General features: G+C 47.6%; 13 protein-coding genes and 4 pseudogenes across 43 annotated transcripts; 9 read left to right on the forward strand and 8 right to left on the reverse strand.

Annotated features, from left to right (window-relative positions):
- Positions 1-32,669: 32,669 nt before the first annotated feature.
- Positions 32,670-33,951, reverse strand: LOC123281327 (FUN14 domain-containing protein 1-like; annotated as a pseudogene).
- An 11,315-nt stretch (positions 33,952-45,266) lies between these two features.
- LOC123281331 (poly(A) polymerase alpha pseudogene) lies at positions 45,267-342,070 on the reverse strand (annotated as a pseudogene).
- On the forward strand, positions 92,921-110,070 carry LOC106847938 (cell adhesion molecule CEACAM1-like). 4 transcript variants are annotated; one of them, XR_011498578.1, is made up of 5 exons: positions 92,921-93,184; positions 94,062-94,421; positions 97,631-97,866; positions 104,562-104,719; positions 107,243-110,070. XR_011498578.1 is itself a non-coding variant. In XM_070499145.1 (5 exons), the coding sequence occupies exons 1-4, from the start codon at positions 93,121-93,123 to the stop codon at positions 104,699-104,701; spliced, it is 843 nt and encodes a 280-aa protein (XP_070355246.1). In that variant the 5' UTR covers positions 92,924-93,120; the 3' UTR covers positions 104,702-104,719; positions 107,243-110,000. The 4 variants fall into 4 exon arrangements, 3 of the variants coding, with proteins under 3 accessions (XP_070355247.1, XP_070355246.1, XP_014723006.2); XM_070499145.1 differs by having other exon boundaries at positions 92,924-93,184; positions 97,631-97,909; positions 107,243-110,000; XM_070499146.1 differs by having other exon boundaries at positions 92,922-93,184; positions 104,562-109,966.
- Positions 140,107-141,404, forward strand: LOC106847937 (FUN14 domain-containing protein 1-like; annotated as a pseudogene).
- LOC106847967 (poly(A) polymerase alpha pseudogene) lies at positions 159,407-160,254 on the reverse strand (annotated as a pseudogene).
- On the forward strand, positions 219,653-235,108 carry LOC106847969 (cell adhesion molecule CEACAM1-like). The gene is made up of 6 exons (XM_044760344.2): positions 219,653-219,919; positions 220,795-221,154; positions 224,355-224,633; positions 231,073-231,239; positions 232,681-232,712; positions 233,201-235,108. The coding sequence occupies exons 1-4, from the start codon at positions 219,856-219,858 to the stop codon at positions 231,219-231,221; spliced, it is 852 nt and encodes a 283-aa protein (XP_044616279.2). The 5' UTR covers positions 219,653-219,855; the 3' UTR covers positions 231,222-231,239; positions 232,681-232,712; positions 233,201-235,108.
- Positions 316,968-334,027, forward strand: LIPE (lipase E, hormone sensitive type). 6 transcript variants are annotated; one of them, XM_044760303.2, is made up of 10 exons: positions 316,968-317,215; positions 324,729-325,264; positions 327,742-327,832; positions 327,946-328,091; positions 328,301-328,486; positions 328,688-328,982; positions 329,812-330,039; positions 330,283-330,459; positions 332,573-332,994; positions 333,364-334,027. In XM_044760303.2, the coding sequence occupies exons 2-10, from the start codon at positions 324,749-324,751 to the stop codon at positions 333,586-333,588; spliced, it is 2,286 nt and encodes a 761-aa protein (XP_044616238.1). In that variant the 5' UTR covers positions 316,968-317,215; positions 324,729-324,748; the 3' UTR covers positions 333,589-334,027. The 6 variants fall into 6 exon arrangements, with proteins under 6 accessions (XP_044616238.1, XP_014723010.2, XP_014723012.2 ...); XM_014867524.3 differs by having other exon boundaries at positions 317,168-317,703; XM_014867526.3 differs by lacking the exon at positions 316,968-317,215 and adding an exon at positions 322,802-323,223.
- A 161-nt stretch (positions 342,071-342,231) lies between the features above and the next one.
- CNFN (cornifelin) lies at positions 342,232-344,551 on the forward strand. 6 transcript variants are annotated; one of them, XM_014867532.3, is made up of 5 exons: positions 342,239-342,358; positions 342,990-343,116; positions 343,563-343,673; positions 344,103-344,239; positions 344,335-344,551. In XM_014867532.3, the coding sequence occupies exons 2-5, from the start codon at positions 343,080-343,082 to the stop codon at positions 344,422-344,424; spliced, it is 375 nt and encodes a 124-aa protein (XP_014723018.1). In that variant the 5' UTR covers positions 342,239-342,358; positions 342,990-343,079; the 3' UTR covers positions 344,425-344,551. The 6 variants fall into 6 exon arrangements, with proteins under 6 accessions (XP_014723022.1, XP_014723018.1, XP_014723021.1 ...); XM_014867530.3 differs by having other exon boundaries at positions 342,302-342,392; XM_014867531.3 differs by having other exon boundaries at positions 342,310-342,358; positions 342,929-343,116.
- A 3,103-nt stretch (positions 344,552-347,654) lies between these two features.
- MEGF8 (multiple EGF like domains 8) lies at positions 347,655-387,866 on the reverse strand. 3 transcript variants are annotated; one of them, XM_044760292.2, is made up of 41 exons: positions 387,499-387,865; positions 382,091-382,254; positions 381,683-381,889; positions 380,662-380,842; positions 380,493-380,581; positions 379,463-379,878; positions 378,877-379,022; positions 378,629-378,751; positions 376,588-376,742; positions 376,162-376,281; positions 375,663-375,807; positions 375,422-375,585; positions 373,584-373,784; positions 373,001-373,201; positions 372,294-372,530; positions 371,287-371,405; positions 371,064-371,195; positions 370,854-370,967; positions 370,127-370,375; positions 369,431-369,630; positions 368,882-369,092; positions 368,529-368,778; positions 367,901-368,033; positions 365,831-366,078; positions 365,638-365,748; positions 365,358-365,476; positions 364,823-365,030; positions 364,095-364,275; positions 363,376-363,539; positions 362,452-362,596; positions 361,319-361,550; positions 359,986-360,109; positions 359,636-359,849; positions 359,300-359,514; positions 355,402-355,609; positions 355,071-355,230; positions 354,474-354,666; positions 353,812-353,982; positions 353,553-353,683; positions 352,917-353,049; positions 347,655-350,890 (listed from the first exon to the last, which is right to left on the reverse strand). In XM_044760292.2, exons 3-41 carry the CDS (start codon positions 381,887-381,889, stop codon positions 349,622-349,624), a joined length of 8,019 nt encoding a protein of 2,672 aa, XP_044616227.2. In that variant the 5' UTR covers positions 382,091-382,254; positions 387,499-387,865; the 3' UTR covers positions 347,655-349,621. The 3 variants fall into 3 exon arrangements, with proteins under 3 accessions (XP_044616227.2, XP_044616226.2, XP_044616230.2); XM_044760291.2 differs by having other exon boundaries at positions 386,974-387,865; XM_044760295.2 differs by lacking the exon at positions 352,917-353,049 and having other exon boundaries at positions 386,974-387,866.
- A 452-nt stretch (positions 387,867-388,318) lies between these two features.
- On the reverse strand, positions 388,319-397,261 carry TMEM145 (transmembrane protein 145). 4 transcript variants are annotated; one of them, XR_006520745.2, is made up of 16 exons: positions 397,051-397,259; positions 396,224-396,298; positions 396,030-396,107; positions 395,861-395,947; positions 395,665-395,766; positions 395,481-395,565; positions 395,297-395,368; positions 395,115-395,183; positions 394,414-394,494; positions 394,254-394,332; positions 394,020-394,113; positions 392,834-393,006; positions 391,858-391,978; positions 389,637-389,843; positions 388,769-389,147; positions 388,319-388,661 (listed from the first exon to the last, which is right to left on the reverse strand). XR_006520745.2 is itself a non-coding variant. In XM_044760334.2 (15 exons), the coding sequence occupies exons 1-15, from the start codon at positions 397,168-397,170 to the stop codon at positions 388,581-388,583; spliced, it is 1,524 nt and encodes a 507-aa protein (XP_044616269.1). In that variant the 5' UTR covers positions 397,171-397,260; the 3' UTR covers positions 388,319-388,580. The 4 variants fall into 4 exon arrangements, 3 of the variants coding, with proteins under 3 accessions (XP_044616269.1, XP_044616268.1, XP_044616267.1); XM_044760334.2 differs by lacking the exon at positions 388,769-389,147 and having other exon boundaries at positions 397,051-397,260; XM_044760333.2 differs by having other exon boundaries at positions 388,319-389,147.
- A 1,784-nt stretch (positions 397,262-399,045) lies between these two features.
- Positions 399,046-402,785, reverse strand: PRR19 (proline rich 19). 2 transcript variants are annotated; one of them, XM_014867579.3, is made up of 3 exons: positions 400,886-402,785; positions 399,680-400,286; positions 399,046-399,594 (listed from the first exon to the last, which is right to left on the reverse strand). In XM_014867579.3, exons 2-3 carry the CDS (start codon positions 400,278-400,280, stop codon positions 399,122-399,124), a joined length of 1,074 nt encoding a protein of 357 aa, XP_014723065.3. In that variant the 5' UTR covers positions 400,281-400,286; positions 400,886-402,785; the 3' UTR covers positions 399,046-399,121. The 2 variants fall into 2 exon arrangements, with proteins under 2 accessions (XP_014723065.3, XP_070355245.1); XM_070499144.1 differs by having other exon boundaries at positions 399,047-399,594; positions 399,680-402,785.
- A 140-nt stretch (positions 402,786-402,925) lies between these two features.
- Positions 402,926-405,786, forward strand: PAFAH1B3 (platelet activating factor acetylhydrolase 1b catalytic subunit 3). Of its 2 annotated transcripts, XM_014867544.3 has the most exons (6): positions 402,926-403,392; positions 403,506-403,599; positions 403,791-403,880; positions 404,566-404,682; positions 404,760-404,882; positions 405,464-405,786. In XM_014867544.3, exons 2-6 carry the CDS (start codon positions 403,522-403,524, stop codon positions 405,749-405,751), a joined length of 696 nt encoding a protein of 231 aa, XP_014723030.1. In that variant the 5' UTR covers positions 402,926-403,392; positions 403,506-403,521; the 3' UTR covers positions 405,752-405,786. The 2 variants fall into 2 exon arrangements, with proteins under 2 accessions (XP_014723030.1, XP_070355251.1); XM_070499150.1 differs by lacking the exon at positions 402,926-403,392 and having other exon boundaries at positions 403,399-403,599.
- Positions 405,787-406,695: 909 nt separating this feature from the next.
- On the reverse strand, positions 406,696-433,488 carry CIC (capicua transcriptional repressor). Of its 8 annotated transcripts, none has more exons than XM_014867538.3 (21): positions 433,347-433,488; positions 427,361-430,174; positions 415,634-415,783; positions 415,316-415,550; positions 415,106-415,235; positions 414,829-415,011; positions 414,582-414,747; positions 413,392-413,594; positions 413,070-413,295; positions 412,529-412,632; positions 411,042-412,275; positions 410,764-410,951; positions 410,275-410,396; positions 410,006-410,172; positions 409,610-409,900; positions 409,188-409,513; positions 408,682-408,935; positions 408,428-408,582; positions 408,218-408,349; positions 407,788-407,919; positions 406,696-407,692 (listed from the first exon to the last, which is right to left on the reverse strand). In XM_014867538.3, the coding sequence occupies exons 2-21, from the start codon at positions 430,161-430,163 to the stop codon at positions 407,325-407,327; spliced, it is 7,569 nt and encodes a 2,522-aa protein (XP_014723024.1). In that variant the 5' UTR covers positions 430,164-430,174; positions 433,347-433,488; the 3' UTR covers positions 406,696-407,324. The 8 variants fall into 8 exon arrangements, with proteins under 8 accessions (XP_014723024.1, XP_044616234.1, XP_070355199.1 ...); XM_044760299.2 differs by lacking the exon at positions 433,347-433,488 and adding an exon at positions 432,573-432,725 and having other exon boundaries at positions 413,392-413,567; XM_070499098.1 differs by lacking the exon at positions 433,347-433,488 and adding an exon at positions 432,573-432,725 and having other exon boundaries at positions 408,428-408,579; positions 409,188-409,510.
- An 8,811-nt stretch (positions 433,489-442,299) lies between these two features.
- ERF (ETS2 repressor factor) lies at positions 442,300-449,886 on the forward strand. The gene is made up of 4 exons (XM_044760335.2): positions 442,300-442,471; positions 446,869-447,103; positions 447,483-447,598; positions 447,709-449,886. Exons 1-4 carry the CDS (start codon positions 442,450-442,452, stop codon positions 449,001-449,003), a joined length of 1,668 nt encoding a protein of 555 aa, XP_044616270.1. The 5' UTR covers positions 442,300-442,449; the 3' UTR covers positions 449,004-449,886.
- A 3,979-nt stretch (positions 449,887-453,865) lies between these two features.
- Positions 453,866-463,667, forward strand: GSK3A (glycogen synthase kinase 3 alpha). Its single transcript, XM_014867548.3, has 11 exons — positions 453,866-454,303; positions 456,025-456,212; positions 457,588-457,671; positions 457,832-457,942; positions 459,579-459,709; positions 459,804-459,910; positions 460,832-460,929; positions 461,007-461,102; positions 461,524-461,710; positions 462,057-462,149; positions 462,989-463,667. Exons 1-11 carry the CDS (start codon positions 454,021-454,023, stop codon positions 463,060-463,062), a joined length of 1,452 nt encoding a protein of 483 aa, XP_014723034.2. The 5' UTR covers positions 453,866-454,020; the 3' UTR covers positions 463,063-463,667.
- A 149-nt stretch (positions 463,668-463,816) lies between these two features.
- Positions 463,817-470,774, reverse strand: ZNF526 (zinc finger protein 526). 4 transcript variants are annotated; one of them, XM_044760323.2, is made up of 3 exons: positions 470,666-470,774; positions 468,800-468,900; positions 463,817-468,709 (listed from the first exon to the last, which is right to left on the reverse strand). In XM_044760323.2, the coding sequence occupies exon 3, from the start codon at positions 468,690-468,692 to the stop codon at positions 466,686-466,688; it is 2,007 nt and encodes a 668-aa protein (XP_044616258.2). In that variant the 5' UTR covers positions 468,693-468,709; positions 468,800-468,900; positions 470,666-470,774; the 3' UTR covers positions 463,817-466,685. The 4 variants fall into 4 exon arrangements, with proteins under 4 accessions (XP_044616258.2, XP_014723033.3, XP_070355227.1 ...); XM_014867547.3 differs by having other exon boundaries at positions 470,653-470,765; XM_070499126.1 differs by having other exon boundaries at positions 470,698-470,739.
- Positions 470,775-472,358: 1,584 nt separating this feature from the next.
- Positions 472,359-490,778, forward strand: DEDD2 (death effector domain containing 2). Its single transcript, XM_014867556.3, has 5 exons — positions 472,359-472,530; positions 473,134-473,506; positions 474,980-475,102; positions 478,131-478,271; positions 486,750-490,778. The coding sequence occupies exons 2-5, from the start codon at positions 473,179-473,181 to the stop codon at positions 487,139-487,141; spliced, it is 984 nt and encodes a 327-aa protein (XP_014723042.1). The 5' UTR covers positions 472,359-472,530; positions 473,134-473,178; the 3' UTR covers positions 487,142-490,778.
- Positions 490,779-503,481: the final 12,703 nt, after the last annotated feature.

The following is a 503,481-nucleotide window of genomic DNA, read 5'->3' on the forward strand; positions in this document are numbered from 1 at the left end:
TCTGGGTGCCCTGACCAAATGGGTAAGACATCAGGAAACAAAAAGCCAGATTTCTCTGAAGCAGAGTCAGAAAAGTGATTCTTAAGCAACCGGCTCAACTGGGAGAGAGCCCCTCACTATGGCCACCCAGTTTCAGCTCCTGTGTTTTCCTTTTGGGACCTGTCAGGCAACTTTGGGATGGCAGGGACAAGACTTTTGCCAACAAGCTCAGTCCTACAGAGCTAGATTGGAAGAAGCCCTGACGCTGTGCAAACCCCCAGGTCGGCAGAAGGACCTGTGTCTCTCCTGCCTCACCCTGACCCGGGGCCACATCTTCCACATGCTCACATGGAAGTAGGCTTCTCAGCTCTGGTGGTAAAAGCTACTATTTACTCAGTGTCTACTGTATGCCAAGCACTATGTGCAGTGTTTTAAATGTTTATCTCAATAACTTCCTGTTAACATTCTGTTAACCTTGAAGGGGAAAAGAAGTCACAAAAGGGCATCATGAAGCCTTAGCAGAATGGGTTTTCAAGAGAGAGGTGGAGTCCCACAACAATTGACTTAGTGCCTCAGTATGGTGGAGGGGATACCATACGGCAGAAGGGATATGGTACAGTAGAAGGGATACCATATGGTAGAAGATACACCACACAGCAGAGGGGATACCATACGGCAGAAGTGATATTGTATGGCAGAGAGGATACTGTATGACAGGGACAATACGAGCTTATTATAGGGCCTTAGAAGAAGTTTGGCACCGTTGGTCTGACCATTTTTGAGCATCTTTGTCGCTGCCCCACCCTTAGCTACTGCCCAACCTCCTGGTCTGAACAGAGTGAAGTAACCGCAGTTCCCCAGAGACAATTCCACAAGGCCTCAAATTGCCCAGCTTTCTCACTGCTAATGTTCTTAAGATTAACTAACAAATCCTGTTTCCAGTCCCTCAAGGAAATACACTCAATCTCCATCTCTGGGAATGCTGGAGGGCATGCTCTCATAGCTTGAGAGGCCAAGAGATGAGCTGAGAGACCATCAGAGCTGCCATCCTCACCACACTATCTACCACAGCATTCCCTAAAGAGCCCAGTTTCCTACTTCCCACGGTCCCTGTGCTTGTGAGAAGGAGAGTCAGAAAGTGCAAGGGCTCCTCCATCAGCTGCTCCAGCATCTCACCTCACCTGTCTGGTTCTGAGTCCCAAAGGCTACTAGTGAGACAGAGTTGGGTACTGAGGTAAGTAGGCCCAGAAAACCTTGTCCAAGAAAAAAAACAGCTATTAGCTCCTGAGAATAGAGACTGAATTTCATTTATCTTTGAAAACTCAGCACCTGGCCCTTGGTAGGCAGGTGACAGTATCAGTGAAATTAAATTGTTTTAAACATCAGAATGCCTAAATATTGGAGAGAAACAAGCCACAAATTTGACCTCTTTCTGCTTGTCAACATGTCTCTAATCTCCCCAGAATAGGACAATATCTCCGCCACAGAAGCTCTCAAATCCTCTGGGTCCTACTCACAATTCCAAGGGTGGTGATGGCCAAACAATCAACAGCTAATTGCTGAGAACTGACCTCGGACTGTTCAGGAAGGTCTGATGTTTCATCCTCCCCTCACCACACCCTCACATATTACACACCCAAGAATAAAACAAGGTGAATTTCAGACCAGATTAAGGAAATTTCTAACATCTTTTAAATCAGTCCTCTGATAACAAAAGTTACTATCACATTGCACAAAAACAAAACATAAAGAGAGCAAATCCAGCCCCTGAATTACTTCCTGTCAGTATCAATTGTCATTGACTGCACACTCTGATCCACATGCACACACCCAGGCACAGGTAATACACTCATGCACATGCATAGCAACCACTCTAAACTCTTAAGTGGCAGCCACATACAAGACATTAGGACACCATATGGGTTCACATATCTCTTATGCCAGCCACCAGGCAATAATAAGAATATAACCACAACACACTCTTCACCATATATGAATGCTGGGAGCTACAGCATGCACATGTGTCTCTCTGTGCCCTGTGTGGTCTCTCAGGCTCTCTGGGGAAAGAGGAAAACATGAAGCAGAGACCCTGATGGCTATGAGAATTTTCTGCTGTTTGTTTCAGGGACCCACAGGCAGGAAACAACCAGGAAAGTTATCAAAAAATCATGGTCCACTCTGGAAACAAACTGTCATGCTCAAGGGTAGGTTGTGGAGGAGGTGAGAGAACAGGGAGGGAAGTCTGATCATAACAAAATATAAGTCTGTGTGATGGCAGGGAACCTACCAAGCAGGCCCTCCTTCCCCAGGGCCCAGGGGGACCCGGGCTCCAGAGACTCTCCTCATCACACCCACAGTGGGCATCTTCAGGCCACTGAAACACAGAGCTGTGCAAGATGAGGCACAAACACAACTCACAACTGATTCATTTTAGGGAGGGAAGGCACATGAGACCAAAATAAAAGCATTCAGGACTAAGTCCAAACTCCTCCTTCTTCCCTGCTACTAATCATACAATCAGAACTTGAGAGCAAGAAGGAACACACAAGATTATCTCACCCAAATCCAACAATTTTCAGATAAGAAAACTCAAGTGCCGAGTGAGTGAGTGACTTTCCCATGGTAATGAAGGAAACTGGTAGCTTAGCTGACACAGAACCAGCTCTCCTCACTCCCAGCCCAGGGCCCTCCCTGCACCTATGGATCTCCCCAAGGCCACAGTGTCTAAACAGCCCAAAAAGTGAACTGTGTAAAACTTGCCGTTGTCTTCACTCAAGGTAGAGAGTGTAAGTGGATCAGCCCTGCAAACTTGCTAGTGGATGACAGAAAGATTCACATTTCCTCCTGTTTATCGGCATCCCCTGGCTCCAAGCCCTTAGGAAGATTCACCCTCCATTTGTGAAAAGATGGGGACATGTGTAGACCACTGCTGTGGGTGACGGGATTTCCACTTCACATCCCAGACTGCAACTCCACTCTCCCCACCACTGCTCTCAGCATGAGGCAGCTAAATTTCATGGAAAGCTCCCCATCCACATGAGAGCCCAGCTGGGCCTGAGAGGAACCACAGGGCAACTGCTCCTCTCCCAGGGTGCGTTCCCCATTGAGCACCAAACCACACTGTGTTCCCTTGTTCTCCCCTGTCTCTGTCCCATGCAGGTGGTAAGACACCCAGGGCACAGGCGGAGAAGTGAAACCCACCCCTGTGAGAGAGTGGGTGGGGAGAGGGAATATAAGGGAGAGAAGCAAATGAAGGGGGAAAGGAAAATGTGAATAAAAGATACTATCTCAAATGCCCCCCCAGCATTAACATCAGCATGATTTCACCAATTCTCAGAATGGAATACACCCCTCCAATTGCCCAGATAAAGAAAGTAGCAATAGATTATATTGTCAACTTCATAGACGGACAAGACTCAAACTGCAAGTGACTGGAGAAGCCAAGATTCTGTTGCCTTCCAGAACCCAGACACCCAGCCCCAACTCAGTACTTCTCGAATATCGGAGTTTGAGAAATTCTGCTTTCAGTTGGTCCAAGGTGAGACTTATTGATCTCAATTTTTAGCAAACATCCCATAGAATTCTGATACAGATGGTCTGAGGACCACTCTATGAGAATTCCTACCATATCACTTTCCAACTGGACTGCTGAGAGGTTAAGAGCACCTGCTATGGAGTCCTCCAGGCAGCCTGGCTGCAAATTCTGGCTCTAACGCACTAGCTGCAAGGCCCTAGGTGAATGAATACACCTTAGCCCCCTCATCTGCAACCTAGGACTAATAAAAGCACCCACCACATGTGCTGCTGTGAGGACCAAATGAGAAAACATAGTTATTTAAAGTGTTTAGCACACTACCTGGCACGTAGTAAGCACACAGTATTTGTTGGCTATAACTTGGTCTGTTACTACACATTTAGTTGCACTAGTTGTCAGTTGTGTGATAAATAGTAAGCACACCATGCTGTTTGGCCATTATATTTTTATGATGCTATGTGTACATATAAAACTCATTACTCCCAAGAAATTGACAGGTCAAGTAACTTTTAAGCTACAGGGAGCCTTCCAAGGAGATTTTTAGACCTAGGATCCTAGCTATTAGCTTAATCCTTCTAAGTTACTTCTTCTTTGCCCTCCTAGTCTCACCCTTTCCCTTGGACATGGCGTTTTCAACAAAACTTTAAAGTTACATTGTGCTTTTATGTTTTACAATGAGTGTTAAAGTGTTTTATAAAATGTGTTTTGATGGCCTACTCTTCTCTTTTAATTTCTCCATAAGTCCTTCCTTCCCTTTAGGCAATTTATACGTGACCCCCAGGCTAAGAATATCTATCTCTGCCAAAACCCTGAAAAGTCAGTCTGATCAAGAGAGGCAAGGTTGAAGAAGAGTAGAATGCAGCCCTGTGGCTTGTGACAAGGACACCAGGCTGAGTGGTACCCCACAGGCTCAGACTCTGGGCTCACTCCTCTTCTCCATCTCAGCCTCCACCACTCACTCGCACCAGCCCAAGCCTTCTTCTAGAGCTTCTTCCCAATGCCCATACACTATTCCCACTTGGAGAGTCCACAGCCATCATATGTAAACATATCCCAAGCTGAGTTTAGCATCTCAGTCCCTAGCCAACCAATCTCTCATCCTTATCTCAGGGCTAATGACGTCTGATCCACCCGAAAACCCAAACTAAAGACAGCTCCAAATCATCTTCTAGCCTCCTCTTCACCACCCCCTCCTCTCTGGTCACTCACCAAGGCCTGCCAATTTTTCAAGTGGCTCTCCTGTCCCCTGTTCTCCATGCCTTCTGACCTCCCAGTTCAGATCTCAGACTCTCATGTGGACTCTCCACAGACACAGTTTTCCCAACAAATTAGCTTCCAGGGTGTGTGTCCCAAAACACAGATCTGACCAGGTCACTTCCCACTTAAAGCCTTGGGCAGATCCCCACTCATGAGAGTCCAGACTCCTGAGGCTGGTCATCAAGACTTTCCCAATTTGGCAAGACCACACCCCTCCTGCTACCAAAGAGGGCCCCAAAATAACACCAGGCCAAATATATCCACCTAATCTACTGTAGCCTAAATGCTCAACCAACTGGGTACGTGACACCTCGTAGTTGGTCCCCTCTTGTGAAGACATTAGTCAAATTTATTGTATGTGACGATGGATCCTTGGGCCCTGAAGGGATGATACAGATTTCCAATGAGGAAGAGGAAAGACAATGCATGGCTAAGGCATTCAAGCTAGGGCTTGAGTTCATCTATCAAAACTCCTCCTTGTGCAGCAGGCAAAGCTAAGGCCTAGAAAAATAAATCCACCTATTAAAGGTCAAAGCTTCGGCACCAGCACAAGGACCCAGGTGTCCTGGCCCACAATTCTGCTTCTTCTGCCAACAGGCCTAGAAGACTCTACCAAGCACAACTGTCTGAGATTCCCACAACCTTTCCCTTTCCCTGATCACAACTCAAGACCCCCTACCCCACCCACAAACCTGCAGATTCAAAGATTACCTGGAAGGAAAAAAAAACAGGAAAGCTCGAGCTTTGGCACAAGTTCAGGGTGAAAATCCTGGGGCCAAACACAAGGAACTTTGATGATAATAAAAAATAGGCCCATTGTCCTGGTGGGTAGAACCAAACCATATCAGGAGCAAGGAAACCAGCTTTGTGCCTAGAGATGAGGACTTGGTCCTAAAATCTCAGGATGGAGATGGGGAAAGGAGAAAGGAACACATACATTAAGAAATCGAGGCCATTATGACAGTTCCTACTCATCCCTCGTTATTGTGTTTTGTTGTTATTGGTTTTTTTTCTTCACATAGTGTTCTTCATGGCCTCTGAGTGCCCCAGGATCAAGGAGGACCAGAAAAAGTCCTGGCTCCCAAGAGGGTGTGGGAATCAAGATAAGATTTAGGTGACTCCATTATGAGGTGACTGGTAGAGAAAGGAGCCACTCTATCCTTCCCCTAGTTGCTCGTGAAAGAAAAAAGAAAAAACTCAGAGCTACACATCCATCCCTCAACAAAGGAAACAAACTCTCCTGCAAAATACAGGGGACTGATTTGGGCACTGGGGCCCTGTCCACCTCAGTGCTGCAAGAAACAAGAGGAGGGGAAAACCCTGAGCATTAAACAACAAATATTTCGTGACAAGTACATTCTCCTCAGCTACCAAGTCCAAAGCTACTTGATATATTTCTGAGTTGCCAGAATGTCTTGGTTCACCTCATAAAAAGTCTCTGACTATATTCCTTGACGCCCAGAGATTCATTCCTTTGGGTGTGATCCATTGAAGTGATGGATCATTTAGACTGAAGGACAAAGTCTCATGTTTACCCTCAGGAAGTAGTCCATTGTTATTCCTTTCCTACCCTTGCACAAGCTGTTCCACTACCTGTACCATCTTTCCTTCTCCTGCCCTTGCCCTTAGAAAATTTAAATTGTGTGCCCTCCTAGAGATCTCGAAGGGGCTCCTTTTGGGGCCCAGGGCAGCCACCTCAAAACATCCCACAGTGGCATGTTGATTATTTTGAATTAAAGTTACCTGTTTATATAAAAATTGGACCCTCCTCTCTCAGTTCCCCTTAAAGGCAGAAAATAAATCTCCCATGTGAAGGATGCTCCCCATGTTCCTGGAGATAAATATATCCTTCTTACGAGAACTAGCCAATTCAGGGCCAGGAAGCCTGTGTAAATAAATCCCATTGCTTTTGCTAATTTACTACCTCAAGCCACAAATCTGCTCAAATCCTCACTAATTATGTACCCTAAAACTGTTTCTTTTTCTTGTCAAATCTTCACAAATGTTTTGTGTCTTTATGTAAAAATATATATAAACCACCTACTTTGTTCACTCTGTGAGAATCATTTTTTCTATGATCTCCCACACAAGTGTATTAAATTGGTTTTTCTCCTGTTACTCTGGTCTTCTTTCAATTTTATTTTTAGTCCAAGCATAGGAACTCAAGACATGTAGAGGGGAGAATTTCCGTATCCCTGACAATTTTGGAGAGCCAGCCAGGAGAACCAACAGCTCAGAAACTGATTTTTCCCTGTCACTGTTGCATCTAAGAGATCCTAGGATGTGTGAAACAGAAGACTTCTTACCATGTCAGTCTCCCGGAACTCTGTTTCCAGAGTCTGATGGGTATGAAAGTGGTGAAAGTTTCTTTTTTTTTTTTTTTTTGTCTCTCTCTAAATTCAGATTAGCAGAAAATATTTGTGAAATTAGTTTCTTTGGGCCCAGTGACTCTGAGAAATTTGGGTGCATACTCTTGATTTTTGTTGAACTTTTCCTCCCAGAGAAGGTCATTGCTTTCCTTTGTCTTTGTTTTGTCATTTTTTATAAGGATGAAGAACCATAGGACAGGACAGCGGGTATAGGCCCTTTATAAGTCTCCTGTTCAAGTGAGTCTCACAGACTGTTGAGTTTTATGGTTCTCAGCAGACTGGCATCTATTTAGACAAACTTTGATGTGGGATCTCTAAGTAAAAACAGGATGCAATTTTTCTTTCCATCTTGTTCTATGTCCTGAGAGCTTGGCTGTGTGACCAGTGAAAATATTTTCTCATCAATCATGGTTTCCATCATCCAGAAGGTGCACTACTGGAGTGTACCTGGTGATCAGTCAAATAGACTGGAGTTCTGAGACATGACGTTACAAATAGCTTTTTCTTTGTTTGGCAGTGCCAGCTCTCAGGGCGGTTTGTCATAAGGGCTTCCAGTCCACAAGGGGCTTTTGTCATATTTATCTTCATTGTTAGTGTAGTAAAAGTCCCATTCTAGTAGTTTGTGCCTGGTGTCACAAACTAGTGAGTTTCTAACTGGAGGCATCCCACATTCCTGTGGGAGACTGGAGACATCATTTTCACTACAAAATCCTTATCACATTTGCAATGAAGGCTTTGCTTTCTTAGATTGTACTTAGGGAATAACCTTTCTGGATGTTGTGATCCTTTACACTCTTGTTTGAGGACAACTTGTGTCTTTGGTTAAGCCGTATGAAAACTTATTGGTGTCAGCCGCTACTAAGATCCTACTTGTCAATGGCCAGATGATGTATCCTTTACATTGGCTATACTAGAAAAATGTCAAAATCGGGACATTGAAATTACAATTGTCCTGCACTTAATTAAGAAAACCAGGAAAAATTTAAAAACCAATTACTCTGAAACTCTTAGGAAAAAATCTTGCAATTTTTTTCTCTTTGTGCTTTGAAATTGTCACTTTTACTGTGTTTTTGGAACATAAACCCCTCAGGATATAACAGCTGATAATTGCCTGAGACTGAGCGTGGCTAGCTCAGTTGTTAAAGCCTGAGGTTAAAGAAAAGAAAAAGAAAGAAAATTGGCCATTTTAAATGCAGACTGCAGGCCAGCCCTGGGGGCCTGATGGTTTAAATTCAGTGCACTTTACTTCAGCAGCCTGGGTTCCAGTCCTGGACGTGGGCCTACACCACTCATCTGTCAGTGGCCATGCTGTGGTGGTGGCCCACATAAAAAAAGAGGAAGATTGGCAGCAGATGTTACCTCAGGGTGAATCTTCCTCAGAAAAATTAATTAATTAATTAATTTAATTAAATACGAACTCTTAGAAAGGCTCTTTTCCCAAAAATCTCATTCCTTAAGATTACCTGTCTAGGGAAAATGTAAATCTTAAAAGGCTCTTCTCCACAAATTTAAACAAAAAAGCCTTTAAGCAGGTAATCTTAAATTGTTCCATCTGTTAGAGACACAATTATTTATAAACTAGTGATTTTTTTATTGTAATTGATTCATGGCTGAAGTTTAAAATAAAAGCTGTAAGACCTCTGTTTGTGTCTCTCTGTATATATTATAGATTTGGTATTTTTCTACCTCTGGGTGGTGTTATCAAAATTAAATCTAAAATAGTTCTATTTAACTGACTTAAAGTAAGCACTTGTTAAATTATTTCTAAATTTAATAGAAACTAACCCAAATGTTTCCCATGTTAGCATTATATAAAACAATCATTGGTAAATAAATGCTGTTTAACTTTGTTGGTTTCATTAAAATGGCATCAGTTCAGAGCTATCAGCATTGGATATAATGCAGACATGCAACTTTTATTCTACCTGGATTATTAGTCAAATATTGTTATGTTACCTCTGATACAAAACTAGTCAGCAAGAAAAAAACAACTTAAGATAATGGCTAATTCATGTCTCATGAAATATTTATGAATAATCTAAGCATGATTGTTAAGAACAAATCAATTATATAGATAACAAAATGTGAATGTTTTGGTGTAATAATTTTTTTATGGTATGTGTACTTAAAAATAGCTTCCTGAAATCTATTTGGTAACTTGAAACTTTATAGTTTTGCTAATTAAATTAGATGACGAGAAATTCATTCAGTATCCATATCATTTCCAGATAAGGTAAAATAGTAAAAAATTAATTGCTGAACATAGCTCTATGTACTTTTGGCTTCCTTTTACACAGGATTAAAAATATTTGGGTCTATCAGTAAACACGTCATGTGTCATGCTGAGAAATTTTAGATGAGACAGCACATGTTTCTAGAAATCATAAAATGCATTTATATAAGTCTGCCAATGCACAGAATCCTAATGTAAAAGACAGTTCACAATTTTTTACTTCTTATTTTTCATTAGAAATTAAGGTTTCTAAGGGTTAAGAATTCTAATTATTTTATGTAGTTAAAATTATTCAAAATAATAGGGGAAAGATCTCTGTATGTGAGGAAAATAAGATGTATGGTTTTTGGTAAGAAAAAGTAGGTGGCATGGAGATGCAATTTTGTTGAAAGAAAAAAGTAATTTTGTCACAAAATAAAGCTGGGTATTCCTGAATGAAAAAGAGAAAGAGGAACAAACTAAAATGGAAATAGAAAGCTATAGAAGGTTCATGGAAAAGGAAACTTTGGAAAGAGATTGGAATGAATGTAATTAAGTGAGTGAGTTTTAACATCAAAAATAAGAGACTATAAAATTAAAATTTGGTTTTCTCTCCATGTTAAAAAGATAAATTAACTAGAAAGTGAGGAAGAGACTGACGTTAGCATCATGGCAGAGTGAGTTGTTCCCTGTGTCTCTTCCCTCTAAGATACTACTAAACAGACATTCCTTAACCAACAGAGGATTCCCTACACAGCACAACAGCATGCCTGAGAGATCCACATCCTTATACATCTGAAGGTGGGTGGACTGGATCCCCAGGAAGCTGTGGAATTAGCTGAACAGATCCTTCTTCTTCCCTGTTAGCAGTGATCCAGGTCGTGGGTAATCACACAGTGGTGGGTGCGACTGTGTGGAGGCAGGGGCAGCCTAGCCTGTGTGTGAATGCTTTCAGGGTGGTAGCCTTGCCCTTGGGAGCTCCCACAATGCCATGGTGGCCCCACTTGTGGGCACACTCTGCAGCACATGGTGGCAGCTCAGCCCATGTGAATGAACCCCAGAACCAAGCACAGCAGCTCAGCCAAACCAGCCATGACTGCAGAGCTAGCCTGCACATGAAAGGCAGCACCCTGCCTACTGCAACACCTCAGTGAGTCCCTGCTGAATGCAGTGGTCCCACCTGCTCTAGAGTAACCCACTGCCAGAACACAGAGGTCAAGCATGTATACACATTTATGATCTGCTAAGCAGCTGCAGCCAGCCCATGAAGATGCAGAGAAGCCCTACCTAAGCAACTTCCAGTAGATGGGGTGGGATCAGAAAACACAGCTCCAGAGCCAGCTCGGATGGCCTTGTGGTGAAAGTTCAGCACACTCTGATTTGGCAGCATGGATTTGGTTCCCAGGTGAGGAACCACTCTACTCATGGGTCAGTAGCCACAGTGTTGCAGCAACTTACATAGAAGAACCAGGAGAACTTACAACCATACACAACTATGTACTGCGGCTTTGGGGTGGGGGGAGAAGAAAGGAGGAAGAAAAGAGGAAGAAGTTAGCTTAGGGTGAATATTCCCCAGCAAAAAATAATTAAAGAAATAAAGTAAACACAGCTCCTGCTCCCCCCATCAGCAGTGGCAGGTGAAATCTGCAACCTGATACTACTACAAATGTGCTGGCAAAGGATCAATTCCGCAAACACCTTGATGAACGACAGTAACATTTCAGAGCAGAAGGAAAATTACAATTCTCCAGAAACAAACCCTGAACTCACAGAAATTTACAGTCTGAATAGCAAATGATTCAAAATAGTTGTCATAAAGAAACTCAATGAGTTATAAGAAAACTCCAAAAGACAGTTCAATGATCTCAGGATTAAAATTAATGAGCAGAAGGAATAATTCACCAAAGAGATTGAAGCTGTAAAAATAAATGATACAGAAATTCTGGATATGAAGATCACAATCAATGAGGTGAAAAATAATCTAGAAACCATAAAAAATAGAGCTGACATTATGGAGGACAGAATTAGTGAATTAGAGGATGGAAATATAGAAATGCTTCAGGTAGAGGAGGAGAGAGAACTAAGATTTTTTTAAAAATAAAGAAATTCTTAGAGAAATACCCAATTCAATTAGGAAATGCAATAAAAGGATTATAGGTATTGCAGAGGGAGAAGAGAGGAAAACAGGAGCAGAGTACTTTTTAAAGAAATAATAACTGTGAACTTCCGAAATCTGGGGAAAGAGTTGGACTTAAGAGTACAGTAAGACAACAGAACTCCCAAATACATCAATACAAAAAGTCCTTCTCCAAGGCATATATTAAAACTGGCAAAAGTCAATGACAAATGAAAAATATTAAGGGAAGCAAGGCAGAATAAAATAACTACAAAAGAATCCCTTTCAGGCTTTCAGTGGATTTCTCCCAGAAACCTAACAGGCTAGGAAAGAAAAGAATGATATATTCAAAATACTGAAAGACAATAACTTTCAGTGAAGAATACTCTATCCAATGAAACTATCCTTCAGATACAATGGAGTAAAAAAGCTTTCCCAGATAAACAAAAGCTGAGGGAGTTCATCACCACTAGGCCTGCCTTACAAGAAGCATTGGAAGGAGCCCTCCCATCTGAAATGAAAAAGCAAAGGTTTACAAAACCTTGAGCAAAGAGATAAATAGGCAGATAAAATCAGAAAATTGCAGCTTTATATCAGAACAGGTTTGTAATCAATTATAACACAAAAGATAAAGAGAAGGAAAGCATCAAAAATAACTATAAACACTTCAATTTAGTCATAAACTCACAACACGGAAAAGAATAATTTGTGAAAACAATAACTCAGAAGGCAAGGACAGGGAAGGAAGCTCTTAGGCTAATGGAGATAAGAGGGAATCAGAAAATGGACTATCTCATCTATGAGATCCTTTATACAAACCTCATGGTAACTGCTAAAGAAAATATCAAAGCAGAGCCACAAATACTAAATAAACAAAAAACTGAGAAAATAATAACAGAAAACCACCAAACTGAAATGGTAGTCAGAAAAAAAGGGCAAATAATTACCAGAAATAAAGAACAACTGGAAAACAAGAGATAAAATGGCAATATTTAGCCCCCATACATCAATACGCACTCTAAATGTAAGTGGATAGAATTCTGCAATCAAAAGACACAGAGTGACTGGATGGATTAAAAAACAAGACCCAACAATATGTTGCCTCCAGGAAACACATCTCAGGTCTAAAGAGAAATTTAGGCTCAAAATGAAGGGATGGAAGATGACACTCCAGGCAAATGGCAAGCAAAATAAAGTAAGTGTTGCCATACTTATATGAGACAAAGCAGACTTTAAGATAAAAAAGATAACGAGAGACAAAGAAGGACAGTGTATAATGATAAAAGGGATATTCCACCAAGAGGATGTAATATGTAAATATATATGTACCTAAAAAAAAGAACACCAAAATACATAAAGGACTATGAACAGACCTAAAGGGAGAAACTGACAGCAACACAATGATAGTAGTAGACCTCAACACTTCAGTTACATCAATGGATAGATCATCCAGACAGAAAGTCAAAAGAAACAGTGGTCTTACTTGGAACACTAGACAAGATGGACCTAATAGTCATATATGGAACATTCTATCCAACATCAGCAGGATATACATTCTTCTGAAATGCACATGGAACATTCTCAAAGATCCACCATATGTTGGGAAACAAGGCAAGCTTTGATAAATTTAAGAAGATTGAAATCATATCAAGCATCTTTCCTGACCACAATGCTATGAAACTAGAAATCAATTACAAGAAAAAACTAGGAAAGCCACACATATGTCAAGACTAAACAACATGCTACCAAAAAACCATTGGATCAATGAAGCAATCACAAGAGAAATAAAAAATTACCTGGAAACAAATGAAAATGAAAACACAATCCCAAATCGTATGGAATGCAGAAAAAGCAGTACAAGAGGGCAATTTAGAGCAAAATTCAGGCCTACCTCAATAAAAAAGAAAAATCTCAAATAAGCAATCTAAAACAACACCTAATAGAACTAGGAAAACAAGAACAAAGGAAGCCCAAAGTCAGAAGAAGGAGGGAAACAATAAAAATTAGAGCAGAGATAAATGAAACAGAGACTAAAAAAAAGATAGAAAGCATCAGTGAAACTAACAGCTGTTTCTTTGAGAAGATAAAATTGACAAACCCTTTGCCAGACTCACTAAGAAAAAAAATGTAAGGAGGCTCAAATAAATAAAATTAGAAATGAACGAGGAGAAATTACAGCAGATACCACAGAAATACAAATGATTATAAGAGAATACTACGAAAAACTAAATGTCAACAAAAGGATAACCTAGAAGAAATATATAAATGGTGAGACCCATACAACCTCATAAAACTGAATCAAGAAAAAATATAGATGCTAAATAGACCAATCACAAGTAAAGAGATTGAAACAGTAACCAAAATCCTCTCAAAAGAAATGAAAGTCCAGGACCAGATGGCTTCTATGGAGAATTCTAGCAAACACTCAAAGGAGATTTAATACTTAGCTTTCTTAAACTATTCCAAAAACTTGAAGAGGATGGAACAATTTGTAACTCATTCTATGAGGTCAACATCACCCTGATACCAAAAATAGACAAGGACAACACAAAGAAGGAAAATTAAAGGCCAATATCTCTGAAGAACATAGATGCAAAAATCCTCAACAGAATGTTAGCAAATTGAATACAGCAATACAATAAACGATTGTACACTATGATAAAGTGGGATTTATGACAGGGATGCAGGTATGGTTCAATATCCACAAATCAATCAATGGGATATTCCACATTAACAAAGTGAGCAATAAAAACCACATGATCCTCTGAATAGACGTAGAGAAAGCATTTGACAACATCCAACATCCATTTGTGATAAAAACGCTCAATAAAATGGATATAGAAGGAAAGTACTTCAACATAACTAAGGCCATATAGGACAAATCCAGAGTGAGCATCATACTTAGTGAAAAACTGAAAACCATCACTCTGAGGACAGAAACAAGAAAGAGTTTCCACTATTTCCACTCCTATTCAACATTCTTCTAGAGATTTTGGCCAGACCAATTATACAGGAAAAAGAAATAAAATGCATCCAACCTGGAAATAAAGAAGAAAAACTCACACTGTTTGTGGACAACATGATTCTACATATGGAAAACCCTAAAGAATCCACCAGAAAAGCATTAGAAACAATCAACAACTACAGCAAAGTTGCAGTAAAGAAAATCAACTTAAAGAAATCAGTTGCATTTCTATATGCTACTAATGAAATAGCAGAAAGAGAACACAAGGATACAATCAGATTTACAATCACAACAAACAGAAGAAAATATCTAGGAATAAATTTAACCAGGTGGTGAAAGACCTGGACACTGAAAACTATGAAACATTATTCAAAGAAATCGAAGAAGACATAAAGAAATGGAAAGATATCCCATGCTCATGGATTAGGAGAATTAACATAGTTAAAATGTCCATCTTACCAAAAGCAATCTACAGATTCAATGCAATCCCAATCAGAATCACAATGATGGGACCAGCCTGGTGGTGCAGCAGTTAATGGCATACGTTCTGCTTCAGTGGCCTGGGGCTCACCAGTTAGAATCCCGGGTGCGGACATGGCACCGCTTGGCAAAATCCATGCTGTGGTAGGCGTCCCAGATACAAAGTAGAGGAAGACGGGCATGGATGTTAGCTCAGGGCCAGTCTTCCTCAGCAAAAAGAGGAGGATTGTCAGTAGCTAGCTCAGGGCTAATCTTCCTAAAAAAAAAAAAAAGAAAGAAAAAAGAAAAAATAATAATCATAAAGCCATTCTTCAAGGAAACAGAGCAAAGAATCCTAAAATTTATATGGAAGAACAGAGGACTACGAAAAGCCAAGCAAATGCTGAGGGAAAAAAAAAAACCTGGAGGCATCACAATTCCTGGCTTCAAAATATACTACAAAGCTATAGTAATCAAAACAGAATTGAAAGACCAGAAATAAAATGATACATCTATGGACAGCTAGTTTTCTACAAAGGAGCCAGGAACACACAATACAGAAAGCAGAGTCTCTTCAACAAATAGTGTTGGGAAAACAGGACAGACACAGGCAAAAGAATGAAAGTAGACCATTATCTTACATCAGACTAAAAAATTAGCTCAAAATGAATTAAGACTTGAAAGTAATATATGAAACCATAAAATACCTAGAAGAAAATATACACAGTACACTCTTTGACATAGGCCTTAGAAACATCTTTTCAGATACTATGTCTCCTCGGGAAAGGGAAACAAAAGAAAAAATAAACAAATGGCACTTCACTAGACTAAAGAGATTCTGCAAGGCAAAGGAAACCAGGAAGAAAGTGAAAAGACTACACACTAACTGGGATAAAAATCTTTGCAAATCATAGATCTGACAAGGAGTTAATCTCCAAAATATATAAAGAACACACACAGCCCAACAACCAAAATCAAACAACCTCATCAAACACTGAGCAGATGACACGAACAGACATTTTCCCAAAGAACATATACAGATGGCAAATAGAAACGTGAAAAGATGTTCAACATCACTAATAATCAGGGAAATGCAAATCAAACTACAATGAGAGATCACCTTACACCTGCCAGAATGGCTATAATTACCAAGATAAAAAATAACAAATGTTGGATAGGATGTGGGAAAAAGAGAACCCTCATACACTGCTAGTGGTAATGCAAACCAGTGCAGATACTATGGTAAAAAATACGGAGATTCTAAAAAAGTTTAAACTAGAAATATCATATGGTCCCGCTATCCCACTACTGGATATTTATCCAAAGAACTTGAAATCAACAATCCAGAGAGATTGATGCATCCCCTTTGTTCATTGCAGCACTATTCATAGTAGCCAAGAAGCCCATCAACTGATGAATGGATAGAGAAGATGTGGTATATATATACACAATGGAATACTACTCAGCCATATTCAAAGACAATGCCGTCCCATTCACAACATGGATGAACCCTTGAGGGTATTATGTTAATCAAAATAAGCCAGACAAAGACAAACACCACAACATTTCACTCAGATACTGAAGATGAACAAACACATGGACAAAGAGAACAGATTAGTGCTTACCAGAAAGGAAGGGGGTGTGGGGCACAAGGGGTAAAGTGGCACATGTGTATGATAACAGGTAAAAACTAGACTATTGGTGGTGAGCACGATGCAGTCTATACAGAAACTGATATATAATAATGAACACCTGAAATTATGCAGTGTTATAAACAGTATGACCTCGATAAAATAAATTTTAAATAAAGGAGAGAGTGTGGAAGAAAGCAAAAGAGAAATAAAACCTTACTTTCTGTGGGCATTAGCTAAAATTAAATCGTCATTATAAGAGTTTTAAAAATATGCTTTAACATCAATAGTGTTTTACGTAAAACTGAAAAAATTTTCTTTTCATCTTTTAAAAGAACAAAGTTTTCTTGGAATATTGGTCTGATTCTGTTAACAGATTATGAAAGGAAACCAAAGATTTTATGTTTTATCAAAATAATTTTCTGTGCTTTATTAGATCTTTGATTACTTAAGGAAACTGAATCTTCTCAATAGTAAGAGCTAAGTTTTGCTAACAGCTATGTAACCTTCTGCATTTGCCTTTAAAATCTTTTATCACCACTTTGGTTAAATGAATAACTAGGTATTGTTCCACGGTGTAACTACGTATTATTTCACAGTGACCTATGATCTTATTTGACCATTGTTTCAACCCCTTTTTATTTTTCTTTTTGTTTTATTGAGGTCATAATAGTTTAGAACATTGTAAAATTTCACTTGTACATTATTATTTGTTACTCACCATACATATGTGCCCTTATGACTCCCCAACCCCCTTCTGATCTGGTAACCACTAATCTCTGCTGTTTTTTTAAAATTTTTTATTGTGGTCTAAATAGTTTATAATATTGTGAAATTTACAATTTCATTACATTAATATTTGTCAAACACCATATAAATGTACGCCTGCATCCGTGTGCCCACCCTCCCCCTCTTCCCCCTGGTAACCACTAAATTGTTCTCTTTGTCCGTAAGTTTGTTTATCTTCCACATATGAGTGACAGCATGCAGTTTGTCTTTCTCTGTCTGACTTATTTCATTTAACATGATGTCCTCAAGGTCCACCCATGTGGTTGTGAATGGGACAATTACGTCTTTTTATGGCTGAGTAGTATTCCATTGTATAAATATACAACTTCTTCTTTACCTAATCATCAGTTGTTGGGCACTTGTGTTGCTTCCATGTTTTGGCTACTGTGACTAGTGCTTCAATGACCATAGGGGTGCATAAGTCTCTTTGTATTGTCGATTTCAAGTTCTTTGGATAAATACCCAGTAGTGGGATAGCTGGGTCACATGGTAATTCTATTTTTAATTTTTGAGAAGTCTACACACTGTTTTCCAGAGTGGCTGCACCAGTTTGCATTCCCACCAGCAGTGTATGAGGGTTCTCTTTTCTCAACATCCTCTCCAACATTTGCTATTTTTTGTCCTGGTGATTATAGCCATTCTAATGGGTGAAGGATGATATCTAAGTGTTGTTTTGATTTACATCTCCTTGATGATTAGTGATGTTGAGCATCTTTTCATGTACCTATTGGCCATCTGTATATCTTCTTTGGAAAAATGTCTGTTCATATCTTCTGCCTACTTTTTGATTGGGTTGTTTATTTGTTTGTAGTTCAGTTGTGTGAGCTCTTTATATATTACGGAGATTAACCTCTTATCAAATATGTGATTTGCATATATTTTCTCCCAGTTGGTGGGTTGTTTTGCATTTTCATGGTTTCCTTTGCTTTCCAGAAGTTCTTTAGTCTGGTGAAGTCCCACTTGTTTATTTTTTCTTTTGTTTTCCTTGTCTGAGTGGACATAATCTTTGTAAAGATCCTTTTAAGGCTGATGTCAAAGACTGTACTTCCTATATTTTCCTCCAGAACTTTTATAGTTTCAGGTCTTACCTTCAAGTCTTTGATCCATTTTGAGTCTATTTTTGTGTTTGGGGAAAGATAATGATCTACTTTCATTATTTTGCATGTGGCCGTCCAGTTTTCCCAGAACCATTTATCCATTGTATGTTCTTTGCTCCTTTGTCAAAGATTAGCTGTCCATAGATGTGTGGTTTCCTTTCTGGGATTTCAATTCTTATCTATTGATCTATTTGTCTGGTTTTGTGCTAGTACCATGCTGTTTTGATTACTATAGGGTTGTAGTATGTTTTGAACTCAGGGATTGTGATGCCTCCAGCTTTGTTCTTTTTTCTCAAGATTTCTTTGGCTATTTGGGGTCTTTTGTTGTTGCATATAAATTTGTGGTCTCTTTGTTCTATTTCTGTGAAGAATGTCATTGGGATTTTGATTGGGATTGCACTGAATCTATAGATTGCTCCTAGGTAGTATGAACATTTTAACTATGTTTATTCTTCTGACCCATGAACATGGAATATCTATCCATTTCTTCATGTCTTCTTCAGTTTGCTTCAATAATGTCTTATAGTTTTCAGTGTACAGGTCTTTCAACTCTTTGGTTAAGTTTATTCCTGGGTATTTTGTTCTCTTTGTTGTGATTGCAAATGGGATTGTATTCTTGATTTCTCTTTCTGCTGCTTTATTGTTAGTGTATAGGGATGCAACTGATTTTTTAAATTGATTTGTTACCCTGAAACTTTGCTGTAGTTTTTATTTGTAATAGTTTTCTGATGGATTCTTTAGGGTTTTCTATGTATAAAATCATATCATCTGCAAAGAGTGAGAGTTTCACTTCTTAAGTGCCTATTTTTGATTGCTTTATTTCTTTTTCCTGCCAAACTGCTCAGGCCAAAACCTCTAGTACCATGCTGAATAAGAGTAGTGAGAGAGGGCACTCTTGTCTTGTTCCTGTTCTCAGCGGGATGGCTTTCAGTTTTTCCCCATTGAGTATGATGCTGGTAGTGGGTTTGTCATATATGGTCTTTATTATGTTGAAGTATTTTCCTTCCATACCCATTTTATTGAGAGTTTTTATCATGAATGGACGTTGGATCTTGTCAAATGATTTCTCTGCTTCTATAGAAATGATTATGTGGGTTTCCTTCCTCCTTTTGTTAATATGGTGTGTCACGTTGACTGATTTGTAGATATTGAACCACCCCTGTGTCCCTGGTATGAATCCAACTTCATAATGGTGTATGAACTTTTTAATGTATTGCTATATTTGGTTTGCCAATATTTGGTTGAGGATTTTTGCATCTAGGTTCATTAGTGATATTGGCCTGTAATTTTCCTTCTTTGTGTTGTCCTTGTCTGTTTTTGGGATCAGGATGATTTTGGCCTTGTAGAATGTGTTAGGAATATTTCTTTCTCAAATTTTGATATAGTTTGAGAAGAATAGGTAATAAATTGTCTTTGAATGTTCGGTAGAATTCTCCCAAAAAGCCATCTGGTCCTGGACTTTTATTTGGGGGGAGGTTTTTGATTACTGTTTTGATCTCTTTACTTGTGATTGGTCTATTCAGATTCTCTGTTTCTTCTTGATTCAGTTTAGGGAGGTTTTAAGAGTCTAAGAATTTGTCTATTTCTTCTAGATTGTCCAGTTGGTTGGCATACAGCTTTTCATAGTATTACCTTATAATCTATTGTATTTCTGTGGTATCTGTTATAATTTCTCCTCTTTCATTTCTAATTTTATTTATATCATCCTTCTCTCTTTTTTTCTTAGTGAGTCTGGCTAAGGGTTTGTCAATTTTGTTTATCCTCTCAAAGAAACAGCTCCTTGCTTCATTGATCTTTTTTCAAGTCTTTTGTTTCAGTTTCATTTAATTCTCCTCTAATTTTCATTATTTCCCTCCTTCTGCTGAGTTTGGGCTTGGCTTGTTCTTCTTTTTCTAATTCTGTTAGGTGTAGTGTAAGATTGTTTATTTGAGCTGTTTCTTGTTTGTTAACGTGGGCCTGTACTGCTATGCATTTCCGTCTTAGGACCACTTTTGCTGCATCCCATAAGTGTTGGTATGGTGTGTTTTTGTTCTCCTTTTTCTCCAAATATTTTTTTATTTCTCCCTTTATTTCTTTAATGACCCATTGCTTGTTCAGTAGCATGATCTTTGGTCTCCACATTTTTGTTCCTTTTACAGCTTTTTTCTTGTAATTGATTTCTAGTTTCATGGCATTATGTTCAGAATAGATAGTAGATATGATTTCAATCTTCTTAAATTTTTTGATGTTTGAGTTGTTTCCCAATATATGGTCTATTCTTGAGAATGTTCCATGTGCACTTGAGAAGAACGTATATTCTGCTTTTTTGGGGTAGAGTGCTACATTTTATATATATATATATATTAGAGAAAGAGAGTGCTATATTATATATATAAATATATATATTATAGAGAGAGAGTACTATATTATATATATATAATATATAGGAATAAGGATAAGGAATATAGGAATAATAATAGGAAAAAGAAATAAAGGAATCAAAATAGGCACTTAAGAAGTGAAACTCTCACTCTTTGCAGATGATATGATTTTATACATTAACATCTGGTCTAGTTTTTCGTTTAAGTCCACTATCTCCTTGTTGACTTTTTGTCCAGATGTTCTATTCATTGATGTAAGTGGGGTGTTGATGTCCCCTATTATTACTGTGTTCTCATTGATATCTCCTTTCGGATTTCTTAATAGTTGCTTTATGTAATTTGGTGCTCCTGTGATCAGTGCATACACGTTTACAAGTGTTACACCTTCTTGGTGGAGAGCCTCTTTTATCATTATATACTGCCCCTCTATGTCTCTCTTTACCAGTTTTATCTTGAAGTATGCTTTGCCTTATATAAGTATGGCAACAGCTGCTTTCTTTTCTTTGCCATTAGTTTGGAGGATTATCTTCCATCCCTTGCCTCTGAGCCTATGTTTATCTCTAGGGTTGAGATGTCTTTCCTGGAGACAGCATATTGTTGGGTTCGGTTTTTAATACATCCAGTAACACTCTGTCTTTTGATTGGAGAATTCCATCCATTTACACTTACAGTGATTATTGATATATGAGGGCTTTAACACTGCCATTTTATCACTTTTTTCTGGTTTCTCTGTATTTTCCTTCTTTCTCATCCCATGTGTTTCTGACGTGTCACTTCCGTTTGGTGTTTCTCTATGATGTTTTTCTTGATTTTCTCTTTATTTCTCGTGTGAGTCTATGTTCTGATTTTTTGTTTAGTGGTTATCATAAAGTTTGTATAAAAGATCACGTAGATGAGATACTCCATTATCTCATGGTCTCTTATTTCCTTACTCTAAGCAGGTTACATCCCTTTCCTATTCCCCATCTAAGTTACTGTTGTCACAACTTATTACATTTTGTCTTGTCAGTTTGTGATCAAAGTGAAGTGATATAGTGTTTTCCATACTTTCCTTCCCTTTATCTTTACAATTATAATTGTTTATTAACCTGTTCTGATACAGAGCTGCAATTTTCTCATTTTGTCTTTTCTATTTATCTCCTTGCTTGATGTTTTGTTAACTCTTTCTTTTTCTTTTCAGGTACGAAGGCCTTCTTGATCATTCTTTGTGTGGGGACTCTTGTGGCAATGAACTCCCACAGCTTTTGCTTATCTGGGGAAATTTTTCTTTCTCCATCATATCTGAAGGATATTTTCGCAGCATGGAGCATTCTTGGCTGAAAGATTTTCTCTTTCAGAATTTGGAATATATCATTCCACTCTCCTAGCCTGTAAGTTTTCTGATGAAAAATCTGCTGAAAGCCTGATAGGGGTTCCATTGTAGGTTATTTTATTCTGCCTTGCTGCCCTTCATATTTTTTCTTAGTCATTGACTTTTGCCAGTTTCACTAATATATGCCCTGGAGAAGGTCTTTTTACATTGATTAAATTAGGAGTTCTATTAGCTTTGTACACATGTAAGTCCAGCTCCGTCCACATGTTTTGGAAGTTCTCAGCTATTATTTCTTTGAACACGCTCTCTGCTCCTATCCCCTCTCTTCTCCCTCTGTAATACCTATGGTCCTTATGTTGTGTTTCCTAATCAAGGTGGATATTCTAGGGAAATTTCTTCATTTCCATTTAGTCTTACTTCTCTCCCCTCCTCCCTCTGCAGCATTTCTATATTTCAGTCCTCTAAATTACTCATTATCTAGTCCATAATGTCAGCTCTATTTTTTAAGGACTCCAGATTTTCCTTTATGTCCAACATTCTGTTTTTCATCTCCAACATTTCTGACTGGTGTTTTTTATACTTTCAATCTCTTGTGAAGTATTCCCTCTGTTCATTAATTTTCTTCCTGAGATGATTAAACTGTCTTTCAGAGTTTTCTTGGAACTCATTTAGTTTACTTATGACAGCTATCTTGAATCCTCTTTCATTTAGATTGTAAATTTTTGTGACTTCAGGATTGATTTCTGGGTACTTGTCATGTTCCTTCTGGTCTTGAGTGTTAATATACCTCCTCATGCTAGTTGATGGGGTGGACTTTTGCTATCACATAGTGGTAGCATCTGGTGGCAGTTCCCACCTGCCAGCACTGCCAGGGGTAAGAGCTGTGTCTTCTGAGTCCTCTACCACCCATGGCAGATGTGTCCGTTCGTTGGAAGTTTTGCCAACAGGGCCTATGCGTGTTTGCCCAGTGCTGCTGCTTTACACATGTATGTGCAGGCATTCTGGCAGGGATCTCCTGTTCTGTCTTACTGGGTGAGCTGGTGCGCCTGCTGGGAGGTGGGTAGAGGTGCTTCCTATTGTGTGTGTAATCCCACACCCCTGCTCTGCACTAACTGTCTGTTGGCTTGGTCTGCTCAGCTTGGTGTGGAATATCCTGCAACTCCTTACCTGCCTTGGTGTGGAGCATTCCTATAGGCTGGGGGCAACTCAAAGAGTGCAAGCATTCCCATGGATGGCTGCCCTTTCCACCCTCTCCATTTAGTGTCCTGCAATCACTGCCAGTGAGATCCCATGCCCTATATCACTGCTGTTCAGAGAGTGAGAGGAAATCTCCCTACCACCTTCCACTGGCTCCCAGGTGTATCCAGCAACCCCACTTTAGACTTATGGCTTTGTGAATCTCTCAGATGTCTATTGGGTTGTGTGAATGTCCTCTGTGGGTTCATGAATGTCACTTTCATTGCAAGGGGAGAGACTGAGGGAAGAATAGACTCCTCACACATGAGGCTGATGTCACTCTTGGTCTAACCCTTTTGATATTTTTGACAGTCTTCCTAAAAGCAAATTCTAAATAAAATCTTTTAATCTCAACTAACTTTGATGTTTTTAGAGGACCCCTGGAACATTTCAAAGACTTTATTTTGTTTCCTTATAAAAAGAGAGATGTTAAACTAATTAGGATTATTTGATATGTTAAATTACATGGGAAGCTCTGTCAAATAAGAAGTAACATTAAGCCTTCCTTATGTTGTACCTGTATATGTTAGAAGAGTTCCACAAATAGTGTGAAATTTCTGAAAGTCTGACATGCCCTAGTATAAAATGTTGTCTATCATCAAAATTGAGGGCCACACTAAAAGGACTGAATCTGAGTGCAGGGAAATGCCCTAGCTGACTTTTATGAAAGGCAGCCACAACAGAATCTTTCAAGACTGTGGTACATGTGGTTGAAGTCTATTCTGCTTCTTAAAACAAGGATTCCTCATTGCCAGACTTTTCACCATCCTGATGACCTTGTAACATGGCAACAGTCTGCTCCTGAATCAGAGAAATTAAGACGAGTAAATGAAGGCTGTGAATTAAACAAAGAGTCAGAGCCATGGGAAACCCAAGACGACTGCTTAATTCTTCCTGGCTCCCAGGAAAACCTCATTTTTCGGTTTTTTTATACCTTCACTCAAAATAGGAAAAAGGATTTTCTCCCTAGAGGTCTCAGAACTTCACCCTCTGGCTTCTTTGAACACCTGCAGCTGGACTTCATTCAACTGCCTCTCAGTATGGGTTAATAATAATTTCCTGTTGTTGTATATATGTTTTCCAAATGGGTTAAAGCCTTTCCTTACCTCAAAGCTGATGCCTTCACAGTGACAAAGAAACTGTTAGAAAATATGTTTCCCAGCTAGGGTGTACCTCCCACAAACTCCAGTAGTCAAGGCACACACTTCACTGGGCAAATAATATAAGCCTTAACAAAAACCTTGCAAACTTCTGGGAATCATCACTGTACCTATCACCCTCAATCACCAGGCAAAGTCAAGAGACATAATGGAAAACTGGATTCAATGTTTCTTTGTCAATTGTCATTTTTAAGTTTTTTGTCATTTTCAGACAGTTGTTTTTACTCTACTTTTACAAATGCTTTCATCTTTAGATAGTCATGGAAAGTAATCTCATGCATTCTAAAATACAGGCTTCTGACAAACTTTCAGTTTATAAAACTGAACTGGGTAGGAAATTGCAAAACTCTAATGGAGAATCTGATGACCACATAAAACTGCTAAAAGAAGACTCAGCAAAAATCCTTTACACAGGACTGAGTGAAGAGATGAGAATGATTATAACTTTTACGACTTTATTATTTTTGCAATATTAGTGATTTTTAAATGCTTTATTTTCAGATTTAAGAAAACCTTTTTCTCTTTTTTCTTAAGCTAACTATGACTGATAGCAACTTGTTAAATTATACCTTTGTAAAAAAAATTTAAACATTTATCTTTTTCTTCCTACTTGATCCATCCAGAATTTGGAAACTCACAGTATTATTATTTTCATGGCAATATAGTTATTCTCATAAGTTCACTAAGAATCTGTCCTCCTTATAACAGGACACAATTGGAAACATTGGTTATTTTACCAAAGCTTTTAATATGATGTCATGTTTGAGAGAAACAGGCATTGAGTCAGATATGACCAGACAGCTTTTGAGAAAGAAAGATTGGACATTATGGAACAAAGCCACTTGGAAATGTTGGCTTGGTACCTTATTTACAGGGTTCCCAGCAACATTACTGGGTAAGTAATGAAGGTCACTTACTGGCAGGTGCCTGGAACCTTGAAATATTTGGGGGAACTCGAGAAGAGAAAAATTCACCCAAATCTGTAGGTATTACAGGCTTTGTCTGGCATCAAGAGGCTTTTGAAGTTCAATCTGGAATTCCTTATAAAAAATTCTAGCAAAGCAAGTTTAAAAGAGCCTATATGATCAATTGCTATTCTTCCTGTACTTATGTAAATGATCGGGCCTATTTATTGAAACTACACCTACTTTGCAAACCAATCAGTCTTAATTTGGCTATCTTTGGTAAGAATGAGGGTGATTTTAGAGAGAAAGACTATTTTTCAGTAAAAACCATAATACACATCTTTGGATATTAGATCCTAGTTCTGTCACTTGTCTTTGAGGTTTTTGTTTTCTACTTGTAAACTGGACTGGATCCTGAATTCTTCTAGTCTCATGAAGTATCTGACTACAAATATCCAAGCTAACATTTTCAATTTTTTCCCCACAAACTTTATTTGAAACCATTGAGAACTTAAACCACCCTTGTTCCTAAAGCCCTGCAAATGAAGCCAGACAACTTGATATAAACTTAAGAGAGATCACCACGATAGAATTCCCGTTGCTGTGTAAGTCACTCAAAAGGATACCTGAACACTTAATGACATCATCAGAGACATTTTAAGCTGCAAAAGATGCTTCCACACTGACATCTAGAAATCTTAACTGGCTGTCCCAGAACTCAGAAACTGGTTTATAATTTGCTCCAACCATTAACCTTGGTTTTCATCTTATTTCCATAGAAATACTTCTTATCAAATACCTGATTGCTTGCTTCCACAATATAGCCTAACTTTGGGCCCCACCTGAATCACCACCTTCTAAAATGAATTTAACCAAACTGATCTGTTATCAGGACTAAGAAATGTGTTCAATGATATGGAACAATCTACCACTCAGCTTCTGGCCCATGAAGCTTCTTTAAGTTTCAAAGGATTATGAAAATTTTTAAAGTTTCAAAGGCAGGACTGTGGGGGGTCAGAATTGGCCACACTACAACATGTCTCTTTGGCATGAGGATTATTTTGGGCTGGTTACTTTTAAAAGCTGCAGACATGGGAGAAGTCCTGAAAAGTAGTATTTGTCCTTTGTAAGAGATGTTTACATTTCTGAGGGAAATCTCCATCTGTAAAGGAATCTCACTCTCTGTACCAGGAAGAAGGGGGGATTACCATATCTCTAGAAACTCTTATCAATGCAGAAAGCAAGGACTTAAGTCTGCATAATAAGCTTACTCATCTTTACTGTGCTTTTCTGGTAATCTCCCATAACTTACTGCCCCCAGACCAAATATCCTCCTTTGTCTTTACCTGAAGATAGTATTTAAGGTAACAGCCTCCACCATTTTGATGAGTTGTACAGTTTCTTGGGTTTCTCCCATGTATACATGTTACAAAATTTTGTTTGATTTTCTCCTGTTATTCTGTCTCATGTGAATTTAATTCATAGCCCAGCCAGAAGGACACAGAGGCTAGAGGATTTGTCTTCTTCCCCTACACGCTCTTGTTCAGCCTCCTGAATTATTCTTCATTCTAAGACCCATTTCAGATCCTGTCTCTTCATTGAAGCCTTTTATGAATATTTTCTTAGAAGCAGTCATCTCTCAATTCTTTGATTTCTAATATGTAGGATGGTGTGGCATGAGAACATGAGCTTTAGATTCAGAAATATGTGAGTCTGGATCCTGGTTCCATCTTTTCCCAGTTCTTGGACAAGGGTCAAGTTAATTGACTTCCTGGAGTTTTGGTTTCTCGTTTGCAAAATAGGGATAGTAAACCCAATGTCAAAGAGTCATTGTGAGCATTAGGTGAGGTGCAAATAGCAAGGTTCCAAGCAGACTGTAAGTTCTATTCTCTTCTTGTGAGTAGTTCAGTGGTACTTAGAGGGATTGTTGGTGATGTGAAGGTTCTTGTTCAAATTTACTGCAGAGCCTTTAAAAGATATTTGTGTCTGGTCATCACTAAGATGACAGACACTCTCGAACTGAATTGAGTGCTTGGGGCTTTAAGGAATTCAACAGATCCCCCCAAAACCAACTCAGTAAATAAGTGACCTATGGATAGAGGAATGTAACCCAACAGAGGGAGAAGGAGGGACAGACTAATGCCTAAATGGAGAAAGCTGTGATGCCCCCCACATCCAACCCTTTGCTGTCAGACAGCATTGAGGAAGTGTGACTCATTAAACCGTGAGTCCTGCAGAGCAGCCCTTCACTAATCCATTCCCTGCGCAAATGATACATACACAGGTGAGTCAGGTCCCCTATAAGCTGAACACTTTACTCCCTTCTCTGCTCCCTCCACCCACAAAACTCAATGCTGGGTGATCTTGTTTGGGCCCAGGCCATTAATTGGTCTAAGAAGACAAGGCCAGGAAGGGGCAGGCTCAGAAAGAAGTAGGATACCAACAGGCATGGAAAGAGATAGGTGGGGCTGCCATTATTAAAAGGCCGAAAACTCTGGGTGTGCCTTGTGACTGTTTCTGCATTTGGAGTCTCCTCCCCTTTGTGACCATTGTAGGAACTCTCCTTCCTTAGTGTTACACTTTATTTAAATAGTTCACTCTTTTTATGGCTAGAGAATAGCTTTTCAAATAGCTGACAATTAAGTAAAAATGACTTTTCATGAGAACAAGGAACCTGAACTGTGTTTCTTCTCTAAAGAGATAGAAGTTCATAAAAGCAAGCTTTTATGGAGGGATGTGCAATTGTGAGTGGTGTCAGGGAACAGATGATACAGAACACCTTAATCTCAAGTTTGTGTGCCTGATGCACAGTAAGCCAAACACTGAGACATCAGTACTTGGAGATGGAGAAAGATTTATTTGAATTTCCTAAGACAAGAAGGCAGTTGCATGGGTTCTCTCAAATCTGATTTAACAAGAGAAGAAAGTAGGGGGTTTCATAAAGCTAAGGGGTTTGATATTGAGGAGTTTTGGAGAAAGAAAGGGGTAATCCATGTTTGTTTCACTCCCAATAAGCCCCTGGGCAATCTGACTTCTGGGCTACAAGGGCAGCTGGGGGCTTGTTATCTGTTGATCCTTGAAGGCATCCTCTTTCTTCTGTAAAACAAGCTCACCAATCCTTGAGACCCTTGAGTTACCCTTCAGGTTTGACAGGAAAATATAAAATTGACAAGATTAACTTCTTTTTATAACGAGGTCCAAGGGTAATCTTAGTGAATATTTACAGTAACCCTCAGGTATCCAGCTTCACAGTTGCCTAAGTGAAGGGCAAGATGGAAAACAAAATGCTGACTGTTTGGCAAGTTCTGAAAATGGAGGAAGCAAACATCATTCTGAAAGGCGATTTTATTCAAGAGACCTCAGAACTCTTAGGATGTCCTCTGCCCAGTTTAAATTATTAACATTTATTTAGGAAGGAGATGAGGCAAAATTATGGAGTTGTGCGATGTTGAGCAAATTACTTAACTTCTTTGTCAGTTTTTTTAATCCATAAAAATGGGGATGATATCATTTATGGGATTCTTTGGTGAAGACTGTAGCTACATGTACAGCCCCTAGGATACTGCCTGACACATCGTAAGTGCTGAGTAAGTGTGAGCGATTGTAAATCTGGGGCTAGGCAAAGGTGAGCCCTGGTCATCAGGGTGGTGAGGCATTTTCTAGGTAGTGGCCTGGCAGGCCAGCTGGAGATGAAAATGATAGGGGGAGGCTTAACTTCCAGGAATGGAAGGATTTGTAGCAGTAACTTATGAACAATATTCTGGAAAATGTCTTAATCCAAGGCAGAAATACTCAGAGGGTGTGTGGCTTCTGTCACAATTATTGTCCCTGGGGGTCTGGGAATGTGTTCTAGAGTTCAATGGTTTTGCTGAAGGCCAGGCCGAGAAACAGGCTTCAGGAAATGTCTTCCAAATAGCATTCATCTTGCTAATTCATCTTGTTAATAGGATTCCCTATTGTGGCCTGGGCATTACTTTTGTCTCTGTACTTTCTTTATTTGTAAGATGTAAAGAGAAAGGCTGAAGAAGGATGAACTAAGGAAATGAATGTATAAAATAAGAGGGCAGAATTGGAACTGGCTTGTCTAAGTTTTGAGGAAGTATATATAAGTTTTAAGTGAACATAAAAGGACTGTTTTTGAAAAGCAACAGACCTCTCCATGTAACTACAGTGTGCTGCCTTATGTGGATATCAGGCTCTGTCCCAAGAAGCACTGAAGCAGAATCACAGGAGATGTGTAGCATGGCCTTCTTTGCTAAATGGTTACACTGAGGTTAGACTAAGTCGCTAAAGAAAAAGTAGGTGAAGGAGAAAATGGGCAAGAGTGAGAGAAAATGGGATGACAGAAGGAAGAATTGAAAGAATGTTTACTGAGGGCTCATCACATACCAGGCACTGTGTCATACCATACGCATCTTTTTTTTTGAGGTGAGATTGCTTTATAGCATTATATAAATTTCAGGTGTACATCATCATATTTCAATTTCTGTGTGGATTACATCCTGTTCACCACCCAAAGACTAATTAACATCAATCACCATACACATGTGACTAATAACCCCTTTCACCCTCCTCTCTCTCCTATTCCCCACTGGTAACCACCAACCCAATCTCTATTTGTTTGTTTTTTGTGCTTATCTTCCATTTATGAATGAGATCATACAGTATTTGACCTTTTCCCTCTGACTTATTTTGCTGAGCATAATACCCTGAAGGTCCACCCATGTTGTTGCAAATGTAAAGATTTCATCTTTTTTTATGGATGGGTACTATTCCATTGTGTACATGTACCACATCTTCTTATCCATTCATTTCTTGATGGACACCCAAGTTGTTTCCATGTCTTGGCTAGTGTGAATAATGCCACAATGAACATGGGACGAACATATCTTTACGCACTTGTGTTTTCATGTTCTTTGGATAAATTACCCAGCAGTGAAATAGCTAGATTGTATGGTAGTTCTATTCTTAATTTTTTGAGGAATCTCCATATTGTTTTCCATAGTGGCTGCACCAGTTTGCACTCCCCTCAGGAGTGTATGACAGTGACCTTTTCTCCACATCCTTTCCAACACTTCTTATTTCTTGTCTTGTTAATTATAGCGATCTGATGGACATGAGGTGATATCTCATTGTATTTTTGATTTGCATTTCCCTAATAATTAGTGATGTTGAACATCTTTTCATGTGCCTGTTGACCATCTGTATATATTCTTGGGAAAAATGTCTCTTCAGATCTTTTGCCCATTTTTAAATATATTTCAGATGTTAACCACTTAACCGGTATGTTGTTAGCAAGTATCTTCTCCCAATTGTTTGTCTTTTTGTTTTGTTTATTATTTCCTTTGCTGTGAAGGTTTTTAGTTTAATGTAGTCCCATTTGTTTATTTTTCTGTTGTTTCCCTTGCCCAGTCAGACTTTGTACTTGAAACTGTGCTGCTAAGACTGCTGTAGAAGAGCAAACTGCCTATGTTTTCTTCTAGAAGTTTCATGGTTTCAGGTCTTACATTCAAATCTTTAACTGATTTTGAGTTAATATTTGTGTATGGTGTAAGACAACGGTCTATTTTCATTCTTTTGCATGTGGCTCGCCAGTTTTCCCAACACCGCTTATTGAAGAGACTTTCCTTTCTCTGTTGTATGTTCTCAGCCCCCTTGTCGAAAATTAGCTGTCCATATATGTGTGGGTTTATTTCTGGGCTCTAGAGTCTGTTCCATCAACTTGTGTGTCTGTTTTTGTGCCAGTATCATGGTGTTTTGATTAGAATATCTTTGTAGTGTATTTTGAACTCAGGGAGTACGATACTTCCTGCTTTGTTCTTTTTTATCAAGATTGCTTTGGCTATTTGGGGTCTTTTGTTGTTCCATCTAAATTTTACTATTCTTTGTTCTATTTCTGTGAAAAATGTCATTGGAACTATGGTAGGGATTGCATTGAACCTGTAGATTACTTTAGGAATTAAGGACATTTTAATTCTGTTAATTTTTCCAATCAAAGATCACGGAATATCTTTCCATTTCTTTCTGTCTTTTTCACTTTCTTTCAACAATGTTTTATAGTCTTTAGCGTACAGGTCTGTCACCTCTTTGGTTAAATTTATTCTTAGGTATTTTACTCTTTTTGCTGCAATTGTGTTCTGGGGGATTAATAAAATGGGACTGTATCTTAATTTGTCTTTCTGCTACTTCATTGTTAATGTATAGAAATGCAACAGATTTTTTCACTTTGATTTTGTATGCTGCAACTTTATCATATTCATTTACTATTTCTAAAACTTTTTTGGTGGATTCTTTAAGGTATTTTGTATATAAAATCGTGTTACCTGCAAATAGTGACAGTTTCACTTCTTCCTTTCTAATCTGGATCCCTTTTATTTCTTTTCCTTACTTGATTGCTCTGGCTAGGACTTCCAATACTACGTTAAATATGAGTGGTGATAGTGGTCATCCTTGTCTGGTTCCTGTTCTTAGAGGGATAGCTTTCAGTTTCTATCCATTGAGAATGATATTAGCTGTGGGTTTGCAATATATAACCTTTATTATGTTGAAGTACTTTCCTTCTATACGCATTTTATTCATAGTTTTTCTGTGGTTTCTTTCTGAGGAAGAGTCGCCCTGAGCTAACATCTGTTGCCAATCTTCCTCTTTTTTTTTTTTTTTTTTGCTTGAGGAAGATTAGCTGTGAGCTAACATCTGCGCCAATCTTCCTTTATTTTTTGTATGTGGGTCACTGACACATCATGGCTGACAAGTGGCGTAAGTCAGCACCCAGAATCTGAACCCATGAAACTGAGCCACTGAAGTGGGGTGCACCAAACTTAACTACTATGCCAAAGGGCTGGCTCCTATACAGAATTTTTATCATAAATAGATGCTTATCTTGTCAAATGCTTTCTCTGCATCTATTGAGATGATCACGTGATGTTTATCTTCCAATTTGTTAATGTGGCATACAATGTTGATTGATTTATGGATATTGAACCACCCCTGTATCCCTGGAATAAATCCCACTTGATCTTGGTGGATGATCTTTTTAATGTACTACTGTAGTCGATTTGCAAGTACTTTGTTGAGGATTTTTGCATTGATGTTCATCAGTGATATTGGTCTGTAATTTTCTTTTTTGGTATTAAGTCACTTTAATGTCTTTAGTAATTCTATTATTTCTAAATCCTTCCACAAAAGGGCATTATATTTCTTCAGTTTATTGCAAATTTATCTCTAAAAAAACTCAGCCCTAATGTTGAAGATATTTTACAAATTTTTAATTATTAGCACTTTACTATAAAGCACAATGAAGGACATTTTATTTAAATAAAACAAGGATAGTATTTCACTGGGTCACATATCCAAGAGATTTTTTTCCATATCAACATACAATGGTGATATTTAGGGGCAAATTTGTAAACAAACGAACATTTTTTAAAAACGGTGAAAGCCATGTTTTTCTCAGGAATACTATTGTGCACATATATGTTATTTTACAACAGATACTAGTTTTCCAAGCTTCAGACGGCAAAATGTTAAGGTGTAAGTTTGGAGTTGTTCAGCTAGTTATTTCTTGTTGTCTGGAGAATCTGGCAGGGTGTAATGAGACCACCTTGTCACCACCACTTCTCTTCTCACAGGAGACGCCACTGTGATGGAACATCCATATCCTTAAGATGTAAGTCCTAGCCAAAAGCCTCCCACAAATCCACTGGATATCACAATGTTTTGTTTAACAAATTCTGTTGCTTCTTCAATTATCTTGTTGAATTCTGGTGCTGCTTTATTTGCTCATTTCTTAAATGTCTTTTTGCTTTGTTTACATCTTTTTCACCTCTCTTCCAGTCGATCTGCACATAGCCACTGAGACTGGCAATCTGAATGAGAAGAAAGCCACCGTCTACTGCAGTTGCTGCAAGCTTTTCAACCTTCTGGAACAAAAACCCCACACACCAGTCAGTCACTCCACCCATAATAATCTGAGTGGCTACTGAGTATTTTTTCTACCATAGGTTTGGAATTATAGACAAACACTCGATTCCACCAATGGTGTCTTCTTGCCTACTCACTTAAGTCCAACATTTCAGAAGAGTCATCATCAGTTTCATGTTCTTCAGGGAGGAGGGCTTCCGGGTCGCCATGATACCACTGGCAGCCTGCTCTGAAGGTGATCCCTGCCTGCCCTCCTCCATCAAATCCTTTAAGAACTGCTCTCGTGTAATTTTCTTTTTTTGTGTTGTCATTGTCTCATTTTGGTATCAGGGTAACGTTGGCCTCATAGAATGAGTTAGGAAGCTTCCCCTCCACTTCACTTTTTTGGAAGATTTGGAGAAGGACAGGTATTAAATGTCCTTTGAATATTTCATAGAATTCACCAAGGAAACCATCTGGTCCCGGATTTCGATTTTTGGAGTTTTTTGCTTACTCTTTCAATCTTCTCATTGGTGATTGATCTATTAAAATTCTTTATTTCTTCTTGATCCAGTTTTGGAAGTTTGTATGATCTTAAGAATTTATCCATTTCTTCTAGATTATCCAATTTGTTGGCATATACCTTTTCATAGTATTCTAATTTGTTGTATTTCTGAGGTCTCCATTGTAATTTCTCCTCCTTCTGATTTTATTTATTTGACCCTTCTCTCCTTTTTCTTGGTGGGTCTAGCTAAAGCTTTGTCAATTTTGTTTATCTTCTCAAAGAACCAGCTGGTAGTTTCACTGATCCTTTCTATTGTTTTTTCAGTCTCTATTTCATTTATTCCTGCTCTGATTTTTATTATTTCCTTTCTTCTACTGATTTTGGGGTTTGTTTGCTATTCTTTTTCCAATTCTTTTCGGTGCATTGTTAGATTGTTATTTGAGATTTTTCTTGTCTGTTGAGGTACGCCTGTATTGCTATAAACTCACCTCTTAGAACCACTTTTGCTCTTTCTAAAACCTTGTGGCATGTCATATTTTCATTTTCATTTGTCTCCAGGTAGGTTTTTGTTTTTGTTTTTGTTTTTGTTTCTGCTTTATCTCGCCAAATCACCCTGGTACATAGTTGTATATCTTAGCTGCATGTCCTTCTAATTGTGCCATGTGGGACGCCACCTCAATGCGGCCTGATGAGTGGTGCCATGTCCACACCCAGGATCTGAACCAGCGAAACCCTGGGCCGCTGCAGTGGAGCATGTGAACTTAACCACTTGGCCACAGGGCTGGCCCCTCCAGGTAGGTTTTGATTTCTCCCTTGACTTTTTTTTTTTTTTTGAGGAAGATTAGCCCCAAGCTAACATCTGCCATCAATCCTCCTCTTTTTGCTGAAGAAGACTGGCCCTGAGATAACATCCGTGCCCATCTTCCTCTATTTTATATGTGGGATACCTACCACAGCATGGCTTGCCAAGCAGTGCCATGTCTGCACTTGGGATCCGAACCAGTGAACTCTAGTCTGCTGAAGTGGAATGTGTGCATTTAACCGCTGCACCATCAGGCTGGCCCCTGATTTCTTTTTTTGACCAAATTATTGTTCAGTGTCATTTTGTTTAATCTCCACATATGTCTGACTTTACCAATTGTATTCCTACAGTTCATTTCTAGTTTCATACCACTGTGATCTGAAAAAATGCTTGGTAGTATTTCATTCATTTTAAATTTATTGTGACTTATTTTGTGGCCTAATATGTGATCTATCCTGGAGAATGTTCCATGTACATTCAAAAGTAATGTGTATTCTGTGGTTTTTGGATGGAATGTTCTGTATATATCTACTAAGTCCATTTGGTCTAATGTGTCATTTAAGGCCCATGTTTCAATAGTGATCTTCTCTTTGGATAAGCTATCCAGTGATGAAAGTGGAGTGGTAAAGTCCCTTACAATTATTGTGTTACTATGTCTCTTTTTATGTCTGTTAATAATTGCTTTATATATTTAGGTGTTCCTATGTTGGGTGCAGAGATATTTACAAGTGTTATGTCCTCTTCTTGGATTATTTCCTTTAACAGTACGTAGTGCCTTTCTTTGTCCCTTGTTACAGTTTTTGTTTAAAAGTCTATTTTTTCTGATATACTTATTGGTACCCCAGCTTTCTTTTTCATTGTCATTTGCATGGAATATCTTTTTCCATTCTTTCACTTTCATTTTCTGAGTATCTTTAGATCTGAAGTGTTTCTCTTGTATGCAGCATATATATATATATGTTATATATATATATATATATGTATATATATATATGGGTCTTGTATTTTTACCCAATCAGCCATCCAATGTCTTTTGACTGAAGCATTTAGTTGATTAACATTTAAAGTAGCTATTGATAAGTATGTACTTATTGCCATTTTGTTACTTTTTTCTGGGTGTTTTAGTAATTCTCTGTTTCTTTCTTCTTCTCTTGTTCTCTTCCATTGTGGTTTAATGGCTTTCTTCAGTATTACATTTTGGTTCCTTTATGTTACTTTTTTCATTTATTTGTTATAGGTTTCTGGTGTGTGATTACCGTGAGGTCCATATTTAATAATGTACTTATATAGCTATGTATATTATGTTCATGGTCTCTTACATTTGACCTCTTGCTAAAAACTCTACTCTTTTACTTCCTTCCTTCCACATTTTATGTTTTTGATATCATTTGTAACCTCTTTTTTGTGCATGTGTATGCATTATCCTCTTATCATGGAAATAGATAATTTGAGTATTTTTGTCTTTTAACATTCATATTAGTTTCATAGGTTGTTGATCTAGTACTTTTACTGTATATTCACCTTCACCACTGATTTTATTGGTCTTTTTTTGATAATTTTCTTATTCCTATTTGTGGTCATCTCTTTTCCACTTAAATCCCTTTAGCACTTCTCATGTGGTGGTTTCTTCAGGAAAACTTCCTTTCATTTTTGCTTGTCTGGAAAACTCTTTATCTCTCCTTCCATTCTGAATGATAACCTTGCCAGGCAGAGTATTCTTGGCTGTAGGTGCTTTCCTTTCAGCACTTCAAATATATCAAGCCACTCTATTCTACCCTGTAACCTTTCTGCTGAGTAGTCTGGTGATAGCCTCCAGGGTTTCCTCTGTATGAGACTTGTTTTCTTTCTCTTCCAGCTTTTAGAATTCTCTCTTTCTCTTAATTTTTGACATTTTAATTATAATGTGTCTTTTTGTGGGCCCCTTAGCGTTACCCCTTTTAGGTGCTCTCTGTGCTTCCTGTACCTGGATGTCTGTTTCTTTCCTTAGGTTAAGGAAAGTTTTCAGCTATTATATCTTCAAATAGATTCTATGCCCCTTTGTCTTTCTAGTCTCCTTTTGGGACACCTATAATATGGATGTTAGTGTGCTTGATGTTGTCCCAGAGTTCCCTTAGACTGTTCTCATTGTTTTTAATTCTTTTTTCTTTTATCTGTTCAGCTTGATTTCCTCTGGTCTTTCATCCAGCTCAGTGATCTTTTCTTTTGTAACATCTACTCTGCTATTGATTCCCTCTACTGAATTTTTCACTTCCAGTGTTATAGTCTCCATTTCTGATTGGTTCTTTTTATATTTTCCAATTCTTTTTTGAAGTTCTCACTTAATTCTTCCATTCTTCTCCCAAGATCTGTGAGCATCCTTATAACTATTAGTTTGTACTCTTCATACGATTGTTTACCTCTGCTTTGTTTAGTGCTTTTTTTGAGGATTTGTCCTGTTCTCTTATTTGGAAAATATGTGTTTGTCTCTTCATTGTGCCTCTTACTCTTTGTTTATATTTATGCATTAGGTAGATCAGCTAAATCTCCTGATCTTGGAGAGGTGGGCTTATGTAAATGATGCTTTATGAGACCCAGTAGTGTGCTTCCCTCTTGTCAGCAGTTTTACATGTTCCAGGAGTGTCCCCTGTGTGGGCTATGTGTGTTCTTCTGTTGTGGCAGCATTTCACTTGCTTCAAGGGCACAAGGAGGTTAGGGTGTTCCCCTAGTTGGCTGGTTGTAATGCTTAGCTGTGTATAGATTCTATTGTCACTTCACTTTATCAGGCATGAGAAGTACCAGCACAATTAGCTGAAAGGAGTAATAGCACATTCTTGTTGCAGTTTCTATGTTAAGTGAGTAGGCCCTCAGTGTGGCTTGTTGCTAGGCTCAGGGGCTTATAATTTCTTTAGGCCTCTGGCCTGCAAGGCTGTTGTCCGTTCTCTCAGGATTGAAGCTGGATGGTGCTGGCCCCAGGCATGGAAGCACACAATCTTTTCAGGCATTAGAAAGTGGAAACACTCCTCTAGGTGGCTGTTTGAGAAGCACAGGTTTGCAGCTGGCAAGCCCCACCACCTGCAGGCCCACACAACCCATCAATACATTCCTTCCCTGTGTGCACTACCCAAGACAATGAAGCAGACCTACTTTCCCCACTGCAGAGGCCCCTCTCACTCCACCAATGCAGTCCTGCCCCTTGCACACTCACTGACCCTCACGTATGCCTGGCATGACATAGGCAGACCCTCTTTCCCTGCTGCCGACATCCCTCACACCCTGCGTATATGTGTTCACAAGTTGCCCAAGGGCTTGATATTGAGTTGAGCCAGTCCCTAGGGTGGTCTGGCTGTACTGGCTGAGCTTGATTAAATCAGCACTCTAGTCAGTGGGAGAGACCCCTGCACTAACAGGCCAGGGCAAGAACTCCAATGGCATCTTTCAGTGTCTGTGTTGGTTGCCTGCAGTGGATCAAAATAATGGCTGCTGCCAATGTCTCAGTTCCTGGAGAGGTGGTCCCAGCCTGGGGAGGTCTCACCTCTCACTGAGATGTGCCCAGAGCCTATCAAATGAGTCTCTTTTCACCAAAGGAATGTATACCTTTCTTTCTGGTGATTTTAGGTTGCTTTCCAAAATGGGTGAATTTGTGCATGGGTCCCGTAAGAGGCTTTTCTTTCTCTTATGTCCAATAGCCCTTCTGGGGCTGTGCCCCATTTTTTTAACAGCCAGCAAAGGCAGATATTATGACACTTGTCTTGGTTGTACTGAGTTCAAATGCTGCTCATTTTGGCACAGTTCTCCTGCTCAGATCTCTTGCTCCTGCAGGGAACACTTTGTGCCTTAAGATTGCTCTCAGTCATGAAATGCCATGGCTTGAATGTGGCTTTTTCCATTCCAGAAATGTAGTTCTGACTCTTTCACCTAATTAAGCACTATCCCTTGTTGTGGGGCTCTTTTTATCCAGTTTTCAGTTCTCTCTAAGGGGTAATGGTTCCAAGGATATTTTTAAATTTCTTGTGTCAATTGGAGGAGGTTAGTTCAGAGTCCTCCTATGCCACCATCTTCCCAGCCAGCCTCATTTCTTTTGTATCTTAACTTATGGTTTTGCTGTCATTTCCAAATGAATTTTCCATCATTTGATTGAGCAAAACTTCAAAGTTTCAAATTACTAAAGAGATTTTGGAAGTTATTAAATACATGACATAAAATATAATTATTGATGAAAGTTTAAACTATCTCATTTACATCTAAATCATTTGTTCCCAATAATTGTGTTTATATTACCCATGAAAACTTCATGAGATATTAGACAAAATTAGCTATAATTCTTTTTTTTTTTCCTGAGGAAGATTAGCCCTGAGCTAACTGTTGCCAATCCTCCTCTTTTTGCTGTGGAAGACTGGCTCTTCCTCTACTTTATATGTGGAACACACAATGTATGTTTGACAGGTCATAAGTCAGGCTTTTGGTTTAAGTTGAATCAGTTTTGAACCTGAATAGTTACCCCATATATATCAACATGTGAAAATCTCTTGTCACATATCATGTTAACTTGAATTACATGTAAGTGCTTACTTTAAGTCAATTAAATACAGCTCTTAATTTTGGTCATACCATCCGGAGATAAAATATCACACATATATAACACACATATATATACACATAACCACACAGGTAGACACAGACAAAGATGTTAAATTTTTGTTATGAATCAGGTTAAATACAAAACTCACTAGTTTATGAGAAACATTTGTATTTCAAAGAATGGCTCTCAGATCCTAGAAAAGATGGGAGCAGAAAATCTGCATCATAAAGGCACACAGAAAGTAGTCAAGTTTTCCTGAAGATGGAGTTTCTGGGGCATATTTGCCTTAACAAGCAACGAAGGTTGAGATGACAAAGGCCCCTAATGAAAGCAATGGGGACCCCTTGTGACAAACTCCTCTGAAAGCCGACACAGCCAGATAAAGAGAGTGTCCTGGAATCCCAGTCTACTCGATTGGCCACCAAGATGCATGTGGTACATGCATCCTCCAGATGGCACAGACCAAAAAGTTCACAAAGCCAAGTTCCAAAGACACAGAACAATACAAAAGAAAAGCCTCATCTGATGCACACTAACAGCTTTATCTAAGCATTTGTTCTCTCACACCAAGTTAATACCCAGGAGAGAGGAGCTGCAGGGTTGGGGATCGTGTGTGCTTTAGAGAGTAACTTGTCACTGCACTGACATTTTCTTGAAGTTGGTGTGGAGACCTGTGTCATTTGCCCCATTCTGTGACCAACATATTACTTGATGATGGAGACTTCTTGAGGTAGTGAGTGCCCCAGTGGCTCTTAACAGCTTGACCTGTGTCCACCAAATTTTCAGTCTTTTTGGCTTCCAAGATGCCCTTAGCAAGTTTTTACCTCAAGTGCTTATTCCCAAACAATAGGCTTATAGAGATGCACATGTCTTATGATGAATGACAAAAAAAGACAGAGACAAAGAAAAATACTATCTCTTGGAGGAAAACAATCTACAACCAATGAGTACTCAACCAAATTTCCTAGAGTCACTGAGTCTAAGAAGCTAGTTTCACTAATATTTTCTCCTGCTAATCTAAATTTAGAAAAACAAAAAAACTCACTACTCTTGCTTCCATTGGACAATGCAGGCAGACATCCAGGAGACTGATGTGGTAAGAACTTTTACCTCCTGCTGACTCTTGTCAGGGGTCCCAGATCTTTCAGCCACAGTAGTCCAGGAGCGTTCAAGGTCTAGCCAGTGAAGTTTTATCTCATCCAAGCTGACAACTGTAGGGGAGGAAGACAAATCCTCTACCCTCTCGGTCCTTCTGGCTGGGCTATGAATTAAATTGACATGAGACAAAATAACAGGAGAAAATCAAACAAACCTTTGTAACATGTACACACAGGAGAAACCCAAGAAACTGGGTAACTCGCCAAAATGGCGGAGGCTGTTCCCTTAACTACTATCTTCACCTAAAGACAAAGGAAGATGTGGGGGTGGGGGAAGTCAGTTACAGGAGATTACCAGAAAAGCACAGTAAACAAGAGTAAGGTTATTATGCAGATTTAAGTCCTTGCCTTCCACATTAAGAGTTTCTAGGGATAAGGACATCCCCCTTCTTCCTGGTACAGAGAGGGAGATATCTTTACAGGTGGAGATTTCCCTCAGAAATGTGAATAAATATCTCTTTCAAAGGGTAAGTTCTACTTTTCAGAGCTTTTCCCATGTCAGCAGTTCTTAAAAGTAACCAGTCCAAAATAATCCTCATGCCAAAGAGACACATTATGGGGTGGTCAATTCTGATTCCCCACAAGGGTAAGGGTATTATAGAGAGAAGGAAAATAATTAGAACAAACCCAGACATCAGAGAGTAAAATGCAGGTTCAGGACTTACTACATAGATGAAGGGAACTATTGGGGCCATGCTACAGGGTCTTGGAATGGCAGCCTAAGGAATTTGAACTTCATCCTGAAGATGACAGCAGTCACTGGAACACTCTAGGAAGGTCAGGAACAGGACAAAAGAGCATTTTCAGGAAGATTCCTCTAAGAGTATTAGGCAAGATCACTTAGGGAATTGGTTCTCAACTCTGGCAACTCATAAATTACCTGGGAACTTCTGTCTTTTCTTCTTTTAACTTTTCATTTTAACCTAATTTCAGACATTCAAAATGTTCCAAAAATACTCAAAGTCCCCCTATACCCTTCGCTCAACTTCCTCAAACATTAATGCTGTAGATAACCTCAGTATCATTATCAAAATCAATGAATTATCATTGATAGAATACAATGAACTAATCTACAGATCTTGTTCAAATTTCATTGACCTCCCCACTAATGTCCTTTGTCTAAACTAGGATCCAATCCAGGACTGGACAATACATTTAGCTGTTGTTTTCTCCTCAGTCTCTTTAATGAGGGCCAGTTCTTCAGAATTTATCTTCAGGATCTTAATATTTTTGAAGAATGATGGCCACTTTGTAGAATGACCCTCAGTTTGGGCTTATCTAACATTTCCTCATGATTAAACTTAGGTGATGCACTTTTGCAAGAATACCACAGAAGGGATGCTGTGCCTTCTCAGTCCATCATATCAGGCCAATGATATCGATATCGCTCCTTACTGATGATGTTAACTTTGAACACTTGGCTAAGGTTTATCCACTGTAAAATGACTATTTTATGTGGAAGCTTTTTTAAACTACCAATGCCTGGGCCATACCATACACCAATCCAATCAGACTCTCTGAGGATAAGGCACGGGCATTGGTAGGTTTTAAACATGCTGCTGGTGATTCTAACCAGCAACCAGGGTTGGAAATCACCAGCTTAGACAATGAAGATTAGAATCCTGGAAATCAGTAAGGAAGCCCGTCCTTGGGTGTCTCTTTTTAAAAGAACAGCCATTGGAGGCACAGATAAATATATGCGGACATTAGCATGGACCCATGGTAGGGGAAATGAAAGACAAAAAATCCCCTCATTGAGAAAGCGATAGGTGAGTAGACTGCTGTCCAATAAGAAGAAAAGGCAGGACTCTCAGTGAAGTGTCCAGTCCTCTTGGTCTAATTTCTCTCCAGACCTCAGAGAAACCTTTGCTGCAGCAAAAGCACACACCATGTAATTTTACTGTCATAAACATGACCTGAGCTACTAATTGCCACTGAGGGAGGGAATTATGGATCATGTGATATAAATATACCACCACACATGCAAACGGGAACACTTTCAGGGATGGGTGAATGTAAATTCACAGAATCTAGGTCAGAGGTACATGACCTCCCATAAACAACCTTACCCTCCTCACTTAGTCTTTTGACCTTAATCTCTTTTGATGTAAGAGAGTAAGGACCCTGTTGTAAATTTCATGAAATAACAAAGTGTACACATCTCCTGTCACCAGGTTGTTGAAGTAATGATACTGTGGTAGACTTCCTTAGTGTTATTATCTTGGAGTTTCCACAAAGAGATTTCATCAACCCCTCCCTTTGGAAGGGTTATCTGATAACACGCAAAGGGAAACACCACAGGAAGGACCCTGATAAGAACTAGCCCTGAGGTATTCACAAACTACTAGGATCTGGTGTGGCTGGTGCAGGAGGAACTGCCAGTCAATAAGTGACAAAAGAGAAGGCAGCTCAAATACAAAGGGTGTACTAATAAAGAATTCACTCAATTATCCCTCAATTATTACACAGTCAATTATCCCTCAAGACTCTCTATGGGGTCTCACTGAGAGGGATGGCACATAATTAAATGCTAACACATGGGTGAAATAATTTACAGACAGATGGGATCAACTGGGTCAGGAATGGCTGGGAAAGGTTTCAGGAAAGAGGCGGGATGCAGGTTAGGCTTTTAAATGGTTGAGTCCTAGGGAAACAGAGACAAGAATAAACACAAGCACAGGGAACCAGGTATCAGGCACCACTGTAGAAGCTAGCTTTCAAAGGGACTTCAGGAATGAGAGTGGGTTTGCATACGTTATTTTATTTATTCTCTCAACCACCATAAGGGTTATTTCAGAGGAGGATGCTGATCATTCAAAAGGTGAAGTAACTTGGCAAAGTCAGTGGTGGATCTGGGATTAGAAAGTAGTGATGTCTAATTCCAATATCCATGCCAATACCACTACCACTGAGAGAGGACTGATCACAGTATGTCTGGTAAGAGGAAGGGGCAGGGATGGCTACAGCAGAAAGACAGGGTTAAGACACAGGGAAGTTAGGTAGGCTTGCTAACGTGGGACCTTGTGTTGTACAGCCATGAAAATTAGACAGAGACATTTGAACTCGGTCTTGTGGTTACGGAAGAGCCACTGAAAGTTTTGAGTAAGGGAGTCACCAATGTGAAACCTTTGAGCAAAGACCAATGGGACGGGGGTGAAAATGGGAGTTCTGGGTTCCTAAGCTAAAGAGATGCCACTAACAACAGTAAAGAGAGGCACACAATATAGTGGAGCAAGAACTGCACTAAGAGTCAGAAGCTTGAGTTTAAATGTAAAAAGTTACACAATAAAGTCATGGCTACATCAGGCAACCCATATTCTCTCTCTGGACTTCAGTTTCTCCTCATCCATAAATTGGGTGAAGTGAGACAATCTCTAAATGATCTCCAAACTTTGCTACTCAAAGTGTGGCTCCACCAAACAGCAACAAAGCATTGTCCAAAAGCTTATGAGAAGTTCAGAATCTCAGGCCCCACCAGAAGAATCAAATCTGTATTTAAACAAGATCCTCAAGTGATCCAGAAGTGCATCAAATTTTGAGACACTTCTCCAAATTGTTCTGACTCACCTCAACTCTGTCACTTCACAGGAAAAAACAAAAAACAAAACAGAACGTTTTCTTATTAACTTCATCTGTGCTCTTTTCCTAATCCTAACCTCTCCTCTCAGACTTGCCCACATCCAGATAGAGGTCTTAGGAAGACCAGTGGGGCAGCACTGTCTCCTGTGGCCAAGATCAGTAAATGCACCTAATCTTAACACTCCCACTAGTAAAGGAGCAGGTGGATTGGCAGAGGAGGTGAAGTCCAAGCCACAGTTAGATAAGAGAATCAAAACCACCCACAATGACCGGAAGTAACTGTCAGATAGAGCTCAGCCTGCATCATAATGTCACATTTCAAAGGGCAGTTTTTATAATACCTAATAAAATGTGGTATTAGTGTGAAACCTGGGCTCCAAGCAAAGCTCTGCCCTTTGTTGACACACATAATACACAACCAACCTATAAATCAATCTTGGGGTGAGCTTATTATGAGTCAGAGTGAGGATTATAACCTGGGAAGGCCTTAGAAGGTGTTCCAGAGAAGCCTAGGTTTCAGTACAGTCTTACATCTTTTTAGAACAAAGAACATACATTAAACACACCCAGGTTATATTTCCATCAAAATTTCAAAGGGGCATTCAGTTGAAAATTAGCAGTTCAACATGACCCTGATGTCAGGAAAGGGACTAATCTGGATGTTACCAACAGGATGTAGGAGGTGAAGCATCCATTCTTATCTTAAGAGATTGCATTCTTTACTTTAACGGATAAGCAGATGTACAATGTATGTTTAATAGGGCATAAGTCAGTCTTTTTAGTTCAAGCTTAATCAGTTTTGAACTCGAATAGTTACCCATATACCTCAATATGTGAAAATCTCTTGTCATCTTGTAACTTTCAAAAAAACACTGTGACAGTTATTTTCAGACATCCAGCCCCTGCTGGAACTCTGCCAGCAAACTTACAATTTTCCAAGGAAACTAACTTTACTGTATCAGTTCTTTTTCCTCCTGAGCCAAAATGGGTCTGATGCATACTCATCAAGCCTAGCCCTACTCTGCATAGGCATTGAAATAAGTTTAATACCTTTTCACACAACAGACATTCAAACACCATGCATCCCTGCCATCTTCCCTCAGCCACTTCCCAAATTACATATTCTGAAGTCCCTGCACCCTCCTGTCACTTTCGGGTGGGCAAGCGAAGTGTGTCAACCACAAGGGAAACTCTGAATTCTAGGTGTGTTCTAACCAGAGCAGCAGAGCCACAGGACCACCTGCTTCTCCATCCTGCGCGCTACACCTATATGGAAGAAGCCAAAGACCATTCAGCTGATTTGAGGATACTGCTTTCCCTACTTGTGATGCTGCTCAGGCATCCTATACGTGTGTAGGTGTTTACTTTTCACTCAGTTTTATTTTCAGTGTCTACAATCAATTTTATTTTAACATAATCTAAACACGTACTATTTAGAAAATACCCAGAAAAATTTACATATGAGAGTTGATGTTATTGCATTTGGATACAGCTAGCAAGTTCTTGCTGCTAGCATAGCCCAGGAAACAACACTGAGGATATCTATTATATTGGAATAGATGTTGTGGCGTTTGGCCCACAGATTGATGGCTCTCAGAGTTAACCTGAAGTTGTCAATATTTGGTACTAAATGTAGAATTTCATCAGTTACCCTGCAATCATTAAGACTTCTTATGCATCTTATATCTAAATTTGTAAGCATACTGTCATCTCTTAAGTCCAAGTCTTCTGGAATAGTCTGCAGTGCTCATCTTTCAAACAAAATATCAAACTCTGTCCCATCAAAACACAGTTTGATAACTGGTACAAATGCCTCTCCAACAGCTCTTAAATCTTTTACTTCTTCTTGTAATTTCAATTTATCATAGAATGAAGTGAAAAGTCACTTCGATCAGCATGTCTGGGTGCAACACACAACGCATCAATATCAGCACCTTTTGTATGTACTCCTAATCTGTAACATCCAAACTTAAAATTTTTCCTCCAAACTTTTCAATTACAGATTGTGGAAGATTCTTGCTGTCACTGATTTCTCGTATCCACTCTTTAACCAGGTTATTTAATTTTCCCCAAATTAAAACCCTGTGCTGCACTTCCTCTTCCTCTTCAAAAACCCCAAAAGCCTTCAGAGTCTCAATGCGTTTCTGTGTAAGCAGGCAGTCAGTCTCCTTGGGGGCTGATAGAAGAGATAATGCCATAATGCCTCTGTGGCAGCTGCGTTTGTTGTGATCCCTGCATTGTAACTGGAAATGGCATCGTCTCCTGTGCCAGCACCACCCAATCACTTCCCCTACCCCGACTCCCCACTCCTGCAACCACCACCACTGCCACTCTGGGCATATCCACTGAGGTGGGAGGGAGGAACCTGCCTCAGCCCTGGGTCCAACCCCACTCCCACGGACAATTCTGCCACTTTAAACTCAGTTTTATTTTTTAAGAAATATTTAATAGAGCCTGCTATGTCCTGTGCACTGGAGAGACAAAGATGAATCAGACCTGGTCCCTGTACTCACTGAGCTCTAGGTTATGGGGGGAACCTGATTCAAAGCCACCACATTACAGTTCAGTGAGGAACACCTCGATAGAGGTAAACACAGACTTTTTGGCCCATCTCATCAATCCTACGAAAATCTTCCACTCTTAGTTTTCTGGGCTCAGTTTTTCTCATTTCAAGCTCAAAGTGAAAAACAAAAAAAAATGTAAATGTCCAGATGGTCCTTTTTACAGTCACGGTTGGATTGGATATGTCCTTCTGGCTAACCCAAGGTGTCAGAGGCTCCCATTTCATTTTGAATGTCCTCTCTCTCCTATTAGCACTCACCACATGTGCACATGCAGCAGCCAGGCAGCTGCACACTAACAGAAATTCCAGCAAGTCAGGAAACTTGACTTTTAGTCCTGTAGCTTTGAGGCCAAGTGACTGTGTGATGTTGAACAAACCATATAACTTCCTGCACTTTCATTTCCACTTCTGCAAAAGAAAGCATTTGGATTAGATCTCCATGGGTCTACATGTATAGTAAGAGCTCCTCAGAAGCAGCATCACCTCTTACTCCTCTCAGGAACCACCACCTGGCAAATACCAGGCACACCTTAGGTGCTCCAATGTTCACTGAATGCATGTATGAATAAATGACAATTATTAGAGCAACATTAACCATGGAATCGATCAACAAATATTTCTGAACGACTGCTAAGTATGCTGCAGAGTAGGGAAACCAAATAACTGTGGCGGAATAGTATTTTCTCCCCACTTCCCTCTTGCCTCATTCCCAGACGGGGGTCTTTGTAAGTCAGAGAGACTGAGCTGGCACAAATAATGTTCTGGAAGTGGGCTGTAAGTAATTGTCAATATTAACAAGAGAAAATTCTGTTTGTCTTGGGGTTGTTTCATATCAATGGACGTGAGGGAGCCAAAGACCCCTCTCGTGTTACACAGGACCCGCCACCCAAACCCAAGTCCATGGAGGGAAAATCAGATAGAGTGAACTGACAGGCAGCTGGGATGTGTGCAAAGTAGAGGAGTAAACAGACTTGGGGACCTGGAAATTAGCATTGATCAATACTATTAACTAACGTACAAATATTCAAATTTAGCTAATCATCACATTAATGTCCTTATTCTGGTCCAGAATCCAATCCAGGATCCTACACTGAATAAAGTTATCATGTTTCCTTGGTCTCCTCCAATCTAGGGTAGTTTCTCAGCCTTCTTGTCTTTCCTGACCTTGACATTTTTGAAGAGTGCTGGTCAGTTATTTTGTAGAATGTCCCTCGATTTGGTTTTGTCTGATGTTTCCTTGTGATTAAGTTCAGATTATGCATTTTTGGCAAAAATATCACAGAAGTGAGGAGTGCCTTCTAGGTGCATCCCATCAGAATGCCTATGATACTGATAACTCTCATTACTGATGTTAACTGAACACTTGGTTAAGTGCTGTCTGCCAGGTTTCTCTACTGGAAAGTTACTATTTTTCCCATTGTAATTAATAAGTATCTTGTGGAGAGATACTCTGAGACTATGCAAATATCCTGCTTCTTCTCATCATACTTTTGTCTATTAATTCTTATAGTCCATTGATGATTCTTGCCTACAACAAGTATTACCATGGTATTAGCCAAACAGTGATTTTCTATTACCATCATTCCTTCTACATTTCTTAGCTGGGATTCTACCCTAAGAAAGAGCTGCTCCTTCTCTCCAATTTATTTATTCAATTATTTATTTATATAAGTAAAGACTCATGAATATTTGTGGATTATAAGCCATTGCTATTATTATTTATTATTTTGTTCATATTGTCCCCAAATCGGCCATTTAGAGCTCCTTGAAGTTGGCTTCTGTGTCTTCTTCATATACCATTTGTTTAGCAGTTCCTGACTGACACCACAAGATGTTTCAGGCTCATCTTGTACAAATTTCCTGCCCCGGGCCTGCAATCAGCCATTCTCCAAGGAGCCCTGGTTCCTTTCATGGGAGAATGGGATTCACAAACCATGGCCAATGGTACTGCCCATTGCACTAGGTGCTATTGCTTCTAGGCGCTCCAGTAGATAGAGCTAGGAAACAGACATAAGCATACAAATGCTAATGTGCTATTATTAGCCCCATTTTACAAATTAGGTAAATGAGGCACAGAAAAGTTAAGCAACTTGTTCAAAATCACAAAGCTAATATGTGGTGGAACTGGGAAGTTAAAATTATGATTGACCTACCACAAGTCTTAACAAGTGGGAAGTTTTACACAAACGAGTCAGGAGAAAGCAACAAGCTTAACTTTTCAGCACAGATTCTCTCCTGGGAAAAAACTACAAGTCTAGAAAAATAACCACAATAACTATCATGTACTGAAAACCTACTTGGGCACTGAGCACTAGGCACCCACAGTAGCTCATTTATTCCTAACTCTTCAAGGTAGATACTATTGTCCTCATTTTACAAATCAAAGAACCAAAGACCAAAGAAGCTAAGTGATGTGTCCAAGACTACAGAGTTAAGTGACAGAACAAGCAGTTGAGCCCAAGTCTGTCTGGATATAAAGTCCATTCTTCTCCCACTGGATCAGTATTTTCCAAATTTGATTTTAGGTAGAACATAAATTAGCTTTTACTTTAATATTTATAGGTTTATTTGAATGCATGTTAGAAAAAAATCTAAGCATATATCAAACTCGTAACCTCACAGATAATATTGCATAGGATGAGGCTGTTTGATCAACTACATTTATTTAAAGAAAAATTATGAAATAAATAAAAGTAGAAGTGATAAAAGCTATAGCAAAAAATATAAAGGTCATCCAGACATGTATGAGGGTTGAGACATTAGCCTATAGTAACATGCGGCTTCATTGTCAGTGACACCATGAAATTAGAGTTATCAGAGCTGCAGAAAGAAAAACAGGCTAACAATCTTGGACCCAAGTTTTAGCTCCAGATTTGTCACCATTACCTTTGGGAACCTGGGCATTTCTTTCGCTCTCTCTGGACCTCAGTTTACCCATCTGAAAAAATAGAGATAGTGATTTAGTTAATTACTACAACTCTTTTAAAAGCAATTTGGTAATGATATCAAGAAACACAAAGTTGTTCTTAACTTTTGACCCACTAATTCCACTTTGGGAATCTTGCCCAAGACAATTAGTACAACATTTGGAAAACAGTTACAAGCACAAAGAAATTTATCAATATCCCAAAATAAAGCAATCTAAATATTCAGCAATGAGAGAATACTTAAGTAATGTGAAGCACATATACTTGTTGGGAGTGTTACACAGTCATTACAAATCTCTGCTATGAAGACAACAAAGGAACATGCTTGTAAAGTGAACAGAGGCCGGCCCGGTGGTGTAGTGGTTAAGTTTGTGCACTTTCCTTCAGCGACTGGGAGTTCGCCGGTTTGGATCCCAGGCACGGACCTACGCACTGCTTATCAAGCCATGCTGTGGCAGGCATCCCACATATAAAGTAGAGGAAGACAGGCACGGATGTTAGCTCAGGGCTAATCTTCCTCAAAAAAAAGTTTAAAAAAAAAAGGCCCAGCCTGGTAGTGCAGCAGTTAATTTCGCACATTCCACTTCATCAGCCTGGGGTTCCCCGTTTTGGATACTGGGTGCGGACCTACACACCACTTGTCAAGCCAAGCTGTGGCAGGCATCCTACATATAAAGCAGAGGAAGTTGGGCATGGATGTTAGCTCGGGGCCAGTCTTCCTCAGCAAAAAAGAGGAAGATTGGCGGCAGATGTTAGCTCAGGGTTAATCTTCCTCAAAATAAATAAATACATAGATAAAGTGAACAAAAAGAAATTTGCTCACATGCTGTGGTTATCACTATATACAGAAAATCAAATGCAGGAACATGCCAAAATACAAACAGATAGTAAGAGTAAAGACTCCTTCATTTGTACTTTCCAAATTTTCTCTAATATAATTATACTACATTTAGAATGAAAAAAACATCTCAAGGCAGAGATTCAACTAAATAATCTGCAAGATTGCTTCTGGCTCTAATATTCTATGGCTTTCCTCTGGAGCTAGGAGTAGAGGTCAGATGAGAGTAAACTATTAGAACAGTTGGGATGGCAGGGGCTACGGATGCCTGTTTACATTACTTTAAGAGCACATGAGGACACTTGGAAACCAATACTCAGAGAAATAAATGCTCTATATGTACGACAGAAAGGGCACGAGTCTGGGAAATAGGAGACCTGGATTGAACCAGACGATCTCTGAGGGTCCTCTCTAGACAACTTGTCCAAACTATATGTATAACTGTACAATAATAGAGTTCCACTTAAATACAATGAGCAACTATGTGATGGCTGGTAGTAAATATCAGAAACTATTAAACAGAGGAAGCCTCATCTGGGCCCAGTACTAACTAGCTCCAGCTCTCAAGTCTATAAACCATCATGTTTGATTGTCACAAAAATATTTCAGGTATCACAAAATGGGAATCAGATAGCACAGGTGATAAGACAGACTTGAATAGAGGACAAAAGAGGAATGGATTTGTTCCAGGGGAACAAAGCTAAATATCATCCTCTTATACTTGAACTGAGATTATGGATTCAAAGACAGCAAACTTGGAGCTCAGGTGAAGATTCTGACTGGTTTATCGGATAATCTGCTCCCTGCTCTCATTTCTTAAGTCATGAAGATTTTAAAGTGTGTGTGAGTAGGGAGTGGGAGGATGTAAGGTCTTGATTACCCCCACCTTTTGTCCTCTCTTCCATCCTAAAGCCATTCTGTCTCCACTTATCTCCAGCTAAGCTTTTCTCTAGGCCCAATTTAAGCTTCAATTATTTATCCATTTAAAATACTCCTCTCTTGAAGTACCCCAGATCCATAAGCAAAAAAGGGAAGAGAAATGGAACTGCAATGACCTGAGTAGGCCAAAGTTGGCAGACCATTTCTGTTGGCCCCGTCCCTTTCCAGTGCTGGCAAGTGAACTGTTTCCTTCTGACAGCGGTCACCAGAGGCCACAGCAGTCAAGGCCAGGCTTCTGGGAGCTGGTTCCAGGCAGGTGGTCAAGAATGTGAGTGCAAAGGTCAGTAACTCAGCATCAACTACAGCAATGCACCATTATGATCCCAACCCTCTCCTTTGAGTCCCTCTGAGACCAGGTCAGATGTTATCTGAGTTGACCTTAGCCATTCTCCTCTCCATCAGCCCACCACATGCAGCACCAATGCTTGCTTTCTTCCTGAGACTCAGGCAAGAGCTGTACTCCTCCAAGGTGAGGGAAGACCTGGCTGAATCTCTAGCTGCCCCCTCCCCGTGACCCTTTTCTCCAAGAACTCAGGGCTGCCATCCAAAAGCTTCCTGGATCTTATTCTCAACCTTATTTTACTCAGAGATAGGACTGAAATCAGAGAGGCAAAATGGCCTACCTGAGGTAAAGCAGAACCTACAAGGCAGACACCTAGGTCTTATCCCTTATTTTCTGGTCTCCCTAATGATATCCTGATGCCCCCTCTAAACCTGCCACCAAATTATTACCAATACAGCTCAGGCAAAACAACTCAGAAGAAGTCCTAGGGCTCATATAACTGGATACCTCTATTGCTCTGTGTTGACCCCTTTCCCCACCCCACTGCAGTAGGAAACAATAACTGAAAGGAAATGAAGATGGCAAGAGGAGCCCTGCCCTATTCCCTACTCTTGAACATATTAACCCTCCCATCTAAGTAATACTTCCCTTATTTTAGATTGGCTCCTGAGAGCCCCTAAAAGAAAACCCATGACAGTGCTTGGACTGCCACAGAAGTAGTGTCCCTGTGATCATTTCAAGGGCAATGTGAAGAAAACCAGTAAGTTTCAAAATAATGACCTTCCTTTAACCAGAGTCCCTCTGTGGAACGAACTAGGGATGAATCAGGGGTTGAGAAGAGACAAGAGAGGTGAAATGAAGACCAGGATAAGCACACATGTCAGCCCCTGAGACTCAGTGTCAACTTGTGGGGGAATAGGAAAAGGAGAAACAGCAGGATCAAAATCTCCTAATACAAGAAAGGATTCATCAAATGTTTACATTTTAGAACTGCATTGCTCATCAAAGTGGAGGGAGATGGGGCTGTTGGGGACCTGGTCATTGATCTCTGAAGATGATGCAGTGTCAGGGTCAAACAGAATTTGATTCCTCCTTAGGCTAGCAGTCTTTAAATGTCATATAAAAAATAAATTGTCGGGGCTGGCCCCGTGGCCGAGTGGTTAAGTTCGCGCGCTCTGCTGCAGGCGGCCCAGTGTTTCATCGGTTCGAATCCTGGGCGCGGACATGGCACTGCTCGTCAGACCACGCTGAGGCAGCGTCCCACATGCCACAACTAGAGGAACCCACAACGAAGAATACACAACTATGTACCGGGGGGCTTTGGGGAGAAAAAGGAAAAAATAAAGTCTTAAAAAAATAAATAAATAAAATAAAATAAATTGTCAAATATTAAAGTGATTGATATGATATTATCAAGAATGGAATAAATCAGGATCCTTATCACTGTTGATGGAAGTAAAATACAATTTGAAAGTACCTATCAAAAATTTAAATGCGTGTACCTTTTAACCCAGTCGTCTCACTTCAAGAAATCTCTGGCATAAAATACTAGCATGGATACTCACAGATATACCCACAAGAATATTAATCATAGTTGTTTTTGTATTGACAAATAAATGGAAATAAAAAATGTTCATTCACAGCTAATTGGGCATGATGCAGTTGTCAGAAACAATGAGGTAAATCATTACGTGTTGATCAGAAAGATATCCACAACATATTCAGTGAAAAAAAGATAGAAACCACTTCTTCACCGTCTTCACAAAAATAAATTTCAAGTGGATTAAAGATCTAAATTTTAAAGATAAATTTATAAGGGAATACAGGCGAATATATTCATGACTTTGGAGTATGAAAGGATTTCCTAAATAAGATACAAAATGTATAAGCCATAAAAGAAAAGGTTAATAAACCTGACTTCATTAAAATTAAGCAATTTTGGTCTTCAAAAGAACAAAGTGACAACCAGAAGTAGGAGATGATATCTGCAATATGTATAACTGACAAAGGATTAATATGGAGAATATAGAAAGAAAGATCAATGAAAGGAATGCAGGCAACACAACAGACAAATAAATGAAAGACCATGAACAGGCACTTCTGAGATAAGGAAATCCAAATAACTAACAAACATATGAAATGGCACTCAACTTTACTAGTAAGCAGGAAAATGTGAATTAAACCCAAACAGATATCACTACAGATCATCAGATTGGCAAAAATTTTAAAGTCTGACAATACCAAATGTTGACAAAGAGTAGGACAGGGAAACACTCATACCTGCTAACGGGAGTGTAAATTGGTAAATCACTTTCAAAAAGTGATCTACTAAAGTTTAAGCTTTGTGACCAAGCAATTCCACTCTCAGGTATATACTCAAAAGCAACACAGGCTTATATACACCAGGAGACATGTACGAAAATTTCATGCCAACATTGCTCATAACTACCACAAACTGAAAATGGACCAATGAATAAACGAATGGTGTTGTATTCAAATATTGTTTATCAGTGTGAATGAGCAAACACCTAACAATGTAAATGAATCTTACAAACATAACCTTGAGTAAAAAAAAAAAAAAAGAACAAGACATGAGAGAATAGGAAAGTTTGATTTCATATACATAAAGATCAAAAACAGGTAAAATTAAACTAAATTATTTAGGAATACATAAGTAGGTGGTAACACAATAAAGAGAAAGTAAATGCTTAGTATAAAAGTGAAGATTACCTCACTGTGAGGTAGGGAGGGAGGATAGTGATGAGAAAAGGAGGGAAGTTGTTGGCAATATTCTATTTCTAAGTCTGGGTAGTAGTTTTATGAGTATCTGCTTTACAACTATCTATCGAACTGCACGCATGAGTTTTCATGGACCTCTACAGATATGTAATATTTTGCAATAATAAAAGATTTGTTAAAGGTGCAGAGCAAAGCAATAAGTATAGTAGAATCTCATTTTTGTTTTTTAAAGTAAACTATTATGTTTACATACAAAATGCTATGGAGGAGTATGTAGCAGCAAACTATTAACAGTGGTTAGCTCTGGGGAATGGGGAGTGGAGGTTGAGGAGGGGAAATGTCCTTTTACTTCTTACTGGATATATTTTTTATTTTAATTTGTCCCACTGGACAAGTCTTATAATTTTAAAAGCTCCCACAAAAACTAAATTTTTAAAACGTTTTTAACATTAATTTCTAGTCTTTATTTTCACGCTAGGGCACCAAAGTCACCACAGAAAGCTAAACAAGCGCTCCAGAGCCTGCCAGCAATTTCTCAAATGATGTCTGCTAGCAAGCTTTGCTCTGTCTTTGTAGGAGCTCTGAGAGCCCACTCTCCCAATGAAACATTCTCAGTCAAGAGGCAGTGAGGGCACCGGGAGGGTGCTGGTTTCCCACCTCAAGCTCCCCCTCCATGTTTCCATGCCAGTGGTCTCAAAAAGCATTTTCCTCAAGATTATTGCTCCCTCTAGTGCCTTCTTCTCTCCTCAGTCTTTCCTGTACCCTCCTCTTAACCCATGCTTAAGCTTAATTATCTGACAGAAACCAGGAAATCTCATTTTCTAGCTGGTTCCAACTGACCTAAAATACAACCAGGCAAATAGCAAACAGAAGTCAATAAATATTTTCAAGTGAAAATACTCCAAATCATTTCTTTCAAATGGGGTCTGGCAACTCAAACTCAATCCAGATGATCCACTTTACCCTGTTCACTCCAAACACTCCCCAGATTCCACACACACTTCTCCCCACCACCACCCTCATTCTCCCTCCCTCTACAGCCCAACTATTTATTCTTTTACTCATTCAACAAACTTTTCGGGGGTAAGAGCTAGGTGGGCCAAAGAAAGCAGGTATAGCAATGAATCAGACATGGTGTTATTAAAGATTATATAGGTTTAAAAAGACAATAACTGGCACAGTTGCCTAGCATGTAGAATGCCTTTAGTGTTTACGACTGTCATTACCATCATCATCATCATCATCATCAACGGTCACTGTACTCTGTGAGTTTCCAATGTAGTACAGAAGACATATATGCAGAACCATAGTTCAAGTCTAGAGAGATGGTGTGGAAGATATCAAATGCCATTTAAAAAGGCTTCAAGCTGTAAAAATGGGACGATGTCATTTTTCTAACATGGGAGTAAAATGATCAAAGCAATAATATGAGGAAATTAAACTGTCAATCATTTGAAAGAATGAATAAAAGTGAAAAGATTATTACAACAGTATAGAGACTGCCTCCACCTAGGACCCTTTCTTCAACATCAGAATGAGAGAAAAAAAAGTGGAACACTGATCCAGAATCTGGCTTCTGTCATCCCAGATGAAACAGAGGACTAAATTGGGGTGCTTGCTCTAGGAGAAAGAACATTTGTGAGCGGTGAGTGGAGCAGGGCCCCATTTATGACATAAGAGAACAAGCTCCTCCCCTCTGGAAGGAGAGTGCTGGACACACAGCCTCCTCCTGTTCCTAATCCCTCCTCCCACAGCAGGAGGCAAAGAGCTGCATCACTTGGCACAGGAGTTGGGGCCAGCAGTGTTCAGCCGTCTTGCGAACTGTCTTAAAAAGGAAGATCAGGGATGTCAGGATGAAGGAGTGGAACCCAAAGGGAGGTGCCATCATGGGGAACCAATGAGGGATCTGTGACAAAGGAGGTGTGAGGGAGGAGGGGAAGAAGGATGAAGCCTGAGAGGTCAACATCTCCTGTGAAGGAAATAACAATAGTGGAGACAGGTTCTAAGGCAGTATCTAGGCCTAGCTTGGAACCTGAGCCACACTGGACACTAATCAGCCAACCAGAGACTGGGCCAGAAAAGGAATCCACAGTCTAGCCAGCATCAAAGACATGGTAGGGACCCAACACCCAACGGGAGCCTGCTTCACAGCAAAGACCCCTCACTCAGCAGGAGCCCCTTGATGAACATGAAGCTGAATCCCAGCAGGAGCCTAGAACCCAACAAAAATGTGCTTTACAGCAGGAATTTCTTGCCCCACAGGAGCCTGCACCACAGCAATCACCTCCCACGCAAAGGGCACCCTTCACTCAACTGGAAGCTGCCTCTTAGCAGAGACCTGAGCCAGGAATAGAATCTAGAAGTCAATAGGAACCAGAGTTGAGAGAGGGGTGTGTAGCCCAGCCAGGAGTTGGCCCAGGAGAGCCATCTGTAGGCCAGCAAGAAGCTGGATCAACACCTCCAGCCCAGCCTAGACCTGGACCCCAAAATGGACCACCTGCCCAGATTGAATCGATGTCCCAGGAGAGACCAAGACAGTCAGACCCTACAGCCTAGCAAACAGCTTCAGCCCAGGGAGCCAAATCCCAGCAGGGATCTTTGATGGAGTGGGGATTTCTATCAGAATTGCACCAACTATCTTCTCAGCGACCAACTTCAGAGTTCAAGACATGTTTTGAGTGGGTCACAGACCCAGGCTCAGAATCAGATTAGGGGTCTCTGTTAGGGACCAATTCACCATCCACGAGAGGTGGGACAGTGGCCCAGGGAATGACGCTGGCCTTCAAGGGGAAGCTTGGTTATGGAGTGATGTCAGGATATGGTGGGACATCAGCACACAGGAAGAACAGCCCCAGCCAGAATCACAAACACTCCCAGGACACATGTGAGTCTGAGCCTAGGGGACCAGGAGATTCCCAGGACAGTCATTCATTGAGGCAGGGGTACTAAGGACCACCAGTATGTCATTTATCCCTCCACAGTCCCGCCAGACCAAGAGCCCCAGTCCCAATGATGGATGAGGAAGCCGAGGCCTAGAGAAGAGAAGGCTGTGGCCGAGGCCCAGCAGGGAGGGAGCGGCCCAGCCGGGGTCCAAGCCAGGGTCCAACTTCTTCCCCTGCACCAGGCTTCCTCTCAGGGAGGATTTGGGGGAAATCACACAGAAGTGGGCAAAGGCTCTGGGCCGGGGTCCAGGAAACCAGGGAAGCTGCCCTCCTGCCAGTATCCACCCATCCGTCCCCAAACCACCCAGCACAGCCCTGTGCAGACACCGCCACAGGCACTGGCGACACAGGCTGACGCGGACCCTTACCCTCGGGGGTTCCGTCCTGACTTAGGATCCTGAGCTCCCAGGAAGACACCGCTCCCCGGCCAGGCTGCCCCCCAGGGGAGTCGCAGGCCAGCCAGGCCTCATGGCCTTGGGGCTGTTCTCAGGAAGGGAGCCTGCGAGAGGGGCTGTGGGGTCCGCCAAAGTCCGGGCAAGGTCGGGGCTGGATGGAGGGGGCAGCGGAGGGGGGGACGGGCCAGGACTCGGCGGCCGCCAGCTCTCCCTCCCCTCCTCCAAAGCGGGCAGGGGCCCGGCGGTGCAGGCTCAGCTCCTGCTCAGGCCCCGACCCTCCTTCCCTGGGCTCAGAAGCCCGCCACGCAGAAGGCAGGCGCGCAAGTTCCATCCGCGGACAGAGGGGTCCCTTGTTGAAGCGGCCTGAGGGCAAACAGGGCAGCCCAGTCGGGCGAGTCCGCAGGCCGCCATGCTGCTCTCGCGGAGGCCTGTCCTCCCGGAAGGGCTGCGTCTCCCAGGGCGGAGGAGAAGTCGGAACTGGAGTCCCTCAGGGCTGCTCGCCAGCTTTGGGGTGAGGGTCAGGAGGAAAAGAGAGGGTCCCAGTTCTGCTTTTTCCGGCGCTGACGAAGAAGAGCCGTTTCTCTGGGCCTCCAGAACACAGTCTCCAGGGACGCCCCCTCCACAGCGCCGCCACAGACCAGTCCACTTCCCCTCAGGCGCCCAAGACGCTCTTGACTATGTGCGCATGCGCGAGCCTCCCGCGCCTCCTCTGTTTCCCGCCTTTTTGCTGGCAGGAGCCCCTCCCTCTGCCACTGCTCCTCCCTGCAGGCCGCTGGTGGCCTGGGGCTAGTCCTCAGGCACTGAACTTTCTCCCTTCCATCCCTTCCATTCTAGCGGAGACCGAGAGAGCCGAGAAAAGAACTCTGAGAAAGAGCAATGGGAGAACTAGGAGACAAAGGGCGGGGAGAATGCCGAGCTTCCTCCTCCACTGGTTCCCAGGCAGAGAGCCAGGCCTCCAGTGATGGCGCCCCACCCCTCCCCCTTAGAATTGCCCCACATCTAGGCTTCCCTGCTGGGGTGACCCCCTCGAGACTCCCCACTAGTCTGCCTGAGGGATGCTTTTCGCCACCTCCAGGTCTGCATTTTTGTTGGTTTGGGGACTTTTAATGCGTGTAAGGGGTCAGGGCCAGGTCATAGGTCCAAGTTGTTGGAAGTGAGTCCCTGCAGTGGAGTGAGGCCCGGATTGCTCAGGGGGCGAGACCCAGAGAGGAGCGAGCCCAGGACTGGGTGGTTTGGGGGCCTGGCGGTGGAGCGTAGCAAGGATTAGCCCTCAGGGCGGGGCCTGGCGGCTGGAATTGGCCCTCATGCGAGGATTGCAAAGAGTTCACCGGAGCCCAGCAGGGAAATGGGGCCCACCTCAGCCGGGAGCAGGTAAGGAACTGAGGAACTCGGGCAGCCCCCTCCCCTAGATCCACCCCCAGACACCCTCCTGCCTCTCACTGCTCACACCGGTCCCACCTCCTGTCTGTCTAAGCACATCCGCTGTGTGGGATGAGGCCCAGGCAGGTGGCCCAGCCTCACCCGCCTCCTCCTCCCTCACCCCCAGGACAGGGAGGACCTCAGCAGCCTGGTGAAGTCCGAGAGTCCGCGGATCCTGGCGCTGTGTTCACGCCCCCAGCAGGTACCCCGCTCATGGTGCCTGGAGGTGCACATCCAAGGCGACGGCTTTGGGGCCCAGACCTCCAAATCCCACTAGCCCTACCTCAAGAGCTGGGCCCAGGAGCTAGGCACCCCTGTCCTCTCCATCGGCTTCTTCCCAGCCCCCGGGGCCCCCTTCCCCTGCACGCTGGAGGAGTGCTGCTCTGCCTACTGCTGGGCCTTCAAGCACTGCGCCCTCCTCCTAGGTGAGCCCTGACCCCTCACTGCCACCTATTCCCCCTTCCTACCCCAGCCTGCTTCAGCCTCCACCCCATACTGCAGGGGGAGTGAGCCATCTAGTTACTCAGGCCTCAGTCTCTCACCGCAGCCTCCCTTTACCCCTCCTATACCACCCAGCACTCTGCCACCTGTTTGCGCCCAGCACCCCACCTCTGAGACCCAGGGCTCCTGGCCCAGAGCTCTAGTTCCTCCCTGCCAGGCATGACCAGTGGTGAGGGAAATAAAACAATTGTTCTATTTATGATGTTAAATATGAGTTAGTTGACTAGAAAAATGCAAACTTAAAAAGTTGGCTTCAGAACAAACCGAGAGTCATAGAAATAAGTCAGCTGCTTCTCCTTTACAAACTGACTCATGTCCAGATGATACTTGAAGACTCTTTTTTTCATCATTTGTTGAAAAGCATGTCATTACACAAGCCAGTGTTGCCACCAGAAGCCTATACTAAATTGCGTCTGTCTGGAAGAACTTAACAAAGGTAGGTGCCCTGTATGTCTAATGTTTTAGAAATCTGAACCCAACCAGTTTTTCTGGTATGCTGATCACCAGAGAAAACTTACGATGTTCCTTAGGCCATAGCATCATTCCTGTCATTTTTTTTCCTTTATGTCAGCAGAGGACCTCCACAGTGAGGCTGAGGGGTTCCCTAGGATGTGGCTGGTCCCAGGGCTACATGGAGTATCAGCCATTGACTCCGTGAGTTGGAAGTGTGTGTGGTGGGAGTTGCATAGACACAGGCTTCCAAGAAACACCCTGTAGGTATTTCCCTTCTTTATATTACTTTTCCTGTTTGTGTGGGGAGAAGTAGTGTCTGAGAGAAGAAGGGAGGGTAAGTCTTTTGAGTAAAGGGCCGTTTGCTTCTGCCAGTACCCTGGTGATGGTGAGTTTTTATTTGGTTTTGTCTGTAAATATATTCAAGCTGCATGACGAAAAGAAACAAAAGGTACTCAGGACAAAATGTAGTTTGAAACCTTTTCATTCTACTTGGGCCAGTAAAGTTCAGACATGCAATTAATCACAATTTAACACAGAAAACAAGGGAGATGGGAGGATGCAACTGGTTAGTGATGCCCCCACCAGTGACTGTGACTTTTTAGCTATAAAGTGCAGGACAGTGCTGGGCAGCAGGGAAGCCAGGAAACAGCATGACAGGCTGCAGCCCAGTAAGGTACTGGTTGAGGTCACATTGTAACCAAAGTTCAGTCTCTGAACCTGATGCCAATCCAAATAACGAGAACAGTCTCGAGTGGAAAAGGAAAGTCTTTACTGTGCCAGGCAAAGGGAGCAAAGCAAGGGCTCATGCCTCAAAAATTACTAGCTCCCCATTAAGAAATGGGCAGGGATTTTTATTCGAAGTTTTGAGGAGTGGGGGGTGGTGCATGTAGCCTTGCTGGCTGACGTTTCCCCTCTAGCCTGCGTCTGGCCTTGAGAGGCTGCTTGTAGAGAGGGTGGGTATGGTGAGATAGGAAGATTGCAGGTGGGCATCCTTGGCTGTCTTGTCTTCCTGATGGATGGTAGATTCTGGCGTCCAGGAGCCAAGGAGTTGAGATCTGGGAAGCCTCAGCTTTCTGATGTGCTTGAGACAGCAATTTCCCTGGTAGACTTCAAGGAGGCCTTATTAGCTAAAACTTTAGTGTGCCCCCAACTCCAGGCCACCTGGGCTTTAACATTTTGTAACTCCTATTTGGTTGTAGAGCTCAAGAAGTCAAAGGATAAGGGAACAGATATTTATATATGAGTGTAGCTAGAGAAGCCTAAAAGGGGGAGGTGTGTTTTACTTTTAACCCCATATAGGCTGGGTTCAATGTATGAGAACCAATATCAGTGTTGGTGTTAAGAGCCTGTAACAAGATCTCAGGCCTGTGTCCTCTGTTCCCTGTCCTGTTGCCCACTCAAATTAATCCATGCCTTGTAAGTCTGAAGACCTCAAGGCCCAGGTCCACATTGTAAAAATCCTGTCACTCTGAATGGACTGTACCCAAGGCCCTGCACAGTCTCTACCCCAGGCTTCAGGCACACTGGCTACTCCCAGTTTTGAAGGGATGTGGGTGTGGCTGTGAGCAGGGAGGGTGGGTCTCCAGGTCCTTTCATTCCTTGGACTGGATCCTCATTTCCATTGATTTTGTTGTAAAGTTGCAAAGACTAAAAATCACCCAAGCATTTTCTCCAGGAAGACTCCCTTTGTTCTAGTTATTTATACAAGCCAGCCCTGCTAGGATCACGCGCAGTGCCCGTTCCAACAGCTTTTAGGACTAAGTCCTAACTTTAGTCCAAAACACAGGTGATCTGTCGATCCAGCTGCCCCAAACAGCAACAGAGTTTGTGATACTTGCTTATCTTAAGTCCCCAGTGTGGGAGAATGGAGAATAGTAACTTAACTATGATCCTTTTCTGCTATTTTTTGAGGGAGGTCCAGAGCCGCAGGTAATATTTTTAAATCCTAAGATTCCAGGTACTTCTACATAAGTGATGACATGATTGCTTGAGTATTTTGGTTTAGTTTTATACATTAGGATAAGGAGACTCAATTTGCAAATCTCCTAAAACCTACAATATGGCAACAATATGCCCTACTAGTGGAATCTCTCAAATTATACTATTTATGAAAATGTTTCTCACATTCTGTGTTCCTGAGAATTACCTGGGTTGCTTTTTGAGAATGGAGATTGCTGGATTACATGTTTCTATAGCCAAGGCTGAGAAAAACAGGGCTAGGGTGGGGATATGTTCTCCTTATAGTGGGAGGACCTGCAAGGTGCAGGCAAAGGGCATAGATGTGTCATTTTAACATTGGGAAGACAGGAAGATTAAGACGAGTGATCCAATCTATGACATGAACCCTCATTTATTAGATACAGGAGTCCTAACCATAATCCTTACATTTAAAATAAATATTTGTTAAATGACTCTCAAATTTCCTCACCTTGAGATTTCACATGTGTGCAGGAGCACATCACACACACACACACACACACACACACACACACCCCTCAGGTAACCTAGAGAACCATGGACTGCAGCAGGCAGGCATCAGGAGCAGAGCAAAGAGAGCAAATGGCTTTCATGATGTCCCTGAGACAGTCATCTCATGGACTGCTCTGAGGGCTGAGATGGGGCAGGGGACAAGGGCAGGTGCCTCTGAGGGGTGAGGGACCTGCTGGGAGGAGTGAGGGCACCAGAGTGCTGGGTACTGATGTCTCAAAAGACTCACTACTCCCAACAGAGAGCACCTCTCTGCAGCAGCTGTGCATACAGAGGGTCCCCGGGCCAGGCTGCCAGTGCCTTGTCCCCACCACCAGCCCTGCTCCAGGATGCGGAATAGGCGATCTGTGCCCCAAATGGGTGGGATTGAGGTTGACGGTGATATCAAGGGAAATCTATAATTCCAAACTTAAATGCCTGTCCTACAAAATAAGAAAAGACCCATGCATTCTCTATTAAGACCTCGGGGCACACACTGCCCACATCTAAATTAGCAGGAAGTTCAGTTATGTCCCGGGTTCTTCTCTGACAGGTCCACTTGCATATGAATAGAATGGCTCACATTTGTCCCTGCATCTCTCCTTTGTTCAGCTGCTGCCACCTCCTGGCAGATGATTGATGATCAGGATGATGGAGCTTGATAGCCTGCTCCCACAGCTGATCAGTCTTGGCCTCCAGACTGGTGGGAAAAGAGAGGCACTGACCATTCTGAAGACCTAGGGGTATTGGGAAGGTTGGGCACTCAGAGCTGCCCAAGTGTGACAGGGACAGAAAGTTGATGTAGGACTGGATCAGGGGACAGAACTGAGGGGCCTCAGCCTGAAGCACTGAACTGGGAAGTTCTTGAACCTTTGCAGGGGAAAGCCTAGAATCTCCAGAGGCAATGAGTCAGCTGCAGTAGCTCAGAGAGCTGGGCAGTCCTGTCTGGTCACCATCTACTTCTCCTCCCTCCAGGAGTAACATCGTCTTCTCACCTCTGCCTCCCCAAACTCACCTCTGGCCCTTCACTGTCCAACTCTACATGAAGGGACTCTGGAGTCCCTTTCCTGCATTGCAGGGAGGAAGAAAGGAGGCCTATTTCCCACAGACAGCCCAGCAATGGTTTCCTGAGAGTTGGGGTAAGGCAAGACCTCACACTCCCCACGTCCAGCGTCCTCATCTGGAGTTGATGGTCAAACCCAGGTACCAGCTGTTCCCTCAGGCCCTGAGAGAATCTGTGACACAGTGAATGACATCTCTCCTGATTCTTCCCAGTAGGAAAGCTCTTGAAATACCTGAGAGGACCCATTTCTTGCTGTGGAAGGCTCAGTCTGGAATATTCCACAGCAGCTCAGCCAAGGCCCATGTGCACAGATTCTAAGTGGCAGGGCCTTCAGGGCACAGGCTCACAGTCATTTCCCCTAGTGCCTGTGCCTGGACAGGGGCTGCTGGGCCCTGAGTGTCCAGCCTTCAGTGCCTATTATGCCTGGAACCATCCCTCTCCAAAATGACTGGCTCCTGGGGTTGGTTCCAGGTCATCAGTCCAGGCTGCTACATCCTCCAATGGGAGATTCCTCCCTGGGGTCCCTGATGTCTGTCCCAGGAGCTTCACCCAGAACAAATCTAAAGAGTGTTTGAGGGCTGGGGGTTGTGGCAGTAAGAACACTTGCATTGGTCTCAGGCGATGGAAAAGGTCCACAGAAGCTCTGGAGGAGCGGGAGTGCCGTCTAGTGGATGGTTCCTGCTGGAAGAAGAGCAAAAGGGGCCAGGAGAGGTGCGAGATTAGGGCTGATGTTGGACTAAGGGCACATTCAGGTTCAGAAGGAGGCATCTTTACGAGAGATTAATTTATGGATGACTGTAGCTCACCAGCTGGAAGAATGGTTTTTCAAAGAGTGTAACCTCAAGTCGGAATGACACCACTAGGTTATACTGCAAGATCAGATGAGGGAAATACTACATGATAACAAATCTACACGAAATGTCATTAGACAATCTCCTCTGATGTTCTTACCACCTTAAGAGGCAGCTTAGCAATGAATTGAAAGACACTCTATCATTGAGAAAATATATCCTATTAAGAAGAAAATTATATCATCAGATTTTCTCTTTATTTTCAGAATCACATACCTTGGCATCATTCCTCAAGTGTGAATCTACACACTAAAAATGGACTTTTTCAGCGACTGGCTAGTGTTGGGGTCTCACTCCCAGAAAATGTGGGCTGACAGTACCCCCCCGCCAACCTTGGGGCCCTCTCTGAAGCACAGGAGCCCTTGATGCTCCCTCATTAGGGAGAGGATGTTCTTTTTAGTGTCCTCACCATTCACTCATCCACTCTCACACTCTGGGCAGCATCCTTATCCATCTTGGATTTGATACTTAATTCACTGATCTCTATTTCTGTCCTTCATTCATCCCAACATTGTGACAGACCCAGGAGTGCCTTCGACTCCGTGATTTTTGAGGGAAAAGTTCTCAAAAACACTTGCTTACACCCACTTTGAACAGACCTCCACTTGAGTTCCATCATCATTACCCACAAGGATTTGGACACTGTTTTTTGGTTGTCAGATGCTTTCCGACTCTTAGAGGCACGCGTGACTCTCTGCACAGGGATGACCAGTAGAAACGGACAAAGAGAAATCACATTAGTGTTCACAGAAGATCTATAGGAACTCATGAAAGCTTAAAATCACAGGAGAGTCCACATAAAATCCACATTCCTGTGCTGAAACATGGATGCTAGTGACTTTCACCATTTCCTTAAGAACCAAAGTACAAAAAGTGATATTAACAATGAACTGAAGAATAAAATATGCATCACAGTTACTGATAAAACTAAAATAGTTGTTTTTCCTTAAAATAGCATCAAGTGCATTATGTTCATTTTCACAATGGTGTAATTGTGGCTTCAGGCTATCTACAATTTCGTGACCTGGTAGAATTGACTCCTCTTTTCCCTTAAAATCTCAAATACAAAACTAGAAGGTGGCCCCTGGGCCATCTCCCAGATCCCACCGCCTGCGATGAGCAGCAAGACAAGCCGAGCTGAAGCTCCCCTGGTCCTCAAGACAGCCGGGGCCCCCTGGGCTGTCCCTGCACCCTGATGTCTCCACATCCACAGAGCCCTGATGGGTGAGTGCAGGGCCAGCAACTGGAGAGTCTCCCGCTCTCTTTGTGGCCCCATTCCAACCATCACCACAACCCTGCACTCTTAGCCTCCAGCCATGTACACAGACATCCAAAAGTTCTCCTGGGCAGTATGGGTCAGGACACTGGGGAAGGGGGCTGAGAAGAAGTTACACCCACGATGAGTCTACCGCATATGGTTTCTCCTTCCTTGCTCATATTTGTGTGCACATCAGCTGGCCCCATTTTCTGTTTTGTTATCCCTACCTGTGTTTGCAAAGGGCAAGAAGCTGGGAGCTGTCCATGGTGTGAGGGCAGCCCAGCGCTCTCCTGGCTGGGCAGAGGCTTTTGCGAATCTCATTGCTTCCTTTTAATACTGTCCCTGAAACATTCTGCCACCACAACTCCACTTTCCTAGGAAATAGGGTTGGGAGTTGGGATGATTTAGGCATAATGTTTTACCTGTGTGTCTCAGGAAAGAACGGACCCAGAGTTTCAGGTGAATTTCCGCTAAGAAAAAATTCCCATTAGCAGAAAAAGAGTAAATGAAAGGAAGCGTCCTCGTTATTCACATTTTTTACAGGTGATCCCCTCAGTCACAGACCTGTTCAATTTCCCAGGAAGCCCTCTACTCCCTAAGGAGAAGGCAAAAAATCCTGGAAATAAACGTTAAAAATTTAGACGTTTTTCTCAGCTGGGGATGGCACTGCCCTCTACTCAGAGAGAATTTGGAAATGGGAGGGGCATGTTTTTGCTCTGTCAGTGCCTTGATAAGCCTTCCAGAACTAAGAGTGTGGGGGTGAGAGATAATAAATGTGATTAGAGGCTCAGGACTGTCCCACACAACCTGGGGTTTCCCACCCAAATGCCAATTGCGGCTCCTCAGAAGAAATGAATCAGTTGATTTCATTTTTCTTTATAGACCATATCCTCAACTGACATAGTATATATTTATTTATTGGTTGGTCTTCTGTCTCCACATCTTTTAGAAAATGAGGTCCATGAGAGAATCGACCTAGCTTTTTTTAAAGCTTTATATTCTGACCTATAATGAGGAAAATCCATGAGATTCATGTTTGAACAGTATTTAAACATGCTTTGGATGCAAAGAACAGAACATGCAAAGTGTCCAAAGGACCTCTTACTTGGTTTCTGATCTTCTCTATTATGATGCAAATATAGTTTTTATTTATTTAAATGGCATTTTGCCACATATAAGGCTTATCTCATTTTTTTTCATTAGTTATTATCTTCTTTGAGATTTATCCTTTAAAAATATTTGGGCCTATTTCAGTGGTTGTCAACTTTATTGTATTTTCCTCCCAGCGATATTGGGAAATATCTGAAGGTGTGCTTTTGTTGTCAAAAATTATGGGTGAACTATTGGTACCTACTGGATTGAGGCCAGGGATGTTGCTACAAATCCTGAACACACAGGACAATCCCCTACAACCAAGAATGATCTGGTCCAAAACACGCGTAGCTTCAAAGTTGAAAATCCTTCTACAGACAAACATCTTCCTGTATGAGTTTTAATAAGAAAGAATATGGCAATTTCCATGATAATAAAGCAGCTTCTTAATATTTTATATGAGAAAAAAACCATATATAGAAACTGGGCAAATGGGGTAGGCAGAGAAGGAAGCCTGCCTTCCTGGCAAGTCTGTTCCCTGGGGGAGAAGGCAGGAAGGAGTGGGTGGGTACAAGGGAGAGAATGGATTTGATAGGAAGAGTGTCTCTCCAGTGTGGAAAGCAGGATAGCTCATGTCCAAAGGGATCCTGTCTGGCCTCCTCCTGGGTCCCCACAGATGCCTTGGGCCTCCAGCTTCTTGGAAGAGAGGGGCCAGGAGCCCAATGATGACCACTACCTCCTTGATGGTTGAGCCAGACATCTGGGGCTGCTTGATTCACAGAAGTGGAATAAGCTGAGGCAATTGATGTCTGAATTGGGGTGGGAGGTCAGGGCCACAGGCTGCTTCTTGTGGGTCTGATGCCTTTGGGTTTGCCAAGATGGGGGCTGAGGTATTGAGAGGGGTGGGGAGGGTGGGGCTTGGAGGTGCTGTAACTGTGACTGGTCTGGAACAAGCGGCCCCCAATCTTCTGTTGGTGGAGCCCCAACATGGATTCAGTATCGGGGGACAAGGGTGTCTGCAGGAGGTACAGAGCAGGATGGTCAGGACTTGTGATCTCATCTTTTCGAACAAAATCCTTTGCTTGGTGGGCTCCACAGGAGAAGGACAGGGGGTGTAGAAACTTTGCAGCACCTGGTGGAGGTGGTCTTGGTGATCAGTGACCCGTGTCAGTGAAATGCAGAGTCCAGCAGGGTGAAAGCAGCTAGGATTTGAGTCTCAGGGGTGCCTGGAGGGCTCTGACTTTTTGGGGGGAACAGTAGTTGAGTGGCCTCAGAGGAAAATGGGCCCCACTGGTGGATTCTGTTGAAGACTGAGGTAAGGCCCCAAGCCCCAGAGTTGGAGTCCTCACCGAGCTGAGGATTTGGGCCCTAGGCTGGTGTTGTCCCTTGTCAATGCAAATAATCAATAATCAATCTATAGTTAAGAAAGATAAAGTGATATTTCTCTATGCCAAGTTCAGGACTAGCCCAGAAGTTCAATCTCCACCAGGGAAGAAAGCACTCCAGACAAGCATGGTTTATGGCATGGTTATGTAACATTTCAGAACAAAGAACATAGACCAAGCATGACAGGAATACAATTTTTTTCCCCAAAGTCACAAGATGTTTTGCTGCAGTTTAGCAGATAAACAGCAGGTCAACTTGACCTTGGTTCTCTGGGAAGAAAAGTTTATCTTCAAAGAATTATTGATATTGGCATCAGAAGAAGGGAGACAGTCATACCTATCTTTAAAGAGTGCATTCTTTACATTGAGAAAATGTTTGAAGCAGGTGTATAGTGCACGTTTGGTGGGCTATAAGTCAGGCTGCTCTGGGAAAAACAGGTTTTAGGCTGAGTCAGATTTAAACCAGAATGGCTTCCTCAAATACTTCAGCAGGTGAAACCTTATTATTATTACTTTCATCACCCTGCAGCAGGGAGTCAGCAGACAGGGATGGCTGGATATCTGGCTCTGTCTCAACCTCCCACACAGGAGTGAAGCCTTCTGTTCAGAGGTCCATCAGGGCACAAGGAAGTGATCACCCCATTTCTCATGTGGGGCTTAATCACAGATGGCCAGTGCCCTGGCTCCACCTCCTGCTCTCACTGCCAGGCTCTCCAAGAAGAGCAGTTCTTTGTCAGTCCTCAGTCTCCCTTTCTCATTGCCTGAAGCCTCAGTCCAGTCTCCCAGGTACTGGGGTCTAGGCTCTCCTCCCACAGTGAAGACCTTGAAGAACTCGGTACCTATGTGGGAATATGGAGGTGCCCCTGTGACCTCAGAAGAGCAATCTTGAGGTCCCTGGGCCTCACACTGCTCTCCAGTGCAGAGTAGACCAAACACTATGCCTCATGTAACTCTCCCAGAAACAGAGGGGAGGGCTGGGTATTGGAATCCTGGCCCCCTCCTGGGAAAGCGCCTCCAAGCCCAAGTGACTACCACCACGTTCAGGGACTGCTGGTCCCAGTCAGGTCGCATCTTGGCAGGTAGTCACAGGGTCTGGGGGGGGAACCGTGTTCACGGTGGGTGCGCTGAGCCCAGTGTGGGCTTGGTCGTGCACAGACAGCCGTCCTGGAGGAGCAGGTGCTGGGATGGGTGTCTGTGAGCAGGGATTTGGCTGTCAGAATCTCCCCAAGTTCAAATGTGGCTGGAGTGAGGCACACAGGGTTCTGGTATGTTTGGCATCGAAGCTGTAAGATGGTGCTCAAAACCTTCCAGGCCGGTGCCCCAAAGACATGTGACAAGGTGGTTGTCTTGAGCGGAGAGGCAGCACAGAGAGCAACCTCTGCTGAGAAGAAGGGAAGCTCAGGCCTCTCCTTGTCCACAGCCATTTTCAGGTGGTTGGATCTAGGAAAAGAGCCAGGAGCTGCCACTAGTCTTGTATTTCAGATTTAAAGGAAGAAAGGATGATACTTTCTGCCAGGCCATGAATTTATAGACAGCCAGCAACTTCAGGATGGTGGGGAACACATACTACTGAAAGGCATTCCTTTTCTACATGGTAAGAATGAGGATAAGGCGCTTGGTTGCCCTTTTAACAACAAAGAAACAACTTAGTTTTATCAGTAACTGTGCTGCATGTTTTATTCTTCTATTAATGTCACTTTTGTAGTTTACCTCTTAAGGAAATGGTGAAAGCAAACAGGATCCATGGTTTAGCACAGGAATGAGAATTTTATGTGGATTCTCATAGGGTTTTAAGCTTTCATGCATTCATATAGATCACCATCTCGTTGAACACTAATGCAATTTCTCTTGATCCATTTCTACTAGTCAAACCTGTAGAGAGAGAGTCACATTTTTCCTTTAGAGTTGGAAAGCATCTGACTACTAAAAAAAGTGTCCAAATCCTTCTGGGTAATGATGATGCCATTCAAGTGGAGGTGTATTCAAATTGGCTGAATGTAACTGTGTCTAAGAACCTTTTCCTCAAAATCTCAAGCAGAAGGGACCTCCTTGGCCTGTCACAATGCTGGGATGGATGAAGGACAGAAATATAGGTCAGTAATTTAAATATCAAAACTAAGAGTGGACAAAAGATTCTGCCAAGAGTGTGAGAGTGGATGGATGAACGGTGAGAACACTAAAAAATCCCCCTTCCCCTAATGAGGGAGCATCAAAGGCCCCTGTACTTCAGAGAGGGGCCCTGGGTTAGGGGGCAGCACGCTGTCAGCCCACAGGTGCTGGGAATGAGACCCTGATACTGGCCAGTCTCTGACAAAGTCCAATTTTGGGTGTAGATTTGCACTTAAGGAATTGCGCCAAGGTACATGATTCTGAAAACAAAGAGAAATTCCTATGATTTAATTTTCTTCTTAATAAGACATTTTCCTAATGATAGAAATGACATTGCATTCATTGCTAAGCTGACTCTTAAGACGATAAGAACATCAGAGTAGACTGTCTAACGACATTGCATTTAGATTTATCATGTATTTTTTTCATCTCAGCATCTATATTATTTCCCTCATCTGACTTTGCAGTATAACCTAGTGGTGTCATTCTGACTTGTGCTTACACCCTTTGAAAACCATAGTCTTCCAGCTGGTGAGTATAGGCAGCCATAAGCTAATCACACCTAAATATGTCTCCTTCTCAACCCGAATGGGCCCTTTGTCCAAAGTCAGCCCTAATCTCTGAGCTCTCCTGGATGCTTTTTGCTCCTCTTCCAGCAGGAACAATCCACTACAGGGCACTCATACTCCCCCTTGAGCTCTTGGGGACCTTTCCATCACCTGAGATCAGTGCAAATGTTCTTACTGCCACAACTCTCAGCCCTTAAATACTCTTTAGATTGCTCTGGGTGAAGCTCCTGGGACAGATATCAGGGACCCCAGGGAAGAACCTCCCATCAGAGGATGTGGCAGCATGTACTGGTGACCTGGAACCAACCTTAGGCACAAGTCATTGGGGAGAGGGATGGTTCCAGGCACAGTGGGCAGGGAAGGCTGGATGCTCAGGGTCCAAATGCCCCCACCCTATGTGTGGGCACTGGAGGAAATGACTGTGAGTCCATGGCCCTAAAGGATTGGATCATTCCTCTTAACTGTCCCTGCCCTCCCCATAGTAGAATTACACATCTACATCCTTTGTTTGTGCATCAGGGGTGTAAATAAACGCCCCTGGACTTCTGATTCCATCTGGCTCTGCCCCACTGGTCTGACGTCATTAGGGTCAGGGGAGAGGAGGGAATGAACCCTAGTCTGCCTGGACACTCTGGCTCAGGGAGGACACAGGGACATTACTGCTCCCTTCTCCTACTTGCAGATGGTCCAGCTCAGCCCCAGGGCCGTAAACATTGTAACTAGATACCCCTAAAGTAGACAGAATTTGGCCTTCTATCAGAGCACAAATCTTAAGTTGGATGAAATCTTGTTGGGGTACATAAGAGATGTGGGATGAGAGCAATTGCAAATTTAAGAGTGGGACATGGTTCAATTTTTGTATTATTCGTAAACACCTAAAAATGCTTGAGATTTATGAATGTAAACTACTTGGCACAAAGACTTTTCCTTCTACACTTCTTCCTTGTCCACCAGAGGGCAGCAGAGCTACGCTACTCCACAGCCTGGAGCCTCCCCATTGGGCTGCTGACCTCTCTTAGCATCACCCAAAGCCCCATAGGGTCTGACCCTCACCAGCATCATTCAGTCTACTGTTATCCTCACTCTTCAAGCTCCCCATGCTGGACTCTGTCAGTCTCTCCATCCAAGCAAGTATTTGCCCACCTGAAGGCTGGTCCCCCTGCAGACAGCTCCTCAATCCACACTGTCTGTCTTTCATGGGGTGAATGTCTATTCATGCTTCAGGTCTTAGCCAAAAATCCACTTTTTCAGGGGCGCTCTGGTGATCCCCAGACCACTTGAGACTTCATTACGTGCTTTCCCTTCACTGTCCTTCTCTTGATTTGAATTAACTCCTTAGTTCCATGATTTTCTCTGAGTGTCTGTCTCCCAGTCACAAGGCAAACTCTGTGTCCAGAGCCCCATGTGTGTCCTGTTCTCTGTGGACTTCCCAGGGCCCATACCAGGACCTGATGTGTCATGGATGCTCAGTAAATACTTATCAGATGGATGAGGGAAACCACACGATGGAAGCCTGTCACCCCTGTGTGACACCTCGGGGTTAGGGCATGTTATATGTAGACACAGGGGCCCTGGCATCAGCATGGGAGGAGGCCAGCAAGTGCCCACAGCTGTCTCAGGGATGGGCCTATACCCCTTGTAGATTCAGGAGGGAGGGCTTGGCCCTCCCAACAGTGAGAGGTCGGATCCTCATTCATTCCCGGAAAATCATACCCCCTCCCCATCTCTACCTTGTAGGTGACTACTCTCCAAGGAGGGCCTGGGATGAAAGCCTGTGTCCTTCCTCTTTTCACAGAGACCTCACCTGGCACAAAATCTGGATTCTTAACCCCAAGTGTACTTAGCACTAGGAGAGAATCAGAGGCAACACCACATCCTGATAGTCCTTGGTGTGTGGGGATAGTTGGCTATGGTCCCCTGAAGACATCTCACCAGCCCAAGGCATTCCAGTGAATGAGGGAAACTCCCATGCAGATGGGACAGGAGAACCAGGATCTGTGTTTGCTTCCATCCCAGAAGGGTTGAAGGTCCCAGGGGGCCCCCCTCAAGTAACAGAGGAACCTACAGGATCCTATGGCTGAGTCTCCAGATGGAGCAGCTCCAGCTCCTGGTCCCTGTGAGGAGGTCTAAAGCAGATCACAGACAGGAACACAGATGACTCGGATGCAACACCCCAGTGCTATGATGGGAGAAACACAGGCCATTCTGGGGACCAGCCTCACAGGCCTTGAGACTTCCCAGTGTGCCTTGGGACCTCAAGAGATCAATCATTGGGCGCTTTCTTTGATACCTCAGGGACAGTGAGCTCCTCCTGAGACAGCACATCCACCAAGCAGCACAGAACACTGGATCAGGAGTCCACTGGACAATGCCTGTCCTCCTCCTGAGCTCATCCTGAGCTGTCATGGAGCTGGGCAGCCTGGGGACTGACAGTGACAGGAACCTGGCTCAAGGGTCCCTCAGCCTGGAGATCAGAACTCACCTGTGTCCAGGGCTCAGAGCCAGCTCACACGCTCTGGAGCCTGGTCAGCATCCCTGGTGCAGCCCCTGACGTTGGCTGCAGGTCTCCTCATGCCCTCCAGGAGGCGACATTGGGACACGGACACACAAACACACGCGCGTGCGCGCGCACACACACACACACACACACAATTAGCTAGAAAATAACACAGGAACTGGCTTTGACTAAGGAGGTGGAAAAGGAGCCTGATTTCCATCCCTCTGTTAAACAGACCCCAGACCCTTCTGGGTCCTGCCTTCCTTCCTATACTTTCCCACTCACCCCCCCTAGGGGCCTCAGAGCACCCTCTTCTCTCAGGTGTCCCTATGCGCCTCCTACTCCCTGCCAGGCACAACCCATGGGGAAGGAAGGATGACCACAGGAAACCCATACAGGCAGAGGATAGAGGCCCCAGGACATTCAGGGAGCACATACACAGACTCTGAGTTACCACTCAGCCAACACATGGAGAGGGAAGGTCTCCATGAAACCTTCCCCCGAGGACCAGATAGCCCATAGCCACCGAACCTCCCACCACCATCATCCTCACACCCAGGAGACACAAGATCCCCTTCATACCCGAGACCAGCAGCTCCTCCTGAGACACCAGACATTCATCCACAGATGTTTTCAGCTTGTTCCAGGCACTGGGGGTAAAATAATATCATACAAGTATCTGCCTTGGCGAAGGTCACATTCTATGGGAGAAAGACAGACAAGCAAGGGATATAGAATGTGATGTCAGGGACTGACAAGTGTCAGGAAGGTAACAGAGCAGAGAAAGTTCAGAAAGTGAAGACAGAGGGTCTTTAGAGCAGGTGGTCAGGGAAGGCATCTCCCAAGGATGCTCCTGAGAGTGATCAGGCCGCTGAGGGCAATGAGGGAGTGAGCCGGGCAGATGCCTGGGGAAGAGTAATGGGAACAGAGGAAATAAGTTCACAGGGGCTGAAAAAATGGTGGTCATGCTGCTGACCTTGACCAGTGGGAGACACACACACACATACACACACACAGACTCCAAGTCTAAGAGATGAAGAGACCGCCTCAGGACCCTAGGCCTCATCTTTCCTTCCCAATACATAGGTCCAAATATTGATCTCTCTCTCTTCCCTCCTAGGCTCACTCTTAACCTTCTGGAACCCACGCACCACTGCCAACTCACTGTTGAATCAGTGGAGTTCAATACTGCCAAAGGGAAGGATGTTCTACTTCTTCACGGTCTGAGAGAGAATCTCATAGGTTATCACTTTTTAAAGAGGACAGAGTAGCGTCGAAACACCACATTTCATTATACATAATAGACACACAAGGAATTAGCCCAGAGCCTGTATACAGTGGTCAAGAGATAAGATACCCCAACGGATCCCTGCTGTTCCAGAAGTTCACCCAGAAGGATTACAGGTTACCACACCCTACAAGTTATAAAGAAGAATTTTCACAGTGAAGTAGGAACTGGACGGCTCCACGTATACAGTGAGTGATTTCTCTCTGACCTCTGGATTTGGGTGGGGTGTATTCTACCTCACACACACAGGACTGACAGGCCTGCACTGTGCCTACATCCCCCTCTGCATTATGTCACATGTGGTTGGAGCATTTGGTGCAGAAGACACACAGTGGAGACAATCATTTGTTTCCTGATGTGTTGGTGTCACACCCACTGGAGTATAAAGGAAAGACTTTGCCTTCTCACTCCCGACTCTACACCTGCAGCCAGCACATAGTGACGCTTGAGAAAGTCTGTGCTTTAACCCAGATGTAGAGCAAGTGGCCTTATGTTCTCTGAGCGCTCTGATCCTCATGCATTTGTCTTCAGATACACAAACCTGCCTTATTCTTTTAAGGACTTGGGTTGGCTGAGAGGTGAGAGATGACAACTCTGATTGAAGATGCCTGGGAGGAATCAAGGTACCACACAGGGCAATGTTCTCTGTTACCGGCAATGTGGAGTTACCCACACCTGTCATTACAAGCATGAGGTCCCTGTAGTGTTAATGTGTACCTGAGACTCAGACCACCACCTACACATGGTCAACCAACAGTCAGAACCTGCAAGTAATAGGTCATATGGCATTCTTATGTAAAATTTTCATAATCACCATACCATTTTCCACAGTAGCCTCACCATTTTACCTTCCCTCCAACAATGCACAAGGATTCCAATTTCTCCACATCATCTCTAGCGCCTGTTTTTCTGTTTTTTTGACAATGGTCATTCTAATAGATCTGAGTGGGCATCTCACTGTAGTGTTGATTTGAATGTCTATTCAAGTGCTTTGCCCATTTTTCAATCAGGTTATTTGGTTTTGTTGTTGTTGTTGAGTTTAAGAGTTCTTTATGTATTCTGGATATTAACACCTTATTGATAAATAATTTGCAAGTTATTCTCTCCCATTCCATAGGTCACCTTTAACTCTGTTGATTGTGTCTTTTGACGAACAGAAGTTTTTTATTTTAACAAAGTCCAATTTATCTATCTTTTTTTGCCTGTTTTTACTGTCATATTCAAGAAATTGCCAAATCCAATGTCATGAGGCATTCTCTCATCTTTACCTCTAAGAGTCTTATATGTTTACATCTTATTTTAGGATTTTATCCATTTTGAGTTAATTTTTGTATATGGTGTAAGGCAATGGTCCAACATCATTCTTCTGCATGTGGATATCCAGTTTTCCAACACCATTTGTTGAAAAGACTAACCTTTCTCCATTGAATGGTCTTGGCTCCCTGGTTGAAATCATCTGATCCTATAATTGGGGCTTTATTTCTGGATATCTGTTGTTCCATGATCTATGTCTGTCTTTATGCCAGTGCCACACTATTTTGATTCTTTAGCTCTGTGGTAAGTTTTAAAATTGGGAAGTGAGATTCTTCCAACTTTGTTCTTCTTCTTCTTCTTCTTTTGAGGAAGATTAGCCCTGAGCTAACATCTCTGCCAATCCTCCTCTTTTTGCTGAGGAATACTGGCCGTGAGCTAACATCCATGCCCATCTTCCTCTGCTTTATATGTGGGACGCCTACCACAGCATGGTTTGCCAAGCAGTGCCATGTCTGCACCCGGGATCCGAACTGGCGAACCCCAGGCCGCCCAAGCCGAACCTGTGCACTTAACTGCTGTGCCACCGGGCTGGCCCCTTGTTCTTCTTTTTAAAGATTGTTTTAATTATTCAGGGTGCCTTGAGATTTCATATGAATTATAAGTTGGAGTTTTCTATTTCTGCAAAACTGTCATTGGTATTTTGATAGGTATTGTATTAAATATGTAGAGAGTTTGGGGTATATTGGCATCTTAACAATATTAATCCTGCCCATCCATGAACATAGATGTTTTCCATTTATTCCTGTCTTCTTTAGTTTCTTTCATCATGTTTGGTAGTTTTCAGTGTACACATCTTTTATCCCCTTGGTTATTTTGTGCCTAAACATTTTATTCTTTTTCATGCTGTTGTACTTGGAATTGTATTCTTAAATTCTTTTTTGAATTGTTCATTGTTACTATATATAAATGTAATTGATTTTGAGTGTTGATTTTGTTTCCTGCAACTTTGCTGAATTTTTTTATTAGTTCTAACAATCTTTTTTATGGGGTAGGAATCTTCATGGTTTTCTACAAATAAGATTATGTCTTCTGCTAAAAGCTAAATTTTTTCTTCCTTTCCAATTTCGATGACTTTTATTTCTCCTTCTTGCCTACTTTTTCCAGCTAGGACTCCTGGGCTATGTTGAATAAAAGTGGTGAAAGCAGCATCCTTGTCTTCTTCATGATCCTAGAGAAAAGTTTTCAGTGTTCCCCTTGGAGTATTATGTTAGCTGTGGGCTTTTCATTTATGACTTCTGTCATACTGAGTAGTTTCCTTCTATTCCTAACAGTACCTGTCTTTTGTTAAAACCGTATCCACTTCTCTCTAGAGATTTCCTTCCCTGTGATATTCAATCCACAGACCAAGAAGTAAAAGTCCTCTTCAGAGTGAGAAACCCTTTAGATTAGAAGCTCTCCAGGTCCTAAAGTTGTGAAGACTGGGGGAGCGGGGGGCATCCTCATTCTCTAAGAAATTAGTTAACAAGAAGTAAATGCATTTCTACTATATAGAACCATCCCTTAGCCCCAGAGATGGACAGGGCTGGCAAACCTGCCTTCCCAAACATATACCGAAGTGTATATAAGCAATGTGGCCTGATCTTTTTTGAAGTCAAAGAAAGTTCTAGGGAAAAATCAATGAAAGTTCATGAAAGAAAAATTTCATCTGATGATGATTTTGTAGGACTTGTGGGATGAAAAGAGTTTCCTCGTACTGAAACTACAGAGATATCCAAGGAGACTGGTCAAGGGTCAACCTGGGATGATATGGGATTCAAAGGAAGAGGGGCAGCCAGCTCCTTACAGAACCTGAACAAAGGCACGCAACCTCCTGCTGAGGGTCGGGGTCATTTTCTGGGTCACATTTACAGAACATACTATGGCCCTGTGAGTGGCTGAGATCTCTGAGGAAGGAGGGGGGCCCACTCTGTCAGTCACCTCTTCTGTTTCTCCAGAGAGCCAGTGGCACAGCCCTCCATCCAAGCCAGCAACACCACAGTCACAGAGCACCATGGTCCTGAAATGCCTCACAAACAACACTGGGATCTCCATCCACTGGTTCTTCAATAACCAGAGTCCGCAGCTCACAGAGAGGATGGAGCTGTCCCAGGACAGCAGCACCCTCACCATACACCCTGTCAGGAGGAAAGTTGCTGGGGATTATCACTGTGAGGTCTCCAACCCGGTCAGTTCCAGTAAAAGTGACCCCAACAGGCTGACTGTTATATATGAGTGACCCTCTTCCCCTCCTACATGTTGTTAAAATTTAAGTAGAATTTTTTTCTTAGCTGTAGGTTGATGGTCATGATGTACTTTATTTACAGAGCTGTTGTGAATAGGCAATGGGAAAAGGTGAAATATTTGAGTCAATAAATGTTCAAAAATGTGAACTGACATTGTCATTATTGTTGGCTCAAGGTCACATTCCACTCCAAATCCCAGCTCTTGTTGCTCTCAGTTGCATCATCTTCACAGTGGAAGGATGGGTAGCAGTCATAGGATGAGGGGTGGGAGCACATGATAAGCTGTTAGGAACCACAGTCCTATTCCTCCTCCAGGGGTAGGTGTGGATGGTGCCTGGATTCTGATATGAACAATGGGAACAGACTGGAGGACACCTACGTGGATAACACAAAGATTGACCCAATGCAATCTGCCAGCATTGTCCTGGTCAGAGGTGGGATAAGTGTTTGGAGAACACAGGCCTCAAGCTGAGACACTGGGACAAGGCGCACCCGCTGAGTGAAGAGACAGTCTCCAGGGTGGTTCCATCCATATCTACAGACCCCACCCCACCTGAGCCCACCTGGGTGGCATCTCCCTGAAGGCAGCATGTGAATCAGGGACACGAGTTTTCTGTAGGGAGAGGGAACTCCTGGACTCAGACCCAGCAATAGAAGGGTACATGCAGGCCAAGATTTCTCTCCACATGAGGTTCCACCATCACCTCAGAAAGATGCACTCAAGCACATCTATTCATGGGGAACACAAGCCCAGGCTGAATCACGCTAGAGGTGAGCCCCAAAGCCCTGAGACATCCCTCACCCTCCAGGCCTACACCAGCCCCTGTAGGCATTGTCCTCTTCAGCCAGCAACTTCCCAACCTCCAGGATCCAAGGAATGGCCTGCATCCCTCTCAGGGTCATCCCTGTGTCCAGGAATGCCTGTGGTTCCACATAGCCCATCTCCATATCCCAGGCCCTCAGTGCAGGGTGGGTGATGCCCCACAGACTGGCTGAGGGGGCTCACTCAGAGAACAGGACTGAGGACCTGCAGGAGAGGAGTACCCAATGTTCCTATCCACGCAGGTGACTGGCGAGTGAGATGTAAATCTATACCTGAAAAATGCACCTTGTCAGACACTGGCCAATGTTAGGGTCTCAATCCCAGCACCTACTGGCTGACAGCACCCTGCCCTCAAAGCTGGGGATCCTCCCTGAAGCACAGGAGACTTTGATGGTCCCTCATTAGGGGAGGAGGGTCTTTCTATTGTCCTCACCATTCACCCATCCACCTCTCACACTCTGGACAGATTCTCCTGTCCGTCTTGGATTTGATACTTAAATTAGTGACCTTTATTTCTGTCTTTCATCCATAAAACATGAACGCTTAAAACGCTATCAGAGCCCACAAAAAATCCACATTCCTGTACTGAAACACAAATCCTGGTCAGCTTTCACCATTTCCTTAAGACATAAACCAAAAAAGTGACATTAATAATGAACTAGGAGGATAAAACAGGCATCACAATTACTGATAAAACTAAGTTATCTCTTTGTCCTTAAAAGAGCATTCCAGTGCATTATCGTTTTCACCATGTCAAAGAGAATGCCTTTCGGTCAGTATGTGTTCTCCACCATCCTGAAGCAGCTGCCTATCTACAATTTTCATGACCTGGTAGAAATTATCCTTTCTTCCTTTACATCTCAAATACAAGACTAGAGGCAGCTCCTGAACCCTCTCCCAGAACAACCACCTGTGACCAGCTATGGAGAGCAGAGGCCTGAGTGTCCCTGGTTCTCCAGACAGCAGAGGTTGCTCTTTGCACTGCCTCTGATCTCAAGACATCTGCTTTGTCGCATATCCATGGGGCACCGGCACAAGAGTCCCAAGCACCATCCTACAGTTGCAATGCCCAACGTCACCAGAATCCTTCATGCTTCACTCAGGCCACATCCGAACTTGGGAAGTTTCTGGAAGCTGAATCCCTGCTTACAGGCACCCACCCCACCACTCGCTCCTTCAGGGCCGCTGTCTGTGTACATCCAAATCCACAAGGTGCCCAGTGTACCCACTGTGACCATAGGTCCCTCCCAGAGCCGCGACCACTCACCAAGATGCCCTGGGACTGGGACCCGCAACTACCCCCATGTGCTGGTCATCTGGGTTTGGAGGCACATTACCAGGCAGAGACTCTGATTCAAACACCTAGCCCTCTTCTGGTCCAGAAGAGTTACCTGAGGCGTATGTGTTTGGTCTGCTGGGCACTGGAGAGCGGTGTGGGGCTCTGGGAACTCAAGATTGCTCTTCTGAGTACAGAGGGGCCCTTTTCTATTCCCACATAGGTACCCACCTCTTCAGTTCCTCCAACATCAAGGAGAGCCCAGACCCCAGTACTAGGGGTTTTGTGCTGAGGCCTCAGGCAATGAGAAAAGGAGACCAAGGTTTGACAAAGAACTGCTCTTTGAGAGCAGGAGACAGAACTAGGGAGAACTTAAGCACCAGAGGAGAAATAGGATGGTCCCTTCCTTGTGCCCAAATGAGAACTCTGAATAGAAGCCTCTACTTCCGTGTAGGATGAGACAGAGCCACATATCCAACAGTCTCAGTCTGCTGACCCCTGCTGTAGGGTCAGCACCAGCCCAGGATCCAAACTTTCAGCTGGGTGACGACTCCGACTCCAGGGCCTTGGGCCTTACCTCTGTCAGTAGCAGGGGCCACCAGTGGGGCCCATTTTCCACTGAAGACACCCACCTAATGGGTACCCCTCTAAGAGCGGGGGTCCTCCAGGTCCCTTTGGAGACTCAAGTCTCAACTGCTTTCACCCTGTTGGGCCCTGAATCTCACCAACATGGGTCACTGAACACCTCAGACCACTTCCACTAGTCCCACGGACAGGACTGCCAAACTTCCAGAACTCCTGTCCTTCTCCTGTGGAGCCCACCAAGCAAAGAATTTTGTTTGCATGCAAGATAAGATCCCAAGTCCTGACCATCATGCTCTGCACCTCCTGCAGATACACTGGTCCCCCCATATCTAATCCACATTGTGGCCTGACCAACAAAGGATTGGGGGCCCCTTATAGTCCCAGATGAGACACAGCTGCAGAACCTCCCAGCCCTGCCCTCTCCACCCCTCTCAATACTTCAGCCTCAATTTTTGCCAAACCCAAGGGCATCATACCCACAAGAAGTAGCCTGTGTCCCTGTCACCCCTACTCCAATTCAGACCTCAGTTGCCTCAGCCTCTTCCACTTCTATGATTCAAGCGCACCTATATTTCTGGCTCAGCCATCAAGTTGGTAGTGGTCACCCTGGGTCTTCTGGTCCCTCTCTTCCAAGATGCTGGAGGCCCAAGACCTCTGTGGGGACCCAGGAGGAGGCCAGGCATGATCCCTTTGGACATGAACTATCCTGTTTTCCACACTGGAGAGACATTGCTCCTATCAAAACCCTTGTCTCCCCCTGCCTACCCACTCATTTTGCCTTCTCCCCAGGAAGCAGACTTGCGAGGAAGGCAGGCCTGCTTCCCCACTTCCCTCATTTGCCCAGTTTGTAGATATGGATTTCTTCTCACATAAAATATTAAGAGGTTGCTTTATTACAATGGAGATTGCCATATTCTTTCTTGTTAAAACTTGCATAGAAAGATGTTTGTCTGCAGAAGGATTTTCAACTTTGGAACTATATACATTTTGGACCAGATCATTCTTGGTTGTAGGGAATTGCCCTGTGCATTGCAGAATTTTTAGCAACATCACTAGCCTCAATTCAGTTGGTAACAATGGTTCACTCATAAGTCCTGAATAACAAAAAAATATCTCCAGACATTGAAAAATATCTCTGGAGGGAAAACTCAATAAAGCTGAGAACCCCTGATCTGGGCTAAGTATTGTTTTAAAGCTTAAATCCAAAAGAAGATAATGATGAATGAAAAAAATGAGAGAAAGACCTAATAAATGGGCCAATGCTGTTTAAATAAACACAAATTTATATGTGGGGCATAATAGAAAAGATCAGAAACTAGGTAAGAGGTCCGTGGGACGCTTTGCTTGTTCTGTTCTTTGCATCCAAAGCCTCTTTAAACACTGTTGAAACATGAATGTCATGGGTTTCCCTAATTATAAGTCAGAATATAGAGCTGTAAAAAAAGCTAAGTCACATCTCTCATGGAGCTCACTTTCTAAAAGGTGTGGAGACAGAAAATCAACAAGTAAATAAATATATACTATGTCAGTTGAGGAAATGGGCTATAAGGAAAAATAGAATCAATTGATTCATTTACTTTGAGGAGCTGCAATTGGCATTTGGGTGGGAAATTCTGTGTTATGTGAGACAGTCTCAAGGCTCTAACCACATTTATTACCTCTCACCCCTACATTCTTAGTTCTAGAAGGTCTATCAAGTCACTGATAGAGTCAAAATACCCCTCAAACACACATACACACACAGACACATGCACACATTTCCAAATGCTCGCTGCGGGGTAGGAGGGTGGTCGGTAGGGTCTAACCCAGTGGAGAAAAGCGTCTCAATATTTATTACTTATTTCCAGGCTATTTTGTCTTCTCCTTAGGGAGTAGGTGGCTGAGCAGCGGCCTTCCAAGACAAAGTGAACATGTCTGTGACCCACAGGGAATCACCTGGAAAGGATGTGAATAAAGAGAACCCTTCACCTCATTTGCTTTTTTTATGTTCATGAGAATTTTCTCTTAGCAGAAATTCACCTGAAACTCCAGGTCTGTTGTTTCCTGGGGTACGCAGGGAAAATGTCTAAAATTATCCCAACTCCCACCCCTATTTCCTGAGCAAGACCAGTTGAGGTGGCGGAATGTGGTGGGCATGATATTAACAGGAAACAATGAAATCACAAGAGACTCTGCCCAGCCAGGAAGCACTGGGCTGTCTCACACCATGGACAGTTCCCAGCCTCTTTCCCTTTGCGAACACAGGTAGGGTCAGGAAAACAGAAAACGGGACCAGCTGATGTCCACACAAATATGAGCAAGGAAGGAGTAATCATAGTTTATGGACTGACCGTGGGTGTAACTTCTTCTCATGCCCTCACCCAGTGTCCTGAGCCCTCCTATCCTCTTCAACTCAGGCTCTGGCAAAAAGACACCCATAAAACCCATCAACTCTTCCAAAATGCCACCATCTGTTTCTTTTCGCCTTCCCCTGTGAGCTTCCTCTCATTTGTTCCTTGTCATCCCATTTCCACATACACTGCCCCTCATTACTCCTGGCCCATCAAGAACTGCTCCTGCCTCCCTGTGTCCCACAAAGTCCCTGCCTGGGATGCCCTCTCCCTTTTCTCCATGAACCTGCTTCTTCGCCTTTTTTACAGTCAACCTCATTGGTCATCTTGCCACAAAGTCATCCCAACCTCCACTGTGGGCACAGTGGGCCCCCTTTGAACTCCCTTCTCTGTCTCTCTCCCTTTGTGCTCTGACAACATGCTCAGGAACAGTTACATGTGTCCTATGGATCCCTGAGTTCCCACTGTGATTAGTTGTGGCTCTCAATGGCCCCATTGCTCCTACACAAGGACCAGAAACAGGTAAATGTGTGTGGCTCTCAATGGCCCCATTGCTCCTACACAAGGACCAGAAACAGGTAAATAGGTGTTCAGAGAATGAATAAGGGTAAGAAAGTGGATAACTGGGTGACACTTGCTTCTGCTCCCACATAATTAATATGAGAATGCTGTGAACGTGAAGAAATGGGCATTCACATACACTCCCAGTGGTGCATTGGTGCCAGTTTATACAAGGTAATGTGTAGCTTCCTCTCCTAAATTTGTCTCTTTCGAGATAAAATTCACATAAGCTGAAATTCACCATTTTAACCATTTTGAACTGTGAAGCCAGGGGGACGTGGCCCATTCAGTCCTACCAGAGTTCAACTGTGCTGGAGGATAGACCCAGGGTAGTGAGAGTCCTGCACGGACTGTCCCTGTGGGCAAGAGGTCAGAGTCCATCTCTGGCCAGGGGTCAGCGTGCACAGCACTAAGTGAGCACTGGTCAGATGCCTGGTCCCAAGTCTGACAGAGGGTAAACATCCCCTCGTGTCTACCAGAGGGTGATAGCAGGACATGCAAAGATGTCTGTCTCACTCAGAGCCACACACACCACATACCACACACCAGACACACACTCAGGAATTGTTAGACTCACTTCACCCACAAATGTCCTCAAGTACCTCAAGCACAGAGTCAAGGAGGAGAGTGACCACCATCCTTACACAAAATGATAGATATGCCTTTGCTAGAAAAATTATCCAGTCCCCAGGAGAAGTGACATCGTGTCGCAGTGTGCATCACCCAGGGAGAGCTGTGCTGAGAAGACATCGGTCCCATCTGATGGGGTAGATGTGAGTCTCCTATAAGTAGAAACACTGCCGAGTTCCTTCTCCCTGCTCCTTCCCCACACAAGGACCTGCCCAAGGAACCTCAGCACCTTTTTCCCTGCTGGAACCTCATGGGCATCATGACTGGGGTCTAGGCTGGGCTGACCCTCACATGAAATCCTTCAGTGTCTTCTGTTCCCAGAAACCTGTGGGGTATTGGGGCCCTTCTTCAGACCAACCTCCCCTCTGTCTCTCTCCTCCTCTGTTGAGGGGAGGTAGAGGGCCTCCTCTCATCAGCAAGTGAGTCTCCCTTCTCATCCTCATCTGTCATTTCCATTCCATGACACTCTCCTGCACTCATCTAAGAGGATAACTTTTCCGCAAGCCTTTGACCAAGGCAACCCCAGACACACAGCACTTCCCCCAACTCCATCCTGTGAGCCCAGGGAGCAGCTGGGAGTTAGGGCTCCAAGGACATCCACCTGCTTCATAGCCTACCTCCTTACACTGGGATCTTTTCCACTTAGGCCTGAGTTCCCTTCAAGTCCAAAGCCTCAGCACAAAGGACCTCACACTCCCTCCAAGGCATAGAACATTCCCAAGGAAACAGACACCCTGAGAGACAGGACTCTCCCGAATGACCAGAAGGCCATGGCCATGGGAAATTCCACACCTGGCTCACTACCCTCAGCCACTCTAGGAGCCTGGGCCTCTGTGTGGGATATTCTCTCCCTCCTCTGGGGTTGCACAGGCTGGGACACCCCAAGGACTTCTCAGAGAAAAATACCTCCAAGTCCTCCCCACTCAACTCAGCAAGCCACTACTAAGTTTTACATCTGTGTCTGTATAACCTGCCAGAACCATGAAGTCTCTGCATCAGAGAATACCATTTACTCAGAGATAGAGGAAAAGATACAAAGCTTAGGGAAACTGGAATTTCGGTGTGGATTTATCATTTAAGACTTGCCCATCTGCTCTGTGAAAGTCCAGAGGACACACTTTCACCACGACTGTGAGATACAAGTTTGTAAGGGAGCCCCTGTATCCTTGAGTGGCTCTGTGATGGCTCTTATCTGTAGGTCAGAAATTAGAATGGGAACTGCTGCCACTGAATTGGGAAACCTAAACACAATGCGGGTAACTGTATCCTGAGGTAGCAGGGCCAAGAAACGGCACTTAATCACCAAGGCAAGGTGGACCATGGTCACCATAATAGACAGCAGAGTCAAAGCAGCAATCAGAATAGTCTGACTCACAGAGACCAATGGCATTAGCTAATTGATCATGGTGTTCCTAGAAATAAAATGGATGGGAAAGCTACTAAATTCTTACCTGATTGTATAAGCAGAAAAATTCCAGGTCAAGTGAACAAAAGTCAAACTTGAGTCATAGAAACAGAGTGTTACAGCCCCTCAATCAATTCCCATACTTGAGCTAGTTTACAGATTCAGAACTCCTTGAATAAAGGGGAGGCCATACCTCCTTGATGAAGGATCCCACTATATTGCCAAAATGTATACCGTCAATCTTTCTGCCAGCCTTCCACAGAGAGACCTATGACCTATTACCAGGGTGATTGTGCATTGAGGAAAAGGAAATAATCAGACTTCTGTGGATTGCTGGACACAGGCTCAGAACTGACACTAATTGCAGGAGACCCAAAATGTCACCGTGGCCCACCAGTCAAAGCTGGGGCTTATTGGAGGTCAAGTGGTCAATGGAGTTTCAGCTCCGAGTCATCTCATGGTGGGCCCAGTGGGTCCCCAAACACAGCTTGTAGTTATATGCCAAGTTTTGGGATGTATACTTGGGATAGATATACTCAACAGCTGGCAGAATCCCCACATTGGTTCCCTGATCTGTGGAGTGGGGCTATTATGATGGGAAATATCAAGTGGAAGCCACTAGATCTGCCTCTACCCAGGAAAACAGTAAGCCAATAGCAATACCACATTCCTGGAGGGACTACAGAGATTAGTGCCTCCACTGAGAACTTGAGGGATGCAGAGGTGGTCATTCCCATCACATCTCCATTCACTCCTACTATTTGGCAGAAGACAGATGGATCTTAGAGAATGACAGTGCATTGTTATAAGCTTAACCAGGTGACAACTCCCCTTGCAGCTGCTGTACCAGACGTGGTTTCTTTGCTTGAGCAAATTAACACATCCCCTGGTACCTAGTATGCAGCTATTAATCTGGCAAATACATTTTTCTCCAATCTGTCAGTAAAGACCCACCAGAAGCAGCTTGCTTTCAGCTGGAAAGACCAGAATACACCTTCACCATCCTATCTCAGAGGTCAACCAACTCTCAGCCTGTGTCATAATTTAGTTCACAAAGATCTTGATAGCCTTTCCCTTCCACAAGATATCACACTGGTCCATTACACTGATGACATCATGCTGATTGGGCCCAGTGAGAAAGAAGTAGCAACTCTAGACTTATTGGTAAGATATTTGTATGTCAAAACATGGGTGAAAAAATTGACAAAAATTCAGGTGCATGCTACTTCAGTGAAATTTCTAGGAGTCCAGGTGTGAAGGGCATATCTCTTCTAAGGTGAAGAATAAATTGTTGCATCTGGTCTCTCCTTTGACCTACAAGAGACACAATGCCTAGTGGGCCTCTTTGGATTTTGAGGCAACATATTCCTTATTTGGGTGTGCTACTCTGGCCTATTGACCAAGTGACCCAAAAAGCTACTAGTTTTAAATGGTACCCAGGATAAGAGAAGGTACTGCAACAGGTCCAGGCTCTGTGAAAGCTGCTCTGCCATTTGGGTCATATAATCCAGCAGCTCTAATTGTGCTTCAGGTGTTGGTGGCAGATAGGGTTGGTGTTTGGAGACTTTGGCAGGCCCACGTAAGTGAATCACAGGGCAGGCCCTTAGGATTTTGGAACAAAGCCTTGCTATCCTCTGAGGATACCTGCTCTCCCTTTCAGAAACAGCCTTTGGCTTGGTACTGGAACTTAGTAGAGACTGAACACTTGACTGTGGGACACTCAGTTATGGTGCAACCTGAGCTGCATATTCATTGGGAAAAAGGAAATAATCAGACCTTTTGGGGCTTACTGGACACAGGCTCTGAACTGACACTAGTTCCAAAATGAACCAGGTGTTGTCTGACACATTAAGCCATAAAGCTGGGAGTGCACAGCAGTACTCCATCATCAAATGGAAGGGGTATATACATGATCCAGCCTGAGCAGGCTCTGAAGGTACAAGCAGGTTACATGAAGAAGTGACCCAAATGCCCATGGCCCCACTTCTGCTACACTGTCTTCTCTCTCCCAGTTCCCTACAGCCAGTTGATGGAAGAAAAGAAGACTCAGGCCTGGTTTACAGATGGTTCTGTGGGATACACAGGCATCATGTGAAAGTGGACAGCTGCAGCACTACAGTCCCACTAGGGGACTCCCCTGAAGGACAGCGATGAAGGGAAATTTTCTCAGTGGGCAGAACCTCAGGCAGTGCACCTGGGTGATTATTTTGCTAGGAAGGAAAAATGGCCAGATGCGTGATTATATGCCAATTCATGGGCTGTGGCCAGTGATTTGGCTGGATGCTCAGGGACTTGGAAAGAACTTGATTGGAAAACTGGTGACAAGAAGATCTGGGGAAGGAGTATGTGGACAAACAACTCAGAATGCTCATCATTCACCTCAGCAGGAGAGGATTTTAAAATTAAGTAGATGGGAGGAGCTGCTCAGTGGACACCAGTCAGCCTCTTTCCCCACTCACTCCTGTCATTGCCTGGTGGCTCATGAACAAAGTAGCCATGGTGGCAGGGATGGAGGTTATGCATGGGCTCAGCAACATGGACTTCCACTCACCCAGGATGACCTAGCTATGGCCAGCGCTGAGTGCCCAGTCTTCTAGGTCAGAGACCAACACTGGGCCCCTGATAAGGCATCATTCCCCTAGGGTGATCAGCCAGCTACCTGGTGCAGGCTGATTACATTGGACCAGTTCTGTATGGTAGAGGCAGCATTTTGTTCTTATTGGAATAGGCACTTACTCTGGACACAGATTTGCCTTCCCCATACACAATGCTTCTGCCAAAACTACCATTCATGAACTCACAGAATTCCTTGTACTCCATCATGGTATTCCACACAGCATTGCTTCTAATCAAGGGACTCTATTCATAGCAAATGAAATGTAGCAATACCACCATTCTCATGGAATCCACCAGTCTTACCATCCTGAAGTAGAGGGCTTGATAGAAAAGTGGAATGGCCTTTTGGAAACTCACTTACAGCACCAACTAGGTGGCAGTACTTTGCAGGGCTGCAGTAATGTACTCCAGTATATGCTCTGAGTCTGTGTCCAATATGTGTTGCTGTTTCTGCCATTCCCAGGATTCTTGGGTCCAGGAATCAAGGAGTAAAAATGGGAGTGACACCACTCTCTATACCTATACACTAAAAAAATTTCTGCTTCCCGTCTACATGATATTATGCTCTACTGACTTAGAGGTCTTAGTTCCAAAGAGAAGAATGCTTCCACCAGGAGACACAATAATGATTCCATTGACACTTCAAGATTCCTCACTCTCAAGCTACCCACAAAGTGCAGAACCTTGGAGAGCACCAATCTCAGCTTCTCCCTCCTTTCCTCACAGAGGCCAGGGGTCAGAACAAATGAGAGGCTAGTGAGGCCCAGAGAGTGTGAGGGAGCAGCAAGCACAGAAGCAGATGCCTGGAATGGGAGCCAGTGAGGCTACTGGCTGAGGCTGTCCACAGGGGCCCAGGGAGAAGGTGGTACAAGAAAGAAACCCCAGGAATGGAGAGAGATGAAGAGAAACAAACAGGCACCATGAGGGTCGAGCTTGGCTGCTGTGTGGGACTGTGTGTGTGAAGCCATCTCAGGACCAGGCCTTCTCCATTCACAGCTGATATTGACAGAGATTGCCAACAACAATCCTGGATCAATGTGGACTCAACAGTTAAGAGTTAAGCCACGGGCACAGGGCGCACATTAGGCACAGGTCCTAATAAACAGGAGAGGAAGCAGCTCCCATCTCACTTGACCCAGGGACACAGAGGGGTGTGTGGTGCTGTGTGTTCCCAGAATCAGAGTTCTTATTTGGGCACCAGGCCCTGGGAGTGAGAGGGGAAGCTGACTTGGCCATCCTTCCCTTTCAACTCCCCTGACACAGACCTTCCCCTCCTGACATGCCTGGTTCCCTGTTCCTCCTTCTCCCCATAGAACCAACAGCCAGTCCTCCAACCAAAACTATCACTCCACCAAGGGGCATGCATGGTGTAACTTATGGAGACAAACACAAACTGATACACATTCCTAGGAATCTGAGTTTGGTGACATGCACTGTAGGAAGAGGCAAGGCCAATGAACTTACAGCAACAGACTGGGACTCAACAGAAAGGGAATATGCTGGAGTATTAACATGACATGTGACCCATATAAAATGTCTATGGATTGATGTTGAATAAACACACAGAGCTGCATGGCAGGGGGCCTCTGGTTTCTACACGTCCCTCTTCATCCAGCAGAGGGAGGGAGAGCTACTCAGCAGCCTGAAGCTTCCCCAGGGGGCTGCTGATCACCTTCAGCATCACCCACAGCCCAGCAGGATCTGTCCCTCACCAGCCTCACTCAGTCCACCGTCCTCCTCACGCTCCAAGCTCCACACACTGGACTCTGTCAGCCCCTCCCTCCAGCCGGGCATCTGTCCTCCTAAAGGCTGGTCCCTCTGTAGGCAGCTCTTCTCTCCACACCCTTCATCCTTCATGGGTTGAACATCCACTCACACTTCAGATCTCAGCCAAAAGGTCACTTTCTCAGGGCTGCTCTCAGTCATCCCCAGACCACCTGAGACTCCATTACATGCTCTGGATGCACCAGACATTGTCCCTTTGCAGCTCTTCTCTCGATTACAATTAACTCCTTAATTCATGATTTTCTCTGAGTACCTCTCTCCCCATCACAAGGTAAACTCTGATCCCGGGACCCACAAGTGCCCTGTTCTGTGGAGTTCCCAGGGCCCAGACCAAGGCCTGACACATCACAGATGCTCAGAAAATACTCATTAAATAGATGAAGGAAACAACACAACAAAAACTTGCCATCCTAGTGTGACACCTCGGGGTCAGAGCACATTCTGTGTAGACACAGGCAGACAGGCATCAGCATGGGAGAAGAGCAGCAGGGCTGTCTCAAGGATGGGCCTTTCCCCTTGTAAAGTCAGAAGGACAGGGGCCTCCTAAAAGTGAGGAGTCAAATCCCTATTCACTTCCAGAAAATCACATCCCCTCCCCATCTCCACCTCGTGAGTGACTTCTCTCCCAGGAGAGCCTGAGTCAGTGGCCTGTGTGTTTCCTCTTCTCACAGGGACTTGACATGGAACAAACTCTGACTTCTCAATATCAGGTAGACTTACCACAAGGAGAGAAGGAAGCACCACCCGAATTTCAAAAGAATCAGGGGATGACTCCCCATCTCCAGAATCCCTAGTCTGTAGGGACACCTTGTTGTGGTCCCATGAAGGCATCTCACCAGCTCAAGGTAACCTGGGCAATGAGAGGAACTTCCCATCCAGAACAGAACAGGAGAACCAGGATCTGAATTTGCTTGCCTCACAGAGGGACGGAGGGTCCCCTGGGGTCCACCCTCCTCCTAACAGAGGACTCCACAGGATCCCCTGTCTGAGTCTCCAGGTGGAGCTGCTCCAGCTCCTGGGCGTTGTGGGGAGGCCCAGAGCAGATGACACACAGGGACACAGTTGACTAGATGCAACACCCCAGCGCTGTGATGGAAGAAACGGGACATTCTGGGGTCCAGCCTCCAGGCCAGTGTCCTCCTCCAAAAGCTTCAAGACACATCCCTCCAAGCCCACTCTTTAAATCTCAGGAACAGAGAGCTCATCCTGAGATAGTACATCCCCCGGGAAACAGTTCTTCTGACACTAGATCAGGAAACCTGTTGACCAAACCTGTCTTCTCCCTGGGCTTACCCTGCACTGAGATGGAGTCAGGCAGCCTTGGATCCCCAAAGCACAGGACCCAAACTTACCAGCCTTTCAGCCTACAGTCAGAGCCCACCTCTGTCCTAGGGCTCAGATCAGCTCACACCCTCTGGAGCCTGGTCAGCATCCCTGGAGCAGCCCATGACATTGGACACAGGTCTCCTTATGCCCTCCAGGGGGCGACCTTGGGACACAGAAACAACACACAGGAAATAAGCACATGAACATGGCTTGGGCTGAGGGAGCGGAGAAGGAGCCTGATTTCATCCCTCCCTTTAACAGACATTTCTGGGCCCCTCAGACATGTCTGCTCTGTCCGGCCCACTCCTACTAGGGTCCTCCGAGTACCCTGCCCTGTCAGGAGCCCCTGTGCAGGTCCCCACTCCCTGCCTGGCACCACCCATGGGGAAGGCAGGTAAGCACAGGAAAGTCCGCCAGGCAAAGGACAGAGGACCCCAGGATGGTCAGGGAGCACATGGACAGAATCTGAGCAACAGCTCAGCCAACAGACTTGGAGAGGGGGTAGTCTCCCTGAAGCCTTTCCCAAGGACCAAGGATCCCACAGTCACCTGATCTCCCACCACCACCACCCTCTCACCCGGGACATGCAGGAAACCTCCCCCTTCAGACTCGAGAATCGCAGCTCCTGAGACACCAGGTACTGGTTGTCTGTCCTGGAATCAGAGGCCAGGCTGGTGACACCAGAGATAGAGAGAACGTCCTCTCTGTCTCTGGTGTCACCTCACCAGTCATCACTCAGCTTGCCCCTTTCTCACCCCTAGTCATCTCCGTGACCATCCCGTTGGGAGTAAATCCAACCTTCCCAGAGCATCTGAGGACACTGGGAAGACCCTGGTGCCCAGTTCAGTTTCTCTGTCAAAAGAGATAATCCTGTGGGTTTGGAAACCTCTGGGTCTCTGTGGGGTGCTGACAGACACCAAATGCAGGGCACAGCAAGGCCAATGCTGGGGTCAGGCGGGTTGTTCTCTCAGGACACAGGGGTCCCCATCAGCCTTGCTATTGAAAGTGTGCTCCAAAAGCCAACGTGATCAGCATCACCTGAGAGCTTGTTAGACGCAGACTCTTGAATCCACCCCACACCTGCTGGGTCAGAATCTGCATTTTAACAGAATCTCCTGACTCTGAACAGGAGAATGGGAGAGACTGTCCCACCCCCACAAAATGGGGTCTCAGCCTTCCTGGGTAGCCACAAACCTGGGCAGCTGCTAAAGTAGCATTTCTTTTGTCACCTAGGCATTCACAGTCCTTACAAATTTCCACAGGTGATTCTGACACAGAGCAGGGGTGACATCCTTGCAACAAGAGTTCCTGATGTAGCCCAAGAACTCCTGCTCTGAAGGGCTAAGTCAAATGTGAGAGAAAGGGCTGCAGTGGAGACTGACTATGCACCCTGAGCCAGAGTTGTGGGACTGCCTATGACACCAATACCCAGGTTTGTGTTTGTCCAAACAAGGGTGTGTGTGTGTGTGTGTGTGCTTGTGTGTGTGTGAGTGCATATATGGGAGGAATCACAGCTAAAAGAAGGAGAGGCCTCCACAGTTCCCAGGAGACTAAAATGTAGAAGGAGGAGACTAGGGAGGCTGGAATGAAAGGAGGAGAGGGAGGGACCCAGGCAGAGACAACACCCCCAGTGCATATGACCCGCTAGGCACCCCTGCCCTTGGAGGAGGCTCAGCACAGAGGGAGGAACGACAGCAGAGCTGAAGCATCTGGACAGAAGTGTTTGTGAGAGTTTCTGGAGCCCAAGCTCTTCTCACAGAGGGAGGGACAGAGCAGGCAGCAGACACCATGGAGCACCCATCAGCCCCTGCCCACAGAGGGCACATCCCCCGGCAGGGGCTTCTGCTGGCAGGTAAGAGGGGATGATTCCCTGGTGTGGGTGGGAGGATGGGAGAACAAAGACTGGCTCGGGTCTCCTGGGGAGGACGAGGCTCTGAGAGGAGACAGAGGACATCTGTTTGGACCTGAGGGGAGAGAACATGGGAGCTGAGTAGGATGACTGGAGAGGGCTCAGCAACAGGAAAATCTTAGTGAACTGGAATCGGTGAGGGGCAGGAAAACCTCACTTGCTGTATTTTTTTCAAGTTACATTTTGAAAATAAGATAACTATATCAGAGTGACACTTCCTTAAAAAACATAACCAGGGGCACTAAACATTGTCTTCACTAATAAACCTCAGAAATTAACAAATGAACACCACAACACGGAGGGCCCTGGGAACACTCATTCATTCATCCACAGGTGTGTGCAGTCTGTTCCAGGCACTGGGGGAACAACAAGATCAGACAAGTCCCTGCCCTCAGGAACTCACATTCTGTGGGGATGAGGAGAGAGAAGCAAAGAGATCTAGAATGTTATGTCAGGGACTAACAAGTGTCACGCAGGGTACAGAGCAGGGAAAGGTCAGAAAGTGAAGACAGGGGGTCTTTCAGTAGGTGGTAGGGAAGGCATCTCCCAAGGATGCCCCTGAGAGTGAGCAGGGCACTGAGGGCAGGGAGGGAGGGATCTAGGCAGACACCTGGGGGAAGACTAATGGGAACAGAGGAAATAAGTTCAGAGGGGCTGAAGTAACGGTGGTGATGCTGGTGACCTTGACCAGTGGGAGACACAAACAGGCACACACTCCAAGTCTAAGAGGTGAAGAGACCTGCTCAAGACCCACGGACACATCTTTCCATCCCAATACATAGGTCCAAATATTAATTGATCTCTCTCTCTTCCCTCCCAGTCTCACTATTAACCTTCTGGAACCCACCCACCACTGCCCAACTCACTATTGAATCGGTGCCGACAGATGCTCTTGAAGGAACGGATGTTCTTCTACTTGTCCACAATCTGCCTGAGAATCTTTTAGGCTATGTCTGGCTGAAAGGGGAAGGAATAGATCCCGATCAACAAATTGTAATATATGTGATAGAAACACAAGAAAATACCCCATGGCTTCTATATAGTGGTCGAGAGACAACATACCACAATGGATCTCTGCTGTTCCAGAACGTCACCCGGAATGACACAGGATACTACACCCTACAAGCCATAGACCAAGATTTTAACAATGCAGTGGGAACTGTACAGCTCCGCGTATACCGTGAGTGATTCCTCTCTGACCTCTGGGTGTTGGGTGGGGTGAATTCTACTTCACATACACAGTATTGGCAGGCCTGGACTGTGCCTACATCCCCCTCTGCATTATATCTCATGTTGGGGTTTGAGCATTTAGTGCAGGATATACACAGTGGACATGAACCTCAAAAGATCAGAATACCCTTCCCAGAACCCAGCCCTTACAGAAATTCCCTGCAGAGAGAAGGACCAGTCTGATGGGAGTAACTTAGCAGAGGGAGATCAGTCTCAGTCCAGTCCCATGGGCTCCTCCCTGTGAACATGACCCTGAGTAAGACCCTGCACAGCTCAGTCTGGGCCTAGCCTGATGGGCCCCCTGGGATTCTCATAGACAACTCAGCCCTGTGAAGCCTCTGCTCAGAACACTGTCCCAGGGCTCCTGACTCCAGTGACCCCGGGGAGCCTGTGCCAGGGTTAGATTTTGGCCTCCTGGGAAGGGATGACTGGGAGCAATGATTTCCTGGCTGCCCAAGTCACAAGACTCCTGAGCTGGTCACCAGCCAGGGCTCCGCCCTAAGAGCCACATCTGGGCAGGGGCAGAGACTGATCCTTCACCTGAGACTCAGCATGGAAAATACAGATGGATAAGGTCCCGAGGCCATTAACCAACTTCCCTCGAGATATAGGGCCCTCTAGAAGATGGTCACCACCCCCAGGAAGGAAGAGAGGATCGAAGATGCTCCTGGCAGCTCCTCATCCACCACGGATCAAGCCCAAGGAGCTCTCTCTCTTGAATGCCATTTATTTGGGGAGTTCATACATACTAAACTTTAGGTCAGGTATTTGGGGATGTTTTAAGGTTAGTTCACAGACAACATGGTAATCCAGAGACCATTTACCTGATTTTATTCAGGGGAAATTGAAGCACAGCGAGATACAGTCATTGAATCAGGGTCACACAGACCATCAGAGTCACAGCAAGATCTTTGCACAGCCACAGCCTCGACCTCTCCACCACCCCAGGGGCCTTATTAGGCATCTATGGACCCTAAGATCAGCTGTTGGATCAGATCTTCTCTTCTTAGGGATCCACAGCTCAAGGTAGATTTTATGATCTGGAGAGTGACAGGAAATGGAGATTTAACCTGTTTTTACCCAAGGACTAAATTACCTGCATCAACAATCAAAATTGGTGCCAGGAATGTTCAGGCCTCCCCCTCAGGTGGCCAATCCAACCTCCCTGCACAGGACTTGAAATCCCATATTTGTTTCCTGATGTGTCGGTGTCCCTCCCACTGGAGCATAAAGGAAAGGACTTTGCTGTCTCACTCCCCACTCTACACCTGCAACCAACACAGGTCCCGACCACTTAATTGCTCTTTCATGAAGGAGGGAAGGAATGAATGGTCAAGGAATGAATGAATGATCCATTGTCTCTTCGTAAACTGGAATCTGGAAGCAGAATACTAGGAGGTTATGACCACACTTGTTCCCTGTCTCTCCAGGGGCTGAGATCCATGTTCCAACCCTCTGACCACCAGCCCCTAAGGCCACTCTGAGAGGAGAGTTACATGACTGTGGGACTTCTCAACCATGGTAGGGTTTTCAAGGCCGTTCTAGTCCTGCCCCTGGGGAAGCCGTGGGCTTCGGGTGCCTGGGGTCTTTGAAGGCACTTGTAACCCCCATTGCTCACAGCCTTAGACATTTCCGGCTCTCTCTCTGCTCCTTCCATGTCCCTCATCTTCCTCTCCCTTCATTCCAGCTGGGACTGCTCCTGCTCTGCACAACTTCCTGCACTCTTTAGTCCTCCCCAGATTCTCCCGCTAATACCTGTGGTCAGGCGCACCCTCTGAGGCAATAGTAAAGAACACAGAAATCAGTGGGAAGGCAGCCCCTTGAAGCTCCATCACGAGCCAACTCCTCAGATCACCAGGAGAACAAGTTTCCACTGAGCCCCCATGCAGGGCTCTTTCCTTCCATGATGTCAAGTGGAACACACCACATAACAGGGTCGTGTGACCCCTCAATCTACTCTTTACATGACTCAACCAGGGAGACAAAGGCAGAAGGACAGGTCTGCAGTTCCCAAAAACTCATAAGCTCATTTCACCCCTTTGACTCCTGACTCACATCCTCATCCTGGTAAGGATCCTGTTCCTCCAGTGGTTCCTGAGAGCTTCCCAAGGTGGGGCTGGCCAGACCCTGCGCCATGTGACTGGTTTACTCCCCATTTGACACACATAGGTCCTCATGATGACACCTTTACCATAGGGTGGGATGCTCTTAGACGGTGAGATCCACCAGCCACTGTCCTTTCACTTAGATGCTGCCCAATTTGGATGAATTTGATCATCATGTTTCCTGAGGTTGAAAGAAAGCCACATGCAAGCATTGGACCGTCTTCCCATTTTGCCTGACTGTCCATATAAATGGATGACGGGGACCTCTTTCCTAAATTTACTAACATAACACATATCATTTCAACTAATTTGCTAACATTCCTTGCTTTATATAACATTGACTTGTCAGACCTGCCCCCAATCAATTCTGTCCTCATAACAAGACTTGCCAGGCTCTCTCTATCCAGGGAGCCACTGATTGATTTCAAATCCACTTTAGCATCTTCCTTTGATCAAAATGTGATCCTGGTTGGACTCCAGAACTTGTTCTATGATCTTTAGTGCTCTCTAGAGATATTCCTCCAGAAATTGGTCTTAGGGGCCCTAATATTAATTTTCAATATAGAAACAGTTTTACTTCTAAGATTTCTGTCCCATAACTGCGTTTACAAGTGGTCTATGAGGGCTAGATTCCCCTCCACTCACTTTCTACCAGTCATATCTTCTGCATTTGAAAACATCCACTTGTATTTCAGGAAAGATCAACATGGTCCTCACTGCCCTCTGCTGTGGGAGAAAAGACTTTAAAGACCAAGGGCAGAGCAGATGGCTCTGCTGCCAAAGCCAGCCAGCTCCTGTCTGTCCCCATCATTCTTTTCTGGATCATTTCTAGTCTTAACTCTGCTCTACCCTTTATGGAGTCACTGTCTCACGCCAGTCACCATGGAACACCCAGGCAGGCCTGCCCTACTTCATGGCCCTGCAGCCTGAGCGCTGAGCTGACCTCCAGGTCGCAGGTTGGCTGAGAGGTGAGAGATGCCAACTCTGAATGAAGGAGGCTGTAGAGGAGTCAAAGGTGCCACACAGGGTAATATTCTCTCTGTTATCTGTGCAGCGGAGTTAACCAAACCCAACATCACATGCAACAACTCCAACCCCGTGGAGCACAAGGACCCTGTAGTGTTAACATGTGAACCTGAGACTCAGAACACCACTTACCTGTGGTCTATCAACAATCAGAGCCTCCTGGATAGCACCTGGCTGAAGCTGTCTCCAGACAACAGGACTCTCACTTTACTCCATGTCACAATAAATGACACAGGACCCTATGAGTGTGAAACCTGGAACCCAGTGAGTGCCTGTCGCAGTGACCCATTCTACCTCAATGTTCTCTGTGAGTAACTTCTGTCCCTTCCTGACCCAGGCTGTCTGCCCAAATCCACACTGCCAGAGGCCAAGCTACACCTGTCCCTCTCAGGTTCAAGTAAACAGACTCTCACCCCTGGATACCAAGCTGGCCATGTATGAGGCAAATCTGGGAATGCCCAACCTTGAGCCAAGACTAGGAAGGGTGGGAGAAACAGGTTAATGTCTCAGACTCAGGATGAGTGAACACAGAGGGGTTATGGTTGGGAGTTTTTAAAACAAGGTGGTGACCTGGCTCAGAAGGATACTGTGGCACTTGTTCAGACCAGGAGCTTGCCCTTCCCTCTGATTACATCACATGTGGCTTTATTCTCTTTGCTACAGATGGTCCAGATGCCCAGATCATTTTGCCCTCAGACTCTTATTACCATCCAGGGGTAAACCTCAGCCTCTCTTGCCATACACCTCTAACCTGCCCACACAGTATTCTTAGCTTATCAGTGAGAGGCTCCAGCAATCCACACAGGAGCTCTTTATCCCCAACATCACTGCGAATGACAGTGGATCCTATACCTGCCTTGCCCATAACTCTGTCACTAGTCTCAATAAGACCACAGTCAAGACTATTACAGTCTCTGTTAAGTGACTCCCTGGCCCATCAGCACCAGGCTCTGGGGTGGAATTCTGTCTGGTGTCCAGAAAAGAGCCCCCAGGAAGTTATTTCTCACCGTGTATCCATGGACACAAGCAAATCCCAAATCTCTCCCTGAACCCTCCCACTACATCTCTGCAGACCATTCTTTGCCATGCTCTGATTTCCCAGGGCAGATGTGTGTCTAGCCTGGAATGTGGGGAGAGGGTTCTCTCAGCCCCAGAAAGCCCCACATAGTGGAGGTGGCTTCACAGAGGGAGAAAACAAAGGCCCTCCTGCTCTTGGCTCGCCTTATGACTGGCTCTGCTCTGATGCCATCTGTGGTGGGACAGGGCCATGTAGAGGAGGTACATGGGGGGTCTCTCCCCAAACTGGCCAAATTGTGCCACCCATTGATACCAGATCCTTTCTCAGGCCAGGATGCAGACAAATGGGAAAAGAGAGAGCCTCAGTGAAGACTCCTCTGAGCTGTGTCCTCGCTCTGAGGTCAACAGCTGTATGACACTATATGACACCAACACTTACATATACCAAAGGAGAACAGTGAATGATGGTGCACACTTGGAAAAATAGGTTGGTTCTTCCATGAAGTCCCTTCATGGGATGGAAGGAGCAGAGCCAAAAAGTTTATAGTTTATACAGAGAGCTAAGAGTACCACCTTTTTGTTAAAACTGTGACCACTTCTTTCTAGAGATTTCCTTCTCTCTGATATTTAATCCACAGGCCAGGAACTAAAAGTTCTATTCAGGCAGTGAAATCCTTTAGAATGGAACTTCTCCAGGTCCTAAGGTCATGAGGACTGGCTGGGCCATGCTCCTTATCTAATAAATTATTTAACAAAAAAATGCCTTCACTTCTCTATTTAAAGTTACCATACTAAAGAGCAAGCCTGATCACTCATAAAGTCACAGAAATATCTAGCAAAGGGTCACAAAAAACCCAACAGGAGAAAAATTCCACCTGCTGATGAGGAGGCTGGATACGTGGGCTGAGAAGAGGTTCCTGGTGCTGATACTTTGGAGATGTCCACGGGAAACAAGCTAGGGTCATCCTGGGGTGATCTGGGGGTCAGAGAGGAGGGGCAGCCCTCTCCCATTGGGAGGGAGGATGCCAGGGATTACCAGTGTGAGGTGTCCAACTTGATCAGTTCCAGAAAAAGGAACATCCTCAGACAATGTGAAATGTAAGTGACCACTTGCCCCATCCTGCATCTTCCTGGGAAGATGACTCCACCAATGTTGTGTGAAATGGATAGAAGTCACAGGGGGCAGAATATCAATCAAGAGACCATTGCAGTAAACAAAACAGCAAAGTAGTTAAGAGCTCAGTCTCTGAATCAAATATACTAAGTTTCTTATCATGGGTCTGGCATGTACTGTGTGACATTTCACCTGATTCTTTTTTTTTCTGTTACCATTTTTTCATGGTAAAATATTTTGTGGTAAAATGTTCACATGATTTACCATTTTAACCATCTTTAAGTGTACAGCTCAGTGGCATTAAATACATTCATATTGTTGTGAATGTATAGCATTACCACTATCCATGTAGAAATTTTCCATCTTATTGTAGTAAAACTCTGTACCCTTTAAACAATAACTCCCCACTTCCCCACCCCAATTCCTAGCAACCATCATTCTACTTTCTGTCTCCATGAATTTGACTATTCTTGGTACTTTGTGTAAGTGGAATCATACAGTATTTGTCCTTTCACGTCTGGCTTATGTCACTTAATGTCGTCAATGTCTCATCCATGTTGTAGCATATATCAGAATTTTATTCCTTTTTAAGGCTGAAAAATATTCCCTTGCATGTACATGTCACATTTTGTTCATCATTCATCCATCTGTGAACTTCTGGTTTGTTTCCACCCTTTGGTTTTTGTCAATAATGCTGCTGTGTCCATGAGTGTACAAATATCTGTTCAAATCTCTACTTTCAATTCGTTTGTATATATACCAGAAGTGGAATTGCTGGATCACGTGGCAATTCTTTGTTCACTTTTTGGATGAACTGCCATACTATTTTCCACCCTGGCTATACCATATTGCATTCCCACTAGCAATGCAGAAGTTCCAATTTTTCCACATCCTTACCTACACTTGTTTTCTTTGGGGTTTTTTTAAATAATAGCCATCCTAATGCAGGTAAGGTGGAATCTCATTGTGGTTTTCATTTGCATTTTTCTAATGATAAGTGATATGGAGCCTCTTTTCATGCGCTTATTAGTCCTTTGTATACCTTCTTTGGAGAAATGTCTATTCAGTTCCTCTGCTCATTTTTAAACTGGGTTTTTTTTAGTTGTTTTGTTGAGTTGTAATAGTTTATTATATATTTCTCATATTATTTCCTTGTCGCATATATGGTTTGCAAATTATTTCTCCTATTCTGTAGGTTGTCTTTTCACTTTTTTGAAAATGTTATTTGCTGCACAAAAGTTTTTAATTTTGGTGAAGTCCAATTTATCTATTTTTTCTTTGTTGCCTGTGCTTTTAGTTTCTTATCCAAGAAACCATTGCCAAATCAAATGTCATGAAGGTTTCACTCTATGTTTGGTTCTAAGATTTTTATAGTTTTAGCTCTCACATTTAGGTCTTTGATCCATTGTGAGTTAATTTTTTGTATATGGTGTTAGATAAGAGTTCAACCTCATTCTTTTATATGGATATACAGTTTTCCCAATACCATTTGTTTTAAACACTGTCCTTTCCCCATTGAATGGTCTTCATACCCTTGTCAAAAATCATCTGACCATATTTGGAAGGATTTATTTCTAGGTTTTCTATTTCATCAGTCTATATGTCTGTCTTTATGCTAGTACCACACTGTTCTGATTTCTGTAGCTTTGCAGTAATTTCTGGAATCAGGAAGTGTGACTCATCCAACTTCTTTTTCCAGACTGTTTTGGCTATTCAGAGTCTTTTGAAATTCCACATGAATTTTAGGATGGCTTTTTCTATTTCTGCTAAAAAAAAAGTCATTGAGATTTTAATAGCAATTGCACTGAATGTCATCACTTTGGGTAGTAGTGTCATCTTAACAACATTAAATATTCCAGTCAACAAGCATGGAATGTGTTTCTATTTATTTTTGCCTTCTTTTACTGCTCTCAGCAGTGTTTTTGTAGTTTTTCAGTCTAAGTCTTTCACCTCCCTGGTTAATTTAATTCCTAATTGTTTATTCCTTTTGATGCTATTAGAAATAAAATTTTCTTAATTTCCATTTCAAATTGTTCATTGTTTGTGTATAGAAACACAACTGATTTTTACACATTGATTCAGTATCCTGCACTTTGCTGAGTTTCCTTATTAGCTCTAATAGTTTTTTGCGGGATCTTTAGGGTTTTCTATGTATCAGGTCATATAATCTGCAAACAGAGATAATTTTACTTCTCCTTTCCAATTTGGATGACTTTTATTTCTTTTTCTTGACTAATTTTTGGCTAGGACTTCCAATACTATTTTGAGTAGACGTGGCAAAAGCAGGCATTTGTGACTTGTTCCTGATCTTAGAGCAAAAACTGAAAATCTTTCACCATCGACTATGATGGTAGCTGTGGTTTTTAATACATGCCTTGTATTATGCTGACTTAGTTTCCTTCTATTCCTAGTTGGAGTGTTTTTATCACGAAAGAATGTTGAATTTTGTCAAATGCTTTTACTGATTCAATCTCCTTACTAACTATAAGTCTATTCATATTTTCTATTTCCTTATGAGTCTATCTTTGTAGGTTTTATGTTCCATAGAATTTGTCCATTTATCTAGGTTATCCAACTTGCTGGCATACAATTATTCATAGTACTCTTTAAATTCTTATTTTTCTGTAGAGTTGGTAATAATGTCTCCACTTTCATTCCTGATTTCAGTAATTTGAATCTTCTCTATTATTTTCTTAGTCAATCTGGTTATGGGTTTTTCAACCATTCATTTTTTGAAAAATCAACTTTTGGTTTTATTGATTTTCTCTATTGTTTTTCCATTCTCCATTTCATTTATGCTCCACTCTAACCTTTATTATTTCCTTCCTTCAGTAAGCTTTTGGATTAGTTTGTTCTTCTTTTCTAGTTCCTTAAGTTGTAAAGTTAGGTTGTTAATTTGAAATCTTTCTTATTTTTTAGTGTAAGCATTTAAAATTATAAATTTCTTGCACAAGAGTCTTAACTTCTCTGAGACTCAGCACTCAACTAAAAATTGCAATAAGAGTACAGTCAGCCCTCTATATCCGCAGTTCTGCATCCACACCTTCAACCAACTGAGGATGGAAAGGCCTACTATGGCTGCATCTACACTGAACGTGTGCAGACTTTTATTTCTTGTCATTATCCCCTAAACAATATGGTATAATAACTATTTACATAGCATTTACATTTTATGAGGTATTATAAATAATCTAGAGATGATTTAAAGTATACGGTTCATGTATGTAGGTTATATGCAAATACTATGTCATTTTATAAAAGGGATTTGAGCATCCACAGATTTTGGTATTCATGATGGGTGAGTGGAGGGTGGAGTCCTGGAATCAGTCCCCCATGGATACCGAGGGATGACTGTACTTGTTTCATGGTATTGTTTTAAAGATTTAATGTAATATTCAATTAAACTTTTAGCAAAATGCCACACAAGAGGAAATGTTCCCTAAGTGTTAGCTGCTATTATTACTACTATTATCATTAGCCTCTATGAAATCAGGAAGTCCTAGAGTCAAGGACTACCTGATTCTAGATCCACCTTTTGCTAGAAATATGACTTTCAGTAACTTTCTTCACCACTGTAACCCTGAGTTTTTTCATCTGTAAAGTGGAAATAATGTCTATATGACAGCTTCATTACATGAGTCAAATGAGATATACGTAAATTATATAGCATAGAGCTTGGCACAGTACCTCATAATAATTACTAACATAAGCATTAATCATCAGTCTTGAGTTGACCGGTGAGGGCAACAGAAATAAAAAGAAGAAACAGATGCAAAAGGAAATGTATCGGTGGTTACCAGGGAAAAGGGGGTGTGGGGGGAGGGCACAGAGGGGGAAGTGGTGTACCCACAACATGAGTAACAAAAATGTACAACTGAAATCTCACAAGGTTGTAATCTATCATAACATTAATAAAAAAAAAAAAAAGGAAATGTATATTGGGAGAGAAGAAAGGTATAAGACAAAAAATCACTGGGACATGGTTACTGACTGAATATAGGAGAGAAAAAAAAGGGAATTTAGTGCAAAGTTTCATGTCTGGTTTGTTAGTTTTCATCCCGAATCACAGCCAAGATGGCATGAGACATACAAGCTATTTATTGGGTAAAATGCCTGTGAAGAAGAATAGAGCAGGAGTGGGAAGAGCCCAGGAGATTCCTCAGACCACAATGCAGACCACAATGCATGATCTCTGTGAAGGAGAAAGAGAAGGAAGGAAGCTTTAGCTTGCAGTGCATCTCCAAGAGAGTGTCTACATGGCTGATGGGTAGTCCTTAAGCTAAAGTCACCCATCAGAGGAAAAATCATTTCTCACAAAATTGGGATTGCTTTCATATCACTGTTGGGAAACTGTGGGAAGCATAGTCTCTGTGTGGTGAATGGTGATGGTGAATGGAGGCGGTGAATTCAGAGTGCACTAGCCCAGGTCATCTGTCAGTTAAGTCCCCATCACAAGAGACCTGAGAGGCACATACTCATGACTGCCACACCTGGTACACAGAGAAAGATGCAACCATGAAAAGGTGGGAAGTTATAACATACAAAAAGAGCCATCAGCCTTTCTCACATTTCCAGAGCCTTCAAAAATATCTGAGTTCAGAAAGATCAGGATGGAAGTGAGGCAAGTCTGACCACCAACTTAGAAATACAGTGAAAGAAAAACTGCAAGGACATAGTCAGCTAATCACCTCAAAGCAACCGTCCCACAGAAGACTGATTCCTTGAAGGTACAAGTAGAGACTAATCCATTTTGAGAGTTGTTTCCCAGGGCACCCTCACTGTAAAAAATATCAGCTTCAGCCATTCTTCTCTTTTCTTTCCATGACAGATGACCAAACATCTGCTGGCCTCTCAGCTGGGGCTGTTGGCGGCATCGTGGTTGGAGTCTTGGCTGGGGTAGCTCTGATAGCAGCACTGGTGTACAGTCGGTGTAGCAGAAAGGCTGAAGAGTATGATGTCCATTGTTAGTGTTTCACTTTCTACAAGGTGAACTGCCATGTTTAGGAGAGGGAAGGAGACTTCAACTCTGTCTCTGGGCCTGCATCTCCTCCTCCCTCCTAAACTTCTGCCTCTCTGCACTAGTTCCTGCAGGTCTCTTCCTCCCTGGTCTTCATGCTTCCTCTACCCCACTGTCTGTTGGCCATGGTTATTCCTAACCCTATCTAGTTTAGAGGGGGCAGATCAAACTATGTTCCTCTGCCCCCAGTCAGGGAAACCAAGGTCCAAGAAGGAAAACAAATGGGGAAATGAAAGGAGGGGCAGGAGAAACGGAGTCATGTGCTCTCTCAACCATAGCAGCAGGATGGATGGATAAGACAGGAAGAGAACCTAAGAAAAAGCAGAAACAACCAAAGGCATCTTGGGCAATAAATGAAGTGAGAAAAAAACAGCATCTGCCTATGAAAGGGGAAATGTGTCAGGGTAGAAGTAGGTTAGAGGAAGCTGAAAGAATGGACTCAAATGTGCACATCCAGCAAACAGGAAAGGAGTAAACACCAGAAGGAATCAAGGGTAGACTGAGGAAGGAGGCCCTGAGGGGAAAGGCAGTAACTACCATGGTATAAATGAACACAAGGAATTATCTGCTGACAGTGTCCTTCCTCATTCAAGGAGTAAAGCCCCTATGCTCAGGAATAGCAGTCACAGTGTCTGATATTGATTTAGGGCAAGTGACCAGCACAATCTCACAGAGCACAAGCCCTCAGCCTCCAACCTCAGTAAGTAAAGCCACTCACCCAGTGACAGCTGGTGTGTTCTACCATGTGCCCTAAACTAGCAGGGAATCCTGGATCCCTACACCCCTCACTACCTTCTGAATTTTGAGGGGATCTTCACTTCACAACCTTAAGTTGGCATAGGTCCTCACACCCTTCCTAGCCACAAAAGATTCCCCTGAGACACAGCCCCAGCAGAGATGCTCACTCTGCCTAGGACAGGCAGGCCTAAGATGGACATGCTTCCAGGAGCCATTTCCTCTTCCTTCCTCCTTCTGCCTCCTGCCTCTTTCTGCCTAATGCCTCTTTGGATGCAGGCATTGTCCTTTGGTGAGACTTTCCCTGTCTTGGGGTGCTCTGGGTGCTGTGGCCCGCAATGTCCCTCCTTTCAACTAAAGCCTGTTGATGAAAAACACATCAAGGAAAAGATCAAGGCCTTGTGGCCTGGAAAAAAAATTCAGAAGTGCATTGAGGCCTCCTCTGGCTCTACTCCTCCCCCTCCTCTGGTATTAATGCCCTGGATCTATATCACACTCTCTGAGGGGAGCTAATTCCTTAAGTGATCATAGGCCACCTCCCCACTCCACTTTCCCACCACCTGCCACCTCCTTCAGGGAGAAATCACAACATCTTAGGAACACCATCATTCTAAGGCCATAAGCCAGCTTTGCATTTCCATGGGTTAGTAACTCTTCTTTTGCTTCCCCAGGTCAGGGCTACTCTGACAATTCTCCTAACAAGGTTAGCACAGCCAATTTCACTTCTGTGCAGTTTCTCATGGAAATATCTCTGTATAGAATGGGTTATTCTTGAAGACACCAATGTGAGACCAGGTTTGGGTCAAATTTCCTTAATGTAGCAGCAAACAAAGGAATGTTGGTAATGACTCCCATGAGTCTACCTCATTACACACACGTGGACTTTAGAATTATCCCCACCCTGTGTTTGAATCCTGGCTGAGACTCTTAGTAGCTCTGTGACCTTGGACAAGTAGTTTAACCTTTCTGATCCTTGGCTTTGTCATCTCAGAATGGGCATTGCTGCCTACTTCAAAGAGGAGGTGAAGGAATTCGATGACATACAAATGTACAGCACCCAGCACAGTGCCCAACACAAGGAAGGCCTCAGTCATTCTCCCTCCTCTATCTTCAGTCTGACTCTGTTCTTACTGTTGGAGGATAATTTCCATGCTAATGGATCTGATGTCTTAGTTCCTTTACCTTAATTTTACCAAATTTTTCTCATCTTTACTTTTCAATAATGTACACATACTAAAAAGTGCTTAAATCATAAGTATATTTTAACAATATATGAATTTTGACAAGTTGAACATACTCATGTAAGCAGCACCAAAATCAAGAAACAAAACATGTCATCCTCCCCCCAAAAATTCCTCCAATTACTTCCCTCCAAAGAGTAACCACTATCCTGCCTTCCAGTGCACTAGATTAGTTTTGCCTATGTTCCTACATAAATGAAAGACACAGCATATCCTTATATTTGTCCGCTTCTTTCATTTAAACTTGTTTTGTGAGATTCATCCATATTGTTGTATGTATGTGTAGTGTGTTCATTCTCATAGCTGTAATCATTGTATTCCATTGTATGAATACCATAATCTTTCCCTCCAATGATCATTCACAGGATGTTAGCAAGCAGAAATAGTGGGTGATAAAAGCCATCCCCTAGCTAAAAGTCTCAAAGTGGTGATAGCATGTGGTACTGAATCACGCTACACCAGATGAAGGCCTGACCTATGAGACTCATTTAATTGACCGCTGCTCATGCCTTTCAGATGGATGTAGTTGCATATTCTTCCCTGAAATTCAACTCCCAGGAATCAAAGAAACAAACTTCAGCCTCCCCATCCCCATTAGCCATAGAAACAGTTTATTCAGAAGTTAAACAGAAGTACTGCAACCTGCCCTGTTCGCTGCACTGCTGACTTACTCCAAGCTTCTCATCCCCATCACTGGAAGGATCCCTTTACCCTCAAGGAAAAGAAGACGAAGCCTCTTCCCTGCCTCAACTTCCAAATGAGTCACCTCCAGGCTGCCCAGTCACAGCCCCTCCCTTCAGTGACAATACATGAAAAGGTACAGCCAGGAGTCTGTAGGAAACCCAACCTTCCCAGTCTTTGAAATTTGGCACAGCAGACCTTGGGAAAGAGTTGCCAGAACCTTCCTCCCCTCCCCATCTCTGGACCTAGACTTGTTTTAAACCTGCCCATTCAGAGCACACTCACCTTCCCACCCCAGTCCTGTCTTATCCGAGTCTAACAATAATTTACCACAAACTTGAGAGATATGTCCTCATCCCCTGAAATGCATGTGCCTGAAAAGAACACAGAAAAATTAAAAGTAAAAGTGTCTCCTGTCTCTCCAAAGTCCAGGGTAAACTCACCAGACACAGGAAAGCAAATATATAACCAATTCCAAACTGGAAATTTTTACACTTTTGTCCACTGTCAGGGTTGTCTACACGTAGCACCAGGGCCTAAGTACCTTGCTGCTTAGCTGGAATACCACATAACCCTTTGGCAAGCCTGTCTTCACAAACCAAATAGAAGCAACTAGGAAAATTATTTGCCAAGATACATAGGCAAGTCTTAATGGAAAATGCAAAAAAAAAAAAAAATGCACACATGTTTTAATCACTTTATGGGCTTTATTCAAGCAAATGCCCCCAGAAGGAGGGGTTACAACTTTAGGGAGGAGTCAGCTGTTAACAGAGACAACCTGCTGGGAATTTGGGAAAGGAATCAGAGAGCTACCCTTCAGAGACTGTTAAATGACTGTTAAAGAATGCACAATTTGGGGTGGTGGGTTTTTCCCTTTTCTCTGAGACATTCTGCCATTTAATTTTTCTACTTGTTTATTTATGTGAGAAGGGTTATTTTCACTTAGCTTAGCTGTGTGAGCCAATCTGACTGCCTTAGAAGAAAGAAACCACCAAAACCCCTCAAGTCCCCTTGGCCAGGAGCTCCTCAAGGCTTTTATGTCAGGGGCTCCAAATAGCAAAGGAGCAGCCATTTTCTTCATTCATGGCTAGAAATGGCTCTAACTCAGTTTCCAGGCATCTCAGGCCAATCACCAGCCACCATTCTATCCCATGTATCTGGCTGTGCATGTTCTGTCTGTCTGTCCCACTCATTTTCTCAGGAAAACTTGGCCCCTGCTAAGGTACATTTGGTTCTTGAGAAGTGGGAGCACCTTCAAGGGAACACTATCACTCATGCCATTGGCATTGTTTACAACCTAGAAAGCTGGACTGGTGCTGATGGTCCTTAAGACACAGGGGAATATTATAACAGAGTCCTCGGCTTCTTGAAGAGCATCTGAAATTTGTGTTCCCTCATGGGATCTATGAGTCCCAATGTGTCTCAGGATAAAAGGAAGGGCAAGAGAAGGAGGGGCAAGTGCACTTCCCACCTAGCGTTCTACTACACAGATGGAACCTCTTTAGGGCTGTTGAGGGGAAGGTTTTATTTGATACTGATTACTTGATCTCATGCTGTGCCTAAGAGGCCCCCTCAAAGAGGGTTAGTTGGGAGTTCTCTGTACTCAGGTACCTCTTTGAGAGTTTTCTAACCCTGACACACACTGTATAGACTTCTCCTTATCCATGCTACTCTGTGTTATTTAATTTTGCTTACCTAAGGCCACTTTGGAATTATTTGTAAATGTGCTCTATATTTATAATAAAAATTATTTATCAGACATCAACATGCTGCCTCACAGTTGATACTGCTTTAGACAATGACTTCTTTATAGGCAGAAGCAAGAGAAACTGCTTGACTGGGCGTCAGAGTAACCCTATTTCTAAGTCTACAGATATTTGATCTAGTGATCAGAGAATTAGTTAAATTCATGTGCACACCTGCTAACAAAGTGAGTCTATCTAGAACCAACAGGCCACAGCTCCTAGAAGAAAATAGCTGTTTTCCTCCTAGAAAGAAGATGATTTCATGAGGAAGATTTCAACCAGCCTCTTTCTTAGGGACAAATAACCTTCCCACACAGGTGGCTCCAGTGAATCAAATGCAGCATTACAGCTTTCACACATGAGAGTCTCCACAGGTTCAGTCATACAAAAATCTTCTAGTACCTTCTACCGGTCTCCAGTTCCTTCAGAGGGTCCGATCTCTTCTGACATGAATAAACTTCATTTATTAATTGCACTAAGCCTTAACCTATTATCTCATTTCCTTTACTTCCAAGCATTGAAACATATGTGCTGTCTTTCCCCTTCCTCATCTCCTCATTTCTCCTGGGCCTCTGCTGGAGTGCCTCCAGAACCAAGACTGCTAGAAGCAGCATAAAATCAGTATCTATCTCTTGGTCAAATTCAAAGGTATTTTCACAGTCCTCACATTGTTCACTTTTACAAGATCTAAGACCACAGACAACTTTTTCCTTCTTGGATGCCCTCCTCCTCCCATCCACAGCTGATGCACCACACCCCCACACCAGATTTAGTTCTCAGACCCAGCTTGTCTCCCTCCATCACCCTCTTTCCACAGTTCAATGACCTCTCTGCAGCTGCCTTCTACATCTCTATCTTTAGCCTCTACTACTTCCCAGAACTCATGACACTCACATCAGAATACCTTCAGCCCTTGCTCTTTTGTTTCCCAGATTCAATGCATCATCAAAACACATTGATTCTTTTTCAAAATCTCTCACTTGTGTTCTTCTCTCCATTCCCATAAACCTTAATAACCCAGGCCTCAACAACCCTGCTGTGAGAAGTACAGCTTGACTTCTTGTCTCTGTCTCTCTACTGAAATCTTGCTTGCATACTGCTGCCTCATTACCTTCCTAAAAACTGGTTCACTCTCCTACTTAAGAATCTATAGTGGCCTAACCCGGCCAACCAGATAGGTTCAAATTTATTCCTCTTTACTAACATTTCTTACTTTCTTTACCACTACTCTCTAGTATAATTCCTCCATTCTAATTAGATTTCTCTCCTTACCCATCCCTGCCCCTCCACCTCATATATATATATAATTCTTAGTGCCAATGACATGCCTGAAAACAAACACCAAACAAGGCAATGTTCTTCCTGTTCTCTCACAGAGGAGTTACCCACACCAGTCACCACAAGCAACAACTCTGACCCTGGGGAGGACAAGGACCCTGTAGCATTAACATGTGAACCTGAGACACAAAACACAACCTACCTGTGACTTAGAATCTTTTCCTGGTGACCAGTTCCTGTGTTCATAAAATCCTGTTGAAGACCTGCTGTGCCTCAAGTCTCAGTGTTGGATTCCAAAAAAGATACAGAAATGAGAAAGGCAGGGTCAATATCCCAGGGAACATAAGGCCTAAGACAGGAGATGAGACATGAAAAATGATTACAATACAAAGATAGAAAGGGATAAATGCCACAAGAGAAATCCAATGGAAAATATGGCTACACATTAGAATGAGTGGGAAATTTTTATAAACAATTGATACTCAGGCCCCACCCACAGATCCTGATTTAATTGGTGTGGGGTAGAACTCAGGCAATGGCAATTTCTTAAGCTTCCCAGATACTTTTAACATGTAGCCGGAATGGAGAATCTCTGCTATAATAGGTGTAACTTGAGCCTAAAAGCAGTCATTTTTAGCTAGGAGTATGAATCAGAATTACCTAAAAAATCTTTTCAACATACATAATAAGCCTATAAACCATTCCTGAAGAAGCTGATACAGTAGATCTGGAGTGAGATATGGGCTTGTATATTTTGCAAAACTCCCACATAATTCTCACATATATTTTATGTTAGGAAACACTGACCTGAAACAGGTAAGACTGAAAAACTGGGGAGTTGGAGAACATTCTATGAGATGGGCATGAGAGGAATATTTATTCTGCAAGGCCCAGAGAAGTACTCAAAAAAAATTATTGGCAAATAGCTTAACTTTAAAATACCAAGTACTGTGAGGAAGGGAAACAACTGATATTCTTACATATTGCTGATGGAAATATAAAATGGCACAACCTCTCTGGAAAAGAGTTTGGCATTTTCATATAAAGTTAAATATACTTATACAGTGCAGCAATCCCACTCCTAGGAATTTGACCAAGAGAAATGAATACAGATATCCACACAAAGAGTAATATATGAATGTTTACAATAACATTATTCACAGTAGCCGAGAAGGGGAAACAACCCAAATATCACTTAACATGTGAATGGATAAACAGATTGTGGTATATCCATACAATGGAATACTAATTAGCAATAAAAAGGGCACAAACTTCTGCTAAAACAAGATAGATTAATCTCCAAAACACTACGCTGTGCAAAAGAAGTCAGACACAAAGGAGCACATATGATATGATGCCATTTAAATGAAGTTCAAGAATAGGCAATAGTAATTAACGGTGTTAGAACTCACCATAGGGGTGGACTTCACTACAAAGGTGCACAAGGGCACTTTTTGGGCTGATGGAAATGTTCTATATCTCAGTGCAGGTGGTGATTACATGTGCGGACACACTTGCCAAAACACAAATCATAAACTTAAGATCTGTATGCATTTCTATGTATTTAAATTTCATCTCTATTTGTAAAAATAAAATAAGCAAAAGAGCAGCTAGTTCAATCTATCAGGTACAAAATACTCATTTATTAGCTCAGAGGAAGAATATCTCAGGCACAAGCCCAGCCCAGTGGTACAAAGTCACGCAGATGGGCAGTGGCAGAGCTCCCGCACACTCTCTGGATGACTTACAAGAGGCCATGTTACCTGAGAGCACCTGTTCCAGAGCCAGACCACCTGCACTGGAGTTCCTGCTCCTGAATCCCCACTGTGACACGTCAGGCAAGCTATTTGTAATGTCTCTGGGCCTCAGATTCTTTACCTATAAAACACAGATTATAACAATATATGCATCATGGGCCATTGTCAGGAGTCAATGAGTTAATCCAGGTGTAAAACACCTAGAAGACAGTGGGTGAGCAATAAATGTTGGCTGTTAGAAGTGGCAGCAGTACCCCAGCCCACAATACCGCACATTTTGCAAATCTCATCTAATTCCTATTAGTCACTGAACTTGTCTTTGTCAGACTGCACACTTGTAAAGTAGGGACTGTGTCTTACTTATCTCTGTATCCCCAGAACCTAGCCTAAGGCCATTTCATAATAGGCACTGATCAGTCAACTCTTCTTTCAGGCAGCAGGGGAGAGACCGCCAGAAGCCTCTGTCTAACTCCCTCGTGATTCTCCTATGGATTATACCCTGAATTCCCACAATATTTTGGCTTCTGTTAGCTTCCTTCTTTGTTTCCACCTCCTCTCTCACTCTGCTCCAGGGATGTGCATTCACTAATGGTCATCTCTGGCCCCGTCCCTGGCAGGTGTTCCAGTGCCTCCATTCTCTCTCCCCCCACAGCTATATTATCTAAACAGCCTCAGCATCACTTATTCTGAGATTAACAAAGAGTAAACGGAGGCTGAATTTCTAGAACATTGGCCTCATACTTGTGAAAGTAGAATCCTCTGGAAAAGAGAAAAGCAGATAAGATGGTAGCCAGAACATAAAGCCGTCAAAAAAAGCTGCACTTTTGAGGAATCTTGTAGACATATTTGTATAATTAGCTAGCATCTCACTGGGGTTGTGAGGGGTTCAGAAACTGCTGGGGAGGAGACGGAGGCATGATGGACAGGGAGCCCAGCTTTTTTTTAATGAACAATTATAAAGCAAAACTTTATTGGACCAGCACCCAGGTCAAGAAACAGAACTCCACCCTAGAAGACCACTGAGGCTCCTCCCAACAGTGCTTCCTCCTTTTGGCCATCCTGACTTCTACAATGGTCATTTTCTTCAAGTTTTTTTTTTTTTTTAATTTTGATTCTTTTTTTATTGCAGTAACAATGGTTTATAACATTATATAAAGTTCAGGTTTACATCATTATATATTTCAATTTCTGCATAGATTACAACATGTTCACCACCCAAAGACTTCTACTTATATAGCAATCTATATTGAGATGATGCTCTCTTTAGTTTGACCTCTTCCTAAAAGCTCTACTCTTTTACTCTCCTCCTCCAACATTTTATGTTTTTGATATTATATTTAACTTCTTATTTTGTGTATGTATCCATTATCTTCTTATCATTGAAATAGGTAATTTTAGTACTTTTGTCTTTTGACCTTCATATTCTCTTCATAGGTGGTTGATCTGCTACCTTTACTGTATTTTTGCCTTTGCCAGTGATTTTATTGTCTTTTTTTTGGATAATTTCCTTGTTCCTATTTGTGGTCTTCTCTTGCCCACTTAAATAAGTCCCTTTATCATTTCTTGTAAAACTGGTTTCTTGATGATAAACTCTTTTAATTTTTGCTTGCCTGGGAAATTCTTTCTCTCTCCTTCCATTCTGAATGATAACCTCGTGGGGTAGAGAATTCTTGGCTGTAGGTTTTTTCCTTTTGGCACTTTAAATATATCATGCCACTCCCTTCTCCTTTAAGGTTTAGGCTGAGAAGTCAGGTGATAGGCTTATGGGACTTCCTTTCTATGTCACTTGTTGTCTTTCTCTTGTGGCGTTTAGGATTCTCCATCTTTAATTTTGGACATTTTAATTATAATGTGTTTTGGTGTGGGCCTCTTTGGGTGTATCTTGTTTGGTGATCTCTCTGTTTCCTGTACTTGGATGTTTGTTTCCTTCTTTAGGTTAGGAAAGTTTTTGGTATCATTTCTTCAAATAGATTCTCTGAATCATTCCTTTTGGTATTTTCCAATTTTTAGTTGACATTCTCACTGTGTTCATCCATTCTTCTCCAAAGATCACTGACTTATGACTTTTTTGCTTTAAATCCTTATGACTTTTTCCTTTAACTCTTTGTCAGATAGATTGTTTATTTCTGTTTCATTTAGTTATTTTTCTGGGGTTTTGTCCTGTTCCCTTGCTTGGAATGTATTCCTTTGCCTCCTCATTTTGCCTCTTTCTCTGTGCTTCTATCTATGTACTAGGTGGGTCAGCTATGTCTCCTGATCTTGGAAAAGTGGCCTTGTGTAGGAGACACTTTTTGAGGCTTCCTTCTCACCACCAGTTCCAAATGTTCCAGGAGTGACCCTTGTGTGGGGTACATGTGTCCTTCTGTTGTGGCAGTGTTGCTCTTGCTTCAGGGGCACAGGGAGTCTAGACTGTCCCTCTGAACAGCTGGTTGTAGTGCTCAGCTGCATGTGCATGCTATGGACACTTCAGTCAATTTGTTGGGTTTGGGGAGCACCAGCACAGTTGGCCTCAAGGTCTAATAGCACATTCCTCTTGCAGTTTTTCTGTTAAGTGAGTTGGCTCCCAGCATAGCTGGTTGCTCGGCTCTGGGGCTTACAATTCCTGTGGGCCTCTGGCCTGCAAGGCTGTTGTCAGCTGTCTCAGGATTACAGCTGAGTGGGGCTGGGCCGAGGCATGGGAGTACCCAATTATTTCCGGCTTTGGAAGGCAATGCCAATCCCTATATGGCTGTTTGTACAGCACAGGTCTTCAGAGCCCAGCTTTATGTTAATTTTTGCTTTACAAACTTCAGAGAATCTTTTTCTCCCTGCTACTAAACATCCTCATTTTCCCCCAGAGCAGAGAGTAAGAGAGGAAGAAAATATGAAGATCCAGAGCCTGAGAACTGAGAAGACGTAAGATCATAGACAGCTAGACTCTAACGATGAGGTAGGAGGGTCAGCTACACATCTCTCTTGAATCTCTTGAATCACAACTCTCTGTACAAAGTGCCCTGTGCCCTGAGCAGTGATATGGGGCTTAAACATAATCCTCATCTCCCCAAGAGTTGGAATTGTTGGTAGAACATTAACTAACTCCCCAGGAACAGAAGGAAATGGAGCCCTCTGAAGTATCTCGCCCTACCCATTTTCTCCAAGTTTCCTCTGAGAGGTGGACAGTTCAAGGCTATGTCCCCAACCCTAGCATTTGATGGCTCTTTCAAATAAAAAAATGTGGAGGAGGAGGTCACAAGGCAGAAGTGGCACACTGGAGAGAACACACTAAAAAGAGCAGCTTAAGCATGATTTGTTCAAAGTCAGTCATGTGGAGCATGTGGATCTCCCTTCACTGCTGGGCTCTCTATGACCACCAGTCTCATGCCATACTTGGAGCCCCATCTGAACCCAGAGCTTTTCTTGCTTGGGGCCTACAGCAAAAGAGAAAAGGGGAACTGGGAACTGGAAGACAAATAAATACAAGCAGATTGGCAGGCTCTCTGAAATATTTAGTGTGATTGTAACTGACAAATAAATGGCAAGCAATAGGATATATTGGAGTATATGAGGAAGCCATTTGGTGTAAACTTAATTCAGCCTGACTTTATTTTTCCAAAAGGGCCTGGCATGGCCATTGAGCACGCATTGTATATCTGCTTTAAGCATTTGCTGTGTCCCAAAGACAAGAGCAAACGGCCTTAAGATAAAGACGCAGTGTCCCCAGTATTGGCATTTCCTTAAGGATAAGCATCTCTCCCTAGGCTAGGAACTGATTGCTGTGCTCACCTGTGACCACCCAGGTTGAGACAACAGACCTGATATCCTGCTGTGTCCACTAAGACAATAGACCTACTACCTGCTGTGTCCATCAATTGCCATTATGACAGAGCAGTATCATGACTATTGTAAAAGGGACATTGAAGTCACATGTGAAACATGCTCTTTAAGTTTATATAAACCCTTTGTACACCTCCACTTCTTTGGTGACCTTCCTTCCTCAGAGAATGAAGGCCCTGGGCTATATGGTCCTCACATTTGGCTCAGAATACACTCGCCCAAATTTTCATTTACAGATCAGTTATGGATTATTTGTATCAACATTTCTTGGTATAGTCATGGCAGGATTTCAGATAAACCCACCGGAGACCACCTGTAATATACACCAAACCAGCATTCCAGTACCAATAGGGGCCCCTTGAGGTCCCCAGATAACTGTATTCTTCAGGTTGTGAGTTCTCCTGAAACCTGGACCTCCTTATTTTAATTTGATTGTCCACGAGTTTATATGAGCTGGTTAAGGTCTTAAGACAAGGTGTCTTAAGGGAGTACCAGTATATGCCCTAGGTAAGAGAAACCTAGGAGGAATTCCTAGGAAAGAGGAAGCTAGGGAGAATTCCTAGGCCAGAGGAGCCTAGAGGGAACTGTGGAGTGAATAGGGAAGGCTGACCTTTTTAATTAGTCTTTAAGTTGGAAAGAATTGTGTTTATCAAGTCTGAACAAACTGCTTGATAGAGAAATGAGAGGCTGAATGTGTTTACCTCCCAAGAAAAGGGACACTGCTCCTCCCAGCCCAAAAGGCATGCTCAGGTGACTAAGGACCTCAGTAGGAGTGGTGTAGGATAAAATGCCTCATGACATGTAGTTGTTCCATAGGGAACTCCACTCTCACTCACATTAATTAATTACAGCTCATCTAAGGAAGTGCAATGGGCTGATCACTCATGCTCTGAGCCCCCACAACAGTTTTAGACTACCAGAGGGAGAAACCAAGGCACATAAGAGCATGTTTATGGCCTTTCTCTAGGGAGTAATTCTCACAAGAAGAACATTTTCTGATCCATTACATTGTCCTTAGAAGTTGTTCAGATTTTATATCAAAACAAAATTAAAATAAAAGTGGGAAATCGAGCTTACAAAAAAGCCCAATCAGTTCCCAAATGGGCAGCCTCTCCTCAGAACTCTGGTTGGTGTCATGCTGTCAGTGCAATTGCTTATCAAAGGGGGATATTCCCAGTCCAGATTCCTAAGGCCAAAATAAAGAATGAAAGAGAAAAAAAAACTGGGAAAACAAATTTTTGCCACCATGGTCTGCTACAAGAACACCTTAACCCAGAAATCTAAGGAAAATCTTTGTTGTATCTGTCTGTTGTTTATGTGTGTGTCTATATGTATGTTAAAAATGTGTGGTATTTTACCTGTGGATGGTACAATTTCTAAAGAGCTCTATTCAATTGACTTAAAGTAAGAGCTTACAAAAAATTTTTTCAAGGCAACTAACCCAAATGTCTTTCAAGTTTACGTGATATAAAGTAACTTTTGGTAAGTGAAAGCTTGTTTAAGTTTATTGGTTTGATTAAAACAGGCATGTCCTCATAACTGTCAGAATTGCATATGATACAGACATGCAGCCTTTTTTCTAACTTTATTGGTCAAATAAGGTGACATTATCTCTTACAAAACTGGTTAACAAAAATAATATCTTAAAATGATGGCTAATTTTGTCTAATGTCTCATCAAGTCTTGTAAGCAATCTAAATGATTATTGGGAACAAGTAAACTAAGCAGATGTGAAAAAGATGGCTGTTGGGTGAACTTTTAACAATAATTATATATTATGTTGTAAGTACTTAAAATAGCTTCCAAAATCTGTTTGGTAACTTGAAAATTTGAAGTTTTTCTAGTTTAATTTAAACGATAAGGATTCATTAAATATCTAGATCATCTCTAAATAAGACAGAGTGTTGGACTTAATTACTAAATATAAGTTTATCTACTTTTGGTTTCTTATTACAGAAAAACTAAAAGTTGTTGAAGTGTATTATTAGACATATCTTGCTATTAAAATATTCTACTATAAATTGTTTCTAAAAATTATTAAAAGTATTTATAAATTTGCCAAGCCACGAAATACTAAAGAAAATTTATAATTGCTTACTTCTTAATTTTTACTAAAAATTAAGTTTTATAAAGATTAAAAATTCTAATATATGTAATTAAAGCTACTATAAATTAAGGGAAATATATTTGTATTCAGAGTAAGATGTAAGTTTTCAATAAAGAAGATATAAAGGCTGGAAATATTTTTGGTTTTTTGGTTAAGAAAGATAAATTTGTCCTAAAGTACTAGGAGGAAAAAAAAGAAAGGCATGGGACAAATTCTGAATGTCAGAGAAAATGACTGAACGTTGTTGGAAGTAACACCCTGAGGAGTTTATGCATGGTCAAGTTGGCTAAGATTAAAATAAATTTAATTCAATGAATAAGGTTTCATATAAAAAGTAAGCTGGTCCAAAAATTAGAATTTGGCTTTCTCTCCTAAAAGGATAATTTTCTTAAACTCTTAGTCTGTTCTTGATAAAGAGGTTATAAAAGGTTTTTCTTTTGAGTAAGTTTACCTAAAGGACAGAAGATCTGTGTTTTGTTAAGATAATTTCCTATGTTCAAAAGGACTAAGTTCTCTCTATTAAGGTTTTTGACTATTTCTTTTGTCACTTTGGTTAAATATTATGAAGCATTGTTTCAGCGACCCTTGTTTCACAATAATAAGATCAACAATCCCTTGATCTTGTTTAAATAAGTGTTTTAAAATCTTTTGATATTTTTGACAAGCTCTCCATAATTCATTTCCAAAATAAGGTCTTCATTTGACATTCCTTGAGAATTTTCAGAGGGCTCCTGGGACTTCTCAAAGAAATTTGTTCTCTCTTCCTGTGGAAGGGGAGATATTAATTAGGCTTGTTTGGTATGCTAAATTGCATGGGAAGCATCATCAAGTAAGTGATGACAAACCCTCTTAGGTTCTATTGCAAAGGTAAGTATTATTCACTATTTTAACCCTGCTACCTTGCTCCCAACATGACAAGAGGAGAAGACCATGACTGCATTCTATTATTTAATTGGTTTACAAATGGGTCTTACTTAATAAGCAAGGATGTTATCAAGCTGAATATGCTGTCCAGCCTCAAGAATGCCTGCTACTGTCTATTAACTCTGCTAACCCAGTAAAATATTTCCTTCTCTAAGCTCAGGAAATCGCTATGGAAGAAAAATATATACATATAAAGGGGGCAACAAAAGGGAAAAGCAATACTTCTAGAAAATTTCTCTCACAGTAGCTCATATACCCTATACTTGTTGTGCTATATGACCAAAGTATAACCTAGGGAAAATACTTCATGAGTCATAAGGCCACTTTCCCCTTCCTAAGGGACCCTTTGAGGTATGACAATTGGGCTTTGTCCAAATGTCACCATCTCAAGGACAAATATATCTTGTAATGATCTGTATGTTCTCACATTGTGTTGAGGCCTTTCCTTGCAGAAGAGCAATGCCTTTAGATAAATAATTATTGAAAAGGATAGTTCTTGTTTGAGGAATTCCTACCGAGTTACAGAGTGACCAGAGAACTCATTTCACCAGACAATTAGTTAAATATATTTGTAATATTTGGCCAGTAAGGCAGCATTTCTACTATGCTTACCATCCCCAATCCTCAGGATTTATGGAAAGAACTAACAGCACAACCAAAACTCAATTGGCAAGCTTTCAGAAGTATTTACTCTCTCATGGCCAAAAGCTCCTCTGCTAGTGCTCCTTAATCTTAGATCTACACCTTTTGGTAAACATTAGCTGTCTCCTTTTGCAACAATAGGACAGCCTATGCAATCAGACGAAGAAATATGTGAACCAACTTTGCATAAGGGATATATTACATTGTTGTCAGGGTCTTATTGAGATGCTTAAAAGAAACGAAAGACTGGGAGCTGATTCTTTCACAGAGAACTCCCAGACCTTAAGGATTCATGGACTATAACCTGGATAATTTATTTATCAGAAGAGACATCAAATAAAAGACTCTTTGAAGCCTGTTGGAAAGGACCACACCAGGATGAGAAGACAGCATCTATTGTAGACAGCTGTCCCAAGACTCCGGACGAGGCCTGTATTCCCAACCTTATATTCCCTCATTTAAACCTTTATGCTTAAACTGTATACCTATTTTATAATTGTTCCATTTAAGTTTCCAAAATACTATTGTACTTAAAGAAAGTGATTGGTTTAGAACAGACTAGTCTTGAAGGCCAGGCATTTATCAAGCGGCTCATAATGGAACTGAATGGTTATGTGGAACAAATGTTTGGCCTTGGCTACTGCCTGGATGGCTAAAATGCTGCACCCTGAATTTCCTTTAAAAGCAGGGAAGGATTCACACTAAGCTGACACCTGTTGCCAATCTTCCTCTCTTTAAGGCCAGATTGGATCATTCAGTGTTCCACTGATATGACCTCCTAGTGACTATATTTGTTCCTTCTTTGGGGATAAAAGATGTCATTATTATATATGAAAGCCCTGACTAAATTTACTCAAGAAGCCCTTAATGATAGTCAAGCAGGAATAGCCTTATTAAATACTGAAATGTCTTTAATGAAAAAGTCAGTCCTTCAAAATAGAATGGCTTTAGATATTTTAACTCCATCCCAAAGTAGCACATACACAATCACTCAAACTGAATGCTGTGCTTTTATACGTGATTAATCTTCCAGTGTGTCATCTCTGCTAAAGCACATGAAGAAACAGATGAATGCCTTAAGCGATCCTACACCCAGTCTTGATTAATTTGGTTGGCTCCCTTCTGGTATTGGTTCCCTTTTTCAACCTGGATTGCACTTCCTATTTCTATTACTTCTTGGAATTATTGTACTAGTTATAATATTCAAACTAACTTTTGTTTTCTTTACTCACTGTTGTAAGACGGGCATGCAAACTAGAGTAATGTTTTCCTGGTGACTCGAGATTGTAAATCAATCTTATAACCCTGGACAAATTTCCTTTTCTAATAAAGACTGCATAGTCTAAAACTGTCACCTGTTACCACATAGCTCAAGACAACAGATCTGCTACCCTGCTGTGTCCAACAAGACAGTAGATCTACTACTTGCTGTGTCCATCAATTGCTGTGCCAACAGAGCAGTCTCGTGACTATTGTAAAAGGAACATTGCAGTCACATGTGAAACATGCTCTTTGAGGGTATATAAACACTCTGTACACCCCACTTCTTTGGTGCCCTTCCTTCCTCAGGGAATGAAGGCCCTGGGCTATATGGTCCTCACATTTGGCTCAGAATGAACTCGCTCCGATTTTCATTTATAGATTGGTTATGGATTTTTGCATTGACATAATGAAGTAAAAATGGTCTTCTTATAGGGCTTAGCCTTGTTTTGAGAGCAATCCTTCATGGTAAGTGACCCAAATATTTTGAGTAATGACAGAAGTTTTGGAATAAATGTAGAGCCACCCAGGACAACTACTTTTTAGGTGCCCATATTTATCTGGATATGATATACTTTTTTTTTTTTAAAGATTGGCACCTGAGCTAACAACTGTTGCTAATCTTTTTTTTTTTTTCTGCTTTATCTTCCCAAACCCCCCGTACATAGTTGTATATCTTAGTTGCAGGTCCTTCTAGTTGTGGGATGTGGGACGCCACCTCAACGTGGCCTAACAAGCGGTGCCATGTCCGTGCCCAGGATCCGAACCCTGGGCTGCCGCAGCAGAGCACATGAACTTAACCACTAGGCCACGGAGCCAGCCCCTGGACATGATATACTTTTAAAAGGAATCCTATAACTCCCATGAGTGCAAGAGCAGTAAGGAAAGTCATTTGTATAATGGTAGGTGGTAAAGGGAACCCAGAGCTCCCCAATCTCCATAATAGGACTTTCTAAGAATCTACAACCTGTGGCCCAGAACTATTCTGAAGTTGTTTTAGTTCCTGTGATAAACATTTCTGAGAAGTAACTTACTTCCCATTCTGCTAACTTCTCCCATTTCTTACAGTTCCTCTCTTTCTCAGGCCTTAGATATGCCCAGTTACTCTTGTTGGGCTATAGATTTAAGAGGCTTCTGAGGGGAAATCAGTACCTAATCAACCTCTACAACATATTTCATGAAATATATTTCATGTCCCAAACAATGAATTTCAAGTTCATGAAACAGGCATCTAGCATCACCTACTATATATCATGCACTGTGGAAAGTCCTGGGAATACAAAAATGAGTAAAAATATGTTTCCTACCCTAAAAGAACCCACTGCCTACTTGGGAACAAAGACTCATCATAAGATGGAGAATCTCTTTGGAGACATCTTGAGAAGGCCATGCAAAAATATCTTCCAGGTCATTCTAACCTGGAAAGCAATTTTGCTTGGTTTGTGACCACAGGAAAAAGGGTACCCACCTTACTTTCACATCAGTGCTCAATGGCTGCTAGCACAAGCCACAGGAGGAGAGCTAACCAACAGTACCACCAACCTCCAAGTATCAGGCTTGTGTTAGGCTTGGGAGATACAAAGAGGAGTGAGATATCTAAGAAGCACTTCTTAAATGCCTCCTGTTCACCAGGTGCTATGGCAGGTACTAGAGACATAGTCAGTAAACAGGGAAATGAATATCCTATAAAAGAAGGAAGCAGCAATCACAGCTAACTCAATGTATCCTGTTCCTGGGGTTTTCTTCACTAAATTGCCCCAATTTAAGCTCATCTTCCCCCTACTCTTTGAAAGAATTTGTTCCGCACTCTGATACTTAGAGTGAGCTCCCTAAAACACAAATCTAATCACGTCAATGCCCTGCCTAAAATCTAGATGTCGCTCTCCATCACCTTGAGGATAAAGTCCAAACATCTTTACCCATCATGCCAGGCTCTTCATAATCTGTTCCCTGCTTATTTCTAACCCCCATCCCTCTGTACTGTCTGTTACAACATACTCAGATACTTGCAGTTTTCTGAATATAGGTAATCCCCCACATCACTGACTTTACATGTGTTATTGCCTCTGCCTGGAAGGCCCTTCCCTAAATTTTCTGTCCTCATTTAGAATTTAGCTCTTAAAAGGAAACTAAAAGAAAAGAAAAAAGCCTTCACTGACTAGTCTCAGTACTTCCACCCTCATCCCAGGATGAGTTAGGACACCCTCCTCTGTGCTCCTATAACACCCATCTGTCCGTCAATCACAACACTTGTTATCCTGTTCTGAATTGAGCTCCTTAAGGATAACTAAAACCCTTACTATGTATTCCCATTAGTATACCCAGTGCCTAATATAATGCTTAGTGTCTAGTAGGCATTCAGGAAACTAAATACTTATTAAGGGATGGATTAATGAATGAATGACAAATATCAAGCACTTAGCAGAATCCCTGTGTGGGACAACTCTTCAATTTAATAAATCTTTATTGAACATCTATAATGTAAATATTGTCTTGCAGATACTTTAAAAATCAGGGATGAAGATTCAGTTTCTATCCTTAAGTTGCTTTCAGAGGAGCATGAGAAATTAAATATGTACTCAGATAAAGAACAAGGCATAATGACAATACAATAGGTGCTATTAAAGTTATAAAAAGGGCTAGCGGACGGCCATGGCCATCACCACCTGCTCTGTAGACTTGCTCCTCCAACTACCCTAGTTATGCCAGCTAGGTTGGAACAAATCTTTTCCTCTTAGTTCAGGCAAGGCTGACTAATTTTCCAGTAGCAACTAACAATAAGAACAAGAAAAGAAAAAATACAAAGAATTTTTTAAAAAGACAAAAATTTTCAACCAAGGATAACTAAAACCTAACCAGAGAATCCTCAGTGGATGCCATGTGTCTAGGTCTGAACTTCCATGGAAAATGGATCTGGCTCCATAGACCCCTAACCAGCTCCCCAAGGGTCTGGCCTGACTTACATTTCACTCTCTTTCACTAAACCCTGGGCAACACTGCATGTAAGCAGATCCTGACCACTGGGAGAGGAGAGCCATTCTTTTTCTGTCGTCTAGACTCACCTCATGACCTTTAGTATGACCTGAGCACATCCAGCAGCCTCCAGAGAACACTCCAATTTTGAGACCATGGAATTTCTTCTCCTGCCTGAAACTCACCTTTTTTCTTTTATTTAAAAAACTCTATGGAAAATATATCTTAGCCTGATCTTTATCGAGGATGGTTCTATCCTTTAGGGTATTTTAATATTTTTCACAACGGGCAACATCTAGGCTAGGCTCCAATGGCAGGTTCCATCTTCTCAATGTCTTCCTCCTGTCCACCCTTGCCAAAAACAATAGAGAACAGGTTCTTTTCTGATTTCAAAACCCTTTACCCCAACTTATACAATGCCTATTGAAGTATAGATAATTCTAACAAGTTTTGGGAAAACAATTTGGCAGCATTTATCAAGACCCCAAGTAACTCATTTGAACAAATTATCTATTCATTTCAGAAATATAGCCCAGGAACTAATTAGAAATGCAATACAGATTTAACACAAGAAGATGTTTATCACAGCAAAATTTAAGAGGAAAAAATTGGAAATAACTCAGATGTCCAATATTAGGGAAATTATTAAGTAAGTTATGAATTATCCATTAACATAATATGAAATGTTCACTTTCTGGATGTTTGTTAAAATTTTAATAATATGAAAAAGTTCCTAACAAGCAAAAAATCAATGTACAAAGTTATTTATATAGTATGATCTCAATAAGTAGAAAAACAGGCCAAAAAAAGTATAAACAGAGGCCAGCCCTGTGACTTAGTAGGTAAGGTCACTGGGCTCTGCTTCAGCCTCCCGGGTTTGTTTCCCAGGTATGGACCTACACCACTCAACAACCATGCTGTGTCAGTGACCCACATACAAAATAGAAGAAGATTGGCACAGATGTTATCTCAGGGGGAATATTCCTCAAGCAAAAAAAGGAAGATTGGCAACAGATGTTAGCTCAGGGCAAATCTTCCTCAGCAAAAAGGAAAAAAAAAAAGTCTAAAAATATCTGTCTCCAGGTGGTGCAATTAGAAGAATCTTTTCTTACACTTTACAAAATTTCTGTAATAAATATTTACTGTTTCTACAATCAGAAAAAAAAACTTTTCTCAAATATATGTCCTCTGTGGACCTCAAATTAGTGGAGTACTTGATGTATATTAGGTACTTAATAAATATGTGTTGAATTAATTAATTAATAGAAGAAGTGAGCTCGTATTTGTTCCCTGAGGAACAAGAAGCAGAGAAAGTTAACTGCACTGAGAATAGGAAGGCCTAGATTTGAGAGACCCTGAAAAATTATTGCCTCTCTGCACCCATAAAATGGAGGGAACACCTGGTTAACCTCCCTCAGCAGATTCTGGTGAGAAGTAAATGAGAGAATGCCTGTGAAACTATTTTGTAAATTGGAAATATCTACACAACATCTAAAGACAGACAATAAGAAACTCCTGTTATTTTTGCGCTTCTCAATTTATTGCAGAACAGGAATGATATACACCTGAAGCCCACTGAATAATCACTCCTTTCCAGAAACAGCTGACCAATTTCCCCATTTCTCCAGGTTCCCCAAGACTAGGTGTCTCCTGAGAAGGCATCTTGCAGAATTCAAATTGTTATAGAGTTATAACATCAAAGTCCATAAAACATACTGTAAAGACCTTCCCTACCCACACCCAGAGTCTCTTACAAGAGGCAGTAAGAAGCTTCATGCCTGACATTGCCCTGGCTTCCTAAATACTCCCTCTGCCTCTAATTTCTCCTTTCCAACCAATTCTGCACTTTATCATTAAAAAAACATCTTCCTCTATCATAGAATCACAGACTCCTTAGCTAGAGAAACTCCTTGATAATCACATGGTCCAAACTCCTTACTTTAAAGATGAGGCATCTAAGACCCAGAGAGGTTAAAAGAATAAGTGACTGAATCAAGGTCATAATATGAATGTCATTTCCTTCCTCAAAAATCTTCAGATAAAGCCGAAAATCTTTAGCGTGGCATTCAAAGCCCTTCACAACAGTTCCCACCTACCTATTGAAACTCTTCTCCCTCTAGTCTCCTCCACAAACCATTGGTTCCAATTCAACTGGCTTCTTCTCCATCCCCTGAACTTAAGCTGCTTGGCCTCATCTCAGATGCTTTCCTGGAATGCCCCTCCACCTTCCTCTCCAACCTTTGCACACTCACAAGGTGCACCTGTTCAGGAAGGCTTCTCTGACCAGCTTAACCCATAGAACAGCTCTCCTACCTCTGAACTCCCAAAGCTCTCACTGTCCATTACACCTGCTGACCTGTTATAGAACATGTGGTCCTGATGCTGTGATCTGTATCTTTACCTGTCTTACTGCCTCTCCCCCAACCCAGACTATAACCTCCTTAAATATAAGGGATTGTATTTTCTATTTCTCCACATCCTCCGCTGCACCCACTCCCCATGAATGACATTTACTGAGCACCTACAACATATAAGTTGCCGTTCTAAGTGCCTTATGCATGTTATTTCACTTAATCCTCACAATTTTCTCACAGATGAGAAAACTGAGGCTCAGAGAAGCTGAATAAATGGCCAAGGCCACACAACTAAAAAGTGGCAGACCCATGATGGGACACCACGTCCATCAGCCTTCAAAAGCCTTAAGCCATAAGCCATGCTGCCTCTAGCCCAGCCAGAGCCTGGTAGCAGGCAGGTGTGCCAGGACTACTTACTGTGACTGAGCCATTCCCAGGGCCAGGTGGAGAGCCAAGGTACACATGACAGGGAAACAGAGCCAGCCTGATACTCTCTCCTCTGAAGCCCACATCTGGGTTTCCCTGGGTCCCCGCAGGGTCTCCTTAGCTTCTTGGCATTAACCCTTCACCCTGTGCCAATTTAGGCAGCAGCCCCACTCTGTTCCACAGGTAGCTTATCTGGGAACCCTGACCAAATGGGTAAGACGTCAGGAAATGAAAAGCCAGATTCCTCTGAAGCAAAGTCAAAAAAGTGATTCTTGAGCAACTAGCTCGCTGGGAGGGGGACCCTCCCTGTGGCCACCCAGTTTCAGCTCCTGTGTTTTCCTTTCCAGGCCTGTCAGGCAACTTTGGGATGGCAGGGACAAGACTATTGCCAACAAGCCCTGTCCTACAGAACTAGGTTGGAGGAAGCCCTGATGCTGTGCAAACCCCCAGGTCGGTATGAGGACCCGTGACTCTCTTGCCTTGTCGTGACCCAGGATACATCTTCCACATGCCCACATGGAAGCAGGCTTCTCAGCTCTCAGGGTAGCAACTAACATTTACTCAGTGCCTACTGTGTGCCAACCACTATAGCTGGTGCTTCAAATGCTATTCTCAATTAATTCCTGTTATCATCTGTGAACTAGTCTAGTGCAGTAGTTAAGGAAAAAGGCTTTGGGGTCAGAGTGTCCAAGTTCAGACTCCCAGCTCCCCCACCTACAAATTACATTACTTGGGCCTGCTAAATAACCTCTCTGTGCCTCAGTTTCGTCATCTGAAAAATGATAGCTACAGTAGTACTTAATTCCTAGAAATGTATGAAGATTGAATTAATAAATTAATTAAATTAATTAAAAGTGCTCAATACAAGTTTGCTATTATTACAACTATCATGTGGACATCATCTCCATTTTACAGATGTAGCAACTGAGTCTTAGAGAGCTTACATCACTTGCCAATGTCACACAATTAATAAAGGATGAAGCAAGGATTTAAATCCATGACTCTCTACCTGACTCCAAAGGCACATAGACATCTGAAACATCTCAGGGCTTGACGCCTCTCTTTGTCTCTCTTCTCTCTGTCTCTGTCTCTCTCTATCTCTGTTTTCTCTCTCACTAAATGGTACTTAGGGAGCAGCTGGGCTGGTAAAGAGCCACAATATGACCCACATTAGAATTAAGTTCACAGGGTCATCCTGGAGAATTAGAAATGTGCAGGGCCCAGAGCCAACCCTAAGAACATGGGGTCTGGGAAAATTTCCCTCCCCTTACCCCCTCACAAGTGACATCAGGCTAAAATGAATACCAAAGGCAGTATTGAAGGAGGAAAGAAGGCACAAAAGGGCATCAAGAAGCCTTAGCAGAATGGGTTTTCAACAGAGAGGTTGAGTCCCACCCCATTTGACTTAGTGGTGGAGGGGACATCATATGGCATAGGGGATGTGAGCCTTGGTATGGGAGCCTTAGAAAAAAAATTGGCACAAGTTGGTCTGAGCATTTTTGAGCATCTTTGTCTCTGCCCCACCCTTAGCTACTGCCCAACCTCCTGGTCTGAACAAAGTCAAGTCACAGCAGTTCCCCAGAGATAATTCCACAGGGCCTCAAATTGCCCTGCTCTCTCACTGCTCACATTGTTAAGAGTAGATAACAAACCCTGTTTCTGGTCCCTCAAGGAAATACACTCAATCTCCATCTCTGGGAGTGCTGCAGGGCATGCTCTTGTAGCTTGAGGAACTAAGAGATGAGCTGATGGGCCATCAGAGCAGCCATCCTCACCACACTACCTACCACAGCATTCCCTAGGGAGCCCAGGTTCCTACTTCCCATGGTCCCTGTGCTCCTGAAAACGAGAGTCATAAAGTGCAAGGGCTGGACCCCTGCCCCACTCTCCTCCATCAACCATTCCAGCATCTCACCTCACCCGTCTGGTTCTTAGAGTCCCATAGGCTACTAGTAATACAGAGATGGATGCTGAGTGAATTAGGCCCAAAAAGCCTTGTTCAAGAAAATACCAACAATTAGCTCCTGAGGATAGAGACTGAATTTCATATATCTTTGAAAATTCAGCAACTGGCACTTGGCAGGTAGGTGACAGTATCAGTGAAATTACATCATTTTTAAAGGTCAGAATTCCTAAATATTGGATAGAAACAAGCCACAAATTTGACCTATTTCCTGCTTGTCAATGTGTCTCTAATCTTCCCAGAACACGATGATACCTCTGCCACAGAAGCTCTCAAATCCTCTGGGCCCTACTCACAAATCCAAGGGTGGTGACAGCTAAACAATCAACACCTAATTTCTGAGAACTGACCTCAGACTGTTTAGGAAGATCTAGTGTTTCACCTTCATCTCCCCACAGCCTCACACATTACACATGCAAGAATAAAACAAGGTGAATTTCAGACCAGGTTAAGGAAATTTCTAACATATTTTTAATCATCCCCCCGATAACACAAGTTACCAGTACATTGCACAAAAGCAGAAACGTAAATAAAGCAAACCCAGCCCCTGAATTACTTCCTCTCAGCATCAACTGCCATTGACTAGACACTCTGAATCACATACACGTCCATAGTACCAAAAGCAATATACAGATTCAAGGCAATCCAAACCAGAATTCCAATGACATTCTTCACAGAAATAAAACAAAGAATCCTAAAATCTATATGGAAGAACAAAATATCCCGAATAGTCAAGGAAATGCTGAGAAAAAGGAACAAAGTTGGAGGTATCAAACTCCCTGACTTCAACATATACTACAAAGCTATAGTAATCAAAACAGCATGATACCCACACAAAAGCAGACACACAGCTCAATGGAACGGAATTGAAAGCCCAGAAACAAAATCACACATCTATGGACAGCTAATTTTTGACAAAGGAGCCAAGAACATACAATTCAGAAAGTGAAGTGTCTTCAATAAATGGTGTAGGGAAAACTGGACAGTCACCTGCAAAAGAATGAAAATAGACCATAATCTTACACCATACACAAAAATTAACTGAAAATGGATCAAAGACTTGAAAGTAAGACCTGAAGCTATAAAACTCCTAGAAAAAAATATAGGCAGTACACTCTTTAGCATCAGTATTAGAAACATCCTTTCGAATACCATGTCTACTCGGGCAAGGGAAACAAAGGAAAAAGTAAGTGTAACTTCATCAAACTAAAGAGCTTCTGCAAGGCAAAAGAAATAAGGAACAAAATGAAAAGACAACCCACTAATTGGGAGAAAATATTTGCAAATCATATATCCCAGAAGGGGTTAATCTCCAAAATATGTAAAGAACTCATACGACCCAACAACAAAACTCAAACAACCTGATCAATAAATGGGCAGAGAAGATGAACAGACATTTAACCAAAGAAGATATACAGATGGCCAATAGGCACATGAAAAGATGTTCATCATCACAAATCATCAGGGAAATGCAAATCAAAACTACAATGAGATATCATCTTACACCTGTCAGAATGGCTGTAATCACTAAGACAAAAAGCAATAAATGTTGCAGAGGATACGGAGAAAAGAAGCCCTATACACTGCTGGTGAGAATGAAAACTGGTGCAGGCACTATGGAAAACAGTATGGAGATTTATCAAAAAATTAAAACTACACATACTGTATGACCCAGCTATGCCACTACTGGGTATTTATCCAAAGAACTTGAAATCAACAATCCAGAGAAACTGATGCTTCTCTATGGTTATTACAGCACTATTCACAATACCCAAGAAGTTGAAGCAACACAAGTTCCCACTGATTGATGAATGGATAGAGAAGATGCGGGGTACATATATATAGTGGAATACTACTCAGCCATAATAAAAGACAAAATTGTCCCATTTGCAACACCATGGGTGGACCTTAGAGTATTATGTTAAGCGAAATAAGCCAGACAGGGAGAGACAAACAGTGTTAGATTTCACATAAGTTGAAGATGAACAAACACATGGATAAAGAGAAGAGATTAATGGTTACCAGAAGGGAAGAGGGTGGGAGAGCACAAGGGGTAAAGGGGCACATGTGTATGGTGACAGACAAAAACTAGACTATTGATGGTGAGCACGATGACATCTATACAGAAGCTGATATATAACATACACCTGAAATTTCACAATGTTATGAACATTATGACCTCAATAAAATAATTTTTAAATAAGAAAGAAAGGAAAAAATAAAAAGAGAAAATCTTACCCTGTGTGGTCAAGTTAGCTAAAATTAAATTGTTATTATAAGAGCTTTAAAAATAAGCTTTAACACCAATAGCATATGATGTAAAACTGAAACAATTTTTTTTTCATCTCTTAAAGGAACAAAGTTTACTTGGATTACTGGTCTGCTCCTGACACGAGATTAGAAATTGAAAGTAAATATATTATGTTTCATCAAAATAATTTTCTGTGCTTTAATAGATCTTTGATTATTTCAGAAAACTGAATCTTCTCAATAGTAAGAGCTAAGTTTTGCTAACAGCTATGTAACCTTCTGCATTTGCCTTTAAAATCTTTTATTATTACTTTGGTTAAATGGATAACTAAGTATTGTTTCACAGTGTGACTAAGTATTGTTTCACAGTGACCTATGATCTTATTTGGCCAGTGTTTCAAACCCTTTCGATATTTTTTATTGATGTCATAATACTGTATAACATTATGAAATTTCAATTTTACATTATTATTTGTTAGTCACCAAACATATATGCCCTTTTACCCCTTATGCCCACCTCCCAACCCCTTTCCACTCTGGTAACCACTAATCTGTGCTCTTTATTCGTGTATTTCTTTATCTTCTACATATGAATGAAATTTTATGATGTTGTGTTTCTCTATCTGGGTTCTTTCACTTAACAAAATACCCTCAAAGTCCATCCATGGTGTTGTGAATGGGACGATTTTGTCTATTTCTAGGGTCAAGTAGTATTCCACTGTGTATATATATATGCCACATCTTCTCTATCCATTCATCAGTCAATGGGCAGTTGGGTTGCTTCTACTTCTTGGCTATTATGAATAGTTGAATCTCATTTTTGTTGTATCTAAGGGGGGAAGACTGAGGGAAGAGCTCACTCCACCATGATGATGATGTCACTCTCGGTCTAACCCTTTTGATGTTTTTGAAAATCTTCCCCAAATCAATTCTAAATAAAGTCTTTTGAGCTCAACTAACTTTTAAACTTTTAGGGGAACCCTGGAAAATTTCAAAGGATTTATTCTGTTTCCTTATAAAAAGAGGGATGTTAAACTAATCAGGCTTCTTCGATATGTTAAATTACACGGGAAGGTCTGTCCAATAAGAAGTAACATTAAGCCTTCCTTATGTTGTATCTCTACATGTTAGAAGAGTTTCTGAAACAGTGTGAAATTCCTGGAAGTCTGATATGTCCTGGTATAAAATGTTGTCTATCATCAAAATTAAGGCTCACATTTAAAGGACTGAATCTGAATCTAGGGAAATTCCTTAGGTGACTTTCATGCAAAGGCAGCCACAACAGAATCTATAAAGACTGTGGCACATGTGGTTGAAGTCTATTCTGCTTCTGAAAAAAAATGACTCCTTCTTGCCAGGCTTTTCGCCATCCTGATGTTCTGGTATCATGGCAGCAGTCTGCTCCTGAATCAGAGAAATTAAGATGAGTAAACAAAGGCTGTAAATTAAACAAAGAGTCAGAGCTATGGGAAACCCAAGACGACTGCTTGATTCTTCCTGGCTCCCTGGAAAATCTCATTTTTTGGTTTTTCTGTTCCTTCACTCAAAATAGGAAAAACTATCTTTTCCCTAGAGACCTCAAAACTCCTCCCTCTGGGTTCTTTGAGCACCTGCAGTTGGATGTCATTCAACTGCCTCTTAGTATGGGTTAACAATATGTTATTGCTGTTGTATACGTTTTCCAGATGGGTTGAAGCCTTCCCTTCCCTTACTGCAAAGCTGATGCCCTCACAGTGAACAAGAAACTGTTAGAAAATATGTTTCCCACTTGGGGTGTACCTCCCACGTGCCCCAGTGTTCAAGGCACTTCACTGGGCAAATAATACAAGCCATAACAAAAACCTTGCAAACTTCTTGGAATTATCACAGTCCCTAACACCTTCAATCATCAGGAAAGGTCAAGAGAACTAGTAGAAAACTGGATTAAAGCAGAAAAAGAATTAATTACATGGGACTACATGAACTGATGGGAATGATTATTATTTTTATGATTTTTGTCTGAAATATTACTATTTTAATCTTTTATTTTTATAGATTTAAGGGTACTTTTTTTCTTTTCTCTGAAGCTATGACTTACATCAATTTGAAGAACCACATCTTTACAAGCAGAACCAAAACCGTTTTTCTCTCTACCTGATCCCTCAAGACTTCAGAAGCTCTCAGCGAGTATTCTTACTTTCATGACAAGATATTTACTTGCATACATTCAATAAGAAATGTTTCTATTGTAACAGAAAACATAGGTTATATGACCAAGGCTGTGACTAAAGTGTCAGGTTTGAGAGAGACATGCATAAACTCAGTTTGACCCAACAGCTTTAAGGAACCAAGGTTGACTTTATGAAGCCAACAAAGCCCCTGGGAAAAACAGCCTGGTATGTACTTACAGGGTTCCTGACAGCTTATCCAGGTGAGTAAAGAAGGTCACTTCCTGGCAGATTTCAGGAATCTCAAGCAGAGAGGAATTCACCCAAAACTAGAAGCCTTGGCTTCTTAATCTCAAGAGTCTTCTTAGCCTTTTTAGCTATTAAAAGTTCAATCTGGAGATGCCTCATGAAAAATTCCCACAACGAAAATTTAAGAACGCCTATATGATCAATTGCTATTCTTGCTGTACTTACGTAAATAACTAAACCAAGTTTACTGACAGTAGATTTATTTCACAAAGAAGTCTTAATTTGTCTATCTTTGGTAAAAAAAAAAATTAGAGTGATTTTAGAGAGGAAAACTATGGTTCAGTAGAAACTATTACCAACACTTGTGGATATTAGATTTCTGTGCTGTTAATTTTCATTGAAGTACTATCATTTACCTAAACACTGGACTGGGTCCTAAATTCTTCTAGTTTCCTCCAATATACAGGTACAACTCTCCAAACTAACATTTCCAACTTTTGTCTCACTTTTGACTTGGAATCATTGAGAACTAAAGTGGCCCTTTTCCCTGAAGCCCTACAAACTGAGGCTGAGAAACTTGATATAAACTTGCAAGATCACCACAGTAGCTCAAGTTTAGGCAACCTTAATACCTGTTGCTATGTAAGCTACTGAGAAAGTTTACTTGAAGACCTAATGACATCATCAGAGACATTTCAACCTGCAAAAGACGCTGCAGCCTTGACATCTAGAAATCTTCTTGACTGGCTGCCACAGAAACACAGAAACTGGTTTATAACTTTCTCCAACCATTAAACTTTATTTTTCTTTGTTTCCATAGAAATGCCTCTTATTAAGTATCTGATTTCTGGCTCCATAGACCTAACTTTGGGAACCCACCTGTTATGCTCACCTCCTGAAATGAGACAGAACTATTTAACTCAACTAAACTATTTTCAAGACTAAAAGATTATTTCAATGAAATAATGGGACAATCTACCAGCTCAAGTTTTAATACCTGAAACTTCCAGGGAACTTTCAGAGGAGGGACATTTGGGGGCCCAAAACTCTTTGGGGCAGGCTGCTGCAAAATATCCCACAATGACATGTTGATTGTTTTGATTTAAAGTTACTTAAGTTCTGTGTTTAACTTAAAGTCTTGACCCTCCTGAAATTTTATTCCCCCTGAAAGCAGGAAATAAATCCCCCACGTGAAAGGTACCCTCCTTATCATGACAGCTGGAGAATTCAGGGATGGGAAGCTTGTATAACCAAGAATTGTTACTTTTACTAATTTACTACCTCAAGCCTAAACTCTGAACAAATTCCTTAGTAATCACATACCCCAAGCCTAAGTTTCTTTGTCCTGTCAAATCCTCACAAATTTATTGTCTCTTTGTGTAAAAAGATATATAAACTACCTGATTCGCTCACTCTCTGGGCACCCTTTTTCAATGATCTGCTGGCGAATGTGTTAAGCTGATTTTTTTTCCTGTTAGTTTGATCTTGTTTCAGTTTTCTTACTAGTCCAGCCATGTCAACTCAAGATGGGTAGTGGGGGAATTTCACACTCCCAAACGCTCCCACAGGCAAATGAATGGTTCCCTCTCTGGGTTCCCACAGTACACTGAACATACCTCTATTTATAACATCAGGAAATTTCTATACGATATTTATTTTTTTCTATTTAAAAATTAAGACAAAGTATGAAAAAGAAAATAGCTATTACCCAAATTCCATCTTCCAGCCGTATTCTAAGCTTAATCAGTATTTAACATTTTGGCATATTTCTTCCAGTCTCTCTTTCTGGGTGGCAGACTTGTAACCTCCTGGAATGCAAGGACTACATACTTTTTTTCCAATTTTTACAGCTCTTGAGGTCAGATGCCCAATATGGGTCTCAATGGGCTAAAATCAAGGTGTCAGCAGGATAATATTCTTTCTGGAGGTCCAAAGGACAAATTGCTTCCTTAGTTGACTCAGATTCTAGAGGTAACTTGCATTATTTGTTTCACATCCTTCTTCCATCCTGAAAGCCAGTGAGGGCTGGCGGAGTCTTTCTTGTGCAGCATCATTCTGACCCTGACTCTCCTGCCTCCCTCTTTCACTTATAAGGACCCTTGTGACTATATTGGGGTCCCTGGATCATCTGAGATACTCGTACCATCTCACGATCCTCAACATCATCCCATCTGCAAAGTCCCTGTTACCATATCAAGTAACATTCACAGGTTCCACGGATCAGAATGTGGATGTTTTGGGGAGGCCATTATTCTGCCTGCCACAGGTACCTTTTCTAAACTTTACCCACAAAAAAATTTGCTTTGTTTTCCTTCTATTTCACTTTATTCTGATACAGAGGCAAGAGCACAAGCTCTGAGGGTAAGCACACTAGCTCTGTCATTTACAAGCTGGATGACCCTGGACCAGTCACTTCACCTCTTTTAGCCTCTTTTTTCTCATCTGTAACACAGGTGAACTCTTACTGCTTTAGCAAATGACAGTAAAAGAATAAGTTAAGATACATAAAGTATGAGGATTGCTGGGAAGATGGTGACATGGGAGGACTCTCAACTCCCATCCTCCCGTTGACACAACAAATTTACAACTATCCTTGGAACAATTACCTTGGATAGAGAATAGAAAAGTTGATAAAAAGAACCTCCACAAAAATGGACAATGCTGACTGAGGTGCAAGAGGCAGAAATAACATTCTGGAGAAGAAAAAGCCACATTCTAGCCAAGGCGCTTCACAGCCAGGAGCAATCTTAAGATACAAAGCATCCTTTGGAGGAGTGGAGGGTCTGAGCAGGAGGGCTTTGCCACAATAAGAGCTTTGAATTCAGCACAACTGAGAAGAGTGTCATAATATATGTCTTTGCTACCTATTAACAATAATGGGAAATACTCACAGAAAAGCTACTGGACATAAGGGAAAGAAAAGCTTGCTCTTAAAGGACCCATGCAGAAATTCACCCATTTCAGAAAGGAATGTAAAATCACCAGAAAGAAATGTTCACAGTCTTTTGATGAAAAGACACTCACTCAATAGGCTTTGGGCACATCTCAGTGAGAGGGGAGAACTCCCCAGGATGGGACCTCCTCCCCAGTGACTGAGACATTAGCAGCAGCCATTATTGTGACCTAGTACAGGCGTGCTGACACAGACACTGGTAGATCCCATTAGAGTTTTTCCCCTGGCCTGTTAGTACAGGGGTCTGTCCCACCCACTGCAGCAGTGATTTAATCTGGCTCATCCAGGCAGCAAGACAACCCTAGGGGCTGGCCCTACCCAATATCAAGCCCTTGGGTAACTTGTGGGCCCACACAGGTGGGGTGTGTGGGACCCCTGCAGCAGGGGTAGTGGGTTCACATCTGTGAGGCACAGTGTGCAAGATGGGCAGGGCCTGTGCAAGGGGTGGGCCTGCATTGGCAGAGTGTGTGGGGCTTCTGCACTGGGGTGAGTGGATCCACTTCAGTGGGTTGGGGAGTGCACATGGGGCAGGACCACATTGATGGGATGTGGGCCTACAACCTGGTGGTGAGGTTTTTCAGCTGTAGATCTGTGATTCACAAACAGCCACATACAGGATTTGTCCCACCTCCAACACTGGAAACAATTGTGTGCTGTCATGCCTGGGGCCCAGTTACACTCCTAAGAGAACTGACAACAGCCTTGGAGGCCTGAGGCCTGCAGCAATTATAAACCACTGAGCCTAGCCACCAGCCACACTGGGGGCCTACTCACTTAACAGAAAAACTACAGCAGGAATGTGCTATTAGACTTTGCATCCAACTGTGCTGGTGCTCCCCACACCTGATAAAGTGACTAAAGAGACTACACCAGCTGCACAAAGCTGAGCATTACAACCAGCCAGTCAGAGGAACAGCCTAGACTCCCTGGGAACCTGGAGCAAGAGCAACCCTGCCACAACAGAAAGACACATATAGCCCACACAGGGAACACTCCAGGAACATTTGGAACTGGTGATGAGAGAGAGGCACACTGCTGAGCCTCACATGGCATCCCTTACATGAGGCCACCTCTCACATGAGGCCACCTCTCTAAGATCGGGAGATATAGCTGACCTGCCTAATACATAGATATAAGCACAGAGAAAGAGGCAAAATGAGGAGACAAAGAAATATGTTCCAACCAAGAGAACCAGCCAAATCCTCAGAAAAAGTACTAAACAAAACAGAGATAAACAATCTGATTAAGAGTACAAACTAATAATAGTCATAAGGATGTTCACAGGTCTTGGGAGAGGAATGGATGAACTCAGTAAGAACATCAACAAAGAATTGGAAGACTTAAAAAAGAACCAATCAGAAATTAAGAATACAATACTGGAAATGAAAAATTCACTACAGAGACTCAATAGCAGAGTATATGATACAGAAGAATGGATCAGTGAGCTGGATGAAAGACTAGAGTAAATAATCCAAGCTGAGCAGACAAAAGAAAAAAGAGTTAAAAAGAATGACAACAGTGAAAGGGAACTCTGGGACAACATCAAGCACAGTAACACCCACATTATATGTGCACCAGAAGGAGAAGAGAGAGACAAAGTGGTGGAGAATCTATCTGAAGAAATAATAGCTGAAAACTTTCATAACCTAAGGAAGGAAACAGACATCCAGGTACAGGAAGCACAGAGAGCACCAAACAAGATAAATGCAAAGAGGGCCACATAAAGACATGTTATAATTAAAATGTCAACAATTGAAGATAAAGAGAGAATCCTAAAAGCTGCAAGAGAAAGACAACAAGTTACATACAAAGGAAATCCCATAAGGCTATCACCTGACTTCTCCGCAGAAACCTCACAGGGTAGAAAAGAGTGGCATGATATATTTAAAGCACTGAAAGGAAAAAACTTACAGTCAAGAATACTGAATCCAACAATGTTATCATTCAGAATAGAAGGTGAAATAAAGTGTTTTCCAGACAAGTAAAAACTAGTGGAGTTGATCACGAAGAAACCAGTCTCACAAGAAATGCTAAAGGGATTTATTTAAGTGGAAAAGAGACGACCACAAATAGGAATAAAAAAATTATTTAAAAGAAAACAAACAATAAAATCACTGGTAAAGGCAAATATACAGCAAAAGTATCAGATCAACCATCTATGAAGCTAATATGAAAGCCAAAAGAGAAAAATACTAAAATTATCTATTTCCACGAAAAGAGGGTAATGAATACACATGCTCAAAAAAGAGGTTACATATGATATCAAAAACATAAAATGTGGGAGGAGAGAATAAAAGAGTAGAGCTAGGGGCCAGCCTGGTGGCACAGCAGTTAACTTCACATTCACTGCTACAGTGGCCCAGGGTTCGCCAGTTCAGATCCCTGGTGTGGACCTACGCACTGCTTATCAAGCCATGCTTTGGCAGGCATCCCACATATAAAATAGAGGAAGATAGACACAAATATTACCTCAGGGCCAATCTTCCTCAGCAAAAAGGATTGGTATCAAATGTTAGCTCAGGGCTAGGGCTGGCCCCGTGGCCGAGTGGTTAAGTTCGCGCGCTGTGCTGCAGGCGGCCCAGTGTTTCATTGGTTCAAATCCTGGGCACGGACATGGCACTGCTCATCAAACCATGCTGAGGCAGTGTCCCACATGCCACAACTAGAAGGACCCACGACGAAGAATATACAACTATGTACCGGGAGGCTTTGGGGAGAAAAAGGGAAAAAAAAAATAAAATCTTTAAAAAAAAATGTTAGCTCAGGGCTAATCTTCCTCAAAAAAAAAAAAAGAGTAGAGGTTTTAGCAAGAGGTCAAACTTAAGAGGACATCAACTTAAAATAGATTGCTATATACATACGTTATTATATATGAACTTCATGGTAATCACAAAGCAGAAACCTATAATAAATACACAAAAATTAAGAGAAAGGAACCCAAACATAATACTAAAGAAAGCCATCAAGCCACAAGGGAAAACAACAAGGGAAGAAGAAAGGAACAGAGAAGAACTACTAAAATATCCAGGGAAAAAAATGTAATAAAATGGCTCAAAGTATCCACTAATCAATAGTTAATTTAAATGTCAATCAATTACATATATATATATACACATACATATATATATGATGCATACAAGAGACACACTTCAGACCTAAAGATACTCAGAAACCAAAAGTGAAGGAATTTAAAAAGATACTCCATGCAAATGGCAATGAAAAGAAAGCTGGGGTGTCAATAATTATATCAGAAAAAAAAACTTTTACAAAAACTGCAACAGGAGTCAAAGAAGGGCACTACATAATGATAAAGGGAACAATACAACAAGAAGATATAACACTTGTAAATATCTCTGCACCCAACATAGAAGCGCCTAAATATACAAAAAAACTATTAACAGACATAAAAAGAGAAACAGACAGTAAAACAATAATGGTAGTGGACTTTAACACTCCAATTACATCAATAGATAGATCATCCAAACAGAAGATCAATAAGGAAACATTGGCCTTAAACGACACATTACCAAATGGACTTAGTAGATACATACAGAACATTCCGTCCAAAAACCACAGAATACACATTCCTCTCCAATGCACATGGAACATTCTCCAGGATAGATCACATATTAGGCCACAAAACAAGTCACAATAAATTTAAAATGGTTTAAATACTACCAAGCAGTTTTTTTCTGACCACAACAGTATGAAACAAGGAATCAACTACAGGAAGAAAATTGGAAAAGCCAGAAATATGTGCAGATTAAACAAAATTCTACTGAACAACAATTGGGCCAACAAAGACATCAAGGGAGAAATCAAAAAATACGTGGAGACAAAGAAAAATGAAAATACAACATGCGAAAATTTATGGGAAACAGCAAAAGTGGTTCTAAGAGGTAAGGTTTTAGCATTACAGGCCTACCTCAACAAACAAGAAAAATCTCAAATAAACAATCGAACAGTGCACCTAAAAGAACTTGAAAAAGAACAAAGCCCAAAATCAATGGAAGGAAGGAAATAATAAAAATCAGGGCAGAAGTAAATGAAATAGAGATTAAAAAAATAATACAAAGGATCAATGAAACTAACAGCTGGTTCTTGGAGAAGATAAACAAAATTGACAAACCTTTAGCTAGACCCACCAAGAAAAAGGAGAGAAGACTCAAATAAAGTCAGAAATGAAAGAGGAGAAATTAGAATGGACACCTCAGAAATATAAAAGATTATGAGAATACTATGAAAAGCAATATGCCAACAAATTGGATAATCTAGAAGTAATGGATAAATTCTTAGAATCATACAACCTTCCAAAACTGAATCAAGAAGAAATAGAGAATTTGAATAGATCAATCACTGATAAGATCAAAAGAGCAATCAAAACCCTCCGAAAAAATAAAAGTCCAAGACCAGATGTCTTCCCTGGTGATTTTTTACCAAACATTCAAAGGAGACTTAATATCTATCATTCTTAACCTCTTCCAAAAAATTGAAGAGGAGGGGAAGCTTCCTAACTCATTCTACAAGGCCAACATTACCCTGATACCAAAACAAGACAAAGACAACACAAAAAAAGAAAATTACACTAGAGCCGTTCTTAAAGGAGTTGGGAGAGGAGGGCAGGTAGGTGTCACCTTCAGAGCAGGCTGCCAGTGGTATCATGGTGACCCAGAAGCCCCCTCCCCAAAAAACATGAAAGTGATGATGATTCTTATGAAGTGTTGGATTTAAATGGGCAGGCAAGAAGATGCCATTGGTAGAATCAAGTGCTTGGCCACAGTTCCAGACCTATTGTAGAAAAAATTCTCAGTAGCCACTCAAATTATAGTGGGTGGAGTGACAGGCTGGTGTGCGGGATTTTTGTTCCAGAAAGTTGGGAAACTTCCAGAAACTGAAGCAGGTGGCGGCTTTCTTCTCCTTCAGATTGCCAGTCTGGCTATGTGCAGAGCTACTGGAAGAGAGTTGAAAAAGAATTAAACAAAGCAAAAAGACAAACTGAGAAATCAGCAAATAAGGCAGCACCAGAAATCAACAATATAATTGAGGAAGTAGCAGAATTTGTCAAACATAACATTGTGATATCCAGTGGATTTGTGGGAGGGGAGGCCTTCCATCTTAAGAATATGAATGTTCTATCACAGTGGAGTCTCCTGTGAGAAGAGAAGTGGTGGCGACAAGGTGGTCTCTCAGCATTACATGCTGGCAGATTCTCCAGGCAATGAGAAATAACTAGCTGGACAGGACCAAGCTTACAACTTTGCATTTTGCCATCTGAACCTTGGCAAACTAATATCTACTGTAAAACAACCTATATGATATGCATACCATAGTATTCCTCAGCAAAACATGGCTTTCAGTATTTTTTTTAATTTTCATTTGTTTAGAACTTAGCCTATGAAATATCACCATTGGAGGTAGATATGGATAAAAAAAATCTGTTGGATATATGCTCCAATGAAATACTATCCTCGTTTTATTTAAATAAGATGTTCTTCGTTGTGCTGTATGGTATAGTGCCAATAATGAAAAACTAAAATTAAAAAATTAGAAATATTATAGCTTCAACTTTAGGGCTGACTCTGTTTTTAAAGCTGTTTGCAATATACAGAAGAACTGTAATGCCCCTTTTGTGGAAGGATTTAAAAATAATAGAATTATTAAAGATATTAAACAGATTTAATACCAAAAAAGAGAATTACAGATCAATATCACTGATGAACATCAATGCAAAAATCCTCAACAAAATACTAGCAAATCAAATACAACAATACATTAAAAACATCATTCACCATGATCAGGCAGGATTTATTACAGGGATGCAGGGATGGTTCCACATCCATAAGTCAATCAATGGATATACAATATTTTTAAAAAATGAAAAATCACATGATCATCTCAGTAGATGTAAAGAAAGCATTTGACAAGATACAGTATCTATTTATGATAAAAACCCTGAATAGGGGCCAGCCCCTGGAACAGTGGTAAGTTTGACACACTCTACTACAGCAGCTCAGGTTTGTGGGTTCAGATCCTGGGCACTGACCTACTCTACTCATCAGCCATGCTGTGGCAGCGACCCACATACAAAAAATAGAGGAAGATTGGCACAGATGATAGCTCAGAGCTAATCTTCCTCAAGCAAAAATAAGTGGAAGATTGGCAACAGATGCTAGTTCAGAGGGAATCTTCATCAGCAAAAACAAATAAAAATAACTGAATAAAATGGGTATAGAAGGAAAGCATTTCAACATAATAAAGGCCATATATGACAAACTCACAGCCAATAAGATACTCAAATGGAGAAAAACTTAGCAATCCCTCTAAGAACAGGAACCAGACATGGATGCCCACATTCATCACTCTTATCTAACATAATAATGGAAGTCCTAGCCAGAGCAATCAGTCAAGAAAAAGAAATAAAGGGATCAAAATTGGAAAGGAAGAAGTGAAACTGTCACTATTTGCAGATGATGTGATTTTATATACAGAAAATCCTGAAGAATCCACAAAAAAGTTTTGGAATAATAAATGAATATGATAAAGTTGCAGCATACAAAATCAACAGACTAAAATAAATTGCATTTTTATACACTAACAATGAAGTAGCAGAAATAGAAATTAAGAATATAATCCCCGGGGCTGGCCCCGTGGCCGAGTGGTTAAGTTCGCGCGCTGCGCTGCAGGCAGCCCAGTGTTTCGTCGGTTCGAATCCTGGGCGCGGACATGGCACTGCTCGTCAGACCACGCTGAGGCAGCGTCCCACATGCCACAACTAGAGGAACCCACAATGAAGAATACACAACTATGTACCGGGGGGCTTTTGGGAGAAAAAGGAAAAAAAAATAAAATCTTTAAAAAAAAAAAAGAATATAATCCCAATGTATTACTCCCCCAGAATACAACTACAACAAAAATAATAAAACAACTAGTAATAAATTTAACCAAAGAGGTGACAAACCTGTACATGGAAAACTAGAAAAAGTTGTAGAAAGAAACTGAAGAAGACACAAATAAATGGAAAGTTATTCTGTGCACTTGGATTGGGAGAATTAACGTAGTTAAAATGTCCATAATTCCTAAAGCAATCTACAGATTCAATGCAATCCCTACCAAAGTTCCAATGATGTTTTTCATAGAAATAGAGCAAAGAATCTTAAAATTTATATGGAACAACAAAAGACCCCAAATAGCCAAGCAATTCTGAGAAAAAGGACAAATCTGGAGGTATCACACTTCCTGATTTCAAAATATACTACAAAGCTATTTTAATCAAAACAGCATGGTACTGGCACCAAAACAGACACATAGATCAATGGAACAGAATCAAGAGCCCAGAAATAAACTCTCACATCTATGGACAGTTAATTTTCAACAAGGGAGCCAAGAACACAGAACAGAGAAAGGAAAGTCTCTTCAGTAAATGGTGTTGGGGAAAACTGGAAAACCACATGCAAAAGAATGAAAGTAGACAATTATCTTATACCATACACAAAAAATAACTCAAATTGGATTAAAGACCTGAACGTAAGGCCTGAAACCATAAAACTTCTAGAAGAAAATATAGGCAGTACACTCTTCGACATCGGTCTTACTAGCATAATTTCAAGTACCATGTCTGACCAGGCAAGGAAAACAACAGAAACATTAAACAAAAGGTACTACATCAAACTAAAACGTTCACAGCAAAGGAAACTATCAACAAAACAAAAAGACAACCAAGCAATTGGGAGAAGATATTGGCTAATCATATATCTGTTCAGGGGTTAACATCCAAAATATATAAAGAACTCATACATCTTAACAACCCAATTAACAAATGGGCAAAATATCTGAACAGAAATTTCTCCAAAGAAGATACGCAGATGCCCAACAGCCACATGAAAAGATGTTCAATGTGACTAATTATTAAGGAAATGCAAATCAAAACTAAAATGAGATATCACCTCACATCCATCAGAATGGCTATAATTAACAAGACAAGATACAAGTGTTGGAGATGTGGAGAAGGGATAACTTTCAAAAACTGCTGGTGGGAGTGCAAAATGGCACAACCACTATGGAAAATAGTATAGAGATTCCTCAAAAAATTAAGAATACAACTACCATCCAATCCAGCTATTCCACTGCTGGGTATTAATCCAAATAACATGAAAACACGAATGCATAAAATATGTACACCTCTGTGTTCATTGTGGCATTATTAACAATAGCCAAGACTTGAAAGCAACCTACATGCCCATCAAGAGATGAATGGATAAAGAAGATACAGTGCGTATACACACTGGAATACTACTCATCCATAAAAAAACATGAAATCTTTCCATTTGCAACAACATTGATGGACTTTGAGGGTATAATGCTAAGTGAAATAAGTCAGAGGGAGACTGTCAAATACCATATGATCTCACTCATAAGTAGAAGATAAAAAGAATGACAAATGCATAGGAACAGAGATTGGAGTGGTGTTTACCAGGAGGGAAGGGAGGACGGGGGAAGGTGAAAGAGGCAATTAAGTATATGTGTGTGGTGATGGATTGTAATTAGTCTTTGGGTGGTGAACAAGATGTAACGCACAGAGAAATTGAAATATAATGATGCACACCTGAAATTTATATAATGTTATAAACCAATGTTATCTCAATAAAAAATGATACATAAGTAATTATACACAGTGCCTGGTATGTGATGGGCCCTCAGTAAACATTCCTTCAATCCCTTCCCTTTGCCATCCTATTTTCTCTCACTTCTGCCAATTTTCTCCTTTATCTCCTTTCTCTTCAGTGACTTCGTCTGAACTCAGTCTAACCATTTAGCAAAGAAGGCCATGCTACCCATCTCTTGTGATTCTGCTTCAATGCTTCTTGGCACGGAGCCTGATAGTCTACTCAAGGCAGTAGACTATATTTATATGGAGAGCTCTGTTGTTTTGTTTAAAAGTCATTTTATGTTCACTTAAAACTTATATAGACTTTCTTGTAACTTAGACCTGCCATTTCCAGTTCTGCCCTGTTATTTTATACATTCATTTCCTTATTTCATCTTTCTTCAGTCTTTCTCTTTACATCTTATAAATAAAGACAGTACAGAGACAAAAGTAATGCCCAAGCCACAATAGGTAATTCCTTTACCCAGATGAATGCTATTTGCAAGACATCCCCTGAAGCCTGTTTCTAGGTTTGGCTTTCAGCAAATCTAACTCTAGAACACATTTCCAGATCCCCAGGGACAATAACTGTGCCAGAAGCCACACAATCTGTGAGTAATTCTGCCTTGGAGTAAGACATTTTCCAGGATATTGTTCATAAGTTACTGGTACCCAATCTTTCCACTCCTGGAATTTAAGCCTCCCCTGTCATTTTCATCTCCAGTTGGCCTGCCAGGACACTGCCTAGAAAATGCCTGACCCTAGATGACCAGGGTGCACCATTGCATAGTCCGAGAATTATAAGTGTTTGCACTTACTCAGCACTCACTACGTGCCAGGCACTATCTGAGAGGTTTTATATGTAGCTACAGTCTTCATTAAAAAATACCACAAGTGATGTCATTTCCATTTTTATGGATTAAAAAAACTGAGGCAGAGAAGTTAAGTAATTTACCCAACATCACACAACTCCATAATTTTACCTCATCTCCCACCGAATAAATGTTAATAATTTAAATGGGGCAGAGGACACCCTAAGATTTCTGAGGTCTCCTGAATAAAATATAACCCTCCAGAATGATGTTTGCCTGCTCCATTGTCAGCACTCGACAGTCAGCATTTTGTTATCCACCTAGCCCTTCACTTAGGCACCTGTGAAGCTGAGTACCTGAGGGTTACTGTAAATATTCGATAAGATTACCTTTCGACCTTGTTATGAAAAGAAATTAATCTTGTCAACTTGCTATTTTCCTGTTTAACCTGAGGGGTAACTCAAGCTTCACAAGGATTTAAGAGCTTGTTTTAAGAAGAGAATGCCTTCAAGGATCACCAGATAACAGCCCCTAGCTTCCCTTGAAGCCCAGAAGTCAGATTGACCAGGGGCTTAATGAGAGTGAAAGAAAAATGGATTACCCCTGACAAGATATTTTCACATATTGAGGTATATGTGGTAACTATCTAAGTTCAAAACTGATTTGGCTTGAACTAAAAAGCCTTATTTATGGCCTATCAAACATGCATTGTACATCTGCATAATCACTGAGGTAAATAATGCACTCTCTTAAAATAAGAATGCATACTTCCCCTCCTACACCGTATTGGTAATACCCTGTTGGTAATGCCCAGATTAGTCACTTTCCCTGCATCAGGGTCATGTTGACCTGCTAATTTGAAACTGAATAGCTCTTTGAAATTTTGATGGAAATGTATCCTGGGTGTGTTTAATGTATCTTCTTTGTTCTAAAAAGATATGACTGTACTAAAACGCATGCTTCTCTGGAAGGTCTTGTAAGGCCTTCCTGGGTTATAATCCTCACTCTGGCTCATAATAAACTCACCCCAATTTTGATTTATAGGTTGTTTATGGATTGTTTGCACTTACACTCCTTTGTTTCTCCAAAACTCCCCATGCCACACCCCTTAGGTTTATAAAACACCCTGATTTCTTCTAATGTTAAGGTGGATTTGAGAGAACCCAAGCTCCCACCTCTGTCTTGGGAAATTCAAATAAATTTTTCTCCATCTCCAAGCAATGATGTCTGTGTTTGGCTTGGTGTGCATCAGGCAGACATACTGGAGATTAAGGGGTTTAGTATCACCTGTTCACTGACACCACTCACAATTGCACATCCCTTCATAAAAGCTTGCTTTTATGAATCTCAATCTCCTTTAGGAAGAAACATGGTCAGGTTCCCGTGTCCATTAAAAGTCACTTTTACTGAATTGTCAGCTATTCACACAGCCATTCTCTAGCCATAAAAAGGGTGCCCTAGGGAAAGGAACTGTAATGTGAAGGAATCAAGGGAGGAGGGAGAGTTCCTACAATGGTCACAATCAGGAGGAGACACCAAATGCAGAAACAGTCATAAGGCAAACCCAGAATTTATGGCCTTTGAACAATGGCAGCCCCACCTATCTCTTTCCATGCCTGTTGGCATCTGACATCCTTCTCAGCCTGCCCCTCCTGGCCTTGTCTTCTTAGACCAACTAGAGGCCTGGGCCTGGGGCCAAAGGAAAGTACCCAGCACTGAGCTGTGTGGGTGGAGGGAGCAGAGAATAAAGTGTTCAGCTCATAGGGGACCTGACTCACCGATGTACATATCACTTGTGCAGGGAATGGATTAGTGAAGGGCTGCTCTGCAGGACTCATTGTTTAAGGAGTCACACTTTCACAATACCGTCTGACTAGGAATTAAGGGTTTGGGAGGCATCACAGGTTTCTCCCATTTGTACATCCATTTGTCACTCCCTCTCCCTCTGTTGGGTTACATTCCTCTCTCCATAGGTCATTTATTTACTGAGTTGCATATGGGAAGATCTGTTGAATTCCTTAAAGCACCCAGCATTTAACTCAGTTCAAGAGTGTCTGTCATCTTAGTGATGAGCAGACACAAATATCTTTTAAAGGCTCTGCAGGAAATCTGAACAAGAACCTTTGCACCACCCACAATCCCTCTGGGGTTTGTGCTAAACACAAGAAGTGGACAGAAATTACTGTGTGCTGGAGACCTTTATGTTTGCACCTCACTTAATGCTCACAGTGACCCTTTGACATCAGGACTATTATTCCTATATTGCAAATGAGAAGCCAAAATTCCAATAAGTCAATTAACTTGTCCCTTATCCAAGAACTGGGAAAAGATGGAACCAGGACTTGGACTCTCATATTTATGAATCTAAAGCTCATGTTCTCACTCCACACCATCCTAGCTACTAGAAATCAAAGAATGGAAAGACGACTGCTTCTACTAGAAATATTCATAAAAGGCCTAAATTAAGAGATAGGACCTAAAATGGGTCTTAGAATGAAGAACAATTCAGGAGGCTGAACAAGAGGGTGTAAGGGAGAAAGACAAATCCCCTAGCCTCTGGGTCCTTCTGGCTGGGCTATGAATTAAATTCACATGAGACAAAATAACAGGAGAAAATCAAACAAAGCTTTGTAACTTGTATACATGAGAGAAACTCAAGAAACTGTACAACTCAACAAAATGGTGGAAGCTGTTTCCTTAAATACTATCTTCAGCTAAAAACAAAGGAGGATATTGAGGATGGGGGCAGTCGGTTATGGGAGATTATCACAAAAGTACAGGAAACAAGAGTAAGGTTTTTATGCATATTTAAGTCTTTGCCTTCCCCACTGTAAAGTGTTTCTAGAGATAAGGTCATCCCCCCCTTCTTCCTGGTACAGAGAGGGAGATGTCTTTGTTGGAGATCCAGATGGATATTTCCCTTAGAAATGTGAATTCTACTTTTCAGGGCTTCTCCTATGTCTGCAGTTTTTAAGAGTAACCAGCCAAAAATAATCCTCATGCCAGGGGCTGGCCCCGTGGCTGAGTGGTTAAGTTCGCGCGCTCCGCTGCAGGCGGCCCAGTGTTTCGTTGGTTCGAATCCTGGGCGCGGACATGGCACTGCTCATCAGACCATGCTGAGGCGGCGTCCCACATGCCACAACTAGAAGGACCCACAACGAAGAATATACAACTATGTACCGGGGGGCTTTGGGGAGAAAAAGGAAAAAATAAAATCTTTAAAAAAAAATAATAATAATAATCCTCATGCCAAAGAGACACATTTTAGAGTGGCCAATTCTGATCCTCCACAGTCCCACCTTTGAAACTTTAAGAAGTTTCATAGTCCAGAAGCTGAGTGGCAGATTGTTACATTTCATTGAACACATTTCTTAGTCCTGATAATAGATCAGTCCAGTTAAATTCATTTTATTAGGTGGTGATGCAGGTGGGCTCAAATTTAGGCCTATATTGTGAAAGCAAGAAATCAGGTATTTAATAAGAAGTATTTCTACAGAAACAAAAGAAAAACAAGGTTAATCATTGGAGCAAATTATAAATCAGTTTCTGAGTTCAGTGGACAGCTAGTTAAGAAGATTTCTAGATGTCAGTGTCGAAGCATCTCTTCCAGCTTAAAATGTCTCTGATGATATCATCAAGTGTTCAGATGTCCTTTTGAGTTGTTTACACAGCAACAGGAATGCTATCATGGTGATCTCTCTTAAGTTTATATCAAGTTGTCCAGCTTCAGTTTGCAGAGCTTTAGGGATAAGGGTGATTTCAGTTCACAATGATTTCAAATAAAAATGATGGGGAAAAAAATTGAAACCATTAGTTTGGAGATTTTTAGCAAGATATTTCAGGCGACTAGAAGAACTCAGTATCTAGTATCCAGTCTTGTTTACAAGTAGAAAACAAAAACCTCAAACACAATTAACAGATCTAGGATCTAATATCCACAAATGTGTATTATAGTTTTTACTGAAACATAATTTTTCTCTCTAAAATTACTCTCATTTTTACCAAAGATAGCCAAAATAAGACTGATTGGCTTGTAAAGTGAGTCTAGTTTCAATAAATTTGGCCCAATTATTTACATAAGTACAGCAAGAATAGCAATTGATCATATATGCTCTTTTAAGCCTGCTTTGCTGGAAATTTTCATAAGGAATCTCGGATTGAACTTTAAAGGCCTCTCAAGGCCAGGAAAGCCAAGAACTTTCAAACAAAGTGAGTAATATCTACAGATTTGGGTGAATTTTTCTCTTCTTGAGTTCCCTAAAATATTTCAAGGTTCCGGCAACTGCCAGATAATTGACCTTCCTTACTTACCCGGTAAGGTTGCTAGGAACCCTGTAAACAAGGTACCATGTCAACGTTTCCATGTGGCTTTATTCCATAAAGCCCAATCTTTGTTTCTGAAAAACTGTTTGGTTGTATCTGAGTCTGTGCCTGTTTCTCTCAAATACGACATTCTACTCAAAGCTTTTATAAGATAAATAATGTTTCCAATTGTGTCCTGTTTTAAGGTGAACAGATTCTTATTGAATTTATGAAAATAACTATATTTCCATGGAAATAACAATACTTACTTACTAAGAGTTTCAAAATTCTGGTGGAGTCAGGCAGGAAAAAAAAGATAAATTTTTCAATTTTGTTTAAAAAGTATAATTAACCAAATTGTTATAAGTCATAGTTAGTGTAAGAGAAAATAGAAAAAGATTTTCTTAAATCTGAAGAAAATCAAAACATTTAAAAGACCTGCAATATTTCAAGTGAAGTCATAAAAATTATAATCATCCTCATTAGTTCAGTCCTGTATAATCGATTTTTGAGTTTAATATTCTGTTAGCAGTTTTATGGGGTTATCAGTTTCTCTGTTAGAGTTCTGTAATTTCTTACACAGTTCAGTTTTATAATCTGAAAGTTTGTCAGAAACCTGTATTTTAGAATAAATGTCAGAATCCCTTACATGAATCTCTAAAGATGAAAACATTTGTAAAATAGAGTAAAACAAAACTGTTTGTAAATGACAAAAGACTTAAAAATAAGAACTGCCTGTAAGTGACAAAAGACTTGAAAATGACAATTAACAAAGCAATTTTGTTATTTATGTGCCATAAAACACTTTAAGGTAATAACTAGAAGTATAACTGATAACCAGGACAGATTAGAATTTTCCAGAATGTTACATAATTTTTAAAACACTTACATCAATAACATCTGCCCACACAATATCATAGGTCCCTATGAAGCAATGCTTAGTTACCTATTTATCCATGGTAACAGTTAAAGAATTTTAGGCAAATTCTAAAAATGAAATAGCTGTAAGAAAAACCTTACTACCTGTTATTAAAGACCTGACTAAAACAATATAGAAAATTTATTTTTGATAAAACACAAAAGCCCTACCTTTCTTGTAGAATAGTCAAAGAAAAAAACCTTTCATAATCATTTTACCAAGAGCAGACTAAAAGTTTAAGAAAATTATCCTTTTAAGAGAGGGGAAAAAGCAAATTCTAACTTTGCAACAGTTTACTTTTGATATTAAAACTCACTTAATTAAATTCATTTTAATCTTAGCCAACTTTACCATGTATAAAACTTTCTTTTAGAATTCTTCTTTTAAAAACCTTTTATAACTTTCTGTTTATGTTCAGAACTTGTCCCATGCCTTCTTTTTTTTCTTCTGGTACTTTAGGACAAATTTATCTTTCCTAACAAAACAAATAAAAATATTTCCATTCTTCATAACTTCCTTACTGAAAATATACATCTTCCTTTCCTTAAATACAAACATATTTTCCTTATTGACTTCTAGTAGCTTTAATCACATGTTGCGATTTTTAACCCTTATAAATCTTAATTTTTATGTAAAAACTAAGAAGTAAGCAATTATGAACTGTCTTTTATATTAGCATTCTATGGTTTGGCAAGGTTATAAATAGTTTTTATAATTTTAGAAACATGTTACTTTATAGTACAATATTTTAATAAAACACAAGCCATGTTTACCAATAGACTCAAACACCTTTTAGTTTCTCTGTAATATTACAAAAGTAGGTAAACTTATATTTAGTAATTAATGTCTAATATTTTATCTCATTTAGAAATAATGTAGATATTCAATGAATTTTCCAACATTTAATTGAGCAAAACTTCAGAGTTTCAATTTACTAAAGAGATTTTTGAAGTTATTAAACACATGTCATAAGATATAATTATTGCTAAAAGTTTAAACTCTTACCTCATTTGCATCATTTGTCCCCAGCAATTATGTTTAGATTACCCATGAAAACTTCATGAGACATTAAACAAAATTAACTACCATTCTAAGTTATGCTGACAAACTTGTAACAGGGATAATATGAGCTTTGTTAACTAGTGAACCAGGCTGCATATCTGCATCATATCCAATGCTGATAACTCAAGGTACATGTATATTTTAATCAAACAAACTTAAGCTTTCATTCACCAAAGGTTATTCCACATCATGTTAACTTGAAAGACATGTAAGCACTTAACTTTAAGTCAATTAAATAGAACTCTTAATTTTGACCACTTTATCTGGAGGTAAAATATCACACACATACAACATTCATATAGACGCAAGTAAACACATAGACACAGACAGAGATGTCAAATTTTTGTTATGAATCAGGTGCAATACAAAGCTCACTAGTTTAGGAGAAACATTTGTACTTCAAAGAATGGCTTTCAAGTCCTAGAGGAGATGGGAGCAGAAAATCTGCATCATAAAGGCACAGAGAAAGTAGTCAAGTTTTCTTCAAGATGGAGTTTCTGGGGCATATTTGCCTAATCTGTTTCTAATATCTTGATCTTCTGTCTCAGTCAATATCAAGGAGCATTATAAGGAACAGGGGAGGGTTTGAGCTTGTCAAAAGACGGGTGAATTTTGAACTGCTTTCTAGAGCTGTATCACCAGGCTTGCAGAAATTTGCAAGACAAAGACAGTTTCTTCTAGTCCCCCAAAGAACTGGACTATCTGACAAAAGACGCTGACCCATCCCTCTGGCTACACCCTTCCAATTCTTCTTTATATTAGGGAAATTTTTAATTTAATAGATGAATCAAAGATTTGTATGTTCTAAAACTTTCAGGACAATGTATCACACCTTTAAAGTCTACACAAAGCTTTTAACAACGGCCCTCTTTCTAAGTGTACAATTTAACCCCAGATAAATTTACCTTGGAGCGGGGAGCTTTTATTATCCTTTTTTATTAGTACCTCTATTCACCTGTAGATTTTTATCTCATATTGTGTGGGTTCAGGCAACCTTACTGACTTCCCTTTAGTAACTTTAATTAACACGTCTGAAGGGCAGATTTATATGTTGTCTTACAATCAGGCATGGGAAATATCCCTTTCCTAGTAAGACACATTGTCTATCTCCACAATACAATCAGGCAAAAAGATACAATCACTTCACATTAAGCCTATAAATATATCAGTTTTTCTACAAAGTTTTATTTGAATTCCATCAAATCTTAAACCTCTAATCATAGCTTTCAGTAGGACTTTATCAATAGATCTTGGTCTTATAATTTTAGATAGAGGAAGCATTCTCAGTCAGACATTTTAAAACATACTCAGGCACAGTTGATATAACCTCTTTATATAAAATCAGCTCAAACATTCCAGTCTTTATAAGCTTATCAACACTTACACTGTTACATTTTCTCAATTTAATTGTAACCTGAGTAAGGGTCTTAAAGCTACTCATTATTTTTCTTTTTGTATTTCCTTTTTAATGTGGGATTCTCAAAGATACCAATAAAAACTATGATGAGAGCTCTCATCAATTGTTTTGCCAATTTAGAAGTTTTTCAAACTTAATCCATTGTCTGGCCACATTCATGAGTAGGATCTTAACAGTGACACATACCAATAAGCTTAACCATGGATGAAATAGGCGCCCTCAAAAGAGATGCAGAAAGTTCGTTCCCCAAAATAGTCAAAGCAAAGGCCTTTACTGCACAATAAGCAATGAAGGTTGAGACGACCAAGGCCCCTTATGAAAACAACCGGGACCCCTTATGACAAAGTCCTCTGAGAGCTGACACAGCCAGACAAAAAGAGTGTGTCCCAGAAACCCAGTCTACTCAACTGGCCAACAAGACGCATGCTGGTACATGCATCCTCTGGATGGCAGAGACCAAAAATGTCCCAAAGCCAAGCTCTCAAGACACAGAAAAAGACAAAAGAAAAACCTCATCTGATGCACACTAACAGCTTTAGCTAAGCCTTGGGTATCTCAGGGCCAAATTAGTACCCAGGAGGGAGGAGCCACAGGCTTGGGGGTAATGTGTGCTTCACAGAGTACCCCATCGTTGTATGGACATTTTCTTGAAGTTGGTGGGGTGACCTGTGTCATTTACCCCATTCCATGACCACTTTTCCTTTCTCAGGAGAATTTTTGAGGTGGTGAGTGCTCTAATGACTCTTAACTGCCTATCATATTTGGCACATTTTTGGCTTCCAAGATGCCCTTAGAAACAGCTTTCACCCCATGTGCATATTCCCAGACAACAGGCTTATAGAGATGCCTGTGTCTTATGACAAATGACAAAAAAAAAGACAGAGACAAGGAAAAATACTAGCTCTGGGCGGAAAAGGATTTACAACAAATGAGTACTCAACAAAATATCTTGGAGTCACTGAGTCCAAGAAGCTAGCTTCACCAATATTTTCTCCTGCTAATATAAATCAAGAAAAGCAAAAGAAACTCACCACTCTTGCTTCCAATAGACCCTGCAGGCAGAGATCAAGGAGACTTACGTGGTAAAGACTCTTACCTTCTGCTGGCTCTTTTCAGGGGTCCAGGATTCTCAGCTGCAGTAGTCCTGGAGTGAGCAGTGTCCAGCCAGTGAAGTTTTATCCCATCCAAGTTGCCAAACTGTAGGGGAGGAAAACAAATCCTCTAGCCCTGTGGGTCTTTCTGACTGGGCTATGAATCAAATTCACATGAGACAGAATAACAGCAGAAAATCAAACAAAGGTTTGTAACATGTATACATGGGAGAAACTCAAGAAACTGGGTAATTCACCAAAATGGTGGAAGCTGTTCCCTTAAATGCTATCTTCAGCTAAAGACAAAGGAGGATGTTGAGGATGGGGGCAGTCACTTGTGGGAGATTACCAGAAAAGCAGAGGAAACAAGAATAAGATTATTATACAGACGTAAGTCCTTGCCTTCCACATTGACAACCGTTTCTAGAGATAAAATCATCCCTCTTCTTCCTGGTACAGAGAGGGAGACACCTTTACAGATGGAGATTTCCCTTAGAAATATAAACGTATCTTACAAAGGGTAAATTCTACTTTGCAGAGCTTCTCCCATGTCTGCAGTTTTTAAGGGTAACCAACCCAAAATAATCCTCATGCCAAAGAGATACATTTTGGGGTGGCAAATTCTGATCCTCTACACGGGCAAAGGTATTATAGAAAGAAGGAAAAGAATTAAAATCAATTAAGACATGAGAAAGAAAAATGCAGGTTCAGGTCTTACTACATAGATCAAGGGAACAGTTGGGGCTATGCTACAGGGTCGTTGAATGGAGGCCTCAGGAATTTGAACTTCATCCTGCAGATGATAGCAGTCACTGGAATGCTTTAAGAAGGTCAGGAACAGGACAAAACAGCATTTTCAGGAAGATTACCCTGAGAGTATTAGGCAAGATGACTTACGGAAGTGGTTTTCAACTCTGGCAACTCATTAAGTGCCTGAAAGCTTCTTTCTTTTCTTGTTCCAACTTTTCATTTTAACCTAATTTCAGACATTCAAAATGTTCCAAAAATAGGAAAAGTTCCCATGTACCCTTCACTCAATTTCCCCAAATATTACTGCTGTAGATAACCTCAGTATAATTATCAAAATAAATAAATTATCATTGATAGAATATGATGAACTAATCTATAGAACTTATTCAAATTTCATCAACGTTCCCACTAATGTCCTTTGTCTAAACTAGGATCCAACCCAGGATCACACAATACATTGTTGTTTTGTCTCCTCAGTCTCTTTAATAGGGGCCAGATCTTCAGAATTTCTTTTAATTTCATGATCTTAATATTTTTGAAGAGTATTGGCCATTTTGTAGAATGACTCTCAGTATGGGCTTATCTAATATTTCCTCTTGATTAAACTTAGGTTATGCACTTTTGGCAAGAATACCACAGAAGCGATGCTATGCCTTCTCAGTCCATCATATCAGGCCCACGGTATCTATATCTCTCCTTACTGGTGATGTTCAGTTTGAACACTTGGCTAAGCTTTCTCCACAGTAAAATGACTATTTTTTGTGGAAGATTTTTTAAACTACCAATGCCTGAGCCACACAATAGGCCAATCAAATCAGACTCTCTGGGGACAAACCACAAGAACTGACAGGTTTTTAATCCACCACAAGTGATTCTAACCACCAATCAGGGTTGGAAACCATTAGCTTAGATAATGAGGATTAGAATCCTGGAAATCAGCAAGGAAGCCAGACCTTGGGCCTCTCTTTTTAAGAGAATATCCAGTTCCAGACACAGATAAATATACCTGAACTTTAGCATGGACACCTGGTAGGGGAAAGGAAAGGCAAAAAAAAACCCTACTGAGACAGTGATGGGTGAGTAGACTGCTGTCCAATAAGAAGAGAAGGCAGGACTCTCAGTGAAGTGTCCAGTCCTCTTGGTCTAATTTCTCTCCAGACCTCAGAGAAACCTTTGCTGCAGCAAAAGCACACACCATATAATTTTATTGTCATCAGCCTGACCTGAGCTACTAATTTCCACTGAGGGAGAGAATTATGGATCATGTGATATAAACATACCACCACACATGCAAATACAAACACTTTTGGGGATGAGTGAATGAATAATTCACAGAGTCTACATCAGAGGTATGTGAACCTTAAACAACTTCACCCTATCCACTTGGACTTTTGCCCTTAATCTCTTCTGGAATAAGAGAGTAAGGATCCTGTTGTAAATTTCATGGAATAGCCAACTGTACACATCTCCTGTCACCAGATTGTTGAAGCAATGATACTGTGCTCAACTTCCTTAGTGTTATTATCTTGGAGTTTCCAAGAAGAGATTTCATCAATACCTCCCTTGGGAGGGCTATCTTATAACATGCAAAGGGAAACACCAATTTAACCAAAATCTGAGGGCAGGAAGGACCCTGACCAGAACTAGCCCTAAAGTATTCACAAACCACCAAGATCTGGTGCTGCTGGTGCAGGAGGAGCTGCTGCTAGTCAATATTTGACAAAGGAGAATGCAGCTCAAACACACACGGAGTACTAACAAAGAATTAACTCAATTATCCCTCAATTATTACACAGCCAATTATCTCTCAAGCCTCTCTATGGGGTCTCACTGAGAGGGGTGGCACATAATTAAATGCTAACACATGGATGAAATAATTTATAGAAGGGTGGGATCAACTGAGTCAGGAATGGCTGGGAAAGGTTTCAGGAAAGAGGCAGGATGCACGTTAGGCCTTTGAATGGTTAAGCCTTAGGGAAACGAAGACAAGGAGAAACACAATCACAGGGAACCAGGTATCAGGCACCACTGTAGATGTTAGTTTTAAAGGGGATTTCAGGAATGAGAGTGGGTTTCCATATGTTATTTTATCTATTCCTACCATATGGAGTTATATCAGAGGAGGATGATGATCCTTCAAAAGGTGAGGTAACTTGCCAAGGCCTGTGGTGGATCCGGGATTAGAAAGTAGCTATGTCCAACTCCAAAGCCCACAGCAATACCACTACCACTGAGAGAGGACTGAACACAGTATGTTTAAGGAACAGGAAGAGGCAGGGATGGCTACAGCAGAAAGACAGAGCTAAGACACAGGGCAATTAGGTAAGCTTGCTAACGTGGGACCATGTGTTGTACAGCCATGAAAATTAGACAGAGACATTTGAACTTGGTCTTCTGGTTACAGAAGAGCCACTGAAAGTTTTGAGTAAGAGAGTAATCAAAGTGAAGCCTTTGAGCAAAGACCAAAGGGGATGGGGGTGAAAATGGGAGTTCTGGGTTCCTAAGCTACAGAGATGCCACTAACAACAGTAAGGAGGGCCACAAATATAGTGGAGCAAGAACTGGACTAAGAGTCAGAAGCTTGGGTTTAAATGTAAAGTGCTACGCAATAAAGTCATGGCTACATCAGGCAAGTCACATTCTCTCTCTGGACTTCAGTTTCTCTTCATCTGTAAATTGGGTGAAGTGAGACAATCTCTCAACGACCTCTAACACTTTGCTACTCAAAGTGTGGTCCACCAACCAGCAGCAAGGAATCATCCAAAAGCTTATGAGAAGTTCAGAATCTCAGGCCCCACCAGAAGAATCAGATCTGTATTTAAACAAGATCCTCAGGTGATCTGTAAGTGCATTAAGTTTGAGACACTTCTCCAAATTGTTCAGACTCACCTCAACTCTGCCACTTCACAGGAAAAAACAAAAAGCACAGATTGTTTTCCTTTTCACTTCATCTGTGCCCTTTTCCTAATCCTAACCCCCACCCCCCAGACTTGCCTACATCCAGAGAGAGGTTTTAGGAACAACCGTGGGGTAGCGCTGCCTCCTGTGGCCATGATCAGTAAATGCACCTAATCTTACTGCTCTCACCAGTAAGGGCGGTGGGGGGGGCGGGGGGGTCAGCAGAGGGCGTGAAGTCCAAGTCACAGATTAGATAAGAGAATCACAACCACCCACAATGACTGGAAATAAATGTCAGATAGATCTCAGCCTGCATCATAATGTCGCATTTCAAAGGGCAGTTTTTATAACGCCTAATAAAATGTGGTCTTAGTGTGAAACCTGGGCTCCTGGACAAGCTCTGCCCTTGGAATCTTCAAAAATAACTCACTGTGACAGTTATTTTCAGACATCCAGCCCCTGCTGGAACTCTGCCAGTAAACTTTCAGTTTTCCAAAGAAGCTAACTTTACTATGTCAGTTCTTTCCCCTCCTGTGTCAAAATGGGTATGATGCATACTCATCAATCCTAATCCTACTCTGCGTAGGCACTGAAATAAGTTTAATACTTTTTCACACAACAGACCTTCAAACACTTGTGAACAACCACCATGCGCCCCTCCCATCCTCCCTCAGCCATTTCCCAAATGACACATTCTGAAGTCCCTGCACCCTCCTGTCACTTTCCAGTGGGCAAGTGAAGTGTGTCAACCACAGGGGAAACTCTGAATTCTGGGAGTGTTCTAACCAGAGCAGCAGAGCCACAGGACCACCCGCTTCTCCATTCCGGGCGCTACACCTATATGTAGAAAGCCAAAGGCCACTCAGCTGATTTGAGGTTACTGCTCTTCCTACTTGTGCCGCTGCTCCGGCCTCCCATACCTGTGTGGGTGTATAATTTTCATTCTGTTTTATTTTCAGTGTCTACAACCAATTTTATTTCATTTATTTTTTTTTTTAAGATTGGCACCTGGGCTAACAACTGTTGCCAATCCCTTTTTTTTTTTTCTGCTCTACTTCCCAAATCCGCCCCCCCCAACCCCCGCCCCGGTGCATAATTGTATATCTTAGTTGCAGGTCCTTCTAGTTGTGAGATGTGGGACGCCGCCTCAACGTGGCCTGACAAGCAGTGCCATGTCCGTGCCCAGGATCCGAACCCTGGGCTGCCACAGCAGAGCTCGCGAACTTAACCACTCGGCCACAGAGCTGGCCCCTCAATTTTATTTTAATATAATCTAAACACATGCCATTTACTAAATATCAAGAAAAACTTATGCACAAGAGTTGATGCTATTACATTTCGATAAAGTTGACAAATTCTTGCTGCTAGCATAGCCTAGGAAACACCACCGAGGAAACTTAGTGTATTGGAATAGATGTTGTGGCGTTTGGCCCACAGTTGGATAGCTCTCAGAGTTAACCTGAAGTCGTCAATGTTTGCTACTAGATGTAAAATTTCACTTGTTACCCTACAACTGTTAAGTCTTCTTATGCATCTTATATCTAAATTTGTAAGCAGACTGTCATCTCTTAAACCCATTTCTTCTGGAATAGTCTGCAGTGCTCATTTTGCAAACAAAATATCGATCTCTCTCGCATCAAAAGACAGTTTGATAACTGGTACAAACGTGCCTTCAACAGCTCTTAAATCTTTTACTTCTTCCTGTCATTTAAATTCATATGGAATGAGGTGAAAAAGTCACTCAATCAGTATGTCTTGGTGCAAAACACAACGCATCAATATCAGCACCTTTTGTATGTACTCCTAATCTTTTAGATCCAAACGTAAAAATCTTTCCTCCAACATTTTCAGTTATAGATTGTGGAAGATTCTTGCTTTCACTGATTTCTCGTATCCACTCTTTCACTAGGTTAATTTTCCCTAAATTAAAATCCTGCGCTGCAGTTCCTCTTCCTCCTCAAAAACCCCAAAGGGCTTCATAGTCTCAGTGAGTTTCTAAGCAGGCAGTCAGTCTCCTTGGGGGCTGCTAAGCTGAGAGGAGACGCAATGCCAGAACGCTTCTGTGGCGGCTGTGTTTGCGGCGATCCCTGCACTGTGACTGGAAAAGGCATGCCTCCTGCATAGGCACCGCCCAGTCACTTCCTCCACGCCGACTCCTCCCCCCAACCATCGCCACTGCCATCCTGGGCATGATCCACTGAGGTGGGAGGGAGGGGGGCCTGACTCAGCCCTGAGTCCACCCCACTCCTGTGCCCACTCCTGCCACTTTAAACTCAGTTTTATTTCTTAAGAAATATTTATTAAAACCTGCTATGTCCTATGCACTGGAGAGACAAAGGTGAATCAGACCTGGTCACTGCCCTCACTGAGCTCTGAGATATGGGGTCAATCCAATTCAAAGCCAGACTGTAACCAAAAATTTGGTCTCTGAACCGAATGCCAATCTAAATAATAAGCACAGAGTCTTGAGTGAAAAGGAGACTGCTTTACTTGCCAGGCGGAGAGAGCAAAGCAATGTCTAGTAACTCAAGAATTACTAGCTCCCCATTGAGAAATGGGTAGGGATTTTCATTTGGGGTTTTAGGTAGGGGAGGGGGGCATGTAGGCTTGTTGGCCAGCATTTTCCCACCAGTCTGCATTTGGCCTTGTGAGGCTACATGCAGGGCATGATAAGGGAATTCACAGAAGGGTCTTCTTGGCTGTGTGTCTCCCTGGCGGACAGTGGATTCTGGTACCAGGAAGCTCTGGGAAGTTTCAGTTTCTTGATATTCTCTGGACATTAGTTTCTCTGTAAAAGAACTTCAAGGACCCATGATTAGCCACAACTTTGGCAGGAGCCCAGCTTGAGGCCACAAGGCTTTAACAATTTGTAACTTCTATTCCATTGTAAAGCTCAGGGAGTCAAAGCTTAAAGAAACAGATATTTACGTATGAGTGTAACTAAAGAAGCAGGGAACAGGGATAAATGCTTTTGGTTTTAATTCCCTATCTGCTGGGTTCAACGTGGGGGATTGAAAATTAGGGCCAGTATTAAGAGCCTGTAACAAGACCCTTACAGTTCAGTGAGACACACCTCGATAGAGGCATACACAGACTTTTTTGGCCCATCTTATCAATCCCATTAAAATCTTCCACCTTAGTTTTCTGGGGCTCAGTTTTTCTCATTTCAAGCTCAAAGTGAAAAAGAAAAAAGCAAATGTCCAGGTGGTCCTTTTGCAATCATAGTTGGATCAGACATTTCCTTCTGGCTAACCCAAGATGTTGGAGAATCCCATTTCATTCTGAATGTCCTCTTTCTCCTATTAGCGCTCACCACATGTGCACACACAGCAGCCAGGCAGCTGCACACTAACAGAAATTCTAGAAAGTCAGGAAACTTGACTTTTGGTCCTGTGGCTTTGAGGCTAACTGACTGTGTGATGTTGAACAAATCATATGACTTCACGCACTTTCATTTCTGCTTCTGTAAAACAGAGCAGTTGGATTAGATCTCCATGGGTCTATGTGTATAGTGAGAGCTCCTCAGAGACAGCATCATCCCTTACTCCTCTCAGGAGCCACCACCTGGCAAATAGCAGGAACATCTTAGGCGCACAAATCTTCCGTGTATGAATAAATGAGGATTAGAACAACATGAACATGGAATCGATCAACAAATATTTCTGAATGTCTGGTAAGCACACTGTAGAGTGGGAAACCAAATAACTGTGGCAGAATAATATTTTCTCGCCACTTTCCCCTTACCTCCTTCCCAGCAGGAGGTCTTTCTAAGTCAGAGGGACTGTGCTAGCACAAATAATGATCTGGAAATGGGCTCTAAGTCATTGTCAATATTAACAAGAGAAAATTCTGTTTGTCTTGGGGTTGTTTCATATCAATGTACCTGAGGGACCCAAAGCCCCCTCCCATGGTACAAAGGACTCGATACCCTAACCCAACTCTATGGAGGGGAAGACCAGACAGAGTGATCTGATGGGGAGCTGTGACCTGGGGAGAGCAGAGGAGTAAACAGACTAGGGCACCTAGAGGAAGGTCTGAGGAGCTCCCTGATCCTGAGCAGCCTCGGAGGGGACTGATGGCAACTCAGTGGGAAAAGTAAAGCACCTCCCTCAGGTTCCATGTGTATGAGTGATCATTTATGAGTAAAATCTTCTTTCTGATAAAGGAATGCACTTTAACATGCTTTCTAACACATCAGGCCTGGTTAAAGTGTTACAAAAATGTCATTCCATTCAACAAGCATTTATAGAGTATTCCCAAAGTGCCAGGCCCTACATAAGCTCAGGAACACAAAAAGAACAAAAACCAGCCCCTGCCCTCAAAGATCACCCCCATTAGCTCCATGCTCCTTCTCTGCACTGCCCTCCTCTCTGCCCTCCACCAACCCAAACCTACCCCACCCTCGAGCCCCAGCCCAAGTTGCACTGACCCAGAGACCCTTGAGCAACAGATTCCACAGTGAACTCCTGTCACTTCTGAAATTTGATTCCACTTATATCTCGAGATTTTATGAAAGGTATGTTATCTTCCTAGTTCCTCTTGAGCCTCCTGAGGACAGAGATCATTATTAAGAGAAGCCACACCAGACCAAGCTCAGACAAAGCCCAAGCCTTCAATTTAAGGACAATGTCCACTGCTGAACACAGTCCCTGGACCCATGCAGTTATGAACCTTGTGGCAGCAAAGTCTACAATCACCTCCCCAACCTGACAACAGGCAGAGATAATGGGAAAATTGAGAGGGTAAGCAGGATCAAACAAAAATCAAAAAAGGTGTGGGGCCAGCCAGGTGGCACAGCAGTTAAGTTTGCACATTCTGCTTCTGCGGCCCAGGGTTCGTTGGTTCGGATCCCGGGTGCGGACACGGCACCACTCAGCAAGCCATGCTGTGGTAGGCGTCCCACATATAAAGTACAGGAAGATGGTCACGGATGTTAGCTCAGGGCCAATCTTCCTCAGCAAAAAGAGGAGGATTGGCAGCAGATGTTAGCTCAGGACTAATCTTCCTCAAAAAAAAAAAATCAAAAAAGGTGTGACTCATGCCTTGCCTCTTGCCTCCTCTAAGGTGAAATAAATTCATGCCACCTGTTCTCACTCCTGCCTGCGGGCTGCTGGGCAGACCTTGCTCATTAACCATTCCCTTGATCCCCACAAACATCACCCAGCACTCAAGCCCACCTCTCCTCTTTCTTTGAGCTCATTTCCTAAAGTCTCTGGACTAGGAGTCAGGTTTAGTGAGTGCTGATGTTCTGTAACCTACATGTTCACTCCAAGTCATATTACCTCCTTCTTTTGCCCTGGGCTGTTTCCAAACAAGGTCTGGAGCCAAGAGCCCCAGCAGGCTGGGCAAACACCTTAAAGGCTCCTTCCTTCCTGTGGTTCCTGCTTCTCAAACTCTGTTTCTTGGACCTGAAGCCCTGGAGATCTTCCACCAACAGTTTCCTGTCCTTTAGGCTGGAGCAACTAAGCCACAGCCGCCTTCCTCATGAAGAACAAGGAGGCCTGGTGTGACCCACGGCTCCAGGGGCAATGTTTTTGGCAAGAGAGAATAGCCTCTCCTCCTTGATCCTCTCTGCTTCTCACCTCATGTGGCCACAGAATTGGAGGAAATTGTCAACAGAGTGAGGACAGGGCCACTTCCCAAACAACAACACCACTATTGCTGATGTTGTGCCAAGGATCGGAGCAGGGAGGATAGCGTGGAAACAGACCATTTCATCCTCTCTTCTGCCAAGAATTTTACTCACTTTCCTGCCAGATATTAAGCTAGAAGGCGTCACTAAAAGACATAAGGAAATCCAGATGAGCAAAAAGCTTTGGGGAAGAAATCATAAAATCCTAGCAGGTAGGGAGGCAAGAAGAAGGAGAGGAGGGAACAAGTATTGCTGCCAGGATATCATCGCTTCGCTGTTCTCCCCTCTCCTGGGAACACGGGCCTGGGACTAAAGCACGGACCACCAAGCCAAGTACTAAGGCCTAAGCCATCCCAAGAGGTGGGCAGTCTTGAACTGGGAACATCTGCACATCCTTCAAGTAACTTAGAGCAGCACCAATAGTCACCATGAAAGTTCTAATCTCTTCCCTTCTGTTGCTGCCACTAATGCTGATGTCTGTGGTCTCTAGCACCCCAAATCCAGGTAAATCAGATTAATTTTCTATAAAGGGGAACAAAGAGGGAGAAAATAGGGCAAAAAACATGCATTGACATGTAGCCACTCAGCTACAAGGATTTGGGGCAAGTTAGCCTCTCAGTGCTCATTTCCTCACTTACAAATGGAGAAAACTGTACTGACATCAAAGAGTGTTGTGAGAGTTAAATGAGATACTGTATATGAAAATGCCTGAAAACGTAGCTGGTAAAAATAAAATAAAATAGAGTACTGGCTCAACAAAGATTTGCTTCCTTACCTTCCCACCCCACCCCCAATACTCCAGAAGATTAATGAATTTCCCCCAAGCCAACTTCAGTGGTGAAAGTGTAAAGCTATGGAAGGCAATCATACCTTTGTAGAAGATAGGGAAGTCCTTGCTTTTATTCCTTATACTGCACCAGACATGCCACCAACTATTTTTAATGCTATTTAATGATAAAGTAAGAACTGTAAAAATCCTAGTTCTCCATATTTGAAGCTTTAGCCATACCAACCTCAGTTTTAATAGCTTACCATTTGGAAAGCAGACCTTTGGTTAGGGGTGCCAAATGGGCTCCAGTTTCACTACAGCTCAAGTGGCCCAGCCCTTAGCGGAACAACCATGCAGAAGAGAGCTCATCCCCATGTATGTTTCTACTTGACAGAACCATCTCCACAAGGGCTATTGTGAGGTGAAACAGCTTTGTTACATACTCACCATCATCCCAGTGTTTAAAATCAGAAATTCACCATACTCCACCCCAATATCAAACCTCCTCTCCCTTGTAGAAAGAGCTCTCTGGAAGCTCCTGGGCCCCATAGCCCTACAGCTTAGACACTCTTCTGGAAAGGAAGGCTTTTCCATCACTATGACAGACACCAAGGATGGAGTCCTCAGACTGCATTCAAAGCTCTAGCCACAATCTGCCTTTCCAGTCCACCCCCTCCACTCACTAACCAATGCTCTATGCTGCACCTAGACCAGACTGTTTATTGGCTCTTCCCTGAACAGGTCTTGCACTTTCCTACCAGCTCTACTTTGGTCATACACCCAGCTCAAAACCACCTCCTCCCCACAGCCTTCCTTGATTCTTCCCATGACCAGATGTTAGCTCTCCCTCCTGTGGACATGCTTAGCCCTAAATTGACTCTCTCTCTGCACTTACCATATTCTGCCTTATACTAAAGGTGTTGCTGTGCCTCTCCTAACTTCATCCCCTGCCCTCCTACACTGTAAAATCCTTGATGGCACAATCTGATGTATTGTTTCCATATCCCTACATTACACAGCACAGAACTCAGTAAATATTTGCTAAGTGAAGGAATAAATCCTCAGGTTTCTAAGTTCAAAATGTCACCCTTGGCAAACTCTACACTCAGGTTTGATAGCAGCTCTATTGACATTTGGGGCTGGGTAATTCTTTGTTGTAGAGTGATTCTTTGTGGATTGTAAAATGTCTAGCAGCCTCTGCACGGCCTCTACCCACTGTATGCCAATAGCAGCCTCTCCACGCCCCACTCCCTCCCAATTAAGAGAGCCAAAAATATCTCCAGACATTGCTAAATGTGCCCTGGATGGGGAAACCACTCCCCCATTAAGAACCACTGCTCTACATCAATAGTTCTCAAACCAGGCTACACGTTTAGACTTACCTAGACCTTTAGACTCAGCCTTGAAGTCATGGGAACCTAGATCCAAATCCTGGCTCTGCCTCTTACTTTGCAATCCTGAACAAGTTGCTTAACTTTCTGGAGCCTCCATTTGATCCTCACAAAATGAATAAAATACCATTAGCACATAGAATTGTGAGGATTAAAAGATCTATAATGTGCACCTAGTAAGGCTTCAATAAATGGAGGGAGTAGAATTTCTAAGTAGCTTCTAGAGCACAACGACAATGGACTGGGGAAACCTCACTGTACTGCAAGGTGGCATGATTACCACATTGGATCCAAGCTGCCAGCTGACTTCTTGCAACATTGACAAAGTCTGGCTACAGGAAATGACACCCCCTACCACCCCCCAAATAGAAAATCTGATCTAGCTTTATCTCTTAAAATAACTACATACAGGGGCCAGCCCCGTGGTGTAGTGGTTAAGTTCAAAGCACTCAGCTTTGGTGGCTGGGGTTCATGGACGTGGACCTACACCACTCTTGAAGCCATGCTGTGGCAGTGACCCACATACAAAATAGATGAATGTTGGCACAAAAGTTAGTTCAGAGAGAATCTTCCTGATCAAAAAAATAAATAAAAATAAACTACAAACGTGCTCAGCATGCTTTTCACAGGAGACAGGGGAAAAATAGATGAGAATGTATGAGAATGTTAGGAAGTAAATTACTTATAATAGTAGATTACTCTTTGCTTATAATATTATTTGTTAATGATAAAATCACTTAGAAAAATAGGTGATGTGTTAAGATGTCCTATGTTACAGGCATTGATCTATGCACTTCACATATACATGTCATTCTGTCCTCACAGAAATCTATTTTTTATTTTTAAATTTTCATGATTCAGACTTTAAAGATGTTGTAATAATGAGTTCCAACATATCCTTCATTCAGTTTTTTTCAAATAACATCTTACATAACCATAATACAATTATCAAAACCAGGAAATTAGCATTGATCAATAATATTAACTAATGTACAAATATTCAAATTTAGCTAATCATCCCATTAATGTCCTTTCTCTGGTCCAGAATCCAATCCAGGGTCCTAAACTGAATAAAGTTATCTCATCTCCTTCATCTCCTCCAATTGAGGGTAGTTTCTCAGCCCTCCTTGTCTTTCATAACTTTGACACATTTGAAAAGTGCTGGTCAGCTATTTTGTATAATGTCCCTCAGTTTGGGTTTGTCTGATGTTTCCTCATGACTAAGTTCATATTATGAATTCTTGGCAAAAATACCACAGAAGTGATGTGCGCCTTCTCAGTGCATCCCATCAGAAGACCCATGTTATCCATAACTCTCATTACCAGTGATGTTAACTTTTAACACGTGGTTAAGTGTTGTCTGCCAGGTTTCTCTACTGGAAAGTTACTATTTTCCCATTGTAATTAATAATTATCTTGTGGAGAGATACTCTGAGACTATGCAAACAGCCTGTATCTTATAATCATAATGTTTGTCCATTAATTTTTAAAGTCCTTTGATGATTCTTGCCTACAACAAGTATTACTATGGTATTAGCCAAACAGTGATTTTCTATTTCCATCATTCCTTCTACATTTCTCAGTTGGGATTCTACAATAAGAAAGTGATACTCCTTCTCTCCCATTTACTTACTTATTCATTTATTTATTTATATAAGTAAAGATTCATGAATATTTGTGGATTATAATCCATTGCTATCATAATTTATTGTGTTGCTCATATTGTCCCAAATTGGCCATTTAGAGCTCCTTCAAGTTGGCTTCTGTGTCTTTTTGACATATCATTTGTTTAGCAGTTCCTGACTTTCTGACACCACAAGACATTCCAGGCTCATCTTGTACAAAATTTCCTGCCCCAGCCCTGGAATCAGCCATTCTTCAAGGATCCCTGATTCCTTTCATGGGAGGATGGTATTCACAAACTATGGCACTAAGTATTGCCCATTGTAGTACATGTTATTGATTCTATGGCCGCTAGTGGACAGAGCTGAGAAACAGATGTATGCACACACACGCTAATGTGCTATTATTAGCCCCATTTTACAAATTAGGTAAATAAGGCACAGAAAAGCTAAGCAACTTGTCCAAAATGACAAAGCTAATATGTAGTGGAAATGGGAAGTCAAAATAATGATAGATCTACCACAAGTCCTAACAAGTGGAAGTAATTTTTTTACACATACAAGTCGGCAGAAACCAACAAGCCTAACATTTCAGCAGAGACTCTCTCTTAGGCAAAAACTAGAAGTCTGCAAAAATAACCACAGTAACCATTAGGTACTGAATACTTACTGGGGAACTGAACACTGGGCACCCACAATAGTTCATTTATTCCTAACTCTGCAAGGTGGTTACTATTATCCTCATTTTACAAATCAGAGAACCAAAGACCAAAGAAGCTAAGTGATTTGTCCAAGACTACAGAGTTAAGTGACAGAACAAGCAGTTGAGCCCAAGTCTGTCTGGATATAAAGGCCATGCTTCTCCCACTGTATCTGTATTTTCCAAATTTTATTTTAGGTAGAACATAAATTAGCTTTTACTTTAATACTTCTAAGTTTATTTCAATGAATGTTAGGAAAAAATCTAAGCATATATCAAACCCATAATCTGACAGATAATATTGCATAGGATGAGGCTGTTTGGTCAATTAAATTTATTTAAAGAAAAAGTATGAAGTAAACAACAGTAGAAGTGGTACAAGCTATAGCAAAAATCATAAAGGCAATACCTACATGTCAGAGTGTTGGGTGACATTAGACTATAGTAACATGTAACTTCGTTCTCAGTTACACCATGAAGTTAGGGTTATCAGAGCTGCAGAAAGAAAAACAGACTAAGAATCTTGGACCCGGGTTTTAGCTCCAGACGTGTCACCATTACCTTTGTGAACTTGGGCATTTCATTTGCTCTCTCTGGCCTCAGTTTAACCATTTGAAAAAAAGATATAGTGATTTACTTAATTAGTACAACCCTTTTAAAAGCAATTTGGTAATGATATCAAGAAACACAAAGCTGTTCTTAACTTTAAAGACACTAATTCCACTTTGGGAATCTTGCCCAAGACAGTTAATCCAACATTTGGACAACAGTTACAAACACAAAGAAATTTATAAGTATCCCAAAATGAAACAACCAAAATATCCAGCAATGAGAGAACAGTTAAATAATGTGGAGCACATTTACTTCTTGGGAGTGTTACAAAGTTATTATAAATCTCTGTTATGAAGACAACAAAGCAACATGCTTATAAAGTGAACAAAAAGAAATTTTCTCACATGCTATGCTTATCACTATACACAGAAAATGATATGCAGGAAACATGCAAAAATACCAACAGTTGGTAAGAGTAAAGATTTCTTTATTGGTACTTTCCAAATTTTCTCTAATATAGTTATGCTACATTTAGAATAAAAAAAACTTCTCAATGAAGGGATTCAACTAAATTGTCTCTAAGATTCCTTCTGGCTCTAACTTTCTGTGGTTTTCCTCTGGAACTAGGAGTACAGATCAGGTGAGAGGGAACTATTAGAACACTTGGGATGGCAGGGGCTACGGATGCCTGTTTACATTACTTTAACAGCACTCAAAACAGCACATGAGAACATTTGAAAACCAGCTCTCAGGGAAATGATGCAACACCCCCATCTGTGTGACAGAAAGGGCACGAGTCTGGGAAATAGGAGACCTGGATTGAACCAGATGATCTCTGAGGGCCCTCTCTAGACAACTTGTCCAAACGCTTACCGAACAAACATTTACCTAGTGCCTACCTTGTGTTGGGAACCACGTAGCTGAATGATACTGAGCCACTGATTCAGAATCTAATGCTGGAGAAAGATTTTTAGTTTGCTAGGGCTGCCATAACAAAACACCACAGACTGGGTGGCTTAAACAACAGAAATGTACTTTCTCACAGTTCTGGAGGCCAAAAGTCCAAGATCAAAGTGTTGGCAAGTTTGGTTTCTTCTGAGGCCTCTCTCCTTGGCTTGCAGATGGCCCCTTCTTGCTATACGCTCACATGGTCTTTTCTCTGTGCACGTACATCCCTGGTGCCCCTGGTGCCTCTTTGTGTGTGCCAATATCTTCTTCTTATAGGGACTCCAGTCAGATCTGGTCAGGGCCCACCAAGATGGCTTCATTTTCACTCTATCACCTCTTCAAAGGCCCTGTCTCCAAAGACAGTCATTCTGAAGTACTAGGGGTTAGGGCTTCAACATGAATTCTTAGGGACATAATTCACTCCACAATAGAATCCAAGCAACAAACTTTTACTATAACTGCGCAACAATAGAGCTGAATTTAAATACAATGAGGAACTATCTGAAGGCAGTTAGGAAATATCAAAAACAACTACATAGAGGAAGCACCATCTGGGCCCAATTCTAGCTCCAGACTCTCAAGTCTATAAACCATCATCCTTGATTGTCACAAAAAATATTTCAGGTATCACAAAATGGGAATAAGATAGCATGGATGATAAGACAGACTTGAACAGAGGACAAAGGAGGAATGGATTTGTTCCAGAGGAACAAAGGTAAATAGCATCCTCTTATACTTGAAATGGGATTATGGATTCAAATACAGCAAACTTGGAGCTCAGGTGAAGATTCTGACTGGTTTATGGGACAATCCTTTCTTTCATTTCTTAAGTCACAAAGATTTTAAAGTGTGTGTGAGTGGGAGGTGGGTTGGGTGTAAGGTCTTGAATGACTCCCAACTTTTGTCCTCTCTTCCATCCAAAAGCCATTCTGCTTCCACCTACCTCCGGCTAAACTTCTCTCTAGGCCAGATTTAAACCTCAATTTCTTACCCATTTAAAATACTCCTCTCTTGAAGAACCCCAAATCCCTAGGTAAAAAAGGAAGAGAAATGGAACTGCATTGACCTAAGTAGCCCAAAGTTTGGGGATCATTTCTGTTTGCCCCTTCCCTTTCCAGAACCTGAAAGTGACCTGTTTCCTTCTGACAGGGCTCGCCAGAGGCCACAGGGACCAACGCCAGGCTTCTAGGAGGTGGCTCCAGGCAGGTGGTCAAGAATGTGAGTGCAAAGGCCAGTAACTCAGCATCAACCACAGCAAAGCACCATCATGAACTCAACTCTCTCCCTTGAGTCTCTCTGAGAGCAGTGCAGATGTCTGAGCTGAACTTACCCATTTCCCTCTCCACCAGGCCACCACATGTAACACCAATGCTTGTTTCCTTCCTAAGTCTCAGGCAAGAGCTAGACTCCTCCAAGGTCAGGGCAGAGCTGCCTGAATCTATGGCTGCCCCTTCCCCATGACCCTTTTCTCCAAGAACTCAGGATTGCTTTCCAAAAGCTTCCTGGATCTTATTCTCAACCTTATTTTACTCACAGGTAAGACCGAAATCAGAGAGGCAATATGGCTTACCCAAGGTAAAGCAGACACTAAAAAGCAGATGCTTAGGTCTTATTCCTCATTTTCCGGTCTCCCTAAGGATATTCTTACTCCCCCTGTAAACCTGCCACCAAATTCTTGCCAATACAGCTCAGGCAAAACAACTCAGAAGTCCTGGGGCTCATATAGCTGGATACCTCTACTACACTGTATTGACCCTCTTCCCCACCTCACTGCTGTAGGAAACAAGAACTGAAATATAGCATTTGAAGCCCTGCTGTAATTCCTACTCTCAAACATATTAACCCTCCCATCTAACTAATAATCCCATTATTTCAGATTGGTTCCAGAGAGCCCCTAAAAGAAAACTCATGACAGTGCCGGGGCTGCCACAGAAGCAGTGTCCCTGTGATCATTTCAAAGGCAATGTGAAGAAAACCAGAAAGTTTCAAAAGAATGACCTACCTTAAACCAGAGTCCCTCTGTGGAATCAACTAGAGATGAAGCAGGGGTTGAGCACAGACGAGAGGTGAAATGAAGACCAGGATGAGCACATATCTCAGCCCCTTCTACTCAATGTCAACTTGTGGGGAAATGGGAAGAGGAAGGAAAGCAGGACACAATTCTCCTGAAGGATATCAGAAAGGGTTAAGCAAATTCTTAGATTTTAGAGCCACATAGCTTATCAAAGTGGAGAGAGATGGGGACCTGATCATTGATATCTGAAGATGAAACCAGTGTCTGTGTGAAACAGAATTTGATTCTTTCCTAGTCCAGCAGTCTTTAAATGTCATATAAAAAGTAAATTGGCAGATGTTAAACTGATTTATATTGTGACATTATCAAGAATGCAATAAATCAGGATCCTTATCACTGTTGATGGAAGTAAAATACAATTCAGAGGTACCTATCAAAGATTTAAATGTGTGTACCTTTGAACCCAGTCGTCTCACTTCAAGCATGGATACTCACAGACATACCTACAAGAATATTCATTACAGTAGTATTTGTGTTGACAAATAAACAGAAATAAAAAATGTTCATCCATCTAAAACAAATTGGACAATGGTGCAGTTGTCAGAAACAATGAGGTAAATCATTACATGTTGATCAAAAAGATATCCACAACATATTAAGTGAAAAAGAGATAAAGAGATCCCTTCTTCACACTCTTCACAAAAATAAATTTCAAGAGGATTAAAGATCTAAATTTGAAAGATAAATGTATAAGGGAATATAGGAGAATATATTCATGACTTTGGGGTATGAAAGGATTTCTTAAATAAGATACAAAAAGGAAAATCCATAAAAGAAAAGACTAATAAATCTGACTTCATTGAAATTAAGAAATTTGGGTCATCAAAAGAATAAAATTATAATCTAAAAGTAGGAGATGATATCTCCAACATATATAACTGACAAAGGATTAATATGCAGAATATGGAAAAAATTTCTACAGATCAATTAAAGGCAGGCAGGTGACACAACAGACAAATAGGTAAAAGACTTGAATAGGCACTTCAGAGATGAGGAAATCCAAATAACTAATAAACATATTAAATTCCACTCAACCTTACTAGTAAGTGGGAAAATGTGAATTAAACCCAAACAGATATACTATACATCATCAGATTGGCAAAAATTTTAAAGTCTGACAATACCAAGTGTTGGCAAAGAGAAGGACAGAGAAACTCTCATATCCTGGGAATGGGAGTGTAGATTGGTAAATCACTTTGAAAAAGTGCTGGCAGTTATCTGCTAAGGTTTAAGGTCTGTGACCAAATAATTCCACTCTCAGGTATATACTCAAAAGCAACACAGACTTATGTATACCAGGAGACATGTACAAAAATTTCATACCAGCATTGCTCATAACTACCCCAAATTCAAAATGAACCAATGAGTAAATAAATGGTGGTGTATTCGAATATTGTTTATCAGTGAGAATGAACACATAACAATGTAAATGAATCTTACAAACATAACGTTGAGTAAAGAAGACCGAGACAAGAGAGAATAGCTCAAGTATGATTTCATATATGTAAACTTCAAAAGCAGGCAAAATTAAACTAAATTCCTTAGGAATACATAAGTAGGTGGTAAAACAATAAAGAAAAGAAAGTAAATGCTTACTATAAGAGTCAGGATTACCTCTGTGAGGGACGGAGGGAGGACAGTGATGAGAAAAGGAGGGGGATTTCTGGCAATATTCTATTTATAGGCCTGGGTAGTAGTTTCATGAATATCTGCTTTATAACTATTTACTGAACTGCACATATGAGTTTTTATGGACCTCTGTAGATGTACAATATTTTGCAATAATAAAAGATTTGTCAAAGGTGCAGAGCAAAGCAATAAGTACAGTAGAATCTCATTTTTGTTTTTTAAACTAAACTATTATGTTTGCATAGAAAAAGCTATGGAAGACTACGTAGCAGCAAACTATTAACAGTGGTTAGTTCTGGGGAATGGGGAGTGGAGGCTGAGGAGGGGAAATGTCCTTTTACTTCTTACTTGACATATTTTTTATTTTAACTTTTTTAACTGGACAGGACTTACTTTTATTATTTTAAAAGCTCTCATAAAAATTAAATTTTCTAAATGTTTTTAACACTAGTTTCTACACTTTATTTTCACCCTAGGGCACCAAAGACATCACAGGAAGCTAAACAAGCACTCCAGAGCCTGCCAGCAATTTCTCAAACGATGTCAGCTAGCAAGCCTTGCTCTGCCTTTGTAGGAGCTCTGAGAGCCCACTCTCCCAATGAAACATTCTCAGTCAAGAGGCAGTGAGCGCACCTAGAGGATGCTCTTCTCCCACCTCAAGCTCCCCCTCCCTGTCTCCACTCCAGGGATCTCAAAAGGCATTCTCCCAAGGTTATTGCTCCCTCTAGTGCCTCCTTCTCTCCTCAGTCTTTCCTGTGCCCTCCCCTTACCCAGGCTTAAGCTTAATTATCTGGAAGAAACCAGGAAACTCCCATTTCCCACCTGGTCCTAACTGACCTAAAATACAGCCAGGGAAGTAGCAAACAGAAGTCAATAAATATTCTCAAGTGAAAATACTCCAGATCATTTCTTTCAAATGGGGTCTGGCAATTCATACTCAATCCAGATGATCCACTTTGCCCTGTCCACTCCAAACCCCACCCAGATTCTACACACACTTCTCCCCACCACCACTCTCACTCTCTCCCCCTCTACAGCCCAACTATTTATTCTTTCACTCATTCAACAAACGTTTCAGGGGTAAGAGCTAGGTGGGCCAAAGAAAGCAGGTATAGCAATGAATCAGACATGGTCTTATTAAAGATAATATAGGTTTAAAAAAACAATAACTAGCACATTTTCCTAGATCGTAGAACGTCTTTAGTATTTACGATTATCATCATCATCATCATCATCATTATGGTCACTGTACTCTGTGAGTTTCCAATGTAGTATAGAAGACACATATGCAGAACCATCGTTCAAGGCTAGAGAGATGGTGTGGGAGATCTCAAATGCCATTTAAAAGGGCTTCAAGCTGTAAAACTTGGAAGATGTCATTTTTTTTAACATGGAAGTGAAATGATCAAAGCAACAATGTAAGGAAATTGAACTGGCAATCATTTGAAAGAATGAATAAAGAAGAAAAAATTATTACAACAATATAGAGACTGCCTCTCCCTCGGATCCACTCCTCAAATACCAAAGAAGAGAAAAAAAAAACACTGATCCAGAATCTGGCTTCTGTCATCCCAGACGAAACAGAGGACTAAGTTGGGATGCTTGCCTTAGGAGAAAAAAACATTTTGACTGAGTGGTGAGTGGGGCCGGGCCCCATTTATGACATAAGAGAACAAGCCCCTCCCCTCTGGCAGGAGAGTGCGGGACACACAGCCTCCTCCTGTTCTTAATCCCTCTTCCCACAGCAAGAGGCACAGAAGTGCATCACTTGGGACAGGAGTGGGTACCAGCAGTGGTTGGCCCACTTGCTAACTGCCTTATAAAGGAAGACCAGGGATGTCAGGATCAAGAAGTGGAACCCAAAGGGAGGTGCCATCATGAGGAACCAATGAGGGATCTGTGACAAGGGAAACATGAGGGAGGAGGGGCAGAAGGATGAAGTCTGGGAGATCAACATCTCCTGTGAGGGAAATAACAACAGTGGAGCCAGGTGCTAAGGCAGTACCTAGACCTGACTGGGAACCTGAGCCACAACAGACACCAATCACCCAGCCAGAGCCTGGGCCAGAAAAGGCACCCACAGCCCAGCCAGCATCTAAGACTCAGCAGGGACCCAATACCCAACAGGAGGCTGCCTCACAGCAAAGACCTCTCACTCAGCAGGAGCCCCTTGATGAACATGAAGCTGAATCCCACCAGGAACCTAGAACCCAACAAAAATCTGCTTTGCTGCAGGAATTTCTTGCCCCACAGGAGCCTGCACCACAGCAATCACCTCCCACCCAAATGGTAGCCTTCACTGAATAGGAAGCTGCCTCACAGCAGAGACCTGGGCCAGGAATAGAATCTAGAAGTCAACAGGAACCAGAATTGAGAGATGGACATGTAGCCCAGACAGAACCCAGCCTAGGAGAACCATCTAGCTCAGCAAGAAGCTAGATCAACACCTCCGGCCCCGCCTAGACCTGGACCCCGAAATGGATCACTTGCCCAGATTGGAACTATGTCCCAAGAGACACCAAGACAGTCAGACCCGATAGCCCAGCAAACAGCTCCAGCCCAGGGAGCCAAACCCCAGCAAGGATCTTTGACAGAGTGGGGATTTCTATCAGAATTGAACCAACTATCCTCTCAGCAATGGGCCTCAGAGTGGAAGACATGCTTTGAGTGGGTCACAGACCCAGACTCAGAATCAGATTTGGGGTCTCTGCTAGGGACCCATTAGCCAGCTGTGAGGGATGGGACACTGGCCCAGAGAACGAATCTGGCCTTCAAGGGGAAGCCTGGTTATGGACTGACGTCAGGATATGGTGGGACATCAGCACTCAGGAAGAACAGCCACAGCCAGAAGCACAGATGCTACCGAGACATGGCTGAGTGTGAGCCTGGGGGACAGGGAGACTCCCAGGACAGCCATTCATTCAGTCAGGGGTACTAAGGGCCACCAGTATATCATTTAGCCCAGGTGATCCCTCCCCAGTCCTGCCAGGCAAAGAGCCCCAGCCCCATCGATGGATGAGGAAGCTGAGGCCTAGAGAAGAGAAGGCTGAGCCCGAGGCAGGGCAGTGAGGGAGCGGCCCAGCCAGGATCCAAGGCAGGGTGGGACTTCTTCCTCTGCACCAGGCTGCCCCCCACAGAAGATTGGGGGCAAATCACACAGAAGTGGGAAAGGGCTCTGGGCAAGAGACCAGGAAACGGGGGAAGCTGCCCTCCTGCAAGCATTCACCCACCCGTCCCCAAATCACCGAGCACAGCCCTGTGCAGACACTGCCACAGGCACCAGCGACACCATGCTGACATGGACCCTTACCCTGGGGAGTTCCATCCCAACTTAGGATCCTGAGCTCCCAGGAAGACACCGCTCCCCCACAGGTTCCCCCGCCCCCACCCCCGCCCAGGAGAGTCGCAGGCCAGCCAGGCTCATGGCCTTGAGGGCGTTCTCAGGAAGGGAGCCTGCGAGAGGGACTGTGGGGTCCGCCAAAGTCCGGGCAAGGTCGGGGCTGGATGGAGGGGGCAGCGGAGGGGGGGACGGGCCAGGACTCGGCGGCCGCCAGCTCTCCCTCCCATCCTCCGAAGCGGGCAGGGGCCGGCGGTGCAGGCTCAGCTCCCGCTCAGGCCCCGACCCTCCTTCCCTGGGCTCAGAAGCCCGCCACGCAGAAGGCAGGCGCGCAAGTTCCATCCGCGGACAGAGGGGTCCCTTGTTGAAGCGGCCTGAGGGCAAACAGGGCAGCCCAGTCCAGAGGCCGAAGGCGCTGCAGTGCCGGTGAGTCGGCAGGCTGCCATGCTGCTCTCGCTGAGGTATGTCCCTCCCAGAAGGGCTGTGTCCCTCAGGGCGGAGGAGAAGACGGAAGGATATCTCACGGGTTGCTTGCCTGCTTTGCGAGGGCGGGGAGGAGAGTAGGGAGGGAAAGAGGGTCCCAGTTCTGCTTTTTCCGGCGATGACGATGAAGAGCTGCTTCTTCAGACCTCCAGAACCCAGTCTCCAGGGACGCCCTCTCCACAGCGCCGCCGCAGACCAGGCCGCTTCCCCTCACGCACCCGAGGCGCAGGTGACTGTGTGCGCATGCGCGAGCCTCGAGCCTTCTGTGTCTCCCGCCTTTTCCCAGGCACGCGGCCCTCCCACTACTGCGCCCCTCGCTGCAGGCCGGCTGGTGGCTTAGAGTTAGTGCGCAGGTGCTACGCTTTCTCCTTCCCCCTCCCTTCCATTCCAGGGGAGAGTGAGAGGGCAGCAAAAAGAACCCTGAGAAAGAGCAATAGGAGAACCAGGAGACAAAGGGCAGGGAGAAGGCGGGGCTTCCGCCTCCACTGGTTCCCAGGCAGACAGCCAGGCCTCCGGTGCTGGCACCCCGCGCCTCCCCCTTAGAATTGCCCCACTCTCCAGATCCCTCTGGCAGGCAAGGTTGCATTGTACGGAATCCGTTTGGTGGGAAGGTGAATGGGGATGTGAGGCTGAGTGCCAGCACGTGGGAACATCTAGGCTTCCCTACTAGGGTGACCCTCGCGAGACTCCCCACTAGTCTGCCTGAAGGACGCTTTTTGCCAACTCCAGGGCTGCATTTTTGTTGGTCTGGGGCCTTTTAATGCGTGTGAGGGGTAAAGGTCAGGCCATAGGCCCTAGCGGTTGGGGGCGGGGTCAGGCAGTGCAGTGAGGCCTGGATTGCTCAGGGGGGCGGGACCCAGAGAGGAGCGAAGCTCCAAGGACTGGGTGGTGTGGGGGCCTGGCGGTGGACTGTAGCAAGGATTGGTCCTCGGGGCGGGGCCTGGCGGCTGGAACTGGCCCACGGACAAGGACTGCGGAGAGGTGATGGAGTCCTCCAAGGAAACGAGGCCCGCCTCAGCCGGGAGCAGGTAGGGAACTGAGGAGCAGGGATAGCCCCCTCCCCCAAACGCCCTCTTGCCTCTTACTGCTCACACCGGTCCCGCCTCCTGTCTGTCGAAGCACATCCGCTGTGTGGGATGAGGCCCAAGCAGGCTGCCCCAGCTTCACCCGCCTTCTCCTCCCTCACACCCCAGGACAGTGAGGAGCTCAGCAGCCTGGTAAAGTCGGAGGGTCGCAGAGCCTGGCGCTGCGGCCACGCCCCCAACAGGCACCCCGCTCGCAGTCCCTGGAGGTGCACATCTAAGGCGTCGGCTTAGTGGCCCAGACCTCCAAATCCTAAGAGCCCTACATCAAGAGCTGGGCCCAGGAGCTGGGCGCCCCTGTGCTCTCCATCGCCTACTCTCTGGCCCCCCGGGGCCCCCTTCCCAGCGCGCTGGAGGAGTGCTTCTACGCCTACTGCTGGGCTGCCAAGCACTCCAGCCTCCTTGGTGAGCCCTGGCCCCTCACTCCCACCAGCTCCCCCTTCCTAACCCAGCCTGCTTCAGCCCCCACACCATACTGCAGGGGGAGTGAGGCATCTAGTGACTCAAGCCTTAGTATCTCACTACAGCCTCCCCTTACATCTCCTACCACCCAGCCCTCTGCCACCCGTTCGCTCCCCACTCACACCTCTATCTCTGCCTCAACACTTTCCCCAACTGCCCCACTGCTCACTGGACCTTCCATCTCCACCACTTCCTCCTCCTGCCTCCTGCTTTCTCACTCCAGCCCTGATGCTCCATCCCCTCCACCTCTCCATCTCCTCTGACCTTGTCATTCCTCCTCCTGTTTCTCCACCCCCTGCTGTCTTGCAGTGGCTCAACTCCAGTCCATTCATCCAGCTCCTCTGACCTCCAATTTCTGACATCTTGGGAGGCACAGAGCAGGGCAGGGCCACACCCCAGGGCACAGGGCTTGTGGCCCTTCAGTGCTGTTAGCCTGAACCCTGGCCTTCCATCTCCTGGCCTCAGATGCCCCTCCCTCCTGAAATAGCCCTTAGTCTCTCCTTTCCCACCACCCACCCTGCTTGCTTCTGACCTCCAGCCTCACAAGCTTCCCCAGAGCTTCCTGATCTCTGGACCCCTCCATGTCCCAAGTCAGCCTGATCCTCTGACCACTGTCCTCCAAACAGGTCCAAATGCTTGCCTCAGTTTACCAGTCTCTAAAAGTGCAGTTGGCTAGACCTTGGGCTTGGGCCACCACCCCCCACTCCCCACCCCTGAGAGCCCAGGGCTCGTGGCTCAGAGCTTGAGTTCCTCTCTGCCAGGCATGACCAGTGGTGAGGGAAATAGAACAATTGTTCCATTTATGATGTTAAATAGGAGTTAGTTGACTAGAAAATCCAAACTTAAAAAGTGTGCTTCAGAACAGAGTCATAGAAATAAGGCAGCTGCTTGTCCATTACCAAAATGACTCTTTCATCTAGATGATACTTCTAGACTCTTTTTTCATTATCTGTTGAAAAGCTTGTCATTACACAAGCAGTGATGTCACCAGAAGCCTATACTAAATTTTGTCTATCTGGAAGAACCTCTTAAACTCGTCATCTCAGATATTTACAAAGGTAGGTGCCCTGTACATCCAATGTTTTAGAAATCTGAACCCAACAAGTTCTTCTGGTCTGCTGGGCACCAGAGAAACCTTACAATGTTCCTTAAGCCATAGCATCATTCCTGTCATTTTTTCCCTTTACATCAGCACAGGCTCTCCAGTGAGGCTGGAGGGTTCCCTAGGACATGGGTCGTCCTGGGGCTCCACAGAATAGCAGCCATTGACTCCATGAGCTGGAAATGTGTGTGCTGGGAGGTACATAGTCATGGTCTTTAAAGAAACACCCTGTACATATTTCCCTTCTTTGTATTACTGTTCATAGTTGTGTGGGGAAAAGTAGTGCTTGAGGGAAGAAGGAAGGGTAAGTCTTTTGAGTAAGGTGTTTGCTTCTGCCAGTACCCTGGTGATGGTGGGTTTTTATTTGGTTTTGTCTTTTAATATATTCAAGCTGCATGAGGAAAAGAAACAAAAGGTACTCAGGACAAAATGTAGTTTGAATCACTTTCATTCTGCTCGGGCCAGTAAAGTTCAGACATGCAATTAATCACAATTTAACACAGATACAAGGGAGATGGTAAGATGCAATTGGTTACTAATGACCCTGCCAGTGACTGCAACTCCTTAGTTGTAATTTGCAGGGCAGTGCTGGCCACCAGCAGGGCATCCAGGAAACATGCCTCTGCCCTGCAGGCCTTGTCACTTAGGATCTGTGCACATGGGCCTTGGCTGAACTGCTATGTAATATTCCAGACTGGGCCTTCCACAGCAAGAGATGGGTCCTGTCAGGTATTTCAAGAGCCTTCCTATTGGTAAGAATCAGGAGAGATGTCATTCACTGTGGCACAGCTTCTCTCAGGGCCTGAGGGAGCAGGTGGTGTCTGGGATTCACCATCAACTCCAGATCAGGACCAAGGACATGGGGAGTGTGAGGTCCTGCCTGACCGCACCTCTCAGGACACCACTGCTGGGCTGTCTGTGGGAACTCGGCCTCCCTTCCCGCTCCCTGCAATGCAAGAAAGGGACCCCAGAGTCTCTTCATGGAGAGTTGGACAGTGAAGGGGCACAGGTGAATCTGGGGAGGTGGAAGTGAGGAGACGCTGTTATTCCTGGAGGGAGGAGGGGTAGATGGTGGGCAGACAGGAGTGCCCAGCCCCCTGAGCTACTGCAGCTGACTCATTGCCTCTGGAGAATCCAGGCTTTCCCCTGCAAAAGTTCAAGAACTTCCCAGTTCAGTGCTTCAGGCTGAGGCCCCTCACTTCTGTTTCCTCACCCAGTCCTGCATCAACTCTCTGTCCCCATCACACATGGGCAGCGCTGTTTGACTGCCCAACTTTCCCAATACCCCTAGGTCTTCAGAATGGTCAGTGCCCCCCTATTCCCACCAGTCTGGAGGCCAAGACTGGTCAGCTGTGGGAGCAGGCTATCAAGCTCCATCATCCTGATCATCAGTCTGTCAGGAAGTGGCAGCAGCTGAACAAAGGAGAGATGCAGGGACAATTGTGAGCCACCGTGTATGTCTGCAAGTGGACCTGTTGGGGAGGACCCAGTAAATAACTGAACCTCCTGCTAATATAGATGTGGGCAGTGTGTGCCTTGGGTCTTAATAGAGTATGCATGGATATTTTCTTAATTTGTAGGACAGGCTTTTGATTTTGGAATTATAGTTTCCCTTGATATCACCTCAATCCCACCCATTTGGGGCACAGATTGCAAATTCTGCACCCTGGAACAGGGTTGGTGGTGGGGCCAAGGCACTGGCACCCTGGCCCTGGAACTCTCTGTATGCACAGCTGCTGCAGAGAGGTGTTCTCTGTTGGGAGTAGTGGCCTTCCGAGACATCAGTACACATCTCTGGTGCCCTCACTCCTCCCAGCAGGCCCCTCACCCCTCAGAGGCACCTGCCCTTGTCCTCATCCCTACCTCAGCCTTCAGAGCAGTCTCTGAGCTGACTGCCCCAGGGACATCATGAGGGTCATTTGCTCTCTTTGCTCTGCTCCTGATGCCTGCCTGGTGCAGTGCATGGTCCTCTAGGTTCCCTGAGGGGTGTGTGTGTGTGATGCATTCCTGCACACACGTGAAATCTCAAGGTGATGGAATTTGAAAGTCATTTAACAAACGTTTATTTTAAATGCAAGAATTCATTGTTAGGACATATGTATTGAATAAACTAGTGTTCCTGTCATAGACTGGATCACTTGTCTTAATCTTCCTGTCTTCCCAATGTTAGAATGACACATCCAGGCCCTTTGCCTGCACCTTGCAGGTCCTCTCACTAGAAGGAAAGCATATCCCCTCACCAGCCCTGTTTTTCTCAACCTTGGCCATAAGAACCCGGAAACCAGCAATCTCCATTCTCCAAAGGCACCCCAGGTAATTCTCAAGGACACTGAGAATGTGAGAAACATTTCCCTAAATGGTATAATTTGAGAGGTTCCACCAGTAGGACAGATTTTTGCCATATTGTAGGTGACAGGAGATTTGCATATTGAGTCTCCTTATCCTAATCTATAAAACTAAACCAAAATACTCAAGCAGTCATGTTATCAATTATGTAGAAACAGCTGGAATCTTAGGAGATAAAAATATTACCTGCGGCTCTGGACCTCCCTCAAAAAATAGCAGAAAAGGATCATAGTCATTTCCCCCAGTACCCATGCCTGGACAGGGACCACTGGGCCCTGAGTGTCCAGCCTTTGGTGCCCAATATGCCTGGAACCATACCTCTCCAAAATGACTGGCTCCTGGGGTTGGTTCCAGGTCATCAGTCCAGGCTGCCATCCTCCTGGAGTCCCTGATGTCTGTCCTAGGAGCTTCACCCAGAGCAAATCTAAAGAGTGTTTGAGGGCTGGGGGTTGTGGCAGTAAGAACACTTGCATTGGTCTCAGGTGCTAGAAAAGGTCCACAGGAGCTCAAAGAGGAACATGAGTGCCCTCTAGTGGATGGTTCCTGCTGGAAGAAGAGGAAAAGAGGCCAAGACAGCTGAGAGATTAGGGGTGACCTTAGACTAAAGGCACGTTCAGGTTCAGAAGGACGAATATTTAGGGGTGATCAACTAACTTACGGCTGCCTGTAGCTAACCGTCTAGAAGACTGGTTTTTCAAAGAGTGTAACCACAAGTCAGAATGACACCACTGGGTTGTACTGCAGTCAGATGAGGGACATACTATAGACCCTGAGATGAAAAAATACATGATAACAAATCTATACTCAAGTCATTAGACGGTCTACTGTGATGGTCTTACCACCTTCAGAGGCACCTTAGCAATGAATGGAAAGTCATTCTATGATTGGGAAAAAATATCTTATTAAGAAGAAAATTATATCATTGGAGCTTCTCTTTATTTTCAGAATCATATATCTTGGCATCATTCCTTAAGTGTGAATCTATACCCAAAAATGTACTTTGTCAGAGACTGGCAATTGTTGGGGTCTCATTGCCAGCAAAAGAGGGCTGACTGGCCCCAACCGTGGGCCCCTCTCTGAAGCAGAGGAGCCTTTGATGCTCCCTCATTGGTGGGGCGGGGGGGTTCTTTTTAGTGTCCTCACGATTCAGCCTCACTCTCACACTCTGGGTAGAATCTCTTGTCTATCTTGGATTTGATACTTAAATTACCGACCTCTATTTCTGTGCTTCATCCATACAACATGTTGACAGACCCAGGAGTGCCTTCAGCTCTGTGATTTTTGAGGGAAAAGTTCTCAAAAATACTTGCCTTCACCTTCCTTGAACAGACCTCCACTTGAGTGCCATCATTATTACGCAGAAGGATTTAGACACTTTTATTGGTTGTGAGATGCTTTCCGACTCTGAGGGGGATGCGTGACTCTCTGCACAGGGATGACCAGTAGAAATGGACAAAGAGAAATCACATTAGTGTTCACAGAAGACCTATAGGAACTCATGAAAGCTTAAAATCACAGGAGACTGCACATAAAATCCACATTCCTGTGCTGATACGTGGATCCTGGTGACTTTTGCCATTTCCTTAAGAGCTAAAGTACAAAAAGTGATATTAATAATGAACTGGAGAGTAAGATATACCTCACCGCTACTGATAAAAGTAAAATAGTCGTTTTTCCTTAACAGAGCATCCAGTGCATTATGTTCATTTTCACAATGATGTAACTGTGACTATAGGCTATATACAATTTTGTGACCTGACAGAAATGGCTACACTTTTCCCTTTAAATCTCAAATACAAAACTAGAAGGTGGCTCCCAGACCTTCTCCCAGATCACACGGTCTGTGACGAGCAGCAAGATGAGTCGAGCCACAGCTCCCCTAGTCCTCAAGATACCCGGGGCACCCTGGGCTGTCCCTGCACCCTGATGTCTCCACATCCACAGGACCCTGATTGGTGAGTGCAGGGGCAGCAGATGGAGAGTCCCCCTCTCTCTTTGTGGCCCCATTCCAACCATCACCACAACCTTGCACTCTTCGCCTCTAGCCGTGTCCACAGACATCCCAAAGTTCTGGCAGAACAAAACCTACTAGAAAGCACTGACCCCATGCTCATCTGTCATGGGCACCTCCTGGGCGTGCCTGGACCCCATGACCACCCACCAACATGCCGCCAGATGGACTTGCCAGTCCTCGCAGGATCCCATCACCTGACCCTTCTCTCCCATGACAGGAGCATCAGGTGAGGTAGAAGGTTTGATTGGCTAGGCACTAAAAGTGTCCAGATTCCAGTGCCAGGGAGGTGGTGCTGAGGCCTCAGGTGGTGGCAAGATGGGAGATTGAGGCTTGAAAAGGAACAGGCAGTGAGAGCAGGAGGTGGAGCCAGGGTGTGGGCCACCATGATTAATCTATGATGGGAGATGATTTTGTGTGTGTGTGTGCCCAGGGGGCACTGTGAACAGGCTCCACTTAAGAGACAATGTCTGCGAGGATGAGAGGTAAGCCAAGCCAGATATCCAGCCATCCCTGTGTGTACCCCATAACAGATGCTTGATAGCAGTCATTAAATGGCTGAAGGAAACCACACGATGGAAGCCTGTCACCTCCTGTGACACATGGGAGTCATAACATGTTCAATGTAGACACAGGGACACCAGCAACAGCATGGGAGGAGGCCAGCAAGTGCTTGTGGCTGCCCCAGGGAGAGGCCTTTACCCTTGTAGAGTCAGGAGGGAGGACAGGGGCCTCCTAACAGTGAGGGTTTGGATCCCCATTCATTCCCAGAAAATCATACCTCCACCCCATCTCTACCTTGTGACTTCTCTCTGCAGAGGGCCTGGGCCAGCAGCCTGTGTCCTTCCTCTTCTCACAGAGATCTGACCTGACACAAAATCTGGATTTTCTACCCCACTTAAAATTACTATCAAAAGAGAAGGGAGTTCCACTGTGACCTTAAAGAAGAAGCATGGAGTGACTCCTTACCCCGATGTTCCCTAGTCTGTGGAGACACCTCACTATGGTCCCCTGATGACTTCTCACCAAGCCAAGGTATCCCAGTGAATGAGGGAAACTCCCCAGGCACGATGGGACAGGAGAACCAGGATCTGCATTTGCTTCCATCTCAGTGTGTCCCATGGGGGCCTCCCCTCCAACAAAGGAATTCCCAGGATCCCCTAGCTGACTCTCCACATGGAGCTGTTTCAGGTCCCTAGCCCTGTGGGGAGATCTAGAGCAGACGACAGAAGGGGACACAGATGACTTTGATGCAGCACACTCAGTTCCATGATGGGAGAAACACAGGCCATGCTGAAGATCAGTCTGCCAAGGCCAGTGCCCTCTCCCGAAAGCCTCAAGAGACCCCTCACGAGGCCTTTCTATTGCAAGCTCAGGAGCAGAGACCTCCTCCTGAGGCAGCACATCCACTAGGCAGCACAGAACACTGGATCAGGAGTCCACTGGACAATGCCTGTCCTCGCCCTGGGCTCACCTGCACTGGGATGGAGTCAGGCAGCCTGGGGACCTGCAGTGACCAAGGTACAGACTGACCAATCCCTATAACATGGAGGTCAGAACCCACATCTGTCCAGGTCTTAGGAACTGCTCACACCCTATGGAACCCAGGTAACATGACATGGGCCACAGGTCTCTTCGTGCCCTCCAGGGGATGACATTGGGACACACAGAGACAAGACACAGGAAATTAACACATAAATGTGACTTTGGATAAGAAGGTGCAGAAGGAGCCTGATTTCTATCCCTTACTCAAACCATCCCTTCTGAGTCCTGCCTACCTTCCTAGAATGTCTCACCCACTCTTCTAGGGCCTCGGGGCACCCTGCTACTTCAGGAGTCCCTGCAAAGCTCCACACTCCTTGCATAGTACCATCCGTGGGGAAGACAGGGTGACCACAGGAAACTGAGCCAGGCAGAGGACAGAGGCAGCCAGGATGGTGAAGGAGCACATGGATAGGCTCTGAGCCACAGCTGAACCAACAGACATGGAGGTGGGGGTCTCCCTGAAACCTTCCTCCAAGGACCAGGTAGCCCACCCACCAACACCATCCTCTCACCCAGGACATGCAGAAAACCTCCCCCTTCACACCCAGGACTGCAGCTCCTTCTGAGACACCTGTACTGGGTGTCTGTCCCAGAAAGCAGAGCCGAGGCTGATGACACCAGAAATGGAGAGTGGGTCACCTCACGAGTCATCACTCAGTTTGCCCCTTTCTCACCCCCAGAGTCATCTCTGTGACCTTTCTGCTGGGAGTAAGACAACCTTCTCCGAGCATTTGAGGACACTGGGAAGACCCTGGTTTCCAGCAGGTTTTCTGTGTCACAAACAGAAATAATCCCCTGGGTCTCTGTGTGCTGCTGACAGACTCCAAGGCCAGGACACAGCAGAAACCAATGCTGGGGTGGCTGAGTCATCCTCTCAGGGGGCAGGGGTCCCCATCAGCCTTGCTTTTGAAAGTGTGCTGCATAGGCCATTGTGATCAGCATCACCTGAGAGCTTGTTAGATGCAGACTCTGAGGTCCACCCCACACTTGCTGGGTCAGAATCTGTATTTTAAGTGGATCTCCAGGACTCTCATCACCCTGGGTCTATCCTGCAGCACAGTAGAACTCTGGTAGGACCCAATGGCGCATATTCCTTAGGCCCCACAGGTCAAAATGGTTAAAATGGTAAATTTTAGGTTATGTGACTTTTATCTCAAAACAAACAAAAAATTTAGGAGAGGAACCTACACATTACCTTATAGAAAACTGCACCAATGTGCAGCCCTGGGAGTGTATGTGGTCTATTTATTCATGCCCACAGCCTTCCCATAGTAATTATGTGGGGGGGAGAAGAGATGTCACCCAGTTATCCATCTTTCTTTCCTTTATTCATTCTCTGAGCAATTATAGCCATTTACTTGTTTCAGCCCCTTGTGTAGGAGCTATGTGGCCATTGAGAACCACAACAAGGCCTGTCCTGCCTGTCTCTCAGGTATGCAGGAATCTATAGGACACATCAAATGAGCATAGGTAACTGCTCCTGAACACGTTGTCACAGCACAAAGGGGAGGATTCAGAGGAGAGAGTTCAGAAGGAACTCATTGTGTCCACTGGTGGAGGTTGGGATGACCTTGTGGCAAACAGTCAATGAGGTTTGCTGCAAAGAAGGGGAAGAAGCAGGTTCATGGAGAAAGGAAAGAGGGCACCCCTGTGGGAGGCAGGAGCAATTCTTGATGGACCAAGAGTTGTGAGGTGCAGTGTATATGGAAATAGGATGACAAGGAGGAGGTGAGAGGGAGCTCATGGGGGAAGGTGAGCTGAAACAGATGGTGGCTGTTTGGAAGAGTTGATGTGTTTTATGGGTGTCTTTTCCCCACAGCCTGAGCTCAAGAGGGCAGGATGGGTCAGGACACTAGGGGAGGGAGCTGAAAAGAAGTTACACCCATGATAAGTCTACCACCTATGGTTGCTCCTTCCTTGTTCATATTTGTGTGCACATCAGCTGTCCCCATTTTCTGTTTTCCTGTCCCTACCTGTGTTTGCAAAGGGAAAGAGGCTGGGAGCTGTCCATGGTGTGAAGGCAGCCCAGCGCCCTCCTGGCTGGGCAGAGGCTTTTGCGAATCTCATTGTTTCCTTTTAATACTGTCCCCAATACATTCTGCCACCACAACTCCACTTTCCTAGGAAATAGGGTTGGGGGTTGGGATAATTTAGGCATAATGTTTTACCTGTGTGTCTCCGGAAAGAACGGACCCAGAGTTTCAGGTGAATTTCTGCTAAGAGAAAATTCCCATGAGCAGAAAAAGAGTAAATGAAGGGAAGGGTCCTCATTATTCACTTTTTTTACCGGTGGTCCCCTCAGTCACAGACCTGTTCAATTTCCCAGGAAGCCCCCTACTCCCTAAGGAGAAGGCAAAAAAAGCCTGGAAATAAACGTTAAAAATTTAGAAGTTTTTCTCAGCTGGGAATGGCACTGCCCCCACTCAGAGAGAATTTGGAAATGAGGGGGGACATATTTTTGCTCTACCAGTTACATGATAAGCCTTCCAGACCTAAGAGTGTAGGGATGATAAATGTGGTTAGAACCTGGAGACTGTCTCACATAACATGGAATTTCCCACCCAAATGCCAATTGCTGCTCCTCAGAAGAAATGAATGCAAAGATTTTATTTTTATTTACAGCGCACATCCTCAACTGACATAATATATATTTATTTACTTCCTGGGCTTCTGTCTCCACATGAGAGAAGTGACCTAGCTTTGTTAACAGCTGTATATTCTGACTCTTTAATGAGGGAAAACCATGAGATTCATGTTTGAACAGTATTTAAAGAGGCTTTGGATGCAAAGAACAAAATATGAAAAGTATCCAAGGACTTCTTACTTGGTTTTTTATCTTCTCCGTTATGACGCAAATATAATTTTGTATTTATTTAAATGGCATTGTGCCACATATAAGGCTTATCTCATTTTTTTCATTAGTTATCTTCTTTGAGATTTATCCTTTAAAAATATTTGGGTCTACTTTAGTGGTTGTCAAATTTATGGTATTTTCCTCCCAGAGATATTGGGAAATGTCTGAAGATGTGTTTTGGTTGTCAGAAATTATGGGTGAACTATTGGTACCTACTGGATTGAGGCCAGGGATGTTGCTACAAATCCTGAACACACAGGACAATCCCCTACAACCAAGAATGATCTGGTCCAAAACATGCATAGTTTCAAAGTTGAAAATCCTTCTGTAGACAAACATCGCGCTGTATGAGTTATAACAAGAAAGAATATGGTAATCTCCATGATAATAAAGCAGCCTCTTAATATTTTATATGAGAACAAACCCATATCTAAAAACTAGGCAAATGAGGGAGCTGGGGAAGGAAGACTGCCTTCCTGGAAAGTCTGCTTCCCTGGAGAGAAGGCAAGAAGGAGTGGGCAGGCACCAGGGAGAGAAGAGATTTGATAGGAGCAATGTTTCCCCAGTGTGGAAAGCAGGATAGTTCATGTCCAAAGGGATCCTGCCTGGCCTCCTCCTGGGTCCCCACAGAGGCCTTGGGCCTCCAGCTTCTTGGAAGAGAGGGGTCAGGAGCCCCAATGATGATCACTACCTCCTTGATGGCTGAGCCAGAAATCTGGGACTTCCTGATTCACAGAAGTGGAAGAATCTGAAGCAATTGAGGTCTTACGTGGGATAGGGGGTCAGGGCCACAGGCTACTTCTTGTGGGTGTGATGCTTTGGGGTTTGCCAAGATTGGGGCTGAGGTATTGAGGAGGGGAGGGGGGGACTGGGAGATGCTGCAGCTTGACTGGTCTGGGACTACAAGAGGCCCCCAATCTTCTGTTGGGGGGGCCCCTACATGGATTCAATATGGAGGGACAAGGATGTCTGCAGGAGGTTCAGAGCAGGATGGTCGGGACTTGGAATCTCATCTTTCCAAACAAAATTCTTTGCTTGGTGGGCTCCACAGGAGAAGGACAAGCATTGTAGAAACTTGGCAGCCCTGTCAGTGGGACATGGTGGAGGTGGCCTGTGGTGCTCAGTGACCTATGTCAGTGAAATGCGGAGTTCAGCAGGGTGAAAGCAACTAGGATTTGAGTCTCACGGGTGCCTGGAGAGGCCTGAATTTTGGGGGGACACAGTAGTTGAGTGTCCTCAGAGGAAAATGGGCCCCACTGGTGGATTCTGTTGTAGATTGAGGTAAGGCCCAAGGCCCTGGAGTTGGAGTCCTCACCCAGCTGAGGATTTGGGCCCTGGGCTGGTGTTGTCCCTTGTCAATGCAAATAATCAATAATCACTCTATAGTTAAGAAAAATAAGGTGATATTCATCTGAGCCAAGCTGTGGACTAGATCACAAGTCCAATCTCCACCAGAGAAGAAAGAAATCCAGAGAAGAATGGTTTATGACATGGTTATATCCCATTTCAGGACAAAGTACATACACCAAGCATGATGGGAATACAATTTTTTCCCCAAAGTCACAAGGAGATGTTTTGCTGCAGTTTAGCAGATAAACAGCAGGTCAACTTGACCTTGGTTCTCTGGAAAGAAAAGTTTATCTTCAAATAATTATTGATATTGGCATCAGAGGAAGGGAGACAGTCATCCCTATCTTTAAAGAGTGGATTCTTTGCTTTGAGAAAATGTTTGAAGCAGATGTATAGCGCACGTTTGGTGGGCTATAAGTCAGGCTGCTCTGGGAAAAACAAGTTTTAGGCTGAATCAGATTTAAACAAGAATGGCTTCCTCATATACGTCAGTATTTGAAACCTTATTACTTTCATCAACCTTCAGCAGGGGATGAGAAGACAGAGATGGTTGGATATCTGGCTCTGTCTCATCCTCCCAGACAGGATTCAAGGCTTCTGTTCAGAGGTCCGGCAGGGCACAAGGAAGTGACCACCCCATTTCTCACGTGGGGCTTAATCACAGATGGCCAGTGCCGCAGCTCCACCTCCTGTTCTCACTGCCAGGCTCTCCAAGAAGAGCAGTTCTTTGTCAATCCTCAGTCTCACTTTCTCATTGCCTGAAGCCTCAGTACAGTCTCCCAGGTACTGGGGTCTGGGCTCTCCTCCCACAGTGAAGGCCTTGAAGAGCTGGGTATCTATGTGGGAATATGGAGGTGCCCCTGTGACCTCAGAAGAGTGATCTTGAGGTCCCTGGGCTCCAGACTGCTCTCCAGTGCAGAATAGGCCAAACACTATGTCTCACGTAACTCTCCCAGAAACAGAGAGGAGGGCTGGTTATTGGAATCATGGCCCCCTCCTGGGAAAGCGCCTCCAAGCCCAGACAACCACCACATGCAGGGACTGTTGGTCCCAGTCAGGTTGCATCTTAGCAGGTGGTCACAGGGTCCGGGTGGGAACCATGCTCATGGTGGGTGCACTAAGCCCAATGTAGGCTTGGTCGTGCACAGACAGCCATCCTGGAGGAGCAGGCGGTGTGGTGGGTGTCTATGAGTAGGGATTTGGCTGTCAGAAGCTCCCCAAGTTCAAATGTGGCTGGAGTGAGGCACGCAGGGTTCTGGTACGTTTTGTATTGAGGCTGTAAGATGGTGCTCAGAACCCTCCAGGTCGGTGCCCCATAGACATGTGACAAGGTGGATGTCTTGAGCGGAGAGGCAGCACTGAGAGCAACCTTTGCTGAGAACCAGGGAAGCTCAGGCCTCTGTTTGTTCGGAGCTGGTCGGAGGTGATTGGATCTGGGAAAAGGGCCAGGAGCTGCAGCTAGTCTTGTATTTGAGATTTAAAGGAAGAAAGGCTTTCTACCAGGCAATGAATTTATAAATTATGAATTTATAAATATCCAGCCACTTCAGGATGGTGGGGAACACATACTACTGAAAGGCATTCCCTTTCTACATGGTAAGAATGAGGATAAGGCACTTGGATGCTCTTTTAAGGACAAGGAAACAACTAGTCTTAACAGTAACTGTGGTGCATGTGTTATTCTTGTAATTCATTATTAATGTCACTTTTGTAGTTTACTTCTTAAGGAAATGGTGAAAGCCAATCAGGATCCATGTTTAAGCACAAGAATGTGAATTTTATGTGGATTCTCGAGTTTTAAGCTTTCATGCTTTATGTGGATTCTCATAGGGTTTTAAGCTTTCATGCATTCATATAGATCACCATCTCTCTGAACACTAATGCAATTTCTCTTTATCCATTTCTACTGGTCAACCCTGTAGAGAGAGTGTCACATTTTTCCTTTAGAGTTGGAAAGCATCTGACTATCAAAAGAAGTGTCCAGATCCTTCTGGGTAATGATGCCACTCAAGAGGAGGTATGTTCAAGGTGGGTGAAGGTAACTGTCTCTGTCTCTCTTTTCCTCAAAATCTCAAGCAGAAGGCACCTCCTCTGCCTTTCAAAATGCTGGGATGGGCGCCGGCCCAGTGGTGCAACAGTTAAGTTTGCACGTTCCACTTTGGCGGCCCGGGGCTCGCCGGTTCGGATCCTGGGTGCTGACATGGCACTGCTGGGCAAGCCATGCTGTGGTAGGAGTCCCACATAGAAAGTAGAGGAAGATGGGCATGGATGTTAGCTCAGGGCTAGTCTTCCTCAGCAAAAAGAGGAGGACTGACGGCAGATGTTAGCTCACAGCTAATCTTGTTCAAAGAAAAAAAAATTCTGGGATTGATGAAGGACAGAAATATAAGTCGGTAATTTAAGTATCAAAACTAAGAGTGGACAAGAGATTCTGCCCAGAGTGTGAGAGTGGATGCATGAATGGTGAAGACGCTAAAAAATCACCCTTCCCCTAATGAGGGAGATTCAAAGGCTCCTGTGCTTCAGAGAGGGGCCCTGGGTTAGAGGGAAGCACACTGTCAGCCCACAGGAGCTGGGAATGAGACCCTGATACTGGCCGGTCTCTGACAAAGTCCAATTTTGGGTGTAGATTTGCACTTAAGGAATGATGCCAAGATATATGACTCTGAAAATAAGGAGAAATTCCTATGATTTAATTTCCTTCTTAATAAGATATTTTCCTAATGATAGAAATGACTTTGCATTGACTGCTGACTCTTAAGATGATAAGAACATCACACTAGACTGTCTAATGACATTGCATTTAGATTTGTTATCATGTGTTTTTTCATCTCAGTGTCTATAGTATTTCCCTCATCTGACTTTGCAGTATAACCCAGCGGTGTCATTCTGACATGTGGTTACACCCTTTGAAAACTATAGTCTTCCAGCTGGTGAGTTAGAGGCAGCCATAAGTTAACCACCCCTAAATATGCCTCCTTCTCAACCTGAATGAGCGCTTTGTCCAAACCCTAATCTCTCAGCTCTCCTGGACCCTTTTTGCTCTCTTCCAGTGGGAACAGTCCACTACAGGGCACTCACACTCCTCCTTGAGCTCTTTAGGACCTTTTCCATCACCTGAGACCAATGCAAGTGTTCTTACTACCACAACTCCTGCCCCTTAAATACCCTTTAGATTGCTCTGGGTGAAGCTCCTGGGACAGACTTCAGGGACTCCAGGGAAGAACCTCCCATTGGAGGATGCGGCAGCCTGGACGGGTGACCTGGAATCAACCTTAGGCCCAAGTCATTAGGGAGAGGGATGGTTGCAGGCACAATGGGCAGGGAAGGCTGGATGCTCAGGGTCCAAATGCCCCCGCCCTATGTGTGGGCACTGGAGGAAATGACTGTGAGTCCATGGCCCTAAAGGATTGGATCATTCCTCTTAACTGTCCCTGCCTTCCCCATAGAATTACACATCTACATCCTTTGTGCATCAGGGGTGTGAATAAACGCTCCTGGACTTCTGATTCCATCTGGCTCTGCCCCATTGGTCTGACGTCATTAGGGTCAGGGGAGAGGAGGGAATGAAGCCTAGTCTGCCTGAACACTCTGGCTCAGGGAGGACATAGGCTGTTACTCCTCTTTTCTCTTACTTGCAGATGCTCCAGCCCAGCCCCAGGGCCATAAGTGTTGTAAGTAGATACCCATAAAGCAGACAGAATTTGGCCTTCTATCAGAGCACAAATCTTAAGTTGGATGAAATCTTGTTGGGGTACATAAGAGATGTGGGATGAGAGCAATTGCAAATTTAAGAGTGGGACATGGTTCAATTTTTATATTATTGGTAAACACCTAAAAAATGCTTGAGATTTATGAATGTAAACTACTTAGCACAATGACCTTTCCTTCTACACTTCTTCCTTGTCCACCAGAGGATGGCAGAGCTACTTCACAACCTGGAGTCTCCCCATGAGGCTGCTGAGCTCCCTCAGCATCACCCAAAGCCCCGCAGGGTCAGACCCTCACCAGCATTATCTGGTCTACTGTTCTCCTCACTCTCCAAGCTCCCCATGCTGGACTCTGTCCGCACCTCCATCCAACCGAGTGTTTGCCCACCTGAAGGCTGATCCCTCTGCAGACAGCTCCTTAATCCACACTGTCTGTCTTTCATGGGGTGAATGTCTATTCATGCTTCAGGTCTTAGCCAAAAGGCCGCTTTTTCAGGGCTTCTCTGGTGATCCCCAGACCACTTGAGACTCCATTACATGCTTTCCCTTCACAGTCCTTCTCTTGATTAGAATTAACTCCTTAGTTCCATGATTTTCTCTGAGTGCCTGTCTCCCTGTCACAGGGCAAACTCTGTAGCCAGAGCCCCATGTCTTTTCTGTTCTCTGCGAACTTCCCAGGGCTCATACCAGGACCTGACATGTCATGGATGCTCAGTAAATACTCATCAGATGGATGAGGGAAACCTCACGATGGAATCCTGTCACCCGTGTGTGACTCCTGGGGGTTAGAGCATGTTCTGTGTAGACACAGGGGCCCTGGCATCAGCATGAGAGGAGGCCACCAAGTGCCCACAGCTGTCTCAGGGATGGGCCTATACCCCTTGTAGAGTCAGGAGAAGGGGGAGGGGCCTCCTAATAGCGAGGGGTTGGGTCCTCATTCATTCAAAGAAAATCACACCCTCTCCCCATCTCTACCTTGTAAGTGATTACTCTCCCAGGAGGGACTGGGCTGACAGACTGTGTCCTTCCTCTTCTCACAGAGACCTGATCTGGCACAAAATCTGGATTCTCAACCCCAAGTGGACTTACCACTAGGAGAGAATCAGAAGCAACACCCCATCCTGAGAGTCCTTCGTCTGTGAGGACAGCTAGCTATGGTCCCCTGAAGACATCTCACCAGCCCAAGGCATCCCAATGAATGAGGGAAACTTCCCATGCAGGATGGGATGGGAGAAGCAGGATGTGTGTTTGCTTCCATCTCAGAGGGGCTGAGAGTCCCATGGGGCCTCCCCCAAGTAACAGAGGAACCTACAGGATCCCCTGGCTGAGTCTCCAGATGGAGCAGCTCCAGCTCCTGGGCCCTGTGAGGAGGTCTAGAGAAGATGACAGACAGGAACACAGATGACTCAGATGCAACGCACCAGCACTATGACGAGAGAAACACAGGCCATTCTGGGGACCCACCCCACATGCCTTGAGACCTCCCAGGGTGCCTTGGGACCTCAAGAGACCAATTATTTGGCCCTTTCCTTGAAGCCTCAAGGGCAGTGAGCTCCTCCTGAGACAGCACATCCACCAAGCAGCACAGAACACTGGATCAGGAGTCCACTGGACAATGCCTGTCCTCCTCCTGAGCTCATCCTGAGCTGTCATGGAGCTGGGCAGCCTGGGGACTGACAGTGATACAGGACCCTGGATGAAGGACCCCTCAGCCTAGAGAACAGAACTCACCTGTGTCCAGGGCTCAGTGCCAGCTCACACCCTCTGGAGCCTGGTCAGCATCCGTGGTGCAGCCCCTGACGTTGGCTACAAATCTCCTCATGCCCTCCAGGGGGGTGACACTGGGACACACACACACAGACAATTTGCTGGAAATTAACACATGAACCTGGCTTTGACCAAGGACGTGGAAAAGGAACCTGATTTCCATCTCTCCGTTAAACAGACCCTTCTGGGTCCTTCTTTCCTTCCTATACTTTCCCACTCACCCCTTCTAGGGGCCTCAGAGCACCCTCCTCTTTCAGGTTCCCCTGTGCAGCTCCCCACTCCCTGCCTGGAACAACCCATGGGGAACGAAGGATGACCTCAGGAAAGTCAGATAGGCAGAGGATAGAGGCCCCAGGATGGGCAGAGAGCACACAGACAGGCTATGAGTCACCACTCAGCCAACACACAGAGAGGGAAGGTCTCCATGAAACCTTCCCCCGAGAACCAGATAGCCCATAGCCACCTGACCTCCCACCACCATCATCCTCTCACCCAGGAGACACAAGAACTTCCCCCTTCACACCCAGGACCAGCAGCTCTTCCTCAGGCACCAGACAATCTTTCATCCACAGGTGTTTACAGCCTGTTCCAGGCACAATGATATGACACAAGTATCTGCCTTGATGAGGGTCACATTCTATGGGGAAGAAGAGGGATAAGCAAAGGCATCTAGAATGTGATGTCAGGGACTGACAAGTGTCAGGAAGGTAACAGAGCAGGGAAAGGTCAGAAAGTGAAGACAAAGGCTCTTTAGAGCAAGTGGGCAGGGAAGGCATCTCCCAAGGATACCCCTGAGAGTGAGCAGAGTGCTGAAGGAAGTGAGGGAGTGAGCTGGGCTGATGCCTGGGGAAGAGTAATGGGAACAGTGGAAATAAATTCAGAGGGGCTGAAGTAATGGTTGTCATGCTGCTGACTTTGACGAGAAGGAGGCGCACACACAGACACACACTCCAAGTCTAAGAGATGAAAAGACCTCCTCAGGACCCTAGGCCTCATCTTTCCTTCCTAATACGTAGGTCCAAATATTGATTGATCTCTCTCTCTCTTGCCTCCTAGGCTGACTCTTAACCTTCTGGAACCTACCCACCAATGCCAACTCACTGTTGAATTGGTGCCTTCCAATACTGCCAAAGGGAAGGTTATTCTGCTTGTTCACAGTCTGACAGATAATCTCATAGGCTATATCTGGTTTAAAGGAGACACAGTAGAGTCCAAGCATCAAATTGCATTATATGTAATTGACACACAAGAAATTACCCCAGGGCCCGTATACAGTAGTCAAGAGATAAGATACCCCAATGGATCCCTGCTGTTCCAGAAGGTCTCCCAGAAGGATTACAGGTTACCACACCCTACAAGTTATAAAGAAGAATTTTCACAGTGAAGTAGGAACTGGACAGCTCCACGTATACAGTGAGTGATTTCTCTCTGACCTCTGGATTTGGGTGGGGTGTATTCTACCTCACACACACAGGACTGACAGGCCTGCACTGTGCCTACATCTCCCTCTGCATTATGTCACATGTGGTTGGAGCATTTGGTGCAGGACACACACAGTGGAGACAATCATTTATTTCCTGATATGTTGTGTCACACCCACTGGAGTATAAAGGAAGGATTTTGCCTTCTCACTCCCGACTCTACACCTGCAGCCAGCACATAGTGATGCTTGAGAAAGTCTGTGCTTTAACCCAGATGTAGAGCAAGTGGCCTTATGTTCTCTGAGTGCTCTGATCCTCATGCATTTGTCTTCAGATACACAAACCTGCCTTGTTCTTTTAAGGACTTGGGTTGGCTGAGAGGTGAGAGATGACAACTCTGATTGAAGATGCCTGGGAGGAATCAAGGTCCCACACAGGGCAATGTTCTCTGTTACCTGCATAGTACAGGTACCCACACCTGTACTATAAGCAGCAACTTCAATCCCATGGAGCATGAGGTCCCTGTAGTGTTAATGTGACCCTGAGACTCAGAACACCACCTACACATGGTCCATCAACAGTCAGAACCTGCAAGTAATGTCACATGGTATTCCTATGTAAAACTTTTTTCATAATCACCATACCATTTTCCACAGTAGCTGCACCATTTTACTTTCCCTCCAAAAATGCACAAGGGTTCCAATTTCCAGCACCTGTTGTTTTCTGTTTTTTTGACAGTGGTCATTCTAATAGATCTGAGTGAGTATCTCACTGTAGTGTTGATTTGAATGTCTATTCAAGTGCTTTGCCCATTTTTCAATCAGGTTATTTGGTTTTGTTGTTGTTGTTGAGTTTAGGAGTTCTTTGTGTATTCTGGATATTAACACCATATTGATAAATAATTTGCAAATTATTTTCTCCAATTCCATAGGTTACCTTTTACTCTTTTGATTGTGTCTTTTGATGAACAGAAGTTTTTTTATTTTAACAAAGTCCAATTTATCTATTCTTTTTTGCCTATGTTTACTGTCATATTCAAGAAATTGCCAAATACAATGTCATGAAACATTCCCCCCATATTTACCTCTAAGAGTCTTACAGTTTTACATCTTACTTTAGGATTTTATCCATTTTGAGTTAATTTTTCTATATGGTGTAAGGCAACGGTCCAACTTCATTCTTCTGCATGTGGATATTCATTTTTAACACCATTTGTTGAAAAGACTAACCTTTCTCCATTGAATCGTCTTGGCTCCCTGGTTGAAATCATCTGATCCTATAATTGAGGCTTTATTTCTGGTTCTCTGTTGTGTTCCATGATCAGTACTGTCTATCTGTCTTATGCCAGTGCCACACTATTTTGATTCTTTAGCTCTGTGGTAAGTTTTAAAATTGGAAGTGTGATTCCTCCAACTTTGTTCTTCATTTTAAAGGTTGTTTTAATTATTCAGAGTCCCTTGAGATTCCATATGAATTTTAGGTTGGAGTTTTCTATTTCTGGGAAAAAAAAAGTCATTGGGATTTTTATAAGGATTTTATTCAATATGTAGATAGTTTGGAGTATACTGGCATCTTAAAATTAATCCTTCCCATGCATGAACATGGGTGTTTTCATTTATTTCTGTCTGCTTTACTTTCTCTCAAAATGTTTGGTAGTTTTCAGTGTACACATCTTTTACCTCCTTGGTTATTTGATGCCTAAGTATTTTATTCTTTTTCATGCTGTTGTACTTGGAATTGTATTCTTAATTTCTTTTTGGGGTTGTTCATTGTTATTGCATATAAATGTAATTGATTTTGAGTGTTGATTTTGTTTCCTACAACTTTGCTGAATTTGTTTATTAGTTCTAACATTCTTTTTGTATGGGGAAGGAATCTTTATGGTTTCCACAAATAAGATTATATCTTCTAAAAGCTAATTTTTTTCTTCCTTTCCAATTTGGATGACTTTTATTTCTTCTTCTTGCCTAATTGTTTTGGCTAGGACTCCTGTACTATGTGGAATAGAAGTGGTGAAAGCAGCATCCTTATCTTCTTCATGATCCTAGAGAAAAGTTTTCAGTGTTTCCCCATTGAGTATTATGTTAGCTGTGGGCTTTTCATTTATTACTTTTGTTACATTGAGTAGTTTCCTTCTATTCCTAACAGTGCCTGTCTTTTGTTAAAACTGTAACCACTTCTCTCTAGAGAATTGCTTCCCTGTGATATTCAATCCACAAGCCAGGAAGTAAAAGTCTTCTTCAGAGTGAGAAATCCTTTAGATTAGAAGCTCTCCAGGTCCTAAGGTTGTGAAGACTGAATGGTGGGGCATCCTCCTTCCTTAACAAATTAGTTAACAAGAAGTAAATGACTTCCCACTATATGTAACCTTCCCTTGGCCCCAGAGATGGACACGGCTGGCAAGCCTGCCTTCTCCAACACATACAGAAGTGTATATAAGGAATGTGGCCTGATCCTTTTTGAAGCCAAAGAAAGTTCTGGGGGAAAATCAACGAAAGTTCATGAAAGAAAAATTTCATCTGATGATGACATTGTAGGGCATGTGGGATGAGAAGAGGTTCCTGGTGCTGAAATTACAGAGATGTCCATGGGGACTAATCAGGGGTCAACCTGGGATGATATGGCAGTCAAAGGGGGAGGTGCAGCCAGCTCCTTACAGACCATCACCTGAACAGAGACACTCGTCTTCCTACTGAGGGTCAGGACCATTTCTGGGTCACATTTACAGAACTCACTATGGCCCTGTGAGTGGCAGAGATCTCTGAGGAAGGAATGAGGCCCACTCTGTCAGTCACCCCTCTGTTTCTCTACAGACCCAGTGGCACAGCCCTCCATCCAAGCCAGCAACACCACAGTCACAGAACACCATGGTCCTGACATGCCTCACAAATGACACTGGGATCTCCATCCACTGATTCTTCAGTAACCAGAGGCCGCATCTCACAGAGAGGATGGAGCTGTCCCAGGACAGTAGCACCCTCACCATACACCCTGTCAGGAGGAAAGATGCTGGGGATTATCACTGTGAGGTCTCCAACCCGGTCAGTTCCAGTAAAAGTGACCCCAACAGGCTGACTGTTATATATGAGTGACCCTCTTCCCCTCCTACGTGTTATTAAACTGTAAATAGAATTTTTTCTTAGCTGTAAATTGATGGTCATGATGTACTTTATTTACAGAGCTGTTGTGAATAGGCAATGGGAAAAGGTGAAATATTTGAGTCAATAACTCTTCAAAAATGTGAACTGATATTGTCATTATTGTTGGCTCAAGGTCACATTCCACTCCAAATCCCAGCTCTTGTTGCCCTCAGTTGCATCATCTCCACAGTGGAAGGATGGGTAGCGGTCATGGGATGAGGGGTGGGAGCACATGATAAGCTGTTAGGAACCACAGTCCTATTCCTCCTCCAGGGGTAGGTGTGGATGGTGCCTGGACTCTGACATGGACAATGGGAACAGACTGGAGGACACCCATGTGGATGATAACACAGAGATGAAATGCAATTGACCCAATGCAATCTGCCTGCATTGTCCTGGTCAGAGGTGGGATAAGTGTTTGGAGAACACAGGCCTCAAGCTGAGACACTGAGACAAGGCGCACCCTCTGAGTGAAGAAACAGTCTCCAGGGTGGTTCCACCCACATCTACAGACCCCACCCCACCTCAGCCCACCTGGGTGGCATCTCCCTGAAGGCAGCGTGTGAATCAGGGACATGAGTCTTCTGTAGGGAGAGGGAACTCCTGGGCTCAGACCCAGCAATAGAGGGGTACCTGCAGGCCAAGATTTCTCTCCACATGAGGTTCCACTATAACCCCAGAAAGATGTACTCCAGCACATCTGCTCATGGGGAACATAAGCCCAGGGTGAATCATGCTAGAGGTGAGAGCCCCAAAGCACTGAGACATCCCCCACCCTCCATGCCTACACCAGCCCCTGTAGGTTCTGTCCTCTTCAGCCAGCAACTTCCCAGCCTCCAGGCTCCAAGGAATGGCCGTCATCCCTCTCTCAGGGTTGTCCCTAAGTCCAGGAATGCCTGTGGTTCCACCTGGCCCATTTACACATCCAAGGCCCTCAGTGCAGGGTGGGTGATGCCCTGTAGATTGAGGGGGCTCCCTCAGAGAAGAACAGGACTGAGGATCCGCAGGAGAGAAGTACCCAATGTTCCCATCCAGGCAGGTGACTGGCGAGTGAGATGTGAACCTATACCTGAAAATGGACTTTCTCGGAGACTGGCCAGTTTGGGATCTTATTCCCATCACCTATGGGCTAACGGCACCCTGCCCTCAAACCTGGGGCTCCTCCCTGAAGCATAGGAGCCCTGGATGGTCCCTCATTAGGGGAGGAGGGTCTTTCTGTTGTCCTCACCACTCACCTATCCACCTCTCACACTCTGGGCAGATTCTCTTGTCTATCTTGGATTTGATTCTTAAATTAGCAACCTTTATTTCTGTCCTTCATTCATAAAACATGAATGCTTAAAATGCTATGACAGTCCACATAAAATCCACATTCCTGTGCTGAAACATGAATCTTGGTTGGCTTTCACCATTTCCTTAAGAGGTAAACTAAGAAAGTGACATTAACAATGAACTAGAAGAATAAAACAGGCATCACAGTTACTGATAAAACTAAGTTATCTCTTTGTCCTTAAAAGAGCATTCCAGTGCATTATCGTTTTCACCATGTCAAATGGAATGCCTTTCGGTCAGTATGTGTTCTCCACCATCCTGAAGCAGCTGCCTATCTACAATTTTCATGACCTGGTAGAAATTATCCTTTCTTCCTTTACATCTCAAATACAAGACTAGAGGCAGCTCCTGAACCCTCTCCCAGATCCAACTACCTGTGACCAGCTGTGGAGAGCAGAGGCCTGAGTTTCCCTGGTTCTCAAGACAGCAGAGGTGCCCTCTGCACTGCCTCTGAGCTCAAGACATCCACTTTGTCACATATCCACAGGGTGCTGGCACGAGAGTCCCAAGCAGCATCCTACAGCTGTGATGCCCAGTGTCACCAGAATCCTGCATGACTCACTCAGGCCATGTCTGAATTTGGGGAGCTTCTGGAAGCTGAATGCTCACAGGCACCCACTCCTCCACCCTCTCCTTCAGAACCACTGTGTGTGAGCATTCAAGCCCACCCTGTGCCCAGTGCACCCAGGGTGAGCATAGGTCCCTCCCAGAGTCACGACCACCTGCCAAGATGCCCCAGTACTAGGACCCGCAACTTCCCCCACATGCTGGCCATCTGGGCTTGGAGGAAATTTATGAGGCAGGGGCCCTGATTCAAATACCTAGCCCTCTTCAGGTCTACAAGAGTTACCTGAGGTGTATGCATTTGGTCTACTGGGCACTGCAGAGAGGTTTGGGGCCCCAGGACCTCAAGATCACTCTTCTGAGTGCAGAGGGGCTCTTTTCTATTCCCACATAGGTACCCAGCACTTCAAGTCCTCCAACATCAAGGAGAGCCCAGACTCCAGTACTAGGGGCACTGTGCTGAGGCCTCAGACAATGAGGTTTGACAACGAGGTTTGACAAGGAACTGCTCTTTGAGAGCAGGGCAGTGAGAGCAGGAGACAGAACCAGGGCGAAATTAAGCCCTAAAAGAGAACCAGGATGGTCCCTTCCTTGTGCCAAGGTGAGAACTCTGAACAAAAGCCTCTATTTCTCTGGAAGATAAGACAGAGCCAGATATCCAACTGTCTCAGTCTGCTGAGCCCCTGCTGTAGGGACAGCACCAGCCCAAGATCCAAATCCTCAGCTGGAGGAGGACTCCAACTCCAGGGCCTTGGGCCCTACCTCTGCCTGTAGCTGGGGCCACCAGTGGGGCCCATTTTCCACTGAAGACACTCACCTGTTGGGTAACCCCTAAGAGTGGGGGTCCTCCAGGTACCTTTGGAGACTCAAATCCCAACTGCTTTCACACTGTTGGGCTCTTTGTCTCACCAACATGGGTCACTGAACACCTCAGGCCACTTCCACCAGTCCCATGGACAGGGCTGCCAAGCTGCCAGAAGCACTGTCCTTCTCCTGTGGAGCCAACTAAGCAAAGAATTTTGTTTGGAATGATAAGATCCCAAGTCCTGACCATCATGCTCTGCCCCTGCTGCAGATACACTTTTCCCCCTATATTGAATCCACGTTGCGGCCTGACCAACAGAAGATTGTGGGCCTCCTGTAGTCCCAGATGAGACAGGGCTACAAAACCTCCCAACCCTGCCCTCCCTACCCCTGTCAATACTTCAGCCTCCATTTTTGCCAAACCCAAGGGCATCATACTCACAAGAAGTAGCCTGTGTCCCTGTCACCCCCATTCCAACTCAGATCTCAGTTGCCTCAGCCTCTTCTACTTCTGTGATTCAAGTTGCCCCCAGGTTTCTGGCTCAGCCATCAAGGAGCCAGTGGCCACCATGGGTCTTCTGGCCCCTCTCTTCCAAAATTCTGGAGGCCCAAGGCTTCTGTGGGGATGCAGGAGGAGGCCAGGCAGGAACCCTTTGGACATGAACTGTCCTGCTTTCCACACTGGAGAGATATTGCTCCTATAAAAACCCTTGTCTCCCCCCTGCCCACCCACTCCTTCCTGGCTTCTCCCCAGGAAGCAGACTTGCCAGGAAGGCAGGCTTCCTTCTCTACCTCTCCCATTTGGCCAGTTTGTAGACATGGATTTGTTCTCACATAAAATATTCAGAGGCTGCTTTATTATCATGGAGATTGTCATATTCTTTCTTGTTAAAACTCATATAGGAAGATATTTATCTGCAAAAGGATTTTCAGCTATGGAACTATGCACATTTTGGACCAGATCATTCTTGGTTGTAGAGGATTGTCCTGTGCATTGCAGTATTTTACCAACATTGCTTGCCTCAATCCAATGGGTAACAATCGTTGACCCGTAAGTCCTGAACAACAACAAAAATATCTCCAGACATCGCCAAATATCTCTGGGAGGAAAACTCAATAAAGCTGATAACACTTGATCTAGGCTAAATATTGTTTTAAAGGTTAAATCCAAAAGAAGATAATGATGAACGAAAAACAAATGAGAGAAAGACCTAACATGTGGCCCAATGCCATTTAAATAAATACAAACTTATATGTGGGGTATAATAGAAAAGATCAGAAACCAGGTAAGAGGTCCATGGGACACTTTGCTTGTTCTCTTCTTTGCATCCAAAGCATCTTTAAATACTGTTCAAACATGAATCTCACGAGTTCCCATCATTATAGGTCAGAATATAAAGCTGTAAAAAAAAGTTAGGTCACACCTCTCATGGAGCTCACTTTCTAAAAGGTGTGGAGACAGAAGATCAGCAAGTAAATAAATATATACCATGTCAGTTGAGGACATGGGCTATAAGGAAAAATAAAATCAATTGATTCATTTCTTCTGAGGAGCCGCAATAGGCATTTGAGTGGGAAATTCCGTGTTGTGTGAGACAGTCTCGAGGCTCTCACCACATTTATCTCTCACATTCTTAGTCTTGAAAGGCCTATCAAGTCACTGATAGAGTCAAAATACTCCCTCAAATACACACACACAGACACATGCACACATTTCCAAATGTTCGTGGGGTGGGGAGAGCAGGTAGTGCCATACCTAGCTGAGAAAAACTTCTTAATCTTTATTACTTGTTTCCAGGCTATTTTGTCTTCTCCTTAGGGAGTAGGTGGCTGAGCAGCGGCCTTCCAAGACAAAGTGAACATGTCTGTGACCCACAGGGAATCACCTGGAAAGGATGTGAATAAAGAGGACCCTTCACCTCATGTGCTTTTTCTTATGCTCATGGGAATTTTCCCTTAGCAGAAATTCACCTGAAACTCCAGACCCATTGTTTCCTGGGGCACACAGGGAAGATATTATGTTTAAATTATTCCAACTCTCATCTCTATTTCCTGAGCAAGATCAGTTGAGGTGGTGGAATGTGGTAGGGATGATATTAACAGGAAACAATGAAATCACAAGAGCTCCTGAACAGCCAGGAGAGCGCTGGGCTGTCTTCATACCATGGACAGCTCCCAGCCTCTTTCTCTTTGCAAACACAGGTATGGACAGGAAAACAGAAAATGGGACCAGCTGATGTCCACACAAATATGAGCAAGGAAGGAGTAATCATAGTTTATGGACTCATCGTGGGCGTAACTTCTTCTCAGCCCCCTCCCCCAGTGTCCTGAGACCTCCTACCCACTTCAACTCAGGTTCTGGCAAAAAGACACCCATAAAACCCATCAACTCTTCCAAAATGCCACTGTCGGTTTTTCTGTCACCTTCCACCATAATCTTCCTCTCACTTACTCCTTGTCATCCCATTTCCACATACAATGCCCCTCATAACCCTTGGTCCATCAAGACTTGCTCCTGCCTCCCTGTATCGCACAATGTCCCCACTTGGGATGCCCTCTCCCCTTTCTCCATGAACTTGCTTTTTCCCCCTTTTTTTTTTTTTAAAGATGGATCTTCAGGTGACAGAAGCCAATAGATCTCCAAACTTTATCAACGCAAGAAGACCAACTCCACGGCATATAGTAGTGAAGCTAGCAAAAGTCAACGACAAGGAGAAAATATTAAGGACAGCCAGGCAAAAGAAACTAACCTACAAAGGAACCCCCATCAGGCTATCAGCAGATTTCTCAGCAGAAACTTTACAGGCTAGAAGAGAGTGGAATGATATATTCAAAAATTTGAAGGACAAAAATCTACAGCCGAGAATTCTCTACCCAGTGAAAATATCCTTCAAATACGATGGAGAAATAAAAACCTTCCCAGATAAACAAAAATTAAGGGAGTTCATTGCCACAAAACCTCCTCTTCAGGAAATCCTCAGGAAAACCCTCATTCCTGAAAAATCCAAAAAAGGAAAGGGGCTACAAAACCAAGAGCAGAGGAGATAAGTAGAAGGACAACAACAGAGAGTAGCAGCTCTACATCAGAACAGATTAAACCATGGGACGAGAAACAAAGGAAACTGAAGAAAACCAGAAAACAAGACACAAAATGGGAGTGGTAGGCCCCCACGTCTCAATAATCACTCTAAATGTAAATGGATTGAACTCCCCAATCAAAAGACACAGAGTGGCAGGATGGATCAAAGAACAAGATCCAACAATATGCTGCCTCCAGGAAACACACCTCAGCCCCAAAGACAAACACAGACTCAGAGTGAAGGGATGGAGAACAATACTCCAAGCTAATAATGAACAAAAGAAAGCAGGTGTCGCTATACTAATATCAGACAAGGTAGATTTCAAAGCAAAACAGATAAAGAAAGATAAAGAGGGACAGTATATAATGATAAAAGGGACTCTCCACCAAGAAGACATAACACTTATAAATATATACGCACCCAACACAGGAGCACCAAAATTTGTAAAGCAACTCTTAATAGAACTAAAAGAAGACATCAACAACAATACAATAATAGTAGGGGACCTCAACACACCATTAACACCAATGGACAGAACATCCAGACAGAAAATCAACAAGGAAATAATAGAATTAAATGAAAAATTAGACCAGATGGACTTAATAGATATATATAGAACACTTCATCCAAAAACAGCAGGTTACACATTCTTCTCAAGTGCACATGGAACATTCTCAAGGATTGACCATATTTTGGGAACCAAAGCAAACATCAATAAATACAAGAGAGTTGAAATAATATCAAGCATCTTTTCTGATCATAACGCTATTAAACTAGAAATCAGCTACAAGAAAAAAGCAGAGAAAGGTGCAAAAATGTGGAGACTAAACAACACGCTTCTCAACAAACAATGGATCATTGAAGAAATTAAAGAAGAAATCAAATATTATCTGGAGACAAATGAAAATGCAAACACAACATACCAAATCATTGGGGATGCAGCAAAAGCAGTCATAAGAGGGAAATTCATCGCAATACAGGCTCACCTCACTAAACAAGAAAAAGCTCACGTAAGCAACCTCAAACGACACCTAACGGAACTAGAAAAAGAAGAACAAACAAAGCCCAGAGTCAGTAGAAGGAGGGAAATAATAAAAATAAGAGCAGAAATAAACGATATTGAAACAAAAAAGACAATAGAAAGGATCAATGAAACAAAGAGTTGGTTCTTCGAAAGAATTAACAAAATTGACAAACCCCTAGCCAGACTCACCAAGAAAAGAAGAGAGAAAGCGCAAATTAATAAAATCAGGAATGACAGAGGAGAAATCACAACAGATACCAATGAAATACAAGAGATCATAAGAGAATACTATGAAAAACTATATGCCAACAAATTGAACAACTTGGAAGAAATGGACAAATTCCTAGACTCCTACAATCTCCCCAAACTGAATCAGGAAGAAATGGAGAATCTGAATAGACCAATCACAAGTAAGGAAATAGAAACGGTAATCAAAAACCTCCCCAAAAACAAGAGTCCAGGACCAGACGGCTTCTCTGGAGAATTCTACCAAACATTTAAAGAAGACTTAATACCTATTCTCCTCAAACTGTTCCAGAAAATTGAGAAAGATGGAGAACTCCCTAACACATTCTATGAAGCCAACATCACTCTGATCCCCAAACCTGACAAGGACAACACAAAGAAGGAGAACTACAGGCCGATATCACTGATGAACATAGATGCAAAAATCCTCAACAAAATTTTGGCAAACTGATTACAGCAATACATCAAAAAGATAATACACCATGATCAAGTGGGATTTATACCAGGGACACAGGGATGGTTCAACATCCGCAAGTCAATCAACGTGATACACTACATCAACAAAATGAAAAACAAAAACCACATGATCATCTCAATAGACGCAGAGAAAGCATTCGACAAGATCCAACACCCATTTATGATAAAAACCCTCAGTAAAATGGGTATAGAAGGAAAGTACCTCAACATAATAAAGGCCATATATGATAGACCCACAGCCAACATCATACTCAATGGACAAAAGCTGAAAGCCATCCCTCTGAGGACAGGAACAAGACAAGGGTGCCCACTTTCACCACTCCTATTCAACATAGTACTGGAGGTGCTGGCCAGAGCAATTCGGCAGGAAAAAAAAATAAAAGGAATCCAAATAGGTAACGAAGAAGTAAAACTCGCGTTGTTTGCAGACGACATGATCTTATACATAGAAAACCCCAAAGAATCCACAGAAAAACTATTAGAAATAATCAACAACTACAGCAAAGTAGCAGGGTATAAAATTAACGTGCATAAATCAGTAGCATTTCTATACACTAACAATAAACTAACAGAAAAAGAACTCAAGAACTCTATCCCATTCACAATCGCAACGAAAAGAATAAAATACCTTGAGATAAACTCAACCAAGGAAGTGAAGGATCTATACAATGAAAACTACAAGACTTTCTTGAAAGAAATAGGCGATGACATAAAGAGATGGAAAAACATTCCTTGCACATGGATTGGAAGAATAAACATAGTTAAAATGTCCATACTACCTAAAGCAATATACAGATTCAATGCTATCCCAATCAGAATCCCAAGAACATTCTTCACAGAAATTGAACAAACAATCCTAAAATTCATATGGGGGAACAAAAGACCACGAATTGCTAAAGCAATCCTGAGCAAGAAAAACAAAGCCGGCGGAATCACAATCCCCGATTTCAAAACATACTACAAAGCTACAGTGATCAAAACAGCATGGTACTGGTACAAAAACAGGTCCACAGATCAATGGAACAGAATTGAAAGCCCAGAGATAAAACCACACATCTATGGACAGCTAATCTTCGACAAAGGAGCAGAGGGCCTACAATGGAGAAAAGAAAGTCTCTTCAACAAATGGTGCTGGGAAAACTGGACAGCCACATGCAAAAGACTGAAAATCGACCATTCTTTTTCACCACACACCAAAATAAACTCAAAATGGATCAAAGACCTAAAGATTAGGCCTGAGACAATAAGTCTTTTGGAAGAGAATATAGGCAGTACACTTTTTGACATCAGTTTCAAAAGAATCTTTTCGGACACTGTAACTCCTCAGTTGAGGGAAACAATAGAAAGAATAAACAAATGGGACTTCATCAGACTAAAGAGCTTCTTCAAGGCAAGGGAAAACAGAATTGAAACAAAAAAACAGCTCACTAATTGGGAAAAAATATTTACAAGCCACTTATCCGACAAAGGGTTAATCTCCATAATATACAAAGAACTCACACTGCTTAACAACAAAAAAACAAACAACCCGATCAAAAAATGGGCAGTGGACATGAACAGACATTTCTCAAAAGAAGATAAGAATATAGCCAATAGACACATGAAAAGACGTTCATCATCGCTAATCATCAGGGAAATGCAAATCAAAACTACACTAAGATATCACCTTACCCCCGTTAGATTGGCAAAAACATCCAAAACCAAGAACGACAAATGTTGGAGAGGTTGTGGAGAAAGAGGAACCCTCATACACTGTTGGTGGGAATGCAAACTGGTACAGCCACTATGGAAAACAGTATGGAGATTTCTCAAAAAGTTAAAAATAGAAATACCCTATGACCCAGCCATCCCATTACTGGGTATCTATCCTAAGAACCTGATATCAGATATCTCAAGAGTCCGTTGCACCCCTATGTTCATCGCAGCATTATTTACAATAGCCAAGACGTGGAACCAGCCTACATGCCCAGAAACTGATGATTGGATAAAGAAGATGTGGTATATATACACAATGGAATACTACTCAGCCATAAAAAAAGACGAAATTGGCCCATTCACAACAATGTGGATGGACCTCGAGGGCATTATGTTAAGCGAAATAAGTCAGTCAGAGAAAGACGAACTCTATATGACTCCACTCATAGGTGGAAATTAGTATATTGAGAAGGAGATCTGATCGGTGGTTACCAGGGAAAAGGGGGGGTGGGGGGAGGGCACGGAGGGGGAAGTGGTGTACCCACAACATGACTAACAAAAATGTACAACTGAAATTTCACAAGCTTGTAATCCATCATAACATTAATAAAAAATAAAATAAAATAAAATAAAATAAAAAATAAAAAATAAAAGATTTTATTTTTTTCCTTTTTCTCCCCAAAGCCCCCCGGTACATAGCTGTATATTCTTCGTTGTGAGTCCTTCTAGTTGTGGTATGTGGGACGCTGCCTCAGCGTGGTTTGATGAGCAGTGCCATGTCCGCGCCCAGGATTCGAACCAACGAAACACTGGGCTGCCTGCAGCAGAGTGCGCGAACTTAACCACTCAGCCATGGGGCCAGCCCCTGCTTCTTCCCCTTTTTTACAGCCAACCTAATTGGACATTTTGTCACAAAGTCCCAACCTCCACCAGTGGACACAATGGGCCGCCTCTGAACTCCTTCCTCTGACTCTCTCCCTTTGTGCTGTGACAACACGCTCAGGAACAGTTACATGTGTCCTATGGATCCCTGAGTTCCCATTGTGATTAGTTGTGGCTCTCAGTGGCCCCATCACTCCTACACAAGGACCAGAAACAGGTAAATGGCTATACAGATGTTTAGAGAATGAATAAGGGAAAGAAAGTGGATAACTGGGTGACACTTCCTTCTGCTCCCATATAATTAATACGGGAGTGCTGTGAACGTGAAGAAATGGACATTCACATGCACTCCCAGTGGTGCATTGGTGCCGGTTTTATACAAGATAAGGTGTAGGTTCCTCTCCTAAATATATTGTTTCTTTTGAGATAAAATTCACATAAGCTAAAATTCACCATTTTGAAGTGTACAGCCAGGGGAATGTGGTCTATTCAGTCCTACCAGGGTTCTACTGTGCTGCAGGATAAACCCAGGGTAGTGAGAGTCCTACACTGACTGTCCCTGTGGGTGAGAGGTCAGAGTCCTTCTCTGGCCAGAGGTCGGTGACCAGAGCACTAATCTGAACTCTGGTCAGATGTCTGGTCCCAAGCCTGACAGAGGGTAAGCATCACCTCATGTCCACTAGAGGGCGACAGCAGAACACGCAAAGGTGTCTGTCTCACTCAGAGCCACACACACCACATACCACACACCAGACACACACTCAGGAATTGCTAGACTCACTTCACCCATAAATGTCCTCAAGTACCTCAAGCATGGAGCCAAGGAGGAGAGTGACCACCATCCTTACACAAAATGATAGATATGCCTTTGCTGGAAAAATAATCCCAGTCCCCAGGAGAATTGACATTGTTTCCCAGTGTGCACCACCCAGGCAGAGCTATGCTGAGAAGACATCGGTCCCATCTGATGGGGTAGAGGTGAGTCTCCTATAAGTAGAAACACTGCCGAGTTCCTTCTCCCTGCTCCTTCCCCACACAAGGACCTGCCCAAGGAACCTCAGCACCTTTTTCCCTGCTGGAACCATCATGGGCATCATGACTGGGGTCTAGGCTGGGCTGACCCTCACATGAAATCATTCAGTGTCTTCTGTTCCCATAAATCTGTGGGGTATTGGGGCCCTTCTTCAGACCAGGCTCCCCTCTGTCTCTTTCCTCTTCTACTTGAGGGGAGGCAGAGGGCCTCCTCTCATCAGCAAATGAGTCTCCCCTCTCATCCTCATCTGTCATTTCCCTTCCATGACGTTCTTCTGCACTCATCTAAGAGGATAACTTTTCCATAGACCTTTAACCAAGGCAACCCCAGACACCCAGCACTTCCCCCAAATCCATCCCGTGAGCCCAGGGAGCAGCTGGCAGTTAGGGCTCCAAGGACACCCAATTGCTCCATAGCCTACCTCCTTACACTGGGATTTTTTCCACTTAGGCCCGAGTTCCCTTCAAGTCCAAAGCCTCAGAACGAAGGACCTCACACTCCCCCTAAGGCAAGGAACATTCCCAAGGAAACAGACACCCCAAGAGATAGGACTCTCCAGACTGACCAGAAGGCCATGTCCATGGGCAATTCCTCAGCTGGCTCACTACCCTCAGCCACTCTAGGAGCCTGGGCCTCTGTGTGGGGTATTCTCTCCCTCTTCTGGGGTTCCATGACCTGAGACACCCCAAGGAATTCTCAGAGAAAAATACCTCCAAGTCCTCTCCACTCAACTCACCAGGTCACTACTAAGTTTTACATCTGTGTCTGTATAACCTGCCAGAACCATGAAGTCTCTGCATTATAGAACAGACCATTCACTCAGAAATAGAGGAAAAGATACAAAGCTTAGGGATATTGGAATGTTGGTGTGTATTTATCATTTAAGACTTGCCCATCAACTTTACGAGAGTCCTGAGGACACACTTTCACCATGACTGTGAGATACAAGTTTGTAAGGGAGCCCCAGTATCCTTGAGTGGCTCTGTGATGGCTCTTCTCTGTAGGTCAGAAATTAGAAGGGTAACTGCTGCCACTGAATTGGGAAACCTAAACACAATGGGGGTAACTGGTAGCAGGGCCAAGAAATGGCACTTAATCACCAAAGGCAAGGTGGACCATGGTCACTATACTGGACAGCAGAGTCAAAGCAGCAATCAGAATAGTCTGACTCACAGAGACCAATGGCATTAGCTAATTGATCATGGTGTTCCTAGAAATAAAATGGATGGGAAAGCTACTAAATTCTTACCTGATTGTACAAGCAGAAAAATTCTAGGTCAAGTGAACAAAAGTCAGACTTGAGTTATAGAAACAGTGTTACAGCCCCTCAATCAATTCCCAGACTTGAGCTAGTTTACAGACTCAGAACCATTTGAGTAATTGGGAGGCCAGATCTTCTTGATGAAGGATCCCACTATATTGCCAAAATGTATACTGCTAATCTTTCTCCCAGCCTTCCTTCAAGAGACCTATGGCCTTTTGCCAGGATGATTGTGCATTGAGGAGAAGGAAATAATCAGACTTCAGGGGACTGCTGGACACAGGCTCAGAACTGCCACTAATTGCAAGAGACCCAAAATGTCACGGTGGCCCACCAGTCAGAGTAGGGATTTATTGGAGGTCAGGATGTCAAAGGAGTTTCAGCTCAGAGTCATCTCACAGTAGGTCCAGTGGGTCCCCAAACACAGTCTGTAGTTGTATTCCAAGTTTTCGAATGTATGATTGGAATAGATATATTCAACAGCTGGCAGAATCCCCACGTTGGTTCCCTGATCTGTGGAGTGGGGCTATTATGATGGGAAATATCAAGCGGAAGCCACTAGATCTGCCTCTACCCAGGAAAACAGTAAGCCAATAGCAATACCACATTCCTGGAGGGACTACAGAGATTAGTGCCTCCACTGAGAACTTGAGGGATGCAGAGGTGGTGATTCCCATCACATCTCCATTCAATCCTACTATTTGGCAGAAGACAGATGGATCTTAGAGAATGACAGTGCATTGTCATAAGCTTAAACACATGACAACTCCTATTGAAGCTGCTGTACCAGATGTGGTTCCATTGCTTGAGCAAATTAACACATTCCCTGGTACCTAGTATGCAGCTATTAATCTGGCAAATACATTTTTCTCCAAACCTATTACTAAAGACCCACTGGAAGCAGTTTTCTTTCAGCTGGAAAGACCAGAATACACCTTCCTCATCCTATCTCAGAGGTCTACCAACTCTCCAGCCTGTGTCGTAATTTGGTTTGTAAAGATCTTGATAGCCTTTCCCTTCCACAAGACATCACACTGGTGATACCATGGCGATTGGACCCAGTGAGCAAGAAGTAGCCAGAACTCTAGACTCATAGGTAAGACATTTGCATGTCAGAATCTGGGAGAAAAATTGACAAAATTTCAGCGACAAGCTACCTCAGCGAAATTTCTAGGGGTCCAGGGATGAGGGGCATATCAAGATATCTCTTCTAAGGTGAAGAATAAATTGTTGCATCTGGTCTCTCCTTTGACCTACAAGAGACACAATGCCTAGTGGGCCTCTTTGGATTTTGAGGCAACATATTCCTTATTTGGGTGTGCTACTCTGGCCTATTTACCAAGTGACCCAAAAAGCTACTAGTTTTAAGTGATACCCAGGATAAGAGAAGGCACTGCAACAGGACCAGGCTCTGTGAAAGCTGCTCTGCCATTTGGGCCGTATAATTCAGCAGATCCAATTTAGCTTGAGGTGTCAGTGGCAGATAGGGTTGGTGTTTGGAGCCTTTGGCAGGCCCACATAAGTGAATCACAGGGCAGGTCCTTAGGATGTTGGAACAAAGCCTTGCTCTCCTCTCAAGATACCTACTCTCCTTTTGAGAATTAGCCTTTGGCTTGCTACTGGAACTTAGTAGAGACTGAGTGCTTGACCATGGGCCACCCAATTATCGTGCAACCTGAGCTGCATATTCATTGGGAAAAAGGAAATAATCAGACCTTTTGGGGCTTACTGGACACAGGCTCTGAACTGACACTAGTTCCAAAATGAACCAGGTGTTGTCTGACACATTAAGCCATAAAGCTGGGAGTGCACAGCAGTACTCCATCATCAAATGGAAGGGGTATATACATGATCCAGCCTGAGCAGGCTCTGAAGGTACAAGCAGGTTACATGAAGAAGTGGCCCAAATGCCCATGGCCCCACTTCTGCTACACTGTCTTCTCTCTCCCAGTTCCCTACAGCCAGTTGATGGAAGAAAAGATGACTGAGGCCTGGTTTACAGATGGTTCTGTGGGATACACAGGCATCATGTGAAAGTGGACAGCTGCAGCACTACAGTCCCACTAGGGGACTCCCCTGAAGGACAGCGATGAAGGGAAATTTTCTCAGTGGGCAGAACCTCAGGCAGTGCACCTGGGTGATTATTTTGCTAGGAAGGAAAAATGGCCAGGTGCGTGATTATATGCCAATTCATGGGCTGTGGCCAGTGATTTGGCTGGATGCTCAGGGACTTGGAAAGAACTTGATTGGAAAACTGGTGACAAGAAGATCTGGGGAAGGAGTATGTGGACAAACAACTCAGAATGCTCATCATTCACCTCAGCAGGAGAGGATTTTAAAATTAAGTAGATGGGAGGAGCTGCTCAGTGGACACCAGTCAGCCTCTTTCCCCACTCACTCCTGTCATTGCCTGGTGGCTCATGAACAAAGTAGCCATGGTGGCAGGGATGGAGGTTATGCATGGGCTCAGCAACATGGACTTCCACTCACCCAGGATGACCTAGCTATGGCCAGCGCTGAGTGCCCAGTCTTCTAGGTCAGAGACCAACACTGGGCCCCTGATAAGGCATCATTCCCCTAGGGTGATCAGCCAGCTACCTGGTGCAGGCTGATTACATTGGACCAGTTCTGTATGGTAGAGGCAGCATTTTGTTCTTATTGGAATAGGCACTTACTCTGGACACAGATTTGCCTTCCCCATACACAATGCTTCTGCCAAAACTACCATTCATGAACTCACAGAATTCCTTGTACTCCATCATGGTATTCCACACAGCATTGCTTCTAATCAAGGGACTCACTTCATAGCAAATGAAATGCAGCAATGGGCCCATTCTCATGGAATCCACCAGTCTTACCATCCTGAAGCAGCTGGCTTGATAGAAAAGTGGAATGGCCTTTCGGAAACTCACTTACAGCACCAGCTAGGTGGCAATACCTTGCAGGGCTGGGGGAACATACTCCAGCACATGCTCTGAAGCTGTGTCCAACATGTGGTGCTGTTTCTCCCATTCCCGGCATTCTCAGGTCCAGGAATCAAGGAGTGAAAATGAGAGTGACACCACTCTCTATACCTATACACTAGCAAAATTTCTGCTTCCCGTCTACATGACATTATGCTCTACTGGCTTAGAGGTCTTAGTTCCAAAAAGAGGAATGCCTCCACTGGGAGACACAATAATGATTCCATTGACACTTCAAGATTCCTCACGCTCAAGCTACCCACAAAGTGCAAAACCTTGGAGAGGGCCAATCTCAGCTTCCTCCTTCTTCCCTCACAGGGGTCAGAGGTCAGAACAAATGAGAGGCTAGTGAGGCCCAGAGAGTGTGAGGGAGCAGCAAGCACAGAAGCAGATGCCTGGAATGGGAGCCAGTGAGGCTACTGGCTGAGGCTGTCCACAGGGGCCCAGGGAGAAGGTGGTACAAGAAAGAAACCCCAGGAATGGAGAGACATGAAGAGAAACAAACAGGCACTGTGAGGGTCGAGCCTGGCTGCTGCGTGGGACTGTGTGTGTGAACCATCTCAGGACCAGGCCTTCTCCATTCACAGCTGATATTGACAGAGATTGCCAACAACAATCCCGGATCAATGTGGACTTAACAGTTAAGAGTTAAGCCATGGGCACAGGGCGCACATTAGGCACAGGTCCTAATAAACAGGAGAGGAAGCAGCTCCCACCTCACTTGACCCAGGGACACAGAGGGGTGTGTGGTGCTGTGTTCCCAGAATCAGTGTTCTTGTTTGGTCACCAGGCCCTGGGAGTGAGACGGGAAGCTGACTTGGCCATCCTTCTCTCTCAACTCCCCTAACACAGACCTTCCCCTCCTGACACACCTAGTTCTCTGTTCCTCCTTCTCCCCATAGAACCACCAGCCAGTGCTCCAACCACACACATCGCTTCACCCAGGGGCATGCATGGTTAACTAATGGAGACAAATACAAACTGATATATATTCCCACGATTCTGAGTTTGGTGACATGCACTGTGGGAAGAGGCAAGGCTAATGAACTTATGGCAACAGTAATTGGGACTCACAGAATGGAATATGAAGGAGTATTAACATGACATGTGACCCATGTAAAATGTCTATGGATTGACAGGCAGAGCTGCATGGCATGGGGCCTCTGCCTTCTACACTTCCCTCCTCATCCAGTAGAGGGAGGGAGAGCTACTCAGCATCCAGAAGCTTCCCCAGGGGGCTGCTGATCGCCTTCAGCATCACCCACAGCCCAGCAGGATCTGTCCCTCACCAGCTTCACTCAGCCCACTATCCTCCTCACGCTCCAAGCTCCACACACTGGACTCTGTCAGCCCCTCCATCCAGCCAGGTGTCTGCCCCGTGAAAGGCTGGTCCCTCTGTAGGCAGCTCTTCCCTCCACACCCTTCATCCTTCACTGGGTGAACATCCACTCACACTTCAGGTCTCAGCCAAAAGGTCACTTTCTCAGGGGTGCTCTCAGTCATCCCCAGACCACCTGAGACTCTATTACATGCTCTGGATGGAGCAGAAATTGTCCCTTTGCAGCCCTTCTCTCAAATACTTTTAACTCATTAATTCCATGATTTTCTCTGAGTACCTATCTCCCCATTACAAGGTAAACTCTGTGATCCCAGGATCCACATGTATCCTCTTCTCTGTGGAGTTCCCAGGGCTCAGACCAAGGCCTGACACATCACAGATGCTCAGAAAATACTCATTAAATAGATGAAGGAAACAACACAACAGAAGCCTGTCATCCCTGTGTGACACCTGGGGGTCAGAGCACATTCTGTATAGACACAAGGGGACTGGTATCAGCATGGGAGGAGGCCAACAGGGGTGTCTCAAGGATGGGCCTCTCCCCTTGTAAAGTCAGGAGGACAGGGGCCTCCTAAAAGTGAGGAGTCAAATCCCCATTCACTCCCAGAAAATCACACCCACTCCCCATCTCTACCTTGTGAGTGACTTCTCTCCCTGGAGAACCTGAGTCAGTGGCCTGTGTGTTTCCTCTTCTCACAGAGACTTGACATGTTACAAACTCTGAATTCTCAATATCAGGTAGACTTACCACGAGGAGAGGAGGGAGCACCACTCTAAGCTCAAAAGAATCAGGGGGTGACTCCCCATCTCCAGGATCCCTAGTCTGTAGGGACAGCTGGCTGTGGTCCCATGAAGGCATTTCACCAGCTCAAGGTAACCCGGGCAATGAGAGGAACTTCCCATCCAGGACAGAACAGGAGAACCAGGATCTGCATTTGCTTTTATCACAGAGGGGCGGAGGGTCCCATGGGGTCCTCCCCTCTCCTAACAGAGGACCCCACGGGATCCCCTGTCTCAGTCTCCAGGTGGAGCTGCTCCAGCTCCTGGGCCTTGGGGTGAGGCCTAGAGCAGATGACACACAGGGACACAGTTGACTAGATGCAACACCCCCGTGCTATGATGGAGGAAACAGGACATTCTGGGGTCCAGCCCCCAGGCCGGTGTCCTCTCCCAAAAGCTTCAAGACATACCCCACCAAGACATCTCAGGAACAGAGAGCTCATCCTGAGATAGTATATCCCCTGGGGAACAATTCTTCTGACACTAGATTAGGAAACCTGTGGATCAACTCTGTCCTCTCCCTGGGCTTTCCCTGCACTGAGATGGAATTAGGCAGCCTGGTATTCCCAAAGCACAGGACCCAAACTTACCAGCCTCTCAGCCTAGAGGTCAGAGCCCACCTCTGTCCAGGGCTCAGGGTCCGCTCACACCATCTGGACCCTGGTCAGCATCCCTGGTGCAGCCCCTGACATTGGACGCAGGTCTCCTCATGCCCTCCAGGGGGCGACCTTGGGACACAGAGACAACACACAGGAAATTAACACATGAATGTGGCTTTGGCTGAAGAGGTAGAGAAGGAGCCTGATTTCCATCCCTCCCTTTAACAGACATTTCTGGGCCCCTCAGACATGCCTGCTCTGTCTGGCCCACTCCTTCCAGGGTCCTCAGAGCACCCTGCCCTGTCAGGGGTCCCTGTGCAGGTCACCACTCCCTGCCTGGCACTACCCATGAGGAAGGCAGGTGAGCATAGGAAAGTCAGCCAGGCAGGGGACAGAGGCCCCCAGGATGGTCAGGGAGCACACGGACAGAATCTGAGCAACAACTCAGCCAACAGACATGGAGAGGGGTATGATCTCCCTGAAGCCTTCCTGGAGGACCATGGATCCCACAGCCAGCTGATCTCCCATGACCCCCGTCCTCTCACCTGGGACATGCAGGAAACCTCCCCCTTCAGACCTGAGAATTGCAGCTCCTGAGACACCAGGTACTGGTTGTCTGTCCTGGAATCAGAGGCCAGGCCGGTGTCACCTCACCAGTCATCACTCAGCTTGCCCCTTTCTCACCCCTAGTCATCTCTGTGACCATCCCGTTGGGAGTAAATCCAACCTTCCCAGAGCATCTGAGGACACTGGGAAGACCCTGGTGCCCAGTTCAGTTTCTCTGTCAAAAGAGATAATCCTCTGGGTTTGGAAACCTCTGAGCTTCTGTGGGGTGCTGAAAGACACCAAACCCAGGACACAGCCAGGCCAGTGCTGGGGCCAGGTGGGCTGTCCTCTGAGGACACAGGGGTCCCCATCAGCCTTGCTATTGAAAGTGCTCCACAGGCCAGTGTGATCAGCATCACCTGAGAGCTTGTTAGATGCAGACTCGGGTCTACTCCACACCTGCGGGTCAGAATCTGCATTTTAACAGAATCTCCTGACTCTGAACAGAAGAATGGGAGAGGCTGTCCCACCCCCACAAAATGGGGTCTCAGCCTTCCTGGGTAGCCACAAACCTGGGCAGCTGCTAAAGTAGCATTTCTTTTGTCACCTAGGCATTCACAGTCCTTACAAATTTCCACAGGTGATTCTGACACAGAGCAAGGGTGACATCCTTGTGACAGGAGTTCCTGATGTAGCCCAAGGACTCCTGCTCTGAAGGGATAAGTCAAATGTGAGAGAAAGGGCTGCAGTGGAGACTGACTATGCACCCTGAGCCAGAGTTGTGGGGACTACCCAGGACACCAATCCCCAGGTTTCTGTTTGTCCAAACAAGGGTGTGTGTGTGTGTGTGTGTGTGCGTGTGTGTGTATTTATGGGATGAATCACAACTAAACAAGGAGAGGCCTCCGCAGTTGCCAGGAAACCAAAATGTAGAAGGAGGACACTAGGGAGGCTGGAATGAAAGGAGGAGAGGGAGGGACCCAGGCAGAGACAACACCCCCAGTGCATATGACCCGTTAGGCATCCCTGCCCCTGGAGGAGGCTCAGCACAGAGGGAGGAACAACAGCAGAGCTGAAGCATCTGGACAGAAGTGTTTGTGAGAGTTTCTGGAGCCCAAGCTCTTCTCACAGAGGGAGGGACAGAGCAGGCAGCAGACACCATGGAGCACCCATCAGCCCCTGCCCACAGAGGGCACATCCCCCGGCAGGGGCTTCTGCTGGCAGGTAAGAGGGGATGATTCCCTGGTGTGGGTGGGAGGATGGGAGGACAGAGACCAGCTGGGGTCTCCTGGGGAGGACGAGGCTCTGAGAGGAGACAGAGGACATCTGTTTGGACCTGAGGGGAGGGAACATGGGAGGTGAGTAGGATGACTGGAGAGGGCTCGGCATCAGGAAAATCTTAGTGAACTGGAATTGGTGAGGGGCAGGAAAACCTCAGTTGCTGTATTTTTTCAGGTTACATTTTGAAAATAAGATAACTATGTCAGAGTGACACTTCCTAAAAAAACATAACCGGGGCACTAAACATTGTCTTCACTAATAAACCTCAGAAACTGACAAATAAACACCACAAAATGGAGGGCCCTGGGAACACTCATTCATACATCCACAGGTGTTTGCAGTCTGTTCCAGGCACTGGGGGAACAACAAGATCAGACAAGTCCCTGCCCTCAGGAACTCACATTCTGTGGGGATGAGGAGAGAGAAGCAAAGAGATCTAGAATGTTATGTCAGGGACTAACAAGTGTCACGCAGGGAACAGAGGAGGGAAAGGTCAGAAAGTGAAGACAGGGGGTCTTTCAGTAGGTGGTAGGGAAGGCATCTCCCAAGGATGCCCCTGAGAGTGAGCAGGGCACTGAGGGCAGGGAGGGAGGGAGCTAGGCAGACACCTGGGGGAAGACTAATGGGAACAGAGGAAATAAGTTCAGAGGGGCTGAAGTAACGGTGGTGATGCTGGTGACCTTGACCAGTGGGAGACACAAACAGGCACACACTCCAAGTCTAAGAGGTGAAGAGACCTGCTCAAGACCCACGGACACATCTTTCCATCCCAATACATAGGTCCAAATATTAATTGATCTCTCTCTCTTCCCTCCCAGTCTCACTATTAATCTTCTGGAACCCACCCACCACTGCCCAACTCACTATTGAATCGGTGCCGACAGATGCTCTTGAAGGAACGGATGTTCTTCTACTTGTCCACAATCTGCCTGAGAATCTTTTAGGCTATGTCTGGTTGAAAGGGGAAGGAATAGATCCCGATCAACAAATTGTAATATATGTGATAGAAACACAAGAAAATACCCCATGGCTTCTATATAGTGGTCGAGAGACAACATACCACAATGGATCTCTGCTGTTCCAGAACGTCACCCGGAATGACACAGGATACTACACCCTACAAGCCATAGACCAAGATTTTAACAATGCAGTGGGAACTGTACAGCTCCGCGTATACCGTGAGTGATTCCTCTCTGACCTCTGGGTGTTGGGTGGGGTGAATTCTACTTCACATACACAGTATTGGCAGGCCTGGACTGTGCCTACATCCCCCTCTGCATTATATCTCATGTTGGGGTTTGAGCATTTAGTGCAGGATATACACAGTGGACATGAACCTCAAAAGATCAGAATACCCTTCCCAGAACCCAGCCCTTACAGAAATTCCCTGCAGAGAGAAGGACCAGTCTGATGGGAGTAACTTAGCAGAGGGAGATCAGTCTCAGTCCAGTCCCATGGGCCCCTCCCCGTGAACATGACCCTAAGACCCTGCACAGCTCAGTCTGGGCCTAGCCTGATGGGCCCCCTGGGATTCTCATAGAGAAGCTCAGCCCCGTGAAGCCTCTGCTCAGAACGCTGTCTGAGGACTCCTGACTCCAGTGACCCCAGGGACCCTGTGCCAGGGTTAGACTTTGGCCTCCTGGGCAGGGATGACTGGGAGCAATGATTTCCTGGCTGCCCAAGTCAAGGCTCCTGAGCTGGACACCAGCCAAGGCTCGGCCCTAAGAGCCACATCTTCATCAGGGCAGAGCCTGATCCTTCACCTGAGACTTAGCATGGAGAGCATAGATTGATAAGGTCTCCAGGCCATTAGCCAACTGCCCTGGAGGTACAGGGACCTCCACAAGATGGTCACCACCCCCAGGAAGGAACAGAGAACCAAACATGCTCTGGGCAGCTCCTCATCCACCATGGATCAGGACCAAGGAGCTCTCTTGAATACCGTTTATTTGGGCAGATCATACATAGTAAGCTTTAGGTCAGGTATTTGGGGATGTTTTAAGATTAATTCTCAGACAACATGGCAATCCAGAGACCATTTACCTGATTTTATTCAGGGGAAACCGAGGCACAGTGACATACAGTCACTGAATCAGGGTCACGCAGACCATGAACAGCAGATCAGAGTCACAGCAAGATCTTTGCGCAGCCACAGCCTCGACCTCTCCACTACCCCAGGGGCCTTATTAGGCATCTATGGACTCTAAGATCAGTTGAGGGATCAGATCCTTTCTTTTTAGGGATCCACAGCTCAAGGTAGATTTTCTGGTCTGGAGAGTAACAGGAAATGGAGATTTAACCTGTTTTTACTCAAGGACTAAATTACCTGCATCAACAATCAAAATTGGTGCCAGGAATGTCCAGGCCTCCCCCTCAGGTGGCCAATCCAACCTCCCTGCACAGGACTTGAAATCCCATATTTGTTTCCTGATGTGTTGGTGTCCCTCCCACTGGAGCATAAAGGAAAGGACTTTGCTGTCTCACTGCCCACTCTACACCTGCAACTAGCACAGGTCCCAACAACTCAATTGCTCTTTCATGAAGGAGGGAGGGAGTGAATGGTCAAGGAATGAATGAACGATCCATTTTCTCTTCATAAACTGGAACCTGGAAGCAGAAGCCTAGGAGGTTATGACCACACTTGTTCCCTCTCTCTCTAGGGGCTGAGATCCATGTTCCAACCCTCTGACCACCAGCCCCTAAGGCCACTCTGAGAGGAGAGTTACATGACTGTGGGGCTTCTCAGCCATGGCAAGGTTTTCAAGGCTGTTCTAGTCCTGCCCCTGGGGAAGCCGTGGGCTTCGGGTGCCTGGAGTCTTTGAAGTCACTTGTAACCCCCATTGCTCACAGCCTTAGACATTTCCAGCTCTCTCTCTGCTCCTTCCATGTCCCTCATCTTCCTCTCCCTTCATTCCAGCTGGGACTGCTCCTGCTCTGCACAACTTCCTGCACTCTTTAGTCCTCCCCAGATTCTCCCGCTAATAGCTGTGGTCAGGCCCATCCTCTGAGGCAACAGTAAAGAACACAGAAATCAGTGGGAAGGCAGCCCCTTGAAGCTCCATCATGAGCCAACTCCTCAGATCACCAGGAGAACAAGTTTCCGCTGTGCCCCCATCCAGGGCTCTTTCCTTCCATGATGTCAAGTGGAACACACCACATAACAGGGTCGTGTGACCCCTCAATCTACTCGTTACATGACTCAACCAGGGAGTCAAAGGCAGAAGGACAGGTCTGCAGTGCCCAAAAACTCATAAGCTCATTTCACCCCTTTGACTCCTGACTCACATCCTCATCCTGGTAAGGATCCTGTTCCTCCAGTGGTTCCTGAGAGCTTCCCAAGGTGGGGCTGGCCAGACCCTGCACCATGTGACTGGTTTACTCCCCATTTGACACACATAGGTCCTCATGATGACACCTTTACCATAGGGTGGGATGCTCTTAGACGGTGAGATCCACCAGCCACTGTCCTTTCACTTAGATGCTGCCCAATTTGGATGAATTTGATCATCATGTTTCCTGAGGTTGAAAGAAAGCCACATGCAAGCATTGGACCGTCTTCCCATTTTGCCTGACTGTCCATATAAATGGATGACGGGGACCTCTTTCCTAAATTTACTAACATAACACATATCATTTCAACTAATTTGCTAACATTCCTTGCTTTATATAACATTGACTTGTCAGACCTGCCCTCAATCAATTCTGTCCTCGTAATAAGACTCGCCAGGCTCTCTCTATCCAGGGAGCCACTGATTGATTTCAAATCCACTTTAGCATCTTCCTTTGATCAAAATGTGACCCTGGTTGGACCTCAGAACTTGTTCTATGATCTTTAGTGCTCTCTAGAGATATTCCTCCAGAAACTGGTCTTAGATCTTTGGGGAATTAATATTAATTTTCAATATAGAAACAGTTTTACTTCTCCTCAGATTTCTGTGCCGTAACTGTGTTTACAAGTGTTCCATGAGGGCTAGATTCCCTCCACTCACTTTCTATCCGTCACCCCTTCTGCATTTGAAAATATCCACTTGTATTTCAGGAAAGATCAACATGGTCCTCACTGCCCTCTGCTGTGGGAGAAAAGACTTTAAAGACCAAGGGCAGAGCAGATGGCTCTGCTGCCAAAGCCAGCCAGCTCCTGTCTGTCCCCATCATTCTTTTCTGGATCATTTCTAGTCTTCACTCTGCTCTACCCTTTATGGAGTCACTGTCTCATGCCAGTCACCATGGAACACCCAGGCAGGCCTGTCCCACTTCATGGCCCTGCAGCCTGAGTGCTGAGCTGACCTCCAGGTTGCAGGTTGGCTGAGAGGTGAAGATGCCTTTGGAGGAATCAAAGGTGCCACACAGGGTAATATTCTCTCTGTTATCTGTGCAGCGGAGTTAACCAAACCCAACATCACATGCAACAACTCCAACCCCGTGGAGCACAAGGACCCTGTAGTGTTAACATGTGAACCTGAGACTCAGAACACCACTTACCTGTGGTCTATCAACAATCAGAGCCTCCCGGACAGCACCTGGCTGGAGCTATCCTCGGACAACAGGACTCTCACTTTACTCCGTGTCACAATGAATGACACAGGACCCTATGAGTGTGAAACCCGGAACCCAGTGAGTGCTCGTCGCAGTGACCCATTCTACCTCAATGTTCTCTGTGAGTAACTTCTGTCCCTACCTGACCCAGGCTGTCTGCCCAAATCCACACTGCCAGAGGCCAAGCTACATCCATCCCTCTCAGGTTCAAATAAACAGACCCTCAACCCTGGACACCAGGCTGGCCATGAATTCCCGTATGAGGCAAATCTCGGCATGCCCAGCCTTGAGCCAAGACTAGGATGGGTAGAAGAAACAGGTTAATGTCTCAGACTCAGGATGAGTGGACACAGAGGGGTCATGGTTGGGAGTTTTTAAATCAAGGTTGTGACCTGGCTCAGAAGGATACTATGGCACTTGTTCAGATCAGGAGCATGCCCCTCCCTCTGATTACATCACATGCGGCTTTATTCTCTTTGCTACAGATGCCCCAACCATTTTGCCCTCAGACTCTTATTACCATCCAGGGGCAAACTTCAGCCTCTCTTACCATACACCTCTAACCTGCCCACACAGTATTCTTGGCTTATTGATGAGATGCTCCAGCAATCCACACAGGAGCTCTTTATCACTGCGAATGACAGTGGATCCTATACCTGCCTTGCCCATAACTCTGTCACTAGTCTCAATAAGACCACAGTCAAGACTATTACAGTCTCTGTTAAGTGACTCCCTGGCCCATCAGCCCTGGGGTCTGGGGTGGAGTTCTGTCTGGACTTCAGAAAAGAGCCTCTAGGGAGTTATTTCCCATCCTGTGTCCGTGGACACAAGCAAACCCCAAATCTCTCCCTGAACCCTCCCACTTCATCTCTGTAGACCATTCTTTGCCATCCTCTGATTTCCCAGGGCAGATGTGTGTCTAGCCTGGAATGTGGGGAGAGGGTTCTCTCAGCCCCAGAAAGCCCCACATAGTGGAGGTGACTTCACAGAGGAAGAAAAAAAAAGGCCCTCCTGCTCTTGGCTCGCCTTATGACTGGTTCTGCTCTGATGCCATCTGTGGTGGGACAGGGCCATGTAGAGGAGGTACATGGGGGGTCTCTCACCAAACTGGCCAAATTGTGCCACCCATTGATACCAGATCCTTTCTCAGGCCAGGATGCAGACAAATGGGAAAAGAGAGAGCCTCAGTGAAGACTCCTCTGAGCTGTGTCCTCGCTCTGAGGTCAACAGCTGTATGACACTATATGACACCAACACTTACATATACCAAAGGAGAACAGTGAATGATGGTGCACACTTGGAAAAATAGGTTGGTTCTTCCATGAAGTCCCTTCATGGGATGGAAGGAGCAGAGCCAAAAAGTTTATAGTTTATACAGAGAGCTAAGAGTACCACCTTTTTGTTAAAACTGTGACCACTTCTTTCTAGAGATTTCCTTCTCTCTGATATTTAATCCACAGGCCAGGAGCTAAAAGTTCTATTCAGGCAGTGAAATCCTTTAGAATGGAACTTCTCCAGGTCCTAAGGTCATGAGGACTGGCTGGGCCATGCTCCTTATCTAATAAATTATTTAACAAAAAAATGCCTTCACTTCTCTATTTAAAGTTACCATACTAAAGAGCAAGCCTGATCACTCATAAAGTCACAGAAATATCTAGCAAAGGGTCACAAAAAACCCAACAGGAGAAAAATTCCACCTGCTGATGAGGAGGCTGGATACGTGGGCTGAGAAGAGGTTCCTGGTGCTGATACTTTGGAGATGTCCACGGGAAACAAGCTAGGGTCATCCCGGGGTGATCTGGGGGTCAGAGAGGAGGGGCAGCCCTCTCCCATTGGGAGGGAGGATGCCAGGGATTACCAGTGTGAGGTGTCCAACTTGATCAGTTCCAGAAAAAGGAACATCCTCAGACAATGTGAAATGTAAGTGACCACTTGCCCCATCCTGCATCTTCCTGGCAAGATGATTCCACCAATGTTGTGTGAAATGGATAGAAGTCACAGGGGGCAGAATATCAATCAAGAGACCATTGCAGTAAACAAAACAGCAAAGTAGTTAAGAGCTCAGTCTCTGAATCAAATATACTAAGTTTCTTATCATGGGTCTGGCATGTACTGTGTGACATTTCACCTGATTCTTTTTTTTTTCTGTTACCATTTTTTCATGGTAAAATATTTTGTGGTAAAATGTTCACATGATTTACCATTTTAACCATCTTTAAGTGTACAGCTCAGTGGCATTAAATACATTCATATTGTTGTGCCAGCATTACCACTATCCATGTAGAAATTTTCCATCTTATTGTAGTAAAACTCTGTACCCTTTAAACAATAACCCCCCACTTCCCCACCCCAATTCCTAGCAACCATCATTCTACTTTCTGTCTCCATGAATTTGATTATTCTTGGTACTTTGTATAAGTGGAATCATACAGTATTTGTCCTTTCACGTCTGGCTTTTGTCACTTAGCATAATGTCATCAGTGTCCCATACATATTGTAGCATATATCAGAATTTTTCTCCTTTTTAAGGCTGAAAAATATTCCCTTGCATGTACATGTCACATTTTGTTAATCTTTCATCCATCTGTGAACTTCTGCTTTGTTTCCACCTTTTGGTTGTTGCTAATAATGCTGCTATGACCATGGGTGTTCAAATATCTGTTCAAATCCTTACTTTCAATTCTTTTGCATATATACCAGAAGTGGAATTGCTGGATCAAATGGCAATTCTTTGCTCAATTTTCGGATGAACTGCCATACCATTTTCCACCATGGCTACACCATATTGCATTCCCACTAGCAGTGCAGAAGTTCCAATTTTTCACATCCTTGCTGTCCTGTTTTCTTTTGGGGGATTTTTAATAATAGCCATCCTAATGGGTATAAGGTGGAATCTCACTGTGGTTTTGATTTGCATTTCCCTAATGATTAGTGATATGGAGCATCTTTTCGAGTGCTTATTGGCCATTTGTATATCTTCTTTGGAGAAACGTCTATTCAGTTCCTTTGCCCATTTTTAAACTGGGTTGTTTTTTGTTGTTTTGTTGAGTTGTAATAGTTCTTTATATATTTTGCATGTTAATTCTTGTCAGATATAGGATTTGCAAATTATTTCTCCCATTCTGTTGGTTGTCTTTTCACTTTCCTGAAAATGTTCTTTGCTGCACAAAAGTTTTTAATTTTGATGAAGTCCAATTTATCTATTTTTTCTTTGTTGCCTGTGCTTTTAGTTTCTTATCCAAGAAATCACTGCCAAATTGAATGTCATGAAGCTTTCACTCTATGTTTTATTCTAAAGGTTTTGTAGTTTTAGCTCTCACATTTAGGTCTTTGATCCATTGTGAGTTAATTTTTTGTATATGGTGTTAGATAAGAGTTCAACCTCATTCTTTTGCCTGGATATAAAGTTTTCCCAATTCATTTGTTTTAAACATAGTCCTTTCTCCATTGAATGGTCTTCATAACCTTGTCAAAAATCATCTTACCATATTTTGAAGGATTTATTTCTAGATTTTCTATTCCATTGGTCTATATGTCTGTCTTTATGCTAGTACCACACTTTTGATTACTGTAGCTTTGTAGTAATTTCTGGAATCAGGAGAAGTGTGTCCTCCAACTTCTTCTTTTTCCAGATTGTTTTGGCTATTCAGAGTCTCTTGAAATTCCACGTGAATTTTAGGATGCATCTTTCTTTTTCTGCTAAAAAATGTCATTGGGATTTTGATAGCGATTGCACTGAGTGTGATCACTTTGGGTAGCATTGTCATCCTAACATTATTAAACCTTCCAATCCACAAACATGGAATGCCTTTCCATTTATTTTTGCCTTCTTTTACTGCTTTCAGCAGTGTTTTTGTAATTTTTCAGTTTTTAAATCTTTCACCTCCCTGGTTAAGTTGACTCCTAATTGTTTATTCCTTTTGATGCTATTGTAAATAAGATTTTCTTAATTTCCTTTTCAAATTGTTCATTGTTCGTGTATAGAAACACAACTGATTTTTACATGTTGATTAGTATCCTGGAGCTTTGCTGAATTTGTTTGTTCTAAAATTTTTTGTAGGATCTTTAGGATTTTCTACATATAAGCTCATACCATCTGCAAACAGAGATAATTTTACATCTCCTTTCCGATTTTGTTGTCTTTTCTTTCTTTTTCTTGACCAGTACTTCCAATACTATTTTGAATAGAAGTGGCCAAAGCAGGCATTCATGACTTGTTCCTGATCTTAGCAAAAACTTAAAAGTCTTTCACCATCGAGTATGATATTAGCTGTGGGTTTCTTATACACAGTTTGTATTATGCTGGCTTAGTTTCCTTCTATTCCTAGTTTGAGTGTTTTTTTCAGGAAAGAATGTTGAATTTTGTCAAATGCTTTTATTGATTCAATCTCCTCACAAATTATAGGTCTATTCATATTTTTTATGTCCTTATGATTCTATCTTTATAGGTTTTGAGTTTCATAGAATTTGTCCATTTATCTAGGTTGTCCAACTTGCTGGCATACAATTATTCATAGTAGTCTTGAAATTCTTATTTTTCTGTAGAATTGGTAGTAATGACTCCACTTTCATTCCCGATGTTAGTAATTTGAATCGTCTCTCATTTTCTTAATCTAGTTATAGGTTTGTCAATTTTGTTCATTTTTTTTGAAAAATCAAAAAGTTTTTTTGGTTTTATTGATTTTCTCTACTGTTTTTCCATTCTCTACTTTATTTATCTCCACTCTAATCTTTATTATTTCCTTCCTTCACCTAGCTTTTGGCTTAGTTTGTTCTTCTTTTCTAGTTCCTTAAGTTGTAAAGTTAGGTTGTTAATTTGAGATCTTTCCTCTTTTTTAGTGTAAGCATTTACAATTATAAATTTCTTGCACAAGATTCTTAACTTCTCTGAGACTTAGTGTTCAACTGAAAATTGCAATAAGAGTACAGTCGGCCCTCCACATCCACAGTTCTGTATCCACGGATTCAACCAACTGAGGATCAAAAGGCTTACTATAGTTGCATCTATACTGAACATATGCAGACTGTTATTTCTTGTCATTATTCTCTAAATAATACAGTATAAGAACTATTTACCTAGTATTTATATTATATGAGGTATTACAAGTGATCTAGAGATGATTTAAAGTATATGGGAGGATGTGCATAGGTTATACTCAAATACTACGCCATTTTATAAAAGGAATCTGAGCATCCACAGATTTTGGTATCCACGGTGGGGCAGAGGGTGGAATCCCGGAATCAGTCCCCCATGGATACTGAGGGATGATTGTACCTGTTTCATGGTATTGTTTTAAAGACTTAACGTAATATTCAATTAAACCTTCCTCAAAATGCCACATGCAGAGGATGTTTCATAAGTGTTAGCTGCTATTATTACTACTATTATCATTACTTCCTATGACATCAGGAAGTCCTAGAGTCAAGGACTACCTGATTCTAGATCCACCTTTTACTAGAAATATGACTTTGGATAAGTTTTTACACCACTGTAACTCTGGTTTTTTCATCTGTAAAATGGAAATAATGTCTATGTGATAGCTTTATTACATGAATCAAATGAGATATATGTAAATTATATAGCATAGAGCCTGGCACAGAACCTCATAATAATTGCTAACGTTAGCATTATTCATCAGTCTTGAGCTGAACGGTAGGCGGCAACAGAAACGAAAAAGAAGAAATACATGTGAAAGGAAATATATACTGAGGGGAGTGGAGGTATAACACAAAAAACCACTGGGACATGATTACTGACTAAATGTAGGAGAGAAAAAAAGTTGGGTGTAAAGTTTTCATCCTGAATTATAGCCAAGATAGGATGAGACATACAAGACCTTTATTGGTGAAAATGCCTGTAAAGGAAAATAGAGCAGTAGTAGGAGGATCCTAGGAGATTCCTCAGACCACAAAGCATGATCTCTGTGAAGGAGAAAGAGAAGGAAGGAAGCTTTAGCTTGCAGTGCAGTTCTAAGAGAGTGTCTAGAAGTCTGACAGGGAGTCCTTGAGCTAAAGTCACCCATCAGGGGAAAATCATTTTTCACACAACTGAGACTGCTTTCATACCCTGGCCTGGAGCCTGTGGGAAGGGTGGTCACTGTGCATTGAATGGTGATGGTGAACAGAGATGATGAATTCAGAGTGCACTAGCCCAGGCTTTCTGTCAATTAAGTCCCCACCACAAGAGACCTGAGAGGGAAAAATTCATGGCTGCCACACCTGGTACACAGAGAAAGATGCAACCATGAAAAGGTGGGAAGTTGTAACATACAAAAAGAGCCATCAGCCTTTCTCACATATCCAGAGCCTTCAAAAATATCTGAGTGCAGAAGGTCCAGGAGGGAATTGAGGCAAGTCTGACCACCAACTTAGAAATACAGTGAGAGAAAAAATTTGCAGGGACATAGCTGGCTAATCACCTCACAGCAACCTTCCCACAGAAAATGTATTCCTTGAAGGAACAAGCAGAGACTACTCCATGTTGAGAGATGTTTCCCAGCGTATGCCCACTGTAAAATAATGTCAGCTTCAGCCATTCTTCTCTTTTCTTTCCATGACAGATGATCCAACACAAAGAAATTCTGCTGGCCTCCCAGCTGGGGCCATTGGTGGCATCATGGTTGGAGTCCCAGCTGTGGTAGCTCTGATAGCGGTCCTGGTGTACTGCCTGTGTATGAGAAAGACTCGAGAGTATTATGGCCCTTTTTAGAGTTTTGCTTTCTCAAAGGTGAGCCACCATGATTGGGAGGGAGAAGGAGACTTCAACTTTCTCTCTGGGCCTGCATCTGCTCCTCCTCTTTCCTAAATTTCTGCTTCTCAGCACTAATTCCTGCAGCTCTCTTCTTCCCTGGTCTTCATGCTTCCTATACCCCGCTGTCTGTTGGACATGACTATACCAGTCCCCATCTGGTTTAGAGGGGGCAGATCCAATTATGTTGCTCTGCTCCAAGTCAGGGAAGCCAAGGTCCAAGAAGGAAAACAAATTAGGAAAGTAAAGGAGGGGCAGGAGAAAGCGAGTCATGTGCTCTGGGGACCATAGCAGCAGGAGAGACAGTTAAAAACAGGAAGAGAACCTAAGAAAAAGCAGAAACAACCAAAGGCCTCTTATGCAATAAATAAAGTGAGAAAAAAACAGCATCTACTTATGAAAGGAGAAAGGTGTCAGGGTAGAAATAGGCTCAGAAGCAGTTGATGAAGAATGGACCTAAATGTGCACATCCAGCAAACAGGAAAGGAGTAAACACTAGGTGGAATCATGGGTATACTGAGGAAGGAGGCCCTGAGTGGAAAGGCAGTACCCACCATGGTATAAATGAACATTGAGGAGTCCCCAGGAATTATCTGCTGACAGTGTCCTTCCTCATTCAAAGAAGAAAGATCCTATGCCTGGAAAAAGCAGTCATGGTGTCTAATATTTATTTAGGGCAAGTTACCAGCGTGATCTCACAGAGGACAAACCCTCAGCCTCCAAGCACAATAAGTAAAGCCATTCACCCAGTGAGAGCTGGTATGTTTCACCACATGCCCTGCCCCAGCAGGGAATCCTGGATCCCTAAACCACTCCTTACATTCCGACTTTTGAGGGGATCTCCACTTCACAACCTTAAGTTGGCATAGGTCCTCACACCCTTCCTAGCCATAACATATTCCCCTGACACATAGCTCCAGGAGAGATACTCACTCTGCCTAGGCCAGGCAGGCCTGAGTAAGATGCATATGTTCCCAGGAGTCATTTTCTCATCCTTCCTCCTTCTGCCTCCTGCCTCTTCACAGATGGAGGCATTGTCCTTTGGTGAGACTTTCCCTGTCTTGTGGTGCTCTGGGTGCTGTGGGCCTCAATGACCCTCCTTGACACTGAAGACTGTTTCTGAGAAACACATCAAGGAAAAAATCAAGGCATTGTGGCCTGGAAATCTTCAGAAGTGGACTGAGCCCTGCTCTAGCTCTACTCCTGCCCCTCCTCTGGTACTAATGCCCTGGATTTAGACCACACCCTCTGGGGGAAGTCAACTCCTTAAGTGATCATGGGCCACCTCCCCACTTTACCTTTCCACCACCTGCCACCTCCTTCAACTAGAAATCACAACAGCTTAGGAACACTATCGTTCTAAGGCCATAAGTCAGCTTTGCATTTCCATGGGTTGATAACTCTTCTTTTGCTTCCCCAGGTCAGGGCCACTCCGACAACTCCTCTAACAAGGTAAGCACAGACAATTTCACTGGTTCACTTTCTCATGGAAATATCTCTGTATAGAATGGGTTATTCTTGAAGACACCAACGTGAGACCAGGTTTGGGTCAAAGTTCCTCGATAGAGCAGCAAAGAAAGAAGTGTCGGTAATGACTCCCATGAGTCTACCTCATTGCAAGCATGTGGACTTTGGAATTATCCCCATGCTGTGTTTGAATCCTGGCTGAGACTCTTAGTAGCTCTGTGATCTTGGACAAGTAGCTTAACCTTTCTGATCCTCAGCTTTGTCATCTGTAAATGGGCATGCGAATACCACAATCTCTCTCTTCCAATGATCATTCAGAGGATGTTAGCAAGCAGAAATCATGGGTGATAAAAGCCCTTTCCAAAGCTAAAAATTTCAAAGTGGTGATAGCACATGGTACTGGATTCACACTAGACCAGGTGAGGGCCTGACCTATGACACTGATTTAACTGATCGATGCTCATGCCTTTCAGATGGATGTAGTTCTTCCCTGAACTTCAATGTCCAGGGATCAAAGAAATCAACTTCAGCCTCCCCACCCCCACCAGCCACAGAAACAGTTTATTCAGAAGCAAAACAGAAGTACTGCAACCTGCCCTGTTCGCTGCACTGCTGACTTACTCCAAGCTTCTCATCCTCATCACTGGAAGGATCCCTTTACCCTCAAGGAAAAGAGAAAGAAGCCTCTTCCCCCCCTCAACTTCCAAATGAGTCACCTCCAGGCTGCCCAGTCACAGCCCCTCCCTTCAGTGACAATACATGAAAAGGTACAGCCAGGAGTCTGTAGGAAACCCAACCTTCCTAGTCTTTGAAATTTGGCAAAGCAGACCTTAGGAAAGAGTTGCCAGAACCTCCCACCCCTCCCCCTCTCCTGACCTAGACTTGTTTTAAACCTGCCCATTCAGAGCACACTCACCTTCCTACCTTAGTCCTGTCTTATCCGAGTCTAACTTGAATTTGCCATAACCTTGAGAGATATGTCCTTGTCTGCTGAAATGCACGTGCCTGAAAAGAACAGAGGAAAAGGAAAAGGAAAAGCTTCTTCTATCCCTCTAAAGCCCAGGTTGAACCCACCAGACACAGGAAAGCAAATGTATAACCTGTTCTGAACTGGGAAATTCTACACCTTTATCCACTGCAAGGGTGTCTACGTGTAGGGCCAGGACCTAAGCACCTTGCTGCTTGGCTGGAATACCACCTAACCCTTTGGCAAGCCTGTCTTCAGAGAACTCACTAGAAGCAACTAGGAAAACTATTTGCCAAGGTCCATAGGCAAGTCTTAATGGAAAATGCAAAAAAAAAGGGACACACGTTTTAATCACTTTAAGAGCTTTATTTAAGTAAATGCCCACAGAAGGAGGGGTTACAACTTTAGGGAGGAGGCAAGTGTTACCAGAGACAATCTGCTGAGAATTTGGGAAAGAAATCAGAGAGCTACCCTTCAAATATTATTTAAATGATTGTTAAAGAATGCACAATTTGAGGTAGTGGGTTTTTCCCTGTTCTCTGAGACAATCTGCCATTTTAATTTTTGTAACTGCTTATTTATGTGAGGGGGTTATTTTTACTTAGCTTAGCTGTGTAAGCCAACCCGACTGCCTTAGGTTAAAGAAGCCACCAAAACCCCTCAAGTCCCCTTGACCAGGAGCTCCTCAAGGCTTTTATGTCAGGGGCTCCAAACAGAAAAGAAGAAGCTGTTTTCTTCATTCATGGCTAGAAATGGATCTAACTCAGTTTCCAGGCATCTCAGGCCAACCACCAGCCTCCATTGTACCCCATGTGTCTGCCTGTGCATGTCCTGTCTGTCTGCCCTACTCCTTTTCTCAGGAAACCTCGACCCCTGCCAAGGTGCATTTGGTCCTTGAGAAGTGGGAGCACCTTGAAGGGGACATTATCACTCCTGCCACTGGTATTGTTTATAATCTAGAAAGCTGAACTGGTGCTGACGCCCTTAGGACAGATGGGGAATATTATAACAGGATCTTAGGCATCTTGAACAGCCTCTGAAATTTCTTTCATCTCATGAGGTCTATGAGTCCCAATGTGTCTTAGGATAAAAGGAAGGCAAGAGAAGGAGGGGCAAGTGCACTTCCCACCCAGCCACCTTCTACACAGATGGAATCTCTTTGGGGCTGTTGAGAGGAAGGTTTTATTCAATACTAATTACTTGATGTCATGCTGTGTCTAAGAGACCCCTCAAAGTTAGGAGTTCTCTGTGCTCAGGTACCTCTTTCAGGGTTTTCTATCCCTGACACACACTGTATAGACTTCCCCTCATCCACGTTATTCTGTGTTATTTAATTTTGTTTAGCTAAGGCCACTTTGGAATTATTTGTAAATGTGCTCTATATTTATAATAAAAATTATTTATCAGACATCAACATGCTGCCTCACAGTTGATACTGCTTTAGACAATGACTTTTTTACAGTCAGAAGCAAGAGAAATGACTTAACTGGGCATCAGAGTAAGCCTATTTCTAAGTCTACAGATATTTGATCTAGTGATCGGAGAATTACCTAAATAAATTACCTAAATTACTTGCACACCTGCTAACAAAGTAGGTCTATCTAGAACGAACAGGCCACAGCTCCAACCTGCCTGAAAGAAAATGCCCATTTTTCTCCCACAAAGATAATTTCACGAGGAAGATTTCAACCAGCCTCTTCCTCAGGGACAAATAACCTTCCCACACAGGTGGCTCCGGTGAATCAAATGCAGTATTACAGCTTTCACACATGAGAGTCTCCACAGGTTCAGTCATATAAAAACCACTCTAGCACCATCTATCTTCCTTGTTCCAAGTTCCTTCAGAGGGTCAGATCTCTTCTGACATGAATAAACTTCATTTATTAATTCCACTAAGCATTAACCTATTATCTCATTTCCTTTACTTCCAAGAAATTGAAACATATGTGCTGTCTTTCCCCTTCCTCATCACCTCATTTCTCCTGGGCCTCTGCCGGAGTGCCTCCAGACCCAAGACTGCTAGAAGCAGCATAAAATCAGTATCCATCTCTTGGTGAAATTCAAAGATATTTTCACGGTCCTCACTTGTTCTCTTTTACAAGATCTAGGACCATAGACAACTTTTTCCTTCTTGGATGCCCTCCTCCTCCCATCCACAGCTGATGCACCGCACCCCCACACCAGATTTAGTTCTAGGACCCTGCTTGTCTCCCTCCATCACTCTGTTTCCACAGTTCAATGACCTCTCTGCAGGTGCCTCCTGCATCTCTATCTTTAGCCCCTACTACTTCCCAGAACTCATGACACTCACATCCAAACGCCCTCAGCCCTTGCTCTTTTGTTTCCCAGATTCAATACATCATCAAATCCTGTTGATTCTTTTTCAAAATCTCTCACTTGTGTTGTTCTCTCCATTCCCATAAACCTTAATAACCCAGGCCCTCAACAACTCTGCTGCTAGAAGTACAACTTGACTTCTTGTCTCTGTTTCTCTACAGATGTCTTCCTTGCATACTGCTGCCTCATTACCTTCCTAAAAACTGGTTCACTCTCCTACTTAAGAATCTATAGTTGCCTACCCTGGCCAACCAGATAAGTTCAAAACTTTTCCTCTTTACTAACATTTCTTACTTTCTTTACCACTACTCTCTAGTATAATTCCTCCATTCTAATTAGCTCTACCTCCTTACTCATCCCTGCCCCTCCACTCATATACACATGTAATTCTTAGTCCCTGTGATATCCCTGAAAACAAACACCAAACAGGGCAATGTTCTCCCCGTTCTCTCACAGAGGAGTTACCCACACAAGTCATCACAAGCAACAACTCCAACCCCCAGGAGGACAAGGACCCTGTAGCATTAACATGTGAACCTGAGACACAGAACACAACCTACCTGTGATTGAGAATCTTTTCCTGATGATCAGTTCCTGTGTTCACAAAATCCTGTTAAGGACCTACTGTGCCTCGAGTGTCAGTGTTAGACTCCATAAAAGATACAGAAATGAGAAAGGCAGGGTTCCTATCCCAGGGAACATAAAGCCTAAGACAGGAGGTAAGGCATGAAAAATTATTATAATACAAAGATAGAAAGAGATAAATGCCACAAGAGAAGACAGAGAAACCCAATGGGAAATATGGCTACACATTAGAATGACTGGTAAAATTTTAAAAACAACTGATACTCAGTCCCCATCCACAAATCCTGATTTAACTGGTGTGGGGTGGAACCCAGGCAACAGTAATTTTTTAAAGCATCCCAGATACTTTTAACATGTGGCCAAGATGAAGAACCTCTGCTATAATATGTGTGACTTGAGCCTACAAGCAATGGTTTTTAGCTAAAAGTATGAATCAGAACTACGTAGAGAACTTTTTCAACATACTTAATAAACCTATAAACCATGCCTGAAGAAGGTGATACAGTATGTCTGGAATGAGACTTGGGCTTGTAAATTTTGAAAATCTCCCAGGTGATTCTCACATATATTTCATGTTAGGAAACACTGACCTGAAACAGGTAGGATTGAAAAACTTGGGAGTTGGGGAACATTCTATGAGGTGGGCATGAGATGAATAATGTATTCTGCAAGGCACAGAGAAGTACTCAAAAAGGAATTATTGGCAAATAGCTTAACTTTAAAATACGAAGTATTGTGAGGATGGGAAACAACTGGTATTCTTACATATTGCTGATGGAAATATAAAATGGCACAACCTCTCTGGAAAAGACTTTGTCACTTTAATATAAAGTTAAATACACTTATACAGTGCAGCAATCCCACTCCTAGGTATTTATCCAAGAGAAATGAAAACAGATATCCACACAAAGAGTTATACACGAATGTTCACAGTAACATTACTCACAGTATTAAAAAATGGGAAACAACCCAAATATCCCTCAACATGTGAATGGATAAATAGATAGTGTTATATCCATAAAATGGAATACTAATTAGCAATAAAAAGGCACAACCTTCTGCTAAAATAACATAATTAATCTCCAAAACACTACGCTGTGCAAAAGAAGCCAGACACAAAGGAGCACATATGATATGATGCCATTTAAATGAAGTTCAAGAATAGGCAATAGTAATTAATGGTGTTAGAACTCACCATAGAGGGTGGCATTAACTACAAAGGTGCACAAGGGAGCTTTTTGGACTGATGGAAATGTTCTACATCTCAGTGCAGGTGGTGATTACATGGGCATACACATTTACCAAAAACCAAATTGTAAACTTAAGACCTGTATGCATTTCAATGTATTTTAATTTTATTTCAAGTTTTTAAAGTAAAATAAACAAAGGAGCAGCTAATTCAATCTATCAGGTACAAAACATCCATTTACTAGCTCAGAGAATTCAGTTCCTTGAAGTTATAAGACTGAGGTCCCCATCGTCCTTCTAGGGACGACTCTCAGCTACCAGTGGTTGCTCTTAGGTCCTAGCCACAAGGCCCACACCATCTCAGCAATGGAGAACATCCCTTAAATTGAATTCTCTCTTACACTTCTAATCTCTTAGATTTCCTTTCTGAAACGAGTTGGAAAATACTGTCTGATTTTTTTTTTTTTTTTGAGGAAGATTAGCCCTGAGCTAACATCTGCTACCAAGTCCTCCTATTTTTGCTGAGGAAGAATGGCCCTGAGCTAACATCCATGTCCATCTTCCTATACTTTGTATGTGGGACGCCCACCACAGCATGGCTTGCCAAGCATTACCATGTCCGCACCCAGGATCCAAACCGGCAAACCCCAGGCTGCCGAAGCGGAACATGCAAACTTAACTGCTGCCCCACCAGGCCAGCCCCATGCTGTCTGATTTTAAATGGCCTGTATGATTAGACTAATTGCACTCAGATAATCTCTCTTTTTGTTAAACTCAAAGTCAGCTGCTTAGTAACCCTAGTTACATATACAAAATCCCTTTTACCACATAACGTATCACAATCACAAGCATGATATCCCATCATATTCAGAGTCTGGAATGAGTGGTAAATTTTGGGGTACTATCTCAGAACTCTGCCTACCACAGCACCATATGAAGCTGTTCATGCCCTCAAGTCATTCCTTCAGGGTTCTGTTCTAAAGAAATAGCAAAAAAGCCAAACATGGCCAGTCCAAACTCAAACTGAGATAACAAGAGACTAAGGACAAAAAACAGAGACAAGAAAGCAACGGCCCATATTCTTCTAGCCTGTGAATGTCTGAGTCACAGATACACTCACTGCCCCCCAACCTTTAGTAATGATCACAGGCACTGATGGTAGCCAGCATCCCTGTTAATCCCTAACTAAAGCTGTCAGAAACCCAAAGCCATCCCAAGAAACCAACCACAAATGACAGGCCACACAATCCAACCAGGAGATTTTATAGATTCCTGAAGATTCATTCATTCAACACACATTAGTAAGGATTCACTATATGTCAAGCACTAAGCCAGGTGCTGAGGAGAAAATGCAGATTAAAAAGTAAAGCCCTTATTTGGATCTTTATTTGAAAAACTCTACTGTAAAAGAAAGGAATAAAGAAAGATGGGAAGGGAAGGTAAAAAATTATGAAATAATTGCAGAAATTTGAACATTGAATATTTTATAGATTGAGGAAGTATTAAATTTTAGTGTGATAGTGGTATTGCAGTTATGTTTTCTAAAGAGCCCTGATATTTTAGTAATACAACTGAAATATTTACAGATAAAATGATTTAACGTCTGGGATTTGCTTCAAAATACTCAGGTTTGGAGAGGAAAGTATAGATGAAATAAGATTGGCCATGAAATAATTGTTGAAGCTATGGGATGAGTACATGTAGATTGATTATATCATTAGCTGAACTTTTGCACGTGTTTGAAATTTCCCAGGAAAAGTCCTTGCTCTCCAGAAGCTTCTAACACAAGGAGTCAGATATTCCAACAAATAGAATACTACATAGTTAAAATAAACAGAAAGTGCTGGTCAAGCTCCAAGGACAGTGACTGCCCCAGGGTAGGCAGAAAGAGTCACGGAAGACGTCACAGGAGCATCCCCCCCTTGACCAGCATCTTTAAGGAAGAGTATCTCAGGCACAAGGGCAGCCCAGTGGTACAAAGTCATGCAGATGGGCAGCCACAGAGTTTCCGCATACTCTCTGGATGACTTACAAGAGGCCATGTTACCTAAGAGCATGTGTTCCAGAGCCAGACCACCTGTGCTGGAGTTCCTGCTGCTGAATCCCCACTGTGAGACTTCAGGCAAGCTATTTGCAATGTCTTTGGGCCTCAGGTTCTTTACCTATAAAACACAGATTATAACAATACGTATTCACGGGGTGTTGACAGGAGTCAAAGAGTTAATCCAGGTGTAAAACACTTAGAAAGACAGTGGGTAAGCAATAAATGTTAGCTGTTAGTAGTGGCAGCAGTATCCCAGCCCACAATACCACACATTTTGCAAACCTCATCTAATTCCTATTAGTCACTTATCTTCTCTTTGTCAGACTGCACACTTGTAAAGTAGGGACTGTGTCTTACTTATCTCTGTATCCCCAGAACCTAGCCTAAGGCCATGCTCATAATAGGCACTGATCAGGCAACTCTTCTTTCAGGCAGCAGGGGTGGGACCATCAAAAGCCTCTGTCTAGCGCCCTCATGATTCCCTTATGGACTATACCCTAAATTCCTACAATTCTATGGCTTCTGTTAGCTTCCTTCCTTGTTTCCACCTCCTCTCTCATTCTGCTCCAGAGATGTGCATTCACTAACGGTGCTCTCTGGCCCCGTCCCTGGCAGGTGTTCCAGTGCCTCCATTCTCTCTCCCCCCACAGCTATATTATCTAAACAGCCTCTGCATCACTTATTCTGAGATTAACAAAGAACGAAGGGAGGCTGAATTTCTAGACCATTGGCCTGATATTTGCGAGAAGCAGAATCCTCTGGAAAAGAGAAAAGCAGATAAGATGGTAGCCAGAACATAAAGCCATCAAACATAGCTGCACCTTTGAGGAAATCCCGTAACACATTTATACAATCAGCTAGCATCTTGCTGGGGTTTGGGGGGGTTCAGAAACTGCTGGGGAGGAGAGGGAGACATGATGAGCAGGGAGCCCAGCTTTTTTTTTTTAATGAACAATTATAAAGCAAACCTTTATTGGACCAGCACCCAGGTCAAGAAACAGAACTCCACCCTAGAAGACCACTGGGGCTCCCTCCCCGTGGTGCTTCCTCCTTTTGGCCTTCCTGACTTCTACAATGGTCATTTTCTTCATCTTTTTTTTTTTTTTTGATTCTTTTTTTATTGCAGTAACAGTGATTTATAACATTATATAAATTTCAGGTGTACATCATTATATATTTCGATTTCTGTGTAGATTACATCATGTTCACCACCCAAAGACTTCTAGGTATATAGCAATCTATATTGAGTTGATGCTTTCGTTAGTTTGACCTCTTTCTAAAAGCTCTACTCTTTTAATCCCCTCCTCTCACATTTTATGTTTTTGATATCATATCTAACTTCTTATTTTGTGTGTGTGTATTCATTACCCTCTTATCATTGAAATAAGTAATTTTAGTACTTTTGACTTTCATATTAGCTTCATAAGTGGCTGATCTGCTACCTTTACTGTATTTTTGCCTTTACCAGTGATTTTATTGCCTTTTTTTAAATAATTTTCTTATTCCTATTTGTGGTCTTCTCTTTCTCACTTAAATAAGTCCCTTTAGCATTTCTTGTAAAACTGGTTTCTTGGTGATAAACTCCTCCGATTTTTGCTTATCTCGGAAACTCTTTATCTCTCCTTCCATTCTGAATGATAACCTTGCTGGGTAGAGTATTCTTGGCTGTAGGACTTTTCTTTTCAGTACTTTAAATATATCATGCCATTCCCTTCTATCTTGTAAGGTTTCTGCTGAGAAGTCAGCTGATAGCCTTATAGGGTTTCCTTTGTATGTCACTTGTTGCCTTTCTCTTGCAACTTTTAGGATTCTCTCTTAATCTTTAATTTTGGGCATTTTAATTATAATGTGTCTTGGTGTGGGCCTCTTTGAGTTTATCTTGTTTGGTGTTCTCTGTGCTTCCTGTACTTGGAGGTCTGTTTCCTTCCTTAGGTTAGGAACGTTTTCAGCTATTATTTCTTCAAACAGATTCTCTGCCCCTTTGTCTCTCTTGTCTCCTTCTGGGACACCTATAATACAAATGCTAGTGTGCTTGATGTTGTCCCAGAGTTCCATTAGACTGTTCTTATTCTTTTTAATTCATTTTTCTTTTATCTGTTCAGCTTGGGTGATTTCCTCTAGTCTTTCGTCCAGCTCACCGATCCGTTCTTCTGTATCATCTACTCTGCTATTGAGTCCCTCTAGCAAATTTTTCACTTCCAGTATTGCATTCTTCATTTCTTATTGGTTCTTTTTTATATTTTCCACTTCTTTGTTGACATTCTCACTGTGTTCATCCATCCTTCTCCCAAGATCAGTGAGCATCCTTATGACTTTTTGCTTGAATTCTCTGTCATAGATTGTTTATTTCTGTTTCATTTAGTTCTTTTTCTGGGGCTTTGTCTTGTTCCCTTGCTTGGAACATATTCCTTTGCCTCTTCATTTTGCCTCTTTCTCTGTGCTTATATCTATGTATTAGGTGGGTCAGCCACATCTCCTGATCTTGAAGAAGTAGTCTTATGTAGGAGACACCTTTTGAGGTCCAGCAGTGTGCTTCCCTCTCATCACTAGTTCTGAATGTTCCAGGAGTGACCCCTGTGTGGACTACATGTGTCCTTCTGTTGTGGCAGGGTTGCTCCTGCTGCAGGGTTGCTCCTGCTGCAGGTGCCCAGGGAGTCTAGGCTGTCCCTCTGAGCAGGTGGTTGTAGTGCTCAGCTGCATGTGGCAGCTATGGACCCTTCAGTAAGTTTATCAGGTTTGGGGAGCCCCAGCACAGCTGGCTGCAAGGTCTAATAGCACATTCCTGCTGCAGTTTTTCTAAGTGAGTAGGCCCTAGCATGGTTGGTTACTTGGCTCAGGGGCTTATAACTGCTGTGGGCCTCCAGCCTGCAAGGCTGTTGTCAGCTCTCTCAGGATTACAGCTGAGTGGGGCTGGCCCCAGGCATGGGAGTACCCAATTGTTTCAGGCTTTGGAAGGTGGGGCTGATCCCCTATGTGGCTATCTGAGAGGCATAGGTCTTCATAGCCCAGCTTTATGCTAATTTGATTTTTTTTGAGGAAGATTAACCTTGAGCTAACATCCGCCGCCAATCCTCCTCCTTTTGCTGAGGAAGACATGCCCTGAGCTAACATCTATGCCTATCTTCCTCTGCTTTATATGTGGGATGCCTGCCACAGTATGACTTGATAAGCAGTGTGTAGGTTTGCACCCAGGCTTTGAGCCAGCAAAACCTGGGCTGCCAAAGTGGAGCACATGAACTTAACCACTGCACCACCAGGCTGGCCTGTATGTTAATTTTTGCTTTAAAAACTTCAGGGTTTCTTTTTCTCCCTACTAGTAAACATCCTCATTTTCCACCAGAGCAGAGATTCAGAGAGGAAAAGAATATGAAGATCCAGAGCCTGAGAACTGAGAATATACAAGACCACAGATGGCTAGATTCTAAAGATGAAGTAGCAGGATCAGGTGCAGATCTCTCTTGAATCACAACTCTCTGTACAAAGTGCCCTGTGCCCTGAGCAGTGATGTGGGGGTGTGACATGATCCTCATCTCCCCAAGAGTGGAAATTGCTGGTAGAAGATTAACTAACTCCCCAGGAACAGAAGGAAATGGAGCCCTCTGAAGTGCCTCTCCCTACCTAATCTCCCCAAGTTTCCTCTGACAAGTGGACAGTTCAAGGCTATGTCCCCAGTCATAGGATTTGACAGTTCTTTTCTGTAAAAAAAGGTGAGGGAGGAGATCACAAGGCAGAAATGGGGCACTGGAGAGGACATAGTAAAAAGATCAAATTAAGCAGGCTTTGTTTAAAATCAAAGTCCTGTGGAGCATGCCGATCTCCCTTCATTGCTGGGCTCTCTATGACCACCAATCTTGCCCCATACTTGGAGCCCCATGTGAACCCAGAACTCTTCTTGCTTGGGGACTACAGCAAGAAGGGAAAAGGGGAACTTGGAACAGGAAGACAAATAAATACAAGCAGAGTGGCAGGCTCCCTGAAATACTAAGTGTGATCGTAACGAAGTGCGACTGGTCTTCTTGTTGGGCTCAGACTGGTTTTAAGAACAACTCTACACAGTAAGTGACCAAACTATTTTGAGTAATGACAGAACTTTTGGAATAAATGTAGAACCACCCAGGAAACTACTTTTTAGGTGCCCATATTTACCTGGATATGATATACTTGTAAAAGGAATCATATAACTCCCATGAGTCTCATAACTTGATTGTCTTAACTTACATAGGACCTAGCAACAGTTTGATATGACCAGGAGTTTGAGCAGAAAGGGAAGAGCAGGAAAAAAACATGAGTGCATATGGTGGCGGAGACATGTGGATAAGAGAAAAGAAGAGCCAAAGAAAAGAGTAATACAAAAGGAATAATAAATCCCTATCATAAAGACAGAGATGGAAAGAGTGAATTAATGTGGCTCAAATCATCAAACAGGCCAACTTTTCCAATTGAAGCTTTCCTGGGTAACTTCATTGTCAGCCAGCCCTGTACGATCCAGGGGTGCGTGGAGTGGGAATGGAAATGGGCTGAAACAGACACTAAACTCTCCCACTTCCATTTAAACCCAAAAAGGGCTTTTTCATCCTACAGAGAAGAATTAGACTTCACACATTCGTTGGCTACTTTACGTTAGACACAGAAATTTGATTCATGTCAATTCTTCAAAGAACCAGCTGCACAACTTGCCTATCATTAATTACCAAGTTAAAGAGCTAGAGTTATTAGTGCATACGTGTTTGTGATCTTATTCTCTAAAGCAACCACTGTACTTAAGAATCCTAAGGTCTCCATATGACCCAGCAATTCCACTCCCAGGTATCTACTCAAGAGAAATGAAAACGTACCTCCACACAAGAACTTGTACTGATACATGAAACAACATGGATGAAGCTTGAAAACATTATGCTAAGTGAAAGAAGCCAGTCACCAAGACCACATATTATTGTATGATTCCATTTAGTTGAAATATCCAGAACAGGCAAATTCATAGACACAAAAAAGTAGATTAGTGGTTTCCAGGGGATGGAGGGAGGAGATGCAGGGGAGGGACTGTGATGAAGAGTGATTGCTAATGGGCATGGGGTTTCTTGGAGTGATGAAAATGTTCTAAAATTAATTGTGGTGATGGTCATACAATTCTGTGAATATATTAAAAACCATTGAATTTTACATTTTAAATGGATGAATTGTGTGGTACGTGAATGATAGCTAAACAAAGCTGTTATTAAGAAAGAGTCTTAAGGCCTGGATAAGGGCTGTGTCTGCTGGCTGGAGTTTAGATTTAGCTATAGTATCCCAAAAGCCCATTAAGACACATAGATGGCTTGTAAAATGGCAAAAATCTGAAGGCAGGGAAAAGTAGGTGTCCCAGCTGGAAGGCAGTGAGTAGGAGAAATCCTCTCTTACTCAGAGGAAGGTCAATATTCTTGCTCCGTTCAAGCCTTCAACAAATTGGATGAGGTCCACCCACATTACAAAGAACAATCTGCTTCACTCAGTCTACTGATTTAAATGTTAATCTCATCCAAAAACACTCTCACAAAAACCCCCAGAACAAAGTTTGACCAAATATCTGGGCACCCTATGGCCCAATCAAGTTGACACATAAAATCAACCATCACACTAAGTTAGTAATACAGTTCAGCCACATTGTTCGTTCAACACTTAAAGGCCCTGTACTATGGAATGTACATAGCTTAAGTACGTATATATGATAACCCATATATAATTCCAGTAGCTAGCATTAAGTACCATGAGGGGGTCTAAAAGTTGAGATGTTCAGGGTAGGGAGAGATTATTTCTTCCACATGGTTCCTTGGAAAGAGTGTAGCATTTCAGCAGGGAATTGAAGGATGATGATAATAGCATAAAGAAGGAGGACATTCCTAATGAAGGAAAGAAACAAAAAGACAAAGAATCAGGAAAACGTGGTGAGTCATCTCGATCAACTACAATCTAAAGTGCAAGAGGAGTAAGGAAAGCCCTTTGTATAATGGTAGGTGGTAAAAGGAACCCAGAGCTTCCCAATCTCCCTAATAGGACTTTCTAAGAACCTACAACCTGTGGCCCAGAACCTTCCTGAAATTGTTTCAGTTCCACCGCTAAATATTTCTGAGAAGTAACTTGCTTCGCATTCTGCTAACTTCTCCCATCTCCTAGAGTTCCTCCCCTTCTCAGACCTTAGATATGCCCAGTTACTCGCATTGGGATATAGATTTAAAAGGTTTCTAAGGGGAAATCAGTACCTAATCAATCTTTACACTGTATTTCATGAAACATATTTCATGTCCAAAACAATCAATTTCAAATTCATGAAACAAACATCTAGCATCACCTACTATGTATCATGCACTGTGAAAAGTCCTGGGAATACAAAAATGAATAAAAATATGTTTCCTGCCCTAAAAGAACCCACTCTCTATTTGGGAACAGAGACTCGTCATAAGATGGAGAATGTCTTTGGAGAAGACTTGAGAAGGCCATGCAAAAGATATCTTCAAGGGCAGTTCTAACCTGGTAAGCAATTTTGCCTGGTTTGTGACCACAGGAAAAAGGGTACCAAACTTACTTTCACATCAGTGCTCAATGCCTGCTAGCACAAGCCACAGCAGGAGAGCTAACCAACAGTACCACCCACCTCCAAGTATCAGGCTTGTGTTAGACGTGGGAGGTACAAAGAGGAGTGAGATATCTAAGAAGCACTTCTTAAATGCCTCCTGTTCACCAGGTTCTACGGCAAGTACTAGAGACGTGGTCCTTAAACATGGAAAGGAGTATCCTAGGAAACAAGGAAGCAGCAATCACAGCTAACTCATCCAATCCTATTCCTAGGGTTTTCCTCACTAAATTGCCCCAGTTTTATCTCATCTTCCCTCTACTCATTGATACAATTTGTTCTGCACTTTAATAGAGTGAACTCCTTAAAACACATATTTGATCATGTCAATTCCCTGCCTAAAATCTAGATGCCACTCTCCATCACCTTGAGGATAAAATCCAAACATCTTCGCCAGCATGCCAGGGTCTTCATAATCTGTTTCCTGCTTATTTCTAACCCCCATCCCTCTGTACTCTCTGTTACAACATACTTGACTACTTGCAGTTCCCTGAATATAGGTAATCCCTCCCATCACTGACTTTACACATGTTATTGCCTCTGCCTGGAAGGCCCTTCCCTCAATTATTACTCCTCCTTTAGAATTTATCTCTTGAAAAGAAAAGAAAAAAGTCTTCTCAGACTGGTCTCAACACTTCCACCCTCATCCCAGGATGAGTTAGGAGACCCTCCCCTGTGCTCCTATAATACCCATCTGTCCCTCAATCACAACACTTGTCATTCTGTTCTGTAACAACCTTCTTAAGGGTCACTAAAACCCTTAGTCTTTATTCCCATTAGTAATACCCAATGCATAATATAATGCTTAGTGTCTAGCAGGCATTCAGGAAACTAAATACTTACTAAGGAGTGGGTTAACGAATGAATGAATGACAAGTATCAAGTACTTAGCAGAATCCATGTGTGAGACAAGTCTTCAATTTAATAAATCTTCATTGGGTATCTATAATGTAAGTAGTATCTTGCCAGATACATTTTTTTCTTTCTTTTTTTTTTCTTTAAGATTGGCCCTGAGCTAACATCTATTGCTGATCATTATCTTCTCCTTCTCCTCCTCCTTCTCCTCCTCCTCCCCCTGCTCCCACTCTCCCCCAAAGGCCCCCAATACATAGTTGTATATTCTACTTGTAGGTCCTTCTGGTTCTGCTATGAGACACTGCCACAGCATGGCTTGATCAGCTGTGCTAGGTCCGTGCCCAGGATCTGAACTGGCGAAACCCCAGGCCACCAAAGCGGAGCATGAACTTAACCACTCAGTCGCAGGGCTGGCCCCTGCCGGAAACTTTAAAAATGAGAAATGAAGATTCAGTTTCTATCCTTAAATTGTTTTCAGAGGGGCATGAAAAATTAAATTTATACTCAGATAGAGAACAAGGAATAATGACAACACAACAGGTGCTATTAAAGTTATAAAAAGGGCTATGGGACAGCCATGGCCATCACCACCTGCTCTCTAGAGTTGCTCTTCCAACCACCCTAGTTACGCTAGCTAGGTTGGAATGAATCTTTTCCACTTAGTTCAGCCAAGACTGACTAATTTTCCGGTAGCAACTAACAAGAACAATAAAAGAAAAAATACAAAAGAATTTTTTTAAAAGAAATTTTCAACCATGGATAACTGAAGCCTAACCACAGAATCCTCACTGGATATCACATGCCTAGGTCTGAACTTGATGAGACAACAGATCTAGCTCCTCATGCTTCTAACCAGCTCCCCAAGGGGCTGGCCTGACTTACTTCTTACTCCCTTTCACTAAATCCTGGGCAATGCTGGAGGTAAGCAGACTCTGACCACTGGGAGAGGACAGCCATTCTCCTTCTGTCCTCTAGGCTCCACTCCTGACCTTTAGCCTGACCTGAGCACACCCAGCAGCAGCCTCCTTTGCCCTATATAGAGAACACTCCAATTTCGAGACCATGGAATTTCTTCTGCTGCCTGAAACTCACCTTTTTTCTTTTATTTAAAATAAATAAATAAATAGAAGCTTCTCTGGAAAATATATCTTAGCCTGATCTTTGTCAAGACGGTTCTATCCTGTAGGGCATTTTAACATTTTTCACCAGGGGCAACATCTGGGCCAGGTTCCAATGGCAGGTTCCATCTTTCCAAGGTCTTCCTCATGTCCACCCTTGACAAAACAATAGAAAACAGGTTCTCTTCCCATTTCAAAACCCTTTACCGCTACTTAAATAATGCCTATGGCAGTATAGATAATTCTAACAAGTTTTAGGAAAATAATTTGGCAGTATTTGCCAAGAGCCCAAGTAACTCCTTTGACCAAATTATCTATTCACGTTCAGAAATATAGCGCAGGAAATAACTAGAAATGCAATACACACTTAATGCAAAAAAGATGTTTATCATACCAAAATTTAAAAGAGGAAAAAATTAGAAATAACGCAGATGTCCAATAATAGGGAAATTATTAGGTAAGTTATGAATTATCTTTTAACATAATGTTATACAGTCACTTTCTAAATGTTTGTTAAAATTTTAATAATATGAAAAAATTCTTAAGCAAAAAAAATCAGTATACAAAGTTATATACACAGTATGATCTCATAAGTAGAAAAACAGTCCAAAAAAAAGTCTAAACAGGGGCTGGCCCCAGGGCCTAGTGGTTAAGTTCAGCATGGTCCACTTCATCAGCCCAGGTTCAGTTCCCGGGTGCGGACCTACACTACTCATCAGCCATGCTGTGGCAGTGACTCACATACAAAATAGAGGAAGATCGGCACAGATGTTAGCTCAAGGAAAATCCTCCTCAAGCAAAAAGAGGAAGATTGGCAACAGATGTTAGCTCAGGGCGAATCTCCCTCAGCAAAAAGAAAAAAAAAAGTCTAAAATTATCTATGTCTCCAGGTGGTGTAATTAGAGGAATCTTTTCCTCTACTTTACAAAATCTCTGCAATAAGTATGTATGGCTTTTATAATCAGAAAAAAAAATTTCTTAAATATATGTCTTCTGTGGACCTCAAATTAGTGGAGTACTTGGTGGATATTAGGTACTTAATAAATATGTACATAATTAATAGAAGAAGAGAGTTCCTATTTGTTGTCTGAGGAACATGAAGCAGAGAAAGTTAACTGCTCTGAGAATAAGGAGGCCTAGATCTTAGAGACTCGGAGAAATTACAGCCTCGCCTCATCCATAAAATGGAGGGAGCACCTGCCTAACTTCCCTCAGGAGACTGGTGAGAAGCAAATGAGACAATGCTTATGAAACTTTTTGATAAATTGGAAAACTCTACACAACATCTAAAGACAAACAATAACGAACTCCTGTTATTTTTGCTCTTCTCAGTTTACTGCAGAATAGGAATGATACACACCTGAAGCGCACCAAATAATCACTCCTTTCCCAGAAGACTTTACCAGTTTCCCCACTTCTTCTCCAGGTGCCCCAAGAGCAGGTGTCTCCTGGGCAGGCACCTTGTAGAACTCAAATTGTTATAGACTTATAACGTCAAAGTCCATAAAACATACAGGAAAGACCTTCCCTACCCACACCCGGAGTCTCTTACAAGCAGCAGAAAGAAGATTCGTGCCTGACATTGCACTGGCTTCCTAAATACTCCCTCTGCCTCTAGTTTCTCCCTTCCAACCAATTCTGCACTTTATCATCAAAATAATCTCCTCTATCACAGAATCACAGACTCCTTAGCTAGACAAATTCTTTTATAATCACATGGTCCAAACTCCTCACTTTAAAGATGAGGGATCTAAGGCCCAGGGAGGTTAAAAGAATAAGTGACTGAATCAAGGTCATAATATTAATGTCATTTCCTTCCTCAAAAATCTTCAGATAAATCCCAAACTCCTTAGCATGGCATTCAAAGCCCTCACAACAGCCCCAACCTACCTATTGAACCTCATCTCCCTCTAGTCTCCCCCACAAACCATTGGTTCCAATTCAACTGGTTTCTTCTCCATCCCCTGAACTTAAGAAGCTTGGCCTCATCTCAGATGCTTTCCTGGAATGTCCCTCTACCTTCCTCTCCAAGCTTTGCACATTCACAAGGGGCACTTATTCAGGAAGCCTTTTCTAACCAGCTTAGCCCACAGGGCAGCTCTCTGACCTCTGAACTCCCAGAGCTCTCACTGCCCATTACACCTGCTGACCTGTGTTACAGAACATGTGGTCCTGATGCTGTGATCTATGTTTACCTGTCTTACTGCCTCTCTCTACCCAGACTATAACCTCCTTGAAGATGTGGGATTGTATTTTCTATTTCTCCACATCCCTCACTGCACCCACCTGTGACTCACAACATTTACCAAGCACCTACAGCATGTAAGTTGCTGCTCTAGGTGCTTTGTGTATGCTATTTCACTTGATCCTCACAATTTTCCCACAGATGAGAAAACTGAGGCTCAGCAAAGATAAATAAATGGCCACAGTCACACAACTAAAAAGTAGCAGAACCGTGACAGGAATCCATGCCCCTCAGCCTCCATAAGCCACGCTGCCTCTAGCCCAGTCAGCGCCTGGCGTGGGGCAGATGTGCTGGAACTGCTGACTGATGACTAAGCCATTCCCAGATCCAGGTGGAGAGCCAAGGTACACATGACAGGGAAACAGAGCCAGCCTGATACTCCCTCCTCTGAAGCCACATGTGGATTTCCCTGCAGGGTCTCCTTAGCTTCCTGGAATTAACCCTTCACCCTGTGCCAATTTAGGCAGCAGCCCTACTCTGTTCCACAGGTAGCTTCCCTGGGAGCCCTGACCAAATGGGTAAGACATCAGGAAATGAACAGCCATATTCCTCTGAAGTAGAGTCAAAAAAGTGATTCTTGAACAACTAGCTGGCTGGGAGGGAGTCCCTCCCTATGGCCACCCAGTTTCAGCTCCTGTGTTTTCCTTTCGGGGCCTGTCAGGCAACTTTGGGATGGCAGGGACAACTTTTGCCAAGAAGCTCTGTCCTACAGAGTGAGGGTGGAGGAAGCCCTGACACTGTGCAAACCCCTAGGTCAGCAGGAGGACCCGAGACTCTCCTGCCTTGTCGTGACCCAGGGCCACATCTTCCACACACCCACATGGAAGCAGGCTTCTCAGCTCTGGTGGTAACAGCTACCTTTTACTCAGTGCCTACTGTGTGCCAAGCACTATAGCTGGTGCCTCAAATGTTTATCTCAATTAACTCCTGCTAACATTCTGTGAACTACACAGTCTAGTGCAGTAGTTAAGGGCATAGGCTCTGGGGTTGGACTGTGCAAGTTCAGAATTCTAGCTCCACCACTTACAAATTACATTAACTTGGGCCTGCTAAATAACTTCTCTGTGCCTCAGTTTCCTCATCTGAAAATGAGAACTACTCTAGTACTTAGTTCCTAGAAATGTATGAGGATTAACTGAATTAATAAGTGTAAAGTGCTCAATACACGTTGCTATTATTACAACTATGATGTGGACATCATCTCCATTTTACAGATGGAGCAACTGAGCCTTAGAGAGCTTACATCACTTGCCAAGGTCACATAGTTAATGAAGGACAAAACAAAGATTTAAATCCAGGTCTGGTCTACCTGACTCCAAAGGTACATGGACACCTGAAACATCCCGGTGCTGGAAGCCTCTCTCTGTCTCTATCTCTGTTTTTCTTTCTCACTAAACTATACTTAGGGAGCAGCTTGGCTGGTGAAGAACTACAATAGGACCCAGGATAGAAGCAAGTTCCCAGGGTCATCCTGGAGAAGTAGAAATGTGCAGGGCCCCAAGCCAACTCTAAGAACATGGGGTCTGGAAAAATTTCACTCACCCTACCCCAACTCATTTGACTCAAGTGACATCAGGCTAAAATGAATATCAAAGGCAGTATTGAAGGGGGAAAGAAGTCACAAAAGGGCATCACGAAGCCTTAGCAGAATGGGTTTTCAACAGAGAGGGGGAGTCCCACCCCAGTTGACTTAGTGTCTCAATATGGTAGAGGGGATCCCTTAGGGCAGAGGGGATACCATACATCAGAGGGGATACGAGCTTAGTATGGCAGCCTTAGAAAAAAATTGGTACCAGTTGGTCTGAGCACTTTCGAAAATCTTTGTCTCCACCCCACCCTTAGCTACTGCCCATCCTCCTGGTCTGAACAGAGTGAAGTGACCGCAGTTCCCCAGAGACAATTCCACAAGGCCTCAAATTTCCCTGTTTTCTCACTGCTAATGTTGTTAAGAGTAGCTAACAAATCCTGTTTCCAGTCGTTCAAGGAAATACACTCAATCTCCATCTCTGGGAGTGCTGCAGGGCATGCTCTCGTAGCTTGAGGAGCTGAGAGATGAGCTGAGGGACCATCAGAGCTGCCATCCTCACCACACTACCTACCACAGCATTCCCTAAGGAGCCCAGTTTCTTACTTCCCATGGTCACTGTGCACCTGAAAAGGAGAGTCAGAAAGTGCAAGGGCTTGACTCCTGTCCCACTCTCCTCCTTCAGCCGCTCCAGCATCTCACCTCACCCATCTGGTTCTGAGAGTCCCAACGACTGCCAGTGAGACAGAGTTGGCCACGGAAGGAATTAGGCCCAGAAAACCTTGTTCAAGAAAAGACCAACTATTAGCTCCTGAGGATAAGGATTGAATTTCATTTAATCATTTGAAAACTCACCACCTGGCACTTGGTACCTAGATGACAATATCAGTGAAATTAAATTGTTTTTAAAGGTCAGAATGCCTAAACATTGGAATAGAAACAAGCCACAAATTTGACCTGTTTTCAGCTTGTCAATGTGTCTCTAACTTTCCCAGAACAGGACAATATCTCTGCTACAGAAGCCCTCAAATCCTCTGGGTCCTACTTACAAATCCCAAGGTGGTGATGGCTAAACAGTCAACATCTAATTTCTGAGAACTGATCTCAGACTGTTCAGGAAGGTCTGGTGTTTCATCCTCCACCTGCCCACACCCTCACACGTTACATAACCAAGAATGAAACAAAGTGAATTTCACACCAAATTAAGGAAATTTCTAACATCTTTTTAATCAGCCCTCTGACAACACAAGTTACCAATACATTGCACAAAAGCAGAAACACAAAGCGAGCAAATCCAGCCCCTAAATTACTTCCTCTCAGCATCAACTGCCATTGACCAATGCTTTGACCCACATGCACATACCCAGGCACAGGTAATACACTCAACACATACATAGCACCCACTCTGAACTCTTAAGTGGCTTCAACATACAAGATATTAGGACAGCACATGGGTTCACATACGTGTTATGCCAGCCCCTAGACAATATTAAGAATATAACCCCACCCCACCCTTCACCATATGTGAATGCTGGGAGCTAGAGCATGCACATGTGTCTCTCTGTGCCCTGTGTGTTCTCTCAGGCTCTATGGGGAAAGAGGAAAACACGAAGCAGAGACCCCGAAGGCCATGAGAGTTTCCTGCTATTTGTTTCAGGGAACCACAGGCAGGAAACAGCCAGGAAAGTTATCAAACAATCATAATCCACTCCAGAAACTGAATGTGATGCTCAGGGGTAGGTTGTGGAGGAGGGGGGAGAACAGGGAGGGAAGTCCCATCAAACCAAAACATGAGAAGTCTGTGCGATGACAGGAAACCTACCAAGCAGGCCCCCCTTCCCCAGGGCCAAGGGAGCCGCAGGCTCCAGAGACTCTCCTCACTGCACCCACAGTGGGCATCTTCAGGCCACTGAAACACAGAGCTGTGCAAGAGGAGACACAATCTGCTCATTTGGGGGAAGGCAGGCACATGAGACAGAAATAAAGAAGAAGCATCCAGGGCTCTGCCACACCTGCCCCCGCCTCCCTGCTGCTAATCACAGAAGCAGAACTTGAGAGCAAGAAGGAACATGCATGATTATCTCACCTAAATCCAACAATTTTCAGATAAGAAAACTCAAGTGCAGAGTGGGCCAGTGACTTTCCCACGGTAACAAATGAAATTGGTAGCTTAGCTGACACGGAACCAGCTCTCTTCACTCCCAGCCCACGGCCCTCCCTGCACCTCTGGATCTCCCCAAGGCCACAGTGTGTGATCAGCCCAAAAAGTGAACTGTATAAAACTCGCCATTGTCCTCACTCAAGGTAGAGAGTGTAAGTGGATCAGCCCTGCAAACCTGTCAGTGGATGAGAGAAAGATTCACATTTCCTCCTGTTTATTGGCATCACCTGGCTCCGAGCTCTTAGGGAGATTAACCCTCTATTTCAGAAAAGATGGGGACTTGTACAGACCACTCTGTTGGTAACAGGATTTCCACTTCACACCCTAGGCTGCAACTACACTCTCCCTACCACTGCTCTTAGCATGAGGCAGCTAAACTTCATGGAAAACTCCCTCTCCACATGAGAGCCTGGCTGGGCTTGAGAGGAACCACAGGGCAACTTCTCCTCTCCCAGGGTGCGTTCCCCACTGAGTACATGTTCACACCATGTGTGAACAATCACACCATGTTCCCCTACCCTCCCCCGTCTCTGTCCCACCCAGGTGGTAAGCCACCCAGGGTACACACAGAGAAGTGAAACCCAGGAAACCCACCCCTGTGGGGGAGTGGGTGGGGAGAGAGTATAGAGGGGAGAGAAGCAAATGAAGGGTGAAAGGAAAATGTGAATACAAGACACTGTGTCAAAATGCCTCCTCCAGCATTAACGTCAGCATGATCTCACCCATTCTCAGAATGGAATGCACCCCTCCAATAATCCAAAGAAAGCAAGCATAGACCACATTGGCAACTTCACAGAGGGATAAGAACCCAAACTGTGGGTGACTAAAGAATCCAAGATTCCATTGCCTTCCATAACCCAGACACCCAGTGCCAACTCAGTAAGTCTCAAATATCAGTGTTTGAGAAATTCTGCTTTCAGTTGGTCCAAGGTGAGACCTATAGATCTCAGTTTTTAACAAACATCCCAGATAATTCTGATACAGATGGTCTGAGAACCACTCCGTGAGAAGCTTACTGTATCACTTCCCCACTGGACTGCTGAGAGGTTAAGAGCACCTGCTATGGAGTTCCCCAGGTGGCCTGGCTGCAAATTCTGGCTCTAACACACAAGCTGCAAGGCCCTAGGTGAATGACTACACCTTAGTCCCCTCATCTGTAACATGGGGCTAATAAAGGCGCCCACCACATGTGCTGTTGTGAGGATCAAATGATGTAATCTAGTTATTTAAAGCGTTTAGCACACTGCCTGGCACATACTAAGCACATAGTATTTGTTAGCTATAACTTGCTCTATTAGTATACACTTAGTTGCACTACTTGTCAGTTGTACAATAAATGGTAAGCACACCATGTTTTTGGTTATTAGTATTTTACGTTGCAATGTGTACAAATAAAACTCATTACTCCCAAGAAATGCAGAGGTCAAGTAACTTTTAAGTTACAGGGAGCCTTCCAAGGAGATTTCTAGACCTAGTAGACTAGCTATTAGCTTAATGCTTTTAAGTTACTTCTTCCCCTTTGTCCTCCTAGTCTCACCCTTTCCCTTTCTGCCCCAGGGACATGGTGTTCTCAACAAAACTTTAAATTTACATTGTGCTTTTATGTTTTACAATGAATGTTAAAGTGTTTTATAGGATATGTTTTGATTGCCTGTTTTTCTCTATTATCTTTTCCAAAAGTCCTTTATTTTCTTTAGGCAATTAATAAGTGACCCCCAGGCTAAGAATATCTGTCTGGGCCAAAACCCTGAAAAGTCACTCTGATCAACAGAGAAAATGTTGCAGAAGAGTAGAACTCAGCCCTGTGGCTTGTGATGAGACCAGGCTGAGCAGTACCCTACAGGCACAGACTCTGGGCTCACTCCTCTTCTCCATCTCAGCCTCCACCACTCACTCGCATCAGCCCCAGCCTTCTTCTAGAGCTTCTCCCCAATGCCCATACACTATTTCCACCTGGAGAGTCCACAGGCATCATATCTAAACCTATCCCAAGCTGAGTTTAGCATCTCAGTCCCTAGCCAACCAATCCCTCATCCTTATCTCAGGGCTAATGACGTCTGATCCACCCAAAAACCCAAACTAAACACAGCTCCAAATCATCTTCTAGCCTCCTCCTCACCACCCCCTCCTCTCTGGTCACTCACCAAGGCCTTCCAATTCTTCAAATGGCTCTCCTGTCCTATGCTTTCCTTGCCCTCTGACCTCTCAGTTCAGATCTCAGACTCTCATGTGGACTCTCCGCCCCCACAGTTCTCCCAACAAGTCAGCTGCCAGGGTACATGTCCCAAAACTCAGATCTGACCAGGTCACTTCTCACTTAAAGCCTCTGGTAGATCCCCATTCACAAGAGTCCAGACTCCTTAGGCTGGTCGTCAACTCTTTCACAATTTGGCGGGACCCCACCCCTCCTGCTACCAAAGAGAGCCTCAAAATAAGACCAAGCCAAAAATATCCACCCACTCCACTCTAGCCTAAAAGGCCAGTCAAACCGGGTACATGCTACCTGGCAGTTGGTCCCCTCTCATACAGACATTAGTGAAATTTATTGTATCTGATGGTGGATCCTTGGGCCATGAAGGGATGATACAGATTTCCAGTGAGGAAGGGGAAAGATAATGCATGGCTAAGGCATTCAAGCTGTAGGGCTTGAGTTCATCTAGTCAAAACTCCTCCTTGTGCAGCAGGCAAAGCTAAGGCCTAGAGAAACAAATCTACTCATTCCAGGTCAAAGCTTAGTCACCAGCACCAGGACCCAGGTGTCTTGGCCCACAATTCTGCTTCTTCTGCTGACAGGCTAGAAGACTCTCCCTAGCACACTGTCAGGGATTTCCACAACCTTCCCCTTTCCCTGATCACAACTCAAGACCCCCCACTCCACCCACAAGCCTGAAGATTCCAAGATGACCTGGAAGGAACAGAACAGGAAGTCTTGAGCTTTGGCACAAGTTCAGGGTGAAACTCCTGGGGCCAAACACAAGGGCCTTTGACTATAGGAAAAAATAGGCCTTTTGTCTTGGTGGGTGGAACCAAACCATAGCAGGAGCAAGGAAACCAGATTTTTGCCTAGAGGTCAGTACTTGGTCCTAAAATCCTAGGGTGGAGAGAGGGAAGGGAGAAAGGAACACACTTAAGAAACTAGAAGCAATTACAACAGTTTCTACTCTCCCCTGGTTTTTGTTTTTTGTTGTTATTGTTTTTTTTCCCCTCACATAGTGTTCTGCATCGCCTCTGAGTCCCCCGGGATCAAGGAGGACCAGGAAAAGGCCTGGGTCCCTAGAGGGTGGAGGAATCAAGATGAGATTTATATGGCTCCATTATGAGATGATTAGTAGAGAAAGGAGCCACACTATCCTTTCCCTAACTGCTGGTGAAAGAAAAAACAAAAATCTCAGAGCTACACATCCACCCCTCAACAAAGGAAACAAACCCTCCTGCAAAATACAAGGGACCTATTTGAGGACTGTGGCCCTGCCCACTGCAAGAAAAAAAGAGGAGGGAAAAGCAGAAGATCCTGAGCCTTTTAAACAACAAATATTTCACAACAAGCACATTCTCCCTAGCTACCAAGTCCAAAGCTACTTGATATGTTTCTGAGTTGCCTGAATGTCTTGGATCTCCCCCATAAAAGGTCTCTAATCATATTTATTGATGGCTAGAGATTCACTCCTTTGGGTGTGATCCATTGAAGTGATGGATCATTTAGATTGAAGGACAAATCTCATGCTTACCCTCAAAGCAAAGTCTACTTTTACTCTCTTCCTACCCTTGCACAGGTTGTTCACCTACCTGTAACTCTTCCTTCTCCTGCCCCTGTCCTTAGCAAACTTAAACTGAATGCTCTCCCAGAGATCTTGAAGGAGTTCCTGCAGGGGCCCAGGGCAGACACTTCAAAATATCCCACAGTGGCACGTTGATTATTTTGAACTTAAGTTACTTGTTTAAGAGATCCTGGGATGTCTAACACAGAAGCTGGCAAAAAGGTAAGATTTCTTACCATGTCAGTCTCCCAGAACTCTGTCTGCAGAATCTGATTGGTACGAAAGTGGTGAGAGTTTCTTTTTTTTTGTTTCTCTATAAATTCAGATTAGCGGAAAATATTTGTGGAATTAGTTCCTTAGGGCCCAGCAACTCTGGCAAATTTGGATGAGTACTCTTGATTTTTGTTGAACTTTTCCTCCCAGAGATGGTCATTGCTTTCCTTTGTCTTTGTTGTGTCATTTTTTATAAGGATGAAGAACCATGGGGAAAGACAGCAGGTACAGGCCCTTTGTAAGCCTACTGCTTGAGCCAGTTTCACAGACTGTTGAGCTTTATGGTTCTCACCAGACTGGCATCTATTTAAACAAACTTTGCTCTGGGTCTTCTATGTAAAAACAGGACAAAGTTTTTCCTTCCATCTTGTTCTATGTCCTGAGAGCTTGGTTTTGTGACCACTGAATATATTTTCTCTGGCTTTCAACATCCAGAAGGTGCATTACTGGAATGTACCTGGTGGTCAGTCAAATAGACTGGAGTTCTGAGACAAGAAGTCACAAACAGCTCTCTCTTTGTCTGCTGGTGCCAGCTCTCAGGGGGGTTTGTCATAAGGGGTTCCAGTCCACAAGGGGCTTTTGTCATATGAACCTTCATTGTTAGTGCTGTAAAAGTCCCATTCTAGTAGTGCCTGCCTGGCATCATAAACTAGTGGGTTTGTGACTGGAGTCCCTCACATAGTGTTCTGCATCGCCTCTGAGTCCCCCCGGGATCAAGGAGGACCAGGAAAAGGCCTGGGTCCCTAGAGGGTGGAGGAATCAAGATGTGTTCCTGTGGGAGACTGGAGACATCATTTTCACTACACCATCCTTATCACCTGTGCAATGAAGGCCTTTGATTTTTTAGCCTGTACTTTTGGAGTAAACTTTCTGGATCTTGTGAGGACTTCATCATTTGCACTCTCCTTTAGGGACACATTGTGTCTTTGGTTAAGCTCTATAAAAACTTATTGGTTTGAGTCACTGTTAAGAGCCTACTTGTTAATGGCCAGATGATGTATCCTTTAAATTGTCTATACTAGAAAAACATCAAAATCAGGATATTGAAAGTACAATTGTCCTGCACTTAAGAAAAGCAGGAAAAATTTAAAAAGCAATTACTCTGAAACTCCCAGGACAAAAACTTCCATTTTTGTTCTCTGTCCTTTGAAATTGTAAATTTTACTATGTCTTTGGAACATATAAATACCCCAGGAGATAACAGTCCACAATTGCTTGAGACTGAGCCTGGCTAGCCCAGTTGATAAAGCCTGAGGTTAAAGAGAAGAAAGAATATTGGCCATTTTAAATGCAAACTGCAGGCCAGCTCTGCTGGCCTAGTAGTTAAGTTCAGCGCACTCCACTTCAGTAGCCTGGGTTTGGTCCCTGGATGCAGACGTACACTGCTCGTCTGTCAGTGGCCATGCTGTGGCAGTGGCCCACATACAAAAAGAGGAAGATTGGCAGCAGATGTTAGCTCAGGGTGAATCTCCCTCAGCAAAAATTAATTAATTAAATAAAATGCCAACTTCTAGAAAGGCTCTCTTGCCCAAAATCTAATTCCTTAAGATTACTTGTTTAGGCCAAATATAAATCTTAAAATGCTTCTTCTCCACAAATATAAACAAAAAAGGCTTTTAAGCAGGTAACTTTAACTTTCTCCATCTGCTAGAGACACAATTATTTATAAACTAGTGAGTTTTGTATTGTACCTGATTTATGGCTGAAGTTTTAAACAAAAGCCATAAAATCTCTGTTTGTGTCTCTCTATCTATATTATAGATATGGTATTTTTCTACCTCTGGGTGGTATTATCAAAATTAAATCTAAAACAGCTCTATTTTTTTTTATTGAGTTATTGATAGGTTACAATCTTGTGAAATTTCAATTGTACATTAATGTTTGTCAGTCATGTTGTAGGTGCACCACTTCACCCTTTGTGCCCACCCCCCACCCCACCTTTCCCCTGGTATCCACTAAACTGTTCTTGGTCCATAGTTTTAAATTCCTCATATGAGTGGAGTCATACACAGATTATCTTCCTCTCGCTGGCTTATTTCACTTAACGTAATTCTCTCAAGGTCCATCCATGTTATTGCAAATGGAATGATTTTGTTCTGTTTTGCAGCTGAGTAGTATTCCATTGTATATATGTACCACATCCTCTTTATCCATTCGTCTGTTGATGGGCACTTAGGTTGCTTCCACGTCTTGGCTATTGTAAACAGTGCTGCAATAAACATTGGGGTGCACAGGACTTTTGGGATTGCTGACTTCAGGCTCTTTGGATAAATACCCAGTAGTGGGATGGCTGGATCATATGGTAGCTCTATTTTTAGTTTTTTGAGGAATCTCCATACTGTTTTCCATAGTGGCTGCACCAGTTTGCATTCCCACCAGCAGTGTATGAAGGTTCCTTTTCCTCCGCAACCTCTCCAACATTTGTTGCTATTAGTTTTAGATATTTTTGTCATTCTAACGGGTGTCAGGTGATATCTTAGTGTAGTTTTGATTTGCATTTCCCTGATGATCAGCGATGATGAGCATCTTTTCATGTGCCTATTGGTCATCAGTATATCTTCTTTGGAGAAATGTCTGTTCATGTCTCCAGCCCATTTTTTGATTGGGTTGTTTGATGTTTTGTGGTTGAGTTGCGAGAGTTCTTTATATATTAAGGATATTAAGCCTTTGTCAGATATATGACTTGCAAATATTTTTTCCCAGTTAGTGGGTTGTTTTTTTGTTTCAATCCTGTTTTCATTTGCCTTGAAGAAGCTCTTTAGTCTGATGAAGTCCCATTTGTTTATTCTTTCTATTGTGTCCCTTCTCTGAGAAGGCATGGTGTCCGAAAAGATCCTTTTAATGCTGATGTCAAAGAGTGTACTGCCTACGTTTTCTTCCAGAAGGCTTATGGTTTCAGGTCTCACCTTTAGGTCTTTAATCCATTTTGAGTTTATTTTGGTGAATGGTGAAAAAGAATGGTCAATTTTCATTCTTTTACATGTGGCTTTCCAGTTTTCCCAGCAACATTTGTTGAAAAGACTTTCTTTTCTCCATTGTATGCCCTCAGCTCCTTTGTCAAAGATAAGCTGTCCATAGATGTGTGGTTTTATTTCTGGGTTTTCAATTCTGTTCCATTGATCTGTGCACCTGTTTTTGTACCAGTACCATGCTGTTTTGATTACTGTAGCTTTGTAGTATGTTTTGAAGTCAGGGATTGTGATGCCTCCCGTAAAACAGCTCTATTTAATTGACTTAAAGTAAGCAGTTATATAAATCATTTCTAAAGATAATAGAAACTAACCCAAATGTTTTCAAGTTAACCTTACATGAAACAATTATTAGTAAATAAATGCTTGTTGTAACTTTGTTAGTTTAATTAAAATGGCATGTCTTCAGTTATCAGCACTGGATATAATGCAGACATGCAAGTTTTATTCTACCTAGGTTATTAGTCAAATGAGTTTATGTTATCTCTGTTACAAAATTTGTCAGCAAGAAGGAAAATAACTTAAGATAATCGTTAACTGTTTTAATGTCTCATGAAATTTTTATGAATAATCTATGAGTGTTAAGAACAAATGAATTATATAGATGTTAATGAAATAAGAGTTTTTTGGTGCAATAATTTTGTTTTATGGTTTGTGTACTTAAAAATAACTTCCCCAAATCTATTTGGTAACTTGAAACTTTATAGTTTTGCTAATTAAATTAGATAATGGGAAATTCATTGAACATCTAGATCATTTCCAGATAAGATAAAAATAGTAAAACATTAATTGACGAATATAGCTCTACCTACTTTTTGCTTCCTTTTACACAGAATTTAAAAGATTTGGGTCTATCAGTAAACATGTCTTGTGTCATACTGAGAAATTTTTGATGAGATAGCACATGTTTCTAGAAATCATAAAAAGCATTTATAAGTTTGCCAATGCATAGAATGCTAATGTAAAAGACAGCTCATAATTGCTTACTTGCTACTTTTGATTAGAAACTAAGGTTTCTAAGGGTTAAGAATTCTAATTAATGTATGTAGTTAAAACTACTCAAAATAATAGGGGAAAAATCTCTGTTTGCCCGGGAAATAAGATGTATGGTTTTTGGTAAGAAAAGTATGTGGCACGGAGATGCAATTTTGTTGAAAGAAAAAAATAATTTTGTCCCAAAATAAAGCTGACTATTTCTGAATGAAAAAGAGAACAAGGGACAAACTAAAATGGGAATAGAAAGCTATAAAAGGTTTCTGGAAAAGGAAACTTTGAAAAGGGATTGGAATGAATATAATTAAGTGAGTTTTCATATCAAAAATAAGAGTACAAAATTAAAATTTGGTTTTCTCTCTGCATTAAAAAGATAAATTAACTAGGAAGTGAGGAAGAGAGTGACATCAGCATTGTGGCAGAGTGAGACATTCCCTTTGTCTCTTCCCTCTAAGTTAGAACTAAATGGACATTCATTAGCCAACAGAAGATTTCCTACACAGCACAACAAGATGCCTGAGAGATCCACACCCTCATACATCTGAAAATGGGTGGACTGGATCCCCAGGAAGCAGTGGAATTAGGTGAGTGGAACCCACCCTTTCCCCAGTGGCAGCAATACAGGTCACGGGTACCCACACTGTGGTGGGTGCAAGTATAAGAGGAGGCAAGGGCAGCCTGGCCTGCAGGCGAATGATTTCAACATGGCAGCCTGGCATGCAGGAGCTCCCACCCTGCTGCAGTGGCCCTGTTTGTGGGCACACTTCCCACTGGGGCAGTGGCTCAGCCCCTGTGAAATGGCCCTGCCTACCAAGCTCAGCAGCTCAGCGAAACCACCCATGACTGCAGATCCAGCAGGCACAGGACAGAAAGCACCCTGCTCAGCACAGCAGCTCAGCCAGACCCTGCCATGCACAGTGGCACCACCACCCCCCTACACTAGAGCAACCTGCTGGTGGAGCACAGAGCCCATGCCTGCACATGCATGCATGATCCACCAAGTGGCTGCAGACAGCCACACAGATGCAGAGCAGCCCTACCTGTGCAACTTACAGCACAGGGGGCAGGATCAGAAAACATAGCTCCTGAGCCAGCTATGATGGCTTGGTGGTTAAAGTTTAGTGTGCTCCACTTTGGCAGCCCAGGTTCGGTTCCCAGGAGCAGAACCACTCCAGTCATCTGTCAGTAGCCATGCTATGCTGGCAACTCACATAGAAGAACCAGAAGAACTTACAACAATAGACAACTATGTACTGGTGCTTTGCAGGAGGAAAAGGAAGAAGCAAGGAGAAAGATAGGCAACAAAAGTTAGCTTAGGGTGAATCTTCATCTGAAAAAAAAGTTAAAGAGAAAAGGAAAAAGAGAAAACACAGCTCCTGCTCCCCTTCCAGCAGTGGCAGGTGGAATCTATGACCTGGTACTACCACAAATGCTCCAGCAAAGGATCAATTCATCAAAGACCTTGAAGAACTACAGTAATATTCCAGAGCAGAAGGAAAAGGACAATTCTCCAGAAACCAATCCTGAACTCACAGAAAATTACAATCTTAATGACAAATAATTAAAAATAGTTGTAATAAAGAAACTCAATGAGTCACAAGAAAATTCAGAAAGACAGTTCAATGATCTTAGGAATAAAATTAATGAGCAGAAGGAAGATTTCACCAAAGAGATTAAAGCTCTAAAAAAAATGAAACAAATTCTGGATAGGAAGAGCACAATTAATGAGAAAAAAAATAATCTAGAAACCATAAAAAATAGAGCTCACATTATGGAGGACAGAATTAGTGAATTAGAGGATGGAAATATAGAAATGCTTCAGGCAGAGGAGGAGAGAAAACTAAGGTTTTTTTAAAAATAAAGAAATTCTTAGGGAAATTCTGACTCAATTATGAAAATCAACAAAAGGATTATAGGTATTAAGAGGAAGAAAAGAGGGAAAAAGGAGCAGAGAATTTCGTCAAAGAAATAATAGCTATGAACTTCCCAAACCTGGGGAAAGAACTGGAATTAAAAGTACAGTAAGCCAATAGAACTCTTACATACATCAATGCAAAAAGACCTTCTCCAAGGCATATAATATTAAAACTGAAAAAAGTCAATGACAAAGGAAAAATATTAAGGGCAACAATGCAGAAGAACATAACCTACAAAGGAACCCCTATCAGGCTTCCAGTGGATTTCTCAGCAGAAACAGGCTAGCAGAGAAAAGAATGATACATTCAAAATGCTGAAACATAAAAAATTTCAGCGAAAAATACTCTACCCAGCAAAACTATCCTTCAGATACAATGGAGGGAAAAAATATTTCCAAAAAAACAAAAGCTGAGGAAGTTCACCAGTAGGCCCGCCTTACAAGAAACATTGAAAGGAGGCCACCCATCTGAAACTAAAAGCAAATGTTTACAAAACCTTGAGCAAGGAGATAAACAGACAGATAGAATCAGAAAATTTCAGCTCTATATCAAAACAGGTTAGTAAACACTTAATTATAACATAAAAGTTAAAGAGAAGGAAAGCATCGAAATAACCATAAACATTTCAATTTAGTTATAAACTCACAACACAGGAAAGGATAATTTATGACAAGAACAATTCAGAAGGGAGAGGAAAGGGATTGAACCTGCTTATGCTAATGCAGATACGAGGCTATCAGAAAATGGACTATCTAATCTATGAAATCTTTTATACAAACTTCATGGTAATCACTAAAGAAAATATCAAAAAAAAAGAGGCATAAATCATAAACACAGAGAAAATTACCACAGAAGACCACCAAACTGAAATGGTAATCAGAAATAAAAGGGAAAAGAAACAATAACAATGAAGAAAAACTGGAAAGCAAGAGATAAAATGGCAGTATGTCAATAATCACTCTAAATGTACATGCATTGAATTCAGCAATCAAAACACACAGCGTGACTGGATGTATTGAAAAAACAAGACTCAACAATATGCTGCCTCCAGGAAACACATCTCAGCTCTAAAGACAAACACAGGCTCATAGTGAAGGGATGGAAGACAATACTCCAAGCAAATGGCAAGCAAAAGAAAGTAGGTGTTGCCATACTTATATGAGACAAAGTAGACTTCAAATTAAACAAAATAATTGTTTAATTATTTCTAACAATAATGGGAGAAATTGACAGCAACACAATAATAATAGGGGACTACAACACCCCACTTACACCAATGGAAAGATCATCCAGACATAAAGTCAACAAAGAAACAGTGACCTTAAGTGAAATACCACACCACATGGACTCAATAGATATATAGAGAACATTCTATCAAAAATCAGCAGAATACACATTCTTCTCAAATGCACATGAAACATTCTCAAAGATAGACCATTTGTTAGAAAACAAGGCAACCCTCACTAAATTTAAGAAGATTGAAATGATATCAATCACCTTTTCTGACCACAATGCGATGAAACTAGAAAATAACTATAAGAAAAAAGCTAGGATACTCATAGATATGTGGAGACTAAACACCATGCTACTGAATAACCATTGAATCAATGAAGCACTCAAAAGAGAAATAAAAAAATACCTGGAGACAAATGCAAATGAAAATACAACATATAAACTCTTATGTTATGCAGCAAAAGCAATACTAAGAGGGAATTTAGAGCAATTCAGCCCTACCTCAACAAATAAGAAAAATCGCAAATAAGAAATCTTAAACTACACCTAACAGAACTAGAAAAAAAAGAAGAGACAAAGCAGTCCAAAGTCAGGAGACGGAGGGAAATAATAAAAATTAGAGCAGAAATAAGTGAAACAGAGATTGAAAAAGACAATACAAAAGATCAACGAAACTAAGAGCTGGTTCTTTCAAAAGATAAACAAAATTGACAAACCTTTAGCCAGACTCACTAAGAAAAAAAGACGAGAAGGCTCAAGTAAAGAAAATTAGAAATGAAAGAGGAGAAATTACAACAGATACCCCAGAAATACAAAGGATTATAAGAGAATACTATGAAAAACTATATGGCAACAAACTGGACAATGTAGAAGAAATGGATAAATTCTTAGACTCATAAGACCTTCCCAAACTGAATTAAGAAGAAATAGAACAGACCAATCACAAGTAAAGAGATTGAAGCAGTAATCAAAAGCCTCCCAAAAACCAAAAGTCCAGGACCAGATGGCTTTTATGGAGAATTCCATGAAACATTCAAAGAAGATTTAATGCCTATCCTTAAACTATTCCAAAACCTTGCAGAAGATGGAATACTCCCTAACTCATTCTATGAGGCCAACATCACTCTCCTCCCAAATCCACACGAGGACAACACAAAGAAGGAAAATTACAGACCAATATCCCTGACGAACATAGATGCAAAAATCCTCAACAAAATGCTGGCAAACCAAAAACAGCAATATGTTAATAGGATCACACACCATGATCAAGTGGGATCTATACCAGGGACACAGGATGGTTCAACATCCACAAATCAATCAATGCAATACACCACATTAACAAAATGAGGAATAAAAACCACATGGTAATCTCAATAGATGCAGAGAAAGCATTTGACAAGATCCAACATCCATTTATGATAAAAACTCTCAATAAAATAGGTATAGAAGGAAACTACCTCAACATAATAAAGGCCATATATGACAAACCCACAGCCAACATCATACTGAACTGAGGAAAACTGAAAGTCATCCCTCTGAGAACAGGACAAGACAAGAGTGCCTACTCTCACCACTCCTATTCAACATAGTAATGGATGATTTGGCCAGAGAAATCAGACAAGAAAAAGAATTAAAAGGAATCCAAACTGGCGAGGAAGAAGTAAAACTCTTGCTATTTGCAGGTTACATGACTTTATATACAGAAACCCCTAAAGAATCCATCAGAAAACTATTAGAAATAATCAATGACTACAGCAAAGTTGCAGGGTACAAAATCAACTTAAAAAATCAGTTGCATTTCTATACACTAATAACAAACTTGAAGAAAGAGAACTCAAGAATACAATCACATTTGCACTTGCAAGAAAAAGAATAAAATACCTAGGGATAAATTTAACCAAGGTGGTGAAAGAACTATACACTAAAAACTATGAGACGTTATTGAAAGAAATCAAACAAGACATAAAGAAATGGAAAGATATTCCATGCTCATGGAGTGGAAGAATTAACATAGTTAAAATGTCCATATTACAAAAAGCAATCTACAGATTCCAGGCAATCCCAATCAGAATCCCAATGACATTCTTCACAGAAGTAGAACAAACAATGCTAAAATTTACATGGAAGAACAAAAGACCCTGAATAACACTGAGAAAAAAGAACAAAGCTGGAGGCATCGCAATCCCTGACTTCAAAATACACTACAAATCTATTGTAATCAAAACAGCATGGTACCCACACAAAAACAGACACACAGGTCAATGGAACAGAACTGAAAGCCCAGAAATAAAACCATCCATTTATGGACAGCTAATTTTCAACAAAGGAGCCAAGAACATACAATGCAGAATATAAACTCTCTTCAATATATGGTGTTGGGAAAACTGGACAGCCACCTGCAAAAGAATGAAAGTACACTATTATCTTACACCTTACACAAAATTGACTGAAAATGGATGAAAGACTTTAAGGTAAGACCTGAAACCATAAAACTCCTAGAAGAAAATATTGGCAGTACACTCTTAGACATTGACCTTAGAAACATCTTTTTGAATACCATGTCTACTCAGGCAAGGGAAAAAAAGAAAAAATAAACAAGTGAGACTTCATCAGACTATAAAGCTTCTGCAAGGTGAAGGAAACCAGGAAAACAAAAAGACAATGCACCAGGTGGGGAGAAAATATTTGCAAATCATATATCCCACAGAGTTAACCTCCAGAATATATAAAGAACTCATGCAACTCAACAGCAAGAAAGCAAATAACCCGGTCAAAAAATAGGCAGAGGATATGAACAGACATTTTTCCAATGAAGATACACAGATGGCCAATAGGCACGTGAAATGTTTTAACATCACTAATCATCAGAGAAACGCAAATCAAAACTACACTAAGATATCACCTTACACCCATTAGAATAGCTATAATCAATAAGACAAAAAATAACAAATGTTGGAGAGTATGTGGAGAAAAGGGAACCCTTATACACTACTCGTGGGAATGCAAAGTGGTGCAGACGCTATGGAAAACAGTATGGAGATTTCTCAAAAAGTTAAAACAAGAAATACCATACTACCCAGCTATCCCACTACTGGGTTTTTATCCAAAGAACTTGAAATCAACAATCCAGAGAGACTGATGCGCCCCTCTATTCATTGCAGCACTATTCATAATAGCCAAGAAGTGGAAGCAACCCAAGTACCCATGGACGGATGAATGGATAGGGAAGATGTAGTGTGTGTGTGTGTATATATACATATACATATATATACAATGGAATACTACTCAGCTGTAGTAAAAGACAAAACCGCCCCATCACGACATGGATGAACCTTGAGGGTATTATGTTAAGTGAAATAAGCCAGACAAAGACAAACACCATAAGATTTCACTCACATGTTGAAGATGAACAAACACATGGATAAAGAGAACAGATTAGTGGTTACCAGAAGGGAAGGGGGTGGGGGGCGCAAGGGGTAAAGGGGCACATGTATATGGTGACAGATGAAAGCTAGACTATTGGTGGTGAGTATGATGCAGTCCATACAGAAACTGATATATAATAATGTACACCTGAAATTACACAATGTTATAAACAATATGGCCTCAATAGAATAATTTTTAAATAAAGAAGAAAGTGAGAAAGAAAGCAAAAGAGAAAGAAAATCTTACCTTCTGTGGTCATTAGCTAAAATTAAATTGTTATTATAAGAGTTTTAAAAATAACTTTTAACGTCAGTAGTGTATTATGTAAAACTGAAAATTTTCTTTTCATCTATTAAAAGAACAAAGTTTTCTTGGAATATTGGTCTGCTCCTGATACGAGATTATGAAAGGAAAACAAAGATTTTATGTTTTGTCAAAATAATTTTCTGTGCTTTGTTAGATCTTTGATTACTCAAGAAAACCGAATCTTCTCAATAGTAAGAGCTAAGTTTTGCTAACAGCTATGCACCCTTCTGTATTTGCCTTTAAAATCTTTTATTATCACTTTGGTTAAATGGATAACTAAGCATTCTTTCACAGTGTAACTAAATATTATTTCACAGTGACCTATGATCTTATTTGGCCATTGTTTCAAACCCATTTGAAATTTTTTTTATTTTATTGAGGTCATAATAGTTTATAACATGAAATTTCAATCGTACATTATTATTTGTTACTCACTATACATATGTGCCCTTTTACACCTTATGCCCACACCCCAAACCCTTTCTGCTATGGTAACCACTAATCTATGTTCTTTATTCATGTATTTGTTTATTTTACATGTATGAGTGAAATCTTACGGTGTTTCTCTTTCTCTATAAGGCTTATTTTGCTTAACGTAGCACCCTCAAGCTTTATCCACGGTGTTGCAAGTGGGACGATTTTGTCTTTTTTTATGGCTGAGTAGTATTCCACTGTGTATACATACCACATCTTCCCTATCCATTCATCAGCCGATGGTCACTTGGGTTGCTTCCACTTCTTGACTTTTATGAATAGTGTTGCAATGAACAGAAGGATGCATCAGTCTCTCTGGATTGTTGATTTCAAGTTCTTTGGATAAATACCCAGTAGTGGGATAGCTGGGTTGTATGATATTTCTAGTTTCAATTTTTTGAGAATCTCCGTACTGTTTCCCATAGTGTCTGCACCAGATTGCATTCCCACCAGCAGTGTATTAGGGTTGTCTTTTCTCCACATCCTCTCCAACATTTGTTATTTTTTGTTTTGGTAGTTATAGCCATTCTGACAAGTGTAAGGTTATCTCTCATTGTAGTTTTGATTTGCATTTCTCTGATAATTAGTGATGTTGAACATCTTTTCATGTACCTATTGGCCATCTGTGTATCTTCTTTGGAAAAATGTCTGTTCATATCCTCTGCCTAGTTTTTGACCGTATTATTTGCTTTTTTGTTGTTGAGTTGTGTGAGTTCTTTATATATTTTGGAGATTAACCCATCGTGGGATATATGATTTGCAAATATTTTCTCCTAGTTGGTGGGTTGAGTTTTCCTTTTCTTCCTGGTTTCCTTTGCCTTGCAGAAGCTCTTTAGTCTGATGAAGTCCCATTAGTTTATTTTTTCTCATTTCCCTTAGCTGAGTAGAAGTGGTATTTGAAAAGATGTTTCTAAGGCCGATGTCAAAGAGTGTACTGCCAATATTTTCTTCTAGGAAGTTTATAGTTTCAGATCTTACCTTTAAGTCTTTAATACATTTTGAGTTAACTTTTTCTTATTGTGAAAATAATGTTCTACTTTCATTCTTTTGCAAGTGGCTGTCCAGTTTTCCCAACACCATTCATTGAAAAGACTTTCCTTTCTCCACTGTATGTTCTTGGTTCCTTTGTCAAAGATTAGCTGTCCATAGATGTGTGGCTTTATTTCTGGGCTTTCAATTCTGTTCCATTCACCTGTGTGTCTGTTTTTGTGAGGTACCATGCTGTTTTGATTACTACAGATTTGTAGTATATTTTGAAGTCAGAGATTATGATGCCTGCAGCTTTGTTTTTTTTCCCCCCTCAGGATTGCCTTAGTTATTCAGGCTCCTTTGTAGCCCTATATGAATTTTAGGATTCTTTGTTCTATTTCCATGAAGAAGGTAATTGACATTGTGATTCAGATTACAATGAATCTGTTGATTGCTTTAGGTAGTGTGGACATTTTAGCTATGTTTATTCTTCCATTCCATAAGCATGGAATATTATTCCATGTCTTCCTGTGATCAGCAATTTCATTCAATAATCCCTCATAGTTTTCATTGTATAGCTCTTGCAACCTCCTTGGTTAAATTTATTCCTAGGTATTTTATTCTTTTTCTTGCAATTGTAAATGTGATTGTATTCTTGAGTTCTCTTTCTTTTTTTTTTTTTAAATAATTTCTATTTTTTTTAAAGATTTCATTTTTTTCCTTTTTCTCCCCAAAGTCCCACAGTACATAGTTGTATATTCTTTGTTGTGCGTCCTTCTAGTTGTGGCATGTGGGACACTGCCTCAGCGTGGTTTGATGAGCAGTGCCATGTCCACACCTAGGATTCGAACCAACGAAACACTGGGCCGCCTGCAGTGGAGCGCACGAACTTAACCACTTGGCCACGGGGCTAGCCCCATTGAGTTCTCTTTCTTCAAGTTTGTTATTAGTGTATAGAAATGCAACTGATTTTTTAAGTTGATTTTGTACCCTGCAACTTTGCTGTAGTCATTGATTATTTCTAATAGTTTTCTGATGGATTCTTTAGGGGTTTCTGTATATAAAGTCATGTAACCTGCAAATAGCAAGAGTTTTACTTCTTCCTCGCCAATTTGGATTCCTTTTAATTCTTTTTCTTGTCTGATTTCTCTGGCCAAATCATCCATTACTATGTTGAATAGGAGTGGTGAGAGTAGGCACTCTTGTCTTGTCCTGTTCTCAGAGGGATGACTTTCAGTTTTCCTCAGTTCAGTATGATGTTGGCTGTGGGTTTGTCATATATGGCCTTTATTATGTTGAGGTAGTTTCCTTCTATACCTATTTTATTGAGAGTTTTTATCATAAATGGATGTTGGATCTTGTCAAATGCTTTCTCTGCATCTATTGAGATTACCATGTGGTTTTTATTCCTCATTTTGTTAATGTGGTGTATTGCATTGATTGATTTGTGGATGTTGAACCATCCTGTGTCCCTGGTATAGATCCCACTTGATCATGGTGTGTGATCCTATTAACATATTGCTGTTTTTGGTTTGCCAGCATTTTGTTGAGGATTTTTGCATCTATGTTCGTCAGGGATATTGGTCTGTAATTTTCCTTCTTTGTGTTGTCCTCGTGTGGATTTGGGAGGAGAGTGATGTTGGCCTCATAGAATGAGTTAGGGAGTATTCCATCTTCTGCAAGGTTTTGGAATAGTTTAAGGATAGGCATTAAATCTTCTTTGAATGTTTCATGGAATTCTCCATAAAAGCCATCTGGTCCTGGACTTTTGGTTTTTGGGAGGCTTTTGATTACTGCTTCAATCTCTTTACTTGTGATTGGTCTGTTCTATTTCTTCTTAATTCAGTTTGGGAAGGTCTTATGAGTCTAAGAATTTATCCATTTCTTCTACATTGTCCAGTTTGTTGCCATATAGTTTTTCATAGTATTCTCTTATAATCCTTTGTATTTCTGGGGTATCTGTTGTAATTTCTCCTCTTTCATTTCTAATTTTCTTTACTTGAGCCTTCTCGTCTTTTTTTCTTAGTGAGTCTGGCTAAAGGTTTGTCAATTTTCTTTTTCTTCTCAAAAAACTGCCTCTTAGATTCTTTGATCCTTTGTACTGTTTTTTTGGTTTCTATTTCATTTATTTCCAATCTAGCTTTTATTATTTCCCTCCTCACTGCTGACTTTGGACTTTGTTTGCTCTTTTTTTTCCAGTTCTGTTAGCTATAGTTTAAGATTAGTTATTTATTTGAGATTTCTCTTGTCTGTTAAGGCCAACCTGTATTGCAATGAATTTCCCTCTTAAGACTGCTTTTGCTGCATCCCATGTAAATTGGTATGGTGTGTTTTATTTTCATTTGTCTCTGGATATTTTTTTATTTATCCTTTAATTTCTTCATTATCTGTTGGTTGTTCAGTAGCATGTTGTTTAGTCTCCACATATTTATCACTTTCCCAGCTCTTTTCTTGTGGTTGATTTCTAGTTTCATAGCATTGTGGTCAGAAAAGATGCTTGATATGATTTCAATCTTCTTACACTTATTGAGGTTTGCCTTGTTTCCCAACATATGGTATATCTTTGAGAAGAGTCCAGGTGCACTTGAGAAGAATGTGAATGCTGCTGGTTTGGATGGAGTGTTCTATATAGATCTACTAAGTCCATCTGCTCTACATTTTCATTTAATTCCACTATTTCTTTGTTGACTTTCAATCTGTCCATTGATGTAGGTGTATTGTTGGCATCACCTGCTATCATTCTGTTGCTGTTAATGTCTCCTTTTAGGTCTGCTAATAGTTGCTTTATGTACTTTGGTGCTCCTGTGTTAGGTGCATATATATTCATACTTGTTATGTCCTCTTGGTGGAATATCCCTTTTATCATCATAAACTGCCCGCTTTGTCTCTGATTGCTTTTTTTAATCTTGAGGTCTACTTTGTCTGTATAAGTATGGGAACACCTTCTTTCTTTTCTTTGCCATTAGCTCGGAGTATAATCTTCCATCCCTTCACTCTGAGCCTGTGTTTGTCTTTAGAGTTGATATGTGTTTCCTGGAGGCAGCATATTTTTGGGTTTGTTCTTTAATCCATCCAGTAACTCTGTGTCTTTTGATTGGATAATTCCATCCATTTACATTAGAGAGATTATTGAGATATGAGGACTTAATACTGTCAATTTATCACTTTTTTTCTGGTTGTTCTATATTTCCCTTGTTTCTCGTCCTGTGTATTTCTGACTGCAGATTTAGTTTGTGTTTCTCTATGATGTTTTTCTTAGTTTTCTCTTTATTTATCATTTGAGCCTCTGTTCTGATTTTTTGTTTAGTGGTTACCATGAGGTTTGTATAAAAGATCTCATGTATGAGATAGTCCATTTTCTGATGGTCTCTTAATTCCTTAGTCTAAGCAGTTTCCATCCCTTCCCTCTTCCCCATCTAAGTTATTGTTGTCACAACTTATTCCATTTTGTGTTATGATCAAAATGAAGTGATATACTGTTTTTCATGCTTTCCTTCCCTTTATCTTTACTAATATAATTGTTAGTTAACCTGTTCTGAGAGAGAGCTGCAATTTTCCAATTTTGTCTATTTATCTCCTTGCTTGAGGTTTTGTAAACCCATTATTTTTTTTTTCAGGTATCATGGGTTTCCTGATCATTTCTTAGGGCAGGGGTGATCTTGTGGTGATTAACCCCACAGCTTTTGTTTATCTGGGAAAGTTTTTATTTCTCCATCATATCTGAAGGATATTTTAGCTACAGAGAATATTCTTACCTGAAAATTTGTCTTTCAGAATTTGTAATATATCATTCCACTCCCTCCTAGCCTGTAAGGTTTCTGCTGAAAGGCTGATAAGGGTTCCTTTGTAAGCTATTTTCTTCTGCCTCACTGGCCTTAACATATTATCGGCATTGCTGTTTGCCAGTTTTTCTAATATATGACTTGGAGAAAGTCTTTTTATATTGATATAATTAGGAGTTCTATTACCTTTGTTTACATGTAACTCCAGCTCATTTCTCATGTTTGGGAAGCTCTCAAGTATTATTTCTTTGAACAAGTTCTCTGCTCCTTTCTCCCTCACTTCTCCCTCGGAAATACCCATAATCCTTATGTGGCATTTCCTAATTGAGTTGGATATTCCTAGGAGAAAATCTTCATTTCTATTTAGTCTTAGTTCTCTCCCCTCCTCCATCTGCAGCATTTCTATATTTTGTCCTCTAAATAACTGATTCTGTCCTCCCTAATATCCACTCTATTTTTTAAGGACTCTAGATGTTCCTTTATGTCATTCGTTCTGTTATTCATCTCCAACATTTCTGATTGGTTTTTTTTTTTAATAGTTTCAACCTCTGGTGAAGAATTCCATCTGTTCATTAATTTTATTCCTGAGATCATTACACTATCTTTCAGTTTTCTTGTAACTCGTTTAGTTTCTTTATGATAGCTATTTTGAATTCTCTGTCATCTAGATTATAAATTTCTGTGACTTCAGGATTGATTTCTGGGTACCTGTCATTTTCCTTCTGGTCTGCAGTGTTAATATATCTCTTCATGATATTTGATGGGGTGGACTTTTGCTATCACATAGTGGTACTGTCTGGTGGCAGTTTCCACCTTCCAGCACTGCAAGAGGCAGGAGCTGTGTCTTCTGAGCCCTATGGCACCCCTGGTAGAGGTGCCTGTCCATTGGAAGCTCTGCCAACAGGGCCTGTTTGTGTTTGCCTGCTGCTGCTGCTGCTTTACACACGTATGCACAGGCATTCTGGCAGGGATCCCCTGTTCTGGCTGACTGGGTGAGCTGATGCACCTGGTGGGAGGTGGGTAGAGGTGCTTCCTATCACATGTGTGATCCTGTGCCCCTACTCTGACTCACAGTCTTCTGGCTTGGTCTACTTGGCTTGGTACGCAACCCCCATGATTCCTTACCTGCCTTGGTGTGGAGCATTCCCACAAGCTGGAGGAAACTCTGAGAGTGCAAGCATTCCCACAGTGGGCTGCCTTTTACCCCGTCACCATTCAGTGTCATGCACCAGCTCCTGGTGAGGTCTTGTGCCTAGATTGCTGCTGTTCAATGAGGGAGTGGCGCTCTCCTTACCTCCTTCTACTGCCTCCCAGGGGATCGAGCATCTCCACCTTTAGACTTATGGCTGTGTGGATCTCTCAGATGTCTATTGTGTTGTGTAAATGTCCTCTATGGGTTTACAAATGTCATTTTTCTTGTATCTTATGGGGGAGAGACAGAGGGAAGAGCTCACTCCACCATGATGATGACATCACTCTCGGTCTAACTCTTTTGATATTTTTGACAATCTTCCCAAAAACAATTCTAAATAAAGTCTTTTGACCTCAACTAACTTTTAAGTTTGTAGAGGACCCCTGGAAAATTTCAAAAGATTTATTCTGTTCCCTTATAGAAAGAGAGATGTTAAACTAATTAGGCTTATTTGATATGCTAAATTACATAGGAAACTTTGTCAAATAGGAAATAACATTAAGCCTTCCTTACGTTGTATCTGTATATGTTAGAAGAGTTTCTGAAATAGCGTGAAATTCCTGGAAGTCTGATAAGTCCTGGTATAAAATGTCGTCCATCATCAAAATTGAGACTCACACTTAAAGGACTGAATCTGACGTTAGGGAAATGCCCCAGCTGACTTTTATGCAAAGGCAGCCACAACAGAATCTATAAAGACTGTGGCACATGTGGTTGAAGTCTATTCTGCTTCTGCAAAAAAATGACTCCTTCTTGTCAGACTTTTTACCATCCTCATGTCCTTGTAACATGGCAGCAGTCTGCCCCTAAATCAGAGAAATTAAGATGAGTACACAAAGGCTGTCAATTAAACAAAGAGTCAGAACTATGGGAAACCCAAGACGACTGCTTGATTCTTCCTGGCTCTCTAGAAAACTTCATTTTTTGGTTTTCGTATTGCTTCACTCACAATAGGAAAAATGATTTTCTGCCTAGAGGCCTTAGAACTCCTCCCTCTGAGTTCTTTGAGCACCTACAGCTGGACTTCATTCAGTTGTCATTTAGTATGGGTTAACAACATGTTCTTGTTGTTGTATGTATGTTTTCCAGATGGGTTAAAGCCTTCCTTTGCTGCAAAGCTGATGCCCTCACAGTGACCAAGAAACTGCTAGAAAAAGTTTCCCACTTGGGGTATACCTCCCACAATCCCCAATGATCAAGGCACAGACTTCACTGGGCAAACAATATGAGCCTTAACAAAAACATTCCAAACTTCTTGGAATTATTACTGTCCTTATCACCCTCAATCATCAGGCAAGGTCAAGAGAACTAATGGAAAACTGGATCCAAACAGAAAAAGAATTAATTATGGGGCCAGCCTGGTGGTGCAGCAGTTAAGTTCACACGTTCCGCTACTCAGCAGCCTGGGGTTGGCCGGTTCAGATCCCAGGTGGGGACACGGCACTGTTTGGCATACCGTGCTGTAGTAGGCATCCCACATATAAAGTATAGGAAGATGGGCACAGATGTTAGCTCAGGGCTAGGCTTCCTCAGCAAAAAAGAGGAGAACTGGCAGTAGTTAGCTCAGGGCTAATCTTCCTCAAAAAAAAAAAAGAAATAATACATGTGACTACATGAACCGATGAGGATAATTATAATTTTTATGACTTTTGTCTGAAATATTACTGTTTTAATCTTTTTTTCTAACAGATTTAAGAAGAGCTTTTTTTCATTTCTCTTAAGCTATCTATGACTTACAGCAATTTGGTTAATTATATCTTTATAAGCAGAACTGAGACAATTAATAACTGATCCCTCCAGAATTCAGAAGCTCTCAGTCAGTATGTTTACTTTTGTGACAAGATAGTTACTTGCATAAGTCCAATGAGAAGCTGTTCTCTTTGTAACAGGAAACTTTGGTTATACAACCAAGGCTTTGACTAAAATGTCATGTTTGAGAGAGACATGCATAAATTCAGTTTTGACCAAACAGCTTTAAGAAACTAAGGTTTACTTTATGAAGCCAATAAAGCCCCTTGGAAAAACAGGCTGGTGTGTACATACAGGGTTCCTGACAGCTTAACCCAGGTGAGTAAAGAAGATCACTTCCTGGCAGGTGCAAGAATCTCAACCAGAGGGGAATTCACCCAAATCCAGAGGTATTGCAGGCAGAATCTGATGCCAAGTATTTGACATGTCTTCCTAATCTCAAGAGCCTTCTTAGTCTTTTTAGCTATTAAAAGTTCAATCTGGAGATTCATTATGAAAAATTCCAGGAAAGCAAATTTAAAAGAGCCTATATGATCTTGCTGTACTTATGTAAATAACTAATCCAAGTTTACTGAAACCAGATTTATTTTGGAAACAAAAAGTCTTAATTTATCTACCTTTGATTAAAAAAAAATGAGGGTGATTTTACAGAGAAAAATTATGTTTCAGTAGAAACTATAAGCAACTCTTGTGGATATTAGATTTCAGCACTGTTAATTTTCTTTGAAGATTTATTACTTACCTGAACACTGTACTGGATCCTAAATTCTCCTAGTTTCCTCCAATATCCAACTACAACTCTCCAAACTAACATTTCAAATTTTTCTCCCACTTTTGACTTGGAATCATTGAGAACTAAATCTGCCCTGTTCCCTGAAGCCCTGCAAACTGAAGCTGAACAACTTGATATAAACTTGTAAGATCACCACTCATTTTTAGACAATCTTTGTGCCTGTTGCTGCATAAGCTACTCAGAAAGTTTAATCGAACACCCAATGACATCATCAGATACTTCAAACTGCAAAAGATGCTTCAATCCTGACACCTAGAAATCTTCTTGATTGGCTACCATATAAACAGAGAAACTGGCTTATAACTTGTTCCACCCATTAAAATTGTTTTTCTTTGTTTCCATAGAAATGCCTGTTATTAAATACCTGATTGTTGGCCCCATAGACCTAACTTTCGGACCCCACCTGCCATACCCACCTCCTAAAGTGAGACAGAACTATTTAACTAAACTGACCTATTTTCAAGACTAAAAGGTTAATTCAATGAAATAATAGAACAATCTACCAGCTCAACTTTTAATAAATGAAACTTCCAGAGAAGTCTCTGAGAGGCAATTTTAGGGGCCCAGAAGTGTTTGGGGCAGGCTATAGCAAAATATTCCACAATGGCCCTTATTTAAAGTTACTTAAGTTACTCATTTAAAGTCTTGACCCTCCTGAAATTTTATTTCCCCTGAAAGCAGGAAATAAATCTCCCATGAGAAAGGTACCCTCCTTATCAAAAGAGCTAGAGAATTCAGGGCTAGGAAGCCTGTATAACCAAAAGCTGTTACTTTTACTAATTTACTACCTTAAGCCTAAACTCTGAACAAATTCCTCAGTAATTACATACACCAAGCCTAAGTTTCTTTGTCCTATCATATCCTCACAAATTTATTGTCTCTTTGTGTAAAAACATATATAAACTGCCTGCTTTTTTCACTCTCTGAGCATCCTTTTTCAAGTATCTCCTGGTGAACATATTAAGCTGGTTTTTCTCCTGTTAATTTGGTCTTGTGTCAGTTTTATCACTAGTCCAGCCATAAGAACTCAAGATGGGTAGTGGGGCAATTTCCCATAGGCAAATGAATGGTTCCCTCTCAGTGCTCCCACAGTACGCTGAACATACCTCTATTTATAATACCATGAAATTTCTCTATGATGTTTACTTTTTTCTTTTTAAAAATTAAGATAAAGTATGAAAAAGAAAGTAAATATTACTCATATTCCATTTTCCAACCATATTCTAGACTTAATTAGTATGTAACATTTTGGCATCCTTCTTCCAGTATCTTTTTCTGGGTGGCAGACTATAACCTCCTAGAATGCAGAGACTTCGTACTTTTTTCGTCCAGTTTTTACACCTCTGGAGGTGATATGTCCAAAATGGGTCTCACTGGGCTAAAATCAAGGTGTCAGCAGGATGGTATTCCTTCTGAAAGTCCAAGGAGTAAATTTCTTCCTTATCTGATCCAGTTTCTAGAGGCCACTTGCACTCCTTGTTTCATATATAACGTTATAAACCAATGTTACCTCAATAAAAAAAAAAAGATACATAAAGTTTTACACACAGTCCCTAGTATGTGATGAGCCCTCAATAAACATTCTTTCAATCCTTTCCTTTTGCCACCATTTTCTCTCACCCTGGCCCATTTTCTCCCTCATCTCCTTTCTCTTCAGTGACTTAGTCTAACCTCAGTCTAACCACTTAGCAAAGAAGGCCATGCTACCCATCTCTTGTGATTGTCCGTCAATGCTTCTTGGGATGGAGGCTGATATCTACTCAAGAATATGGAGTAAATATCTACATATCCTTCCATGGAGAGCTCTGTTGTTTTTTTAAAAAGTCCTTTTATGTCACTTAAAATTTACATATGATGAGGATTTTTAGGCTGCTTAATTTTAAAATGGCTTATGATGAGGATTTTTAGGCTGGTTAGTTTTAAAACTACAGATGAGATTCAGGCTCCAAGGAGTGGAATTTGTTTGCCCCTTTGTTGGGAAACATTTACATTTCTAAGGGAAACCTCTATCTGTGAAGATGCCTCCCTCTCTGTGCCAGGAAGAAGGGGGATGGTCTTATCTCTAGAAGCTCTTAATCAATGCCAGAGGCAAGAACTTAAGTTGGTTACTGTCTCGCAACCTCATGTAACTGACCCCCACCCCCCCCCCAATCCTCCTTTGTCTTTAGCCGAGGATAAAATTCAAGCGGTGACTTCTGCCATTTACTCCATCCGGTTTGATTCTTATCTAAAAGTTGTGGGACCGCCAAATGGCCAGACCATACAGGCACTGATACCATTTTAACTTTTTTACATATTCTTTGTCTTGTAAAGAGATGACTCACATACCTATGCCTTAAATTTAGTCCTAACCCTCAACTCGGGGCAGCAGCAGGAGCTCTGACTGCCCGTGGGTCCTGTCCCCACGCACCAGCTCTGCCTGCCCATGGGTCCTGTCCCCATGCGAGCGGGGGCAGCAGAAGCTCTGACTGCCCATGGGTCCTGTCCCCATGCTATTCTATACTATTCTCTAAATAAAAGAGCACTACTGCCAGATCTTGAGAGTCTAAGAAATCTTTCTTTCGACTCCTCGGCTCACCGACCCCGCATCACATATACTTTCCCGTAACTTAGAAATGTCAGTTCCAATTCTGCCCTGTTATTTTATACATTCATTTCCTTATTTCATCTTTCTTCAGTCTTTCTCTTTACATCTTATAAATAAAGACAGTACAGAGACAAAAGTAATGCCCAGGCCACAACAGGGAATCCCTTTAGCAAGATGAATGCTATTTGGAAGACATCCTCTGAAGCCTGTTTCTAGGCTTGGCTTTCAGCAAAACCATATAACTCTAGAACGCATTCCCAGACCCCCAGGGGCAATAACTGTGACGGAAGCCACACACCCTCCAAGTTTTTCTGCCTTGGATTAAGACATTTTCCCGAATGTTGTTCATAAATTACTGCTACCCAATTCTTCCACTCCTGGAAGTTAAGCCTCTCTTGTAAGTTTCCTCTCCTGCTGGCCTGCCAGGACACTGCCTAGAAAATGCCCCGCTACCCTAGGTGACCAGGGTGCACCTTTGTCTAGTCCCAGAATTCTAATAGCTCACACTTACTTAGCACTCACTATGTGCCAGGCAGGATCCTAGGGGCTTTATATGTAGCTACAGTCTTCACCGAAAAATCCAATAAGTGATACCATCCTTGTTTTTACAGATTAAAAAAACTGACACAGAGAAGTTAAGTAATTTACCCAACATCACACAACTCCATAATTTTACCATATCTCCCACCTGAATAAATGTTAATAATTTAAACTGGGCAGAAGACACCCTAAGATTTCTGAGGTCTCCTGAATAAAATCTGCCTTCCAGAATGTTTTCCTCTTGCATTTTCAGGACTTGACAAACAGTCGGCATTTTGTTTTCCATCTCGCCCTTCACTAAGGCACCTGTGAAGCTGGGTACCTGAAGGTTACTGTAAATATACAATAAAATTACCTTTCAATCTTATTATGAAAAGAAGTTAATTTTGTCGATATGCTATTTTCCTGTTTAGCCTGAAGGGTAACTCAAGGGTCAAAAGGATTGATGATCTTGTTTTACAGAAGAAAGAGAATGCCTTCAAGGATCATCAGATAACCAGCCCCCAGCTGCCCTTGAAGCCCCCCCCCCCCAACTCAGATTGCCCAGGGGCTTGTTGGGAGTGAAAGAAACATGGATTACCCCCTTTGTTTCTCCAAAACTCCTTCTGCCACACCCCTTAGCTTTATAAAAAAAAAAAAACCCTGCTTTCTTCTCTTGTTAAGGCAGATTTAAGAGAACCTGTACTCCCACTTGCCTGTCTTGAAAAATTCAAATGAATCTTTCTCTATCTCAAAGCGCTGATGTCTTAGTGTTTGGCTTACTGAACATCAGGCGCATAAACTTGAGATTAAGGGGTTCAGTATCACCTGTTCCCTGACACTATCACAATTGCACATCCTTCCATAAAAGCTTGCTATTATGAACCTCAATCTCCTTCAGGAGGAAAGACAGTCAGGTTCACAGTCCCCATGAAAAGCCATTTTTACTGAATTCTCAGCTATTTGCACAGCCATTCTCTAGCCATAAAAAGGGTACACTAGGGAAAGAAAGTGTAATGAGAAGGGAGAAGGAGGACAGAGTTCCTACAATGGCCACAAAGAAGAGGAGACTCCAAAGGCAGAAACAGTCATAGGGCACACCCAGAGTTTGTGGTATCTGAATATCGCAGCCCCACCTATCTCTTTCCATGCCTTTTGGCATCTGACATCATTCTCAGCCTGCCCCTCCTGGCCTTGTCTTCTTAGACCAACTAGAGACCTTGGTCTGGAGCCAAACCAGAGCACCCAGCACTGAGCTGTTTGGGTGGAGGGAACAGAGAAGGGAGTAAATTGCTCAGCTAATAGGGGACCTGACTCACTTATGTACGTATCACTTGGGCAGGGAATAGATTAGAGAAGGGCTGTTCTGCAGGACTCATGGTTTAAGGAGTCACACTTGCTCAATGCTGTCTGACTAAGAGCAAAGGGGTGGATGTGGGGGGCATCACAGCTTTATCCCATTTAGATATCCATTTGTCCCTCCCTCTTTCTCTGTTGGGTTACATTTCTCTATCCATAGGTCACATATTTACTGAGTTGGATTTGGGGGGGCGGAGATCTGTTAAATTCCTTAAAGCCCCAAGCACTCAATTCAGTTCAAGGGTATTTGTCATCTTAGTGATAACCAGACACAAGTATCTTTTAAAGGCTTTGCAGGAAATTTGAACAAGAACCTTTGCACCACCCACAATCCCCCTGGGGACCACTGACCTACACACAAGAAGAGTAGAGAACTTACTGTGTGACAGGGACTTTTATGTACACCTCACCTAATGGACATAGTGACCCTTTGACATCAGGAACATTGTCCCTATTTTGCAAATGATAAACCCAAACACCAAGAAGTCAATTAGCTTTTCCCTTATCCAAGAACTGGGAAAAGAGATGGAACCAGGATTCAGACTCACATATTTGTGAATCTAAAGCTCCTGTTCTCACTCCACACCATCCTACCTACTAGAAATCAAAGAACAAAAAGATGACTGCTTCTAGCAGAAATATTCATAAAAGGCTTCAATGAAGAGACAGGATCTGAAATGGGTCTTAGAATGAAGAATAATTCAGGAGGCTCAACAAGAGGGTGTAGGGGACGAAGACAAATCCTCTAGCATCTGGGTCCTCCTGGCTGGGCTACAAATTAAATTCACATGAGACAGAATAATAGGAGAAAATCAAACACAGCTTTGTAACATGTATACATGAGAGAAACCCAAGAAACTGGGTAACTTTCCAAAATGGCAGATGCTGTCCTCTTAAATACTATCTTCAGCTGAAGACAAAGGAAGATGTTGGGGATGGGGGCAGTCAGTTATGGGAGATTACCAGAAAAGCACAATAAACAAGAGTAAGGTTAACATGAAGATTTAAGTCCTTGCCTTCCACATTAATAAGAGTTAAGGTCATTGCCCCCTTCTTCCTGGTACAGAGAAGGAGATACTTTACAGATGGAGATTTCCCTTAGAAATACAAATGTCTCTTACAAAGGGTAAACTCAACTCTACAGGGCTTCTCCCATGTCTGCAGTTTTTAAAAGTAACCAGCCCAAATAATCCTCATGGCAAAAAGACACATTTTGGGATAGCCAGTTCTGATTCCCCACAATCTCGCCCTTGAAACTTTAAGAAGTTTCACTGTCCTTTGAAGCTTTAAGAAGTTTCATAGTCCAGAAGCTGAGTGGTACATTGTTCCATCTCCAGAATTGAACACAATTCTTAGTCCTGATAATAGATCAGCCCAGTTAAATTTATTTTATTAGGTGGTGATGCAGGTGAGCTCCCAAAGTTAGGCCTATATTGTGAAAACAAGCGATCAGGTATTTAGTAAGAAGTATTCCTATAGAAATAAAAAGGAAAACAAGGTTAGTGGTTGGAGCAAATTGTAACCAGTTTCTGAGCTCAGAGGACAGCCAGTTAAGAAGATTTCTAGATGTCAGTGTTGAAGCATCCTTTGCAGCTTAAAATGTCTCTGATGATGTCATCAAGTGTTCAAGTATCCTTTTGAGTGACTTACACAGTAACAGGCATGCTATCATGGTGCTCTCTCTTAAGTTTATATCAAGTTGTCCAGCTTCAGTTTGCAGGACTTTAGGAACAAGGGTAGTTTCAGTTCTCAATGATTTCAAATAAAAATGATGGGAAAAAAATTTTTAATGTTAGTTTGGAGATTTGTAGCCAGATATTTCAGGAGACTAGAAGAATTCAGGATCCAGTACCGTTTACAAGTAGAAAACAAAAACCTCAAGACAATTAACAGAACTAGGATCTAATATCCACAAATGTGCGTTATAGTTTCTACTGAAACAATTTTTCTCTCTAAAATCATCCCCATTTTTACAAAAGATAGCCAAATTAAGACTGACTGGTGTGTAAAGTAAGTCTATCTTCAATAAATTTGGCCCAATTATTTACATAAGTACAACAAGAATAGCAATTGATCATATAGGCTCTTTTCTTTTTTTTTTTTTTTAAGATTGGCACCAGAGCTAACATCTGTTGACAATCTTTTCTTCGTCTTCGTCTTCTTCTTCTCCTTGTCCCCAATGCTCCCTGGTACACAGTTGTATATTCTAGTTGTAGGTCCTTCTAGATGTCTTATTTGGGGTGCTGCTTCAGCATGGCTTGATGAGCAGTGCCATGTCCATGCACGGGATCCAAACCAGCAAAACCCCAGGCTGCTGAAGTGGAGTGCATGAACTTAACCACTGGGCCATGGGGCTGACTCCTGATTATACAGGCTCTTTTAAACCTGCTTTGCTGGAACTTTTCATAATGAATCTTAGATTTAACTTTAAAGGCCTCTTGAGGGGGCCAGCTCTGTGGCCGAGTGGTTAAGTTTGCATGCTCCGCTGCAGCAGCCCAGGGTTCAGATCCTGGGCACGGACATGGCACCACTCATCAGGCCACGTTGAGGCAGCGTCCCACATCCCACAACTAGAAGGACGTGTAACTAAGATGTACAACTGTGTATGGGGGGGCGGGGGGGGGGGGCGGTTTGGGGAGATAAAGCAGAAAAAAAAAAAAAGATTGGCAACAGTTGTTAGCCCAGGTGCCAATCTTTAGGGAAAACAAAGGCCTGTTGAGGCCAGGAAAGCCAAGGACTTATCAGACAAAGCCTGTAATACCTACAGATTTGCATGCATTTTTCGCTTCTCAAGCTCCCCAAAATATTTCGAGGTTCCAGGAACCTGCCAGATAAGTGACCTTCCTTACTTACCCAGTAAGATTGCTAGGAATACTGTAAACAAGGCAGGCCAACATTTCCAAGTGGCTTTATTCCATAAAGCCCAATCTTTGTTTCCCAAAAGCTGTTTGGTCATATCTGAGTCTATGCCTGTTTCTCTCAAATGTGACATTCCAGTCAAAGCTTTGATAAGATAACCAATGTTTCCAATTGTGTCCCGTTATAAGGAGAACAGATTCTTACTGAACTTATGCAAATAACTATATTGCCATGAAAATAACACTTACTCACCAAGAGTATCCAAATTCTGGAGGGATCAGGTAGGGAGAAAAAGATAAAATGTTTCAATTTTGTTTACAAAAGCATAATTTACCAAATTGTTATAAGTCATAGTTAGTGTGAGAGTAAAGAGAAAAAGGTTTTCTTAAATCTGGAAAAACAAAACATTTAAAAATTGGCAATATTTCAAATGAATTCATAAAAATTATAATCATCCTCATCAGTTCATTCAGTCCTGTGTAATCTATTTTTGAGCTTAATCTTCTGTTAGCAGTTTTATGGGGTTATGAGTTTCTCCATTCAAGTTCTGTAATTTCTTATTCAGTTCAATTTTATAATCTGAAAGTTTGTCAGAAAGCTGTATTTTAGAATAAATGTCAGAGCCCTTTCTATGAATCTCTGTAGATTAAGACATTTGTAAAAGTAGAGTAAAACAGAACTGTGTAAATGACAAAAGGCTTAAAAATGACAATTAACAAAGAAACTTGGTTATTTCTGGAACATACAACCCTTTAAGATAATAACCAGAATTATGACTGACAACCAGGACAGATTAGAATTTTCTGGAATGCTATATAACTTTTAAAATACTTACATCAATAACACTTACCCACACAATATCATAGGTCCCTATGAAACAATGCTTAGTTATCCATTTAACCATGCTGACAGTTAAAGGATTTTAGGCAACTGTAGAGAATTAAATAGCTGTAAGAAAAACCTTAGCACCTGTGATTAAAGACCTGATTGAAACCATATAGGAAATTTATTTCTGATAAAACACAAAAGCCCTACCCTTCTGGTAGACTACTCAAAGGAAAAAAACCTTTCATAATCTCTTTACCAAGAGCAGACTAAAAGTTTAAGAAAATCATCCTTTTAAGACAGGGAAAAAAAGCAAATTCTAATTTTGCATCAGTTTGCTTTTGATATTAAAACTCACTTACTTAATTAAATCCATTTAAATCTTAGCCAACTGGACCATGTACAAAACTCTTTCTTAGAATTCCTCTTTAAAAACTTTCTATTACTTTCTTTTTACATTCAGAACTTGTCCCATGCCTTCTTTTTCTTTTCTTCCAGTACTTTAGGACAAATTTATCTTTCTTAACAAAACAAACAAAAATATTTCCATTCTTTATACCTTATTTACTGAAAACATATATCTTACTTTCCCTGAATACAAAATATTTTCCTTATTAATTTCTAGTAGCTTAAATCACACATTAGAATTTTTAACCCTTAAAAACCTTAATTTTTATGTAAAAACTAAGAAGTAAGCAATTATAAACTGTCTTTTACATTAGCATTCTATGGCTTGGCAAGTTTATAAATACTTTTTATAATTTCAGAAACATGTTACTCTCTAGTACAATCTTTTTTTTTTTGAGGAAGATTAGCCCTGAGCTAACTACTGCCAGTCCTCCTCTTTTTTGCTGAGGAAACCTGGCCCTGAGCTAACATCCGTGCCCATCTTCCTCTACTTTATATGTGGGACGCCTACCACAGAATGGCATGCCAAGCAATGCCATGTCCGCACCCAGGATTCGAACCGGCGAACCCTGGGCCACAGAGAAGCAGAACGTGTGAACTTAACCGCTGCACCACTGGGCCAGCCCTAGTACAATCTTTTAATAAAACACAAGACATGTTTACCAATAGACCCAAACACCTTTTAGTTTCTCTGTAATAAGACAAAAGTAGGCAAACTTATATTTAGTAATTAATGTCTAACAGTTTATCTTATTTAGAAATAATGTAGATATTCCACAAATTTCTCATCATTTAATTGAGCAAAACTTCAAAGATTCAAATTACTAGAGAGATTTTGGAAATTATTAAATACATATAAAATATAATTATTGCTAAAAGTTTAAACTCTTATCTCACTTACATCTAAATCATTTGTTCCCAACAATTATGTCTAGATTACCCATGAAAACTTCATGAGACATTAGATAAAATTAGCTATCATTCTAAGTTATTATGCTGGCAAATTTGTAGCAGGGATAACATGAGCTTTTTTAACTACTAAACTCAGGCTGCATATCTGCATCATATCCAATACTGATAATTCTGAAGACATGTCTGTTTTAATCAAACCAACAAACTTAAGCTTTCATTCACCAAAGACATGTAAGCACTTGCTTTCAGTCAATTAAACAGAGCTCTTAATTTTAGCAGTACCACCTTGAGGTAAAATATCACACATATAGACACACAGGTAGACACAGAAACGTCAAGTTTTTTTTTATGAATCATGTGCAAAACAAAGCACACTAGTCTATGAGAAATATTTGTATTTCAAAGAATGGCTCTCGAGCCCCAGAGAAGATGGGAGTAGAAAATCTGCACCATAAAGGCACAGAGCAAGTAGTCACATTTTCTTCAAGATGAAGTTTCCGGGGCATATTTGCCTTATCTGTTTCTAATGGCTCAATCTTTTGTCTCAATCAATATCTAGCAGCATTTTGAGGAATAGGAGAGGCTTTGGGATTGGCAAAAGACAGGTGAACTTTGAACTGCATTCTAGAGTTATACATCCAGCCTTGCAGAGATTTGCAAGACAAAGACAGTTGCTTCCAGTCACCCAAAGAACTGGACTACAGTCCGACAAAAGAGTCTGACCCATCCCTCCAGCTACACCCTTCCAATTGCTTCTTTATATCAGGGAAATTTTTTTTTGAGGAAGATTAGCCCTGAGCTAACATCTGCCACCAATCCTCCTCATTTTGCTGAGGAAGATTGGCGCTGAGCTAACATCCGTGCACACTTTCCTCTACTTTTTTTATATGTGGGACACCTGCCACAGCATGGCTTGACAAGCAGTGCATAGGTCTGCACTCAGGATCTGAACCGGCAAACCCTGGGCCAACAAAGCAGAACACGTGAACTCAACTGCTGTGCCACTGGGCCAGCCCCTATATCAGGGAAATTTTTAACATAAGAGGAGAATCAAAGTTGTATGTTCTAAAACTTTCAGAACAAGGTATCATACCTTTAAAAGTCTGCACAAAGCATTTAACAAAGCGTCTCTTTCTAAGTGTACAATTTAACACCAGACCAATTTACCTTGATGGGGGAGCTTTATTATCCTTTTTTATTAGCACCTGATATTAGCCTCCTCTTTTTGTCTCATATTGTGTGGGTTCAAGCAACCTTACTGATTTCCCTTTAGTAAGTCTAATTAACACTGTCTGAAGGACAGATTTATATGCTGTCTTATAATCAGGCATGGGAAATATTCTCTTTCCCAAGTGACACACAATGCCTATCCTCACAATACAATCTATAATACAATCAGGGAAAAAGATACAATCACTTCACACAAAGCCTATAAACATATCAGTTTTTCTACAAAATTTTATTTGAATTCCATCAACTCTAATACCTGTATTCATAGCTTTCATTAGGACTTTATCAATAGGTCTTGGTCTTATAATTTTGGAAACAGGAAGCACTCGCAGTCAGACAATTTTAAAACATACTCAGGCAAAGTTGATATAACCTCTTTATATAAAATCAGCTCAAACATTCCAACATTTATAACCTTATCAACACTTATACTTTTACATTTTCTCAATTTAATTGTAACCTGAGTCAGGGTCTTAAGGCTAGTAATTATTTTTGTTTCTATTTCCTTTTTAATTTAGCCTTCTCATAGGTACCAATAAAAATTATGATGAGAGCTCTCACAAATTTTTTTCCCAATTTAGAAGTTTTTCCAATTTAAACAATCCATCACCTGGCCACATTGATGAGTAGGATCTTAACAGCAACTCATACCAATAAGCTTAACCATGGATACAAGAGGCATCCCCAAAAGAGATTCAGAAAGTTCAATCTTAAAAATAGTCAAAACAAAGGCCTTCATTGAACAACAAGAAATGAAAGTTAAAACAACAAAGGCCCCTTATGAAAGCAATTGGGACCCCTTATGACAAACTCCCCTGAGAGCTCACACAGCCAGACAAAGAGTGTGACCTGGAACTCCAGTCTACTCAACTGGCTAACGAGATGTGTACCAATACATGCATCCTCTGGATAGCAGAGACCAAAAAGGTCACAAAGCCAAGCTCTCAAAACACAGAACAAGACAAAAGGAAAACCTCATCCGATGCACATTAACAGCTTTTGCTAACCCTTGGGTCTCTCGGAGCAAAATTAATACCTAGGAGGGAGATGCTGCAGGGTTGGGGATCCTGTGTGCTTTACAGAATACCTTGTCATTGCACGAAAGTTTTCTTGAAGTTGGCAGGAGGACTTGTGTCATTTACCCCGTTTCATGACCACCTTCTCCTTTCACAGGAGATTTTTTGAGTTACCAAGCACCCCACTGGCTCTTAACTGCCCACCATATTTTAGGCCTTTTGGCTTGCAAGATGCCCTTAGCAACAGCTTTCACCTCATGAGCATATTCCCAGGCAACAGCCTTATAAAGATGCCTGTGTCTTATGACAAATGACAGAAAAAAGAGAGAGAAGGAAAAATACTATCTCTGGGAGGAAAACGATCTACAACCAATGAGTACTCAACCAAATTTCCTAGAGTTGCTGAGTCCAAGAAGCTAGCTTCACCAATATTTTCTCCTGCTAACCTAAATTAAGAAAAGCCAAAAAACTCACCACTCTCCCTTCTATTGGACCCTGCAGGCAGAGATCCAGGAGACTGATGTGGTAAGAACTCTTCCCTCCTGCTGGCTCTTGTCAGGGGTCCAAGATCTCTCAGCTGCAGTAGTGCAGGAGTGAGCAGTGTCCAGCCAGTGAAGTTTTATCCCATTCAAGTTTCCAAACTGTAGAGGAGGAAGACGAATCCTTTAGCCTCTGAGTCCTTCTGGCTGGGCTACAAATTAAACGCACATCAGACAGAATAATGGGAGAAAATCAAACAAAGTTTTGTAACATGGATGCATGAGAGAAACCCAAGAAAGTGGGTAATTTGCCAAAATGGCAGACACTGTTCCCTTAAATACTATCTTCAGCTGAAAACAAAGGAGGATGTTGGGGATGGGGGAGTCAGTTATGGGAGATTACCAGAAAAGCACAGGAAACAAGAGTAAGGTTATCATGCAGATTTAGGTCCTTGCCAGCCACATTGATAAAAATTTCTAGAGATAAAGTCATCCCCCTTCTTCCTGGTACAGAGAGAGATACCTTTACAGAAGGGGATTTCCCTCAGAAATTTAAATGTCTCTTACAAAGGGTACATTCTACTTTTCAGAGCTTCTCTCATGTCTGCAGTTTTTAAAAGTAACCAGCCCAAAATAAACCTCATGCCAAAGAGATACACTTTGGGGTGGCCAATTCTGATCCCCTACAAGGGCAAAGGTATTATAGAAAGAAGGAAAAGAATTAGAATCAATTCAGACATAAGAAAGTAAAATGTAGGTTCAAGTCTTACTGCATAGATCAAGGGAACAGTTGGGGCCATGCTACAGGGTCTTTGAATGGCAGCCTAAAGAATTTGAACTTCATCCTGCAGATGACAGCAGTCACTGGAATGCTTTGAGAAGGTCAGGAACAGGATGAAATAGCATTTTCAGGAAGATTACTCTGAGAGTATTAGGCAAGATGACTTAGGGAAGTGGTTCTCAACTCTGGCAACTCATTCATTACCTGGAAGCTTCTTTCTTTTCTTGTTTTAACTTTTCATTTTAACATAATTTCAGACATTCAAAGTATTCCAAAAATAGTCAAAGTTCCCATATACCCTTCACTCAACTTCCCAAATATCAAGGCTGTAGATAACCTGAGTATAATTATCAACATTAATGAATTATCATTGATAGTGTCCATGAAAATAATCCATAACCAATCTATAAATGAAAATTTGGGTGAGTTTATTCTGAGCTGAAATCTGAGGACCATGGCCCAGGGCCTTTCTTCCCAAAGGAAGAAAGGGCACTGAAGAAGTGGGGTGCACAGAGTGGTTATATACCCCCAAACAGGGTGTTTCACATATGATTGAAATGTCCCTCCCACAATAGTCACAAGATTACCCTGTCGGCACAGCACTTGATGGACACAGCAGGTAGTGGGTCTGCTATCTTGGTGGGCGGAGCAGGAGGCAAGTCTATTGTCTCCAGCTGGCCAGTCAGGTGAGCACAGCAATCAGTTTCTAGCCTAAGGAAAGATGCTTAATCCTTAAGGAGACGACAACGTTGGAGGGGGAGGGAAGTTGCACCTTTATCTCAAGGGCCTTTGTTCTTGTCATAGGGAATATCTAAAGCAGATATACAATGCATGCTCAACAGCCAAGGTCAGGCCCTTTTGGAAAGACAAGGTCAGGCCGAATTAGGTTAATAACAAATGGCTTCCTCACATTCTCCAATATATCCTATTGCTTGCCATTTTTATTTGTCAATAGAATACAATGAACCAATCTACAGGTCTTATTCAAATTTCATCGACCTTCCCACTAATGTCCCCTGTCTAAACTAGGATCCAACCCAGGATCACACAATACATTTAGTTCTTTTGTCTCCTCAGTCTCTTTAATTAGGGCCAGTTCTTCAGAATTTCTTTTACTTTCATCATCTTAATATTTTTGAAGAGTATTGGCCATTTTGTAGAATGACCCTGATTTGTGCTTATCTAATATTTCCTCACGATTAAACTTAGGTTAGGCACTTTGGGCAAGAATACCACCAAAGTGATGCTGTGCCTTCTCAGTCCATCATATCAGGCACATGATATCAATATCTCTCCTTACTGGTGATGTTAACTTTGAACACTTGGCTAAGGTTTTTCCAATGTAAAATGACTATTTTATGTGGAAGCTTTTTTAAACTACTGATGGGGTTCAGGGCAGGCCGCCCCAATATGTGCCACTCTGGTATGCGGATTATTTCAAGCTGAAGACAATAAAGGCCCAGAAGACTCAGAAAGAACATTCCCCCTTACCCCGCCTAACTGCCTAAAAGAAATTTAAAATAAAGGCCTGTCCCCAGAACAAGCCTTCACCATAGATAACTCTGGGTATCAGTAGACTGGGAGGATCCATGCTAAGCCCACTCTTATCAAAGTTCTATTTACCAAACATTTGCTTTTCCGTTTCCATGTGAGTTGCCTTCCTCCCCTTTGAAGCCCCAAATCACTATCCCCAAGATCCTCCTTGTCTGTAGCTGAAGATACTTAAACAGGCAGCCTCGGCCAATTGGCTGAGTTACTCAGTTTCTCCTGAGTTTCTCCCATGTATACATGCCATTAAATTTTGTTTGATTTTCTCCTGATAACCTGCCTTTTTAAATATTTGACCAGCCATAAGAATCTTAAGGGAAAAGGGAGAATTCTCCCACTTCTCCAACACTACCAATGCATGGGCCATACCCTACACCAATCAAATCAGACTCTTGGGGCTGGCCCTGTGGCCGAGTGGTTAAGTTCACAAGCTCTGCTGCAGCGGCCTGGGGTTTTGCAGGTTTGAATCCTGGGCACTGACATGGCACTGCTCATCACGCCATGCTGAGGCAGCATCCCACATGCCACAACTAGAGGGTCCCACACCTAAGAATATACAACTATGTACCGGGGGGCTTTGAGGAGACAAAGGAAAAAAATAAAATATTTTTTAAAAAAATCAGGGGCTGGCCCCGTGGCGGAGTGGTTAAGTTCGCGTGCTCCACTGCAGGCGGCCTAGTGTTTCGTTGGTTCGAATCCTGGGGGGACATGGCACTGCTCATCAAACCACGCTGAGGCAGCATCCCACACGCCACAACTAGAAGGACCCACAACGAAGAATATACAACTATGTACTGGGGGGGCTTTGGGGAGAAAAAGGAAAAAATAAAATCTTTTAAAAAAAAATTCAGACTCTCTGGGGATAAGGCACAGGCATTGGTAGGTTTTAAATGCGCTGCAGGTGATTCTAAGCAGCAACCAGGGATGGAAACTGATGAGGATTTTTAGGCTGCTTAATTTTAAAATGGCTTATGATGAGGATTTTTAGGCTGGTTAGTTTTAAAACTACAGATGAGATTCAGGCTCCAAGGAGTGGAATTTGTTTGCTCCTTTGTTGGGAAACATTTACATTTCTAAGGGAAACCTCTATCTGTGAAGATGCCTCCCTCTCTGTGCCAGGAAGAAGGGGGAATGGTCTTATCTCTAGAAGCTCTTAATGGGGAAGGCAAGAACTTAAGTTGGTTGCTGTCTGGCAATCTCATGTAACTGGTTTAGGGTGGTGGCTTCTGACCTTTACTTAATCCGATTTGATTCTTGTCTAAAAGTCATGGGATCACCCAATGACCAGACCCCACCTGCACTGATACCATTTTAACTTTTTTTCATGTTCTTTCCTTTGTCTTGTAAAGAGATGAATCATATACCTATGCCTTAAATTTAGCTCTAACCCTCAACTGGGGGCAGCAGAAGCTCTGACTGCCCATGGGACCTGTCCCCATGTCAGCGGGGGCAGCAGCAGGAGCTCTGACTGCCCGTGGGTCCTGTCCCCACACACCAGCTCTGCCTGCCCATGGGTCCTGTCCCCATGCCAGCGGGGGCAGCAGAAGCGGCAGCAGCAGAAGCTCTGACTGCCCATGGGTCCTGTCCCCATGCTACACTCTTCTCTAAATAAAAGAGCACTACTGCCAGATCTTGAGAGTCTAAGAAATCTTTCTTTCGACTCCTCGGCTCACCGACCCCGCATCAGAAACCACCAGGTTAGTCAATGAAGATTAGAATCCTGGAAATCAGCAAAGAAGCCAGTCCTTGGGCCTCTATTTGTAAAAGAACAGCCAGTTCCAGGCAAAGATAAATATATCCAGACTTCAGCATGGACCCACAGTCGGGGAAAAGGAAAGGCCAGAAAGCCCCTCATTGAGAAAGTGATGCATGAGTAGACTGTCGTTGAATAAGAGGAGAAGGCAGGACGCTCAGTGAAGTGTCCAGCCCTCCTGGTCTATTTTCTCTCCAGACCTCAGAAAAACCTTTGCTGCAGCAAAAGCACACACCATATAATTTTACTGTCATAAGCCTGACCTGAGCTACTAATTGCCACTGACGTAGGAAATTATGCATTATGTGATATAAATATGCCACCACACATGCAAACACAAACACTTTCGGATGGGTGAAGGAATAATTCACAGAATCTGGGTCAGAAGTACGTGACCTCCCTTAAACAACCTTACCCTCCCTACTTGGTCTTTTGCCCTTAATCTCTTCTGGAGTAAGGGAGTAAGGACCCTGTTGTAAATTCCATGGAATAGCAAACTGTACACATCTCCTGTCACTAGGTTGTTGAAGCAATGACACTGTGCTCAACTTCCTTAGCGTTATTATCTTGGAGTTTCCAAGAAGAGATTTCATCAACACCTCCCTTAGAAGGGCTATCTGATAACATGCAAAGAGAAACACCAATTTAACCAAAATCTGGGGGCAGGAAGGACCCTGATGAGAACTAGCCCTAAAGTATCCACAAACTACTAGCACCTGATGTTGCTGGTGCAGGAGGAGCTGCTGCTATTCAATAGTGACAAAAGAGAAGGCAGCTCGAACACACTGGGTGTACTAACAAAGACTTAACTCAATTATCCCTCAATTATTACACAGCCAATTATCCCTCAAGTGTCTCTGTGGGGTCTCACTGAGAGGACTGGCATATAATTAAATGCTAACACATGGATGAAATAATTTATAGAAGGGTGGGATCAACTAGGTCAGGAATGACTGGGAAAGGTTTCAGGAAAGAGGCAGGATGCAGGTTAGGCCTTTGAATGGTTAAGTCTTAGGGAAACAGAGACAAAGAGAAATAGAAGCACAGGGAACGAGATATTAGGCACCACTGTAGATGCTAGTTTTGAAGGAGATTTCAGGAATGAGAGTGGGTTTGCATCTGTTATTTTATTTATTCCTCTCAACCACCATATGGGCTTATTTCCGAGGAGGATGCTGATCCTTCAAAAGGTGAAGTAACTTGCCAAGGTCAGTAGCGGATCTGGGATTAGAAAGTAGCTATGTCTAACTCCAAAGCCCACACCAATACCACTACCACTGAGAGAGGACTGAACACAGTATGTTTAGGGAAGAGGAAGGGGCAGAGATGGCTACATCAGAAAGACAGGGTTAAGACACAGTGCAGTCAGGTAAACTTGCTAACGTGGGACCTTGTGTTGTACAGCCATGAAAATTAGACAGAGACATTTGAACTTGGTCTTCTAGTTTCAGAAGAGCCATCGAAAGTTTTGAGTAAGAGAGTAACCAAAGTGAAGCCTTCGAGCAAAGACCAAAGGGGATGGGGGTGAAAATGGGAGTTCTGGGTTCCTAAGCTACAGAGATGCCACTAACAATGGTAAAGAGGGGCACAGAATATAGTGGAGCAAGAACTGGACTAAGAGTCAGATGCTCGGGTTTAAATGTAAAGACTTATGCAATAAAGTCATGGCTACATCAGGCAAGTGACATTCTCCATCTGGACTTCAGTTTCTCCTCAGCCACAAATCAGATGAAGTGAGACTTAACCTCTAAATGACCTCTCAAGCATTGCTATTCAAAGTGTGGTCCACCAACCAGCAGCAAGGCATCGTCCAAAAGCTTATGAGAAATGCAGAATCTCAGTCTCCACCAGAAGAATCAGATCTGTATTTAAACAAGATCCTCAGGTGATCTGTAAGCCACATTAAAGTTCAAGACACTTCTCCAAATTGTTCACACTCACCTCAACCCTGTCACTTCACAGGAAAAAACAAAAACAAAACACAGAATGTTTCCCTTTTCACTTCATCTGTGCCCTTTTCCTAATCCTAACCTCCCCTCTCAGACTTGCCCACATCCAGATAGAGAGGTTTTAGGAGCACCAGTGGGGCAGCGCTGCCTCCTGTGGCCATGATCAGTAAATGCACCTAGTCTTAGCACTCTCACCAGTAAAGGAGGGGGAAGGCTAACAGAGGGGGTGAAGTCCAAGTCACAGATTAGATAAGAGAATCACAACCATCCACAATGACAGGAAGTAACTGTCACACACAGCTCAGCCTGCATCATAATGTCGCATTTCAAAGGGCAGTTTTTGTAATGCCTAATAAAATGTATCAGTGTGATACCTGGGCTCCAAGCCAACCTCTGCCCTTGTAACCTTCAAAAAATTCACTGTGACAGTTATTTTCAGACGTCCAGCCCCTGCTGGAACTCTGCCAGTAAACCTCAGTTTTCCAAGGAAACTAACTTCACTGTGTCATTCTTTCTCCTCCTGAGTCAAAATGGGTCTGACGCATACTCATCAATCCTAGTCCTACTCTGCGTAGGCACTGTAATAAGTTTAATACTTTTTCACACGACAGACCTTCAAACATTTGTGAGCAACCACCATACACCCCTGCCATCTTCCCTCAGCCATTTCCCAAATGACATATTCTGAAGTCCCTGCACCCTCCTGTCACTTTCCAGTGGGCAAGTGAAGTATATCAACCACAGGGGAAACTCTGAATTCTAGGAGTGTTCTAACCAGAGCAGCAGAGCCACAGGACCACCTGCTTCTCCATTCTGGGCGCTACACCTCTATGGAGAAAGCCAAAGACCACTCAGCTCATTTGAGGATACTGCTTTTCCTACTCATACTGCTCAGGCCTCCCATACCTGTGTAGGTGCATGCTTCTTATTCAGTTTTATTTTTAAGGAAATATTTATTAGAACCTGCTATGTCCTGTGCACTAGAGAGACAAAGATGAACCAGACATGGTCCCTGACCTCACTGAGCTCTAGGTTATGGGGGAATCCTGAATCAAAGCCACCCCATTACAGTTCAGTGAGAAACACCTTGCCAGAGACAAACACAGACTTTTTTGGCCCATGTCATGAATTCCACGAAAATCTTCCACTCTTAGTTTTCTCAGCTCAGTTTTCCTCATTGCAAGCTCAAAGTGGAAAAAAAAAAAAAAAGCAACTGTCCAGATAGTCCTTTTGCAGTCATGGTTGGATTGGACATTTCCTTCTGGCTAACCCAAGGTGTCAGAGGCTCCCACTTCATTCTGAATGTCCTCTCTCTCCTATTAGTGTTCACCACATGTGCACAAGCAGCAGCCAGGCAGCTGCACACTAACAGAAATTCTAGCAAGTCAGGAATCTTGACTTTTAGTCCTGTGGCTTTGAGGCTAACTGACTGCGTGATGTTGAACAAATCATATAACTTCTCTGAGATTTAATTCCACTTCTGTAACATGGGACTGTTGGATTAGATCTCCATGGGTCTACATGTATAGTGAGAGCTCCTCAAAGACAGCATCACCCCTTAACTCCTCTCGGGAGCCACCACCTGGCAAATACCCAGGCACACCTTAGGTGCCCAATGTTCACTGAATGCATGTATGAATAAATGATTATTAGAGCAACATGAATCATGGAATCAATCAACAAATATTTCTGAATGTCTGCTAAGTACACTGTAGAGTAGGGAGACCAAATAGCTGTGGCAGAACAATATTTTCTTCCTACTTTCCCCTTACCTCCCTCCCGGAGGTGGGGGTTCCTTGTAATTCAGAGAGACCGTGCTGGCACAAATACTGTTCTAGAAATGGGTTCTAAGTAACTGTGAATATTAACAAGAGAAAAGGCCATTCGTCTTGGGGTTGTTTTATATCAATGGATCTGAGGAACCCGAAGCCCCCTCCCATGGTACACAGGACCCAACACCTCACCCCAAGTCCGTGGAGGGGAAAATCAAATAGGTGACCTGACGGGGAGGTGGGACCTGGGGAGAGCAGAGGAGTAAACAGACTAGGGCACCTGGAGGAAGATCTGAGGAGCTCCCTGATCCTGAGCAGCCTCGGAGGGGACTGATGGCAACTCAATGGGAAAAGTAAAGCACCTCCCTCAGGTTCCATGTGTATGAGTGATCACTTATGAGTAAAATCTTCTTTCTGATAAAGGAATGCACTTTAACATGCTTTCTAACACATCAGGCCTGGTTAAAGTGTTACAAAAATGTCATTCCATTCAACAAGCATTTATAGAGTATTCCCAAAGTGCCAGGCCCTATGTAAGTTCAGGAACACAAATAAAACAAAAGCCAGCCCCTGCCATCAAAGATCCCCCCAACTAGCTCCATGCTCCTTCTCTGCATGGCCTTCTCATCTGCCCTCCACCAAACCAAACCTACCTCACCGGCAAGTCCCGGCCCAGGTTGCACTGACCCAGAGACCCTTGAGCTACTCTGACTCCATGATGAACTCCTGTCACTTCTGAAATTTGGTTCCACTTATATCTTGAGATTTTATGAAAGGTATGTCATCTCCCTAGCTACTCTTCAGCCTCCTGAGGACAAAGGGAATTGTTAGAATTTTCCAGAGAGCAGCCACATCAGTGATTTGTATCAGACCAAGCTAAGACCAAGCCCAAGCCTTCAACTTAAGGACAATCTCCGCTGTTGACCACAGTGTCTGGCCCCCTGCATGCTTTACAAACTTTGTGGCAGCAAAGTCTACAATCACCTCCCAACCTGACAACAGGCAGGGATAACATGAAAATGGAGAGGGTAAGAAGGATCAAACAAAAATCAAAAAGGGCATGACTCATGCCTTGCCTCTTCCCCCCTCTTAGGTGAAACAAAGTCACACCACCTGTTCTCACTCCTGCCTGCAGGATGCTGGGGAGGACCTCCTTGTTAACTGTCCCCTCTGTCCCCAAAAATATCACCCAGCACTCAAGCCTACCTCTCCTCTTCCTTTGAGCTTGTTTCCTAGTCTCTGGACTAGGAGTCAGGTTTAGTGAGTGCTGATGTTCTGTAACCTACATGTTCACTCCAAGTCGTATTACCTCCTTCTTTTGCCCTGGCTGTTTCCAAACAAGGTCTGGAGCCAAGAGCCCCAGCAGGCTGGGCAAACACCTAAAGGGCTCCTTCCCTCCTGTGGTTCCTGCTTCTCAAACCCTATTTCTTGGGCCTGAAGCCCTGGAGATCTTCCACCAACCCAGTTCCCTGTCCTTTAGGCTGGAGCAACTAAGCCACAGCCGCTTTCCTGACGAACAAGAAGGAGGCCTTGTGCGACCCACTGCTCCAGGGGCAGTGTTTTGGGCAAGAGAGAACAGCCTCTCCTCCTTGATCCTCTCTGATTCCCACCTCATGTGGCTATGGAATTGGAGGAAATTGTCTACAATGAGGACAGGGCCACTTCCCAAACAACAACACTACTATTGCTGATATTGTGCCGAGGATGGCAGCAGGGAGGATAGAGTGGAAACAGACCATGTTATCCTCTCTTCTGCCAACATTTTTACTCACTTTCCTCTCAGATATTAAGCTATAAGGCATAAACAAAAGGCATAAGGAAATCCAAATGAACAAAAAGATTTGGGGAAGAAGTCAGAAAACACTAGTGGGTAGGGAGGCAGGAAGGAAGAGAGAAGGGAACAAGTATTGCTGCCAGGTTATCAGTCACCATCTTATGTTCTTAAGAATGCTTCATCTCTGTTATTTGGCCAGTTTCACCTCCCAGATTCCTGTAAAGCACCTGGTCCAACCTGGAACATAACAAGGCCAGCGTCACTCCACTGTTCTCCCCTCTAATGGGAACACTGGCCTGGGATTAAAGCACAGACCACCAAGCCAATTATTGAGACCTGAGCCATCCCAAAAAGAGGGTAGTCTTGAGCTGGGAACTTTCCACACATTCTTCAAGTGATTTAGAGGAGCACCACAGTCACCATGAAAGTTCTAATTTCTTCCCTTCTTCTGTTGCTGCCAAAATGCTGATGTCTGTGGTCTCTAGCAGCCCAAATCCAAATAAGTAAGATTAATTTCTATAAAGGGGAACAAGGGGGGAGAAAATATGGCAAAAAACATGAATTGAAATGTAGCCCCTTTTAGCCAGAGGGATTGGAGCAAGTTAGCCTATTTCAATGCTCACTTCCTCATTTACAAAATAGAGAAAACTGTACTTACATCAAAGAGTGTTGTGACAGTTAAATGAAAATGCCTGAAACTGTAGCTGGCAAAAATAAAACAAAATAAAGTACTGGCTCAACAAAGACTTGCTCCCTTACCTGTCCCACAATCTCTTTTCCAGAAGAGTAATGAATTTCCCCCCAGGCCAACCTTGCTGGTGGTGGTGTAAAGCTGTCAAAGGTACTCATACCCTCATAGAAGATACGGAAGTCCTTGCTTTTATTCTTTATACTGCACCAGACACACCACCAACAATTCCTAATGCTATTTAATGATCAAGTAAGAATTATAAAAATCCTAGTTTTCCATATTTGAAGCTTCAGCCATACCAACCTCAGTTTTAACAGCTCACCATTTGGAAAGCAGACCTTTGGTTAGGGGTGCCAAATGGGCTCCAGTTTCACTACAGCTCAAGTGGCCCAGCCCTTAGCAGAACAACCACACAGAAGAGAGCTCATCCCCATGTACGTTTCTACTTGACAGAACCATCTCCACAAGGGCTATTGTGAGGTGAAACAGCTTTGTTACACTCACCAACGGCTCAGGGTTTAAAATCAGAAGTTCACCGTATTCCACCCAAATATCAAACCTCCTCTCCCTTGTAGAAAGAGCTCTCTGCAAGCTGCTGGGCCCCACAGCGCTAGGGCTTAGACACCTTTCTGGAAGGGAAGGCTTTTTTCCATCACTATGACAGACACCAATGCTAGAGTCCTCAGACTGCATTCAAAGCTCTAGCCACAATCTGCCTTTCCAGTCCACCCCCTCCACTCACTAACCAATGCTCTATGCTGCACCTAAACCAGACTGTTAGCTCTTCGCTGAACAGGTCTTGTGCTTTCCTACCAGTTCTACTTTGGTCATACACCCAGCTCAAAACCACCTCCTCCCCACAGCCTTCCTTGATTCCTCCCACGACCAGATGTGAGCTCTCCCTCTTGTGGACGTGCTTAGTCCTAGCTTGACTCTTTCTGCACTTATCATATTCGGCCTTATACTGCAGGTGTTGCTGTGCCTCTCCTACCTCCACCCCCTGCCCTCCTACACTGTAACCTCCTTGCTGGCACTATTTGGTGTATTGTTTCCATATCCCTCACATTATCCAGCACAGCACTCTGTAAATATTTGCTAAGTGACAGAATAAGTCCTCAGGTTTCTAAGTTCAAAATACTGCCCATGGAAAACTCTACACCTGGGTCTGATAGCAGCTCTACTGACATTTGAGGCTGGATAATTCTTTGTTGTAGAGTGCCATTCTGTGCATGGTAAGATGTTTATAAGCAACTGTGTAGCCTCTACACACAGAAGCCAACAGCAGCCAGTCCATGCACCCCTCTCCCCCAGTTAAGAAAGCCAAACATATCTCCAGACATTACCAAATGTCCCCTGGAGGGGGAAGCCACTCCCCTGTTGAGAACCACTGCTCTACATCAGTAGTTCTCAGATCTACACGTTTAGACTTACCTAGACCTTTAGACTCAGCCTTGAAGTCAGGGGAACCTAGATCCAAATCCTGGCTCTGCCTCTTACTTTGCAATCCTGAACAAGTTGCATAATTTTCTGGAGCCTCGTTTCATCATCACAAAATGAATAAAACACCATTAGCACATAGAATTGTTGTGAGGATTAAAAGATCTATAATGTGCACCTAGTAAGGCTTCAATAAATGGAGGGAGTGGAATTTCTAAGTAGTTTCTAGAGCACAAGGACACTGGACTGGGGAAAGCTCACTGCGCTGCCAGGCAGCATGATTACAAACCATATCAGATCCGAGCTGTCAGCTCAATTCTTGCAACACTGACGGAGTCTGGCTAGAGGAAATGACACCCCCCCACCTACCCCCCAAAAAGAAACTCTGATCTAGTTTTATCTCTTAAAATAACTACATACAGGGTCAGGCCCCATGGGGTAGTGGTTAAGTCCAGTGTGCTCAGCTTTGGCAATCCAGGTTCACAGACACGGATCTACACCATGCATGGAGCCATGTGTGGTGGTAACCCACATACAAAATAGAAGAATGTTGACACAGATGTTAGCTGAGTGAATCTTCCTCAGCAAAAAAAAAAATTAAAATTAAAAAATAAATACATACATGCTCAATATGCTTTTCACAGGGGAGAGGGGAGAATATATGAGAATGTTAGGAAATGAATTACTTATGATAGTAGATTACTCTTTGCTTATAATATTATTTATTAATTATAAAATTACTTATATAAATAGCTGACATGTGTTAAGCTATCCTATGTGGCAGGCATTGTTTAAGCACTTCACACATATTATATCATTCTGTCCTCACAGAAATCTAATGTAGTTTTTTATTTTTAACTTTTCATTATTCAGACTTAAAAAATATTGTAATATAATCAGAGTTCCAACATATCCTTCATTCAGTTTTTCAAATAACATCTTACATAATCATAATACAATTATCAAAGCCAAGAAATTAGCATTGATACAATACTTATAACTAATGTACAATATTCAAATTTAGCTAATCATCCCATTAATGTCCTTTCTCTGGTCCAGAATCCAATCCAGGATCCTACACTGAATAAAGTTATCATGTCTCCTTGGTCTCCTCCAACCTAGGGTAGTTTCTTAGCCTTCTTGTCTTTCATCACCTTGACATTTTTGAAGAGTACTGGTCAGTTATTTTGTAGAATGTCCCTCACTTTGGGTTTGTCTGATATTTCCTCACGATTAAGCTCAGATTATATATTTTTGGCAAAAATACCACAGAAGTGATGTGTGCCTTCTCAGTGCATCCCATCAGAGGACCCATGATATCGATAACTCTCATTACCAGTGATGTTAACTTTGAACACTTGGTTAAGTGCTGTCTGCCAGGTTTCTCTACTGGAAAGTTACTATTTTCCCATTGTAATTAATAAGTATCTTGTGGAGAGATACTCTGAGACTGTGCAAATACCCTATTTCTTCTCATCATACTTTTTCCCATTAATTTTTAAAGTCCATTGATGATTCTTGCCTACAACAAGTATTACCATGGTATTACCCAAACAGTGATTTTCTATTTCCATCATTCCTTCTACATTTCTCAGTTGGGATTCTACCCTAAGAAAGAGCTGTTCCTTCTCTCCCATTTATTTATTTATTCAATTATTTATTTATATAAGTAAAGACTCATGAATATTTATGGATTATAATCCATTGCTATCACTATTTATTATGTTGCTCATTTTGTCCCCAAATTAGCCATTGAGAGCTCCTTCAAGTAGGCGTCTGTGTCTTTTTGACATAGCATTTGTTTAGCAGTTCCTGACTTTCTGACACCACAAGATGTTCCAGGCTCATCTTGTACGAAATTTCCTGCCCTAGTCCTGGAAGAAGCCTCTCCAAGGATGTTAACTGGTTCCTTTGATGGGAGAATGGCATTCACAAACCAGGACACTAGATATTGCCCAGGTTGCTATTGCTTCTAGGCCCTCTAGTGGACAGAATTGGGAAACAGATGTATGCATACACACACTAATGTGCTATTATTAGCACCATCTTACAAATTAGGTAAATAAGGCACAGAAAAGTTAAGTAACTTGTCCCAAATCACAAAGCTAATATGTAATGGAACTTGGAAGTCAAAATAATGATAGATCTGCCACAAGTCCTAACAAGTGGAAGTCATTTTTTTACACATACAAGTCAGCAGAAACTAACAAGCCTAACATTTCAGCAGAGACTCTCTCTTGGGAAAAAACTAGAAGTCCGCAAAAATAACCACAGTAATCATTAGGTACTGAACACCTACTGGGGCAGTGAGCACTGGGCACCCACAGTAGCTCATTTATTCCTAATTCTGCAAGGTGGTTACTATTATCCTCATTTTACAAATCAGAGAACCAAAGACCAAAGAAGCTAACTGATTTGTCCAAGACTACAGAGTTAAGTGACAGAACAAGCAGTTGAGCCCAAGTCTGTCTGGATATAAAGTCCATGTTTCTCCCACTGGATCAGTATTTTCCAAATTTTATTTTAGGTAGAACATAAATTAGCTTTTACTTTAATACTTATAAGTTTATTTGAATGCATGTTAGAAAAAAATCTAAGCATATATCATACCCATAATCTCACAGATAATATTGCATAGGATGAGGCTGTTTTGTAAATTAAATTTATTTAAACAAAAAGCATGAAGTAAATAACAGTAGAAGTGGTACAAGCTATAGCAAAAATCATAAAGGTTATCCATACATGTTGGAGGATTGGGAGACATTAGATTATAGTGCCATGCAGATTCATTGTCAGTTATACCATGAAATTAGGGTTTTCAGAAGGGCGTAAAGAAAAACAGACTAATGGGCCGGCCCTGTGGCATAGCAGTTAAGTCCGCACATTCCACTTCGGCAGCCTGGGGTTCGCTAGTTCGGATCCCAGGTGCAGACATGGCACCGCTTGGCAAGCCTTGCTGTGGTAGGCATCCCACATATAAAGTAGAGGAAGATGGGCACGGATGTTAGCTCAGGGCCAGTCTTCCTCAGCAAAAAGAGGAGGATTGGCAGTGGATGTTAGCTCAGGGCTAATCTTCCTCAAAACAAAAAAGAAAAAAATCTTCTAAAAAAAGAAAAACAGACTAAGAATCTTGGACCCGGGTTTTAGCTCCAGATGTGTAACCATTACCTTTGTGAACTTGGGCATTTCATTTGCTCTCTCTGGGCCTCAATTTAACCATCTGGGAAAAAAAAGAGAGAGTGATTTAGTTAATTAGTACAATCCTTTTAAAATCAATTTGGTAATGATATCAAGAAACACGAAGCTGTTCTTAACTTTTGACCTACTAATTCCACTTTGGGAATCTTGCCCAAAACAATTAATCCAACATTTGGAAAACAGTTACAAGAACAAAGAATGTCAATATCCAAAAATAAGCCCATCTAAATATTCTGCAATGAGAGTGTGAAGCGCATATACTTGTTGGGAGTGTTATATAGTCATTACAAATCTCTGTTATGAAGACAACAAAGCAACATGCTTATAAAGTGAACAAAAAGAAATTTGCTCACGAGCTATGGTTATCACTATATACAGAAAATCATATGCAGGAAAAACGCCAAAATACCAACACGTGGTAAGAGTAAAGATATCTTTATTTGTACTTTCCAAATTTTCTCTAATATAATTATATTACATTTAGAATGAAAAAAACTTCTCAATGAAGGGATTCAATTAAACAATATCCAAGATTCCTTCTCGCTCTAACATTCGGTGGCTTTCCTCTGGAACTAGGAAAGAGAGTGAGGTGAGAGTGAACTATTAGAACAGTTGGCATGGCAGGGGCTACGGATGCCTGTTTACATTACTTTAACAGCACTCAAAACAACACATGAGAACATTTGGAAACCAGCTCTCAGGGAAATGATGCAACACCCTCCATCTGTGTGGCAGAAAGGGCATGAGTCTGGGAAATAGGAGACCTGGATTGAACCAGATGATCTCTGAGGGCCCTCTCTAGACAACTTGTCCAAACGCTTACTAAACGAACATTTACCAAGTGCCTACCATGGGTCAGGAAGCATGTAGCTGAATGACTACTGAGCCACTGATTCAGAGTCTAATGACAGAGATTTTTCATTTGCTAGGGCTGCCATAACAAAATACCACAAACTGGTGGCTTAAACAACAGAAATTTACTTTCTCACAGTTCTGGAGGCCAAAAGTCCATGATGAATGTGTCAGCAAGTTTGGTTTCTTCTGAGGCCTCTCTCCTTGGCTTGCAGATGGCCCCTTCTTGCTATACGCTCACATGGTCTTTTCTCTGTGCACGTACATCCCTGGTGTCCCTGGTGTCTCTTTGTGTGTCCAAATCTCTTCTTCTTATAAGGACTCCAGTCAGATTGGATCAGGGCCCACAATAACAGCCTCATTTTAACTCAGTCACCTCTTTAAAGGCCCTGTCTACAAATACAATTATCTTGAGGTACTAGGGGTTAGGGCTTCAACATGAATTCTAGAGGGACACAATTCAGTCCACAACAGATTTCAAGCAAAAAAGTACAACTGCGCAATAATAGAGCTTCATTTAAATACAATGAGGAACCATGTGAAGGCTGACAGGAAATATCAGAAACTACTACACAGATGAAGCATCATCTGGGCTCCAGACTCTCAAGTCTATAAACCATCATCTTTGATTGTCACAAAAATATTTCAGGTATCGCAAAATGGGAATAACATAGCACGGGTGATAAGACAGACTTGAACAGAGGACAAAAGAGGAATGGATTTGTTCCAGGGCAACAAAGGTAAATACCATCCTCTTATACTTGAACTGGGATTATGGATTCAAATACAGCAAACTTGGAGGTCAGGTGAAGATCCTGACTGGTTTATGGAATAATCTGCTTCTTGCGCTCAATTCTTAAGGCATGAAGATGTTAAAGTGTGTGTGGGTAGGGGGTGGAGGGTCTAAGGTCTTGATTGACCCCCACCTTCTGTTCTCTCTTCCATCCAAATGCCATTCTGTCTCCATACTTCCAGCTTAGCTTTTCTCTAGGACAGATTTAAACCTCAATTCCTTATCCATTTAAAATACTCATCTCTTGAAGTACCCCAGATCCCAAAGCAAAAAAGGAAGAGAAATGGAACTGCATTGACCTAGGGAGCCCAAAGCTGGGGGACCATTTCTGTTGGCCCCGTCCCTTTTCAGAGCCTGGAAGTGACCTGCTTCCTTCCGAGAGGGGTCGCCAGAGGCCACAGGGACCAATGTCAGGCTTCTGGGAGGTGGCTCCAGGCAGCCAGCCAAGAATGTGAGTGCAAAGGTCAGTAATTCAGCATCAACAACAGCAATGCACCATCATGATCCCAACTTTTTCCTTGACTCTCTCTCTGAGACCACTGCAGATATTAACTGAGCTGACCTCATTCATTCCCCTCTCCACCAGCCCACCACATGCAGCACCAATGCTTGTTTTCTTCCTGAGTCTCAGGCAAGAGCTGGACTCCTCCAAGGTCAAGGGAGACCTGGCTGAATCTCTGGCTGCCCCCTCCCTCTGACCCTTTTCTCCAAGAACTCAGGACTGCCTTCCAAAAGCTTCCTGGATCTTATCCTCAACCTTATTTTACTCACAGGTAGGACTGAAATCAGAGAGGCAAAATGGCTTACCTGAGGTAAACAGACACTAAAGGCAGACATCTAGGTCTTATTCCTCATTTTTTGGTCTCCCTAATGTTATTGTGATGCCCCCTCTAAACCTGCCACCAAATTCTTGCCAATACAGCTCCGGAAAAACAACTCAGAAGTCCTGGGGCTCATATAACTGGATTCCTCTAATGCTCTGTGTTGACCTTTTTCCCCACCACACTGCAGTAGGAAACAGGAACTGAAAGGAAAGGAAGATGGCAAGTGAAGCCCTGCTCTATTCCCTACTCTCAAACATATTAACCCTCCCTTCTAAGCAATAATCTCATTATTTCAGATTGGTTCCTGAGAGCCCCTACAAGACAACTCACGACAGTGCCTGGGCTGCCACAGAAGCAGTGTCCCTGTGATCATTTAAAAGGCAATGTGAAGAAAACCAGTAAGTTTCAAAAGAATGACCTTCCTAAACCAGAGTCCCTGTGTGGAACCAACCAGAGATGAAGCAGGGGTTGAGAACAGACAAGAGAGATAAAATGAAGACCAGGATGAGCACACATATCAGCCCCTTCTACTCAATGTCAACTTGTGGGGAAATAGGAAAAGGAAGAAAAGCAGGATAAAATTCTCCTAATACCAGAAAGGTTTAATAAAAATCTCAGATTTTAGAACCGCATTGCTTATCAAAGTGGAGGGATGGGCCAGCCCGGCGGTACAGCGGTTAAGTTCGCAACATTCTGCTTCGGTGGCCCAGGGTTCGCTAGTTCGGATCCCAGGTGTAGACATGGCACCGCTTGGCAAGCCATGCTGTGGTAGGCATCCACATATAAAGTAGAGGAAGATGGGCACAGATGTTAGCTCAGGGGCAGTCTTCCTGAGCAAAAAAAGGAGGATTGGCAGCAGATGTTAGCTCAGGGCTAATCTTCCTCAAAAAAAAAAAAGTGGAGGGAGATGGGGCTGCTGGGGACCTGGTCATTGATCTCTGAAGATGACACCAGTGTCAGCATCAAACAGAATTTGATTCCCGCTAATCTAGCAGTCTTTAAATATCATATAAAAAGTAAACTGGCAAATGATAAACTGATTGATATTATGATATTATCAATAACACAATAAATCAGGATCCTTATCATTGTTGATGGAAGCAGAATACAATTTGGAGGTACCTATCAAAAATTTAAATGCATGTACCTTTTAACCCAGTAATCTCACTTCAAGAAATCTCTAAGGGGCCGGCCCTGTGGCCGAGCGGTTAAGTTCGCACACTCTGCTTCAATGGCCCAGGGTTTCACTGGTTCAAATCCTGGGCGCAGACATGGCACCGCTCATCAGGCCATGCTGAGGTGGCATCCCACATGCCACAACTAGAAGGATCCACAACTAAAAATACACAACCATGTACCGGGGGGATTTGGGAGAAAAAGGAGAAATAAAATCTTTTAAAAAAAAAAGAAAGAAATCTCTAGTATAGAATACTAGCATGGATACTCAGAGATATACCTACAAGAATATTAAATATAGTAGTATTTGTGTTGACAAATAAATGGAAATAAAAATGTTTATCCAAAGCAAACTGGGCAATGGTGCAGTTGTCAGAAACAATGAGGTAAATCATTATGTGTTGATCAAAAAGATATCCACAACATATTAAGTCAAAAAAAGATACAGAGACCCCTTCTTCACACTCTTCACAAAAATAAATTTCAAGTGGATTAAATATGTAAATTTGAAAGATAAATTTATAAGGGAATATAGGAGAATATATTCATGATTTTGGGGTATGAAAAAATTTCTTAAACAAGATACAAAAAGTAAAAGCCATAAAAGACAAGATTAACAAATCTGACTTCATTGAAATGAAGAAATTTTGGTCATAAAAAGAATAAAATGATAATTTCAAAGTAGGAGATGATATCTGCAACATATATAACTGACAGAGGATCAATATTCAGAATATAGAAAGAATTCCTAGAGATCAATGAAAGGAAGGCAGGCAACACCACAGACAAAAAGGCAAAAGACTTGAATAGGCACTTCAGAGACAAGGAAATCCAAATAACTAATGAACATATGAAATGGCACTCAACCTTACTAGTAAGTGGGAAAATGTGAATTAAACCCAAACAGATATCCTACACATCATCAGATTGGCAAAAATTTTACAGTCTGACAATACCAAGTGTAACAAAGAGCAGGACAGAGAAACTCTCATATCCTGATAATAGGAGTGTAAACTGGTAAATCATTTTGAAAAAGTGCTGGCAGTTATCTACTAAAGTTTAAGTTCTGTGACCAAGCAATTCCACTCTTAGGTATATTCTCAAAAGCAATGCAGGCTTATATACACCAGAAGACATGTACAAAAATTTCATAGCAGCATTGCTCATAACTACCCCACACTGAAAACGGACCAATGAATAAGTAAATAGTGGTGTATTTGAATATTGTTTATCAATGAGAACGAACAAACACATAACAATGTAAATGAATCTTACAAACATAACGTTTAGCAAAAAAAAAAAGATGAGAGAATAGCTAAAGTATAATTTCAATTACACAAAGTTCAAAAACAGGCAAAATTAAACTAAATTATTTAGGAATACATAAGTAAGTGGTAAAACAAAGAAAAGAAAGTAAATGCTTACTATAAGAATCAGGATTACCTCTGTGAGGGAGGAAGATAGTGATGAGAAAAGGAGGGGGCAATATTCTACTTCTAGGCCTGAGTAGTAATTTCACAAATATCTGCTTTATAATTATTTATTGAACTGCACATATAAGTTTTTATGGACCTCTATCAATGTGTAATATTTTGCAATAATAAAAGATTTGTTGTTCTCCAAAGAAGATATACAGATGGCCAAGAGGCACACAAAAAGAAGCTCAACATCACTGATCATCAGAGAAGTGCAAATCAAAACTACACTATCACCTTACACCCATTAGAATGGCTATAATAACCGAGACAAAAAATAACAAATGTTGGAGAGGTTGTGGAGAAAAAGGAATCCTCATACACTGTTGGTGGGAATGCAAACTGGTTTAGCCACTATGGAAAACAGTATGGAGATTTCTCAAAAAATTAAACATAGAAATACCATATGACCCAGCCATCTCATTACTGGGTATTTACCCAAAGAACTTGAAATCAGCAATTCAAAGAGACTTATGCACCTTTATGTTCATAGCAGCATTATTCACAATAGCCAAGATGTGGAACCAACCTAAGTGCCCATCAACTGATGACTGGATAAAGAAGATATGGTATATACATCTATCTATCTATATCTATATCTATATCTATATAGATATCTGTGATATAGATATAGATAGATAGATAGATAGATAGATAGATCTGTGTATATATATACACAATGGAATACTACTCCGCCATGAAAAATGACAAAATCATCCCATTCACAACAACATGGATGGACCTTGAGGGTATTATGTTAAGCAAAATAAGCCAGATAGAGAAACACAAACACTGTATGACTCCACTCATATGTGGAAGATAAACAAACACATGCACAAAGAGAATTATTTAGTGGTTACCAAGGGCGAGAGGGATGGGGGGTGGGCACAAAGGGTGAAGGGGCACACCGACAATATGACTGACTAATAATAACGTACAACTGAAATTTCGCAATGTTGTAAACTATCATAACGTCAATTAAAAAAAAAGATTGTTGGGGGCCGCCCCATGGCCGAGTGGTCAACTGGTTAAGTTCATACGCTCTGCTTTGGCAGCCCAGGGTTTAGCCAGTTCAGATAGGAAGCCATAATGAGGCGGAACCCCACATAGCACAACCAGAAGGACCTGCAACTAGAATACACAACTATTTGGGGAGTCTTTGGGGAGAAGAAGAAGGAAAAAGAAAAAGAAAAAGAAGATTGGCAACAGATGTTAGCTCAGGGGCCAACCTTTAAAAAAAAAAAAATTTGTTAAAAGTGTAGAGCAAAGCAATAAGTATCATATAATCTTATGTTTGTTTTTTAAAGTAAACTATTATGTTTACATGCAAAAAGATATGGAAGACTATGTAGCAGCAAACTATTAACAGTGGTTAGCTCTGGGGAATGGGCAGTGGAGGTTGGGGAGGGGAAATTTCCTTTTACTTCTTACTGGATATACTTTTTTATTTTAATTTTTTCCACTGGATGTCTTACTTTTATAATTTTAAAAGCTCTCATAAAAATTAAATTTTTAAAATTTTTTAAGATTATGATAGTTTACAACCTTGTGAAATTTCAGTTGTACATTATTGTTAGTCATGTTGTAGGTACACCACTTCACCCTTTGTGCCCTTCCCCCACCCCTCCTTTCCCCTGGTAACCACCAATCAGTTCTCTTTGTCTATATGTTAACTTCCACCTATGAGTGGAGTCATATAGAGTTCGTCTTTCTCTGTCTGGCTTATTTCACTTAACATAATACCCTCAAGGTCCATCCATGTTGTTGTGAATGGGACGATTTTGTCCTTTTTTATGGCTGAATAGTATTCCATTGTGTGTGTGTGTGTGTGTGTGTGTGTGTGTGTGTGTGTGTGTGTGTGTACCATATCTTATTTATCCAATCATCAGTTGCTGGGCACTGAGGTTGGTTCCACATCTTGGCTATTGTGAATAATGCTGCGATGAACATAGGGGTGCACGGGACTTTTAGAATTGCTGACTTCAGGTTCTTAGGATAGATACCCAGTAGTGGGATGGCTGGGTCATAAGGTATTTCTATTTTTAACTTTTTGAGAAATCTCTATACTGTTTTCCATAGTGGCTAAACCAGTTTGCATTCCCACCAACAGTGTACGAGGGTTCCTTTTTCTCCACAACCTCTCCAACATTTGTCACTTTTGGTTTTGGATATTTTTGCCATTCTAACAGGTGTAAGGTGATATCTTAGTGTACTTTGATTTGCATTTCCCTGATGATTAGTGACGATGAGCATCTTTTCATGTGTCTATTGGCCCTCCTTATATCTTCTTTGGAGAAATGTCTGTTCATGTCCCCTGATCATTTTTTGATCGGGTTCTTTGATTTTTTGTTGTTGAGCTGTGTGAGTTCTTTATATATTATGGAGATTAACCCTTTGTCAGATAAATAACTTGTAAATATTTTTTCCCAATTAGTGGGCTGTTTTTCTGTTTCGATCCTGTTTTCCCTTGCCTTGAAGAAGTTCTTTAGTCTGATGAAGTCCCATTTGTTTATTCTTTCTATTGTTTCCCTTGTCTGAGGAGTTACGGTGTCCAAAAAGATTCTTTTGAAACTGACGTCAAAGAGTGTACTGCCTATATTCTCTTCTAGAAGACTTATTGTTTCAGGCCTAATCTTTAGGTCTTTGATCCATTTTGAGTGAAATAAAGAATGGTGAAAAAGAACGGTCAATTTTCATTCTTTCACATGTGGCTGTCCAGTTTTCCCAGCACCATTTGTTGAAGAGACTTTCTTTTCTCCATTGTAGGCCCTCAGCTCCTTTATTGAAGATTAGCTGTCCATAGATGTGTGGTTTAAATTTTTTAAATGTTTTTAACACTAGTTTCTACCCTTTATTTTCACCCTAGGGCACCAAAGGCACCACAGGAAGCCAAACAAGCGCTCCAGAGCCTGCCAGCAATTTCTCAAATGATGTCTGCTAGCAAGCTTCGCTCTGCCTTTGTAGGAGCTCTGAGAGCCCACTCTCCCGATGAAACATTCTCAGTCAAGAGGCAGTGAGTGCACCTAGAGGATGCTCTTCTCCCACCTCAAGCTCCCCCTCCCTGTCTCCACTCCAGTGGCCTCAAAAAGCATTTTCCCAAGGTTATTGCTCCCTCTATTGCTTTCCTCCCTCCCAGTCTTTCCTGTGCCCGCCCCTTACCCAGGCTTAAGCTTAATTATCTGAAAGAAACCAGGAAACCCCGATTTCCTAGCTAATCCCAACTGACCTAAAATACAACCAGGCAAGTAGGAAACAGAAGTCAATAAATATTTTTAAATGTAAATAATCCAAATCATTTCTTTCAAATGGGGTCTGGCAACTCATATTCAACCCAGATGATCCACTTTACCCTGTCCACTCCAAACCCTCCCCAGATTCTACACACACTTCTCCCCACCACCACCCTCACTCTCTCTCCCTCTACAGCCCAACTATTTCTTTCACTCATTCAACAAATCCTTCCAGAGTAAGAGCTAGATGGGGCAAAGAAAGCAAGTATAGCAATGAATCAGACATGGTCTTATTTAAGATAATATAGGTTTAAAAAAACAATAACTGGCACAGTTTCCTAGAACACCTTTAGTATTTATGATTGTCATCATCATCATCATTAATGTCATTATGCTCTGTGAGTTTCCAATGTAGTATAGAAGACACATGCAGAACCACAGTTCAAGGCTAGAGAGATGCTGTGGAAGATCTCAAATACCATTTAAAAGGACTTCAAGCTACAAAAATGGGAGGATGTCATTTTTTTGTAACATGGGGGTGAAATGATCAAAGCAATAATATAAGGAAATTAAACTGGCCAGCATTTGAAAGAATGAATAAAGAAGAAAAGATTATTACAACAGAATAGAGACTGCCTCCCCCTAGGACCCTTTCCTCAAACATCAGAAAGGGAGAAAAAAACAGAAAGCTCATCCAGAATCTGGCTTCTGTCATCCCGGATGAAACAGACGACTAAATTGGAATGCTTGCCTTAGGAGAAAAAAACATTTTAACTGAGTGATGAGTGGGGCGGGGCCCCATTTATGACACACTAGGACAAGCCCCTCCCCTCTGTTAGGAGAGTGATAGGCACACAGCCTCCTCTTGTCCCTAATCCCTCCTCCCACAGCAGGAGGCACACAAGTGCATCACTTGGCACAGGAGTGGGGGCCAGCAGTGGTCGGCCCACTTGCCAACTGCCTTCAAAAGGAAGACCAGGGATGTCAGGATGAAGGAGTGGAACCCAAAGGGAGATGCCATCATGAGGAACCAATGAGGGATCTGTGAGTAGGGAGGCACCGGGGAGGAGGGGCAGAAGGATGAGGCCTGGGAGATCAACATCTTCCTTGAGGGAAATAACAACAGTGGAGCCAGGTGCTGAGACAGTATCTAGGCTTGACCAGGAACCTGAGCCACACCAGACACCAATCACCCAGCCAGAGCCTGGGCCAGAAGAGGCACCCACAGCCCAGCCAGCATCTAAGACTCAGCAAGGACCCAACACCCAACAGGAGCCTGCTTCACAGCAAATGCCCTTCACTCAGCAGGAGCCCCTTGCTGAACATGAAGCTGAATCCCAGCAGGAGCCTAGAACCCAACAAAAAAATGCTTTGCTGCAGGAATTTCTTGCCCCACAGGAGCCTGCACCACAGCAATCACCTCCCACACAAAGGGTGCGCTTCGCTCAACAGGAAGCTGCCTTGCAGCGGAGACCTGGGCCAGGACTAGAATCTAGAAGTCAAAAGGAACCACACTTGAGAGAGGGATGTGCAGCCCAGACAGGATCTGGCCCAGGAGAGCCACCTCTAGCTCAGCGAGAAGCTGGATCAACACCTCCAGACCAGCCTAGACATGGACCCCAAAATGGGCCACCTGCCCAGATTGAATCTATGTCCCAAGAGACACCAGGACAGTCAGTCCCTACTGCCCAGCCAACAGCTCCAGTGCAGGGAGCCAAATCCCAGCAGGGATCTTTCATGGAGTGGGGATTTCTATCAGAATGGAACCAAATGTCTTCACAGCAACCAGCCTCAGGGTGGAAGACACGCTTTGAGTGGGTCACAGATCTGGATTCAGAATCAGATTCGGGGTCTCAATCAGGATCCGATTCACCATCCACAAGGGGTGGGACAGTGGCCCAGGAAATGAAGCTCGTCTTCAAGGGGAAGTCTGGTTATGGAGTGATGTCAGGATACGGTGGGACATCAGCACCTGGGAAGAACAGCCCCAGCAAGAAGCACAGACACTACCGACACACGGGTGAGTGTGAGCCTGGGGGACAGGGAGCCTCCCAGGACAGTCATTCATTCAGTCAGGGGTACTAAGGACCACCGGTATGTCAGTTAGCCCGGGTGATCCCTCCACAGTCCTGCCAGACAAAGAGCCCCAGCCCCAGTGACGGATGAGGAAGCTGAGGCCTAGAGAAGAGAAGGCTGTGCCTGAGGCCGGGCAGTGAGGAAGCGGCCCAGCCAGGATCCAAGCCAGGGTGGGACTTCTTCCCCTGCACCAGGCTGCCCCCCACGGAGGACTGGGGGGCAATCACACAGAAGTGGGCAAGGGCTCCGGGCTGGGGGCCAGGAAACCAGGGAAGCTGCCCTCCTGCCAATATCCACCCATCCGTCCCCAAACCACCCAGCACAGCCCTGTGCAGACACCGCCACAGGCACTGGCGACACAGGCTGACGCGGACCCTTACCCTCGGGGGTTCCGTCCTGACTTAGGATCCTGAGCTCCCAGGAAGACACCGCTCCCCGGCCAGGCTGCCCCCCAGGGGAGTCGCAGGCCAGCCAGGCCTCATGGCCTTGGGGCTGTTCTCAGGAAGGGAGCCTGCGAGAGGGGCTGTGGGGTCCGCCAAAGTCCGGGCAAGGTCGGGGCTGGATGGAGGGGGCAGCGGAGGGGGGGACGGGCCAGGACTCGGCGGCCGCCAGCTCTCCCTCCCCTCCTCCGAAGAGGGCAGGGGCCCGGCGGTGCAGGCTCAGCTCCTGCTCAGGCCCCGACCCTCCTTCCCTGGGCTCAGAAGCCTGCCATGCAGAAGGCAGGCGCGCAAGTTCCATCCGCGGACAGAGGGGTCCCTCGTTGAAGCGGCCTGAGGGCAAACAGGGAAGCCCAGTCGGGCGAGTCCGCAGGCCGCCATGCTGCTCTCGCGGAGGCCTGTCCTCCCGGAAGGGCTGCGTCTCCCAGGGCGGAGGAGAAGTCGGAACGGGAGTCTCTCAGGGCTGCTCGCCGGCTTTGGGACGGCAGGGAGGAGGGTCATGAGGCAAAGAGGGTCGCCGGTCTGCTTTTTCCGGCGCTGACGATGAAGAGCTGTTTCTTCACGCCTCCAGAACCAGGTCTCGAGAGACGCCCTCTCCACAGCGCCGCCACAGACCAGCCCGCTTCCCCTCAGGCGCCCGAGACGCAGTTGACTTTGTGCGCATGCGCGAGCCTCGAGCGTCACCTGTTTCCCGCCTTTTAGCAGGCACACGGCCCTCCCTCTACCGCCTCTCCTCCCGGCGGCTGGCACGCGGCTTGGGGCTAGTGCGCAGGCGCCGAGTATTCTTCCCCTCCCTTACCATTATCGCGGGGAGGGAGAAAGCAAAGAACCCTGAGAAAGAGCAATGAGAGAACTAAGAGACAAAGAGCGGGAGGAGAAGGCGGGGCTTCCTCCTCAACCGGCGGGCAGGCAAACCACGCCTCCAGCGCTGGGGCCCCGCCCCGGCTTTCAATCGCCGCAGTACCTAGCCCTCCCCCCACCCCCAAGCGGAGGCTCCGCGGCGCCCCACTCTCCCAAACCAGCGGGCGGGCTGGGTCGCGTTGTAGGATCCCTTCGTGGGAAGGTGAGTGGAATGCGATGCTGAGCGTCAGCACATGAGAACATCTAGGCTTCCCTGCTGGAATGACCCCCACGGGACTCTCCACTAGTCCTGCTCGGAGGACGCTTTTCGCCGCCTCCAGGGCTGCCTTTTTTTTTTGGTCTGGGGCCCTTTAATACGCTTGAGGGGGCGTGGCCAGGCCGTAGGACCTAGCGGTTGGGGGCGGGGCCCGGCGGTGGAGTGAGGCCCAGATTGCTCAGGGGACGGGACCCAGAGAGGAGCGAGCCCAGGATTGGGTGATATGGGGGCCCGGCGGTGGAGTGTAGCAAGGATTGGCCTTCGGGGCGGGGCCTAGAGGTTGGAATTGGCCCAGCGCGGGGACCGCGGAGAGGTGATGGAGTCCGCCATGGAAACGGGGCACGCCAGGGTCCCTGAGGCCCTGGCCTCGGAGAAGACCAAAAAGGGGTCCAAGACCCGTAGCCGCCGACGGTGGCGAAAAGGCAAGGCGAAAGGTGAGCGCGCTGGGGTCGGCAGCAGCCCGGAAGGAACCTTGGACATCCTGCGGGGAACTGGGGACTGAGTGGACTGACCCACTGCCATGAGAAGTGGGGGAGCCCCTGGGCTGGCCCATTGCCGCCCTGCGGGGGGTGCGGGGATGATCCATGTGAGAAGGGGGTGATGTGAGAGCAGATTACTCCTCCAACCCCGACTCCAGGCATAGAGATTACCGGAGAACCTAGTACCATCTTGAGAATAGAGTCCAGAATGCGAGTGTACTAGACCAGGGTTCTCGCTCCCGCTCTGTACTCGCTGTGTGACCGTTGGCAACTCCTGCCTTCAGTGTTTCCCACATGGGTAATGGCTCAAGCGCCGGTTTTCAGGTTTCTGGCACTCTTGAAAGGATAATGGGGAAGAGGTTTGAAACTGTTGCCCAAACAGGAAGTTTAGGAGTGAGTAAGGGAAAGGTAGGTGGAAGGGGTGCTCCGTATTAGGGGATGCCAGGAGGCCAATACGACTCAAAACAGCCCCCTCCTCCCATCCTTAGTTCAGTCCTTTCATCCATTGTTGTCAAACCACCTGCTTCAGACCCGCTCCCCTGGTGCCTAACTTCCTAACCCCGAGTCCTTCTAGGACTAGGGGGCCCTGGGTCGGCTTTGAACTTGCACACCCTCCCTGGGGAAAAGGGATGGCTTACACCTGGGTTCCCTAGGGTGTCACATTATTTGCAGATCTCAGCAGGCTGGAGAAAGACTAACAGACCAAGAGAGATGCTGCAAGCCTCAGGCAGGGGCTCTCATTAAGTCCTTGCTCAGTTATGAGTATTTGTCAGTCCAACTGAGGACCTATGGGAAGTTCCTGTGGAGGAAAGCAACTGACATAGCCCCGGGGCCCCAGAGACCCCAAACTCATTGTTCTCCCAGCCATAGGCTGCATTATTAGCCAAGGATAGAACTGGAGTTGGCTCCAGATGCACACACGCAGGCTCAGACAGGCTTGGAGCTCAGATTGGGGCCCAAGGGCATTTACTGTCACACAGCAAGACAGCCTCACAAGCAGGACAGTGTACCCAGAGGCATTACAGGCCATAGTTAAGACCTTGGATATTGGAGACCTGCTTCCCCAGCCTATGATCTGTGGTACACTGGGCAACAGGCTCCCTCCTTCCCTGCCTCAAGTTTCTGAGCTATAAAATGGGCATAGTGATAGGAATACCTGATTTGTAGGGCTCTAGTGAGGTTTGAATGAGTGTAGTGCATTTGGTGCTGGCGCACAGAAAGCCCTCAGGAGAGGTGGAGGTTATTATTACTATTACTCCCCACTAGACAGTGAGTTCACCAAGGGCAGGGCTGTTTACCCCACATTTCCAGAGCCTGGTATGCCAGGCACATAGGCACTCAAATATTTACTGAAATAATAAGTGAAGGAAGGTGTGAACTGTAACACAGGGATAATAATAATTGTGCTGCCCTTAAGGTTGTCGTAAGGAGTCAAAATCCTCTTGGGTAGGGCTTCCTGCACAGCACTGAGCCAGTCCTACTCACAACCCCATGGACCCACCTACTCACAGAGGCTCCTTCCCCCAAGCTCCTGAGATTCACCCATCATTTCCTGATTCAGACCCAGCCCCTGCCCCAAAGGCATCCAGGCTGGCTGGCTGGAGCAGTCCTAGTCATCAGTTTGATCTTGCCAGTAACCAGATGCCAGGATGCCGCTAGTGTCATTATGATTACCCCATTTCCCAGATGAGACACTGCGGCTCTGAGGGACCAGTCATCTGGGCTTCCGTATCTGACCAGTGAGGGCAGAGAGATGGCCACCCCCAGCCTCCTGACGGTAGGGAGTGTGTGAGCTCAAAACTGCTGTGTGTCCCAACCTTGATTCTGGACCCAAAAAGCTCCATTTGCACATATTTGTCCAGCAGACATTCACTGAATGCTTATTTATGCCAGGCCTGGGCTCTTGGTGGTGAGGACAGACTCACATTGAGCTGTAGACACAGACATTACTCAAATAACCCCACAAATGAGATATAATTATAAACTGTGATAAATACAAGAGAGAAAACCCTGAGAAAATGTAAGAGGGAGGTTTCCCAAGGAGGCGACATTGGACCCAAAAATGAGCAAGGGTTGACTGCTGGGCAAGGGGGGCAGGGAGGGCCAAGAGGACAGAATGGACAGAGACCTTGAGGCCCATGGAAGTGGCACATTATGGCTCAGAAAGAGCTCAGCATGGGAGGGGAGGAAGAGAGGAGGCTGGTCAGGCAAGGGGCCCAGATTGTACCTGGTTTGGGGCTTTATCCTGAGAGCAAGGATAGGGGCGTTGAAGAGTTGGGAGTGTGTGACCGGATTTATGTTTTAGAAAGATCCCTTGGCTGCTGTGTGGAGAAGAGACTGAAGGGGGCAAAATCAGGGACACAGAGTTGTTACAATCATCCAGATGAGGGTGCTGAGGGGGTGGGAAGAAGAGCCAGGTTCCAGAGGTTTCTAGGGGCAGAGTGAACAGGACTTCATGATGGATTAGATGGGGGTGGGAGGTGGCCAGGATGATGCCATGAGTTCTGGCTTGAGCACATGGGGAGAGATGCTTACACCACATACACACACACGCGGGCATACACCCAGGGACCATGATATGCACAAATATGAATGTATATGTCCATACTCATACAAACACATGGCCACAAAATCTCACGGGCCAAGAGAAATAGAGACACGGATATGCTCACAGGTTGAGAAACACACACAGGCGATGACACATGCATACAAACACGCCTTTAGACATACTGAGAAACATAAAAACACACAGACTGGGGAAAAATGTCGGCACACCCACCCACAAACAGGCCAGAACAAACACTAGGCAGGACATGTACCTACATATGTACATCGGTGTGAACCTCAAAGATACACTCACATCTGACCGTCCAGGAAGGACATGGCTGAGACGTGACAGAGAGAAGGAGCAACACTCAGATATACACAGAAACACAGCAGAGACAAGCAGTGCCATCCTTGCTGGCTCTGTGACCCCGAGCAGTCTGTCACCTCTGCGTCTCAAGTTTACTCTTCTACCAAAAGGAGTGATAATGGTCCTGACCTCATGGGTTGTGGGGACATGTGAAGCAATAAGAAGAACAGTTAGGGCAATGTTTGCTCTTTTATGCACACACTAAGGGATTGGGCTACACTCGCAAGCCCCCCTCCTACATCTGCCCCCCAGGCCTTTCCCCTTCAGAACCCTTGCCCCTCCCAGACCCCACACTGGGCCCTTCCTCCATCCTCCCCCAACTTCCTTCCCCACTGCCTCTCACCCCTGCTCAGTCCCCAGAGGCCAAAATCCAGGCAATGTGTCCAACTGCCTAGTCGCTCTTTAGGGCAAAGGGCTGGTGCCCAGGTGGCAGGATCTCTCAGCCCTACCTCTGCCCCAGTCCTCGCCCATGGCCCTATGGGCCTGCCCCTGCCCCAGTGCCCTCTGCCTGGGATTCTTAGCAAGTTTCTGGCAACCTCAATATCTCTTCCTCCTGGCTCTACCCGGCCCAGCCCCGAGGGAGCCGCCTGGAACAGGGCAAAAGGCAGGACCCTAGGCATGAGGGCCTGGGATCCAGCCTCTTCCCCACCACTTTGCACAAGTTACTTGTTCTGTCCAAGTCTTCTCTGTCTTCATCTTCAGTAAAGATCCCCACCCCACAGAGGGGAAGTAAATGACAGTGGCTTCATAAAGTAGGAAACCACAGTCCATCATGCAATAAATACCACATGCTGGCTTGCGCCAGGCACCGTGCAAGGGCTAGGGGTACAGCAGTGAATAAAACAAAGTCCCTGCCCTCAGCAAGCCTATAATCTAGTGAGGGAGACAGCAAACAACACAAATAATAAATTGGATGTGTGTTAGAGGGTGATACGTGCCACAGAGAAAAATGGCGCAGAATACATCCCAGAGAGGCCAATGAGATCCACAAAGCAAACCGCGTGCAGAAAATGCCACCCATGGAGTCCTGGTTACAAAACTCATCTCCTGCCTCAGTGGGCAGGATGGCCAAGTGTGACTCCCGGATGAGGAAACCACGCTCATCCAGGATCACCGGGCAAGTGGCTTGGGCCAGTGTTCCATTGTCACAGCCATTTAGCACTGCCTCCAGAGGCCTCTGTCTGTCCATATGTCCGTCTTCCCTGGGGAGGAGTAGTCCTCTCCCAAGCCCCCATCCACCTGCTTCTGCCCCCACTGACTCTTCAATCTTTCCTTCCTTCTTCAAATATTTGCTGAGTACCTACTCTGTGTTAGGCCCCACAGTGGGCCCTGGGGCCACCCCCTGCCCTTGTGGGGATGACATTCAAGGGGGAGAGATGAGGAGGATTCACCTACAGCCAAGCAAATGACACTGAGGCCTCAGGGCCTCTCATTTGCACAGGCCCCTTCCAAGGCCCTGTACCTAATTTTGTGTTTGTGATTTTATATTCTTTTTCCAAAAGAGCCCGACCTCCACCCCCTATAAGCTTCATAGCTCCATGAAGCCTGGTTCCTCCCCTGGGGGAAGACAAACAACAAACATGTAAGCAAACAAATGATAATTGCTAAAATTCTATAATTGTGTAAAATTCTAGGAAGAAGAACTAAGTATGATGGCAGAAAATAAAGATGGGGGGTATCTTAGATGGGGAGGAGCAGTTAGGGAATGTCTCTTCAGGTGACAAGCTGAGGTCTGAAGGGTGAGAAAAAGCTGGCCAGGCAAGGAGTACACGGATTAACAGAGGGGAAGTGTCTCTCTGAGCTTCGGTTTCCCCATATGTGAGGTGGGGATGAGAGTCACAGCAGGATGGCCTGTGCCGGGTGAGTGGCGGGTACTGAATCCCCAGTGTGAAAATACCACACAGTAGGACCTATGGCTTAGGCCCCTAGCCAAGCTTGGCACTGTCCTTAATCGGCTTTTGTCCTCCCAGGAGGGACAGGCAGGGCTAGCTACCCTCTCTCTCCCCCTAACAGCTGGGGCTGGCTGTGCCAGGGCCAGTCTGAGGGGGTGGGAGTGGAGATCAGTAGGCCCTTGCTCCCTGAATTCACCCTGGGGAGAGGGAGCACAGCCTGGCTGGGTGAGAGGGGACAGTTTGTTCAGGACGGGGGCTGAGACTTCTGAGTCCTAAGGGAGGAGGAGCTGAGGGCCTGGACTCCTGGGTCTGGGGGAGGAGAGGCCTGGACCCCTGGGTCTGAGAGAGGAGGGGCCAGGGGCCTGGACTCTTGAGTCCAAAGAAGGAGAGGGCTAGGGGCCCAGACTCTTGGGTTCTAAGGCAGAGGAGCCTGGGACAAGGACTCCCAGTTGTGCTGGGGCTGGGAGCGGGCAGAGGGGGCAGGGAGTTGGGCTCCGTTAGCTGTTTACAGCACGTGATTCTCACTGTCCTTTCTGGGTGGGAGGTGGAATGGGTGGCCACACCCTGAGCAGGCTGGGCCCCTCTCTGGGTTTATGCCCCAGGCTGCTACTGGCACTAGCCACAGTCAGCAGTCCCAGCCCGGGAGAGCTCTGAAGAGGCCTGGGAGGGGTGAGTGCACGGCCAGCCAGGAGACAGGAATGGCTGCTGCCAACCTCAGGGCCTGGAAGGGAGAGGAGACACCTTCTTCTGGGGGATCAGGGAGCCATCAACCCAGAAGCCAGGCAAGGTGCTGGGTGGGCTTCAGGAGGGAAGAATCTCTGGAGCAGAGGGCAGCATCCTCACCAAGGGGGGCAAGGGCAGCTTTTCCAAGACCTAGGTGACAGGATGGGGATCCCAGAGGAAAGATCACCGGGGACCCTCAAGTGTGGACAGTCGGGCCTAGTCCAGGGCAAGTTTTTGAAAGCCAGAGCTAGAGGCCCAGCCTCCAGAGCCCTGGGAGGAAGACCAGCTTAAGTAACAGCTCTGGACCCAGAGATCTGGGTTTGAATTCTGCTCTGCCACTTTCAATGCAGCCTTCAACTCCTTACTTAACACCTCTGGGCCTCAGTTTCCTCTCCTATAAAATGGGGATGCTACCGACAATAACTGAAACTTAAACCGAGGCAGTCTGGGTCTCAGAGGGTTAGTGAGGACTGAATGAGCAAACGCACACAAAGTTCTTAGCACAGGTCTGGCACAGAGTGAGCTCAAGGTTAACGACGGCAACAAGTGCTGCTGTGGCAGGCAGGGGAACAGGGCTGGCCCATGCAATCTGAGCCAAGTGGACAGGCCCGAAGGCCAGGGGACCAGCTGAGGGAGCAGTGGGACCAAGTTTTGGGGACCCATCAGAGGAATAGGGAAAGAGCTGGAGTTTGGAGGGGATTCCACAGCCAGACTTGAGGGACTAGGAGGGAGGCAAGAGTGACTCCTCAGTTTTAAGTAAGGCTAGAATTATGAACTCCTGGGTTTAGGAATTGGGCTTGGGACCAGGGTCCTGGGACACCACCAGGTAGGTGGGAATGGGTAGGCTGAGGGCTGAACTCTCCCAAATATTAGTGGAGGGGAAGGGCTTATGGGTGACACCTGGGGCCTGAGAGGAGGTGGAATGGGAGCCTGGAACTCCCAGGTCCTGAGAGAGGGGACCAACTGGGGATGCATACTTCTCAGAACCTAGGAAAAGGAGTCCTGGGCCCAAGGAGAATAAATGGAGACAGATGGCTAAACTCTTGGGTGCCTGAAGGAAGAAAGAGGGATAGATAGACTCCTGGATTGTAGGCGAGATACTGGAGCTAGGGAGCCAGTAAAAGTCCCAAATAAGAGAGCAGGAGCCCCTGGAGCCTGAAGAAGAAGGGTCTGGGGCCTGCACTCCTGGGTCTGAGGAAGAAGGGAGCTGAGGGATTGAACTCTTAGCTCTTGAGGAGGGAGAAAGGATCTGGGTACCTGGACACATGGGTCCTGAGGAAGGAAGGGGATGAGGCCCTAGACTCCACCCTGGGGTCTGAAGGATGCGGTTGGGGTCTGACACCTGGGTCTGAGGGAGGAGGAGGGCAGAGCCTGGACTCATGGACCCAAGGGCCCCAGCTGAGCAAGGGGTGATCCAGCCCTGCCTAATATGCCTCCCCACCTGCCCGCAGCCTCGCGGCTCACAAACACCATGGACCTGCGCACAATGACACAGTCGCTGGTGACTCTGGCAGAGGACAACATGGCCTTCTTCTCGAGCCAAGGCCCTGGGGAGACAGCACGGCGGCTGTGGGATGTCTTTGCTGGCATCCGGGAGCAGGCATTGGGGCTGGAGCCACCCCTTGGCCACTTGCTGGGCAAGGCACACCTCTTTGACCTGGATGCAGAGACGCCAGCCAACGGGTTCCGCAGCCTGGTGCACACAGCCCGCTGCTGCCTGGCGCACCTGCTGCACAAATCACGCTATGTGGCTGCCAACCGCCGCAGCATCTTTTTCCGCACCAGCCACAACCTGGCAGAACTCGAGGCCTACCTGGCCGCCCTCACCCAGCTCCGCGCTCTGGCCTACTATGCCCAGCGCCTGCTGGACACCAACCAGCCGGGGAGGCTCTTCTTCGAGGGTGATGAACGGCTCATCGCAGACTTTCTGCGCGAGTACGTCACGTTGCACAAGGGCTGCTTCTACGGCCGCTGCCTGGGCTTCCAGGTGAGCCCCCTGCCCTGTCCCTCTGGGCCCATGGTGAAAGCACCCAGTGGTCCCTCACCTGGCCCAATAGTACAGTAGAATAACCCCAATAGTATTATTGGATTCAGAAAACTGCAGAATCACAAAGGGGAAGCTGTCTGGGGCTCAGACAGAGCTACACGGGGGTCTCAAACTTGTGGCCCCCAGGCCAAATCTACCATAGTAAGCAAGCTTTACCTGGCATAGCTTTTTGCACAAGTCCCCACTCCTTTCCATCATCCTACACTCAGGAGATTCATTCACTCTTGGGACCTGTCTGGCCTCTGAAGTCATTTAAGTTTGAGACACTAGGAGAATAGTCAGTATTGTTCTCAAAGGCCCATCGATAGGAGCACGCCCCATTTAGTCATCCCACTGGAGGCATGGGAGGCAGGGAGGAAGGGTGCTAGCCCCATTTTATGGAGGTTCAAGGGGAGAGGGCCCACAGCTGCTGGACTGCCCCAGGTCTGGCTGGGCTTTTTTTTTTTTTTTCGGAGGAAGATTAGCCCTGAGCTAACTGCTGCCAATCCTCTTTTTGCTGAGGAAGACTGGCCCTGAGCTAACATCCATGCCCATCTTCCTCTACTTTATATGTGGGACGCCTGCCACAGCATGGCTTTTGCCAAGCGGTGCCATGTTCGCACGCGGGATCCGAACCGGGGAACCCCGGGCTGCTGAGAAGCAGAACGTGCGAACTTAACCACTGCACCACTGGGCCAGCCCCGTGGCTGGGCTTTTTGACTCACCTGAGGAGCTGTAGAATCAGAATCTTTAGGCTGTGGAGAGGGCCAAGGAACACATCTGAGTTGGTGACAGTGAGGAAGACTTATTTGTGGTCCCTCTCCTCCCTGAACCAGGGCCCGGACCCCCAGCTGCAGGTCTTCTCCTACCCTCAGCCACCCCAAACCAGCCTCGAGAAACACAGCTCATCTCAGCACCAACAGCGAGGCAGCCCAAAGGCCTTCAGATTCATAGGAAAAGTAGTTTGGGCACTCAGAACTGGGGGGCCTTGAGGCACTAGGCTCAGAGCAGAGGCCTAACTTGCTTCTGTCTGGGGTCAGTGCCGGGTCCTCCAGTCACTAGCCATATCAGGGAACCCCAGCAGGAGTAGCTGGAGCTATGTGGCCCGGTAGCCCTTCAGACCCTCTCTGGGCCTCCCCCACCTTAGTGACAGCTGAATTTGGCAGCCTCTCAGCCTCCATCCCACCTCACCTTTTCACACTTCCCCATAGGGCAGCCTGTCCTCACCAATCCAGCCTGGGTGTTCCTGGGAATTTCCCTTCACCTAAGCTAAACCCAGAAATATTGATCAGCCCAGCTGGGCCAGTTGGCTCCTGCCTGTGTCCCGGCCATGACCTTGGAGTCACAGGAGAGAGATTCCGGGGCCACCAGAGCCAGCATCCCAGCCACAATGGCCAGGCACCCCTGTGCTCTATGGCCCACTGGGCCCCTGGCCAGGGGCAGGGCTATGCCTCACAGCTACCCTGTGAGGGCCCAGGTGTGCTGTGTTGCATGACAGCCTCCACGTGTAAAATGTCAGCCCCAGGAGGGCAGAGGCCTCCTGTCTGGATCTCGCTCAGCCCCTGCTCCCACCCAGTGCCTAGCACGCAGCAGGACCTAGGCCAGTATTTGTTGAATGAACAGAAGAACCCTGCTGGCCCCTTGCCCAGCCTCCTGTGGCTTTTTTTCTGACCTTGTCTCCCTGTTGTCTTTTCTTAGCTGCCCAGCTCCTCTCTCAGACACTGTGTCTCCCCGTTTGACTGTCTTTCTGCCTCAAGATCTCTGGCCCTATCTGTCTTTGACCATCTTCCACCTGTCTTTCTGCTGCCCCTAACTGGTCCCTATTGCCTGCTTCACCTCATCTCTGTCCTCACTGATTTTTAGGAAATCCCTGCATCATCTTACTCTCAGCTCACAACCTTTCGGTGACTCCACCCCACGTCTGGAATAAACCCAAATTCTTCAGACCCTGTGTGAGTCCCTTTGCTTCTGACCTCACCCCCTGCCCTCTCCCCTGCTCACTCTGCTCTGGCCATACTGGCCTCTAGCTTTCCTTCTCCACACCAAGCACCGACCCGCCTCACAGCCTTTGCACTTGCTATGTCCCCTGCAGGGAACAGCCTTCCCTTGCTTCATTCGGATCCCTCAAGTTCCATCCTGGAGACCCTTCTAAGTAGCCTGACCCCTTGTCGTCACTGTGTCCCCTCCACCTACTGTCTTTTCAAAGCATTAGTCATTACTTGACATTATATGGCATGTCTTTATTTGCTTATTGTCTGTCTTCCCTTCGACAGCATCAGCACCATGAAGGCACTAGAGCAGTGCCTGGTACACAGTGGGAGCTCACTAAGTGTTTGCTGAATGACTGCGCCATACCCCCTCCCCGTCTCTGCCCCTCACTCCTGCTGGCCCCTCTTCCTCTCCTGGGCACTGGGTGACGCAGCGGCATCTCTCCACAGTTCACACCCGCCATCCGGCCATTCCTGCAGACCATCTCCATTGGGCTGGTGTCCTTCGGGGAGCACTACAAACGCAATGAGACGGGCCTCGGTGAGTCCTGGCCAGGCCCTGATGAAGTCTCGCCTCCCCACCTGTCCCTCCTCCCCACCCCTGCCCCAGCAGCCTGACCCACCAGGCTCCCTGACGCTCCTCCCCACCCCCAGGTGTGACTGCCAGCTCCCTCTTCACCAGTGGCCGCTTTGCCATCGACCCAGAGCTGCGTGGGGCCGAATTTGAGCGGATCACACAGAACCTAGACGTGCACTTCTGGAAAGCCTTCTGGAATATCACTGAGATTGAGGTGCTATCGGTGAGCATAGGGCCCAATGAGAGCCCCAACCTGTTACAAAATGGGGATACTGAGGCCCAGAGACCCAACCCAGGCCACCTCAGGTCTTTGCAGGGCTCCAGGCCCAGGGATGGCACATGAGGGAAAAGACTGGGGGGTCCAAGGGAAGGTGTCGGGGAAACCCCTACAAGCAGCCCCTTCCCAGCACCCCTACTGTTCCCTCCCCTCAGTCTCTAGCAAACATGGCATCGGCCACCGTGAGGGTAAGCCGCCTGCTCAGCCTGCCACCAGAGGCCTTTGAAATGCCACTGACGGCTGACCCCAAACTCACAGTCACCATCTCACCCGCCTTGGCCCACACAGGCCCCGGGCCTGTCCTCGTCAGGCTCATCTCCTACGACCTGCGTGAAGGACAGGTAAGGCCCTAGCCTCAGCCAGTAGCAGGTACAGAGCCAAGGAGCATAGGCAGTCCCCTCCCCAGGACCTACCCCCAGACACCCTCTCGCCTCTCTGTTCACACCCGTACCCCCTCCTGTCTCTGAGCACATCCACTGGGTGGGGTGAAGTACAGGCAGGCCACCAGAGCCTCACCCGCCTCCTCCTCCCTCACCCTGCAGGACAGTAAGGAGCTCAGCAGCCTGGTGAAGTCCGAGGGTCCGCGGAGCCTGGAACTGCGGCCACGTCCCCAGCAGGCACCCCGTTCCCGGTCCCTCGTAGTGCACATCCACGGCGGCGGCTTTGTGGCCCAGACCTCCAAATCCCACGAGCCCTACCTCAAGAGCTGGGCCCAGGAGCTGGGCGCCCCCATCCTCTCCATCGACTACTCCCTGGCCCCCGAGGCCCCCTTCCCCCGTGCGCTGGAGGAGTGCTTCTACGCCTACTGCTGGGCCGTCAAGCACTGCGCCCTCCTCGGTGAATCCCAGCCCCTCACTGACACCCGCTCCCCCTTCCTAATCCAGCCTGCTTCAGCCCCCACCTCATACTGCAGGGGGAGTGAGCCATCTAGTGGCTCAAGCCTCAGTCTCTCACCGCAGCCTCCCCTTCCATCTCCTACCACCCAGCCCTCTGCCACATGTTTACCCCCACCCCTACCCCTCTCCTCCGTCTCTGCCTCAGCGCTTTCCCCCACTGCCCCTCTGCTCACCCGACCTTCCATCTCAACCACTTCCTCCTGTGCCTCCTGCTCCCCCACTCCAGCCCTGATGCTCCATCCCCTCCACCTCTCCATCTCCTCTGACCTTGTCTTTCCTCCTCCTGTTTCTCCATCCCTGCTGTCCTACACTGGCTCAGCTCCAGCCCATTCTTCTAGCTCCTCTGACCTCTAACTTCTGACATCTTGGGAGGCACAGAGCAGGGCAGGGCCACGCCTGTGACCCTTCTGTGCTGTCAGCCTGAACCCTGGCCTTCCATCTCCTGGCCTTGGATGCCCCTCCCTCCCGAAATGGCCTTTAGTCTCTCCTTTCCTACCACCCACCCTCCTTGCTTCTGACCTCCAGCCTTGCAAGCTTCCCCAGAGCTTCCTGATCTCTGGGCCCCTCCATGTCCTAAGTCGGCCTGATCCTCTGACCACTGTCCTCCAGATGGGTCCAAATCCTTCCCTCAGTCTACCAGTCTCTAAAATTGCAGTTGGCTAGACCTCAGGCTTGGGGACCCCAAGCCCCAGGTCTGAGAGCCCAGGGCTCCTGGCCCAGAGCTCGAGTTCCTCCCTGCCAGGCGTGACCAAGCCCCTCCTTCAAACCAGGCTCCACAGGCGAACGGATATGTCTCGCAGGGGACAGTGCAGGCGGGAACCTCTGCTTCACCGTATCCCTTCGGGCAGCAGCCTATGGAGTACGGGTGCCAGATGGCATCATGGCAGCCTACCCGGCCACAATGCTGCAGTCTACCGCCTCTCCTTCCCGCCTCCTGAGCCTCATGGACCCCCTGCTGCCCCTCAGCGTGCTCTCCAAGTGTGTCAGCGCCTATGCTGGTAAGGTCACACCCACAGACCTGGGGGCCTGGTGGTACTTGGATGCCTGGGTCCTGCAGGAACAGGGGCTACAGCCCAGTCTCCTGGGTCTGAGGGAGGAGGGGCTGAGGAGAGGAATCTGAGATTCTACTGAAACGATCAGATATTCTTGGGTCCCTGGGGACACAGATACCTGAAGTTCTGGGTGTTGAGAAGGGGCCCAGAAAGAGAAGAGACCAACTCAGGCCCACATACACTCCACAGGTGGGGAGACAGAGGACCACTCCGACTCGGACCAGAAGGCACTGGGCATGATGGGGCTGGTGCGGCGGGACACAGCTCTGCTCTTGCGGGACCTGCGCCTGAATGCCTCCTCATGGCTCAACTCCTTCCTGGAGCTGAGCAAGCACAAGGCCCACACCAACTTGGTTCCTGTGGTGGGTGAGTGAAGCCCTCCCCTCATAAACCCATCCACAGTGGCCAGGAAGGACAGCCTGGCACACCGAAGTCTTGGGGGAGTTAAGGGGCCATGGCCTGGGCACACAGGGAAGCAGAGATCACCTTTGGGTTCTGCCCCCTATCCATCCTTGGTCCCTACCACAATATCTTGATTTGCCACTACAACCCACATCTGGAAAACCTAGGACTTCTGGTCCCCCAGGTCATCTCAGAGTCCTAGGAACTATAGGATTTAGCCTTCCAAACAGCCTCTGCCAGAAAGGCACCCTGGGAAATGACTCAGAGGCCTACCACATGTCTTCATTCTCACTCCCAAGAACACCAGCCCTTAGGCCCTCAGGTGGGAGTGCAGCCCTCCTAGATTCTTTCCAGACCTTTAACAGACGCCTGTGGGGGTAATACCCACCTCTAGGGGCTGGCCTAGGAGGCTGGGGTGACCAGATTAGCACAATGGACAGACCTCAGGAAGTGGAGGAGATTCCCAGCCTTGGGTGGGTGGCAGGACCCTCAGGCAACCAAAAATCACTTCCATCCAGGGATCTATTTTTCCCCCACCTTTTTTTTAACATCTTAAGGATTTTGAAGTACAATCAACCAACCAACTTTCTATCTCTAGCAAATCATTATTTCCTAAGTAGTAGGAATTGCATGTTCAAAAGTAAATGCAGTTCCTATTATTCAGAAAATTATTCCAATTGGGTGTTTTATTTTAAATTAAGTTTTTCATTTTAGGATATTCAAATAGATACAAACTACACACAAAAACAATTAAAAGGGATTTGAATTTTAGGCACATGGACCATTGAGCACTGGGGTTTTCCTTGTAGGATATGGTGACAAGTGGGCCCCTAGAGGCACACATGTCGGTCTAGCTCCTTATGGTACCAGGTACTCACTGGCTGCTGGATAATGTAAGCAAATATCGGTATCTGTGAGCCTTGCTTTGCTCCTCTGTGACATGGGTGCAGTAAGAGTACCTGCCTCATAAGGCTGTTGTAAGGACTGCATGCGCCTCTTTGTCAAGCACCCAGCACAATACCTGACACACAGTAGGTGCTCTTGGGAGATTCTGGCACCTGTGACTGGCTGTGCCCTGTGACTCTAGTCAACAGTTCTGTCCCAGTGACCTTCTGGGTCATGATGCACTTATGCAGTTCTTCTCATATCACCTTGCATTTTGCCTTCATGGATTTATAAAGACAAGTGAAAAAACTAAAAAATGTAGGGTCCTGGCCCTAGTGGTAAGCAGCAGGGGTCTGATAAAACTAGTGGAGCTGAGGCCAAGGTAGGCACACCAAGCCGGCCAGACACACATCTTTAGCATCATTTGAGTACTTGCTTGCCTGGTTACTCCAAGGGAAGGGACAAAACTGAAGAACACAAAGGAAATTTGGAGGGCAGATCTATGTGGCTACAGGTGTAGGTTCCCTGGGAATCTAATATATCCCCAAGACTCTTTTTAGCACCCTGTGAACAGAGCCTCCTTTCAAGTCATGTGGGCCTGCCACGTGGCCACGAAGCCATCACTACTCCACTTTGATCCATTCCATACCTTCTGTGTCAAGTGGCCATAAAAAGTTGGCTGGGTCTCACGCTGGGGCCAGGGAGGCAGCTAGAACAGGGCACCAGGCCTGGTAATAAAACCTTAATGTTGACATGACCTCCCAGAGAGTAGCAGTACCTAATCCCGTATCTTATCCCACTGAGTCCTCACCACCTCCTGTGAGATAAGGACTATTTTTATCCCTTTTGTACAGAGGAGGAAACTGAGGCTCCCAGAGGTAAAATGACTTGCACTTAACCTTCCCAGTCACATACACACACACCCCCCTCCACTAGGACACAGCTCCACCTCCAAGACCTAATGACTCCTTCCACCCCCACCTTAAGAGTTGCAGCCTGGGGCACTTGGAGCTCCCCACCCATCCCCAAGGAAGGAGTCTGGGGGAGCACTCTAGGCCTCCACAGCCCTAGGATGCAGCTCCTCCTCCAGAGGCTACAGCCCTTCCCATGACCTTCCCTGCCAGCCACCCACATACCCAACCAGCAGAGCCAGGTGTATCTGGCCAGCTTCCTGACCCTGTTCCTCTCCCAGAGCCAATGCGGCGCAGCGTGTCTGAAGCAGCACTGGCCCAGCCTGAGGGCCCTCTGGGCACAGACTCCCTCAAGAGCCTGACACTGCATGACCTGAGCCTAAAGGGCAGCTCTGAGACATCGGAAAACCCCGAGCTGTCGCTGTCGGCAGAGACACTTGCCTCCTCCACACCCTCGGATGTCAACTTCTTACTTCAGTCAGAGGGTACAGTGGAAGCGGCTAAAGCCCAAGAGGAGATGAGCACGAAGGACAGAAGCCGCGGCGTGGGGGCCGCTTTCCCTGAGGGTTTCCACCCAAGGCGCTCCAGCCAGGGCGCAACACGGATACCCCTCTACTCGTCGCCCATCGCCAAGAATCCCTTCATGTCACCGCTGCTGGCACCAGACAGCATGCTGCAGAGCCTGCCGCCCGTGCACATCGTGGTAAGCGCCAGACCAGGACATTGCATCCGCCAGGAGTGGGGCGGGTGGGGTCCAGGCGCACCTGGGGAAGAGAACTCCCGGGAGGGGGAAGAGGTAGGAAGCCCAGAAAGAGATGTGCCATCAGGAGGGAAGGTCTGGCAAAGGGAGGACGGAAGGGAGTCAGGATTGCCATTTTCTTTTGCAATCTTGAGCACCAAGGGGCAATGGGGCAGCCACTGGGCTTGGAGAGTCAGGGAAGGGGAAAGAGAGACGGTGGATCTCTGAGGGAAGGGAGAAGCTGGGTAGAGGCCAGGGAGCCCAGTTAAACTCATTCTCTAACTCCTCCCCCCACCCGTGTCCATGTGTCCCCCGACTCCCCGCGTCCCGCAGGCGTGTGCGCTGGACCCCATGCTGGACGACTCGGTCATGTTCGCGCGGCGGCTGCGCAGCCTGGGCCAGCCCGTGACGCTGCGCGTGGTGGAGGACCTGCCGCACGGCTTCCTGAGCCTGGCGGCGCTGTGCCGGGAGACGAGGCAGGCGGCGGCGCTATGCGTGGAGCGCATCCGCCTCATCCTCGCTCCGCCCGACCCCCCGGCAGCCGCAGCGCCGGTCTGAGCCGCCAGCCCAGGCGGACGGCGCGGGGAGACGGGGGCTGCGGGAGGGCGACACTAAAAGCTTCTTGTTCCCATCTGCGCGGGCCTCGGTAGTGAATGTGCTCTAGGATTGGTGGCGCTCTGGGGTGGACATCAGGGACCCCTACAAGGGGCTGCTGGTCTATCTGGCCCCTCCTTAGGGCCGGGCGGGAGTGGACGAGCTGTGCCTTACGTCAGGGACTGCAAGGTGGGCGGGGCGAGGACCGAAAGAAAGCTGAGACCTTGGCCTGGGGGTGGGGGTCGGGGGCAGGGAACACGCACACAAACCAGCCTGAGACTGTTGGACCTGCACTCCACCATTGCCTTCTACTGCTGCACCGACCGCCGCAGGGGCGGGGGCCTGGCCCTACCTTGCTGGTCGGTTTGGTTTTGTTTGTAAATAAAGTATTTAATTAGTTTGACTTCTCTCAAATAGAGTAGGGGTTCGCCCACCAGGGGGCAGCATCGGACTCTGCTGCTGCGAACTGAGAAACCTGGGACTGGAGAGTAGAAGGCTGGGGGCCCAACTTCTGAGTCTGAAGGAGGGGTCTGCGGCCCTGGATTCTTGGGTGGCGAGGGACTGGACTTCCCTGCTAACATGACCCACCTCCCCCTCAAACTTAATCAAGTAGAGTGCCAGAGGACTCTCAGTTCTCAACTCCTCGCTTTATAAACTCATCCCCGGCACCCACCCAGGAAAGAAAACCCACACTCCCTATAGAACTGGAGCAAAGCTAACAGGAAACCAGAAACAACTGGTCACCCACGATACTAGAAGCCCCAGCTGTGACAGTGACTCAGTCCCTCAACCAAGACTCTGAGGCCTTGCCATTTTGTAGGTCCTGGGTTTGGAGCAGAGATGATTTCTATCCAGGGCCTACTCTCAAGAGACTCGGGGAGGGGCAGGGAGAGATCACCCAGACACAGGCTGTCAACAGCCCCCAAGGGCTCCATCTGTGGTAGTCAAGGAGGGCTTCACAGAGGAGGTGATCCAAGCTTGACCCTAAAAGATGAGCACAAGTTTGCTAGGCAGAAGAAACAATGTTGTGAGAGCCAATGGACAGTGATCAAGGCCTCTCCTGGCCAGAAGATGAGGTGCAAAGTAGAGAATGGACTGAGGGGCCCCGAGTGGTCAGGAGCAGATCCTGAAGGGCCTGGAGTGCAATTTGGACTATAAGTGGAGGGCTTTGGGAGCCACAGAAGGGCTTTGAGCAAGGGAGGGACAGGATCAGCTCACGGCAGTGAAGAGCCTGCTGGGACATTGGGGGATGGACTGAAAAGGGCAAGACTGAAGCCCCAAAGGCAAAGGAGGAAGCTGGGGGCAAGGAAAGACCAGGCCTGGGCTGAGGCTGTGCCCATGAGGGTGGGGAGCAGGAGTAGGAGTGGAGCAGATCCAAGAGCCATAACTGAGGCTGGATGAATAGGATTTATTGAGGGTGGAGTGGAGATTACAGGAGAGCATGGGGACGAAGATGACACTTGGGTCTGGCTGGGGGAGCAGATGGAGAGGGAGGCTGTCTCTTTATGGGAGGAGGCTCAGTTGTGTACCAGGCAGGTAAGAGGTGCTGAGGGCTGTTTTGCACATGGAGAGATCAAAATGTCTTCGAGACAATCCAAGGGAACATCCAGAAGGCAGCAGGAGGCAAGAGAGCAGGCTGGGCATTCACTTCTGGCTGGAGCTGAAGGACTAGAACCTGTCCAGGAAGAGTGGGCAGATGGGACAAGCAGGCTAGGACAGAGAGAGTCCGGAGGACCATGGTCCCCAGTAAAGAAGTAGGCAGTGAATGGTGAGTCCTGGAGGGTTGTAAGGAGCTGCTGGAGAGGGAAGAATCTAACCAGGAAAGAAGAGGATGTAAAGCAAAGGGACTGTCAGGCGGGAGGGAGTGGTCTGCCTCAGATAAGGACTGTTCACCTCAGGCCTCAGCAATGAGCAGGTGGGTCCTCAGGGACCTTGTCCAGAGCCATTGGAGGGCCATGGGAGGTAGGCAGCCAGACGTGGAGGGTTGAGGAGGGAGTGGAAGGTAAAGGACTGAGCCAATGGGTACCACAAGCCTTTAGCTATAAAAAGGTTGAGAGAGAATTCAAGGGAGCTTGATGCAAGTTGTTTTTATGTGTGTGTTTAGAGATGATAGAACATGTTTTAATGCTGCCAGGGAAGGAAGGGAAAGACATTGGAGCAGAAATACAAGAAAGCAGTCCTGGGGATGGAGAGAGGGGCATCCTTACCTCAGAGGCCCTCATTGACCCAACAAGTGACTTCTGAGTCAGGGCCTGTGATGGGAGATGGAGCCATAGCCCAGAACTCTCCCTGAAGGTCCAGATCCACTGGCCCGAGTCACAGTTCCCCCTGAGTTCCAGCTCATTGGATCCCTTGCTTATTTCTGCCAAAATAGTCATTACCCACCAACTGTTCCTCTTTCCTGTCCCCATCTCAGGGATGACACCATCATCCCCAAGTCCTCTAGGCCAGAGTTCTGGGTCTTGTCCTGGACATCCCCCCACCCCATAGCCCATCAAGCCCCATATTCTGTTCTTTCTGCCTCCTGAATCTCTGCCTTATCCCCTCGGCCTGTGGCCTAATCCAGGTTCCATCCTCTTCTTCTTGGGTCCCTGCCCAAGTCACCTTCTGGGCTACTGGCTCCCAGTCTCATTCCTCCAGTTCTGGCTCCAGCTCTGACCCAGTCCTCCCCTGCTCTAAACCCTTCCATGGTTCGTTAATACCCCCCCTCCCCCACCCCGGGCCTCAGGACAAACTCCAAGCTCCTCAGCCTGGCCTCTGCTTACCTTTTCATCCTCTTCCAGCCTTACAGTTACCCAGGCAACAGGGGCTGGACGCCTTCCGCTTGGGCACCACAATAATACTCCTGCATGCCTCCCTGTCTTTGTTCATGCTGAAACACTGTCCCCTACGCTCTTCACCACCTTTGCTTGGCACCTCCTGCTCCTCCAAGACCCGGCTTCAATGGCCCCTCCCCTAAAAACCCTTTCCTGACCACGCCAAACCCAAAAAAACTCTCCTGGACTCCTCCACTTCAGCACATCCCTGCCCATCAATGTGTCAGTCTGTCCTCCCATCTGACCCGGGCTTGTTGAGGGCAGGGCCCAGGCCTGACTCATCTTGGTCACCACCATCGCCCAGCACGCGGCCTGCCACACCGGAAGCCTCAGGAAATTTATTTAAATAATGGGTGGCTGAGGGTGTGCATGAGCGAGTGTGAGTGAGTGGCTCTACCAGGAAATCAGTGAGTGAGGGAATTAATGAGGGCAGGAAGGACTCAACGGATGGGTGAACAGGACAAGCAGGAGCCCACGAGAATTAGGTGCAGGGTGGGAGGAGTGGAAAGGATGAATATCTGAGATTGTGCTTCCTGAGCTCAGTTTCTCCAACAAAGCAAAATGGATAGTCGCCCCGGCTAAGCTCCCCTCTCCGCCTCGAGCCTCACCAAGTACCACTGTTTCCCAGCCGAGCTATGTCCAAAGTCGCAATACCAGGCATGCTGGAAAGGGCTTACCCGGCCGGATCCTCAGAACCTGTTCCCTCACAAGCCGGCTCCAGCCTCTGCGGAGCGGACTTGTATTCCTACTCCGCAGGTTCCCGGCCTATTGGCAGGCTGGCAGGACTGGCGTCTTCAAGAGCCTATCGCTGTCCGACTTGGGCCGTGGCCCCGCCTCCAGGGAACGCGTCTTGTGTGGCCCGGGGAGGTAGGAGGTGGAACGTGTCTATTGGCTGGATGATAGTGATTGACGTCATGGGTAGCTTATCACAGCTAGATTCCGGAGGCCTCCCGTGTCAGACCCACCTCTGGAAAGACAGGATGGGGACGTAGTTGAGGGCTCGGCCAACTGCAGAAGGGCCATGAGTGGGGTTTCTGGCGGCACGTACCTGGGCTCTTCGCTGGCCTGAGCCTGTCCTGATGGAGCATGGGGACTTGACTCCAAACTCCTTGCTCCTGAGGGAGGAGGGGACGGAGGACCCGAGAGAAGGGACTGGGGACTTGAGGGAGGAGGAACTGGGGCCGAGACCTCTGGGTCTGAAGTAGGAGGCTGAGCGTCTGGATTCCTGGATCCTGAGGGAAAAGGGAGCTGGGAACTTAAAAGGTCGGCGTCTAGAAACGGGGACTCCTGGGTCCCAAGAGTCACTGGCCTGCCCAGGGATGACAGATTTGCGGTTTAAGATTTTATATGGCTATTTATGGGATTGGAGCCAAGCCTTGGCCCCAGGCAAGAGTTCTGGGTCTTGTGGTGGGGCTTGTACTAGAGTTGAAGAAGAGGCTTAAGGGAAGCTGTGGCCTCAATATGTCCTTTCCTCATCCCTAAAAGGGAAGCCAAAGGCGGGGTGCTGTCTGCAAAAGGCACGCAGAGCAGGAGACTTGAAACTCACGTGGAGACAGAAAAACAGAGATACCAATGGAGAGATTAAAATATTGAAAACAATAATAATAGAGCTCTCTTGTATGGAGTTTACTGTGGCTAAGCATTTTACATAATTATCTCATGTCGTCCTAGTAACAACTCTAAGAGATTGGATTATTATTATTATAATCTCCATTTTACAAGTGAGAAAATTGATCCCTAGTGAGAGAGAATCAAGATATAGGTGTAAAACGACAAGAGAGACAAAACACAGATGGAAATAAACAAAGAGATAAACACAGACAAGCCTAGAGACAAAATAAAAGATAGACAAGCGAAAAAAGGAGAGAGGCTGAGAGCCAGGACTTGGGGGAGGCGGGGCGCAGGAGCTAGGGCCTGGGACTCCTGGATCCTGAGGGAGGAAGGACCAAGGAAACTCTCGGGTATTTCTTCCCCTGACTACAAGATATCAGGCTTGTCCTGTCCTTCCTGCTGTGGGTGCTGGGCCTGGTTGGGGCCAAAAATAGTGATTAAGGGGGGCAGATGTGTCATTATCCTATTAGGAGGAGATAAGAAAATGATTCATAAGGGTGCCCCAGGCCTGAGAGGGGCCTTTCCCCCATGGTCCTTGCTCTTTGATCTGGACAGATCAGGCCTAGGGAGGCCCCAGGAGGGGTAGGGTCCTCTCTGTCACTCTCCATCGCTGCATCTCCATCACTCAGAACTGTCACTGAGGTCCACCATGGGGAAGCCTGGGCCACTCTGGGACAGCCACAGCTTTCCTTGTGGGTCTCCATCTCTCTGGGTCTCTACTTTCCCCTAGACCAGTGCCCTCCAGAGATCAGGGCACATAGCAGAGGCTCAACAAATGCTTATGGGATGGATGGACAAACACCTACACCTCTCTGTGCAGCTCTTTCTCTTTCCCTGCCTGCCATCTCTCTCTGTGTCCCCATCATGATTCTCAGCCTCTCCCTGGCCTCATTCATCTCCTCCCACCATCCCTTTCACCTTGTGTTTCTTCTGAAGCCTCTGGGCCCACCATCCCTGTTAGAGAGAAACTGAGGTTCATTTTGAAAGGAGTCACCCTCCCAGGGTCCCCTGTAGGACATGTAAAGGAGTAGCTGAGAGAGGGGTTCTCCAGTCCCCAATACAGACACACTTCTGTCACCTCAGAGTCAGAAAAGCAAGATCACATCAAACATGTGCTCTTAAAACACCCATTTGGTAGGATCTTGCATTTGCACCCACATAATCAGAGAATCACACACACAGCACATACAATCACCTATGAACATAAACATAAGCACACAATCACAGAGTCACGGCACTGACAACACACACAGAAATAGCCTATTCCACATGCAAAACAGACACCCTAGTTATACAATCATATGCCAAGCCACTGACAGGCTGCTCATCCAATCCATCCTAGGACCATGAGCAAAGACTTGGTCTTGTTCACTATTATCTCCCCAGCACGTAGAACAGATCCTCCTCCTCATCATCATCATCACCACCATAAACACAAAAATGTTCCCTACGTGTCAGGCACAATTCTAAGCATTTCACAAGAATTAATTTGTTTAATCCTCTCAACAACTCTGTTCACAACAACTCATTTTGCAGATGGAAAAATTGAGGGCCAGGGAAGTTTAGTGACTTGCCCAAGGTTTCACAGCCAATAAGAAGCTATCAGGATTTGAAGTCAGTGTTCTGCCTCTGGAGTCCATCACACAACGATGCCACTCAATAATTCCCACCTGAATCCAGTTAGAATTACAGAACCTCAACAGCTGAGACCACACCCAACACAGGTGCACCATGCATAGACTCACAGAAGGGCAATATAGATACAAACAGAAAAGACCCCTCATGTGTCACACCCCAGAAGAGGAACACTCAAAGAGAGACACATTGTGACAATCCCCACACAGAGGCACAGCAGCCAGAGAGGCACGCACCACACAGAGAGACACAACACACCCAAACCCAGACTAGTGACACACCCAGAGCACCCCGAGTCCATCCTGTTGTGCTCCCAGCCCTGCTGGACTGGCCTTTGAGGAAGCAGCAGGCTTAGGATGGGAAGGGGGGCCACCTCACTTGTCCGCTCAGCCTGACCGGTTCTACCAGGGCCATGGATGGCACCACCTGCCTTGTGAAACCAGTGTTAGGCAACTGGACCCAGACCTGGCCTGGATGTCCCAAATATTGGATGGAACATACTTATACTTAAAAAGTATTTGTTGTTTATCTGAAATTTAAATTTAACTGGGTGTCCTGTATTTTATCTGGCAACTCTATTTGAGGGGGATGGAGGCCAGATGCCTGAAGACTCTGCCATGGTCACTCTTCAGTCTGCAGGCCTCTCCTCCTCCTGCCTGCTGCCCTCCTCCTCACCCCCAAGCAGGCCACCTCACTGCTTCCCTGGTTCTGATTTCCTCATCTACATGAATTGCTGTATCTAATTGGAGCCCCCAGGCTGTGTCAGAGTGAGTGCAGGAAACTCAAGGACAACTCAGGATGTCATCCTGAGAGCCCCAGGGTCCTCAGAGATGACTGACCCTGAGTCACCTGCAGCCCATGGTCTGGACAGCTGGGGAGATCGGGCCCTTTGGCTGCCTCCGTGGGACAGAGCCTGGAGATGGAGAGAGATGGTAAGACAGGAGACAGAGACCCCAGGATAAGGGCAAGAGACACAGAGCTTGGGAGAAGAGAGACTCAGAAATGGGGACAGCGAGAACCAAAGAAATTTGGAAACAGATTTTCAGAGATGAGAAAAGAGAGAGAGACTCAGAGCTGGTGAGACAAAGATGCAGAGATGGGGAGACACTGTGCAGAGATGGGACACTAGAACAGAAAGGGAGAGATGTTCCCCAGACATTCAGGCTCCAAGACCAAGTAATGGACATGCACAGGCAAGATGCTGAGTGCTGCCCATAAAGCACTGGGGGACAAGGACAGCAAGCCATCTGGGGGTACCAGGAGACCAAGGTTCAGGTCCTGGTGCATTGGCCCAGGGAGTGGAGGGAAAGAGGGGATCCCAGGCCAGCAGGGTGATCCACTTGCCATCACCCCATACCAATACCCAGTGGGGTGACGACACCACCTTCTCTTCAGCTGACACCCCAATTTTCTGGTGCCTCCTACATTTTTGGGGTGACACCCGTGCTGGGAACCCCACCCGGTTCTAACGCTGCTTACCTCACTGAGTCACCTCCAACCCCGCCAGGCCTGTTGAGGGGAGACTTTGGTGACTCAGGCAGCCAGGCCCCCAGCTCTTTCAGCCCTCAGGAACGCAGCAGTCTGGAATCCCAGGACCCCAACCCTACTCAGGGATGCAGCCTAGCCTAACCCAAGAGTGTGGACCCCCAGCCTCATCCTCCCTCAGACCCAGGAATCTGAGCCCCCTTTCCCTCCTCTATTAGGGTCCAGAGATCAGGCTCCCAGTGCCCTCCTCCCTCAGACCCAGGAGTGCAGGTCCTCGGTCCTCTGCTCTGTTAGGACCCAGGGGTTCTGGGCCACATCCACCTCCTTCAGGAACCACGGCTTCTCAGTTCCCAGCCTTCTCCCTTCCCAATTTGGAGGTGGGGTGAGGTATGTTTATTTAGTTTGATTCCAGCATGAGTCACCCCCAAAACACACTGCCCCCCCCATGTGCCCAGTGGCCCTGAATGGGAAGAAAATGCTCCCTCTCCCAGGGAAATGGGGACCTCACTAAGGATGCTGGGAGAGGCCTGGAAGGGGAGTCCACTCTCTCTCACACCAGTAGCCTTTCTCCTCTCCCCCTGTCCCTTCCCTGTAAATGGCTGTGGTGGTCCTGCCTCCACCTACCTGCTCCTCCCCTTCCCATGCTTGTGTCTCTCTTTTCTGAATCTCTCTCTCCCTTTCTTATTAATTCTCCCCAGATCTCTGTGGCTCAGCATTCTTTCTGCATCTCTCTCATCTCTTTATCTCTCTCTCCCATCTTGGCCCCCCCCCCGTGTCTCTCTGTCCCCCATTCCTATCCCATCTCTCTCCTTCTTTTGGTCTCTGTGCTTTGACCCAGCTGTGCCCCTTGTACCTTCTCTCTCCCTTCTCCCCCCCATCTCTCTGTCTCTCTCTACCCACTCCCCTTTCTATCTCCAGTGTCTCATCCCTGGATCTTCTACCCCATGATTTCCTCAGTCCTGTGAGACAGCGAGGCAGGAGGGGAGGTAGGGGGTTGGGGGATGGAAAGGGAGGGAGGGGAAGTCCCAGTTCGGGGAAGACTGGCTTGGCTCCCTGGGCAGCTCTGTCAGAGCTCCACCCAGGGCCCCATGGCCTGCCCAATATAAGTAGCTCCTGGCCGAGACTGAGAACTCAGTGCCGGTGTCACCCACATCTCTGTCTCCATCATCACCATCACAGTCCTGCAGGTAGGAGCATCCGTCTGCAGCCTTCTGCTCTGAGGTTGGTGCTTCTGCTCTGTTCTCCCCCACCCCATTCCACTCCCATCTCTCTGTCTCCTTGCATGTCTCTGATGGTCTATCTCTCTGGACACCCCTGTCTTTCTCAATGCCTCCTTTATCCCCCCTTCTCAATCTGAGTGGCCCTGGATTGAATTTGGAAGTCCTGAGGTCCAGCTCCCTCTCTACTACTCCCCTTGGCCTAAGCCATCACATTTGGGGCATTTCTCTTCACCTCTCTGAGCCTCAGCGTTCCATCTGTGAAATGGGCTTGCAGAAAAGTCAAAGTGCTGGGCAGCTGTAAGCATTACTGCAGGCATCTCTATGGGCACCTGGCTCTGATCTCTTTCTCCCCTTGTCTCTGACTCTGCCTTTCTCTGTCTCTTGGTCTCTCTCTCCAGCTGTGCATCTGGTATGAGGAGGGTCCTCTGGGGTCTGTCGGGCAGCTATACAGAGATGGGCGAGTTTCTCGCCCCACCCCATACATCCCTACTCCAGTTTCTCCCGGCTGGCAGGCTGACTTGGCCTCTTTCTCCCCAGTTCCCTTCCCCTTGAGAATCCAGCCCCAAGCGTCCGTGCCCCTTGCCCTCCCTTCCCCTAGTATCCAGCATCCCTTGGACTCAGCTGCTCTCTCTGCTGTCACCGCTGCCACCTCTGCCATCCCCAACGCCACCTCCTCAGGGCCAGCAAGATGCAGTTTGAGATGCGAGACAACGTGAAAGGCAAAGGTGGGATCGCTGGATGGACCAGCCACCCTTCCAGTCCCTGGAACCTGGCCTCTTCCCTCCCCTGGGCACCCTGGCTTCGAAGACAGATGGCGCCTGCTTGCACCCCAGAGGCCCCGAAATGCGGGAACCCAGCACCCCAGGCCCAGACGTGGAGGAGGCAGCGGCACGTCTCGGCCCCGCCCAGATGTGGCGCCCACCCTTCCCCAGATGTGCAGGAGCCCCCCACCCAAGCTCACCCAGATGTGCAGGAGGCAACAGCAACGGGGACAGACCGGGGTGTTGATGCCCAGATGTGGCAGAAGGGAAGGGCGAAGCACAACGGTGTCCCTCAGTGGGCGGCCTGGTGGCCCCGCCCATACTGCCCGGCAGAGGGAGGGACAGCATGGGTGCTGGGCCCGGGAGGCACCACGAGGCAGCCCGCTGACCCCTGTCCTCCACCTCCGCAGCCATGTCCTACCCAGTGACCAGCCAGCCCCAATGTGCCAGCAGCAGCTACCAGACCCAGCTCAGTGACTGGCACACCGGTCTCACAGACTGCTGCAACGACATGCCCATCTGTGAGTGTCCCCTAGACCGGGGGGAGAGCAGGAGGGGAGGGGTCACCTCTCACCCCCTCCGACGCCCTACTAACCCCACTCCCACCTCCCTTCCTTGGACCCTGAATTCCTACTCTCTAACCCTCACCCCTTCCTCGGATGCCCAACACCGCCTAGCTTCCAACTTCCCCTCCGACCCTCAACCTTCCTCCCGCTTGGACCTACAACTTTCTTCGTCGTGGCCCCGACTCCCCCTTCAAACATTATTTCCCGATCTCTAAACCACCCCCTCCTCAGACCCCTAATTCCCTCTGGCACCTTTACTTCACTTCTTCCAACACTCAATTCCCTCGGGCACCCTCATCTCGGCTCCGCGGACCCTCAGCCTCGCCCCTCCTCGAGGCGGAACCGGCAGGAGGCCCCGCCCTGACATCCCGGCGCCCGCCCTAGGTCTTTGCGGCACCTTCGCCCCTCTGTGCCTCGCCTGCCGCATCTCCGACGACTTCGGCGAGTGCTGCTGCGCGCCCTACCTGCCCGGAGGCTTGCACTCCATCCGCACCGGCATGCGCGAGCGCTACCACATCCAGGTGCGCACAGGGCCAGCCACCCGCGGGAGCAGGGGCTGGGGAGTGGCCTCCTGGGACGCAAGGCGGGCTCCTAACCTCTCTCTCCCACCCTCTAGGGCTCTGTCGGGCACGACTGGGCGGCCCTCACCTTTTGCTTGCCCTGCGCCCTCTGTCAGATGGCGCGGGAACTGAAGATTCGAGAGTAAAAAAGTTCTCTCCCCTCTCCTTTTCCACCTGTCACGCCTGGCCACCACTGCCCGCTCCTGGGAGGACCTGCCCCTCCCCCATATCCCGCCACCAGAAATACACCCGCAATAAAAACTTGAAAACTAACTCCGCCTACATCCATTTTGTCCCATGGAAGGAATCTGGGTGGAGAAGGAGGTATGGTGAGGGAGGAGGGGACACAAGGAAGATGCCTAGGTGTGGAAGGAGGAGTTCCTGCTGCGTATGACATTGGCAAGTCTCTTCCCTCTCCAAGCCAGGGAGTCCTCACTAACAAAGTAAAACCACTCACGCCTTAGCAGCCTACCTGAGACTCTGCCCAGATCCTAAAAATAAGCAAAACCAGAAACGCTGTCTTGGTTGAGTCCAGACACTCAAGTTCAGAGAAAAATTTAGGAGAGCCCCTCTGCTCATTCTAAACCTGTGGACTCTTGGCCTATACACAATTCTAACACGTTTGGAGGTCCTCTGTCCCCAGAGCAGAGAACTGCCCAATTTAAGGTTCTCTGGAGCTGAAAGGAATCCTTAACGATTGTCCAGTTCAACCCACCCTCTTTACTGCAAAAGCAACTAGCAGATTAGGAAAGGTCCTGGTCTCCAAACTGGACAGACCTAGGATCCAATCTTGACTCTTGCCACTTAGCTCCGTTATCTTTGTGAATTAATAAACCTTTCTGAGTCTATTTCCTCCTATGAGGATAATCCCTAATATGTCATATGGCGACTGTGAGAGCAAGAGATGGAAAGGCCAAAGAGTGAACTCAACAAACTGTTGTTGTTATTATTATTTTATGTATACTATTACAACTATTCTAATATTAATATATTGTTTGTATTATTTGCTGTTATCCATCTCTCTCTCTTTCTCTCTGGACCTGTGTATCCAACTATCAAATGACATCTTCACTCTGAATATCTAATAGGCATCTCAAATTTAACATGTCCAAAACCCAGCACTTGATTTCCCCCTCAAACCTGCTCTTCTCACAGTCTTCCCCATGTCAGGAAATAGCAAGCCTCGTCCTTCAAGTTGCTCAGTCACTTTGTCTCTCAATGTTCAATCTGTGGACAAATTCTGTTGGTTCTACTTTGGGAATATATCCACAATCACACTTCTCCCCACTCCACTGCCCCACCTTGCTCCAGCCACGCTCCTCTTCAGCCTAAATGAACACAGGAGCCCCCCCGCCCCTTAGTCTCTTACCTGAGGAGGAGCCCAGAGAACACCTGAGTTAGGTCACAACCCTCCTGTGCTCAGAACCCTCTCATGGCTCCTCCCACACAGAGCACACACCAGAGTCCTCACTATGGCCAAGGACCTGCACGATCTGCCTCTTGTTCCCTCTGTGACCTTGTCTCCTCCTTATTCCCTCCACTCCAACCACATGAGGGCCTTTGCATTGGCTGTTCCCTCAACTTGGAATTCTCTTCCCTCAGATGTCCCTATGGTTCATTCCTTCATTCAGCTCACATGTTGTCCTATGCGAGAGCCTTCCCTTCCCACTTTACATTAAACAGCAAGTACCCTCTCCCCGCCTTCCCTGCCTTGTCCTTCTGGTCATCTCCCAACATACCGCATCCTTTACCTACTATTGGGGTTTCCACTGGCTTGTCAGCTCCATGAAAGCAGAGACCTTCTTCACTGCTGCATCCCCAGCACCTAGCACAGTGTGGGACCCATTGTAGGTGGAGATATGAGTGACCACAGGTGCGGGACATGGGCTTAGAAAAGGGAAGTGATTTTAGAGGTAATGTGTGAGGGTCAATGGAGAGTCACACAGGTTGTGTCTGAATCTTTGCTTGCCTATTAATCAGGCCTGAGTTCTTAGGCAAGGGACTTAGCTTCCAAATGCACAAAAGAGAGGAACAGAACTATAGCTCCCAGCAGTGATGTTGGGAAGATTAAAAGCCTCATGCCAAGCAGCCAGCACAGTGCCCAGATTGTTGTAGGCCCTTGGTAAAATGTCCCCCCCCCCCTTTCCTGAAATCCATAGGGCGTCAGTGGCCACCCCTGGGCTCGAATCCAGGCCTCAAGCCTCCCATGCCAAGGCTTTCTCTCTTCCTGCCATGAACCTTGCACTCAGGTGCATGGAAACTGGAGAGAGGTGACAGCTGAAGGGCTGACATGGAGGGAGGAGGAACATGTGCTATGGGGCATTTGTACAGGGGCATCTGCACAGCAGTGACAGGAGTTGGAGGGAGAGTGGCTCTGCGTCCCAGAGGTCCAGTCACAGTGCAAATGCTCTGTTTAGGAAGGCAAAGTCACAGGGTGACGGCTAGGAAGAGCTCTCACCAAAAGGTCCAAGCATAACACAGAGGAGTCTTGAAGACCCACCTTAGTTCCTTCGTGGTCATGCAGGGTAAACTCTCCACTGGCTCCAGGACTCTCTCAGGCAGCGCATCCTGATGCTGGTTAGCTCCCCCCTAGGGAAATTCTGTCTTATCTCCAGCAGAAACTGGCCATTTTGAACGCCTGTCCTTAGCGCCCACTCTGCTCTGGGACAGGTCTCAGCTGGGTTGACCTGTGCTATGTAAAGGGTTCCCTCCTAGGGCGGTGGAAGAGCATGCTGGTCAGGCACGTGGATCTGAGAGTCAGACAGCCTGGGTTCAAATGGCAGCTATCACTTAACAGCTAAATAATGTCTATGAACTTTTGTTTTCTCATCTGCAATATGGGGATTACACGGTACCTACCTCATACGGTGGTTTGAAGTGTCAAATGAAACCACAGCATTAATATGCCAGGGAAACTGTCTAGCATATGGTACTCAGTAAACACAAGTTCACAGTCATGTCTTGGAGGTTAGGTACTACCCTCAGCTCCTAAAGGCAAAACGTGTGGGCAGAATAATCCCTGAAAATCCCTTAAATTGCCATAAATTCTGAAAATACTATGATATTCACAGAACACACACACCACCTTAATCCAACTCATTGCCATGTCCTTGGCTAAACATCAGATGAAACAGCCAGCTTACGCCTAGGGGCCAGCTGGTACAGAGAGGTACACTGTTTGACACTCCTAGCAAGACTCCCACACTGAGCAAGGCTGCCAGAGGGGATAGAGACCTCCCGCTCCCACCTCTCCTCGCGTCAGGGCTCTTGCTTGCCCAGGGGACTGGCAGATAAAGACTCCCATGACGCTTTCTGTTTGGGCAGTGAGAGCTTGCTTGAATTAGAGAGCTCACCGTGCTAGGGCCTCATTTCAGTCTCTGTGCTGCCTGAACTATTCTCTTACATCGGGGGCCAGAATTAAACCCAAGCCTGGGACTAAGGCAATCTGTTTCCCCTCCTGAGACAAACTGGGGTGTCCCTGTGACAGGGCCCTGGGGAAGGATCAAAGGCCTCATTGCCCTCACATCCCCTAGGTTTGTCCCTTCTGGGGAACAAGAGCTTCTGTAGTGGCATCACTCCAACTCCTGCCTAGAAGGGGCAGCAAGGAGCCAGGCCACGTGGCTTGGAGGGGTCACCACGACAAATGCATTTATCCAATTTATTCAGCGCTTGGGTGCTGGTTCTGAGAGCCAAGACACCCCATCTCTGGCATGTAGATAGCCCTTGGACACAAGCCTTCCCACACTCTTTATTTGTTGCATCCATTACTCCCCCCTCTTTCAGATGGCCTTTTAGACTGAGGCCCCCAGCAGAGGGGAAGACAGAGGGCCCAGCTCCCCAGGGTCAAGGCAGCAAGGGCATAGAGTCTTGGGAAAGGAGAATCCCAAGTTCAAGATGGCTAGAAGGGGGAGGGGGGGCCTCAAGAAGAGGAGCTCAGAAGTCCAAGGTGGTAGCTGGGGCAGCCCAGTCTTCAAGGCAGCATTGTCTGGGAAGAAAGCTATACATTGATGACTCCACGTTTCTATCTCCAACCTTGGTATCCCCCCATGCCACACTGTGCCTCGGGAAGCATCTCCTTTGTCTCCTCGAGCTCCCTCTGAGCCAGGTGACCCTAGTCCTGGAATCAGGTAACAGCACCTGAGCCTTGTCCCTCCAGCCTAGGGGTGGCTGCAGCAGCCTCCTGTTCGCACTGGCCCCTAGGCTGCTTCACTGTCCTACCTCTAATCAGCTGCATCCCTCACCAGTACAGCTAATCCCCTGCGCTCAGTTCCTTCTGCCGAAACACTCAGAGTGGTTTCTGCTAACCTGGTTAGCAGAAGAGATGTCTAAAGGACATCCTGGGTCTAAAACTGGACTCCTGATCTTTCCCACAAGCCCTAGTCAGTCCCATCTTAATAAACAACCTCACCATCCACCCACAGTTCAGGCCAAAGTTGAGGTCATCATGGATTCCTCCCCTCCCTCACCCTGACATCCATGCCATCGTTATATCCTTCCACATACATCCTGCATTTGTCTCTGACTTTCCCTCATGGCCACCACCCTGACCTGACCCATTGTCCTCTTGTCCCCCTGCTGCCTCTCTCACTCTCTCCAATCCATTCTCCACACCACAGCTGAGTGACCTCTTAAATAAGTACATCAGATCCTGTCATTCCCCCTCATAAAACCGTCCAACACCTTCCCATTATCCTGAGAATAAAACCCCAAACCCATCTGGGGCCCACAGGCCCTGGGTGATCCGTCCTGCCTGTCCCCAACCTCATCTCCTCTTCACACTCGCCCTGGGTCACACTAGCCAGCTTTCTGATGCTTCCAATAAAAGAAGCTGGTTCCCACCTCAGGGCCTTTGTCCTTGCAGTTCCCTCTGCCTGGAACCCACTTCCTACAGCTCTTCCCACAGCCAGTTCCTGCTCAGTCTTTGAGTCTAGCTTCTCAGAAGGCCCAACTGACTGACTTGACCCCACGGTCTCTCACAGCCACATCCTGTTGACATCTCACAGCATTTCTTCCTCCCTGAAATGATCTTACTCGTGTGTGTCTGTGTGTGTGCACGCACGTGTGCGCTGATTGTCTCCCTTCATTAGAATCCAAGTCCCACGAGGTCAGGGAATCTTGTCTCAGTTCCTACTCTGCCCAGTGCCTTCAACAGTGCCTGGCACACAGTAGGTATTCAATAAATAATTGCTGAATGCAGACGAAGGCCCTGTCTGGGGACCACAGGAGGAAGGAAACCAGAGGTCTCTGTGGACAGTGTCCAGGGGACCCCAGGTGGAGGGACCCCAAGTCCAGGGTAGCCCCGTCAGGGGACTCAGCTGCTGTGGCTGGAGACCCCGCCATGGGTCAGAGGGACATGCTGGTCAGGTTGTCCTGGCTCAATAGTCCCTTCCGACCTGCACCAGCCCCGTGCCCACTACCCCCAGCACCCCCGCCGCCCCCACAGTACTCATGCAGTCTGTGCCGCAACGTGACAAGGGCTGACCCCAGGCAGGCGCCATTGGGTGCGTGGGGCCCACCAGGTAGCTGGAGCAGCAGTGTGGCCACACCGGCCATGCCATCTTCGGTGGGCTCAAGGGTGATAGGCCCGGCTCGCAGGCCAGCAGTGGTGGTAGGGATGGCTGGTGGGCAGCAGCCCCCTCCCACGGGTCCCCAGGGCCCACCAGCCCCTGTCAGCAACAAGGGTGCCAAGAAGGGCTCGGAGCGGCGGAAGGTGGGTGGTGGGAGCCCGGCTGGCTTCCAGGTGGGTGCTGGGGCAGCAGGGTCGGGAGGGAAGCAGACGGTGACCTTGGCGAAGGGCCGGCTGGCCATCTTGGTCATCTCTTGCAGGTGCCGGCGCTGCTCCTGCCGCTGGTCCAGGGCCTGCTTGGCCTTCCAGAGGAGCACACAGAGTGAGAGGAAAAGGAAGAAGCAGGAGAAGAAGACAGAGAAGAAGACAAACAGGTCGATGTGGGCCTGGTCCTGCCGGAAGAAGAGCAGGCCCTGTGAATCGGCTGAACCGTTGGCGCCGGGCCCATTTGGGTCTCCCACACCCAGCAGCAGCAGGTAGAAGCGGCTGGACTTGAGAGCATGGTGCTCATGCGGGTAGGTGATGACCAGCCGGTCCCGCACGCTGCGGACCACCAGCACTGCTGAGGGCTCCGTCACTGTCACATAGGTGATCAGGCCCCGTGGCCACACCTCCCGCACCCGTGGCTCCGCTGTGGTGCCCGGGACAGTCCCGGGCCCTGGTCCTCCTGGATCCCCAGTCCCCCGGGGCCCACTGTCAGCAGGCGGTGGAGGGGGTGGGGGGGGTGGAGGAGGCTGGATATGCACGGTGTGGACACCCGTGTCAGGGGCCACACGGACTACGAAGGTGTCGTAGGAGGTGGAGACATAGAGGTCCACGGCACCAAAGGTCACGTCCAGCGTCAGGCGGATGTCCACATTGGTGAACTTGGGCTGCACACCAAAGAGGACAGTGCGGCCAGGGCCCAGGGCCCGGCGCTTGGGCTCGTGGAAGCAGTTGGTCTGGGACGTGGGGTCCAGGCAGCACTCCTGCTCCACGGAGATGAGGCGGTAGCACTGCTGGCCACCCAGTGGGCTCCCGTGGAATGACTCCCGGCACTTGGCACACTGTGGGTGGGGTAGGGGGTGGAGGCAGCCATCAGGGATGAGCTCAGTGCCCAGCCGTCCTCCAAACACGACTGACATTCTGGACCTATTGATAAGTAGCCACTGCCCCTGGTTCCCCCAGTGCCCCAGCAGCTTCCTTGTGACCCCCAAACCTCCCTCAGATTGCACAGACACCACCAGGACCCTACACTCCAGCACTGTTGTCCCCAGTGTCACTCCCAGTGACTATAGCACCCTGATGCCAAGGCCTCTGGACCTCTGAGGCTCAGAGATGAAGAAGAGTGACTTAACCATGCTGAACTTGAGATTCTTCCTCTGTACATAGGTAATAAACACAGCTTGCTCCTGGACTGCTGAAATCATAGCACACGGTGGGCCAGCCTCGCCTGCCAGCCTTGCTGTTTCTGGACTATTGGTATGTCCCACCTCAGGACCTTTGCACTGGCGGATCCCCTGCCTGGAACCCTCTCTACCCACCCCTGCCCCTCCATGTCTGCTTTACTCAAGTGTCACCCTCTCCCTGAGGGCTTCCTTGGCCACTATATCTACATTTCTACTCCCCAACACTTCCTAGCCCTCCTTTCTGCTTAATTATTCTCCTTACTGGTCCTCACTAACCCACTGTACATCTGACTTACTCATTTGTTGCCTGACTCCACCATGAGAAGGTAAATTCTTTGGGGACAGAACATTTCAATCTGTTTGGTTTCCTACTGTGTTCCTGCCCTTGCACAGTGCCTGCCACATGGCAGCTGTTCAGTAAATGTGTGCTGAATGAATGAGTGGCCAGATCAAAGCTTTTTGATTCTCGTAGCCCAGCTGAAACCCCTCAGTCTCTGGGATCAGAGCAGGGTCAGTCCAGGCTCCAAACCCAAGTGGCTGTCTGAGCTGGGGCAGGATATTTAATGTCTCTGAGCCTCATTTTCCTCCTACATCCACAGCTCACTGAGGCCCCAGCGTGGCCCTGACAAGCCTTCCACATCTGTGCTGCCTCCACTGTATCCACAGCACAGCACCAGCGCAGCAGCAGGCACTGCCTACAGCACAGCTACAACAGCTATCATGAGAATCTAAAGAAAGTGCTGCTTCAGAACTGCCAACAGAGCTGCTGGAGAGGGTGGGGGTCTGAATTAATCTCTGGGGCTGTCTGTTTTGGCAAAGGCCAACAGGCCTTCTGATTATGCATCAAGAAAGCAAAATTTCTGGTCCAGGATGGAAATGTTAGGGGTCAGCAAGGCTTGTGAGCTCTGTCACCATTCTAGGTGGAGTTGATCTTGGCAGAAATGATGTTTCTGTAGATGGGCGGGGGAGACTTAGGCAAGTAAGGAATTTTCTCTTCCCTCTCGAACTAGAGAGAAAAAGGTGGGTGGGTGAGGTGGTGGGAGCCATACTTCAAAGAGGGAGCATGGAATATCACCTCTGTGGGAAGCAAGCCTGCAACATGGCAACCAACTAGGCTGAAGAAAAGGGAAACAGGCTGACGGGGAATTTGAATCTGGATATTAGTAATAATATGAGATCCTCTGTTAGGCCCAGGTTATCAGGTTGGGGCTGCCACTTGAGGGAAAACCTGCCTAGACTGAAGCCAACACAGAGGAAAGCAGAGTCAAGATGCAATGAAAGAGACTCCTGATGGCTTTGTATGAGCACCTGGATCTGGCCATTCCTGAAGGTAGACTCCAGATCCCAGTTTTAAGAACCAATACATTTGCGTTTTTGCTTAAGCTACTATGAGATGAGTTTTCTGACACTTGTAACCTTTAAGTTGTGACTATCTGCAACGGAATCTGTCTCCTCACCAGCCTGAGAGCCCCCCCAACAGGCTCATTTCTGGGTCCCCAGCGTCACTACCCAGGGCTTGAAACTGACTGGAGCTCAAGGATAGTCTATAAAGCTGACGTTGATCCCATGACCACAGATATCAGAACCACGTTGTCGGTCCTGCCTGGGCCAGGCTACCTCATCCCAGCTCTGACCTCTCAGGGGTGTGGAGCCCTTGGCCCATAACTTGCTTCTTCCGCCGCACCTGGTATTTGTAGCAGTCTCGGCGGTCACTGGGGGAGCTGCCCTGGCACGTGCCTGTCTCCGTGTTGTTCTGACATGGGCAGCCCGTCCCGTCCTGCTCGTTACATGTATCCGCATGGCCATTACACTGGCATCTGAGGAAGGGGAAGAAGACAGAGCTACAGGGCTCCCATGACTTACAGGGGCCCAGGCTGGGTGCTGCCTCTGTGAGCTCCAATCTGTGCAACAGGCCAGAAGAGGAAACTGACACTCACAGAGGTCAAGCCATGTGCTCAAGGCCACAGAGTCATTAAGTGGCAGAATCAGCATTAGTCCCCAGGTTGGACTGACCATTCAGAAGGAAGGGGACGGAATGGGGAGGCTGTCTTGAGGCCTCTCCTCCAGCGGCTCTCTCTTCTTGCCCACTAGTCTCCATCGGGGCTGCTCTGTAGCCTGTGTTTCAGCATTGGCCTCTGAGGCAAGGGGTCTCCCACTTGAGTCTAGCTGATTGCCCCCAACCTCTGCCCCAGCCTGGGGGCTCCCTGGGGATTTCATCCTTTCCTGACTGAGGGCAGACGAGTGGGGAGGGGAGTCTGACTGGGGAGAGGAGTGATTCCTAGTGAGCAGGGCAAGGGTCCCAGGCCCCCCTTCCACTTACTTGGTGCACTTCCCGTCCAGGAGGAAGTAGCCGTGGAGGCAGCTCTCACACTTGTCCCCATAGCTATTATTCTGGCAGCTCACACACACTGCCTCGTCTTCACTAGGACCCTCTGTCACCCAGTTTTCAATCTGGTCAAGGAAGGACAGAGTGATCACGAAAAGGCATGAACAGCTCCCTCCTCCCTCAGACCCAGGAATTCAGACCCCCGGCCTCTCTTCCCACAGGTCCAGGAACTTGGGACCCTAGCCTCTTTTACCTCCTCTGGATCCAGCGAGTACTTCTCTGGCTCCCTCCTGGCCATTTCGAGCTCCTTCCTGGAGACACAGACGTGGCTGTTGCCACGACAGAAGGCATGGCAGGGCCGGCAGGTCCCACCACCCACAGCTGAACCCACGAACAGTGGGAGACACTGCTCACAGTGGCTGCCCTAGAAACCAGAGACAGGGTGATCAGGAGGTTTGGGAAATCACAGGGGCATGAGAGTAGGGAGGGAGCAGGTTCTGAGAGCACCACGGGAGGGCGGTAGGGCTGCAGCACTTGGCTTGGGCAATCCCAGGCTATCCTCGTTTTAGTTCTCTGCCTTCACCCCAGTGACGGGGGCGGGGGCGGGGGGAGGGGTGTTCACTCCCCCACAGCCCAAAGTGTTGAGCTCAGAAAGCCCTTCCCTAAACATTCCCAAATCCTCCTTCATGTGACCACCCTCCCTGGCCCAGCGCCAACTCTGGCCACTATTCCAGGGCAGCCCCTCTGTGATACAAACCCCAAAGTCTTCTCACACCTCCCCAGATAGGGCTATGCCACCTCCTCCCTGAGCCTGGCTTATCAGGGCTTGGAACAAGGCTCAAGAGGCCTGAGCGTGGGCTGAAGGCAAGGAAGAGCCAGGTCCTGGGGTCGGGTCTAAGGTCCCGCGTGGCCCACCTTGGTGTGGTTGCGGCAGAGCAGGCAGTGGTCACGGGCCCCCACGCCGGCACACTCGCTGTGGCGATTGCAGCGACACTCTGTGGAGCAGTTGCGGCCGACAAAGCCGAAGTGGCAGCGGCAGTGGTCAGGCTCCACGCATGAGCCATTCACACAGCCCTGGGCACACACGGGGCGGCACAGCCCCGTCACACTGCAGGGGTGGGCAGGAGTCAGAGCAGGGCTGCAGCCGCCCCCTCCCAACGACAGGTCGCCACTCACCATCCCACCATCTGCTCAACTGTTCTGCATCCCTGGTCTGTTCTGTCACTCTCCCTCCAGGGACCAGCCCACTGCCTTCCTCAGGAGCTAGCCTGCGACACCTCCTCTTGCCAGGTACCCTATTAAACTCACCAACCTTGCCCCTCCATGACCCAGCCCCCTACCCTCACACCCTCTTGGGTCAGTCCCACCACCTCCACTCCTTGCACTGTTTTCTTCCATCCTGCTGTGGTCCTTTGGCCTGTGGCTCATCCTCTACTGCTCCCGACAAATTCCCCTACTCTGCCCAGCCCGCCCCACCTTGGGTCCCCAGCCCTGGTCTGACAGCAGCCTCACTTGTCCATGGTATAGCCCGTCTTGCAGCTGCACTCGTAACCGTGGGGCCGGTCGTGGCAGTTCTGCGTCTCGTTGCAGTCGTGGTGCCCATTGGCACACTCGTCCTCAGGGGGGCAGGAGAGGAAGGCCCAGGAGGTCCCAGGTCGCCCACAGGTCAGCCCTGGTATGGGGATACATGGCCTCACCTGGGGTCCTCTGCACCGCCCACCTAGCCACCCAGGCCCTGGCTCCTACTTCTCCTGAGCCCCACCTCTGAGATAGCCCCATGTTCTCTGCACCAGACCCCAGGCAAGGGCCAGCCCCTCTCACCCGACACCCAACACCATCTCACCCTCACGGGGGCCGCTGAGTCCACCCTCCAGGCAGCTGCCGCCCCCATCCTGGCCCCCCCAGGCACACCAGCCACAGTGGGGACGCCGCAGGCACAGGGCACACTGAGACGCCTGCGCACAGCCCAGGGAGCAGCTCTCGGGTCCCCGGAGCAGCCGCCCGCAGCCTCCAGCCATACACCGCAGGGGCAGGTAGGAGGGGCTCAGACACTGTACAGGGAAGGGGAAACAGCAGAGAAAGAGAGTCAAACGAACACATCCTGGCTATCTTCCTGGACTGCTTCTTCTTCTCAGAGGTCTCACCCCTCCCTGGCCACAGCCGAGTGGATCAAAGTAGACATTAGATGGGGTCATCACATTCTCTCTCTCTCAGGCATTTGCAACTAAAAGTCCAGACTGGAAGTCAGGCAGCTGGAGATGTCCTTGAAACTAGAAGATTGTGTAGACTAGGGCTGGCAGGGCCATTTGGAAGAGCAAACAACAGCAAAGGAAGAGAACAGAGAGAGGCAGGAAACAAGCAGATGCAGAAGGAAGCAGACATGAGAACCACACACTCAGGCAGAGGCGGCTTTCCAGGCCCCATTTCCAGTCCCCGGTAAGGCCTGACTGCATTTTCCACCCTGGGGTCCAGAGGTTCTACTGCATTGGTGCCATGAGTCCCCTTCACCCACCTCACTTAGCACACAGCTGTTTCTTATAATCAAAGGAAGGTAATGATCCCTAGTCTCAGGAGGAGGGTTGCAAGCCACTAAGTCACTTAGAAAAAATGTAGACCTGGCTGCTGGGGCAACAGGATCCTCTCACCCCAGGCTGGGAAGCTGAGGAGACTGTGGTCGGGGCTGCACAGCAGCTCACACGCCATCACTTATCACGTCGTGGGACCCAGATGAGGTACACAACAAGGCTCAGACTCTGGGACCTCACCTCAGTGTAAGAGAGCATTTTATTTACGGCTCAGACCTTAAGTAAAGAATAAGAGGAAAGAGACGGGTCTAGGCTGGCTGTCTGAAAGCACTCAGCAAGGCCCCCAGGCAATTCTGAAATAGAAACCCTGACTGCTGTGGCCGGAGCTCAGAGCCCACTGAGGGTTAGGGCCAGGGATGAGCTGAGCCGAGCTGAACCGTCAGAGCCAAATTCTCTGCCAGGCTGGCTCCCAGATCTAAATTTAGTGCACCCATTGGCAGACAGCAGGGCAATCTGGGACGGGTGGAGAGATGCCCGAGTCTCCAGTCTGCACAGCGCTTTGTGCCGTGACCTCCCTAGTGGCCAAATGTGATGCTGCCCAACACTGCAAACTGCATTTCCTGTATTCCTGGAGGAGATGCAGGAACCTAAGTTCTGAGAGCAGGACCTCAGCTCATCTGTTGCCATATGCCCACCGCCTGGCAGAGTGCCCAGCACAAGCAAGGCGTTCAGTGCAGAATGTGGTGCAGGGAGAAGGGGAAGGAGGAAGGAAGTCGGCCAGGAAGAGAACACTTGGTTGCCTGCCCCAGGCTTCGAAGCCAGTCATTCAAAAGAACAAGCAGGATGGTTAAAATATGGCTGCCCTTCGGCCAAATCATAACAGGTTGGCCTGCATATCTGTTATACCTGATCTGCATGGTAGGGGTTTTAAAAAACTTGAGCTGACACTTTAACTAGGAGATTTCATAGAAATCAGAAAATCCAGCAGAAGTCACATTCACATGCAGCCTTGACTCCATGCTCTCCAGTTGACCGACCCCACCACTTCCTCCTGCCTCCCACCTGGTTGCTCCCTCACCTCCTGAGCTACCCTGCGAGCCTGGCAGGCAGAGAGGGGCTGGGGGAGCAGCGCATGACAACAGGCTCTCTGGGGTTGCCTTCTGGTTCCTGGAGGCCCCACAAAGACAAATAATGGAAATCTCAGCAATATTTGGGAAGAACCTGGATCACCAGAAGGACCCCAGCCTTGGAGACGAGAGGCCTTTGTTTGTTAGAGACCAACGCCGCAGGGGGATACCCCCTACCCAGTACGGAGCCTCTAGGTGTGTCCGAGACTGTGGAGATTGGGAATCCTCCCTGTGGGCAGAACCTCGGGCATTACTAAGTTTTCACTGAAGTACGGGCACTGCTCGATGCTCTAAATATGTTCTCCCATTTAATTCGTACAAGCTGCCTATGGCACGGTGTGGTACACCATGGGAATATATTTGGTGTTTGTCCCCAGCTCCTGGCATAGAGCTACTAAAACACTTGGGATTTCCTGAGTGTTAGGAATGCCGTTGGTTACTCATAAGGAACCCCTTTCACACCTGAGTTTATGCTAATGAGTGCCTCGAGAGGGGTCACCAGAAAGACAAGCGATTTAGAGGGTTGGGACTTTCAGCCCCACCAACAGACCTGGAGGTGGAGTTGGAGACTGAGCCCTATAAAAACTCTGGAACAACAAGATTCAGAGTTGCTGAACACATCCACTTGGAAGATGGCACACCCAGAAGAGGGCGTGGAAGTTCCACAACCCCCACACCTTGCCCTATTTGTTTCTGTCATTTGGCTCTTCCTGAGTTGCATCCTTTATAATAAACCAGTATTGGTAAGCAAATGTTCCTCCGAGTCCTGCGAGCAGTTCTAGCAAATTATCAAACCTGCAGAGGGGGTGGTGGGAACCTGTGATTTACAGCTGGTCATCAGAAGTGCAGGTGGCCTGGATTGGTGACTGGCGTCTGAAGTGGCGGCAGTCTTGTGAGACTGAGCCCTTTGCCTTGTGGGATCTGAGGCTAACTGCGGGTAGATTGTGTCAGAAGTGAAGTGAATTGTTGGACACCCACTTGGTGTCTGGAGAATTGGTTGTTGGTGTTGGAAAACACCCCAGATGGTCTGTGATATCACTCCTATTTTACCAAAGACTCACAGAGGCTCATGGGTTGTGAGACGGTGAGTAGTCACACCTTGACTGGGTCTTGCACAATAAAGATGAATGAGGAGTGGACATCAGTGGAAATCAGAGACTCAGAACTCTGCCCACTGATATTGCTTTTGGGTGTGACAGCAGGAGGTGAATCTTGCTTGTCTCCCACTAGGATGGGGTGGGGAGTGAATGCCTTGTGTCTGCCCTTGGGACAGCTAAATCATGCTGGGCAGAGGCATCTTTGGGGAATGGACTTTATGAGAGAGCAAGTGCTGGGTGCTGCCCCAGACAATGCCCGCCTTCAAGAACCATCTCCAGTCCACAGCCATGGATGAGGGGTGGGTCTGAACTGCCACATTTGAACCATGTGCACCTACCCATCCCTGGCCACATCTCACTGGACCAAGCATGGTCTCTAGAATTAGAAAGTCACACAGACTGAGGGTCATAGACTCAGGGCTCCCATTTGAGTCTGTGTACGTTCAGATCAAGTCGAGAGAAACTGGAGGATGGAGACATGCAGAGAACAGCTGAGATGAAAGGCTATGTGGCCCGAGGACAGAAAAGGAGTACTTCGTGTCCTAAGATTCCATCAAATACCCCCAGTTCCTTATAACAAAACCAGCTCTTGTGGCTTTCTGTTTCTTACAACTAAGAGTTCCAAAAGCAGAGAGATAAAGAGATGGAGGAGGGAAACGGAAAGGTTTGGGGGGAAGAGGGGAGATGGTATGAGTCATGGGAAGGATGGCACAGGGAGAACTTGAACAAGAGCTGGAGAGACACAGGGGCTGGGGAGTCCAGAAGGTGGCACAGGAATGTGGTGAGAAGACACGACAGGGAGACCCATGAGGCAAGGAGGGAAGAAAGAGATGTCAGGAGAAGAAAAGAGAAAGTGGAAGAAAAGAAAGCGTGAGGCTGGGACCAAACCTAGGGAAATACGGGAGGAAGTAGGACAGAGGAGGAGGTAGCAGAGAAAGGGTGGTGCCGGGGCAGAGAAGAGGAGCACCTGGACACCTGGCCAGGTGCAGTACCTGTTGGAGGCTGCTGCTCCACACACAGTGCTGCCAGCCCCCGTCTGCACCCTTGGAGTCCAGGCAGGAGGTGCAGTTGGGCAGGAGGTGACAGGGGGTGGGGCAGGGCAGTGGGGGCGATGATTCCACCGGCATTGGGGACACATTCAACAGAGAGTGGCTGAAGCATGTCCAGTCATAGGTAGGCTGCACTGAGAGGATGCGGCGGGTCTCCCCTGGGGTGGTGGGCACAGGGATTAGAACCCAATCTAATCCAGGCCCCCAGCCCCTCCTCCCTTTCACCCAGGAGTCCAGGCCCCTAAATGCTCCTCTCAGAGACAAAGCCTTAGCACTCACCTGTCCTCTTGAACTGCCGTGTCCACATGCACTTGCCCTCCCTGGTGCACTGCTCACAGTCTGCGGCCCCGCATGCGGCCTCCGAGCAGTTCCCTGCCCAGAAGACTTCTCTCTGGTTGATCCGACAGTCATTCTCTGAGGTGCAGGACCCATTGCGTCCGATGCAGGCGCCCTCAGGGCAGTTGGTACACCACTTACAGCGGGGGGCAGATGCCTGGCAGGCAATACGGGCTTAGTGGGGTCCTCAAGGCCCCCAGCACCCCTCCTGACCCAGCTCCTCCCATCCAAGTCCAGCTGAAGAGCCAGGTGGCTCCTGAGACACTCCTCCCTCCCAGCCCCACACCACTCACCTCTCCATCTCCAGGCTGAAGGGTCCGGGGATGGCGGGCCAGGCATTCACTGCAGGTCCGGAGACGTCGACATTCCTCAGGGGAGCGAGGCATTGGGGAGCATGGGGGGTCCCCACAGCCCAGCCTGGGAAGGCATGAGGCCAGGCTCATCACACCCAGCCAGGCCCCATCCTTCCTCTTCCCACCTTCACCTCTTCCTGGTGCCTCCTGGACATCGTCCTGCAGGCCCCAACGTGTATCCCAAACTGGACTCAGCACAGGCCTTCCAAACCTGCTCCTTCCCCCACCCTACCTGGTAATGGTCCCACGTCCGCATGTCACTCGGGCCAGAGACACTGGACAATACTCCACGTTCTCCTGCCCCTCCAGCCACTGAGGCCTTCTGCCTCCTGAATTTCTCTCTGACTGTCCCCTCCTCTCCACCCCTGCTGTCCCTTGCCCAGTTCAGGTCGCTTCCTGTCACCCCAGCCTCTTCTCCAGTCTCCACCTATAACCTCCACTCACCACTCCCTCCTTCAAAACAACCCCAGGGTCTTTCTGCCCAGGCCTGCCCCTGCCCTCTCCTGCTCAAACCTTCCATGGCTCCCCATCACCCACAGTGGAGGTCCATAATCCTTTACCCAAAATCCCTGAAGGCCCAGGTGTTTCAGAACTTTCCATATTTTAGAAAAGCAGTAGGCTGTCCCACAGTTAGATAACTTTCCTAGTGGATTCTGGGGAGCACCCCATAAATCAAACCCTCTAATATTTCTGCAGTAAACACAGTGACACATTTAATGGGACAAATAAAGCCAATTAGCAGCCTCATACTGCTCAGAATGACTATGCAGCCAAATGAGTTTGTGCTAAACCCAGGACAGCACTTCCAGCTTCCTGAGATGTCTGGATTCCCGAACTACAGATGAGACGTCTGTGGATCTGGACGTAGCCCACAGCCTTGGCTGGGCACTGAAAGTTCTTTCTGAGCTGACCTCACTCACCTTTCCAGTCTCATTTTCCCCAACACAGATGCAGATGGTCTCTCAAAATATGCCAGGTGCAGCCCCACTTCTGAACTTTCGCTGGTGTAAACTCTACTGCTCTGTTAGGGCCCTTTCAGCCCAGCTCCTCTAGGAAGCATTCTTGGATGATGCCCAAGTCCACAAGCAGGGCTTCCAACTCTGGGGTCCCCCACCCCGCCCTGCCTGTGATGAACCACCCATTTTCCCATGTGAACTGATACCCCAACCAGATGGTACCCTCCTGAAGCCTCCCCCAAGCCTGACCTAGCACAGAACTCCCTTTGGAGGGCACCAGCACCATGTGCCCATGGGCTGCCAGTTGCCATGGTTACCTATGGGCTTGGTCCCCGGACAAGCAGGCCCTGTGGCACCACGTGCAGGCCCCAGACTGGTTACAAGCTTCGGGTGAGGGCAGCAGGCGGCAGGGGTCAGGGGGCAGGGTCAAAGCCAGCAGGCGGCCCAGGGCCACTCCTCCGAAGCCCCCTGAGATGTACAGGCGGCCCCCCACTGCCGCCACAGCGTGGGCCACAGACTCCTCCATCGGAGGCCCCACATAGGCTGGGCCTGGGGAAAGACAGAACATTTAGAGACAGAGAAGCAGAGTGACAGAGTGAGGGTACACAAGAAAGCAGGAGACTCAGGGAAGAGACCCACAGAAAGATGCCAGTCAGAAAGGGACACTGAACAGGGACACAGTCTAATGACAGCAGAGACAGACACAGCAAGACACAGAGAAGAGAGATGGGGCCAGACAAGACAATCAGATGCAGATGGCAAGACAAAAGAGAAGGAGAGAGACACACAAACAGGAAAAAAGGGAACAGAAAGAGTGAAATAACACTGGAGAGAAATGTTTTAGAACCAAATAGAGGTGGTGGATGCACAAGATTCTAAAAGTACTACATGCCACCTATCGTTAATTTTACAATTGTTAATTTTGCTATGTGAATTTCACCTTAATTTTTTAAAATCCTCAAAAAAAAATAAGAGTCACAGAGTAGTGGAAAAGATAGATTACGAGAAAAAAAGAATCAGAGACAGAGGTTCAGAGAGAGAGGCAAAAAGAAAAGGAGACAGGCCCAGAAACACACGCACAGTCAGTTACAACGGGAAGGGAAACAAAAAGGCAAGACAAAGCCCCTTTCTAACCTATGAACTCAGATCCTGGAAGGAAACATCCTCACATATAGTAGTCCTTGTCTCTAGAGAGTAAGGTTATGCAGGATTTTGTTTCTTCCTATTTCACAACTTATATACAATTAATGTCATTATTTTTATAATCAGATGTTTCAAACAATTTCTTAATAAACTTTTTTAACAAAAAGAAAAACGAAGGAGGGCATCTCTGTCAGTGTTTAGATAACATGGAGGGAACAGCAGCTTTGCTGGTGGGCCTGAAGGGGCCTGAGTGACTCCTAATGAGTGGAGGTCCAGGACAGGCCCCCAGGGAGAGTGACAGACTTACGGGTGAGGTCGGGCAGGAGCCAGGCGTTGCAGTTGACCTGGTAGAGCAGAACATCGCTGCTGAACTCGTCGGGGTCCGAGCGCCCCCCAAGGACCACCATGGTGTCACCTAGCAGGGCTGAGGCGTGGAAAAGTCGGGGGCGGGGCTGGTGGGAAGAGAGGCGGCAGGATGGCCTGTCAGAGCCCACAGTCCTCTGCTCACAATGCTCCCTCTAAGCCCACCCACCACCCCAAATCTCCCCACACCCCAGCCCCCACCAGCCCACCCAATCCTAACCTTCCTCAAACCTCACCACCTTCCTCTAGGAAAACTCCCTCATTCCTCAGAGCAGCCCCAGAGCCACCTCCTTTCCCCAAACTCCCAGAACCATCATGTCCTGTGCTGTTCGCCAAAAACCTGGCCTGGACTGCTTGAGATGAACCCCATGTTTCCTGTGTGACCTTGCCAGCTGGGCTTGGGGTGTGCTGGGGTGAGACTTGTGTCTCTTACTTCTGCCTCCCTTGCAGTCCAGCCCCAAGAAGGGCTTGGAAATATGTTTACGGATGGAAAACGCAATTGTCTCTAACCAGCACATCTGGGGTTTCACGTTCTCCCACCCACTGGCTCCTTTGGCCTTGAAGGCAGGAAATACAAGCAGCCTCAGTCCTACATTTTATTGATGGGAGGCCAGGAAGGGGAGGCACCTGCCAGGGCCACACCAAGAGCAGGGCAAAGCTGGAGGAGAACCCAGGCCTCCGACCTTCTGGTCTAGGATTTCTTCCTCCAAGTCACAGATGCAGAAAGGGGGGCCTTGGGGTGCCACAATTCAGTTTAGGGGACTGGAAAGGGAGTGGGAATCCAGGGTCGAGCCAGGCCCTGGGACACTGGGAAAGGGGTCCTCCCTTCTGCCGCTAAGATCCATATATCTGCACCTCTTTTCCTGACCTTTGCCCCCTGCGAAGGGGCCAGCAGGCTCCAGGTGTGGTCAGGACAGTGCAGGGAGTAGAGCTCAGGGGATGGGGCTGCCAGCTCCACATGGAAACGGAAACCCCCAAACACGTAGAGGGAGTCGGTGGCCTCGTGGTACACCGCAGAATGACCATAGAGACCTGAGGGGACGAGTGAGCACAGAGACTGGGGGAAGGGCTGATGACCAAGAATGCCCCCCACCTTCCAGTCTCCCCTTCTGGTGACCATAACACCACCCTACCAGCCCTGAGGTCAGAGACCGAGGAGCCCTTCTCAACCCCTCCCTTTCCTTCGGTTCTAAAGGACAACCTTTAGAGACTCTGGGAAAGAAGAAGAGAGGGAGACAGGGTGACCAGGATGTCCTGGGGGACAGGGATCAAAGAATGCAGAATGAGAGGTAGAGAAAGAGTACCTGAGGGGCAGTGATGTGGGACCTGGGGGGAGGGAGACGGTGACCCAGCATTACTGGGCAGGAGGTGGGCAGCTTCTCATGGAGTCTGGGAGTGGTAAAGAGAGAAACTGAACTTCTCAAGAGATGGCATCCTGAGAATCTGGGGGTAGGGGTTAGGGGGGAGACAGGAGATAACAAGGTATAGAGGGCAGTGACCACAGAGCACAGGAGTGAATAGAGCCTACACAAAGCCCTAGATGGCCAGGAGGTCAAAGGTGCTGTGCCCTCCCTGTCCCAGCCCCACCTGTGGGAGGTGTCCCACTCTGGGCTCCAGATACCCAGGTGCCAGTCGCCAGCTGGTACTCAAGCAACTGCTGATTGAAGCCATTTTCGGGGGAGTAACCGCCCACCAGGAGCAGAGACAGGCCTCGGCGGGCAGTCAGGGTGTGACCAGCAACTGCTGGCAGCTCCACGGTCTGAGGGACCTGGGGGATGGAGGGCAGTCACAGGGGTGCAGGTGCCAGAGGTCAGGGGTCATCAGGGGTAGAAGCAAGGTAGGTAGAAGCAAGACTCAGAGCTCCTCACACTCCCTGTGAACCACTAAAGAAGTAGTGAGCTTCCCGGGGCTGGTCAGACCTCAGGCCTTCTGACCAGCCCTGGTCCCAGCAGGTGTGCAGCAGACCTCCTGCTATTTCTGCCTGCTCAGTGTCACTTTGTCAGGTAGGTGCAACCTGGTGTTCCTCTGGGAAGCCCTTGCTCCTCTGTTCTCACTCTGGCTGCGTGGGGCTGACTGTATCCACTCCACAGTGGGCTGGGTCCCAGTCTGGCTGACCAGTGCATCACATCCCCTCAGCCAGGGATTGGCTCAGGAATACAATGGGACCCAGGATGGCCAATGAAATTCAATCCCAGGACTTTCATTGGAGCCCTAAGAGGAAGCTACTTCCTCTGGGGGTGAAGCTGGCAGGAGCTGGTGTGGCCTTCTTTGCTAGAGCCTGCTTGTTGGGGCTGGGGGAGGGTGGAGATGCTCACCTTCTCCTGCCGCCACTGCAGGGTTGTGAGGTTGAGGACCCAGAAGTCGCGGGTGACGCCCCCAGCTGTGAGGCCCCCCAGCAGGTACATGGCACCACGGCCAGCAGGCACGTAGGCGGCTGCGTGGAAGGAGCGGGGTGAGGGGCCTGGGCCCCCGTCCTCAGCTCCTGCCAGCATCTGTGTCCACCGCCGCTCACTCACTGAGTACCTGGGGCAGAGAAGCAAAAAAGCAGCCTCACTATACAGTCATCCCAGCATCCCCTAGGGTGACTCCCCAACGAGTACCACAACATCCCCTAGGGTGACCCTCCTATGACAGTCATCTTACCATCCCCCAGGGTAGCACCACCCAAATAAGTATCCCAGTCTCTGAGATGAGCCTCCTGTGACAAGTGTCCCAGCATCCTTTGGGGTGTCCTTCATCTATAGATGTTTTTCTGCACCCCCCTGAAGGGACTCTTACATGACAGACATCTCAGCATCCCCTGAGGTGACCTCTCATTCAGGTATCCCTTCTCCCCAAGGCAGTCCTCACCTGTACAGGTTTCCCAGGAGCCCCTGGGGCAGGCCCAGGCCCCCAAACATCCACAAGGTGGCATCAGGTCCCTCCACCATGGTGTGCCCCAGGCGGTGCAGGAAGCGGCTAGCAGTGTCCTAGGGGTGGGGGTGGAAATGTGAGGAGTGAGGCTAAGGTCACGAGAAAGTGTCAGGCTGGGAGTAGGGTCTAGGAGGTGGTCCCAGGAGTGGAGGAGGAAAGGATGATCCTGGAGATGGGCTGTGTGGCACCTCCCTGGGGAGTGGCGTCCACAACTCACGGCTGAGAGGCGGCTATCCATGAGGGTCTCCCAGACCAGCTGCCCACCATCCAGCTTTGTGGCACAGTCAGGGCCCCCGAAGCCCTCAGCACAGATGCACACGCCCAGGCTCTAGGGGACAGCAGAAGGAAGTTCGAGGGGGAGCCCTGATCACCATCCCTGTCCCACTTGGCTTGCCCTGTCCCACCTATACCTGGTTACAAGTCCCTGCCCCACTGTGGGCATTGCAGTTCTCGGGACACAGAGCCATGCGGCAGTGTGGGCCAGCCCAGCCCTGGGGACATCGGCAGAGTCCAGCACCTGCGGCCTCGTCTTGGGGCACACACTCCTGGGGGACAGGGCAGCTCCCAGGGCCACCTGACCCACAGCGGGCGGAGCCTACTGAGGCATTGAAGCCCCAGGACGAGGAGCCATTAGCCTCCCAGTGCAGCACGAGCAGCCCTGTTGGGGGAGAGAGGCCAGAGGCTGGTAGCAAGGTCACATTCCAGGACACCACTCCACCCCCAGGGTTTGAGGAAACCCAGTGTAACTGGGCAAGGAAGCAAGGTACCATGGTAATTTATAACCACTGCTGTGATTAACCATTCTCCTGCCCACCGCACACCCTTTCCCTCACCCAACCCATCAAGTTCCGTTGCTTTCAAAGCCATCTCAATCTCTCTCATAGTCACCCATTGCTTGCCACCTCCTCACCAGCTCACCTGGACACCAGCGCATCTCCCCACTGGTCCTCTTGGCTCCCTACACGCCACCCTTCACAGAAGCCCAAGTGATCGTTTATAAACCTGAATCTGAGCCCGTCACTGTCAAGCTCCAAACCCTCCACAAATCCCTACCGTCTTATACGAAACCAAGTCTCCTTAGAAAGATTAGTGCGGGCAGGGGCAGGAATTAATGACATGGTATGTAAAAAATGCTTCTATACCAAGTGTTTTTTATTTTAAAAAAGGGCCTGCAGGCCCTCTGACCCCATCCCCTCCCACTCTCCCAGCCCTCCCTTGCCAGCACTATGGGTTCCTCCCTTTCCTCGCCCACACTGCCCCCTTCAGGCCTCAAGAGCAATTTCACCTCTGCAAAGAAGCCCTCCCCAACTCCCAGACCAGGCCAGGAGCCCACTCCCTTCCATTTCCTCTGTCCCTTAGTGAAGGGGTCACTCTTCTGAGTATACTTTGTTCGCTGCTGGTTTTCACACCCCCCCGCCCCCGTGATACACACTCAGCCCATAAAGGCAGCACGGGTGTCCCTCGTTCACTGCCGCAGCCCCAGTGTCTAGCTCAGGCCTAGCTCACTGCAAGTGCTCTGTAAACACTTGCTGAGTGAAATGAAATCAAGGGCCTCGCAGTTCCAGTTGCTCACTGTGGGGTCCACGGTTGCATGTAATCACCAGCAGGCTGACGACAACTACACCCTCTCCCTCTCTCTCCCGGCCTTGGAGCCACTCTGATTTACAATATGAACAGAAACATTTCCAAGCTGGGGTCCTTCAACTGCCATGGGCAACAAATTATTTCTGGTACATCTCCAGGCTAAGCCAGGTTTCTCAACCTCTCAGCACTGTTGACACCACAGGGCCTGGTAATTCTTGGTGGTGGGGACTGCCCTCTGCACTGTAGAGTGCACAGCAGCATCTCTGGCCTCCACCCACGAGATGCCAATAGCACCCCCAATCACAACAGTGAAAATGTCTCCAGACTTAGCCAAATGCCCCAAGGGGCAAAATCACCCCTGGTTAAGAACCGCCAGGCTGGGGCTGGCCCCATGGCCGAGTGGTTAAGTTCGCACCCTCCACTTCAGTGGCCCAGGGTTTTGCCAGTTCAGATCCTGGGTATGGACATGGCACCACTCATCAAGCCATGCTGAGGCGGCATCCCACATGCCACAACTAGAAGGACCCACAACTAAAAATATGCAACTATATACTCAGGGGGCTTTAGGGAGAAAAAGGAAAAATAAAATCTTTAAAATAAAAAAGAATCACCAGACTGAGTAGATGCTCAGGGGCCCTCACACACTAGCCACATTCTGTGTGCCCCAAAGACATGTCCCACTTGGCCCTTCTCTCCAGAGAGGCAGCCCAGCCAGTGCAATCCTCTCTATTTGCCCTTCAGCTGAAGAAACTGAGGCCCAACAGTGGCAAGGATTATGTCACCCAGCAAGTCAGTGGCAGAGTCACACTGCGTCTTGAGCCCACCTCAGGCAGCAAGGTACAGGGGCAAGGGATACATAGCCCAGGACAGAGGTCCCACTTCCCCCAGCTCCATACCAGATAGGGCCTGCACAGTGAGGGGCCTGTCCCGCCGCTGGCCGCAGAAGGCGGCAATGAGGCTACGATCCGACTGGACGACACCAGTGTCCAGGAAGCGCGGGAATCCATCAAAAGCCAGGACATAGCTCAGCTGGAGGGGTGCAGAGTTGAGGATCAGAGGGATGCTGGGGGTCAGGGAGGAGGAGGAGCTCAAGAGGAGAAGGCAATCTGAGACTGGGAAACAGGCTGTTTGAACCTCCCGGGCATAGTGTCAAACTGTGGCATGGAACCACCATTCCCCCTCCTCTGTTCATAGCAGACATGGCTAAACAATCAGGCACTCTCGCCGGGAGCTTCTTTCTCAATACACAGCTCCCGGCGGCCACTGCCAATAGATCAGTTGGCACACAAGGTACAAATATTACCATACCTGGACTAGAGAATGGAGAATTGGAGTCCAGGGAATAGGAAGTGATCTGGGAAATGGGAGGGTCTATGGACTTAGGGACAAAGGGCTGGGGGTCTGAGGAACAGAGCTTGGGGTCTGAAGGATAAAGAAACAGAGACGTGGGGGTTAGGGTTTGTCTGGGGATTCACACTGAGTGGAGGAGGCATGGGCCTGAACCCTGGTGCCCTTGGTGCTCACCGTGCAGGGGGTGCTGCTGTCAGGCGAGAAGGTGAGGGTGAGTGGGGGACAGAGGGTCCCCGGGGCACAGGGCTGGAGCACCTCGGTGGCTGAGACAACCCACACACAATAGGATAGACCTGTCCCCGTTCTCGCTGCCCCACCACCTGGAGGCAGCAGCCCCCCAACACGGCGTGAGCCCAGTGCCACCGAGGACACGTTGGTGAGGAGGGCGCGACCTCCACACTCCCGGAAGCAGGAGCCACCGGCCCTAGAGAGATGGAGGTGAGCCAGCGTCAGACCAGTCCTGTCCCATCCTGCCACGTTCCTAACCCCACCCCCACCCTGCCCCACCTGGCTAGCCCCTGGCTCACCGGGGGTCCCCGTAGTATCCAGGGGAGCAGAGCTGGCAGTGGGCACCCTCAGTGTGGTCCTGGCAGAAGCAGAGCCCGCTGAGGTTGTCACAGTGGCCTCGGCGTGGGTCCCCATGCCCGTTGCACTGACAGGGCCGGCAGCCACCAGAGCCTGTGGCGTTGCCGAAGCTGCCGGGCCGGCACCGTTCACAGTGCTCCCCCCACGTCCAGTCTGTGGAGGCGCCAGCAGCAGGACACAGAGTCAGGGGAAAGGGCGGGAAGGAGCCCGACCAACTGGCCCAACTGATCCCTGACACCACCTGGCTGCTTCAAAGGAGGCGAACCAGGGCCCAGGTTGGGGAAAATAAGCAAATCTCAACAGGGGGACTGAGGCCGCCGAAGAGACGAGTGGCACTTAAACTTGTTTGGGGTCAGGAGCAGGCAATGGGGCAGGGGACCCGAGCTGGGTGAGGGGACACAGAAGCCCGTGCAGAGAAGAGGAAACTGGAACCCCGAGAAGGAGGCTCCCTTGAGGCCAGTCCCAGGGAGTTCAGGAGGAGGGCTGCTCACCCTGGCACTCATCGCAGAAGCCGGGCCCCCGCTTGCGGCAGTGGCTGTGGAAGTTGCAGCCACAGTCCCGGGAGCAGCGGGGGGCAGGAGGTCCGGGGGCAGGCGTGGGAGGGGGCAGGTCCGATGTCCAGCCCAGATCACACACACAGGTGAAGTCGGGGGGGCCACTGCACACACCATGACCACAGTCTTCCAGGCACCTGAGGGACCATGGCAGGAGTGGGGGAAGGGCTGCACCAGCCCAGAGCCCTCAAGGCATCCCTGTCACCCCACTCCACCCCATCATCTCCATGGCAACATCATCAAAAGCTACTGCCTGTTTCCAGTCCTAGACTCCGTGGGTGGCCCTGTCTCCAAGGTAATTCCAACACACATGATAATCACTGTCTCTATAGCAACCACGTATCACCACTGGTGATCTGTTCTCTGTGAAAACCCCTTTCAACTTGGTCCTCCTCCATTTCCATGGCAACGCTGAAGACTATGGCCTGCAGTCCATGAGTGACTCGTCTCCACAGTAACTAGTGTTACGTTGGGGACCCTGTCACTCTAAGGGCCTAGTCTGCCAGGTAAAAACCCCAGCCTCAGTGGGGATGCTGGTTCCACAAGAGGCACCCCAGCAGGGTGATCACCCTCCCTGCACCTCCACGCATCCTGGCCCTGGGGCACATCACCACGGAGACCACACCCACTCACGTGCGGCTGCAGTGTGTGACTCCATCGCCCTGGTAGCCCCGCTGGCAGTGACACTCGTAGCTGAGGGGCGTGTTCAGGCAGGTCGCCCGCAGGTGGCACCGCGCCAGGCCCAGGCGACACTCATCCACATCTGGACAGCGGGCATATGCCCAGCGGGCAGGGAGGGCCACGGACAGCCCCAGGCCCTCCCCTACCCACAGGGAGCAGTTACCCCCACCCAGGGGCCCAGAGAAGTCCCCCTGGAGGCACCTTGGGGTGGGAGATTGAAGGGGGGATGGGTGAGATGATAAAGAAACAAGAGACAGAGGCAGGGAAACAGTGACAGGAAGAGGGGAGGCCAATCAGAGAGAAACAGAGATATGAATATGCACAGAGACAGAAGGAGAAATGGAAGAGAGACAGAGAAAAACCCAGAGAAGTTAGATAAAAAAGATTTTACAAGACAGAAGAGACAGAGACAAGGAAACAGTGACAAAGAGAGAAAAGGAGAAACAGATACAGAAAAACAAGAAAAAAGAAAACAGCAGGGAAGATGAGAGAAGACAAGTCACAGAGAAAGGGAAAGAGCAGAAAGGGAGAAGAGAAAGAAATGGAGAGAAAAGAGGAAGGGGGCGAAAAAGAGACGATGGTAAGGAAAAGGGGTAGAGAAACAGAGCAGCTGTTAGGATCAGGGTGGACGGGCGGAGGGCCAAATACCCCACCAGCCCTGCCACCCAACCAGCCTCACCGGCCCAGCGTGGGGTTGTCCTCGTTGCCACACCAGCCACACTCATGGCTCTGCAGACATTCGTGGCAGGTCAGGAAGCGGTCACAACTCCTGCACCGTGGCTCTGAGTGCACACTGCAGGACGGCAGGTGTGGAGGTGTCACAGCCCTCTATGGTCTCCACCTTCCCCTCCGAGAGCCGTTCCCCCTCGCCACCCAGACAGGACCATACCTATCGTCCCAGCCACGGCAGCCCCCATGTGGGTACCGGGCCAGGTAGGCAGCAAACAGGAAGCAGGTGTGGGTGGACTGGCACCAGGCGCACTGGCTCGAGTTGGCCAGGCAGTCGTCACAGGTCAGGCGCCTGGGGGTGGGCAGTGGGGACAGGGTCATGCCACAGCGCGGCCCACACCCCACTTCACACACCCCCGCTCCCTGGACCAGGTGGAGCTCACTGGCTGCAGAGTGGGGGACACTCCTCCGGGCTCTTCAGGGCACCCAGCCCCCGGCCCCGCCGGCTGCACGCCGCGTCCCCTTTGCGGCTGGTGCTCTGATGCCACTCGCAGAAGGGGTCCTGGCGGGTTGGAGGAGGAGTAAGAGCCCACCTCAGCCCTGTCCCTTGGGCTTCCAGCCCCAGTCCCATCACCGGCTCAACAAGCAGCTACCTCCCTCACTTGCCCGGGCCTCAAAGACCACCCCTCCAAGCCCACCTCCCTCCCCAGCTGCCTGCCTCTCACGACATCCATGGGTTCTGTAGCTCAGCACCCACTCTCATTTTGGGCAGTCGCATGCCTTCTGTGTGGTCCAGGTGGGGCTGAGTAAGTCCCTGGGATCCAGAGGTGGCCAGGGGCCACATTCCCTCCCCAAAGCCTCACTGATTGATCCAGGAGTCGGCACAAGACCCAACCAGAGCCAATGAAATGCACTTCTGGCACTTCTGGTGAACTGGGGGTAAGAGTGGAGTAGGGGAAGAAAGGTGCTCTCTTTCTACTTGGGACTCAGGTGGCTGAGTCGGGGGATAAACGGATGGAGCCCTTGTGGTTCCCTTGCCACTCCAAGGAATGAACCTCCAGGGAAAGAGAGGATGCAGAATGGAGGTAGGTGGATGCCTGACCAGGTGGTTTGAACGGCTGGGGACAGCAGGCCTAAAGACCTATTCTTGGATTCTGGTGCCAGAGCGGATAAATGCCCCTCTGGTGAAGAGGTGCTGAGCTGGGTTTTCTGGCCCCTGCAATGGGGAGAGTCCTGACTGCCAGGCGCCCACTCTCCAGCCCCCTCTTCTGCTCTCCACTGAGCTCTCACCTGCAGATCAAGGACAATGGCCTCAGCCATCTCCCACCACCACTGCCACCCAGGGGGCTCCTCAGCTACCCATGCCAGCCCTGAGGGGCCCTCCCCTTCCCCAGTCGCCTGCTTTGGCTGCTTCCATCTTAAGACCTCCCCTCTGTGGTCCAGCAGGCACCTGGGTGCAGGCATGGCAGTCGCGATGCTCCTCACACAGTGGGCAGAGGGCAGGCACCAGCACCAGCAGGGACCCACCAGCTCCATCGGCCCCGCAGTGGGCCCCACTCTGGCGCAGGTGGCAGGTGGCACTGGTCAGGCACCAGCCACAGCCCTGGTCTGCCAAGCAGCCGAGGCAGGAGGAGTAGGAGGCACAGGCTGACGAGCGGTAGGGCTCCAGGAAGAAGAAGGAGATCTCCTGGGGGAGGGGTCACATGAGGGTCAGGGGTCCATGCTCTAAGTCAAGAGCCGGAAGTCAAGGTTTGGGATAGGGGTCAGAGTTTGGAGCTAAAGATTTAAGTGTTTACAAACAAGGCTGAGAGCTCAGGTGCATAGAAAGTCAGCATTTAGGACATCAGCAGACAAAAGAAGATCAGGATTTGGGAGAATCTAGAGATTAGAGGTCAAAGTGTGGAGGGGAGAAGTCAAGGTCAACGGAGTCAGGGCAGGAGGAGTAAGAGATGTGGCCAGGGGTCAGAATATGAGATCAGGTCAGAGTCTAGGGGTCAGAAGTTGGGGTCTGGAGGGTTCAAGGTAAAGCCAAAAGTTCAAGAGTCAAGGGGTAAGAGGTCAAGGTCAAGGCAGTGAGAGTTTGTGGCCTGGGGTTAAGAAAGCCCAGGGGATCTGAGGCCTAGGGGTAGGGTCAGAGGCCAGGGCCTGGGTACTCACACTGCCGCCTGGCACACCAGTCCGGTCCCACAGCAGGGTGAGCTCGCTGTGCCCAGGGCCCGCCGAGCCATTGAGCTGGCCCCGGATCTCTACCGCATACTTGTGGCCCCGGCCAGGCAGTGGGAAGAGACGAGCAGACCCCGGGCGCTGCAGCCGCCTCGTCTCCTTCTCCTGCTGAGCCACCCAGCGCCCCACCTCCTCCTGGGGCAGGGGTGAGGACAGACAGGGGCCTCAGAACTTTCCACGCCCTCCTCCAATCCCTGAAACCTCCAAGAGCCCCAAACCCACCCAGGACCTACCTGCTCTTGGGCAGAGGAGGAGGACCTCAGGGTTCCTTAGACCCCAAGAACCTCCCAGCACCTCCAAACCTGAAAGTGGCCCACCTCCTCCTCAGGGGAGTTTAACTTGATCACTCAGACCTTCCCCACCTTCAAAATTCCCCCCAATTCTCTTCACAACTGAAAACAGCAGGGCCCTCCCTCCACATCCCAGACCTCTAATTTCTCCTCAGTCCTGCCCTGCATGACACATCCCAGCCCCATATTTCCCATAAACAGCCCCTGAATGTCTCAGGCAGCCTCACCATGTTCTCCGTGTCAGGGCCACGGGCCATCCGAGCCAAGACATGTAGGCGCTGGGCCCGGGCCCACACAGCCACGTCCTCGGCCCCAGGCCCACCTGGCCCTCCCGGCAGCAGTGGGTGGATGAAGCCACGGTAGACCAGGGACACATCGGTCTCTGGGCTGGGTGTCAGGGTGATGGTCGTACTGCGGACAATCAAGACCTGTGCCAGCCAGGGAGGGGGGTATGTGTGAGTGCCTTTCTGCATGGCACTCCCCTACAGTCCCCACACCTCAAAGGCCACATCAGAGCCAGAAAGGCACAGCAACCCAACCTCCTTCCCTATTTTACCAAAAGAGAGACTGAGCCCAGGGGCAGGGGGTAGGCAGCTCGGCCAGGGTCACTCTGGGAGAAGAGTCAGGACTCCAATTCAGACAACAGACAACAGGGTCCCAGCCTCTGCTCATCTTGACCTCCCATTAAACTCCAGGACCAGACCTTTCAGGAGCCTCTTCCACAACACCATGCCTTTCCACCTAAGCCCTTAAGAGTACAGATCCAGCATTCAAAGCACCAGGCATACTACATGGTTTATTGCTAGTATGTGTTTTTGTAACTGCAAAAGAATGGAACAACTCAAGTGTTCAGCCTAGGAGACTGTTTAAATAAACGACAGCACTGCGGCATTAGAATATAAATGGAATATTATGCAGCTGTTAAAAAATAAATTAGGGTGTTTCCTAAGTCCTGTTATGGGAAGCTTGTGAGGATGTGTTAAGAAAAGAAGGAAGTAGCAGTACAGTGTACACAGTATTCCACTTTTTGTGCAAGAAAGAAAAATAACTGTCACATTTACTGGTATTTGAATAAGTAGAGTCTAGAAGGATAAAAAAGAAACCCAAATGGATCTTCTGAGGAGAGTTAGGGTGGTTCCGAGTTGGGGGGATGCTGGGGACAGCTTCCCACACTGAGGGGGTACGGAGTGAGGTAGACAGCAGAGACTTTTTTGTGTGTGAGGAAAAAAATTTTCTTTTTTCATTTTTTTCTAAATTTATTTATTTATTTTATTGTGGTAACTCAACTTTTTATATCATTGTGATTTTTGAACCATGTGACTATATTACCTATTTTAAAAATCAAAATCAAAATTGGTTCTTCAAGAAGTTAAACATAGAATTATCACATGACCCAGCAATTCTGCTCCTAGATACATACCCAAAAGAGTTGAAAATAGGTGCACAAACAAAAACCTGCACATGAATGTTCACAGCAGCACTACTCACAATAAGCAAAAGGTGTAAACAGCCCAAATGTCAATCAGCTGACGGATGGATGTGGCCCAGCCACACATGGGATATTATTCAGCCATAAAGAGGAATGAGTTCTGACACATGCTACGTGGATGAGCCTTGAAAACATTATGCCGAAACAAGCCACACACAAAAGGCCACATATTATATGATTCCATTTATATGACCTATCCAGAGTTGGCAAATCCAGGGACAGAATACAGGTTAGTGGTGATCAGGGGCCGGGGGAGAGGAGAATGGAGAGTGGTGACTTAATGGATCCTGGATGTCCTTTTGAGGTGATGAGAAGGTTCTGGAACAAGATAGTGGTGATAGGTGCACAATATTGTGAACGTGCTAAATGTCACTAATAGTAAATTTTATGTTGCGTGCATTTTACCACAATTAAAAAAATGTTTTTAAGTCAATAAGGAAAATCAGACCCTTGAATGTAAAGACTTACGGGGTAAACACAAGAGTGATGAAGATGCATGTGAAAAATGAAAACCCTACGACTCTTCAGGCTCTTCAACAAACACTCCACGCTGGATCCCATACCCCAGCTCCCTACCTTGTCAGGCTGGGAGGCGTTGGGTGGCTGCTGGAAGGTGAGCAGGTGCAGGCCAGGCAGGAAACTCTGGGTGATGCAGGCCTCCAGGGATGTGACAAAGACAGGCGCAGGCCCCCACCAGCCCACAGTGCCTGAGATCTGCTCCCCTCGGCAGCGGGCCTGCTCTGTGAGGACAGAGCGTGGGGGTGGGGTCAGGATGAGGGGTGGCACCACCCCTCCCACAGTGCCACTCGACACTCACCAGGCCGAGGAAGGCAGCTCTCGTTGTGCACACACCAGCCCAGGGCGCCAGGCCCCCGGGGAGGAGCCGCAGGGCTGCTGAAGGCCAGGCAGGCCTGGCAGTCGCCCAGGAGGCGGCCCAGGCCCAGGCAGCTGGCAGCTGGACACTGAAGGGAGGGGAGGAGACAGCGGTCAATGCCCACGAGGGCTTAAGAAACCTGGGAAGGGCTGTGGATTCACGAGTCTTGGGGAGGAAGAGGTCAGGAAATTGGAGGGACTTGAAGGCTGGGTTGGAATGAGGAGGATCAAGAGGACAGGGGCTGCGGGACCTGCAGACAGGGTCCTAAGTTCAAAAGGATTGGGGAGGGGTCAAATGTTCAGGGGTCCAGAGTCAGAAATGCTGATCTGAGGTGTGAAAAACAGTCTCCCAACTGGGGGAATGTCCTGTACTCGGTATAGGCAGAAGGAGACACTGAGGGCTGGGTCTCTGTGTTAGGGGACAGTGTTAGACAGTCACTCACAGCCCCCGAGGGGGTCCCAGGAGGTGGAGCAGCTTGGCAGGCCCCCTGACACCAACTGCATTCAGGGTCTCGGGAGCAGACACTGTGGTCCGTGTACATGGAGCAATAGTCCAAGTGGTACTGTAGGGAGATGGGGGTGGAGCAGGGGCTCCTCAGACCTGGGGCCTGCTCAGCTGGCCCCACTCACTGTGATCATTCTGGGGAACCCCGACTGCTCTGCACCTGAAGACCCACATCCACTCCTCCCCCAGCCCCAGGGACCTCCATTCCTCCTCCCCTGAACCAGGGAACCAACCTCCCTCCTCTCATGGCCTTAAGGACACCCACTCCTTCTCTAAGGAACCCCCCCACTAACTTTTTCCCTTATCCGTGTAAACCAAGCTACCTTCTACCCAGCCACCCTCTCCCTGTCACCCCAGTGCTCACATCCGGGGCAGGTGCCTGGAACACAAAGGGGGGCACCTTGTAGGCCATCAAGTCCCCGCGAGGACGGCCACTGTACCCCCCAGCCACCAACAGGACGCTGCCACCAAGCACAGCTGCCACATGTGAGTACCGACCACTGGGAGGCGCTGCTCGGCCTAGGAGAATACAGACCCCCAAGGACATGAGACCCCCCAATCCCCGCCCTCCCCCTCATGGCTCCCCTGCTTAGAGAACTACCCCTGACTCTCCTATGTCTCAGCCCAGCCTCCCAGTTCCTGCTTCAACTTCACCTGCCCAAAGAAACCCTCCCAGCCTGCCTGGCCCTGCACTAGCTCTGGTTCTCTCATCTCTCTGCCCAAATCATCTTTCAGACACAGCATGATCTTTCGAGTCAGAAAGACTTGGGTTCAGATCCTGGGTCTACCACTTACTTGGGTTCAAATCGTAGATCAACTACTGACCAGCTGTGAGTCCTTGGGCAAGAGACTCAACTTCTCTGAGTCTTGGTTTCCTCTTCTCTAAACGGAACCATCAGCCCACCCTCGGGGAGCTGAGGCAGGCTGCCTGACTCTCATCTGTTTTCGTCTGCCTGGCACCAGCCTCCCTTCTGGTGACAGCCTAATTTTCCTCTGGAAAACCACCCTCTCCCACTTGCAGTCCACAAGGCTCAAGTCGAGCCATCCCTGCCTCTGGCAGCAGTGGGGCTTTAACCCAGGCTCATCAGCATCAGTGACTAGCTCAGGGATAGTACTCAATTCCTACAATTCTTGGGGAAAAGGCACTCTCTTCCCTCTGGGCATTTTAAAAAGTTAGGATATAATCCCAGAGCTGCTAGTGACCAGCAACACAAGGCCTGCTGGACACTGAAGTAAACTCAGCCAAAAACTGGAGACAGAAATGGCTGATGCCATCATGTGAGCACCTGGATCCAGTCCAGCCCGAAGCCAGGAGTTTTCACTCAAGTGAGCCAAGAAATTCTTCTTTTTGCCTAAGCTGGTTGGGTTGGATTTCTGTCACTTACAACCAAGAGACTTGATGGGGAAGTGGTCAGTGATGGGTGACTCCCTCATCGTCTTATTGGCCTGTATGCTCTGTGAGCACATGGGACTTGGCCCAGGGAATCTCAGACTGCAAAGGAGGAAGAGGCCTCCAGAAACCTCACCCTCTGGCCTGCCCAGAGAAGGGGCCTGAAGGAGGGACAGGGACAGGCAGAAAAGCCCTGGACTGGAGGCCTCAAATGTAGGTCAAGGTTTTATTCCTGATGGTCAAACAGGGTTCCTTGGGGACCCTTCCTCTTGACCATCTCTTAAGTGTTAATATCTCTTCCTTATGCCTGTCCTCAGTCCTCGATTTTCTGTTCAGTGGAACAAGGAGGATAGATGGGCCTCCTGAAATGGCATGCCCAGTTTGTACACACACATATCCTTCTGAGGAGAAGGCCTGTGGTAGTCTTCTGATTCTCAAAGCAGTCTCTGAACCAATGAGTATGAAAGGTTTCCCCACACCCCCTTCCACATGAGCCTGCTGGCCCTGCAGCAGTACTGTCACTGCTATCAGAAAGACAATCAATCTAGCCCCTTACTAAGCTGTCTTCATTCTTTATATGTCATCTCAACTTACTCTAACAACAGCCCAGTGGCTTAAGTGTTATTATAATCCCGATTTTACAGATGAGGAAGTTGAGACACAGAGAGAGGATATGATGGTTTTCGTACAGATGGTTGTTTGGGGCCAGCCTTCCTGGTTCTGCCACTTGCCCACTGTGTGACCTTGAAAAAGTCACTTCTTCATGGACAGTTCTCATAGAAACTGGCAAAACCTGGATTGGAACCTAGATATGATACTGCTGTACCTGCCTCCCATCTCATGGCAACAATGCTCTAGTCCTGCCTCCAGCCCAGGTTTGCCTCCTGAGGCCAGGAGCCAATAGGATGTCTAATTCATCGTGAAGGACTGAGGTGGCTCCTACCCAGAGCCTAGATTCACTGTGGGGGACGTGTGACCCACAGGAGCCCCTCAGGGAAAGAGAGGGGCCACTCACCCTCAGGGGTTCCTGGGGGGGCAAGCTCAGCCCCTGACACCCATTGATGACAGCCCAGGTGGTAGAAGAAGATGCCGTCTTCATAGCACTTTTCCTCCTGGTAATGGGTGTGCACGTTGCCCCCTGGGAAAGGAGGAAAGGGGCACAGCTGGCAAGCCTAGGGGAGGTGGGGACACTCATGCAGGGAGCCTCAGCTCAGGGCTGGCTTGGGCCCCTGGCAAGCAAGCCGGATCAGAGAACCTCCTCACCATAGACCACCATGTAGTTGCCCAGAACACTGGCCGTGTGGAAGGCTCGCTCTCGTGGGCCCTGAAGCCCATCCCTGCCCTTCAGGGTCGTCCACACGCGTCGATCCACATGGAAGAGCTCAGTGGAGTTCACCCGCACAGAGAACCTATGGGAGAGGGGCAGAGGAGGGGCTCAGGGAAGGAGGGGCCTCTCTCCCTCCTCTGGGCTCTTAGGAGTTGGGTGACCACCCAGGGTTGAGACTGCCTGTGATTCGGTTTATGTCCCCTCAGAACTAGAAGCTCCCCGTGGGCAGGACCCAGGTTTGACTCATCTCTGGCTTCCCTGCAAAATCTAACCAGAGCTGGACACCAAGCAGGGGTTGGTTGAATGGACGGATGGGTGGGAGTGTGTGGGGAGACAAGAGACTAAGAGATTGAATGAAAGATTAGAGAATGAGTAAGTAGGTAAATGAATGAGTGAATAAATGAGTGAGTGAATGAATGATTGACTGAATGACTGCAGGAGTTGGTTAGTGAGCAAAGACCACTAAAGACTAAAGGCACAGGGTGTTGGGCCAGATCTGGCCCTACAGGGCAGGTCACTCACCGGGCAGTGGAGGGTCGGTGTCCACCATGAACCAGCAGGGTGCGAGAGGGGGCATGGAACACCATGGAGTGGCCGGTGGCAGCAGGAGGCCGCCCACCTGCCGGAATCACCTGCTCCCAGTAGCCCCGACTGGTGCTGTCAAGACGGAAACGGAAGAGGCCAGAGGAGAAGAGGTCGTGCTGGGTGCGGCCACCAGACACATAGAGCCAGATGTCGTCCACTAGGGCAGCCGCATGACCTGCCAGGCCTGGAGGCCCCAAGGAGCTAGAAACAGGTGGTGCCAGGAGCTCCCAGTGGCCCCCACCTTGGGGGCTAAAAGCCCACACATCGCTGGTGAGAGAGCCATCAGCCAGTTCACCGCCCATCAGCACCAGGGAGCCGGCCCAGGCCACAGCCACATGGGAGTGACGGGCAGCCTGTGAGGAAGAGACCAGGAGACAGAGATGGAGAGCGAAACAGATGATGACATATAGAAAGAGAATGAGAGAGAAAGCCAGACATATACAGAGAGAGGCAGAGATGGAGAAAGGTGGAAAGACAGAGATACGGAGAGAAAGAGAGAAGATGAGACAGAAATACACAAAGAGAGAAAAGAAGAGAGAGAGACCCAGAAAGACAGACACATTCAAATAAAAAAGGTGAGACAGAAAAACACAGCAAGAGAGGGAGGAGGCAGGGAGACAAGAAAAGAAGGAGAAATGACAGAGAAAAGCAGAGAGAGATACAACCCAGAGAGAAGGAGACACAGAGACCGAGAGAGAGAGCAGAAGACCAAGAGTCAGACAAAAACAGAGACAGAGCAAGAGAGAGACAGGAGACACACAGAAAGATAAGATGCAGAAAAGGAGCTAAGGAAAGAAAAAAGAAAATCAGAGACAGAAAAGCAGAAGCGGGAGGAGTAGGTATTCCTGGAGCAAGCTGCAGGGGTAAGGGGAGTATGGGGCGGGGGGTGGGGTTGCTGCAGGGGGCCCTGGCTGGGTCTGACAGAGTGGACAGGAGCCTCCAGCCAGGGAAGAGGTGGGGTCCATACCGGGGCAGGACTCAGGTCCCAGCGTTCCCAGGTGTTGGCAGAGAAGTTGTACAGGACGAGGTCACCCAGGGCTCTGTTCAGGTCCTGGCCTGTGGAGGGGTGGAATGTCTCAAGCCCTGGCCACAGGCTGCCAGGCTTCCAGACCCCAGACGCATACCCATCTGCTCACCTCCAAAAACAGCCAGCAGCCCCGGTGGGGACAGGAAGGCACCAGCCGCCCCAATTCGGGCAGAAAAGGCAGGGTCCCCAGCACTCACGTTGTGCCACCAGCCAGCCCCCTGGTTCTCCCACAGGTGCAGGTCACAGGCGCGTCCCAGGAAGCCAGGCTCACAGAGGCATGGTCCCAGGGGCTGGGGCAAGGGGACACAAAGGCAGAGATAGAGAGAGAGAGGAAAAGACAGAGAGACAGGGGGAGGAGAGACATGGCCAGAGTGAGACACACAGGGAGAAAGACAGAAGGCGAGAGACAGATAGGAAAGGAGAGAATGGAAAAAGAGATAGAGAGGCAAAGGGAGAGAGAGAGGGAGACAGACCAACAGACAGAGGAAGAAAGAGAAACAGAGACACAACCAGAGGAAGAGAGGTGGAGAAAAGCAGACACACCAACAGAAAAAGGGAAAGAGAAAAAGAGAAAGACCCAGAGAGAAAAATGAGGACAGACAGAAGACGACCGGTTGGAAAAGAAAGACAGTCAGTGAGGTCAATGTCTGCTAGGGCTGGAAGAGCTCAGATCTGGGAGGTCAAGGCAGGGAGGGCTCCAGGCATGATCCAGACCCCAAGCTGGATGTGCACGGCTTAGACCCAAGGTCAGTGGTCGAAAGTCAGAAGTCATGGCCGAGGGCCCATAGGTCAGACAGAGTGACTGGGTGGGAGGACAGAGTTGGGCCTGGCAAGAGGAAGAAGGCTGGGTTCACAGGTGAGAGATGGGTTATCGATGAGGACAGGAGTGGGCTCAGGAGGAGGGGCCCCAGCTGAAGGTGGAGTGGGTTGGAGTAACAGATGGGGGTAGGATCCGGAAGGAGAGGGGAGTATTGTGGGTGACAGTAGGGTCCCTGATGGTGGGGGCGTCATGGGAGAGAGTGGGGTGGCAGGGGGAGTCTCAGGCCAGGGCAGTCAGATCTACAAAACAGCAGCGGTGGGTGTGGTCACAGATCAGGGCCCCAGGGAGACACAGTTGGGGACAGGCTCACCGAGGCACAGGTGCCATGGCTGCCACAGTAGGCTGGACACTCCTGCAGGCCACAGTCAGGGCCCCCCCAGCCTGGCTCACAGGCACACACCCCCGGGGGCCGGCACTGTCCATGGCTGCGGCAGCCACCTGGGCACAGGGAGAAGCGGAACGAAGCGTTGAAGCCCAGCAGGTTGTAGTTGGCATCGCTGAAGAGGTGCAGCAGCATCTGCAGGCACAAAGCGAGCAGGGCTCCAGGGACTGGACTGGGAGGGCGGTCCATGCCTGCCCCACTCCACCCTGGGGGACCCCACCTCCTTTCCTTGTCCCTGTGTCCTTCAGTCTGATGACAATTCCCTCTCGCTGTCCTCTGTCCCCCACACTCCACCTAGATCCTGCAGCCACAGCCTCATAGCCAGTCCCCACCAACCTTGCCAGAGGAAGCCTCAATGGGCGGAGGCCGGGTGCTCCCACTCAGACTGGCAAGCAGGTGCCCACGGGGGGAGTCACCGTCATACACGAACAGGTAGTCGTATGTGCATTCCGTGTCCAGAAAAAGGAAGTCCAGCAGGATCCGGTGCTGGGGGCTTGGGGCTGGGCGGTGAGAACAGAGCAGCCAGGCTCAAATGTGAACCCTCTCCCCACTCCTCCATGCAGCCTACCCACAAACATCAGGCCCTGTTCCGGGTGATGGGGGTCCAAAGATGAGTCAGACCTTGGCTCTGCCTTCGAGGGGCTCCTGGTCTCCTAGCCCAGGGAGATAAGAGCTGTGACAGCAAGAGGGATGGGACATCTGAGAAGGAATTACAGTATCAGCCCTGGAAAGGATCCCTGGGATCAGGCTGAACACCTCCCACTATGCAGGCGGGAAAATTGAAGTGCAGAGAGAGGAACCCCATCCCAGTGGCCACACAGAGCCTGTTCCCATTCATGCCTGAGCCTCAGACATGCTCAGGCCTGAGGGTCAGGGTCCAGATCCTAGCAGAGAGGCACACTCCCAGATGGAAAGGGCCACTGTGAGGGTCCCCGTTCCAGGCCCAACAGAGCTCTAAGGGAAGAGGCCGGTTTCTTCCCCCTGGACAAAGGCCAAACCTTAGAGCATCACAGCTCTCTTCTGCCCCGAACCAGGCTCTCATTTATGTTTATTGTAGGGGCTAAGGGCATAGACTCTGGAGCCAGACTGCCTGGGCTCAAATCTTGGCTCTGCCACTTACTAGCTACTAGCTATGTGACCTTGAACAAGTCACCCGCCCTCTCTGGATCTGTTTCTTCAGCTGTAAAGTGGGGATATAAGGGTACTGTGGTAGATTCAAACTTCTTGGCCACTCCTCCCATTGAGAGGTGAGGGCTGATTCCCTGCCCCTGTATCTGGAGAGAGCCTCAGAGACCAGCTTGACCAATACAAAGCAGCAGAAGTCACATTCTGGGACTTTCAAGGCTGGATCAGAGGAAGCCTTGCAGCTTTCACCTGGGCCTCGTAGAATGCTCCTTCTCAGAACACAGCTGTCATGCTGTGAAAAGCCAAGGCCACATGGAGGGGCCACGTGTAGGCATCCCAGCTGACAGCCCCAGCTGAGCTTCCAGCTGACAGCCAGCATCAACTGGGAGCCCTGTGAGGCAGCCTTCTTGGACATCCGGCCCAGGTGAGTGTTCGGATGACTGCAGCCCCAGCTGACATCTGACTGCCCCCACGAGAGGCGATAACGCAGGGAAAGTGCTTAATGGGACCCAGCACTTCATAAGTGCCACTAGTCCTAGCACTGTCACTATTCTTGCTCTCTGCCAGGTCCTGGTTCCAGAAGGTTCTCTCATCCCACATCTCACACTGGGGCTCAGGGAAGTCTTCTGGGCTAGGCAAACGAGGAGACCTGGGTTCCAGCTCTGCCCTGACCTGCTGGAAGACCCTCAGCCAGCCCCTTCCCCCACGCCCCTCAGCACACTCATCTGTACACCAAAGATGCTCATCCACCACTCACTAGCTGTGTCATCTTGGGCCAGTTCCATGGGCTCTCTGAGCCTCAGTTTCCTTGATGTAAAATGGGGATAATTCTCCCTACTCACCAGGGCTGGTGTGAGGATTCAACATGATAATGACTCCAACATGACAGCCCAGGCTTCCTTCTCTTTTACCAGGACCACCGATCCAGCCTCCTTCCTGGCCTCCCAGCCTCCTATGGGTCCCTGAGGGATCTTCCCAACTCAACATCTGGCCCTGGCCCTCCCCTGCTCCATGGCTCCTCACGATCCACAGGAGAAAGTCCAGCTCCCTAATCTGGCGTTTAAATTCTCACCTTGTCTCACAACACCCCACTGCCTGCAGCTCTATCAGGAGCTGGGTCTTTGCACAAACTTCTCCCGCTATCTGGAGTACATTCTCCCTTCCCGCAGCAAACTTCCCAACCTCCTCCAGGAAACCTTCCCTGATGTCTCCTAGCTGGGTTAGGCGCCCCTCTTTGGGGTTCTCACTTCCCGTTGTAACCTTCATTCCTGTGGGCCAGGACCATCTGTGTCCAGGTCTGGGTCTCCTGCAGCCTAGGAGGCCCACAGGTCTGGGCCTGGGCCTAATTTATCTTGGGGTCCCTCCCTGGCATTGTCCAGCACGGGGCCTAGCACTGAGCAAGGGCTCAGGACGTGCTGGGTGAAGGAATCAAGAAATGCACAAAAGAAAGAATACTGAAGTTGGTAACTCTCCTTCAGGCTCTAACCAGAGTCAGCGAGAACATCACACACAGACCCCAAGCCGTGGTCTGGGGAATGCGGAAGAACCATTCAGCCACACCAGGCAACTAGACCTCCCAGAATCTTACCAGCTCAACGAAACTATAAAGCTCTGTTCCCGGATCACAAGTACATCTTTGTTAAGAGCCTGCCAGAGGCTGGCTCACCATCTGCCTTGCCCAAGTTCCTCCCTAAGTTCAAGGTCTCCTGTTTCCACCCAATGTGGACCCAAACCCCCATGCCATCCTGGACAGAGATCCAACCCCAAAACCACTTGCTATTCAAAAGTAGGATACCTCTTATTCACGAGGATGTTATGAGTTCTGGGTACAACAAACTGTGCACGTGGTACAAAAGTTAAGTTGCATATTTTTTAATAGATGGGGGAACATGTTGCTTCTTAGAGGTGACAGCCATTGGGAAGGATGGGAGATCAAGGGGGTCTGGAAGTCTCCCAGACTCCTCCCTACCCCAACATCCAGCCAGGTGGTCCCCAAGTCTCTTTGGTGAAGCTTCACAGACATTTCTCTGTGCTCTGCACACCCCTCCACCTCCTTAGCCCCTGTCCCAGTTCAGAACTCATCTCCTGTAAGACTAACATAACAGGCCAAGTCTCCAGTCTGCCCCTGACACAGCCTGCCCCTGATGCCCCACTCCTGCTCAAAGTCCTCCTGTGGCTCCCCATCAACCCCAAGAGAAAAGTCAAGCTGCTCAGCATGACATTCAAGGCCCTTCTTCCTCTGCTTCTGGCGCCCTCCTCACACCCCAGCCAACAGTCCAGCCAGATCAGACAAACCTAGAAATGGCTCCTGAGACACACCAGCCTCTCTTTTGCCTTTATAGAGGCCGTTGCCTTTTCTCACGCAGTAAACTCTTATGCACGCTTCAGAACCCTGCTCCAGTGGCAGCTCCTCTGTAACCCCCGACAAGGTCCTCTCACTCCCCTAGGCCCATCTACTCAACCTCCTTCCATCTCAGCCCTGAGCACACTAGGGCCTGAATATCTGTATACAGCCCTACCATCTCCAACCAGGCTGGGGCTCTCAAGGCTGGAGAATGACTTATGCCCTCAATATATACACATATTTTCTATTCTGTTCTCATCCTCAGACAGGAATGGCCCCCACACTGGGGACAGACACACTCAACCCCAAGAAACATGCTTCATCCACAACCCACATAACAGTCATAGAGACCTTCTAAAACATAAATCAGATCACGCCCTTCTCCTGCTCAAAACCCTTCCATAGCTCTCCAGTGCTCCCAGACAAAGACCATGCTCCGAAGCCTGCGAAGGGAGGCCCTGCATGATCCAGGCCCTGTCACACCTCTGGCCTTTGCCCAGGACCTCCTCTGGGGGATTCCCACCCCATCCTGGAGGCCAGCTCCTACATCCACTGCCAAGGGAGGCCTTCCTGAACTCCAGCCACTGCCTTTAGACTTCTCTTCCACCTCCCTATTGCCTTCAGGATACAGCTCAAAATCACAAGGTTCTGCACGCTCTGGCTCCTTCCAACCCTCCAGTCTCTGGCTCAGTTTGTCTTCTTGTATTCTGCGTTCTAGCACACTGGACTTCTAGTTCCTCAAAAGCATCATAGCCTCCAGCTTGCAGGTCTTTGCACAGGCTGTTCTTGCCTGGAATGCTCTTTTGCTCCCTCCTACGCATGCCTCTGGTCTCAGCTATAGCCCAAGCTAAGTCAGATGTCTTCTCTGGGCTTCCCACTCCCTGGGGGTGGGTTTGTCTCACCCACTGGACTGGGGCCTTTGCACAGGCTGTTCTCTCTTCCTGGAATGCTCTTCCTCTTCCTCCTCCTGGCTAATTCCTATTGGTCCTTTAGGTCTCAGCTCAGACACCTACTCCAGGAAGCCCTCTTTACTCTCCCTCACCCCAAGGTCAGGCACCTCCTCTGGGCTCCCCCAGGCCCCTGGGGTTCCTCCATCACAGTCCCAACTACTCTGGGCTGTCACTATTAACGTCTTTGTCTCCCTGACTGGATTCCAAGCCCCAAATCATCAGAGATTGCTGGGGCTGTCTTGGTCGATGCTGTGTCCCAGTGGCAAATAGAATGTCTGGCACATGAATGACTGAAAAAGTGCTTTTATTGAATTACTTTTAAAATAATAAAAGTATTAATCCTAATATCATTTATTGAGCATTTACTATGTGCCAGGCATGTTAAATACCTGTTCTCATTTAATTTGAACCACTCTATGGTGGGTACTATTATTATCCCCACTTGCGGGGAGGGGAAGCTGGCCCTCAGAGAAAGGAAGCTACCTGCCCAAATGCACAAAGCTAGTAAGAAGTGGAAGCCAAATTCGAAGCCAGGTGGTTGGGCTCAGAGCCTGAGTTTCTAACAATTACTCAGAATATCCTTCACCCATGCTTCTGGCTTGTAATTGATCATATAGGTCTGGGTTCAACTCCCCCACCAGGCTTCAAGGCCTTCCAGGGCAGGGCCCAGGTTGGCTGCAATTTGGAGCAAAGGGCCTGGACCAGAACCGGGCTCTGGGAATGTGGTGAGTGGATGAACGAGTGCACAAATGAATGAATTAGCGCATGAGTGGGTGTGTGACCCACGCGGCCCCACTCACCCTCGATGAGCCACTCGCAATTGCCATTCACGCTGTAGTTGCCCGCACCATCCGTCACGAAGCCTGGCGCCTCCCGCAGCACTTGCCGCTGCCCCTTGCAGTCCCCCGCCAGGGCCCCACGGGACAGCGGCCCCAGCACGGCCAAAGATAGAGCCAGCGCCGTGGCCAGAGCCTGGCCCAGAGCCATTGCTGCCTCCCGCACTGGCCCTTACGGATGGGACGGGCCTTAAAGCCCCTGAGAGGCCCTGCAAATGCGACCTCTATAGACGGGACATGGCCTCGTAGACCGGGGGGGTCCAGGCGTCGCAGTTCCCGAGAAGGGAACCGCCGCTGTTGACCGGCTCTAGAAGCCAAAGGGTGGACCCTGTAGATCCATGGAAGACCCTGTAAATGAGGTCGTTATGGGCGGGACTGACCCCTAGGGATCGTGGGAGTCCCTTACAGACACGGGCCCCCATAGGCTGGCCGACCCCATAAACGGTGTCCAGCAGTTACAGACGCGGGCCGCTGTAGACCGAAACGGACCTTATGAACGGGTGGGTCCCCAGAGGGCGAAGGGCTCTACAGCCAGGCGGGGGCCTCCATAGAGGGTGCGAGCCGGTCCAAGGCAGGCCGGGATGGTCCAGGAGAGAACGCTCCAGTCGGGGGCGGGGCGCGAGCGGGTGCCAGGGGCGGTGCGCGTCTTCAGGGGCTTGGGCCTGGACCCCATAGACGCATTTCCTTGCTCACCCACCCGCGCCTCCCTCCGGAGCCGGATGAACCAGATCAGAGAGATGAGGGGATGCTCGGGCCAGAGCGGCCCGGGAAGACCCGCAGGGAGTGGGGCGAGAGGGTGGGGCCGAGCGGCCGCTGTGGGAGGGAGGACGCAGAGGAGGCGAGAAGCAACCAAGTCGCAGGTCAGAGCGGCCCTAGGAGGACTGCGGAGCACCCAACCCCACCCCTCCACAAAAGGAGGTTTCCGGAAGCCTCCCCGCCCATTTGTTCCCGGACGCATGCGCAGCAGTGACCTCCTTGGCCTGCCAAACCGAGAAATTACACATGCGCAGTGCTAAAATCCTAACCGAAACTCGGGATGCAGGTGGCTGACCAAAGCACGTACCACTGGAGGGCGCCTCTAGCTCTGACTGGGAAAGTGAAGGTAAAAATAAAGGAGCCATACAGTAAGAGGGCTCCGCTACATGATTTATATCTTCATTGCTCCCAGATTCTGGGTTAACGAAAGGTCAGATTATGTAGTCCCCTCCCAAAATGCCGTTTCACAGATGGACACACTGAGGTCCCGAGCCTGGAGCGGTTCTTGCTCACCTCGGCCTCTGAGCACCATCAAGATGTAAAAGAGGCCATCTTATAAATAAAAACTCAACGAATCCTCTTTATTTTGGCAAGAAGGGGGAAAAAAATCTTTCTGCCAGGGACCTGAGGGAGGGCCTCTGGGATGGAAATAGGGGTGGACAGAGCACGGGTCCGAAGTCATAGAGCTCCAAGGGAAGGTTTCAGCGTCGAGACCACAATATCCGTCCCGGGAGCAGTGGCTCAGGGTCGCGGAGTCCTGGAGAGTCACAAGCAGGGTCCCGGCGATCGTCACTGGTGTCCCAGGGTCCAGCGGGTCAGAGGTCTCGGAGGGGGCCAGGGGGCCGAAGGTCTCGGAACAGCGGGAGCCCAGAATCCGGCGCCGCTCGGGGCAGGGGCTGAGGGAGGGGACGGGGACAGCGGCTCCCGCGGGACCGTTTGGCACAAGAGTCGGGGGAGGGGGGGGAGGAGGAGGGGGCGGGAGCTGGACACTACGCACCCCTACCTGGGCGTGCGGGGTGGGGAGGGTCGGGAAGGCCCGGAATAGCCGAGCCCTGGGGCCAGGATAGAGCGGGGGTCTGGAGCCCGGCCGGGGCCCGGCGCGCGGCCCTTGGGGCAGGGGCGGGCAGGGGTGCTCAGACCGGGGGTGCGGGGCCCCCGGCCGTGTGCATGCTGAAGTATTCGGTGAAGCCGGTGTGCGGCGCCGCCGTCTGGGGCACGAGCGGCTGGTAGGGCGGCGTCGGGCCATCCCAGCTCGGGTCGGCCGCCTTGGGGAACCGAGCGGGAGGGGGCGGGGAGGCCGCGCCCGGATCGGCCGTGGTCACCACGCGGCCCCTCGGGGCCACCGCCGCCGCCACCGCCGTCTCCTCCACCTGCTTCCCGGCCTGGGAGGGGGGTCAGGGTCAGAGGCCGTCCGGGACCCACGGGGGGCAGATGCGGCCCCGAAGGCCCGTCCCCCTCCCCCCAGAGGACGCCCCCCTCCCGAGGTGTGGGCGAATGTGTCAGTCAGGGAAGGAGTGGGTGGCGGGGCGCCTAGGCAGCGGGGCTAGGTACTCGGGGGGCGGCGTCGGGGCGCGCCGGGCGAACTCCGGCGGCGGCCGGGGAAGTGGGGGGGAGCCGCAGAAGGCCGGCGGCGGGGGCACGGCGCGTGGCGTCTGCGGGGGCGTGCGCAACAGCGCCAGGACCCAGTCCGGCAGGGTGGGCGCGGGCGCCTGGGGAAAGTCGCGGCGCGGCGTTGGGACGCGGGGCGTGCGAAAGGCAGGGGGCGGGCTCAGGCGCTTGGGCCCGGGGGGCGGCGGCGGGGCCGGGAGCGGGGTCAGGTACTCCAGGGGCGGCGCCAGCAGCTCCTCGGGCGCCGGGGGCGCGGGGCTTACGGAGGAGGCGGGCGGGGGGATGGAGAAGAGCTCCGTGAAGTTGGGCACCGAGTCGCTGATGAACGTCACGTTCCCATAGACGTGCTGCGGGAAGGTCTTGTCCGCGGATTCGCTCCCGCCCGGGCCCGGGGCCGCGGCTGAGGCGATCTGCGACGTGCGCACGTGGTACGGGAAGTTCTTGTTGGCGGCCGATGGGCGTGTCATGATCTGGGGCGAGGGGCGGGCGCAGGTTGGAGAAGCACGGTCCAGGCCCCAGCGGTTCCTAATGATTCCTCACTTGACGACCTCCACCCGTCCCTGAGACTCTTCAACTGGACTAGGCTCCTCCTCTAGGCTCTCACAGTGCACTGGGCTCTGACCTTTTTCCTCCATCACAACTCATTACTCTGCCGATGCTTCCTCCATCAGAGCCCTGATCACTGAATTATCACTGACTGGTTAAGCTTCAGTGTCCTGCACTGTCCAGTATGATAGCCATTAGCCACGTGTGGCTATTTAAATTTAAATCAAAATTAAACTAAAATTTTTGTTTCTCAGTCACACTCACCACATTGAAGTGCTCAATAGCCACATGTGGTTAGTAGCTATCACACTGGACAGCACAAATTATAGAACATTTTCATAAACACAGAAAGTTCAATTAGACAGCAACTGATAGACTCTAGAATGTTAGCTCCATGAGGGCAGGAACCTGACTGTTCTCTTCCCTGCAGAATCCCCGATATCTTCTAGAATGTGTCTGGCACATAAAGGCTTTCAATATACATTGGTTGAATGTAGAGATGTCTCTCCAGTTAGTCTGGTAGACCATGAGGGCAGGGACTGGGTGTGACTTGAGCACTGCACAGGGGAGCCTTCTAAGGTTGTGCTGAGTAAGTGAACAAGGAGCTGAAACCAATGAGCAGTGGAATGCCAAGAGGTGGAGCTGTGCTGAGCTAACGTGAGCATTTTTAGGAAGGAAACTGGCTGAAGGTGAAATATTGCAGAAAGGGCACTGCGTTTGGCGTTCTGAGCCTGCACTCCACCTCCCCGCCTCACAGCTCACCAAGTGTGGGATCTGGGGCACGTTGATTAAACTCCCTGAGCCTCACTGGGGAAAAGGGATTGCAGTGCCTACTTGGAAAGATGAGGAGAGAGAGGGTGGATATGAAAACCACTGGTGCAGAACCTGGCACATGGTGGGTTCTCGGTGTTTCTCTACTCTCTGTCCTTTTCTGACTTCCTCCAGAGCCTCAAGATGGACTGTCCCAGGAAGGTGAGTCTGTACCTAAGCCAGACTCTGGGGTAGAAGATGGAGGACCTAGCCCCCTCCCTCAACGCACATGGTGGACCCCTGGGGACAGGAGCTGGGGCCCTCAGTGATGCCTATTTCCCTGTCTGGCTTCCTCTTATGCCAGATCTTGTGGTCTGCTGGAGAAGGACTGGGTTCAAAGTCCCCGCCCTGCCACCAAAGGCCATGGAGCCCTGGCAGGTAGCCTCCCCTCTCTAGGCATTAGCTTCCCCTGTCTGTATAGTGGGTTCAATGGCTGTTATCCATCCCCTTTCCTGGGGCTGCTCTGACAATCAAAAAAGAGGGCAGGGATAAATGCATATGGTTCCTAACATGAAGCAGAGGCTGGTTCAAGATAGGTGCCCACTGAATGATTGATGGATGGATGAAGGAATGAATATAATAACTGTCACCCAGAAGGCCAGATAGGATGTGAACCAGGGCAAAGAGGTTTGGTGCTGGTCCTCCTGATGCCAATCAGATCTAGGCCGCCTGGAGCCCCAGCCAGGCCCACCCCAGCTGCTTCTTCCTGGACAATGGCCTCTGATGGAGCAGCAGAGATGGGAGGATGTGTGGGGGAAGGGTGAAGTAGAGACCAAGAAGCTTGGGGAAGGCAGTGGGGATACACAAGGACAATGTGAGAATCTGCAAAAAGAGACAGGAATGGGAATGGAGAGGGGGACAAAGAAAGAGGGTGGGGTTGAGAGAAGAGACCAGGACACAAGGTGGGAGAGAGGAATAGAAAAGGGTGGACTCTGGGGGAACACAGTAGAGTAGCCTGCAGGAACTAGCAGGCTCTCTTAAATAAGTGTCTGTTGAATGATACAAGAGATAAAGTAAAGGAAATGGATCAAGAGCTCAGAACAGAAGGTTCAGGCAGATCAGGGATAAGGAGCCTCATGCATCCTCTGCCCATCGGTTTCCCACCCCCACCTGGATGCCCATCCTCACCAGGAACACGCCATGGGCATACAAATGGATCCCCAGCTGGATGCCGTTAACAATCTTCTCCCGGGCCCACTTGGGGATCCCAAAGTTGGCAATCAGGGCCATGATGGGAACCGCAAAGAACCTGAAGGAGAGGTATTGGGTGGGTAGAGACACTGCCCCTGCCCTCTACCCCACCTGGTAGCCCCAACTCCCCTGCCATGCATAAACACAGGCCCCAGGCGGGTCCCAAAGGAGGGAAGCCAGTGTGACCTTCAGAAGCCAGAGGTTAAAAGAGGGCAGGAATTGCACTGGCCTGGGAAATTGTGAGGGGCAAGGACTAGGTTGAATTTAACTCAGTTCCACCCCACCCCAAATCCTGGCGCCTGATAGAAAATCAATAGATGTTTGAAGAATGAATTAACATATGATAATAACAATTAAGAACTTACTACATGCTAGACCTGTTTCTAAGCATTTCATATATATAAACTCATTTAACTCTCACAGTGACTATGAGGGAGTTACAGTTTTCATCCCCATGAAATAGGTGAGGAAACTGAGGCAGAGAGAAGTTAATTGACTTGCGTGAGGTCACAATGGTTTACAAGTTTATAACTGGGTTCTGAACCCAGGCAGTCTGGCTTGGAAGCCACCTACTTTACTGCTATGTTATGTTGAACGATAAAAATTACAACTAGCTTTTATTGAACATTTACTGACACAAAGCCCCCATATACTGCCCTGTGCATGGTCAAGATAACCGTCTGCAGGAGATACTCTTAACAGCCTTTCTCTATGGGTAAGCAACCTGAGGCACTCTCTTTTACTTTGGGAAAGTAATTTTTTCCAAGTCACAAAGTGAGTAAGTGGCAGACTCTGGTGACAGCTACCTGACTTGAAAGCCCATCTGCCTCACTGAGGAGGGTCTGAATTGGGGATAGCCATTTCTGGGGAGCCCTGGGAGGCAGGGACAGATTGGGGGCCCAGCACATCTCACCAGAGGGTGTAGGCAGCAAAGAAGGGCACGTAAAAAGGCTGCTTCTCCGGGAAGTGGCGCAAGGAGATGAGCACGGCGTAGCAGAACCACACGTAAGCTGCCACCTGCAGCCCAATGAGCCCGTAGCCCGCCGGCGACTCATACGTGTACAGTACCTGGCCCGGGTCAAAGAACTGGACCCAAGGGAGAGGGTTCCTCATAGCCCTGGCCTCCTGCCCTCCAGACCCCACCCCTGGGCATCCAGGGGGCCAGAGGGACTTGGTCAGGACACAGGCAGCGGGAGAGCAAGGGATGGAGATAGAATCATATAGAGGTACAGAGAGAGGGTAAAAAAGAGAGGAAGAGAATACATCCACTACTGTGGGCCCAACACAGGGCTAAACAACCACATGTGAACTTTTCCACTGGCACTCAATGAGCTGGATCTTATTATCACCCCACTTCACAGAGGGGGAAACTGAGGCTAAGAGGGAGCCTTTTGGCCAAAACCACAGGTGTTATAAAGCATTAGAGGGGGCCGGCCCAGTGGCACAGTGGTTAAGTGCACACGTTCTGCTTCTCGGCTGCCCAGGGTTCACTGGTTCAGATCCCAGGTGCAGACATGGCACCGCTTGGCAAAAGCCATGCTGTGGTAGGCATCCCACATATAAAGTAGAAGAAGATGGGCACGGATGTTAGCTCAGGGCCAGTCTTCCTCAGCAAAAAGAGGAGGATTGGCAGTAGTTAGCTCAGGGCTAATCTTCCTCAAAAAAATAAAATTAAATTAAAAAATCCTGATCGCTCCTGAGAGCATAAAAAAAAGAGCATTAGAGGAGGTCCCCTAGAGTGGGTAAGACCTTTCTAATTTTACAGAGGGGGAAAAGGCCCAGAGAGGGGGGCCATCACCCAAGGTCAGCCAGCTGGGAAGTGGGAGACCTAGTCTGTGTAACCCTTGAATTCTTAGTCACGACGTTGAGCACAAATGTGACAGACAGTGAGAGGCAGAGGGAGGAGGAAGGAAGCTACTCAGAGATGGTGAAGAGGGGAGGAATGCACTTTGACAGATGGGAAGGCAGAAAACTGCAGAGAGAGAGAGCCAGGACTAGTGGATGTGGGGAAGGGCTAGCAGACAGGTGGAGGAGGCCACCAAAAGCTTGGAGGGGTGGGAAGGGAGGGCAGGGCCTGGGCAGTGGCAGGTAGGACACACCTCAGCCTCATAGATGAGCAGCACCACGTGGGTAAGGGTGTACAACGTCATGTAGACAGACAACTTCACGGAGCCCGAATGGCTGATGCGGCCCCTGGCGGTAGGCCATGAGGGGAGACAGCAGGGGTGAGGGCTGTCAGGGAGGAGGGGGCAGCCACTCCCCAGACCTGTCCCCCTGCCCCACTCCCTAGCCCAGCCACCCCCCAGCACTCCCTCCCACCCCAGCCTGGGCACCGTGTCACCGTGAATCCCTTCCCCAGAAGGATGAGCATCAGCAGGAAGATGAGGAAGCTGGAGGAGAAGAGCAGCTTGGCTGAGAAAAGGGAGGAGACAGTGGCTCAGATGCAGCTCGGAGAGGAGCCCGGGCACCCTCCCCAGCCCACCTCATTCTCACCCAAGATCTTCAGACTCTCGTTGCCAATGCCATCAGTGGCATACTGGCCCCAGTAGATGCAGAAAAACAGGAGGCTCAGGACTGAGGGGAGGATGGGCAGAGAGAGGAAAGGACAGAAACCAGCTTTGGAGCATCACTGTTCCCTAGCACTATGACCCATATGGCCAGAACCCCTCCTTCATCCCTGTCAGGATTCTAGACCATTTACTCCCACCGACTTCTTAGGAGACTCTGGAGTCCAGGTCCCCAGCCCCTCCTCCCTCAGACCCAGGAATCTGGGCCCCCAGCCCCTCCTCCCTCAGACCCAGGGGTCCAGGCCTCCAGCCCCTCCTCCCTCAGACCCAGGAATCTGGGCCCCCAGCCCCTCCTCCCTCAGACCCAGGAGTCCAGGTCCCCAGCCCCTCCTCCCTCAGACCCAGGAATCTGGGCTCCCAGCCCCTCCTCCCTCAGACCCAGGAGTCCAGGTCCCCAGCCCCTCCTCCCTCAGACCCAGGAATCTGGGCCCCCAGCCCCTCCTCCCTCAGACCCAGGAGTCCAGGTCCCCAGCCCCTCCTCCCTTAGACCCAGGAATCTGGGCCCCCAGCCCCTCCTCCCTCAGACTCAGGAGTCCAGGCCCCCGGCCCTCCTCTCCCAGTACCCAGGTATCTGGGCCGCAGGTCCCTCCTCACAGAACTCAAAAGTTAGGATACTCAAAACCTCACCCTCCACTCCTGCTGCAGCCATGAACATTTTATAAGTTGTGTGGAGCAACTGACGACCTTTTAGCAAATCTGGAAGAGGGGTAGGGAAGGTCGTTCACAGACAGGAAGGGAAAGCAGCTCATCTCCCCCAACCTTGCCCCCCCCAATATCTTCTAACTACCCCCACCATGTGCTGTACTCACATCCAAAGTAACAGGAGAGGAAGAAGATGAGGATAAAGATGAGGAGGAAAGTCACATCTGTCTCCAGGATCCCTACCGATTTGGTGGAAGGAGAAAACTGTTCAGTCAGGCTGGGTGTCCCTCAGCAGGCACCCAGCTCTGGGCTCCCACAAAGATCCTGGCTTCTGGGTCCCCATATGCTCACCAAATTCATCAGCCGAGAAATGTCGTGTCCAGAAGGACTTGCCATTGGTGAGGACCATCTCGTACTCCAGCTGCAGCCCATCTCCCTGTAGGGAGTGTGGAGGCCTAAGGGGGGCTCTAGGCAGGTAGGGGCTCAGCAGCAAGGCAAGGAGGAGAAGGCCCAGGTGGCCAGCCCAGACCCTTACCCCACACTTGCTGAGTGCAATGTACCACCACCTTTCACGCACTGAACGGAAACTTCGGCCGCTGGAGCAACTCAGGTAGCGCGTCCCCTCCTCTGACACCACCTGGGGAGTAGAGAGTAGAAGGCTGAGCTCCTCTGTGCCATTCCCGGGCCTCTGACCTTCAGCACCTGCCCACTCCCCCAGGCTGGGCCCATACCTGACAGCCTGACCAAGCATACTGGGTGGTGAGGTTGATGACCTGGTTGTTCTCCGGCCTAATCACTGATTCCTTGGCCAGGCAGTCCTGGAGAAGGCAGGGACATGGTTACTCTCTGGCCAGCCTTGACCTTCTCCCTCCTCCCAGACACCCTCCTCACAGCCTTCACCTTGTCCCCTGCCTTGTACACGGCTGGCCACTGGGATGGGTCATCGAAATAGAGGAGGATGTTCTGACAGCACTTGGCCTGTAGACCCAGAGATTTCAGGGTTTGGGGGAATGCAGGGAGCTGGGGCAGCCCTTGCCTTGGGAGGCCAAGGGAGTATCCAGCCTCAGCGGGAGGAATGGTTGGGGTAGGCTCACCTCAGGATATCGGAAACGGAAGTCCAGTCGGCCATAATCCGAGAGGAAGCAAAATCTCGTCAGGAACACCCAGTCCTGGAAGAGGGGCCCAGTCAGACCCTCTTCGGAGTCCTTCAAGAACTCTCCTCAACTCCATAGACCCCCAACTTTTCTTCCCTACCCTCCAGTACCCAGTTTCCCAAGAAGCATAAGGGGACCAAGTCACCTCCAAAATTCTTCCATGATCCCTTCACCTTGGGTCCAGGATTCCTGCCTCAGATGTCCCCCAAGTTTCCTCCCCTCGCCTCAAACACTTCTTCCATTTGCTAGGCACCCTGAGAAAGACCCTGGAGAGCCAGATCCCCATCCCGGCCACCTTCGTCCCAGACACCATCTGATTGGCATCCCCCCAGTTATCCACACACATGCCCCCACGGTGGTCCCAGAGACCATCCGTGCTGAGGAATATTCCAAACGGCCCTCTCCTGGTCCTGAGCAGGAGTGTGGACTCCAGGCTCGCTGCGGAGTGAAAAGTGCTGTCCCTTCAGCACCACCGCGGCGTCCCCCCACCCCCACCCCAAACTCAGACTCTCCCAACCCGGCCCCACTCCCTGCCCAGCTCTGACCTCAATGTCCCTCCTACAACCCCCCTGAGTCAGTCTCAAACCCATGGCCCCCCTATACCCAACCCTGACCCAGTCCCCCATTGCCCCCGGCCCCACCTCCCCAGTGGCTCCCAGGGTCCGTCCGGGAGGGGTGGCAGGGGGCGCGGCGGCATCCTTCCCTCTCCCCTCCTTCTCGTCCCCTGGGGGCCCGATGGGTGGTAGGGGAGGGCCTGGCGCGCTCACCTCCTTGGAGCTGAGGTTGCCCCGCACGTACTTGGCCCGGGCGCGGGGGGGCAGTGGCAGCAGCAAGAGCAGCAGTGGCGGCAGCAGGAGGCGCAGAGCGGGCGCGCGCGGGGGCTCCATTCCGCCCGCTCCGGCCCCGGCCCCGGCCCCGGCCCCGGCTCCGCTCCAGCTCCTGCTCCGGCCCGGCGACGGCGGCGAGAGCGCGCGGGCCGGCTTGCGCGCGCCCCCGATTAAAGGGGCCGCCGGGCGCCGCGCTCTCCGCCCCCTCCTCAGGATGGCCCGGCCTGGCCCCTTCCCAATCCCTGTTAGAGGAGACGCCCCTTTCCCATCCTCTCCTCTCCGCCCCAGCCCCAGTCCTCCCCTCTGGGAGTCTCGCTGATACCTCCGGCTCCCCGTCCCAAAGTGAACTCACATTCCCCCAAGTCGTACCTCCTCCCGACTGCCATCTCCGGGACAGCCCACAATCCCTAGACCCCAACTCTGTCCTGACCTCCCCCAACTTAGCCCCCAAATTGCTCTTTGATTGCTTATCCCTGCCCCCATGCCAGCCATCCCCAGCTGGGTCCTCTCGAGTTGCCAGCGTTCCAGATCCCTTCACTTTGTGAAGTGCCCACAGAGACACAGAAGGGGCAAACCACTTGTTCTGGGCACACAACACAGAGGTTGCAGAGAGCCCTCAGCCACAACCACTACACCCTGCTACCTGACCCTGTCCTGTCACTGTTTACCAGAGTGTGAACTGGGGTTGCCCTGAGGCAGACAGGTGGTGTGGTGAGAAGCCCTTGAGCAGACTCTGAAATCAGTTGCTTGGGTTCAATCTCAGCTTTGCCACTTCCTCCCCCATAACACCACAGCCAAATCATAGCTAGGTGATCTCCCAGGCCAGTCCCCTCCACACTGGCACTGACCTTATGGTTACCCAGTAGGCAATGGGGAGCCCTGGAAAGGCCTTACAGAGTCAAGTCCAAGCCCCTCAGCTGGATTTTCCTGATAGATTTCAACAAACATTTCTAGCTTCATCCCTCCCCTTTCACTGCAGAAGACTTGCTGCCCCTCAAAATACCATTTAAAAACCTTTCTAAGGCAAGGGGCCAAGTCTGTGAAACACCTTCAAGGGAGAATGTGGGCCCCATGAGAAAGGGCCCTCTGCTACTTGGCTTGAGCTAGTTGTTGCCAGGAGGGATAGTAGGTCTGCTGCCAGATCCTTTTCTTTTTTTTTTTTTTTTTCCCTGAGAGAAGCCAGAAATGCAATCTTTTTTTAAAGGCAAACTGTCTGATTTGTAACAGTAGGCAATTAATTCAAAAATTTAAAATATATCATGGGCCAAAGAAAAAAGTCTGTGGGCCAGATCCAGGCCTCATCTGCTATTCCTGCCCTGATCCTGCACACTCTTCCTGTGCCCAGCAGACCAGGAGCCTCTCAAGGACAGGGCCCAGACGTGACTCAGTCTAGATCCCAGCATAGCCTAGAGATATGGGCCGAAGGAAAATGGTCCCATATATCCTATTCACCCTCCTCCAGGCCTTGCACATGCTGTTCTTCTTGCCTGAAATGTTCTTTTCCTCCTCTATTGGCAAGTTTCTACCAATCTTGAAAAACACAAGGGTCTGTGTCAGCTCCTTTATGAAGACCTCGCTCATCACCAGGGCACAGTCACCACTCCCTCCTCTGACTCCTTCAGCCCCTGCACCTCTCTCTCTCTCTTATGCAACCACTGGGGCTGGGACTCTCTGTAACTACCACTGGACTGGGAGTCTCCTAGGGACAGAGCCTATGTCACTCACTCTGGGGCCCCAGCATCATCAGAGCTCAGAGTTGGGCACATAGGTGGCCTCCGTGGGTAGATGTGTTGGACTAACTAAAGCCCCAAGTTTCTCCAGCCTGCTGACCCCTCAGGCCCTAGGAAGGTGACAATATTACCTTCCTTTCCATCTTGGACCCAGAACTCAGAGCTAAGGAAAACTGCTCTCCTGGGTCAGCCACTCACCGAAAATCAAGACCATGAAGAAGGTACTTTATTGAGATGATTAGGATTGTGGGATTCCTGCTCCCAGCCCAGCCTCAGTCCCCTCAGTACAGTCTCATGGGTGGGAAGGACCAGGCCTCTGGGCTGCTCTGGGCCACCACCCAGGAGAGGCTAGGCAGTGGGGCAGGGGAGGCGGGGCTCCAGTCCAGGGCAGAGGTTTGGGACAACAAGGGTGATGGTGGCTGAGGCAGGGGCTGTGGTGGGCCAACCACCCTGGGCCGGGGAGGGGGTGGTGTGGCTACCAGCCAGATGCTTTTCAGCAGGTCAAAGGCTGTTGGGGGACCCCAGGCCGCTGCGGATGGTGAAGGCAAGGAGGGTAAGGGGGGTGTCCAGGGACCTTTTGGTGGTGCCAAGCTCACTCTGTGTATAGCGGGAGTGCTGGAGGAGTTAGACATGGTGAAGGTGAGCTCCTTTGTCCCCTGTCGCCTCTTCTGCCTCCCCTCCCCTGGGGCCTGCTCAGGGTTGTTGATCCAGGAGGGTGTCATCCTTCGTCTCTCAGGGTCCCCAGGCTTGGTCCCTGGCACAGAGGAAAAAAGCACAGGGACAGCTGAGCTAGAGCAAACAAAGGGAACAAGAGCACAGGGGGCAGGAGGAGGGCTCACCTGGCAAGCGTGGCTGGCAGTCCCGGAGCACCAGGGTAAGGTCGGGCACACAGCCATGGCAGGCCTGTAAGGTGCCCACGATGGCATCCCTGGTCTCTTGCACTAGGTTCCTCCTGGGGAAGGCCTGTGGCAGAATCAGCTGGCACTGCAGCTCCTTCAGCAGCTGCCCCAAGCCAGGGAGCTCTAGGGGACTGGGTGGGCCTGGGCCCGAGCCTACAGGCACCTGCTTCTCCTTGCTCCTTGACTGTGGGGCTGGTTCTTGGGCCCTGCCTGGGCTTGGGGAGGACTTAATGGGGAGTGCAGGAGTGACTGGCTCCAGGGACCCACTGCTAAGTAGCCGTGCCACGTCCAGAGATTTCACCTCATGGTTGAAGAGACCCCGGTGCTCCCGGCTCAGCCGGCCCTGGGTTATGACCACGAGCTTGTGGGCATTAGGGGCCACAGGTGGATCCCGACTGGCCAAGGGAGGATCCCGACGGACCAATGGCCGGCGGCTGCCCACCAGGGCCTCATTACGCTCCCGCCTGGTCTTCCTGCGACGGACACGACCAGTTTTCTCAGGCCTCTGGAAAGGCCGGGAGGCTGGCCCCCGGGGGTCCATGGTGTCCTGGAATGTAAAGATAGGGTGGTCATCAGCATGCAGATAAGTCAGGGACCTAAAAGCGAGTAGTGAGAAGAGGACATAGTTTGGGGTGAGGCCAGAGTACTATTCAGGGAGACAAGATGAGAGAAAGGGAGCAGGCAGAGAGCAATGGGAAAAGGCTTGGTCAGGGAAGGAGTCTTAGGGGTAGGGTGGGGTCAAGGGAATCATGGTGAACGGGAAGATTTTTCAGGAACTAGAGAAAGGGTTACTGGGAACACGAACATGAAGAAATAGGTAAAAGATGGGGAAGAGATCATGAGACTGGAGGGATCTGTGAACCAGAAAGGGATTTTAGACAAAGGAGAAATCCAGGGGTAGAGGAGGTAGTGGAGAATGGGGAAGGTGGAGAGAGATGGTAGAGAGAGAAGGGCAGGAGAGAGAGACAGCGGTAGAGAAGTTGGACAGATGGAGAAAACCTAAGGAGGACAGAAAGGGTGGCAGAGGAGGTATCAGGGGCTGGGGCCTGGTCGTGGCAGGTAGGGGGGCTAGGGTAGGAGACGAGGCAGGGTGGGGCAGGTGAGGTGGAGAAGTAGGGTACGGTTGGTGCGGCAGGGGCACCTCACCTTCTTTTGCCCCAACAAACCCCGCCCCTCGCCAACCCCACGTGGCTGTGGGACACAATGGCTTCTTTTCCGCGGTGACCCCAGCTCACGACGCGCCCAGCACTCTTCCAGGCCTCATGATGGGCCTCCTGCGCACCGCGCGCATGCGCGTGCCCCTCCCATGCCCTTTGACTCCCCCACCCCGGCACGAGGCCCAGGGGACGCGTGCCAGGCGCGCGCACAGTGCCAGTTATAGCCCCGCCCGCCAGCCTCACTGTCGGAAACCTCTCTCATTTGTCCTTAGACATCTCCCATCCCCCAATTGGCTGTGAGGTCCACTAGGCCCGCCCCCTTCCCCAATTCTGATTGGTTTAGACATCTATCGGAGAACTTCCTGTCTGGCGCGTGAGATGAGGCAAGGTGCAAGGGAAAGACAGGACTGTGGTAGCGCCCATGTGCGGGCAGTCCCCTCAGTCAAAGACTTCATCCCTTGGGGCAGGGGGCGTAGCGGTTAACTTCCCACGTTCTGCTTCTTGGTGGCCTGGGGATCGCCAGTTAGGATCCCAGGTATGGACATGGCATCGCTTGGCAAAAGCCATGCTGTGGTAGGCGTCCCATGTATAAAGTAGAGAAAGATGGGCATGGATGTTAGCTCAGGGCCAGTCTTCCTCAGCAAAAAGAGGATTGGCAGCAGTTAGCTCGGGGCTGATCTTCCTCAAAAAAATTTAAAAAAAAAAAAGACTTCATCCCTAGAGAATGAAGAGCCTTCTTCACCAGAGCCTAGAGGCTCTGGAGCAAGACTAACCTAGGTTCAAACACCCAGACTGGCACATTTGAGCTGTGTGACCTTGGAAAAGTGTGAAACTGCTCAGAGCCTCAGTTTCCTAATCTGTAAAAAGGAGTTCGGAATAGTACTTCCTTTATACAGTTGCCGTATGAAATGAGCCAATACAGCTAACTTGAAACATCGCTTGGTGAACGAATGCCTGGGATCATTTCTCACAAGCTTTGCTTCAGGAGCTGCCTCTCTCCCTCTCCAACATATCCATTTACACTTCTCCCCTCAGACTTTAAAATCAAGGTATGCCAGGGTGTTCCCCATGCCCTGATAAGTTATATTACCTATGAAATATTACTTGCCCAATCTTCATGATCTTTCAAAGTCTAATTCAGATACTACTAAGAAAGCCCTCGTCTTCAGAGTCCTCTTCCTCCTCCCCCCGAGGCCCTTTGTATCTCCCTTAATCACAACCTTGATCCTTTTCCCAGCTCTATGTCTGGATCTGTCTCCCCCAACACACGGGGACAAGGCTGGGATCTGACCCATTCATTTAATATTCGTTCAGCAGGTACTTGTGAGCAGCCATAGTACTTGGTACTATCGGTCAGCCCTGTTCCAGGCAAGTGGATTGAGGCAAAACATAAACACAATAAGTAAGACCCATCTCTATATCTCAATATCAACCTACCCAGAAGGAATGAATAGATAGGAAGCGTCCCATCTGGGAGTGAAGCTACAGGAATGTAACTAGATTTAGGGGGATGTGGGACCTCCATCTGGTCCCCAAGAACAGGGAAATCTGGGAAGACTTGAGGTCTGAGATCAATTTGGGGTGGGAGATGGGGGTGCGACCTTAGGTGGCTTTGGCTGTGGATGCAGGTTTCAGAGCCCAGACGCACCAAACTTAAGTTGTTGGTCTGTCATGGGTTTAGGGAGGGGACTAGAGGCCACAGATCTGCAAGATGAGCTGCGCGGGAGGGGCGCCAGGCTGGACCTGGGCCTTGCAGCGTCTCTAATTTCCTTTCTCTTTCTGCGTCTTCTTCTACCCCCCTTGCAGGGCCTATGATGTCCGTAACGCAAAGACATAGTTTAGATCTTATGCCATAAAAACTGGTGTTTTTGAGCAGGGGAGGCCCACGAGGAGACAGGCTCACTAAAGTCCTGGCGCTGCGTTAGAGGGTGTCTTTACAACTGAGCCTCCAATTTTCAGATTTTGCCATCTTCCTTTTCTCTCCCCCACAACAGTAGAAAATGAGAGCGTCCCCTGCTAGCCAGGTGCGTACGAGCCACCCCCTTAAAGGATCCAAGAATGGACTCGTCCACTCACTCCCCTCCCCCCACACGTGAATGGAACACCCCCTCCCTCCCCCCACAGTAGGTGGTCCCTTCCACACAATTCTCGTCCCATAGCAAATGGTTTCTTCCTCCAAGGAAGAGCGCTAGATTTTCCCCGCCCACTCTCGGCCTTTCAGGTAGTTCGCCCCTCCCCATGACGCCTGTGGGGTGGTTTCTCCCTCCTCCCCCACGGGTGCTAGATGGTCTCGCCTCCCCCATCCCCCCGGTGTCCGGGTGCACCAGCCGCCGCCGTTGCCGGGGAGTCGGTGGCTCCGGCGGGAAGCGCCGGACGAGCCCACTGCGCGGCCGCTGTGGGGGAAGCAAGAGCTCCCAATTCCACCTCCCCTCCTAAGTGAAGGTTTCCGCCCCTCTGGAGAGGAGGCGGTGCCCGGATCGGCCATCGTCCTCTGCTGTGAGTGCGGGCGTCCGGCTCGTCCATTGTTGCCTGGAGGGGTAGGGGTGGGCGTGGCGGAGCCACCTCCTCCGAGAACCCTCCCAGGCCGACCTCCCTCGCTCATCGTGCAGGAACAGCGGCGCCAAGATGAGCGGAGAGGAGAATCCAGCCAGCAAGCCCACGCCAGTGCAGGACGTGCAGGGCGACGGGCGCTGGATGTCCCTGGTGAGCGACCCCGCCTGCGATACTCAGGAGTCCTCAGGGGACGGGGGCGCTCAGGAGAGCAGCTAGTTCGCGCCGCTCTCACTACTTGTTTGGGAAACCGAGGGTAGTTGTGGTAGTGCTGCCTAAGGAAGCAGGGCGGGGTGGGCCCGGAAGCGCGCATGGCATTGACTCCCCCTTTTTCATCGCCGAAGCACCATCGGTTCGTGGCCGACAGCAAAGATAAGGAGCCTGAAGTCGTCTTCATTGGGGACTCCTTGGTCCAGCTAATGCACCAGTGCGAGGTGAGACTCGTCTCCCTCCTCCTGCCCCACCCAGGCCTGTGCCCTCACTGACATACCTGGACCAGAGCCCAGGCTAGGCAGGGTATGGGGTACCCTAAATAACCTCAGGTAGCGCGGGGCACTCAGAATCTTGGTGTAGAGTGCAACATTCTACTGAGAAGGAAGTGTGTGCCCTGGCTTTGTCAGATTGAATTTGTGTATACTGAGACTTAGAATGAGGCTCCACTACAAGAAGATTGCCCAAGGTGAGGCTCTTTATTGTTTGCTTAAAGGAGTGCACAGCTCTAATGGATTTCCACAAAGCTATAGTAATTTCCACGAAGTCAAGGTCAACTGTAATAGCACTTCTGCAAGCGGCTCAATTATAATATCTTTCCACTAAGCGAGGTTAAACCGTAATGGCTTTCCTCAAAGTGAGGTTCAACTGTAATGCTTTCTGTTCAATACATGGTCTAAGCAGAATGGGTTTCCATAAAGTGAGTCTTGCTTCTGTGGGGTCCGTGAAAGTGACACTATAATAGGTTTGCATAAAGGGAGGTTTGACCATCCAGGGGTTTGCTCAGGGTAAGATTTAACCAGATTGCTTCCATTAAGCAAGGCTCTTCCATGATGATATTTGGTTAACACTTAGCATGGTGGTCCATGCTGACTATGCCCCTGTGCCCACACCACTTCTTGCCCACAGATCTGGCGGGAGCTCTTCTCTCCTCTGCATGCACTTAACTTTGGCATTGGTGGTGACAGCACGCAGCATGTGCTGTGGCGACTGGAGAACGGGGAGCTGGAACACATCCGGCCCAAGGTGAGCAGGTCTTGGTGGGCAGCTAAAGCACCCTTAGCCTGCCCCCTCACCACTTCTTCGTGCTTTTCTTTCCACAGATTGTGGTCGTCTGGGTGGGTACCAACAACCACGGGCACACGGCAGAGCAGGTGACTGGTGGCATCAAGGCCATCGTGCAACTGGTGAACCAGCGGCAGCCCCAGGCCCGGGTCGTGGTGCTGGTGAGAGGGTGGGAGGGAAGGGAAGGAAGATTAGTAGTCGTCTGGGACCCCCTCAGGTGTAGCCATGGCTGGCACAGTTCTGGGCAGCTTGGCACAGGGCAGTGGCTTTCAGGCAAAATCTCGTGTTGAAGCTTGCTACACCCCTCAGAGCAGCTGTAGTTAAGGATGCGTTCAGGGACCAGTGAACCCCTTTTGCCCAAGGGACTGCTGGAGATTCTGGGAGTGTTGAAAACTCAAAACACTTAAATAGTCAAAAGTTGTCATGCATTCCTGGGGTGAATCTAGGCTCCATCACTTTAGCTGGGACATTTCTTCCTCTGAAAGAGGGACTGATCCATTGCTATGATGTCAACATTTTTATGAGTGATACTTGGAAAGAGGCTGGCACCCAGAAGGTTCTTACTGAATGAGATCTCAGACGTGGTATCAGGAACTACCCTTCCAATCCCCCACTTTCCCATCCCCAGTGTATTCTGCAGCTGGGGACTTCGTGGTGGGGGGTGGAAAACAGTCTGGCACAGAGAACAGGACACCTAGATGCTGGTAGGGTGTCTCCTCACACCTTTGGTGCCCCTCCTCAGGGCCTGCTACCAAGGGGCCAGCACCCTAACCCACTCCGTGAGAAAAACCGACGGGTAAACGAGCTGGTACGGGCAGCATTGGCTGGCCACCCACGGGCCCACTTCCTGGATGCCGACCCTGGCTTTGTACACTCAGATGGCACCATCAGCCACCATGACATGTATGACTACCTGCATCTGAGCCGCCTGGGCTACACACCGGTCTGCCGGGCCCTCCACTCCCTGCTTCTGCGTCTGCTGGCCCAAGACCAGGGCCAGGGTGTCCCCTTGCCAGAGGCCACACCCTAAGCATCCATCTTCCCACATTAAATTCTTGCTTCTCAGTCTTGTTTCCTGCTTTATGGCCTAGCCCATCTGGGTACCTCAACCCCGATCAGTGTGACCCTGCAGCTCTGCAGGGTGTCTTTTTTCTCCCCAAGGCAGGCATCACCAATCTACCAAGACACTCTGGTTCTTGCAATCAGGCAGACTTCTCTCACACTGGTGCTTCAGGCAGGTACTACCCATCAGTAACATAATAGGTGAAACCAGTTTGCCAACACTACCCTATAGGAGCAAGGTCAAACAAGAATTCTGGAAACAGCTACCCAACACAGTCAAAGCACACCCAAAGAATTCCTCCAATCTTTGCCTGTGCTCTTCCCCTGGCTGGAACTTCAGGTGATCTGGTCCTAGCTTAGATGCCATTTGCTGTGGAAGCTCCTTAACCCTCCCACCCCCAGCAGTTATCCCTCCACACAGGGCGTGGGTATCTGTTTCCCCAGAGGAGCACTGTCTGCTGGCTGTGACAGGTGTAACCCAGGAAAGGCTCCTTCTGGCCTGGCTGCAGTGCTGGTTCAGGCCACATGGGGGCAGCAGGGGTCACTTTGAGGACAGCGCAGTACTCTGGGCAGACTGGCCTCCCCACCTAGTGCCACCTCTGGGCTCAAACCTCTCAGGACCAACTGGAACTTTGGGGGTGAACTGCCCTTCTTACAGCACCACATCTTAGGCCTTCCCCAAGCCCGTGCATGTTAGATGCCTGTGAAAGAGGGCAAATAGGCATCGTGACTCCCAAGCACCAGAGCTGGAGAGAGGCTGTGCCCACATGGTCCCTCTGATGTTGGGAGGGTGTGGTCCTGGATTTGGTCCCCCCATCTCACTGAGGGGAAAGTGTATAGCTCCGTGGCTGTCTGAGGACAGGACTGGCACAACCCACACCCCTTTCCTTTTAGAGCGAGCAGCCACACAGGTGTGTTAAACAGCTTTAATCTCGGTCATTGCGGCTTCTCAGCACAGTAAGAAATATTGCACATGATCAACATGTTTTGTTCTGGGGATGGGGACAAGGGTAGGGGGAATCACCTTCTTAGAAAGTACAACCCAAGTTGGGAGGGCAGAGGGGGTGGGGAGAGAACCCTCCCCATGCCTGTGGCAAAGTGCAGGAGCCCCCACCCCCAAACTAACCTGAGTCCAGCCCCTCTGGGGAAAAAAGGGGTACGTGAACTCCCCCTACTCCACAGGCACCTCCCTGTGGCCCAAGGCCCGCACTACCCTCCGGCTTGCGCCCTCACACGAGCCATTTTGCATAAAGTACAAGTGAAAAGGTCTGAAGGTAACACACTCCAGGTTATGTACAGGGGCTCGGTGGAGGGAGACTGTGCCCCTTCTTCCCCTCAGCTGCCCCCCGTCACAGGGAGGGAGCTGTGGGGGGAGGGGGCAGAGACAAGAGGAGCAGGCCTCATTCCGCCCCAAACTGGAAAGGACGAAATGGCTTTATTGGGGAGGAGGCATCCATCCTGCCCCCCCATTCCTGCCACCTATATACTTGTCCATATCCTGAGGGGGGTACTGTGGGTCCTGGGATCTTCTCAAGGGCCCCTCACCTGCCTGTGGCAGCTGTGGAGGGGCCAGTGGGTGGGGGAGAAGGCTGGGGGGGCCCCTCCCAGCCAGGCTGTCCGGGCCCCGGCTCTGGGGGTGGAGGCAGTGGTGGGGCAGCTGGGGCCGTGCCAGAGTCCGAGCCAGGTGAGGTGGGGTCAGGGCCCCCAGCAGGGCTGGGAGTGGGGACAGGGGGAGCAGCAGTGCCAGTGGGGGGTGGTCCAGGGAGGGGGGCCTCGGCTCCAGGGGCCTGCTCTGTGGGGGTGGCCGCCTGCATGATCTTCTGGCGCACCTCACGGATCTTCAACTGCAGACAGACCTTGGAGGGGAAGATGTCTGCATAGCGGGCCTGGAAGGCTGCTGTGGCCTGGGCTGGGGACAAAAGGACAGTAGGAGGTGGGGAGGGCAGGGTGAGATGAGCAGCCAGGTCCCCTCCAAGTGCCACCAAGACTCCAAGACCTGCTCACCCGATGGGAAGAAGCCATGGTCCTGGAAGAGCTGCATGACCAGGGCCCGGCGCTGGTCCAGGGTGCGCCGCAGCGACGAGTACGGCACCTTCTCATATTCCAGCTCCCCAAGCACATCCTCGGCTTCTGTACCTGGGAGCAGCACAGGGAGCATGGTCAAGCCTATTGCAGCAGCCTGCTCCCCTGACACTGACCGACTGATGTCAGCCCTCACTGAATTCTATTTCACAGTGGGGTTCAGAGAGGGGACCCACCCAAGATCATGGGGTAACTTAGATGCCTGTTGGACTCCGTAACTCACCCCTGACCTGCTGTCCCCCCTCAAGGCAACACCCACCCCTCCTCTCCCATCTCTAACCCCATTCCCAGGACTCTACTCCTCTTGCAAATCCTAGGTCCCCCACAGCTCCACCTGCTACCGCGCTGGCACCTGTACGGTCAAAGGTGAAGATGTCCCCCTCGCATTTGGCACTCTTAGGGGTGTTGGGCTCTGAGCTACAGCTGGAGCGTCTCCTCATCTTGCGCTTGGGCGAGGTGGGGTCCTCAGGGGCTGAGTCCAGATCTGGTCAAAGAGAAGCAACTCAGTGGAGGTGGCCCCAGTCTGTCCCCCACCTACCCTGGGTGCCCCGTGCTTGCCTACCGGTGGAGTTCTTCCTCTTCTTGCGATAGGAGCCCAGGATGGCCCGGGGTGAGGTGGCCAGAGACTGCAGGGTGGGCGAAGGCAGCACCTCCTCAGGCCGAAACTCGGGCAGCTCAGCAAAGCGCTCTTCGAAGTCGACCTCTGACAGGACCCTGCTGGAGAGTGGGCAGGGTCACCTCCCCTGCCCCAGCTTGCAGCTGCCCCCTCTCCCACCAACCCCACACACTCCACCACGGCCCCCAGCCCATGCTCACTTGTCCACAGAGTCAAAGGTCTTCTTCAGGGGCGGGGGCCGCACCTTCACCTTCTTGCCGGTAGTAGCCGCCTCCTTGCGCTCGGGAGTGTCCCCGGCTGCCCTCCCACTGCTGCCCTCGCTGCTGCCACTGCTGCTACCAGGGGCTGGGGCTGGAACTGGGGCTGGGCTGGGAGGAGTGGGAGGCTCCCCACGGCTCTCCAGGCCCACCCCAGGGACGCGCCAGTCTGAAGATGAGCTGGGGAATTTGTTGGCCTGGGGTGGGGGTGGCAGGGAGATGGAGAACACTGAGTTCAGAATGGGGCAAAACCCAGAAACACAAAGAGATGGATGCTGACCGCCTGAGATACAGAGCCTTAAAGGCCCAGTCACACAGACTAACAAGGACAGACGAGGCCCCACAGAGCACGGTTCAGACAGGCGTGCAGGGAAGAGAAGGAGAGAAGAGCAGACAGTAGGCTGAGGGCAGAATCAAGCAGCAGCAGGAGCCTCCAGCCAGGCACTCACCATAGTCTCAGGGCCCTTGGTGCTGGCCCTCTCCTCAGCAGGTGGAGGTGGCAGGGGACTGCTCCGGGCAGTGGGAGCCCAGGTCTCTGGGGGTGGTGGAGGAGCCGGTGTTGTAGGCTGCCCCTCAAGCTCAGACTCGGAGGCAGGAGGCTCACGGGCTGGGCCGGGCTCCAAGGGCTGCCGGGGTGCAGGGCCAGGCCGCCCAGGGGCACCTGCCTCAAAGGAGCCCACGGGAATGCTGGCAATGGCTGCCTTCACTTTCTGGGGGGGCTTTGGGGTGGGCCGCTGGGCCTTGGGGGCCACTAAGCTGTAAGTCATGGAGCCTGCTGATGAGGAGAAGAGCATTTGCTGAGCCAGGCCTGCCTGGAGCCTATCCCCTGGGTCCCCCAACTCACCCGGCCCTGAGATGGCCCGACACCCACCTGTGGCACTAGGGAAAGGGCTGGTGGGGGCCGGGGTGGCAGTGGCAGGGGCTGGTGGGCCCTTGGGCAGGATGGTGGCAGCAGGTGGGGTGGTACTGGTGGCCACAGTGTAGACCAGGCCTGGGGGGGCCTGGGATGGCTGGGCCAGGGGTGCTGAGGAGCTGGGTGCGGGGCTGCCAGGGTAAAACGCCGTGATGACGGGACCTCCGGGGCCTGCGCAGGTGGGAGGCAGCTGGGGGCTGGGCACGGGCGACACGCCCACCTGGCCGGGAGCCAGCAGCGGGGCTTGGCCTGCAGAAAGGGAAACAGAGGGGAGGCAGGGCCCTGAATTAGGGCCTGGGCTGCCTCAGCCCCACCCTGGGTCCCGAGCTCTTCATGCCAGGCTGCTTCTCTCACCTGAAAGCAGGGGCTGCACGAAGGCAGGGCCGCTGGGCCCCAGCGAGGTGAAGCCTAGGGCTACCGAGCTTGTGGGGCCGTACGAGGTGACCGTTCCGGCCTGGCTGGACACAGGGCTGGTGCCCAGGGGCAGCGCATGCCCGCCCGCTGACTGCACATAGGTGATTCTGCCGCAGGGAAAGAAAAGGGAGAGGGGCGAGGTGAGGTGAGCAGGCCCTACCCAACCCCTTCCTTGGGCTAGCCTCCAGAGAGGGTTCAATTGCCATTACCTGGTGGAGGAGGGCAGCAGGACCTTCTGAGGCTGAGAGGCGGGTCCAGGGAGCGTGGCCGGGCTGAGGGGCGGCACCAGGCCGCTGGGTGTGCTCACAGGCACTGGAGTCAGCTGGATGATCTGTGGGGAAGGCCACCAGCAGGCTGTGAGCTGGGGACCCAGAGTGGGGCAGGGGAAGACCAAGACCTAGAAGGGTGGGTCTCAGCAAAGACAGGGAACACAAAATTCGAGATAGAGATAGGAAGGGAGAGACGAGAAAGAAGACACAGCAAGAGATGAGGATTGCAGAAAAGGAACAAGGTGCAGTCACTGAGGGCAGAATTGAGATCCACAGAAAAAGGGAAAGAAAATGGCAAGGCAGAGTCCTAGAGACAGATTAAAGAGAGAGAAAAGGAGAAGAGACTGAAAAAAAGACACAGAAACCACAGGACAGAGAGACCACCACTCAGAGGAGATGAATGAGGGGCCACAGCCAGGGTGCCCTCACCTTGCTGGGTGGCTGGGCGCCGTTCTGCACAGGTACTGAGAAGGATGGGCTCACCAGGGGCAGTGGCTGGCCGGCCCCTCCCCCCCGCACTGACATGCTAGGGGCAGCCAGGGGCACTAGTACCTTCCCAGGTAGCAGCTGGGCTGAGCCACCTGGGGGCGGGGCCTGCACAGGAGAAACTGACTGGGCTGCAAGTTAAGAGGCAAGAGAGGAGGAAGTTACAAGGGAGCTGACAAGGGCTGTCCCCCCTCCTTGTGCTGCCCAGCCAGGGACCTCACCTTTGGGGGGTGGGGCGGAAGGTACGGACTGCAGGATGGGGATGCCAGGAGTGGGTGCAGTGGCGGCCAGGACTTTGCCATTGGTGGAGGTGCCCGGTGGGAGGGTGAAACGGATGCTGGTGGTGGGTGCAGGGCCGCTGGGAGCCGCTGCCTTGGTCCCAGGGGCTGGTGCTGGGGCAGGCGCCACTTGAAGCTGCTGGGGCAGGGTGGGCAGGATGTACTGCACCTGGGTGATTCCCCCAGCCTTGCCCAGGGCACCTGGCTGCAGGATGCCCAACGGCACTGGCCCATTGGGGCCACTCCCAGCACCTGCTCCTGAGCTCGCAGTGGCCCCACTGCCAGGGGCTCCTTGGGCAATGAACTGCACAGCAGGGGGTGCTGGGGTCCCATAACCCGGGGTGCCCACCAGCAGGTTGGTGACAGTAGCAGGTGCCTTCCCCACAGTGCCCAGTAGGGACCCAGCCACCAGATGTGGGGCTGGCGAGGTGGCTGCTGTCGACTTCTTGTCCGAATACACTAAGCTGACACCCAGCGGGGAGCCCCCAGGTGCCCGGGACCCAGTGACCGTCTCAGTCCTGGCACCTGCTGTGTCATTTGGAGACACCTCTGCCCGGCCAGAGGTGGGGAAGGGTTTAGAGGCGATGGGCACAGGAGTGCTGCTGACAGGCCGCACTACGTTGGTGACCATGGTGGCAGCCGGGCGGGACAGGGGCGCTGCTGGGGCCCCATACGCCAGCGATGGGGCTGGGGCCGAGGGCATGCGGGCTCCACTGCCCTCCCGTTCCTCCTTGTTTGGGGGTAGGACCAGTGTCTGCAGGACACTTCCTCCCCCACTAGGAGGCGCCGCAATAACTGAGGGACCTGGTGGGTCCAGGCCTCCAACGCTTTCAGGTCTCTTGCGTCGGAAGGTAACAGGATCCGTTGAGAGGAACCGTGCAGCCTTGGAAGGTGTCGCTGGGCCCCCAGCCCCAGGGGGTGGGGGCCGTAGTGGGCCTGCTGTGCTGCCCTGACCTGACTCCTGGGCCTTGAAGGTCCCTGAGCCTAGTGAGAAGGAGGTGGCTGCTGAGGCTGAGGAGGAGGCAGGCGAGGATGAGGAGGAAGACGGGGTGGGGCCGTAGCCTTTGCCAAAGGCTGTAGGTGGATCTGGGGGTCCTGGGGGCTCAGGATCCAGCGATGGACGGCAGTGGGTAAAGGAGGAACGGATCACAGGTGAGAACACCTTCCGGCCAAAGCCCTGGGTGGAGGGAGAAAGGAGGCACACCCGTGTCAGGAGAGCCTGGATACCCACACCCTGCCATCCCCATCCCACCTGGCAGCCAGGCTAGCTGAAGGCCTCGATTCACGTAGGCTGTGACCCAGTTCCCCATGGGGCAAATAGCTTGCCCTCTCTGGGCCTTAATCTCCCTCTCTGTCAACACACACAAGAGCAGACATTCCCCCTCCCAGGAAAGAGTATGACCAGACAACACCAAGTCCCAAGCCCTCACCTTGCTGCCCTCTGGGTCCTCCCCAGAGCTGTCTCCGCTCTCGCTGTCAGTCACCCGCTCCTTACACTTGAGGTCAATGTCAGTGTTGCTGAAGCCATCGTCAGCTGAGGGAGTGAAGGGAACATGATAAGCATAGGGGCTGCGTGCAGGACTTCCCAGGAGGGACAGTCTGGAGGTAGGCTCTGGCGTCAGTTCTGCCCCAAGCTGGCAGTGAGTGTTTCCAGGAAACCTGTTCCTCAGCCCAGGGTCTGGCCACCTGTCCAATGGGGGAGCCTAAGAGCACGCAGATAATAAAACCTAACACTGTGCCCAACAGCCTAGCTGTGCCTGTGTCCTCCCAGTTTCCTGCCTGGCTGGGGGCTTCCTGAGGGCAGGACTGGGTTTACTCAGCAAGGCCTGAACTGAACATGCCTGCAATCATACACAAACATGGAAGGGAAGAAAAAAAAGGGGCCTGAGAGCCTGGGTCAAATCTCTGCCCACCCCCCAAACCTTAGCCTGCAGCTCCCCAGGCAGGCTTCTGGGCCCTGCAACTGCTCACCAATGACATCATCATCTCCTTCCTCCTCACAGATGACCATGCGTTCCTCGTCACTTGTCATGTCCTCGCTGGCCGCACGCTGGGAACGGGAGGCTCGGGTGGGCAACAGTGGAGGCCGCCCACTGGCCGCCAGGGCACCACCCTCACCAGGTGCTGCAAAAGGGCCTGGAGCCCCATATTGGGTGGAAGGTTTGGGGCCAGAGTAGGACGCAGGGCCAGACACCATCTGCAAAGCAGGTGCAAGGAGAACTCAGCTGGGGCTGTCACCTTCGGGTAGCTCTCCCTGTCCACCTCCCCTGCCCCCATGGCTTGCACCACAGACCTGTGTCAGTTCCTGTAGTGCCTGGCTGTCTACTTCCCCGCCATCCAGACTGTGGACGCCACTGTGGGAGAAGGCTCGGGGCCGGGCCGAGCCAGGTCCCCCGACTGTGTGCAGACGTTCTGCCCCACAGGAGCCGCTCCCCGGAGCCTTGGTGTCTGAGCTCAAGAGTGTCTGGGCTGCAACGGACAAGAGCTCTGAGGACACTGTAGAATGGAAGAGAAGTGCTGCAGACAGGAAGCCTCTCTCCAGCCCCTAGCCTGGCCAAGCCATCTGCAAATCAGTCTAGGTACTGGGCAGAAGCAGGCTGGAATTCCTGGGCCACCTGGCAGAAAAGATACACCACCCACCAGCCCAGCATCTCCTTCCCACTGGTTCCTGCCCTCTAGGGTTGCAAGGAGCCAGCCCATTGCTCCCCCGGGAGGCAGCCCCTCTGAGAGAGTGAGAGAGCCTGGACACAGGGATGTGTGGCACTGGCTAGCTAATAACCACTGGCCTGTCTGAGCCTCAATCCCCTCACCTCAGAGAGAAAGGAACGACCCCACCCTCATGGAGCTGTGGGCCCATACCCACAGCATCACTCCAGAAAAGTGCCTCAGAACGATGCCAGGCACACCAGACACCCTCAGTCAGGAGAAGCAGCCAACGAGGGGCTTCCAACTGTGGCCTTGGGAGCCAGCCAAGCTGGGAGTTAAATTCTGGCTCTGCCATTTACTAGTTTCTTGTGACTTCGAGCAAATGATTTTGCCTTTCTGAGTCTCAGTTTCCTTATCTGGAAAATGGAGCGTGGGTTTGAGCCCTAACAGTTATGCTCCCATTGGTGCCTGGCACGTAGTAAATGCTTAGTAAAAGGCCGATAGTAATGAGAATGCCATTTGGAAATTTTATCTGTCTGGACCTCCCAGGCTCCTTCACAGGAAACAACTGCCAGCTCCTTTGTGCGCCACTCATCAGGCCATGCTGAGGCAGCATCCTACATGCCACAACTAGAAGGACCCACAACTAAAATATACAGCTGTGTACTGGGGGGATTTGGGGAAAAAAAAGACTGGCAACAGTGGTTAGCTCAGGTGCCAACCTTTAAAAAAAAAAAAAGAGAGGAACTTCTGGGGCAGGGGGTGAGCAAGCAGGGGGTAGCTGACAGCTCTCAGAGAGGCAGATGGCAGGGCAGGAGAGCCAAGGGGCTGACTAACCTCCAGGGGCAGCAGCAGTGCCTGTCTCCGACATGCTCCGCTCCCGAGTCTCCTTGTGCCCTCCTGCCAGCCCCAGACTTGTGGGCTTGGCCTCTGAGCTGGACTTCTTCCGGTCCTTGTTGCACCACTTCCAGTCTGGGTGGGCCTTAAAGTGGGCCTCTTTCACCTGGCAGAAGAGGGCAGGAAGACCCTTCATTCATCCACCCCACCAGAGGTACTGGGAGGAGCCAAGAGAAGGAGGCATTACCTGGAACGCCAGGTCATGGTACTTCTGCTTCTCCTTGGGTCCCAGGGCGTACCACCACTCGCCCAGGATCTTGCTAACAGTTCGGTTGTCCTGGTTGGGATGACGCTGGTGGACCAGGGCCCGGTGACGCTTGCTGAAGATCATGAAGGCATTCATGGGCCGCCGGATGTGGTCCTTCTCCCGCTGTAGTAGACACGGGCCCAAATGGGATGGTTAGGACCAGGAGTCAGGCTTGGAGGGCCACAGGGCGAGCTGGGGACAGGTGGGAATGAGGCACCTTGTTGGGGCTGCGTCCATCCTTCTCTGAAGATGAGTCTCGTTCCTTGGGCAGGGCACTGAGGGACTGGGTCCGGCGTTTGCCAGGTGGCAGAGGCAAATGGATCTCAGGAGACATGATGGAGAGGAAGCTGTGGCAGGAGCAGCAGGGACAGTGAGGGCCACGTCTGTGGCCACTGCATCCCCTAGTCCCAAGCCTCAGGGCACTCACGCATCATCATGGTCACTCTCCGTCTCACTGTCCAGCCGGGGCTCTCCTGGAGCGCCAGGGGCCTCATCCTCAGTGGTGGGAGGGGGGCCCTTTCCAGGTTCCACCACGCCCAAAGTGTGGGGGGGTCCGGGCCCTGGGCTTTCAGGGCATGTGGCTCCAGGGGGCCGCCCAGGGTCAGCATTCCCTGTCCCGCCTGGTGGCTGCTCATGAGCAACAGCGGCCGACTCAGCAGGTTCTGGGGGTAGAGAAGCAGCTCAGGGGGCTCTTGGGCCACCTCAATCCCATCCCCATGCCTTCCCACAGCCCTCTACCCCTCACCTTTGCTCTGGTTGGAGGCCACTGGGTGGCTGGCAGGTTGCTGGGCCTCACTTGGTTGCACAGAGGGGTCAGGCTGGCTGGGGGCCAGGAAGGGGACTAAGGAGTGCCACGGGAACACAGCCACAGAGCGAGGTTCCACGTTCGTCCACACTGTAGGAAGGGGCCAGTTGAGCTGTGCAGCAAGAGAGCTTGGCCTTGACCCCCAACTCAAGCTCTTTTCCACCCTGGATGAGGTGGCTCCACCCATCCTTTGTACCCTCTTCCCTATTCCCCAGCCTCTTAGGCTTGTGCATGTAACATCACTCAGGATAAACTCCTCCCTGAAAGGTTTCTAGGTTTATAAGAAAAAAAACAGAAGCAAGGAAGGGAAATAGTCCTCAGGCCTCACTCCCTCCCCCACCTCCACCAGCCCTGCCACGAGGGACCAGACCAGAGGAACGACTGGCTCCTGTCACAAACCAGGCCATGTTCGACTGCCATCTCACACTCCCAAGGCCCCAGGACCTGAACAGGCCTTGGGACCCCCCCTCTCCAGTCATGCCACATTCCCAGCACCCATGTTACCATCTGACACGGCCCCTCACCTTGACCTCACACTCCCTTTCTCTTTCCTGAGGCAGATGGCCTGGTCTCCCCTCCCCTCCTCTCTCCATTACCCACAGGGTGTGGGGTCTCAAGTCTCTCTCCCTGCCTCCCTGCTCCTATCACAGACCCCAGGGGACCAGATCTGCCCTTCCCGGATTGGGCACAGGTGGCTCCTTGCATCTTTCCCCTTCACCCCCAAAGAGAACCTACTGGCTATGAAGAGGCCTTCCCTCCTCTACACCCCTGAGCTTATCTTGGGTGCAGAGCCCAGCTCCCCTGCCCAGAAAGAGGTGTGGGGCAAATTCTTCGGAAGAAAAGGCACAGACAATGGAGCACACAACAAAGTTGTTAAAAGTCTCTGCCCAGGGCAAGCAAAAGTGCCAGGTGTTTCCTTGAGGCTATACACAGGAAGGCACTTCCTTCAGCAGGGGGCCGGTCCCAGGGGTCCAACCTTCAGCCTCAGGAGCTAGGTGGTAGGAGGGCAAGTCCTGGGCTGAGACCCACCCCTGCTGGACTCCTGGGGTGGGCTGAGGCTAGGAGTGGGCTTCCCTCTCACTGGTGCCTCCCTGGGGGAAGTGGAACCAGCCGAGGAGGCCCCTGCTAGGGGAAGACGATGAAGGGAGGAGGGAAACGCCCTAACCCTGGTCTCCATCATTCCAGACCTCCCCCGATGCAGATCAATCTGACCTGGGGTGACCCCCTCAAGCCTTCAGAAGCCTGGACTCCCTATGTGAGACACTGGCCTTGAGACCCGATTCTTTGAAAGGCTGACAAAAGAAAAAGTAGACAGGCAACAGCAGAGAGATAAGGAAGCCAGCACTGGAGGGAACTCCAGATGCTATGATGAACCTGTCCCTTACCCCTGGGGCACTGGGGACACAAAAGCCTGCTCAGCCCTCCAACCCCATACAGCCCCCAGGGACCTGGACCTGTCCCTCTCTTCACAAAGATCTTTCTCATCAGGGCCTCCTCTGATGAAGCCCATCTTCTGCTGGGTGGGGAATAAGGGGCCCAGCAGACAATAGTGGAACAGTCCTTTGGTCCTGCCCCTCTTGAACTCCTCCCCAGTGCACTATCCTCGAGGTTCCCGGGTCTCTCCCCTACCCCTCAGTAAAGCACATCACAAACACTCCAGCCCATCACTCTGTTCTGAGTGCCTCACTCATTTCCCAAGCCCTGTCCTTAGCCCCACTACTCAATCACAGCCCCTTCCCCCTCTATTCCGCACCTAGGACCAGCAGGTCTCAGCTGCTCCTATTCTACTCCATGCTCTGAAGCCAATTACCCTGCACCGCTCACCTCCAATGACAACGGACCTGTTTCATCCCATCACCTTAGTAGCACAGCTGTCTCTTAGCTACTCCCCACTCCTCACTCCCATCACTCCACTGCACTCTCACCTGCCGTCACTTACCACTTGGCCCAAGCGAGCTCTGTAACTTTCCCCGTCATCCCTTCACTCTGCCTCTACCATTCCTGTCCTATACCCCCATCACCGTTACTCCGCACTTAGCACGCCGACACCTTGACCCCTGCAGTCCCACGGCCCAGACGCTACTGACCGAACATGCCGAGGCCACGAGAGGCCGCGCCGGACGCGGGCACCAGGGGCCTGTGGGCTGAGTACATGGTCCGGCGCGGGGGGGCCCGACCAGGGCTCGCGCCTCCTCAGCGGCCGCCGCCGCTCCGCCCGCCGCCGGCTTCTCGGCCGTCGCCGCTCCGGCCCGGGGGGAGCTGGAGGCCGTCGCCGCATGCCCCCCCCCGCCACCCCCTCTGGCCGCCCCACGCGGGGGGTCTCTGCCGGGCGCGCCTGCGCACAGCACCGCCTGCCTCCCGCCGCCCGGGGGGGCGGGGGAGGTCAGAGCGCGCCGGCCCCGCCCCGCCCCCCGGCGCGCGCGGGGGCCGTCACGGGGCGCGCGGCACGGGGGCCATCGGCGCCGCCCCCTCCCTCTCCCTCCTCCCGCGCGGAGCCCGGCGGGCGGGGCAGGCGGGGCGGGGCGCGGCGCGCGTGCGCGGGGGCGGCCCCCTCCCTTCCCCGCTCGCTGGCTCCCTCGCTCGCTCCCTCCCTCGCAGCTCCGGCGGGTAACGGCTCTGGCCCCGCGCGCCCCGGCTGCCGGCGCCGCCGCCCCGCCTTTCCGGGCCCCGGGCCCGCGGCTCAGCGCCGGGTCGACCTCCGGCCCCGGGCGGACGGACGGACCAGCGTGCGTGGGTCCGTGCGCTCCGAGCGAGCCCCGCGCAGAACCACCGCCGCCTCCCCGCCCCGCCACTACTACGCGCTCCCCTCCCCCCGCCGCGCCTCCCCCCGCCCCTTCCCCGCTTCCCCCGCGGCCTTCCGCGCAAGCCCGGCCCCCCACGCGTGAGCCCATTGGCTGCCGCCGCCGCGCGCGGGTCAGGCCCCGCCGCGCCCGCCCCCATTGGCCACCCTAAGGGAACGTCAGTCATATGCAAATAAGGGCAGGGCGGGGCGGGCTCCGGTTGGCCCCGAAATGGCCGGGGGCGGGACCATGGGAGGAGGGTGGCAGGGAGGGCGCACTGCAGTAGAGGCACCGAGCCAGAGGGGCGGTTCGGGGCGCCGCGCTGCGGAGGCCCCGGGGTTGTGTGTGGCGGTGTGTGTGTCCAGTCTGCGCGAGGAACACGCTCACGCGCGGCTCGACCCGCTTCCCTCACGCCGGCCAGGGCGCGCACAGCCCCGGAGGGCAGACCAGCTGCGCGGAGGGTTGGGCAAGCCACCCCTGAGCCCTCCAGCCTTCACACCAGCAGTCACACACACACAGCCCCTCCTCATAGACCGACTTTCCTGCCACACCCATCATCATACACACCCCGCGGTCACATGTACCCTTGGTCTTACACTCACATTGTCACACACTAAGTCACACACCTCGAACACCTGCTCACATATATGTACTACCCCACCCTACTCCCTACCCACCATCATATACACTCGTTCTCACCCACCCTCTTCACATCACCCATTTCATACATGAGCTGTCATACATGTTTAACCAATACAGATCCTCATCACACATCCAACAGCCCACATGAATCATCATACAAACACAACATATCAAACAGGCAGAATTATCTCACACACCTCATCACAGCCACCATTTGTCCATCACACCCCCCACCCCCATCCCTCCCACACAACCACACACACTCTTCGATCTTCCATACGGCCTTCTTGGCACTCCTGTCCCGGAAACAGGGTAATGCACAGCCATCATACTGACCCCATACACTATATAAATTTACCATGGTGAGCAGTAACCACTTCAGCACCCTGGCCCATCAGGTATACAGAGAGCCATGGCCATTCACGGTCATTCAGCTACCCTGCCTGACCCTCAGCAGCCACCTGTGACCCTCTACCTCACAGAGTAAGGCAGGGGGCCCCAGAGCACCACCATGGGCTGGCCCTACCACTCTAGGCTGGGAGCCACCTCTTCCAGAAAAGGGCCAGGAGGAATAAAGGAAACGAACACTGGGGCTGCTATGTGCTGAGAGGTTGTATGTATTATCCTGTTCATTAAATCATCACAGCCACTAGGGAGGTACACTTTATTATGCCCATTGTTCAGATGAGAAAATGAGTCTCAGAGAAACTGAACAAATTGTGCAAGATCATGCAGCCAGAACATAACAGCCCAGTGCTCCAATTCAAGTGCTCATTCTACTACTGAAAATTTAACCTCAGGGTGGACACAGGCAGAGGCTCCCAAACAGAGGCCCAGGAATATGGTCAGACAATGATACAGAAAGACTGGTGAACTACAGAAAGGTCAGAGGGCACACACGGAGACACAGGCAAGGGTCTGGGGCCCAGCAGGCAGAGTGACAAAGGCCTTGGATCACCCAAGAGGGGCCCTGAGGCCACACCCAGTAGAGGCAGAGGCCTAGGGCCACATCTGGGCAGGTCAAGGTTGTACAGGCTCAGATGGACCAAGACTGGGCTTCTACACAGGTGGGGTCAGCGACAGGTGCAGACAGACCCTTTTCCCAGCCTGCCTCACTCACTGACAGAGCTGAAGGCATGGAGAGGGGCAAAAACCAGGTAACCTGAGCCCAGAGGGGAAGGGGAGGTCTGCAGCCCTCTGACCTCCAGAGACTGTAGGGCCAGACACTTGGCTGTGAGCCTGGAAGGGCTACCAGCGGGACTATTAGGTGACTGCCCCCTCCTCCCTATGCAGCCCCAGACTCAGACCCTCCATTACCTCACTGCCCCAGGGACTGCAACATGAGGCAGAAATCAAGGCTGAAATCAATGTGGCCCGCTATCTCCCCACCACTGCCCCCTCCTCTCCCCACCGGTGAGTCACCTACTGGCAAAGTTAACCCCTTCCCCACTACAAGGCAGCCCAGGGACAGAGCTCGGAGAAACCCTGTCCTCAGCTTCCGCACTTTCGTTGGGTGAGAAAAAGAGCTAGGCCTGGCACAGCAGGGAAAGAGGGCCCCACACATCTGGGAAGGTTGCACATCTGCTAGAAGACACAGTGCCCACATAGGAGAGATGGAAGAGGCCCCTTACAGGGTAGGGTACAGCCAAGTGGGGGCCCAGCCTGGCAGGGAGGGGCCGGAATCCGGGCGGGAAGGGCCCCCCTGCCCTGGGCACTGGGCCAGCCCTATACTTAGCTTCCATTGTTTGGAGCGAAGGAACCCTGGGTGGGGGTGATTAAGAGGGGAGAAGGAGGAGCAGGTCCTATCCCCAGATGGCTCCATCTCTCCAGCCACCCCAACAGTAACTGGGGCCTCCCTAGTTGGGAAAGGCAGAAGGGGCTCCCCAAACCAGGGCCCCAGCCCCTTCTGAGAGGGGCGCAACGTCATTCTTCGCTCAAGGCAGGTACTCGACAGAAGTATGGTGCAGTCACTCCCTGCACCACCCCATAACCAATTCCACAGAAGGTTTGGCCCTGAACAGCCCCCAAAGTACCAACCCACCCCTGCCTGGGGCAGGGAGCCCAGACAGAGACACCAACTGCCACCCAGGGTGGCACAGGCTGAGGCCTGCCCAAAGGCCTGGGGCGCACAGCCAGAGATGCTGACAGACTAAGGGACAGGCAGACACGTTTTGAACTCCCGGGCCCGTTTATTGAGCCCGAGAGGCACCGAACCCCCGTCGCCCGCGGGTCCCCGCCTCGGCTCACCACGCCAGTGTCCCCGGCTCCCCTCACCCGCTCTCCACATACACACCCACCCACCCACCCCGGGGCGGCGTCGGCGACCGCCAGGGTTGCCTGGGGAACGAGCCCAGGATTGGGCTGGTGCGGCTCGGGAGGGATGGGGGCCTAAAAATAGCGCCAGGGTGAGTCAGTGTGAGTGGGGCTGGGGTAGGCAAGGGGACCAGGAGGGAAAGAGAGGCAGGCGAGAGGTGTGGGGGAGGGTCCCCAGGGATTGGGAGACGGGCAGGACAGGACCGAGGGCGGGATGTAGGTTTGGGGGTGGGAAGGGGCGGAGGTAAGGGGGGTAGTCTATGGGCAACGGGGCCTAGAGGGCTGGTCCGCGCGGGCTGAGGGAGGCGCCACGGCCCGGGCGGAGGAGGGGGCGCCGCCCTGCGTTCTCCTCCCCTCCCCGCGCTCACGAGATTTTCCACTCGCCGCCTGGCCCCCAGCCAGCCCCCGGCGGGCCCCACAAAGCTGCTTTGTGTTGGGAGGGCGGGAGGGTGCCCGGCCGGCCTAACACCCACGCGGGCCGCGGCGGGGAGCGGGCCAGCTGGCACCGAGGCTGTCTGCGGGGGGGGGGGGCCCCCACTGGGCCCGAGGGCGCGGCCGCGCAGGGGTTAATGGCGCCGGGGCTGGGGAGCAGGTCTCGGCCAATCGGCGTTGGCGGGCGAGACGGCGGCCAATGGGAAGGACGGAAGCACGCCGCCTGGGCCTACTCCCCGGGGCGCGGGAACCCGCCGCACTAGGTGCCGGCGGGGGCTGGGCGCGGCCCTCTCGGGGTGCCCGTCCGGATCTACAAAGCCCCACTACACCGTTTCCCCGCCGCTTCACAAGAAACAGGCTCAGAGGGGATAGGATTTGCAGTCAAGGTGGCAAGGCTGGGATTTGAACCCAGGTCTGCCTGGCTTCACGATCAGCTTTTCCGCCGAAATAGGGAGACAGGGGTTCCCTGGCCCAGGCCCCCGTGGGGAGCGGGAACAGGGGATGGGGTGCGGGCGGAGGAGGCGGCGCAGCGGGCTAGGGTCCAGCCGCCTGCGGTGCAGCCGCTGCCGCCGGTGGTAATGGGAGCCAGACGCCGTCGCCGCCGCTAATGCGCCTCCCTCCCGGCCACTAATGGAGCCATTAATGCCCCGGCGCCGGGGGCTCGGGGCCGCACCCCGCCTCCCCCGCGCGCGCGCGCTGCGCATGCGCGCGCCGACTGCCCCACTACCCGCCGCCGCCAGGAGGCACCCTGACCCCTCGCAGCGCCTGGTGCTGGGGGCTCTTCCACGAAGTCTCTAAGACTCCTGTTACCTCACAAACGCCCCGTCTCTCCTCTCTGCAACTCATCCTCTTCTTCCCAGCTTAAGCCTCCTTCCTCACCAGGGCAGTCTCCAGGGATTTTGACATCCAGATCCAGCCTTTTCTCTCTCCTGCTCTAAGTCCTTTCTTGGCTCTTCACCGCCTGGCATTCAAGCCTGGCCGGGCTGGACCCGTCGTCTTTGGCACCCTTCGCCAAGCCTAGGCTCTAGTGTCAGCTGCAGCCTCAGCTAGCCACTCAGAGGTCATGCACTTTCACCCCTCCTGGCCTTTGCTCCTAGGGCGGCCTCAGCCTGGATGGCCCTTCCCTTTCCTTCACCACCCTGAAATCCACTCCTTCCTCCATGCTTCAGCTCAAATGTCACCTCTAATGAGAAGCCTTCCTGAACCTCCCTCATCACCCCGCATGGAGCCACAGAGTCTCCATCCTCTAGCTTCCCCAGACTCTGTGCCTCCCTCTGCTCATCCTTGTCTGTGCCTGCATCCACATCTGCCTTCCCCACCCACTTACCCCAGGACTGCTCTGGCCTGGTGGAGGGATGAGGAAGGACCTCTGGTGGGAGAGATGGGGTTTATTGTTTGAGATAAGACAGAAAGTCTGCTTGGCAGAATCTGGATTTGGGGAGTCAGGAGACCCTCGGGCCCTCTTTGGCCTCATTTTCCCCACCTGCCCAAGCATAGCTGGTAGCTACTGCCTGGTCTCTGAGGTCCTACCCGTTGGGGTGGACTATGTGTGGGACTCAGTTAAATGGAGCTGACACTAACTCCTGAAAGGCTGTGGGAGGTGGAGGGTGAACTGGGTCATGCCCTCTAGCAGGTGGGTGGGCACAGGAGCTGCTTTCCTGCTTCTCCCCCAAAGCCGGATCTCCTAGCTTGGCCCAGACAGCCTCCGCCTTCCTGCCTGTCTTGGGAACAGGTGCTTGGATATAGATGGGTCTGCAGGATGACTCCCAACACCTCTCAGCAGGTTTCAGGGACAACAGTGGGCAGTTAATTTGTCACGGAACCAGAGGGGGCTCCCAGGCCTGGACAACCTCCCAACACTCTGCAAGAAAGGAGTAGGGGACCTGATGCTTAGCAACTGTTCATTGACTCTAAGGAACAGAGCACCTGATGTGCACAGGGTGGGCGTGGGGGACTAGGATGGGGGCAGTTAAGTCTAAGGAGTGCGAGAAAGAGGGCCAGGGGAGAGGCCAAGGCTGAACCAGCAACACAGGATCCCAAGAGAGGGGGCCAAAACAGAAGGAAGGTCGGATGCAAGTTTGGACAAGGACTAGTATCTAGGAAGGGACAAACCAAGAAAGGTATAGAAAGCCAAACTCAGATAGAGAGTCAGACAGACAGACAGAGGTCAAGAGAGAGACCCAGACAGAGAAAGACACAGGAACCCAAGGGAGAGATAGACATACAGTGACCCAAAGAGAGGCAGACGGGTAGACAGAGGCCCAGGAGAAGGGGCACTGCCTGTCAATACAGGGAAGCCAGGCAGGAGCTGGGAGCTGGAAGAGAGGCTGTGCCAGGAATGGGGCTGAGACATCTGGCCTCCTGGGCTGGGGCTGCAGGCCCTGGGGCGGCTTCCTCTCCTGTGGAGCAGGCGGGAACAGTCAGAGGGAGGTGGCAATGGCAGCTGGCTGGCCCGGCCATGCGCAGAATGTGGAGAATGCCGGGCCGCCTGCCCCGGCACGTCCCCCAGCGGAAGCAAATGCCTAGCGGGGGGCAGGAGCAGGCAAGCTGCCCCTGGCCACCCCCTCACACCTGCTTCCCAGAGTGAGGGTCAGGTCCTGGCATGGGCAGACAGAAGGGGACAGGACTCTAGCCTCACTATGACACTGGGCACAGTCTGCCCTATCTGGGCCTCAGAGGGAGAAGGCCGCAAGGTGCCTACCTCCCAAGGGTTTAGGGAGGCCTCTGGGAGAAGAACAAAAGGGCCTGCTGGCTGGGAACCTGAGGGCAGCCTGGATACCTCAGCAGGGGTGTTGTCAGGGAGGCGCTGCTCAGAACCGCCAGGACAGGCACTGGACAAGTTCTGACGACCAGGCGGCCTCCAGCAAGGGGCCTCCCTTCCCTGAACCTCAGTTTTCGCCTTGACAACATGGCTGGTAATCCCCACTTCACAGCATGAAATGGATTCGATGAGGTGACCCCACACCTGAGGTGGGGCACATGATAAATGCTCAATAAAGAGTGGTTACTATTACTGTTATCATCATTATTATTGAGAGTGCTTAAGAGCCTGGGCTCTGGAGCCAGATAGCTTGGGTTCAAATCCTGGCTCTCCCTCTTCCTAGCTGGGTGACCTTGCGCAAGTCACTTAACCTCTTGGGCTGCAGTTTCCCACTCTGTCCACTGGAACTAGTAATGATGCTGACCTCCCAGGACCTCGTGAGGATTCGGTGAATAAATGTTCAGTCAGCACTTAGTGAGCAGTGTGCCAGGCACATGCCTGGGTGGTGCTCAATAAATTATTATTACTGTAACTCCTGTTAGTCAGAGTCCTGTGACCTGGAGATCGGGAGACCTGGTGAAAGGCCTGGTCCTGCCCCTCCCTGGCAAGGTGACCTCAATCAGGACTCTTCTTTTGTCAGGACCTCACTTTTCCTCATCTGGAAAATGGCAGGAACCCCTGCTGGGCCTGCCCCAGTAGGCCTCAGGTCACCTGCGTCAGTGCCATCCCTCCCCACAGGGCAACAGTGAGAGTCACATGAGATGATGCTATGAGGGCAATGTTGGGGGCTGAAGGCATGCGGGGGGGTGGGGGAAAGGGGGATGGTTGGAGTCCTTCTGCTTCCATTTCATCATCTGCCTAAGGACAGAAATCCCTGCTGTGCCCACTTCTGTGGAATTTTGCTCATATCAACTATAGGAACAAATGTAAAAAATGTTGGGGGCAGGGTGAAAACCACAGCTCACAACCTCAGTATATGGGTCCCTCTGCCTGAATCTGGGCTGGGCCTGGGCTCCTTCCTGCACTGGCCTCTACCCCAGCCCAAGGCACAGTGGCTCCTTCCAGATCCACACCCCAGCCTCCTTCCTCCCTGGCCTCCTGACCTCTGGTCCAGGGACTGGAACTCACCCTCCACGGTATAGCCGTGGTTGGATTGGCTCAAGACCTTCCATGGCTCCCTGGTGTCCTCAGGATAAAATTCACAAGTCTCATAAGGGCCCTCTATGCTCTGACCCTTGCTCACCAACACAGCCACACATCCTAACACTTACCCACCATCTAGACCCCTTGACTTCGTACATTCAACTTCCTTCAAATACTTGCTTTCACTTCAAGGCCTTTGCACAAACTGCCTTTACACAAACTCTTCCCTCTGCCTGAAGGTCCTCCTCCTGGCCTTGCCAGGCTCACTTCTGTACACCCTTCAGGTCTCACTTTAGAGGCCCCTGACCCCTTCTCCAGGAAGCCCTCTATGACTTCCCACAGCCTCCTGGGCTTCCCCCAGCCCAGCGTTGATGACTCTGAATAGTCACTGTCTAGGGATAGGTCTGTCTACTCTAGGGACTGTGAGCCCTGTGAAGACAGGGCTGTGTCCTCAGCACCAACAAGCACAGAGCTAGGCTCAGAGGGGGCCTTCAGTCAACATCAGCTTAACGAATAAATAAATAAGAAAAAGACGGTAGGGAAGGGGCTGGTGACAGGTCTGTCACCCACCCTGAGAGTTGCTCCGACAAGGCCCCCTGGCTCTCCAGCACCATCTCAGAAATGCCACTCTCCTTGCCCCTGGCCTTAGTCTTCCTGCCACACTGGCTTTCCTCTCCTCTCCTCTCCATGTTCCTTCCAGCGTTACAGCCTTCCCATCAGCTTCCTAGGATGCTCTTCTGCCCCATGGTTGCTGGTTCCCACTCATCCCTCAACTCTTGGCTTACAGGCCCTGTCTTGAGGGCAGCCAGACTCGAGTCACACCTGGAGGTGTTCTCAGCACACCCCAGCTCCCCTCCATGCACTGACCACACCTGTGAGGTTTACTGGGTGCAGCGGTGAAGATGAAGGCTCTAGTCCTGGTCCCACCAACTCCCAGCAGAATCACCCACTGGAGCCTCAGTTTTCCCACTTGTAACCCAGCACTACAGCTGAGTGGTCATGGGCCAGCCTGCCTGGGCTCCAGAATTTGCTAGCCATGTGCCCCTGAGCAAGTTACTAACCTGGCCTCAGTTTCCTCTAAACGAGCATAATCATAACACTTGCCTGTCACATTGTTGTGAAGACTAAACGAGCTAATATTTGAAAAGGGCTTAGAACAGGGCCTAGTATGCTGTGAGTGCTACATTATGGGGTGGGTAGGAGGGTTTGGTGAGATAACCCACACGTAGCGCTTATTATGGCGATGCCCCTGCCAGTCCTTCAGACACAGGAGCTGTCGTCATGACTGTCATCTCTGTTACCCCATCAGCTCTGTGGCATCCTGGCTCCAAGCCTGTACTCAGGAAAGATTTGCTGACTGATGGGCCCCTCAAGAGTGCACTCCCAACAGGCAGCCTCTGGAAACTCTGCTTCGAGCCTTCAAAGTCCAGTCCCTTGCCTGATGCGTGAATTCCCACTGCAACAGCTGTGCAGAGGAGCCCAGCCTCCCCTTGAAACCCTCTTGAGGTAGGGAGCTCACCTCTCCTGACAGCCAGTTCATAAGAGGCCCTGTGCAAAATGAACGCTCACTGTGCCCATCCCCCCGACACCTCTTACCTGTGCCAGGCCGACCCATGATGACTTCCTTCTTGGGGGCAGGATGGCTGGTGTAGCTGCTGGGCACCAGGACGGGCAACAGGGCAGCAGGTGAGGGGTGGAAGGCCACTGGCTGGAAGGGTGAAGAAGCCAGGCCGAAGGTGGGCATTGGCTGAGCCACAGCAGTTGGCGCAGCTGGAGGCACAGTGATGGGCACTGGGGCTGGCAGAGGAGGGGGCAGGCCAGGCTTCCCACTGGCTACCCCGGTGGGTACCGAGGTCTCTCGGCAGCCTCGCCCAGGTCCTGCAGCCCGGGCCTCTCCGGCAGTGCCCACCTCCCCAGGGAATTTGGAGGGTAGCGGCACATCAGGGTTGCGGACAATGACAGGAGAGTCCCGCTGCACAGCAGGCACCCTGCGCACAGAGGGCCCAGGATCCGAGGTCAGGCCAGCAGGTGGGGGCAACAGCAGCAACGGTGAGGGCTGGCGGGAGCGGGAGAAGGGCACAGCAGGTGACACAGCCCGGAAGCCAGCCGGTGTGGACGGTGTAGGTGTGTGGGACACCGAGTCCACACCAGAGTCTAGGCTGTCACTCTTGGGGAAGTCTGCAGCAGCTCCTCCGCCCCCTGTGCCAGGGGCCCCCAATGTCCCTGGGTGGGGCAGGAGCTCTGTCTTCCGCCGCCCAGGGCTGATGGGCACGGTAAAGGTCAGGTTGGTCTGGAAGGTGGGCAGGATGCCAGAGGAATGGCGCTCTCGGGGGGCAGGTGGCGGCGGGTGGGGGCCCAGGTCTGGTGGCGTCAGCACGCCTCCCTTAGGGGTGCTGGCGCTCAGGTGGCGACTGCGTACAGCAGTGCGTTGGATGACCGGTGAAGCATTGATGGGGCTGAAGTTGGCAGGGCGGAAGCCGAAGAGCGGCGAGGGTGAGGGTGATGGGGCGGGAGAGAAGGGCGACTGTGTGGAGACAGGGGAGAAGGAAGGAGTGCCCGAGCGTGAACTGCCCAAGGACACCAGCATCACAGCCGCCTCACACTCATCGAACTCAAAGCGGGACAGATCAGCAGGGGCCACCAGGCGTGGGCGTGAGTCTCCACGGGCAGCCACGCTGCTGGCCTCGCTGTCTCGCGAAGTTTCATCACCCCAGTCAAACTCGGTGCTGCCCTCACGGGCTGCCACGCCGGCAGGTCGCCCAGCCCCACCTGGGCCACTGTCCGCCAGGCCCTCCATCTCCTTGGTTCGCATGGACAGGTGGCGCGAGCAGTAGCCCCGCCGCTGCGACTCCTTCATACAGCCATCGCGTGAGCACAGCCGTCGCCACTGCTTGCCGTTGAATTTCTTGCGGATTCCGTTGGGTGTGCAGACCACATCGCCCTTCTTATACTTCTGCTGGGCGGCTGTCAGTGGTGTGCGGGCCCGGGCGGCCGGCGCAGCCCCCTTCTCCAGAGAGGCCACGCTGCTGCTACGACTCCCGCCCTGACTCCCCTCCTGGCAGGGTGAAGGCTGCTCACCAGGGCGGCCTGGGCCTGCGAAGGCTGGGGACTTTGGTGGCGGTGACAAGAGCTGGGGTGGGGGCAGTGGGAGCAGGGCTGGGGTGCCCAGGGCTGGCGGGTGCTTCTCCTCGCCCTCTTCACAAGCTCCCAGGTTCCCACCAAAGCTGATCTTGGAGACCTCAGCATCCTCAGGCTGCTTGGGGTCCAGGGCAGCAGGGCAGGGTGGCAGGGTGGCCCCAGGCTCAGCCTGCTCCTCCTCAGGGCCTTTGGAGGGCTTCCTGGGCAAGGCCTCAGGTTCCCAGGGGGGCCGCAATAGGCGCAGGCTGGAGCGGGCTACCCATACAGCCTCCTCGGACTCACGGTGTGGTGGCTGTGGGGGCTGTGGTAGGGTGGCTGGTGGACCCAGCTGGGAGCTGGGGCCAGGGCTGAGGCGGACCTTGTAGGCAGCTGGCTTGGTGGTCACCTCCACCACCACACCCTCACGGTAGGCAGCCATGCCAGGCTCCACACAGGTACAGACGGCTGTGCCCACCATCAGTGCGCCCGGTGGTGGCGTGGCATCCAAAACTACATCCACGCCACCGCCAGGTGCCCCCTCATAGAAAGTCAGGGCCCGGTCCCCAGGGAACTGCACACCCAGGTCCTGGCTTCGGCGCACCTGGCGCACCACAGCTGGCAGGAAGAGGCCATCCCCACGCCGAGCCAGCACCCGCTGGGACCTCAGTTGCCGCAGATCATAGCCACCACTGGTGCCACCTGGGGGCCAGGGGCCTGGCCCACAAGCTTCAGCTGGCTCATCCTCCAGGTCAGCTGAGTGCTCGCTGGCTGTGTCAGTGGAGGAGGAGCGGGTGGAGGTGGGTGGCCGTGGAGGCACACCCAGGGCACCAGCCTCCTCGGGGGTCCGCGACCGCTCTTCAGGGGCCCCAGCGGCCCCACCGCTGCCACTGCCACCCGCATGCTCCTCCACGTACTTCTTCTTGGGCGCTCGAGACTTGAACGTGGCTGTCTTTCGGCTGAGTGAAGGTTCCCAGCGGCCTGCCTCTCCCTCTACCTTGGGGTCCTCGGCTGGGCCTGGGGCTGGGTCGTCGGGGTGCAGCTCCGGGGGCAGCCCCTCTGCCCCGGGGCCTCGCTCAGCTTCCTCCTCCTCACCCTCCTCAGCCTCTTCTGGGCTTGGCTGCTGCTGCTGCTGCTGCTGCTGTGCCTCGTCGTCCTCCTCCTCTGGCTTGTTGCCCTCCCCAGCCCCTCGCCGCCTCAGGGCCTTGGCCCTGGTGGCTGGTGGGGACTTGCCGCCGCTGCCAGGACCTGGGAGGCCAGTGCACGCCTTCCTCATTGGCTTCATCTTCTGTCTACCTGCAGGGTAGGAGAGCAGACAGGGATCATCGGGGGCAACTTAGGAAACCCTCCAGACCCAGCATCCCCCAAGACTTCCCACTTGCTAAGGCTACCATCTCAACTCCGTCATCCCTGAGGCCTCCTTCCTGGCTGTCCCCATCTCATGTGGGCCCCTGGCCAGCACCCAGACACAGACTGGCACCCACATTCCCGGAGCTATACACTCTGGCTCCTTGGGGACACTCACATACATCTGCTCCCTCTGCAGAGGACACAGCAGGCACACGCACACACTTTGACTGCCCCGGGGGGTGTGAGAAGCAGCAACAGTTCACACCTATGGAACACTCACTTTGTGCCAAGACCAGGGCCTAACTCATTTTATCCTTACAACAGCCCTAAGAGGCAGGTGCTACTATCAGCCCCACTTTACAGGAGAAGAAACCAAGGCACAGAGGGATCAAGCAACTTGTTCAAATTCACCCAGCTAGGAAATGGCAGAGCTAGGGCCTGAACCCAGGCAACCGGGCTCTAGAGTCTGTACTCCTAACCATTTCAGTGTGCCGCCTGTCACATGATCCAGAGGGCATGCTTCCTTGCACTGTCACCGTCCAGAGAGCACACGCAGTCATACACACACATGCACAGGCACACATGCACAGAAAGGGAGGTGCCTGGGCTGTGATGTGAGCCTCTCTCCACCTCCCCTCACCCCTCTGGGCAGCCTGGCATGGCCAGGCATTGTGGGAAGGAGTGGACAGCTGAAAGTCCCAAGGGACAGCTGCCCACTCTGCTCTGCACCTCGGGCCTGCCAGGTATAGCCATCTCCCCAGATCCTGGCAAGGAGCAGGCAGGGGCACGTCTGGGGCAAGAGCTCATACCCAGTGCTGCCACGGGGCCGTGCATGAGCACACGCACGCGCACACACACACACACACCAGCACACACACGTCATCACACAGTGGGAGACAGAGCTACACCCCAGGGTTCCGCTGTCCCACTGGATGAGAGCCTGCCCCTCCCCCCACAGCACCCAGCGTGATACCCGCAAACCCAGCCCCCACTTCTGGCCTGCATGCATCCCCGCCCTGGCTGGGCTGGCTCTGGCAGGGTGGCTGAGCCAGCTGGGCCCCCCTCGCCCCCAAATATGCCCTCCAACTCCAGGTGGGGGTAAGTGGGAGAAGGTCAAAGAAAGCAGGACAGCCCAGCAGGCCAACCTCACCCACTTCCTGAACAGTCATTACTGCCCGCCCCCTTTCAAGCTGCCCTGAGAAAAGAAAAGGGAAAAAACTTTACTCTGAAGTGACTAAGAGAACCTGAGAGACCAAAAGGGAGCCTTTGGGAGGGTTTGGGGGCCCAGGACCATAAGCCAAACACAATCGGAGGCTCCCCCGACTCAGTCTTTAGGCTCCCACGGGACCCCTGACCTTATGCTCTCCTACTTGGGGCCTGCTGCTCCTGTGGACCCTGCAGTCCCAGGCGGCCTCTTCTCTGAGCCAATCCTGGGGTCCTCATAGGCAGAGCCTGGAGGACCCGGGGGTTTTTCACACTGGGGCAGGCATCCAAGTGCCCAGGAGTTGGGCTGCTACAACCACCTTCTCCCCACTGACCGGCTGGGCCACCATCCTGGGGACTGAGATCCGGCCTCAGTCCTGCCCAAACACAAACCTTTGCATACCCCACCCAGGGCCTACAACCACACTGCCTGGCACCCCTGCACCCTGCTGCCTGGCTCAGCCTCTTCACCCCAGCAGCCAAGCCTCTTTCTTTCCCCTGGGGCCTACTCTCTTCCTGTCCACTCCACGCTGGAGAACTCCCACCAAAGGCCCTGTGGGCCCTCACCTCCCTCAGAATCTGAGCAGTAACTCCTGAAGCCTAGGCCAGCCCAGGCCCTGGCTCTTCAGGGTCTAATGCCCTCTGCTCTCATCAGCCCTCCTGGTACCAGCTTCTCTGCCACTTTGTCTCCCATACTGTCACCACTTCTCTCTCTACCTCTGTCCTCACCGACCCTAGGCCCCCCTCCTCAGTCACCCCTTCCTTGTCACCCTCATCTATCTCTGTCACCTCTTCCTTCCAGTTACTCTCCTGTCAGCCATCTCTGGACCTGTCACCCTCTCTCCCCATCACCTCTCCTTGTCACCCCCTCCAACTCTGTCCCCTCCCTCTCCCTGTCACCCTGATCTAGTCCTGTCACCCCTCCATTCCTGTTACCCATTCTCTGCCCACCACCCCCTCCTCATCACCTATTTTTTGTCACCCCTCCTCCAAACCACTTCTTCCACTCTGTCCCCCCTTCCCACCATCCCACCCACCCCTTTCCCTCTTTCCCCCCTCCCCGTCCCTGCCACCTGTCCCCTCTCGGCCCCCAGCACCCCAAATCCCCCCTGCCCGTGTCAACCCTGGCCCCGCCCCTCACCTCGGGCTTGGCGGGGTTTCGGGGCGGGGGGCCGTGGCCCCGGCTCGGTCCGGTCCGGTCCCTCCCCGCCCCCCCTCCGGCTCTCCCTCTCGATTCTCCCTTTTTTTTTTACTCCAACACACAAAATGGTGAATGGACCTGCAACAGCTGGAGCAGCCAGCCAATCACCGGCCACAACCCCGCTGACCGGCGCCGTCCTAGGCCAATAGATATTCGCAGCCTGGTCGGCTCCGCCTCTCGACGACGAGCGACGCTCGCCACAACCAATCGTGCCCACCCGGCAGCGCTAGGGGGAGGGGCCAAAGTCGAAGACCGGCCTCCCTCTGGGACCGACATCAACCTGAGCCTACGACCGTCTGATCTGCCTACAACAAGTGATAGACACCAGCATTGACCAATTGCAGGCCGTCTTAGTGCCGAATGACAAATACAGTACCCAGTCGCCTTGCACTCTAGGCCGGAACCCAGCCTCTGTGAGGGACAGTAGCCAATGAAATGCAAGAAGGAGGGGCTGAGGGACGGATTGTCCAATGATCAGGCTTAGAAGGCGTGGCCTCAGCGTTTGTTGACCGGCTAGTCGCAGTTCCTGCTGGGAAGGGTAGTCTTTTTACGTCTCCGGCCCATAGTCGACGGTACAAGGCAGACTACAACTCCCATGTGACAGAGTGGCTGGAGCACCAAAGAACCCGGGCGAGGAGAAAAAGTCGAAAAAGGCAGTTCCTCGTGAGCCTCACTGGACACCCGGAGGGTCTTAGACCTAGGGCCCCGACTCACCCGGATTCCCGGCTGTGGCGTCGCCAGTGGCTCCTCTCAGTGGCGGCGGCAGCGGCACGAGGGGGAGGTGCGAGGAGCAGCCAACCGCCACTCGTGAGCCCCGCAGCCAATCAGCAGCGGCCGGGGCGGCGCAATGACCTCACCGGGTTCTACTCTCTTACCCCTCCCCCACGTGGTTGTTGCTGCCGGTAGCCGGGAGTAGAGAAGTTTGGGGTGGGGGGAAGGGGAGGAGAACGAGTGATGTCACCTTTCCCCCGCTTGATTGGCTGTTGGGTGGCCGGGCCTATGACCAATCAACAACCTCGGAAAGTCTGGCGCGGCCCCGCGGAAAGCCCTGTTGCCACCGGGAGGGGAGAGAACGTGCGCGTGTAGGGTGGCGCGCGCTGCAGTGTAGTCCACGCGCGCGGCCTGGACTGGGGCTTGGGGGCCTTGGGGACAGGTCACCTCCTCCAAGACTTTAACATTTAGGGCGGCGCAGTTTCCAGACAGCTCCTCTAGGCATGCAGGGGCACGAATGAACAACTGCACCGCTTCCTGGGGCTTCACACTGCATTCCGTGGAGAGCTACACTTTGTGGGTGTTCACACCTGGCGGGAGAGAGATTTTTTAAAAGTCATGGGAAGGGATTCACACTGGAGGTAGGGAGGAGAGGGATATGCCCTGTCAGTAGTAGATTCCTGCTGCCTAGATGTGGCGTGTACACCAGGTGTGAACCTGCCTTCAGAGCATTCATGTTATCTACATTGGATTTGCCGTGGATAGAGAGTGATAGGGAGCAATATACACTGGCTATAGCGGAGGCTTCTGCTGCTTGTGATGGGTTCCCAGGATCCGCACGGGATTCACACCAGGTATGAAGAATATGCATCTAGCCTATTGCAGGTCCATACTGTCTGAACGTTCACACTACCCATGAGAGAGTGTGCTGTGACATGTGGCCAGTTCACAGGTGCTAGAAAGAAATTTCAGTTGTCCAGTGGGGTTCACGCAGTATGAAGGAGATTCACGTTGTCCATGAGATTCACATTATCCACTGTCCACAGAAGATTTGCCTTGGTGGGGGCGGGGGGCGGTTCACTGTCTACAAGGAGTTCACACTGGGAAGGAATCTTATACTACTACCTAGGCTATTGTATTATGACATACTATCTTATACTATCATACTATTAGTACTATTTTAATATTCTAGAAGAGAGTTTGCTCTTCCATATTGAGTGGGTCCTGAGTTGAGGGAAATTTTACAGGGCAGTTTGTACTGTGTACATTGAGTAGTTGCTAGGTCTGAGGAAAGTTTACACTTATCCGAGAGTTCCCACTGCCCACTTAGGTAGACCCTTGTAGAGTGCTGCCTGCTGTCACAAAAGGGGTTCACAGCAGCCACAGAAAGTTCCCCACACATGGAGATGTGCACTGTCAGTGTAAACTTTGTCATGAATATGAATGAGATGATACTGTCCGTGGGGAGGTGCATACTGGGCAGGCGTTCACGTTGCCCATGGGATCTTACGCTGTGTTGGGGGGAGATTTCTATTGATTAGGATGGTGTTTCATTGGGGCCGGCCCGGTGATGCAGCGGTTAAGTGCTCCCGTTCCACTTCGGCAGCCCGGGGTTCGCTGGTTCAGATCCTGGGTGCAGACGTGGCACCACTTGGCAAGCCATGCTGTGGGAGGCGTCCCACACATAAAGTAGAGGAAGATGGGCACAGATGTTAGCTCCGGGCCAGCCTTCCTCAGCAAAAAGAGGAGGATTGGCAGCAGTTAGCTCAGGGCTAATCTTCCTCCAAAAAAAAATATTAATAAAATAAAAGTAAAAATAAAAAAATAAGTAGGATGGTGTTTCATGTTCCACAGTTCACGTCGGGTGTGAGGGAGAATTAGACTGTCAGTGGGGAGGTCTGTACCCTCCATAAAGGAACTCACTCTGCCCTGGGAGCATTCTGATAGTGAAAGGGGGTCTCTGCTGTCTGTTCAGGAATGTCTCTGGCTGTGGTGTGTCATGTCCAGAGCGGGATCCCCACTGCTTATTGGAGTTATACCATGCCTAGGGGAGAGCTGTCTGTGGGAGTTCACACTGTCCGAGGTCTATTCCCCCTGTCATTGAGGAAAGGTGTGCACAGGGAGCTGTACCCTGCCCCTGGGAGAATTACATAAAATGTAGTTAACTTAGTTACACAGTTCATTGCAGTTACACTGTCATGTGGAGTGGGGGGTGATGTTGCAGGAAACAAAGTAACACAGGCTTAGCCAGCTTGCTGGGGTCAAATCCCCTTCCCAGCTGTGTGACCTTAGGCAAGTCGCTTAATCCCTCTGTGCCTTGATTTCTACATCTGTAAGGGGGTAACTTTTTTTAATCCTATGGCATAAGGTTGTTATGAAGATGTAACAAGTTAACCCGTGCAAAGCATTTAGGACAATATCTCTAGCAGAGTAAACCCTCAGAAATGTTAGCTAGTGTTGTTATTACTATTATTCAGGAGTTTATCACTCCCTGAAGAGTTGATGCTGTCACAATCTTACTGGTAACCTTGTCCGTAGTTTGCATGTGTGGTGGTAGTGGTGATGCTTTTTGCAAGGATTCTGAGGTTCGACATATCTGTGGGGCATTTCTCAATCCATCAAGTCTGGCGCTTCACGTCCCAGCTATAATGATTTTCAGCTGTGTGACCATGGGCCTGTCACCTCTCTCAGTCTCACTCTCCTCGTCTGAAAAATGGGGATCATTAAAGTACCTACCTCATAAAGCTGAGGTGAGGATGAAACAAGATGTTGAATCCAGGGCCTTGTGTATAGTAAGTGCTCAATAAATGGGCGTGGTGATTTTTATGTGCTCTGTCCTGCGCTGGGCCCTGGGAAAGCCCTGCCATTTGGGAATTCACCATTTCTTGGACTTTATTTGGGGCCTCATTGTCCATGCTGGGTCATACCACCCTTCAGGGAGTCATACTGTCGTAATACATGTATGTGTTGAAGGGGAGTTGGGTAAGTTTTAATGGGAGAATTAAGACTTCCAGTGGGGGAGGGGAAGGATAATATAATCTGATGAAGGTTACAAAGGCCCAGAAGTTTTAAATGAAACACGAGGTTTCTCCCTGTCTGTGGGAAAGGGCTACATCATCCATGACTTAATAAAACTGATAGAGCGACATTGGGGTTTACTGCACCCGTTGTGGAGTCTATACTGTTCACAGAGTGGTCCACCCAGGCAGGTGGCACTGTCCATGTGGGGGCACAATGTCCATGGGTGACACTGCATAAGGCCGCTTTGCCTATGGGGCTACACTGTTCACATGAAGAGTCACACTGCTTATGGAAGGGACTTTGTTTATATGCTTGTCTACACTGCATGTATGGGGTTTACCCAGGTTGTGGGAGTTGACCCTGTGGATAGAGGAATTCACACAATGTTAACACATCATGCTCCTTCTGCGGTAGGGCACACTAGTGAGGGAATATGCTATTTGTGTGGGGGTGCACATTGTTTATTTGCTGTTTCACCATCTATATGGGCTCACGCTGTTTTTGAGGGTTACACAGAGGGGTTTACACCATTTATGTGGTTGCTCTGTTATACAGGGTTCACACAGTTTATGAAGGTTGCACTGTTTGTATGGGGCTCATATCATGTATGAGGGTCACCCTGTCTGTATGAGATTTATGGGGGTCATGCTGCCTATATTGGGGTTAACACTGTTTTTGAGGGTTGCACTATTTGGGGTTTACACTGTCCATATGAAAGTCACACTGTATATGGGGTTTATATCAGTTGTGGACATTGTACTGTCTGTATGGGTTCCAATTGTGGGGTTATACCAGCTGTATGTGGACTCAGCTCACTTCAGCAAATACATATTACAAGCCTATTCCATGACAGACCCTGGTCTAGGCATTGGTAGTAACACAGTGAAGAAAATAGACCGAATTCCTGTCTTTGTGGAGCTGACATTCAGTAGGACAAGCACACCCTGTATGGGAGTTTCCTGTTTATGGGATTCACAGCAGGGTTCATACTCTTTAGGGGGTTGTCCTGGCATCAGCTGTCCCTGAGGGTTTCTCTGTGTGTACGGGGCTACATTTATTGGTATTACATTGGGTACATGGGGGTTCACTGTCCAAAGATGAGCTCATTCATTCATTATAAATTGCCAGGCACTGTGCCGGGCTCTGGGGATACTGTAGGCAACAAAACAGGCAAAAATCCCTGCCCTCTGAAAGCTGACATTATAGAGGAGGCTTCAGACAACACGTACGTACGTTATGGAAATATATGTCAGATGGGAGTAAGTGCTATGGAGAAAAATAGTGCATAGAAGGGTCATAGGGATCTAGGAAAAGTCAGGCGGGGTCTTATTGGGAAGGTGGGTTTTTTTCTTTTTTGTTTTTGGAGGAAGATTAGCCCCGAGCCAACATCTGCTGCCAATCCTCCTCTTTTTTCCTGCTGAGGAAGACTGGCCCTGAGCCAACATCCGTGCCCATCTTCCTCCACTCTACATGTGGGACCCCTGCCACAGCGTGGCTCAAGAAGCAGTGCATAGGTCTGCACCCAGGATCCACAACGGCGAACCCCGGACCGCCAAAGCAGAACACAGAATGCGTGAACTTAACTGCTGCGCCACCAGGCCGGCCCCAGGAAGGTGGTTTTTGAGTAAAAACCTGAGGGGGCTGAGGGACAGAGCTATGCAGATTTCTAAGGGAAAAGCCTTCTGGGCAGACAGAACAACAGGGGCAAAATCCCTGAGGCAGTTATATTCCTGGCATGCTCAAGATATAGCAGAGGCTGGAGAGGAAATGAAGGGAAAAGTGGGAGGTGAGGTCAGGGAGGAAGGGCCTTGTGGGCCATTGCAAGGGGTTAGCTTTTACTCCCAGTGAGCAGAGGGGCCGCTGGGCCACCGAGGGTTTGGGGCAGCAAAGGGATGTCATCTGATTTACTAGAACTCTCTGGCTGCAGGTGGAGTACACACTGTAGGGGCTGGTGGCAGCAGGGAGACCAGTGAGCAGACCCCAGACCGGGGGTGTGGAGGTGTTGGTGAAGAATAGCCGATTCTGAAACCGATTCTGAAAAGAGCTGATTCTGAAAAGAGCTGATTCTGAAAAGAGCTCATGGGAGTTCCCTTCAGATTGGAGGTCGGATGAGAGAAACGAGTGAAGGATGACTCCAAGGCATTCAGCCTGAGCCTCCAGCAAAGTGGAGTTGCAATTTCCTGAGATGGGGACGGTTTAGGGGAGCTCAGGGAGACTGTTTTGACTTGACAAACTCAAGAAGTCCAAATGGAGACGCTGGTGAGGCAGTTCGAGGTGTGAGATTGGAGTTTAGTGGAGAGTCCTAGGCTGGAGATAGAAATTTGGGTGTAGGGCCCAGCCGGGTGGCACAGTGGTTAAGTGCGCACATTCTGCTTCAGCGGCCCGGGGTTCGCCGGTTGGGATCCTGGTTGCAGGCATGGCACCACTTGGCAAGCCATGCTGTGGGAGGCGTCCCACGTATAAAGTGGAGGAAGATGGGCACAGATGTTAGCTCAGGGCCAGTCTTCCTCAGCAAAAAGAGGAGGATTGGCAGCAGATGTTAGCTCAGGGCTAATCTTCCTCCAAAAAAAAAAGAAGACGAAGAAGAAGAAATTTGGGTGTAATCAGCATTGAGACAGTGTATGAAACTGTGGGACTGGTGGAGATGATCAAACGAGTGAGTGAAAGTGGAGGAGAGAGGAGGACTTGGACCTGAGCTTTGGGCCCTTCAGCATTTTAAGTCAGGGACACGAGGAAGGGTGATACTTTAGTGGGGTTACATTTTCTGTTTGGGGGTAGTCATACCCCATTTAGGTGGCTACACTTTCTATAGGGCGGGTCATACCATTTCTTTTTTTTTCTCCCCAAGCCCCCAGTACATGGTTGTATATCCCAGTTGTAAGTTGTTCTAGTTTTTCTATGTGAGGTGCCCCTGCCACAGCATGGCAACTGACAGACGGGTCCTGTGGTTCCATGACCGGGAAGCGAACCCGGGTTGCTGAAGCAGTGAGCACAGAACTTTAAGCACTAGGCCATCAGGGCTGGCTCTGTATTATTTCTAAGGGAACTACAATGTTCACAGAGTAGTCATGGTTCATTATTGCTCATGGGGGTGATGGGTAGGTTGTGATTGTCATTTTTATTGTCCACACAGTTTCCTTTCCAGGAGTGAAGTCTGTGAAGTGTTGTGACTTCTGTGGGGACAGGTTCTGTGCATGCCTTAGCCTGACAACAATAGGATAAATGTTATCTGTGTCAGGACAGTGAACTGGAACAAGAACTACTAGGTCCATGGGAGTGAGGGTGTTCCCACTGTCCAGACAGAGTTGTTTTTTCCGTGGAGCGTTACACTGTTCATTGCAGGCATGTCTTAGGTCTGTGGGAGGCTGTGCCTTTCACTAGCCCCAGGGCTATTTGTGGAGGCTTTCCATAGTGAATTGGGTGGTGGGGGGAGTGGTCCCGTTGTTCACTGTGGTTGACATAGCCTTGGTTGGATGGCATGTATTCAAGGAATGACCAGTGGTGATGAAGTTTCTATCACAAGTTCACAATATCTGGGTGTTTCATACAGTAATGGTGGGGTTCACTTTCCCTGGGGGTGACTCTCGGTATTCTCGAGGTGACTGAACTATCCAAGAGGGTCCTCGCTTCTGTGGTGGAACACACAGATCCCTGAAGGGTTACAATTCCTGTGGACAGGTCTTCACAAATCACTGGAGGTCACACTGGCCAGGGGACATTTTCACCAGGGATTCCCATTCTCTGTGGGTGGTTCCGACTCTCCCATGAGGTATGCCCACCATCCACAATTGTATTTCATAGAAACAGTGGGATTGAGTTATCCAACTGGGTCAGGGTGGGATTATGCCATTAACAGGCAATTTCACACTGTCAGTGCCGTGTGTTTGTCTGCAGTTGGAGTCTGTAGGGTGAGGGGTGTTTACGTTATCCATAGGGTATATAGTTCATTCTGCCAATAATTACTGCCAATATTTATTGTGTACTTACTTCATATCCCTGAATTCTCACAACCAGCCGGTTTCGTAGGGTCTATTAATATCCCCATTTTACAGATGAGGAAGCTGAGGCTCAAAGAGGTAAACTCACTTGCTCTATGTCACAGACAGGAAGTAGCAGTTAGGGTTGCAACCTAGGTCTCTGTCTTGTTGGTGGGAGTGTGGGGTTCACTGAGGCTGTTACAGACCTATTATCTTTAAAACTTCGCATCGTCTTTTTTCGAGGGGGGACAGTAAAGGCAGTAGTAAAGCATAGTGGTTAAGGGTGGTGGTTTCAGATTGCATAGATCTGGGTTCGAATCCTAGCTCCAACACTTCCTGGCTGTAGGACTTTTGCAGACTGATTTCCCCTCTGAGCCTCACTTTCTTAATCTGTAAATGGGGGTAACAATAGTTATTCCCCTCCTTGGGATTTTGTGAGGATCAAATGAGAAGATGCTCCAGACAATGCTTGGCCCAGCGCCTGGCACATCATGAGCACTAGGAATTCGGGAGCTGTTATAACAATGATGATGATTATTATTGCTGGACCACACTGCTCCCAGAGGGTTACAATATCTGTGGGGGAGCTGCACTGTCCGTAGGCAAGGTTACATAATTCCCTGGGGGGGGGGGAGGTGACGCTTCCCTGGAGGCCTTGGTCTCCCCGAGGAGGAGGCTTGACACTTCTTCTGAGGCACTGGTGAGGGACTGCTCTAAGGCGGTTAGGAACCCAGCAACAGAGTCTGGCCTTGAAGCCCTAAGAACCCAGAGCCTGATCCTATAGGCCTTCCCTTTCTGTGGCCTGTTTGTCTCTCCCTGCCCATCTTCTAGGTTTCAGTCTCTCTGAGCATCCCTGCCCCCTACATTCCCCTCCTTTGGTACCTCAAAGTCTTTTTTGAGACTCTGTCTCCAGGCTGGGCCTGTGATTAGAATTGCTTCTATTTTTCCCTCTACTCCACTGCCGGCTCCTGCTGGCCATCAGATCAGCACTGACTTCCTGTTTCCCCAAGCCTCAGGCTCCATCCATTTCTCCCGACTGCGGAGGATGGAGACTTAACACTGGCCCACGCGTTGGCCTTCATCCTTAAGCTCTGCCTTCCTCTCTCCCGGCGACCCCCCAGTGCCTCTTGGGAGCACATTTGTTCAGACTTTGGTCGCCCCCAGCATCCTGGTTCCACCTCCGGAACCCCCTGCCCTGCTAGTGTAGGTGGGGGTACCTCCGGCACCAGCTGTGTCCCCAGGACAGCTGCAGCCTGGGGATGGAAGGGGGCTCCCAAATGCATTCTCTCTGGTCACTTCCTCCCCAGCTGGGATTGGGGCTATCTGGAAGGCCAAAACCCCATCCCGGGAGAAGCGGAGGGCACAGCCGCCTCTCCATTTCCGATGCTGGGAAATGCTTCCCACCCATTCCACCCCACCCCTGGACAGCTGCCCCCTTTCAGGCTCAGGGTTGGTGGGGGCAGGGTAAGGCCAAGCTGAGAAACATTGTGGTCTTGATCATCCTCCAAGGTCCTGACCCCGCGCCCCCTGCAAAGAAGATTCTGCCTCCTCCCCAAAGGTCCATGCATCCTCCCTACAAAAGTTTCTGACCCTCCTCAGAAGGTCCCCCTCCCCTCTTACAGACTCCCAAAAGAAACTCTGGATCCCAAAGGGGGCAGGAGAGGAGGAGGGGCGGCAGGTCGCGAGTGCCGAGGACTCAAGCTATCTTCAGACTTGGAGCCTCCGAGAAGGGTCATGACCTCCGGGACCCCATCCCACCCCCGCCCCCTCCTTCCTTCCTCCCCCGTCGCGCGGCCCCTTTAAGCCTAGAGCCGGCCGGTCCTCAGTGGCTGTACGCCGGCAAGTGTGTGTGTGAGTGCTCGGGGAGGGGGCGGGCGCAGTGTCTCCATGGCGACGCGGCGGTGACGTCGCCGGCCGGGGGGCGTGGGCGTCCCGGCCCCGGAGTGCGATATTAACCCGGGAGGCGGCGGCGGGGAGGGGAGAGGCTCTGAGAGGCGAGGCCGGGTGAAGCGGCGAGGGCGGCCCGACGGGCGCGGGACGGGACGGGGCAGCGCGGGCGCCGGGAGCTGCGGCCCGGAGTCGGGGCGCCTCGCCCCGGGCCCCCCAGCATGAAGACCCCGGCGGACACAGGTGGGGGCAGGGGCAGCACGTGTGGGGGAGACTTGTTGCCCCGGGAAACCAGGCAGAGAAACTTTGGGGGGTCAGAAGCGTTCTGGGGGAGCCCGAGTGATCCCCAGTTCCGGGGGACCCCCAAGCACTCGAGACCTGTTGCTTCTCGCGGCGCGAGCGGGGGTGCTGCATGGGACCCCCAATTTCTGGCTCTGGGCGGAGTGGTGTGGGTGCCGCGAGTCTTGGTCCTCTCCCTGCCTGGACCCCGAAAGCTGGGCTCTCCCCCACTCCCCGGATCACGGGGGTGGCGGGGTCCCTCCCCGCCGCTCTGTCACGTTGCACTCTGGGGGCCGGGACGTGTGCGGGGCGTGGGGGGGGGGGGGCCTGTCCACGGGGCCCGCTATTCCCGGTTCCGCGCTGCGCGGTCCGGCCCGTGACCTTCACCGCGGCGTGTGCCCCGCACCGGCTTAGAGGGGATACGGGATGGCTTCTGGGAGGAGGACGTGAGTGGGGAGCCTGGGACTCGGGGTCCGGGCTGCACCGCCCCTCCCCCGCCCGTCTCCGCCGGCTCCTCGCTCCCCCGCCCGCGCCGAGTCGCAAAGTTCCAAAGCGCAGCCCGAACGTTCGAAAAAGGAACTTTTTGTTTCCGACCTTAGAACGCGCGGCTTTAAGGTGGCTCTGGGGAGACCTGGGTACCCTCCTCCCGCGCCGCCGGGGGCCGGGGGTTGAGGAGGGTGGGGAAGGTTGGGGGGACGCAGAGGCTTCCCCCTCGCCCCCCCCCCCCCATCCAGCTCTTTTCTTTCAACTGCCCGTCTTTTTCCTTCTCTCTTCCCCGCCAACTTGCTCCTCCTTAAGGGGCCGAGGTTCCCCTCCCCCCCCTCGGTCGGCGGGCGGGGGGCAGCGGGATTAACCCCCCTCCCACTCGGACTTTCCCCCCTCCCCTCCCCTCCCCCGCCGCCCCCGGGCTCGCGCGGGCTGGACTTTGCGCCCGAGCGCGCTGGGGGGAGGGGTCCCAGCCGCCCCCTGCCCGTCTACCCCGTCGGAATCCGGCCCGGGGCGGGGACGGGGGAGGGGGAAGGGGGCCGGGCGCCGCTGTTCAAACTTGTTTCCTTCCCCCGGCGGCTGCCGCGACTAGGGCTCCGATGTGCGGGTGTGTGCCCCGACCGGCCCACCCACCCCGCCCTCCCGCTCGGCGGGTGGGGGCGGCTCTTAAAGGGCTCGGAGCGGAGCTCCAGCGCCTTGGGATTGGGGCCGAGGAGGGGGGCTGGGGGTGGGGCAGGGGTGCGGAGTGCTGTAGGGTCAGTCACGTGCGAGCCACATACTCTCCGGCTCCCACAGGCTCCAGGGCCGCCGGGCCTTGGGGGCAGCAGGAGCCTCCCCTCGCCCGAGGAGGGGGCCGAAGCGCCCAGACAACCCCGCCTCATTTTCCCTCCCTGCTATAGGCCTTCGTCTGGTGGGACCGGCTGGGCCGCTCCCCCAACCCTGTCTTGGGGCCGAGCTGTGTGTGGGTTCCCCGGCTGAGGGAAGGGGCGGGTGCCTGGAATGGCCTCCCGATCGGTCCATCGGTGCGCTGGTCCGTCTGTCTCCTGGCCGGCCACTGTGCGCCCCTCCATCCGATCCTCCATCCCGGCCCCTGTCTCCTTTGCCGCGGCTGTTTCCCACTTCCTGTTTTCTTCCCGGCTCTGGCGCCACCGAGGGCTGCCTGGAGTGGGGGAGGTAGTGAGGCCCCCCAGGAGGCCAGCATGTTCTTCCTCTACCGCCACTCCTCCCTTCCGACCCCCGTAGTCCCTTAAAAAAAGTTTGGGCAGTCATGTGAATTTGGGGGCTGCCCAGGAGTTTTGCCCCCCCAGGCTTCCATAGTCTGTCTGGGAGAATCCCTACCCTGCCTCTGTGGGACCCAGGTGTGTCTTCTGGGACCCCGCCATCCCAGCTCTTCCTGTCTGTCTGCTGCCACCTCTCCACCCTGTCTCGCAATGTTCTGAGCCCCTCTTTCAGTGTCAGCTGCACTCTCCCTGCCTCACTCTCTCTCCATGCTCCAGAGGTCCTGCACCCCCAGGCTTTCTTGGTGCAGGCCCGGTGGTTCCGTTTTAAGCACGTGGACCCATGCACAACACACGCTCACACACACTCCCCTTGCCCGTGCCTGGCTCCTGGCTCTAAGGCCTGGGGAACAGAGCCCCATTGAGACACCCTGACGTCACCCCCCCTTCCTTCTCCCCCCAAAGCCAGGAACAGGCCCTCAAGTATGCCATGTCCGATGAGGAAAGGGAAAGCCAGCATCGGGTGGGCCTGAGAGTGGGGAGGGTCCCTGCCAGGAGTGGGGGCCAGATAGGAGGGGGGTTGCTCAGGGACCAGGCTTAACACCGGAGCCTGGGACAGCCCCAGAATGCAGCTCCGGGCCTTTCCAGAGCCCCCCACCTCCCTTCCCAGTTCCCTTTGTGTTGTATGTAGTCTCTCTCACTCCTTCTCTTCTGCAAAGTTTATTTTTAGCCTCCTGCTCCCCCGCTCCCAGGACTGTCGCTGCACACACGTTGCTTGGTTACCGGGACAAGGAGGCTGGGGCGGGTGGGCTGGGAAGGGTGGCTTTAATTTTGGGGGGAGGGTGGAAGTGAGTACACCCCCCAACCCCAGACTCACGTCTCAGGGACTTCGCCCCCCTCCTGGGTGTGAGAGCCAGATTGGGGTGTAGGTGGGAGGAGCATGGAGCTTGGTGCCCTGAGGGGGGCCTGGAGCTTTTTGGCGGGGATTGGAGGGTACATGGAGCTGGTGGTTTGGTCATTCGGGTTCCCAAGGGCCTCTGGGCCTTGAACAAGACCCTGAGATCTGGGTTCTTTAGCAGGGTGAGGATATTGGGGTGAACACTTGGATTCCCAAGAGAAGGATGGGGCTGTGGATGCTGGGGTCCACCAAAGGCGTTGTCAGGGGCTGTCACTTCTGAATGGAGCAGGGGCTGCTGATGCAGGACTCTCGCTCTGTGACCAGCTGGAGGTCATATCCCTGGATCCCTGAGGGGCTGGTTTGAGGCTGGGATTTCTGAATGGGGCAGGGACTAGGTGGGGAATGCTGGCTATCCCGGTCTCCTCGAGGCCTGGGGTCATGGAGCTGGGTCCCTGTGGGTGGGTCAGTTCTGGATTTAGAGGGGGTGGTCCCTGTGAGAGAAGGAACTGCTGATCCACTGTGTCCCCAAGGGAAAGGATCCCCTGCTGGATTCCAGGCTGGGGTGGAGTCTTTGGGGCTGCCTCGGCTATGCCCCAGGCTTGGTTGGTACCTGCTTGAGCTGAGGCTTGAGCCAGGGCCAGGGGAGGGAGGCTGACCCGTGCAGCCTGAGTGAGACTGTGACCCCACCCATCTTGAGCTGTCCACCTTGGCCTTCTCCCTTTAGTGGCATCAGGGCCCCTGCCCTGCCTCCCCCTCCTTCTCTTCCTCCCTTTCCCTCCTCCCACCCCTCCATTACCGGCTGCCTAGTGCTGAATTATTGATGGCCCCTGATTACCCGGGGGTTTGGGAAATGACAACAACCGCAGCCCCCCCATTTCTCCCCCCTAGGCTGCCCACCTCCTCCAGGGACCCGCCAGCCCACCACCAACCTCTACCCAAGGTTAATGCTGGGGGTGGGTAGGCAGGTGGGCAGGGAAGAAGCTGTGGATGGGAAGGCAGAAATGGGAACAGGCTGCAGCCGTGCCTGTTCAATCTCCAGGCCTGGGCTGGGGCCCTCCAGCCAGGTCAGGCCCACATGCCTGGGTCTGGGGAGGGTAGTGCAGCCCAGAGGGTCCAGGGCTTAGGGGGGGCCTCTCTCAGACAGTCTGGGTTTCACTCTCCAGGGAAGACAGAAGCCTCTGTGTGTGCAAGCGCTGACCTCATCGTCAACCAGCCACCCCACCCCTCCTGGTCCTTTTAAGAAAAAAAAAAATCCTCCTCTCGGGTCCCGGGGTGGGAGCAAGGGCTCTGGTGGGTCTTGGGAGGGAGACAGTGTGTGTTCCTAGGAAGGGGCTAGAGGAGCTGGGGGGTGGGTATGGCTGGCCCTGAATGGGAGTGGGGGGGTTCTGGGGGGGCTCGCCCCAACCCGTCTGGCCACGTGTGCCCCTTCCTGCCCCTCCCCCACTGGCAGCCCTGCCTGCCCGCCGGCCTGGCTTGGTGCCTGGCCCCCTGGCACTGGCCCCGGGACCCGCCGCCGACGGTTTCCTGTTTCTCCCGGTGTCGCTGGAGCAGGCTGCAGCTTCCCCTCCCCCCAGCTCCTGTCTAGCCCCCTCACACACACACAGACACACACTGTCTCCATCTAACCAGGTCCTGACTTGGCTGAGGGAAGAAGGATTTCCCCACGTTGAGGGTAGGGTAGGAAGTGGACCCTGGGATGGGACCCGGAGCCCCGGACTTGGCATCCTGACTCGCCGCCACTCCCCTGCTCCTGTCCCCAGGGTTTGCCTTCCCAGATTGGGCCTACAAGCCGGAGTCCTCCCCTGGCTCGAGGCAGATCCAGCTGTGGCACTTTATCCTGGAGCTGCTGCGGAAGGAAGAATACCAGGGTGTCATCGCCTGGCAGGGGGACTACGGGGAATTCGTCATCAAGGACCCCGATGAAGTGGCTCGGCTCTGGGGTGTCCGCAAGTGCAAGCCCCAGATGAATTATGACAAGCTGAGCCGGGCCCTGCGGTGAGGAGGGCAGAGGCCCCTGGGCAGATGTGGGCAGCCCCCACTGGTTCGAGAGCCCTTGACCCATGGCAGTAGTCTTTGGGTTTGATTCCTGGCTCTGCCAAATCATAGCTATGTGACTTTGGGCAAGTCCTAACCCTTCTCTGCCCATGTGTCACACAGAGGTGTCCTGAAGAGAGAATACAGTCATGGGTGTGGCCTCTTGTCTGGCCCTAGACCTGAGGGGAGGGCTGGTCCCCACCCTCTGGGCACTTGATTTCTTTCATGTGGTCCATGTTTCACAGTCACTCTTTGTGAGCAGCACCTAACGTGTCAAGGTATGGGGTCTAGCCGTGGGTCCTGTGTGACTGACCACCCAATGATGTTTCTACACCCACAGCTATTACTACAACAAACGCATTCTCCACAAGACCAAGGGGAAACGGTTCACCTACAAGTTCAACTTCAATAAACTGGTGCTGGTTAATTACCCTTTCATCGATGTGGGGTTGGCTGGTGAGTACCGGGGCTGGTGGGCATGACTTTGGAGGGGGGAGAGGGTCTGGTCAGTTTGTATTCCAGGGTAGGCCAGTGACCTTGACACCATGTCTGCCCTTTCTTGCCAGGGGGTGCGGTGCCCCAGAGTGCCCCGCCAGTGCCATCGGGTGGCAGCCACTTCCGCTTCCCTCCCTCAACGCCCTCCGAGGTGCTGTCCCCCACCGAGGACCCCCGATCGCCACCGGCCTGTTCTTCGTCCTCATCCTCCCTCTTCTCGGCTGTGGTGGCCCGACGCCTGGGCCGAGGCTCTGTCAGTGACTGTAGTGATGGCACATCAGAGCTGGAGGAGCCACTGGGAGAGGACCCCCGGGCCCGACCACCAGGCCCTCCGGAGCTGGGTGCCTTCCGTGGGCCCCCACTGGCCCGCCTGCCCCATGACCCTGGCGTCTTCCGTGTCTACCCCCGGCCTCGGGGTGGCCCTGAACCCCTCAGCCCCTTCCCTGTGTCTCCTCTAGCCGGGCCTGGCTCCCTGCTACCCCCTCAGCTCTCACCAGCTCTGCCCATGACGCCCACCCATCTGGCCTACACTCCCTCGCCCACGCTGAGCCCTATGTACCCCAGTGGCGGCGGGGGCCCCAGCGGCTCAGGGGGAGGCTCCCACTTCTCCTTCAGCCCTGAGGACATGAAACGGTACCTGCAGGCCCACACCCAAAGCGTCTACAACTACCACCTCAGCCCCCGCGCCTTCCTGCACTACCCTGGGCTGGTGGTGCCCCAGCCCCAGCGCCCTGACAAGTGCCCGCTGCCACCCATGGCACCTGAGACCCCACCAGTCCCTTCCTCGGCCTCGTCTTCCTCTTCCTGTTCTTCCTCCCCATTCAAGTTTAAGCTCCAGCCACCTCCGCTGGGACGGCGGCAGCGGGCAGCTGGGGAGAAGGCTCCGGCAGGCGCTGACAAGAGCAGTGGCATTGGCATTGGCGGTGGTGGCAGCGCAGGCGGGCTGCCTGAGGGGGCGGGGGCACTGGCCCCACCACCACCGCCGCCACAGATCAAGGTGGAGCCTATCTCAGAAGGCGAGTCAGAGGAGGTAGAGGTGACTGACATCAGTGATGAGGATGAGGAAGATGGGGAGGTGTTCAAGACGCCTCGTGCCCCACCTGCGCCCCCCAAGCCTGAGCCCGGCGAGGCACCCGGGGCAGCCCAGTGCATGCCTCTCAAGCTGCGCTTTAAACGGCGCTGGAGTGAAGACTGTCGCCTGGAGGGGGGTGGGGGCCCTACTGGGGCACTTGAGGATGAGGGCGAGGACAAGAAGGTGCGTGGGGAGGGGCCCGGGGAGGCCGGGGGGCCCCTCACCCCGAGGCGGGTGAGCTCCGACCTCCAGCACGCTACAGCCCAGCTCTCTCTGGAGCATCGAGATTCCTGAGGGCTGTGGGCAGGGGACCCCCGTTCCCCCCACCCCCATGCTTCTTTTGCTGCCTTAACCCCCCATGTCCTGGAGGTGAGGGCAGCTCTCTAGTCTCTTCCCTGCCTCCTCCCTTTCCCCTCCCTGTGTTTTGTACAAAACTTTTAATTTTTTTTTTTAATGGTGAGGGTGGGTGGGTACCCAGGGCTGGGGGCTGTCCCCTGTCTCTGTGGGTTTCTAAGCTCCGGGCAAAGTGGTGGTGGGGGGAGGGAGGGGGGCATTAAGGGGGCCACCTCCATTCTGGGGAATTTATATTTGAACTGAGGCTCGGGCCTCAATGCCCAGGAACTTTTTTATTACAATCGCTTAGGAAGTAAAGCCTTGTCTCCCTCCCTGTTCTCTGCCTCCTGTACCTCTCCCTCTCCACCCCCGGCCACCCTCAGCCCCAATTCTGCCTTCCCTGCCCCTCCAGGGGCCACGAGTGCCTGGGTTTCTCATACCCCACAGGGTTGCAGCAGGGGAGGGAGGGACATTTTATGATGAACCAAAAATTCCATGTCGGGTGGGGGGGGGTGGGGGGCGGAAGAGGTTGAGGGGTGCCGCCCATGGCCACAAATCTCTACAAGTGCCTGCTATCCCTCTCCCACTGCCCACCCCAGCACTGGTCCAACCCCTTCACCCCCAGCTGCTCCTAAGACTAGCCCATAGGCGGGGGGGTGGGGGGGGTGGGAAGGGGGTGCCCTGAAACCAAACTGGAAGCTCCCTCTGCCTCCTAGCTGGGGCCCCTGGGGTGGGGGTCTGTGGTCAAGCCTTATTCTGTATTGGGGATGGAGGGTGGGTGGGGAGGGAAGTTGGGGGGCTGCTGGAGAATGTATTCAAAACAATAAAACTTTGGACCTTTGGATGTGGTCATCTGTCCTGGGTGTTGGGTGCAGCCACTGCAGGGCCACAATCTTTGCTTGATTCTGAAGGACGGGCCCTGGCTGGCCCCTCAGTGGGTCTATGGCCAGAGAGCTTAACCCCATCAGAATGGGGCACATCCAAGCATGGGAAATAATCTCTGGCTCTCGGGAGCCTATAGCCCACGGGGCCTGATGAGTAAGGTCTCAGGCATACTCTTGCCTCTGACTGCTCCCCTATTCCCTGCGGATCTGCTTGTCCCTGGAAGCACTTTTGACTCTTCACCACCATGTCATTGTCCTTGCTCTTCTGATCGCCTGCAGTGCCTTTCCTCTCTGGCTGTGTGAATTCCCCAGGCTCTGGTGAAGCTCTGGAGCTCCTTTTGCACCACCTGTGGTGTCCTGCCACACATCACTCTCCTTAGGACCTTCTGAGTTAATCTGGGAGTCCTTTGGCAACAGGCCTGCAGTGTCTCTTGAAATGTAGACTTTGCAAGGTGCCTTTGTGGTCTTCCCGTCAAACCATGGGAACACCATCTGCCAGCAAGTTGAGAAGGGACTGGCTTAATCTCAGTTGCTATTGATTGACCTACTGTGTGCCAAGTACCCAGTACCTAGTTAGGAACTGCAGTGCTCTCCGACATCCAGCAACCAAGGCCCTAAGCCCAGCCAGGACTTTAAATGAGGTTTGTTCTTGAAGCCCACGTTCTTTCAACAACAACTAAAAACCAGGATGGTTGGATCTAGACCAGGGTCTGAAGATCATAGGATCTGAGAGGTGAGCTCATAAAACTGGAAGCCTAGGTTGGAGAGTTCAAATCAGGGATGAAAGAATCAGAAGGAGGAATCCAGGGTTGAAGTGCCCTTACAGACAGCCCAAGCCCTTCAGTGCAGGTGAGGAGCCCGAGGTCCACAGAGGGGAAGGAGTTTCCCCAAGGTCACACAGATGCTAAGAGATAGAGTAGGAATTGAGGGCTTAGGGCTTGTCAAACTGGCTTCACCATGAAACCCCACCCTGTGCAACTCAGGGGGAAAGAACTGGCAACGCCTATCCACTCTTGTTTCATCTTCACTTCATGCCAGCCCAGGGTGGGTGGTCCCAGATGATGTCGGTTGGCAGGGAAGAGAGGATCCAGGGCTGGGGTACTGGCAGGAAACCGGGGCTCCCGAGGCAGCCTGTGGGCAACTGCTCCCTCTCCTGGGTGATGTAAGTCACTCCCTGGGGTGGGGGCCACTGGGCTATTTCTGGAAGTTGGGATGAGGCATGTCTCCTGGCAACACAGATGCAGCTGGGTTGGTGGCAATGTGATGGAGAAGGGGATGTCATCACTGGGTGGAGAGGGGAGGACCCAGACTAGTCTCAGCCCCTGATTCTAGTGCCTTCAAAGCTTCTCTAACCAGGTCTAACATGGATTCAAAAGTGCTCAGCTCCAGAACTGCTCTCCAGGCCAGACCACAGCCCAAACAGACTTGTTGCCCCAAATTCTGGCTGAGTGGGATGTCACAGGTGGCATCTGGTCTTGAAAACTCCAGCGGCAGCTCATCTAATCTTTAATGACGCAGCTAAATCTATTCACAGTTCCTGCAAGACCATACCCTTGCTCCCTTCCACATCCTCCAGGATATCTGAGTCCAAGTAGAAAGCCCTTTATAGATCTCATGACACTTCACCAATTAATTCATCCCATCAGAGGCCTTCTTCATACCCATAACCCCCAGCACTCTTACACACCCCCAAAGCTCCTTCCTGATACTTCTCAACCATTCCTCACCCCTTCAGGTCCCTCAGACATCCCCTCAGTCACCAGTATTTTCTCACAGTCTCCCACAGACCATAAAACACCCCAAGTCCCTGACTTCTCCACTAGTCCCCAGTAAGATCCCTTCACCTCTCCACAGACTCCCTTGAGCATCTTCAGACACCCAGAGAGCCCTCTTAGAGACTTACAACCCACCTAGCACCCCTCAACAAACGTTCTCAGCCCCCACAAATCCTGGTAAGATTCTTTCAGACGGTCGCCCTCAGACTTCCGCGGATCCCAGTCCCCTAGTGGCAGTTGCCCACGCGTGGCCCACTGCGCATGTCCCACGGGTTCTGGTCGTTAAGTAACCGCAGCTATCCCGCTCCGCTGCGCTTGTGGGCCTTCTTGGTCCAGTGTAGGATTCCCCAGGCTTTGAGGCTTGTCTCAGATTTTTGCTTTTCGACTCCAAGCTGCCATTAGAGGGCAGCAGGCACTGTGTGGCTGAGAAACTACAATTCCCAGAAAACCCGCTCCTGGCTTTGCGTCATGCGACCACATTCATTGCGAAGGGAGCGGAAGTGTGTCCGCGCTTTGCCTTCTGGTTAATGTAGTCCGAAAAGGCTTTAGTTTTGCCATCTGTCCCGCCCCAGGAGTCTGCGTCCGCTGGGAATTGCAGTCAGGAACGGAACGAGTGGGCGAGACTTTCTTCAGGCTTCTCAGAAAGGGCAGAAAGTTAGTATGAACACATGGATTAAATTAAGTATGAACACGGATTAAAGTCTAGAGACTCCAATGCCCGTCTTTCCACTAGGCAGAAGAGGCTGAAGGTGATTTTATTCCAGTTCCAAGTATTTCCGGGACACACACACACACACACACACACACACATATGTACACACAGGAACTCGGTTTCCCAGCACCCTTTGGGGCTACTGTCCTTCCGGATATTAATTGATAAATGGGGTGACTTAATGCATGCACAAAATCCGAGGCTATTCCTAGCAGCCGGTTTCCTTGTTTTGGTCTCTCCAGGATCCTGTAATTAGGAAGCGAGAGGACGCAAAAAACTGAATGGGAGTTCAAGACAAATTCTACTTTTATCTCTTTTAATACTCGGCTAACTCTCCTGGTGCAACCCACATTGCTAGAAACAGCTAGACTGTATCCGAAAACGGTATTGTTCTGAGAAACCGCCGGAAACTCTTTCCCAAATCGTTCGCGGAGGGTTTTCTTTCCGATTTGTGGAAACTTGGAACTTGAAGCGAGTGTTTGGACTTCATTTTCCAGTAGCCCGTGACCGACTTCGGTTCTTTCTTGTGATCTGGGGGGCGGGGAAGGAGGCGTTGAAACACTCTTCAGTCTCCTCAGGGGACTGCTGTCTTTTACTTTTCGCTCACGCTCTCCCAAAGGTACCCATTGGACTCCACTTCCCAGCAAGCCTCTGAAGTCTCGCATCACAAAGGGTCAGAATTCGGTCTGGACTATTCTCCAGCGTGCTTCGAGCTCAAAGTAGATCCCTCCCCTTCAGTCAATGGGGAGGCTGCCTTGAACTCCATTTCCCAGAAGACACAAAAGCTCGCTGTAGCAACTGCTCTGAAGCCGTGGTGTTGACTACATTTCCCGGCAGGGACTGCGGCCTAGTGCACGAGGGAGGAGGAGCGCTATACCTACTCCATTTCCTAGCCTATCTCCGGAACTGCAGTATCCACTTGGGGCTAAGGGATCACATGGGACTCCATTTCCCGGCGTGCTCTGGGAGTCGCTTTACACCTGCAATGCGGTGAGGGCGTGGCGACGACTCCATTTCCCGGCTTGCCCCGCGGCCCGATATGTGCGGGTCCACCGGCGCCGACTCAATTTCCCAGAGTGCACCTGGGGCCGGTCGGCATACACAGCCAATAGACTAAGCGAGCGACAGGACTCCGTTTCCCGGCGTGCATCAGACGTGCATAGCTGGCTGACGGCGTGGCTGCGACTACGTTTCTGAGGCACACTTAGGGACTCACGGTTGCCGCAATGGAGTGAATGTGCGACTGTGATTCTGCTTCCCAAAGTGCTTCAGGGTCCGCTGTGGGCACAATTGGTCGACTTATTGTTTAGGACTCTATTTCCCGACGTGCAGCGCGACGCATCCTCCCCGCGATTTACTCTGAAGCTTTGGCGGACTCCATTTCCCGGCGTGCCTCGCGGCGCTCCGTACGGGCAGAGGGCGGTGACCGCGGCGCTGAGGGCAGGCGGACTGCATCTCCCGGCGTGCCCCGCGGCGGGCGCTGGGCCGGAGCCGGAGCCCGAGCGGCGCGGCCTGGAAGAGGCCGGAGCCCGGGGGAGGCGGCGGCGGCGGCGGCTTGGGCAGCCCGGGCAGCCCGAGCCCCACGACCTGGGCCAGCGCTCGGCGCCATGAGCGGCGGCGCGCCTTCGGGGGGCGGCCCTGGGGGCTCGGGCCGGGCGCGAACCAGTTCGTTCGCGGAACCAGGCGGCGGAGGCGGCGGCGGCGGCGGCGGCCCCGGAGGCTCGGCCTCCGGCCCGGGCGGCAGCGGCGGCGGGAAGGCGTCAGTCGGAGCCATGGGTGGGGGCGTGGGGGCCTCGAGCTCCGGAGGTGGCCCCAGCGGCAGCGGCGGAGGAGGCAGCGGCGGCCCCGGCGCGGGCACCAGCTTCCCGCCGCCCGGAGTGAAGCTGGGCCGTGAGTACTAGCGGCGCCCGTGAGGGGTGGAGATCAGGATTCTGAAGCCCCTCAAACGTCGATTAGATTCTTCCATATGCCCAGATAGGAGCTAGGGGTCACTGTGCCTCCCAAAACTGGGATGTGAGCTCTCCCCATCCCAGAGAAAGGGATTTGGGGAGTTACCATCACTTGGAGTTTAGAATTAGAATTATTAACTCTAAAAGAAGTAGGGATCACAGGTTCCTCTTCTTCTAATACCGAGGTCTTGGGTCCTTAAGTCTTAAAAACAGGGATCTGACATTGCCATCCATCAGAGAACAGGATCAGGGGTCATCGTTGCTTGCAAATGTGGCTCAAGGGTTATTGTTCCCAAAGAGAACAAGAATAAGATCACCATCACCAGCAGCCAAAAAGGGGGATCTGAATTTGCTTTTCTGTAGAGAATGGGGACTTGGGGTTACTGTGTCCCCGAAGAACAGGGCCAGGGCTGTCCAAACTTGCTACCTGGGTCATCTTCTCTTTTAAAACACAAGGCCTAGTATCATTACCATCCAGGATATGTAGAACTGTACCCCCAATGGTGGAAATTAATGGTTGCTGCTTCTTAGAGATAAGGACAGATTGGGAGTCAGCATACCCTTCAAACCAAGTCCATAGTCACTGTTCTTTAAAAAATATGGCTTGGTGGGTCTTTTTTCTCAAAAATGGAGTTGGGGTTGGGGAGGGTCACAGTTCCCTGTAGACCGGAAATCTGAGGTTATATATCTCTTTCATTATTCTGAGGTATGGTATCATTGGCTCTGGAAAAATAGTTATGTAGGATTATCTCTCTCCAAAAGAAGGTGTCACTGGCTCCTCAAAATGGATTTGATTCATCAGTGACTCCTTTGGGGAACCTTTCATCAGTTCTCTGAAGAAAAGGGGTCACCATCCCCTAAGAATGCCACCAAAGTTCGCTGTCATTCAGAAAATGGAATTGGGAATTCTAGCTTTCCTTCAAAGGACTGAGACTGGGATAGCCTACTGTTAATAGAGGTCAAGTTCACCATTCTCACAATTGGCTTGCCCATTAGGGACCACCCACATATAGGAAGGGGTCTGGTCTCTGGACCACACAGATGAGGAGGCCAGGTCAGTGCCTTTTCTAACCCCAGAGTATTTGGGTAAGGGTTAACGGTCCCCAAAAAGTCATCAGGGTATTAGCACTCATACTAGGAGGAGTCATTCATTTCTGTCACCTAAAACCAGTGGTGAGGTTACCAGTTCCACCAGGGGAGGACTTAGAGGTCACTATCCCCAGAGATGTGAGGAACATTAGTGCTTTCCTAATGTAGAAGTACCTCAGGGTTTCCCGCTTTTTAAGTGGAGGAGGCTAGGTCAGGCTTTGCCCAGTCAGGAGGGACCAGAGGGGAGTAAGGTGAGTGGATGGATTCAACATCTGGGCATGTCATTGTCTCCTCAAACCAACAGGGACCAGTGGTTTGCTGCTTACTAGGAGTGGAAATTAGGTGTGACGAACCTTGAAAGGCAAAAGGTGTACGTGTCAGTATCCTCTCATATGGGAGGAGGCAGGATTCTCCTGAAGGGAAGAGGGGAAGGGGGCTGGTCCTCAAAGACAAGGAAGGGACAGAGGCGCCCAGTGAGCTTTCTCAGAGATTCCCCTTCCTCCCACAGCCCCAGGATGGGGTGGTGGCCAGAGGGGAAAAGTCAATGGATCCCGTGTCCCCTTTGTTTCCCAGGTGACAGCGGGAAGGTGACCACAGTGGTAGCCACTCTAGGCCAAGGCCCAGACCGCTCCCAGGAGGTGGCTTACACAGACATCAAAGTGATTGGCAATGGCTCATTTGGGGTCGTGTACCAGGCACGGCTGGCAGAGACCAGGGAACTGGTGGCCATCAAGAAGGTTCTCCAGGACAAGAGGTTCAAGGTAGCTTGGGGGGAATGGGGACAAGGAGGTTTGACTGGGCCTGACTGGTGAGAGAGCCCCAGCAAGAGTGCTGGACTTGGGGTGCCACAGGGGATCTGAGCATGGGCCACAGGGGAGGGAGAAAGCGGAGAGTTGTGTGGAAGATGGGAATGTGGGTTCCAGGAGAGCCCAGAGTTGATGTTTATTGGTCTTCTGCTTTGTGTAAATGCTTGGTAGGCCGGTCTTGTTTAATTTACATAAAGATTCTTTGAGGGTATTTCCATTATAAGTTATTCCCATTATAAGTAAGCATGAGCTAGAAACTAAGACTCAGATAAGAGAATTGCCCGAAGTCAAGACTAGAATATGACCTCTGATTCCCCAGCCCTTCACCGCAACCACTAAGTTAGACTCCTGCCCAGGGGAGAAAGGAAGCTGATGGGGCTGATGAGTATGTTTGCAAGATTGAGCTCTGCCCAGGTACTTGGCAAGTGCAGGGTGAGATCCAGCCTGCCAGCGCTCAACAAACCATGTGCCTTAGTGTGGGGCTTTGTCCCTGGAGGAAGGGGTGCCCTATGAGCTAGTGGAGGCCCAGGAAACTAGAAGGAGATGGAGGAGGTGGAAGTTGTGATATAATTGGTGTTTGAAGGACTGGCATTTTAGGTTAGTCTGGATGTAGCAGAACTGAGCCTACGCTGGGAGGGAACCAGGTCAGGGCCTGGGTCTTGGCAGTAAGTATTCTTGGGAAGGAGGGGCTCTGGGTGTTGGTCAGAATTTGATTCTGTTGAGTCCCAGAAGTGAGAGGGATCTGAGGGTGGGGAGTTCTGAGACCCCGGAGGGAAACAGAATAGGAGAGAATGCTGAGACCGGGCTTTCTGGGAAGAGGCTGAGGCTGGATCTCATCTTTTGGGAAGATGAGAATTGGAAGCCTGGAGTTTGGGACTCAGAATCCAAGCCACGGTTCAAGGGCCCAGATGCCTCTAGGGGAAGCAATAAGGAAGAGTGGGGACCCAGGTGAACTGGATGGCCACTACTTGTCTGTTGTCACTGTGCCTCATGTGGCCTCATCATCTGATTTTTCAAGAGAAGCTGGAAAACTGGATTTGTGTGTGATGTCATTTGATTTTCAAATATCAGCAGTAAATCGAACATTTTTTAAAAGTGGGCTGAAGACAGCACATGTGTGGTTGAGGTTTAGCCTATAGACCTCTAGCTTTTCTCTGAGGGGACTGGGTTGGGCGTGAGGAATTGGGGGCTTCCCCAGAAGGGGGACCCAGGGAGTAGCTGCCTGACTCTGTCGGCAGGAATGGGGGAGAAGGGCTGTGGTGAGGGGTGCTAGGAAGAGGAGGCAGAGAGAATTGGTTGTTTTCTGAGGCTTTCTTCCTTTGCCTCCAAGAACCGAGAGCTGCAGATTATGCGTAAGCTGGACCACTGCAATATTGTGAGGCTGAGATACTTTTTCTACTCCAGTGGGGAGAAGGTGAGCTCTTGGGTGTAGGGGAGTCCTCTACCTTGACTCACCAGTTCCTCCCTGCCTTTCTCGTGATTGCCAGTCCTCCCCCATTATTCCCCACAAACCTTCCCTCCCCGCTTCCTCGCCTTTTTCTCACTGCCTCACACCTCTCCTTTGCTCTCTGCAGAAAGATGAGCTTTACCTAAATCTGGTGCTGGAATATGTGCCCGAGACGGTGTACCGGGTGGCCCGTCATTTCACCAAGGCCAAGTTGACCATCCCTATCATCTATGTCAAGGTGGGCAGGCAGGCAGGCTGCTGGGGCCCAAGCCCACAAAGCCAGGGGCTCCCGACCCTCCTGCCTTCTGCAGGTTCCCTCATCCTCCAAGTTTCCGTTGATCTTTGGGGGCCTCATGTTCCCTGCCCTTGTCCCCATACCCAAATGCAGGGCAGCCCTGCCTGAGGCCTGACTGAATCTCGGAGGTGGGCTAATGGGGGCTGGGGAGGCTTCAAGGTACCTGCTTGAGTCCACTGGGAGCCCAGTGGTGCTAGTAGTGTTGGTGGGCTTAGCTCAGAATCAGGGAGTGGGACTGAGACCACAGATGAGGAGATATTGAGGTCAGTCTTGGCCTTCTGAGCCTTGGCAGAGAGGGGTGGAAAGGAGGCAGGAGTGGAGGAAGGTTAGTGTCCACAGAGCCAGGAAAGCACATATCTTCATCCACCATCTGTGCAGGTTCATTCTCCAGTGCCTGGTGCTGTGCCCTGGGTGTTACTGTCCCTCAGGAGGTATTTGAATGAATGAATAAATGAGCCTAGGGATGGTGTGGAGAACAGAGGCTGGAGCAGCCTGCTTCATTGGGAGGAGGTGGGTGGGTGGGTTCAGGTTTGCTGGAGGTTGCTTGGGGCCCAGCTGCTCCTCCTACAGCTTTACGCACCCTAAGTCTAGGCGAGCCACAGGGCTCTACCAGTGGTTGGTGCTGTGGGACCTCATCTCTTGGGAGGGGGTTCTCTGGTTTGGTGAATCTGTCCTGTGGCTGCCTGTGTGCGGGGCCCAGCCCTGAGCAGCTGCAGAGGCCTAGCTGACTGAGACCTAGGCCTTGCTCCCAAAGCTCTCAGTTGAGCAGGGTAGACAGGTATCATCACAGAGAACTAGAAAACTACTAACACCTGCCATAGTAGGAGGAGCACAGGGAATTCAGGAAACAGGAGGCCCCAGCCCTGCCTGCTTTGGGAGTGAGCAGGATCAAGGAAGGCTTCTAGGAGGAGACCAGGTGCAGGGTGAGGAAGTGACATCTCTGGCCAAGGGCAGCGTGAACAGAGGAGGGGGCCCAGGAAGCAGCCCTGAGCAGTTATTACGTGCCAGGCACTGATCTAAGCCCTGGGGGATGTGGCAGTGATGAAAACACCAAGATCCCTGCCCTCTTGGCACTTATATTCTAGTCAGCGGGAGGGAGAGTGACAGGAAAATCCAGCTGGAGGGGGCAGGGTGGTTTTGACTGGTGGGTGAAGGAGGCTGAGCCCTTTCTATAGCCAGTGGTTTTGGTGAGGGGGGAACTGAGTGCCTGGCTCCCCACCCTACTTTAAAACAGGCCTTCCTGAGGTCCCTGTCTTATTTATCAGGCTTTTGCTGAGGTGTGTGATCGAAGCAGTAGTTCTCAAACTGTGGACCAGCACCAGCACTGGGGGGCTTGTTGCAGATGCCCCATCCTGAACTTGCTGAATCAGAAACTCTGGGAGTAGGCCCAACAGTCCCTGTTTTAATAAGGCCACCATGTGGTTCTGGTGCATATTAAAGCTGGAGAACCAGGGGGCAGCAGAAGAGTTTTCAAGTCTGGGAGAGTGGGCCTGGAAGGGCTCTTCAGGCCAGAGGGTGGAGCAGTGGCGTGCTCTGGGGGAGAGCTGGGCTGGAGTTCTGCTGTCCCTGCCTGCCCCAGGTGTACATGTACCAGCTCTTCCGGAGCTTGGCCTACATCCACTCCCAAGGTGTGTGTCACCGTGACATCAAGCCTCAGAACCTGCTGGTGGACCCCGACACTGCTGTCCTCAAGCTCTGCGATTTTGGCAGGTAGGCCTGGCCTGGGGTTTGTGTGGTGGCTGAAGGGGCGAGGAGGGACCTGGACTCTTGCTTTGTGTTTACTCCTGCCCATCTCTTCTCACAGTGCAAAACAGTTGGTCCGGGGGGAGCCCAACGTGTCCTACATCTGTTCTCGCTACTACCGGGCCCCGGAGCTGATCTTCGGAGCCACTGATTACACCTCATCCATCGGTCAGACTTAGGGGAGGGTGGAGATAGGGAGTGGCAGTCATGGCAGTTTTTTAATTCTGTCTGTGTGTGTCTGCCAGGCTCAGTGATAAAAGCTTAACATCCATTCTTTAATCCAGTCCTCACAAACTTAGGAGGGCCATGTTGTTGTACGCTGCCCGCAGTTGCACTGCTGGGACGGGGCAGGACTGGGCTTTGAAAGCTGACCTGCCTCCAGAGTCCATACCGGCTCTGGAACCTCCTAGTCAGCCCTCTTTTCTTAGCTGGGGTGGGGTGGGGAGGGCTGTGACAATGACCTTGGGGGAATCGAGGTAAGGCTGTGCCACCATGAGGGTGTGACCTGCTCACAGGGCCTCTCTGTCCTTCCCTGTTGGTAGGGATGACAGTGCCACCTTCCAGGCATGAGGAGAGAGTGTGGAAAGGTTTGAAAGAGAACACTCGTCAGCAGTTTGAGGAAAGTGTGTGGTCCCTAGGTGTGAACTTGTGCCTTGGGGGTCAAGTACAGACCAGGATGGGGTGAGACTACTAGGCTGCAGCTGTTCCCATGGGCAGGCCAGAGGCTAGAAAGTGAGTAAGGCAGCCCAGGACTTAAGGCTTTGTGAACACAAGTGCCTGTTCTAGGCCTGTTGGTCTGCCCTCCAGGCTAGAGGCAGAGAAAGGGCTTGCTGGGGTCGCTGAGCAGAGAGAGGCAGTGAGGGCTGGAAACACAAAGATTGGAGAGTGAGGCACAGTCAGGCAGACCTGGAGGTTCAGTCAGGCTCCAGTGTTCCTAAACTGTGTATGACCTTGGCGCTTCCTCTCTGAGCCGAGAAAATGGGGCTCCTGGCACTTCTCAGGATGACCACGAGGAGTGGAAGTGTTGGTGAGGGAATGGGCATGGTAGCCCTGCTCGCCTCACCCTGACCCTCCCCCATCCCCCTTCAGATGTGTGGTCAGCTGGCTGTGTACTGGCTGAGCTCCTCCTGGGCCAGCCCATCTTCCCTGGGGACAGTGGGGTAGACCAGCTGGTGGAGATCATCAAGGTGAGGGCAGGGCCAGGGTGGGCAGGGGTGGGGCTCAGGGAAGGGGCCTTGCCTCAGACCCCTCCCTTTCCCTACAGGTGCTGGGAACACCAACCCGGGAACAGATCCGAGAGATGAACCCCAACTACACGGAGTTCAAGTTCCCTCAGATTAAAGCTCACCCCTGGACAAAGGTGGGGCAGGGCTGGGGGCTCAGGCAGCATGGCTGAGGTCCTCACTGGAGGCCAGCTGGTCTGGGGACCTGGCTACAGAGTCATGGCTTGGGAGCGGGTCAGTAACTTTCATCAGATTTCAAAGTTTGTGGAATTTCTTATACTCTAAAAGTTCAGGATCCACAGTAAATTTAAAAGTCCCATTTTTATGGTGGGGAAACAGGCTCACAGCAGAGCTAAGTGATGACCTGGGTGGGCTGCTCACCTGATAGAGACTGACCCCCCTTCGAGGTGGTACCTCAGTTTCCTCATTTGGAAGGTGGGTTCATGGGAAGCTGGCAGTCGTATTTGCTGTGGGCACTGCGGCAGTGAGGTGCAGGAGTAGTACGCCAGTGCCTGGGGCATCTTGCCCTCATGACCCTGTGCCCCTGCTTCCCCCCAGGTGTTTAAATCTCGAACGCCGCCTGAGGCCATCGCGCTCTGCTCTAGCCTGCTGGAGTACACACCGTCCTCGAGGCTCTCCCCGCTGGAAGCCTGTGCCCACAGCTTCTTTGATGAACTGCGATGTCCCGGAACCCAGCTCCCCAACAACCGCCCGCTACCCCCCCTCTTCAATTTCAGTCCTGGCGGTGAGGGCACAGCCTGGGATCTGGGGAGCTGGAGGGGCAGCCAAAGGTTGTGGAGAAGACCTTGGTGTTGAAGACAGGAGTGGGGAACTGAGGGTGGGTTATAAGGAAGGCCTGGGACTCAGGAGATGCCCCCTAATTCAGGGAGACCCAAACCTGATTCACACACTCTGCAATCTCCTGTGCAAGGCTCTTTCTAGTTTTTCATTTAAAGCATTCACTGGCTACATGTGTCTACAAACAACTGGCCTTGCCAAGAGCTGGGTCCCCATTTGGTGCCCCTTTCTAACGCCAACTGGGTCTCCAGATGCCCTGCCCCCTGATTGGGCATGTCCATTCCTGTTTCTAGAACTCTCCATCCAGCCATCTCTCAACGCCATTCTCATCCCTCCTCACTTGAGGTCCCCGGCGGGCACTGCCACACTCACTCCATCCTCACAAGGTAAGTTGGGGGCCATTTGCTGCAGGTCAAAGCAGCATGTCTCAGCCTAGGGGGTGGGCCTGTTCTCACAGCCCCTGAGTTTCCCGCAGGTATTTCAAAATTGTTGATCTTTTTTTTTTTTGAGGAAGATTAGCCCTGAGCTAACTGCTGCCAATCCTCTTTTTGCTGAGGAAGTCTGGCCCTGAGCTAACATCCTTGCCCATCTTCCTCTACTTTATATGTGGGACGCCTACCACAGCATGGCTTGCCAAGCAGTGCCATGTCCACACCCAGGATCCGAACCAGCGAACCACGAGCCGCTGAAGCGGAATGTGCGCACTTAACCACTGCACCACCAGGCCGGCCCCAAAATTGTTGATCTTTTGATAGTATAGAAAGCATATTTACAACATGTGAATGGCCTCCTTTGTAGGGCATTATTGCCTATATTTGTGTTTAAATGCTAACTGGAAAACCAAAGACATATATGTTTGGTTTGCACAAACAAAACAAGAAGTTGTTGTCCACATTTAAAAACTGGGGCCATCTCATGTACAAATCAAGATTTCCTGTTTCTCTTGGGGAAGAAAATCAGACTGGGCAGCAGTGGGCCTGCCCTTCCTCAGGGCAGTCTTGTCAGCTGCAGCGGGTTCCGGCTGCACCTTTTCTGTGGGGCCTGGCTCCCTGGTATGAGTCACTCAGTGCCCAACTTGGTCCTTTGGCATTTGAGTCTGCAACCCCGGGACCTAAAGTGACAGCTTTCGATTTCTAATGTAGCATCTCATACTGACTTCCTGTTCTTGGGGGTGGGCGGGTCTAAAAGGCAAAAGCTAATAGTTTGCTCCATCCTCCGCCCTCAGCTTTAAATGAGGCTCAGACCACCTCCGACTGGCCGTCGACCGAAGCCACAGCTCCCCTCACTAACTCTTCCTGAGGGCCCCGCCAACTACCCTTCCATCTGGGAGCCCCAAGTGAGGCTGGGAAGGGGGGCCATAGCCCATCAAGCTCCTGCCCTGGCCGGCCCCGAGACTAGAGGGCAGAGGTAAATGAGTCCCTGTCCCCACCTCCAGTCCCTCCCTCACTAGCCTCACCCCTGTGGTGGGCTTTTTAAGAGGATTTTAACTGGTTGTGGGGAGGGAAGAGAAGGAAGGACAGGGGTTGGGGGCATAGGGACCTCCTAGCCTGTTGGCCCCCTCCACTCCCCCCAGGCCTCCACCTCCTCCAACCTCCCTCCCCTCCTGTGTCCCTTGTAAATAGAACCAGACCAGCCCATCTCCTCTTCCCTTTCCTGGCCCCCGGGTGTAAATAGATTGTTATAATTTTTTTCTTAAAGAAAACGTCGATTCGCACCGTCCAACCTCGCCCCTCCCCCTCCTACAGCAGTGTCCCCTCTCCTGTCCTCTGCCCCTAAGGTCTCCTCCCTCCTCTCCCCACCCTGGAGGGCTGGGGGAGTGGGGGAGCTCCTGATGTCTTAGTTTCCACAGTAAGGTTTGCCTGTGTACAGACCTCCGTTCAATAAATTATTGGCATGAAAACCTGCTTCCTGTCTGGCTACCTGTTTCCAGAGGTGAGGGAGGTGCCTGGGGGCCTGTCCTGGGATAGGAGTGGGCTGCATCTCAGGCAAGGGAACAGGGTAGAGTGAACCCAAGCTAGGCTGTCAGAGACCTGAGTCCCAGCCCTGGCTCAGGTGCCCAACCTTCCTGCGCCTCAGCTCTCCTCTGCACGTGCAGTGTAGCTACTGCAGAGGCCTGGGTGGAGCTTGTCCCCAGACCCAGCACAGATCATCTCCTCCTGCCTAGAGAGGGAGGCACTGTCATCCCCAGGTGATAAGTGAGAGAACTGGGGACCAGAGAGGTCAAGGCCACAGAGCAAATGGCAGAGTGAAGACTTGAACAAAGGGCTCTCTGTCTCATAGCCTGAGCTACCTACTGCTTCAAGGGGACACAGGATGATGAGGGGTCACTCAGGCCAAAACAGCCTTAGTGGCAGGGAAGGAGGCAGAGGAGCCATCTGTGAACCCTAGTAGATCCCCATGCCTTCATTTTTTTTTTTTTTTAGATTGGCCCTGAGCTAACACCTGTTGCCAATCTTCCTTTCTTCCCCCCTTCTCCCTGAAGCCCCCAGTATGTAGTTGTATATTCTAGTTGTGGGTCCTTCTAGTTCTATGTAGGATGCCGCCTCAGCATGGCTTGATGAGCAGTGCTAGCTCAGTACCTAGGATCTGAACCTGCAAAACCCTGGGCTGCTGAAGCGGAGCACGCGAACTTAATCACTTGGCCACGGGGTCGGCCCCTGCCTTCATTTCTGCCTTAAACAGGGCACCTACCTGGCCCACTTCTTAGGGATGCTGGGAAGCGACAACCCTGGTAAGGTTGGCCTGGCTTTTCTCCTTGCTTTGAAAACATGGTAGGGCCATGTTCAAAGGGAAATGGCATCTCTTCCACATGATGCCAATGGTACGTGAGAGCAGGAGGCCCCAAAAATGGAAGGGGGCCTGGGAAGGAGCAACTGACATGTCTTCTGCTGGATTCCACTTGTTAAGAAAAAGGGAGAGGAGTTTTGAACATGTCCCAGAGGGAGTTCAGGGACTGTTCCTGTGGCACCTGGGCTCTTCAGTCTGCTGAGGCCAGCCCCAGGGGCATCTGTATACAGCCCAGAAGAAACCCAAGCCCTCCCTGCTCAACACCATGAGGGCAGCACATCGTTCATAAGATGAATACATAGAGCAAGTAGACCAGATGAGCGGAGAAGGGCTGGTCTGGGCAAGGGGCAGACCTTGGGCTTGTGGGGACCCTCTTCCTGCTGTTCATGTCTAGTCGGCCATGAGATCAGAAGGTGGCCCTCCCCCTCCTCCCACCGCCATGGCCTCTGCCTAGTTCTGGCCCCATCTTCTCCCTCCTGGACCATCTTCAGCCTCCCCCTTACCCAACCATGACACCAGGGAGCCCTAACCCCAACTTATGACTCTCCCATCCCCCCTCTCCCACACACCCCAAATTCTTAACCTGGCTTTCAAGGCCTTCCCAGGTCTAGGCCTCCCTCCTTCCCTGCCTCATGGCCCCTCCTCTGCCCAGCCTTGTTTTGCCTCACCTGCATTAAGCACCTTAGTCTGCAGAGGCCTGGGAGGAGCCTCCCCCTCTGACCTGTCATAAATCACCTGCTTCCATTTAGAGGGAAGGATTGTCACCCCAGGTAATCTTTGGAAAGGTTGAGGATCCCTTCCTGTCACCAAGGCCTTTGATCTTTTGTGGCCCCATCAAACCCCAACTGTTCTGTTACACCAGCTCACTTCCTCCAGTTACAATGAATCCTCCTCTGAGCCCCTGGCCCCTGCATGGGTTTCAGGGAACAATCACTGAACAGCACTGGTTACAGACGTGGCTGAAGCTTGGATTCAAATCTCAGCAAGGCCACTGCCTAGCTGTGAGACCCCGGGCCAGTCTCTGATCCTGTTTTCTCATCTTTACAACAGGGATGATACTGAGGTCACCTCATAGACCCGCTGGGATCATAATACATGTCTAGTGCTAACTGTGGTGCCTGCCACGGCTAGGCAGTCAAATGTCGGCTTCACTGTAGCTGTGAATAACTGGACAGTCTCCAAGTATACCAAGAACCCACCATCCTTGCAGTGCTGTCTGCCTGAAATGTTCTCTTCCTCTTCCACTAGCAGATTCCTACCTTTTCTTCAAGGACTATCTCCTCTAGGAAGTCTCTGACTCCTCATCTCCCACCATGGAGGCCTGTTGCCTGCTCCAGGATCCCACTGGCCCTGCACATCCCCACTGTAGCCCTGAGGATCTGGGGCTGAGATCTGTCTGTCTCCCCAGGAGCAGAGGCCTGATATCTCTGGCCCCCAGCATCACTCAGCACACAGGAGGTAGGCCTTAGGACACCCAGGCTGAATGAATCAATGAGACACAATAGAGAGCAAGGCCATCTGTACTTGGGTTTGTCCTACCCCACTGTGTGCTTCCTGGGGCAGAGCCCGTGTTTGACTCGTTCCTGGGTCTCCAGCATCACCCAGTCTGCAGCTGAGCACCTGGGTACCTGTAGTTTTCCTTCCACATTGTCAAAAGTGAGATTACGGAAGCCCAGAGAGGTCAAGTGCCTTCTTCCACCAGGCGGAGCCAAGTCCTGGGTGCCCAGAGTCCAGGGAAGGCTAGGGCCAAGGGACAAGCAAAGACCTGAAGAGGTATGTGACAGTGCCCAGCACAGACCTGGCACACAGCTGGGGCTCAGGAAAGGTTACCTGATGTTGCTGGGCATGAAAATGATGAGAGCAAAGAGCCTTGGCAAACCCTACTTTGCAATGCAGCAGGGTAACCTGGATAGATCATATTGCATTTCAGACCTTCAGTTTTCCCTCAGGCAGAGGAAGGTGACAAGAGAAACCTGGCGGGGCTGTTCTGAGGAGTCAGTGGGTAAGAGGTCAGGGTGGATGCTGGCACCTGGCGGGCACTGCAGAGGCTTGCCATGGAGTGGTCCCCTTTTTCCCCAGAGGTGCCCATACTTGCTGTTGCAACCAAACTTTTTTATTGTTGCTCTTCAGCTGGGTCACACGAAGGTCGTGTCCAACTGCAACAGCCCGCTCGCTTCACTGGCTCCCAATGCCGCCTGGCACAGCTGCAGCGTGTCCTCAAGTGCCAGTGGCTGGGACGTCTCAATGATGGCGATGGTCTCCCCGAGCTCCGTGCACATGATAGTCTGCTGAGGCTCGGGGGGTGGGGGTGGGGCGGGAGGCGGTGATCTGGGTGGCTGCAGTGTCATCATTCGTGCTCGGGCATGGACCCGCTGATGCAGCCGCAGGCCCGCCATGGCACGGAACCAGCGGCCGCAGGTCCCGCAGTAGTAGGGGCTCTTATTGTAGAGACCAGTGATGGGGAGGCGGGGTGCGCGGGCGAAGGCGACTGGCCGCAGGTGCAGCCTCCGGTGCTGCTGTAGGTTGGAGCTCTGTGTGAAGCGCTTGCCACAGTCCAGGCATTGGTAGGGACGCACGCCTGTGTGGGTCAGCTGGTGGCGGCTGAGATTGGCCAGAGAAGCAAAGGTCTTGCCACACGAGTGGCACTGGAAGGGCCTCTCGCCGGTGTGTGTCCGCAGGTGGTTGCGCACGTGGACCAGCTTCTTGAAGCCCTTGCCACAAACACCACAGCGGTGCCGCCGTTCGGGGGGCCCATGGACTGCGCGCCGGTGCCGGGAAAGCCGGGAGGCTGAGGCAAAGGACTTGGCGCACTGTGGGCAGGGCAGCTGGGCTGGTGGGGGAGGGGGCGGCGGTGGGGGTGTGGGCTCTGCTGGAGTTGGGGAGGCTGTCGCCGTGGGGGGCGCCCCGCTCTTGCCGGCATGGGTGCGCCGGTGGTAGAGGAACTTGGTCATGTTGCTGAAGGTCTTGCCGCAGCGGCAGCGATGCAATGGGTTGGCAGTGTGGGCCCGCCGGTGGGCCACCAACGTGAGTTCTGTGCTGAAGCCACGGCCACAGTCCACGCAAAGGTAGCGGGCTTCACCGCGGTGCAGCCGCAGGTGCTGCTCCAGTGAGGCTGCTTTCTTGAAGACCTTGGAGCAGGTTGTACACTCGTGTGTGCCACCAACATGGGCCCGCCCGTGAGCCAGCAGCCGGTTTGCTGAGCTGAAGCTGCGCTGGCACTGGCTGCAGTGAAAGGGATGGGCTGCTGATGCTGGGCCCCGGGATGCGCGCCGGTGTCGCCGGCGTGCCCCTGCTGAGGTCCAGTGTTGAGGACAATCCCCACAGCTCTGGGCCCGGCTGGCTGTGGACTTGTTGCCTCCCATAGCATCACTACCACCCTCTGCCACTGCCTCCTCGTCCTCTGTCTCTTCATCATCTTCATCATCCTCTTCATCTTCTTCCTCCTCTAGCCCATTGCACTCTTCCTTCTCTAGGGAGTCAAAGTGGGTGCCTTGATGCTCCAAGAACTCCTCAGGGGTGGCACAGAGGGTAGAGCACTCAGGACACTCATAGGGCTCCATCCTGACTTCCAGTGGAGAGGCAGGTGGGGGTGGCGGTGTTGGGGGAGGCAGAGGCAGTGGCACTGGTGGTTCGGCTGCTGCAGCAGAAAGGTGCTGGGCCTTGCGATGAGCCACCCACAGCTCAGGCGAGGGGAAGAGCTCCTGACAGTCCCCACACTGGTACTGGATCTGGCTTGCAGATTCCCGGAGGTGGGCATCCTGGTGGGCCAGGAGCTCGCTGGGGGAAAGGATGAGCTGGCTGCACTCACCGCACTGGAAAGGCCCATCCTCAGTGCCTGGCATTAGCTCTGGATCCAGGCCGGCGTCCTGGGTGGCCAGTGCCTCCTCCTCTGTGACAGTGGGCACATGCTGCTCTTGGTGTGAGAGGACTTCCTCCAGTGTATTGTAGAGGCTGCCACACTCAGAACACATGAACTGGTGGTGCTGGAAGAAGAGGGATGAGGCAAGGGCTTCCCCAGGTGTCATCTCAGTCACCTCTGTTGACATCTCTATGATCTCCCCTAACACTGGTGTTGACATCTCCATTGCCCCTGGCGACATCTGTGTTGGTATCTCAGCCACCTCAGCTACCACCTCTGCCATTGTGGGGAAGGCAGTGCCTGGAGAAAGAAGAGGGAGCTGGTGAGACACCAGGAACCCAAGGGGAGGAGGGATGTCTCAGGAGTTCCCCTGCCCATCCTGTCACTCACCAGCCTCTATGAATCAAGGAGTCTGGATCCAATGTTTATGCCTCAGTCTTCAATGAGTCTGAGACTCAGAAGCTGACATGTGCCCCATGGTGGCCAGGCATCTGCAGGAGAGAGACAGCCCTCCTCAGTGTGGCCTCTCACGCTGCCCTCTTTACCCAGAGGACCAGTCACACCCTTTCCAAGAACACAGGTCTTTTTGGGCCTCTTGGCCTTTGCCTGTGCAGTCTCCTCTCTGCAAGGCACCTTTTCTCCTCCTACATGTACACATAGAGATGCAGCAAAGCAAAGTGTCTCAGAGAACAGGCCCTGCGATCAGACTGCCCTTGGCTTGAATATAAGCTCTACCACTTTGTCGGAGACTGTTTTCTCACTTGTGAAATGGGGCTAAAAGAAGTACTGACCACAAAGTCCATCTCTGGTACTCGATAAAGGTTAGACAAAACCATTACTTGTAGTTCTTCAGAAATGCTGTTTTGGACCCTGAGTTTTTGATGTCGCTATTCCTTCAACCAAGAAAGCTCTCTCCTCTTCTTCTCTAGCAACTCCTATCCAGCATTTCCTTTGTGACAACAAGTCTACATCCTCAGGGTGGCGGCCACTCCCTCCTCCTCAGGGTTTCTATAGTATCCTGTGCCACCTCTACCATAGCAAATATCATGAACTTGGGATAGAGTCTCTGTTCCTCTCTGGACTGAATTCGCAGGCAGGGGCGGCTCTGATTCATTGCAGGGTCATCCACAAAATCAGCAACCAGAGGCAGGGGTTTTAACTTTTGAACTTCCCTCTATGTGCCCTATTTCCCCTTCTACATGTGTGGGCTCAACCCAACCCAGGCGGGGCAGGTGGAGTTCAGCTTAAAGCCTGGCACACAAAAGTTGCTCATATTAAGCTCCCAGAGGGCAGGGATTTTAGTCTGCTCATCACTGATGTATTTCCATTGCCAAAAACAATGCTTAACACACAATAGGCACTCAGTAGATATTCAGTGAATGAATAATGCTCCCTCCAGGAAATGAGGCCCTGAGAGTTTAACTGTCCCTGTGCACATTCCACTTCTCCCAACAGACCAACTCTCCTATTAGACTGTGAATCCCCACAATAACACAGCCCAGCACAGGGCCCTGTTTTCAGCTGGTGTCCAATAGATGCTCCTTAAATAAATGATTCACTAAAAGCGCAAGAGCTAAACTTTCCTCAATTACCTATTCCAACTTTCTCACTAACTTTTGAGTTGCCAGGGTCCTGTACCCATCAGACATTCAAGAAACGATCTTCCTAGAAGTAGTCAACCAGGGGCCTGAGCGCTCAGTTTTTCCTTGTTTACAGTCCCACTCCAGAGAACTCCCCTGGGGTGAGGCCCAGTGCCTGGTGTAAGGTTTACACCAAGTAGGCACCCAGTACATGTCCTTTTAGAAGGTAGCCTGAGAGACCTAAAATTTGTACTTTCCTCACCTACATTCCCCGCTTCCCAATCCTGGATTGTGAATCACTGGGGGGAGGGATGGGGGCTTTTCATACAGGAGATCAGTAAGTCCTTCCAAGAAAGAACACACTAGGGTCAACTTTCCCGCTACACATCCCATTTCTCCGACCAGAGTTATCAACGCCGCAGCCTGAGAGCTCCTCGCAAGGGGCAGGGGCCCGGTGACCTCAAGGGTAGGGTCCTGCACACTGCGTGAGCTCAATCAATGCTCCAGGGCACACAGGAAGGAGCGCTCTCCTTCCACTCCGCGCCGCTCCCGCCCTAGCGAAGGCCCCAAAGCTCTTCGACCCACAGTGTCCCCTTCGTTCTCCCTCCGCCCTCTCCGTAAGCCCAGCGCTCTCTTCCCCGGCCCGCCCCGCGGCGCCCTCACCCGTCTCTCTTGCCTCCTGCAGCCCCCGCCGCTCTTGACACAGACCCTCTCCTCCAGGCGTGCGGGACCCCTCACTATCCACGCCTCCCATTGGGCGGCGCCCTTACAGTGACGGCCAATCAGAACCTAGAGCGGAGCGCACGCGCCCTTGCGCCTGCGTGTTGGCGCTCAGGCGGGGCTCCGCGAGTTTCTCCACGCACACAACTGTGCCCTGTGGGCGGGGCTCCGGGCTCCGAGAAGCGCCTGCGCAGTTCTCCCGGGCCACTCCTACACCAAAAATCTCCAAGTGGAGACTAGTGGGCGTCGTTAGAAAGCGAGGGCCTAAGGAGTGGACTGGGCTGCGGGAGACCTTGACAGAGGTGTCATTTCATAGCTGAAGAGATAAGCATTTCCGAGAACCTTCCGAAAGGCTATGAAGCCAGACACACTTGAGATACTTCCCCTCTCCGTGCCTCACTTTTATTCCCGTGTCAAATGGGCTTAATCACATCCACCTCAAAGGCTGCTGAGGGGATTGGATCAAATCAAACACGTAAAAGTCCTCAGCACAGGGCCTAATACACCGTGAGTGCTCACTATAACCCATCTAACATTGACATAGTCCTTCATAGTTTGTAGAAAGTGCTTTCCCTTCCCTCCCACTCTTCGGTTGATTTAACGATATTCGTTTATTGGGCTCCTACTGTGTGTCCAGTCCAGGACTGGCTTCAGTCGGTGACAATTGCCATCAGAGAGAGGAAGGCCCTCTTCTGAGGTCACTGCTGCCGTCCAAGCAGAGCCAGTGCTGAGCCAGTGCCAGGCGGGACCCAGGTCTCCCGCCTCCACCAAGGGGTGATAATTCCGGGGGTGGGAACAAGTCCAGGGAGGGGACCTATCTCAAGGCAGGTGTGCAGGCCGTGATCTTGAGTCACCTAAGTGGGGGACAGGGTAGCCGCCACGCCCAAGGCCTCACGGCTGGTGGGGGGAGGGGGACGCTCAGACAATCAACATCTACAGCGAAGCGCCAGAGTAAAACTGGTAGGTGCAGGTTAGACAAGGGGTATTGGGAGGCCCTGTGACCTTGGAGGGCAGAGATTGGAAGGGTTATGGTGGCGCTGTTCAAGATTCTGGTTAGGGGGTGTCTGACTGTAATGGGAGGGTTGTGATGTACGCCATCAGGAAAAGCACAGTCAGGGATGGAGGGGCCTTTTGCAGTCAGGAAGGAGGTATTAGTTCTAACATAAGATGGGAGAGTCCTGGTCTTGATCAGGGGAAGGAACTTAAAGATGGTGGGTTTCTGTTGGATGAGAGGGTATTCTAATCGGGATCATGAGATGGATGGCACAGTTGGGATGTAGGTTCCTGGTTGCCATTAGGAGTAAGGGGCAGTCTAATGGGTCCAAGTGTCGATCATAAGGGGCCTGGGCGCAACTCGAAGCCAAGACAGTCGTGACTGTGGTCCCTTGCCCTGGACAGCTGGGGGCAGTGGTAATGTGGGTGTCTCGGTCGTGATTAGGAGGGGGTTGTATTCCATGAGACGAGTAATTCCAATAGGTCGTGACGTGGGGCAACAATAACCCGGTGGCTTAAGTCATGGGCGGGCAGAAGCAACCCTGTCACTCAGCAGATACGAGATCCAGTCCAGACACGGCACCACTCTCGCTCTGCGCAGGCCCAGCACGGGCCGGTCCGGACGCTACGGTTGGGGGCGGGCCTGGGGGCGGGGCTTAGAAGCCTCACTCTGCGCTTGCGCCTAAGGGGCGTGGCGGTCGCACCTGCGTGAGTTGGGGGAAGGAGGAGGGGCGAGGTGACGCAGGCGTAATAATAGAGAAGGTGCCAGAAAGATCCAAAACAAGTGGCTGCGGCCGTCGCCCAGGAGTCATCGGACGCCGGAATCCGGTGAGGATCCCAAGAGCGCTAAAGGCGGCCGGTAGCGGGTAGACAGAACCACCTGGGTTCTGGGGAGAGGGCGGTACCGCCCTTCCAGGGCGCGGGGCTCGGTTCGGGCAGTACCACCTGCGTGGAGCGAAGGGCTGCTGTGGTCGCTCCCACTTGCAGGGGCACAGGGTCACTTTCGGACGGTACCACTTGGATGGAGCCGTGGGACTGATAGGACGGTACCACTGGCTGGAGCGAAGGGGCACGTCCGGACAATACTACCCCGACTCAAAGGGCAGTCGGCAGGGTGCTCCGGCGTGGGCCTCCTGGCTCGGTTGGACCGAATCGCTTGGTTGGGTTCGGAGGCTGGTTCGGAACATACCACCTGGGGAGGGGCGTTCGGGCTCGGCCGCCCGACTGTTTTGAGGAGGAGCGGGGTCTGGCGTCTCGACCTGTTACTAGGGGACCTGGGGTGATACCATTCCCTTCCGGGGCAGGGGGAGGCTGAGGCGGCGGGGGTGTGAGGGTGGCCGTGCCCGGCGGGACGAAGCAGGGTAGACGCACAGGCTGGGTTGGGGTCCGGGCGTCCGCCTCCCTGACCACTGCCCCCTCCTCGCTGTCTAGGTTCTAGGCCCTGGTTCTGAACTTGTTCTGCCCCCTCCCCCGGCTATGGCGCTGTCTGGGTCGACCCCGACCTCGAGCTGGGAGGAGGATGAGTGCCTGGACTACTACGGGATGCTGTCCCTTCACCGTATGTTTGAAGTGGTGGGCGGGCAGCTGACCGAGTGCGAGCTGGAGCTGCTGGCCTTCCTGCTGGACGAAGCTCCCGGCGCTGCCGGTGGCCTGGCCCGCGCCCGCAGCGGCTTGGAGCTGCTCCTGGAGCTAGAACGCCGCGGGCAATGCGACGAGAGCAACCTGCGGCTGCTGGGGCAACTGCTGCGCGTGCTGGCCCGCCACGACTTGCTGCCGCACCTGGCGCGTAATCGGCGTCGGCCAGGTATGGTTGAATGGGAGGATGACAGACTTCGGTAGGGAGAGGGCCTTGTTCTCGCTGGTCCCCCGTGATGCCTTGATATGGATAGCGCCATATCAGGAAGCCTATGTCCCGTCCCACTCCACCCTCCTGGAGTATCAATGAAGGATACAAGAGGGAGGGGGCATGGCTTTGGGAGGGGTGAACTTGGGAAATTTGGCCACATCAGTCATGATGTTTGTGGCCACCGTTTATGGAGAGCTTATTTCATGCCAGGCAAAGTGTAAGCCCTTCGTACGAGCCATCACTTTATGTCTTCCTGGTAATCCCATGAGGAAGTCTTGTTAGTGTCCCCACTGAACAGGGAAAACAACAGGTTCAGAGAAGTTAAGCAGCTTGCCTACATTTAAGAACTGGATCCTATGTGCTGGGCAGAGGCAATACAAGGTGATGGGACTGGCAAAGTGTTTCTTCTCCCATGAAGCTGACATTTAGTGGGAGAATCAGACATTAAGACAGATAATAGAAAGAGTAAAACTAATAGAGTAAGGGGTGCTTCAAAGTGAAAGGAGGTCTCTTTAGATTAGATGACCACTTAAGATCTTTCTGAGAAGGTGACATTTGAACTGAGGCTGCACTGCTGCTGTGCGTAGATCTCAGGAGAAAATTCCAGGCAGAGGGAAAGACAAGCTTTCAAACCCTGAGGCAGGATTGAGTTTGGCGTTATCAGGGGCCAATGTGGCAGGAGCAGAGGGGGACCTAAATAAGGACAGAGAGGTAGGCGAGAAGCCGCATCATACAGGGGCTTATAGATAACACAGCTAGAAAACGTGGGAGCCAGGATTCATATCTGGCTGGTTTGTCTCTGGAGTTGATGCCCTTAATCTTTGTGAGAGAAGGTTTCCTGGAGGATAGTAGTTCTGAGAAGGTCAGGAGCTGGGAGGGTTTAAGGCACAGGAGCCCTGTGTGTGCATAGGCCTCGAGCTGTTGAGCCCTTGGCTGGGTTACTAGAGGTGCAGTGGCTAGTTTGGGAAGGGGGATTGTGAACTTCTCCTGCCCAGAGTAAGCCCATGAGATTCGGATAACCAGGAGAAGGACAGCATGAGAGAAGAACTGACAGCAGTTTTGGAAAAAAATGTCTGAGGGTCAGGCTCTGGAAGAGATTTGGGGAGCCTGCCCAGAGGCCTGCTTTCTCCTTGGGGCCTCAGGGAGAGCTGGGGGCAATTGATGGGGAACAACATTGCAGGGATCCTGACCATGACTCAGCTTACAGAATAACCCTGGCAGTTGGAGCTGCTGTTGACATGGGTTGGGAGGCCTCTATCACTGGAGGCTTCACACAAGGAGGTGTTTGAGAGGGGTGGGTATCTGGGCTCTGACCTCTGGGGGACTCAGGCTCCCTGTGGGGCAGGCATTCACCTTGGGATAGGAATTTGCAGCTGGGCCTGGGAGGATCTGGAGGCTGTGAATACTTTTTTCTTTTCTTTTCTCCAACAGTGTCTCCAGAACGCTACAATTATGGTACCTCCAGCTCTTCTTCAAAGAGGACAGAGGGTAGCTGCCGTCGCCGTCGGCAGTCAAGTAGTTCTTCAAATGCTCAGCAGGGTCAGTGGGAGACAGGTGAGCCCACCTGGGTGGCCATGACGGCAGTGTCCCTCACTTCCTTCTGAACCCTCCTGGACCTCCCCCATCAAGGAAGGGGCTCAGGCAGTCATTCTGTTTCATTTTCGCTCTGTGTATGTGTTTATTATTATTGCAGAAACTGGTGTCGAGAAGCAACATATGGAATTGTTTCTTGTGGTTTTGTATTTCAGCTAAATGGCGTCACATCATGGATATCACATGGATGTCTTTGTTGGATGTGTTTTTGAGATTTATTCATGTTGAGTACCTCTAATTAGTTTCTTTTAATTACTGTGCCCATTAATTTATCCAGTCTTCCCCTCCCCCATTTTTTAGTTTTTCAAACATACAGAGAAGTTGAAAGATTAGTACAGTGAGCATGCTTGTATCTTTCATCTCAATCCGGTAATTTTAACATTTTGCCACTTTTGCTTTATGTGTGTGTATATATAATTCTGGGATTTTTGTTGAACTCTTTGAAAGTGAATTACGGCCATCAGGACATTTTGCCCCTAAATCAGCAAGCATTTGCTGAGACTGAGGAGATTTTCTTAGCCATTTCAAGACCCTTATCATACCGAGGAAAGTGAATAGAATTCACTGGTATCCTAACTGTCCGTTTTCAGATCTCTCCAAGGTTGTCTCCACTTTCAGGAGCCACTCATAGTTGAGTTGCTCTGCATTCAGTTATGGCTCCTTAACCTCTTACTGTAGAACTGAACCTCCTCTCTCACAACATACCTTTTTTTTTCCCCCATGACATTGACTTATTGACCCTACCAGGCCAGTAGTTTTGTAGAATGTCCTGATTGTTTCCAGAAGTGTCTGACTGTTTCCTGATGGTGCCATTTAACTTGTTCTCTGGCCCCTGTAGTTCCTGTGAAGTGGGAATTGGGTCTGGAGGCTTGCTTAGATTCAGGTGCATGTCTTTGGCAAGAAGGCTCTTTGGATGATGCTGTGTGCTTCACACTGGAGCACATCAGGAGTTGTAAGGTCTGGTTTTCCTATTGTGAGAGGGCAAGTTGAATCACTTGGCTAGGGTGGTGTCTGCCATATTTGTTCTTTGTAAAGGGACATTTTTTCTCTTATGGTTAGTAAACAATCTGTGGGATGACACTTTGGCACATCCTGTTCCCCAGGATGGGTCTAGCATCCATTGGTGATCCCTGCCTGAACCACTTATTACACTGGTGTTTGCAAAGTGGTGATTTTCTAATTCTTGCATTTTTCGACGTTTATTAGCTGGCATTCTTTCAAGAGGAGTTTTGCTTTCTGTGTCTCACGCTCTCCCTCTCTGGAGAAGGCAGGGAGTAACACTGTAGACTCATGTATTCTTGTTTATTTACTGTGTTCTAATCAATTAGTTACTATTCCTGGTGTTGAAATTGCCTAGCTCCTGTGTTATTTGACATGTCTCCATCAGTCTTTGGCGCTTCCTGCTTTGTGGCACTTCAAGGTGTCCTGGGCTCACTTGTGCTTTCCCTTTCCCAGCCGTGGAGTCAGCTGTTTCCAGAAGCCTGGTTTCTTTTAGAAGTAGTGGTATTTAGAGACCAAGATCTGGGTGCTGAGTGTGCTCATTGTTTCTAGGCTCTTTCAGAGAAGAGAGCTAGAAACTGTGTTTAAGAAAAAGTTTATATTAATATTTTCAACTTAAAATTAGCATTACAAGGCCTTTTTCTCTTACACTGAAAATCTTGGTGTTTGTTTTTTTTTCAAAGATTTTATTTTTCCTTTTTTCTCCCCAAAGCCCCCTGGTACATAGTTGTATATTTTTAGTTGTGGGTGCCTCTAGTTGTAGCATGTGGGATGCTGCCTCAGCGTGGTTTGATGAGGAGTGCCATGTTGGCACCCAACATCCAAACTGGTGAAACCCTGGGCCGCTGAGGCGGAGCGCGCAAACTTAACCACTTGCCCACGGGGTTGTCTCCAAAATCTTGGTTCTTAGTAACATTGAGATATGGATTTCCTTGCTTTATTTTACAATAATAAAATAGGTTTAAAATTATAATGTCAGTGCCACTGTGGACTGTGTTCGCTGAATGTAACATAAGATTTATTTGTGGTTCTAATTGTCCTCAGAGTGTCTTAGAGTATAGTCAGAATGTCGTTCTAAGTTACTTGAAAGAATTCTTTTCTGGGGCTGACCTGGTGGCATAGCAGTCAAGTTTGCGCACTCCGCTTCGGTGGCTCAGGGTTCGCCAGTTCGGATCCCAGGGGCAGACCTGTGCACTGCTTATCAAGCCATGCTGCAGTGGTGACCCACATATAAAATTGAGGAAGATGGGCACAAATGTTAGCTCAGGGCTGATTTTCCTCAAAAAAAAAAAATTCTTTTCTTCTCCTGTTCGTGTTATCAATTATATATACAGTCAGGTTCATTTTTTTCCTGTTGGTAGTTAATTTTATGGTTTGTTTTTGTCTCAGATTTTTTGAGTATTTGAAAGTTACATGATTCAAAAGGCAAAACTAAAGTATATAAAAAAGATGTTCTTAGAAGTGTCATTTCCACTGTTTTCGATCCATCTTGTCAATAGGTAATCAATTTCATTCATTTCTAGTCTATGTTTACAGTGTTTCATTTCACAAGAATAGCAAATACATAGATATTCTTGTTTCTCCTCCTTTATTATGCAAACTGTAGACACTTGTTAGCACCTTGCTCTGTTTCCTGGAAATTACTCTGTAGTCTTCTTGCCAGATGTTGACATTGTTTTCAGGTTTAGATGGGTATAAACTGTGAGCAGTGGTTGCCATGATTGTCTCCTGGTGTGAGCATGCAGGGCTTTCTCTAGGGTCATGCCTGGGAGTAGGCCTGCTGGGTGGTGGGGCATGCTTGTCTGTCCGTCTATATGATGCTAGATTGTACTCCTTATTTTAGGGTCAGGGCCACTGAGGCCCTGGAAGCAGAGAGGCTCAACTAGGGTCTCACGGTGTGGAGAGCAGCCTCAGGCTCTTCCCTGGGCACCCAGTCTTGATGCTCCACCTATCATCCTGGTCCTCACCTGCCCTGTTTTTCTCTCCTCAGGCTCCCCACCGACCAAGCGACAGCGCCGGAGTCGGGGCCGGCCCAGTGGTGGTGCTAGACGGCGGCAGAGAGGGGCCTCAGCCACCCCCCAGCAGCAGCAAGAGCCAGCCAGGCCCGCTTCAGAAGGCAAAGTGACCTGTGGTAGGTGTCTGTGGGCCTTGGGGAATGCATGTACAGTGCCCATGGCAGGCAGCAGAGCAGAGGGTAGGAAAAATGAGTCCTCGTTTAGAGTGTGACACCTGGCGGGTGGGCAGTGGCTCTCATGTATCCATTCAGCACAGTGGAATCCTTGTCCTTTCTATTGCCATCTTGCTTGTCTACATCCTGCCCATAGTTGAAAGATCATGTCACATGCCACCTCCTCCAGGGAGCCTTCCCTTACAACTCCCTGCCCCCAATTTTTGTTTGTTTATTCAGCAAACATTTGCAAGGATTTACTTATTTAATTATTCCTTCTGCGGTGGTGGAATAATGCAGGGGTAAAAATCAAGGATCCTGTCATAGGCTGCCCAATTCACATCCTGGCCATGGCACTCTGACCTTCGACAGGTGACTGAACCCCTGTGTGCCTCAGTTCTATAAAGTGAGGTTGATAGCGGTACCTTCCAGTTAAAGTTGTTGAAAGAGAAAATGAGGTAACCCATGTAACACGCTTGGAACAGTGCATGGCCCGTGCCACGGACCGGTTTGCTCTTCTCACTGTTACTGTGCCATGTGCTTAGGGCAGGAACAGCAGTGAGGTACCTGTCCTTGTGGAGGTGACCTTCTCTAGGTGACAGAGCAGTGAAATCAAAACTTGATTTAGACAGTCAGTGCCATGAAGAGTGTGGGTAGAGGAGCCTGGCAGAGGCCGAGCAGCTGGGCCTGGCAGGCCTTGGAGCAGATGGGAGTTTGGATTTTATTCCACGCATCAGATGCTGTCCAGGGGTTTGAAACAGGGGAGTGAGGTGATCTGATAACCCGTTTGTATGGAAATCTGACCCCATCTGGAAAATCAGTTAAAAAATGAGGTACGATTTGTAAAGTGCTTAGAATGTCCCCGAGCTTATAGCATATGCTCTGTCAGGCGCGTGTTAAGTGAATTGAAGTGGAAGCAGGGAAGTGAATGGAGAGGCCATGCAGTCCAACAGGAAGGAGAGGGCAGAGGTCCGGCCTAGGGTAGTTGAGCAGGGAGTGGACTAAGGAAATAAATAAACAACTTGGACTTAGGTATGCTGGGCCTGCAGACAGGTTGGGTTGGATGAGTTGGGGGCTCTGCTGTAGAGACTCATGCTCAGACCTTGCCCTCAAGAAATTCCACCTGGTCCTAGGGGAGGACACTGGCATAGGTGGGCATGCTCACTCTCTCTCACTCTCTGCCCCCATACTCCTTCCTCTGAGATCACCAAGCATGGGGACACAGAGGGGATCAGCCTTAAGATGCTCAGGCTGCAGTGGGAGGGTAGTGGAATTATAGGCAGGAAGATTGAGGTTGCAGCAGCTTTGCATTCCCCAGGAGACCTCCGCCGAAGGGTGCTTCCTCTCAGCATCTGCAGAGCCTTCTCCAGCCTGCAAAGCACTCACACCTGTCTCCTCCCGGTGGCCCATGTTTTGGTCCTCCAGGCTGAGGGCGTCGGGTCCACTCCATAGATGAGGCTGTAGATACCACCTTCAGGAGGAGCAGACCAATAGCGCCAGCCTGTGTCCTCAGACAGCCCCTGGCTTGAGGGGGTGGCTGCCCTGGGTGGCGATTCTCCCTGCAGTCAGGCGAGGCGTAATTACCAGAGCCACCAGGCTGGCTGGGCTGTGGAAGGAGTCCCTGCCTCCTTAGGGAGTAGGCCCAGCTGAGGCTAGGGAGGGGTTTGCCAGTGGAGACTTCAGGTCTCTTCCCTGAGGGCGGGGAGGTTGTTAATCAGGGTGTGGCCGGCTCTTGCTTGGGGGGATGGGTGAGCAGGTCTGACTGCTGACTCACCAGGCTGGGTGGGGCTGGAGTGAGGGAGCCTCTCCCCAGTAGGGCCCTGGTTTTCCCCTTTGAAAATGGAGATGGCTTACCTTTAATGAGGCCCAGTCTCAGGGGTGGAAGGAGGCCCTTCCAGACCTGAGTGAGGAGAGGCCTGCCATTCTTGCCCCCTCTTCACCTGTGACAACTGTGGGGTTGACCCCCAGTTAGCTGCCTTCCCCTGAGGGACAGAACCAGACTAAACTCCCCAGGGCCCAAGAGTATGAGGAAGGGGGCAGGGGGATCCTGGACTTGGACACATGACGTCTGAGTTTCTGTGTCCCTCTTGGCCATCCACTGGGCACTGTGTTGGGCGGCTACTCGCCTGATCTTGTTTTCTGAAGACAGCCATTGGGGTAGGGGTGATGTACCCCATTGTGCAGAGTGGCAAAGGCGGGGCTGGGCTAAAACCTGGGTTTGTTTGCTGGTTATTCTGTATGTATTTACAGAGTGCTTACTACATGCTTGACACAGTGGGGCTGGAAGGCCCTTGTCCTCATGGATCTTGTGTTCTAGTAGGAGGAGAAAGCCAAGAGACAGAAACTTCAGATGTCAGCTGTGAAGAGAAACGAAGTAGGGCAAGGGAGTAGAGAGTGATAGTAGTAGTTTTAGATGTATTTTCAAGATAGAGTGGTCTAGGAAGTCCCCTCAGAAGAGAGAGTGTGTGTGGATGGCTGAGGAAGAGTGTTCCGGATAGAGGGGACAGCAGGAGCCAAGGCCTGAGTGGGAGCGTGCCAGTGGTGGTGAAGGGATGGTGAGGATGCTGGCAAGGCTGGAGCAGAGGGAGCGAGGGGGAGGCTGCTGGGAGGTGAGGGCAGGACACGTCGTGACCTGGGGCCCATCCTGCACAGCCTGTGAGCCACGGGCCAGGGCTTTGCATTTTTTTCAAATGATGGAAAGCAGTCCGAGGATTTGAATGACAGGATGAGCTTTGCTTTTTTCCCCTACTGTATTCTGTGGAGAAGATATAGAATTAGACAGACGAGTGTAATGAACCCCGGCTCCCCATCACCCAGCCTCAGCAGTGGTCGGTTTGTGGCTGATTTTGGTTCATCACCATATTGTTTTGGAGTCAGTTCCAGGTGTCCTGTTACTTCATATGTGGATTTTTCGCCGTGTACCTCAAGATAAGAATTCCTAAAAAAGAAATTATCACACCAAAAAAGTTAACAGTAATTCTTTGCTATCCAACGTCTAATCAGTGCTCAATTTCAAATTCTTCTAAATATTGGTTCTCTCAGGTCTCTCCTAATCTGTGGGATTCCATGCCATCTCTCTTTTCTTTCTTTCCCCACCTTGTATTGTGTTTGTCGAAGGTAGTTGTCCTGTAGCCTAGCATTTCCCAGGGACTGGATTTTGCCAGTTCATCCTGTGGTGGGGTTGATTGAACCAGTTCCCCTGTCTATATTTCTTGAAAATTGGTAGTTGGGTCTGGTGAGGCTGGATCAGATTCGGGTTTGGTGTTTTGGTTTTTTCAAGCTCAGTTTCTGGGTAGTATCCTGGTCTTCCACCAGGAAGCAGGCAGTGGCTCCACATCTTTCTGAATTTGGCAGCGGCTTCTCGTTGCCTCCATCCCTTAGTTCAGTAGAAGCTGAGAAACTTTACATTTGACATAATGGCTCTGGCTGCGTCTTAGGGAAGAGACTGGAGCAAGGGAGGGGTCCCGCTGTTGTCCAGAAGAGGGTGGTGCTGGCCCTGGTGTGGCAGTGCAGGGCAAGGGTCTTTCCCTTGGAGTACACTGGCTGCCTCTCTCCACCACGTGCCATAGGAGCACAGGTTCTCTTTGTCCCCAGTCCCCCTTACTAGGAACTCCTGGACAGGAGATCTGAAGGGAGAATCAACCTTGGTCCCCAGCCATACCTGGCACGGGTTCTGGTGTGCAGGTCTGCTCACCTGGCGCAGGGCCTGTCCCTCATACCTTTCCTGGTCCCCACTGGGAAACCTTTTCCTTTCTCTCTCTGTCTCATTTTACCCCGAAAGAGAGACCACTGGTGGAGTGTGGGGTTGGGGGACAAGAGGGCACTGGGGCCCACCTGAGTGCAGGAAGCAGGAGCAGCTCTCCTCTCTAGGAAGGCATAGCCCCACCCCCTGCCCTGGGGGCAGGGAGCATTGCTCCCAGCTGCTCAGCTGGAGAGGGACTCTTGACAAGTGCTTGGTGTTCCTGGCCAGAGGAAACAGTTCAGCCATCCCTGGCTCAGGTCACATGGGTACTGGGTACTTTTCCCACTTCACCCTTCACTGTCACACCTGGGCCAGTCTATCTGCTTCTCTGTCTATTGCTTCCATCCTGGACCAGCCACCTTCAGCCTTCCCCGATTGCTGCCCTGGCCCTGTTCCTGAGCACCTTGAAGCTTCTGCAGAGCAGTGGGAGTCCTCTCAGTGTCAGGTCCTATCCTTCCTGCTGCACTCGGAGGATGCGTTATGTGCCTGGTGCTCGTTTCAGCTCTTTAGCTGCATCTAGCCATGTAATTCTCACAGTGGCCCCCACGAGAGCAGCTGCGGGGGTGAGCCTCGTTTTATGGAGGAGGCCCCTGAGGGGAGGTCATCTCAAGAAGCACCAGACTCCCTGCCAGGGTGTGGTTGGCCCCGCCCGGCCCTACCCCTCCAATTGTCCCCATATGTCCTCTCCTTGTCTGGTCTAGCCACACCAGCCACGCACCCCCCCGCCCCAGCCCATGAAGGCCACAAGTTCATTTTCTGACTCTGGACTTCCATGTGCGCCATTCTCTCTTCTGGGGGTGCCGCTCTTCCCTTCTCCCTGTTTTTCTATCTCTTGACCTACTTGTCCTCCTTCACAGTTCACTTCCAATGTCGTTTCCTGGAGAGGTCCTCTCTGATTGTTTCAATCTAAATTATAACTTGCTCTCTGTAATTTTCTCTCCTGGCCCTTGGGATGTCTTTTAATTATAGATTTCTGTATATGGTTGTGTGAGAGGCAGCAAACAGCATGGGGGTAGTTAAGAGTTTGGGCTCTGGAGCCAAGGGCCTTGGCTGGAATTTCACCTCTGCCACTTCCTGCCTGTGTGGCCTTGGGCAGATGACTCATCCTCTGTGCCTCAATTTTCCCATCTGCAAGAAGGGGCTAATAGCTCTGCCTTATAAGGTGGCTGGGATGATCAAAAGGGTCAGTAGATGTGAAGTGTGTGCCAGCCTGCAGTAAGTGCTATGTAAGTGTCACCTATGTTTAGTAGATTATTTTGGTAAGGAGTAAAGGAGAGATTGCGTTTAACGCATGTGATTCAGAGCCAGACATGGAGTGGTGGCTGAGATAATGCACGTTGTCGTCTGTTCCCCAGTGGAGCCTCGCTGTCCTCTTCCTCTGTGTGCTGTCCTCTTGTGTTCTGGATCAGAGGTTGGACTGTGGTCGGGTGAAGGATTTCCTCATCTGTGAATGGGGATGATGAAATTACTCTGAGGATTCGGGGGGCTAGGATAGGGAAGGCACTTGGGTAGGCCTGGCCCATGAGAAGAGCTCCCTGGCTGGAGGTTACATGTCTGCCACTCCCACTTACGGCGGGGCACTCGTGTCACCCCAGCGTTCCTGGCACTTAGTAAATCTGTTGAGTGAAAGAAGGAACAGGACACACACGAGTCCACCCTGGTCGTGCCCCCACCCCCATGTCAGGCGGCACACGCTCTTGGTGAATAGACAGTTTTCACCACAGGTCCAATGGCAGTCTGTGCTGAGGAGAATGGCGATCTGGGCAGGGATTCACCTGGGCGGGTCGTGGGGTCCCGTGAGCTGGGCCTTGAAGGGTGAGTGGGGGCATTCTGGGCAGAGGAGGTGGGCACATCATTTTGTGTATGAGTAAGGCTTGTGCTGGGAGCATTTCCTTTGTGACTGGAGGGCAGGGTGTTGAAGGATATAGCTGGGCCTGAAGGAGGTGGTTAACTCAGGGCCCAGGCGAGAGAGGGCAGGGCCTGGGCAGGGGCCGTGGGGTAGAGAGGTGGGTGTCGAAATCACAGTTCCTGTTTTGGGGTGCCTTCTCTATGATAGGCCCTGGGTCAAGACCTTTGTGAGTTGCCTCATTTAATCCTCATGACCCCACTGTGCAGCAGGGACCTCTTGTTTGTCTGTTTATGTTTTTCAGATGGGGAAACTGAGGCTCAGAGAGGTGAGGTCACATGCCCAAGGCCCCACAGCTAGAGAGTGGCAGAGCTGGGACTCGCCTCAAGGTCTGTCGGACTCCACCACCTGGCTCTGTGCCTCTGCCCCTAAGCAACCTCGTGTGGCCTTGGACAGGTGCTGCTCCCCCCAGTCCCCTCCTCCCTGGCCCACTCTGACTGGGGGCTTGCTCAGAACCTCAGGAGTCAAGGATGTGGGTCCAGAGGTCTTTTCTGGTCCTTTGGATGGAGTGAGCTGGGCCTGAGTGCTGTGGGAAGTCCTGGGGGCTGAGGCCTGGCTGGTTCCCCTAGGCCTTGAGCAGAGAGGGTGAGGTTCCTTTTGAGGCAGAAGGAGGAAGGGTTTGGGGTTTGGGGTGGGAGGAGGAAGTGGGTGGCACTGAGAAGTCATCTAGGGGAGCAAGAACCTGCCTTCTACTTTCTGCTCTGCTGCTGACATGGTCTGTGAAAGGTGAAGGGAGTCTGGGGCATGACACTTCCCCTCCCAGAGCTTCAGTTTCCTCATCTGTCAATGGGCTAAACATGGCTCCAGCCCTACAAGGCTGATCCTGCTGAATCCCCAAGGGTAAAGCCTTTGGCATGCCAGAGCTGTTGGCAGCTGCCATTCTTGGAGCAGCTGTTGGGCACCATGTACAGTGCTAGCCAGTTCCTTTCTATCTCTTTAATCCTTTTTTTAAAAAGATTGGCACCTGAGCTGACATCTGTTGCCAGTCTTTCCTTTTTCTTCTCCCCAAAGCCCCTCAGTACATAGTTGTATATTCTTGTTGTGAGTGCCTCTGGTTGTGCTTTGTGGGACACCGCCTCAGCACGGCTTGATGAGCGGTGCCATGTCCATGGCCAGGATCTGAACCGGCGAAACCCTGGGCTGCCAAAGTGGTGTGTGTGAACTGTGTGTGAACTCAACCACTCGGCCACGGGGCTGGCTTCTTAAACCTCTTAACAGCCCTTCACAGTAGGGATTGTCCCCTGGTTTAGGCAGGAACCTGGGCTCAGAGAGGTGGTAGTTTGTCCCAGGTCACACAGCTAGTGCCTGAAGGCGCCTGGGTTAGAATTGGCTTCATTGAACCAAAGCTGCCCTCTGGGGCGTGGGAAGTTCAGTGACCTCTGTTGGGCATGGCTGCTGCCTGGCCATGTGACCTTGGGCAAGTCACTTTACTTCTCTTGGCCTCCATTTCCTCATCTATAAATTGGGGGTGGTTATGGGGCCTGCCTCACAGGGTCATTTGCAGATTAAATGAGTTCATCTGAATCTAGTGCTTGTCATTTCCAGTTTATAGCTGTCCTCAGGACGACCTGTGTTGTGTGTGGAGAGGAGGTTGTTAGTAGTCCAGTTCATTGGTGGGAATTCAGTAATCCCACAAGGAGGTGATGTGCCTGGGGAGATGTTTACAGGGAAAGACTCAGAAGTCCTGTGTCCTGTCCCCTGCGCAGAGCTGCCACCTCATTCGGGCAGATGTGGGCAGGGTTGTAAGTGACAGAAACCCAACTCACACTGGCTTAAGCAAAAAGGGGATTGATCATAGTTGAAAATCCAGGTGCTCTGGGCCTCATGCGATGAACTCAAGAGTCTTTTCCTCTCCATCGTTGGCCCTGTGTAGGCATCGTTTTCTCCCCTCATGGTGGCAGAATGGCTCCCAGCAGCTCCAGGCTTACAGCCCACCATCTTAGCAACCTCTGTGGAAAGAGCACCTGCTTCCCAGTAGAGCCGGCCCAGTTCCAGCCTTGAGTCTCCTGGGCTGGTGCTTGCTTTGGCGGGGACCGGGGATGTGGTTGGCCTGCATGAATCTCGCTGTTTGAGAGCGAGAGTGGGGTGAGGCTGGTTGCCTAAAGGCAAGTCCATTCATTCATGTATTTGTTCATTCACAAGTACATATTGAGCACCTCCTGTGTGCACTGGGCTATGCAAGTGAGCAAAACAGACCAACCTCCCTCCCTTCAGGGAGCTCACACTGCAGAGAGACAGTGATGAGCATGACAGCTGGGAAAGTGTAGAGTAAGTTAGGTGAGAAGTGCCTTGGGAAGAAATGGAGCAGGGAATGGGGAACTGGGAATGCTGGGCCCCGACAGGGGTAACGTTTTAAATAGGGAGGTCGGGGTAGGCCTCCTTGGGAAGGTGGCATCTGAGCAAAGACCTGAAGGAAGTGAGGCAGCAAGTCCTGTGGAGACTGGGGACAGAGCCTGCCCAGCTGAAGGAGAGGCAGGGCTGGGTGGAACCTGCCTGGTGGGGGCGGAGCAGCAAGGAGGTCGTGAGGCTGGAGTGGGGCACGTGAGGGGAAGAGGAGGGGGTCACAAGGTCAGGAGGTAACAAGGCCAGATCACACGGAAGGAAGCCATGTGAGGGTGTCACCATGCTTGGGTGTGGCTACCAGAAGGGGGAAGGATGTGGGGCAGGTGCAGTGCAACCCATGGGGCAGTGGGAGGAGCCTGTGGAGGAGGCTCGAGGGAGGGAGGGTGGCTGGTCCCCCTGCTCAGTGTGTCCAGTGTTGGCCCCTCCCTGACAAGTCCCTCCTTCTCCACAGACATCCGGCTCAGGGTGCGAGCAGAGTACTGCGAACATGGACCTGCCTTGGAGCAGGGCGTGGCTTCCCGGAGGCCCCAGGCGCTAGCACGGCAGCTGGACGTGTTTGGGCAGGCCACAGCAGTGCTGCGCTCTCGGGACCTGGGCTCTGTGGTGTGTGACATCAAGTTCTCGGAGCTCTCCTATCTGGACGCCTTCTGGGGTGACTACCTGAGTGGTGCCCTGCTGCAGGCCCTTCGGGGTGTGTTCCTGACTGAGGCCCTTCGTGAGGCCGTGGGCCGGGAGGCTGTCCGCCTGCTGGTCAGTGTGGACGAGGCCGACTATGAGGCTGGCCGGCGCCGCCTACTGCTGATGGAGGAGGAGGGAGCACGGCGCCCAACCGAGGCTTCCTGATCCTGGATCTGGCAGGAGTGACCCCATCTCCTAGCCTCTGGGCCACCTTCTCCCCTGGAGGATGACCATCTCTGCCCCTAGAGGACTGCCACGCCAGTAACTCGGAAGACTGCGATAGACGGCCAGGCCCACCGACAGCCTGCCCCTTTGACAGCCCCTCCCACAGGATGTGGACTCTGAGGCCTAAACCACTTCCAGCTGAGTTTCCTTCCTACCCACCCCCCCATCTCCACCCCCAGGTGTGACCCCTTAGCTTCAGGAGGCCAGGGTCTCAGGCATGCAGATCCCAAAGGGAGGGAGGCATAGCCACACACTCACCAAAGGCCCCCTGCACATCATGTCCCCAACCCTGGGCTGTGTGTGCACATGCGTGCGCGTGCACACACCCACCCACACTGCTCCTCTGAGATCTCCCCTGGGCTCCTGCCCTGCTCCACACACTTCTTTGGCCTAAGGGTTTCTTTCTCAGGATCTCTGATTTTACCGCCCCCAACCCTGGGCTTCAGCCACACTGGGTACTGGAGCTGGGGTGCACACGGGGCCTGCTCACCTTGCCCACACATTTCTACAGCCGGCCAGGACTCTACCCAGCTTCCACACACTGACCTGGCTCTCCACCTCTTCCTGCTCCCCAGAGCTGGATGCAGACTTGCACATGGACCTGCCCCTGGAGTATCACACGTGTTGCAGCAGCATCAGACTAAGTGTGTTGTTGCCTGTGGAGCCAGGACCGGAAACCAACTGCCTTCTCAGAAAGGGAAGGCAAAGGCTTGGGCTGATAGGAAAGACCTTTTACAAATGACGCCAATAAAGCTGCCCTGGAAGGGGTATAGGTGGGCATTAAGGTTCCTTAGGACTCTTTCTTTATGGGTGGAGGAAGGAGCTGGTGAGAGCCTGGGCCCAGTACCAATCCTAGAGTTCTTGGCCCAGTATCGGGCTGGAGGGTGGGCAGCATGCTGGGTCGTCATGTCAGCTGTTAACACAGGCTTGCTCTCCTCTCTGGGCCTCAGTTTCCTTATCTATCAAAGGAGGAAGTACTGCCTTGGAATCATGAACTCTCCCAACTCCATTTGTATATGCTTTGTTACTGTGTATGTTCTTGGGAGTGCCATTATTTTAACTAGTTCTGTGAGGTGGGCTAGCTGTCTGCAAGGCTGAGAGAGCCCAAAGGTTTGGAACCAGTTGCATCAGCAGCCAGGGTTCTCTGCCTAGAACTGCTCTGCAGGGGGCTCCCCACTGCACACTGAACAGTCACCACCTCTTAAATCTGGATCTCCATTCTTCCTCCTCCTGAGGCCAAACACTTCTTCCGGCTGCCCTGTGGCTATAGCTGAGGTTGTGGCCTCTGGCTTGCTCCCCACCCTTTGTTTAAGGGCTTAGAACTCAAGTTTCTTAGACAATACCTGGGTTTTCCTTCCTGAGGGGAAGGGAACCAGGGCTGGGGAGTTGCCAGTGGGTTGGGCAGGGATTCACAACTGCTGGTCTTTCTCGGGGAAGGGATGCATCTGCCCACACCTGGGAACCTCTCCTGAACGCCTGACCTGTGTTGATGTCTAGGGATAGGGTAGCAAGTCTAGGAGTTGTCCAGTAAAAACCTGATCTGGCTAGTTGGTGTATGACCCCGGACTCTCCCTTTACCCTCTCTCAGAGGCAGCTAAGGACTGCTGGGCAGCCATTCAAGATCTATTTAATACTTAGACGCCCCGCGTAAAGTAGGCATTTACCCCTATCTTTGACAGGAAATGGACTTAGGGGAGGTGACTTGCCTGGGGGATAGAAAAGCTGCACTGAGATGGAGAGCAGCCCCCCTCTGGTGGGCGAAGTTAGGTTGGGGAGGGAGATGTGGGCTTCCAACCTCTTTCTCCTTCCTCCCAGCTGGGAGGCTCTCCTTGGCCTGGGTGGCAGCAACTTTCTTGTTATGATCTTCCCAGATTTGGGACTTTGTACTCGGGTTTACGGTGATGCTTAGGGGTGAGAGAGCAGCTGTTTTTCCTCCCTTCGGCAGCGCCGAATTCCAAGATTTGTCTCCCGCTCAGGCCCTAGTAGCTCTCTCTCCACCCGGGTTGAGTAATAAGCCCCGCCCCTTTGGGCAGGGTTCAGGCCCCCGCCCTGGTCAGCCCCAAGCCATTCTCTAGGCTCCTCCGGCTCTGCTCTTTCCAACCAGGGTCCGCCTCTCGCGCTGGCATGTGCGTGTGCGTGCCGGAAGTGAGGGAGGCTAACCTCGAAGCCCGGGAGCCTGCGCAGGCGCAGTGCGTGCCAGCAGTCTGGTGGCGGGAACCTTGAGGCAACGTCTCGCGCCTCCAGAGCTTCCGTGAACCATGTGGTGTGGGGCTCTCCTGGGCTTGTCGCAGCCTGCGCCGGCGCCCGGAGTGACGGACAGACCCCTGAGGCCCAAAAGTGGGTCAGACCAAGCCATGAGGACAGCCCAGGGAAGTCAAAGAACTTATGAAGTCGAGAAACAGGATTCTGTGGGGCAGGGCATGACAGGCTGAGACCAAGGGAAGTAGGAGCCTCAGATGAGGCGGGCCGTGGTTTCAGGGAAGAGGGGAGCCTGGGGCTGGCTCTTGAGGGATGAGTAGGAGTTCAGCAGAATGACAGAGAGGGCATTCCAGGCAGAGAGAAGAGCCCTCGAGAAGGCCTTAGGGAACAAGACTGAATGGAATGTGGAGAGACAGACGGACAGAGTCTAAGGTAAGTGGCAATGCAGAGCCAGCCCCCTCCTCACTGGGTCAGCAGTCACGTGCTACCACATGCTGGCAGACAGGGGCTCTGATAATTACAGCATAAGCTGGTGACAGGAGGCAGGCCCCATGTGCTGGGGCCCAGCAGCACGTGTTCCACGAGGCCTCCCGAGTGCCAGGCCCGGGGCTGGCCTCTGCTGGGGACCCTGAGAGGACTCTAGCCCAGGTGCTGGCTCTGGAGAGCTCCTGTGCTGGTGGTGAGCCAGACTGGGACACCATGGGTCACAGCCCAGAGTGGTCAGTGACTGAACAGGCAGGCAAGGCTGGAGGAGCCCAGAGGAACCTGGGTGAAGGGACCCAGGAAGACTTCATGGATTGGGAAGCTACCTGTTCATTCTATTAAAAATTAATGCCAGGGGCCGGCCACTGGCCCAGTGGTTGAGTTCGTGCGCTCTGCTTCGTTGGCCCAGGGTTTCACTGGTTCAGATCCTGGGCACAGACATGGCACCGCTCGTCAAGCCACGCTGAGGCGGCATCCCACATGCCACAACTAGAAGGACCCACAACTGAAAATATACAGCTATGTACCAGGGGGCTTTGGGGAGAAAAAGGAAAAAATCTTAAAAAAAAAAATTAACACCAGCACCACCAGGATACATTTTAATTATGAAAAGTTATATTCAGAAAAGTGCATGAAACATAAATGTACAGTTAATAAGTTGTAAGACACCTCTGCCTCCCATGTTAAGAAATACATTAGCGGCACCACGGAAGTCCCCCCTACACACACCATTCTGTCATGTGCTCCCTCCTGATCACAACCCACCTCTTCCCCTAGCTGGGGACACTATCCTGCCTTTTACAGTAAGAATTCCTTGCTTTTCTTTAATTTTCTAGTTTTATGTCACTTAATGATGTACTTAATCTTTTTGATCTTGATATAAATGGAATCATACAACGTGTTTTCTGTTGTGTCTGGTTTCTTTTGTTCAACGTAGTGTTTGTGAGATTCTTCCATGTTGTGTTTATTTGTAATTGACTCATTCTTATTACTGTATATATGTATATATATACATATATATATGTATATGTGGGATGTATGAACATCCCACAAGTAGTTCATGCATTGCACAGTTGATGGATGTTTGTTTCCAACAACGTTGGTGGGGTTGTTTCCAGTTTGGAGCTGTTGGGAATAATGCTGCTGTGAACATTCTTATGCATGTTTTTATGGTGAACAAATGCTTACATTTCTGATGGGATATACCTAGAAGTGGAATTGCTGGACATGGATAAGGGCATGTTCAAATTTGGTAGATACTACCTATATTAGCTTCCTCCAGCTGCTGTAACAAATTATCACAAACTTGATGGATTAACACAACAGATATGTATTCTGTCACAATTCTGGAGGCCGGAAGTCTGAAGTCCATTTCACTGGGCCAAAATCAAGGTGTTAGTAGGCCTGTATTCCCTCCAGAGGCTCTAGGGGAGAATTTGTTATTTGCTTCTTCAACCTTCTGGTGGCTGCCAGCATCCCTTGGTTTGTGGTGCATCGCTCCAATCTCTGTCTCTTTGGTTGAATTGCCTCCTCTTCTGTCTATGTCAAATTTCCCTCTGCCTGCCTTTTATAGGGACACGTGTGATTGCACTTAGGGCCCACCCAAATAATTCAGGATAATCTCATCTCAAAATCCTTACTCACATCTGCAAAGTCTTTGCCACATAAAATAACATACACAGAATCCAGGGATTAAGCCATGGACATCTTCTGGGGGACATTTTTCTGCCTATCACACTGCCAAATTATTTTTCTAAAGCGTTGATACCAATTTATTCTTCGACCAGTACTGAATGAGAGTTTTCTCTGCTTCACATCCTTGCCGATACCTGGTATCGTCAGACACTTTAATTCTGCCAAACTGATAGACGTGTGGTAGTATACCATTGTGGTTTATTTTTCTTTTCTCTTATGGTTAATTTCTGCTTATTCTCGAATGAGGAGTAGAGGTCTTTGGGCAGATAGAATGGGAAAGAGTATTCCAGATAGATGAAATAACATGTATGAAGATCTCTGGAAACATGTTGTTTAAATTGAATCAAACCTTTTTCTTTTTTTTAAGCATTAGGTTATTAAAAGTAAAGAGAATACAGAGAGATAAATGGAGCAAAATCAAGGGTAAATAAGATGGTCCACTATGAGATTCTGGCTGGGCAGGTCAGGGAGAGATGCCAGGAGGGGTCTGGAAGACTGGCAGAAAACAGAAGGATCAGGGGAGTGGGGTTTTTTATTTGGGACTCAGACAGTCCTGTGTTAGAATCCTGGCTCTGCTACTTCACTAAGTGTGTCACCCAGCGAAATGACTTCACCTTCTTGAGTGTGTCTTCTCATCTTTCGAGTGAAGATACTAATACCAACCTTGCAGGTCTGTGTGAGGGGTAAACACCCGTGAACCACTTGGCACAGTGTCCGGCATGTGGTATAAGTGCCTGGTGAATGTTTGCTAAGTGTGCTGCACTTCCGGGTAATGACTCAGTCCAAGGTGTGGTGATGGGAGTGGATGGCTGGAGTGAGATGAAGGTCACCAGAAATGAGGTGGAAAGAGATCGAGAGGCTGGATAATTGGAGGGGTGGATCATCACCTGGAGGTTAAGTATCCGAGCAGGATGGCAGGGGCTGGGGTGGAGAGGAAGTCTGTAAGGAGGTGCTAGAGTCTCCAGGAATGAGGGCAAATGACCAGATGTCAATGAGGAAATGGGACAGAGGGTAGGAGAACTTGAGGACATAAGCCTCAAGGAAGCCTGAGTTCTGTGAAGCCAGATTAGAGGTCATGTCTGCCTCACCTGAGCTCCCACTGCCCCTTGTATGTCCCTTTGAGATGCCCCCAGTGGTCATCTCCCCCACTGAGCCAGAGCTTGTCAAGGGAGGGATTGGATCTGACCCCTCCTGTAGTAAATAGCTGTTGAATAACCTGAGGGGTGAGGGAAGGAGAAAAGCCCTGGGTGACACATTTAGTAAAGTGGCAGAGGCAGGATTCTAATGCAGGACTTTCTGGGTCCTAAATTAAAACCCCCTGGTTTTAACCACAACCCAGGACTGTTTTCTGTATTTGAAATCCAGTATCCTGTGCTCTGATCGCAGCACCTGCCTTCTGGGCCTGGCAGGCCCTCGCTGCCATCACTCCTGTGGCATCATTTCATAGAGAGGTCCCTTCCCTTGATCCCTCTGTTTTCTCCCAGTCGGCCAGACTCCTCCTGGCTTTTCTCCCTGCCCTGCCCAGCCAGAGCCTCACATTGGACCATCTGATCTCTCTCGCTAGCTCTCTAATAGTCAGGGTCCCAGCAGGAAACAGAGGGCACCACAGCTAGGATTTTGGAGATAATTTAAAGGGGTGTGAGCAGGGTTGAGGGAACTAATAAGGGAGGCAGAGGCCACAGGAAGCTGTGACACCCCCAGGTCTGCCAGGGTAAGGAAAGGAAGTGTTATTACTGGAACAGGCCTGAGAGGTGCCAGAGTTGTGGCGGGTACAGCCACTGCTAGAACCATGGTCCTGACAGAGCTGGGAGCAGGAGAGGAAATATCCAGAATGCTTTCTTCTCCCACTCTAATGTCCTGCTGGTGCTTCCCTTAGAAGTCAGAGGGCAAGGCAGCCCGGATGACACTGTCCATATGGGTGGAGTAGGGTGGAGGGTGGACCTGGAAGGGCACATGGAAAATGACCAGCACACACTCTTGATTCCCTTACACCCCTGGCCTTCTGCCTCATCTACCGGCTTGGTCCAGGGGCTGAACTTGGCTCAGAGAAGAATGGCAGCAAAGTGGTGCATGCAGGTGCCACTCCAACTTCTCTCAGTCCCCACTCTCCCATGAGTATGCCCCATCCCCACCCTTTCAGTCTCAACAAATAAAATCAAGGCTAATCAATCGTGGTTTCCCTCGGCTTCCTATTCAAACTTACACGTATCCACACCCGCTAGTCCAGTCTCTTCACACACATGTTGCCCATCCCATAATGACTCCCAGAATATTTCTCCATCATTCTTCCCTTCTCTGTTTTGACAGTCCTTCCTTCTTCTCTCTCTTCCTAGTTAGCCTATCAATATATCCAATTTCTACCATAAATACTAACAAAAACCCTCTAATAGCTCCTTTACTCTGTGCTCCCTCTAGTGCCTGTCCTTTGCTCTGCTCCTCATCCCATCCAAAATTCTTGAAAGAATGAGTTAGGGGTTTTTGGCTGCAAGCAACAGAGACTGACTCTTACTAACTTAAGCAAGCAAGGAATTTATTAGAAGGAAGTGAGGATGACACACACAATGAAAGGAGAGACCGAAGAACCAGGCTTTGGAAAGGACTGGAACCAGGGCAGTGGCGGGGATCGAGATAGTAGGAAGGAATGGCAGTTTCCTCAGGGCCCTGGCTGCAGCATGAATCAGCTTCAACCAGGTTTGGGTGTCCTGTCACGTAAGCTCACGATTCAAATTCCAGGGAGAGCTTCTGATTGGTGGAGCTTGAGTCATGTGGCCTCCCCTTGGTCTGTGGACAGCTGGGCACCCTGGTGGACAGTGTTATGGAATCACAATGGGGAAATGGATACTGGGCAGGCAGAAAGAACTGATGTCCGCGACAAGAGCACTCCTGCTTGCCAGCCCCAGCCTTCTTCTCCCATTTGAGTCTCAACTCACTGAAACCACTTGCCCTGAGCTTGTTAATGATCTTGTCTTGCCAAATGCAAGGACATTTTTCAGTCTTCACCTGCAGTTTTTAACTCCATTAACCAGTACCTCTCTCTTGCAAATCCTCCCTTGGCTTCTGCTAACAAATCAACCCAAAACTTAGCATCTCAAAAGAACAAGCATTAATTATCTCATCGTTTCTGTGTGTCAGGAATCCATGAGCAGCTTAGGTGAGGGGTTGTGGTCTCTTCTGAAGGCTTGCGGGGTGTGTGTGTGTGTGTGTGTGTGTGAGTGACGACATAGTTTCTCCTAGGGAGAGTGATCCAACAGAGAGAGAGAGAGAGGAAGGGAAGGAGGGAAGCAGAGAGGAGAGAAGGGGAATAAGAGAGACATGCGAGCACTCACGGAAGCCGTGGTCTTTTTATTACCTAACCTCAGAAGTGACAGCCCATCACGTCTACCACATTCTGTCCATTAGAACTGAGTCACCAGGTCCAACCCACACTCACGAGGAGGGGATCACACAAGGGCATGAGTACCAGGAGGCGAGGAGTCCCTGAGGGCCTCCTAGAGGCTGCCTTCCACAGCTTCCATGATGTGACACATTCATGGTTCTCCTCTTTCCTCCCTGACAGCTTCTTCTCTGTTCCATGTAGAGACTCTTCTTCCTCTGCTCACCTTTGAAATATGGCTCTTCCCCTGGGCTCCTTTCTTGGCCCATAGCTCTTCTCATTCTACATATTCTTCCTGAGAGGCATCATCCAGCCTCAGGATTTTAGTTACTATCTATCTCTATGCTGGTGATGCCCAGATCTTCAGCCTAGACCTCTCTCCACGATACTGCACACAATATCCTAGTATCAACTACAGAGCCAATCTAGACTTCTGGATCTAGGTCATGTCCCAGGGGCACCGCAGACAGAAGAGGTTCCAAAAAGAACCTCTTTGAATAAGTTCTGTGCTTCCTCCTGTTTTCTCCCATCTCAATGAATGGCACCTCCATCTACCCAGACATCCAAGTGAGAAACGTGGCCGTCATCCTTGACAGCACCCTCTCCCTCACCCTCATGTCCAAACATAAAGCCTTGCTAACTCGACTTACCTCCAGGTTTTTCAAGCCTGTCGCCTCCTCCTTGTCCCTGATACCAGTGTTACCATACCAGCCTTTAGCACTTCCTGCCCAGGCTATTGCAACAGCTTCCTGATTCTTCTCATCTCTACTCTTGCCCCCTCAAATGCATCCTCTCAAAAATGCAAAGCTCCCCTTGATGAAAACTCCCACGGCCTCTGAGATCAAAAGATGCTTAATGACCAGCCCCATCCAGTCTCTCCAGGAGCATCTTTCTTTCACGGCTAATGCTCTAGCAACCCCGCTGCCTGCTTGCACACAACCTGCTCTTCCTCACATGCATGCTTTTGTTCATGCTGTCCTCTCTGAGTCTAATGCCCCTCCAACTTTGGGAGAACTATTTCCCCTCTAAAACTTGAGAAAATTTCTCCAGGTTGGTTTTATGTCCCAGCTCACTGTGTCGTTTTGTTTATTTAATTTAATTTTTTGGTAAGGATTGGCCCTGAGTTAACATCTGTGGCAATCTTCCTCTATTTTGTACGTGGGGCACCACCACAGCAGGGATTGATGAGCAGTGCATAGGTCCATGCCCGGGATTTGAACCTGCAAACCCCAGGCCTCCGAAGCAGAGCATGCAAACTTAACCACTACACCACCGGACTGGCCCCTGTTTTGATTTATTGAGGTGTTTGCCTCTCCTACTGGACTACGAGCTCTTGAGGGCAGGAATTGTATCCTCTCCCGCTTTGTACTCCCAGCACCTTCCATAGAAGTCATACTTGTGTAGATACCCCAGCTGTGTGTGCTGAATGCATGGCTGTATAAACTGGAAATTTGTGATAGCCAAGGCTATGTGAGCTGATTCTTGAAGTTGCATAGAACTTAATTAGGGGGAAAAGAGTGGGAAGGGCTTCCCAGTTATAGAAAATTGCATATGCAAAGGCCAGGAGGTAAGAGGAGACAGACTCAAGGAAGTAGATATGGTCTGGTGTGGTTGGAGTATAGGGTGCACAGTGGGCAGTGACTGGAGGGGGAGGGCCTGAAAAACTGGCTAAGGAGTTTGGTTTTCATTCTGTTGGCAATGGGGAGACCTGAAAGTTTGCAGCAGGGAGTGATTTCCTCAGAGCCATGTTATAGAAGGATCATCCCAGAGAACAGTGTGGAGGATGGATTAGAAAGGGCAGGACTGGAGGCCGGGAGGCCAGGTAGGAAACAGTTGCATTGGGCTGAGCAGGAGGTGTGGAAGCCTGAGCTAGGACACTGGAAGCAGGGAAGAGAAGAGGAGAGGGATTTGAGAAATATCAGGTTGAATTCTATGAAATTGCTGTTTTGGAAGAAAAAGTCAGTTGATTGGCAATTTTCATATGTTTCATCTTAATATTAAGGAGGTAAATGAACTGGATGGGATTTCGAGCCTGAATTGGACGTGAATGTGAGGAAGAGGCTGTCAAGGCTGGGGGCCATTTTTCTTTTTTCTTTTTTAAAGATTTTATTTTTCCTTTTCTCCCAAAGCCCCCTTGTACATAGCTGTGTATTTTTAGTTGTAGGTCTTTCTAGTTGTGGCATGTGGGGTGTCGCCTCAGCAGGGCTTGATGAGCACTGCCATGTCCGCGCCCAGGATTCAAACCGGCGAAACCCTGGGCCGCTGAAGCACTTAACCACTCGGCCATGGGGCCGGCCCCCTGGGGACCATTTTCCTGACTTGATTGACAGATAGGATGGAGGTGCCACTATGAGGGGTGCAGGGCGTGGTGGGGAAGGTGGCCTGTTCAGGTTGGACATGTTGATGTCCTTGGGGACCTCCAGGAGGGGGCTGGGTATATGAGTCTGAAGCTAAGGAGAGAGGGATAAGCTGGAGACAAATCTGGGACCTCCCAGCATAGAGAAGGCAGTTGTAGAGAGCAGCCGAGACAGTAGGAGAACCAAGGCAGTGAGCTTTCTCAGTTGCAAAGAGGATTTTAAAAAGATGGCTGTGGCTGCATGTTGCAGAGAAGGCAAGTTGGATGAGACTGAAAAGCGCCTGTTGGATTTAGCAAGGAGGAAGCCATCTGGGAGGGGGGACAGTGATGGGAGTGGCCTGGACTGGGTCCTGGAGGGACAGAAACTAGGCTTGGCCTTGGGACTGTCCTTTCATCCTCAGTAATTCATGACTCTAGCCACCAGGGGGCAGTGGCCACATGGAATCCAGGCCAAAGGGATTCATTCGCTGGGGTCAGCAAGCTTTGGGGTACATATGGGCTGTGGGCAGGGTTTGGGGGGTTGGCCCATTGCAGAGGCTGTTTCCTAGTGGAGAGGGATATCCCCACGTGAAGGAAGCCTGGAAGAAGTTCTGGAAGGGCAGGGGAAGGAAGCCCTTTCTGTGGGGTGGACAGAGGCAGATTAGCAATTCCCAGTCCTGTCTTGCGGTTTCCCTCTTGTGGGCCTTTGGGGGTGCAAGTGGGCTTATTCAACCTGGTACTCCCAGTAGTCATGGGTTTATATTTTGGACCTGAATTTTCTTTCCTCTCGTTTTTTTGATAGTCCTACCTTGTATTCCGTGTTCAAGACATACTGAACATTTTTCAGTTCTCACCTGCTTCCATGTGAAAGTCCTTCCATGGAAACGTCTCACTCCCCACTCCCATCCTTCAGGTCTTGTCTCCGGCATCGCCTCCTCCTGGAAGCCCTCCCTCACTGCCCCTTCCATCTCCTCTTGGCTCCTACAGAGCCCTGTGTTTTCCCTATCTAGAATCTTAATGTTTTGGCTTATTATTGCTTGTTTATTTATTTATATTTAGTCAGCTTTATTGCAGTATGATTTAAATACAATGGTATTCACCAATTTTAAGTGTACAGTTTAATGAGCTTTCGCCCTTTCTCTCTCTCACACACACACAGACATAGAGTCCTGTAACCACCACCACAATCGGGATGCAAAACATTTTGCTTATCCCAAAAAGTTCCCTCCTGTTCCTTTGCTAGAGACCCTCCTCCCACTCCTTGCCCCTTTCAACTGCTGATTTCTCTAGTTTCACTCTGTCTAGAATTTCATGTAAATGGAATCCTACAGGATGTAGTCTCCTGTGTCTAGCTTTGTTCACTTTGCTTTTGGGGTTCATCTGTGTTGCTGTATGTATCAGTAACTATATATTTATTGTCTGTTTACCCCCCAGACGACAGTTTCTGTGAGGACAGAGTTGTGTCTCGGTCACCTTTGTGTCTTCAGCTTGCAACATAGTACTAGCACGTGGTAGCACTCAGTAAATGTTTCTTAAGTAGAACTGAAGCGAATGCTCTGGGAGAGCCAACCCAGGAGAGCTTCTGGATCTTGGATGTGCGTAGAGCAGGGCCCATCTGCAAGATGCCCGTGGCTTTCAGCTTTCGTGTCACCCTCCAGCTGCTCCTCCCTCCTGGCCCTTTCCAGTCAGCAGGCCCTTGCTCCGCTGTCCCTTTCTAAGCTTCTTCCCTCTACCTGGTCCTCTGTTCCATACTCTTATCCTCCCCAGCTTCCTCTGACCTTTGGAAGTCTCCATTCCATTGAGCTCTTGCCTCCCTGAGGCTACCAGTCTCTCAGCTCCTCCTCCCACCTCCTCCAGGACCTCCCCACTTCAGATGCCTCTACACCCTGGCCTCCCTCTGTGCCTCAGGGGCCTCTTTCTCTGAGCTCCTTTTAGGATGCTGGGGGCACTGTTATGTTATGGAGCTGTGTTATGACTTCTCTTCCCTTCTCTTTCCTGCTTCCTGCCATTCCCCTTCACCCCCATCCCATTCAAACACCTTCTCATGGGAGGCCCTTGGGGGAATCTCTGAAATTTGTACAGACCAGAAAAACCTCCCTCCCTCCATCTCCTTTCTCCTCTCCCCAGGCCCCTTCTCTCTTCTTCTTCTTTTTTTTTTTTTTGAGGAAGATTGGCCCTGAGCTAACATCTGCTGCCAATCCTCCTCTTTTTGCTGAGGAAGACTAGCCCTGAGCTAACATCCATGCCCATCTTCCTCCACTCTATATGTGGGACGCCTACCACAGCATGGCTTGCCAAGCAGTGCCATGTCCGCACCCAGGATCCGAACCAGCGAACCCCAGGCCGCTGAAGCAGAACGTGCGAACTTAACCTCTGTGCCACCAGGCTGGCCCCTCCTTCTCTCTTCTTGACACCCTCATCCTGCTCTCTTCTCCCCGTGCTCCGGTCAGCCCCACTCCCCTCCTTTTCTCCTTCTCCCTGGCTTGCCTCCCTTCTCTCCACTCATTCCCCCCCTGTTGTTGTGCTCCCCCTTCCTCACCCACCCTCTTCCCAGCTGCTTCTGTCCCCAGGGCCTCCTTTCTTCCTTCCCTGGGTCCCATTCCTCTTCTCCGTCTCTCTTTTTTTCCTCCCTTCTTCCTGCATCACTTCCATTTCCCTTATCTTACCCAGTTTATCCTCAGGGGTTGTAATGGAGACCCTAGACTTGTGACCCAGACACAAAGATGTACACTCACACACACACAGATAGGAGGCCACAGATGCGTGAACAGACGTGTTGCATTAGTGAGCGTGTGCGTCTGTCTAGAGGTACGTTCAGAATTCTAAGACACACAATTAAGAGTATCCATAGCTTACAACGTATTGCACTTAGTATACACCAGGTAATGCTATTTTTACACGCGTTTCTGAGATGTGAACTGACAGAACGAGGAGGGGTGAGAGCTAACCAGGCACACAAGTTCACTCGCACAGGAAGAGATGAGCGTGTACCCCCGTACCCAGAGACGGCCCTCACTCGGACCCACATGTTCACACACTCCTCACAGGAATCCAGTACTTCTGGAATTGGGGCTCTTCCAGAAGCACATTTTGTGCCGGCTGCTGCGTACATCTTTGCATGTATCTGGTGTCCTCATGGGGTCATGACTCAGGGCTAGGTGGAGCCCTCAAGAGCATTTAGGACAAGCAGCACCCAGGCCTTGCTTGAGTCTCCTACTGGATCTGCCTCTGGTAAGGACATGAGGGATGCCAGCTTCTGCTTAATATGGATATTCTGGATAATTATTCTGGATATTCTGCCTATCATACGTAGGCAGCAGATCACTGCCACTCAACATTCTGTCCTGTAAGCATCTGATATGGACTCCTCATGTAACAAATCAACATTTTGGATCCTTAACATTGGTACTTGTGTGTTTAGTGTGTATTCATCACACACATAATTATCACGTACTTGGTCATCCTTAGAAGGGATGAGCCCCCACAACATGCCGGTCCTTTTAGGTGCTGGGGGTGAGGCAGAGAACAGAACATCCTTGGCCCTTGCCCTGGCCCAGAGCTTCCCATCTAGCAGGCATCCAGGTGTCTGCATCTGCTCTGTCTGCTGTGCACACACACAACGGGGTGTTCAGGAGTCTGTTGGGTATCCTCTTTGCAGGGTCCACAGTTCCTTCTGTGCTGCTTCCAGGGTGGGTGGGTCCTCTGTTGTCATTACACACACCCCTTTTAAGTTCCCTCCTTACTAGTGGGACCCATGTGCCTTTGTATGCAGACGGGGTGGGTGTCTCCTGGGTTTCCTTGTGTTCTACGCACTCTGTGGGTCTCTGGAACTTGCCTGTGGGTGTCTATCATGTCCACGCCAGGTAGGTCCATTAGGCTCGCGTGCCTACTTTATAGGCATGGGCATAGGCTACTTCTTGCATTCATTTGTGTTGTGGGTCCCAGGAAGCTGCTTGGTATGTGGCTCTGTGTCCCTTATGTTCATGCCCTGTGGGTCCTGTGTGCTAGTTTGTGTGCAGTTGGGGCAGGCGTTTTCTCTGTTTGTTTGTGCTGTGCACATGCAGTGTGGGGCCCGGGGTGCCTGCTCTGTATAGTGGGTACTAAGTGGTTTCCTGTCTCTTATGCACATGAGGCAAAGTCCCTGTACCTGTTTTGTATGCACACAGGGTAGGTATTTCTTGCATTTATTTGTGTTATGCACATAGTGTGGATCCCAAGAGGCTGCTGCGCACAGGGGGTAGTAGGTAGTTCCTTGTCTGTTATGCACGCTGCACAGGTCCCGTGTACTTACTTTGTACGCCCGCAGGGTAGGTGTTTCCTGTATTTATTTCTGTTACGCACTTGCAGTGTAGGTCCCGGGAGCCCTCGCTGTACAGTTGGTGATTCTCGTGCTTCTCTCACGCACACGTAGAGAGGGTCCCGTGTGCCTACTCAGTCCGCACGGGGCAGCCTGGCGAGTAACAAAGCGACAGGCAGCTGCTGCTGCTGAACGAGACCGCACGGCACACGCCCGCACTCTCCTCCTCCTCTTCCCTCCTCCTTCCAAAACACCCTCCCTGTCTGGGTACCACTTGCAGCCCATCCTCCTCCCCGAACCACCCTGTCCCCACCCGCAGGGGCAGGAGCCACGTGCCCTCCCTGGACCCAGTGCAGGCCTTCCCCTGGCCCTTAGTCCCTTCCCCCAGTCCCCTTTTCCTTCCTCTCCCTCCCCAGGCTTACTGCGCTGGCACAGGGGACGTGCTCAGTGACCGGGGGCTGCCCTCCTCCCCTCCCTCCCTGCTGTTCTTGTCTCCCCCCACCTGCCCTCTCCCCCGTGGTGCTCCCCTAGACTCACTTGTCACTCTCCTGATCTCTGCTCTCACCCTAGCCTGCCCTCTCTGCCTTCCCTAGGCTCTGTCTCTTTGTCCCCCCTCCCATTTCCAAGTCTCATTCTTTATTTCTGACTCTCCATTTATCTCTTGGTGTCTCTGTCTTTATCTTCCTATGGATCTCTGTCCACCAGAAAGCTTCTTCCAGTGTCTGTCTGTCTCCTTCTCACCATGTCTCTCTCTGTCTCCTTAGGTGTCCCCTTCCCTGTCTCTCGCAGTCTCTGTCCCTGTCTCTCTCTGTATCTCTGGGTTTCTTTGCATCATCACTTTGACTCTCTAAGTCTTCATCTTTGCTTTCTGTCTCTCACTGTCTCTCTTTCTGTCTTGCCTTCTGTGTCTCTCTTTGCACATTTCTTTCTTTCTGTTTGTCTCTTAGGTTCTCTCTCAGAACCCCTATGTCTATTTCTCTGTGTTTCTGTCTACATCTCACTAATCAGTCTCCTTCTCTGCTCTCTCTCTCTCTCTCTCTCTGTGCCTTTTTCTCTGTCTCTGTATCTTTTGGTCTCTGTTGGTGTCTTTCTAGCTTTGCCTCTCTCTCTCTCTCTCAATGGCTCTGTCTTCATATCTCTCTGATTCTTTGTGTCTCTCTTATCTCTGTCTGTCTCTCTATGCCTGTCTCTCTCTGTCTCTGTGTCTTCCTATCTCTGTATCTCTCCAAGTCTGTCTTGCCTCTTCATCCCTCTCTCTCTGAGTGTGGCTTTTTCTCCTGTCTCTGATTCTTGCATGTCTCTCTCTCTTATCTCTGTCTCTCTCTCTCTGACTCTCTCTCTCTAACTATCTGTATCTCCTGTCTGTGTGTCTGCTTCTCTGTGGCTGTCTTCCTGACTCTTTATCTCTCTTTCTCTCTGCATGGATCTCTTCTCCTTGTCTCTTTGTCTCTGGGTGTCTCTGATTCTTGGTGCCTCTCTCTGCTTTCGGGCCCCCATCTGCTGCTCCCCACCTTTGTCTCTCGTCTCCCCCGCCCCCGTGCCTATGTCTATGTGTTTCTGTGTGTCTCTGGCATCTCTTTGCCTCCGTTAGTCTCTCCCTGCCTCCATGTCCCCTGTACTCTCGCACTCTCCCCTCTCCCTTTCGTCCCTGTCTCTGTGTCTCTGGTATCTCTTTGGGTCTTAGGGCTTCTCCCTGCCTTTGAGTCCCCCTCTGCTCCCCACCCCTCTCTCTCTGTCCCTGTGTCTGTTTCTGTGTGTCTCTGTGTATCTCTGTGTCTCTGTGTCTGGGCATCTCTTTGTCTCTCTGAGTTTTTCCCTGCCTCAGTGTCCTCTGTGCTCCCTGCCTGCTCCCCTATCCATTTTCTCTCTGTCTCTGTCTCTGGATGTCTCTGAATGTC

Source organism: Equus asinus, chromosome 26, assembly GCF_041296235.1.
Source record: "Equus asinus isolate D_3611 breed Donkey chromosome 26, EquAss-T2T_v2, whole genome shotgun sequence".
In the NCBI taxonomy this organism is placed as follows: Eukaryota; Metazoa; Chordata; class Mammalia; order Perissodactyla; family Equidae; genus Equus; species Equus asinus.

Coding starts and splice junctions, on each gene's coding strand:
- PRR19 (XM_014867579.3), bottom strand. CDS start 400,280: ATGGACCCCCGGGGGCCAGCCTCCCGGCCTTTCCAGAGGCCTGAGAAA. Junction 399,595..399,679: donor CTGCCAGCCACGCTTGCCAG/GTGAGCCCTCCT, acceptor CCTCTGTGCCAG/GGACCAAGCCTGGGGACCCT.
- LIPE (XM_014867524.3), top strand. CDS start 317,586: ATGGAGTCCGCCATGGAAACGGGGCACGCCAGGGTCCCTGAGGCCCTG. Junction 317,704..324,728: donor GCGAAAAGGCAAGGCGAAAG/GTGAGCGCGCTG, acceptor ACCTGCCCGCAG/CCTCGCGGCTCACAAACACC. Junction 328,092..328,300: donor CTGAGATTGAGGTGCTATCG/GTGAGCATAGGG, acceptor CCCTCCCCTCAG/TCTCTAGCAAACATGGCATC.
- ERF (XM_044760335.2), top strand. CDS start 442,450: ATGAAGACCCCGGCGGACACAG. Junction 442,472..446,868: donor GAAGACCCCGGCGGACACAG/GTGGGGGCAGGG, acceptor TCCTGTCCCCAG/GGTTTGCCTTCCCAGATTGG. Junction 447,104..447,482: donor AAGCTGAGCCGGGCCCTGCG/GTGAGGAGGGCA, acceptor CTACACCCACAG/CTATTACTACAACAAACGCA.
- DEDD2 (XM_014867556.3), top strand. CDS start 473,179: ATGGCGCTGTCTGGGTCGACCCCGACCTCGAGCTGGGAGGAGGATGAG. Junction 475,103..478,130: donor GCAGGGTCAGTGGGAGACAG/GTGAGCCCACCT, acceptor TTCTCTCCTCAG/GCTCCCCACCGACCAAGCGA. Junction 478,272..486,749: donor AGAAGGCAAAGTGACCTGTG/GTAGGTGTCTGT, acceptor CCTTCTCCACAG/ACATCCGGCTCAGGGTGCGA.
- LOC106847938 (XM_070499145.1), top strand. CDS start 93,121: ATGGAGCACCCATCAGCCCCTGCCCACAGAGGGCACATCCCCCGGCAG. Junction 93,185..94,061: donor GCAGGGGCTTCTGCTGGCAG/GTAAGAGGGGAT, acceptor CTTCCCTCCCAG/TCTCACTATTAACCTTCTGG. Junction 97,910..104,561: donor ATTCTACCTCAATGTTCTCT/GTGAGTAACTTC, acceptor TTTCCATGACAG/ATGACCAAACATCTGCTGGC.
- TMEM145 (XM_044760332.2), bottom strand. CDS start 397,170: ATGGAGCCCCCGCGCGCGCCCGCTCTGCGCCTCCTGCTGCCGCCACTG. Junction 394,333..394,413: donor CGAGAGTCTGAAGATCTTGG/GTGAGAATGAGG, acceptor CCCTTTTCTCAG/CCAAGCTGCTCTTCTCCTCC. Junction 394,114..394,253: donor AAGGGATTCACGGTGACACG/GTGCCCAGGCTG, acceptor GCCTACCGCCAG/GGGCCGCATCAGCCATTCGG.
- LOC106847969 (XM_044760344.2), top strand. CDS start 219,856: ATGGAGCACCCATCAGCCCCTGCCCACAGAGGGCACATCCCCCGGCAG. Junction 221,155..224,354: donor TGTACAGCTCCGCGTATACC/GTGAGTGATTCC, acceptor TTATCTGTGCAG/CGGAGTTAACCAAACCCAAC. Junction 224,634..231,072: donor ATTCTACCTCAATGTTCTCT/GTGAGTAACTTC, acceptor TTTCCATGACAG/ATGATCCAACACAAAGAAAT.
- ZNF526 (XM_070499125.1), bottom strand. CDS start 470,743: ATGGGAGGCGTGGATAGTGAGGGGTCCCGCACGCCTGGAGGAGAGGGT. Junction 468,710..470,652: donor GCAGGAGGCAAGAGAGACGG/GTGAGGGCGCCG, acceptor TTCTTTCTCCAG/GCACTGCCTTCCCCACAATG.
- CIC (XM_014867538.3), bottom strand. CDS start 430,163: ATGAAGCCAATGAGGAAGGCGTGCACTGGCCTCCCAGGTCCTGGCAGC. Junction 415,012..415,105: donor ATGGACGCAGCCCCAACAAG/GTGCCTCATTCC, acceptor TGTCTACTACAG/CGGGAGAAGGACCACATCCG. Junction 408,350..408,427: donor GAAGAGGAAGAACTCCACCG/GTAGGCAAGCAC, acceptor CTCTTTGACCAG/ATCTGGACTCAGCCCCTGAG.
- CNFN (XM_014867532.3), top strand. CDS start 343,080: ATGCAGTTTGAGATGCGAGACAACGTGAAAGGCAAAG. Junction 343,117..343,562: donor AGACAACGTGAAAGGCAAAG/GTGGGATCGCTG, acceptor CCACCTCCGCAG/CCATGTCCTACCCAGTGACC. Junction 343,674..344,102: donor CTGCAACGACATGCCCATCT/GTGAGTGTCCCC, acceptor CGCCCGCCCTAG/GTCTTTGCGGCACCTTCGCC.
- MEGF8 (XM_044760291.2), bottom strand. CDS start 387,160: ATGGCTCTGGGCCAGGCTCTGGCCACGGCGCTGGCTCTATCTTTGGCC. Junction 379,879..380,492: donor GGGACCTGAGTCCTGCCCCG/GTATGGACCCCA, acceptor TCTTCCTCACAG/GCTGCCCGTCACTCCCATGT. Junction 379,023..379,462: donor CACCGACCCTCCACTGCCCG/GTGAGTGACCTG, acceptor CCTCTCCCATAG/GTTCTCTGTGCGGGTGAACT.
- PAFAH1B3 (XM_014867544.3), top strand. CDS start 403,522: ATGAGCGGAGAGGAGAATCCAGCCAGCAAGCCCACGCCAGTGCAGGAC. Junction 403,881..404,565: donor AGCTAATGCACCAGTGCGAG/GTGAGACTCGTC, acceptor TCTTGCCCACAG/ATCTGGCGGGAGCTCTTCTC. Junction 404,883..405,463: donor AGGCCCGGGTCGTGGTGCTG/GTGAGAGGGTGG, acceptor GCCCCTCCTCAG/GGCCTGCTACCAAGGGGCCA.
- GSK3A (XM_014867548.3), top strand. CDS start 454,021: ATGAGCGGCGGCGCGCCTTCGGGGGGCGGCCCTGGGGGCTCGGGCCGG. Junction 454,304..456,024: donor GCCCGGAGTGAAGCTGGGCC/GTGAGTACTAGC, acceptor TTTGTTTCCCAG/GTGACAGCGGGAAGGTGACC. Junction 462,150..462,988: donor ACTCACTCCATCCTCACAAG/GTAAGTTGGGGG, acceptor CTCCGCCCTCAG/CTTTAAATGAGGCTCAGACC.